General features: G+C 42.6%; 25 protein-coding genes and 1 long non-coding RNA gene across 50 annotated transcripts; 11 read left to right on the forward strand and 15 right to left on the reverse strand.

Annotated features, from left to right (window-relative positions):
• Positions 1 to 16,696: 16,696 nt before the first annotated feature.
• LOC132709007 (uncharacterized) lies at positions 16,697 to 24,548 on the reverse strand. Of its 2 annotated transcripts, XM_087877265.1 has the most exons (6): positions 24,321 to 24,547; positions 23,302 to 23,353; positions 22,020 to 22,207; positions 21,540 to 21,698; positions 19,077 to 19,184; positions 16,697 to 16,899 (listed from the first exon to the last, which is right to left on the reverse strand). In XM_087877265.1, the coding sequence occupies exons 1-6, from the start codon at positions 24,474 to 24,476 to the stop codon at positions 16,786 to 16,788; spliced, it is 777 nt and encodes a 258-aa protein (XP_087733391.1). In that variant the 5' UTR covers positions 24,477 to 24,547; the 3' UTR covers positions 16,697 to 16,785. The 2 variants fall into 2 exon arrangements, with proteins under 2 accessions (XP_087733391.1, XP_087733392.1); XM_087877266.1 differs by lacking the exon at positions 21,540 to 21,698 and having other exon boundaries at positions 24,321 to 24,548.
• Positions 24,549 to 27,701: 3,153 nt separating this feature from the next.
• On the reverse strand, positions 27,702 to 39,406 carry LOC148112274 (uncharacterized). 2 transcript variants are annotated; one of them, XM_087877259.1, is made up of 6 exons: positions 39,184 to 39,405; positions 38,165 to 38,216; positions 32,904 to 33,091; positions 32,424 to 32,582; positions 30,176 to 30,283; positions 27,702 to 27,904 (listed from the first exon to the last, which is right to left on the reverse strand). In XM_087877259.1, exons 1-6 carry the CDS (start codon positions 39,337 to 39,339, stop codon positions 27,791 to 27,793), a joined length of 777 nt encoding a protein of 258 aa, XP_087733385.1. In that variant the 5' UTR covers positions 39,340 to 39,405; the 3' UTR covers positions 27,702 to 27,790. The 2 variants fall into 2 exon arrangements, with proteins under 2 accessions (XP_087733385.1, XP_087733386.1); XM_087877260.1 differs by lacking the exon at positions 32,424 to 32,582 and having other exon boundaries at positions 39,184 to 39,406.
• A 2,870-nt stretch (positions 39,407 to 42,276) lies between these two features.
• Positions 42,277 to 48,209, reverse strand: LOC148112275 (uncharacterized). Its single transcript, XM_087877261.1, has 6 exons — positions 47,996 to 48,209; positions 46,350 to 46,401; positions 45,828 to 46,015; positions 45,296 to 45,454; positions 43,881 to 43,988; positions 42,277 to 42,471 (listed from the first exon to the last, which is right to left on the reverse strand). Exons 1-6 carry the CDS (start codon positions 48,149 to 48,151, stop codon positions 42,358 to 42,360), a joined length of 777 nt encoding a protein of 258 aa, XP_087733387.1. The 5' UTR covers positions 48,152 to 48,209; the 3' UTR covers positions 42,277 to 42,357.
• A 3,480-nt stretch (positions 48,210 to 51,689) lies between these two features.
• Positions 51,690 to 71,475, reverse strand: LOC148112276 (uncharacterized). 3 transcript variants are annotated; one of them, XM_087877263.1, is made up of 9 exons: positions 71,254 to 71,300; positions 62,629 to 63,027; positions 61,062 to 61,104; positions 60,460 to 60,721; positions 59,671 to 59,722; positions 56,396 to 56,583; positions 55,540 to 55,698; positions 54,123 to 54,230; positions 51,690 to 51,884 (listed from the first exon to the last, which is right to left on the reverse strand). In XM_087877263.1, exons 4-9 carry the CDS (start codon positions 60,613 to 60,615, stop codon positions 51,771 to 51,773), a joined length of 777 nt encoding a protein of 258 aa, XP_087733389.1. In that variant the 5' UTR covers positions 60,616 to 60,721; positions 61,062 to 61,104; positions 62,629 to 63,027; positions 71,254 to 71,300; the 3' UTR covers positions 51,690 to 51,770. The 3 variants fall into 3 exon arrangements, with proteins under 3 accessions (XP_087733389.1, XP_087733388.1, XP_087733390.1); XM_087877262.1 differs by lacking the exon at positions 71,254 to 71,300 and adding an exon at positions 63,699 to 63,757; XM_087877264.1 differs by lacking the exons at positions 60,460 to 60,721; positions 61,062 to 61,104; positions 62,629 to 63,027 and having other exon boundaries at positions 71,254 to 71,475.
• Positions 71,476 to 72,794: 1,319 nt separating this feature from the next.
• Positions 72,795 to 78,297, reverse strand: LOC148112277 (uncharacterized). The gene is made up of 6 exons (XM_087877258.1): positions 78,058 to 78,297; positions 76,902 to 76,953; positions 75,582 to 75,769; positions 75,056 to 75,214; positions 73,828 to 73,935; positions 72,795 to 72,978 (listed from the first exon to the last, which is right to left on the reverse strand). Exons 1-6 carry the CDS (start codon positions 78,211 to 78,213, stop codon positions 72,865 to 72,867), a joined length of 777 nt encoding a protein of 258 aa, XP_087733384.1. The 5' UTR covers positions 78,214 to 78,297; the 3' UTR covers positions 72,795 to 72,864.
• A 1,156-nt stretch (positions 78,298 to 79,453) lies between these two features.
• Positions 79,454 to 85,505, reverse strand: LOC148112278 (uncharacterized). Its single transcript, XM_087877268.1, has 6 exons — positions 85,233 to 85,505; positions 84,083 to 84,134; positions 83,053 to 83,240; positions 82,679 to 82,837; positions 80,721 to 80,828; positions 79,454 to 79,629 (listed from the first exon to the last, which is right to left on the reverse strand). The coding sequence occupies exons 1-6, from the start codon at positions 85,386 to 85,388 to the stop codon at positions 79,516 to 79,518; spliced, it is 777 nt and encodes a 258-aa protein (XP_087733394.1). The 5' UTR covers positions 85,389 to 85,505; the 3' UTR covers positions 79,454 to 79,515.
• A 4,421-nt stretch (positions 85,506 to 89,926) lies between these two features.
• On the reverse strand, positions 89,927 to 98,627 carry LOC117670551 (uncharacterized). The gene is made up of 6 exons (XM_060681594.2): positions 98,422 to 98,627; positions 97,014 to 97,065; positions 95,715 to 95,902; positions 92,899 to 93,057; positions 90,852 to 90,959; positions 89,927 to 90,124 (listed from the first exon to the last, which is right to left on the reverse strand). The coding sequence occupies exons 1-6, from the start codon at positions 98,575 to 98,577 to the stop codon at positions 90,011 to 90,013; spliced, it is 777 nt and encodes a 258-aa protein (XP_060537577.1). The 5' UTR covers positions 98,578 to 98,627; the 3' UTR covers positions 89,927 to 90,010.
• A 4,341-nt stretch (positions 98,628 to 102,968) lies between these two features.
• LOC117670553 (uncharacterized) lies at positions 102,969 to 112,736 on the reverse strand. Its single transcript, XM_034425809.3, has 6 exons — positions 112,506 to 112,736; positions 109,034 to 109,085; positions 107,189 to 107,376; positions 105,936 to 106,094; positions 104,577 to 104,684; positions 102,969 to 103,166 (listed from the first exon to the last, which is right to left on the reverse strand). Exons 1-6 carry the CDS (start codon positions 112,659 to 112,661, stop codon positions 103,053 to 103,055), a joined length of 777 nt encoding a protein of 258 aa, XP_034281700.2. The 5' UTR covers positions 112,662 to 112,736; the 3' UTR covers positions 102,969 to 103,052.
• LOC117670552 (uncharacterized) lies at positions 112,518 to 123,385 on the reverse strand. 2 transcript variants are annotated; one of them, XM_087877267.1, is made up of 7 exons: positions 122,944 to 123,385; positions 120,731 to 120,782; positions 118,638 to 118,825; positions 117,387 to 117,545; positions 116,075 to 116,182; positions 113,991 to 114,146; positions 112,518 to 112,629 (listed from the first exon to the last, which is right to left on the reverse strand). In XM_087877267.1, exons 1-6 carry the CDS (start codon positions 123,097 to 123,099, stop codon positions 114,033 to 114,035), a joined length of 777 nt encoding a protein of 258 aa, XP_087733393.1. In that variant the 5' UTR covers positions 123,100 to 123,385; the 3' UTR covers positions 112,518 to 112,629; positions 113,991 to 114,032. The 2 variants fall into 2 exon arrangements, with proteins under 2 accessions (XP_087733393.1, XP_034281699.2); XM_034425808.3 differs by lacking the exon at positions 112,518 to 112,629 and having other exon boundaries at positions 113,953 to 114,146.
• Positions 123,386 to 127,923: 4,538 nt separating this feature from the next.
• RANBP10 (RAN binding protein 10) lies at positions 127,924 to 171,683 on the reverse strand. 2 transcript variants are annotated; one of them, XM_034425812.2, is made up of 14 exons: positions 171,121 to 171,683; positions 168,944 to 169,055; positions 160,122 to 160,174; positions 151,060 to 151,227; positions 145,606 to 145,628; positions 143,355 to 143,539; positions 142,298 to 142,410; positions 141,362 to 141,470; positions 139,625 to 139,773; positions 138,568 to 138,763; positions 137,050 to 137,174; positions 136,573 to 136,715; positions 133,688 to 133,799; positions 127,924 to 132,869 (listed from the first exon to the last, which is right to left on the reverse strand). In XM_034425812.2, exons 1-14 carry the CDS (start codon positions 171,353 to 171,355, stop codon positions 132,739 to 132,741), a joined length of 1,854 nt encoding a protein of 617 aa, XP_034281703.1. In that variant the 5' UTR covers positions 171,356 to 171,683; the 3' UTR covers positions 127,924 to 132,738. The 2 variants fall into 2 exon arrangements, with proteins under 2 accessions (XP_034281703.1, XP_034281701.1); XM_034425810.3 differs by having other exon boundaries at positions 136,573 to 136,718.
• A 1,487-nt stretch (positions 171,684 to 173,170) lies between these two features.
• On the forward strand, positions 173,171 to 196,439 carry TSNAXIP1 (translin associated factor X interacting protein 1). The gene is made up of 17 exons (XM_087877282.1): positions 173,171 to 173,263; positions 173,832 to 173,858; positions 174,395 to 174,482; positions 176,136 to 176,236; positions 179,410 to 179,533; positions 180,883 to 180,976; positions 181,325 to 181,521; positions 182,252 to 182,387; positions 183,555 to 183,727; positions 184,693 to 184,852; positions 186,007 to 186,137; positions 187,978 to 188,106; positions 189,821 to 189,982; positions 191,651 to 191,760; positions 193,993 to 194,110; positions 194,647 to 194,753; positions 195,451 to 196,439. Exons 1-17 carry the CDS (start codon positions 173,235 to 173,237, stop codon positions 195,707 to 195,709), a joined length of 2,145 nt encoding a protein of 714 aa, XP_087733408.1. The 5' UTR covers positions 173,171 to 173,234; the 3' UTR covers positions 195,710 to 196,439.
• Positions 196,440 to 196,966: 527 nt separating this feature from the next.
• Positions 196,967 to 216,201, reverse strand: CENPT (centromere protein T). Of its 12 annotated transcripts, none has more exons than XM_087877270.1 (22): positions 215,992 to 216,201; positions 213,624 to 213,732; positions 212,083 to 212,176; positions 210,827 to 210,960; positions 209,451 to 209,484; positions 208,470 to 208,615; positions 207,186 to 207,737; positions 206,152 to 206,370; positions 204,786 to 205,019; positions 204,378 to 204,611; positions 203,974 to 204,207; positions 203,570 to 203,803; positions 203,180 to 203,410; positions 202,782 to 203,015; positions 202,377 to 202,610; positions 201,973 to 202,206; positions 201,582 to 201,812; positions 201,188 to 201,421; positions 200,137 to 200,233; positions 198,935 to 199,099; positions 198,567 to 198,671; positions 196,967 to 197,389 (listed from the first exon to the last, which is right to left on the reverse strand). In XM_087877270.1, the coding sequence occupies exons 1-22, from the start codon at positions 216,076 to 216,078 to the stop codon at positions 197,260 to 197,262; spliced, it is 4,206 nt and encodes a 1,401-aa protein (XP_087733396.1). In that variant the 5' UTR covers positions 216,079 to 216,201; the 3' UTR covers positions 196,967 to 197,259. The 12 variants fall into 12 exon arrangements, with proteins under 12 accessions (XP_087733396.1, XP_087733397.1, XP_087733401.1 ...); XM_087877271.1 differs by having other exon boundaries at positions 207,186 to 207,734; positions 215,992 to 216,196; XM_087877275.1 differs by lacking the exon at positions 203,974 to 204,207.
• A 3,307-nt stretch (positions 216,202 to 219,508) lies between these two features.
• THAP11 (THAP domain containing 11) lies at positions 219,509 to 223,029 on the forward strand. Its single transcript, XM_034425813.3, has one exon. The coding sequence runs from the start codon at positions 219,743 to 219,745 to the stop codon at positions 220,592 to 220,594; it is 852 nt and encodes a 283-aa protein (XP_034281704.1). The 5' UTR covers positions 219,509 to 219,742; the 3' UTR covers positions 220,595 to 223,029.
• A 1,852-nt stretch (positions 223,030 to 224,881) lies between these two features.
• On the forward strand, positions 224,882 to 241,138 carry NUTF2 (nuclear transport factor 2). The gene is made up of 5 exons (XM_034425814.3): positions 224,882 to 225,032; positions 231,594 to 231,717; positions 233,761 to 233,832; positions 235,136 to 235,234; positions 240,556 to 241,138. The coding sequence occupies exons 2-5, from the start codon at positions 231,619 to 231,621 to the stop codon at positions 240,667 to 240,669; spliced, it is 384 nt and encodes a 127-aa protein (XP_034281705.1). The 5' UTR covers positions 224,882 to 225,032; positions 231,594 to 231,618; the 3' UTR covers positions 240,670 to 241,138.
• A 4,418-nt stretch (positions 241,139 to 245,556) lies between these two features.
• On the forward strand, positions 245,557 to 291,107 carry EDC4 (enhancer of mRNA decapping 4). Of its 2 annotated transcripts, XM_087877283.1 has the most exons (29): positions 245,557 to 246,009; positions 249,098 to 249,254; positions 250,429 to 250,540; positions 251,912 to 252,011; positions 252,191 to 252,380; positions 253,841 to 253,988; positions 254,717 to 254,821; positions 257,415 to 257,524; positions 258,964 to 259,050; positions 259,806 to 259,901; positions 260,026 to 260,128; positions 262,783 to 262,963; positions 264,902 to 264,974; positions 265,167 to 265,258; positions 266,969 to 267,165; positions 268,530 to 268,618; positions 270,763 to 270,916; positions 271,825 to 272,291; positions 274,420 to 274,518; positions 276,393 to 276,545; positions 277,373 to 277,409; positions 278,958 to 279,138; positions 281,075 to 281,230; positions 281,932 to 282,047; positions 282,941 to 283,106; positions 284,213 to 284,399; positions 285,903 to 286,122; positions 287,657 to 287,820; positions 290,201 to 291,107. In XM_087877283.1, the coding sequence occupies exons 1-29, from the start codon at positions 245,787 to 245,789 to the stop codon at positions 290,391 to 290,393; spliced, it is 4,356 nt and encodes a 1,451-aa protein (XP_087733409.1). In that variant the 5' UTR covers positions 245,557 to 245,786; the 3' UTR covers positions 290,394 to 291,107. The 2 variants fall into 2 exon arrangements, with proteins under 2 accessions (XP_087733409.1, XP_034281707.1); XM_034425816.3 differs by lacking the exons at positions 245,557 to 246,009; positions 249,098 to 249,254; positions 250,429 to 250,540; ... (2 more) ...; positions 253,841 to 253,988; positions 254,717 to 254,821 and adding an exon at positions 256,369 to 256,750.
• Positions 291,108 to 297,371: 6,264 nt separating this feature from the next.
• NRN1L (neuritin 1 like) lies at positions 297,372 to 309,541 on the forward strand. The gene is made up of 3 exons (XM_034425817.3): positions 297,372 to 297,486; positions 305,786 to 305,951; positions 307,301 to 309,541. Exons 1-3 carry the CDS (start codon positions 297,432 to 297,434, stop codon positions 307,584 to 307,586), a joined length of 507 nt encoding a protein of 168 aa, XP_034281708.2. The 5' UTR covers positions 297,372 to 297,431; the 3' UTR covers positions 307,587 to 309,541.
• A 14,216-nt stretch (positions 309,542 to 323,757) lies between these two features.
• On the forward strand, positions 323,758 to 349,748 carry PSKH1 (protein serine kinase H1). 2 transcript variants are annotated; one of them, XM_087877284.1, is made up of 3 exons: positions 323,758 to 323,979; positions 327,490 to 328,508; positions 344,920 to 349,748. In XM_087877284.1, exons 2-3 carry the CDS (start codon positions 327,588 to 327,590, stop codon positions 345,235 to 345,237), a joined length of 1,239 nt encoding a protein of 412 aa, XP_087733410.1. In that variant the 5' UTR covers positions 323,758 to 323,979; positions 327,490 to 327,587; the 3' UTR covers positions 345,238 to 349,748. The 2 variants fall into 2 exon arrangements, with proteins under 2 accessions (XP_087733410.1, XP_087733412.1); XM_087877286.1 differs by having other exon boundaries at positions 323,904 to 324,005.
• A 189-nt stretch (positions 349,749 to 349,937) lies between these two features.
• LOC148112279 (chymotrypsin-like protease CTRL-1) lies at positions 349,938 to 356,849 on the reverse strand. Its single transcript, XM_087877313.1, has 7 exons — positions 356,840 to 356,849; positions 356,057 to 356,160; positions 353,995 to 354,074; positions 352,913 to 352,994; positions 351,883 to 352,063; positions 351,037 to 351,170; positions 349,938 to 350,279 (listed from the first exon to the last, which is right to left on the reverse strand). The coding sequence occupies exons 1-7, from the start codon at positions 356,847 to 356,849 to the stop codon at positions 350,118 to 350,120; spliced, it is 753 nt and encodes a 250-aa protein (XP_087733439.1). The 3' UTR covers positions 349,938 to 350,117.
• A 16-nt stretch (positions 356,850 to 356,865) lies between these two features.
• LOC148112280 (uncharacterized) lies at positions 356,866 to 359,696 on the forward strand. The gene is made up of 2 exons (XR_015729642.1): positions 356,866 to 357,644; positions 358,880 to 359,696. It is a non-coding gene; the product is annotated as an uncharacterized LOC148112280 (long non-coding RNA).
• Positions 359,697 to 366,681: 6,985 nt separating this feature from the next.
• LOC148112281 (chymotrypsin-like protease CTRL-1) lies at positions 366,682 to 375,965 on the reverse strand. Its single transcript, XM_087877314.1, has 6 exons — positions 375,800 to 375,965; positions 374,222 to 374,325; positions 371,998 to 372,072; positions 368,952 to 369,132; positions 368,266 to 368,399; positions 366,682 to 367,017 (listed from the first exon to the last, which is right to left on the reverse strand). The coding sequence occupies exons 1-6, from the start codon at positions 375,963 to 375,965 to the stop codon at positions 366,856 to 366,858; spliced, it is 822 nt and encodes a 273-aa protein (XP_087733440.1). The 3' UTR covers positions 366,682 to 366,855.
• LOC148112282 (leukotriene B4 receptor 1-like) lies at positions 372,423 to 378,027 on the forward strand. The gene has a single exon (XM_087876970.1). The coding sequence runs from the start codon at positions 376,657 to 376,659 to the stop codon at positions 377,644 to 377,646; it is 990 nt and encodes a 329-aa protein (XP_087733096.1). The 5' UTR covers positions 372,423 to 376,656; the 3' UTR covers positions 377,647 to 378,027.
• Positions 378,028 to 382,046: 4,019 nt separating this feature from the next.
• Positions 382,047 to 397,764, reverse strand: EXOC3L1 (exocyst complex component 3 like 1). Of its 2 annotated transcripts, none has more exons than XM_034425711.3 (13): positions 397,617 to 397,764; positions 396,187 to 396,347; positions 394,896 to 395,115; positions 393,566 to 394,241; positions 392,383 to 392,500; positions 391,343 to 391,468; positions 390,954 to 391,054; positions 390,070 to 390,180; positions 389,795 to 389,936; positions 388,184 to 388,309; positions 386,211 to 386,366; positions 383,783 to 383,907; positions 382,047 to 383,178 (listed from the first exon to the last, which is right to left on the reverse strand). In XM_034425711.3, the coding sequence occupies exons 1-13, from the start codon at positions 397,657 to 397,659 to the stop codon at positions 382,992 to 382,994; spliced, it is 2,292 nt and encodes a 763-aa protein (XP_034281602.2). In that variant the 5' UTR covers positions 397,660 to 397,764; the 3' UTR covers positions 382,047 to 382,991. The 2 variants fall into 2 exon arrangements, with proteins under 2 accessions (XP_034281602.2, XP_087733413.1); XM_087877287.1 differs by having other exon boundaries at positions 390,954 to 391,000; positions 397,617 to 397,756.
• A 3,763-nt stretch (positions 397,765 to 401,527) lies between these two features.
• E2F4 (E2F transcription factor 4) lies at positions 401,528 to 419,283 on the forward strand. Of its 2 annotated transcripts, XM_087877288.1 has the most exons (10): positions 401,528 to 401,776; positions 406,892 to 407,001; positions 409,016 to 409,177; positions 410,052 to 410,095; positions 410,367 to 410,428; positions 411,686 to 411,959; positions 413,746 to 413,937; positions 414,990 to 415,037; positions 416,078 to 416,122; positions 416,689 to 419,283. In XM_087877288.1, exons 1-10 carry the CDS (start codon positions 401,648 to 401,650, stop codon positions 416,802 to 416,804), a joined length of 1,182 nt encoding a protein of 393 aa, XP_087733414.1. In that variant the 5' UTR covers positions 401,528 to 401,647; the 3' UTR covers positions 416,805 to 419,283. The 2 variants fall into 2 exon arrangements, with proteins under 2 accessions (XP_087733414.1, XP_087733415.1); XM_087877289.1 differs by lacking the exon at positions 414,990 to 415,037.
• Positions 419,284 to 422,504: 3,221 nt separating this feature from the next.
• ELMO3 (engulfment and cell motility 3) lies at positions 422,505 to 455,650 on the forward strand. 2 transcript variants are annotated; one of them, XM_060681589.2, is made up of 22 exons: positions 422,505 to 423,806; positions 426,527 to 426,627; positions 428,521 to 428,634; positions 428,773 to 428,813; positions 431,130 to 431,202; positions 431,476 to 431,526; positions 433,526 to 433,695; positions 435,860 to 435,959; positions 438,788 to 438,939; positions 440,342 to 440,420; positions 440,552 to 440,602; positions 440,852 to 440,974; positions 441,623 to 441,754; positions 442,832 to 442,936; positions 443,549 to 443,657; positions 444,989 to 445,125; positions 446,058 to 446,221; positions 448,013 to 448,125; positions 449,314 to 449,418; positions 450,398 to 450,480; positions 452,384 to 452,461; positions 454,732 to 455,650. In XM_060681589.2, exons 3-22 carry the CDS (start codon positions 428,557 to 428,559, stop codon positions 454,942 to 454,944), a joined length of 2,157 nt encoding a protein of 718 aa, XP_060537572.1. In that variant the 5' UTR covers positions 422,505 to 423,806; positions 426,527 to 426,627; positions 428,521 to 428,556; the 3' UTR covers positions 454,945 to 455,650. The 2 variants fall into 2 exon arrangements, with proteins under 2 accessions (XP_060537572.1, XP_060537571.1); XM_060681588.2 differs by lacking the exon at positions 422,505 to 423,806 and having other exon boundaries at positions 426,370 to 426,627.
• Positions 455,651 to 460,084: 4,434 nt separating this feature from the next.
• Positions 460,085 to 472,887, reverse strand: LOC117670559 (Leucine-rich repeat-containing protein 29). Of its 3 annotated transcripts, none has more exons than XM_034425819.2 (7): positions 472,632 to 472,887; positions 466,782 to 466,883; positions 464,898 to 465,881; positions 463,454 to 463,669; positions 461,953 to 462,054; positions 461,425 to 461,642; positions 460,085 to 461,001 (listed from the first exon to the last, which is right to left on the reverse strand). In XM_034425819.2, exons 1-7 carry the CDS (start codon positions 472,656 to 472,658, stop codon positions 460,827 to 460,829), a joined length of 1,824 nt encoding a protein of 607 aa, XP_034281710.2. In that variant the 5' UTR covers positions 472,659 to 472,887; the 3' UTR covers positions 460,085 to 460,826. The 3 variants fall into 3 exon arrangements, with proteins under 3 accessions (XP_034281710.2, XP_087733416.1, XP_034281709.2); XM_087877290.1 differs by having other exon boundaries at positions 461,953 to 462,099; XM_034425818.2 differs by having other exon boundaries at positions 461,953 to 462,165.
• TMEM208 (transmembrane protein 208) lies at positions 472,850 to 482,039 on the forward strand. Its single transcript, XM_034425821.3, has 6 exons — positions 472,850 to 472,976; positions 473,121 to 473,216; positions 475,354 to 475,413; positions 476,271 to 476,407; positions 477,445 to 477,529; positions 479,042 to 482,039. Exons 1-6 carry the CDS (start codon positions 472,971 to 472,973, stop codon positions 479,177 to 479,179), a joined length of 522 nt encoding a protein of 173 aa, XP_034281712.1. The 5' UTR covers positions 472,850 to 472,970; the 3' UTR covers positions 479,180 to 482,039.
• Positions 482,040 to 568,471: the final 86,432 nt, after the last annotated feature.

Here is a 568,471-nt window from a genome sequence, read left to right on the forward strand (position 1 = left end):
CTTTAATTGCAGACAGCTGGTGTTAAATTACAGTGCTTCTGTCTGTTGAGCTAAACCAGGCTAAACCAGGCTTCTTTGACAAACAATAATGACTTAATGGCAGCTATTTAGAATCACAATGATAAGACAGATATTTCTAGATAGAAAACACTGGTCTTTTCTTTTGTTCCATACATCATAAATTTTCTTCTGAAGACCCCATTAAGAACTATATTAATAGCGTTTTGTAGAAACACTACGAGAAAATTGCTAACGAAAATTGCTATAGAGTATTCCACACACATACATTCTCACACACCCGTGTCCATATGTTCCCTTCTTCCAAAAGTATACTATTTCTGCTTTATTCTCCTGCTGTAGTTAGTGTGTACTTGTTCAGGGCACTATTGCTATTTAATAAAGTAAGCTGCTTTGATCAGTGACATCTGAAGCACAACCACATGAATTGAAGAAGACAACAGGCTAATTCAGCACGTTTCAATCCCTTGGAACCTCAGTTCTTTGGGTCTACACACAATTCGTCATCTTCCCAAGGACAACGAGGCAGCTTCCACATTCATGTGTGTTTATTAAGACCAAATCGGGTTTTTGTAAACCTTCAGAAAGAAAAAGAAAACTAGATCAGAACCTTCATGATATTCAGTGGTTTAATAGAGGCTACACCTCTCAGTGTATTAAGTGTTGTGGCCCGCCAGCGGCCTGCGCTGATCCTGACGACGAGGAGGCGTTGCTGATCCTGACGACGAGGAGGCTGGTGTGGTACTGCGCCAGCAGTCTGTGCAGCCGGTGCTCGAGTTGGACAGCGAGGAGGCTGAAGAAGATGTGGTGCCAGAGGCAGGGATTCAGTCAGGGCCTTCAGAACCTCCAGAGGCTCCTTTAAGTGAAGAAGATGAAGAGGAGGAGCCTCTTCTCAATGCATGGGCACGCAGAGCGGCCAAAAGGCAGGAGTGGTTCCTCAGGAGGAGGTCTCCTTGAGAGTAAGGCTTGGGGCTAATTGGCCACTCCCTTAGCCTATTTAAAAAAGTATGCAGTTTGCAACAAGCTGCAGGAAACAACTTTAGTTCACTAATCGTCACGTTGGGATGTCTCTGCAATCTGGTTTCTGGGCTTTCGGCCAACTCCAGTAAGACTCTGACTATCTTATCTGTGGAATTCTGGCAGGCTGTTAAGAACGCTTATTAACAGCCGGCATTTGCTAAAACTGCGTTATTTGAGTAAACTAAGTTTTGTTCAGAGTTTGTGTGTGCTGTGTTCTTTGAGATCCGTAGCTGGGGCAGAACAATTAAGTCCTGATGACAGTAGGGTGAGAGAACTGGACCACCAGGGAAGTTGATGACCCAACCAATCCACACAGTTCTTGTTGTCCTCTTCGGAAAACAGGTCTGGCCGTCGGTGTCAAGCATTCTGTGAATGCTTTGAAAAATGGGCTTGTTAAATGAAGGTCCTTGATCTGAGTAGAAAGATGTTTCCTATTAGGATCAGTTTGCATTTGAAGGAATGGCAGATCAATTCCTTTCATGGCCTTCTGTTCTGCCCCAGCTACGGATCCCAAAGAACGCAGCACACACAAAGTTGTACAAAACTTAAATTTACTAAAATAACTCAGACTTTTCCAAACAAAGGCTGTTAATAAAATTCCTTAACAGCCTACAAGAAAACAAAGATAAAGTAATCACAATCTTACTAAAGTTGGCAGAAAGCCCAGAAGCAATTTTGCAGAGAATCCAGACGCGAAGGAGAACTAAAGTTGTTTCCTACAAATTGCTTCAGTCGGCGTTCCTCCTTAAATAGGCTAAGGGAGTGGCCAATTAGCCCCAAGCCTTACTCTCGAGGAGACCTCCTCCTGAGGAGCCACTCCTGCCTTTGTGGCAGCTCTGCGTGCCCGTGCATCGAAAAGAGGCTCCTCCTCTTCGTCCTCTTCACTTAAAGGAGCTTCTGGAGGTTCTGAAGGCCCTGGCTGAATCCCTGCCTCTGGCACCACATCTTCTCCAACCTCCTCATTGTCTGACTCAGGTGCCAGCTGCACAGGCTGCTGGCGCAGCACCACACCAGCCTCCTCGTCGTCAGAATCAGCAACAATCCGCGCAGGCCGCTGGCGGGCCACAACACTTAATACACTGAGAGGTGTAGCCCCTATTAAACCACTGACCATCAAGCCACGCCCACAAAATAAGCCACGCCCACAGAACCGGTGGTAAAAAAATTTAGAACCCACCCCTGAGCCCTATACATATACATATCTATTGGAAGGGGAAGCAGAAGGGGAAAGGACCTATATAATACCGATTATTATAGAGAATGAGTTCAATTCTTGCTGATTGACTAGATATGGGTCAAAACATTCCAGGAAGTTTAAAATGCATCCTTGTGGCTGATGTTTTGGTTTTAACATTTTAGCTTCAAAAAGACAGAATTAAAATAAGTCATAGCTTTCTATTGCAACTAAACCGGGAATCATTTTTTTCTAACACATTTTAGCTTAAAGCCTAAACTGATGTTCCTGGAAGTCCACCTCACCACTCTACTAACTTTAAGGGACGCTCACCTTATTGTCTTCTCCCTCCAGGTCAAGGATTGTAGCAAAGACCCATGTGGGAGGATAGGGCAGCTCCAGAAATCTGTTCACCAGACCCAGACCGATCCCTCGATGGGATCCTGTCACCAGAACGCTGAAAACGGAGAAATCCACCGATTTTGCCATCTCTCTAGGAACTGCAGTGTTTGTTTGCAGCCTCTGAAATAACTTCCTTCAAATGCCTTTTCCCATCATAGGAAATTACGGAGGTCTCACACCACACCCATCTTCAAATCTTCTGATAAACGTCAAAACTAAACTTTCCGGATTCAGACCAGTTGCGCAACAACACAATCTGAAATTAGTTGTGGGTGATATTTTAGTTAAAATTACTAACCTAAAGACACTTTACTTTAATCGCTGGAGCCCCATGCAGCCCCTGTACATGCTGTTGCTTTAGTTTAATAAAGCAAAATCCCCAAATCTGATAGGGAAATTGACAGAGGAAGAAAAGCAATACTGGTATCATATAACAATTTTCACAACTACCATGGATAAAGTTAAATATCTAAGAATGTATTTGACAAAAAAATATATGACTGAATGACACTTATTTACAAATGAAGTATGAGTAAATATTTCTAGATAGTAAAATTAATCTTGGTTTTATTGTGATTTCTCTTTTTCTTTTGTTGCACATATCAAATGAGCCTGAGTGGCGCAGCAGACTAATGCTACTGTTAAAATAGTATTTAGCTTCCAGCTGCCTGCAATTACTGCGAGTTCAATTCTCACCAGGCTCAAGGTTGACTCAGCCTTCCATCCTTTCTAAGGTGAGTAAAATGAGGACCCGGTTTGTGGGGGCAATAAGCTGACTTTGTATAAAATATACAAAAGTATGAAGGCTATTGCTTAACGCCTTGTAAGCCGCCCTGAGTCTCCGGAGAAGGGCGGCATATAAATCAAAATAAAAAATAAAAAAATATATCATTAAATTGCCTTCTGGAGTTGAAGATCCATTAAGGAGTATATTAATAGTGTTTTATAGCATATCCAGAAAATTACTAGAGAGTAATCCACACACACAGGGATGCGGTGGCTCAGTGGTTAAAACGCTGAGCTTAGCGGTTCGAATCCCTAGTGCCATGTAACAGGGTGAGCTCCCGTTGCTTCTCCCAGCTTCTGCCAACCTAGCAGTTTGAAAGCGCGTAAAAAATGCAAGTAGAAAAATAGGGACTGCCTTTGGTGGGAAGATAACAGCGTTCCGTGCGCCTTTGGCGTTTAGTCATGCCGGCCACATGACCACAGAGACGTCTTCGGACAGCGCTGGCTCTTTGTCTTTGAAACAGAGATGAGCACCGCCCCCTAGAGTCGGGAACAATTAGCACGTATGTGCGAGTGGAACCTTTAGCTTTAATCCACACATACAAACACCCTCTATGCCCATATGCTCTTTTCTTCCAGAAGTATAAAATTTCTGCTCACCTATTTTTAGCATTATTGTCCTTGGTTAGTGTGAATTTAATTGTTCAGTATATTTTATGTAATGAAGTCAGGTTGCTTTGATCAGTGACATCTGAAGAATAACCACATGATTTAAAGAACACAACAGCTAATTCAGCACATTTCAATCACTTGGCACCTCAGATCTTTGGGGCTATATATGCAACTCATCATCTTCTCAAGAGCATGTAAACAGCTTCCAAATCTCGTCGGGACCCATGACTTCGGTCACAGCATGAAAATAGCAGCAGCATATCATTTTTTTTAAAAAAAAATCTATATATATGAATTTCTTTTTATTGGACACTTTTCTTTAATCGCCTGAATAAAAGAGGGAACAAAACCAGGTGTTTTGTTTGTTTATTAATATAATTCACATTAAGTGGCAGTTTTTAAAAATCTTCTGAAAAAAAGAGGAAAGAAGGCCAAGATTTTCATAAGATTCAATGGTTTGTTGAAGGCTCCATCGCATCTCGACGTCACTAGTGTCGGGGGCACCTGTGGCAACCTGAATGCTCTGCCAGCGGAAATGAGCTCCCAAGCTCCGTTTTGGGCTGCAACCGCCTCCTGCAACACTGTCAGCAAAAACAGAGCTTGGGAGCCCATTTTCGTTGGCAGAGGCATCACGGGCCAGTCCTTCACTATTTCCAGGATGGCCCACTGGCCAGATCTAAGCACCTCATGGGGATTATGGGGTTGCTAAAAGAAGATGATGGTGCATGTTAGTCCTTTGCTGAGGACTTGTCTGGGCTACCTTCTTCAGATATCAGAAGGTCTTACATTCACCTCAGTTGATGTCCATGGCGATCCATAGCCAGCAAAATACTTAGTTGATGCAGACCTAGGATATTTAGATGATCCCAGCAAAATCTTTTTTGGAGCCTCCTGATCTATATTGTTGAGATATATCTTTGGAAGATCAATATATGGACACTGGATTATATGTCCGTGTTTCTGTGTGCAATTGTGTTAGGAAGAGAAAGAACAAAGCCCGTTAAAGAAAACCACTACCATCTTCCAACTCTTGTTGGGTTAAAAGGTAATAAAAGCTGGGAATTTATCCTGAGACTTCGGGAACTTTATTGGATCATATTCCCTATGGACAATTTTTTAAGTGTGCTCCCAAAGGTGACATATATTCTGTATCAGCTATGTTAGCAACTAGGCAGTTTACTTCTGAAGCTAAAATAAATTATTATTAAAGCTAATAATGAATTAATTTTAGAACTTTAACTAGCCCTAAAATGAACCACGGGCATCTTCCATGTTTCTGCTGGAGAGATCTACCAGGGTGACAAGGATCAAAGACGTTGACCGCATGTCAATGAAATGCCCTAACAAATAGATCAGTGGTGGGTTCCTCCCGGTTCGGCCCGGTTCAGCCGAGCCGGTAGTGGTGACGATATGACATCACTGAACCGGTTCTGCCACCCCATCCCCCACCCCCCTGCATTATTCTTACCTTTTATTTGGCCCCTCCCCTAATCTATTGCTGCTTCCTAAGTCCCAGCTATTGGCTAGAGGGGAAAAAACTGTTTAAACTCTTGGGCCGCCCAACAGCTGATCAGTGGTAAAAGAAAACAAATGAGTGGACCAATGCCTGCAAAAATAAATGGGTAGACCAGTGCCTGCAAAAATAAATAGGTAGACCAATGCCTCCAAAAACAAAATGAGTAGACCGGTACAGCTCTGCAAGCAGTTAAAATGGGATAAATGGGATAATGGGATAAACGCTCTGATGGGATAAATGATTTTAATTTGGTTTTAATGGGGTTTTAAAATTGGTTTTAAAATGAGAGTTTTAAATTCGGCCCATGATTTAATTGTTTTAATCTGCTCTTAAATTCTATTTTTGTACATCGTTTTTATTATGGCTGTTCACTGCCCTGAGTCCTTCGGGAGAAGGGCGGTATAAAAATAAAATAAAATAAAATAAAATAAAATAAAATAAAATAAAATAAAATAAAATAAAATAAAATAAAATAAAATAAAATAAAATAAAATAAAATAAAATAATAAAATAAAATAAAATAAAATAAAATAAAATAAAATAAAATAAATAAAAGCCTGGTAGACCAGTACCTCTGCTAAATCCTAAAGAATTGTCACATGATCCTCAAGCCATTCCCCACAAAATAAGCCACGCCCACAGAACCGGTAATAAAAAAATTTAGAACCCACCCCTGTAATAGATGAGTAACATTATGATTTGTTATGTCTCACAGACAGGTTAGTGTTGGGTCTGAATTTTTTCTGATGCAAGATGTGAAAGAGAGAAAGAGAGTTTAATTCAACACACACATACAGCATGGACCAAATTTTTGTTGACCCATTTTCAGCCTTATTGTTCTTCTGTATTTACTTATTCCAGTGATGGCTAACCTTTTCCGGACTGAGTGGCCAAAGTGTGTATGTACTCACGCGAATGTGTGCGCCCAAACCCCCAAAATGTAAAATGCAACCCCACCCAGTCGTGCATGCCCCCTGCATGCCTTGCCGCAGTGCATGTGCATGGCCCCCCGCACAGCCCCTGTCACTGCATTCTTTTATTTACCAGCTGAGCTCTCATTTCTGGACTATCAGACTTTCCGTAGCTTGCCAAGAATTGTTATCAGTAAGCTAAACTGCGCATGTCCACCCCACATTCCTTCACATTTTTTTTTCCTTTGTTCTCTTGCCAGAAGTCCGGCTGCTGAGAAGCAGCTGGCACGAACTTTATTTTCAAAATGTAACTAATTAGATCAGTTAGGTGTTTTATTTTCTTTATAACAAATAAATGAGTTTTCTTAGAAAATATCTTCGGGTTTTGTTTTCTTAAAGTATGCTTGCAAGGAAAGGTCTCGATCCACCCCTCGTAATCAGGTACGATTATCCCAAAAGCAGAATGGGATTAATCAACGCCCTGACAGCCCCGGCCCTCCGCGCATGTGCGGCAGAGATCCGAAGACCAGCTGGCCAGTGGGAGGGGCACGCGCATGCACGGTGGAGCTGAAATTGGGCCGATGGCTCACGTGCCCACAGAGCGGGCACTACATGCCACCTCTGGCACGTGTGCCATAAGTTCGCCATCACAGACTTAGTCTGAACTTAATTGTTCAGTATTTTAATTTTATGTAATAAAGTAAACTGCTTTGATCAGCGACTTTGGAAAAAACCACCACATTATTTAGGCAACAACAACAACATGCTACTTCAGCATCTTTCCGTCTCTTGGAACATCAGATCTGAGGGTCAATCCATGCAATTCATCACCTTCTCAGGAGCATCCAGACAGCTTCCAAGTTTCAGTGGTTGAGTCCCATGACTTCCAGCCACTGCATAAGAATATCAGTAGACGCATAAGAAGTCATTGTCCCAAAAGAAAAACTTTTAAGATCGCCAGCAAAGCGTGACCTAGCCACTCTTTTAAAAACATAGTTCCAACTGGGGTTAAAATATAGTTAGTTGGATGGGTTGGGTTTGTTTGTGAAATTAAATTCAACCATGATACAAACTGTCCTTGCACATCACACTCAATTCACAGCCTTAGACCCCAAACCAACTGAATAAACCCACAACTGACTGTACTTATCCAATATCTGAGGTCCCACTATCATATTAAAATATGACATTGAGGTCAGGGGTGAAATGTAAAATTTGTTACTACCGGTTCTGTGGGTGTGGCTTGGTGGTGGTGGTGGTAATGTGACTGGGGTGGGCGTGGCCAACTTTTTTTTTTTTTAACTTTTCAAAGCATTTTTTCTAATGCTTTGAAAAGCCTCTGCCGATCAGGCAACTCAGCTGAGATCATCAGAGAGGCTTTTTAAAAAATGCTTTGAAAAGCCTCTCTGACGATCAGGCAACTCAGCTGGGATTGTCAGAGACTTTTCAAAGCATTTTTGTTTTACCACCTCTTCGGCCAAGAGGTTGCAGAAAAAAATGCTTTGAAAAGCTTCTGACGATCCCAGCTGAGCCGCGCGATCATCAGAGGCTTTTTTTTTTTACTTTTAAAAGCATTTTTTCATCAGAAGAGATGGTAGAAAAAATGCTTTTAAAAGTTAAAAAAAAAAGCCTCTGATGATCGTGCGGCTCAGCTGGGCATGGTGGGGGGGGATTGCAGGGATTTTTGCTACCGGTTCTCCGAACCACCCGCCACCATCGCTACTGGATCGGGCGATCCAGTCCGAACCAGGAGCATTTCACCCCTGATTGAGGTACACATAATGTTCTTGACATCTCTGAACCAATTCCAAAACAAATGATGCTTGTCAAAATAAACTGAGATTACCATATCAGGGGGCTGCAAAGAGATTTCATCTGTTTTCTGTATCCTGTTCCTAATACATCGTTCCCATTCACCTTTTGTAATAGCCATAGCACTTAGACTTATATGCCACTTTCATTAGAGGGGGGGAGGGGGAACAAAGACAAGATTGTCATGACAATCAGTGATTTATTGGAGATTCATCACCTGGGAATATAGTGTTACATTAGTGTTATATTAGCTTGGACACTAAGCATTAGTGGACACTTAATGCTTAGTGCCCAGGCATTAAGATGCAAATGGTTCACCAGGGTACTTGTCGACCTAACCAGTCCACAAAGAATCCATTATCCTTCTCAGAAAGCATGGAAAGCACAGCCATGATGCCTTGTGTGCTCTCTTCCACCGATAGATCCGCCTGTAACAAAAGAAAAAAAGAAAAAAACTCATTAGTACAGCCCAGCTTCCTATAATGGTATGTGGGATAACCCTTGGGAGACAGGAGGAAGAACCACAGACCAGACAATGGTTAGATAAGAGGCAGCTGAACCTGCAGAAGAATGTGGCAGACGTCTCAGAAATGACCTTCCCTGGTTTCTTGGACTGTAAAAGTAAGTGGGTAGAGATGTACCTTCAGTCTTGCAAGATTCTGTTAATATCATTTTATAATAAAATAGAACTAGCACTGATGGATGCGGTTCTTGTCTGAATTACTTCACAAGGCTGATATCAATCTTGCAAGTCTGAAGGTATTTACCATGGGTAAATACAGCCACAGGGTCAACCGGCAGACTGGGCAACACCAGTGGTGGGTTTCTACCGGTTCAGACTGGTTTGGGCGAACCGTTAGCTCCGACTTTCAGCCATGAGGGAACCAATTCTCTCATTCTTTGAAGTGGGTCTGCCCGCCCGCCCCTGCGTTATACTCACCTATATTTCTGCTTCCAAAGCCCAGCTGATCGGGGCGGCAGAGTGGATTGCCACTCCTCAGCTGTTTTCCTTGCTCTCAGCAACGCAGAAGTTCAATTTTCTGCAAACTGCACACCCACGCGCGCTCAGCAAACCGGTTGTTAAACCAGTAGGATCCCACCCCTGGGCAATACTTATCTCAACGTCTTTGACAAAAGCCTATCCCGTCCTTTCTAGGTTTTGGGTTCTGCATTTAAGTGCTTCTGGTGCTTCTAAAGCTCCATGGTATGATTTTTGCCTTCTGTTCTTCTTCTTGTGCCGTATCCGTCATCGGACGTTGATAATCATGTTGGCCATCCTATTTTTATCAACCGCCGCATGAAAAAGTGCTGCTGAGTTTGGTCCAAACCAGTCCTTTAGATTTTGAAGCCATGATCTTCTTCTTCTGCCTGGACCTCCTTTGCCTTCAATCTTTCCCTGGACGATTAAGTGAAGGATGCTGTATTTTTCCGGATGTCGCATTTTTGCCATAGGGTAAGATTTACTTACTCAAGTTTTCTGACTATAGGAATATTCTTTAAGTAGCTCAAACTGGCAGAGATTCCATGAAAGAAAGTTGGTTACATACATTTTCTTTGTAAGAAAAATAGAAAGGAAAGCTTGTTTAAAATCTATATTCCGTTTGCGTAGTTAATGTTGCCAGTCCTCTGTCATCTTTACACATAACACAAATTGCTAATTTAACTAATTTAGCTAATTTAACTAATTTAACTGTACGACGAGCAGCATTTGCCTAATATTCATGAGTTTGCTTTAGTATATTTTTGTCAGCACGTCAAAATGCATTTATCCTAGTGCTGACATAAGAAGGAGAATGCAAGTGTCTGCAACGGGACGGTTGCCTTTCACCTACTTATTTTAGCTGGAGATAATGTCCCCTAGGAGATGGATGGGAGGGGGGGAATTCTTTGAATTGGAGCAGTAGATTAGGGGTGAATGATTGGGAAGTTGGCCAATGAATGCAGAGGAATGGGGGAAGGAAGAGGAGGGATTTTGGGTCAGCGCGTCAGTGCTGGCTGCATGGAGTCAGTGTAAAAGTTGCCGTGCTAAATAAAATGGAAGTTTGTTTCAAAAAAGACTTTGTTTGAGACGCAATTTATTTGAAGACGGCCTGAAAACCTGACAATTTTCCTAGTTAATACAATAGAAAACAAAATACGAAAAACACACATAATCAGCACAGCAAAACTATCAGGCGCTTGTCATTAGGTCATTGATGCATGTCTGAATAGGTTTTCCTTTTCCCAGGTTAAAGCACTTGCCTCTTTATAATTCGTCCTCACCCAGCCAGGATGGATGCAGACGGACAGAATCCCGTAGCGTGGATACTCAAGTGACTGGCATTTGGCGAGCATGTTTAAAGCAGCCTGGCAGGGACAAATAACAACAGTGAGCAGGGAAGGCACTGAAGAGACGATAGAAGGGAAAAAATGTGATGAATTAATACAGGATATTAGGTGTATCAGTCAGGAAATGAAAGCGGTAGGAAGCCCTTCAGAATTTATCTAGGCATCTCCCCATGGCTCCAAAGGCAATGGCAACTGCAAAGAGACAGGAATGAAATTTCAGAGCTGCCACAGCTTTATCTAAATCTATTTTTTTTTCCTAAAAGAATCTGGGTAAGACACTAACAAAATGCTCAGCTATCTACAAAGGGGGTGGACGGATGGATATAATTATAATTAATAATTATAATGAATTCAATCTCTTATATTTTCTTGGGCACTTTTACAGTTCAAATGCAGAGGGTTAGAATTCTGGTCCCATCAATTTATTTATTGTTTATCTATTTATTTATTTATTGGATCGATTTATATGCCGCCCTTCTCCGGAGACTCAGGGCGGCTTACAATGTGTTAAGCAATAACCTTCATACTTTTGTATATACCTGCTTAGTTGGGCTTTCGGCCCCCCTAAGCGGTGTTCTTTTTTTATACAAAGTCATCTTATTGCCCCCACAAACCGGGTCCTCATTTTACCTACCTCGAAAGGATGGAAGGCTGAGTCAACGTTGAGCCTGGTGAGATTTGAACTTGCAGTAATTGCAGGCAGCTGGTGTTACTTAACAGCACTTTAGTCTGCTGCGCCACCAAGGCTCTTGGTCAATCAATCTCTACAAAAGTCTTCAAACTTTGCCCAAACATATTTAGGGATGTTTGGGATCATGGGGGTTTGTCTATATGGCTAACAGCTTGGATGCGAACTCCTTCCGAGAGGGAAAACAGGTGGATAATAAAAACCTGCCTATTCCCCAGGTAGATACAGGCAGGTCCAGTCATTAGGTTTTGTCTATGGGCAGGAACTTTCATAAAGTCATCACCTTACTGCTTGTTACCTTACTGCAACGGTAGCCAATGACTTTCCACTTATCCCAAAGAAGCATCACTTCCATGGATCCTGCAGAACTGGAGATATTGATAATGGCCGCTTGTCTGCTGCTCAGCTCTTGACATGGACTTCTCCAGGCTGCCTTCTTCAGCAGGGGCAGAAAGGCCTTTCAAGAGGGATAGAATAAAAAAATTTTATTGCCCAAGAGTATGCCTCAGTATACATTTTCTATTTGTGATGACTTCAGTAACATAGAATTTAATTGATTAGTATTTTAGCCTTATTTAATAAACCGGACTTGCCTTGAAAGGTAGTTCCGAAAACTTAAATTAAAAGTTAACAAACCTGACTCATTAGTAGAGGGCCGATGGTGTTGATGGAATACACCGTCATCATATCCTTGGCATTTTCTGTTTCAAGGTCATTGAACAACCCAATGCCAGCATTGTTGATGAGGAGGGTCAGCCCGCTTTCTCCAACACACTTTTCCACTTCCTTCAGAGCTGCCTGGATGCTCTCAGGTTTAGTGACATCTGTGGAACGATAACATTGCTTGAAACACAACAGTATGCCATTTCAGAATTGCTAGGGAGGACTTCCCTTCAAACTTGGATTTGTGTATCCATCCATGCAACCGGGTATCTTGGCAGCTACCAGCCCCCAATAGATGAGGCATGGATCAGTCAGCAGCAAATGATATTGTCTAAATATCAGAACTTTAAGGTCATACACCCGGTCACTCTTAAAAACTGGGCTCCAAGCAGACCTGAAACAAAATCAGTTACCGGTAGTCGGGTTTGATTAGTGAGATCAAAGATCAATTGTGACACAGAGTATCTTTGCACATGTTAAATTTTATATTTTATTGACAAAGAAATAAAGTGAGACTAGTATAGATCTATTTCGTGCTATTTAGCTCTTGTCAGCTAGCCATACCCTTCTGGGATTTGAACTTGGGCTACTTACATATTATTAGGTAGATGTATTAACCTCTAAGCCACAGGTTCTCCTCTCTTTGTCGGCTATACCAGGGGAGAGATTAAGTGGAAGCAGTATGCTCCGTCCCATATTTGGGTAGACCAGGTTGCCCTGATTAAAAAAAAAAAAAACACCAATCTCTCCCCTGGTGTAGCCGACAAAGCCAGGAGTGCCAGTAGCTTAGAGGCTAATACATTTACCTAATATGTAAGTAGCCCGAGTTCGAATCCAGAAGAGTATGGCTAGCTGATGAGAGCTAAATAGCTTGAAATAGATCTATACTAGTCTTCCTTTATTTCTTTGTTGGTATAAAATATAAAATTTAACACAAAAATAGTTTGACGTGAAAGTGACTGCCTGTCAAGGCCCTTGGATTGGGCCTAAAAGGTGAAAGCGGAAGCAGTATGCTCCACCCATATGTGGGTAGATCACGTTGCCCTGATTAGAAAAAAAACACCAACCCCCCTGTTAGGATATGGTTTGAGCCTAACAAGTTGTCCAGGCAATATATGTGTTCTGTGACTTTAATATGAATATGTATTATGTGACTTTAAAGTTTTACTGCTGATTCATTGTAATGCTGAGTCATGCTGTAATTAGATAATCACTGGTTGTAAATGTATTTAAGAAAGGTACGGTAACATATTCAGTTGATGATATGCTACCATAGTGTGTGGAGTTGCTATCATTGTGCTATCATCGTTGGATGGATCTGCTACCATCGTGGTTTGTGAACCAGAGTGAGTTTGTTATTCTAACCAGCTACTGTTTGTGTGGTAAGAAGATTTTTGTATCACTGGACTGATTTAACTGGCAAAGACTTGGATTGACTTAAAGACTATGAGATTGTTTTTTCACTATAAAGTAAGCTTTTGATAAACCAGTTTGCACATCTCTTATTCATTGCTCTCAGCAACGTTTCTCTGTGCTCTACACTCTGTTGGTTGGTAACACAACAATGATATCCTTAACACACACACCCCTCACATCTTAGCACATCATACTCAAATCCCACCCACGATTTCTGCTACCGGTTGGGGTGAACCAGTCCGAACCGGCTGAATACCACCTCTGCCTGGGGCTATCCTATCAGGGCTGCAAAGAGACTTCATCAATTTTCTCACTCTTGTTCCTGACATGTCATTCTCATCAGTATTTTGTAACCCACAGTTTATGGCTGTAACTCATTCTGCTAATTGACAAACTACACAACTGGTTTCATTTACAAACCACATAGCAGCCAAACCCCCCAAATCCCACAGTCATTAGCCAAACTTTAAAAAAAAAAACAGCAGAGTCACTAGCTGGGTTCACCACTACTGACTCTGCAAGTCGTGTTAGTTCCAAGAATGGCTTCTAGCATGATACTTTGCACCTTTGTGTAGTACAAAATGTGTCCTATTTACACAGGTTTCTGGAAGCATACCTAACTGCAACACCACCAGATTTGGATGTTTGCAAGCCAACTCTTTCACCTCCTAGAGGGAAAAGAAAAGATCATAGGTTTTTTGGGGTCAGTTAAAACTCACAATTATATACAAGAAGCAGATAATAATCTGAGCAGGATTTTAAAGAGGACAATATTTTAAAAAAAGAGGAAAGGTGTACCATTTCTTCTTTACTAAATGGTAGCTGTAGAATTTTATTAGCTGAACAGAACAAAACCTTCAGAAATTAAAAGTTGTAATTATACATATCAGGAGCAAGGAACAAGCAGAGCAAGATTCTAAAAAGAATAATATTAAAAAGTGGACCAACCAGGAAAAGTATGAAGTGACCTTTTCATTAAATGCCAGCTGTGCAATATTACCACTCCAATAAAACAAATGGAAACAAACCACTTTGAAGCTTAACATAATGTGTGAATTCATTCAGTACGGATAGAGTCCCCAAGGAACAGTGCATATCTCACTGCTACCTCTGATTTTCTTAATTGGAACAACCAAAGCCTGTGCTGCAGAGGATAATCTGAAGGAGACCGCCTTCTGCCACCAATAGCCTCCCACCGGCCAGTACGCTCGCACAGAGTGGGCCTCCTCAGGGTGCCGTCCGCCAGACAATGTTGGCTGGCGACTCCCAGGAGGAGAGCCTTCTCTGTGGCGGCGCCCACCCTCTGGAACAACCTCCCCCCAGAGATACGTACAATAACAGATCTCCGGATTTTTCGTCGGGCCCTGAAAACCCATTTATTTCAACTAGCTGGGCTGGCTTGAGTTAAATTTTAAATTGATTTTAAATTGGGTTGTTTTAATTTAGGGCCAAAATATTTAATTATTTTAAACTGCTTTTAAATTTTGTATGTACTGTTTTTTACTTTGGCTGTTCACCGCCCTGAGTCCTATTTGGAGAAGGGCGGTATAGAAATAGGAACAAATAAATAAATAAATAAAATAATCTGGCCAGCTTGCTCACCTCTGCCATTCCAACTGTCACTACAGGATAAGATAATGGATGTAAATCTTTTGGGTGATTTGCTACTCAGTTTTCAAGGTCACATTTTCTTCCATCTTTCATCTGGAAGCTTAGTTAGCGTAGATGGTACTCTTAATTCTTTTCTCCCCAACAACCACCTTTGGGAACAAGTAAGTGTGGGGATACTCAAGAGGCCCCCAATCACCTATGAGCTCCATGGCCAATTGAGGTCATTCCAGTCTCCATTCAACACAATAACTACGGTACCCCATTGTCCGCCTAGATTAGGTGATTCTCACCTTGGTTTCTTTTCCTTCCAGGTCAAGGGTTGTAGCAAAGACCCATTTGGGTGGAGAAGGCAGCTCCAGAAACCTCTTCACCAGACCCAGACCAATTCCCCGATCAGATCCTGTCACCAGAACACTGAAAACACAGAAATCCAATGATGTTGCCATCTCTCCGGGAGCTGCGGCTTCTGCTTTCCAACCTGCCTGGAACACTTTTCTTCAAATATCTCTTCATTTCATTGGAGGGACTATAATAAGAAACATGACACACCCACTTTTAAAAGTGTTGAAAAACCTTACTAGCCTGTCTTCAAGAGCAGCATCATTTCTTTTAATCAAAAGAGTAATCCACATAATAAGAAGTAAAGATATATTACCTAAAAAGATGTTTGTGGTCCTCGCTTCCACCCATAGCATCAACACACCTTACAGGAGTTATAATTTTGGGTGAATCAATGTCAAATTGAAGACATAGGTGATGCCTGCATGGAAAGAGGAGCTGGCGAATAGATAAATTCCTCAGAATTTCTCTCTGGAGCAAGGACAGGACCAGGATTGGCCCAAAGTGCTCCATACAACAACTCCCCATAAGGAAACCATAAGACAGCAATCTTTGGCAGGTTTTAAAAGCTCTGGAAGTCAGGGAAAAATCATTTCACTACCTAAACTGTACTTTGGTGTCCTCAAAAACAACTCTGGGTTTGCATATTTTCTTTCTTGAGACACCCAGCCTAGAAAGGCCCTTAAAACAACAACCAGTTGCAAAGTTCAAATGAAAAAACATTCCTTGTTTCTACCTGGAAGGAGTGACCGATTATTACTCCCATGGCCCTTTCAAGGACAGGGATATAGATGGCTTTGCCAAGATTGTAACGTACACAATGATGGGGGAATACTGAAACACCCACAATAGAGGAATGGAGTGTGAAAATGGCAAGTCTGGCAAAAATGGAAAAATTCATCCGTCTGGATAAGGACAAAACAATAAGTAATTTTATAAAAGACTGGAAACCTTGTGGACATTTTTGATGGAAATGGCAAAAAATGAAGTAATAATGAATTCTGGATTTGATGACTAAAAGAAGAATAGAATAAGGGATTTTGTAATATTGAAGAGGTAAGAGGGATAATGAGTTTCTTTATAATTGTTGAAAAGACGTTTGGAAGTTGCTTGTATTTTCTGATTCTTGTTTCTTTAATGATCTTTCTTTTCTCTTTTACTTGATTTTTTTTCTCTACTTTTGCATATGTGTGTGTATGTGGATTTTCATATGTGTTTTTATAGGGATATGTTTGAACAATATGTTCTGAAAAAATGTTTGAAACTAATAGATTATGGTACAGGCTTGATGTAAAGTTCAATTCCTCATCCTCTCACATTACATTTGAGACATTGAAGAATACTGGTTATTTTTTTTTAAAAAAAAATCCTTCTGAAAGAAAGAGAAAACAAAACTAAGATTTTCATGACATTCAGTTATTTATTTATTTGTTGCTTCTCAACAAATTTATTCATTATGAGACAATGACAGTGAGATGAGACGGATGGATCACCAGGGAAGTCGACGACCCAAATAATCCACAAAGGTCCCGTTGTCCTCTTCGCAAAGCTTGGGCAACACAGTAATGATGCCTTGGGTGCTCTCTTCCACGCTGATTTCCGGCTGCCACAAAAAAGGATCTTATGAAGTTAAGAGAATCGGTCCTGCCCAGCCCAGAACCCTCCCATAAGCAGATCAGCAGAATGCAGTTCCTGGCCTGACTGAGGCCATTTTGACACTTCAGTGCTGACACACTGGAGCCGAGGGATAGAGAGGGGGGAATAGAGATAGTTGGGTATTATAGTCAAAACAAAACACTTTCCCTTGGGAACCAAGGACATTCCAGCAGGTGCTTGAAAGGAGGTGACTGATGTCATCTAGCAACTGGGCAGTATCCTGATTGGGCCATGTGACTGGTTGTTTTGAGAAAGTGACAAACTTTTACTTTTAATTAGGTGAAAACCGTGGGAATATTCAGAGTCGGTTTTCACCAGCCTGTGCCAATATGACATATCGAATAAACTTATTCTTTGAGGAATCTACCTGCCTCAGAGTTTTGTTTGCTATGGGTATGTTACTTGGAACCCTGACAGTTGGACCCCTTGACCATAAATGTTCAACTCTAATATAGAGAAGAATTTATATTAAAACAGGCCAATCTCATTTTGTCTTATAAAGATACAGTATGCAAGCACAGCCCCTATGATGGGTGATGATGCAAAGCATCGTGTAAATCCCTAAATGTGGGTTAGATAAGTTGACCGTGGATGAGGAGGCCTTGCTAGTGCAGATACTAAGTCGATAAAATTACTTCTAATATTTGCAAAATGGAACTCTTATTATTTGCTTTGCTATCTGAAGCTTCCCTGTTATGATTTCCGAAAGAAATGTGTCAACCCTGCTTTGAATCTCAGATATGACATGAATGGAGTCCTTCTCATTTCCTATATAAGCACATGCTTTCCTGCAGAAAAAGTGCTTGGCAAATAGGGAGAATCACCAGTAGAAGAGATTTAAACACGAGAAGGTAAGATTTAGTAGATTTCCTTTTAAGAGGAAATGGATGTTAACTTTTATAGGGGAAGATTGTTCAGTTTGTTCAGTTAAAATTTCTGTTCCTTCACTGTCTGTACACCTCATTCAATGCTCTAATTCAATACGTAGTGTAACTTTAACAGAAGTAATTGATTTTTATACTAGCATATTATTTAATCAAACAAAGCACTAAAGACCCAAATAATCAGAATACCAAAACTTTGGTATACCAAAAATTTACAGAACTACCGGTTCTGTAGGTGTGGCTTGGTGGTGGTGGTGGTGGGTAATGTGACTGGGTGGGCATGGCCAATTTTTTTTTTAACTTTTAAAAGCATTTTTTCTACAACCTTAAGAGGTTGCAGAAAAAAATGCTTTTGGAAGCCTCTGACGATCAGGAAACCCAGCTGGGATCGTTAGAGGCTTTTAACGACTTTTTTTTTTCTACAACCTCTTCGGCCAAAGAGGTTGCAGAAAAAAATGCTTTTAAAAACCTCTGACGATCCCAGCTGAGCCGCGCGATCGTCAGAGGCTTTTTTTTTTTTTAACTTTTAAAAGCATTTTTTCGGCCGAAGAGGTTATAGAAAAAATGCTTTAAAAGTAAAAAAAAACAGGCTCTGATGATTGCGCGGCTCAGCTGGGCATGGAGGGGGGGATTTTTGCTACCGGTTCTCCGAATCACCCGCTGCCATCGCTACCGGATCGGGCAATCCGGTCCGAACCGGAAGCATTTCACCCCTGTGTGAGGGGCCCTTGGTGCTCTCTGAGCTTGGCTGTTTTTCTTGAAGACATTTCATTACCCAAAATAGGTAACATCCTTAGTGAACTAGCATTACCTAATTTTGTAATGAAATGTTTGCAAGAAAAAAAAACCAAGCTCATAGACCACCAAGGACCTTCATTTCAACAAATATTCTCCTTTATCATTTATGTCTTTGAAAATGTCTATCTATGTTGATTCATAAATGGCTGACTACGTCTGAATGCGTTATATACCTTTTCCCATGTCATGAGGAGTCCTTGGTGCTCTCTGAGCTTGGTTGTTTTCTGGCAGATGTTTCATTACTCAAACTAAGTAACATCATCAATGCTAGTCATCAGTGGTAGGGAACAACATCACTAGCACTGATGATGTTACTTAGTTGGGTAACAAAACGTCTACAAGAAAACAACCAAGTTCAGAGAGCACCAAGGACCCTTCATTTCAACCCTGAACTGCAAATATTTTCCTTTATTGGTTTTCCATGTCAAAAAGAAAAACTTACAACTGGGCTGTTAGCAGTTTTAACTAATCCGGGGTGCATGGCGACACTCATGATGCCATCGGCTGAATATTCAAGAGACTGACACTTGGTCAGCATGTTTAGAGCAGCCTGCAAGAGTAAGGAAAAAAAGAAAATGCATTGAAGGAAAAAAGGAAGGATACGGTGGAGATAAACAGTACACATAAAGGTAAAGGTAAAGATCCCCCTTGCACATCCGAAGACGTCTCCGTGGTCATGTGGCTGGCAAAGGCACACGGAACGCTGTTACCTTCCCAACAAAAGTGGTCCCTATTTTTCTACTTGAATTGTTTTTTTTAAATGTGCTTTCGAACTGCTAGGTTGGCAGAAATTGAGACAAGTAATGGGAGCTCACCCCATTACGCAGCACTAGGGATTCAAACCGCTGAACTGCCAACCTTTCGATCAATAAGCTCAGCGTATTAGCCACTGTGCCACCATGGGCACACAGGATATTATATTGTATATTGTATATTAAATGTTACACGGGGCTGGAAAGGCCTATGAGGCACATCAGCAATGAACTGAAAATTTCCTTGAGGACACACAAGGGAACAAATGTGTATCTTAATTATTCTGCCCCAAAGGTGCTTTTTCAGGCGGCAACTGGACTTTCTGTTTTTTTCTTTGAAGACGTTTTGCTTCTCATCCAAGAATCTTCAGTTCTGACTGGATGGTGCGGAATGGAAAGTTTTATATTCTTCGCAGACAGTTGATCCAAGTGTTTCAATGACCCTCTAAAAGGAGGCAAATAACCAGCTGTCTGCAAGGAATATAAATCCTTCCATTCCCCACCATCCAGTCAGACCTGAAGAAGCTTCTTGGATAGGAAGCGAAATGTCTTCAAAGAAAAAATAAGAAAATCAAGTTGCCTCCTGAAAAAACACCTTTGGGACAATCACGACCTGGATGACTGAGAATCTCTACAGATTTAATTATTCTGCATCTCATGCAAGTAAAATCTGTTTCAGGGTCTGCTTAATAACCGGTTTGGCCTGTCAAAACAATTTCCCATTAAATACAGTGGTACCTCGGTTACTCATGATGAGTACCAAACAAATTCTTCCTATAAGGACTAATGTACTGAGTCACATGGCAGCCAACACTGACAAGTTCTAGCTTGTGTGTTGAGTACCATACAAACAATGAGTATCAGGACAAAATTTTAATGTCAAAATACATTGAGTACCAAATTTGATGAGTTCAAAGCAGTTGAGTACCAAGGTACCTGCTTTTTGCAAACAAGAAGTATTCGTACTACCCCAAGGCAAACATTCGCATTGATATTGTTTTTTTTTGTTTTGTTCCTGATGATTTGTTGACTTTTATACACAAAATGAAAAGGGTAACATTTGGGTAGTACAAAAACAATCTGTTTAAGTTACTCTTTTCTTTATCTCAGTCCTTACATTAGATGTAAATCATTCTCAAAAAAATAAATGAAATTTCTTTTTCAAAGCATCCTTTCCCACTGAATTTGAACAAAGTTCTTGTGAGGAAGAGCTTAAAAGTGGAAGGGAGCACTTTCATACAAGACATCTGCATCAGAATTGGGGAAACTGCTTGTAGAACAGCACAGACGACAGCGCAAATATTGATATTCTTTCCTGATTGCTTATTTGTACCCTATGACTATCATTAAGTGTTGTACCTTACGATTCTTGATGAACGTATTTTGTCTTTTATGTACACCGAGAGCATATGCACCAAAGACAAATTCCTTGTGTGTCCAATCACACTTGGCCAATAAAGACTTCTATTCTATTCTATTCTATTCTATTCTATTCTATTCTATTCTATTCTGTTCTGTTCTGTTCTGTTCTGTTCTATGCTATGCTATGCTATGCTATGCTATGCTATGCTATGCTATGCTATGCTATGCTATGCTATGCTATGCTATGCTAAAGCCCCCTGCAGCCAGTGACAATTCCCAATCGCCCGGTGCGTTCCCACAGACAGGGCCTCCTCAGGGTGCCGTCAGCCAGACAGTGTCGGCTGGCGACCCCCAGGAGAAGAGCTTTCTCTGTGGGCGCACCCACCCTATGGAACCAACTTCCCTTGGAGCTTCGGATGACCCCTGACCTTCGCTCATTCCACCGCGATTTGAAGACCTGGTTGTTCCGCAGCCTGGACTGATTGGGGGGGGGTGTCATAATGAATTTTAAATTGTTTTAAATTGGAATTTTAATTTTATATTGTCTTTTAATGAGGAACTGTGCATTTTTATCGTTGTGAGCCGCCCTGAGACCTTGGAGATAGGGCGGCATATAAATTGCATTATAAATAAATAAATATAAATAAAGCATCATTGCTGACTCAGATCTGGGACACCACACAGGGCTGCATCTCAGCAATTGATTAATATGCACGCTTAGGGACACAGAAGCATCGGCAGATGCCTTCATGGATGTGCAGGCAGATCCACATAAAAAACTCATTAGGTACCTTAGCGCAGCGGTATCCAATCATTTTAAATTGTTCAAAACCAGACATAAGTTCAATTGAGGCTGCAATGCTGGACATGTTAATAATAGCCGCCTTGCTGGTGCTCAGCCCTTGACATGGGCTTCTCCGGGCTGCCTTCTTCAACAGGGGTAGGAATGCCTTGTAGAGAGAAGAAAAGAGAAGGAGCTGACAATGACAGGGAAGGGTCTTCCATCTCCTTCTCCAAGGGGACTTTCACAGACGTACCCTGATCTGAGCACAGCCAGGAAAACTGCTACGTTCCAACACTCCTTAAAAGGGAGTATCCACCCCTAATGTGTCAACCTGATCCCAAATCAATGTACAATTTCTACTTCATTGTTTTGAGGCACTACAGTGTTACGGTACCCCTGAATTATATTGAATTGAAGGGCTCAATCTTTTTGGCTTTAATTAAAGCAGTCTTCCTTGCATTGAAAGGGGGTTTGTTCATAAACGAACCTGACTCATTTGTAGTGGACCAATGGTATCGACAGAATAAACTCGCATCATATCCTTGGCATTTTCAGTTTGCAGATCGTTGAAATCCCAAACGCCGGCATTGTTGTATAGGATGGTCAGGCCGCCTTCTCCGACACATTTCTGCACTTCGTTCTGAGCGGCTTGGATGCTTTCAGGTTTGGTAACATCTCAGGAAAAAACAAGGTTATTGAAACATCAGCAACATGAAGTTCTGTAATTGCAAGATAAAGAGCTTCCTGAAACCACAGATCTTTGTGTCTGTTTGTGCCACTAACCACCTTCAAAGTTCAAAGAAAGAACTTTGATGATCAGGTTGACCTAGTCTCTCGGCTCTGAACTGACAGCCGCAGAGGGCTAAAGTCAGATGGTCTTTATAGATTATATCCAAATGATGGCTTTATAACCAAGAGCTACTGCACAAACTCACAACTGATTCTATTCCTGCAACACTCAAACCCTGACCGACAATTGAATCAATTGCATTGAGATGGGCGACTATAGAACTTGAATAAAATAATTAAAATACAGAGATACACATGAGGCCTTCCTGAACCCTGTGAACCAATATAAAGTTTAACTACTATAAAGTTTGTCTGCTAAGATCATCCAGGGCAAACAGATTCCATCACTTTACTGACTGTTGGAAGAGTTGGGAGTTCAGTTCTAGGAGTTAAAGTCCACATATCTTAAAGCTGCTCATTTTGAAAAAGATTGCTATGTACAGTCTCCTTCCCTTCTCAAAGCAAAGAGATGTAGGTGTTACCTTATGTCAGATGCCCATTCATGGAGCTTTCGCTGACTGCCAACCTCTTGAAAGGAGGAGCAGTTTGTCTACTATGAACGGAGGGTCTCCCAACAATCTAGCCCATCTCAAAGAAACCACAGTGAACCAAATCACAACCACCAAAAACAACTACCGGTAAGTGTATTGATTAATCATCTGATCATATCGACAGTATATGTGTGATGACTTTCAACACCAAAGCTGCAGAGTCTTTCTGCAAATGGAACACCCTGTAACTGCAGATACTTAGACCTAGACAACATGAGTCCTAGTTGTTCAAAACGTTCTCTGGAAAAAGCTGTTCTAACATGTGGAGGCATGTAAGATAAATTCTTTTTTCTCTAGGAAGCTGACTTTCAGAAACCTAACCAGCTTTGGTTAGTTCTGAGGATAACTTTGAATTGTGTTGCTCCGGTATTGAATTGTGTTCCTGTAGTACCAAATTTGTCCCATTTTCACATGGCTCTTGAAACTTACCTAATTGCAATACCACCAGATTTGGATATTTGCAAACCAACTCTCTTAGCTCCTGGAGGGGAAAAAAAAAGATCTTAGATTTTTCTGTCAGTTAATATTCACAGATAATGATATGAGCTGGATGCCAGAGGAGACAATCTCAAAAGCAGGAACAATATGCAATTTCTCTTTCATTAGATGTGCAACATCTCTGACTGAACAAAACAAAACTTAACAAACTAAATCAAGGCTTAATGCAACTTAGAACCCCAGTCCATTCCACTTAGCCCAACCACGTATTGTTCCCCCCAAATTCCTCCACACTCTATTGCAGATTCAAAGCTTTTTAAATGGAACACCTCACTATAAGGTTAATGGCTCAGTCCTTATTTTGTAGAATAGCAGACAATGTTTATCTGGACAATAAGGAGCAAAATAGCCCATTAGCAGGAAGCAACTTGATCTACTCATATTTTGATTTCTAGGAATATAATGCACAAAGTAGAATATTTACGAGGTGGTTTGCCCAGGGGAAAGGATAAAAAAAATCGTAGAGAGGTGTAATGAATTTTGTTGATATGATTTAGATTTCATTACATCTTCTTTTCACTGTCCCACGTACCTCTTGCATTATGCCTAAATTTATTTTGCTTGCTATTTTCCTCTACTTTATTCCTCTGCCTTGAATGGCTTGTGGGTTTTTTTTAAAAAAAAATTCGGTTGAATATAAGACGAAACAAAGTATGCAATAGAGAAGAAAAAAAACAAGGGAGATTATGCTGTGAAAAAAGTTAATAACCACAGTCAATAGAATTTAAGGAAAAAAGTAAAGGGGGACTCTATACTGTTTAAACAGAATCAATTCCATCTGCATTTTACTTAGCACTGCCTGCTGCCAAAGGAAAGAATATACTAATTGGTGTGTAAACATTCGTGGCTCCGAATATTCCTGGGATGTTGGAAATGCAAGGTTGACATTCATCCTCAGTTCAACTTCTGAGCCACTGTTTCCAACCTGTTCTGTGCTAACTCATTCTTACCTTGGTTTCTTTTCCTTCCAGGTCAAGGGTTGTAGCAAAGACCCATTTAGGTGGATAGGGCAACTCCAGAAATCTCTTCACCAGACCCAGACCGATCCCCCGATCGGATCCTGTCACCAGAACGCTGAAAATGTGGAAATCAACTGGCTTTGCCATCTCTTCAAGGACCTTCAGCTTCTGTTTCTAACTTGCTCAAATGTTTGTTTCAAATGCCTCTTTTCACTGCGGGAACCAACATTATAAGGAACAGGCAACACCTACCTTTAGATCTTTTGCAAAATTGTATTTATTATTACATTTGTTTTCTGCCAACTCCCTGCGACTCAGGCTTGTGCACCACAGCCAATTTACTTATTACATTCCCACAGATGTTGTTGTCATTGATTTATTACTTCCCCGATGAATTTTCTACATAATAAATGAAAATGGTAAGCATTTCAGTAGCAGAAAGATGTCAAAAAACAACCTGTTCAAGTTACCTTTTTCCTTTTTTTGATCTCAGTCCTTACATTAGAGATAACCCATTCTCAAAAAGAAATAATCAAAAAAGCACAACCAAGAATGTTCTTTTTGCGCCAACTCAGGAAGCTCAAACTGCCCAACGATCTGCTGATACAGTTCTACAGAGGAATTATTGAGTTTCGTACAGGGGTGGGTTCTACTTACCTTTACTACCGGTTCACAGCGGGGCCGCGCGCATGCACTTGCTTTGCTCACACGCATGCGCATTCTTCTGCGCAAGTGCAGAAGCTTCTGCACATGAGCAGAAGCGTTTTGATGATGTCGGGGTCGGTAGGCGGAGCCTCCCGCCGGTTTTACTACCGGTAAAACCATTACCAGTGATCTAACTTCTTTTATCTGTTAACTTGTGGGGGGGTTTTTTGGTAACACTCTGCACCTGGTGGATATCTCAAGAAGAGGGGTTGCTAAGCATCCAGCCCAGTGGTGAAATCTGGCTGGATCTATCCGGCTCGTGTGAGGTGGTAGGGCCAGCGGCGGGAGGCTCCGCCCAACCACTGGGACATCATTACGTCCCATTTTTGACCCTCAGGGCTGCGCATGCTCACATTTCTTTCTTTCTTTTTTCTTTTTGCAAAAAGTTTTTATATTTTTATTTTTCTCAACACACAAATTACATCTTTTTGGAACAGAGTCCTGATCCGGTTATCAATTTATACAATTTTTCCCCCGTCTTTAACAAAATTTTATATATTCTATTTTTCCATAACACTTATTTCTTAATCTTAAATCACCTATCTTAACTAATACCATCTTTAAAAAATTTACTCAGATTTATTTAATCAAAACATTTACACTTCTATTAATCCCCCTTAAATCTTAATTCAATTAATACCTCATAGTACATTTCACAATTCTTACCCTAGATCCTCACTATTGACAATATTTGATCTTAAATCACCTATCTCCCCTATTATCATCTTAAAAAAAGTTTACTCTTATTTATTTAATCAAAATAATTTCCCTTCTATTAACCCACTTAAAAATCTCAATTCAATTAATAATTCATAATACATTTCAAAATTCTTAGCCTAAATCCTCACAATTAACAATACAAGTCAAACATGTTTATATTTCAAAAGCTTATTTCCCTTTCTAAAATTTCCCCACATTTATTATTATTTCATAAAATGCTCACTAAATCTTTATTTCCTTATTACTTCACCAAATGTAGATCCTATCTCTAGTTCCAAAAATATAGCAATTTATCATTGAAACATAGTTCTTAATTCAAATAAAACTACAATACAGTTTCAAATTATTTCCCACAATTCTACCTCTTTAACCATATCATTTATATAAAAACCAGTTTAAGTAGTTCTTATTTGTAATTCATAGTCCTATATTATTTCAATCTTCTTTTCTTTTTTGCTTAGATAGATATATTATCAAAAATGTTGAAAATATTAAAATATTGAAATTATTGAAAATATTCAAGAGCCTTGGTAGTACTAGGGTTTAAGGCACCCTGTTATTAAGCTGCTTAAGACCAGCTGCCTGCAATTACTGCAGGGTTCGAATCTCGCCAAGGCTCAAGGTTGACTCAGCCTTCCATCCTTTCTAAGGTAGGTGAAATGAGGACCCAGTTTGTGGGGGCAATAAGCTGACTTTGTATAAATATACAAAAAGGATGAAGGCTATTGCTGAGCACATTGTAAGCCGCCCTGAGTCTTCGGAGAAGGGCGGTATATAAATCAAATTTAAAAAAAAAAAAAAAAAAATTATTGCTATAGATATTTGAACAATATCCCAGTTTTTATAGTCATCAATTATTCTCAAGATATACCATGTAACATCTTAATAAACAGTCCAGGCTGGGCGATGTAAACAACCATGTTTTTAATTCGCGGCGGAAGGTGCGAAGGTCAGGGGCCAACCAAGCCCCAGGGGGAGTTGATTCCAGAGGGTGGGTGCGCCCACAGAGAAAGCTCTACCCCTAGGAGTCGCCAGCCGACACTGTCTAGCCGACGGCACCCAGAGCAGGCCCTCCCTGTGAGAACGCACCGGGTGATGGGCAGCTGTTGCTGTCAGCGGATGGTCTGCCAAATATCCTGGGCCTAAGCCATATAGGTTTTTATAGATCATCACCAGCACCTCGAATCTCACCCGGAGGGCAAACGGCAACCAATGCAACTCGCGCAGGAGAAATACCGTGTTTCCCCGGAAATAAGACCCTGTCTTATATTTTTTTGAACCCTGAAATAAGCGCTTGGCCTTATTGCCATGCGCTCAAAAGCCCGATTGGGCTTATTATCAGGCGATGTCTTGTTTTGGGGGAAACAGGGTAGTTGTATTTTGGAAATAAGTTTGCACAATAGAGGAATGGAGTGTGAAAATGGCAAGTCTGGCAAAATGGAAAAACTCATCCGTCTGGATAAGGACAAAACAATAAGCAATTTCATAAAAGACTCGAATCCTTGTGGACATTTTTGATGGAAATGGCAAAAAAATGAAGTAATAATGAATTCTGGATTTGATGACTAAAAAAAGAATGGAATAAGGGATTTTGTAATTGAAGAGGTAAGAGGGATAATGAGTTTCTTTATAATTGTTGAAAAGACGTTTGGAAGTTGCTTGTATTTTCTGATTCTTGTTTCTTTAATTATCTTTCTTTTCTCTTTTACTTGATTTTTTTCTCTACTTTTGCATATGTGTGTGTATGTGGATTTTCATATGTGTTTTTATAGGGATATGTTTGAAGAATATGTTCTGAAAAAATGTTTGAAACTAATAGATTATGGTACAGGCTTGATGTAAAGTTCAATTCCTCATCCTCTCACATTACATTTGAGACATTGAAGAATACTGGTTAATTTTTTAAAAAAAAAATCCTTCTGAAAGAAAGAGAAAACAAAACCAAGATTTTCATGACATTCAGTTATTTATTTATTTGTTGCTTCTCAACAAATTTATTTATTATGAGACAATGACAGTGAGATGAGACGGATGGATCACCAGGGAAGTCGACGACCCAAATAATCCACAAAGGTCCCGTTGTCCTCTTCGCAAAGCTTGGGCAACACAGTAATGATGCCTTGGGTGCTCTCTTCCACGCTGATTTCCGGCTGCCACAAAAAAGGATCTCATGAAGTTAAGAGAATCGGTCCTGCCCAGCCCAGAACCCTCCCATAAGCAGATCAGCAGAATGCAGTTCCTGGCCTGACTGAGGCCATTTTGACACTTCAGTGCTGACACACTGGAGCCGAGGGATAGAGAGGGGGGAATAGAGATAGTTGGGTATTATAGTCAAAACAAAACACTTTCCCTTGGGAACCAAGGACATTCCAGCAGGTGCTTGAAAGGAGGTGACTGATGTCACCTAGCAACTGGGCAGTATCCTGATTGGGCCATGTGACTGGTTGTTTTGAGAAAGTGACAAACTTTTACTTTTAATTACGTGAAAACTGTGGGAATATTCAGAGTCGGTTTTCACCAGCCTGTGCCAATATGACATATCAAATAAACTTATTATTTGAGGAATCTATCTGCCTCAGAGTTTTGTTTGCTATGGTATGTCACTTGGAACTCTGACAATTGGACCCCTTGACCATAAATGGTCAACTCTAATATAGAGAAGAATTTGTATTAAAACAGGCCAATCTCATTTTGGCTTATAAAGGTACAGTATGCAAGCACAGCCCCTATGATGGGTGATGGACCACCAATAGCCTCCCACCAATGGGCCACCAATAGCCTCCCACCGGCCAGTACGCTCCCACAGAGAGGGACTCCTCAGGGTGCCGTCAGCTAGGCAGTGTCGGCTGGCGACCCCCAGGGGGAGGGCCTTCTCTGTGGCAGCACCTGCCCTCTGGAACGATTTGCCCCCAGAGATACGGAGGATATCAGAGCTCCGGGCTTTTCGCCGCGCCCTAAAAACTTTTCTCTTTCATCAGGCAGGGCTGGCATGAAACGCCCCCCCCCCTTTTTGAGACATTAGATTTTTAATTGTTTAATGAGTTTTAGTCGTAAGGTTCTTAATTTTTCGGCCAAAGGATATAATTCTTTTAAATTTTTAACTTTTGTATTGGATGTTTTTTACTTGGCGGTGCACCGCCCTGAGTCCACCAGGAGAAGGGCGGTATACAAATTTAAATAAAATAAATAAATAAATAAATAAATGATGCAAAGCATCCTGTAAATCCCTAAATGTGGGTTAGATAAGTTGACCGTGGATGAGGAGGCCTTGCTAGTGCAGATACTAAGTCGATAAAATTACTTCTAAAATTTCAAAATGGAACTCTTATTATTTGCTTTGCTATGCGAAGCTTCCCCTGTTATGATTTCCGAAAGAAATGTGTCCTTCTCATTTCCTATATAAGCACATGCTTTCCTGCAGAAAAAGTGCTTGGCAAATAGGGAGAATCTCCAGTAGAAGAGATTTAAACACGAGAAGGTAAGATTTAGTAGATTTCCTTTTAAGAGGAAATGGATGTTAACTTTTATAGGGGAAGATTGTTCAGTTTGTTCGGTTAAAATTTCTGTTCCTTCACTGTCTCTACACCTCATTCAATGCTCTAATTCAATACGTAGTGTAACTTTAACAGAAGTAATTGATTTTTATACTAGCATATTATTTAATCAAACAAAGCACTACAGACCCAAATAATCAGAATACCAAAACTTTCAGGGACTCACCATTAAGTCATTCATATGTGAGGACAGGGGTGAAATCTAAAATTTACAGGACTACCGGTTCTGTAGGTGTGGCTTGGTGGTGGTGGTGGGTAATGTGACTGGGTGGGCATGGCCAACTTTTTTTTTTAACTTGTAAAAGCATTTTTTCTACAACCTTAAGAGGTTGCAGAAAAAAATGCTTTTAAAAGCCTCTGACAATCCCAGCTGAGCCGCGCGATCGTCAGAGGCTTTTTTTTTTTTTTACTTTTAAAAGCATTTTTTCGGCCGAAGAGGTTATAGAAAAAATGCTTTTAAAAGTAAAAAAAAACAGGCTCTGATGATTGCGCGGCTCAGCTGCGCATGGAGGGGAGGGCGCACAGGGATTTTTGCTACCGGTTCTCCGAATCACCCGCTGTCATCGCTACCGGATCGGGCAATCCGGTCTGAACCGGGAGCATTTCACCCCTGTGTGAGGGGCTCTTGGTGCTCTCTGAGCTTGGTTGTTTTCTTGTAGATGTTTCATTACTCAAACGAGGTAACATCATCAATGCTAGTCATCAGTGGTAGGGAACATCACTAGCACTGATGATGTTACTTAGTTGGGTAACAAAATGTCTACAAGAAAACAACCAAGTTCAGAGAGCACCAAGAACCCTTCATTTCAACCCTGAACTGCAAATATTTTCCTTTATTGGTTTTCCATGTCAAAAAGAAAAACTTACAATTGGGCTGTTAGCAGTTTTAACTAATCCGGGGTGCATGGCGACACTCATGATGCCATCGGCTGAATATTCAAGAGACTGACACTTGGTCAGCATGTTTAGAGCAGCCTGCAAGAGTGGAAAAAAATAAAAAAGAACTATGAGGGGAAAATGCATTGAAGGAAAAAAGGAAGGATACGGGTGAGATAAACAGTACACACAGGATATTATATTGCATATTGTATGTTAAATGTTACATGGGGCTGGAAAGGCCTATGACGCACATCAGCAATGAACTGAAAAATTCCTTGAGGAACAAATGTTTATCTTAATTATTCTGCCCCAAAGGTCTTCTGGGTGCGCTTCAAGGTTTTGGTTACTACCTTTAGAGCGCTCCATGGCTTAGGACCTGTTATCTACGAGACCGCCTACTACCACCAGTAGCCTCCCACCGGCCGGTACGCTCTCATAGAAAGGAGCTCCTCCGGGTGCCGTCGACCAAACAATGTTGACTGGCGGCCCCTAGGGGGAGAGCCTTCTCTGTGGGGGCACCTACTATCTGGAACAAGCTCCCCCCAGAGATACGGAGGATCTCGGATCTGCGCACCTTCCGCCGCGCTCTTAAGACCTTTTTATTCCACCAGGCGGGCCTAGCCTAATTTTTTCCCTCTTTTTAATTATGCAAATTTTAATTGGTTTTTTAAATGATTGGGGTTTTTTAATATGTTTGGGCCAAACTTGTTTAATTCGATTTTACTTTGTTTTTAAAATTTTGTATTTATGTATTTTTACTGTTTGGCTGTTCACCACCCTGAGTCCTTCTGGAGTAGGGTGGTATATAAATTAAATTAAAAAGTAAAAAAAATAAGGTGCTTTTTCAGGCGGCAACTGGACTTTCTGTTTTTTTCTTTGAAGACGTTTTGCTTCTCATCCAAGAATCTTCTTCAGCTCTGACGGGATGGTGGGGAATGGAAGGATTTATATTCCTTGCAGACAGTTGATCCAAGTGTTTCAATGACCCTCTAAAAGGAGGCAAATAACCAGCTGTCTGCAAGGAATATAAATCCTTCCATTCCCCTGAAGAAGTTTCTTGGATGGGAAGCGAAATGTCTTCAAAGAAAAAAATAAGAAAATCAAGTTGCCTCTTGAAAAAACACCTTTGGGACAACCACGACCTGGATGACTGAGAATCTCTACAGATTTAATTATTCTGCATCTCATGCAAATAAATTCTGTTTCAGGGTCTGCTTAATAACCGGTTTGGCCTGTCAAAACAATTTCCCATTAAATACAGTGGTACCTCAGTTACTCATGATGAGTACCAAACAAATTCTTCCTATAAGGACTAATGTACTGAGTCACATGGCAGCCAACACTGACAAGTTCTAGCTTGTGTGTTGAGTACCATACAAACAATGAGTACCAGGACAAAATTTTAAAGTCAAAGTATACTGAGTACCAAATTTGATGAGTTTCAAAGCAGTTGAGTACCAAGGTACCTGCTTTTTGCAAACAAGAAGTATTTATACTACCCCAAGGCAAACATTCACACTGATATTGGTTTTTTTTAGTTTTTTTCTGATGATTTGTTGACTTTTATACAATAAATGAAAAGGGTAACATTTGGGTAGTACAAAAACAACCTGTTTAAGTTACTCTTTTCTTTTCTTTTCTTTTCTTTTCTTTATCCTTACATTAGATGTAAATCATTCTCAAAAAAAAAATGAAATTTCTTTTTCAAAGCATCCTTTCCCACTGAATTTGAACAAAATTCTTGTAAGGAAGAGCTTAAAAGTGGAAGGGAGCACTTTCATACAAGACGTCTGCATCATAATTGGGGAAACTGCTTGTAGAAGAGCACAGACGACAGCGCAAATATTGATATTGTTTCCTGATTGCTTATTTGTACCCTATGACTATCATTAAGTGTTGTACCTTATGATTCTTGATGAACATATCTTTTCTCTTAGGTACACTGAGAGCATATGCCCCAAAGACAAATTCCTTGTGTGTCCAATAAAGAATACTATACTATACTATACTATACTATACTATACTATACTATACTATACTATACTATACTATACTATACTATACTATACTATACTATACTATACTATACTAAAGCATCATTGCTGATCCAGAGCTGGGACACCACACAGGGCTGCATCTCAGCAATTGATTAATATGCACATTTAGGGACACAGAAGCATCGGCAGATGCCCTCATGGATGTGCAGGCAGATCCACATAAAAAACTCATTAGGTACCTTAGCGCAGCGGTATCCAATCATTTTAAATTGTTCAAAAGCATACATAAGTTCAATTGAGGCTGCAATGCTGGACATGTTAATAATAGCCGCCTTGCTGGTGCTCAGCCCTTGACATGGGCTTCTCCGGGCTGCCTTCTTCAACAGGGGTAGGAATGCCTTGTAGAGAGAAGAAAAGAGAAGGAGCTGACAATGACAGGGAAGGGTCTTCCATCTCCTTCTCCAAGGGGACTTTCACAGACGTACCCTGATCTGAGCACAGCCAGGAAAACTGCTACGTTCCAACACTCCTTAAAAGGGAGTATCCACCCCTAATGTGTCAACCTGATCCCAAATCAATGTACAATTTCTACTTCATTGTTTTGAGGCACTACAGTGTTACGGTACCCCTGAATTATATTGAATTGAAGGGCTCAATCTTTTTGGCTTTAATTAAAGCAGTCTTCCTTGTATTGAAAGGGGGTTTGTTCATAAACGAACCTGACTCATTTGTAGTGGGCCAATGGTATCGACAGAATAAACTCGCATCATATCCTTGGCATTTTCAGTTTGCAGATCGTTGTAATCCCAAACGCCGGCATTGTTGTATAAGATGGTCAGGCCGCCTTCTCCGACACATTTCTGCACTTCTTTCTGAGCAGCTTCGATGCTTTCAAGTTTAGTGACATCTGAGGAAAAAACAAGGTTATTGAAACATCAGCAACATGAAGTTCTGTAATTGCAAGATAAAGAGCTTCCTGAAACCACAGATCTTTGTGTCTGTTTGTGCCACTAACCACCTTCAAAGTTCAAAGAAAGAACTTTGATGATCAGGTTGACCTAGTCTCTCGGCTCTGAACTGACAGCCGCAGAGGGCTAAAGTCAGATGGTCTTTATAGATTATATCCAAATGATGGCTTTATAACCAAGAGCTACTGCACAAACTCACAACTGATTCTATTCCTGCAACACTCAAACCCTGACCGACAATTGAATCACTCATGCCCTCGTGACCTCTCGCCTTGATTACTGTAACGCTCTCTACATGGGGCTCCCCTTGAAGAGCACCCGGAGGCTCCAACTGGTCCAGAACGCAGCAGCACGGGTAGTGACGGGAGCAGCATGGCGCTCCCATGTAACACCGCTCCTGCGCGAGCTGCACTGGCTCCCAGTGGTCTTCCGGGTGCGCTTCAAGGTGTTGGTTATCACCTTTAAAGTGCTCCATGGCATAGGGCCTAGCTATCTCCGAGACCGCCTGCTGCCACCGACGACCTCCCATCGACCCGTGCGCTCCCACAGAGAGGGCCTCCTCGGGGTGCCATCAGCCAAACAATGCAGGCTGGTGACCCCCAGGGGGAGGGCCTTCTCTGTGGGGGCTCCCACCCTCTGGAATCAGTTGCCCCCAGAGATAAGGAGAATCCATGACCTCAGTGCCTTCCGCCGTGCCCTTAAAACCTTCCTTTTCCAACAAGCCAGGCTGGCCTAATTCTTTTTAAGTGTTTTTAATTGTTTTGTTTATTGTTTTAATTAATGGGGCCAAATTTATATATATTTTTAACTGTATTTTAATATTTGTATTTGATGTTTTTATTTGGCTGTTCACCGCCCTGAGTCCTCAGGGAGAAGGGCGGTATACAAATTCAAAAATAAATAAATAAATAAATAAATAAATAAATAAATAAATAAATAAATTGCATTGAGATGGGCGACTATAGAACTTGAATAAAATAATTAAAATACAGAGATACACATGAGGCCTTCCTGAATCCTGTGAACCAATATAAAGTTTAACTACTATAAAATTTGTCTGCTAAGATCATCCAGGACAAGCAGATTCCATCACTTTACTGACTGTTGGAAGAGTTGGGAGTTCAGTTCTAGGAGTTAAAGTCCACATATCTTAAAGCTGCTCATTTTGAAAAAGATTGCTATGCACAGTCTCCTTCCCTTCTCAAAGCAAAGAGATGTAGGTGTTACCTTATGTCAGATGCCCATTCATGGAGCTTTTGCTGACTGCCAACCTCTTTTTTTTTTTTGAAAAAGTTTTTCAAATACAAATTTCCCCCCCTTTTTTCTCCCCCCCTCCTCCCTAACCCCCCCTCACCACCCCTCCCCCTGTGACTTCTTCAAGGTAAAATCCAAATTCATAACAGATTGTATAATACCATTCCCTTACTCCATCCCCCAAATACTGACCCTTTCTTTCTAATAATATTATTATATCCCCCTTTTACTATACATTTCAAAATAACATTCTACTGTAACATTGTGTAATAACTTCTAATTTAGCATAGTAATATTATTATAACACCCAATTTAGCAATAATCTGCCCTTTTTCTCCTCCCCTATACATTTCAAAATAACATTCTGACTTTAGCAGTAATCTGCGCTTTTTCTCCTCCCCCATACATATATCTCTTAAATCAAACCTTTTATATATATTAATATAACATTTCAAAACAGCCTTCCACTAAAACTATATAATAAATCCTAATTTAATATTTAATCTTTTATATATGATAATATAACATTTCAAAGCAGCCTTCCACTATAAAACTATATAATAAATCCTAATTTAACATATATTCAACTCCTAGTCTACTCCACTCCCATAAATATATCTCTTAGATTTCCCTTTTCTTAAACTAAACAATCAATAAGCTAACCTATCTCCACCCACTTTCCTACAAAATAACGATTCTTAATATCTTTATTCTTCTGCACACCCAGCTAAGAAGAAAAAAAAAGATATCCCTTATATAGATAAAATCAATGACATTAAACTTATATTCCATATAATGTCTTCTATAATGTCTTTAAACTGGATTGTTGACTCCATCACCCATATTAGGGTAACATCACATCCTAATTCCAACAGAATATTCGGAATCCTCAGTTATCATCTGCCCCCATCAATAGATATCTTCATGTATGTATGTATATAAAAAAAAGAAAACAACCACCCGAGTGACATTATAATTGTATTCCATATAGTATCTGTAATAGTGGCTTTCTTCAAGATTATTAATTCCAACCATCATAATGGGGTAATAACCAGATCTTCTGCGTGCCCCATCATAGCTCTCTTGCCATATAACTCATCATAAACGTAATACATTTATCAAAGAATCCAAAATAGATAGTTCCAATCCAACAGTTTAAGGCCCTTTTCACATCCCAAAAATATGGCATTGCAGAGATCTGTCACTCTCCTCAGGATAATATTAACCAATACTTCGCCTCAACTGTCTTTTCATGTATTCAATCATCTTTTAGATAACTGGCTTCACTGTTGCCTAGATTAAAAAATTTTATTTTTGTGAGACCTATTTCTTTTTTTCTTAACTTTTTGTGGGTTTGATCCCCATCCTAATTTCCTTTCTATGAGTTGTATATCAACTGTTTGATTTTCGTTCTGATCTGTAACTTGATCTTGTTGGTTTTGCTTTTGTGGCTTAGATCGCCATTCATGTTTCTTTTCTGTGAGTTGTGTATCAACTGGTTGATTTCCATGCTTGTCTGTGACTTGATGAGTCGTCACATTAGAATCCAACGCCGCTTCTCTCTTATTTATAGGTAGTCCAACCAAGACATCTGAAGGATCCAAAGGCGATTCATCTGCAAAGACCTCTGTAGCTCGATATTTTTCCATTATTTCCAACTCCTTCTGCTTATCTTGTGTTGTGCATGAGAATGTTGAACTCATTTTCAAAATCTTATAATAAAATTCTTCCGCTTTGTCAACAGTATTTAATTGGTATCTTTCTCCTTGATATCTCAATATTATTCCAACTGGAACATCCCACCTAAATAAAATATTTTGTTTTTTAAGCTCAGTCACCAGGAATCCGAATTTCTTTCTATCTACTAACATCTTAGGCGGTAACTCTTTATATATCCAAATCTTTCTTCCATACAATTGTAGAGTAGAATTAAAAGATTTTTGCACAATATTATTTCTTATTTCTTTGTCTGTAAAATAAATCACCACATCTCTAGGTAGTTGCCTTTGCTTTTCAATCCAAGAATTTACTCTGTAGACTCTATCAATCCTGAAAAATACTTCCTCAGGATGAACCTTTAAAATCCCAGCCAGAATTTCAGCAGATATTTTCCTTAAATCATCTCTATTATTTTCCTGTAATCCTCTCATTCTGATCGCAAATTCTGTGAATTTGTGTTGCATCATTAAAACTTCTTTTTCAATCCGTTGTTTTATATTTTCTACATTACGAGTCTTATAATCAACTTCCATTTTAATTTTTTCTTCTAAGCTATTGTCTTGAGTATTTATCAAATCATTTTCAATTCTTTGTATTTTATTATCCAAATTATAAATCTTGTCATCAACTTCCTCCATTTTAGACTCCAATAACTTAATATTTGTATCCAGCTTTATAACAATTTCTGAAAAACCTTTAGTCACTGTTGAAATCTTTCGTTGCAAATTATCATACTTTGATTGTATCAATTCTTTAATTTCCTGCTTAAATTTTTCAAGATTCTGGTTCACAATCTCATCCCTTCTTACCATCTCCTCCAAGAGAAATTCAATTAAATTAAAATCATTTTTCTGAGTCTGTAGGTTTAAAACTTGTTCACGTAGTTTGTAAATGGGGGAATCCCCCCCCCCCCGCTGCTTGTTTGTCTGGCTTTGTTAATTTAAGTGCCATACTTCCACACAGACAAACTCTTTTTTAAGAAAAGAAAGCTTCTTTCCAAACAAGATCAGTATCAGATCTCCAGGAAAAAGAAAACATAAAAGTAGAACTTTTTCTTCTCAATTGTAGCCAGCAGTATTTATTCCGCTACTTTGTGGCTTGTTAAGAGATGGAAGGACTTTCCCTTTCAGCTTTCCCTTCTCAAGCCTCGGCAGTCGACATTTTAAAATTCTTTTTTTCCTTTCTTCAATATCTTTTATAAAGTAAATGAAAATACTTGCGATTTAGGGTCACAGGTCCAGATCTCATCCTCTTTAATTGAACAATCTGTTAATTTTCTTTAAAAGGCTTGTTCTCATCGCCTGGCTCTGGAAAAAGGCAGAGGTCTCCCAAAGCCCGGAGCGGCGGCGAGGGAAATAGGGAGTCTCATCTGCTTCGCCCCCAAGAGTAAAAAAAAAAAAAACTCTGGGGGCTTCGCAGAGAGCTCTACCTGCCCTCACCTGCTCTATCTCACATTTCCTTATGGAAATGGAGTTTTTCGAGCCGCCTTTCCGTTGTAAAGGCGGCTCTTTACAGGCGATGGGGCTGGCGGTCCCGAGGGACCGTCTAGCAGCGACAGAGAGCAAACCGGAAGTAGACTGCCAACCTCTTGAAAGGAGGAGCAGTTTGTCTACTATGAATGGAGGGTCTCCCAACAATCTATCCCAACTCAAAGAAACCACAATGAACCAAACCACAACCACCAAAAACAACTACCGGTAAGTGTATTGATTAATCATCTGATCATATCGACAGTATATGTGTGATGACTTTCAACACCAAAGCTGCAGAGTCTTTCTGCAAATGGAACACCCTGTAACTGCAGATACTTAGACCTAGACAACATGAGTCCTAGTTGTTCAAAACGTTCTCTGGAAAAAGCTGTTCTAACATGTGGAGGCATGTAAGATAAATTCTTTTTTCTCTAGGAAGCTGACTTTCAGAAACCTAACCAGCTTTGGTTAGTTCTGAGGATAACTTTGAATTGTGTTGCTCTGGTATTGAATTGTGTTCCTGTAGTACCAAATTTGTCCCATTTTCACATGGCTCTTGAAACTTACCTAATTGCAATACCACCAGATTTGGATATTTGCAAACCAACTCTCTTAGCTCCTGGAGGGGAAAAAAAAAGATCTTAGATTTTTCTGTGAGTTAATATTCACAGATAATGATATGAGCTGGATGCCAGAGGAGACAATCTCAAAAGCAGGAACGATATGCAATTTCTCTTTCATTAGATGTGCAACATCTCTGACTGAACAAAACAAAACTTAACAAACTAAATCAAGGCTTAATGCAACTTAGAACCCCAGTCCATTCCACTTAGCCCAACCACGTATTGCTCCCCCCAAATTCCTCCACACTCTACTGCAGATTCAAAGCTTTTTAAATGGAACCCCTCACTATAAGGTTAATGGCTCAGTCCTTATTTTGTAGAATAGCAGACAATGTTTATCTGGACATTTAGGAGCAAAATAGCCCATTAGTAGGAAGCAACTTGATCTACTCACATTTTGATTTCTAGGAATATAATGCACAAAGTAGAATATTTACAAGGTGGTTTGCCCAGGGGAAAGGATAAAAAAAATCGTAGAGAGGTGTAATGAATTTTGTTGATATGATTTAGATTTCATTACATCTTCTTTTCACTGTCCCACGTACCTCTTGCATTATGCCTAAATTTATTTTGCTTGCTATTTTCCTCTACTTTATTCCTCTGTCTTGAATGGCATTGTGGGTTTTTTTTTTAAAAAAAAATTCAGTTGAATATAAGACGAAACAAAGTATGTAATAGAGAAGAAAAAAAAAAACAAGGGGGATTATGCTGTGAAAAAAGTTAATAACCACAGTCAATAGAATTTAAGGAAAAAAGTAAAGGAGAACTCTATACTGTTTAATCAATTCCATCTGCATTTTACTTAGCACTGCCTGCTGCCAAAGGAAAGAATATACTAATTGGTGTGTAAACATTCGTGGCTCCGAATATTCCTGGGATGTTGGAAATGCAAGGTTGACATTCATCCTCAGTTCAACTTCTGAGCCACTGTTTCCAACCTGTTCTGTGCTAACTCATTCTTACCTTGGTTTCTTCTCCTTCCAGGTCAAGGGTTGTAGCAAAGACCCATTTAGGTGGATAGGGCAACTCCAGAAACCTCTTCACCAGACCCAGACCGATCCCCCGATCGGATCCTGTCACCAGAACGCTGAAAATGTGGAAATCAACTGGCTTTGCCATCTCTTCAAGGACTCTTCAGCTTCTGTTTCTAACTTGCTCAAATGTTTGTTTCAAATGCCTCTTTTCACTGCGGGAACCAACATTATAAGGATCAGGCAACACCTACCTTTAGATCTTTTGCGAAATTGTATTTATTATTACATTTGTTTTCTGCCAACTCTCTGCGACTCAGGCTTGTGCACCACAGCCAATTTACTTATTACATTCCCACAGATGTTGTTGTCATTGGTTTATTACTTCCCCGATGAATTTTCTACATAATAAATGAAAATGGTAAGCATTTCAGTAGCAGAAAGATGTAGAAAAACAACCTGTTCAAGTTACCTTTTTCCTTTTTTTGATCTCAGTCCTTATATTAGAGATAAACCATTCTCAAAAAGAAATAATCAAAAAAGCACAAACAAGAATGTTCTTTTTGCGCCAACTCAGGAAGCTCAAACTGCCCAACGATCTGCTGATACAGTTCTACAGAGGAATTATTGAGTTTCGTACAGGGGTGGGTTCTACTTACCTTTACTACCGGTTCACAGCGGGGCCGCGCGCATGCACTTGCTTTGCTTACACGCATGCGCATTCTTCTGCGCAAGTGCAGAAGTTTCTGCACATGCGCAGAAGCGTTTTGATGATGTCGGGGTCGGTAGGCGGAGCCTCCCGCCGGTTTTACTACCGGTAAAACCATTACCAGTGATCTAACTTCTCTTATCTGTTAACTTGTGGGGGGGGGTTTTGGTAACACTCTGCACCTGGTGGATATCTCAAGAAGAGGGGTTGCTAAGCACCCAGCCCAGTGGTGAAATCTGGCTGGATCTATCCGGCTCGTGTGAGGTGGTAGGGCCAGTGGCGGGAGGCTCCGCCCACCCACTGGGACATCATTACGTCCCATTTTTGACCCTCAGGGCTGCGCATGCTCACATTTCTTTCTTTCTTTTTTCTTTTTGCAAAAAGTTTTTATATTTTTATTTTTCTCAACATACAAATTACATCTTTTTGGAACAGAGTCCTGATCCGGTCATCAATTTATACAATTTCCCCCCCGTCTTTAACAAAATTTTATGTATTCTATTTTTCCATAACACTTATTTCTTAATCTTAAATCACCTATCTTAACTAATACCATCTTTAAAAAATTTACTCAGATTTATTTAATCAAAACATTTACACTTCTATTAATCCCCCTTAAATCTTAATTCAGTTAATACCTCATAGTACATTTCACAATTCTTACCCTAGATCCTCACTATTGACAATATTTGATCTTAAATCACCTATCTCCCCTATTATTATCTTAAAAAAAGTTTACTCTTATTTATTTAATCAAAATAATTTCCCTTCTATTAACCCACTTAAAAATCTCAATTCAATTAATAATTCATAATACATTTCACAATTCTTAGCCTAAATCCTCACAATTAACAATACAAGTCAAACATGTTTATATTTCAAAAGCTTATTTCCCTTTCTAAAATTTCCCCACATTTATTATTATTTCATAAAATGCTCACTAAATCTTTCCTTATTACTTCACCAAATGTAGATCCTATCTCTAGTTCCAAAAATATAGCAATTTATCATTGAAACATAGTTCTTAATTCAAATAAAACTACAATACAGTTTCAAATTATTTCCCACAATTCTACCTCTTTAACCATATCATTTATATAAAAACCAGTTTAAGTAGTTCTTATTTGTAATTCATAGTCCTATATTATTTCAATCTTCTTTTCTTTTTTGCTTAGATAGATATATTATCAAAAACGTTGAAAATATTAAATTATTGAAATTATTGAAAATATTCAAATTATTGCTATAGATATTTGAACAATATCCCAGTTTTTATAGTCATCAATTATTCTCAAGAAATACCATGTAACATCTTAATAAACAGTCCAGGCTGGGCGATGTAAACAACCATGTTTTTAATTCGCGGCGGAAGGTGCGAAGGTCAGGGGCCAACCGGAGCCCCAGGGGGAGTTGATTCCAGAGGGTGGGTGCGCCCACAGAGAAAGCTCTACCCCTAGGAGTCGCCAGCCGACACTGTCTAGCCGACGGCACCCGGAGCAGGCCCTCCCTGTGAGAACGCACCGGGTGATGGGCAGCTGTTGCTGTCAGCGGATGGTCTGCCAAATATCCTGGGCCTAAGCCATATAGGGTTTTATAGATCATCACCAGCACCTCGAATCTCACCCGGAGGGCAACCGGCAACCAATGCAACTCGCGCAGGAGAAATACCGTGTTTCCCCGGAAATAAGACCCTGTCTTATATTTTTTTGAACCCTGAAATAAGCGCTTGGCCTTATTGCCATGCGCTCAAAAGCCCGATTGGGCTTATTATCAGGCGGATGTCTTGTTTTGGGGGAAACAGGGTAGTTGTATTTTGGAAATAAGTTTGCACAATAGAGGAATGGAGTGTGAAAACGGCAAGTCTGGCAAAAATGGAAAAACTCATCCGTCTGGATAAGGACAAAACAATAAGCAATTTCATAAAAGACTGGAATCCTTGTGGACATTTTTGATGGAAATGGCAAAAAAATGAAGTAATAATGAATTCTGGATTTGATGACTAAAAAAAAGAATGGAATAAGGGATTTTGTAATATTGAAGAGGAAAGAGGGACAATGAGTTTCTTTATAATTGTTGAAAAGACGTTTGGAAGTTGCTTATTTTTTCTGATTCTTGTTTCTTTAATGATCTTTTCTCTTTGATTTGATTTTTTTCTCAACTTTTCCATGTGTGTGTGTGTGTGTGTGTGTGTGTGTGTATTTGCAAATGTTTATAGGGTATGTTTGAAGAATATGTTCTGAAAAAAGTATTTGAAACTAATAGATTATGTACAGGCTTGATATAAGGTTCAATTCCTCATCCTCTCACATTACATATGAGACATTGAAGAATACTGGTTTATTTTTTTAAAAAAAGAAAGAGAAAACAAAACCAAGATTTTCATGACATTCAGTTATTTATTTATTTGTTGCTTCTCACTTTATTATGAGACAATGATATTAAGGGGAGGCCACTGGATCACCAGGGAATTGGGCGACCCAACCAATCCACAAAGGTCCCGTTGTCCTCTTCACAAAGCTTGGACAGCACAGCCACCATGCCTTGGATGCTCTCTTCCATGCTGATTTCCCCCTGCCACAAAAAAGGATCTCATGAAGGTTAGAGAATCAGTCCTGCCCAGCCCAGAACCCTCCCATAAGCAGATCAGCAGAATTCAGCTCCTGTCAACCCTGAAGCTGGTCTGATTGAGGCCATTTTGAGACTTCAGTGCTGACACCCTGGAGCCGAGGGATAGGGAGGGGGGAATCGAGATAGTTGGGGTATTATAGTCAAAACAAAATACTTCCCCTTGGGAACCAAGGACATTACAGCAGGTGTTTGGAAGGAGGAGACTGATGTCACCTAGCAACTGGGCTGCATCCTGATTGGGCCATGGGACTGGTTGTTTTGGAAAAGTGACAAAGTTTTACTTTTAATTAGGTGAAAACCGTGGGAATATTCAGAGTCAGTTTTCACCTAATTATCATGCCAAATAAACTTATTCTTTGAGGAATCTACCTGCTTGAGAGTTTTGTTTGCTATGGATATGTCACTTGGAACCCTGACAGTTGGACCCCTTGACCATAAATGTTCAACTCTAAGATAGAGAAGAATTTGTATTAAAACAGGCCAATCTCATTTTGGCTTATAAAGGTACAGTATGCAAGCAAAGCACCTATGATGTGTGATGATGCAAAGCATCGTGTAAATCCCTAAATTTGGGTTAGTTAAGTTGACCATGGATGAGCAGGCCTTGCAAGTGCAGATACTAAGTCAATAAAATTATTTCTAATATTTGCAAAATGGAACTCTTATTATTTGCTTTGCTATGTGAATCTTCCCCTGTTATGATTTCCGAAACTAATGTGTCAACCCTGCTTTGAATCTCAGATATGACATGAATGGAGTCCTTCTCATTTCGTATATAAGCACGATGCTGACACACGTGCTTTCCTGCAGAAAGAGCCCTTGGCAAATAGGGAGAATCACCAGTAGAAGAGATTTAAGCACGAGAAGGTAAGATTTAGTAGATTTCCTGTTAAGAGAAAATGGATTTTAACTTTTATAGGGAAAGATTGTTCAGTTTCTGTTCCTTCACTGTCTTTACACCTCATTCAATGCTTTAATTCAACATGTAGTGTAACTTTAACAGAAGTAATTGATGTGTCTATTTTTATACTAGCACATTGTTTCATCACACAAAGCACTAAAGACCCAAATAATCAGAATACCAAAACTTTCAGGGACTCCCATGAAGTTATTCATCTGTGAGGGGCCCTTGGTGCTCTCTGAGCTTGGTTGTTTTCTGGCAGACGTTTCATTACTCAAACTAAGTTACATCATCAGTGCTAGTCATCAGTGGTAGGGAACATCACTAGCACTAGCACGAAATGTCTACAAGAAAACAACCAAGTTCAGAGAGCACCAAGGACCCTTCATTTCAACCCTGAACTGCAAATATTTTCCTTTATTGGTTTTCCATGTCAAAAAGAAAAACTTACAATTGGGTTGTTAGGATTTTTAACTGCTCCAGGGTGCATGGCGACACTCATGATGCCATCGGCTGAATATCCAAGAGATTGACACTTGGTCAGCATGTTTAGAGCAGCCTGCAAGAGTAAGGAAAAAAAGAAAATGCATTGAAGGAAAAAAGGAAGGATACAATGGAGATAAACAGTACACGTAAAGGTAAAGGTAAAGATCCCCCTTGCACATCCGAAGACGTCTCCGTGGTCATGTGGCCGGCAAAGGCACACGGAACGCTGTTACCTTCCCACCAAAGCTGGTCCCTATTTTTCTACTTGAATTGTTTTTTTTTAATGTGCTTTTGAACTGCTAGGTTGGCAGAAACTGAGACAAGTAACGGGAGCTCACCCCATTACGCAGCACTAGGGATTCAAACCGCTGAACTGCCAACCTTTTGATTAATGAGCTCAGCATATTAGCCACTGTGCCACCATGTGCACACAGGATATTTTATTGTATATTGTATATTAAATGTTACACGGGGCTGAAAAGGCTTATGAGGTATACCAGCAATGAATTGAAAAATTCCTTGAGGTCATATCAAGGGTATCATGCAAGGGTATCTTAATGTGTATCTTAATTATTCTGTCCCAAAGGTGCTTTTTCAGGGGGCAACTGGACTTTCTGGTTTTTTTCTTTGAAGACATTTTGCTTCTCATCCAAGAAGCTTCTTCAGCTCTGACTGGATGGTGGGGAATCAAAGAATTTATATTCCTTGCAGACTGTTGGTCCAAGTGCTTCAACGACCCTCTAAAAGGAGGCAAATGACCAGCTGTCTGCAAGTTCGAGCTTGTGTGTACCAAATAAACAATGAGTACCAGAACAAAATTTTCATGTCAAAGTACATTAGGTACCAAATTTGATGAGTTTCAAAGCAGTTGAGTACCAAGGTAGCTGCTTTTTGCAAACAAGAAGTATTTGTACTACCCCAAGGCAAATATTCACACTGATACTGGTTTTTTTTAGTTCTTTTCCTGATGACTTGTTGACTTTTAGACAATAAATGAAAAGGGTAACATTTGGGTAGTACAAAAACAACCTGTTTAAGTATCTCAGTCCTTATATTAGAGGTAAATCATTCTCAAAAAAACAAGTGGAATTTCTTTTTCAAAGCATCCTTTCCCACTGAATTTGAACAAAGTTCTTGTGAGCAAGAGCTCAAAAGTGGAAGGGAGCACTTTCATACAAGACGTCTGCATCATAATTGGGGAAACTGCTTGTAGAAGAGCACAGACGACAGTGCTAAAGCATCATTGCTGACTCAGAGCTGGGACACCACACAGGGCTGCATCTCAGCAATTGATTAATATGCACGTTTAGGGAAACAGAAGCATGGGCAGATGCCCTCATGGATGTGCAGGCAGATCCACATAAAAAACTCATTAGGTACCTTAGCGAAGCGGTATCCAACTAATTGATGTTGGTCCCAATAACCGATAAGTTCAACTGAGCCTCCAATGCTGGACATATTGATGATGGCTGCCTTGCTGGTGCTCAGCCCTTGACATGGGCTTCTCTGGGCAGCCTTCTTCAGCAGGGGTAGGAATGCCTTGTAGAGAGATGAAAAGAGAAGAGAAGGAGCTGTAGTTATTTCTAGGAAAAGGAGTAGTGCAATCACAGGGAAGGGTCTTCTGTCTCCTTCTCCAAGGGGCCCTTCATAGACTTCTCCAAGACCTTCACAGATGTACCCTGATCTGAGCACAGCCAGGAAAACTGCTACGTTCCAACACTGCCTAAAAGGGAGCCTCCACCCCTAATGTGTCAACCTGATCCCAAATCAATGTTCAATTTCTACTTCATTGTTTTGAGGCACTACAGTGTTACGGTACCCCTGAATTATATTGAATTGAATGGCTCAATCTTTTTGGCTTTAATTAAAGCAGTCTTCCTTGCATTGAAAGGGGGTTTGTTCATAAACGAACCTGACTCATTTGTAGTGGACCAATGGTACCGACAGAATAAACTCGCATCATTTCCTTAGCATTTTCGGTTTGCAGATCATTGAAATCCCAAACGCCGGCATTGTTGTATAGGATGGTCAGGCCACCTTCTCCGACACATTTCTGCACTTCTTTCTGAGCAGCTTGGATGCTTTCAGGTTTGGTCACATCTCAGGAAAAAACAAGGTTATTGAAATATCAGCAACATGAAGTTCTGTAATTGCAAGATTTCAACACCAAAGTTGCAGAACCCCCTGGAGCCACAGATATATATCATGATACATATTTATTCGAAACATTCTCTGTGGAAAGCTGTTCTTACATGTCAGAGGCATATAAATTACTGTAAATTATTTTCTCCATGGGAAGTGGACTTATGGGAACACAACCAATGATGTTACATCTTTGGTTAGTTCCAAGAATAACTTTAAAATAGTAGCTCTGGCTCTGGACATTCCTGTAATACCAAATTGGCTCTGTTTTCACGTGGCCCTTGAAACTTACCTAATTGCAACACCACCAGATTCAGATGTTTGCAAGCCAACTCCTTCAGCTCCTGAACGAAAAGGAGATCATAGGTTTTTCTGTGAGTTAACATTCACAGATAATGACATGAGCTGGATGCCAAAGAAGACAATCTCAGAATTATTATTATTATTATTATTATTTATTGGTTAATCTTTAGTGAGATTCACAGCCTTTGAGGCTGGTTAATAGATCAGCAGCTCGAGTCCTAACCAACGACCTAGGAACTGTTAAGGTATCGTCGGAGGATGTAAGCTGTTCTGAGTAAGGTGGTTTTTTGTAGAGTCAAAATGTTCAAGTCCGGCAAATTTAGAATTTCTAAATAGCGGGGTAGCCCTTTGGGTATTGCTCCAAGGGCTCCAATTACAATCGGGACAACACACGATTTCTTTTTCCACAGTCGCTCAACTTCAATTTGCAAGTCCCGGTACTTTGTGATTTTTCTTGCTGCTTATCTTCAATCCGTGCATCACCAGGTATTGCAATGTCAATGAACCATACTTTTTTCTTTTCAACTATTGTTATGACTATTATTATTATTATTATTATTATTATTATTATTATTATTATAAAAAAATTATACCGCCCTTCTCGCGAAGGACTCAGGGCAGTGTACAGCCATATTAAAACAACATATACCCACAAAATTTAAAAACAATTTAAAATATATTAAAAATTGGGCCCTTATATTAAAAACTACAAACATCCAATTAAAAATTCATTTTCTAGGCCAGCCCGGCCTGTTGGAAGAAAAGTGTCTTCAGGGCACGGTGAAAGGTACGTAGGTCGGGGATCATGCGAATCTCTGGGGGCAGTTCATTCCAGAGGGCAGGTGCCCCCACAGAGAAGGCTCTCCCCCTGGGTGTCGCCAGTTGACATTGTTTGGCTGACGGCACCCTGAGGAGTCCCTCTCTGTGGGAGCGTATTGGCCGGTGGGAGGTTATCGGTGGCAGAAGGCGATCTCGTACATACCCAGAAGCAGGACTGGTGTGCAATTTCTGCTTCATTAGATGTGCAACTTCTCTGACTGAAAAAACAAAACTTAAGAAACTAAATTAAGGCTTAATGCAATTTAGGACCTTAGTCCATTCAACTTAACCCAGCCATGTATTGCTCCCTGCAAAACCCTCTGCACTCTACTGCAGGTTCAAAGCTTTTTAAGTGGAGCCCCTCACTATAAGATTTCAGACTGTCCAGCAACACCATTGTTGAAGATAAACAAAGCTAATTAATGTAGGAAGCCATTTGGTTTACGTTTTGGTTTCAATATGGGTGTAAATCTTAGTGAATGGCTCATCACTGTAGTCCCCACCTCTTTTGAGACAGTGGGAAGATTTGGAATACTGAGTGTTACCTTGTCAAAACTTGCCAATATTTATTTGGGCAATTAGGACCAAAACAGCCCATTAATGGAAAGCAATTGCTTTTGTATTCTATAAATAGAATGAACTCAAAGTGTACTTTGCTTAGCATTCCTTGCTGCAAAAATGAAGAATGAAATTGGTGTGTCATTGCAATATTCCTGGAGGGCTCAAAATGCAAGCTTGACATTCAGCTTTAATTCAACTTCAGCCTCAGTTCAATTTCTGAACCACTATTTCCATCCTGTGCTAATTCATACTTACCTTGGTTTCTTCTCCTTCCAGGTCAAGGGTTGTAGCAAAGACCCATTTGGGTGGAGAAGGCAGCTCCAGAAACCTCTTCACCAGACTCAAACCGATCCCCCGATCGGATCCTGTCACCAGAATGCTGAAAACGCAGAAATCCACCGACTTCGCCATCTCTTCAAGGACTTGCAGCTTCTGCTTCCAAGTTGCTCAAAGGTGTGTTTCGAATGCATCTTCTCACAATGTGAGGTAACAATATCAGGAATAGGCAACACTCACCCTCTGAGAAAGATTTATTTATTTATTGTTAAATTTGTTTGCCATCAACTCCCACTGACTCTGGCTAGCTCACTACATTTGACTTAGTTATGACACCCACCCTCTGAGAAAGATTTATTTATTTATTGTTAAATTCATTTGCCATCAATTCCCACTGACTCTGGCTGGCTCACTACATTAGACTTAGTTATTACAGAAAACAGCACTGCTTACAATAACTGAAGGAACATTCAGGAAGATAAGCTACTGCCCTGCAAAATTTGTGTATGATTTAATAGCATCCTCTACTGTAAAATACTTTATAGACACTCCTTTTTCCTTAAATTTGTCAGTGTGTGCACAGTACGACTACTATTTTGAGACAACCCAGAAGCAAAATACAGGACACAGAGGTTTTGTCATTACAAACAGTGGTTTATGTACAAGACGTCTATATAGATACATAGAAGTCAGGGGTGGGTTCCATTTACCTTTACTACCAGGGAATGGGAATGTGTGTGCGCGCTTACACATTCATGTGCACTTCCGCGCATGCGCGGATCGTCAGTGATGGCATCGAGGGGGTGGGCGGAGCCTCCCACCATTACTACCAGTTCGCAAGAACCGAACCAAACCGGGAGCAACCCACCACTGATACATGTGGTAGGCACATATCATACATACACGCAGTAGGCAATCAATCAATCAAATCTACACAGAGCATTACAATGCAGGTAGAACACAATGAGGAGTGTGATACATGAGGAGAGAGAGACACCCCCTAATGGCCTCACTTATATAGACAGCTTCTTAAAGGGCAATAACCCTGCTGACTCATCCTCAGTCTTAAAGGGGCTGGTCAGCTTTAAATTTTCATTGCCCTGACAGAATTCATCCCTGGAAAAGCGATGGGTGAGAAGCCTAGCTTTAAATCGGTGGTCTCCAACCTTTCTGGCTTGATGGACTGGCGGAGATGGCGGCAGCGGCAGAACAAAGTCCCATATCCACAATTCAAATAAAAAAATGTTCTTTGTCCCTCACAGTTGCGACCTTGAAAGGTGTGGCAGATCATTGCTTACGTGGCCTTCACCACTTCAAGTACAGGGAAAGACGTGGAGTCACCAAGATTATGATAGGCACAATGATGGAGAAATTCTGAAATAACCCACAATGGAGGAATGGATTGTAAAAATGGCAGAACTGGCATTGCCAACCTATTTGGACGGAGACAAAGCAATAAGTACTTTTATCAAAGACTTTAATGTTCTATAAAATTTGTCTATGGTTTATTTGTATCCCCAGCCATAATATATATATATATATTTTAATTTGATTTATATGCCGCCCTTCTCCGAAGACTCAGGGCGGCTTACAATGTGCTCAGCAATAGCCTTCATCCTTTTGTATATTTATACAAAGTCAGCTTATTGCCCCCACAAACTGGGTCCTCATTTCACCTACCTTAGAAAGGATGGAAGGCTGAGTCAACCTTGAGCCTTGGCGAGATTCGAACCCTGCAGTAATTGCAGGCAGCTGGTCTTAATAAGCTTAATAACAGGGTGCCTTAAACCCTAGTACTACCAAGGCTCTTATATATAATGTATAGCACAGTCTTATTCCTGAATTCATCACTGGAACAAGGGTGGATAAGCATGCTTAGCCTTACATGTCATTCTTCATGTTAAAGCCTCTCTGAACCTAGAGATTGTGGCACATCCACTCTTTTCATAGCCTTCTCCTCTTCCACGGGGAAGTGCCACCAAGGAACTAGATTACCTTAGAACCTGTCAGCCCTTCAAAGTAGACCAGAGAAGAAGAAAAAACCATCTGCTACATCCTCTCTGAACTTATCTTTCCCTAGGCAGCATCTTCCCCCTCCCCCAATCACGGAAGGAGTGGCAGCTCATTGCTTACGTGGCCTTTACCACTTCAGGTACAAGTATATAGTAGGTAGATTTGCCAAATGAGTTGCACAAGGATGGAGAAATACTGAATCAGCCACCGTGGAAGAATGAATTGTGAAAATGCCAGAACTGGCAGAAATGGCACCCCTGACCTATTTGGACAGGGACAAAAGACAAAGTACTTTTACTTTGTCTTTTTAAAGTCTGGAAACTTTATAGACTTTTTTTTTCTGGAAATGGGAAAAAAGTGAAAAGATGAGTTCTGAAAAAGGACTGAATAGTAGCGGAAATTTTGAGTAAGTTCAGAGAACCATTAAATACCACCTCTGACTGGGCCAGCCCCCATCTATTCTCTGCCTCCCGAGTCCCAGCTGATTGAGAGGAAATGGGGATGTTGCAGTAACCTTCCCCTGGAGTGGGGTGGGAATGGAGATTTTATAGTATCCTTCCCCTGTCATGCCCACCAAGCCACACCCACCAAGCCATGCCATGCAATGCCATGCCATGCCATGTCCACCAAGCTACACCCACAGAACCGGTAGTAAAAATTTTTGAATCCCACCACTGACTGAATCATTGTCATTTCATATATAAGCACCTGATTTCCTGCTCTGTACATAGAGAGAATCACTAGTAGCTCAAAGTGGAAGAAATTCAAAGAGCGAGGCTGAGATTTAGCAGATTTCCTTTTAAGTGGAAATGGATTTTAACTTTCGGGGAAGGACATTCCTTGAGGACGCAGAAGTGAAGAAACGTGTATTTTAATCATTCTACATCTCATGCACGTGAAAATGAGCTTCAGGGTCTTTTTAATAACCTGGTTGGCCTGTCAAAACAATATCCCATGAAATACTGTGTTTCCCCGAAAATAAGACCCTGTCTTATATTTTTTTGAACCCTGAAATAAGCGCTTGGCCTTATTGCCATGCGCTCAAAAGCCCGATTGGGCTTATTATCAGGCGATGTCTTGTTTTGGGGGAAACAGGGTAGTTGTATTTTGGAAATAAGTTTGCACAATAGAGGAATGGAGTGTGAAAATGGCAAGTCTGGCAAAAATGGAAAAACTCACCTGTCTGGATAAGGACAAAACAATAAGCAATTTCATAAAAGACTGGAATCCTTGTGGACATTTTTGATGGAAATGGCAAAAAATGAAGTAATAATGAATTCTGGATTTGATGACTAAAAAAAGAATGGAATAAGGGATTTTGTAATGTTGAAGAGGAAAGAGGGACAATGAGTTTCTTTATAATTGTTGAAAAGACATTTGGAAGTTGCTTATTTTTTCTGATTCTTGTTTCTTTAATGATCTTTTCTCTTTGATTTGATTTTTTTCTCAACTTTTCCGTGTGTGTGTGTGTGTGTGTTTGTATTTTCATATGTTTATAGGGTATGTTTGAAGAATATGTTCTGAAAAAAGTATTTGAAACTAATAGATTATGTACAGGCTTGATATAAGGTTCAATTTCTCATCCTCTCACATTACATATGAGACATTGAAGAATACTGGTTTATTTTTTTAAAAAAAGAAAGAGAAAACAAAACCAAGATTTTCATGACATTCAGTTATTTATTTATTTGTTGCTTCTCACTTTATTATGAGACAATGATATTAAGGGGAGGCCACTGGATCACCAGGGAAGCCGACGACCCAACCAATCCACAAAGGTCCCGTTGTCCTCTTCACAAAGTTTGGACAGCACAGTAATGATGCCTTGGGTGCTCTCTTCCACGCTGATTTCCCCCTGCCACAAAAAAGGATCTCATGAAGGTTAGAGAATCAGTCCTGCCCAGCCCAGAACCCTCCCATAAGCAGATCAGCAGAATGCAGCTCCTGTCAACCCTGAAGCTGGTCTGATTGAGGCCATTTTGAGACTTCAGTGCTGACACACTGGACCGAGGGATAGGGAGGGGGGAATTGAGATAGTTGGGGCATTATAATCAAAACAAAATACTTCCCCTTGGGAACGAAGGACATTACAGCAGGTGTTTGGAAGGAGGAGACTGATGTCATCTAGCAACTGGACTGTATCCTGATTGGTCCTTGGGACTGGTTGGTTTGGAAAAGTGACAAAGTTTTACTTTTAATTAGGTGAAAACCGTGGGAATATTCAGAGTCAGTTTTCACCTAATTATCATGCCAAATAAACTTATTCTTTGAGGAATCTACCTGCCTCAGAGTTTTGTTTGCTATGGGTATGTTACTTGGAATCCTGATAGTTGGGCCTCTTGACCATAAATGTTCAACTCTAAGATAGAGAAGGATTTGTATTAAAACAGGCCAATCTCATTTTGGCTTATAAAGATACAGTATGCAAGCACAGCCCCTATGATGGGTGATGATGCAAAGCATCGTGTAAATCCCTAAATTTGGGTTAGATAAGTTGACCGTGGATGAGCAGGCCTTGAAAGTGCAAATACTAAGTCGATAAAATTACTTCTAATATTTGCAAAATGGAACTCTTATTATTTGCTTTGCTATGTGAATCTTGTTATGATTTCTGAAACTAATGTGTCAACCCTGCTTTGAATCTCAGATATGACACGAACGTCCTTCGGGAGTCCTTCGGGAGTAGGGCGGTATAGAAATCAAATCAAATCAATAAAATAAATAAATAAACGTAGTCCTTCTCATTTCGTATATAAGCATGTGCTTTCCTGCAGAAAGAGTGCTTGGCAAATAGGGAGAATCACCAGTAGAAGAAATTTAAGCATGAGAAGGTAAGATTTGCAACCCATTGCAGCCCTTTCTGGACCGGGACGCCTTGCGCATGGTCACTCACGCCCTTGTCACCTCCCGGCTGAACTACTGTAATGCTGTCTAGATGGGGCTCCCCTTGAAGAGCACTCGGAGGCTCCAACTGGTTCAGAATGCAGCCGCGCAGGTGGTTATGGGCACAACTCCTGCGCGAGCTGCACTGGCTCCCAGTGGTCTTCCAGGTGCGATTCAAGGTGTTGGTCACCATCTTTAAAGCGCTCCATGGCTTAGGACCCGGGTACCTTCGAGACCGACTTCTGCCACCAGTAGCCTCCCACCGGCCAGTCCGCTCCCACAGAGAGGGGCTCCTCAGGGTACCATCGGCCAAGGTACGTCGGCTGGTGACACCCAGGGGGAGGGCCTTCTCTGTGGGAGCTCCTGCCCGGTGGAATGAACTGCTCCCGAAATTGCACAAGATCTCCGACCTCCGTGTATTTCGCTGTGCCCTCAAGACCCTGCTGTTCCGCCAGGCCGGGCTATCAACGTAAATGATTTTAAATTGGGTGTTTAAAATTTTTGGGTTTTAATTTGGGCCGAAATTATTTAATAATTTTAATAATTTTTTAATTGATGTCTGTATATTTTTGTGTTTTTAATAGCTGTACACCGCCCTGAGTCCTTCGGGAGAAGGGCAGTATAGAAATAAAATTATTATTATTATTATTATTATTATTATTATTATTATTATTATTATTATTATTATTATTATTATTATTATTATTATTATTTAGTAGATTTTCTTTTAAGAGAAAATGGATTTTAACTTTTATAAGGGAAAAATTGTTCAGTTTCTGTTCCTTCACTGTCTTTACACCTCATTCAATGCTTTAATTCAACATGTAGTGTAACTTTAACAGAAGTAATTGATGTGTCTATTTTTATACTAGCACATTGTTTCATCACACAAAGCACTAAAGACCCAAATAATCAGAATACCAAAACTTTCAGGGACTCCCATGAAGTTATTCATCTGTGAGGGGCCCTTGGTGCTCTCTGAGCTTGGTTGTTTTCTGGCAGACGTTTCATTACTCAAACTAAGTAACATCATCAATGCTAGTCATCAGTGGTAGGGAACATCACTAGCACTGATGATATTACTTAGTTGGGTAACGAAACGTCTACAAGAAAACAACCAAGTTCAGAGAGCACCAAGGACCCTTCATTTCAACCTTGAACTGCAAATATTTTCCATTATTGGTTTTCCATGTCAAAAAGAAAAACTTACGCCTGGGTTGCTAGTAGTATTAACTATTCCAGGGTGCATGGCGACAGTCATGATGCCATCGGCTGAATATCCAAGAGACTGACACTTGGTCAGCATGTTTAGAGCAGCCTGCAAGAGTAAGGAAAAAAAGAAAATGCATTGAAGGAAAAAAGGAAGGATACGGTGGAGATAAACAGTACACGTAAAGGTAAAGGTAAAGATCCCCCTTGCACATCTGAAGACGTCTCCGTGGTCATGTGGGAGGCAAAGGCACACGGAACGCTGTTACCTTCCCACCAAAAGTGGTCCCTATTTTTCTACTTGAATTGTTTTTTTTTTTTTATGTGCTTTCGAACTGCTAGGTTGGCAGAAACTGAGACATGTAATCGGAGCTCACCCCATTACGCAGCACTAGGGATTCAAACCGCTGAACTGCCAACCTTTTGATCAATAAACTCAGCCTCTTAGCCACTGTGCCACCATGTGCACACAGGATATTTTATTGTATATTGTATATTAAATGTTACACGGGGCTGGAAAGGCCTATGAGGTACACCAGCAATGAATTGAAAAATTCCTTGAGGTCATATCAAGGGTATCATGCAAGGGTATCTTAATGTGTATCTTAATTATTCTGTCCCAAAGGTGCTTTTTCAGGGGGCAACTGGACTTTCTGGTTTTTTCTTTGAAGACATTTTGCTTCTCATCCAAGAAGCTTCTTCAGCTCTGACTGGATGGTGGGGAATGGAAGGATTTATATTCCTTGCAGACTGTTGGTCCAAGTGCTTCAACGACCCTGTAAAAGGAGGCAAATGACCAGCTGTCTGCAAGTTCGAGCTTGTGTGTACCAAACAAACAATGAGTACCAGAACAAAATTTTCATATTAAAGTACATTGAGTACCAAATTTGATGAGTTTCAAAGCAGTTGAGTATCAAGGTAGCTGCTTTTTGCAAACAAGAAGTATTTGTACTACCCCAAGGCAAACATTCACACTGATATTGGTTTTTTTTAGTTCTTTTCCTGATGACTTGTTGACTTTTAAACAATAAATGAAAAGGGCAACATTTGGGTAGTAGAAAAACAACCTGTTTAAGTATCTCAGTCCTTATATTAGAGGTAAATCATTCCCCAAAAAACAAGTGGAATTTCTTTTTCAAAGCATCCTTTCCCGCTGAATTTGAACAAAGTTCTTGTGAGCAAGAGCTCAAAAGTGGAAGGGAGCACTGTCATACCAGATGTCTGCATCATAATTGGGGAAACTGCTTGTAGAAGAGCACAGACGACAGTGCTAAAGCATCATTGCTGACTCAGAGCTGGGACACCACATAGGGCTGCATCTCAGCAATTGATTAATATGCACGTTTAGGGAAACAGAAGCATGGGCAGATGCCCTCATGGATGTGCAGGCAGATCCACATAAAAAACTCACTAGGTACCTTAGCGCAGCGGTATCCAATTACTTGAGCTTGGTCCCAATTGCCTATAAGTTCAATTGATCCTGCAATACTGGACATATTGATGATGGCTGCCTTGCTGGTGCTCAGCCCTTGACATGGGCTTCTCTGGGCTGCCTTCTTCAACAGGGGTAGGAATGCCTTGTAGAGAGAAGAAGAGAGAGAAGGAGCTGCAGTCATGTCTAGGGAAAGGAACTGTACAATGACAGGGAAGGGTCTTTTATCTCTTTCTCCAAGGGAACCTTCATAGACTTAATGTCAACTGTCCCATTTGGCACATTGAACAAAAGAAACTCCCAGCTTTTTAGGATGATCAAGAGTCTAGCTTTATTGAAAGAGTCATTTGGCACACGAGAAGCAAAGTCAATTTTGGGATTTTCCCGCCAAAACTCATACAGGTAAAACTCCCTTTTCCCCTCTGGTTTTCATAGGTCAATCGAGTTCTGTTGTTTTGGGAAAAATTGTCTGCGCTGATCAAACATTCTTCATAACTTGACCTTGGTGGATAATGTCTCACCAGCCAGAGAAGGCTCTCATGCATTCCATAGCCTCCCCCCCACTTAGGAATTCACCACCCTCTTCCCATCAGCTTTGTCACTTACCCTGACCTGAGAATACCCAGGAAAACTGCTATGTCCCAAGACTCCCTAAAAGGGAGCAGCTACCCCTCATGCACCAACCTTCTCCCAAATCAATGTACAATTTCTACTTCTTTTTCTTGACCATTTCAGTATTATCCTGCTCCCCAGTTATACTGAATTCAATGGCTCAATCTTTTTTCTTAAAATCAATCAATCAGTCTTCCTTACACTGAACTATATTTTGTTCATAAACGAACCTGACTCATCAGCAGTGGGCCAACGGTATTGACAGAGTAAACTCCGATCATATCCTTCACATTTTCTGTTTGCAGATTGGTGAATACCCAAAAACCAGCATTGTTGTACAGGATGGTCAGCCCATCTTCTCCAATATACTTTTCCACTTCTTTCCGAGCCTCTTGGATGCTTTCAAGATTAGTAACATCTAAGGAAAAGCAATTTTATTTATCCATCAGCAACATGGAGTTTCAGAATTGCAAGGGAAGAGTTAACTGAAACCACAGGTCTCTGTGTCTCTTTGTGGAACTACCCATCTTACGGAATACGAGCCTGACCACTTCATCCCCAGGAGTTGAGGGCCTGGAAAGTATCAGCATGTATATAGGAAGGCATAGCATAAAAGCAAGAACTTTTATGATCGCACAAGTTGACTTAGTCCCACAGCTATGAACTGACTCCCACATAGGACAAAAGTCAGTTCAACTCAGACAGTGTAGGAGATGACCAGGCTGAACTGAAGGCAGGGGTCAAACTCATCATCAGATATGAATTCCTTGTCGCCCACAAGAGATCTAAGCCCAGCCCACTTTGAATTTTTGTGACTCTTATCTATAGCCAATTTGATTGGGCGGTTAATAGTTCAGATTCTTATAGAGAGCTTAAGTTTGCAATAAATCTCTATATCCGTTTGAACTGCCTGATTTCCTTAGCTCTTGACAGACAATCTTTACACATCATACCCAAGTCATGGCTGTATAATCAAAACCTATTGTATAAACTCACAGCTGTTTCTACAACACTCAAACCCAGACCAGGGGAGGGTTCTAAATTTTTTTACTACCGGTTCTGTGGGCGTGGCTTATTTTGTGGGCGTGGCTTGATGGTCATGTGACAATTATTTAGGATTTAGCAGAGGTACTGGTCTACCAGGCTTTTAACTGCTTGCAGAGCTGTACCGATCTACCCATTTATTTTTTGCAGGCACTGGTCTACCCATTTATTTTTTGCAGGCACTGGTCTACCCATTTATTTTTGCAGGCACTGATCTACTCATGTATTTTTGCAGGTACCGGTCTACTCATTTGTTTTCTTTTAACGCTGATCAGCTGTAGGGCGGCCCTTTGAAGCCCCGCAGCAAGAGTTTAAACAGTTTTTTTCCCTCTAGCCATCAGCTGGGACTCAGGAGGCAGCAATAGATTGGGGGTGGGGCCAAATAAAAGGTAAAAATAATGTGGGGGGTGGGGGGGCGGGAGGGCGCAGAGGAATGGGGGTGGAGGGCAGAACCAGTTCGGTGATGTCATATCGTCACTGCTACTGGCTTGGGAGAACCGGGCCGAACTGGGAGGAACCCACCACTGACCCAGACCAACAATTTGTCAGAGTTTCTTGCAAAATTCAAATCCAGAAGCACACACAGATAGACTGATTCAGCTGGATTCATTAACTTCTTTATATACATAATAACAGATGAAGTATTTACTATACCAAGAGTTGATTCTTCAATGTGATAGAAGTTACAGATAGAACACAAAGCAGGAGAGAACAGTTAGTTTCATTTCAGCAGAGCAGACAAGTTCACACTCTGGTTTCAGTTTCAATTCTCTGCACAGACTCAGAAGCAGCAGACTAAGACGCACCCTGGCTCCAGTCTGTCTCACTCCCAATTAGATGACTTAGTTGCTATGCCTATTCATTGGCTGACCTTGTTACCTTGTCTTCTGAGTCATGAATATTTTGACACAATTGAGTCAATTGCATTGAGATAGGCGACTATAGTAATTAGATTGGTAATCAAAATACAAAGATACACATGAGATCTTCCTGAGCTCTTTGAATTAATATAAAGTTTGCCTGATACATAATCGGGGCAACTCATCAGGGCTGAAAAGAGATTCCATCAGTTTAATGACTCTCAGAATAGTTGGGAATTCAGTTCTGGGAGTTGAAGTCCAAATATCTTAAAGCAGCTCATTTTGAAAAACATTGCTATGTACAATCTCCTTCCCTTCTCAAAGCAGAGAGATGCAGGTGTTACCTTATGTCAGATGCCCATTCATGGAGCATCTTTATCTGACTGCCCACCTTTTGGAAGGGGGATCAGTTTGTCTATTTTTAACTGAGGGTCACACAACACTCTACCCCAACTCAAATCCAACCACAACCAACAACAATTAAATGCGGAAACGACTTCGTAGACGGCCCACATTCTGTCAAGGACTTAGGAGTACTCATCTCAAATGATCAAAGCCCCAGAGCTCACTGTAACAGCATTGCCAAAAAGGCACTAAGAATTGTTAACCTAATCTTGCGAAGCTTCTTCTCCAGTAACATTGTGCTGCTAACTAGGGCATACAAAACCTTTGCCAGACCAATTCTCGAATACAGCTCGTCTGCCTGGAATCCACACTGTATATCGGACATTAGTACGATTGAGCAGGTCCAGAGGTATTTCACGAGAAGAATACTCCACTCTTCTACTCACAATAGAATCCCTTATGCCACCAGGCTTGAAATTTTGGGCTTTGACAATCTGGAACTGTTCCGCCTGCGGTCTGATCTAAACATAGTACATAAAATTGTCTGCTACAATGTCTTACCTGTCAATGACTTCTTCAGCTTCAACCACAATAATACAAACAATAGATACAAACTCAAGGTAAACCGCTCCAAACTCAATTGCAGAAAATACGACTTCAGCAACAGAGTGGTCAACGCCTGGAATGCTCTACCCAACTCCATTGTTACATCCTCAAACCCCCACAGCTTCAACCTTAAACTGTCTACTGTGGACCCCACCCCATTCTTAAGAGAATGGGGTGGGCATAAGTGCACCAGCATGCCTACCATCCCTGTCCTACTGTCCCCACTTATTTGTATTCATTTCCTTCGTCCATGTCCATGTTCATATTTATACCTCCTATCTTGTACATGCTTGACAAATAAATAAATAAATAAATAAATAAATAAATAAATAAATAAATAAATAAATAATCATCTGGGGTTATATTGTGCAATGTCTTTCAACACCAAAGTTGCAGAACCCCGTGGAGCCACAGATGATACATAAATATGATACATATTTATTCAAAACATTCTCTGTGGAAAGCTGTTCTTACATGTCGGAGGCATATAACTTACCGTAAATACTTTTCTCCGTGGGAAGTGGACTTATCGGAACACAACAAATGATGTTACATCTTTGGTTAGTTCCGAGAATAACTTTGAAATAGTAGCTCTGGATATTCCCGTAGTACCAAATTGGCTCTGTTTTCACGTGGCCCTTGAAACTTACCTAATTGCAACACCACCAGATTCGGATGTTTGCAAGCCAACTCCTTCAGCTCCTGAACGAAAAGGAGATCATAGGTTTTTCTGTGAGTTAACATTCACAGATAATGACATGAGCTGGATGCCAAAGAAGACAATCTCAGAAGCAGGACTGGTGTGTGATTTCTGCTTCATTAGATGTGCAACTTCTCTGACTGAACAGAACAAAACTTAAGAAACTAAATTAAGGCTTAATGCAATTTAGGACCTTAGTCCATTCAACTTAACCCAGCCATGTATTGCTCCCTGCAAAACCCTCTACACTCTACTGCAGGTTCAAAGCTTTTTAAGTGGAGCCCCTCACTATAAGATTTCAGACTGTCCAGCAACACCATTGTTGAAGATAAACAAAGCTAATTAATGTAGGAAGTGATTTGGTTAACGTTTTGGTTTCAATATGGGTGTAAATCTTAGTGAATGGCTCATCACTGTAGTCCCCAACTCTTTTGAGACAGTGGGAAGATTTGGAATACTGAGTGTTACCTTGTCAAAACTTGCCAATATTTATCTGGCCAATTAAGACCAAAACAGCCCATTAATGGAAAGCAGTTGCTTTTTTATTCTATAAATAGAATGAACTCAAAGTGTACTTTGCTTAGCATTCCTTGCTGCAAAAATGAAGAATGAAATTGGTGTGTCATTGCAATATTCCTGGAGGGCTCAAAATGCAAGCTTGACATTCAGCTTTAATTCAACTTCAGCCTCAGTTCAATTTCTGAACCACTATTTCCATCCTGTGCTAACTCATTCTTACCTTGGTTTCTTCTCCTTCCAGGTCAAGGGTTGTCGCAAAGACCCATTTGGGTGGAGAAGGCAGCTCCAGAAACCTCTTCACCAGACCCAAACCGATCCCCCGATCGGATCCTGTCACCAGAACGCTGAAAACGCAGAAATCCACCGACTTCGCCATCTCTTCAAGGACTTGCAGCTTCTGCTTCCAAGTTGCTCAAAGTGTGTTCAAATGCATCTTCTCACAATGGGCGGTAACATTATAAGGAAGTGGCAACACCCATCTTCTGAGAAAGATTTATTTATTTATTATTAAATTTGTTTGCTATCAACTCCCACTGACTCTGGCTAGCTCACTACAATTTTACTTAGTTATTACAGAAAACAGCACTGCTTACAATAACTGAAGGAACATTCAGGAAGATAAGCTACTGCCCTGCAAAATTTTTGTATGATTTAATAGCATCCTCTACTGTAAAATACTTTATAGACACTCCTTTTTCCTTGAATTTGTCAGACTCTGCACAGTGTGACTACTATTTTGAGACAACCCAGAAGCAAAATAGAGGACACAGAGGTTTTGTCATTACAAACAGTGATTTATGTACAAGACGTCTATATACATACCGTATTTTTCGCTGTATAAGACGCACCGGAGTATAAGACGCACCTTAATTTTGGGGGAGGAAAACAAGGAAAAAAGTGTTACAGACACAAGGCTTTTCTACACAGCAACACGGAAGCACTCCTGATTGTCTGAGACTTGACAGCTCAGCTGGTGGGAGAATTAAGTCATTGCCATTGGCTGCTGCTTCTAACTGCCGTATATAAATAGCAGCTGTGACTGAGAGTTCTTGTTCTTGTTCGTCCAGTTAATTCCTGTTTGAGAGATATTAATAAACCATTCCTGTTAACTGTTGCCTCAGTCTCCCAGCCTGTTCTTTCAAACTAGAACACTGGCGACGAAGGTGGGATCGCCTTACTGAGCAACGGCATCACGTTTCCTGAGCACCGTTTCCTCCACGAAAGGTAGACTTTCATCTGATCGTGAGGAAAAAATTCCACTCGCTAGTCTTTTCCCTCACAATGGCTAACCCAGCGACGTTCGCCCCTTTCACGCCGGCCTCAGAAACATGGGACGCGTACATTGAGCGTTTTGAGTGCTTTCTACAAGCCAACGACTACGCTAATTTTTCTAATGACAGAAAATGAGCCCATTTTCTAAACGCCTGTGGACCTCAAATCTTTGCCACAGCGAGGGCTCTTGTAGCTCCTCTTTCTGTGTCCGCGGTTCCTTGGACCACCTTACTGGTGAAATTAAAAGGGCACTATGCACCCGCCCCCTCCTGTATTTCCCGCCAGTTCCTGTTCCATCAGAGGTTACAGAAGGAGGGAGAGTCACAATTAATAGCTTCAGCTATTAAGCTATTAATTGCGAATTCGAGAATCTTGACAACTCTCTCCTTGAGTAGTTGGTCTGCGATGTGCGTGACTTGCAGCTACAACGCCGCCTATTAGCCAAGACTGACATCAATTTGCAGTCAGCTGTAGACGAAGCTTGTGCTTTTGAAATGTCAGACAGGTCGCGGCTGAGATACGCAGAGTTCCTAACACACTGTCTGCCACCCATTGTGCTGCCATTCACCTCGAAGATGCTTGCCCTGACAGTCCTTCCGATGATGAAGATGAGGTGAGCTGCCTCAAAGCGGCTATGAATAACAAGAGGCCACAGGGCAAGAAGCAGACCATGACGCTTTGCCTGGGCTGCGGGGAGGATCACCCTCGCGCCTTTTGCCGTTTTAAAAACGCTGTATGCTGCCGGTGCGGAAAGAAAGGCCATCTGGCCAAAGTCTGCCGTTCTGTTCCCCTAGAAGCTACCATGGGCACTCCGGCTAATGTCAAATCTGTCAGAAAGGGATTCAACACTCGAAAGGAACTTCGGGGGCAACCCTCCTTGACTTCCCAGACGTATCATTCTAATCACTGGGCTCTGTTCTTACAGGGTCGAGCTCGAAGACGGACGAGCCTGGCGGGCGCCACATAGATCAACTACGGGGTCGCACCACCACTCAGACCCCGGGAGACGCGGAACCAGCCAAGGACCATTCACCGGAATCGATCCCGCCCCCGCCTCTATGGGGTGATAAGGTCCAGGATGCATCACCAACACCAACGCCACAGCCATCCTGCTTACCTGTTGAACCGTTTCTTTTTCCAATTACTGATCCTCCTGATGCCGTGTCCACACAGTCGCCGGCAGTTCCAATGTCCCCGGGGCCAACGCACCCATCCAAGTCAACCCTAGAAAACCCGGAGCTAACTCTTTCCCAGGACAGCGAACTTCGTCAGTCAAGGTGAGTGCGCAGGTGTCCGGCTTACCTTAAGGATTACGCTTGTGCCGTCCAAGGGGGAAGGAGTGTTACAGATGCAAGGCTTTGCTACACAGCAACACAGAAGCGCTCCCGATTGGCTGAGACTTGACAGCTCAGCTGGTGGGAGAATTAAGTCATTGCCATTGTTTGCTGCTTCTGACTGCCATATATAAATAGCAGTTGTGACTGAGAGTTCTTGTTCTTGTTTGTCCAGTTAATTCCTGTTTGAGAGATGTTAATAAACTGTTCCTGTTAATCATTGCCTCAGTCTCCCAGCCTGTTCTTTCAAACTAGAACAAAAAGTATTTTACCTCTGCCTACCAGCATTTAAGGTGGTGCCGCCCTCCTCTTCCTCCTGCAAGCGAGAGGTGCAGGGACTACTCGCTTTCCCCCAAAGATATCCCTAGCGTGCTCTGGGGGGAGGGACACAGCACAGCCTGAGGAACAACCCTCCCTCTTCGGGACAGTGTTGGGGGGGGGAATCTGCCCAGCAGCTTTGGGGAACAAGGCGGGTGCGACAATTTGCGGCTGGTCACCCCTCTGGCCGCGCTGACTTCACTCCCCAGCAATGTGAGGAGCCGCCACCGCCGCTGCCTAATCCTCTCTGTGCCCAGGAGCCAAGCTGAGCTGAATGGGAGCCCCTAAAGCAGTGGGTCTCAACCTTCCTAATGCCGCGACCCTTTAATACAGTTCCTCATGTGGTGGTGACCCCCAACCATAAAATTATTCCTAAAACCATTGAAAATATGTGTTTTCCGATGGTCTTAGGCGACCCCTGTGAAAGGGTCGTTCGACCCCCAAAGGGGTCCCGACCCACAGGTTGAGAACCACTGCCCTAAAGGGAAACGTTCCTCCTTTCCAGCCATCGCTGCCCGGATTCCAAAATGCAAACCTCAAGAGTCGCGCTTCGGGTGGCGGCCAGTTCCCCTGCAATGTGCAGCGGAGAACTGGGAAGTGCTTTGGATTCGGGGAGGAGATTATAGCGCTGACGCCTAAAAGTGTTTTTCTACACATGTCGCGCCCCCGTCCTCCTTCTCAGCAGACTCAACTTCTCTTTCCTCCTGGCCAGATCCGCCGCCTGAAACACGGTACACTTTTTTTTGTCTCTGCACAGACCCCATGTTTGGAATCAGGAAGGGGATCGCGGGTCTGCTGCCCGAACCCGCGATACCCTTCCCGATTCCAAACATGGGGTCTGTGCAGAGACAAAAAAAAGTGTACAGCCATATTAAAACAACATATACCCACAAAATTTAAAAACAATTTAAAATATGGACTTCCGGCGGTGACGTCAGCGTGTAAGGAACGAGGGGAACGAGGCTCTGTCCCCGAAGTTCCAAATTTCTTGATTGGAAGCCGTTCTTGGCACTATCGACCACGGAGAGGTCGATAGAAAAAGGAGGATTCCCTAGGACCTCGGAGTGACAGCAATCACCCCGAAGGTTCAGAGAAAAACCCCCTAATTCCAACCGGGAAAAAACCAGCCATTTTGGCTGGCCGGAGCGCTGTCAACCGATAAGTGTGGAAGCGAAGATTGCAGAGAGAAACATCGGTAATTGGACTAAACCATCTGAAAAGTGAAGGTATATTTATAAAGATTTAAGGACTTAAAACATCGGCGAAAAGAGGACTCCTAAAAGCGGCGGTAAGATCGCCAGGCAAGCGGCGAGAGACAGTGATCGGAGCGGAAACTAACACTCACAGTGACAGCGCAGATTTGACTGGCGAAAGGACGAGAGACGGAAGGAAAGGATTACAAGCAAGCGGTGGATTATAATTTTATAAATAACGTGTTTTGATTTCACAAAGAATAAAGACTATTTGAGAAAGTGACAGTAGAAAGTGAAGCTTAAGAATTAAGACTCTTTAAGACTGTTGCGGGCAAAAGGGAATCAGCTGAACGGAGTGAAAGGTGGACTGAGGATCGAGGACTTGGAGAAGGAGTTTTTACTTTGTATCCAGCAGTAATAATAAATCCAAACCACAGATAAAGGACTTGTAATAAGACATTGGACACATTGATGCTGTCGGCAGAGGAGATATAACTTGCTACAAATCGGAACAATTATTTTACTGTTTCAACAGAAGTTGCTGCAACAGAACTGTGAAAGCTGGGCGAACTGAAGGCGAATTGAAGAACGAAGGAAGAAGGAGAAGGAAGTAATTCCAATTGGTCTGAAAGTGATTTAATGGAGAACTTTTAACATCCAATTATCAAATATAGTTATTCTATTTATATTACAAAATCCAACTACAGTTTAATTAACTTTGCCTAAATAATATTAATACCAATTTTGAAGTTATTATAATATATATCAAATTGACTTAAGATTAATTTTTTTTTCTTTCTTTTCATTTCCTTTTTCCCTTCTTTATTGTCCTATGGTTTCCCACCCCAATGAAATAAGATAATAGATTCTATAGTAATATATTGATTAAGGGAATTATATTGTGTATTGATTGGAAATTTAGATTTTAACATAGACATTGTAAAGAGACTGTTATAGATAATATTAAGGAATAATAAGGAACAATAATTGTGATAATTAATATAAGTATTACATATTGGTAACTGTGATATAACCTAAATACATATAGAACCTAATAGAATATCTTATATGACTCATAGGGAATCTTAGACTATATAAGTTTATTACATAAAGGTATATATGAATTGTTTAGGCTTAAAGTGAATTTAAGTATTGGAATAAGTATGATCATTAATGTGATTTAGTATTAATATAACTTGGCATTTAAATATTGATTATATTATACTGTTTAGGAATAAGAACAGGAAAATGAATTGCTAAAACACTGTATTTCCCCTTAACCCCACTGAATTAATCAATTTGACTTCTATATAACGATATTTCAAATACCCCCAATCAGTGTATGAAAATTTGGGAAAAAATAATACAAAAAACGATGGCAACATCCTCAATAACAATAACTAAACAAGGGAAAAAACCAGCACCCATACAATCTTCACCTGCACAACAAAAAACCATAGACACGATGCTAACTACAGACAAAGATAAAGCTGCTACCACACACAACATACAGAATATACAGTCTATATTGGCTATGATACAGGAGGGGATGAACAAGACCCAAGAAACAATAGCGAATAACCACGAAGAAATAAAAAAGAATCATGAGGAATTGAAATTAGAAGTAGGACAAATAAACGACAATATAAAAAAAATGGACGATAAGATTGAAAGAATACAACAAAACATAGTTAAAAACGAAGAGCGAATTCAAAATATGGAAGCCAAAATGGTCCAATCGGAGAAGAAGATGGATAACATCGAACAAAATCAAATGGAGGTAAACAGAGAACTTGAAGAATCAATTACCCATTTAGAATTAGAAAAGGCATCTTTCTTTTTACGGTTTCAAAATATTGCAGAAATAAAGGGAGAAGATCTAAGAGACCTGATGACAGATATATTAGTTGAGGCTACCCAAAAGGAAAACAACAATATTAGTAGGGAAATTGACGAAATTTATAGAGTGCATACGAATTACGCTCGTAGGCACAAACTACCTGGAGAAATACATGTCAGATTCGCACGTAAAACCGTAAGAGAAGAGATTTATACACTAATGAGAGAGGAGAAACCATGCTACAAAGGGAAAGAAATAATAACTTTAAAACAAGTTCCAAGAAGAATAAGAGAATATAGGAAAAACTACAATTTCTTGACAACCCTACTGAACCAACATAAAATAATGTTTCGCTGGCTGGTGCCAGAGGGAATTCTAATATCCTGGGATGACAAAAAATATAAAATAGACACGATAGAGAAGGCACAGGAATTTTTTGACACGCATTTCATAATAGAAGAAGAACAGGAATCTAGGTGTGACCCAGATAATACAAACCAGGAACACCTTACGGGGGAAACAAAAAAAGGAAAGGAAGAAAAGGAGTCTAGGGAAAAGGAGAGGAGTGAAAGAGAAGGGGCTAGGGGGAAAACACAAATGGTAACAAGAAACACAAGTAAACTCAAACTAACAAAGAAAAACTAAAGGAAATGGGACAAGAGTTGAAATTAATTTCAATTAACATAAATGGCCTTAATCTACCAACCAAAAGAACACACACCTTTAAAAAACTTCAAAAATTAGATACAGACATTATCATTTTACAAGAAGTACATATTAAAAAACAACACAAACAATTATTAGAAAACAGAAAACTTGGATCACTATTTACCTCACTATCAGAACAAAAAAAAAGAGGCATTGCAATATACACTAAAAATCATATTCAGGCAAAACAAATTTACACAGACGGAGATGGTAGGATATTAATGGTCAATATTAAGACGGAGGCCCGAAACATGCTACTAGTATCAATATATGCCCCAAACGGGAACCAAAAAGAATACTTCAAAAAGCTACACGACAAAATTAAAGAATTAGACTACGAACACATATGTATAATAGGGGACTATAATGCAATTGTAGATATGGACTATGACTACCAAAGTAACAAAAAAAACAAATCTAAGAAAAAGACACTACCGGACACTTTCAAGGACATGACTCAAGAGCTACAACTGAAAGATGCCTGGAGAGAATTGAATAAAACCAAAAAACAGTATACATATTATTCAAATCCCCATCAGTCTTGGTCCAGACTAGACATGGCCTGGATGACGGCAGAACTAAGAGAAAGCATAAAAGAAATTGAAATCACACCGAACATATGGGCAGACCACAGTCCTATAACAATAGTCTGGAAAGGCCGGTCAAAAAGAGGAAGATGGATGATGGATAGAGAAATTACCAAAGATAAAGAATACATAGAGATGATAAAGAAAGAGATGGAGATATTTTTTCAAATAAACAAAAAGGAACATACATCATTACAAATTCTATGGGATGCCACAAAAGCATATATAAGAGGATTAACAATTTCATTCAAGGTGAAGAAAAACAGAGAGAAACAGCAAAGAAGGAATAACCTAATGACTGAGCTCGGAAAACAAGAAGTAGAATTACAGAACAGACCAGATGGGAAAGAGATTAAGGAAAAAATAAACCATATCAAACATGAAATAAACTTAATAACAACAACAGAAATAGCTAGAAAGATTAGAATGGCAAAGCAAAACCAATTTGAATTCGCTAATAAAACAGGACGTTGGTTGGCATATAAACTAAAGAAAGAAAAGGAGAAAAGACTAATACACCAACTACAAGACGAACAAGGGCAACTACAGCATATGAATGAGGCAAAAAAGCGAATTGTAAGAAATTTCTATCAGGAATTATATACGCAGGAAGAAATCCAATTGGAGAAAGTAAAAGAATATATAAACAAAGCCAATATCCAAGAAATAAAAGAAACTCAAAGAGAAATCTTGAACAGACCAATATCGATGTTAGAATTAATTGAAGCGAAGAAGAAGCAGAACAACAATAAAACACCAGGCCCAGATGGCATCCCGGCAGAATTCTACAAAATCGAGAATCAGCCAATGGATGACATTCTATTACAAGTCCTGAACGAAGCGATTTTAGAAGCTAAAATTCCCAAATCATGGGTAGAGACAATCATTACACTGATACCTAAAGAAGACTCAGACCTAACTCAAACCAAAAACTACAGACCCATATCACTTCTAAACGCAGACTATAAATTATTTACATCGATCATGGCTCAGAGAATGAAGAGAATTATTGTGAATTATATCCATCCAGACCAAAATGGTTTTATTCCAAATAGGCAAATCAACAAAAACACAAGAACAATAATTAATATACTGGAATACTATGAACAAAAATCAGATGAAAAGATGGCCTTACTCTTCCTCGACGCACAGAAAGCCTTCGACAATCTTAACTGGGGGTTTTTAACATTGCAACTAGAAAAAATGGGAGCTGGCGAGAAATTCCTTAATATGATTAAAACAATATACTCAGATCAAATTGCAAGAATATGGATAAATGGAGAGACAACAGACCAATTTAAAATATCCAAAGGAGTGAGACAAGGATGTCCCCTCTCTCCCATACTATATATACTAGCACTGGAGCCCCTATTGAACGAAATTAGGAATGACAATGAAATAAAAGGATTAAGAACAAAAAACCAGGAATATAAACTTCAAGCATTCGCGGATGACGTAGTATTTATATTAGAGCAACCGAAACAATCAGGACTGAATTTATTAAGGAAGCTAGAACAATATGGCGAAGTGGCAGGTTTGAAAATTAATAGACAAAAAACTAAATTACTAACCAAAAATTTGACAAAACCCCAGGAGGAAGAGCTGGAAGAGGCACTAGGAATACAAACAACAACTAAAATAAAATACTTAGGAATTTGGCTCACCAATAAAGTATCATCATTAAAAGAAGATAACTACATCAAATTGGTTAAACAGATACAGAAGGACTTAGAGGCATGGAGTAAATTAAAACTATCATTATTAGGCAAAATTGCGTCAATTAAAATGACTATTTTACCAAAAATGTTATATTTATTCAGAACAATACCGATAAATCCGGGGAAAACATATTTTAAAGACCTCGACAAAATGATATCCAAATATATATGGCAGGGGAAGAGAGCCAGGATTAAATTGAAACACTTGCAAGATACCAAAGAAAGAGGCGGCCTGGGATTACCAGATTGGCAAACCTATTACATTGCAACAGCCCTAACCTGGATTAAGGATTGGATGACACTCAAAGATAAACGAATATTAGCTCTAGAAGGATTCGATCTGTTCAAAGGTTGGCACGCATTCCTATGGGAGGAAAAGCCCAGACAGCATGAACACTTTAGGAGACACTACATTAGAGGAGCACTGGCAAAAATTTGGATTGAAATAAGAAGGAAACATTACGATAAAATTCCAAGATGGATATCAACCATGGAAGCACAAATCTACCCGAATACAATGGATATGAATAAAATGAAGACCTACGACGAATTGCTGAATACAGAGGGAGATATAAAAACAACAGAGGAACTGAGACAACAGGGCACGGACATTGATTGGTGGACGTATTTACAGATAAAATCAAGATATAAAAGTGATATGAAAAAATTTGGAATCCAAAAAGAAAGAAATGAATTAGACAAAATTATAATGCAATCAGATGACAAATTAATAACTAAAATATACAATTATTTGCTTAAATACAAACTGGAAGAAGAAGTGATGAAGGAAAATATGATTATTTGGGCTAAAAATTTTGGATATAATATTAATCTAGAAAAATGGGAAAAAATGTGGAAAGTCAATACTAAACTGACAATGTCCGTGCCCTACAAGGAAAATACATACAAGATGTTTTACAGATGGCATCTCCCCCCTGCACGGCTGGCAAAGATGTTCCCCAACACCAATCAAAATTGCTGGAAATGTAAAACACAGAAGGGGACTTACTACCACATGTGGTGGTCATGTCCAAAAGTTAAAAAATTTTGGAAAACAATTCAAAGTCAATTAGAAGAAATCACCACCCAAAAAGTACCCCTTAGACCGGAAACATACTTATTAGGAATACTTACAAAAGATTATAAAAAAGAGATACAATACTTAATTATACACATCCTAACCGCTGCCAGAATCGCTTTTGCACAGATGTGGAAATTGGAAAATACGCCAACACAGGAAAAAGTAATACAAAAAACAATGGAATGTGCGGAAATGGATAAACTGACCAAAGAAATTCAGGGAAAAGAAGACTCAGACTATTATCTAATTTGGCAAAAATGGTATAACTGGTTAGAAAAAAAGGACACGAATTAAGGAAATACCATCCAACTATATCCAAATACAGAAACAAAATGAAATACCGTTATATAAATATTGATATATGATGAAGTATAATATGTACAGATATATTGATATACAATTACCGAAGTATCTCCACTTCAAAGCTCAAGTCTCAGGACTTGATTTCATTGTATAGTTAGTTTATGTATAGTTTGTTTAAATGTTTGTGTTTGTCTGTGTATGTTGGACTATAATAAAAATAAAAAAAAATAAAAAAATAAAAAAAAAAACAATTTAAAATATATTAAAAATTTGGCCCTTATATTAAAAACTACAAACATCCAATTAAAAATTCATTTTCTAGGCCAGCCCGGCCTGTTGGAACAAAAGAGTCTTCAGGGCACGTCGAAAGGTACGTAGGTCAGGGATCATGCGAATCTCTGGGGGCAGTTCATTCCAGAGGGCAGGTGCCCCCACAGAGAAGGCTCTCCCCCTGGGTGTCGCCACTCGACATTGTTTGAATGAACTCAAAGTGTACTTTGCTTAGCATTCCTTGCTGCAAAAATAAAGAATATAATTGGTGTGTCATTGCAATATTCCTGGAGGGCTCAGAATGTAAGCTTGACATTCAGCCTTAATTCAACTTCAGCCTCAGTTCAATTTCTGAACCACTATTTCGATCCTGTGCTAATTCATACTTACCTTGGTTTCTTCTCCTTCCAGGTCAAGGGTTGTAGCAAAGACCCATTTGGGTGGAGAAGGCAGCTCCAGAAACCTCTTCACCAGACTCAAACCGATCCCCCGATCGGATCCTGTCACCAGAACGTTGAAAACGCAGAAATCCACCGACTTCGCCATCTCTTCAAGGACTTGCAGCTTCTGCTTCCAAGTTGCTCAAAGGTGTGTTCAAATGCATCTTCTCACAATGTGAGGTAACAATATCAGGAATAGGCAACACCCACCCTCTGAGAAAGATTTATTTATTTATTGTTAAATTCGTTTGCCATGAACTCCCACTGACTCTGGCTAGCTCACTACATTTGACTTAGTTATGACACCCACCCTCTGAGAAAGATTTATTTATTTATTGTTAAATTCGTTTGCCATCAATTTCCACTGACTCTGGCTAGCTCACTACATTTGACTTAGTTATTACAGAAAACAGCACTGCTTACAATAACTGAAGGAACATTCAGGAAGATAAGATAAATTTGTTTGCTGCCAACTCCCAGTGACTATCTGGCTGCCTCAACACAATCCACTTATTAAAGAAAGCAACATCGCTTGCTATAACCGAAGGATAGAAGGAAGAGGAGACACTGCTCCACAAAATTTGTCTATCATTTACTTGCATCCTCAGCTGTAATATAATGTATAGGGCAGTCCTCTTCCTCAATTCATCGCTGGAAAAAGGGTGGATAAGCATGCTTAGCCTACATGCCATTCTTCATGTTAAAGCCTCTCTGAACCTAAAGGTTGTGGCACATCCACTCTTTTCATAGCCTTCTCCTCTTCCACTGGGAAGTGCCACCAAGGAACTGGATCACCTTAGAACCTGTCAGCCCTTCAAAGTAGACCAGAGAAGAAGAAAAAACCATATGCTACATCCTCTCTGAACTTATCTTTCCCTAGGCAGCATCTTCCCCCTCCCCCAATCACGGAAGGAGTGGCAGCTCATTGCTTACGTGGCCTTTACCACTTCGGGTACAAGTACATAGTAGGTAGATTTGCCAAATGAATTGCACAAGGATGGAGAAATACTGAATCAGCCACCGTGGAAGAATGGATTGTGAAAATGCCAGAACTGGCAGAAATGGCACCCCTGACCTATTTGGACAGGGACAAAAGACAAAGTACTTTTATAAAAGTCTGGAAACTTTATAGACTTTTTTTTTCTGGAAATGGGAAAAAAGTGAAATGATGAGTTCTGAAAAAGGACTGAATATGGGGCAGAAGGAATTTTGTAATCTAGAAGAAGAGTGGAAGGACAATTGTGTTTGTTGCAAAGAAAGTTGGAAGTTGCTTTACCTTTCCTGAGTTTTGTTTCGTTAGTTATCTTTCTTTTTTTTCTTTTATTGCTTGGCTTCTCAACTTTCTTTTGAGTCTCTTTGTGGGTGGGTGGGTGGGTGTATTATGTATGTTCATACTATATACATCTTTGGAATCAAGTCTTCCCAACCTCCCCAATATCGGACAATGTTTTTTAAAAAACCTTCTGAAATAAACAGAAAATAAAACAAAGATTTTCATGACGTTCAGTGGTTTATTAGAGGTTCCATCACCGCTCGATCTATTAAGGGTGAGGCCACTGGATCACCAGGGAATTGGGCGACCCAACCAATCCACAAAGGTCCCGTTGTCCTCTTCACAGAGCTTGGACAGCACAGCCACAATGCCTTGCGTGCTCTCTTCCACACTGATTTCCGGCTACCACCAAAAAAAAAAAGATCTCGTGAGGTTTAAAGAATCAGTCTTGCCCAGCCCAGAACCCTCACCTATGCAGATCAGCAGAATCAGTTCAATCCTAAGAGAGACGGATTTGTATGAAACGGGCCAATCTCATTTTGGCTTCTGAAGGTATGCAAGGCCAGTCCCTGTCAAGATGATGATGATGATGCAAAACTTTCATGAAAATCCCTAAATTTGGGTTTGTTAAATTAGGTTAATCACACAAGAGCACATCTTGCAAATGCAGGTAGCGATAAACAAAATTACTTCTAATATTTGCAAAGCAGAAGTCAATTAGTTGCTTTAGTATATGAAGCCTCCCCATTATCCAAATTCAATGGGTGGACCCTGCTTGAAATGTTACACATGAGATGGATTTCATATAGAAGCACATGCTTTCCTGCAGAAATAGTGCTCAGCAAATAGAGAGAATCACCAATAAAAGAGATTCAAACATGAGAAGGTAAGATCTGGTAGATTTCCTTTTACGAAGAAACGGATTTTTAACCTTTTTAGGGTTAACTTTGTTCTGCTTGTTCAATTTGTTCAGCTAAAATGTCCATTTCTTTGCTGTTTTTATATCTAACTCAATGTTTTATTTAAATAGTAGCAAAGCCTTAAAAGAAGTATTTGATATACTCTTATTTTTACACCAGCACATTGTTTTATCGAACAAGACAATAAAAACCAAATAATCAGAATACTAAAACTTTCAGGGACTTAGGTCAGATGATTCATACGTTATTGTCTATTTGGGGGGATATATGTACATCTGAATTCATTGGAGTGTGTTATATCTTTTCCCACATTAAAAAAAAAACATCTTACATATGGATTGCCAGCAGTTTTAACTGAGCCGGGATGGATGGCAATGCTCATAATCCCATTGGCCGGATACTCGAGAGATTGGCACTTCGTGAGCATGTTCAAAGCAGCCTGCAGGGTTAAGAAAAGAACAAAGAGATCAGAAAGCACTGAAGAAAAAAAGGAAAGAAAACTTGAAGATAAATAGTACACAACTGTTTATTTATTTATTTACTTATTTAATTTTTATACCGCGCTTCTCCCGAAGGACTCAGGGCGGTGAACAGTCAAAATAAACATATATATATAAATGTGAAATAGAAGCAATTTAAAATAATTAAGCCAATTTGGCTCATCAGTTAAGTTAAGGTCTTCTAGCATAAAATTTAGACAATTAGAAAAATTTATGCCAGCCCGGCTTGGTGAAACCGAAAGGTCTTAAGTGCACGACGGAAAGTACGGAGATCTGGGATCATTCGTATCCCTGGGGGTATCCTGTTCCAAAGGGTAGGTGCACCCACAGAGAAGGCTCTCCCCCTGGGAACCACCAGTCGACATTGCTTTAGTGACGGCACCCTGAGAAGGCCCACTCTGTGGGAGCGTACAGGTTGGTGGGATGTTATCGGTTGCAGAAGGTGGTCTCGTAGGAACCCAGGTCCTAAGCCATGGAGCACTTTAAAGGTAAGAACCAACACCTTGAAGCGCACTCGGAAGGCCACTGGGAGCCAGTGCAGCTCGCGTAGGAGAGGTGTTACATGTGGGGCTGGAAAGGCTATGAATTACACCAGAACTGAACTAAAAAAAATATTTGAAGATACAAAAGCAAAGAAATGTATTTTTTAATTATTCTGCATATCATGCATGTGAAAATGTGTGTCAGGTATTTTTAATGATCTGTCTGACCTGTCAAAGCAATATCCCATCAAATTCTTCTTGTTGTTGTTTCCTGCAAATAAGAAGTATTTGTATCTTCCCAAGGCAACAATTCCCACCAATATTAGTTTTGTTCTTCTTTCCTGATGACATTTTCACTTTGACACATTGACAAAAATGGAAAAGATTTTTGTAGCACCAAAATGCACAAAGACCACTCATTGCTGACCCAGAGCTGAGATACCACGCAGGATTGTATCTCAGTAATTGGTTAGAAATGCATCTTAAGGGACAAATAAGCATGGACAGATGCACTTATGGATGAAAAGAGAGGTCCCACTATCTGCAGGCAGGTCCACATAGAAAATTCACTGGATACCTTAGCGCAGCGGTGTCCAATTATTTTAAATTGGTCCCAATAACCCATAAGTTCAATAGAGCCTGCATTGCTGGATATGTTAATAATGGCCGCCTTGCTGGTGCTCAGCCCTTGACATGGGCTTCTCCGGGCTGCCTTCTTCAGCAGGGGTAGGAATGCCTTGTAGAGAGAAGAAAAGAGAAGGACCTGCAGTTATTTGTAGGAAAAGGAACTGTGCAATGACAGGAAAAGGTCTTCTGTCTCCTTCTCCAAGGAACCTTCATAGACTTCTCCAAGACCTTTATCGATGTACCCTGATCTGAGCACAGCCAGGAAAACTGCTACATTCCAACACTCCTTAAAAGGGAGCATCCACCCCTAATGTGTCAACCTGATCCCAAATCAATGTACAATTTCTACTTTCTTGTTTTGAGGCACTACAGTGATACTGTGCCCACGAGTCGTACTGCATTCAAGGACTCAATCTTTTTTGCTTTAATTAAAGCAGTCTTCCTTGTATTGAAAGGGATTTTGTTTATAAACGAACCTGACTCATTTGTAGGGTTCCAATCACGCCCACAGAGTAATCTCGCATCATATCCTTGGCATTTTCGGTTTGCAGATCATTGAAGGCCAAAATACCGGCATTGTTGATTAGGATGGTCAGCCCAGCTTCTCCAACATATTTCTGCACTTCGTTCAGAGCAGCCTGGATGCTTTCAAGTTTAGTGACATCTAAGGAAAAGCAATGTTTTGGGCAACATCAGCAACACAGAGTTTCAAGAATGGTAAGGCAAGAGCTTCCTGAATCCACAGATCTTGGTGTCTCCTCATGCAACTAACCACCTTCTGGAATAGCAGCCCAAGAACTTCATCCCCAGAAGTTCAGAGCCTGGGGGGTATCAGAAGCAAAGCAGCAAAGCAAGACCTTCTATGATTACATCAGTTGACTAGTCACTCTGCTCTGAACTGACTCCCACATAAGGCTAAACTCAGTTTAACTCAGATGGTCTTTAGGCGTTACATCCAAGTCATGATTGCCTAAACCAAACCCATTACGTAAATTGACAACTAACACTGTTTCTGCAACATTCATACCCATACCGACAATTGAGTCAGTTGCATTGAGAGAGGCGGCTACAGAAATTGAATAAATAATTAAAATACAAAGATACCCATGAGGTCTTCCTGACCCCTGTGAACTAATATAAATGTTTGCCTGCTAAAACAATCTTGGGCAACCTAGCTGAGATTCCGTCAGTTTATTAACTCTCAGAACTGTTGGGAGTTCAGTTCTGGGAGTTGAAGTCCACATATCTTAAGCTGTTAATTTTGAAAAAGATTGCTGTGTACAGTCTCCTTCCCTTCTCAAAACAAAGAGATGCAGATTTTACCTTATGTCAGATGCCCATGCATGGAGTTTTATCTGACTGCCAACCTCTTAGAAGGGGGAGCAGTTGGTCTATTTTTAACTTGGGAGGGTCACACAACAATCTACTCCAACTCAAAGAAGCCACCGTGACCCAACTTCAACCACCACCAACAACAACAACAACAAATGAGTTTATTCACGGATCATCTGACCATATCAACAGTATATGTGGAAGTCTTTCAATAGAAAAACTGCAGAGTAATTCTTCAAATGGAATACTCTGGAACCACAGATACTTACCACGATTCCTCATTGTTCAAAACATTCTCTGGAGAAAGCTGTTCTCCAGAGAATTAAACTCTTTTCTGACTTTCATAAACTCAACCAATGATATTTACAGCTTTGGTTAATTCTGAGAATAACTTTGAATTGGTTATTCTGGACGTTTATATAATACCATATTTGCTCCATTTTCACATGGCCCTTGAAACTTACCTAACTGCAACACCACCAAATTCAGATATTTGCAAACCAACTCTCTTAGCTCCTGGAGGGGAAAAAAAAAGATTGTAATTTTTCTGTGAGTTAAAATTCACAGACAAGGATGTGAGCTGAATGTCAAAGAGGAGACTCTCAAAAGCCAGAGCAAGCAGGAAAGGTATGCAATTTCTGCTTCATTAGATGACTGAGCAAAATTTGAAAAACCACAATAAGGCTTAACGGAACATGGGATCATACCCATTCAACTTAATCCAACCAGATATTGCTTCCCCAAAACCTTCCATACTCTACTGCTGGTTCAAAGCTTTTTAAGTATAAATCCTTACTATAAGATTGCAGTCTGTCCAACTACCATTGTTGAAGACTAAGAGAGCTGATTATAGTAGGAAGCCATTTTGTTAATTTGACCAGGTGTAAATCCTGGGGAATGGCTCAGCACTGGAGTCCCCTCCACTTTTGAGGCAGGGGGCACCTTTGGAATTTTGAGTATTATCTTGTAAAAATTTTGCCAATATTTATCTGCCCAGTTAGGACCAAAACATCCCTTTAGTGGCAAGCGAATTATCTACTCACATTTGTTTTGTAGGAATACAATGCATTAAGCAGAGTATGTATGCGGTGGAAGTAAAGGGGGCTTGCAAAGGTAAAAAAAAATTATAGAGAGATGACATGAATTTTATTGATGTGAATTAGATTTAATTAAAACTTGTTTTCAGTCTCCAACCTCTTGCACTATGCCTTAATTTATGTCGCTTCCTACTTTCCTCTGCTTATTCTTTTCCTCTGCTCTGAACGATATTGCTTTTCTTTAAAAAAATGTTTTTTTGCCTGAATAGAAGAAAAAGTATGCTATAGGGAAGAAAAAACAACGGGGATTATGCAGTGAAAAAAAGTTAATACATAATAACCAAAGTCAATAGAATTTAAGGGAAAGGAAAAAAGAAAAGGGGAACTCTATACTGTTTAAGTAGAATGAACTCAATCTGCATTTTACTTAGCTCTGCTAAGTAAAGGAAGGAATATAATTGGTGTGTAAACATACATCGGTCAGAATATTCCTGGGATGTTCAAAATGCAAGGTTGACATTCAACCTCAGTTCAACTTCAGAATCGCTCTTCCCAAGTCATCTTCTGTTAAAGTGATTCTTACCTTGCTTTTCTCCCCCTCCAGATCACGGCTTGTAGCAAAGACCCATTTGGGTGGACGGGGCAACTCCAGAAACCTCTTCACCAGACCCAGACCGATCCCCCGATTGGATCCTGTCACCAGAACGCTGAAAATGCAGAAATCAACTAGCTCTGCCATCTCTTCAAGGACCTTCGGCTTCTGCTTCCAACCTACTCAAAGGTGTGTTTCAAATGCATGTTCTCACTATGGGGAAGCAACTTTATAAGGAGCAGGCAACACCCACCTTTAGATCTTCTGAGGAACTTTATTCATTTATTATCAAATTTGCTTGCTGCCAACTCCCAGTGACTGTCTGGCTGCCTCCCACAATCCATTTATTAAAGAAAGCAACATTGCTTGCTATAACCAAAGAAACGTTCAGGATGGAAGGAAGAGGAGACACTGCTCTACAAAATTTGTCTATCATTTATTTGCATCCTCAGCTGTAATATAATATATAGTGCAGTCCTGTTCCTGAATTCATCACTGGAAAAAGGGTGGATAAGCATGCTTAGCCTTACATGTCATTCTTCATGTTAAAGGCTGTCTGAACCTAGAGATTGTGGCACATCCACTCTTTTCATAGCCTTCTCCTCTTCCACTGGGAAGTGGCACCAAGGAACTGGATCACCTTAGAACCTGTCAGCCCTTCAAAGTAGACCAGAGAATAAGAAAAAAACCATCTGCTACATCCTCTCTGAACTTATCTTTCCCTAGGCAGCATCTTCCCCCTCCCCCAATCACGGAAGGAGTGGCAGCTCATTGCTTACGTGGCCTTTACCACTTCAGGTACAAGTATATAGTAGGTAGATTTGCCAAATGAGTTGCACAAGGATGGAGAAATACTGAATCAGCCACCGTGGAAGAATGGATTGTGAAAATACCAGAACTGGCAGAAATGGCACCCCTGACCTATTTGGACAGGGAGAAAAGACGAAGTACTTTTACTTCGTCTTTTGTCCCTGTCCAAATAGGTCAGGGGTGCTATAAAATCTGGAAACTTTATAGACTTTTTTTTTCTGGAAATGGGAAAAAAGTGAAAAGATGAGTTCTGAAAAAGGACTGACTATGGGGCAGAAGGAATTTTGTAATCTAGAAGAAGAGTGGAAGGACAATTGTGTTTGTTGCAAAGAAGGTTGGAAGTTGCTTTACCTTTCCTGAGTTTTGTTTCTTTAGTTATCTTTCTTTTTTTTTTTCTTTTATTGCTTGGCTTCTCAACTTTCTTTTGAGTGTCTTTGTGTGTGGGTGGGTGGGTGTATTATGTATGTTCATACTCTATACATCTTTGGAATCAAGTCTTCCCAACCTCCCCAATATTGGACAATGTTTTTTAAAAAACCTTCTGAAATAAACAGAAAACAAAACAAAGATTTTCATGATGTTCGGTGGTTTATTAGAGGTTCCATCACCGCTCGATCTATTAAGGGTGAGACCTCTGGATCACCAGGGAATTGGGCGACCCAACCAATCCACAAAGGTCCCGTTGTCCTCTTCACAAAGCTTGGACAGCACAGTCAGGATGCCTTGCGTGCTCTCTTCCACACTGATTTCCGGCTACCACAAAAAAAAGATCTCGTGAGGTTTAAAGAATCAGTCTTGCCCAGCCCAGAACCCTCACCTATGCAGATCAGCAGAATCAGTTCAATCCTAAGAGAGACGAATTTGTATGAAACGGGCCAATCTCATTTTGGCTTCTGAAGGTATGCAAGGCCAGTCCCTGTCAAGATGATGATGATGATGCAAAATGTTCATGAAAATCCCTAAATTTGGGTTTTTTAAATTAGGTTAATCACACAGGAGCACATCTTGCAAATGCAGGTAGTGATAAACAAAATTACTTCTAATATTTGCAAAGCAGAAGTCTATTATTTCCTTTAGTATGTGAAGCCTCCCCATTATCCAAATTCAATGGGTGGACCCTCCTTGGAGTGCTACACATGAGATGGATTTCATATAGAAGAACATGCTTTCCTGCAGAAATAGTGCTCAGCCAATAGAGAGAATCACCAATAAAAGAGATTCAAACATGAGAAGGTAAGATTTGGTAGATTTCCTTTTACGAAGAAATGGATTTTTAACCTTTTTAGGGTTAATTTTGTTCTGCTTGTACAATTAGTTCAGCTAAAATGTCCATTTCTTTGTTGTTTTTATATCTAATTCAATGTTTTATTTAAATAGTAGCAAAGTCTTAACAGAAGTTTTTGATATACTCTTATTTTTACACTAGCACATTGTTTTGTCAAAACAGAAAATAAAAACCAAACAGGAATAGCACTTAGACTTATATATTGCTTCACAGTGCTTTACAGGCTCTCTCTAAGCAGTTTACAGAGTAAGCCTCTTACCCCCCAACAATCTAGGTCCTCATTTTACCGACCTCGGAAGGATGGAAGGCTGAGTCAACCTGGAGCCTGGTGAGATTCAATTTGCCAAATTGTAGGCAGCCGGAAGGTGGCAGAAATATCCTGCAGTACTGCACTCTAACCACTATGCCACCACAGCTCTTGAAACAATCAGAATACTAAAACTTTCAGGGACTTGGATCAGATAAGTCATACGTTATTATCTGTCTTTGGGAATACATGTATATCTGAATACATTGGAATATGTTATCTCTTCACCAACATGAAGGAAAAAAACCTTACATCTTGATTGTCCGCATTTTTAACTGAGCCTGGATGGATGGCGATACTCATAATCCCATTGGCCGGATACTCGAGAGATTGGCACTTGGTGAGCATGTTCAAAGCAGCCTGCAGGGTTAAGAAAAGAACAAAGAGATCAGAAAGCACCGAAGAGAAAAAGGAAGGAAAACCTGGAGATAAATAGTGTACAGCAGGATGTTGTACGTTAACTGTTATGTGGGGCTGGAAAGGCCTATGAATTACTGTATTTTTCAGACTATAAGATGCTCCGGACTGCAAGATGCACATTAGCTTTAGAGGAGTAGAACAAGAAAAAAAATCTGCCTGTTCACCCCCATTCGTTTGCTGCCCCGTTCTACATAGCCTGTTCGCAGCTGCAACACATTTGCAACTGCCTGTTCACCGCCAATCACCGTGATCAATGGCAAACAGGCCGTGGCAAATGGGCTATGGCAATAGGTGGCGGCGTTAATCCCCACCGCCTAGAACAGCTGATTGGCACAGCACCAACCCCCCAACCGCAATATTCGCTCTATAAGATGCACAGACATTTCCACCCAACTTTTTTTGCGGGGCAGGAAATGCGTTTTATAGTCTGAAAAATATTAATAATCTATTAATATCCCATCAAATTGTCGTTGTTGTTGTTGTTGTTTGCAAATAAGAAGTATTTGTATCTTCCCAAGGCAACAATTCCTACCAATATTGGTTTTGTTCTCCTTTCCTGATGATACTTTCACTTTTACACTTTGACAAAAAAGATTTTTGTAGCACCAAAGTTGTTGAGGGTAAAACTGCCCTCAGGCAAAGTGGTGCAACGGACCAGACAGCGAATAGATACGTTGCTTAGCAAAACACACAGATACTCACAGACTCTGAATGTTTAAAGAAAAATAAACAGTCTTTACTTGTAGTAAAAAAAAACAAACCTGGCTTCTCAAAACAGATAACACTTCTTCAAATAATCACGGTTCAACACAAAAACATAGTTTGCTTACAATTCCAGTTCTCTTCAGTAACACAGACGCAGTTCCTTTCAGCAGTTCAACCTTCTAATAGCAGGAGCAGAAGTGAATGAACTTCCTGCCTTCTTTTATGTCTGCTTAGCACAGCCAATTAGTCATCTTTGTAGCAGTTAAAGTTACAGAACATAGTTTTCTATATATTACCTACCCAACCGTAGGATAAGCATCCAACAAAAATGCACAAAGACCACCCATTCAAGTTATGTTTTTTTCTTCTTAATCCCAGTCCTTACATTAAAGGTCAATCTTTTTCAATAATAAATGAAACTTTTCTGTTTTTAAAAAAGGAACATTTGAATTTGGACAAAGTTCTTGTGAGGAAAAGCTCAAAAGAAGATGGGCGCTCCATCACTTGAGATTTTTATCCTATCCTATCCTATCCTATCCTATCCTATCCTATCCTATCCTAACCTGTCCTATCCTATCCTAACCTGTCCTGTCCTATCCTATCCTAACCTGTCCTATCCTATCCTATCCTATCCTATCCTATCCTATCCTATCCTATCCTATCCTATCCTAAGCATCTTTACATATGCTCTCTTCACCAGTTCGAAATCTGGGAACCCCATTTGTAGAGGAGCAAAGATTACAGAGCAAAAGCATCATGAGGGGGTCCTTGGTGCTCGCTGAGCTTGCTTGTTTCCAGTGCTGATGATGTTACCTAGTTTGGGTAATCAAATATCTGCAAGAAAGAAAGAAAGCTCAGAGAGCACCAAGGACGACCCCTCCTTTCAACCCTGAGCTGCAAACATTCTCCTTTATTGGTAAGGCATCATTGCTGACCCAGAGCTGAGACTCCATGCAAGATTGTATCTCAGTAATTGGTTAGAAATGCATCTTAAGGGACACACAGGCATAGATAGATGCACTTATGGATGAAAAGGGAGATCCCACTATCTGCAGGCAGGTCCACATAGAAAACTCACTAGGTACCTTAGCGCAGCGGTATCCAATTATTTTCAATTGGTCCCAATAACCCATACATTCAATAGAGCCTGCACTGCTGGATATGTTAATAACAGCTGCCTTGCTGGTGCTCAGCCCTTGACATGGGCTTCTCTGGGCTGCCTTCTTCAGCAGGGGTAGGAATGCCTTGTAGAGAGAAGAAAAGAGAAGGAACTGTAGTTGTTTGTAGGGAAAGGAACTGTGCAATGACAGGAAAAGGTCTTCTGTCTCCTTTTCCAAGGGGCCCTTCATAGACTTCTCCAAGACCTTCATAGACGTCCCCGGATATGAGCACAGCCAGGAAAACTGCTAAATTAAAGCAGTCTTCCTTGCACTGGAAGGGATTTCATTCATAAACGAACCTGACTCATTTGTAGTGGACCAATGGTATTGACAGAATAAACTCGCATCATATCCTTGGCATTTTCTGTTTGCAGATCATTCAAGGCCCAAGTACCGGCATTGTTGATTAGGATGGTCAGCCCAGCTTCTCCAACACATTTCTGCACTTCGTTCAGAGCAGCCTGGATGCTTTCAGGTTTAGTGACATCTAAGGAAAAGCAATATTTTTGGCAACATCAGCAACACAGAGTTTCAAGAATGGCAAGGGAAGAGCTTCCTGAAACCACAGATCTCAGGGTCTCTTCATGGAACTAACCACCTTCTGGAATAGCATTCCGAGAGATTCATCCTCAGAATTTCAGAGCCTGGGGGGTATCAGAAGGAAAGCAGCAAAGCAAGAACAAAGCAAGGCGGCAAGTAGGCGGCAGCTCTGGAGCAAGGCCGGACCCGGGAATGGCACGTATCCTGACCCAGCCGAGGTGGGTTGTGGCTCTGGGGCCTTGGGCAATGTTGCGTCCCTGGGGCCCTGGCCCCTTATGCAAGGCAAAGAGTTAGTGGGCAGCATGCTTACCTTTGATGAGCTGAACTGAGCAGGCAAAGCGTGGAGTCAACTGGTGAGGTGATCAGATGGGCCATGTGGCGAAGGCAATATATATAGGGCTGGGATGGGCGGAATGAGCATTGAGCAGGCAGGCGCGGTGAGCGAACGTTGGCTGGGTGGGGAAAGCGAGCAGCAACTAGGGCGGAGGTATGGCCAGCCAGAGGTAGCTACCGGTTTGGTGAACCAGGTCAAATTTTCCCTACTGGTTCGCCCAAACCGGTGTGAACCGACTGAATGCCACCTCTGATGACACCCCATTGTTTAAAACGTTCTCTGGAGAAAGCTGTTCTCCAGAGAGTTAAACTCTTTTCTCTCTGGGAAGCTGACTTTCTTGAACCCAACTAATGATATTTACAGCTTTGGTTAATTCCAAGAATAACTTTGAATTGATTATTCTGGATGTTTGTATACCATATTTGCTCCATTTTCACATGGCCCTTGAAACTTACCTAACTGCAACACCACCAGATTCGGATATTTGCAAACCAACTCTCTTAGCTCCTGGAAGGGGAAAAAAGATTGTAATTTTTCGGTGAGTTAAAATTCACAGACAAGGATGTGAGCGGAATGTCAAAGAGGAGACTCTCAAAAGCCAGAGCAAGCAGGAAAGGTATGCAATTTCTGCTTCATTAGATGACTGAGCAAAGTTTGAAAAATCACAATAAGGCTTAACGCAACATGGGATCATACCCATTCAACTTAATCCAACCAGATATTGCTTCCCCAAAACCTTCCATACTCTACTGCTGGTCAAAGCTTTTTCCTTTGAACTTACTGTAAGATTGCAGTCTGTCCAACTACCATTGTTGAAGACTAAGAGAGCTAATTATAGTAGGAAGCCATTTTGTTAATTTGACCAGGTGTAAATCTTGGTGAATGGCTCAGCACTGGAGTCCCCTCCACTTTTGAGGCAGGGGGCACCTTTGGAATTTTGAGTATTATCTTGTAAAAATTTTGCCAATGTTTATCTGCCCAGTTAGGACCAAAACATCCCTTTAGTGCCAAGCAAATTGATCTACCTACATTTTGTTTTGTAGGAATACAATGCATTAAGCAGAGTATGTATGGGGTGGAAGTAAAGGGAGCTTGCAAAGGTAAAAAAAATTACAGAGAGATGACATGAATTTTATTGATGTGAATTAAATTTAGTTAAAACTTTTTTTCACTGTCCGACCTCTTGCCCTATGCCTTAATTTATGTCGCTTCCTACTTTCCTCTGCTTATTCTATTCCTCTGCTTTGAACGACATTGCTTTTCTTTAAAAAATGTTTTTGCCTGAATAAAAGAAAAAGTATGCTATAGAGAAGAAAAAACAATGGGGATTATGCAGTGAAAAAAAGTTAATACATAATAACCAATGTCAATAGAATTTAAGGAAAAGGAAAAAAGAAAAGGGGAACTCTATATGTTTAAATAGAATGAACTCAATCTGCATTTTACTTAGCACTGCCTGTTGCAAAAGGAAAGAATATAATTGGTGTGTAAACGTACATCTGTCAGAATATTCCTGGGATGCTCAAAATGCAACGTTGACATTTATCCTCAGTTCAAATTATGATCCACTATTTCCAACCCATCTTCTGCTAAAGTGATTCTTACCTGGTTGTCTTCTAGCTCCAGATCAAGGGTTGTAGCAAAGACCCATTTGGGTGGACGGGGCAACTCCAGAAACCTCTTCACCAGAGCCAGACCGATCCCCCGATTGGATCCTGTCACCAGAACGCTGAAAATGCAGAAATCAACTGGCTCTGCCATCTCTTCAAGGACCTTCGGCTTCTGCTTCCAACCTGCTCAAAGGTGTGTTTCAAATGCATGTTCTCACTATGGGGAAGCAACTTTATAAGGAGCAGGGAACACCCACCTTTAGATCTTCTGAGGAACCTTATTTATATATTATCAAATTTGTTTGCTGCCAACTCCCAGTGACTGTCTGGCTGCCTCACCACAATCCACTTATTAAAGAAAGCAACATTGCTTGTTATAACCGAAGGAACGTTCAGGATGGAAGGAAGAGAAGACACTGCTCTACAAAATTTGTCTATCATTTACTTGCATCCTCAGCTGTAATATAATGTATAGGGCAGTCCTGTTCCTGAATTCATCGCTGGACAAAGGGTGGATAAGCATGCTTAGCCTTACATGTCATTCTTCATGTTAAAGCCTGTCTGAACCTAGAGATTGTGGCACATCCACTCTTTTCATAGCCTTCTCCTCTTCCACGGGGAAGTGCCACCAAAGAACTAGATCACCTTAGAACCTGTCATCTCTTCAAAGTAGACCAGAGAAGAAGAAAAAAACCATCTGCTACATCCTTTCTGAACTTACCTTTCCCTAGGCAGCATCTTCCCCCTCCCCCAATCACGGAAGGAGTGGCAGCTCATTGCCCACGTGGCCTTTACCACTTCAGGTACAAGTATATAGTAGGTAGATTTGCCAAATGAGTTGCACAAGGATGGAGAAATACTGAATCAGCCACCATGGAAGAATGGATTGTGAAAATGCCAGAACTGGCAGAAATGGCACCCATGATCTATTTGGACAGAGACAAAAGACAAAGTACTTTTACTTCGTCTTTTTAAAGTCTGGAAACTTTATAGACTTTTTTTTTCTGGAAATGGGAAAAAAAAGGTGAAATGATGGGTTCTGAATTTCTGGAATTCCAGCTGAAAAGGGATTGGATAAGAAGCTGAAGGGGGTTTTCTAATATTGAAGAGCAAAGGGGGCACTGAGTTTGTTTGATAACTATTGAAATTGCTTATTTTTTTTTCATAAATGTGTGTGTGTTTATGTGTGTTTGTGTGTGTGTATATGTATTTGCATATATGTGTTTATAGCTGTGTGTTTGAAGAATATATTCTGTTTTTAATACAAAAGTTTTTTATTTTTATAATCAAACATACAAACAATACATAATCAATCATTGAACATATCATCGGATACATCTTTTATATCTTCTTCTTCTTACTTCTCTATTAATACATTTGCCTTTCTTTTTATTTTATTAAAAATCATAAAACAATTTTATCCCCAGCACCCCTCAACCTCCCCTCCCCTCACCCACCCCCCACCCCGACTTCCCAGGGCAAAAACAGGATATAACATTTAGCAAACATAAGCTAACATATACTAACTTACTATTAAATTCAAAAATCCCTCCCACTCTTTAACTCCCCTTTTAAAATTCTTCAATATTCCTTCTAAAATAAGTTGAAATTAAATGCACGAAGCAGCGTATTTATGGGGTGGAAGTGAGAGTAGCTTGCGAGGATACAAAATCAGTGAGGTGTCATGAATCACGTTAATGTGAATTAGATTTTAATTATATTTTTAAACTTTTTTTCTTCATGCATTCTGCCTTAATCTTGCTTTCTATTTTCCTCTTTTGATTCTATTTTCTATTTGGATGGCGATGCTTTTTTAATTTTTATTTCTTGTTGCTGAAGAAAAGAAAAAAAGAATGTTATGCTGAAGAAAAAACTAACACCGCAATTATAGTGTTAAAAATAAGTTAATACATAACTAAAGCGAATAGAATTTAAGGAAATTAAATGTCTTCTACTAGTGAATAGAATTTAAGGAAGACAAGAAAAGGTGAACTGTATGCTAAATAGAATGAAACTCAGTCTCTGTTTTGCTTAGCATTTTCCTTGCTGCAAAAGGGTGAATTATAATTAGGGCAAATATGTATATAGGTGGGCAGGGGTGAAATGCTCCCGGTTCGGACCAGATCACCCGATCCGGTAGCGATGGAGGCAGGTGGTTCGGAGAACCGGTAGCAAAAATCCCTGCGCCCTCCCTCGCCATGCCTACCTGAGCCGCGCGATCATCAGAGGCTCTTTTTTCACTTTTAAAAGCATTTTTTCTACAACCTCTTCGGCCAAAAAAATGCTTTTAAAAGTAAAAAAAAAAAAGCCGTTTTCGCCCTCTCAAAGGCTCGAAGAAAGCCTCCAGAGCCCGGGGAGGGCAAAAATGCGCCCCACCTCCAGTGTGGTGCAGGAGACTGACTAGGCCATGCCCACCATGACCACGCCCACCCAGCAAACGAGCAGGGAACTCCTTGCTAACATTTTTGAAGCCCACTCCTGCTTACGGTGATCACCAGCCTAAATACCATCAATTATGAAGTAGAAAAGATGGGACCAAGTTGTCAGAAAGAGGAAGTTTGCCTACAAAGAGATTTGGGGAATCGGTCCCCTCCCTTTCATCTAACTAGCCATTAGCTAAATGTCTATGGAGATTCTCAGTCATCCAGGACATGGTTGTCCCAGAGGTCCTTTTTCAAGAGGCAACTGGACTTTCTGGTTTTTCTTTGAAGGTGTTTTGTTTCTCATCCAAGAAGCTTCTTCAGAGCTGGAGAAGCTTCTTAGGGCGAGAAGTGGAACGTCTTCAAAGAAAAACCAGAAAGTCCAGTTGAAAAAGCACCTTTGGGATAGACATTGACTAACAACAACATATCCCAATTTTCCTCCCTTTCTCTCTTACTATCTGTATTTTTAGTATGATATTGAATGTACAAGGAGTCGTTGGGTCTATGAGTGCATATTGAAAGGATATGAAATGAGTGGAGCATGATTCTCGCCTGAGATACAGGGACCTCTGTATTTCATGCATTGATACTGCACATGTAATCCTAAATATGTATTTTGTAACATTAGTCAGTCTTCCTGACCTCCAAACCTAAAATAATCTTTGTTGGTCCTATATAGAGCGTAGAATAATAGAGTTAGAAGGGACCTCGGAGGTCTTCTAGTCCAACCCCCTGCTCAACCATTTCAGACAAATGGTTGCTCAGTATCTTTTTGAAAGCCTCCAGTGATGGAGCACTCACAGCTTCTGTAGGCAAGCTGTTCCATTGGTTAATTGCTCTCATTATTAAGAAATTTCTCCTTAGTTCTAGGTTGCTTCTCTCCTTGTTTAGTTTCCATCCATTGCTTCTTGCCTTGCCTTTTGGTGCTTTGGAAAATAGTTTGATCCCCTTGCCTTTGTAGGAGCCCCTCAAATATTGCAACAGTGGTATCATGTCCCACCCCCCCAGTCCTTCTTAGACTAGTTATACTCAATTCTTGCAACCATTTTTCATACATTTTCGCCTTCAGCCACCTACTCATTTTTGTTGCTCTTCTCTGCACTCTTTCCAAAGCTTCAACATCTTTTTATATCGTGGTAACCAGAACTGGATGCAGTATTCCAAGTGTTGTCTTACTAAGGCTTTGTAAAGTTGTACTAGAACTTCACATGATCTTGATTCTCTCCTTCTATTAATGCAGCCTAGGATTGAATTGGCTTTTTTTGGCTGCGGCCGCACACTGTTGGCTCATATTTAAGTGATTGTCCACTAGGACTCCAAGATCCCTCTTGCAGTTTCTGGCATTAAGCCAAGTTTGACCTAGTCCAGGGGTGTCAAACTCACGTTGTCACAACGGCATCACGTGACGTATTGGGACTCTTTTCCCCTTCACTAAGCTGGGAGTGGGCGTGGCAGCGTGTGACACATTCGGCCCGTGGGCCAGGAGTTTGACAGCCCTGACCTAGTCTATACCTATACAGCTGTTTTTTGTTTTTTTTACCTAGGTGTAAAACCTTACTTTTATCTAAGGTATGTTGAATTTAATTTGGTTAGGTGCTCTTACTTTTTTCTTTACAAAATGTTTTTAATAGTATAGCAGTTCCTTGGTACTCAACTCATCGATATTGGTACCCGATGTCAGCGTCTCAGCGCTGACATAGAAAAGGGAGGATGAAGCCTGAACTTTTGCCTGCTAAATCCCTTTGACGTTTCGGTCTCCTTGGAGATGAGGGGGGGGGGAAAACATTCCTGTGAACTGACGGGAAAAGGAATCAGGAGAGTGACTTGGAAGATAGCCAATGAGAAGCAGAGAATTGGGGATCAGAAAGGGAGGGATTGGGGGGCAAAGGTCAGTACTGACCGCGCAGAGTCATGATCCGGTTGCTGTACTCAAATAAAGAGAAAATTTCCTTAAGGATTGGCAGTTTGGAAGTTCATTTATTTTGAGATAGCATAGAAGCCTGACACCCGATGCATTTTGACATGAAAATGTTTGTCCCGGTAATCATTGTTTGTTTGGTATTCAACACACAAGTTAGAGTGTCAGCTCTTGTCGGTGTCAGCTGCCATGTGATTCACTACATTATTCCTTATGGGAAAAATTTGTTTGATACTTATCATTTCTGATACTCATTTCACCTCCCAGAACCAATTAACAATAAATACTGAGGTACCACTGTATATGCAGATGTTTGAAATCTTGTGAAAGAAAGAACAAAACGAGAACTTTAATGACAGAAAGCAGTTTATTGAAGGGCCCATCAGCTCTCAGCGGATTATGAACCAATGACATAAGGGTGAGACTAATGGATCACCAGGGAACACAACGACCCAACCAATCCAGAAAGGTCCCATTATCCTTCTCGGAAAGCTTGGACAACACAGTCACGATGCCTTGTGTGCTCTCTTCCACAGTGATTTCCGGCTGCCACAAAGAAAGAATCTCATAAGGTTTAAAGAATCAGTCCTGCCCAGCCCAGAATTCTCACTTAAGCAGATCAGTGGAATCTAGTTGGACTTCTTGATCATAAATGTTCATCTCTAATATAGAGAATGATTTGTATTAAACTGGCCAATCAAATGTTGATTGATTCCATTTAGAAAGGTATATGAATGAAGCCTCTGTGATCAGGTGATAGTCCAATGTATTCCATAAATTCTTAAATTCGAGTTAATAGAGTAAATTAAACAAAACCAGGGCAAGCATGTTTTGCAAGTCAAAGGATTTGTTTTTAATAGTTTAAAGCAGAACTCTTATGATTTGTGTTACCCCATGAAGGTTCAGCACACTGCATGCCAAGATGTTTTCCAAAACATACTTTTTCAAGTTAGCAAATTATCTTTTCCCAATTTTCAATAAACCTTCTCTTAGAAATCTGTCAGACAGTAGAACATGTGAAACCTTCCTTAGATCCTAGGCAGAAATGGAAATTGATTTTTTTTCTTTACTATATTTTTGTTTTTCTCTTCTCTTTCTCTTCGTTTTTCTTCTTTGCACCTATTTTTCTTTTCTTTTTTTTAGTTTGCTATGACTTTTTATTTTTTGCATTTGTAATCTTTCATAAAAATGACCGTAGGGCATATAATTTAAATTATTCACCCAGAGTCCATGGATAAATACATTATTTCTTTTTCCAGATTAAAAGACTTACGTAGGGGTTGCGACTTGTGTTTACCAAGCCAGGGTGGATGGCTACCGTCAGAATCCCATTGGTTGAATACTCAAGTGACTGGCACTTGGTGAGCATGTTTAAAGCAGCCTGCATAAGCAAAAAGGAAAGAAAGAAAGAAAGAAAGAAAGAAAGAACTATAAGGAAAGAAGCTTCTTGGATGAGAAGCGAAACATCTTCGAAGAAAAACCAGAAACTCCAGTTGCCTCTTGAAAAAAAGCGCCTTTGGGACAACCATGACTTGGTTGTCTGAGAATCTCCATAGATATAAAGAAAATGCATGCTTTGAAGTAGGAAATGGAGATGAAAATGAAGACAAATCACTTGTGTATATTAAGCTACACCAGTGATGGCTAACCTTTTTGCCATCGCGTGCCAAAAGCGGGTGGAGTGCGGTGGGTTCACACGCACCCGTGCCCACATCCATAATTCTTTGCGCCCCACCCGCTTTTGGCATGTGATGGCAGAGTGGGCCCGGTAGGCCTGTTTTTTGCTCTCCCTAGGGTCCAGAGCCTTTCTAGGTGCCTGGGGAGGGCAAAAACAGCCTTCCCCACCCCCCACCCCCCAGAGGCCCTCCAAAGGCCGGAAACAGTGTGCTTCCTGACTTCTGGTGGGCCCAGAAGGCCCGAAAATCAGCTGGCTGGCGCACGCATGCGTGCTGGAGCTGAGCTCACGTGCCCACCAATATGGCTCGGCGTGCCACCTGTGGTACCCGTGCCATAGGTTCGCCATCATGGGGCTACACTGTTATCCTGATCCAGGATGGAAAGGAGGAGGCAACACACCACAACTGGACTACTAAACAATGATGTTATCACGCAAAGGAGGAGAGGGGAGAAGGAAGCCCACCGTATGGATAGTTCTGGCTAGCAAAGAAATAGGTATCTAATTGATTATATTGTATTGAATGGCATGATGGCTGAGTGGTGAAGATGTTTGCCTCCCACATGGAAGGTTGAGAGTTCAATCCTAGGTAGCAGCAGATGTTTCTCTCCTAGGGCTCAAAGAAAAAAAAAACATTTGCTGTGAACTCCACATGGCGTCAGGAAGGGGATCCGGCCAGTAAACACTCAACTCCATTCAATCACCCTGATTCTACCACAAATTAAAGGAGTACAGGATCACAAAAGGAGAGCTTTTTGATTATATTGTATTATGTTGTCTGAGACAGGCACTCAGCTAATCATGGGCATCCCTACAGCTTGAATGTTGAGGACTAGAACACTGGTTCCTGCACCTTCAATCCCAGCTAACTTCATCCAGTTCCCCCATATTGATTTTTCTGGACTGTTGATCATATCTGCATGTGAGATCATGGTGGGTTTTTTTGCAAACTATTTCAACAGCAAAGATCAGGAGTTTCATCAAAGCCTGTGAAAAACTTTCTCTGGCTTTTTAAAACAAAGCCATCTAAATGGCTAATGTTGGAATGAACGTTTTCTCAGCTTAGCATACTTTATATTCCAGACATTCCCACTTTCCCCCCGATTTTTGTTTTTACAATGAATGAAAACAGTAATCATTTCTGAAAAACTAGTGGTTCTAGGCAATTCCTTCTATTCTTAATTTCAGCCTTGACACTAGACATCAGTCTGTCTCGTCTGTAAATGAAATCGTTTTGAAACAAAGCCCATTTAAATTTGGACATAGGTTTTGTGTATGTGTGTGTGTGCAAGACCGCGAGAGAGCATTTGCACTCTGCGCTAGCAGAAAAACCTATGCAACATGGTTTACAGAACAAAATTGAGCTGCATGAACATGTCCCTATTTTCTCGTCTTTCCAAACCATTCCAAATCTCAACAGTCACCAATAAATTACTCTTTAAGGGACAAGCATGTAGCAATAGCAATAGCACTTAGACTTATATACTGCTTTACAGCCCTCTCTAAGCAGTTTACAGAGTCAGCATATTGCTGCCCCATCTCTGACTGCGCCACCACAGCTCATGTGGGGACAGATACAGCAATGACCGAAAAAGGAAGTTCCAACTACGTGCAGGCAAATCCAGATAGAAATCACGTTAGGTACCTTACTGCAACGGTATGAAACTGCTTGTCCTTTCTCCCAAATAAGCATAACCTCCATTGAGCCAAGGGAACTGGAAATATTGATAATAGCCGCTTTGCTGGTGCTCAGCCCTTGCCTTGGACTTTTCCGGGCTGCCTTCTTCAACAGGGGTAGAAAGGCCTTGCAGGGAAGAAGATGAAAAGAGAGAAGGGGATAAAGTTAGGTCTGGGAAAACAAGCTGTGCATCAGATAGCCAAGACGGTCTTCTATCATCTTAAGATGATCTCCAATCCTCAGAAAGCCATCCAGCTGCTGACTGACAGATCACTTGTATTCTGACCTAGGCTTCCCCAGCAGCAAAGCTGAATCCTCATCCCGATAAACCCCTTTTATTTAATTTACAGTGAGTTCCTCTCCAGCAAAGTCTTTCCTCTCCCACAGTTTTTCAAAATACTTCACAATTACCGACCTTTATCAGGCTTGGAGAGTGGCCAGGCCGATATTTTTCAGACGCTGCCATACTTGGCAAGAATTCAGGAATGAACTAATTGTCTCCTGCAAACTCCACTCCTCTTTTATTCCCTCTGGGAGGGGCCATTCATCGTCCACCTGTGGCCTTACTCCCAAATTGATCCTTGTTCTTTAGCTGTTCCCTTCGAAGGCAACCCTGCACATGCGCACACTGGGAACAAGCTTCAGCTGTTCGTCTGCCTCACTGATGTCTGACTCTGAAGGCAGCTGATACCTGTCATATGTCTCTGGCCCCCTCTCTGCCTCCGATGCAGAGGCCTCATCAGAGCCTTCCCCAGACTCCAGGACTGGCCCCTGTTCCTCCCCAACCTCCTCACTGTCCGAATCTACTGCCAGATCAGCTGACTGCTGGTGGGCAACATCAGCTTGAAGTTTTTTATAGGGTACCTTCAAAATGTTTCTAAAGCCCCAACTTAGGTGGAGTGTGAATTTCTGGAAGACGTTCAAGTAGAAAGAGTGCAAGGGGTGGACAACTTGAGTTTCCTGTTAAACCTCCTCCAGCAAATTCTTTCGGAAACCAACCCACAAGCTTGGAGAATGAACCTTTACCCTCATCCTACATCTGGAGCTACAGATATTCGCCATGATTGCAATTATTTGCAGGTTTTGGAATACTGAGATCCAGGAGGCTGAATACCTCCTGTATTTGAATACCGTCAAATACCAACATTGGGAAACACATTTTTCTCTTTATATCTGCTTATAGTTTTGTGGGTGTGAAACATCTTCTTCTTCCTCAAGGAAAAAACATACCCTGTTTCCCCCAAAATAAGACATCCCCTGATAATAAACCCAATCGGGCTTTTGAGCGCATGGCAATAAGGCCAAGCGCTTATTTCAGGGTTCAAAAAAATATAAGACAGGATCTTATTTTCAGGGAAACACAGTAGTCCAGTTGCCTTTTGAAAAAGCATTTTTGAGACAATCAAGATCTGGATGGCTGAGAATCTCCAGAGACTTGGGGGGGGAAAGAGTTGACAATTTAGCCGACAACTGCAGTGTCATCACTGTAATACAATCCCTGTATATCCTCTCTTTTTCAAGTGTGACCCCAAACACGACATCAATTCTACATGAGCTATAGTACTTGCCAGTTTTCTTCTGAACCAAATCATAAATGCTCGGGATTATTTTAGAGTTATAGACTCTAAAATAATCTAAAATCTACTTGGGTGATACCATCAAAAGAATGATCTTATAATATGATGACCCCATTTTAACGAACCCTTAAGAGTTCTCTATAATTTCCTTGTTACCACATACTTCCATAACCTTCCTGACAAAGGGGTGATGGGAAGCTGATCAATAGTTGTGAAGATTACTTGGGTCAATAAATGGCCTTTTGAAGAAGGGATGTGTAACCTCCCTTCACCATTATTAATGTCAAGGTCACATGGAAACGGAATTAGCTACGTGGGTGGAGATCAAGTCCATTCCTGATGGAGCTTATCTTGCATAGAACTGTATCTATTTCCCCAGAGTTCAAGGATCTGAACAATCCCAGATGACCTTGTACAAGGTTGCCTCGATATGCTTAAGGATTGTGTCAGGTAAAGGTTCCTCTCACACATATGTGCTAGTCATTCCCGACTCTAGGGGGCGGTGCTCATCTCCATTTCAAAGCTGAAGAGCCGGCGCTGTCCAAAGATGTCTCCGTGGTCATGTGGTCGGCATGACTAAATGCCAAAGGCGCACAGAATACTGTTTCCTTCCCACCAACGGTGGTCCCTATTTTTCTACTTGCATTTTTTATGTGTTTTCGAACTGCTAGGTTGGCAGAAGCTGGGACAAGTAACAGGAGCTCACCCCGTTACGTGGCACTAGGGATTCGAACTGCTAAACTGCTGAGCTTTCGATTGACAAGCTCAGCATTTTAGCCACTGAGCCACCGCATCTCCTAAGGATTGTGTCAAGCTGTGTTTAACTCTGAAGGATTATGGGTGATTCTAACCCCAATGGTCACAGTAGCCTTGAAGAAGTTCTTCTGACTAAGATACCCCAAGCAGGTACCGTAGCTCTAGGATGTTCCACCTGCTTTGAAATCACTCTACCATTTCTACTCATTTTCATTATCATTCTGCTTTATTTATACCGAGTTTTTTTTTTAATTTTGTGTTAAATAATATATTAGAGATATCCAACCTTGGCAGCTTTAAGACTTGTGGACTTCAACTCCCAGAATTCCCCAGCCAGCTATGCTGGCAGTTGATGTCCATAAGTCTTAAAGCTGTCAAGGTTGGGCATCTCTGTAATATAAGGTACTTTGCTCAAATGTGGTTTCAAAAAAAATTAAAGAATAAACAAACCTGACTCATTTGCAGTGGTCCGATGGTGTTGATTGAATATAAAGTCTGCATATCCTTGGCATTCTCGTTTTCTAGATTTTCAAAGAACCATCTGCCAGCATTGTTGATGAGGAGGGTCAGCCCATCGTCTCCAACACACTTTTCCACTTCTTTTAAAACTGCCTGGATGCTCTCAAGGATAGTGACATCTGAGGAATGATGAGAGTTTTTCAACATTGTACTGTACAAAATGCCCTTCAAAGTTGTTCATCAGACATTTGATGGAAGTTCAGAAGATCCATACAACCAAATAGCTCCTTTGAGTGGCACCTCAACAGATTCCAGGCCCAAACTGTTGAAAGTATTGACTTCAATATATGTGTGAGAATATTAGCAATGGAGTGCAAAAAGTCACCGCCTGAAACAAGTAGCTGAGGATCACCAACAGTGGCACTCTGCTAAACATTAGACTCAAAGTGAGGCTGAAGTTAAATATTATAAATATATATATATATATATCAAAATATAATTATATTAAAATATAATTACACTATAAAAAAGATGTTGAGACTCTAGAAAGAGTGCAGAGAAGAGCAACCAGGATGATTAGGGGAGGCTGAAACATATGAAGAACAGTTATATGAACTGGGTTTGGCTAGTCTAGTGAAGAAAAGGACCGGGGAGACATGATAGCAGTCTTCCAATACTTGAGGGGCTGCCACAGAGAGGAGGGGGTCAAGCTATTTTCCAAGAATCCTGAAGGCCAGACAAGGAATAATGGATGGAAACTGACCAAAGAGAGATTCAACCTTTCTGAAAGGAACTTTCAGACAGGGAGAACAATCAATCAATGGAACAGAAGTTGCCTTCGGAAGTTGTGGGAGCTTTATCACTGGAGACTTTCAAGAAAAGATTGGACTGCCATTTGTCAGAAATGGTGTAAGGTCTTCTGCTTGAGTGGGCGGGTTGGATTAGATGATTTATAAGGTCCCTTTGAACTCTGTTAATCTGCTAATAAAGGGATTTGTTCTTTCTGGAATCAGAGACAAGCTGTGACACGGATTGTCTTCAAGCATTGTTTTAAGGGATTAGTTCTTTATTGTCAACCAGTTCAGATACAGAACCCATAACATATTCTGCTAATTCAGAAACCACATAACTGGAGGTCACGCAACTTATTAGCGAAACCCACACAAACCATAGTGAACTTCACCAGAGATCTTGCAGACTCTGTTAATTTCAAAATGGCTTTTAGCTGGATTTCGGAGTATTTCTATAGAACAACATCTGTCCAACTTGCCTTTGGCTCTTGAAACTTACCTAGTTGCAATAACACCAAGTTTGGATGTCTGCATACCATCTCTTTTACCTCCTGGAGAAGGAGAAGAAAAAGGGTTGTTGGGGTTTTTTTTTTTTCGTCTCAGAATTAAAATTTATTTTGATAGGGCAATGAATTGAATCCCGTTCCAAAGAGGGCAACATCAAAATGAACAGTGAACAAAAAAAGTATGTCAAACAAAAAATATATATTTATCTATTTGAAAGACTAGTAAGGCCACCCATCTTATAGACCAGAACTCTGGGCATCTCGCCAAAACAGCAATAAAAACATAAAGAGGCAATACAAGCATCAAAAACTCCCAGGGTCTCGAAACAAACACTTTTCCATGTAGCAATGTCTAGACTGACCAGGGTCATGCTAACTCAAGGCCATCCAGAAGGCTAGGTAGGTAGGGTCTAGCTGGATCTTGGGCAGTGTGTGTTCCACAGGGCAGGTGCTGCTATAACTTCCTAAATCCTGCCTGGTAACAGAATAGAATAGAATAGAATAGAATAGAATAGAATAGAATAGAATAGAATAGAATAGAATAGAATTCTTTATTGGCCAAGTGTGGTTGGACACATAAGGAATTTGTCTTTGGTGCATATGCTCTCAGTGTACATAAAAGAAAATATACATTCGTCAAGAATCATAAGGTACAACACTTAATGATAGTCATAGGGAATATATATCTTAAGGATACCAGCAACAAGGTTACAGTCATAGAGTCATAAGTGGGAGGAGATGGGTGATGGGAACAATAAGATTAATAGTAATGCAGACTTAATAACTAGTTTGACAGTGTTGAGGGAATTATTTGTTCAACAGAGTGATGGCATTCAGAAAAAAACTGTCCTTGTGTCTTGTTGTTCTGGTGTGCAGTGCTCTATAGCATCATTTTGAGGGTAGGAGTTGAAACAGTTTTATGTCCAGGATGTGAGGGGTCTGTTAATATTTTCACAGCCCTCTTTTTGACTCGTGCAGTATACAGGTCCTCAATGGAAGGCAAGTTGGTAGCAATTGTTTTTTCTGCAGTTCTAATTAGATAATCTAATTATCTAATTATTAAAGGGACAGACTTGGAGTGCACTCACCGTACCCAAGCTGGTAGGAGAGGCAAATACCCCCAGGGAGAGGTACGGTAGTTCTGTAATAAAGTCAGTCAGAGTTTTAAAAGTGATACATTCTAGTTTGGGCACTCGATGCCGAAAAGGTTTGCCATCACTGTGATATACAATTCTTCTCCCCCACAACCCTTGTGAGGGGGGGGGGGACATGTGGGCTGAGAGATACTCAGGAAGCTGCAAATCACCTAGGAGCTTCATGGCCAAGTGGGAAGGGGCACCTAGGATCATCCCATTCTTGGTTATTGCACTCCACCATCCTGCTCCATCAAGTGATTCTTACCTTGGTTTCTTCTTCTTCCAGGTCAAGGGCTGTAGCGAAGATCCATTTGGGTGGACAGGGCAGCTCCAGAAACCTCTTCACTAGACCCAGACCGATCCCCCGATCGGATCCTGTCACCAGAACGCTGAAAACGTAGAAATCCATTGATTTTGCCATCTCTCCCGGAGCTGCAGCTTCTGCTTCCAACCTTCTTGAAGATTTGCTTCAAATGCTTCTTCTCGTTGTACAAGGGACAATTATAAGCCAAAGGCAACACCCACCTTTTAGAACTTTTAATAAACTTCCTCCACCCATTGGGGATAGGTTCTAATCTTATTTCATGCCAAAGATACCAATTTGGTTGAAAGATGGTCAGGGAGCTTTGAAAAGGGTGAGGTCTTGTCTCCGACAATTGGAAGCAAACACTATTATTTAGCTCTGATTTGTTTCTTTGTGTGTAATTTATACATCTTGAATACATGATTCTGGGAAGCGGGCACAAATAAAATAGCAAAAACAAGTATCAAAACAATTACAACAAACACCAGGGGTCTCCAAACTTGGCAACTTTAAGACTTGAGTACTTCAACTCCCAGAGTTCCTCAGCCAGCAAGTTTGGAGACCCCTGACAAAAACAGTCAAAAACAACAAAACCCCGTTAAAAATGGTAAGAATAGAATAGAATAGAATTCTTTGTTGGCCAAGGGTGATTGGACACACAAGGAATTTGTCTTGGTGCATAACGCTCTTGGTGTACGTAAAAGAAAAGATATATTTGTCAAGAATCATAAGGTAACAGCACTTAATGATAGTCATAGGGAAACAGTCAGTATAAATCTTAAGGATACCAGCAACAAGGTTAAAGTCATAAGTGGGAGGAGATGGGTAATAGGAACGATGAGATTAATAGTTATGCAGACTTAGTAATTAGTTTGACAGTGTTGAGGGAATTATTTGTTTAGCAGAGTGATGGCATTCGAGAAAAAACTGCTCTTGTGTATAGTTGTTCTGGTGCTCTATAATGTCGTTTTGAGGGTAGGAATTGAAAGAGTTTATGTCCAGGATGTGAGGGGTCTGTAAATATTTTCACAGCCCTCTTTTTGACTCGTGCAGTATACAGGTCCTCAATGGAAGGCAGGTTGGTGGCCATTGTTTTTTCTGCAGTTCTAATTATCCTCTGAAGTCTGTGTCTGTCTTGTTGGGTTGCAGAACCAAACCAGACAGTTATAGAGGTGCAGATGACAGACTCCATAATTCCTCTGTAGAACTGAATCAGCAGTTCTTTGGGCAGTTTGAGCTTTCTGAGTTGGCACAGAAAGAACATTCTTTGTCGTGCTTTTTTGATGACGTCCATTTTAGGTCATGAGATATGGTAGAATCTAGAAATTTGAAGGTCTCTACGGTTGATACTGTGTTGTCTAGTATTGTAAGAGGTGGTAGTATGGGTGGGTTTCTCCTAAAGTCCACCACCATTTCTACAGTTTTGAGTGTGTTCAGTTCCAGATTGTTCTGGTCGCACGACGAGGTAAGTGTAAGTCACGGGAAAGCGCAATTCAAATAGAATTCAATGTAGCCATTTCTCACACTTTATATATCTCCAACAGGTTCAAACCATTCCCGAAACTCATTTGGGGTTTTATAAACCATCTTTTCCCACAGACATATCAGAAATCTTGTATTATAGTGGAAAAAATGTCTAGGCAAAGAAAATAAAATGGATATAATTTGAAAGAATACTTTGAGACAATTTTCCAAGCAAGGCTAAACCTCAGAGATAACAGTTTCCCTTGATGGTGTTTGTATCTTACTATAAGTACACTATAAGACAGCCAAAGTTGCCTGCAGTTGAAATATGAAATAAATAAAGCAAACAAATAAGCAAACAAATAAACATCTGTGGCCCAGAGCTCAAAAGAGGGAGACAACCCAAAAGAACATGAGGCATTTAAATGGAGTTGCCTCCAACTTATGCAAAATGCGTTCAGTAATTGCACTAGTTTCCCTACTCAATGTCTGCCTGAACACAAAAGATCTGTATGTTATATGCTACTCATAAAGAGCAAATGTAATCCAAAAAATATAAGTGTCTGCAAAATGTCCTAAAGCAAAAATCTGAAATGAAATGTAAGGGCTGTAAGTAATAAGAAGGTATTAAATTTGCTTGCTTCTATTATCAGATAAACATCTCTAGAATACAAAGGAATTTAAAGCGCTGGTGCTTAGCTTGAATATCCTAAATAGTCACAGGAGAAATAAACAGATGATCTACTAAGATTATGAAAACCAACTTTTTTTTTTCTGTACTGCGATAGCAATTGGGTTCTGAATGCTATGAATGTTGGAACTTTAACATGTTTTGCAATAAATTCCATTCAGGGCTGTCCGGGACACTAAAATCTGTATTTGTTTCAGCATCCAATTCCATAGGTATTTGAAATAATTCTGAAGTGTTTAAAAGCTTACTGACTTTTTTTTTTTCACTGTTCCATTTTTAAATCTGGCAAAAGGTTTCGATTTGTTAATCTATTTATTGTTTTAAAGTTTGTCCTTGCCGTTTACATTGCTCTGAGATCATCTGGGATGAACAGCACTAGCACTTAGATTTATATGCCTCTTTAAAGTGCTTTACAGTCCTAAGTGGTTTACAGAGTCAGCATATTTCCCCCAACAATTCCACATTTTACTGATCTCCGAAGGATGGAAGGTTGAGTCAACCTTGAGCCAGTCAGAATCGAATTGCTGGCAGTCGGCAGAATTATTTATTTATTTATTGCGATTTATATGCCGCCTTTCTCCCTAGGGACTCAAGGCGGCTTACAAAATGACAACTTCAATACAAATCATAATACAATACCAAATTAAAATCAGTAACCCAATTAAAAACGATTTAAAATTATACCAGTGTACCCCCAAACGGATCAGTTGAGTTGACGGAAGAGCCACGTCTTCAGCTCGCGACGGAAGGAAAGAAGGTCGGGGGCTGTCCTGAGCTCAGTGGGCAATCCATTCCAGAGGGTCGGGGCTCCCACAGAGAATGCCCTCCCCCTGGGGGTCATCAGCCGACATTGTTTGGCCGACGGCACCCTGAGGAGGCCGACTCTGTGAGAGCGCACAGGACGATGGGAGAACGGCTGGAGATGGTCCTGCAAATACCCCGGGCCTAAGCCATGAAGGGCTTTATAGGTGAGCACCAGCACCTTGAAACGTATCCGGAGTGCCACCGGTAGCCAGTGCAGCTCACGCAGGAGAGGTGTTACACGGGAGTATCTAGACGCCCCCGTAACTACCCACGCGGCTGCATTATTAGCCAACAATACTACATTCTAATTTCTGCACCACCACGGAATTGGGAATGGCATACTTATTTGAGACATAACTTGCAAACTAGCCACTGTTCAACATTATAGATAAAGGAAGAATCTGTGGTCTCACCTTCTAGGATAGGGATAGCGAACCTTTTCGGCACTGAGTGCCAGTTCTCCATCAACAGCTCTAGGACTTTTAAAAATTATGATAAAGATGGCCAATAGTGAGCCATGCTGGTTGTTGCAATTCAGGGACACGTTCCACTTCCTTGTTATGGATTCACAGTAAGAAGGAAGATTAAAATGCTTGTGGTAGACCAAGATTTTCAACGAAGATAGGCTGCCAAAATCTAGTAATGTGGTTTTTTTTCTCCTAATGTGTCTCTTTGTTTTGCCTCAGCCATGTTTATTCATTAGTGTGAACATCTTCATATATTTGGGGGGGGGGAAAGAAAACATCAAAGGCTAAATTTAAAGATTTGAAGGGATCGAGCAATATATGTCAGAGATATAGAGGGATTAACATTAAACATTAGATGGGCATGCATGTTGAAAGAATATGTTCTAAAAAGTAATTGAAACAGGTATACCATGTTTCTGGCTTGAGACATAGGTCTCTCAGTACTTCATATGTTGACCAGGGGTGGGTTCTAAAATTTTTTACTACCAGTTCTGTGGGCGTGGTTTATTTTGTGGGCGTGGCTTGGGGGGGTAATGTGATTGGGTGGGTGTAGCCAACTTTTTTTTTTTTTACTTTTAAAAGCATTTTTTCTACAACCTTAAGAGGTTGTAGAAAAAAACGCTTTGAAAAGCCTCTGCCGATCAGGCAACTCAGCTGGGATCATCAGAGGCTTTTCAAAGCATTTTTTCGGCTGAAGAGGTTGTAGAAAAAATGCTTTTAAAAGTAAAAAGTAAAAGCCTCTGATGAGGTGGGTGGGGTAACCGAGCAGTGACCGGGACGGGAACCGGTTTGGGGGCGTGGCCAGCCAATGTTATTACCGGTTCTCGGAACTACTACAAATTTTTACTACCGGTTCTTGCGAACCGGTGCGAACCGGGAGCAACCCACCACTGATGTTGACGTATGCAATCCTAAATATATATTTTGTGGCATCTGTGGAATCCGTCTTCCCAGCCTCCAAACCCAAAACAGTCTTCATTGATCCTTCATGATTACATTATTTTTTTTCTTTATAAAATGTTTTTATAATATATGCAGATGTTTGAAATTTTGTGAAAGAAAGGAAAGAACAAAACCCGAAGTTTAATGACAGAAAGCAGTTTATTGAAGGGCCCATCAGCTCTCAGCAGATTATGAACCAATGACATAAGGGTGAGACTAATGGATCACCAGGGAACACAACGACCCAACCAATCCAGAAAGGTCCCATTATCCTTCTCGGAAAGCTTGGACAACACAGTCACGATGCCTTGTGTGCTCTCTTCCACGCTGATTTCCGGCTGCCACAAAGAAAGAATCACATAAGGTTTAAAGAATTAGTTGCACCCAGACCAGAATCCTCACCTAAGCAGATCAGCAGAATCTAGTTGGACTCCTTGACCATAAATGTTCAACTCTAATATAGAGAAGTATTTGTGTCAAAGTGGCCAATCTCATTCTGATTTACTAAGGTATATAAACACAGCCTTTGTAATGGGTGGTGATGAAAAGCATCATGTAAATCCCTATATTTGGATCAATTAAATCATACTAACTATGGATGAGCAAATGTAGATACTGAGTCAATAAAATTGCTTCTCAAAATTCTTGTGATTTAATATGCGAATCTATTCCTTACCTTCCGCAGGGGTGAAATGATCCCAGTTCGGACCGGATCGCCCGATCCGGTAGTGATGGTGGTGGGTGGTTCGGAGAACCGGTAGCAAAAATCCCTGGGCCCCTCCCCATGCCCAGCTGAGCCGCGCGATCATCAGAGGCTTTTTTTTTTAACCTTTAAAAACATTTTTTCTACAACTTCTTCGGCCGAAAAAATGCTTTTAAAAGTAAAAAAAAAAAAAACCTATGATGATCGCGCAGCTCAGCTGGGATCATAAGAGGCTTTTAAAAGAATTTTTTCTACCTCCTCTTCGGCCGAAAAAATGCTTTTAAAAGTTAAAAAAAAAAAAACTCTGATGATTGTGCGGCTCAGCTGGGATCGCCAGAGGCTTTTAAAAGCATTTTTTCTACCTCCTCTTCGGCCGAAGGGGTTGTAGAAAAAAAAAATGCTTTTAAAAGCCTCTGACGATCCCAGCTGAGTTGCCTGATCGTCAAGAGGCTTTTCAAAGCATTTTTTTCTGCAACCTCTTAAGGTTGTAGAAAAAATGCTTTTAAAAGTAAAAAAAAAAAAGTTGGCCACACCCACCCAGTCACATTACACCCTCCCCCCCCACCAAGCCACTCCCACAGAACCAGTAATAACAAATTTTACATTTCACAACTGACCTTCCGCCATTAGAATTTCCCAAATAAATGAGTCAACCCTGCTTTGAGTCTTAAATATGAGAGGGAGAGAAGGTTGGCCATTTCAGCTACAGTATAAGAAGATGCTTTCCTGCAGATATTATGTTCCACAAATAGGGAGAATCAGATGTAACTCAAATTGCAAGCGATTCAAAGAGGAGGAGGTGAGATTTAATATTTCTTCTAAGAGGAAATGGAAATGAGGGAGGGGGGGGGATGGCTACGTTATTCACTTTGGCCTATTAAGATTTCCATTCTGCCATTTCTTTACCCCTAATTCAATGCGTTAATTCAAGCTTTAGCATTAAAAACTTCAGGACTCATTAGTAGGTAATCCATATGTGTCTTTGTGGGTATGTTTACATAGAGGCATGAATGTGTTAAACCTCTTCCAAGGAGAACAAACTTACAGTTCTGTTGTAAAATGTTTCAACGGAGCCAGGATGCATGGAGACGCTCATAATCCCATTGGCTGAATAGTCAAGAGACTGTCCCTTGGTGAGCATGTTCAAAGCAGCCTGCACGGGTGAAAACAAGGCAAGAATTCCAAGAGAAGAAGGGAGGAAAAGTGTGATTGACAAGATATTGTGCATTAATCATCATGCAGAGTTGGAAAGGTATAAGAATTGGATTAAACAACTCCTTTAGAACAGTGGTCCCCAACCCCCGGTCCGCGGACCGGTGCCGGGCCGTGGAGTACCTGGCACCGGGCCGTGCAGCGGCCGGGGGACAGGAACGCTGCAGCGCAAAGGCTCCTGGGCCGTGCGCAATGGGCCTGCGCAAAGGCTCCTGGGCCGTGCGCAATGGGCCTGCGCAAAGGCTCCTGGGCCGTGCGCAATGGGCCTGCGCAAAGGCTCCTGGGCCGTGCGCAATGGGCCTGCGCAAAGGCTCCTGGGCCGTGGCCCCACCCCTGCGCGCGCTCAGCGGGCCGCGGCGATAAAAAGGTTGGGGACCACTGCTTTAGAACACAATCAGGCAGAAAGCCAAATAAAATGCATTGTTCTGGCTTGCAAAAAATAAAAATAAAAATGTGTGTCTTAATTATTACATTTTCTGGAAACAGGCATTTCAGACAACATTGGCTTGGAAATTTCTACTGATTAAATGCTAAGAAGTAGAAGGATTATACCAGCACTTGGAATTCCTCTTCAAGACTTCAACATAGATGGGACATCATCTAGCTTGGGACATCCATCTTGGGACTATCCATTTTGCTCAAACAACTTTAAAGGGAGAGTAACTTTGCATATTCCATTTTCTAATCTTATTTAGAAATTACATGCTAATTAATTTTCAACTATTAGAAATCTTTGGAGCAACAAGTCTAAAAACACCGAGTGTGTCTACCTTCAATCCTTAATGAAAGAAAACTTTAATTGCAATGTAAGACCTTTGCTTTTTCTAAATAAACCGAACGTATTGATTGTAACTTTGATTTTAGAAAGCTATAAATGGATTAAGGGTCCAGATACATTTGCAATAAGTTTGGGATTATTGTGAAGAATCTTTCCTGTGGAAAAATATTTTTGTTTTGGATTTTTAAAACAAAACAATAACATTATCCATAAGATGTCATGGAAGAGGAACATGTTTTATTTAGCAAGACGGAGCTGAAAATGGATTTATAAATCAAAGGCTACAAGAATGACAAAGAAAAAGATGTTACACTGAACATACAAAAGAAGAAACTGGCTGGTATTTTAATAATTAAAATAGAGACATGCAAACAATAAACCAAGAGAGTTCCACATAGAAAATGGATTAAGTACCTTACTACATCGATATGCAATTGCATGTCCTACATTCCAAAAAGCCACAATTTCCATTGATCCTGCAGTGCTGGACATATTAATAATAGCTGCCTTGCTGGTGCTTAGCCCTTGACATGGGCTTCTCCAGGCTGCCTTCTTCAGCAGGGGTAGGAATGCCTTGTAGAGAGAAGAAGAGAGAAGAGAAGGAGCTGCAGTTATTTGTAGGAAAAAAAACTGTGCAATGACAGGGAATGGTCTTTAATCTCCTTCTCCAAGGGGACCTTCATAGAGTCATCCAGACCTCACCCCACACAGGAAAGCTGCTCTAATGCTTTTGGGTGGGCTGCCTTTAAAGAAGGATCCGCACATCCATTTGAGGCAAAATCTGGATACCTAGATGACTTAGAAAGGGGGACTATGAGACAATGTACATCCCAGAGAGAGGGTCTGCAATCCAACGTTTGGCTGAGATCCAGATAATCCATTTGTTCGGCAATTGCCTTCCTATCCCTATTCTCTTCAACTTTCCTGAAAAAGGAGAGATAGCAATAGCACAGTGCTTTACAGCCCCTCTCTAAGTGGTTTACAGAGTCAGCCTATTGCCCCCAACAATCTGGGTCCTCATTTTACTGATCTCGGAAGGATGGAAGGGTGACTCAAGCTTGAGGAGATCAGGATCAAACTCCTGGTTATGGGCAGAGTTAGCCTGTGACACTGCATTCTAACCACTGGCTCTTGGAAGAGGTGGAAGATGGGAACATAATTGTCAAAGCTCGTTGAATCAAGAGATGGCTTCTTCACGAAGCGGGTGCTTTAGTGCTTCCTTCGGGCATCAAATCATTATCTCCTTTTAATTCATCTCATACCAAGCCCTGCGCTCTGTCCGGAATTACAAATTAGACATTTGCAGATTTGGTGGACCTCAGATGACATTCCAAGTTGTCATTATTGTAACTATCCCCTGTAGAGATTCTCTGCAGCCATTATTAAACCCTGAGCAAATATGCGGGTTTTTGAACACAAAAGAGTCACAACAATCTGTGAGGTTATCTCCTGGGCCAACACACCTGTGCAGGGAACAGCTATGCTCCCCAATGTTCCATCCTGCTCCCAAATCAGTGCACAATTTTACTTCTTTGCTTTCAGGATTAGAGTATTTCCTTACACTCCTGAAATGCTGAATTGAACAGTTCAGTCATCTTTGTTTTTTTTTTTTGGTCAACAAAGCAGTCTTCCTTGCGTTTTGAAAGCCATTGTGACCATAAACAAACCTGACTTATTTGCAGCGGACCGATGGTATTAACAGAGTAAACTCTCATCATATCCTTGGCATTTTCTGATTCCATATCAGTATACATCCAAATGCCAGAATTGTTGATGAGGAGGGTCAGCCCGCCTTCTCCAACACACTTCCCCACTTCCTTCAGAGCTGCCTGGATGCTCTCGAGATTAGTGACATCTGAAGAAAAAGAACATGGTTTAAACATCAGAATTACTACATAGGAGCTTCTTGAATGTTCAGAAGATCTACGTGTCCATATACGCAAAAAAAACCCCTACCTTCTGGAGTAGCATTCAGACAGCTCCAAGTGGTATAGAGCAGGCGTCAGCAACCTTAAACGCTCTCTACATGGGGCTCCCCCTGGGGTGCACCCGGAGGCTCCAGCTGGTCCAGAACGCGGCCGCGCGGGGGATTATGGGGGCGACGAGGCGCTCCCATGTGACACCTCTCCTGCACGAGCTGCACTGGCTCCCGGTGGTCTTCCGGGTGCGCTTCAAGGTGTTGGTGACCACCTTTAAAGCGCTCCATGGCTTAGGGCCGGGGTATTTACGAGACCGCCTTCTGCCACCAATAGCCTCCCACCGGCCAGTACGCTTGCACAGAGTGGGCCTCCTCAGGGTGCCGTCCGCCAGACAATGTCGGCTGGCGACCCCCAGGGGGAGAGCCTTCTCTGTGACGGCGCCCACCCTCTGGAACAACCTCCCCCCAGAGATACGTACAATAACAGACCTCCGGATTTTTCGTCGGGCTCTGAAAACCTATTTATTTCAACTAGCTGGGCTGGCTTGAGTTAAATTTTAAATTGATTTTAAATTGGATTGTTTTAATTTATGGCCAAAATATTTAATTATTTTAAACTGTTTTTAAATTTTGTATGTTCTGTTTTTTACTTTGGCTGTTCACTGCCCTGAGTCCTATTTGGAGAAGGGCGGTATAGAAATGGAAACAAACAAATAAATAAATAAATAAATAAACACTCAAAGAGCCACAAAGGTCCTAACCAGAAACCCCACATTCAATTCTGGAGCTGACCGGAAGTCCAGTTCCCCCACCGAAGAATCTCCTCCTAGTGTGGCGTCCTTTTTCCTCTGCCGACCAGAAGTCCAGTTCCCCCACCATAGAGTCTCCTCCTAGCGCAGCATCCTTTTTCCTCTACCTGCTCTAACTGAAAGCTCCAGTTGTGGAGCCGACCAGCGACAGGGAGCCGCAGCAGAGGAATGAAAGAGCCACATGCGGCTCCAGAGCCGCAGGTTGCTGACTCCTAGTATAGAGCATGGCCTCCATTAAGGACATTAATGTAGAAGCAGCAACTCTAGAAAGTATTGCCTAGAAATAATGTTACGATTCCCAGAAAATGGGAGGCCTGTTCTTTGTCGAATCAGAAACTATCTGTGAGACAGGCTGTCTTTGCACATTAAACTCAAGTTATCTCTTTATAGTCAAAACCCACTGAATAAAACCCCGTTGACTAAGTTCATGCAACATTCTTGGTTAAAATAAAAGAAAAAGGCATACAGAATGGCTCCCAGAATGTTTTTGTAAATCAACCCTCAATGGAACGCTTCCCTGCTCAAATAAACCAGGATCGTTCCATCAGGATTGCAAGTGATTTTTCTCCCTGTTTTGTTCAACAGATTGTTGCAATCCCAATATGATGACTTTAACATAATCTTCAAAGAATGTAATTCTAGTAAGACAACAAGATTAGCCAACCTCAAAGAATCTCTAGGGAACCAAGCTTGCTAGATTTTCCCAATAATCGTTTTTAGCCGATGCTCTGGGCATTTATAAAGTACGTAATTAGCCCCGTTTGCATTTGACACACAAAACTTACCTAATTGCAAAACCACCAGATTTGGATGCTTGCATGACAACTCCCTTACCTCCTGGAGGAGAAAAAGTTCATAATTTTTCCTCATAAACTCACAGTTATGGTCAAGAAATAGGCAATTACTTCAGTCCTCAGAGAGAACAATAGCAAAAGAAAATCATTTAACAGCAGGCGCACACTACTATGAAATCAACAAAACACACGTTAACAAACCGCATTATGGCTGAATGCAACATGTAAACCCAGTCAGTATGACCCAACCCAGGTGATTGGGGTTCCTCAAGAATCTTTTCTTCATCCCACTCCAGCTTCAAACCTTGTCAGCTGGAGAAATGATGATCACATCTTCTGCTGCAGAAGACAACTGATCAGAATTAAGGATTCTGGGTTTTTAGACCTATCATTCTTTGAGAGAATTATACAATCTCTCCATCAGAAAACGTCCTATTATCTTTCCCCCATGGAAATTGAATTCTACTGTATAGTGCAATATTAATTAAAGAGCCGAGGTGGCGCAGTGGTTAGAGTGCAGTACTGCAGCTACTTCAGCTGACTGCTAATTCAGCAGATTAGCGGATCAAATCTCACCGGCTCAAGGTTGACTCAGCCTTCCATCCTTCCGAGGTGGGTAAAATGAGGATCCAGATTATTGGGGGCAATATGCTATTTAGTATACTGTCTTTGGTGTAAGCTGCCCAGAATCCTCGGAGAGTGGGAGGCATAGAAATATGAATAATAAATAAATAATAATAAATAATAATGCAATACCAAGGTTTTTAAAAATTCAGTTGTATAAAATGTGAAGGATGTGTGTTTTTGTTTTATTTTTTATATATAATGTACACTGAAAATGGCATTTAATTTTGTTGTACAAGATGCCATGATAATAAAGTAAACTAAACTAAACCAATTCTTGGACTGGTTTGATGAATAGGGAAAAGTTAGCTTCCTCTTTCAAAGCTTTATAAAATCAGATGAACTTAGAATGTATCTGCAATTACAAGCCCATTTGCCTTTTTCTGTGTTTTTATTTGTCACATAGGGGAGAGAAGGTTGGGTCAATTTCATGTCATTTTTTTGGTACATTTGTTGAAAATGGATAAATGTAAATAATTAAGTAAAAAGTTAACGAAAGATTTACCATTACAGAAGGCTAATGATACTAGCTAAGATTTGTAGCCATGGTATCATTTCAGTGGTGGGTTTCTCCCGGTTCCGCCCGGTTCCGCTGAGCTGGTAGCGGTGACGATATGACATCACCGAACCGGTTCTGCTCCCCCCACCCCCCTGCCCGCATTATTCTTACCTTTTATTTAGTCCCACCCCCAATCTATTGCTGCCTCCTGAGTCCCAGCTGATAGGCTAGAGGGGAAAAAACTGTTTAAACTCTTGCCGCGGGGCTTCAAAGGGCCGCCCTACAGCTGATCAGTGTTAAAAGAAAACAAATGAGTAGATCAATGCCTGCAAAAATACATGAGTAGACCAGTGCCTGCAAAAATACATAATTAGATCAGTGCCTGCAAAAATAAATGGGTAGATCGGTACAGCCTGGTAGACCAGTACCTCTGCTAAACCCTAAATAATTGTCACATGACCATCAAGCCACGCGCACAAAATAAGCCGCTCACAAAATAAGCCACGCCCACAGAACCAGTAGTAAAAAAATTTAGAACCCACCCCTGTATCATTTGTTTTGTTTCCACACAACTATAAACCATGGTTCATAGGTCAGCACCGGGGCACATTTCAAATTCTAAGTGAGTGTTATTAGCTTGTCATGATTTAGATGGTTTAGATTCCTTTAGTAGGAATGCAAATTGAATCACACATGCTGGCTTTTTTTAGGAATGTGATTCACAAAGCTGAGTGTGCATGAGAGACAAACAAAGATGGTTTCCATAGACACAATGTTTTTCCTTAATTTCTTTGATTGAGTATTGCTTGTTGCTTTTCTCTGCATTGTGTCGCGTTGCTTTAATAACAGGAAAATATAAACTACATCAAAGAAAAGAAAAATTAATAATTCCGCAGTGATTACGTAGCTGAAAAGGAATTACGATACAATGGTATCTAAAGTGAAGTAAATTTTAAGAAGTGGGGGCGGGGGGAAGGAAGAAAAGGCGATTCCTATAAAAGAAATATAGAACTAGTTCACACTTTTGCATTGTTTCATGTTGCTTGCCATGAAAAGGGAAGATTGTGATGGGTGTGTGTATCTACATCAGAATATCCCCGGAGGTTGAAAATATAATACTGAAGTTATTATTTATTATTTATTATTATTTTATTAGTTCAATTTATAGGCTGCCCTTCTCCGAAGACTCAGGGCGGCTTACAATGCACTTATAGCAATAGCCTTCATTCTTTTGTATATACCTGCTTATTAGGGCTTTTGGCCCCCCCATAAGCAGTGTTTCTACAAAGACAGCTTATTGCCCCCACAATCCGGGTCCTCAATTTACCTACCTCGGAAGGATGGAAGGCTGAGTCAACCTTGAGCCTGGTGAGATTTGAATTCTCACTAATTGCAGGCAGCTGGCAGCTAAGTGCTACAATAACAGCACTTAGTCCGCTGTACCACCAAAACTCAGTTAGTGTTTTAGTTTCTAGTATTCAAGGATGGCAGAGGTATAATATTAAAGGATTTCAAACAAAGAGAGGATGGCACTTTATGGGATTCTAGGAAATCTCTTTGAGCCATAAATTACTTCTAAGCATCACATTGTAGGCAAAGCCCTATGCCATGCTGATTCTTTAGGGCTTGGCGAATGTCATCGTTCTAATAAGCCATAATTTAGGGTATAGCATGAACCTAGCAACTACAGAGTCACATTTCTCTCCAGGCTTTCTTCTGGAATGTATAAGGGGTTCTAAGATTCATTTGACCACAATAGGCAGACTGTAAGCCTAAATGGGATGGAGAAATAGTCAAGAGCCTTGGTGGCGCAGCAGACTAAAGCGCTGTTAAGTAGTACCAGCTGCCTGCAATTACGGCAAGTTCAAATCTCACCAGGCTCAAGGTTGACTCAGCCTTCCATCCTTTCGAGGTAGGTAAAATGAGGACCTGGATTGTGGGGGCAATAAGCTGACTTTGTATAAAAAAGAACACCGCTTGGGGGGGGGGGCAAAAAAAGCCCTACTAAGCAGGTATATACAAAAGTATGAAGGCTATTGCTTAACACATTGTAAGCCTCCCTGAGTCTCCGGAGAAGGGCGGCATATAAATCGAACCAATAAATAAATGAAGGCAGGAAGGAATGAAGAAAGGAAGGAATGAAGGAATGAATAAATAAATAAATAAATAAATAAATAAATAAATAAATAAATAAATAAATAAATAAATAAATAAATAAATAAATAAATAGCTGCAAATCACTCACGACCTTCACAACCAGTTGAAAATTTGCATCGTTCCAGCAACAGTTCAACATCTTAACCACAATTTACCACCTCATTTACGTTAACTGATCCTTACCTTGCTTTTCTCCCCCTCCAGATCACGGCTTGTAGCAAAGACCCATTTGGGTGGACGGGGCAACTCCAGAAACCTCTTCACCAGACCCAGACCGATCCCCCGATTGGATCCTGTCACCAGAACACTGAAAACAGAGAAGTCAGCTGCCTTCGCCATCTCTTCAGGACCTGCAGCTTCAGCTTCCAACTTGCTTGAAAGTTCAGTTCAAATGTCTCTTCTCATTACAGGAGCCAATATTGTGAGACATGTCACATCCACAGACCAACTTTGCTTGCTCTAACAGAGGGAGCCATCAAAACAATAAAGGAAGCTGGGTGCGTAGGTATGCCACTTTATATAATATTTAGAAATACTTTCTAATCAAGGGAGAGACCTAATTAGCAAGGGAAAAAAAATAATTTTGGCTGCTGGGTAAGAAGCCTACAAAGCCAGACCTAAGTATGACAATTAAGATTTATGATGTTCACTAGCCTAAATACCTTAAATTACAGAAGTAAAGGGGATAGCATCAAAGTGTAAGAAAGAAGACGCTTGTCTACAAAGAGTTTTGGGGAATTTGCCAGATCCCTTTCATTTAACTGGCTATTTAGCTAACAAGAATATCTTCCTCCCCCTTTTATCTTCCTTTTTTAATAAGATTTTACATGGATGTATAAGGATTTATCCGTGCGCTGTAATCTGTTGTAATCTGTTGAAAGATTACATTCTAAAAAATAATTTAAACGGGTAGACTGTGCTTCTGGTTTGAGATGTGGAGCTTGCATATGCGATCATAAAAATGTTTTGTGACATTTGTGTAATCAGTCTTCACAACTTCTGTGGTTTAATATAATCTGGAATCCCAGACGGGAGGACAAACAATAAAGAAAAAATATGGAAGTAACTTCATGTGTTGTTCTTGATTCTTGGAGCTGCAACCTTCAAATCCAAAAGATTCTTCATTGGTCCTTCATAGTTTGCCTTATTCTTTTTTATTTATTTATTTATTTATTTGATTTCTATACCGCCCTACTCCCGAAGGACTCAGGGCGGTGCACAGCCAAACAATAAAATACATACATACAAAACTTAAAAGTAGAATTAAAATCAAATTAAATAGTTTTGGCCCAGACAAATTAAAACCCCAATCAATTTAAAACCAATTTTAAAATTTGAATATATAAAATACTAAAAGATATTAAAAATTAAAAATCTTTTATAAAAGAGGGAGAAAATTAGGCCAGGCCCGCCTGGTGAAATAATAAGGTCTTTAGAGCACGGCGGAAGATGGGCAGATCCGGGATCCTCCGTATCTCCGGGGGGAGCTCGTTCCAGATAGTAGGTGCCCCCACAGAGAAGGCTCTCCCCCTGGGGGCCGCCAGTCGGCATTGTTCTTTACAAAATGTTTTTAGTCAGATATGCAGAAGTTTGAAATCTTGCGACGGAAAGAAAAGAACAAGGCCAGACGTTTTCATGCCTGCAATGATTTATTGGAGGCTTCATTACCTTTCAGGGAATTAAGTGCTGATGACATTATGGCAAGACAGATCACCACGGAAGTCGAGAACCCAACCAATCCAGAAAGGTCCCATTGTCATCTTCACAAAGCTTGGACAGCACAACCATGATGCCTCGGGTGCTCTCTTCCATAGTGATTCCTGACTGCCACAAAGGAGGATTTCATCAGATTTAAAAGAATCGATCCTACCCAGACCAAAACCTCATCTAAGCAAATGAGCAAAATGCAGTAGGATTTCTTGACTATAAATATCCCAACTCTAATGTAGAAGGATTTGGATTAAACTGGCCAATCTCATTTTGGCTTATAAAGGTATAAGGACATAAGAACACAGTCTCTATGATCATGTGTTCACCCAATACCGGTATTAATATTTACATTTGTAAGGGTTCTTGGTGCTCTCTGAGCTTGGTTGTTTTCTTACGGATGTTTCATTACCCAAGCTAGGGTAACATCATCAGTGCTGTTAGTTGAATAAATTAAGAGAACCATGATTAATCGTGCCTTGCAAAGGCAGGGACTGAGTCAATAAATTTTTTTTTTTTTTTTTAATTTGATTTATATGCCGCCCTTCTCCGGAGACTCAGGGCGGCTTACAATGCGTTAAGCAATAGCCTTCATTCTTTTGTATGTTTTATACAAAGTCAGCTTATTGCCCCCACAAACTGGGTCCTCATTTCACCTACCTTAGAAAGGATGGAAGGCTGAGTCAACCTTGAGCCTTGGAGAGATTCGAACCAGCAGAAATTGCAGGCAGCTGTGTTAATTACAGGGTGCACTAAACCCCTGTACTATCAAGGCTCTTTTTCTTCTAATTTCTTCTAATATTTGTAAAGTGGAACTCTTGTGTTTTACTATGCTAATTATTCCTCACCTTCCTCCATTATGAGTTCCAAAATAAATGGGTCAACCCTACCTTGAGTCTTAAATATGAGAAGGGCGGAGTCATTGTCATTTCATATGTAAGCACATGCTTTCCTACAGAAATAGCATTTTTTGCATATAGGAAATAGCATAACCTCTACCAAAGTACCGTATTTTTCGCTCCATAAGATGCTCTGGCCCATAAGACGCACCTAGCTTTAGAGGAGGAAAACAAGAAAACAAAAAATCTGCCTCTGCCTCCCAGCCCCAGCACGTGGCACATCAGAGCTCTGCTCTGTTGCACCCACCACCGGTCAGCTGACTGGCAGCTGGATCCCGGCCTCCTGTAGCCCCTCCGATCAGCAGGCTGGCTGACCGGAAACGGCGCTATTGCTGCCTCCTCCGTGTCTGCTGCCTCCTCCAGGGAACGATGAAGCCTTTGCCAGAGTTCCCCAGCTATTTGGCGCTGCACACCCTCACCACTGCCACCTATCACCACCGCCATATATCGATGGTTGGTTCGGCCTCCCACAATACCGCCGATCAGCTGTTTAAGGCAGCGGGGATCACCACCACCTATCACTGCTGCAGCCGCTGTTTGCCGGCTGCAGCAAATGACGGCGATAGGCAGCAGTACCACTGCCTTTTGCTGCCGCCGCACCAACCCCCTCGCCCCCCCCCAGCAGTGGAGAACGGCGGCAGCGGCAATAGGCAGTGACAGGCCATTCACTGCCACTGCCTGTCGCTGCCACTGCACCAACCCCCTCCCCGCCCCCGCTGCCACATCCTGGTCTGTAACACAATGTTAGCTCCATAAGATGCCCCAACATTTCCACCCACTTTTTGAGGGGGGGAAGTGCATCTTATGAAGTGAAAAATACAGTATTTGACGTTTGTTTTTGCTCCAGCACAGGGGTGACAAACTCAGGGTGTCACGGCGTCATGTGACGTATCGTGAATTTTCCTCCCTGTGCTAAATCGGGCATGGGCGTGGCCAATGTCTGATGCATCCAGCCCACGGACTGCGAGTTTGACACCCCTGCATCTAGCACATTATTAAATAAAATGCTAAAAACCCAAATAATCAGAATACTAAACCTTTCAAGAACTCATCAGCAGGTAATTAATTTGCCTTTGGGTATGTGTAAATAGATATCTTGATAGGCATTAGAATGTGATATACCTTTTCCAACGTGAACTAACTTACATATGGGTTGTTACGAGTTTTAACTAAGCCAGGATGGATGGCGACGGTCATAATCCCATCGGCTGCGTACTCAAGAGACTGGCACTTGGTGAGCATGTTCAAAGCAGCCTGTGTGAGCAAAGCAAAACCAACTCCAGTTGTGAGAAAGGAACGTATGGAAGACACAAAGGGAAGAAAGGGTTAAAATAAACAGTGATTGACAAGATAATTCTGCATGAACTCTTGTGTGGGGATGGAAAGGGATACGAAACAAACAGGAAAGGGATATTGAAACTTTTGGTTTGGGAAAGCTACAAACCATGGGACCATGTAAATTTAACATAAGATTTTGGAATTGTAAAAGATCCTCCCCCTGCGAAAATGTGTTTGGTTTTGAATTAGAAGAAAACTAGTAACATTTTAAAATTGGGCACTAGGGGGAACTAAAGATTTCAATTAAAAGAGAAGAACTATAATCTTATCTAACACAGAACGGTGAAAAATATTCTAATGTTGAGGAATACTTTCAAAAAAGGGAATCAAAAATAAACATTAATAACGTCACTGTTGATATCTGCCTCCATGGATAGACTGTACAAAAAATACTACAGAAGGGGAACATGTTTTATCTGACAAGACAGAAATTGAGTGGAAAGTGGATTTACAAATTATACCTTAATGGACTTTTGCTGACATGAGGACTGAAATGATAAGGTTTTATGGATTTCCTTATCTATAAGAGATGGGGGGGGGGCATGGGTTGAAGGAATCAATTGTTCTAAATTAAGAGATTAAAAGTTATTAAAATTGTTTATACTCATTTTGTTGATGATTGGACGTCGCTTCTTTATATATTTACTTTCATTTACCTTATTTTAACTTTTTATATTTCATATTTTTGTTTTTCTTTGTGCTTTTTACTCTTCTTTCCTGTCGTTTTTACTAGTTTTTTATTTATTTGAAGAGGGGGGAAAAAAGGACATTCCAATTATGTGCTAATACTCTGTTTCCCCTAAAATAAGACATCCCCTGATAATAAACCCAATCGGATTTTTGATCGCATGTGCTAAAATAAGCCGAAAATAAGCCGTCCCCAAAAATATTTAAATACATGCGTAGCCGTTCTCCGCCATTTCCTCTGGTTAGGATTAGGGAGACAGAGCTGGAAATCAGGTAAGATGACAAGAGGAGCCCCATCTTGCTCCACGTGCCCCAAAAGGATAAGACCTCCCCGAAAATAAGGCCAAGTGCTTATTTCGGGGTTCAAAAAAATATAAGACAGGGTCTTATTTTGGGGGAAACATGGTAGCTTCACATAGAAAACAGTAAGCACCTTACTGCAGCGGTATCCAATTGTCTGTCCCAAATCCCAATAAGCCATAAGTTCAATTGAGCCTACAGTGCTGGACATATTGATAATGGCTGCCTTGCTGATGCTCAGCCCTTGACATGGGCTTCTCCGGGCTGCCTTCTTTAAGACGGGTAGGAATGCCTTGAAGAGAGAAGAGAAGAAAGGAGGAGTTGCAGTTAGGATTATAAAAAGGAGCTGTGGAATGGCAGGGCAAGATCTTCTGCCAGGGGACCTTCAGAGAGTCATGCAGGCCTCACCACTCCCAGGAAAACTTTTGTGGGCTGTCCTCAAAGATGGCTCCAAAGCTCTAGCTGATTGAGAGTCTGAATGACCTACAAAATGGATTTATGGGGAACATACCGTACATCTAAGAGTCTACAACCCCACATTTTGGCTGAGATGCAGGTAGTCCCCGTGTTCTACGTTCTCTTTCAACTTTCCAAAAAGGGAGAGATGAGACATAATTGTCAAAGGTCTGTGGGTTAAGAGATAGCCTCTTAAGAAGTGGGAGCTTCAGTGCTTCTTTCAAGCACAAAGGGATTATTATCTCCATTAAACTCAGCTGGCACCAAAGCTCTGAACTCTGGAGAATTACGAATTAAACATTTGCAGATTTGGTGCACCTCAACTGACATTCCAAGATGTCACTGCGACTGTACAGATTCTCTCCAGTCATCCTCAAGCTCTGAGAAATTGTGTGTGATTTTGACCACAAAGTGACTCGCCTAAGGATAACAGCAATCCGGGAGATATTTTTCCCCCCAGTCCCAACACTCCCTAAAAGGGAGGAGCTACACCAATGTTTCACCCTGTTCCCAAATCAATGTACAATTTCTACTACTTCTGTTTTCAGCTTGCTCCTTGTTCTCCATTTATACCAGTGGTGGGTTTCAAATTTTTTTACTACCGGTTCTGTGGGTGTGGCATGGCTTGATTGGCGTGGCTTGGTGGGTATGGGAGGGGAAGGATACTGTAAAATCTCCATTCCCACCCCATTCCAGGGAAAGGATACTGCAAAATCCCCATTTCCTCCTGATCAGTTGGGACTTGGGAAGCAGAGAATAGATGGGGGCAGCGCCAGTCAGAATTTTTACTACCGGTTCTCCGAACTACTCAAAATTTCCACTACCGGTTCTCCAGAACTGGTCAGAACCTGCTGAAACCCACCTCTGATTTATACTGAATGCAACCGCTCGGATCTTGTTTTGAAAGGTATTTTGTTCATCAACAAACCTGACTCATCAGCAGTGGGCCAATGGTATTGACAGAATACACTGTCATCATACCCTTGGCATCTTCTGTTTGCAGGTTATTGGCGTTCCAAATGCCGGCATTGTTGTACAGGATGGTCAGCCCACCTTCTCCAACACACTTTTCCACTTCTTTCTGGGCCGCTTGGATGCTTTCAAGATTAGTAACATCTAAGGAAAAGTTTTCTTAAGCAATAGAGTTGCTAAATTTGAAAAACACAGCTTTATGCAGACCTCCTTCCCTCCTCAAAGCAGGGTGATACAGATGTTACATGATGATGTCAAACACCCAGCCATGGAGTTTTAACCTGACTTCTCCCACTCTTGGAGGTGGGGGGGGATTCTTTATTTTTAATTGGGGGGGGGCGGTCACATAACAAACTCAACCTGAAAGAAACCACAGTGAACGCAACCACTCCCGCCAACACATTTATTATCTGATCGTATCAAAAAAATCGATAAAAGTAATACAGAGAAAATAGAACATATTCATAATAAATTGCCCCTGCCTTCAGCCTCAGTCTATTCCAAAGTTGTGGGCGTCAATGAATCTTGCTAGAGATATGCAGATTTGTTCCCTGCAGGAAGTAAGACGCAGGGGGAGGATCCCAATCAGGGGCGGGTTCTACATTTTTTTTACTACCGGTTCTGTGGGCGTGGCTTATTTTGTGGGCATGGCTTGGGGGTAATGTGACTGGGTGGGCATGGGCAACTTTTTTTTTTTTTTTTACTTTTAAGAGCGTTTTTTCTACAACCTCAAGAGGTTGCGGGGAAAAAAAAATGCTTTTAAAAGCCTCTGACGATCAGGCAACTCAGCTGGGATGGCCAGAGGCTTTTAAAGGCATTTTTCCCCCTACAACCTCTTCGGCCAATGTGGTGGACGGGATAAGCAAGCGGCGACCAGGCCGGGGACCGGTTTGGGGGTGTGGCCAGCCAATGTTATTACCGGTTCTTTGAACTACTACAAATTTTTACTACCGGTTCTTGCGAACCGGTGCAAACCAGGAGTAACACACCACTGATCCCAATATTTGAAATTTTTAAATAAAATTCTAAATCAGGGATGTCAAACTCACATCATCACATCATCATCATGTGGCATATCACGACTTTCCCCCCACTTCACTAATCTGGGGGTGGCCGTGGCGAGTGCGTGACGCATCTGGCCCACAGGCCACGAGTTTGCCCCTCCCCCCGTTCTAAGTGAAATGTCCTTTCTGCAAAATATAGTTTGCAATCAATGTATGTGCAGTGTCTTCAACAGCTATAACAAAGATTCAGTTAGAACCAAAGAAGCTTCTTGGATGAGAAGCAAAATGTTTTCAAAAAAACCCAAAAAAAGTCCAGTTGCCTTTTAGAAAAAAACATTTTGGGACAGCCATGACCTACTTGACTGAGAATTCCATAAACATCAAAGCAGTGGTGGGTTCCTCCTGGTTCGGCCGAGCCGGTAGTGGTGACAATATGACATCACCGAACCGGTTCTCCCCCCCCCGCCCTCCCACCCCCTACCCCCCACATTATTCTTAACTTTTATTTGGTCCCACCCCCAATCTATTGCTGCCTCCTGAGTCCCAGCTGATGACTAGAGGGAAAAAAAACTGCTTAAACTCTTGCCCCAGGGCTTCAAAGGGCCGCCCTACAGCTGATCAATGTTAAAAGCAAACAAATGAGTCGGGTCGTAAGTGCGAGGACCTTCCAGAAATGACTCTGACCAGCTAGCCACGCCCACCTAGTCACATGACCTCCAAGCCACACCCACAAAATAAACCATGCCCACAGAACCGGTAGTAAAAAAATTTAGAACCCACCCCTGTATCAAAGGTATGTGTCTTTCTTCAACTGGATCTCCTTGGAAGTTCCCATATCTTATCATGTTTAATACATGCTCCAGAGAAAACTCTTCTAATATCTGGAGGCGTCTAAATTAAATACTTTTCTATCTATGAAGCTGATTCGGGTTGAACTCAAGCAGGGATGTTACAGGTTCAGTTAGTTCCAATAAGGACTTTGAAATGGACACTCTGGGCATTCCTATAGAACTTGTCCCATTTTCACATGGTTCTTGAAACTTACCTAACTGCAACACCACCAGATTCGGATGTTTGCAAACCAACTCTCTTAGCTCCTGGAGGGAAAAAAAAGAGCATAGTTTTTCCTTGAGCTAAAATTCAGACTTGCGGTCTGAACAATCAGCAGATAATGATCTGAGCTGGATGTCAATGAGTACAATTTCAAAAGGAAGAGCAAGCAGTAAAGGAGTTCTATTTTTTTTTTTTCATTAGATGGCAGCTGTGCAATATTCCTGACTGAACAACAGCAAAACCTCAAGAAACCACATGAAGGATTAATGCCTCATGGGATCCTAGTTCATTCGATGTAACTCAACCAGCTACGACTCTGTAAAAAAATATTTCCATGCCTGACTGCTGATTCAAAGCTTTTTCTAAGGGGAGAGGTCACTAACCAAACCTTTATTATAGAAGACGCTCTGTTCAGCAAGATTAAGAGAGCTAATTTTTTTTTTTTAATTTGATTTATATGCTGTCCTTCTCCGGAGACTCAGGGCGGCTTACAATGTGTTAAGCAATAGCCTTCATTCTTTTGTATATTTTATACAAAGTCAGCTTATTGCCCCCACAAACTGGGTCCTCATTTCACCTACCTTAGAAAGGATGGAAGGCTGAGTCAACCTTGAGCCTTGGAGAGATTCGAACCAGCAGAAATTGCAGGCAGTTGTGTTAATGACAGGGTGCATTAAACCACTGTACTATCAAGGCTCATTAATTAATGTAGGAAGCCATTTTGTTGATTTTTGGGGTACAATGGAAGTGTAAATCTTGAATGGTTCAGCACAGAAGTCTCCATCTCCTTTGAATCAGTGAGCACATCTGGAATTCTGAGTCTTATCTTTTAGAATAACTACCAGTGTATATCTGGACAATTAGGAGCAAAATGGCCCATTAGTGCAGAAGTGTCAAACTCAAGGCACCGATTGCTTAGATCTGGCCCACGCGGACGCCCTGGAAACAGTTTAGGACCTGCTCACGGTGCCTCCATTTTCTCTCGCAGAGGGTTGCAGGTCATGGCATCCAAAAACGGAGGTAAGGAGCCCATTTTCACTGGCAGAGTGCTCGGGCCATCACAGGAGCCCGGCACGAGTGACGTCGAGCTGGCCACACCACGGATGGGTTCTAAAATTTTTTACTACCAGTTCTGTGAGTGTGGCTTATTTTGTGGGCGTGGCTTGGTGGGAGGGGTGTAATGTGACTGGGTGGGCGAAGAGGTTGCAGAAAAAAATGCTTTTAGAAGCCTCCGACGATCAGGCAACTCAGCTGGGATCGCCAGAGGCTTTTAAAAGCATTTTTCCCCTACAACCTCTTCGGCCAAAGGGGTTGTAGAAAAAATGCTTTTAAAAGCCTCTGACGATCCCAGCTGACCTGCGCAATCATCAGAGGCTTTTTTTTTTTTTACTTTTAAAAGCATTTTTTCGACTGAAGAGATTGTAGAAAAAAATACTTTTAAAAGTAAAAAAAAAAAGCCTCTGATGAGGTGGCCGGGGTAAGCGAGCGGCGACCGGGCCGGGGACCGGTTTGGGGTCGTGGCCAACCAATGTTATTACTGATTCCCCGAACTACTACAATTTTTTACTACCAGTTTTTGTGAACCAATGCGAACCGGGAGCAACCCATCACTGGGCCACACCCACCCTGGCCATGCCCACCCCAAACACAACCCTGATGTGGCCCTCAATGAAATCAAGCTTGACACCCGTGCATTAGTGGAAGCTTTTTGTTTTCCAGGAATACAATGCATGAAGCAATTAGGGTGAAAGTAAGGATGGATTGACGGGGATTAAATTTAATTATATTTTTCTCACTTACCCCTTGTATTATGCCTTACAGTAATTTATTTTGCTTACTACTTCCCTCTGCTTTGAATGGCATTGCTTTTTAAAAAATATTTTTGGTTGAATATCAGAAAAAAACAGAAGTATGCTATGCAGAAGAAAAAACAGGGATAACAGAATGAAACAGAAGTTAATGTAATGACAAGCGAACAGAATTTAAGAAAAAAGAAAAGGGGAATGATATATTATTTAAATAGAAAAGCACTCAATCTGTGCTTTATTTAGAATCACGTGTTGCAAAAGGGAAAAATACAATCAGTGTATACAGATATCTGGGTCCAATATTCCTGGGGTGCTCAAAATGCAAGCTTGACATTCATCCTCAGTTCAATATCTTAACCACTATTTACCACCTCATCCTATGCTAATTCATACTTACCTTGGTTTCTTCTCCTTCCAGGTCAAGGGTTGTAGCGAAGACCCATTTGGGTGGAGAAGGCAGCTCCAGAAACCTCTTCACCAGACCCAAACCGATCCCCTGATCGGATCCTGTCACCAGAACGCTGAAAACGCAGAAATCCACCGACTTCGCCATCTCTTCAAGGACTTGCAGCTTCTGCTTCCAAGTTGCTCAAAGGTGTGTTCAAATGCATCTTCTCATAATGGGCGGTAACAATATCAGGAATAGGCAACACCCACCCTCTGAGAAAGATTTATTTATTTATTATTAAATTTGTTTGCCATCAACTCCCACTGACTCTGGCTAGCTCACTACATTTGACTTAGTTATGACACCCACCCTCTGAGAAAGATTTATTTATTTATTGTTAAATTCGTTTGCCATCAATTCCCACTGACTCTGGCTAGCTCACTACATTTGATTTAGTTATTACAGAAAACAGCACTGCTTACAATAATTGAAGGAACATTCAGGAAGATAAGCTACTGCCCTGCAAAATTTATGTATGATTTAATAGCATCCTCCAAATAGCATGTTCCAAATGCCTCTTCTCATTGCGGGAACTAACATTATAAGGAACAGGCAACACCCCCTTTAGATCTTCTGAGGAACTTTATCTACACATTGGGGATGGCAACAGTGGTTGCTTTAGCTAAAGGAGCATTGAGATCAACGACATCCACACCTTTCACGCCTTTTCATCTCTGCTGGAAAGCTCTACATAAAAATTAGCAACAGCAATAGTACTTAAGGCTTATATGCCACTTCATCGTCCTTTACAGCATTCTCTGGGCAGTTTACAGAGTCAGCCTATTGCCCCCAACCATCTGGGTCCTAATTTTACTGGCCTGGGAAAGGATGGAAGGCTGAATCAACTTTGAGCCCCATCAGGATCGAATTCCAGGCTGTGGGCAGATTTAGCCGGCAACAGAGCCTTGCTGGTACAGTGGTCTAAGCACCCTGTTATTAACACAGCTGCCTGCAATTTACTGCTGGTTCAAATCTCTCCAAGGCTCAAGGTTGACTCAGCCTTCCATCCTTTCTAAGGTAGGTGAAATGAGGACCCAGTTTGTGAGGGCAATAAGCTGACTTTGTATAAAATATACAAAAGTATGAAGGCTATTGCTTAACGCATTGTAAGCCGCCCTGAGTCTCCGGAGAAGGGCGGCATATAAATCAAATTAAAAAACAAAACAAAACATTGCCTTCTACCATTGCAGCACCAGTGGTTTTGATTTGTCGTATACATTTTTTGGATTTCTCATTGGGTCAATTCATTAATTTAAATACCTAATCCTAGATTAGGTATTTCAATTTGGCATTGCACAATTCAGGCATATAGCTGATTCTGGCACTGATCTTGTTTTCACTCAAGCACTGCTATCTTTCAAGAATTCTTGAAATTCCACTCATCAATACATGCTTCAGGTTCTATCTATTTTGCTTTATTAAATTTATTTGGCACCCATCTCACCACAAGGCAATTCAGGATGCTGAGGTTTAGCCATGGCTTTTTGAGGAGGAAGTGAAGCGATGTCTCTAGGAGGCGGAGGAACTACCCCTTCTTTCAATGAAGAAGTGAGCAGCACTAGAACTCAGCTGCACGTTTGACTCTTCGTGGGAAACTTTCACCAATCAGGAGACACGAATCTAATAAGCAGGTGGCCCCAGCTCACAGTTATAAGGACTCCGTTTGCTTCCTCTGGCCCAACAAGTTCAAACAAAACCCTTTGGGATTTTATGAGCCACCTCATCATGCCTGAAACCACGTGTTATAATCCCCAAACCTTCTATTCCTCACCATCCAGAGCTGAAGAGGTTTCTTGGATGAGAAGTGAAATGTCTTCAAAGAAAAATCAGAAAGTCCAGTTGCCTCTTGAAAAAGGACCTTTGGGACAACCATGACCAGGACTGAGAATCTCCATAGATATGTGTTATAATGGGAAAAAATGTCCAGGCAAAGGAAATTCACTGGATCAGTGGTGGGTTTCAAAATTTTTTACTACTGGCTCTGTGGGTGTGGCTTGGTGGGCATGGCATGGTTTGGTGGGCGTGGCAGGGGAAGGATACTGTAAAATCCCCATTTCCTCCCCACTCCAGGGGAACGTTACTGCAAAATCCCCATTTCCTCCCGATCAGCTGGGACTCGGGAGGCAGAGAATAGATGGGGGCGGGGCCAGTCAGAGGTGGTATTTAATGGTTCTCCGAACTATTCAAAATTTCTGCTATAGGTTCTCCAGAACTGGTCAGAGTTGGTCTGGAGTTCAGCAGCAGCAAAGTCAAAATATGAAATCAATCAATCAATCAATCAATCAAACAAACAAACAAACATCTGAGACCCGGGGCTCAACAGAGTGAGACAATCCAAGGGAACATTAGGCATTTAAAGGGAGTGTTCTCCGAGTTACATGAAATGCATTCAGTAATTGGCACTAGTTAGCTTCCATACTCATTGTCTACTTGCACACAAAAAGCTTTGCATGTTATGTGCTATTCACAAAAATATTTTAAAATCTAATCAGAGAAATGTATGCATCTTCATGATGCTCAAAGGAAAACATGAAAAGGAACTATACCTACTAAGGGCTAGATGCAAGTAATAAGAAACTATTAAATACGCTTGTTTCCATTATCAGGTAAAACATATATAGAATCAGGAATATAAAGGAATTTAAAGTCCTGGTGCTTAGCTTTAATATCCTACACATTTGTGGGAAGGGAATAAACCACTGATAATTATTAAGATCATAAAAACTGTTTTTTTGTGTGTACTGTGACAGAATTTGATTCTGAAGACTATGAATATTGGCAGTATGCTTGATTTTTGCAATGCAATCAGTACTATTCTTTTCAGCACTGAACTTCAATTCCACAGATATTTGAAACAATTCTTAAGTATTTAAAAACTTACCTGATTTTTTTTATTATATTCGTCTAATTTTCTCTGCCGAAAGCTATTGACCTGTTCTTTGAAGTGTTGTCTTTGCCATCTACATTGCCCCAAGAGCATCTGGGGTGAATAGGGAAGGGCACATACATTTAAGCCATAACTTCCAAACAAGCTATTATTCAACATTATAGATAGAAAGGGGGAAATCGAGGGTCTCACTCTCTTGGACCTTTAGAGTTTATAGTCATCGTGCCTTGGGGTGAGTCATGCAGGCTGTTGCAATTAAACAGTGTCTGGCTGGGAGACGCTTATTCCCCTTCTTTGTCATGGATTAATAGAAAGCAGGATGATTAAAATGCTTGTGGTGGAACAAGATTCCCGACTAAATCGGGTGCTGAGTTCTAACAACGTATGCCTTTAGCTATAAGCAATGAAAATGAAGACATCCAAATTTTAATTGTAAGGTCATGCTTGATTTTAGTCTTTATGTCAACTGCTCCATCGGTTTAAGATTAATGCCGATATTGACCTCGATTCTTATCTTACAACGTAAGTCATCCAAAGATTGGAACTCACACTGTCACTGGCTGGCAATAGCACTCCTGACTTTCAACTCATTAACAACTGGTTTTTTTTTTTTTATTTGATTTATATGCCGCCCTTCTCCGGAGACTCAGGGCGGCTTACAATGCGTTAAGCAATAGCCTTCATACTTTTGTATATTTATACAAAGTCAGCTTATTGCCCCCACAAACTGGGTCCTCAATTTACCTACCTTAGAAAGGATGGAAGGCTGAGTCAACCTTGAGCCTGGCAAGATTCGAACTTACTAACTGCAGACAGCTGGAATTAAATTACAATGCATTAGTCTGCTGAGATATCCAGCTTCCCGTCTGGCCTAAGCAATGGAAATGCTGGGCTTAATTGTGGTCATAAGTCGAGGACTACCCCTACAGAACAAAAATTATTCCCTCAATAGACAACGCACACAAGCTCTCATTTCTCCCTCATACTGGGTTATCATAAAAAAAAAAAAATAGATTTCACAATCTATGAAACTAGATGCTTTCGATGTACATTGTGATGGCAGTTTCACCTGGTAAAGCTTGCCTTCAATCCTATTTCAGATGACAGATATTTCACTACAAAACAGGTGTACTGTACTTCTCTACAATCAGATAGAAATGACAACCGAGGATACAGATATGAACTAACAAATGCACATATTTGAACATACTGTTCTGACCTAGGCTTCCTGAGTCAGTAAAACACACATGTAGTCCCAAAAACCTCTTTTATTTCAACAGCTGTGAATTCTGTTCATTCACAGAAGAGTCCCAAAAAGTTGTAAAAAGTCCTTCGGGATAAGGCTGATAATCACCCACCTTTATCTCCCTTGACACGCTGCCAAAGACCTAATTGGCAAAGCCACACGGAGTCCAGAATCAAACAGAGCTTCAGACTTTAAACTGAACAGAATTAACAACGTTGCTTCCTGCAAAGGCCCACCTGCCTTTGCTCCTCTTTTAAGTCTTATGGGAGGGGCCAATCATCTCCAAGCCCTACTCCCGAGTCGTCCCTTTTGTTTTAGCTGTTCTTGCCTTCTGGAAGCTCTGCGCATGTGCACACTGGGAACAGGCTCCCCCTGTTCCTCTGCCTCGCTGAGGTCCGACTCTGGAGGCTCCGGAGGCAGCACGTACCTCCCAGATGGCCCTTTCTCTGCCTCGGACGCAGAGCCCTCGTCCGAGCCTTCCCCAGAGTCCAGGACTGGCCCATGGTCCTCCCCAACCTCCTCACTGTCCGACTCTGCTGCTAGCCCCACAGGCCGCCAGCGGACACATACAGAGGAGGCCAGGCAGTTTTGACCAAGGTTAGTGAGGGCATACCTAGCTCATGCACCAGTGGCTGGCAATAGGACTTTCAACTCTAATTTAGCAATGGAAATGTTAGGCTCAATTGTGGTAGTATGTTCGAGGACTACCCATACAGAATAAAAGTTCTTCCCTCAATAGACAACACACACAAGCACCAGAATGGAGTAGAGACGAGTGAGACAGGACACGGGCAAGTGCACAGAGATGCATATTTTAATAAAAATAATTCTGTCAAAATACAACAGACTGTGGGTTTCTATATTTCCAGTACAATTTCTCTTTCTTTCTTTTTTTTTTCCTTTTTTTCTTTTTTTGTCAGTTAAAATGTCCTCCTTTGGGAAGGTTTTCATGCTAGAGTTGGGTTTAACTGAACTCACAAATACTAAGCAGAAACTGATCCAAATGTGCGCAGCTTGGAAGGAGATCCGTCAAGTCCTCAACAAAAGGAAAATGAAACGTGAGATTATGGAACCCTGGTGGAACCCACATTCTGCTCGGCCCGCTTATTTGATAGGATACTTTAAAAAAAAAAAATCCTTACAGTTGCTATCGTAATAAAATCAGTGAAAAACGAAAAGGGTTTGAGATGCCATGCGAGAGCTGGTACCCGAGTTTGTAAAAAGCGAGAGGAAGAGAAAAATAAAGGAGAATTCTTTACTTTTTTTCTTTTCTTTTTCAGTGTCAGATGTCCAAAATGTAATCCGAATTATGCCTGCCAACCATCTTTCTTGCTAGTTCAAGATGAGCAGATGGCACCCAAATCTTAAAGCTCCAGCCCAAATTTAAAACAAAACACCCCTCAGGTCCAAAGATTTGAACATACTTGTTGGTAGTGACCCTTTGGGCTCTTCTACGGCTATTGTACTTCTCAAATACTCCCAAAACAAGTTCCCAAAACAACACTGGTTAAATGAATCAATTCGATAAGAGGATTTGGCACTTTTATTTGGTTACAGGATGCGGAGAACCATAATGGGGGCAAATGAAGCACCAACTCTTGTTGGTGTGATGCTGCTCCTTGTTGAAAAAGCGATGATTGGCATCAAGATAGCCAGTTTGAATCATTGGTTGGTGACATTCCGATACTAGAACGTTCTAATTTCCAGCCAAGAACTCCTGGAACTGGTTGCAAAAACTACATGGAAGAAAAATGAGATGGTTCTTTGAACAGGGACATCTACTGGGGGACTCTGAAATTCCTCACAAGCAACAATCCTCTCCCCATTCGAATGTCCTCCGGAGATGTTGGGCTACCATTAGCCATTGTCTTCACAGTTGTGAAAGCGTCATTGCAGAGTATTCTACCGCTGTAGTAGAGGGCAATCAAGGAAGCGTCACTCTTGCATTCGGGATTTTCCAATGTCCATTTTATAGGCACTGCGACCATCTTGGTCCAAAGTATGATCAACATGTCAAATGATCAGAAAACGAGTTGCTATGCTTTAGTTTCTCATTGTTCTGATCAATGGTTGATAAGAGACCTGGAATCAGATGGATTGCTCGCAAAAGGTTTCTGACAGGATGACAAAATCAGTCAGATGGGTGTCAAAAAGACAATATTTTTTTCTTTGAATTTTTTATCTGTGTCAATCTTTTTATTAAAACTATTTTTTTTAAAAAGGAAATTATCCTAAGGTATGTAGTAGATACAACCTCATTATCACCTGGCAATGCCTAAGAAATTCCGTCAGGTTTCATCTCAAAATGGAGACTAAATGTTAACTGTTAAACTAGACACTCCTCCACCCTTTTTGCTGAGTATGGAAAACTCAAAGGTTCTGTACTATTTTATGCCCTTGAAAATGGTGAAAAAGCCTTTAACCGCAAACACAATTTTAAATGTTCTTCCCTTCAAAGATTCCGCAGGATTTCAAACCATCCTTTTCCATCTGCACTGTGGTCTCTTTAGAGCAATTATAGTTAGTGTTCAAATATCTGATTGTCTTGGATCACATTTCCAAGACTCACAAACCTCTGAATCAGGCATAGCGCAATGCTTCCTAAATTAAATTTCACCTGCCATAGCTACACGACAGTGGCATCTAAATGTTGAGTCATCAAATGCAGATTGTCTTTGATCAGGAAAAGTTCAGCTTGCTCTTTTCCACATGTGTCACCACTGCCACACCACCAACTAGAGATGGCAACTAGCTACTTGTCTGAGATAATATTTTACAGGGCAAAAACTGCCATCAAAACAGGTGACTTTTAAGCAAAGGATGGCAAAGAAGCCACAGCTTGGAGGGGAAAAGCAGCAGGCAGCGAAGAGCAAAAAAAAAAATCAACTTCTTGAAGCAACTTTGAAAAAAGGATGAGATGGAAACCGGAGAAAACAAAGCAGGAAAGAAATCTGCCCCCCAAAATAAGAGATGTTGAAGCTCATCTTAAGACAGTGAACATTTAAAACAGGAATTCAAACACAGGAAACTCCCATGAAGCCTAAAAGCAAACGCAGCAGGCCAGATAAAGAGAGCTGGTGGGGTTGCTGATATAAACATTTGCCGTATAAGATGTTACAAAAGATGGAAGGTGGACCAATCATTCTGCTTTTAAGCTGGGGTGGTCAATTATTCATTGATACCATAATTTGATGGCTTGGCATAAAACTAGCCTTATCAGTCCTTAAAAAAGAATCAGGCAAGGTAAAATCCAATCACAGCAAACGTGCAACTTTCATGACCATCCAAGCAAAAGGAATGGTGGATGGATGTTTCCGCTTGTCAAAAGTGCAAATCAGAAAACATTTCGTTTCGATCTAGTCAGCACCCAGTCAAATTATGCAAATGGAAATGGAACCAGAGTCTGGAACTGTATTTTTTTTCCCCCTAGAGTCAATTCTCTGATGTGCCCATTTTTCTTTCAGCATCTTGCACTAAAACTCAGTCTTGATCTGCCAAGGAGACAGTAATGCGCAGTCTTCTAAATTCGGGATGTCTCACTTACAAATCTGAAAGTAAACATTGGTCTCTGCTGGGCATTGGCAGGACTCAAGTCAACGGAAGTCGCACCTTCTTCTTATTTCTCCAGGTTCCACCAATCTGGGGATACTTACTTAACATTCCAAATATATTGTGCATAGATGCATAGTTTTTTTTTTTTCATCACAGCTACAAGATTCTCAACCAAAAAAACCACCCTTTCTATGCTACTATAAATTAAAATTCCCTACCCTCAATGGAAGCATTTTCTTCATCGCATCAGAAAAACCTCTCTTTCGTGTTATCTTCTGCAAGTGCTCGGTTTTAATTAAAATGCCTTGCCTGCCGAACTGATGGGATTTTTTTTTAAAAAAAAAATTCTTCCCAATTAAAAACATTTTAAAAGCTAGGCAAAATGTTGAAATAGACCGGCAAGCTAATGATTATATTAACAAGCTCTTAAGAACAGCAGGATTCCTCTGTTGTACTGTAAAGACACGTGGTTATAATTTCACTTGTGTAGATTAAATTATAGACTGGAGTTTCCAACCTGTTATTCCAGCAGTATTTTGTAAGGATTGTTATAATATGTAAGTTTGGAAAATGGTTCCCAATTTTTTGTTTTGTTTTTAAAAAAGATATATTCCTTGGAATAAAACCGCATTTTCCTTTTAAAAAAGAATAATATTGCCTTACACCCTCTTTTCAATTGGGGGGTAAGCAGGATTAAAAACAAGGATGTTGTACTATTGTCCTATCAGTGTAATATCAAAGGCAGGGAGGCAATGAAACGATGAAATGAAAAGTTGGGTTCACAAACTCAAACACTGATTGGGGGGGAGGGGAGAATTGTTATTTTGACGGCTCAACTTTTCCTGGTTCACAACTGACATGGAGACATCTATCCACTTTATAAGGGAAGATTTTAGAAAGAAGTCTCTAGAATAAAAAGAAAGGAAGAAAATGCTGGACCAATACGTAGCTCCCGTTTTTTCATTCCACCTCGATTCCATTCCACGCAGCTGTTTGGGTACCAGGATGAGGATGCAGGCAAGCCTTCTTCTCTTTTCTCTTTTTGGCGAGTCTTAAAGAGTTAGATGTGAGTTGCCTAGATGTGACCGAGGAGAAGTCCCCTTGCAGAAGAGCCTACGATCACTCTGCTTTGAGGAAGGAGAGGGAACCTGTATTCCTCCAGAGATTGTCAGCAACACGTCCCCACAGCGATATCCTACATGTCTGACTGTGGTTAAGAGATGTTCCTGCTTCTCCAGAGAGTATGGGGATACAACTCAGGTCACACCCGTTCTCTTTCCAAGCATCCATCGCAGGATATCCTATTAAAGGGACAGTTGGGAACAGTTCATCTTATTGCTCCCAATCTCAGCCTTTCCCCTGATTAGTTCCCAGGGTGCATCCGCAGAGTTTCTCAGGGCTGTTGTGTCATAGGCACAGGAAAAAAAAAAAAGATGATGATGATGAAACTCTTTTGTTTGGATAGCATGGCTAATATTCCAACAAGCACATTCAGCCTCTGGGTTTTTATGAGGACCAGCAACAGTGAACAATACTGTCCAAGTAACACACGTGCCAGTTAGGTTTCTCCGAATGTAAAAATAAAAGTTAAAACAAAAAAGCAAAACAGGCCGTCACCAACTCAGATACACTTTTTTTTTTTTTTTATCTCTAAATGAATTAGAAACCAGCTCAGCACAAACTCTTCAGGTATAAATACTGGTGGCTCAGTCAGAGAAATAAAATAACATAATAAAATAAAGGTAAAATCCTAAAGTCAGAAGGCGCTACATCAGAAGGACCGGTGAGAAGGCCAAGTGCTGTGGGGCAGAGCAGGATGCGGCCGTGATGGGAGGGCAGGTTGGGGGTGGGGTGGGGGCCCTGCGAGCAGTTTCCAGGGCGAGCAACAAAGGCGCGTCAAGGGTCCTCTCCTCCTCCTCCTCCTCCTCCCCTCCCGCCTCAGTCAACACTGTGTCCTTCTGCTGGGCAGCGGGTGGAGGGCAGGCGCAGGTGAGAAACCGCAAGGCAGGAAGAGGTGAAAGGGCAGCAACTGGAGGGGTCACTCTGCCTCACTCAGTGGCTAGTGCAAATAGTCGTCCACTCTGGCGAAGGAGCAGGAGCCCAGGCCCACGCGAGCCATGAGTCGCAAGCACTCCGAGGCCTGGCCCAGGGCCAGCAGCAGAGGGGGCTGCTTTGGCAGGTTCTGAGACTCTGAGGAGAGAAAGAGACCAGAGATGCACAAGGGACGCGTCATCCAAACAGGCTACGTCTTGCTGCCCCTCCCCTCCCTCCCTTCGCCCCACCCCTTGGCAGTCCCTACGGTGGGCAGAAAACGTTTTGGGTTGGTGGGACCAGAGGGAAAGCCTCTTGTAGCCGTTCTTGCAACGTGGCTGGCAAAAGGACGGACACATTTCCAAAACAGTCCAAACGGGATTGTCATTTACTGGCCGGCAAATTAGGGACATGACAGTAGGACAGCACTACTGTTGGATTGCAAGGGTGCTGTCCGACTCATTTTTGTCTAGTCCAGGGGTGTCAAACTCGTGGCCTGCGGGTCGGATGCGTCACACGCTGGTCATGCAAAGGTGGGGGAGAAGTTGACACCCCTGGTCTAGTGAGAGGCAAGGGAGGTGATACCCTTCCAAAGAAATCATGGGGATTCAGTCACTTCTATTTTCTAAAAAAAAATCTGACCCTGATGGGCACCCAGAGCCATTTTTCTCAATCAAGTGAATATTACAACTTTTACCAAGTTGTAGAAGTTATTGCTACAAAATACACGGGTTTTTTTTTTTTTTAAATTAAATTGTGATGCTTAAACCTCCCCTTCCCTCCTGCCCCCTCCCCTTCCTTCCCCCCCTTTTTTTTCCTTCTCTTTCTTATATACACGTACCTATGCTCCCTCTCCAGCACAGGTAATTTGCCCAAACCTGCCAAAATGGAGCAAAATCCCTGGCCACATTAAGCCATCTCAGTGCAGCAAGAGGCGCACAAAGCGGAGTCACAATTGGCTCCTGGCATCTCCTTACCCAAAATAGCGCTATTGAGTGCAGCACACACAGGCTCCCTCTGGATTGGATCCAGCTGCTGACCGACTGGACAGCTCCAAGGGTCAGAGTAGGCTAACAAGCTGAATGCATCCTGAAAGAGGAATAAAAGATCTCAGCAGAGCAGTAAAAACTACTTGGTCCCAGTGGCTGTTCTGCAGGTGCCCTCCAGACCAGGGGTCCCCAACCCTTCGTGCCTCAGGGACCACTAAATTCATAATTTAAAATCTCACAGACCAATAATATGATCTGCCTAATGACCGGATGGGTGGGTGTGGCTAGGTGGTCATGTGACTGGGTGGGCATGGCCAACTTGATGTCACCCATGTTGAGGGGCACCTTGCCAGCCTCTACTCGCCTTTCCCTTCCCAGCCACTGCTCGCCTGCCCGCCCGGGCTCCTTAGGGCCCCAACAGGAAGCAGTTGTTGGAGCTAAGCAGCCACCATGAGAAAGAGTTGGCAAAACAGGTGACTCAGTTCAAATTGGATCTAGCCGGGAAGGAGACTCAGTAGAAGCACCTCACTTGAGGACTACGAGCATACGCTTTCCAAGCAGAGGCCAGGTACAGGTGCATGGAGGCTCAGCAGGCTGAGATGATCAGCCAGTTCCAGGCCATGATGCAGTCCCACTGGAACAAGGCTCTCCGGCTCTTTGCCACCAACGGCGCTTCCCTCCAGCCTTCGCCCAAAGCCCTGCACCAGGAGGCTGAAGCAGACCCAGAGTTGAAATTTCTGCCCCCCCTCCGACCCACACAAAAAAACCCTGAAGGGGGAGACTCTGCAGCAACACAAACATTCATTGCACGTATCCATCCCAGGGACCATAGTTTAAGGACCCCTGATTTAGTGCAATATAAAAAAATGCAAATAATTGTTCTGTGGACCCCCAAAATTTTCTCACGGACCACCAATTGGTGACTGCTGCTCCAGACTACAACTCCCATGATTTCAAGATTACTTTGATACAGTGCCCTACCCTATCTTGAAGGCACCAGGTTGTCTAAGAATATAGCAGAGGGCACAAAGAGCTAGTAAGGGCATGCCAAGGGGCTTTATTTGTAAAGGGCCAGTGTTTTTTTTTTTCCCCAAGCCAGTTGAGTATTATTTCAAATATTATTAATACTTTTGGGGGAGGCTGTAAATAAACTGGGGAGGGAGGGAAATTTCTGATCACAGTAACTCAGCTAAATAAGCTACAATTTCCCCCCCCCTTTCAATAATATGGAATAATAATGCAATAGCTCCCTCTACTGACCAGTGAAAAGTATTTTTCCCCCCACAGATGGAAAATAATACAGAGGGGGAATAATGATCATCAGAGGTGAGAGGTGGGTGTCAAAGGCCAATTCTATGTTGTTAGTGGGGAGGGAGTTAAATGGTTTTGACAAGGACAACGATGGTTTCCTAAACTCTGAATCGCTTGGGACAATTTTATTTCCTCCACAAATTCTTGCTGAACATATTAATAAAGGAACATAAAAGATTAGCGCTGATGATGTTATTTAATTGGGTAATGAAATGTCTGCAAGAAAACAACCAAACTCAGAGAGAACTCTATGATGTTTTTTTTACTGTCTTCCTGGTTTCATCTTTTTAAAACGAATCATGCTAAAAAACCTTAACATTGTTCACAGAGAAATAAGAGAGGACAGAAGCATTAAGGCAGCGGACACCAATTGGTGGTCCGTGGACCACTGGTGGTCTGGTGAGAAAATTTGGGTGGTCTGCAGAAAAATTATTTGCATTTTTTATATTGCACTAAATCAGGGGTCTTCAAAATACGGCCCCTGGGACAGATACGTGCAATGAACGTTTGTGTTGCTGCAGAGAGTCTCCCGCTTTGGGGTCTTTTTGTGCGGGTTGGAGGGGGGCAGAAATTCTGACTTGGGGTCTGCTTCAGCCTCCTGGTGTGGGGCTTTGGGCGAAGGCTAGAGGGAAGTGCCACTGGTGGCAAAGAGCCGGAGGGCCTTGTTCCAGTGGGACTGCATCATGGCCTGGAACTGACTGACCATCTGAGCCCGCTGAGCCTTCAGGCGCCGGCACCTGGCCTTGCACTCCTGGAAGTCTTATTTATTTATTTATTAGTTCAATTTATATGCCGCCTTTCTCTGGAGACTCAGGGCAGCTTACAATGCATTTTTTTAAAAAAAACCATTATAAAAACATTTAAATATTAAAATATTAAAACCCATACACACCATTTATGGCCGGATCTCACAAGATCACAACAGCGAGATCAATGGCCCCAGGCCTGCCGGAAAAGCCTGGTCTTCACCGCTTTTCGGAAGGCCAATAGGGTGGGGATGGTCCGGATCTCAGGAGGTAACTGGTTCCAGAGAGCTGGGGCAGCCACAGAGAAGGCCCTCCCCTGCGGGCCCGCCAGCCGGCATTGTTTAGCTAACGGGACCCGGAGGAGACCAACTCTGGGATCTTACCAGTCGCTGGGAAGTCTTCCCTCTGCTTGGAAAGCCTATGCTTGTAGTCCTCAGTGAGGTGCTTCTACTGAGCCGCCTCCTCGGTCAGATCCAATTTGAACTGAGCTGTTTTGCCAACTCTAAGCAGTGGTGGCTACTTAGCTCCAACAACTGCTTCCTGTTGAGCCCGGGCGGGGAGGCGAGGAGTGGCTGGGAGGGGAGAGGTGAGTAGAGGCTGGCGAGGCGCCCTTCGACGTGAGTGACACCGAGTTGGCCACGTCCATCTAGTCACATGACCACCTAACCACGCCCACCCAGCCGGTCATTAGACAGATCGTGTTAGTGGTCTACGGGATTTAAAATTATGAATTTAGTGGTCCCTGAGGTCTGAAAGGCTGGTGACCCCTGCATTAAGGAGCCGTTCTAGGGAAGAATTCAGTCAAGCCGTGTATACCTGTAACATTTTTTTGTGGGTTGTGTTCTTGCCGTAGTCTTTGCATAGCTGCTCACTGAGGATCTGGAGCTCCCGCCCGAACTGGATCATCCGCTCGGTGGCAGCGTGGTTCCCTCCGCAGAGTTGCCTCTGAGGGCAGCCGTCTTCTGGAGAGAAGGGGAAAACCAGACGAGCGGATCAGAAACCTGTGCGGCATCAAAGCATCTGCCTTCTTCAGACCTACTGAAGCCCCCCCCCCAAATTATTAGCCATATAAATCACTGGGTATATGACTTGTTCAACAACTGCCTTGCTTAGTAACAGAAATTTTGGATTCGATTGTGGTTGTAAGTCGAGGACTACCCTGAATATGAATGGATGGCCTGGAAAAAGCTTCTGATGTAGAATCATTTTCCATAAGGAACCTCATCCACCCTGGATAAGGAACTGCTTTCTCGCAAACTGCATTCCTTCTATCTCCATGCCCGCCAGACCTACCCATGCTGGAATCGTCAGTCTGTAGGATCTCTTCGTGCTTGTAAGTGCCATTCATTATTCGGGTGGCTGAATTCTCCAGGATTCCATTGGGATAGTGCTCCGCCTCCATCTCCATTTCACTGTCACTTGAATGAAGATGATGGAGGTCATGAGAGAGGGAGAGGGGAGGAGAGAAAGAAATGCCAAAAGAGGGAAAGGCATGTCCTCAACATCAGCAGATAGATCCAGGGAGGTAGAGACAGATTCAATTTATGTATTATCCCAAGGGGTCCAACTTTAAGACCTGTGGACTTCAACTCCCAGAATCCCCCAGCAATTATGGCTGGCTGGGGAATTCTGAGAGCTGAAGTCCACAAATCTTAAAGTTGCCAAAGCTAAACATTCCCCAAAAGCATCTGACGCCAGCCTCAAATGGCATTTATACTACCTTCAAATTAAGCAAGTTAATCTTTGTATGATTCTAAGCCCTCTTAACAATCTCATTGGCCAGTCTTTTTTTGGTGCCCATACAGCATTGTGAAATCTATCCAGGAGCTGAAAATTTATCCATTCCCAATACAGGAATGAAAAATATTACAACTCTTTCAAGCTGATTTCGACTCTCGGTGATTTTCTGGATGCCCCCCCCCCCCCCCCGAGAATTTCCTTGGATGCAGCATGGAAGAGGTTTGACACTGTCTTCGGTGGTATTGTTTTGGTCTTCCAATATAGTCTACACAGTCATAAAATTAATTGATGGTTCTATACAAACATTAATTGGGCCTGGTCTACTCAGCCTCAGAGATCAGCCGACCGTTTGAAGTTACCATGGCACTAGAAAAACTGACCTATGACCATTTTTCATACTTAACGACCGTTGCAGCAACTCCATGATCATGTCAGCAAAATTTGGACGCTTGGCAACTGTCTCATATTTATGACGGTTGCAATGTCCCAGGGTGGTGTGATCGTCTTTTGCAACTTCCCGAAAAAGCAAAGTCAATGGGGCAGCCAGATTCACTTAAGAACTATATTATCGCTTAACAACTGCTGTGATTCACTGAACAACTGTGGCAAGAAAGGTCGTAAAATGGGACAAAACACATTTGTCAGGGTGATGATGATTTAAAGCTGACCAGCCCTTTAAGACTGGATGAGTCAGCTGGGTTATTGCCCTTTAAGAAGCTGTGTATATAAAGGAGGCCATTAGAGGGTGCCTCTCTCTCTCTCCTCGTGTATCTTTATTGTAGTTGTCCGTGTAGAGGTGAAGAATGATTGCTTGCCTGGTATGTGCCTACTGCTTGTATGTCTGTATATAGAAGCCTTGTATATAAACCACTGTTTGTAAGACATACCTCTGGGTCCTGTATTTTGCTTCTGGGGTGGTCTCAAAATAGTAGTCACGCTGCAAACACTCTGACAACATTTACAACTGTTTTGCTTAGCAATGGAAATATTGGGACTCAACTGTGGCCGTAAGTCAAGGACTACCTGTAATTGATTATTACCTGGCTCTGCCCTAGAAAGCACCTGTCTCACCTGGTTTCTTGGTTGCTAGTGCTGCTGTGTTGCTGGGATTTGGTAGAATCTGTTGAGTTGGACTCTGAGTAGTTCACGGATGAAGGGGAGGAGGAGGAAGAGGAGGAGGAGGACGAGCTCAGTGCAGGATATTTACTGTGGCTCTGTTTGCTTTTGATGGAGGTCACCCCGTTGCTACAGCTTGGGCTGTCTGCTCCTGAAGACAGAAAGAGAAGTCAAGTTGGGGGATTCAGTGCTTTTTTAATAAATAAAAGTTTAAGCTCCACTAAAGGTAAAGATTTATCCTGTCCAATTGTGCCCAACTCTGTGGGGTGGTGTTCATTTCCATTTCTTAGCTGAGAGAGCCAGCACTGTCCAAAGAAACTTCTGTGGTCAAATGGCTAGCAGGACCAGGCACACAGAACGCTGTTACCTTCCCACCAAAGCGGTAGCTGTTTATCCAGGGGGCGGGATTCTACCAGTTCAGATCGGTTCAGGCGAATTGGTAGCTCCAATGATCAGCTGGGAGCAAACCGGTTCACTCCGACGATCAGCTGGGCCTGCCCACCCGCCTCTTCGCAGCTGATTAGCGCGGCAGAGCGGATTGTCGCGCTTCAGCTATTTTAATTCCCTAGAACTAACGCAGGTGGGGTTTTTTTGTTGAATTGTGCGCGCGCAAAGCGCGCGATCACCAAACCAATTGTTAAACTGGAAGGATCCCACCACTGTGTTTAACTACTCGCATTTGAATGCCTTCAAACCACTAGGTGGGCAGGAGCTGGGGCAAGTAACAATCTACTTCAGAGAAGGAATCTAAAATCAGGAGAGAGATAACCAGACTTGACAAAGTCACTGCCAAAATCTTACTCGGACTTAACTCTTGTCTGAAGAGCTTATTATGCCAGAAACATACTAAGTTATGGAACGGGTATCAGCGGGTTCTGCACTACTGAAGACGCTGGGCAGAATTTAGAGAAGAAGTTCTGACAGCAGCTTCCAGAAAGATAATGAAAAATAGGCGCCAAGTTAGCACAAAAGCCAAGGAGAGGACTTATCTAGGAGAGAAGTGAATGCCTACCAGTGACGTGGATGTGCAAATTATTGGAGCCATGTCGGGGACTCAGATTGGGGGAATCAGGGTAGCTGTCTTGTGATTTGGGGCTGCGGGTACTGAAAAAGCGCACTTCACTGTCTGTTCCATTCACCATCTCCACAAACTGCCGGCACCTAGGGATGCACAGGGGGTAGGGGTGGGAAAGCAGGTGAGTGGGAAACTATACAGAAAAAAAAATAAATACAATAGCACATTAATATTCTGCATTAACTACATCTTGGACCCGGCATGCAGAGAAGCACGCAGAGAAATGAGCATTCTTAGTTCGACCTTACAGCAAATGGCTCGTAGTTCCAAAGGATTGGAAGGAAAATGTACAATACATCCATCAAAGTGGTATAGGATCTGCATCCTATAGATCCTAGGATCTAACCTCCTAGATTACTACCCTGTTTCCCCCCAAATAAGACATCCCCTGATAAGCAGCCCAATGGGGCTTTTGAGCGCATGGCAATAAGGCCAAGCCCTTATTTCAGGGTTCAAAAAAATATATAAGACAGGGTCATATTTTCGGGGAAACACGGTATTAATCTGAGGGCCTTCCTTTTAAACTTTCTGCAGCCCTTAGGAAAACATTCTGTAAGTGAGACCACTGACACCAGTTTATAGTCTCTGCTTGCCTGGTTTTCAAAAATGAGAAAAAAGAGAAGTTATTCTGAGCTGTCTGAGAAAGCATCCCAATTCACTTTCCCTAAAAAGGGATTCCTCTTAAACTGCCTTCCATCTGGAAAGATATCAAGGGTTGCTATTTACAGCAGCAAGCTTCAATTATTTGGGTCAGGTCAAACCATATTTCTTAGAAGATTTATCCCCTCCAGTTTTTCTCCGACAGGCCACCCATCATTCAAAGACGATCTTATTTATTTACTATGTATATCCTGCCTTTATTATATTTACAAATAACTCAAGGCAATGGACATATCCAACACACCTTCCTCCTATTTTCCCTACAACTACTTTTATGAAGTGGGTTGGGTTGAGAGAGTGTGACTGGCCCAAAGTCACTCAGCTGGCTTTCATGGCTAAAAAGGGACTTAAAACTTAAGGTCTCCCGCTTTCTAGTCTGGTGCCTTAACTACCAGACCAAGGAAGACCAACCTTGGCAACTTTTAAGACTTGTGGACTTGAACTCCCCATGTTGGCTGGGAAACATTAGGAGTACAAGTCTTAAATTTGCCAAGATTGGATGCCCCTGCACTAAATCAAACTGGCTCTTAGAATCCATTCTGTACCCCCAGCCCAGGAGTCTGCAACCTTAAACACTCAAAGAGCCATTTGGACCCGTTTCCCACAGAAAAGAAAACACCGGGAGCCACAAAACCCTTCCTGTGCCTGAATATTTCTTGAGCGGCCACAAACTAGCATATGTAATTGAATTAAATCTTCTGTTTTCCTCTGAAACTTTTCTTTTCTTGGATTTATCCATGGTTGGCCGACCGGAGGTTGAAAAGCTCAATAAATCACGTGCCGGCAGGTGTCGCACATTGGCGGTTGTGATGCATATTTTGAGTGACAGGGAGCCGCAGCAGAGGGGTGAAAGAGCCACATGCGGCTCCAGGACCGCAGGTAGCTGACCCCTGCCCCAGCCCCTTGCTTATAGAGTAAAAGGAGATTATAAATCCATCTACTGCTCTGTCACTGTTTTTGCTTTCTCTCTAAACACCACCGTTCTTTGCACAAAAGCATTTATACCGTACTCACTTTAGCATGAATAAGAGGTTAGGATTATGCTCTAGAAGCCCTGGATAGAGTTGCTGGGTGGCTTCAATGGCTTCGCCTACTCTTCCTGCCAAAACCAGCTTTTGTATTCCTGGAGGTGAGAGCAGAACGGTTAGGATGGGGCGGTTGGGTATCATCTCACATTAGACAGGCAATAAAACTGGGTTTACCAATAGATACATTATTCCAGAGGTCTTCAAACTTGGCAGCTTTAAGACTTGTGGACTTCAACTCCCAAAATTCTCCAGCCAGCATAGCATAGCTGGGAGTTGAAGTCCACAAGTCTTAAAGCTGCCAAGTTTGAAGACCTCTGCATTATTCAGATGCAATTTTCCCCCAGTTGTGAGAACATAAAAGAAGGATGTGTTGTCAGCTGCATAAAAAAAAAACATTAGAACAAAATTAATGGTGACAAATTCTCATATCCTCAAGGCATTATTAGTTCATCTTTGGACACCTGTAGTGCATCAGCAATTCATGGCAGCAATTCATGTTTTTTCTGCAGCAACCCCGCTCATGGTTACCCTTCCACATGGGACTCAGCCAACCGTCAACTACAACTTCTTCGGCTGAAAAAATGCTTTTAAAAGTAAAAAAAAAAAAAAAACCCTCTGACGATCAGGCAATTCAGCTGGGATCGTCAGAGGCTTTTAAAAGCATTTTTTTACAACCTCTTCAGCCGAAGAGGTTGTAGGAAAAAATGCTTTTAAAAGTAAAAGTACAAAAAAACAAAAAAAAAAGTTGGCCACGCCCATCCAGTCACATTACTCTCCACCAAGCCATGCCCACAGAACCGGTAGAAATAAATTTTACATTTCACCACTGAATTACAGCTTTATCAAAGTAATGATGCAGCCGGGGAGAGCTGCACATTTCAGGATTTAGGGAAAGCTACAGCGGTAATACGAACAAGCTTACTTTGTCTGTTCTTTATGGAGACCTGTTCCTCCTGGACTGTACTTTCCGTCACGCGGGCAAAGGCAGTGGCTGTAGCACAATATCCATGGTGTACCAGATAGGAAGAGACCATGCTAGGAAATACAAAAAGCAAGCAACAGAAAAAACATCACTGTCAGTACAAATTCCACAAAAAGTGGGGCACAAGGGGGAGAGGGGGAAACATCTCTAGGGCAGCCATGTTAACATGGGCTTTTTGTTGTGCACACGCCGTTATTGTGGTTGGCTTTTGCTGCCCAGTATCAAAATATGCCAAGAAAAGGTTCCTTGGAAGGGAATAGAAGGCACTGCCCATCTGACCTTCATTAAAATCAAGAGAATAGATCTTTATGTATTAAGTGTGAAGAATCTGTTCCACCTCCTTGATTCTAATGCCTCTTTGTGTGAATCGCAAAGCAAGGGGAAGAAAGAACATTGATGCGTTCAGTCAATATCTTGCTATAGAAGCGACCTGGAAATACTTCTATGAGAAGCTTTTTAGAAATCTGAAATGAAATACTGCCTAATTTTTCAATACATCTGCAGCTGGCTCATAAAACCTGTGTTTTCTTTACTGGGGAAAAAAAAAACCCAGGGATAAAAGTTGGCCTATTTGCTGAACTTGTCCTGCTTTCATCTAGATATTCTACTAGGAGTAGCAGGGCAGTCTTCTGCTCAGGGCATACATCTATATGAGGTTTGATTTTCCTTCGTTTCTTTTGTGATTTGGCTGTACAAAAGAGCACATGGCTTTTGGCAAATCCCCCACCTTCCCTTCAACTCTCATCTCTCAACCTAACGGAAGAAACAAGGATCAAACCAGGCATAAAAGGCAAGCAGCATATCTGTGCTACCCATCAGCTACAAACAAGGTGCAAGGAAAGCAGCTAGCTCCTCCTGTTCGTCTTAAGGTAAGGACCCCCTCTGCTCTTTCAGGGAAAAAAAAAACCCCAATAAACTAAGACTGGGGAGGGATGTCATTTTACAGCAGAAACGTTCTTGTGAATTTAACGTAAAGGCAATCCAAGCTGCCACTCACTTCTGTAGCATGGCTTGCCATTCCCCTAGCCGGTCACCTATGGGAAACCTTTTAATCGTGCCCTGAATCTTTGCTCGCCACTCTCTCATATAGTCTTCAATGTCGAACACAAATGGCTGTTGCCCAAAGTTGGCATCCACAATCTCTCCGGGTGTCTGGAGCCCCACAGTGGGATATAGATTGGCCTGCCAAAAAAAGAAGCCCAAGTTAAAAAACCCGGGCTCTTTAAGGAAAGAAAGCAGAGACATACATTTCCCCCCCCCTTCCTTTTGAAGAGGGTCGTAACGGAAGCCTGGACAAGGGGCTTCCTGGCCAGACGATGGGTGCTTTGCAGAAAATGGCTTTCCCTGAAAACCATTTGGGAAGAAGTCAGCGTAATAATACAGGTAGTCCTTGCCACTTGCAATCATTCGTTTAGTGACCGTTCAAAGTTGCAACGGCACACACACACACACAAAAAAAAATGACACGACCATCTCAACTGTTAAAACGATCGTTGCAGCAGCCACCTGATCGAAATTCGGGCACTTGGCAACTGGCATGTATCCTGGGATCGTGTGATCCCCTTTTGTGATCTTCTGACAAGCAAAAGCAACGGGGAAACCAGATTCATTTACTGTAACAAGCGTCTTACTAACTTAACAACTGCAATGATTCACTTAGCAATTGTGGCAACAAAGGTCATAAAATGGGGCAGAATTCATTTAACTGTCTTGCTAAGCAATGGAAATTTGGGACTCAATTTTGGTCGTACGTCGAGGACTACCTGTACAAGAAACACTTCTCAAAATTAAAAGTGATTGTTTGCAGTTTAGGATCTTAGGAGTATACCTAGATAAGGAGGCTACAGACATCTGAAGGGGCTATCAATTTTCCAAAACGCAGACAATGAAACTGTAGCAAGTTGTAGCTGCAGTGTATGCTTCATTCGACAGAAATCCTATAATATACAGCATTTTAACTGTTCTCCAAAGGAGAAATTAACGTGCTGTATTTTCACATGACATTTTGAACAGTTTGGTTAACTTTGGGACTTGGACAAGCATGGTGCAAGGAGTTATCTTTCAAGGTGCCACATTCGGAAACCGCTTAGAAAGGCACACTGCTGAAGAAAACTGGAATGAAACTCCTCCGATTTGGAAATAAGCATGAGTTTCTCATCCAGTCAAAATTCAGACTTCTATTTTCAGCTGCAAAACAAATCTGTTGCAGGGTAGCTGAGTCAATGGTGCTGGCCTCTGTTGTTTGTTTATTTGCAAAGTGTTTTTTTTTTTCCCCTATCCAATTTCAGGGACTTTTTCAGTACCTAAAGACATTTTGTATCAAATCTGGAGGTCTGTTGATGATGTAAAAAAAAAGAGCAATGTATCACACTCTAACAATATATGTGGTTGCTTTCTTTTTGTCACAAGCCTAGGCGATAAATAAAAATATGCCAACCCCCTATTCATCTGTCATTTTTAAAGATTAAAACCTTTTATGCCTACACTGTGGAGTTAATTGAAGCTCAACCAATATATATATATCTTTACGGGCGTTCAAGAGCAAAATGCTCAAGAATAAGCAGCTTTCAAAGAATCATCTTCATAAATCCTCTCAAAAATTAATCTCAGTCCGTACACATGATCTCGCTACCTGTGGTAAACATTTGGTAAAACTTTTAAAACTTGCTGAACGAAAACCTTCCAAGCTTGATTTATGATGGCCTCTGAAGTCAGTGGATTCATTTCCAGGCCAACAAGCGATTCAAGAAAATGCCTGCACTCCAGATGTGTTTTATTCAGAATCTAGGAATTTCCGTTTTGGTTACCGATTGTATTCTTGCTTTAACAATTCACCAAGGTGTAGGTTATTTTTAGTATACTTGAAGCAGCGAAAGCAGCAGCAGAAACAGCTTATTTTCATTTCAGGTTAAGGTCCCGTGTTGCTTATTTTAAGAGCATCCTTGCCAAATTGCTTCTCAAAAAAATTATATATATATAAAATCTTACAATGTGTGGAAAAACTTTTGCTTACAATTTGCCGCCCCCCCCCAAACCCCCTTTCTGAAGACAAAACTTGTGGGGGAACTGATTTCTCTTTAAAAAAACCTGCCTTTCTTATTGCCATGGGAGCTCCATCTAAGCTACTAGCCTAATGCTAACCACTTCCAGATGGCACACAAGGAGAAGACAAATTCCAAGCACCTCTCCCCACTTCCCACCGCCATGTTTTCAATCTTTGTTAAATATAGAACAAAAGTTGTACTTACAGGAAGGTCTGTGAAGGCTATACCTGTGGAAAGAGAAAATATTAAAGTCAGGGCGAAGGATTTTCCCTCATTACCCTAAAACCTGTATTTGTGGTACACACCGTGTGTAGCAACAAATACGGTGAGCAAATATTGAATTGGCGAGCAATAAAAGACATCTCTAATCCATTCTCAGATTTATTGCGCACAGGTAGTCCCTGACTTACGACCGCAAATCGAGCCCCCAGCATTTATGTGGCGAAGCAAGAAGTTTGTTACGTGAGTTTTGTCCCATTTTACGACTTTTGTCACATTCGTTAAGCGAATCACTGCAGTTGTTAAAATTAGGGAACATGGTTGTTCAGTGAATCCGACTTCCTCATTGACTTTGCTGGTCAGGAGGTCGCAAAAGGGGATCACGTAACCCTGTGAGACTGTACCAGTCATAAATATGAACCAGCTGTCAAGCAGCCAAATGCAAATCACGTGACCATGGAGATGCCGCAATGGTCATACGTGGGAAAAATGGTCATAAGTTATTTTTTTTCGGTGCTGTTGTAACTTTGAACGGTCACTAAATGAACTATTGCCGGGATAGCGAACCTATGGCATGCGTGCCCAAAGTGGCATGCGAAGCTATGTTGCCCGGCACACATGGCCTTTGCCTGTTTGTCTTTCGGGTTTCTGGTGAGCATGCACGCACAATGATCAGCTCTCCTTCACGCATGCAGGGCCGAAAACCAGTGTGTGCGTGTGCTAGCTGATTGTCGGGTGCACCTATGCACCAGAGCCGAGAAGTTTGGCTTTTCTGGAGTATGATTCCTTTGCGTGCGCAGCAGTGCCGAAAACCGGCCTACTCATGCGCGCCAGCCAGCTGATCGTCGGGTGTGCATGCACACTAGAACCCGGAAGCTCAGCTTTTCCGGAGCATGGCCCTGACGAGCAATGTTTCCGCGCGTTCGCCATCACTGAACTATTGTAAGTCAAGGACTACCTGTATGCCCTGTATGCCAATTCTGAAATCTGGGTCCAGTAAACAGTATCCATGCTCATCTAGGAACTGATCAGAGTCAATAGGCACAAAATTCTACTTCTTACTCCCATCTTCTGTAAAACAGTTATTGCAAACTGGCCAATCACTTAGGTGAGACAGGAAGTGTAGAAAATTGATAAATAACTGAAAGGGCAAAACTTTTTAATGGACGCAGACCTGCACTAATTCTCAATATATTTAGCTCTTCTGAAAATAAGGCTGAAGATCTGAGCTAGATTTTTTCTCGGTGTGGTTTTTTGTTTTGTTTTGTTTTGTTTGCGCAGAAATGAAATCAAGGCAAAGAAAGGGAGGTATGTAATTTAAATCATATTTGTTAATTCGGGCTTCAGAAGTAGCCTTTTTCAGAGCAATCGCTCTTGGGTTTGTTTTTTTTTAAATCTGTTGGCTTTAAAATAATTTTACGGGAGTCAATTAAGCAACCCACTGCTAGGAGAAGGAACAAAGCAGCACGCAACGGAAGTATCTTTGCTGATCCTACAGCTGAGTAAATGCACCAAGTGAGTCAAAGGAAAAAGAAGAGGCATTTATACAGATGACTGAATATGCCAAGGTTGTCATTTTTCCAGGAAGTCACACCCTGGTATATCTCTGCTAACAGAACGGAGCAGAAGGGTGCTGAATGTCGATCTGAACTTTTAATCTTAATTTGAAGCAAGTAGTGCAAATGCCTGGAGTAATTTTTTTTTCTTCTTCTGCTACTTCAGACGTTACGGGGGAGGAGAATGTAAAGCTAATTCCCCAATCAGCAGTAGAAATTACGTTTCAACTTTAGCTTCTCAACCTTTGCCCTCTAAATTATCTTGCCACAAACAGGCTAGGTCTGTGATGACGAACCTATGGCACGGATGCCACAGGTGGCATGTGTAGCCATATTTGGTGGGCACGCGAGCTTCGGTCCGGCACGCGCCAGCTGATTTTTGGGCCTTTTGGGCCCACTGGAAGTAGGGAAACAGGCTGTTTCCTGCCTCCGGAGGGCCTCGGGGGTTGGTGGGGAAGGCCTGTTTTTCTCTCTCCCCAGCCTCCAGAGCCTTTCTAGGAGCTTGCAGAGGGCAAAAACGGCCTTCTCCACCGCCCAGAGGTCCTCCAGAGGCCGGAAACGGCCCGTTTGCCAACTTCCGGTAGGACCCTGGGGAATTCTGGGAGTTGAAGCCCGCCAGGCTTCAAGTTCCCAAGGTTGGAGACCCCTGATGTAAAGTCAGAATCAAAGGACAGAGCGTGGCAAACATAACTCGGCGCGGTGCATAGGAAGCAAATATTTCTGGGCCCAAAGATAACACCCCACCCTTCCCCAGTTGGAGATGTTATTTTTAAAATGTGGCTGCATTCACCACTCCCTGCTGTTTAAGGAAAGTGAACTACCTACAAGGCTATTTGTGCACAGAGCATTTAAGCTGGTTATCTGTGGTTTTCTCTTTTCGATAACAATCGCTGGTTACTACGATGGCCTTGATTTTGAAAGCTGCAAGAACGGGAACTGGATTTTTCTCCTCCAGTACTTGGTAAAATGCTACAAATATGGACTATGCTTTTATTTACAGGCAGTCCTCGACTTACTGTGTTTCCCCAAAAATAAGACCCTGTCTTATATTTTTTGAACCCCGAAATAAGCGCTTGGCCTTATTTTCGGGGAGGTCTTATTATTTTGGGGCGTGTGGAGTGAGACAGGTATCCTCTTGCCATCTTACCTGATTTCCAGCTTTGTCTCTCTAACCCTAACCAGAGGAAATTGCGGGGACCGGCTGTGCATGTGTTTAAATATTAAATATAGGTCTTATTTTTAGGGGAGGTCTTATTTTCGGGGAAACACGGTACAAGAGTTCGTTTAGGGACCTTCCAAAGTTGCAACAGTACTGGAAAAAGTGACTTTATGATGGTTTTTCAAACTTACGGCCGTCATAGCATCCCCAAGGTTACGTGGTCAAAATTCAGATGCTCATATTTATGACGGTGGCAGTGTCCCAGGGCCATGTGATCCCTTTTTGCGACCTTCTGACAAGCAAAGACAAGGGGGAATCTAGATTCACTTAACAACTAACAACTAAGAATTGCTAACTTAACAACTGCAGGGCGGTTCACTTAACAACTGTAGTGAGAAAGGTCATAAAATGGACTAAAATTCACTTATCAACCGTCTCAGATAACAGATATTTGGGGTTCAATTGTGGTCGTAAGTTGAGGGCTACCAGTATTAAATTTATAAGCTGCCCATCTCACTGGCCTGAGTGATTTGAGTCAATCTGCACCAGCACAAGAATATATGAGTGAGGTTTAGGTTATTGGGAAGAGAGTACATTCTCTGTCTCCTTTCCTGCTGCAAACAGCTTTCTGAAAGCTTAACTCTCAGTGGGATTGACACTACTGTATAGGTTTTCTCTCATTGGTGACACAGTTGTTCTATGGGCAAGATAAATCTATCACCACAGTAGCAGCCACTGCTTCCATTTTTAGACAAGCACATCAATTTTAACACATATAGGAAAGGATGACCAGAAACATACAGAGAAGACTGGGATATTTTAAAAAGAATTTGCAATGCGGTTGCTAATGGAAATAACTCAAATGCTGCAAAAGGATCATATTATCCCCCCAAATAACAGCAGATTCTTTTACAAATAGGCATTGGCTTCTGGAGTGGCTTTTTCACACTTTTTCAGTGTAACAGGACTGCCATTTCCCAGAACACTTTGGGCCAGGCCAGCTGGAACTTCTGGGAATTGCTACCGGAGAAAGACACGGTGTAGGAGGAGACTCTATGGTGGGGGAACCAGACTTCTGATTGGCTCCAGAATTGAATGGGGGCTTCCGGTTAGAATGTGTGTGGCTCTTTGAAGTGTTTAAGGTTGCCGACCCCTGTGCTAGAGTGATACTCCCCCAAAAGCTTGCATGAAGCAAAACACTGAACAGTGGATAAAGGGGAGTTGCAGGGAATGGCTGTCAAATTTTATAACTCAAATGCTTTGACAAATGTACTCATAAATTTCAGAGTCTTAGTTTTAAGTACTACATTACTCAGAGAGGTTTGCTTCTTTATCTGATGCTCCATGAAAGCATTTCTTCTGTCTTTTCTATGGCTGTATTTCTAAGGCACATAGCAGACAACAACAAAAAACAGAATGCATCACAACACTATGAATATTATTGGCTTTGTTTTGTGCACAGAGGAGAGTCTCCCAGGTTAAAAGCATATCCTACAAGGGAAGATCCTTATTGTATATTCAACTTTGTTTTTAGTATTAGAGGGGTCCTTTTCTGTTGGGGAAAGGGGACAGGATAAGATATTGATGGTTATTTTAACTCCACCTGAATGAAGAAGCTACTGCACATACAGAAATAAATGGCAGATGGGCCACACAACTGAAAAAGCCATATAATGTGATGGTAACTGCATGAGAAAGGAGTTCTCATGCTCTTCTCAAGGCTCTGTTTTAGGCCCAGTACTCTTCAACATCTTCATCAATGATTTGGATGAGGGGATAGAAGGAGAACTCATCAAATATGCAGATGACACCAAGCTGGCAGGAATAGCCAGCACTCCAGATGACAGGCTTAAAATACAGAAGGATCTTGACAGACTTGAACCTTGGGTGCTATCTAACAAAATGAAATTCAACGGTGAAAAAAATAAGGCAAGAAAAACCAATGCACAGGTATAATATACTGTAGGTGATAGCTGGCTCAACAGTAGTAACTGTGAGAGGGATCTTAGTGGATAATCACTTAAATTTGAGCCCGGAGACTGTGCTGCAGCTGCCAAAAAAGTCAACACAGTTGCCTTGGTAAGACCACAGTTGGAATAGTGTATCCAGTTTTGGTCGCCACGGTGTAAAAAAGATGTTGAGACTCTAGAAATAGTGCAGAGAAGAGCAACAAAGATGATTAGGGGATTGGAGGCTAAAACATATGAAGAACGGTTGCTGGAACTGGGTATTTCTAGTTTAATGAAAAGAAGGACTAGGGGAGACCTGATAGCAGTCTTCCAAGATCTCAGGCACTGCCACAAAGAAGAGGGAGTCAAGCTATTCTCCAAAGCACCTGAGGGCAGGACAAGAAGCAATGGGTGGAAACTAATCAAGGAGAGAAGCAATTTAGAACTAAGGAGAAATTTCCTGACAGTGAGAACAATTAATCAGTGGAACAAGAAGTTGTAAATGCTCCAACACTGGAAGTTTTTAAGAAGATGCTGGATAACCATTTGTCTGAAGTGGTGTAGGGTTTCCTGCCTAACAGGGGGTTGGACTAGAAGACCTCCAAGGTCCTTTCCAACTCTGTTATTCTGTTAATACTGTTCTGACTATACGATCAATCACTTTGATCGGAACCAAAGTCTTTGAATGGAACCAAATTCTGACAGGGACCTTATGATCACGTTAACATTTCAAGTGAGGTTGGAGAAAACTGGACCAAGCGCTCCATCTGCTTACCCAAACTGTGCCCATTCTTTGTGTAGAAGCAGGTGTTGTTGATGAGGTTCACACAGCAGCCAATTACATCGCCAGTAGTGAAAGTGGGGCCGTAGGGCTGCCCTGTCCCTGACGAGCAGAAGGAGTGTCCGTCATCGCCGTGGTAGCCGTAGGAATGCTTATCCCAACCTAAACGGAAGAAAAAGAGTAAACAAAGAGCTCGAGGTTAGAACGTGACATGCTTGACATCGGGAAGTAAGAAATTCATAGGTGACATCATTAGGAAATGTCCAGCATCTGCATTAATAATGCAGGAGGATTCTAGTATGTGCAAGACATTCTTCATGGAATGTTCTCACCCCACAAGCATTGGAACGTGGCCCTTTTCAAGGTTGAACCACTCCCAGAGTGCTTGGAAAAGCTGTTTAGGAGTCAGAATGTTCTGTGAGGACATTTAGAAGATAATTGGGGGGGGGGGAGTGATTGCAACAGTAACAGAGTTGGAAGGGACCTTGGAGGTCATCTAGTCCAACCCCCTGCTCACGCAAGAGAGCTGTTGTACTACAGTTCTCATCATTTCACCCCCCCACCCCCCACCCTGACCGGCATAGCTGGTAAGGCAATGTGGATTTCAAAAAGCTTGAAGCCAAAAAGGCTTGGTTAAAAAAAAAAATAGGATAATAATACAATTAATGCAAATAATACAATTATTTTTAAAAAAAATCCAATAACAGTTGTAAATAAAACAATACATACAAAATAAAAATAAAAATATAGCAATAACGTAGTGATTAAGACATCAATATAGAACCCAGGAGTCCTGAGTTCTAGTCCTACCTTAAGCACAATCAGCTGTCTTATTCCAAACACACAGAAGCCAGAAAATGGAAAATTGTTTATCATGGCAAAAATAAGATTTGAGTGACTAAAACTATGGATTTTGGGGGGAGGGGGGAGGAAACACCTGTTACAGGTAGTTCAAGACTTACAACACTTCGTTTAGTGACCATTCAAAATTACAAGAGCACTGAAAAAAAAGTGACTTATGACTGTTTTTCATGCTTAGCAACTACTGCAGCATCCCCCATGATCAAGTGATCAAAATTCAGATGCTCGACCGCCGATTCCTATTTAGGAAGGTTGCGGTGTCCTAGGGTCATGGGATCGGAGTTTTTTGCGATGTCTCACTTAGTAGCAGAAATTTCAGGCTCAACTGTGGTCGTAAGTCAAGAACTATATGTTATTTCTAGAAATTACAATATAACCCTAACACCTTCCTCTCTACAAGATGGCGATATAAACCAGTGAAGAAAGTATTGTTCAGGCTGTGGAGGGTTTTTTTTTTTTTTTTTAGTTTTCAATCCAAATAAAATCGTAGGAATCTAAATCCTACATGTCCACAGAACTCTTATGCCAGGGGTGGGCAAATGTGGCCCTTTTACAACCTGTGGACTTCAACTCCCAGAATTCCTGAGACAGCCAAGCTGTCTCAGGAATTCTGGGAGTTGAAGTCCACAGCCAAGCTGTCTCAGGAATTCTGGGAGTTGAAGTCCACAGGTTGTAAAAGGGCCACATTTGCTCACCCCTGTCTTATGCAGATAGGCTGCCTAAACTACAGCATGGCTGCCTCTTCTTCATGAATTTGTCTTTTCCTGACAGTTCTAATCATAAATCCGACCTTAATACAGGATCTGTATTACACAATCCTCTATTCCCTTCATAATCACTTAATAGTACTTAAGAAATTAAGAAGCCATGTTGGCATTCATGGGTGGTATACAAGCAGTCTAAATTAATCAGGAGCCCCTTTCAAGCATATAAAACAATTCAGGTAATTACACCAAAAATTGACTGTGGCTGCATGCAAACCAAAGGAAAAGGCAGCCAAAAAAAGACTGGGTTGATCAAAGACTGGGTTGATCATTGATCATAGGCCAAACCAGTTAAATACCTACTCCTCTTTAAGAAACTCAAAGGATCCTCCACTAAAGCCTATGCGGTATTTTTGGATCTGAGCTAAAGGCCTCTTCGTTTATTCTGAAGTGTCATAGTCACAGGATGAGCTTTTGTGTGGCTTCCACAGATGTATGTTTAGCCACATACATTGTTTGTAAGACATTGTTTTTCTCGTTCTCTTTCAACATAAACCACGGTTTCCAGTCAAGGAAGTATTGAAGCATCATGTTGCACAATCCACAATCAAGTAATCATGGACTAAATATATTCTGCTGTACCGCAAGCAGTCCCTGGCACAGGAGCTGGATGTTCAGGATAAAAAGTCCTTGCACCTTGAAGCCAAAAATACTAGGACATTGCCTAAAGGCCAAAAGCTTGACAAACAGAAATTAGTGTTTTAAGTCCAGATTGATTTAGCCATAGTTAAAATTTATGAAACACCCAGAATGAAATCTGGCAATATGGTAGCTCTCTTCCATTTCGTAAATACCTAGGTTCAGAGTAGTCCTATAATCACGTTATGCTAGAATTGCTTGTTAGCAGGAACGGTTTTCTTCTCACTGCTACAAAAGGAACTCCAAAGGTTAAAATATCATGGAGATCAAGCTCTATTCAAACACGCAGGTTTAAGCCAGGGGTGGGTTCTAAATATTTTTACTACCAGTTCTGTGGGCGTGGCTTATTTTGTGGGCATGGGGGGTTTTTTTGGTTTTTTTTTAATTTGATTTATATGCCGCCCTTCTCCGGAGACTCAGGGCGGCTTACAATGTGCTCAGCAATAGCCTTCATACTTTTTTGTATATTTATACAAAGTCAACTTATTGCCCCCACAATCTGGGTCCTCATTTTACCTACCTTAGAAAGGATGGAAGGCTGAGTCAACCTTGAGCCTGGTGAGATTTGAACTTGCAGTAATTGCAGACAGCAGATGTTAATCTGTTAATAACAGTGCTTTAGTGTGCCGTGCCACCAGGCTCGGTTTGATGGTCATGTAACAATTCTTTAGGATTTAGCAGAGGTACTGGTCTACCAGGCTTTTAACTGCTTGCAGAGCTGTACCGGTCTACCCATTTGTTCTTGGAGCGTTCCGGTCTACCCATTTGTTTTTGGAGGCACCGGTCTACCACCGCACTGCCTTTTAACACTGATCAGCTGTAGGGCGGCCCTTTGAAGCCCTGCGGCAAAAGTTTAAACAGTTTTTTTCCTTCTAGCCGATCAGCTGGGACTTGGGAGGCAGCGAATAGATTGGGGGCGGGGCCAAATAAAAGGTAAGAATAACGCGGGGGGGGACAGCTCCCGAACAAAGAGAACCGGTTCGATGATGTCATATCGTCACCGCTACCGGCTCCGCCGAACCGGGCCGAACCGGGAGGAACCCACCACTGGTTTGAGCACATAAAAATATACAGTATATGCTCCTGCTGGTATCTGTCAGGTTGCTCCAATTGCTGTCAACACCCTTATCTGAAAGGACAGTGACACATAGCTACTCTAAAGTGCTCCACCTGAAAACAGCTTATATTTAGTTTCAGAATTAAACAGGGACAGGGTGACCTACTTGATCCTTAACACACCCAAACCTATAACTATAAGTTTAGGAATGCTTGTACATACATCTTACTTTTAAAAGAGTGATTTGGGGAATGAACATCCAGATGACAATCTAACATTGGAATCCCCAGCATTTTCCAGAATACGTTACCACACCCTTTTGGAGCCCTCTGAATTCATCTGCTATGGCTAACTTCCAGTTCCACACCACGTTTTAAGCACCAGAAAAAAACAAACAATTGGCTATAGTTTGATATATTAAATTGTAGCTAAAAATCTTCAGAGGCAAATGAATGAGCCTGCTTAAGATACCTGCCAGGCCTTATTCACAATAGTGCTTTGCTTCTGTTTTATATCAACAAAAGGCTACAAGGGAAGCCAAATTACTTTTTCACCACCATCATCACTATGAACAGTCACTAAACAAGGACTACTATATTACATTATTCAGACAGTCTATCATAGAACTGTGAAAAGTATGGGTTTTAATCATGCCAAATTATGAAGAACTCCTAAACCCTCCAAATTAGATTCTTGTTTTGGCTCCGTAGTCACTATAGATAGCACCGTACATTTCTACAATCTCCAAAACATTTAGAACAATTCAGAGACGGTATAGAGAGGTTTATACCGCAATACAAAAACACTACCACTCATCCTTTTTATGCATTATAGTTGACATTCTAAGTCCACCAATTCACCAACAAAAAAAATCCATAAATGCTGCTGCTATTGATGACTAACATTGCTTGCAACCCTGTAATACAGGGGTATCAAACTCAAGGCCCAGGGACCTGATCCAACCTGCACAGTGCTTAGATCTAGCCCGCGGGGCTGTCCTGGAAACAGCAGAGGCCCATGGTGCCTCTGCCAGCAAAAACAAGAGCTCAGGAGAGCCGCGGGCAACCCTCACGAGCTGCATTTTCGCTGGCAGAGGATTGCAGGAGGCCGTCGCAGCTGAAAACGGAGCTCGGGAGCCTGTTTTCGCTGGCAGAGTGCTCCGGTCTCCACAGCGCCCCCGACACGAGTGATGTCGAGCTGGCCATGCACCCTCCCCCGAGGTCAAACACAACCCTGATGTGGCCCTCAAGGAAATCGAATTTGATACACCTGCTGTAATAGCTACATGAAGCAAGATGCCATTCTGAGTTCTAATTTACATCAACCTTCCAACATGGTGCCCTCCAGATATGCTGGGTCAGCAATTTACAGAATAGACATTATAATTCAGGCTTAGCCACGAATCTCACCGGATGTAATAAGCTAGCCACTATTAAAAGTACTTCACAGCAGGGTGGATTTGATTTAAATCGAGTTGATTTAAATCACAATTTAAATCATGATTTAAACCACTAGTAAAAAGGCTTGATTTAAATCAACTCGATTTAAATCATAATTTTTAAAGAGCAACTGTGATCTCTGCTACTCCTTTGACCCACTGTTGACTCACCGATAGTCCCGATGTTGCAGAATATACAGCCTCATGCTACATAACTAAGCTCCATTTCATGCTGAATAAACTAAATTGTTTATGTATCTTAAATAGAAAACTGTCTTACGATAGATTTTTACCCCAAAAGTTTTTTATTAAAATAAATTCGATAAAAATCAAAAAAATCCGATTTAAATAAAAAAAATCTGATTTTTTTAAATTGTTTTTTTAAAATCATTGATTTTTATCCACCCTGCTTCACAGGCATGATAAGACATAATATATAAACCCACACAAAAGGTGTGCTGGCATGTGACCGAACAACACTTCTGTCTCTTCTTAATAATGACAATTGTTAGGATAAATTTTGCTCCCTACGTGGGAGTGAAGTCATCATTGGTTCCTTTTGCATAAAGCACATTAGATCAGATCATCAACTGCTTTATTTATATTTGGAGAACAAGATTTCCGAAGTACAGTAAAATTCAATTTTGTGGACTTGCATTCAGCTACCTTCGGATGCAGCATACGTAATTTTGGATTCCACCCACAAATAATAGACAAAGTCCACTTTTTCCAAAGCAAGACAAACACATGGAACTTACGTCACGCAAATGGTGTCAAACAGAGGAGATGACGTAAAACAATGCAAATAATGTACCGCGATATAAATTATGCCAATCATGTAAATTCAAATTTTATGAACTTTTAGCTTTAACAGAATCTGTTAAAAACTGGACTTTACTATACCCTCTGACCATTTACAGATCTGAACCTCAACAAAGACCACAGGTGCCCAAAACAATAATTGGAGTTATCTGTTTTCCATCAGAGTTGCTGGTTGTAAATCAACACCTTTTTCCAAATCAGCTTAAACAGGCATATAGAACGGTAACCTTATTTGTGTTTTGCAAACAGCTGCATTCAATCATCTGTCCTTTCTAGTGATGTCAGGAAGATGTTACTGGAAAAGCTGGATAGCCCAGCAATCTGAACAAATGAATGGCCATTATGTCAGAAGCGGCAACCAAATACGTTTGTCATCGTCAGCCTCAAAGATATTCAATTCCAGAGGCAGCCTCAAAGGCCTGCATGGAGCGCCCATCACGTGTTCACAGGTCTCACCTGATGCTGTCAATTACATGACTTCTTGCAACTAAGCATGTGCAATTTTAGATTAAGAAAGAAGCTGCAATTAAGCACTAATGATTCGTTGGTACGTGAGACAGATGCCAGGATTTAAAAGTAGAGCCACATATTGAAAAATAAGAATCCCAAATTAAGTCATGTGCATAAAAAAAAATTTAGACAGGTTTAAACAGAACTTGTGTTTTTTTTAAAGAAATATCTGAACTGTTCAGTGTCGAACTGAACTGCCAGCCTGTTTTTTCGAACCTTTTCAACCTTATTTCGGCAATGAAAGTAATAATAGTAATTTCACAACGCTTACAAATGTCAGAGGTTTTCCTAATGCCAGAGGCCGTATCTGTTGCCAAAGATTTTCTAATGCTGGGACAAGCATCCAAATATGCATCATTTCCAATGGGATGTGCGTTTCGCTGAGGAGGCACGATACATGCATTGGCTCAGCCGAGGACTAAATAAATCCCTCTACTATGAAGAGTTTCACTCCCAAATGTGAGGAAATGTAAGAGGAAGGCAAAATGAGGGCTGGGCAGATGCCAAACAAGAAACTTCCAAGACAGGGAAATCTCCCTGAAAACCTAGGGTAGCATTATTTTACCATCTGCTTCCAATTTATAGTGATAAAGCTGCTTGTTCCATGAGACTAAAAGCTGAAGGAGCCAAGAGAAGTTATTTCATCAGCTAAAAAAACCAACAGGTTTTGGATTCTCCAAACAGCTGCTGCTAGATCATCATTATTTAAAGCCTTGTCCATCTTAGGTAGTTGCTGAAGAAACGGCATCTCAGTTTGGCAATTTCCCTCTTTATTATACTTTTCCTTGTCTATGGAGATTCTCCATCATCCAAATGGCCATAATGACTCTCGGAAAGTGTGCTAACAACCAGAGGACTGCCAGGAATATAAATCCTTCCATCCTCAACCATTCTGTCAGAAATGAAGAAGCTTTCTTGGATGAGAAGTGAAATGTCTTCAAGGGAAAACAAAATCCAGTTGCCCCTTGGGGGGGGGAGGGGAAGCCTTTAGAATATATTTTTCTTATTTTAGATTGTAAAGCAAGGGGATGATCTTTTCTTAGAGATCCTGAAGCTGCTTTCAAAGCTTTCTAACTAAAGAGAAGGTTAAAATTCTTTGGAAAAAAGAAAAAAATAGAGAGAAAAGTTTGTATTGGCACCAAAACATTCCATTTTAACTACGTTAGAAAAACCGTTGATCTAAATAAAACTGCCATCAATAAATAGCACAGACGGGCAGTTCTATAAATATGAGCATCTAGTTTAATCCAAGCATCCTAATTCATTGTGGGAAATCTGGTGACCCAGAGTTGCATCCAATCCTTGAATCCACTTTTTATAGACCTAGAGCCTTTTTGGATTATCACGGTTGAAAACTGTTAGCAATTTTTAGAGCTAAAAGGACCTAAATATAGACTATTTGCAGCTATCTAGTAATTGTCCGGACTTTGCAAAAATCCAGACAACTACTAGATAGCTGCAAATAGCCATTGGTCCAAGTTTTCTGTATGCCAGATCTGGTAATTTTATTTTAAAATTACATTATGTATTTAAATAAAAGCAAAAAATAGCAAAAGAAAAATAAGAAATCAACTCTACATATATATAGGAATTTCATTAATATATTTATGTGCTTACAAAGTTTTACAATAACAGCTTCGGTAAAGAATGGCGATGTTTCATTATAACCGTCCATGCATAATCTATAACTTCAAGAAAGTTTTATCACCATTAAAAATACCCGTTCCCCACAATCCAATAAAAGTGGACTCTCTCAGCTGTCACATGCCCCCTTGTCCACTTTCCATTATTCCCTCATCTGCTGTGGCCCACAGAAAAATGTATAAACTAAGACCCTTAACAAAGGGTTACCCATTCTTGCCCCATCTAAAGAGGGTATAAAATCACAAAATATTTCTTTACATTTAGCAAAAAGAAATTCAAAGCTGAATGTGCAGAAATAAAAACAGCAATGCTGGGGGGGAGGGGGGGCACTGACCTTGGGGGTAAAGGCACAGAAACGAAAGATTCAAGAGCAAATGATGGAAGTCAAGAAGAAAGGGGGGGGGGGAAACTAGAATGGCTTGGCACATTCAGCTTCACTTATTTTTGGAACAAACATCCCAGCCACGAGGGCGGCAAAGTAATGAATTTACAAATATAGGATGGGCATATCGTATCTAACCACAGAAACAAAGCTTTGGTTCAAGTGATTAAAGGAAAGCTGTGTTAATCCTTGGTGGCAAAAAATAAAATAAATCAAAAGTTCTAGAGCACCCTTTTCCCCACTAACAAATGATATTAAAGCAGAAGCTTTCATGAACTGTAGCCTATTTCATCAGATGTGCCTAGAGTGGCTAGACCAGTTTTTCCTCAAGCTTGGAAGCCTGAAGATGTGTGGACTTCAATCCACACATGGCTGGCTGGGAAATTTTAGGAGGTAAAGTCCACATACCTTCAAGTTGCCACGGTTGAAAAACACCGGCCTAGACTTACAGAGGATTTAAATTGGGGTGGTGGGCGGGCAAAGGAAAGGGGAGGTAGGCTGGTGATGCAGATTACATGTGAGATTTTAGGAATGCCCTATCAATTAACAATAGTCATGGGTCCAAAACCTGCTGTGTTTGCCTGACTGCTTTCCAATCTTTTGAGATGGAAGACCTCAAGAATTTTTCACCTGCGGTTGCTCTTAAGCAATCTCCTAACAAGTTCCTGGGAGGTTGAAATGCTCTGATACCAAGTCCTGATGCCAAGTTTGTTTTAATACAATTGGTTGCATTAAGCTAATTATTAATGCAAATTATTAATTTCCCCCACTATATGGAAATATAGACTCCTCCTATTTTTGCAATTCAAGCAACGTTCTCTTAAAAAAAAAAAAAAGACTACCCGTGGATTCCAGAGATAACTTTCTTTTCTTTCTGGATTGTAGAAATCCAGTAAACAGCTCAGGAGCAAACACAAATAATTCTTAGCAGTGACTCACCAGGAAGTCTGTTCATGTTGACACCTTGGGCAGAGAGTCCTATTCCCATGTACCTTCAAACAAACAAAAATCTGTTAGTTCAGCAAATAAGAGAATTTCCAAACAAGGTAACGACGAGGGCTCTTCCCTACTACTAATAGCAGAGCCCAAATGCGAGGAAGTTAAACTTATCCCTCAATGGAGACTGCCATCTAATTCTCAAGTCATTCACAATATATATCTAACAAGGACAACAATAGGTAAAGGTTCCCCTCGCATATATGTGCTAGTTGTTCCCAACTCTAGGGGGCGGTGCTCATCTCCATTTCAAAGCCAAAGAGCCAGCACTGTCCGAAGATGTCTCCGTGGTCATGTGGCCAGCATGACTAAACGCCAAAGGCGCATGGAACGCTGTTACCTTCCCACCAAAGGTGGTCCCTATTTTTCTACTTGCATTTTTTACATGCTTTCGAACTGCTAGGTTGGCATAACAATAACAACAACAACAATAATAATAGGATAACAATAGTGGCCTGTAATCAAGCCGCCTTTGTGTGCTCAAACATTTTCCCTTCATAGAAAAGCTTATTATCTCTGATACAAAAATGTTATCCCTCACTAAAATATATCAGAAAATATCAAAATTATTTTGGACAACAACTGTAATTTTCAGATACAAAGTTTGGAGATATTGCAGTTTAAGTCTATTTGTTTTTATTGTAAATTTGCTCCTTTGCCCCAAAACCAGAATTAACATTCAGGAAAAGGAACAGCAACTCTGATAAAGCATATATACACACTTCATCGTCAGCTGCACAAGAGATATTTCCTCCTTCGGTGACTAAGTAGAGTATATCATCTATTAGAGATAATTCAGAGAAGTTATCTTCTCTTGGCAGGAACAGTTCCTCTTTACAACAGCTTTACAAGGGTTAAGCCATTTTTAATGTTTACAAATTGTAAAGCCTTCCATGAAGGAAACATGAAGGAAATAAATTCAATTGGAATTTTTCTTGACATAAGGTTGGAGGTTTCTGCTCCCGAAGAATCAGAAGTGTCTGCATGCTCCACACAGAAGGTAAACTCCTCGTTCAGAACAAACAGGTTTTTCACAAGACGATCTAATCTTCCAATTTAAATATTCCGTTCTGTCTCAGAACAATGTCAGTCTGGCAAATCCTGTCTTCTTGGGTGCACAGAATGTTCTGATGTTGCTGAATTACAACTCTCAGGTGCCTCAGATAGCAAGACAAAAGGTTAAGGACACTGCTAAATGAATAAAAATCCTGTTCTTCAGCTCACCTATTTCCATTGCTAGTATGCACCATGAAGCCTTTCTCTGTAGGATGCCTAATCCAACCTCTGTACCCTCCAGATGTAATGACTTCAACTCCCAGAATTCTCAGCAGCTGTCTGTTTGAGGAATTCTGGACGTTAAAGCTCGTCTCTTCTGGAGGGTCCCAGTTCAGACAGATTGACTACAAAATGTAGATTATGCAAATGCTTCATAGGACAGACATGCTAAAGTAAGAGTTAACCTGCATACAAACTTTATTATTATTATTATTATTACAAGTCATACATTCAGAAACCCTGACTCGTTAAAATTAGAACTCTAGTCGTACACTAAAAATTTTGGTAGCATCTTGATGATGGGTGGAAAATAGCACAGAAGTGACATGTTCTAAAGCCAACAAACCCCGAGATTTCTAATTTAGATTTCTTTTAATTCCAAAAAAATAGAAATCACTCCCTAATATCTAAAATCATAACTATATGATCTGATATGGTACACTGCATATTTTTATATCTTCCTATGCCTCGCACTAGTATGTCAACGTGATAATGAAAATTTGCCTTCTATTCAATTATTGGTATTCTGGAAATGAGTGAGGTTTTGTACTGCCCTACCACACAGAGATGAATTCATACCTTTTTTAAAAAAAAAAAAAATTTATACCACAAAGCCCAATTATAAACTGCCAACACTAGAACTCATTCATTTCCAAAGCTGCTGTGGATGTCAAATGAACACTTATTTCACACTTTTTTCTCATGTGCAGGTCATTAGAAGCCTGTCAGAATTGTGGGTACTATGGGGGGGGGGGGGGAAGCATTGCTCACTTAGTATGTGAAAGGTTAAAATGCTTTTCAATTGATATTCAACACTCTCCTCTATCAGAAACAACACATATGCCACATCATTCTATAAACAAGAGCTGGAGCAACAGATTTTGCAACTCGGAATAACTCAAGTGAACATTTGTAAAATGTTTATAAACACTGTATGCCAGAGATGACACAGTCAGTCAGACAATTCATGTTGTTTATTGTGCAGTGTATTAGCAACTTTCATTCTGTGGGACAGTAGCTCTCCTAGAATGAGATCATAGTCCATGTAATGAAATTCTACTGTTGTTATAGGTCAGGTTTCAAGGCCCTGAACCAAATAATGTACAAAAAAGGCTATGCTATACTACCACAACTATAAGGAGAGGGAGAGGAAGATTTTCAAGACCATCGTATCACTTGCAGGAATATTAACCAGAGGCATATGTTTAGAAAAGCATGTAAAAGCGCAGACTCCTTAAAGCAGTCTTGTCTTTATACAGGCTACCTCACAAGATTGAAAAATAGAGGTGGCTGTTTTAAAAATCCTATTAAATTTAATGAGCTGACTCAATAAAGCAACCACAGATTCCTTTCTAGCTCGCACAGTCTAGGAGAAGGCATGCTACATTAATAAATATGTTCGTGAGAGGGCCAAAATATTTCTTCTGAATCATTTTCAAGGCATAAATAGCTCTACTATGTAATAAGTTCGTTATTATTTCCACTTCATATGTGAAACTGAGGCAAAACTAGACCTGGCTCCATCAAGTAGTCAGATGAGTGTGGTTAGAAAATAAATTCCTAAAGCAAAATCTGTCAAAGTCCATCACTAATACTCTGGAACAGCTGTATTCAAGGGCTGATATCTATATGATTGTGTAATTATGTTATAGCACCTAAGCTCCATAGCATTCTGAAGATACAAGAATTGATGATCCTTGCCTTTAAAGCTAGACACATCACAATTAAGAATTGTGTATCAAAAACCATAAATATCCATTTCTCAATTTAAGAACGCAACCACTGGGATTTTAAAAAATGCAATCACTATTAAGTGTTGTGCAGTCAACAAACCTGAACAAATCATCACTATGGTATCTATTAGCTCATTCAAATTAGAAAGTGTAGGCATATAGCTTTGCTCTGGCTATCAATTACAGAAATTCAGCCTCCCAGAAACCCTTAGGAACCTATGCAGACAGAACTGATAATCCGTTCTCAGGAAGCTTTCTCTATACTCTCTCTTCTTCAGCTCACTGTTCATTTTTCTTGCTTTTAACACTTTTTAGCTGTTGCTACATGCCAAAATTTGTTGGCTTTTATTTGTCCTAAATGTTATCTGGCACTTGTAACTTATCATTTTTAAAGACAAACAACAATCCATTTTAAGACAGTCCTTCAATTGCCAAAAGACAGAGATATTACTGAAAGAATAAACATAAATAGTACACTAATTACTTTTTTAAATTAGCTCTCATTTATGATAAATCCTTATTGGGACATTAGAATATCTTTGATTATATAGGTTGAATGAATTGAGGGTTCATGCAGAGGGCTAAAAATAAGCAGCATCAGAATCACTAATAAATGCAAGTTTCATTTTTCAATCTCATATATAATTGCTACCTTTTATTATATCCTTTTACTAGCCTTGCATGCCACTTTAATCATAACTTGACTCTGTGGAGCTCGTGCGCCTATAAAATAACTTTAAAATATACACCCAAATGACAGACGAAACAATTCATGACTTCATGCCAGGTAACAGAAAAATTCAATTTCAAACCGACTGAATCTCAAGGCAGACTATTTCATAACACATCTGTCTCAAAGCTGGCAGTTTGTTGTGAAAAGCCCAATTAGGCTGGGACAATATAGATTTCAGGGGAACATTGTTAGAAAGACTGAGATTCCACAAGGGGATATATCCTGAGTGAAAGGACTGGAGGGAACCTCTTGCACTTCATCCTATCAGAATCATTTCTGTGACCAAATGTTCACACAGAGGATTAAACGGGGCATCATTAGGATACGGCTGATATCATATCCTATCTCACTGGATCACATGCCTAGTAGTTTCTTATAGATCCGTGATGGTGAACCTATGGCACACGTGCCAGAGGTAGCACACACAGCCCTCTCTGTGGGCACGTGCACTGTCGCCAGCTGCTCTTATGGTGCCGGCCACCTGGTCTTCAGGTTTTTGGCACTCCGGGGTGCATGTGCGCAGGCGCACATTCCAGTTTGGGCACGAAAAGGTTCGCCATCACTGTTATAGATGTTGAGCAGGAATGGGGAGAACATCAAACTCTATGGCATCCCATAAATCAGCGGCGTATGGCAGGGGCCCCCAACTTCTGGGCCCCGGTCCACTATCAGGCCATGGCCTATTCGGAATTGGGCCACATGAATGGCTGGCCGGAGCATGCGTGCACACATAACTCAAATGAAACTGTGTGTGCGCCCGCCGGCCTGCCACTTATATAAGGGCTGTGTGCATACCGGCCCACCGCTTGTGCGGCCCAATTCCCCTCTTTCCCCCTGACCCCCCCCCCAGCCAGGCCAAACCCAAGGTTGGAGACCGCTGGCCTGTGGCACAACTTCTCCCCTCCTAATGATACCACCAGAAATTGCTCCTTCAAGAAGGAGAACTATCATAATAAAATCTCCCTACTTCCAGTCCTAAGAAATACTTCAGAAGGACACTGTGGCTGTTGGCATGGAAAACCAGTAACTTGATAACCAGAACCAGGGGGATCATGCTCCCTCCATCTTGATCTCATTTTAAAAATCATTCACGAGCATCATCAATGTAATCTTGGTCCCACACCTTCTTTCACCCAAAAGGGGAGACTAGAGACAACTGTCTAACTACAGGGTCAACTGATAGTTTGAAAAGGCACAATACTGCCTTCTTTAAGGCAGGTGGTACTATCCCCTCATTTAAGGGTGTATTTACCATTGCTCCAACTCAGCCTTCTGTCACCTCCCTAGAGATTGTCACCAACCAGAAGGGAAAAGGAGCCAGGCTACAAGTTTTTGAGCTGCTGTCATATGTTACCCTGTCGCACTGCAAGAGGAACTGGTCCAAACCTATCCCAGATAAAGCTGTGAGATAGAGAGATTCAATCACATCCACAGAACTTGCCTTCCTGGCATCAGTTCTGAGCAAATTTGAGTGACCTTATCTTCCAGCTCCTCAAAAATTCTCAGAGGGCCCTATAATGTTCTAGTCCATCCTTCTCTCAAAGGGATATCTGGGAGACAATGAGGTAGCAGCAAAGAAATAATGATAATTGGCTGTTTTTATCAGCAGAAGAAATTAAGTTCTTACCTATATTTGCTTGGATTCACTTTCTGGTTTTTTGCCAGTAACACTCTAGGCATCTCCTTTGCCCTTTCATCTCCTGGACCTCCTTAGTGAACCAAATGATTTCCCTGGATTGATGAGCAGAGAGAGGCTGCTCAGGGGCAATCCTAATCCTCAGGAAATACCTCTAGTGCTGTTCGGAAACCTAGTGGTTCCATCAGGCCCCTGGGGCAGATTGGTTGATTAGCAAATGGGATTACTAATAAAATATGGTCTAAGACTAGAGCAGGGTTTTCGATCTTGGCAACTTTAAGCTTCATAATCTAAAATTCCCCAGACAGCATGTTGGCTAGAACATTATGGAAGTTGGAAGTCCACACTTCTTAAAAGTTGTCAAGATTGAGAAACACTAGACTAGAGAGCCAGGTTCAAGTCCATCCACAGCCATGGAATGTGGACTTAGAACCAGTTGCTCTTTCTCTAACCAACCTACCGGTACCTCAAAATGTGTTATTGTGACCATTCCCATGGAAGATATTTTGAGATTCTGGAGGAAAGCCACAGTGTAAATCTAGCACATATATTTCTCAATATTTTCTGATCTCACCATTACATCATTCCTGACCACTGAGTTACCAGTATGATGCATCTATTTTCTGATATGTACAAGATTTTAATTTAAAACTGGCTTTGCAGAACAATCTTTACATCACCATGGATCATAAACCAACTGCACAGCGATCATGGGCCCTTAAGGGAATGTATTAACCTAGTTAATGATAATTCCTTATAACCATTCTGGGAATTGTATAATGAATTGAATTTGCCCCCCCCTTTGGCAGCATCCACAGCACAGAAATACCACTGCTAATTTAGAACAGCTGCTATCATTACCCTTGAATTTCCAAACTTATATAGCTGTTCTATACTGTACATCCATCAAAATTAATCAGCCCAAACCCTTTATATAAGAAAAAGCACCGTACTCAAAACTGAGTGGTATTTGCTGGAAATACAACAATGGATGCCTCATTCCAACCTGTTTTTTAACCACAAATCCATTCTGGGCACCACAAATACTTTAAAAAGAACACTGTTTACCCTATTATTCAAAGTAAAAGCTTACTCTATTGTCCAGGTACTATTGTCCAGGTATTGTCAATTCATTTAATTAAATAGTTCCTCATGAAGATGGTGGCTGAAGCTATCTGAAGCAGTCCGACAGGTTGTGTCAATGTGCCCTGAGCTTCCAACATCCTGATTTAGCAAAAAAGTTATAACCTTAGTAAAAAGGTTACAAAAAAAAAAAAAAAGCATGTAGAAGCAATGTTGAAATAAGTCTCTACATCAACAAACAGATACAGAAAAACTGGATTTGGGCTAAACTTTACACAAGTGTATGAAACACAGTATCAAGGCAATTACAAGCAACTCCTTCCAGACATAACAAAGGTGATAAAAAACAACTCTAAATGTCCATTGCTGTTTCCATTTCTTCTCCAAACACCGAACAATTGAAACTATATAGTTTCTTAAAGCCTCTGTAGCAGTTTAGCAATGCCTAAAATAAGTAGGTATCCAAAAGTAACCAATTGAATTTCTCCACTGAAATCACTGGGGCAAAGTTGCACATAAAAATACTGCTATGCACTGCAGTGAGGAGACGTGTATCTGGTCTCTCCACCCTTCTGATTTGCAATATCTTGCTGGCCATACATGTGATCTCATCATTAACATTACAACACCCAAATTCTTTAAAGCAAGGCAATTTAGTTTAATTCACATTATGATCATGCTTTTCTCCCCATTTCCCAAACTGGACTGTTTGTTATTCTACCGGAACAATTTTTGGCTGATCACATAATTTGCTTTAAGCATGGTTTAGTGTTCGGCGTATCATTCAAGTTTGTTATCAACACATTGTATTTCAAAGACCAAAATCAAAAACCTCCTGTTATATATCAGCGTTCCCAAAAGAAATGTAACCTGCCAAATTTCCAGAATACAGGTAGTCTTTGATTTAGGACCACAATTCAGCCCGAAATTTGTTGTTACGTGAAAGATTTGTTAAGCGAGTCTTGCCCCATTTTATGACCTTTCTTGCAATTCTTGTTAAGTGAATCACTGCAGTTGTTAAGTTAGTAACCTACTTGTTAAGTGAATCTGGCTTCCCCATTGACTTTGCTCGTCAGAAGGTCGCAAAAAGGGGATCTCGTCACCTTGGGACACAGCAACGGTCATAAGTATGAACCAGTTGCCAAGCATCTGAGTTTTGATCACATGAACATGGGGATACTTCAACGGTTGTAACTGTGAAAAATGGTCATAAGTCACTTTCTTCAGTGCCGTTGTAACTTTGAACAGTCACTAAATGAGCTGTTGTAAGTCGAGGACTACCTGTATGAGCCATTAGCTCAAAATTTACGGTAAAATAGTAATAAAGATAACTAGACTATGCCAGAACAATATAATTGAACCTACAATAGGAAATATACTGAAAATTATCTTATGCAAGTTCCGAATATTTTTGGAATCAAACAATTCATTCAGCTCAATGTTGTGAACTATCAAACTCGCGGCCCGGATGCATCATGCGCTAACCCCACCCACACCCGGTTTAACGAAGGGGGGAAAAGTTGTGATACGTCACGTGATGACCTGAGTTTGAGATCACTGATCTAGATCAATGATCTCATGTCAGACAATTACCCACCATAAGTACCCATTTCTTTACAAATTATTTTATATAGGAAGGAAAGGAATCCCTGCGGATTTTATACTCCAATAGTGGTCGCCAACTATTGAGGGGGAGGGGGGGAAACACTAATCTCTGATTCAAAGCTGTGAACCAGCACTGTCTGAGGACGTTTCCGTGGTCATTTGGCCAACGTGTAGGAATATGTAAAATAATTTGGTAGCCAGGAAATAATTCTAACAGCTATCGGAAGGGATTTGTACTACTTCCTTTGCAGTAACTGTTATATAGGATTTTCTGATCTAATACACCAAAAAAGCCACATAGGAATTTTAAGAGGTAAACATGGTATAATTACCTAGAACAGCCAATAATGAAACAGTCATAACCATCATGCCTCATCTCAGTTTATATCACTGGTTTGGTATTTGATAGCAGGAAGTCAAACCAGTTTTTAAAAATCTGAACTGGAATTGAACTTGATTCATAGCTTCATCCTCCCTAATGAACCAAAACCCAACCCCCACTAAAATGATCTCAACTCCTTGTTTTGAAAAGCTGCTGGTGCAATGCCCTACTACAAAGACATGAATCACTCACCCTTTCCCAAAGCCACAATTCACATCCCTACCAAACATAAGTACAGATGGTAAAGTCAGCTCCAACTCTCCCAAAAGACAACACACACACACACTGAAAAGAATACATGTTAAGCCACATACTTACCCATCTCTTCCTTTACTAACTATCTTCACTTCAAAATAATAAATTCCACAGGCTGCAGGGATGGGGTGGGTAGCCCTGACAGAAGCAGCATCCTTGTGATTTTTCCCATGTCCTGTTTTAAAATAAACAGAGGAGGAGGAGGGAAACAGGCAGAAGACAGGTCAAAAGCCTCTTTAATTCTTCAGTGAAACCATCAGGCAGCAAGGATTTTCAGGAGCCAGCCTGCCTGCCAAGCCCACAACCGAATACACTCCCTTACAGGTAAAACAGGTGTTCCAACACATTTGTAAAAAGGACAAGGCATTAGAAACACATGGCTGATCTTCTGTTATTGTCCCAGAAAGACTCACAGCTCATCCTTTAAGGTAAAAGTATACTTTGGGGTTAGTGTTTCTCAACCTTGGCAGAGGGTTTTATCCATCTTCAATTTGTCGAGGTTGATAAATATTGCCCCAAAGGATACTTTACTTCAAAGGATGGGCTGTGGATGTCTCTCTCTCTCTCTCTCTGGGACCACCGAAGAAGAACAGTTGTGCGTTTCTGTGGCTCTACCCTTTGCCCTAGGAGGCGTCGAATCCCAGAATTAACCAGCCACAAAATCCAGGGGTTTTGGAAGCCCACACATTTTTTCAAACTGCCGAGATGGAGAAGAATCTCTGTTTTTGGGGGTAACCACACCATGCCACTTTCTATGGAGATTCTCCGTCATCCAGGTTGTCCCAAAGCTTTCCGCCCCCCCCTCTCTTCAAGAGGCAACTGGACTTTCCGGTTTGTTTTTTTCTTTGAAGACATCTCACTTCTCATCCGAGAGAAGCTTCTTCGAGCGCTCTATGACCGGATGGTCAGAATCCTTCCGTTTCCCACCATCCTCAAGTCAGAGCCGAAGAAGCTTCTCTCGGATGAGAAGCGAAATGTCTTCAAAGAAAAAAACCAGAAAGTCCAGTTGCCTTTTGAAAAGAGAAAGAGAGGGAGGGAGGGAGGAAGGAAGGAAGGAAGGAGAGAGAGAGAAAGAGAGAAAGAGAGAGAGGGAGAAAGAAAGAAAGAAAAGCAGCTTTGGGACAACCTGGATGACGGAGAATCTCCATAGACAGTGGATTGATGTGCTTACCAGAAAGTCCAGTTGAAAACAAAACAAAACAAAACAAAGCCCCTTTGGGGACCCACCCCATTCCAGGAGACAAGGAAATGCTCTACAAGCCCCAAAGAAGCTCCTTGGTCCTGGGGGATGTGTGTGTGGGGGGGACGGGGGTGTGTGTGTGAATAAATAGCCTTGACAGCTCCTGCTGGCAGGCCATAAGGAGATTTCTTCAGCCTGCCCCAGAGAAGTCCCAGAGGGTGGGGGTGGGGGGATTCTCAGCCCTACCTGCCCAAAGGGGAGCTAAGATGTCCTTCTCTGGCTCTCCCCCTCCCAGGCGAGACCCCTCCCCTGTTTGAGGCTTCAAACTTGGCAACTTTAAGACTTGTGGACTTTGAGTCTCAGAATTCGCAAAATTGCAGAATTCTTTCTTTCTTTCTTTCTCTCTCTCCCTCTCTTTCTCTCTTCCTCTCTCTCTCTCCTTCCTTCCTCCTTCACAGGGGCAACTGAGTCTCTCTCTCTCTCTAAAGCAGAGGTCTCCAACCAGGGCAACTTTTAAGCCTGGAGGACTTCAAACCCCAGAATTCACAAAATCGCAGAATTCATTCTTTTTCTTTCTTTCTCTCTCTTTCTCTCTTCCCCCCCCCTCTCTCTCCTTCCTTCCTCTCTCACAGGAGCAACTGAGTCTCTCTCTAAAGCAGGGTTCCCCCAAACTTGGCAACTTTTAAGCCTGGAGGACTTCAAACCCCAGAATTCGCAAAATCGCAGAATTCATTCTTTCTTTTTCTTTCTCTCTTCCTCTCTCTCTCTCTCTCCTTCCTCCCTCCCTCCGTCCGTCTCTCTCTCTCTCTCTCTCTCTTTTCATGAGGCAATTCTGGGAGTTGAAGTCCACAAGTCTTAAAGCTGCCAAGGTTGGGGTAAAACCCTGTGCCAGTGGGGGAACCCCCCCCCCCAAAATGTCCTGCCCACAACCCCCCCTCCCTCCTTCTGGGGCGGCGAGGCCTTCTCCCCCCACTTCTCCCCCACCCCCTCAGGCGAAGGCCCCGCCATCCCCCTCCCCTCAAGGCAGAGAAGCGGGGCCTCCTCCCCCCCCCACCCCCACCTTTGTAGTGGACGCGCAGGTTGCCCTGGGAGAGGCCGATGTAGCTATACTTGTCCTTGGGGCTCCAGGCTCGGGGCAGCGGCGTCTCGGCCGGGTTGACGGCCGGGTAGAGTCGACGGAGACGCCGGCTCAGCTCTTGCTCCTCCGGCGGCGGGGGAGGCGGGGGAGGCGGCGGCGGCGGGGGAGGCAGCGCCGTGTCTCCCCCAGGTAAGCTGGCTGCACCCGCATCCGCCATCTTGGATCCACTATTGTGTCAGCGGGAGGGGAAGCGGGCTCCCTTTCCCAGGCCCGTCCAATGGGAGGCGGGCTCGGCCACAATGGAGGCAGCGTTGCATGGCGGGAAAGAGAGTCCGGCTGCGCCGTCGAACCGAGCCGGCTCGATGGAAGCGAAGACTACGGGTCCCGTGAAAGACCGCGAAAGGAGGGCGGGGCCCCTCCCAACTTCGGCAAAGGCGTCGCAAAGGCCTTCGGGATAGCGAGTCAAAGAACGGTTTGCTATATAGGCAAAGCCAGCCTTAGGAGCTTTTGACAAGCCCAGCGCTGAATTATCCGGGGTGCGATTCCTTTTAAAAAAAGCAAATAAATCACGACAGCCCATGCAACGGATGGAATGTTTGCGTGATGAGAAAGCGGGTCGGAGGCGGTCTTGTGACAAGTTACAGGGTTTTCCCGTGTGAGCACGGGGTTGGAGTAGAACAGGGGTCTCCAACCTTGGCCGCTTTAAGCCTGGAGGACTTCAACTCCCAGAATTCCCCAGCCAGCTTTGCTCAGAATTCTGGGAATTGAAGTCCTCCAGGCTTAAAGCAGCCAAGGTTGGAGACCCCTGGACTAGAAGACCTCCACGGATTCCTTCTGACCCTATTATTCTAATACTTTATTCTAATATAATATAGTATAATATAAATATAATATAATATAATTATATATATATATATATTATATTATTATTATTTATTAGTCGAATTTATATGCCGCCCTTCTCTGTAGACTCAGGGCGGCTTACAATGCATTATAGCAATAGCCTGCATACTTTTTTGTATATACCTGCTTATTGTTTTTTTGGGGGAGGGGGGCTAAGCGATGTTGTTCTATACAAAGTTGGCTTATTGCCCCCAGAATCCGGGTCCTCAATTTACCTACCTCGAAAGGATGGAAGGCTGAGTCAACCTTGAGACTAGTGAGATTCAAACTCGCACTAATTTCAGGCAGCTGGCAGCTAAGTGCTAGCACTTAGCAGCACTTTAGTCCGCTGCACCACTGAGGCTCTCTCTATATATATACTGCTCAAAAAAATAAAGGGAACACAAGCAGAAGACATCCGAGATCTGAATGAATGAAATAGCCTTATTAAATACTTTGTTCGTTACATACAGTAGTTTATACACCGCTCAAACAACTAAAGGGAACACAAAACTACTGTATGTAACGAACAAAGTATTTAATAAGGCTATTTCATTCATTCAGATCTCGGATGTCTCCTGCTTGTGTTCCCTTTATTTTTTTGAGCAGTGCATAAAAATATTCTAATGGGTTGGTTTTTTAAAAAAACCCAACCCATCGCACAAATAGCTGCGAATCAAGGGAAACAAGCCAGCCAGATCCGTCTCTAAACAATCCCGAAGACAATATTTACCCTCTTACAATATTAACTTTCCTCCCAAACACACACACACACACAGGCTTTCTAGGAAAGGCCTATTTTAAACGGACCCTCCCTTCTCCTTGCAAACGCTGCATTTTGCAGAAGCACGAATGTTGAGAAAAAGGAAGACCCTTCGGGGTTCGGATTTAGGGGGTTCTCCAATTTGCGGGCATTCGCCTTGGAAGCCTTCCTCGAAGTGCTCGCAGCACCGGCCAGTTAAGGCTCCTAGCCCCCCCTTCCCCCCCCTTAAAAGCTAATTATCCTCCGCGCAAACATCCCAGGGTCAGATAAGCCGAAAAATGCCCGGGGTCTCGTGGGAAAAAAAACACCCGGTGAATAACTGCCCTGCGCCGCTACCGCTGGACGCCTCTAGAGGGCGCGGCAGCCTAGCTCAAGCGGCGAGAGGGGCGGGGCCTGTTGCCGTGACGACCCTCCGTCAACAGCCTCCGCGGCTGTTCCCCTCTCCGCGGCCATGGAGGCCCGCCCCTCCGTTTTTATCGGGTGAGTCCGCTTCGGAAGGGCGCTTGAAGTGAGGAAAGTAAGCAAATAACCCCCGTCCAGGTTGGGAAGCTTTGTCACGCCGAAGAGGCGGGTTTCGTTCAGCGGTCGGCTCCTGCAGGCCTTGGCTTTGCGTAGCGTTGTTGTGGCGCCGCAGTACTGCGAGGCTGAACTACAACTCCCAGCAGTCCCAGCCAGGGAAGGGCGGGGATGCCTTTTTATCCTCCAGCCAGTCAGGATGGGTTCGCGTAAGCCCCGCCCCTACGGTGACCTCACTGCGCGTGCGCCTTCTTCCACGACGTCTCTGCATGGGCCGCCCCGTGGGAGGTATCTCGTTCCTGATTGGCTGGAGGAAAAAAGGTCGCCCCGCCCACCTAGTTGGGTCTGTTTTCGGCGGGTAATTCGGATTGCAGGTGGAGAGTGGATGGGCTGCCCACCTGTTGCTGGTGATCGGGGTTTTTCTTCGCCAATGCTTAATTAATGAGCCCTTGTTTGCATCGTTTGCAATTGAATTGGAGCTTTTAAAAATAAGGTTCCTGGGGGAATTAACCTCTCTCTCTTAATATTCTAGGTCTGGCACTCTAGAAGTTGATAAAAGGTAACTGCAATGAAGAGAACATTAATTCTATATTTACACTCAAATTTATTTATTTATTTATTTATTTATTGGTTCGATTTATATGCCACCCTTTTCCGGAGACTCAGGGTGGCTTACAATGCGTTAAGCAATAGCCTTCATACTTTTGTATATACCTGCTTAGTAGGGCTTTCGCCCCCCCCCCAAACGGTGTTCTTTTTTATACAAAGTCAGTTTATTGCCCCCACAATCTGAGTCCTCATTTTACCTATCTCGAAAGGATGGAAGGCTGAGTCAACCTTGAGCCTGGTGAGATTTGAACTTGCAGTAATTGCAGGCAGCTGGTGTTACTTGACAGCACTTTAGTCTGCTTTTTCAGTCACTTTTTCAGTGATGTAACTTTGGTCACTAAATGAACTGCTGCAAGCAGAGGACTATCAGTAGTTGTTTCTGAGAGTTTGGGCAGTGAAAAGAGTGGTGTGAATTGGGATTGGAGAGTCTTGTGTAACTCAGTCTCCCTTTGATCATAAGTTCTCCTGTTTCTTGCTGTACTGCAGGGTCTCATTTCATCGATCTTCTCAAAGTGTAACTGGTAAAAACTTGCCCATTGTGAAGATCTCATCTCAGAAGAAACAGAAATATGTGGTGAGTAGCCCTACCTTAGGTAGTCTAATCTTTTCACTTTTGCAGAGGCCAGTATGTGCCACAACATCTGATTCCGTAATTCTGTGGCCTAAACTAGCAGGTTTCAGCTCAGATACTCACGTCTTGGGAAACACCAGGTAATCTTCAGTATCGTGGGCCTTACAGGAGAACCTCTACCATGACAAAAAAAATGAGGGTGCCCTCTTCAACAGCATATGCCAGGAGGCGGTAGCAAATGTTGGAGTACATCAGTGTTTCTCAACCTTACCAACTTTAAGATGTGTGGACATCAACTCTCAGAATATCCTAACCAACATGGCTGGCTAAGGAATTCTGATAGTTGATGTCCACACATCTTAAAGTTGAGAAACACTAGGTTGAGGTGAGACTGAGAAATACTAGAGTAGACCATTCTACCCACCCTCCCTTAATCTGTTGTCTTTGAGTACAGTGGAAAATAATGCCAATGTTGAAGAAAGATTCTGCCAGTGAAAGAAGATGTCATGTTTTCCTTGGCTTCAAGCAGCAACAGCCTTCTGTTTTGAAGGACTATGCCAGTGTTTCTCAACCTCAGCAACTTGAAGATGCATGGCCGTCAGTTCCCAGCATTTTCCCACTAGGATGCTGGTTTGGGAATTCTGGGAACCGAAGACCACACATCTTAAAGTTGTCAAGGCTGAGAAATACTATACTATTCCATCTAAGACCACTTTATGGAGAAACAATTAGAGCATGGGGGGGCCATGAATTTCCTCATCCCAGTGGTTAACAGCGGGACATCAGATTCGCTAAACACACAATTCTTTTTTTTTAAAGTTTTTTAGTTTTTAGACAAACAAACATTTAATACATCAGTTATCTTTCCCCTGCGACATTTTGGTGTTGTCTTTCAAAGTTCTTTCTTCTTCTATGTAGTTGTTATTTCTTCTATCTTGATCCTTATCCAATCCATTATATCAATTCATCTCTAACATAATATTCTACTCATCACATATTTATACATACTGATATAATTAGTCATTTATGTCTCTTCTCTAGTCAATAATAAAAATAATTCCATATTTTAAAATATTCTGAGTCTTCTCTATCCTTAATCATCAGGGTTAATCAATTCATTTCTGCACAATCTAAGATTTTTTTTATTACCTCTTCTTCCAGAGGTATTTTCTCTACTTTCCAATTTTGTGCATAGACAATCCTTGCAGCTCTTATTACATGTATTATCAAATAAACATTTTCCTCGCTAGTTTTTTCAGGTAGGATACCCAATAGGAACAGTTCTGGTTTAAATTCGATACATTTCTGTATCATTTCCTCCAGCCAAGTCTTAATTCTACTCCAGTACTTTTTAGCTTCCGGACATGTCCACCACATATGATAATACAATCCTGGTGTTTGATGACACTTCCAACATTTGGCTGATTTTTCTTTAAACATTTTTGCTAATTTCTCACGTGGCATATGCCACCTATAAAACATTTTGCTAAGCACACAATTCATCTGGTATTAGGATTCCCCACAAAAACAAAATCTATTGCATTTGGATTTTATAAACTATAGTGATTGTTCCTAGAGTTGCATCCTAAAGTTGCAGACCAGGAAATAGTCTGTTTATGGAAAGAAAAGTGACTGGCCTATTTTAACCTTCCTCAGGTGCATTCAAGTAGCAGCCACTTGTCTACCTGGCCAGCCTATGAACCAGGGCAAGGGATCCTTCAGAACCGAAAACCGTGTGCTCTCCCTGGTTGGCAAAGGTAGGTCTGGATAGGGCATTGACATGTCAAGCTTCCAGACTTGAAAAAAAAAAGGCAGGAAATTGGGGGTTCAGATAAATACAGCAATAAAAGAATTTTAAGCATCAATGTTCAACTGAAACCATTTATTTAACATTTGTAGAGGTAATCCTTGACTTATCACCACAATTGAGTCCAAAAATTGCTAAATGAGACATTTGTTAAGTGAATTTTGTCCCATTTTATGACCTTTCTTGCCATACTTGTTAAGTGAATCATTGCAGTGGCTAAGTTGACTTTGCTTGTCAGAAGGTTGCAAAATGGAATCACATGATCCGGTGGGACACTGTCAGCATCCTAAATATGAGTCAGTTGCCAAGCATCTGAATTTTGATCCCATGACTCTGGGGATGCTGCAATGGTCATTAGTGTGAAAACGGTCATGTACACTGTTCTTGTAACTTTGACTGGTCACTAAATGAACTGTTGTAAGTCAAGGACTACTTTTAATTTTCTTAAAATTTCTTTAATAAGGATATAAAAAAGAGATATCACGCTCCAAAGTGACATATGCTGGGTTGAGAAAACCCTGGCTTAATCTTCCCCCATCTGTTCAGAAGAGGCAGATTCTCTGCTAATGGGGCAAGATGTTGTAAGTCTATAGTAGGGCAGTTGCTGCATTTACAAGGGAAGAATCCCTGGCATCTCCAAGGGAGGGATATGATTGCAAGAGATACTTACTGTCAAACTGTTAGGCAGCTGCCTCCAACCAAAAGTGATTCCTTCCGAGCAAGATTCTTGGAAGGTTTTTTTAGCAAGATTTATTGAACCAAAGGAATGGGGTTTCGCAGACTGTCGGCAACAGAGCTATTACCATTTGGTATCATTATATCCCTCTTGATTTCTTGATTTTCATTTAAACCATCTCTTTGCCTTCTTTTTACTAAAAATGGAACAGCTGGCAACTGCTGTTTAACATTTCAGGTTGGGAATCTACCAGATCAGGAAAGAAGATGTCTGGGAAAAAAAATTGAGATGCCTTCCAATATGAATAGAAAACATTGGGCTAAACAAGCCTAATCTGAAATATGATACCCTTCCCCTTTTTCATTCCATCCCTACTACTTGTACTACTAGAGACTTCGAACTAGTAATTTCGCAGCTCCCGAGGCGTTGCTTTAAAAACAGGTGTTTAAATTCCTAACACGTTGGGAGAGGCTGTGAAAAGCACAAAAGGCAGCGAAGTGGGGTGTAACATTTTTGAGACCTACAATCCTTCCATATACTGAGCCCGGGACAAAAAAACAGCAAAAATTGGATGTTTAAATCCAATGTTAATTGGAGTTACCCCCCCATGTATTTTAAACATCTATCCCTGCCACCACATTACGGAAAAAAATGGATGGCAGTTTTGGAAAATGGGCCATGGGCTTTATTTTATTTATTTATTGTTTATTTATTGGTTCGATTTATATGCCGCCCTTTTTCGGAGACTCAGGGCGGCTTACAATGCGTTAAGCAATAGCCTTCATACTTTTGTATATACAAAATTGTATATACAAAATATACAAAAGTATGAAGGCTATTGCTTAACGCATTGTAAGCCGCCCTGAGTCTCCGGAGAAGGGCGGCATATAAAAAAATAAAATAAAAATAAAAATAAAAAATAAATATCTGCTTAGTAGGGCTTTCGGCCCCCTCTAAGCGGTGTTCTATTTTATACAAAGTCAGCTTATTGCCCCCATAATCCGGGTTCTCATTATACCTACCTCGAAAGGATGGAAGGCTGAGTCAACCTTGAGCCTAGTGAGATTTGAACTTGCAGTAATTGCAGGCAGCTAGTGTTACTTAACAGTGCTTTAGTCTGCTGCGCCACCAAGGTGCAGTTTATGAACAAAACTTTCATGCCACAGGATGCCAAGAATTTTTTACAAGTCTGAAATTGTCCCAGTTGGAATTCTTCTCTAGAAAGAGACTTTGACTCAAAAGGTGCTTTTTTCAAAAGGCAACTGGACTGTTTTCTTTTCCCTTGAGGAAACCGAGATGTTGTACTTCTCATCCCAAGAAGTTCCATCAGTTCTGGCAGGAAGGCTATGGAACAGGGGTGAAATGCTCCCGGTTCGGACCGGATAGCGATGGCAGTGGGTGGTTCGGAGAACCGGTAGCAAAAATCCCTGCCCCCCCCCCATGCCCAGCTGAGCCCCACTATCATCAGAGGCTTTTTTTTTTAACTTTTAAAAGCATTTTTTCTTCTGCCGAAAAAATGCTTTTAAAAGTTTTTTTAAAAAAAGCCTCTGATGTTTGCGCGGCTCAGCTGGGATCATCAGAGCCTTTTAAAAGCAGAAGAGGTTGTAGAAAAAATGCTTTTAAAAGTTTTTTTTAAAGAAGTTGGCCACGCCCACCCACCCACCCCCACCAAGTCACACCCACAGAACTGGTATTAACAAATTTTACATTTTACCATTGCTATGAAAGGATTAGTTTTCACAGGATTTGGGGCGGGGTCCCCAAATCCCCGAATGGAAGGTTTGTATTTTTTGCAGTCATCTGGTCATTAGCACTCTCTCTGAGAGCTCCTGAGGCCATTTGGGAGTTAATCTGTGCCCTCGGGATCACCTAAATCAGGATGCAATCTTCTTGGAACTGGTAAAAGGATTGCATTGGAGATAGGTGTGGTGGTCTTATCCAGTGATGGAATTCAAATTTTTTTTACTACCAATTCTGTGGATATGGCTTGGTAGGCGTGACAGGGGGAGGATACTGCAAAATCTCCATTCCCACCCAACTCCTGAGGGAAGAATATTGCAAAATCTCCATTCCCACCCCACTCTGGGGCCAGCCAGAGTTGGTATTTGCCGGTTCTCCGAATTACTCAAAATTTCCACTACCGGTTCTCCAGAACCTCCTAAATAGCACTCCTGGTCTTATCCCTCCCCCTCTGTTGAGAGAGGGGCTGCTCAGTGTTAACATAAATGGCCTCTTTTACCCCTCTTTCAAACCAGCAGTCCTCTCCATCCAGAAGGCGGACTTGACTTAGCTTTGAGCATTTGACTTTCGACTATCTACATCTCCTGGGGGGGCTTTGTGGTTTATCTTTCCATAAGTCACGTTTGTCATTGTGGCAATAATGTCGTGAATGTTCAACCTGGGCAAAAGGTAATATCCCGTCAAAATGCTAATATTCTGCCTTTCAGCGCCAGCAAACGTCTCATGCCGATTTCCAAGCCACGTTACCTTGAAGAGCTGGAGTCCTATTTGCGGACAGAGTTGAAAGCGCTCGACCTGACCAAAGGAAAAGTTCAAGAACTTAAGCTCCAGGTTTGAGAAGGAGGGTTCTGCAGGGGATGCAGAAAGCTTGAAACCTTGGGGCTCAGGGAGCCATGATTGGTCTATAACAGGGGTCAGCAATCTGTGGCTCTGGAGCCGCATGTGGCTCTTTCATCCCTCTGCTGCGGCTCCTTGTCGCCAGTCGGCTCCACAATTGATAGGGCTTTCGGTTAGGACAGGTAGAGGAAAAAGGACGCTGTGCTAGGAGGAGACTATGGTGGGGGAACCGGATTTCCGGTCGCCTCCAGAATTGAATGGGGGCTTTCGGTTAGGACCTTTGTGGCTCCTTGAGTGTTTAAGGTTGCCGACCCCTGGTCTATAAGGAATATCTTTGACAATAGTTGCTAAACGTAAGTGCGGCTTTTTGCTATTCTGAGTTACAAATAAAAACCAGAAGGCGTGCTGTAAGAACGTTTTTAATTCTTTGGTGTTAAAACACATAGAACCAAAAAATAAAGACTCCTTCTTGACTTGGAAAGGAGGAAACTAAAAGAAAAAAAAATAGAAATTCAAGCTTTTTTATGGCTAGGACATGGCCCTCTGAATCACTGGCATGCTAACTGCAGGTCTTGCCTTCCCAAAACACTAATTCAACCTCCTAGAGACCAAATGCATTTCTTTATTAGATTTCTTTTAATCCCGCCTTTATTTATAAATAACTTAAGGTGATGAACATACATAATACACCACCCTCTTCCTATTTTCCCCATAACAATAGTCCTTTGAGGTGGGTGTGATAGAGTGACTGGCCCAAAGTCACTCAGCCAGCTGTCATGCCTCACCCAATTGGGTGAGTTTGGGCAAATCAACAGGAGACGGTGAGTTCTAGTCCTACGACTAGAACTCACCGTCTCCTGTTGATTGGCCCAAAGTCACCCAATTGGCTTTCATGCCTAAGGTGGGACTAGAACTCACCATCTCCTGTTGATTGGCCCAAAGTCACCCAATTGGCTTCCATGCCTAAAGTGGGACTAGAACTCACCATCTCCTGTTGATTGGCCCAAACTCACCCAATTGGCTTCCATGCCTAAGGCAGGATTAGAACTCACCGTCTCCTGGTGTCTGGCCCAGCACTTTAATCACTACATCAAACTGGCTTTCAATGCAATGCCTATCCCTATTATATAGCTGTATTTATTTAACTCCACCAAGAATCTCTTTAAAGGCAAAAGAAGTGGATCCAGAGGCCCTCTGTAGTTTGACTAAAACAACACTGTTAATGCAGTGTTTCTCAAACTTTGCAATTCGAAGATGTATGGGTGTCAACTTCTAGAATTCCCCAGCCAGCATATATTTTTTATTTCTCTCTCTCTTTCCCCTTCCCCCACTCCTATTTTTAGCCTTATAGAGAAGTATTTGAATGTTTCATGGAAGAATTCAAGACTTACAAACCTTTGTTGGCTTCCATCAAGAGGGAGTATGAATCAACTATAGGTAAAGAGTGCTATGACATCATTTTAGTAAATGTGATATTGAACTGGCTAATTTTCACAGTGGGTTCTGAGCAGATTCCATACCAATAGCAGACAGAGATTAAGATCATTTTAAACCCAGCGCTCTTAAAAGGCCATATGATCCACAGGTCATATATGGGCCAAACTATTTAATTCAATTTTATTTCTGTTTTTTAAATTTTGTATGTATGTATTTTATTGTTGGCTGTTCACCGCCCTGAGTCCTTCGGGAGTAGGGTGGTATATAAATCAAATAAAAGTAAAGTAAAGTAAAAGTAAAGGTCTGTGACTTTCAGTAACTCGGAGATGCGTCTCTGTTTACCTCTAGCCCATTTGCAGGAAAAAATCTACACTCTAGAATCAGTGAACGGTGTTTTGGTCACAGCCTCTGATCAATGTACTCAGCAAATCCTGGCTTTTCAAGAGCAGGAGAAAATTGAAATAGCGAAATTGAAGGAGGAACGGCTCTATTTGCTGAAGCTGATTGACAAAATGAAGGAGGAAAAATGTTCGCTAGAGACGCAGGTGAGTCTTTTCCTGGCCCCATTCATCTTTTTAATCACCTGAACCTCAGAAATTGGATTGTAGCATCTTTGCTAAGCACAATTGTGCCTTTTCAAAACTCTTCTGGCTGCCTTCCCCAGGTCTCCATTGTTAACTTTGTTAAAAGAAAAGCAGGATAAGAAGAGAGGCACAGGGAGCAATACATATGGAATATATGATTGTAACCCTTTACAACTGTCTGGTTTGGTTCTGCAACCCAACAAGACAGATACAGACTTCAGAGGATAATTAGAACTGCAGAAAAAACAATTATTACCAACCTGCCTTCCATTGAGGACCTGTATACTGCAAGAATCATAAATAAGGCTTGGGGCTAATTGGCCACTCCCTTAGCCTATTTAAGGAGGAACACCGCTTGCAGCAAACTATAGGGAACAACTTTAGTTTAATCTCCTTCGTGTCTGGATTCTCTGCAAAATTGTTTCTGGGCTTTCTGCCAACTCTAGGAAAACTGTGATTACCTTATCTTAGAATTCTGGTAGGCTATTTAGACAGTTTTATTAACAGCCTTTGGTTGATAAAGACTAAGTTATTTGAGTAAAATAAGCTTTGTATAGAGTTTGTGTGTGCTGCGTTCTTTGGGGTCCGTAGCTGGGGCAGAACAGTTCCAGAATAAGGTCCCCCTATTGAAATGAAAATGTCACTTTTAACGATGTGGCCTCCATCTCTCCCCCGTTCTCCCATTGTACAGGTGGCTAAACTGCGAAAGACAGTGGCCGAGGAATATCTTCGTTATCTCAATGAGTGTGATGCCCGCAAGCTATTACTCTTGGACCTCAACGAAATGTACCGTCAGAAGGAAGAACTGAGGCTCACCAAGGAACAAGGTAGAAGAAAGAGCTTCGGTTTTTCCCACTAGTTCATCAACCTCTGCCAAGGAGCCCAGTGGCTCACCTGGTTGGGACACTGGGTTGACAATCAGCCAACAAGCTCGCACAGTTGCAATCATGCTCATCGGAACCCTAGCACTGATTTACCTTTCATGCAGTGTCTGGTTTGGATATTAGGTTATTTATTTATTTATTAAATTTATATACCGCCCTATTCCTGAGGGACTCAGGGCGGTGAACAGCGAACGATAAAAATACATGTAATACAAACGTTAAAAAAAAACCAATTAAAATATACTAAACACACTGGTCCTAGATAATTCAAGACATCCCAGTTTAAAATAAAATCAAAAGCAATATAAAGGGAAAGTTAGGCCAAGCCGGCCTGCTGAAACAGGAATGTTTTGAGGGCACGGCGGAAAGTGCGCAGATCCGGGATCTTCTGTATCTCTGGGGGGAGCTCGTTCCAGATGGTGGGTGCCCTCACAGAAAAGGCTTTCCCCCTGGGGGCCGCCAGTCGACACTGTTTGGCTGACGGCACCCTGAGAAGCCCCTCTCTATGGGAGCGTACTGGGCGGTGAGAGGCTATTGGTGGCAGAAGGCGGTCTCGTAAGTACCCCGGTCCTAAGCCATGGAGCGCTCTAAAGGTGGTAACTAAGACCTTGAAGCGCACCCGGAAGACCACAGGGAGCCAGTGCAGCTCACGCAGGAGGGGAGCCACATGGGAGCGCCATGCTGCTCCCATAACTACCCGCGTGGCCGCATTCTGGACCAGCTGGAGCCTCCGGGTGCTCCTCAAGGGGAGCCCCATGTAGAGAGCATTACAGTAGTCCAGGCGTGAAGTGACGAGGGCATGAGTGACCGTATTTAACGAGTCCCGATCCAGAAAGGGACGCAACTGGCGAATCAGGCGAACCTGATAAAAAGACCTCCCGGCCACAGCCGTCAAGTGTTCTTCTAAAGACAGCCGTGAGTCCAAGAGGACGCCTAAGTTGCGAACCCTCTCCGTGGGAGTTATCCATTATCCCCTGTCCTTGATTCCTGACCGATTGCCAGTGGATTTTTTTTTTCTGCCTAGTGATCTGAAGGGTCAAGGTTCTCCCGATTACGTGTGATTTTTCGAGTGTCCCTTGGCCCCTCCTGGACTTCTTTCTTCTCTTCTAGAGGATGTTCTAGATGAGGACACAGTGAAGCTGAAGGTCGCACTGAGGGTTGCCCGCCAGGACCTCACCAAAGCTCAAATAGACTTGAATACCATGCAGGCAAACTATGGAGATGTCGTGCCCAGAAGAGACTTTGAACTGCAGGAACAAAAATATAATGACTTGGCTGATAAGGTACCTAGACAGGCTAGTTTATTGATGGTTTAGTTTAAGAAAAGAGATGTCTAAGAGATATATTTATGGAAGTGGAGGAAATGGACAAACTATGAGTGGAATAAATGTTAAATTAGGATTTATTATATAGTTTTATAGTGGAAGGCTGCTTTGAATTATATAGTTTTAAAGTGGAAGGTTGTTTTGAGATGTTATATTAATATACATAAAAGGTTTGATTTAAGAGATATATGTATGGGGGAGGAGAAAAAGGGTAGATTATTGCTAAATTGGGAGTTATAATAATATTACTATGTTAAATCAGAAGTCATTACACAATGTTACAGTAGAATGTTATTTTGAAATGTATAGTAAAAGGGGGATATAATAGTATTATTAGAAAGAAAGGGTCAGTATTTGGGGGATGGAGTAAGGGAATGGTAAAGTATTATATAATCTGTTATGAATTTGGATTTTACTTTGAAGAAGTCACGGGGAGGGGTGGTGAGGGGGGGTTAGGGAGGAGGGGGGAGAAAAAAGGGGGAAAAATCTGTATTTGAAAAACTTTTTCAATAATATATATATATATATATATATGTATGTGTGTGTGTGTGTGTGTGTGTGTGTGTGTGTGTGTGTGTGTGTGTGTGTGTGTGTGTATATAATGACTTGGCTGATAAGGTACCTAAGGAAGGAACATAGGGAAATTGGCAAATTCTCCATTATGGAGGCTGCCCTTTCCACTCACTCTAGAGGTGGAGCTTAACTAGAAACCAGCAAATCTATCTCCTTGTGTAGAAAAAGATTCTTCTAATTCGATTTACACCCGATCGGAGTTTGTTTGTAGTTCTCTTCTCTATTTTCTGATTTTAACAATTTTCCCGGGAGATATTTTAATTCTTTCCCACCTCCCCAGTCCAAAAGATCACTTACCCAGAACCTTCAGATCTTGTGCTCATTCTCATCCTTTCTTCCTTGCCCTTCAGCTGTCAATCCTTCAAAAAGATTTTGATGACCTTAGTGACGAATATGAGATCCTGTTGGATATACACAAACAAGTTGCAGAGGACCGAGACCGCTACTTCAATGACCTCATCAACGTCCAGCGGACGTCCACACCTCGCCCTGACTGGAACAAATGTGGAGGTACAATTTAGTGCAACCGATTGTTGTGGCCCGTCAGCGGCCTGTGCAGCTAGTAGCTGATTCCGACAGCGAGGAGGCTGGTATGGTGCTGGGCCAGCAGCCTGTGCAGCCGGCGCTCGAGTCGGACAATGAGGAGGCTGGAGAAGATGTGGTGCCAGAGGCGGGGATTCAGCCAGGGCCTTCAGAACCTCCAGAAGCTTCCATGGGTGAAGAGGAAGAAGAGAAGGAGCCTCTTCTCGATGCACGGGCGCGCAGAGCTGCCAAAAGGCAGGAGTGGCTCCTCAGGAGGAGGTCTCCTTGAGAGTAAGGCTTGGGGCTAATTGGCCACTCTCTTAGCCTATTTAAGGAAGGACGACAACCGAGGCAATTTGCAGGGAACAACTTCGTTCACTCTCCTTTGCGTCCTGATCTTAGTTCTCTTATCAGTTTCCTGCAAATTGCTTCTGGGCTTTCTGCCAACCATAGTAAGATTACGATTATTTATTCTTTGGATTCTTGTAGGCTGTTAAGAAAGTTAATTAACAGCCTTTGTTTGAAGACTGATTTAATTTAGTAAACAAAGGTTTGTACAGACTTTGTGTGTGCTGCGTTCTTTGGGGTCCGTAGCTGGCGCAGAACACCAATATTGTACAGGTACTCCTCGACTTACAGCAGTTCATTTCGTGACCGTTTGAAGTTACAACGGCACTGGACTTGTGACCATTTTTCATACTTACGACCTTTGCAGCATCCCCACCGGTCACGAGATTTACAATCAGGATCCTTGACCACTGACTCACATTTATACTGTCGCAGTGTCCCGGAGTCGTGCGATCCCCTTTTGTGACTTTCTGACAAGCAAAGTCGACGGGGAGGCCAGATTCACTTAACAACTGGGTTACTAATTTGAGAACGGCAATGATTCACTTAACAACCGCAGGCAGAAAAGTCGTAAAATGAGGCAAAACCCACTAACAAATTTCTCACTGAGCAAACAAAAATTTTGGGCTCATCTGTGATTGTAGATTGAGGACTACCTGTATTTATTCTAGCTTTCTGTTATGTACTGTATATTTTTTACTGCGGGTGATTAAAAAAATATGAACCCCTCCTTAAAGTGCTCCTCCTTATCTCAGATTCCTGTCCTGCCTGATATTATATTCCTCTTCCTACAGATGTGGTTCTCGGTGGAAGTGAGCGCTGGAACAGCTTGTCGGTGGGCAAAACAAGCGACCAGCTGCTGGATGTGCTTTTGGAGGAAATTGGCGGGGGTCTCCTGAGAGAGCGCGATACCTTCGTCGGACGGGTATGGTTGGGCTTGCAAGTCCTTCTGTGACTTCCCCCACAGATAGAAATTCAGGGGGGTTTCTGAAGTTCACTTCCCCCAAAGAGCTTGGTCTAATCCCAACAATTTAGAGAGCCTATAAAGGAGATCTATTAGGGATGCGGTGGCTCAGTGGCTAAGACACTGAGCTTGTCGATCGAAAGATCAGTTCAGCGGTTCGAATCCCTAGTGCCGCATAACGGGGTGAGCTCCCATTACTTGTCTCAGCTTCTGCCAACCTAGCAGTTCGAAAGCACGTAAAAAATGCAAGTAGAAAAATAGGGACCACCTTTGGTGGGAACAGCGTTCCGTGCGCCTTTGGCGTTGAGTCATGCCGGCCACATGACCACAGAGACGTCTTCGGACAGCGCTAGCTCTTTGGCTTTGAGATGAGCACCGCCCCCTAGAGTCGGGAATGACTAGCACATATGTGCGAGAGGAACGTTTACCTTTATAAAGGAGAATATTTGTAGCTCAAGGTTGAAATACAAGATCCTTGGTTCTCTCTGAGCTGGGTTATTTCGTTGCAGACGTTTCATTCTCCCAAACTAGGTAATATCATCACATCTAGCACTATTGATGTTATACCTAGTTTGGATAATGGAATGTCTGCAGTTAAGCTACTAAACTCAGAGAGCATTAAGAACTCCTAATTTAAAGATCTCTTCTTCTTGGTCTTCCAGAGCAAGGAAGGGAGGGAGGAGATCAGAAAGGGAATTTATTCCAGTTTAAAAAGAAATGTATTTTTTTTTACTTCAAAAGCAAATTATGAATGGCTTTGCAAAACATTCCAAGCTTGGCTGAAATGCACTTGGTGATTAGCATGTTCTGGGAAATGTCTATGGAGATTCTCAGTCATCCTGGTCAGAGTTGTCTCAAGGGTGCTTTTTTTCAAAAGGCAACTGGACTGGTGGTTTTTTTGAGGAAGAAGAAGATCTTTTGCTTCTCATCCAAGAAGCTCCGTCAGTTGTGACTGGATTGTGGGGGGGATGGAAGGATGGTTACTTAGTGTTGTGGCCTGCCAGCGGCCAGGGGATCTGGCAGCAGATTCGGACAGTGAGGAGGTTGGGGAGGAAGATGGGCGAATCTTGGAGCCTGGGGAAGGCTCTGATGAGGGCTCTGCATCAGAGGCAGAGATGGGGCCAGGACCATCTGACAGTTGTCTGCTGCCTTCGGAGTCAGTGGGGCAGAAGAACATCAGGAGCCTGTTCCCAGTGTGGACATGCACAGAATTGCCAAGGGAACAGCTAAAGAACAAGGGTCGACTCAGGAGTAAAGCCACAGGTGGACAGTGAATGGCCCCTCCCAGAGGGAATAAAAGAGGAGAGAAAGGGGAGTGGAGTTTGCAGGAGACAATTAGTTCGCCTAATTGGTTTGTGATTCTCAGAGACTTCTTGCCAAGTTTTGAAGATATCAGCCTGGTAGCTCTCCTAGCCAGATAAATTCTGTGACTGTAAATTCTTCCTTGAAAGACTTTGCTGGATGTGAATGAGAGGAATTCACAGTAACTTAATAAAAAGGTTTTTTTGTCGGGACAAGGAGTCTGCTTCATGCTCTTAGGAAGCCTAGGTCCGAACACTGGGAAATCTTTGTGTCATCATGGACCTGTCTATCCTTCAGAGCCAGGAGTAGCTGATCTTATAATAGCCTGATCTCACTCAACAAGCCCTTTGAAGTGCACTCATTATCACTTCTACAGCTTTGTGATACAGCTGTGGGACTCCAGTGTAGCAGCATAATGTCAGGAGTTGGGTTTATGGATTGTCTTGATCTAAGTGGGCTTTTGAGGTTGCCCACAGTAGGCAGTTCTTTTTTTCCACAGGGAAGAAGCGAAAGGATTCCCCCGTATCTGAGGTGTGATGGCCTCGTTAGAAACAAGAAGCTGACCAAGAAGGAAGTCATCGCCCTTCTGAGGGAGATCTGGAGGGAAAAAATTATATCAGATCAACAGGTCTCTTTCGTTTTCCTCTCTCTCTTCCCACAGGGGCAACTGAGTCTCTCTAGAGCAGGGGTCTCCAACCTTGGCAACTTTAAGCCTGGTGTCAGGTTTCGAGGTCGTCACAAATAAATGGCATTTCAAACAAAGTCTTTGAAGAAAAACTCATGACATTCTAACTCCAACTCCATCGCAGCCAACACTGACTTCCAGACCCAAAACCCTCCCTTTCCGTTCCCCACTCCCCTGCACACATTGGCCATCTTCCAAGTCACTCTACCCCTAATCTACTGCTCCAGCTCAAAGGAATTTCCCCCCTCCCATCCCATCTCCTAGGGTATATTTTCTCCAGGGAAAATAAGTAGGTGAAAAGTCAAACGTCCCTTTCCAGACGCCTCCGCTTCTCCTTCTTATGTCAACACTAGAGTAAATGCAGCTTGAAGTGCTGACACCTGGAGGACTTCAACTCCCAGAATTCCCCAGCCAGCAAAGCTGCCAAGGTTGGAGACCCCTGCTCTAGAGCTGACCTCCAGGATAACGTAGCTGGAGGTCAGCTGGAGGGGCTGGGTTTAGCCTGAGTAGATCCAGGAGTCCACTGAATATGGGGTGCTCTGGGTGACTTGAGTCAAGTTTCTCAGGCCAGCCCCCCATCCCCACCCCAATAAGATGGATATGGGGGTAAAATGAAAGTAGGCCTCTGAGGAAATTGCCTTGACTCATAAAAAAGGGCAGAGGACCAGAGCAAGAAATTGCAATTTGTTGTTTTGTTTTTTAAAAAAATACATTTTCCCCCTGTGTCACCTTCACCTGGCTATAAGGGAGCAGCAGCCCCCTTTCTTAGGTGAGAAGAAAAGGTTTAGGACTGAGGAGGAACAACACAGGATCAGAGACTTCAAAAAGTGGGAGGCAAGATATCAACCAAATCTAACCTAATTGGATTTAAATGTCAATTATTCATTAAAAGTAAAGCGCAATTAACTGTCTTTGCTTGCATTGTGTGAAGCGGTCATATTAGCAAGAGAGAATTTAGCAGCCACTTTGGGAGTGGGGGGAGCTCTGGGGTCTGTATCCTAGAATATGGAAGGCCGGACGTAAACTGGAGGTTCAGGCAGCCCACCCCTTAATTGTGGCCCAGTGAGGAGGAGGTTGGGTTTTAACAGTTGAGGAAGGGGCATTTTCTGCCCTCCCTACATGCTTCAGGCTTAGTAAAAACCCTCCTTTCTTTCAGAACAACTAGTCCTCAATTTACAACCATTTTGTTTAGCGACTATTTGAAGTTACAGCAGCACTGAAAAAAGTGGTGACCAGTTCTGGCACTTGTTACCATGGCCACATCCCCATGGCCACATCCCCATGGCCAGGTGATCAAAATGTGGGCGCTTGGCAACCGGCATGTATTTTCAATGGATGCGGCATCCCAGGGTCACGCGATTGCCATGTGTGAACTTCCCAGCCGGCTTTGGACAAGCAACGTTAACGGGGCAAGCCAAATTTGCTTAACTGCAATGATTCACTTAACAATAGTAGCAAAAACAAACGACCTGCAGGCCTGACTCCCTTAACAAATGCCTTGTTTAACCACAGAAATTTAGTTCCCAGTTGTGGTCGTAAATTGAGGGCCTCCTGTACTGAAATAAATTACACCCCAATATAATTGCTTAAGCCTACCGTTTTCAGGATATCAGATTTGGCCTTTAATTTGAGTGTCTCTTCTGCTTTTTTTCTACAGAAAGGGAAACAATCAAGCCTCTCCGATTTCTTCCTCAGCTTCTTTCAGAAAAAATACGGTGAATCTGCTGCTTTTGACTGGACTTACAGCATCTATGAAAACCTCAAACTCTTCCGGTCGAATGAAATGATGGCCTTGTTTCTTAATGTCCTGACAGGAAATGTGAGTATCTTACTTGCTTAGGATAATAAAGAAATAAATAAATCGGTGCATTCCACAGGTGATTTCTTTAGGACAATGGTACTGTCATGCTGCACACAGCTTGCATCTCTAAATAAAAATCATCCTTGGCTCCATTTGTTGAGAACGGTGCAGTACAGCTTTATTAGAGATCAAGTGTATTGCAGCATTACATAACCAGAACTGAGAATTGCGCGCCGAAATCCCTAAGTTCTACTTTTCCTTCCCCCCTTTACTGTCTCTTATTCCCCATCCCAATGTAATCAAAGTTCATGCAAGATGTTTTCATAATGGTCAGTCAAAGCACAGGTTGGTATGCAGCTCTCTCCTTCCAGCTGGGAAACCTTGAGGCAGCCTCTGGAGAAAGTACAGCCTCTACTTTCTATTTCCCCACTTCATTCCCCTTCGCCACAGTTCATAGCAGTCTGTCACTGCCTAGCAGTTTGAAGCCCAGCAAACATAAGGTGGCAGCTGACAGGTTAAATAAAAACAGGAGAATTCCTTAGCCTGGGTTCTATTATAAATATGGGATTTTGAAGCTTGATGAAAGCCAAAAATTATCAATAATGGGCAGGATAAAAATAGCGCAAATTAGTTATTTTTAATTTGACAAATTAGGATTGGATTTTGTGATGGATTCCAATCCATGGGAAGCTTAAGACAATAAAGTCAAGAAAAATAATAATCAACATGCATATTGTGCAAAAGGGCAAAAGCATTAAAAGAGACGAAAGGCATGGATGCAGTTGCAAGATAGGATTGATGGAATAGGACTGGTGGACAGCTGCATTAGCAATTTGGATTAAATAAAATTCTCAATTTAAATTGGGGAGTCAACTGCTTCACCTCCGAAAAACCTAGGAATGGGTTCAAAGTATGTTATGGTCACCCCAACAATGTAATTTCTGCAGGAAAGCTTTGGCTGTTCACAAAATGGCTACAGCACCATAGCTATCAGCACAAAGCAGCTGTGAAACAGAAGACAAACTCATTTACCTCCTGTCCCACCTACTCCTCCTCCCCCAAATGTGGTCAGTCTTTAGTTGTTTCTTTTTTTTTTTCCTTGCTTGGATGGAAAAAATTTCCAAGTAAGTAAATCATAATTGTACCAACATAATATTTTTAGTAAGGATCTTTGTGAGGCCTACTTGACTCCAGAGGTTTTGTTGGAAAGAAAAATATCGCTGCAGCTAGTGTTTTCCTTTGCAATGTGCCATATGAAAATAACAGCCAGAGCACCTGACTCCTACCTGTGGTTTCAATAAATAAATAGCCTAACTCTGCCATTGCTGGAGAAAAATAGCTTGACCTGCTGAACTTTACCCTGTTTCCCCCAAAATATGACATCCCCTGATAATAAGCCCAATCGGGCTTTTGAGCGCATGGCAACAAGGCCAAGCGCTTATTTCAGGGTTCAAAAAAATAGAAGACAGGGTCTTATTTTCGGGGGGGGAACAGTAGTTCTTGATAGGATTTCCATGGTCCAGCTCATCAACATAGGAAGGTTCATTACAAGATGCTTGAATGAACATGTCGCTGCTTGTGTACTCCCCAGAGGGTAACCATGCTGGCTAAGGAAGATGGGACTGATGATCCAGATTTGGGGGTGGGGATGCTTCATCTTAAATGCTTCTGCCATCTCTTTCGCAGGTGGATGAGGGAGTATATCACAGTCACCTCCTGGAACTTAACAATTTGTTAAAAGAACTGACTATTGCCGATACCGAAAATACTGGCCAGTTGACAGAGGAGCAATTCATGTAAGAGCCACTGTATAGCTGCACCTGCAACAGGACAATAAACCAGAACTGGAGCCCTAAAAATATGCATATATTTTAAACTGATATACGGTGATGTTTGGGGTTTTTAATATTTCAAATATTAAATAATTTCAAAAACTATATCCTGGCCACACAGTGATAATCTAGTGCAGATTATCAAAAGATTTAGTATGTTGTTCAAATCCAAGTTTTGTTGCCAAATATCTTATATCTGATATGAAATACAGTTTTCTCCTTGCAGTGGGATAAATGGGAAGGAGCCTTCCAGCCTGTGGATAAAAAGCTAGAAAGCTAAGGTAGCTTTGTTCTTTTCAGGGGCACATAAGAAGCAAAATTAGGGCCAAAAAGTAACAGGAGGAAGTAAAATTTCCCAATACCCACTGTATTCACTGTGATTCCAATCCTATCATTTCTCCGAAAATAGGACCCAACCGGAAAATAAGTCCTAGCATGATTTTTCAGGATGCTCGTAATATAAGCCCTACTCCCAAAATAAGCCTCAGTTAAGATTGTCAGCCAGATGGATGCATTTAGTACTGTACTTCTCCAAAAATAAGACCTAACCAGAAAATAAGCCCTAATGTGTCTTTTGGAGCAAAAATTAATATAAGACCCGGACTTATTTTCGGGGAAACACGGTACCTATATATCTCTATCTCTGTATATATCTCTCAATCTTTCTATTTATTCTCTATTTCTATCTCTGACTCTATCTCTTTCTCTCTGTCCCTTTCTTTCCATCTCTTTATATCTATTTCTCTATATCTCTCTCTTTCACTCTATCATCCATATCTATCTATCTATCTATCTATCTATCTATCTATCTATCTATCTATCCCTTTCTATTTCCATCTCTATCTCTTTCACTCTATCATCCCTATCTATTCATCCATCCATCCATCCAATCTGTCTCTAATTTCTGTCTACTGTATCATCTCGGTCTCTAATCTGTCAGTCTCTATCTATCTATCTGTCTGTCTGTCTGTCTGTCTACCTACCTACCTACCTACCTACCTACCTACCTACCTAATCTGTATCAATATATATATAGGTCTTTGGTTATCTCCCTTTGGGTTTTCTCCCGCATAAAATTGGAAGTGTCTTGGCAACGTTTTGACGAAGTCTCATTCGTCATCTTCAGGCTCGTGTTTTCAGCTTCGTGCTTCTAGGAGCAATGTGTGATTGATATATATATATATATATATTCTTTTCTTTTCTTTTTGTAGGTCTTTATGTGTATTTCTCTTTAGCCAGGTTCTTCCTACGTAAACCAAGATTTTTCTGCAGCCCTAGTTCATTGAATTGGTGCATTGGGATTTCACTGAACTAGGGCTGCAGAAAAATCTTGGTTTATGTAGGAAGAACCTGGCTAAAGAGAAATACATACATACATACATACATACATACATACATACATACAATTCTATTCTCTTTTCGTAGGTCTTTATGTGTATTTTTCTCTCAGCCAGGTTTTTCCTACATAAATCAAGATCTTTATACAGCCATCGTTCAGTGAAACTTCATTCACTAGTTTCTAAGCTTCATCAGACATCAAACCAGCATTTTGCTGTCTGTTGTGAGACTTGTATATATATTTATTTATTTATATATATATATATATATATATATATATATATATATATATATATATATATATATATATTTATATATATATATTTATATATGTGTGTGTGTGTGTGTGTGTGTGTAGGTCTTTGGTTATTCAGGTCTTCTCCCACGTAAAATTGGAAGTGTCTTGGCGACGTTTCGACGAAGTCTCATTCGTCATCTTCAGGCTGGTGTTCTCGGCTTCGTGCTTCCAGGAGCATTGCTGGAAGCACGAAGCCGAGAACACCAGCCTGAAGATGACGAATGAGACTTCGTCGAAACGTCGCCAAGATACTTCCAATTTTACGTGGGAGAAGACCCGAATAATCAAAGACCTACATATATGTATATATGTGTATATATATATATATATATATATACACATACACACACACAAAAATCTGTGGCCAAAGGGTAAGGGAAAGCCAGCATCTTCCACAGCTGTTTGTTCAGCTTTGGGGAAAGAAAAGTGTCAAGACATTGAATACCGTTGTCTGTCCCCTTTTTGAACAGGCTAACGTAAGGAATATTAGCCCTTTTAAAAAAAAGTTGTGCCTAGATATTCAAAACTAATACAGTATGTTTTCTTTCTCTCGCCAACAGGCTCGCCTTGAAGACAGCTTTCCCACTAAAAACAGACGAACAGATCCTGGAGTTACTTGATGCAGCGGGCTTCAAGCCAAATGTTGGTAGTATTATGTACAAGCTGTTATTCTTAGAGGTAAGTTGGAACATTGGATAAGAAGCAGTTCAGTATTTATGATGGGGTGGGGAGACGGACGTGTAAGACGACTAGATTTCTACAACTGGGCCTAACACTGAGAAATATTATTTACATTTCTTAGTGGGAAAAAAAAATCTCACAAGATTTTGGCCCATCTGTATTAGTGGGTGAGCGGAGAACAATTTCATTAAATAAAATGATATTCCTTCTAGTTATTTCACTGTTCAGTTTTCTCATGTCAGCATGTGGGATTTTGCTCCCGGTGGGAAACCAAAGGGCTTCGCATGACAAGACACATATCCATGTTTTACAAGCCCAGACAATTGTAATTTATTCAGTAAACCACGGTTAAACAAGCCTTAGTTTTCAAAATTATGTAAACCCAGCTAGTGAATCCTCTGCGTTCTTTCAGTGAGGGAAAAAAAACCAAGCTCATTGTAATGTTGAATAATTGCCAACGGTTGAGAGAAGAGAAATGCTCAATAGCAACAATGAACTTACATGCCGCTACAGCACTTAACATTCATTTACAGGACGATGAAGGGAAAACAGAACCCCTAATTACAAAACTTAGGAACCAATATGTGACCGAGAAACAGACCTATCTGAATGATCTACGTGCTGAACTAGGAACTGTGGTGTGAGTATATGAGCGTTGTTGGAAATGAATTCAACCAACAGGCATGGATCGATGAAAACAAAGAGATCTTATTAAAAGAAAATAATAAAAGCAATTTTGCAAAATAGGGTGGGTTTCCCAGCAGATCTCAACAAAGGAGATTGAGCCAGGAAACCACACCTGAAGTTTTAAAAGCATTACATTTTATAGTCCCCTATCCCGATGCCCCCCCCCCCAAGCAGTGGCGAAATGTAAAATTTGTTATTATCGGTTCTCTGGGAGTGGCTTGGTGGTGGTGGGGGTAATGTGACTGGGTGGGCGTGGCCAACTTTTTTTAAAAAAACTTTTAAAACCATTTTTTGTACAATCGGCTGAAGAGGTTGTAAAAAAATGCTTTTAAAAGCCTCTGAGGATCCCAGCTGAGTTGCCTGATCGTCAAGAGGGTTTATTTTTCTTTTAAAAGCCTCTGACGGTCCCAGCTGAGCCGCACAATCATTGGAGGCTTTTTTTTTTTTTTTTACTTTTAAAAGCATTTTTTTGGCCAAAGAGGTTTAATTTCTTAAATTAAGGGGTGTGGGGGGTGTTGAAATAAACTTGGGAGGAACAAGCTGTGTCAACTATAAATGGGCAACTCCGAAAATAGAATGCTAGATTTAGAATGCAGGTTTGACCATAAGATCCTGCAGCTTTTATAGTTTTGCTCTCTTCTTCTTCCCAGGGATGTGAGGCCCGATGATCTGAGGGCAGCTTTCTGCATAATTGACCACGGCTTAACTGAGCAGACCTTGGAATCTTACCTCAGTTATGCCTACCAAGTTCCCAAAGAGCAGCTGGACCCTGCCGTCTCCATTCCCATAGAAATCCTGATGCAAAGGCTTATGACGGGAGATATCCACAGGCAAGGGGCGGCGGTGGGACAGCCGCAGCATGCGCCCCCACCTCACACCGCCGAAGAAACAGATCATTCCGGGATCTGACTCAACCCAGTTGTTCTCCCCCGAGATTCATTGAAATAATAAAGATCTGTTGAGGTAGAACTGAGAACAGAACTGCAGCTGGTTAACTGAGTCCCAGGAGCAAAGCTGTGATCCCGGTTGATTTCCTTAGGCTTAGATAAAGCTTAAAAGTGATTACAAAATCCAGTGTATTAAAATGCCTTTTAAAATCCACGCAGAGCATTTAGTTTGGAGCATCCCATTTCTCAGATTGGGTAACTAATTTCCACTCGTGCAGGAAGCGTTTGAGGTGAATTTGGCAGAGCTTCAGGTTTGCTTGCAAAAAGTACCAGTATTTCTTCTCTTGTGCCCATAAATATTCAACCACCGGAACCCATGAAGAAATGATAAAATGACAGTTCAGGCAACTGGATGTTAAAATAATTTAAACCTTATGCAATTTCAGAAGTTTTGTGTTTTACTTAGAACTTTTGAACTATCTGCAGCCCAGCTGTGGGCTAGAAAGTGTAGAAAAGTTTACATTAAACCAGGGCAGCCAAGCAAATGAAGAGGTAGCGAAATGAAATTACAAAGCCAAACAACCATTTTTTTTTCCTTGGCACTTCAGCATGTTTTTTTCTAAACTCCAGTTTGCACTGAAACAGGAAGGGAAGCTTACCGAGTCTTGAAAATTGCTGGTTTCCAGATTAGTGATTTAAAAATGCATTGTATATAAACAATGATGTTAAGATGCAATAAACGATTAAATAAACTTCTCCTTATAAGCGTTCTATCTCTGACATCAAAGGACTTTGTGCTAGAGGATTCTTTTTCCAGTATGTTGCAGAGCAACAGACATGAATTTATTAGGGATGGGGAAAATTTCATTTTGTCCATTTTTTTAATCCAATGCATGTGAAAGGAACCTGCTGTTATGAGAATAGTTTATGCTGTTCTTCCAAAGTTGCCATGTAAGTCTCAGCTGGAGAAATGGATATGTTGGATAAATTTATGTACACAAATCTGTTTATCAGGATAGACTATGTCCGGAATACGCGTAATTGAATAGCTGCATGACTGACATGGATCACCTGCAGCTTGATTTATTGAACTCTACTTAAGAACTGCATCTAGCTAAGTTTGGATGTTTATTTATAATCTAAGACATGGAAGAAAAATAGCTAAAATTACAAAAATGTTTTAAGTCAAATATCTTCAGGCTACAAAGAAAGGTTTAGTAAAATTGGCATAAAACCACAGGTTTTTGCTTGCTTGAGAACAAGAATACAGAGAAAACAGTTTTATTCCAAAGTAATATAGAATTATTATTTTTTTTACAAAATATAACTTGCAACTCTGGTACAGACAGAAAAACAAGGCTCCTCCTGTACTGCAGTCACCAAGACACAGTAAGTGCAATTCAGCTTGTTTCTGAGAAGGTGCGGTGCTTAAGTTAAATGCCGTGTAAATGATTTTGTCTAATGGACAAATCTCCATCCGTTCTAGTCCAGAGCCTTAGGAGATCTCCTTCCTCCACTGCTTATTTCCAAACCAGAAATGTTCTGTCTCTGGCATCCAAGTGGTTCAGCTTCTCACTTCAACTTCTGAGGGATCACTTTGTTTCCACTTATGGCGATAGGAATTAGCAGCTTCCTGTACTCCAAAGGTAAGTGTCGCTCGACCAGCACATTTAGAGGCGTCTTGTCTGTTATCAGTCCTTGCCTGGATTGTGGAGAAAGGGATCAAAAGAGAACAAGACCAAAAGAAGCACGCCTGTGAATCAGATAGTGCTCGCCTCTTTCCAACAAATCCTACAGCAAGAGCCCATGCCCCTCCAGTTTGGGCTCTGTAAACTGTCCTGAGCTATAGGTAGCCCTCGAATTACGTCCACAATGGAGCCCAAAACTTAGGTTCCTACGTGAGAGATTTGTTAAGTGAGTTTTGCCCCATTTTACAACTTTTCTCATCACACACAGAACAATTAGAACTTGAACCACACGTTTTCTGAATAGTTTTTATCCCAGAGCTATAATTGCACTCAAGAATGAACTAAAGGGCCACCATCAGTGAGCTGTTGGACAGAATTACTTGGTCTGTTGTGTGGATGTTTGGGTGGTTTAGGGGTGGGGAATTGTGGTGGGTGGAAGTGTGTGTGGGGATTGTTATGTGTGTTGGACCTGGTCTTTGGGTGTTAAGTGAATTTCGTTGTATGGGTATAGTGTGTATACACGTACAATGGCAAAGTTATTATTTGTTAACTGAATCACTGCAGTTGTTAAAAGTTAAAGTCACACCGTTGTTAAGTGAATCTGGTTTCGCTTGTCAGGAGGTCGCAAACGGGGATGATCACCTGACCCCGGTGACACTGCAACCATCATAAATGTGAGTCAGTTATCAAGCATCCGAAAATAAACCATGCAATGGGGATGCTGCAATGGTCATAAGTGTGAATGATGGTCACTTTTTTTCAGTGCCATTGTATAACTTCGAACGGTGACTAAATGAACTGCTGTAGGCCAAGGACTACCTGTAATCCAGTATTGTATTCTTCTTTGCTGTAATTACTACAATTCTGCACTCACAGTTCTCTCCGCTATTGTTCAGCTGTTTCTCAAGAAAGCAAAGAGTGGAGAAACATTAAATCTCCCACCCGTGCTGTTAAAACAGCAAGGAAACAGCCGAGGAAGAGCCCTCCTCTAGTCTTAAGAACAACTATCAGTAGCCTGGTGCTCTCCAAATATATTGTGATCAGGACAGCCAGAATTCCCAAGAGCTGTAGTGGCTAGAAGTTCTCGCCCCCAAACATCTGAAGAGCATTATGGTGGGGAAGCCTTCACGGAGATCTCTTCTTGGGTTGATGCAGGGCTCTCGAGACCTTGCAACCCCACCCCACCCTTACCGCCTCATGAGGAGCTCCAGATCAGCTGCCTCTGCTGTCTTCCGTCGAGCATGATTCGCGTAGGCTTCCAGGTCGTTGCTCAGATGCTTGAAGTAGACATTCACGCTGGAAAAAAAATGGAAGCCTAAAGTCAGTTGGGAGAGTTGCAGCATTGCTCCCTTCCCCTTGGAAGGCAGGTTGCAATGCAAAACCCCCTCAAGAAACCTTCAAAGGTCTGATCGCAATTCAATCCCCGTGAGCAGATTTGCTTCTTGGCAAGAAACCCAGGCATGACAACAGAACGAGGCTGCGCCACACGTTTTAGGTTTTCTCTTAGCTCAGCGTAGTTGGCAAACCTCTTTTCTCCACAAGGGATCGTGATGACTCACCACCTATCCACAACTTGCAAGGCCTCTTTGGTTACTGGCATCTTGACGTAGTGGGTGAACATTTTTTTCACCAAGTTGCTGGGGAGGGACGGCTCCCGTTTTTCCCGGCGGGCTTTTTTAGCTGGCTTGGGAACCCGTTGAACCAAATTCTGTTTTACCGGCGACCTCCAAGAAAAATACCAAAAAGACAGTCTAAGCAATCGAGTATATTGCAAGAAGAGGAAACCAAGGAGCTGCCAGGTGTTACAGAAAGTCACCTCCCAGGTAGTTCCAGATGGCATGGCCAACAAACTGGGGACTCCACACATCTTAAACACTGTTCTACTGGGTCTGAATGCCAGTCACGGAAGGCTGGAGTTCTTTTTCTCTGGCAGTCAAGAGTGAGCCAAGGCAAAGCATTCCTGGCAACCACACCATCTATTATATTGTAAGCCATTCAGTCACCTCAAACTGCAAGACGGGATTTAAATTTTAAATTTAACGAATAATACAGGTAGTTGAGTTACGACCACAATTGAGCCCCACATTTCTGTTGCTAAGTGAAACATCTGTTAAGTGAGTTTGCCCCATTTTACAACTTTTCTTGCCACAGTTGTTAAGTGAATTCTTGCATTTGTTAATAGCAATAGCACTTAGACTTATATACCGCTTCACGGTGCTTTTACAGCCTTCTCTAAGCGGTTTACAGAGCCAGCCTCTTCCCCCCCAACTATCTTGGGTCCTCATTTTACCCGCCTAGGAAGGATGGAAGGCTGAGTAAACCTTGAGCCTGGTGAGAGTCGAACTGCTAAATTGCAGTCAGCTGGCAGTCAGCAGAATTCGCCTGCAGTACTGCACTCTCACCACTGCGCCTCATAACCCGTGATGGCGCATTTGTTAAATTAGTCACATGGCTGTGAAGTGAATCTGGCTTCCCCATTGATTTTTGCTTGGCAGAAGGTTGCAAAATGGGATCACGTGACTCCGGGACACTGCAACCGTCATAAATATGGACCACTTGCCAAGCGTCTGAATTTTGAGCACATGACCATGGGGCTGCTGCAAAGGCCATAAATGTGAAAAACGGTCTTAAGTCAGGTTTTTCCAGTGCCGTTGTAACTTTGCACGGTCTCTAAATGAACTGTTGTAAGTGGAGGACTGCCTCTAAATACAGAGTGGTTAGGGGGGGCTAGAGTTCCATCTCCCTACAACTGCATACCTACCCAGAAGCCACCTCTTTCAAAACACGTGGGCTGGACAGCAATGGTGTACAGTGAAAAGCTTTGGCACGGACAAAGGCTGGTGTACTGCCAGTTGGTTCTGAGAGAGAAGGAAAGGTAGAATCTCATATCACTTCCCCAAAGCACATGAAGCTTCAGGGGTAGAGCTTCCATCTCGTTCACAGATAATCCCAAAGCTACTACAGGTAGTCCCAGAGTTACAACCACAATTAAACCCAAAATTTGTTGCTGAGCGAGACATTTGTTAAGTGAATTTTGCTCCATTTTACGAATGTTCTTGCCACAATTATTAAGTGAATTGTTGCATTTGTTAAGTGAGTCACACAGTTGTTAATTTGGCTTCCCCCTTGACTTTGTGCTTGTCAGGAGGTCACAAAAGGGGATCATGGGACCCTGCAACCGTCATAAATAGGAACCAGTTGCCGAGTGTCCAAATTTTTGATCATATGACCATGGGGAGGTTGCAACAGTTGTGAAAAAATAGTCACAAGTCACTTATTTTTAGTCCATTGTGAACTTCACTAAACAGTCACCAGGCAAACTGTTGTAAGTCAAGGATTATCTGTAAAGGACTGGATTTTTAGCTGGCTTGGGAACCCGTTGAACCAAATTCTGTTTTACCGGCGACCTCCAAGAAAAATACCAAATAGCACTCACATTAAAATCACTTGATTTATTAAACTGAGAAAGAAGCCTTCTGGAGAAACCCAAATGATGTGAGGAATAATTTGGGAAGAAGTCGTGCTATGGGAGAAGAGGATACTTTCTGAAGCCCAACCGTGACCGCCTTAAAAGAATGAAGTGCTCAACATAGGGAACTGATTCAGGATAAGATTAATTTCTAAATTGACTCTGAAATCCCCCAGGGTCAATTTCTTACATTAATCATTTTGAAATGCATCCAATAAGCCACGTTTGCTTCAGCTGTGCTTTAGCATGGGGATCTTCCAATTTATCAGCGTCTTGCCATCCAGACTCGATTTTGTGCGACATGGGTGGCTATATACAAATATGATTAAATAAATCAGCTCACCAACATCCTCAGCTTCTGACATCTCCTCGACTTCTGGGTTGTCTTCGGCTTCAAACTCCAGAATCTCTTCAGTTTCCACATTCCTCATTAGTTTTCTTCTGTTTTTATCACCTGTTTGTGGATTTGTTCTCTCTCTCGTTGCCTTAAAGAAGGTCCTCTCCAGCGTCTTGGGAGTCTTTCCACTTGCGCGTCTACTTGGGGTTGCCACTCTAGGACTTTGAGAAATCTCAATAGCTAAAGAGAAAAAACGAAGAAAAAAAGAAAGATCTTCTATCTCCTTCAGAGATATTCCAAAAGTTACTAAAGGACTGAAAGTTATTAGAGTGTTGCTCTCCAGAGTCATTTTTATGCGAGATGGGCAGTTACATAAATATGACTAAGTAAATTAACTCACCAACATCCTCAGATTCTGACATCTCAACTTCTGGGTTGTTTTTGGCTTCAAACTCCAGAATCTGTTCAGTTTCCACATTCCTCATTTGTTTTCTTCTGTTTTTATCACCTGTTTGTGGATTTGTTCTCTCTCTCATTTCTTTAAAGAGGAACCTCTCCAACGTCTTGGGAGTCTTTCCACTTGCACGTCTACCTGGAGTTGCCACTCTAGGACTTTGAGAGATCTCAGTAGCTAAAGAGAAAAAAGGAAGAAAAAAAAAAAGATCTTCTATCTCCTTCAAAGATAATCCAAAAGTTACTAAAGGACTGAAAATTATCAGCATCTTGCTCTCCAGAGTCACTTTTATGCGAGATAGGCGGTTATATAAATATGACTAAGTAAATTAACTCACCAACATCCTCTGATTCTGACATCTCCTCAACTTCTGGGTTGCCTTTGGCTTCAAACTCCAGAATCTGTTCAGTTTCCACATTCCTCATTAGTTTTCTTCTGTTTTTATCACCTGTTTGTGGATTTGTTCGATCTCTCATTGCCTTAAAGGGGGTACCCTCAAGCGTCTTGGGAGTCTTTCCACTTGCGCGTCTACCTGGAGTTGCCACTCTAGGACTTTGAGAGATCTCAGTAGCTAAAGAGAAAAAAGGAAGAAAAAACAAAGAAAAGAGAAAGATCTTCCATCTCCTTCACAGATAATCCAAAAGTTACTAAAGGACTGAAAGTTATCAGCGCCTTGCTCTCCAGAGTCACTTTTATGCGAGATGGGCGGTTACATAAATATGATTAAGTAAATTAACTCACCAACATCCTCAGATTCTGACATCTCCTCGACTTCTGGGTTGTCTTTGGCTTCAAACTCCAGAATCTCTTCAGTTTCCACATTCCTCATTTGTTTTCTTCTGTTTTTATCACCTGTTTGTGGATTTGTTCTCTCTCTCATTTCTTTAAAGGGGAACCTCTCCAATGTCTTGGGAGTCTTTCCACTTGCACGTCTACCTGGAGTTGCCACTCTAGGACTTTGAGAGATCTCAGTAGCTAAAGAGAAAAAAGGAAGAAAAAACAAAAAAAAAGAGAAAGATCTTCCATTTCCTTCACAGATAATCCAAAAGTTACTAAAGGACTGAAAGTTATCAGCGCCTTGCTCTCCAGAGTCACTTTTATGCGAGATGGGCGGTTACATAAATATGATTAAGTAAATTAACTCACCAACATCCTCAGAATCTGACATCTCCTCGACTTCTGGGTTGTCTTTGGCTTCAAACTCCAGAATCTTTTCAGTTTCCACATTCCTCATTTGTTTTCTTCTGTTTTTATCACCTGTTTGTGGATTTGTTCGATCTCTCATTTCTTTAAAGAGGAACCTCTCCAACGTCTTGGGAGTCTTTCCACTTGCACGTCTACCTGGAGTTGCCACTCTAGGACTTTGAGAGATCTCAATAGCTAAAGAGAAAAAACGAAGAAAAAAAGAAAGATCTTCCATCTCCTTCACAGATAATCCAAAAGTTACTAAAGGACTGAAAGTTATCAGCGCCTTGCTCTCCAGAGTCACTTTTATGCGAGATGGGCGGTTACATAAATATGACTAAGTAAATAAATTAACTCACCAACATCCTCTGATTCTGACATCTCCTCAACTTCTGGGTTGTCTTTGGCTTCAAACTCCAGAATCTTTTCAGTTTCCACATTCATTTGTTTTCTTCTGTTTTTATCACCTGTTTGTGGATTTGTTCTCTCTCTCATTTCTTTAAAGAGGAACCTCTCCAACGTCTTGGGAGTCTTTCCACTTGCACGTCTACCTGGAGTTGCCACTCTAGGACTTTGAGAGATCTCAGTAGCTAAAGAGAAAAAAGGAAGAAAAAAAAAAGATCTTCTATCTCCTTCAAAGATAATCCAAAAGTTACTAAAGGACTGAAAATTATCAGCATCTTGCTCTCCAGAGTCACTTTTATGCGAGATAGGCGGTTATATAAATATGACTAAGTAAATTAACTCACCAACATCCTCTGATTCTGACATCTCCTCAACTTCTGGGTTGCCTTTGGCTTCAAACTCCAGAATCTGTTCAGTTTCCACATTCCTCATTAGTTTTCTTCTGTTTTTATCACCTGTTTGTGGATTTGTTCGATCTCTCATTGCCTTAAAGGGGGTACTCTCAAGCGTCTTGGGAGTCTTTCCACTTGCGCGTCTACCTGGAGTTGCCACTCTAGGACTTTGAGAGATCTCAGTAGCTAAAGAGAAAAAAGGAAGAAAAAACAAAGAAAAGAGAAAGATCTTCCATCTCCTTCACAGATAATCCAAAAGTTACTAAAGGACTGAAAGTTATCAGCGCCTTGCTCTCCAGAGTCACTTTTATGCGAGATGGGCGGTTACATAAATATGATTAAGTAAATTAACTCACCAACATCCTCAGATTCTGACATCTCCTCGACTTCTGGGTTGTCTTTGGCTTCAAACTCCAGAATCTCTTCAGTTTCCACATTCCTCATTTGTTTTCTTCTGTTTTTATCACCTGTTTGTGGATTTGTTCTCTCTCTCATTTCTTTAAAGGGGAACCTCTCCAATGTCTTGGGAGTCTTTCCACTTGCACGTCTACCTGGAGTTGCCACTCTAGGACTTTGAGAGATCTCAGTAGCTAAAGAGAAAAAAGGAAGAAAAAACAAAAAAAAGAGAAAGATCTTCCATTTCCTTCACAGATAATCCAAAAGTTACTAAAGGACTGAAAGTTATCAGCGCCTTGCTCTCCAGAGTCACTTTTATGCGAGATGGGCGGTTACATAAATATGATTAAGTAAATTAACTCACCAACATCCTCAGAATCTGACATCTCCTCGACTTCTGGGTTGTCTTTGGCTTCAAACTCCAGAATCTTTTCAGTTTCCACATTCCTCATTTGTTTTCTTCTGTTTTTATCACCTGTTTGTGGATTTGTTCTCTCTCTCATTTCTTTAAAGGGGAACCTCTCCAATGTCTTGGGAGTCTTTCCACTTGCACGTCTACCTGGAGTTGCCACTCTAGGACTTTGAGAGATCTCAGTAGCTAAAGAGAAAAAAGGAAGAAAAAACAAAAAAAAGAGAAAGATCTTCCATTTCCTTCACAGATAATCCAAAAGTTACTAAAGGACTGAAAGTTATCAGCGCCTTGCTCTCCAGAGTCACTTTTATGCGAGCTAGGCGGTTATATAAATATGATTAAGTAAATAAATTAACTCACCAACATCCTCTGATTCTGACATCTCCTCAACTTCTGGGTTGTCTTTGGCTTCAAACTCCAGAATCTGTTCAGTTTCCACATTCCTCATTAGTTTTCTTCTGTTTTTATCACCTGTTTGTGGATTTGTTCGATCTCTCGTTGCCTTAAAGGGGGTCCCCTCAAGCGTCTTGGGAGTCTTTCCACTTGCGCGTCTACCTGGAGTTGCCTCTCTAGGACTTTGGGTGATATCAAAAGCTAGAGGAAAAAAGAGAAAGGTCACACATTTCATCAACAGTTTCTTTTAAAAACACAGGCTGCTGGCGTGTGTTACTGTGTCTATTACTGCTTTGAGATCCTTCCCAAACATTCCACATTTCCTCTTTATTCATATGTAAAGGCTCATCTCGAAGTACCATCTGGTAGAACAGAGCCAGGAGCTATTGCCTCTTTAGCTTTTGTGCGCAACTCACCCGTTTGGGGACTGGAGGCTAAGAAGCAATGGATGGAAACTAATCAGGGAGAGACAACTTAGAACTAAGGAGAAATTTCCTGACAGAACAATTAATAAGTGGAACAACTTGCCTCCAGAAGTGGTGAATGCTCCAACACTGGAGATTTTTAAGGAGAGACTGGATAACCATTTGTCTGAAACGGTATAGGGTTTCCTGCCTGAGCAGGGGGTTGGACTAGAAGACCTCCAAGGTCCCTTCCTACTCTGATATTCTGTTCTTGAGATATTGCCAGATGCTGATCATTTCTCCTGAGTTCTCTATCACATTAAGTTATGGCTTCATTACAACGTCAACAAAACTATACCTGTCTGGCTTCATATCGTAATAACTCACAAGCTAGGAGTTGGGCAGATTTTAGTATTCTGGGGAAGATAATGAAAAGCATACAGAGTTGATTTCCTAGGCTTTTGAAGGTGTTGGATCTATGTTTATTTTAAGGCTTAGATGAACATTTTGGGGTATTTCGAAACAAAGCCAATTTTCAGCAGCTTTACTTAGAATTGCTCTGGAAATCATACCAAAAAAAGGGTGGGGTGGAGGGGAGAGAAAATACTGGATTCACAAAATACATTAAACCAAAACCAAATGATTATATAACTTAGTTCAAGGCCTGGAGTAAGATCTCTAAACTCAGTATTACCTAAAGACACTGAGAGTCATTAATCTGTGACTGAAACTGCGTTTTATACACAATAAGATTAAGTGGAGGGACCTAATTAATTATACGGAGGCAGGACATGTTTCAAGGCAATTATTCCAGAACGAGAGCCAGAATGGCACAGGACAGCATACCTCCATTCAGAGCAGTTTTTTCACATAATTTTTGCAAAGGCTTCCACACAACTATTGGCTAACTATCAGCCACGTACACTTACTTATTTCCCGAAGAGAAGATCCTTCCTCTGAGTCCACCTCGGCCATACTCGGTCCTGCAAATGATGGGACAATGCTATCCAGCTCCTTGGTGATGTGTGCCGCCATCTCATTCACTGAACGCCTGACAATCTTTCTACTCAGCCAAGTTGAGAAATTTCTTTGAGATGCTCCGGGGAGTTGAGCATCTACTTGTGTGGATGACCTTCTTGCACCCAGGCCTAGATTGGCAAAATTAAGAAACAGTCACAAATATTCAGATACAAATGTAAATAATAATAATAATAATAATAATAATAATAATAATAATAATAATAATAATAATAATAATAATACTGAAAGATATTTTTGAAGGTTACGCTAGTGCCTAAGTTTATTCTGGATGTATTCAAGGAACCATAGCATTTTAACAATTTTTGGAGAAGCAAGAGAAGCTTCCAAGTCCCAATGGTGCTTTATTCAAAAGGCAGCTGGACTTTGTTTTTCCTTGAAGACGTTTCGCTTCTCACCCCAGAAGCTTCCTCAGTTCTGACTGAGAACCGAAAAAGCGTCTTGAAGGAGAAGCGAAACGTCTTCAAGGAAAAACAAAGTCCAGCCGCCTTTTGAATAAAGCACCTTTGGGACAATCACGACCTGGATGACGGAGAATCTCCATTGACGGAAGCTTCTAATCTAAGCCGTCTCCCAATGTGTTGAGAAAAATAATTGCCAAACATAGATCAGAGTTCCCCAACCCTTCTGGTTTTGCTGATGGGTGGCGGGGGCAGGGGCAGGAGAAGTGGGGATGGTTCTATGCGAGCAGAAGTGAGTGCGCACGCTCGCAACTCCATTTGCACACTCATGCAAATGGATCGTGTGTGCTTGCCCACTGCTCATGCAAGTGGGGATGCCACGTGCCACCTGCGCGCTCACCCGCCACTTCTACGCCCCAGTTCCGAATGGCTCACAGTCCAGTAGTGGGCCGCAGCCTGGGGGTTGGGATATATGATATATGAAGGGGGTTTTTTTGTTCCTCAAGCCCCAATAACAAACATACCAGTCTTCAAAGGCTCTGTGGGAGTGAAGAGTTCCTCGTCAGGACTGTTTCCCTGAAAATGCTTTCGCTGTTGCTTTTGAGGCGTGTCTATTCTTTTCTGGGAAATGCTTTCTATGCTACTGGCATCTTCGGGGCCTGGACTTAACTTCTCCTTTCCCAGGCTTGGTCTCAATCCTTTTCCTGCATCCTGTGGCTTCTCTTGGCACTTTTCTTGGTAACTCTCATCCTTTTCCGTGGATTCAGTTTCTGGTTCAATGATAATTTCCCTTCCCGATGTCAAGGTTTTGGGGGGGCTGCTTTCAGCCACTTTTTCAACTTCCATGTCAGATATTTCGTCCTGTCTGGCTAACTGTGTTTGGCTAAGAGATGGCGCACTCCTACGACCGAAAGGTTTCCTTGCCAAATCCGGTCCTGGTAGGACATTAGACGGCTCCGTCTCATTCTCCTCACTGGAATGAGGGGGGAGAAAGAGTTCTGTCTCTACTGAAAGAGCCTCTGTGTTGTTTGATTGGAGCGTTGTAGTTTTCTGGTCTTCAGGGTTGTTTTCTGCTGCTGGCAACAATTTAAACAAAGGTTATCCCTTCAGATGGAAATATAACTTTGGGTTCTGACTCAGCTCCCCAAACACGGCAAACCCTCTGTAGTTGAAGCAATGATTCCTTTATTAGGAGCGCCAGCAGCCCCGGCAAAAAAATTCTCTCGCCACAGGCTAACAAGTCTGTCCGGCAGGGAGATGAATAGTTGTCTGCCACATCTATTCATCTCCGCCCCCTGCCTTTTATCCCCAGAGATAGGGAGGAGCTTCGCTAGCAGTGGTGACTCTTACATCCCAAGGATCAGCCCATAGATTTCCATTGCTCTCCTCTCCTCTGCACATCTGCGAGTCAGGCACTGGACCCAGCTGTTCCTCCTCCTCCTCCTCCTCATCAGCCACCTCCAGACCTGGGGGCTGTTGACTCTCCATCTGAGGGCTGACGAATGGCCCAGGCTCCGCCCCTCTCTCTCTCTCTCTGACAGCTCCATTCCCTCTTCCCCCTCAGAGCTCTCAAGTTGCCTTGATGCTGATCCTGACTCCCACGCCGCCTCCTCCTCTGATTCGGCTGCTGGAGGGGCCGGCGGCCGACAGGCCACAACACTTCGATTTCATTTTCGCTTCTCGACACCACCCCGTATTCAGTTGATTCTGTCTCCAGAACAGATCATAACCCATTCTGACCCCTCCGTTCCCAGGTTGCTCTCTCTAACAAACACGCCAGGACAAAGATACCCCCAAATCGGACTCACAATCTTTGATCTGCAACAAGTCTTGTTCAAGGCCCCCTTCAAAATCCTTCACATTAACTCCTCGGTAGTTTTTGGGCCTACGGATCAAACCTTTTCTCCCAGCGGAGTTCAATGGTGCTGGGGTTGTAAAAGAGATCTGAAGAGAACTGAGAACAGAACAGCATATAGCAATAGCAGTTAGACTTATATACTGCTTCATAGTGCTTTACAGCTCTTTCTAAGCGTATTGCCCCCAACAATCTGGGTCCTCATTTTACTGACCTCAGAAGGATGGAAGGCTTAGTCAACCTTGAGCCACTCAGAATTGAATTGCTAGCAATCGGCAGAATTAGCCTGCAATACTGAATAGAATATTCTATTCTATTCTAATTTATCAACTGCAGTGATTCACTTAACAACTGTGGCAAGGAAGGTCATAAAATGGGGCAAAACTCACTTAGCAAACGTTTAACTTAACAACAGAAATGTTGGGCTCAATTGTGGGTCGTAAATCGAGGACTACCTGTACTTGCCAGCTTAATGCTATTACAAATACTTCTTTGAGTGTTTAATTGACAACAGGACAGCAGTAAAAGTTTAACTGAGCAGGATGGCAACATATAAATGGAATCCATCCGTGAAATATAATGATAAATGTCAGTAATATTCAATACGTAACCAACAACTGGAACAAAATTATATGCTCTGCAGCATATAAAAAGCCTAATGTTGCACAGTGGCCCAACCACTCCTACCATGCCATAGTATAAGGATATACTAAATTTAAGCCTTGTTTAAATAGGGAAAGTGGAAACGTGGTACGTGGGTTTAAGGCTCTCCACTCTTTGTACGGACTGTGGCACCATCACATGAAAACAAGTATTTTCACAATTTCTGCCATCCTGATATGTCATCCCTATCTCCTAAGCATCTAGGCATCTAGGCAAAGGAAGAAACAATAGCTTGAGCACAACCACAAAACAAAACAGAATTGTAACCTACTTTGTCAAAGATGTATGGTCCAGCAAGCCTTGAGCTGCAAAGAGAGATTAAGATATATTAGATGGGCTGCTTATATGTGGAAGTCTTACTAGTTAAATACTAATTAATAAGCAGAGCTAGGCATTAGAAGTTACTGGTATTGCTATCCAAAGCAGGATAAATAATTTATTCTATTTATGGCCATGCCTTGGATTTGTATTAAAGTCCACCAGGAGTCTGGTGGCGTAGCAGATTAAAGCACTGTCATTAACTGTTATTAACATCAAGCTGTCTGCAATTACTGTAAGTTCGAATCTCACCAGGCTCAAGCCTTCCATCCTTTCTAAGGTAGGTGAAATGAGGATCCAGTTTGTGGGGGCAATAAGCTGACTTTGTATAAAAATATACAAAAGGATGAAGGCCATTGCTTAACGCATTGTAAGCCGCCCTGAGTCTCCGGAGAAGGGCGGCATATAAATCAAATTAAAAAAATAAAATAAAAAATAAAATAAAATAAAAATAAAAATAATTGTTTTAATTCACTTCACTGTTCTGCTTTAGGGCACCTGCGAATAGCTTGGATCTGCTTTAATCTGACCAATGTCAGTGCAGCGTTGTCACTTGACAGGTCTTCAGCATTAGAGAGAAATTAAACATGGGAATCAGCAGTAATACCGATTCCCAGGATAATGTACCGTAATAAATATGTTCACTGCTTAGCCTATTTCACAGGCCGGGCATGTCCTGTTCCACAGAATGCATTAGCTGGCCATAATATAGATCAGTGATAGCTAACCTTTTCCGGACTGAGTGCCCAAAGCGTGCACGCCCCCCAAACCCCAAAATGCAATGCGCATGCAACGCATGCACATGCACCCTGCCCCCCCATGCATGCGCGGCAGAAACCCGAAGACCAGCTGGCCAGCGGGAGGTGCGCACGCTTGAGGAGCTGAACTGGGTCGACGACTAACGTGCCCAGAGACATTATTATCTCTTATTTCTTCTGACCATTATCTGATCTCCATAGAGAAGAGTGCTGTGATCCAGGCTAACAAATCCTTAGGTCAGTGGTTCTCAACCTTCCTAATGCTGCGACCCTTTAATACAGTTCCTCCTGTTGTGGTGACCCCCAACCATAAAATTATTCCTAAAACCATTGAAAATATGTGTTTTCCGATGGTCTTAGGGGACCCCTGTGAAAGGGTCATTCGACCCCAAAGGGGTCCCGACCCACAGGTTGAGAACCACTGCCTTAGGTAATTTTCTTAACACTTTAATGTGACTCGTAGGATGTCAAAACATACAGTCAACTATTTCCTTTATTTCTTGGAGCAAAATGATAAAAAAAAAAAAGCATTCAAAATTTGGTCAGAGTAGCCTACAAAGGCCACATTTACCTGTGCTGAAGTGAAGCTGGTTATTTAGATCTCTTTCAAATTCAGAGACACGGACCTTTTTCGATCTCGTTGGATGCCGTGCAAGCCTAGACTTCTGTCTCTGAGTGGAGTCTGACAGGCTGACTTCTAGATTGCTAAAGGTCAACAAGACAGGTCTTCAGAGCTACTGGTAGCAGAATACTGTTCTCAAAGGGCAAGCCTTCATAATGCTTAAACCAAAACCTAAACAATTTTAGGTAGACTAAAAGTAAAGGACCATGCACTTATGTGCTAGACATTCCTGGCTCTAGGGGGCAGTGCTCATTTCCGTTTCAAAGCCGAAGAGCCAGCGCTGTCCAAAGACATCTCTGTGGTCATGTGGCCAGCATGACTCAATGCCAAAGGTACACGGAATGCTGTTACCTTCCCACCAAAGGTGGTCCCTATTTTTCTACTTGCATTTTTTACTTCCTTTCGAACTGGTAGGTTGACAGAAGCTGGGACAAGGAACGGGTGCTCACCCCGTTACGTGGCACTAGGGATTCGAACCGCTGAACTGCCCACCTTTCGATCGACAAGCTCAGCGTCTTAGCCACTGAGCCACCGCGTCCCTGTCAAAGTGTATATACTGAACATCAATATGGTCATTCCATTTTTAATCAATGCTGAACACAATGCACATAGCTACAGCAATATTCCCCTTTGTTAGGAAATAGGGAAAATAGATTATTCAGCAAGAGCCAAAATGAGCAGTTATTATTCAGGAGCGGCACATAACTGCCAATAAGTAAGTCCACATACTGCATAAAGGTGTGATTTGATTTTAATTTAGCAGGTTGTATGTACATGTTCATACAAGTTGAACTGCATCTTAATGCAGCTTCCAGCAATCTTTTCATTCAATGGATGCCAACTACATGGAAAAAAAGGTAACAATTTAATCAATAAAATTTACTTATTAATTTAATGTTAATAACACAATTAATAGATTATTAATACATTATTAATTCCTTGCTTGAATGCATTTCAGTATCAGCAATTTCTTGGCTGATTCCAAGAGAAACAGAAATAATTTTATTTAACGCTTGGTTTGGAGTTCCAACATTTCTGCTCTTAAGGTCCATGCCCTTCCAGAGCAATGAAGATTTCATAGTTTTCGCCTTTTGAGTGCTGCAATTTTACATTATGATCCTAAGTGTGTTACTCACAACTGTCAAAATAGGTGAAGATTTGTAGCCTTTATTTTAGCAACTGCAAAACACAAAGGAAGCACTTACATGGAAGAACCAAGCTTCACAGGAAAATTGAAAATTGTATCGATTGGTTTTGGAGACTCAGGTTTCTCAGAAACAAGAGGGGAAACAATTGGTTCTGTCAAAAAAACAAACAATGAGCATTATTTCAGCAAGAGCTAATTCAAAAGTGCTTCAAAACCATAGCTACGGTATGTCATTGAAGTTATGATGTCAATGACTACTGCAACGCGCTCTACATGGGGCTCCCCCTGGGGTGCACCCGGAGGCTCCAGCTGGTCCAGAACGCGGCCGCGCAGGGGATTATGGGGGCGACGAGGCGCTCCCATGTGACATCTCTCCTGCACGAGCTGCACTGGCTCCCGGTGGTCTTCCGGGTGCGCTTCAAGGTGTTGGTGACCACCTTTAAAGCGCTCCATGGCTTAGGGCCGGGGTACTTACGAGACCACCTTCTGCCACCAATAGCCTCCCACCGGCCAGTACGCTTGCACAGAGTGGACCTTCTCAGGGTACCGTCCGCCAGACAATGTCGGCTGGCGACCCCCAGGGGGAGAGCCTTCTCTGTGGCGGCGCCCACCCTTTGGAACAACCTCCCCCCAGAGATACGTACAATAACAAACCTCCGGATTTTTCGTCGGGCCCTGAAAACCTATTTATTTCAACTAGCTGGGCTGGCTTGAGTTTAATTTTAAATTGATTTTAAATTGGGTTGTTTTAATTTACGACCAAAATATTTAATTATTTTAATACTGTTTTTAAATTTTGTATGTTCTGTTTTTTACTTTGGCTGTTCACCGCCCTGAGTCCTGTTTGGAGAAGGGCGGTATAGAAATGGAAACAAACAAATAAATAAATAAATAAATGAAGTTTTCTACACATAAACACTACCGTACATTTTTTCACCTTCTAAAGAACATTTCAATTTTAAATCTTCAAGTTGCAAACTGTTCTATTTACTATTTCATATTGGTTTCAGAAATGCACTGATCTTACAGTGATGGATGGATAGTATCCTAGACTGTCTATGCAGATTCTCAGTCATCCAGGTCATGATTATCCCAAAAGTGCTTTTTCAAAAGGCAACTGGACTTCCTTTGTTTTTCCTTGAAGACGTTTCTCTTCTCATCCAACAAATGGAGTCAGAACTGAAAAAGTTTCTCGGATGAGAAGCAAAATGCCTTCAAGGAAAAACAAAGGAAGTCCAGTGGCCTTTTGAAAAAGCACCTTTGGAACACAGTATCCTAGACGGTTCCCCTCATTTGGTACAGCACAAAGATACAACTGACCCTGGATGAGGAAGAGTGTACTAGCCATCCTTCTGGATGTGGAACATATTGTAGCTAATAAATTCTGTGCAAATCAAGATGGTGAACACTCAAAATGCAGATTGCCCTTTCACATTTTTAAACTGTTACTGAAGTATTTTGTTTTTTGCTATATGTTTGCTGTTATGTTTCTGGGTCTTTGTTGTTTTTGTGAGTAGCCTGTAATTAGTTTTATCTGTGATTCTGTACTTCTCCAATGCACCATGACCTGAAACGTTGCTCTCCCCCAACCATACTTACGTGTCTGTAGGACCTTCTTAAAAACAGTTCGAGGTGTTGCAAAATCTATCTGTGCAGAGTTGGTAGGTGCCTGATAAGCCAAGGATCTTTGATAATTAAAGGGTGCAGCCTGAAATAAAAACAGCCCAAAGAAGGCAACTGCAATTGTAAAAGATAAGTAGCAACTGTGCACTCTAGTAATTGAATACCAGAATTTGTAAATACAATTAAGCAAGGACATCACCTCCTATTATGCTTATTACATAAAAATTAGGCTGAATAAGACTATATTTTGTGGAGATTGGTATTTTCATGTAATATAAAGCCATGTAATACATCTTATAGTTATATGTTTCTTTTTTGTGACCCTACTTGCTAAAATAATGGCTGCACAATATTATTTTAGCCTAATCTAGTACATTATGAAAATCATTTTTCCTAAAGGAAAGCTATGGAGTTCTCTCTTAAACAACTATGCCTAGGGCTGTTGTTCCTTGACAACGTCTTTCAAGAAAGTACAAGGGAGAAATCACTGGAGAGTAAGGTGGGGAAAACACTTTTCTGTCTTCACTCTGGAAACATCCAAGGAAACTTGTTGTCCGTAAATAGGCAAATCTCAGGTTTTCAATCTTGCTCAGATGGATGGGGAGGTTTATTCCCGCATTTCAGTTGGAGAAGGCTCACCACCATAATTGCAGTGATCTTTAATATAAAGGATAGTCCTGTATTTCAAAAAGGCTCAAGGTTGACTCAGCCTTCCATCCTTTCTAAGGTAGGTGAAATGAGGACCCAATTTGTGGGGGCAATAAGCTGACTTTGTATAAAATATACAAAAGTATGAAGGCTATTGCTTAATGCATTGTAAGCCGCCCTGAGTCTCCGGAGAAGGGCGGCATATAAATCAAATTAAAAAAAAAAAAAAAGCTGTCATTACATTTTTTTTCCCCTTGCTTTTGCTTTGGGATGTTCCTTTGTAAAGCAAAATCGTAAGCATAAATAATTAGGGTTTTTTTCCCCCAGTCCTTAGATCAGCTTTTTTTTTTTCAGATTTGCCCCTTTTTCAGGCTGGACTTTCATTTTTTCCAAGAAAAGATTATCACATCAGATATAATCTTATATCTGATTATGCAATTATATATTATGATTATGCAAATATAATCAGACCAATTCTCGAATACAGCTCATCTGCCTGGAATCCACACTGTATATCGGACATTAATACAATTGAGCGAGTCCATAAATTTCACAAGAAGAGTCCTCTGCTCACAACAGAATCCCTTATGCCACCAGGTTTAAAATTTTGGACCTGGACAACCTAGGTCAACCTTCAGTCTGACCTAAGATTAGTACACAAAATTGTCTGCTACAACGTCCTACCTGCCAATGACTACTTCAGCTTCAACCGCAATAATACACGAGCACACAATAGATACAAACACAAGGTAAACCGCTCCGAACTCGATTGCAGAAAATATGACTTCAGCAACAGAGTGGTCAATGCCTGGAATGCACTACCTGACTCTGTGGTTACTTCCCTAAAACCCCATAACTTTAACCTTAGACTGTCTACCATGGACTTCATCCCATTCCTAAGAGGTCTGTCAGGGGCGTGCATAAGCGCGCCAACTTGCCTACCGTCCCGTCCTACTATCCCCATTTATTCGTATCCATTTATAACCTGTTACTTATACCTGTTTATACTTATATGTTTATATGTTATGTTTATACTTATACTTGTTTTCTCATACATGCTTGACTAAATAAGTAAATAAATAAAAATAAAATAAACAAATAAAACAAATAAGCAAATAAATTAAATCTATCTATCTAATTTACTTCTATATCTTCCTCTCTCTCGCTCTCTCTATCATCTCTCCCATCCATCCATCCACACACCCACCCACCCACATCTACCTACCTATTCTATCTACCTACCTACTCTATCTACCTACCTACTCTATCTACCTACCTACCTATCATCTATCAATCTCTTTCCTTCCTTCCTTCCTTCCTTCCTTCCTTCCTTCCTTCCTTCCTTCCTTCCTTCCTTCCTTCCTTCCCTCCCTCCCTCCCTCCCTCCCTCCCTCCCTCCTTCCTTCCTTCCTTCCTTCCTTCCTTCCTTCCTTCCTTCCTTCCCTCCCTCCCGCCCTCCTTCCTTCCTTCCTTCCTTCCGGAGGATCCGAGTCTGGCAAGCAGGGCCACATTGGAAATGGGAATAGTAGGTAAACACAGGTGGGAGAGGGAGGAGGGCTGGGGAGGATAGGAATTGGAGTCCTCCCCCACCCCCCACCCACCCCCAGATTGAAAGAAGGCGAGAAAAGCAAAGCTTCTCTGTCGGGCTTGCTGAAAGGAGGGAATGGCGCCGCCCAAGCCTTCTACTTCCCCGCACCTTTTGCCTAGCCAACCGCAGCGACCTCCTGCGCCCTTGCGGTTCCTCCTCCGGCTGCTGACTTCGCAGGCTCCTCCGACCGGCCATGGCTCGCCCGCCGCCCGCCGAGACCGTTAAGACGAGGCAGCAACGAGCCCGCGAGCGCTCTGCAAAGTCCTCTCCCGCGTCGGGATTCAAGCAGGCACCGCCGCTGACTAACTCTCGCGAGAACGCTCCACCTTTCCCCCCCCCCACCCCGCCCTGCCTCGCATTGGCCGGTGGGAGATGGAGTTCCGCCCGGAAACGTTGGACAGTGGGCTGGTTTCCATTCCTTAGCATTCCCCGAGAGAGCGCGGGGATTTGGGTCGCAGCAGGGTGGGATCGAGTTTGGGAAGAGGTTGTTCTCCTACATCTGGGATAAGCGGAAAAGGGGCTTTTGAAAGCCCCGGTTGGAGGGGGGGGGGGAAAGGAAAGAAAGCTGGCTTGCATCATTTTTTTAATTTTTATTTTATTTATTTGTTTTATTTTGTCAAGCATATATAAGATTACAGATATAAGTATAAACATGATTATGAATTCATGAAATGGATACGAATAAAAGGGAACATTAGGACAAGGATGGTAGACACGCTGGTACGCTTATGCAGGCCCCTTAAAGACCTCTTAGGAATGGGGTGAGGTCAACAGTAGACAGTCTAAGGCAGTGTTTCTCAACCTTGGTAACTTGAAGATGGGCGGACTTCAACTCCCAGAATCCCCCAGCCAGCAGTGCTGGCTGGGGGATTCTAGGAGTTGAAGTCCGCCCATCTTCAAGCTTCCAAGGTTGAGGAACACTGGTCTAAGGTTAAAGTTATGGGGGTTTGGGGAAGAAACCACAAAGTCAGGTAGTGCATTCCAGGCATTGACCACTCTGTTGCTGAAGTCATATTTTCTGCAATCGAGTTTGGAGGGGTTTACCTTAAGTTTGTATCTATTGTGTGCTCATATATTATTGTGGTTGAAGCTGAAGTAGTCATTGACAGGTAGGACGTTGTAGCAGATAATTCTATGTACTACGCTTAGATCAGACCCAAGACAGCGAAGTTCTAAGTAGTCTAAGCCCAAAATTTCAAGTCTGGTGGCATAAGGTAGTCTGTTGTGAGTAGAGGACTCTTCTCGTGAAATATCTCTGGACTCGCTCAATTGTATTAATGTCCGATATTAATATCAGACATTAATACTATTAATTGTATTTAATAAGAGGGAAATATAGTATCCAATCATCATGCAGTGACTTCCTCTTCTGTGCAATCTTGAAAAGGTTCGGCGTTCCAGTTGTCTTTTGCAGCTGCCAGTTGCATCCTTGTCCAGCTGGACAAATAATTTTGTACAACAGTGAATAAATGGATCCTCTTCTATTGGTTCCAAACATGGCTGTGTATGCTAGCTAGAAATATGGGTGTTCCAGTCCAGCCTATTATGAAGGCAGCATATTGAGGAAAGCTAGTTGGGAGGCTGGCTTCACACAATATGCTAACTCAAAACAAACTAAATAGTGGCTTAATATGCTGCTTTTGAATCTGGACGACTTGGTAATGGACCAGAAACTATAGAGATCTGGTAACTTATTGTTTATTAACTCAGGTTCTGATCTATTTAGCCCAACATTAAAACAAGCCCTACCAAAGGCAACAGCAATCATTCTACATTTATTTAAGTCAGCAGTGTGCAATCTGAGATGTGACAGAACTTGAAGGCAAGCATTCTTTGATGGAACTCTCCTTCTTTTGAAGGCCTTCCCATCAAATACAGGATCTGCACTCTTGTTTTTAATTTTTAATTTAAAAAAAAAAAACAGGACTGTTTTGAAATGGCTGGGGATTGATAATAGAATGAGCAAATAATTACTTAGTGAATTATCTTGCTGAGTGAAGATACTCAGTGCTATGCTTTTCTCCTTGTAAATAAAGTCTGTATTTTTTGTTTATGATGGTGTATTTATATATTGCTGCTTTTGAGCTAAACCTGGTTAATGCCCGAGTTAAAATCTAGTTAATGAAATGCTTACTAGATAGAAATATTGAATACTGGAGGGGGGGGCACTGAGTAATAACTGGAAAATTTCATGACAATTGTAGATAATTATTCTTCATTAAGTAGTAATGGAAGTGGTTTTTAAAAGGTATTAAATTGTCTAGAGCACCAGTGTGATGAAGTGATTAAGCACCAGGCTCTGCTTTAGGTTGGGTGGCCTTGGGCCAGTTACTCTCTCTCAGCCTTCGGAAATAGGCAGTGGCAAACCACTTCCAAATTTTGTCAAAAAATCTGCAGAGACCTGTCTAGGCAATCACCAGAAGTCAACACTGACTCAAAGAAACGCACACAAAACTCACTAGGATTCTATAAACCTTGAATAATAATGATACTAAGATCTGGTGAAGTTATTAAACTAAAAATTACAAAAAGCAGTAAAAGCAAATTAATGTTTTTCTTGGAAAAGCTGTCCTCTCAATATTAAAATATTAGAAAATATTTGCTCTGCACTGAAGCTTCTTGGATGAGAAGCGAAATGTTTTCAAAGAAAAAAAGAAACCCAAGAGAGTCCGATCGCCTTTTGGAGAAAGCACCTTTGGGACATTTCATTGGAGAAGAAAGATATGCATGCTACTTTTTGGTGATGTTATATTTATAAAAGAAATGTGAAAGGTATTTTTGGTTCTCATTCAGAACCTTAGAAATCCACAAAAAAACGAAGCTCAGATACTGTTTCTAAGTGATGTAGCAATATGAAAGACCAACACATGTCAGCAGCAACATTGTCTTTTATTTAAAACAATTTGCTTGGCATTCATTTTATTCTTCGGAAGTGGAGCGTGGACTGCAGGTGAGGAGAATCCCACTAGGGTAGGCCGACCAACTGGGGTACCTCGAGGTACCACGGTCAAGGCTTAAGAGATGCTGCGGCGCCGCCTGATAAAAGGGTTGCCGTGGCAACGAGCAAAACGAACGCCGCTGTCCGGGCAACCGAGTTCCACGCAGTAAAGAGGCAAATCCGAGCGTGTATAGAAGGTTGGAACCCGAGAGCCCGTTGCATTGTGGGAAGCGTAGTTTCCTTCCCTCTGTTTTGTTTCCACAATTCATATAGGCCGTTCGTCGGGAGAGTTCCCGCGCTTTCCTAGACGAGGCTTGCTGAGGCATTATAGTAAATGAGGTGTGGGGGAGTCATTCCGACACCGCCTCCAAGAGAGAGAGAAGAAGAAGAAAAGGGAAAAAAAACCGAAGAAAAGCGGATGAAAATAATAACAACAACTTATGAACGGCAGCTTTATTAAAAGACACAATGAAAGCCAAGGGATTGTGGGAAGGCGGGCATCTGACGATGGCGCCTGGGACGGGTAGTTTCCATCTTCCCTCCTGCCCCGCCCCCCCCTCCTCCTCACTCCACCCCCCCCCTCAGGCTGGAAGAAAACCCCGCGCTTTCCAAAGCCCTTGGCTTTCGCGGTGCCCGTTGGGAAAGAGAGTTCCGGCGTCGCGACGTTCGCCCGCGGTGCTTTGTGGGGCGGGTAGTTCCGTTTCCTGTGGCGCTCTCGCGGAGGGGAGGGGAGTGAGGGAGGGAGGGCAGGCAGGCAGGCTGCTTGTGGCGTCGGCGCCGGAGAAGGAGCTTGCAGCCGCCGCCTTCTTGGACTCGCAAATCGGGAGGCCTTGTGGGATCTGTAGTCCCGCCGCCTCGGGCCCGCCGGGGGAAGGAGGAGGCGGAGGAGGCGGAGGAGGAGGCAGGCACACCGCGCAGACCATGCCCGGGTTCACGTGCTGCGTGCCAGGCTGCTACAACAACTCGCACCGGGACAAGGCGCTCCACTTCTACACCTTCCCGAAGGACGCCGAGCTGCGCCGCCTCTGGCTGAAGAACGTCTCCCGGGCGGGCGTCAGCGGCTGCTTCAGCACTTTCCAGCCCACCACGGGCCACCGCGTCTGCTCCGAGCACTTCCCCGGAGGGCGCAAATCCTACCTGGTGCGCGTCCCCACCATCTTCCCCTTGCGGGGGGTCAACGAGCGCAAAGGGGCCCGCGGGGCCAGGAGAGCCCGGCACGCCCCCGCCGCCCAAGCCGCTGCCCAGGCGGCCGCCCAAGCCGCCGTCGCCGCCCAAGCCGCCGCCGCCGCTCAAGCCGCGGTGCTGCTGACTTTGCAAGAGGGGGCGGCCGCCCAGCCTGGCCAGGGCCTGGTCAGGGCGGCGGGAGGAGGAGGAGGAGGAGGAGGAGGTGTCAGTGGGGGGCCTGGGGGTCTCCCCGGGGAAGATGTCAAGCCTATGGACCTGACGGTGCAGGTGGAACTGGGGGGCCCCGGGGCCATCGTGGGGGCCCCGGTCCACTTGGCTTTCCTAGCTGACAACGGGCCTCTGGTGGACGGTCCCCCGGATCATTCCTACTCGCTGTCCTCGGGCACCACGTCGGAGGAGCTGCTGCGCAAGCTGAACGAGCAACGGGACATCATCGCCCTGCTGGAAGTCAAGATGAAGGAGATGAAGGGCAGCATCCGGCGACTCCGCTTGGCCGAATCCCAGCTGCGGGAAGAGATCAGGGAGAAGGACCGCTTGCTGCATGCCGCCAGCATGGCCGGCGGGGCCCGCAAGCGCCACGGCCTCTGAGGCGCCAAGGCCCTGCCGGGTCCCGAATATGCCTGGACGGGGATCTTGATGGTTAGGGGGGGAGGGATCTTGCATCAAAAAGACTTGCAGGGGTGGGAAAGCAGTTGTCAAGACAAATGGTGCTCCAGGCAGTTGCCCAAATGACATTTTTCGCCCCGGTTAGGCAGCTCTGCCCTGCCATGGGGGAGTGACCAGTTTTGAGCCCCTGGTTCTTCTCTGCTTCCGAAGCCCAGGCTTCTTCGTCCGAGCTGGCCCGGATTAAATTCACGGGACTTCAACATGTGTCCTTAACATTTATCCCACTGACAAACTCTTGCTGCGATACTTTTCAAAAGATGGCCTGGGATTCTGGTCAACGGCTTCTTACTCCTTGCATTAAATACTGTTCCAAGCATAGTGGCAAGTTGGTGTAGCTGCTGCGGTACTCTGGGCGATGCTGTCTCGGTTGGAACAAGTCCCTTTTTAGCATTGCCCTCGTGAAGCTAGACTGTTGGCGTCTGCCACCTGCAGCCAAATGTTGTACAAAGCTAATTTTGAGGAAAGAATCAGTTACTTTCTAGACAGGCACACCTGGGTTGTAATCGTTCGTACTGGAGTAAATGAAGACGGCCGGGGCGCAGTGTGTCACAGCGTTGTACCAGGATTATTCTGCGGGAAATGTCATGTTTAAAAAAATCACAGCCATCAGTGCATTTATCTTTCCTTTTTATGAAAGGGAGTTGTAGGCATTTCTTCTCCCCTGCTTCCCAAAACCTTTTGATGCAGAGTGTGCCATTTTTATTGTCAAAACGAATCCTTAATATTTAAAAGAGGATATCAGGAGGATGTTAGTTATCTCCATGTTGCTGTTGGGAGTTACTGTTTTGCTTCTATTCCTCTTTCAGCCGACAAAGTTATTGCGGCTTTCCTGACATTTCATGAATCCGTGTCCTTCTGGGCATTTAAACATTGCTTGTTTCAGTTTTCAACAAATGTATTTTTCCCTTGGAAAACCTGTGAGGACAGTAGCTTTCCTTTATATTTTTCTGGGGTATATAGTCTCCTTAGCATAAGAGCAATGAGGTTAACCTCCCAAAATTACTTCTGAATCCACTATATTTTCTCTTGGGGGGGAAAAAAACGCCATGCACATAAGATTGCAAAACTGAGCTTAAGAGGAATGGGTGCAGAGTTCAAGTCCTAAGCAGTTTTTTCACTCTGACATTCTCCAGATGCATTAAAACTACAACTCTTATAAAATCTCTAATCATAACATCATGTAGCCCACTAGTGGTTTGTTTGTAGACTGATACTTTATTTGGGGAAGTCAGTGGTTAGCTTATATCTCTGTAAAACTGTTGCCATTTGTTTTAAAAGATGTGTGAGGAGGAAGGACTTAACTTTAGTCATGAAATGATGTTAATTTTTTTGCATCCATCCACTTATGGTAGTAATATATTTCAAATACGTACCATAATACATTGTTTTCTCAGCTCTTTAGGAGATATCAGACTTTTGTTTAAATTAAAAGGAAGGAAAGAGTAAAACATAGGGTGAGGGTGTTTTTTTTCTAAGTTGTCACTTTTTTGCGTCATCTTATTAATAAGCACATTGACTTTTGCATTTCCAGGCTTAAATGTTTATTTTGTTGGAGCTGCTGTGACTTGATGACATTGATGAGGAACAGAATGGCCAGCTGTCCAATTTTTTTTTTTAATTGATTACAGTATTTTTTTTCCCAGCATCAATATGAATAGGAACCACAATCGTATATATTGGTTATATATGTTGTACCCATCCACAATTAAAGTTAATTTTTAAAGCTTGAAAACATACTATGATGAAAGTATATGTTCAACGTGATTATTCTTTCCCCCTATTATACTACATCATAAGATTCACCCAGTTCTTTTGTTCTTCTGCAGTTGGTGTAAATGACTGTATAGGATATGACAGTAGAAATTAGGATTTACCTACATTCAATGGGTTGTACGAACTCTCAGCTGTAGACATTGAGAACTCTTATCCAGTCCTTTTGAGTAGCGGTTCCAAGAACAATGTCCATTTTGTGCTATTATTTTGGACTTAACTCCAAATTTAGCAGATTTCAGTGCTGCCCTATATTTCTGATACAGAATACCTTTGCTATTTGAGTGTTGCATTTAGGTCAGGTTTGGGCACACCCCTTTATGTTTTGCTCATTCATTTTTTAGGATCTTGGGCAAAACATTGGTTTTCTCTCTCTCTGTAAATAAATGCCTGTGCATTCTAGCTGGCTGAGAGTGTTTTGAAGGTGTGTGTTGTGACCAATGTGGTACTTTTCTACCATCATTATGCACTAAAACATGTTCAGTTGATTGGACTGCTGAACTGGTTATGTTGGACTGTTCTATTTTCCTGGTTATCCTGAGGTGCTAACAAATATGCTTAATTTGAATAAAATCTATTTTGTTTTGTTATGTTGTAGTGTACAGTTTGTCCATGGAGCCTAGAAAATGCTATCCCAGTTTCTTTTCCATGACAATCTCATGCATAGATAATTAAGCCAGTTTAACATGGTTTATTTTAATTTTAATTTAGTTTTAATTTAATTTTAATTTAAGTTGCCTGACAGTTCAATATATAAAGTCTGCATTCAAACAATACATTAAGGTACAAATCATGTTTTAGAAAATGCAATTGCTAAATCGAAACTAAGGAAAACTCTTTTGTCTTTTAAGGCATGATGTTTTTTTTTACTAGTTTTGTGAATACAGTTGTGGTTTAAAGTGGTTTAATTTTTCCCCCCTTGATGTAAATGAAGAAAGCCATGCATTTCACCTGCAAATAGATATGTATTTGGAGATATTAGGAAGAATTTTATTTTTATACTTAAAAAGTAGAGGATCAACTCTTATTTGATTCAGCAATCTTAAGAGCCATATGATCATACATAAGAATGTATTATTTCTACTTTGAATTACCTCTTCCCACATTCCTTCTAAAAACTGTAACCCATACAAGTGCCCTGTTTCAACATCAGCCTTTTCCTATTATTTTTTTAGCATCATCCAGCATGCTCATCTTCATGATACGTTAGAATTACAGGCGCTAGAATTCTTTTCCCAGCATGGCAAAGAGGATTTAGAGAATTCTGAGAAATGAAGTACTAATGTACTTCATTTCTCAGAATTCTCTAAATCCTCTTTGCTAATGTAGTTTGAGCACAACAGGCTGACTAAGGTTCAGATTCTAACTGATGAAAAGTTCTGAAGAATACAAAAGTGTCTACTGTGGTTTTCTGAAGCTTCAGTAGGATGGTTCGATAGAGATACTCACTGCTGAGACTGTTCACATTCTGTACTTACTTGTTTTTCAGACCCTGCATTTCTCAATTGTAATTACTAAACTTACCAACTGCAGTGATTTCACTTAACCACGGAGGCAAGAAAGGTCATAAAATGGGGGGAAACTCACTTAAATGCCTCTTGCTCACCCACAGAAATCGGGGGTTCAATTCAAAGACTACCTGTAAATTGATGGAGCCAATTAAACAAATAGCTTGCACGTTGCATTTGCAATCAGGCAGCAAATACTCTTTTCCCAGATACTTCCTACTACCTTAGACTAACTTTGTCACTTTGAATGTACACTAATCGGCATACATTAAAATGAAATTTCGTTGCATGCAGCTCTTAAAAGGGTCACCCCCTCCAATATACACTACATAAACATGACAAAATAAATACAAAATTATGCATATGCCCGCATATATGACACTGAGAAACAACAGTCTAGTTCGGATGTACAGATGTACTTGGCGAGAAAAAAACCGAATCTTGCGGGTTTACCAGACGGATGGCATATAAGGGAACAAAAGCTGTTCCAGAATCTGGTACTACTTTGGTCCTTTCTAACCGGGACCTTCTCAGACTTAGAATGGCTCTGGCCACTTCCAATATATACTACATGAATTGGGTTCCCCTTTCTAATCAGGCTGTCAATAAAACAACCGTGGCTCAGTGGCTAAGACCCCGAGCTTGTCCATCAGAAAGCTCGGCAGCTCGGCGGGTTCGAACCCCTAGTACAGGCCTCCTGCGGGAGGAGTGGGTTGGGCTAGATGACCTCCAAGGTCCCTTCCAACTCTTGTTACTGTTCCCTGCGCTCCCCCCATCCCTCCTTCGCCCTTTGGGCAACCTAAAGCCACGCGCAGTGCTTGCCGGGAGCTGTAGTGCCCGCGTTTGGTCGGCGGAAGGGCTGAGAAGCCAGAGCGGGCGAAGAAACTCGCTTTCCCAGCAGGCTCGGCAGGGATGGATCCGCGCGCCCGCCAGAGAGGGGGGCGTGGCCGGAAGAGGCGGTGCCCGGCGGGCGAAGCGGCGAGAGAGAGGAGAGAGAGAGAGAGGCACGCACGCACAGTGAGGCTGCGCTCGGGGGGCTTCGGGCTGCGCTCGCCGCCGCCGCCGCCATCGCCATCAGCCTGGTAAGTCATCCCGCAGCGCGGGAGCCCCTGAGGCGCGGGAAAGGAAGGCCCAGCGGGCGGAGGGAGAGCTGCTTTTGCAGAGGCTGAGAGGCCGCGGGCCTCGCGCTTGGCTTGGGCGCTGCCCCCCCCACCTCAGGATAGGGAAGGGCGTGTCGTCGGGGCTCCGCAGCCCCTTCGGCCCCTCCCCGCCTCCAGGAATGAGAGCAGCCTGGGGGGGGGGGAGGGGAGGGGGAGCGACTCTCCTCCTGACCCCGCCCTCCCCGCTTAAAACCTGGACGCCCCCCCCCCCGCCCCCACCCCTTTTTACCCCCGCGTGTTGGGAAACGCACGTGTGAAGGGGCAAGTTCGCGCCCCCCCCCCAATTCTCGTGGTGGCGGGCGGCCACGTGCTTTTGGGAGGGGGGGAGGGGGGGTTCCTCCCAGGCGCGCGATTTGAAAGTTCCTGGGTTGGGTGGAAATGTTCGTCCTTCCTTCCTTTCTCTTTCTCTTTCTTTCTCTTTTTCTCTTCTTTCTTTCTTTTTTCCACTTTTCCTCTTTCTCTCTCTTTCCCTCTTTCCTCTCTCTTTCTTTCTTTCTTTCTTCCTTCCTTCTTTTCTTTTCTTTCTCCTCTCTCCCTTTCTTTCTTTTTCCTCTCTCTCTTTCCCTCTTTCCTCTGTTTCTATCTTTCTTCCTTCCTTCCTTCTTTTCTTTTCTCTTCTTTTCTTTCTCCTCTCTCCCTTTCTTTCTTTCTTTTTCCTCTCTCTCTCTTTCCCTCTTTCCTCTGTTTCTATCTTTCTTCCTTCCTTCCTTCTTTTCTTTTCTCTTCTTTTCTTTCTCCTCTCTCCCTTTCTTTCTTTCTTTCTTTTTCTCTCTCTTTCCCTCTTTCCTCTCTGTTTCTTTCTATCTTTCTTCCTTCCTTTTCTTTTCTCTTTTCTTTCTCCTCTCCTCTCCCTTTCTTTCTTTCTTTTTTCCTCTTTTTCTCTTTCTCTTTCCCTCTTTCCTCTCTGTTTCTTTCTTTCTATCTTCCTTCCTTCTTTTCTCTTCTTTTCTTTCTCCTCTCCCTTACTTTCTTTTTTCCTCTTTTTCTCTTTCTCTCTCTTTCCCTCTTTCCTCTCTGTTTCTTTCTATCATTCTTCCTTCCTTCTTTTCTCTCCCTTTCTCTTCTTTTCTTTCTCCTCTCCCTTTCCTTCTTTCTTTCCTTCCTTCCTTCTTTTTTTCTCTTTTCTTTCTCCTCTCCCCCTCTTTTATTTGGCTGCTTTTGAGAATTCGGGCTGGAGCGATGGGACGGAGCGAAAAGCCCCATCCTCTAGTCCTCCCCTCCCCTTCCCTTAAAAACAAAAAGATATGAATAAGAATTATGGTCTTTTTATGGAAATGACTGATGGTAGTTGTGACACGTGGTGTGCGGGTGCCGCGTGTGGTGGATCAGCAAAGGGATTCCTTCTGAGCAAAGGGGATTCCCTTTTTTTTTAAGAAGTAGAATTGTGTGGGGAGGGGTTCCCTTTTTTTTCTTTTCTTTTCAAGTTAAGACTTTTAGACTAACTTTATTGTCACTTTGAATGTACACTAATCGGCATGCATGAAAATGAAGTTTCATGCTTTAAAATGAAATTCCATGCATGAAAATGAAACTTTCGTTTCATACCGCCACTTCCAATATACACTACATAAACATGGCTAAATAAATAAATACAAAATTATCCCTACCTATATTATATGACACAGAGAGTTAGGTGTGTGCATCGGTGTGTGTTTTTCAAACTTGGCGACTTTTAAGGTGTCTGGACTTCAACTCCCAGAATTGCCCAAACAGTATGGGAAATTCTGGAAGTTGAAATCCACATCTTTTAAAAGTTGCCAAGTTTGAGAAACTTTGTATATCAGGCTACATCTTATGGGAAGTTTGTTAAGATTTCTCAATTTCGGCCAAACTTTTTCAAATCTTTATTGTCAGTGCACAACATAAAATAAATTACAAATTTTTCCCATTTTATGACTTTTCTTGTCACCGTTGTTACGTGAATCGCTGCAGCTGTTAAGTTAGTAACATGGTTGTTAAGTGAATCTGGCTTCCCCGTTGACTTTGCTTGTCAGAAGGTTGCAAAAAGAAGATCACATGATCCCTGGACACTGCAACTGTCATAAATGTGAGTCAGTTGTCAAACATCTGAATGTGTGAAAAATGATCATGTTACCTTTTTCGGTGCTGTTGTAACTTCACAAAGCGGACTGTTGTAAGTTGAGGACTACCTGTACAGACCTTTGCAATCTGATGCCTTTTGAATGGATTAGTTATAACTCTTAAATTCCCTCTGTAACTATAGTTATTTGGCTGGATGAGGATCTCTGGAGTTGTCACAATAGCACCATAGCAAAAAATGTGCATAGCAAAAAATCCAGGTAGCAAAATTTGGTAATTCTAAGTAGGGCTGCTATATGTACTTCGGATGAATCAATATATAGGTAATCCTTGACTTATGACCACAATTGAGCCCAACACTTCTGTTATTAAGTGAAACATTGGTTAAGTGAGTTTTGCCCCATTTGATGACTTTTCTTGCCACGGTTGTTAAGTGAATCACTGCAGTTGTTAACATGGTTCTTAAGTGAATCTGGCTTCCCTATTGACTTCATTCATCTGAAGGTCGCAAAAAGGGGATTGCATGACCCCAGGATGCTGCAACCGTCATAAATATGAGACAGTTGCCAAGCGTCCGAATTTTGATCTTGCTGCAAGCGTTGTAAGTGTGAACAAGCATAAATCCCTTTTGTTCAGTGCAGTTGTAACTTCAAATGGTCACTAAATGAACTGTTGTAAATCGAGGATTGCCTGTAGTTTAAGTGCAGGTGAACCAGAAGATGGGCTGGTGCATATTGGAAGGCTGATTATGTTACATTTTTTTTTATTTAAAAGAAAATTAGAACGGAATTGTAAAATCTCTGAATTTGTTCTTCTGTATTCTGATGGGTAATTTTTATAATTAGACTGCCCGTCTCACAAAAAAGTGATTCTGGGCAGCAAACATACATAAAACTCCTCCCTGCTATTTTTTCCCCAACAACAACTTTCTGAGGTGGGTTGGGCTAGAAATTGGATTGACCCAAAGTTTGTTGTGGCCCATCAGCGGCCTGTGCAGCTAGTAGCTGATTCCGACAGCGAGGAGGCTGGTGTGGTGCTGCACCAGCAGCCTGTGCAGCTGGCACTCAAGTTGGACAATGAGGAGGCTGGAGAAGATGTGGTGCCAGAGGCGGGGATTCAGCCAGGGCCTTCAGAACCTCCAGAAGCTCCCATAAGTGAAGAGGAAGAAGAGGAGGAGCCTCTTCTCGATGCACGGGCACGCATAGCTGCCAAAAGGCAGGAGTGGCTCCTCAGGAGGAGGTCTCCTCGAGAGTAAGGCTTGGGGCTAATTGGCCACTCCCTTAACCTATTTAAGGAGGAACGCTGACTGAAGCAATTTGCAGGGAACAACTTCGTTCACTCTCCTTCGTGCCTTGATCTTAGTTCTCTGCAAATTGCTTCTGGGCTTTCTGCCAACCATAGTAAGATTACAATTATTTATTCTTTGGATTCTTGTAGGCTGTTAAGAAAGTTAATTAACAGCCTTTGTTTGAAAAAAAGACTGATTTAATTTAGTAAACTAAGGTTTGTACAGACTTTGTGTGTGCTGCGTTCTTTGGGGCCCATAGCTGGGGCAGAACAAAGTTATCCGGCCAGCTTTCATGCTTGTGGAATGTTTACAGGGATGGAGCTAACATTACTTCCTGGCAAGTTTCCATAAGAGTAGGAAAAATTCCATAAAAGGGGGGGGGCATCATGGCAGACAAAGCCCGCCTTCTGGGATCTACCAAGTTCCCTATCGGGTTTGCAGCATGCCTTTGCAAGATCTGATGGGATGGCCAGATGTAATTGAAGAGAGATGGTCTCTCGGATAATCCAGGACCATGTCACAAAATACTTTAAAAATCAAACCAGCACCTTGAGTTGAACCTGGGAGCATACTGGCAACCAATGCAGTTTGTGGAGCAGAGGTGTGCTGTATGCCAATCTAGGAGCACACACAATTCTCCACGCTGCTGCATTTTGCACCGCCTGAGGTTTCCAGATACTCTTCAAGGGCAGCCCAATGTAGAATGCATTACAGTAGCCCAGTCAGCAGGTGACTAGGGCATAAGTGACAGTGAGTAGAGTCCCCTGATCCAGGAACAGGTATAACTGTCACACAGCACAAAGCTGCTATCTGCTTTTCAAGCAGACAAGTCCAGAGTCCAGAAAGACCCCCGGATTGCACACGAGGTCTGGCATGGACTTCTGCTTTTCATAAGATAGAACCTTTCTTTCCATTTACATACTTTTCCATATCCTCGAAAAATTTGGTCAGCCTTGCAGATGGGTTTTGTTTTGCTTTCCTCTCCCTGCTGAAGTTTCTGAACACAGGTAATATTACGTTTCATTCAAAATATCAGTGTTTAAGTAGAATATCACTGATATTTTATGTTGGCTGCCCAGCATTTTAAATAACAGCCAACTATCCAGAATCTGTCAACCTTCCTTGACGGTCTGACCACGTTTCCATGGTCACATTAATCCCAGATTAAAATGAATGTGCAAATCAAGATGTGTGTACTGTTGCAAAATGCTGGACAGATTAAGCCATCTTTTCTGAGCGCTCATCAATTCTTTTACCTTGTTCTTTTCTGCTGCAAACATTTGTCACCATTAAGAGCTATCTAAATACTCCCTGGGTAGTTGTGAAGAATAATTGACCCCTTAATCTTTTTTTTTTTTATAAAAACATGGCTGTAGCCCTTTCAGGAAAGAGGAGGCAGCTGTTCCCGTGTGCTAATCACAGGAACTTTTTGAGGATCTCTTAGGGCCGTGATGGCGAACCTATGGCACGTGTGCCAGAGGTGGCACGCAAAGCCCTCTCTGTGGGCACGTGCGCCGTCACCAGTTGCTCTTCTGGGTTCTGTCGTGTGCATGCATGCCAGCCAGCTGCTTTCCTTTGGGATTCCCGCATGCACATACGTTGCCAGCCAGCTGGTCTTTGCGTGAAGACCAGCTGGTTGGCGTGCATGTGCGTGGCAAAACCCAGAAGAGAGCAGCTGGCCACCATGCACATGCGTGTCGGCTAGCTGCTCTCTTCTGGGCTTTGGTACTCCGGCGTGCACACGTGGTCCAGTTTCAGCACTCAGTGCCAAAAAGGTTACCCATCACTGTTTTAGGGGAATTCTTTTCCATTTCAATCCTTAATAGGTTTACAGATAATCCTCGATTTATGAATATAATTTGTTCAGTGGCCGTTTAAAGGTACTGGGGAAAAAAGGGACTTACGAGTGGTCCCCAAAGTTACGGCCATTGCAGCCTCTTCCACTGGCATGTGATTGAAATTCAGGCCCCTGCACTTCTGACCTCAGGAGCATGTCGGCTCCCCTGCCTAAACCCACTCGTTTTGCCACATTTTATGACATTTCTTGCCACATTTTTGTTAAGTGAATCACTGTGGTTGTTAAATTAGTAACATGGTTTGTAAGTGAATCTGGCTTTCCCATTGACTTTGTATTCAGAAGGTCGCAAAACGGGATCACATGACCCCGGAACACTGCAATACATGTGAATCAGTTGTCAAGCATCCAAGTGTAAATCACATGACCCTGGGCATGCTGCACAACGGTCATAAGTGCGAAAAATGGTCATAAGTCCCCTTTTTCAGTGCCATTGTAACTTGGAATGGTTACTAAACAAACTGTTGAGGGCCGCTGTTTATTAAACACACTTACTGTATTTTTCAGAATATAAGATGCACCTTTTTCTCCCCTAAAAGGGGGTGAAAATTTAGGTGCGTCTTATACACCGAATGTAGCCCCGCCCACCCACTGGCCCCCACCCTTTGGCCTCTGCCTCCCAGCAGTTACCTCCTTGCAGCAAGCAACAAGAAGAAACAGCTCCTTTCAGCTTCAGCACAGCCTAATTAGCACAAGTTGATTGGCCTCCAAACTCTAGCTGTCTTGCTCTCAGCTGTTTTGCGCAGGCCTCTGCTGCTTGCTGCAAGGAAGAAAATTGCTGGAGCAGATCAAGCTATGCTGAAAACGAAAATGAAAGTAAAGCAGGCTGTTTGCTGTAAAGAGGCAAAATTGCTCAGAGGCAGATTTCTTTTTCTTCTTTTCCTCACCAAAAAAGGTAGGTGCATCTTATACTCCGAAAAATACGGTAATTGACCCATCAATTTGACGAAAGCATTTTCATCCAATTGAATGCCATTCTATATTTCGTTTATGCTCACTGCAAACTGACTTCAGTGCAGTGGTTAAGGCATTAGGATCGAAAACCTGGCGGCTTCATTGTATAGTCACATCCTTTCCAGCTGTTCAATTTTATTTTTTTTTTCAGATGGCGTGATGAGAACTGTAAACAGTATTTTACGTTTTGTCACCTTATAGATTGATGTTGATAATAACAACATTTGATTCTTTTCATTATGTTCTCCGACATGAAATTTGTCTGCTGTTACAACAGCTGTACACGAGGTTTCATCAGCCTATCCATAATAAAGTCAAATATCCTATGTTTTTCTTCTACTTCCAGTTGCTGGCTGCACTGAGAATTCAGAATGGGAGACAAGCCTATTTGGGAACAGATTGGTTCCAGCTTTGTACAGCATTACTATCAGTTATTTGATACAGACCGGACTCAATTAGGATCAATATATGTAAGTAACTCTGAAACAGATGCTTTTGTTGTGGGCTGTTTTATCATTTACCTCCACCTTCCTTTGAAATCAATAATGCTGGCACTCTCATAATGTTTTTCAGCGGTACCTTAGTTAATTTAATCTCAAGAAGCATTATTGTATTCAATCTTTGTCACTAATATATTGCCTATACTTACCTAATACTGGTGATGGTGAACCTATGGCACACATGCCTAAGGTGGCATGCAGAGCCCTCTCTGCTGTCACACGCGCCGTCACCCCAGGTCAGATCTCTTTTACAGGCCCCTCACATCCTGGATATAAACTGTTTCAACTTCTACCCTCAAAACGATGCTATAGAGCAGTGTTTCCCAAACTTGGCTATTTTAAGATGCATGGACTTCAACTCCCAGAATTCCCCAGCCAGTATGCCTGGTTGAGGAATAGTATGCCTGGTTGAGGAATTCTGGGAGTTGAAGTCCATACATCTTCAAAGGGTCAAGTTTGGGAAACACTGCTATAGAGCCCTGCACACCAGAACAACTAGACACGAGGACAGTTTTTTCCTGAACGCCATCACTCTGCTAAACAAATAATTCCCTCAACACTGTCAAAACTATTCACTAAGTCTGCACTACTATTAGTCTTCTCATGGTTCCTATCACCCATCTCCTCCCACTTATGACTGCATGACTGTAACTTTGTTGCTTGTATCCTTGCGATTTATATTGATATTGTTTCCTAATATGATTTGATTGCTTATTTGTTCCCTATGACTATCATTAAGTGTTGTACCTTATGATTCTTGATGAATGTATCTTCTGTTTTTATGTATACTGAGAGCATATGCACCAGACAAATTCCTTGCGTTTCCAAACACACTTGGCCAATAAAAAAAAATTCTATTCTATTCTATTCTATTCTATTCTATTCTATTCTATTCTATTCTATTCTATTCTATCTCTGTGGTGTTTCTTTCGTGAGCTTCTGTTTCCCTCCAAACAATGAAACAAGCTCACGAAAGAAAAAGATCTTACCTCTTCCCGCGCTGCCTTTGTTGGGATGCCCCACCTGCTGCCTGCCAGCTGGTCTTCTGGTCTCTGCTGTGCATACACGCATGTACACGCAAGCGAACATTTGTGCATCCCCACACATGCAAACGTTCATGCATGTGCTTACATGTCTGTGCATGCGCATGTCCACATATGTCCGCATGCATGTCCGTGATGCACGCATTCACACACACGCATCTTTCAGTTTGGGCATGCTGTGACTCCGACCCCCGAGGCCCACTTATTGGAGGGAGAAGGCTCCGAACATGAAGGAGAGGAGTTGGCCAGGCCTCCCTCTCCAGGACCCTCCTCTCTGGCAATGCTTCAGGTGTCTCCCGAAGGAGAAGAGATTGGCCAGGAGCCAGGTATCTCCTCGCAGTCGGACAGTGATGGAGATAAGTCTTGGCTGGATCCACGCCAGCGTCAGAGAGACAAGCGCACACAGCAGAAAAGGAGGCGTGCCAGAGATTAAGCTGAGTCACTGGACCACACCCCACAGGGGATAAAAGGGGGTGAGGTGGCCATTCAGACTCTGTGACCGACAAAACTTAACTACTAGCGAGTCACGTATCTTTGAAACAACGTTATCTGCCTTGGATTTAATACAGACTGGACTTGACAATTCTTTGACTTTGTGTATCTTGTTTGGGTTTATCTGTCGGAGGAACAACCCCTCCCTCTATGAGTAAAGTTCTTGGCAAGCAGCTACTGGGTTGCTGCCAATCCTCTTATCGAAAGAATTTGTTGTCTGCCAGTTTTATTTAACCCCTGGCTAGCTGTTTGTGTGCGTGTGTGAGACGGGGACAGAACACATGCGCACATGTGCAGTTTGGCCAGTCGGTGTCTAAAAGGTTTGCCATCACTGATCTAATATATAAAGGTTGTCTTGAATCAGTTTTGACTCTGAGGAGTTCTGGGAAATTACTAATTTATATTTTAACAAGTATGTTACTATTTCTAATGTACAAAATGAAATGTTTCTAAGCGGATTACTGTTTTATTGTTTCAGATAGATGCCTCATGCCTTACATGGGAAGGACTACAATTTCAGGGCAAAGTAGCTATTGTTGAAAAACTCTCAGTAAGTTTCTGTTATGTTGTGGTTCTGATGTTCAGCCTAAAATATCCCCCTCCGCAAATTCTAGAAATTGCCTCACCTGTAGAGTGAAATAAATGTCACCTTGCAAATTAGTTTCCGGATTTCTTTGGGTGGGGAGCTGCATGCAGGCCATTGAGTTTCCTGCTCTTGGCTTAATTCATCTTTATCTCCTGGATAGAGTAATCTTTTTATCAAAATCTATTCTCTTTAAGTAAGCTTCATTTTTTCATGGCATGCTGTTATCACTTAGGGCTTTTATTTAAAATGTACAAAGGGAATCATTGGCATCCTTCAGTCTCAAGAGACTATGGTATCGTGCTCTGGAAAGAGGTCCTAAAACAGCATCTGCTGTGACTAAAAAGGCCAATTCGAGAGTGGCAATCCCTTCCACACTGAGGGCAGATACATTCTGTCCCCTGCCCAGCCCCCAGATTTCGCTGGTTCCGGGACTGCCTCTTTGCCTCAGCCTGCCCAACAAGTGTCTCTTCGAATTGGAGAAGGCCATGCTGCGTCTTTAGCCTCCAAGCTGAACGATCAGAGGTCAAGGTTTCCCAGTTGTTGTTGTTGTTGTTTTTTTAATTGAAAAGTTTTACAAAAAACAAAAATTTTCCTCCCCCCCAAGGTTTCCCAGTTGTTAATGTCCATTCCCAGGGCCTTTAGGTCCCTCTTGCAGATATCCTTATATCGCAGCTGTGGAAACGCGCCAGAAATTTGGATAGTGTTTTTCCCAGAAGGTAAAGATTTACCCCACGAACCTCTCCCATCTTCAAGCTACCAAGGTTGAGAAACACTGTTCTATTGCTTAGCGACAGAAATCCCAGTACTTCCGGTTGACACCGTTAAGGGATTCGCCACATGTCATTTATCCAAGGGCATCACATGGTCACCATTTATGTCTACCGGCCAGCTTTCCCATTGTCTTTGCATGTAGGAAGCCAGCAAAGGAGGTTGCCTGTGGCAATCCTGTGATCGTGGGATTGCTGCAACCAACATAAGACCAGGGGTGGGTTCTACTTACCTTTACTACTGGTTCACAATGGGGCTGCGCGCACACTCTTCTGCACATGTGCAGAAGCTTCCTGATGACGTCAGTGGGCGGAGCCTCCCGCCGGTTTTACTATCGGTTCTTGCGAACCGGTCTGAACTGGGGGCAACCCACCACTGCATAAAACCATTCATATCTGCAACTCATTCAGCCATCCTAAATTTGAACAGTCACTGAATGTGTGGCTGTTAAACGAGGACGGCCTGTAAATCCTTCTGTGTTTCTCCCTTCTCTTTTCAGAGCCTTCCTTTTCAGAAAATACAGCACAGCATCACGTCCCAAGATCATCAGCCTACACCAGACAGCTGTATACTCAGTATGGTAGTTGGACAACTTAAAGTAAGTCTGTTTTCAGGCCTGGGTTGCAGGGATGAAATATTTAGAACAGCATGTCCTTATCCAAGTGCTAGGTGGCCGGGGAATTCTGGGAAATGAAGTCCTTACAATTGCCAAGGTTAAGAAACACTGATTTAGAGCACTAGTCAAGAATCCGTTCATAGCCTGCTTATGTCACCTGCTTGATAGCTCAGTTTGATGATCAGAACTTTGACAGCTATAGCCTTAGTCTCAAGACCGCATCATAGATAAGCCAGTCCATTTTTGATTAGGTCAGCAAAGCCGAATGCACAAAATTTAACTGTCAAGTAACTAGGGTTCTTCATTGCAGTTATTTCTCTTCCTTTATGTATAATGTACAACGGTGGCACAGTTAGAATAGGTTGCAAAGACTGCTTATGTCGGCCGCTAGGAAGGAATCAAAGTAATAATCTTATTTTTGCATCACTAAATCTCTCTGGAGATTCTCAGTCATCCAGGTAATAGTTGTCCCAAAGGTGCTTTTTCACGAGGCAACTGGTGTTTTTTCTTTTGAAGATGTTTCGCTTCTCATCCCCAAGAAGCTTCTTCAGCTCTACTATCCTGTCTACTATCCACTATCAGAGCTGAAGAAGCTTCTTGATGAGAAGGGAAATGTCTTCAAAGAAAAAAAAAACGTAAGTCCAGTTGCCTTGTGAAAAAGTACCTTTGGGATAATATTTTTTTATTGCAACCAATTCTGAAGCAGGGCTAGAACTATGTGCAAACAGTTCTCACACTCTTTGATCAAAGAACCTAAATGAAGTCATGCGCAAAAAAATCCTGTTATCCCATCATGATAGATCAGGCAGAATTGAGAGGATTCCCAATCATCTAAGGCTGTTGAAGAAGCTAAAACGGGGCACAGCACATTACATTAGAAATAAGCCTAATGCAGTATGGAGGTAAAGAGGGGACATACTGAATCCAGCAAACCATATAATGGAACTGCCAAAATCTGCAAGTACCGTATTTTTCGGAGTATAAGACGCACCTTTCTTCCCCCCCCCCCCAAAAAGGGTGAAAATCTGGGTGCGTCTTATACTCCGAATGTAGCATCACCCAGCTTCTCAAAGGGAGGTTTCAGAGGCTGAAAAAAGCATCAGAAGTAAACAAAACTTCAGAAAAGAAGCCCCCAAATAGAGCTTCAGAGGCTTTTTTTCTGAAACTCTGTTTCAGAGGCTTTCAGAGGCAGAAAAGGAAGTTTTTTCTGAAACAGTTTCAGAGGCAGGGAAAAAAAAAAGGCACAGAGCTCACAATCAAGGAACCTGTTGCTAAAATTCACCTCTGGGAACAGCTGATTGGGGATATTCCGGGAGGCCAATCCACCTGCCAATCAGCTTTTTTCTTATTTTCCTCCCCAAAAACTAAGGTGTGTCTTATACTCCGAAAAATACAGTAACTACATCTCACTTGATATGATAATGTAGCAGCCTATGTGCTATCTGGGCAGCTGTGATATGGCCATGTTACACCAGTGCTGTGGCAGCAGAATTAGTTGCCAGTTTGCTCTCGAGTGCTACTCTAAGTGCTGCCTTTGAAACCTTACAAATAGTCCTTGCTTAGTGACCAGTAGGGACCGGCAATTCCATTGCTAAACAGGGCAATTGCTGAGCAGAAAATCACATGATGACAGTGGGCTTACAAAGTCACTTCCTAATTGGTCATTTTTTTACTCATTTCCAAGATTTGAACTGAATACAATAACACAATTCATCTGCTCTTAATAATAAACAATTAACATGAGAGCGTAGCTTGTAAAGTAGCTATAAATATGATGAGTCATACTGTTATGCCTAGTGTTTTATCTTCCCCCCCCCCCATGCCTCTTTTACAGCACAGCTTCTTAATATTCAGTAAGAGTAGAACATCCTCCGGTAGATGTTAATAACCCCATTTTGGGTTAAATGCCATAAATCTACCCCTGTCGGAATTTTGTCAAGATACTGGCATTTGATATTTTCAGATCATAACGTTTTTCTCCTGTCCTGCTCAGGCAGATGATGACCAAATTCTAGGTTTCCATCAGACCTTTTTGTTGAAAAACTTACAAGGTGCCTGGGTATGCACCAATGAAGTCTTCAGGCTAGCACTCCACAATGTTTAGCCTCCTGGCCACCTCATGCTCTGATCTTCGCTGCCCCCCTCTCTGAGTAAGAAGCATTCTGCTTGTTCCTCTGCCCCACCTGATCTTGCAAAACAGCATGAACATTGCTTGTGTGTTACCCGAGGAGGGTTGCAGTATGACAGTGTGGATTGCTTCAGGTGGATGACTCAAAATGAGCAGCGGTGAAGTTTCCTTTGCAGAAGCAGCTGCCAAATAGTTCATATATAGTGTTTATATATCAATCGGTTGCTTGTTTAACACCTTTAGGATACAAGCGCTGCTTAGAACTCTGGAACGTTGGAGTGGCATACAATGAATGCTTGCCTTGTTATGCCTGAAAACTGTCTGCATTCATGCCTATAGGTACAACTGTGCAACTTGTTTCTTACACCAGGGACCCAGGGCGGAGGGCAGCTTACAGTTTAATCCATTGTGAGCATGCCGTTCGTAAACAGGCATTCGTCTCAACTGCGAGAAGTCTCCAGTTGATATATTACTACAGCGATTGATAAGGAAGAGGGAATGTAAAAACAAATAAGAGTTGGGCAAATGCAGTTGTATTGATTGCTCTCTCTCAGTTAAGGAGAATTAAAGGATTAAACAAAAGGTGTCACAGAAAAGGTGGGTTTAAAGAATGGATTTGGCCTGGTATTTTCAAAGTGGAACAGTAGGAAGGATCTGGGAATTGCTAGAAGGGAATATTTGTAGCTCGCTCGGGATTGAACTCTGGAGTCCTTGGTGCTCTCAGCTTGGTTGTTTCCTTGTAGACATTTCATTACTGTTGTGGTCTGTCAGCCGCCAGCCCCTCCGGCAGCCAAATCAGATGAGGAAGTGTGGGGGTCAGGGTAAGCATCAAGGCAACCTGAGAGCTCTGAGGGGGAAGAAGGAATGGAGCTATCAGAGAGAGAGAGAGACAGAGGCGGAGCCTGGTCCATCTGTCAGCCCTCAGATGGAGAGTCAACAGCCCCCAGGTCTGGAGGTGGCTGATGAGGAAGAGGAGGAACAGCTGGGTCCAGTGCCTGACACGCGGATGCGCAGAAGGCAGAGGAGAGGAGAGTAGTGGAAATCTATGGGCCGGTCCTTAGGATGGAAAAGCCACCGCTGCTAGCAAAGCCCCACCCTAGCTCTGGGGATAAAAGGAGGGGGCGGAGATGAATAGATGTGGCAGATAACTATTCATCTTTTTGCCAGGGTTGCTGGCACTCCTAATAAAGGAATCATTGATTTAAATACAGAGGGTTTGTCATGTTTGGGTGGAGCTGGGCCAGAACAATTACTCAACTAGCTTCCTCAGTGCTAGGTGATGTTACCTAATTCGGTAATGAGATGTCTACAAGAAAATAACTAAGCTCAGGAAGCACAAGGACTCCGTGCTTCTTGGGATGTACGGCATGGCCAGGTACTGCTCTGCACTCTTCCACTTCGGGTGCTGAGAGAAACAAATAGTAAACTTTTGGTTGCAGAAGGACTAACTTTTAGGAAACACTCTTATATCTCTCCACTATGGTTCTACGTTGACTTTCCCTAATCTGGTACTATCCCAATACGTTGGACAACTGTTCCCAGCCAACATGATGTGTTAGCTGGGAACTCTGAAATATCAAGATGCCTCTGTGAAGCTGACCCCTAAGCGGGGTTTTGCACAGGGGAAGGTAGCATGACTAGGCACACAATTGTAAGGATTGTCTCAGACTACTTTTATGTGGTGGGGGAGGGGGAATTAGAAAAATTTCTGACGCCAACACAAAAGTTCCAGTCCCAGATGCATTTTAGTTTGGTTTACCCTGACTGCCAATTGCTGACAACATGCTATCCATAGCCAGGGTTCCTTCTTATCTTTACCAAATATTTAACATGTAGATCTAGTTGATGTGTTGTGCTAAGCTACAATTTCTTTAACCGTAATTAACAGACTAGGACACAACTGGGTGAGTTCACACTCTTCTAAGCCACAAATATGGTTTATATGCACTGACTGGATTTACAAAAGCATACAAGCAAAAGTTAGTACAGTGTGCAAATACAACCTTAAGTTTTGCAAAGTCATGTTCCTCAACTTATTAATAATAGCTACAGTGTAATAACCTTGTTTTAACAGACTAATTGGGGAAATGTCCATTGTACAAAATGTCTACTATATTAGAGAGTAAATAATTGCACGGCATTTGTCATTTGTGTGATGACATCATTATACAAGTGGTCTAGATCACAGGTGTCAAACTCGCTGCATCACGTTGAATGCCTTCGCGGAGCTGGGGTGGGCGTGGCCTGCGTGTGACGTACCCGGCCTGCAGGCCGCCAGTTTGACAGCCTTGGTCTAGATCAGTATTTCTCAACCTTGAGAATTTTAAGGTGTGGACTTCAACTCCCAGAATTCCCCGGCCAATATGCTAGTTAGGGAATTCTGTACATTGAAGAGGTTGAGAAACACTGGTCTAGATTGAAAATTGATCCATTGTTATCAAGTTCCAAGTAAATCAAGGTTTTGCTTGTTTGGCTGTATTGTAAAACCAAAAGTATTATGTTTGATAGAGTATATGCAGTTCATTTTCATGATGATTATATGAGAAGACACCATTCCACCTTAGGTAGTCATAAAAACATCACTGAAGGATCAGGAAGAAGTCTTCCATATTTTATAACTGGAAGTGAAACTTCAGTTCATTATCCAGATTTAAACTTACAGCTAGTCCTTTATGACTGCAATTGGAACCTGATTTCTGGTTTTTAGTTGTTGCAGTTCTAAGTTGACTAAGATGATCCACTTGACCAGATCTGTTTTTACAATACTTTTGGCGGCAGTCATTAAATAAATCATGATGGTCTTTAAAGTGAACGCCACAATCATGTGAACCCATTGTTCCAAATTCCTGGCTGAGAATTTTGGAAACTTACCATCTGAAAAACACTACATTGGGGAAACATTGAATAATTACTGTCGCAGTCAGGAACGGGGCTTAGGTTTCCAGCAGTATTTAATTATTCATGACATTCAGCATCATCATGACTAAAAATGCATGTTGTGTTCTTGCACAGAGACAAAATGACAAATGTTAGCTTCTGTCAAAAAAAAGAAAAGAAAGGAATTGCTGGTCAGGCAAGAAGTATATGCATGACAACATTGGACTCTAGTGACAGGAATTTGGTTCCTGCGCTGCTCAAAAGCATCTTAATTCTTGTTTTTCATTTGTCTCTGCAGGCCGATGAAGATCCTGTTATCGGATTCCATCAGATATTTCTATTAAAGAACATCAATGATGCTTGGGTTTGCACCAATGACATGTTCAGGCTAGCATTGCACAACTATGGTTGAAATGACATCCCTGAGGCAGCTGCCTTTTTTTTTTCCTCCTCCTCTCCTCCTTACCAATATTAATCACACCCATGGAACATTCCAAATATCATACACAAACCTGCACACCATGGCAAGCAAGCAAGACTTGTGACATATCCTTCCGAAGAGTTTTATGTTGTGTCACTAGAAGAGTTCCTTGTGCATGATGTTTGGAAGTTAGAATTAGCTGCATTTGACAAAGGAAGGGTATGTTTTACCAGCATGCCTTGGGAAGAATCCGTAATACAAAAAAGTTCTGTTTCTGTACTGACAAGTTTCTCTAATAACCCAAAGAAACAAAAGGATATGAAAGAATAGCCAGCCTGAAGCCAACTCAGATAATTGATTTCTTTTTTTTTTTTCCTTTTTTCCTTTTTTTTTTTTTTGGTTGTTGTTCACATATTTCAGTGCTACATTATACAATAAAACCATGTGATTTTCTTAACAAGTTTAAATTGTTGGATCTTCAGTCTGTAAATGGAAAGTCTTGTATTTCCAACTCTTGTGTTTGAATTCTTAGCTTTGGGAATATGTGGCTGGACATAAGTTTTAAAACTTCCACGTACGCGTCGTGCTCCTGTTTGCTTTTGTTTGGAAGCTTACATGGACGTGTCGCTGAATAATGGCTTCAAACCTGAAATGGGAAATCTTACCTCTCCCTGAAAATCAGAATGTGGATTTATATTAACTACACGCGCAGCAAGTTTATTATACTGAACCTCGAGTCAATTTTTTCCCCATTCTATTATGCAGATATACATAAAAGACTGTGCAGACCAACAATGCGCATGTGCTTATTTTCAGGCTAATTTCTCCACATTATCTTTTTCCTGGTCAGCATCTTGATATCATTCTGCTTTTGATATTCAAAAGCTGAGTCATGATTGCGTTTAGCATCTTCAGGGCACCAGTTTCAAGACGAGATGTTAACGGTCCAGATTGGTAGAGTACAACATCCCATTCCATATTGTCTGTTGCTTATTTTGATATCTCAAGTGTCTGCTGTATCCTGGTTGCAATAAACCACAGCCAGGTGGCACCAGTAGCGCCACTTTAATGGTTAAATTGGGTCAGTATTTGAAAACATTTTGAAGTACCATCTGCTGCAAAGCTGATAAAAGTTACAGAGAAGTAATGTATCTTCAAAGTGGCCAGATTGTTCATCCGGATGTTTAATGTGAGCTGGGCAATCTTGAATTCATAAGCCTTGCACCATTTCAAGACTACTTTTCTATTTTTGAAACTTAAGCTTAAAGCTGGGCTGGAAGTCTAGTTCCACATGGTCATGAATAGCAAAAAAAAAAAAAAAGTATGCAGTTCTTAATTATTGATGTTCAATTTTGGAAGAACTCAGCTCAAATTCATTAATTTAGGCCTGTGCCTGTTAAGAAATAGCAGTTGTACACACTGATTGAATAGTTTTGTTTTTTTTAAAAAAAGAGGAATGCATTTTGAAGCTTGTCACAATTTAAAGCTTCTGAATCTCCGGAGTCTCCTAAGCATATATATGCCATTAGTGTAGTTGCTTCATTGCGTGGTGTGGTGGCCTATAGGTGGAGCTCTCCCCTCACAATCGGAATTCAGTGAGAATATATCTGCTGAACAAAACTCTGCATTGGTGACAGGAAGGGCACCCGGCCATTAAACACGCTGCTAGTTCCATTCAGTTGCCCAGATTCCACCCCGCGAGGGATTATGGGGTTGTTAAAAGATGAGTGTAGCTGCTTCATTGCGAGGATCACAATTGAAATTGATCAGTCTGGGGCAATGGATCTTAAAAGTTAGTTTCTTAGTACCTACTTATAGGTTTAGTTGAAAACTATTGTCAATGGAATTTGTTTCCAACACTAGCGTTCAAAGCTGGTGACGGGACGCTTTTTATGAAGAAAAGTTTGCGGCTGATTATGGTAGCTCAGCATCACCTTATTCAATATGGCTAGTGAATGTTTCGAAGGATTTCGTGATATGTTATGGTTGAATAGGTATATGCCTTAATGAAGCGGTATGTAAATAGCCATACATAAAATGCCTTAGAAAAATTCCTTGAATATGTATTCATAGGAACACATTTTGACTAAAGAGGCTTTATTCTTTTTAGTTAAGCAAATGAATGCCTTTTCTCATCCATAAGGAGGGAATGACTATTTTTCCACACGATACTTCAGCCTCCAGTATTAGCAGATGGCATTCGATTAGACACTGTCTCTGGGTCAGTGGACCCGGGAAGAACTGGCTGCGTTCTTCCCTGGTTCAAGCTGCAGGAAGGAAAGTTCACCTGAACTATTTTTGAATTAAAATTGCATGCTGGAAGGGCAAAGCATATCCTAAAGACATTAGTTACAGCAAGAAAGGATAACAAAATAATTTGATCTGGGAATATGGAAGACGTGTAAATAGATGAAGGCTATTGAACCGCTGATTAAATAAACTGTGTTCTTTCTATAAAAACAAGGATATTCTGTTGGGATATGGGTAGATATGCAGATGTGACTCGCCACGCTCACAATGTATTTTATGGCTCACTAGGCACATTATATCTGTTTTTGTTATATTCAGGGCAAGAAACAAGTTTTCACGGCCCTCGTATGTAAGTCATAAGCTCTAGCGTTCTTCTCATTTTTTCACTTTGATACAAAAGTGTTCTAAAACTTTGCTATTATAGTATAATATTCAATTTGGCATCAGTTGCCAGAAACAAAATGTATTCAAGAACTGCTAAGTTTACACACTGCTTAATAAGAAATACTTGATGTGTACATGGTAAAGAAAGCAAACTTTAATATTGTGAAGCTTGGTTTACTGAGCATCGCTAGTTTTACCAATAAATATGCTGAAGTTTTGTGGAGTAAGGTTATCTACCTATTCCGTTATGGGATGTGTAATCTTGGCTTGTTTAAGACTGTACCTGTGGCAAATGTACTAATAAAGATTCTTTAACAAGCTTGTAAGGCTAAGCTTAGAAATTTAAGAAACAATGAAAATGAAGGTAGGGATTCTGTTGCTGTCTAACTATAGTGAAGCAATGACCATGAAAAGGTGGCCAGATATCCAGCGGGAGATAATCACTCTAAAATAAAAATGATTTCAAATTATCCTCTTTGAATTTTGGTGCTTGCCTGTCAAAGAAACAATTCTTTATATTTCTGTAAGCAATATATAGCTTAGTAAAAAAAAAAACTATTTCAAGTAAAACACGTTTCCTCAGGTTTCTGCCATTTCTATGTTACATATGTTGTGATGTATAATAAAGAGGTAATTTTAGCACCTCTTACATGTTTCATATCTTGAACAATTTACAGTAATTTGGCTTGTGATCCTTTTGGTGCTGTAATAGTGCACTATTACAGTCGAAATGATCTCCCTAACTTGGTCCTTCAACCCTTCCAAAGGCCCCTCCATTCTAGACTAATTCCAGCGCAACCATGTGTTCCCAGTTTTTATACAAGCCACTGAGAAATGAATGAGGTGATCAGCTTTCAATATTTCACACAGTTCTTGAAGAAACATTTATTGAAAAAAAAAAAAGCCATTCCTGTATTTGTTGCAACGACTTGATTGACAGTTTTTTTTCTATAAGAACATAAAATCTAAGATTAATGGAGAACGGGTGCAGAAAGTTTCTCAGTTTTGCCTATCAATACCTAATATAAAGACTTGTTTGCTGGAACAGTCTTTAGCTCTTCAGCAAAGTTCTGTTTTTTGATGGGGGAAGCTGGATATAAGTACAGTATGCAGAAGTTTCTCCTTTTATTTTTGTATCATTTCTACAGGCTTTGGGTTTGCAAAAAGACGATCAAATATTACCAATATTGTTGTTGTATTATCTAATTATCAAATACAGGTAGTCCTCAACTTACGATCACAATTGAGCCCAAAGTTTAAGTGAAACATTTGTTAAGTGAATTTTGCCCCATTTTATGACTTTTACCGCAGTTAAGTGAATCACTAGTTAAATTACTAATATGCTTGTTAAGTGAATCTGGTTTCCCCGTTGACTTTGCTTATCAGAAGGTCACAAAAAATGACCCCAGGACACTGCAACTGTCATTAATACGAATCAAGTTGCCAAGCATCTGAATTTTGGTCACATGACCATGAGGATGCTGCAACGGTCGTGAGAAAAATGGCCATAATTCACTTTCTTCAGTGCCGTTGTAACTTTGAACGGTCACTAAATGAACTTGTAAGTAGTGGGCTACCTATACAAATAGAATTTACATGGGATGTTGTTCTTTTTCTATGCGGAGAGAAAATAAAGTATTTTCTAGAGTGTTTAATGAGAGGAGCTAGCACATCACTGAGATGGCTGCATAGCAGCAGGACTTCCAGAGACTCCTTACCGAGCAACCCTGTGCATATTTAGAAACAAGAATCACTGTTCTTAATAAAGGGGAATATGTGTACCTGAGGATTGAAATGAAGGGTCCTTGGGTGCTCTCTAGAGCTTGCTTGTTTTCTTGCAGAGGTTTCATTAGCCAAACTAGGTAACATCATCAGTGCTAGTAGTAGCAGTAGTAGTGACTACTAGCACTGATGATGTTACCTAGCCTGGCTAATGAAACCTCTGCAAGAAAACAAGCAAGCTCAAAGAGAGCATCAAGGACCCCTCAAGAATCACTCTGCTTGCTTATTGAGTAATCAACGTATAAACTAAAAGCCTCAACCGGTGGGTTGCTCTGAAAACGTAACGTGTCCTTTGGTGAAGGCGGGATGTGTTCGTATCTTTGTATGAGGCTGTATATAGCTATATGCAAGTGCCCTTCTCCCCCCTATCCGGGGAAAAATCTATATATTTTCTCGTTTGATGCAACTCCAAAGGCGTGTCCTCCATAAGAGAGAGGACGAGGCAGCTTTCTTCTTTGAAACAAGACGCCTCCCTGCGATTCATAGCACGGCTCCCTCGCCAAGAGGAAGAAGAAGCCTTCCGTCGCTCAAGGGAAAGCCCAGCTAGGTGAGGGCAGAGAAGGAGGGGACGCCGGGCTCCCCCTTCGTCCACCCATTCCCTTTTTATTTTATTTTATTTTTTTTCTCTCTATCCAACCCTTTGAAATGTTTCCCAATCCAGCAAGACGCTGGGCGGAACCCGCGCGCCGGGAATGCGGTTTCCGACGGGAAGAAGAGGCCGGCCGGACCGGAAGCGGAAGTGGGGGCGGCGAGTCGGGCTCGGCCTGTCTGGGCGGCAGGCGGGCGTGAGCGGCGGCGGCGGCGGCGGCGGCGGCGGCTTCGGCCTTGGCGGGGCCCCGATGGCCTCCGCTAGCATCGATATCGAGGACGCGACTCAACACCTGCGCGATATCCTCAAGCTGGATCGGCCCGGCGGTGAGAGAGGCGAGGCGGAGGTTCTCGGGCGGCGGCGGCCCTGGCGGGGTCTGGGATCCTTTCGCCAAAAGAGCCGGGGCTGGAGGGCAGCGCGAGTGGCCGGCTTGGAATTCCTTCCTCTCGGGCAACGCCGCCCGCGCCACGCCTGATGCGGGGAGAGAAGCAGCTTCTCCCCGATCGGCCGCCCTGCAGCAGGGAAGTCGGGCTGCCCTTCCCTTCCCTCCTCGCCATTGCCCCGTCCGAAGGGCTCCGTTTGGCGGGCAGGCGGGCGGAGGCGGCAGAGAGTTTTTTGCCCTCGGGGTTGTTAAGCGTCCCCTGCTTTTCCTTATTTATTTATTTATTTATTTATTCAATTTATATGCCGCCCCTCTCCGAAGACCCAGGGCGGCTCACAATACACTCCAAAAAAAAACTCACTATAAAAACACTTAAAAATTAAAAACAAAGACATTAAAAAACCCATTCGCGCCATTCATGGCCGGATCTCTTGCAAGGAGCTCTGGGACTTCAGTGGATAATATCCGAATGGAGTAAATAGGCTGCTTGCTTATCCGGTGCAAAATTTGGGTGGGAGAAATCATTCCCACTAAACCCAGTGGGGGTAAATTCCAGAGCATCTTAAGGTTTTGATTTTTTTAAAAAATGGAGGCAGGAGATCCCGTTGAATAAAAAGCATCAATATATTACTTGCTTTTTTTTAAAAAAAAAAATCTTCCATACCTAGCACTGTACAGTATACAGTAATCTGTGTTCAGATTTCTTTGGGTTTTTTTCCCCCTCTATTGATTAGTCCTTGGGCCGTATCAAAGTGCAGAGTTCCAGACACAAATTATTACTAAAATCTGATTTAAAAAAAAACAATTTAAAATGGAATTGGATAAAATATGATTTAAAATGAAATTGGAATAGAATACAATTTAAAAATAGCTTTGATTAGTCTATAGGCCATATCAAAGCACAAGGTGCAAACACATATCGCCAATAAAATCTGATAACAATTTAAAATGGAATTGGATAAAATACGATTTAAAATGAAATTGGAATAGAATACAGTTTAAAATGATAGCTTTGATTAGCCTGTAGGACATATCAAAGCACAAGGTGCAAACACATATCGCTAATAAAATCTGATTTAAAACAATTTAAAATGGAATTGGATAAAATACGATTTAAAATGAAATTGGAATAGAATAGAGTTTAAAATGATAGCTTTGATTAGCCTATAGCCATATCAAAGCACAAGGTGCAAACACATATCACCAATAAAATCCTATACAAACAATTTAAAATAAGAGTAGGGTAAAATAGTTATAGGATAAGGTATAATATAATTTAATAAATATATAAAATAGAATAAAATGATATAAAATATATATGCGGTGTCACCCTTACAATCAACCCCAATCAGTCCCATGTATGCAGATCTCAACCAAACCATTTTGTTTAAGTATTGTGCTGTGTTGAATGTTATTTTCAGGTTCTGGCTGCATGTTCAGATTTCTTTGATAGAAAAGATAACCTTTATTGTCATTTTTTTCCCTGTTGGCACACATTAAAAATGAAATTCTGTTGCCAGCTCTCAAAAGTGTGCACATACGTAACACATATATGCTATATACCTACATAGATATATACCTCTGTTTGCTTATGTAATCCATATTTTCAGCTCTATTTTCCTTAACTTCAGGGGTTTTCTTAGTTTATCCAATCTTCTAAATCAGGGTCTTTTAACCTTGCCTCTTTTAACATGTGTGGGCTTCAACCTCCAGAATTCCACAGCAGTTAAAATATAGGCAGACTATCTTAAAGAAGACTCTTTTCCACTAAATTTAGGGTTAATCAATCGTCCATCTGCCTTCTTGTTCTTGTTTGGTGCTAACTGAATCCATCTAGCTGTCTCTCCAACCTGTTTAGCTGTTCACACAACATGCTTCCTGCAAGGACTTCTCCAGACACCCAAATTTAAGGGTTCATGCAAAGATACTAATTCGGTGTAGAGATTTTATGCATAATTAATGCTGATTTGATTTGAATTATTGGTTTTAATAATAAGCCAATAATTCTATATTTGCACTTTTTTTAAAAAAAAACCATTTTTTAAAAGATGGTGACTTTTTTTTAAAGAAAGTATTGCTAAAACATTTCTGCATACCCATCCTGATAGCCAAAGTCCCCTCATTAAATTATTCTGTACATTTGTACTCAAAATGTTGTAATTTCCATGTCTAGAAAATGGCTTGTATTGTTCTATAATGCTGTGTGTTTAATAATAATTTTATTTATTTTGACCACTGGCTTGTAGTGTAAAACTATAAATATAAACCACAAATACATCATTTGAATAATTACAGTGAATGCATTAGCTCATCTCTGTGTTTGCCCTCTTTTGTCAAACCGTTTGACATTTAGAGTGATAATAAATAACAAGTGCAGCTGTCTTTATAAAAACTGCAGTATGGTAATATTTGGGCAATTATTTTGATACTTCTGTTGTTTTATATTGTAGGGCTTTTTTTAAAGGAGTTTTAGATCAATTGCTTTCAATATAAGCAAAGTGAATAATTGATAGCTTAATAATACTACTTTATTTGAAAGTCTTGTTAGGGGTATTTGAAGCCCTTGAAAAGTTGGGGAAATCATGAAGTGGAACTTTTGTAAGTTGAAGTCCACACATCTGGAGAAACCCTAAGTTGGGGAAAGCTGTTCTAAAAAGAGTTGATAATTTGGCCATGAATGAAATGTCTGATGTAATGTTGTAGATTAACGTTGAAGTATAATACTCTACAGGTAAATTGTAGACTGGGGTATACTTTTAAATCGATGGATGATTTGTTTGTTTCTCCCAAAAATTCAGTGAGAATGGAAAGACAGTTCTTTCCCCATGCCCAAAATTAGACTTACAGAATTAAGTGCTATAGAAAATCTGCCTTGCTCTATTAAAAATACCATTGTTTCCTAAGTCAGCAGTACACAGTACTTAAGGAAAAGGTTGGGTAGTTTAAAATATATACAACTCTGTGACAAGACTAAGTAAATATGAATTACTTGGTTTTTCTCTCTGTTTCCCACCATTCTTCATATCTTGCAGGGTCAGTGAATGAAAACCAAAGAACATCCAGTTCATATAATGGTGACCTGAATGGTCTTCTGGTGCCAGATCCCACCGCAGCTGGAGATGGCTCATCTTCGACTAAGCCTGTTCCACAAACTGTTCCTCTCGGAGCGCTACAAGACAAGCAAGTTATGTAGGTATCTTAATTGGTGGGGCAAAAGTGAAAGCCCAAAATATGTCTGATTTGTGGTCTCTGGAATATCAAGTGTGAATATCAAATGTGGAATATCAAGTGTGCAGCAGCTGCCAAAAAAGCCAACACAGTTCTAGGCTGCATAAACAGAGGGATAGAATCAAGATCGCGGGAAGTGTTAATACCACATTATAATGCCTTGGTAAGGCCACGCTTGGAATACCACATCCAGTTTTGGCCTCCAGGATGTAAAAAAGATGTTGAGACACTAGAAAGAATGCAGAGGGGACTAGAGGCTAAAACATATGAAGAACGGTGGCAGGAAATGGGTATGTCTAGTTTAATGAAAAGAAGGACTAGGGGAGACATGATAGAAGTCTTCCAATATCTCAGGGGTGCCACAAAGAAGAGGGAGTCAAGCTACTCTCCAAAGCACCTGAGGGCAGGACAAGAAGCAATGGGTAGAAACTAATCAAGGAGAGAAACAACTTAGAACTAAGGAGAAATTTCCTGACAGTTAGAACAATTAATCAGTGGAACAACTTGCCTCCAGAAGTTGTAAATGCTCCAACACTGTAAGTTTTTAAGAAGATGTTGGATAACCATTTGTCTGAAGTGGTGTAGGGTTTCCTGCCTAAGCAGGGGGTTGGCCTAGAAGACCTCCAAGGTCCCGTCCAATACTGCTATTCTATTCTATTCTATTCTATTCTATTCTATTCTATTCTATTCTATTCTATTCCGAATGTAGCTCCGCCCAGCTTCTCAAAGAGGTTTCAGAGGCTGAAAAAAGCCTCAGAAACAGAGCTTCAGAAAAAAAGCCTCTAAAAAGTTTCAGAGGCTTTTTTTCTGAAGCTCTCAGAGGCAGAAAAAAACGTTTTTTCTGAAACAGAGTTTCAGAAGTTTCAGAGGCTGAAAAAAAAGCAAGGCACAGAGCTCACAACCAACGAACCTGTTGCTAAAATTCAGCTCTGGGAATAGCTGATTGGGGGTATTCCGGAAGGCCCTACCGCCAGTGAGCTTTTTTCTTATTTTCCTCCCCAAAAACTAAGATGCGTCTTATACTCCGAAAAATACCGTGTATGTATATGGTGAGCACGGTCCCAACCCTTTGAACAATTCACTGGAGACTGACTTCTTTTTCTCTTCACTGCCTGCCCCTGCCCCCACCTTTTAGCTGCCTCTCTGGAGATGATAATTCCACCTGTATGGTGATTCTTGCTAAAGATGTTGAAATAGTGGCCAGCAGTGATTCCAGCATCACCAGTAAAGCCAGAGGAAGCAATAAGGTAAATACAAGACAACACCTTCTCATCCTAGTATTACAAGAGGAAAAAATATGCAAAATAAGTTTTTTTAAAAATTGACCATTGGCAGATGCAGATGTTATATTGGGTACATGTTCAGACATTGTGCTTGAGAATAGGGCCTTGATAATATTGACTGGCTTTGATCCAAGAGAGGTAGATTGATTGGAAGACACTTTAGTTAATGCAGGGAAGATCTGCAGGTCTTTCCCTCTCTCCCTTTCCATTTTCAGCCCGCACACCTAAGGTCTTTCTCCCCTCAGAAATACCTGCGAACAAATGAGTAAGAGAACACTATGCATTATTTGGATGAAAACCCAAAAGAATGTTAACATCTTTGCGATACTACATGAATGATGGCACCCTAACTATGCCTCCATATGTATTTCTGCCAATCAGTCTGTCTGTTCTAACAAAGTCCCTTAAAAGTTGCTCAGTTATATTACCCATCTTGTCAATCTGTCTGCGTGCAGTTGTAATTTCAAGAATTGCCAGCTCGTTATTCATGTCTCGTTAAGGAACAAAAGGTTTGCTAATTTGTTGTCTAATATCTCTACGTGCGGTAGACGATATTCTTTCCTTCTTCATAACATTCCTGAGTCGTCCTTGTTGCTGAGAAACATTTTAAAATATTCCAAAGTAATGCTTGTTTGCTGGTTTGTTTCTTTTTCACATGGCTGTGAGCTTTTCTTCTTCTATAGATTAGACAGTGGCCATACAGATTAAACAAGGACGCGGTAGCTCAGTGGCTAAGACGCTGAGCTTGTCGATCGAAAGGTCGGCAGTTCAGCGGTTCAAATCCCTAGTGCTGCGTAACAGGGTGAGCTCCCGTGACTTGTCCCTAGCTTCTGCCAACCTAGCAGTTCAAAAGCACATTTTTTTAAAAAAAGCAAGTAGAAAAATGGGGGCCACCTTTGGTGGGAAGGTAACAGCGTTCCGTGCGCCATTGGCGTTTAGTCATGTCGGCCACATGACCACTGAGACGTCTTCGGACAGCACTGGATCTTTGGCTTTGAAATGGAGATGAGCACCGCCCCTAGAGCTGAAAACAGCTAGCACATATGTGCGAGGGGAACCTTGACCTTATCTCTTTCTCAGCTTCACAGCTTTCGATCATAGAGCATCCATAAATCAGGGGTGGGCATCAATGACCCCTTTACGTCCTGTGGCCTTCCAATTTCCATGCTGGCTCAGGAATTCTGGGAGTTGAAGTCCACAGGTCGTAAAGGGGCATAGTTGCCTACCCCTCCTATAGACGGTCTTCTTTATTAGGTGTGGTTTTCCTTTTGATGGGTATTGAATTGATTCCTATGCTACAGCTGTTGTTTGTCTTCTTTTTTTTTCCCCTGCCAGGTTAAAATCCAGCCAGTGGCCAGGTATGACTGGGAGCAGAAGTATTACTATGGCAACCTCATTGCTGTCTCAAATGCCTACCTGGCCTATGCTATTCGAGGTGAGACGTCTCCCCATCCTCCCAGTGTCCATTCTGAAGTTTCAGGTTGGGCTTTTTTTGCATCTTAACTTTTGTCCAGTGGCCTGTGCTGGCTCTTGTTCCATTTCCACAATAGAAAGAGGAATTAGCACTCCCCTGCTCCTCTTGACTAGGTGTATTTTGGCCTTTTTTCCCCCCAGGTGCCAGCAGTGGCTCGGCCATGGTGCGGGTCCTGAGTGTCAGTACGGCGGAGCGGACGCTTCTGAAAGGCTTCACCGGGGGTGTGGCAGATCTGGCTTTTGCTCACCTCAACTCCAACCAGTTGGCCTGCCTGGATGAAGCTGGCAACCTGTTCGTCTGGTGTCTGTCTATGGAGAACGGAAAAATCCAGTATCTTACTTCAGTGTTAACCATGATGCAGTGGTGGAATTTTTTTACTACCAGTTCTGTGGGCGTGGCTTAGTGAGCGTGGCTTGGTGGGTGTGGCAGGGGAAGGATACTGCAAAATCCCCATTCCCTCCCCACTCCTGGGGGAAGGATATTGCAAAATCCCCATTCCCTCCCCACTCCTGGGGGAAGGATATCACAAAATCTCCATTCCCACTCCACTCTGGGGCCAGCCAGAGGTGGTATTTGCCAGTTCTCCAAACTACTCAAAATTTCCGCTACCAGTTCTCCAGAACCTGCTGGATTTCACCCCTGCCATGATGGCAAAGGGTCATAATATTGGTAGATAAATTAGTTAGTCTGTGGTACAATTTGCAAAGCCTGACTACTGTTGTAAACAGTTGTAAAAAAACAGTTTTGTTTTTAAAAAAAATAAATAAAACAAAACCCTACAGTAATGGATTATTACATTACTTAATTCTGCAAGCCAGAACTGGGCATTGAGCTTTTTGATTTCAGCATGGAAAATTTGAAATCTTGACTAAGTTACGGTTAGAGTTAGACTCTTGCATTCTAGTCTTCATGTTAAGAATTTTTCTCAATCTTAACTGTTCTGTTTGTGACTTTTACACATCTATAACCTTCACTGAAACTAGCTAAAATCAAAGATAATCGATGCATTTATCAAACTGAGAAATATAAATACTGAATGCTATAAAAAGGAGAGTTCAGTTGTGCTATAATGACAATTGTTGATCTTTTTTTTTAAAAAAAAAAGGAGAAGAAATGGAGCTTTCCTGCCCAGTCTAGAAAGCAGTGATGAAAACTTTATGCATTGGTTATTCACAAAAACTTGTGTTTGTTTTAACTACGATATTGCACCGTCCTTAGTGACCTAATTCACATATACTTCTAAGGAATGAACCATCGCTTATAAACCACAGTGACTAAGGTTCACACAATGCGTTAAACCAACAATTTTGTGGTTGAATAAAATCTGCTAGGTCAAACACTGATAGTTTAATATTTTGGGGGGACTATTAAAAGTGGAAGAAGGTTTTCACTGTTGCTAAAAGATGAGGACAAGGTGTTATGTAAACTCAGATTCTCATTCAATCGGGTACCGTTTATTTTCAATATCTGAGATGGACCAGAAAAACATTAAGAGCCATGGTGGCTCAGTGGTTAGAATGTGGCACTGCAGGCTACTGCTGGCTCCCTGCAATTTGGCAGTTCAAATCTCACCAGGCTCAAGGTTAACTCAGCCTTCCATCCTTCAGAGGTGGATAAAATGAGGATCCAGATTGTTGGGGGCAATAGGCTGACTCTAAACCGCTTAGAGAGGGCTGTAAAGCACTGTGAAGCGGTATATAAGTGCTTATTGTTATTGCTATTAAAATTGAACTTCTGGGAGGCTTTTGTAAAGGGGAATGATGGAGGTCTTCCTTAACTTCGGTGATCAGAGAAGAAATCTTGGTGAACATCAAACGACCCGATGGGACTCCTCTGAACAACTTCCGGAGGATAATATGGTGTCCCTTCATCCCTGATGAGAATGAGGAGAGCTGCGAAGAAGGCAGCCAGACTCTGGCATTGCTGCACGAAGATAGAGTAAGCATTTCTTCGGCTTTCCTTCTTTCCCTTTGGAAATGGTGCTATTGGGCCACTCAGCGTAAAGTTGGTTTTTTAAAAAAGCAATGATAGGAATACAGGTAGTCTTCGGCTTACGTCTACAATGGAGCCCAGAATTTCTGTTCTTAGGCTTGTGGTTAAGCATGTTTTGCCCCATTTGACGGCCTTTCTTGCCACAGTTGTGAAGTGTATCACTACGGTTGTTATTAATACGGTTGTTAAGTGGATCGGGCTTCCTTATTGACTCCATTTGTCGGAAGATCGCAAAAGCGGATCACATGACCCCGGGACACTGCAACCGTCATAACTATGAGCCAGTTGCCAAGTGTCTGAATTTTGATCACGAGACCGTGGGGATGCCACAACAGTTGTAAGTGTGAAAAACGGTCATCCTTCACTTTTTTCAGTGCCGTTGTAACTGGATGGCCACTAAATGAATGGTTGTAATTCGAGGACTACCTGTAGACTACCTGAGATAGGTAGGATTTATTCCCCACCGTTCAATCAGGACTATAGAAGCTTCTTGGGTGAGGAGTGAAACGTCTTCAGGAAAAAAAACAAAGTCCAGTTGCCTTTTGAAAAAAACACCTTTGGGACAACCATGACCTGGATGACCGAGAATCTCCATAGACATCAACCTGTTGGGATGATTCCTAACGGAGCTTTAGCATGTTCTTTTTGCTCACTTTTTCCCTTTGTGTTGGCAGGCTGAAGTTTGTGATCTTGACATAATCCGAGCCAACCATAGTTCATGGCCAGTGGAAGTAACCAACATCAAAGAAGGCTACATTGTGGTGAAGGGTCATAGCACGGTAAACATTCAGCCATTGTCTTGGTGTAGGGGCATAGTTTCTGACTGAGGTATTATAGCTCTCTGTTCTGTGTGTCTTAATCCATGAACCTCAAGTATTCCTCTTGGCCTTCGTTCTGATGGCTGATGACACTAAAAGCAAGACATTCTTTTGCAGTTATTGCTGGCGTTTGCACATAATAAGCCGGGATGTGAGTGAACTGTGATTGGGAAAATAAGATGTGAAGAGTTTTAGATGAAATCTAAACTCAGGATTTTGCTGAAGTGTCCTCCCATAATCCAGGAACAATGTCCTCACATCATCCGTTTCAAATTGGGGGTTTTCTTAGCTGTAGATCCTGAATGTTTTGGTTCTACTTCACTGTAATTCTGGATCTTGATCTCATATGATGTTTTCCACCTCCCAATTTGTGTCACTGCTTGTCCATACTGGGGCACGAGCATGCTACCAGTAGGAACATTATGACTTCTTCAGCCAGGATGTTTGGTTTTTATGAACAAATAGATCTACCAAATGTTACCCACTTCCGGTGTGGCGTCATGGCGAGACAGTCGGGATAGCAGGGCTCCGCGAATTCCCGGTCAGTCCTTCCTTGTTGAGAGGCCCTAAGGGGTTAAAGTCACCCTTCCGATCAATGAGGAAGAGAAACGGCCATTATGGCAGGAATGAAGCTTGGGGCAACTGAAGAAAGAGATGAGCTGGAGCTGTTCGTGATCAGAGGATTGGAACTGGGAGAGACAATTTTCAGCTTCTATATTAAAGACTTAAACCCAAACAAAAAAAATTTTAAATGAAAGACTCTCCAAAACATTGAGAAAGCAGCAAACTAATACATGGAGATAAATTACAGACCCAAAAGAGAAGTAAACTTTAATGGAAGACTACAAAGTTTTAAAATATAGAAAGACTGGACTGGAACCTGTAGTATTGTGAAAAGTGACCTAATTTGTAGATAATATTGTTTGACAATTGAAAGAAATTGTATAAAGAAAAATGTTCATTCCCCCCCCCAAAATCTTTTGACAATCAGCTGTTATACTTTAGCTTCCTTTAATGCTGGAACTTAGAGCTGGGATGTCACCTACTGATGAAAAAAGATATTATATGGTGGGAATAGTCCTTGACAGAGATTTGATAAGAAAATGAGGTTTTATAACAGAAGGGAAACAAAGGAGGAGAAGAAAGAAAACAGTGAAAGGCAAACAACACCTGGAAAGCCTTTTTTTATTATTATTCTATATCTATTTGCTTTTTGGCTGCTTGGGAGTAACTGGTGAGTCTTTTGAAGATTTTCAAGGCAAGGTGGACTATAATTAACAGAAATTACCCTTGAAACTGGACACTTGACTCTCTGGATTAAAGATATTTGGAGAAATTTGGTGGGCCATTCTGGATGATCAACAATATCTGACAGAACATTCTACGAAGAAAAAGAAGAAAAATTAAACAAGATTTACAAATTTGGATAACTTAGAGGGAGCAAATTGGAAGATTTTGAGGAGTATAAAAATTGTGAATTTTGAATAACAGTTCTGGACTGAGCAAATTTAACTAATATCGGCTTTTTTGGTGTTTCTGGACAATTGGGACATAGGGATTTTGGTGGATTATTGAGTAACTTTTAGTTTATTAAATTAATGCAAAATGTTTCAACAGGAAAAAATAAATACACTTCTAAAAGAAACGTTATTGATGCTTCAATGTATTCAAGAAACTTTGACAAGAAATCATAGGGAGATGACTTCGATGCATGATACAGATGTGAGACTAGAAAATTTTCAGCAAATGACAATGAAAGATGAACAAAAAATCCAGAAAGTAGAGGAGAAATCAGAAGGAGCTGAGGAAAGAACAGAGGAGATAAATCAACAAATGTCACAAGCAGATAAAGATACGGAAGGGACAGCAAAAATTCTTAAAATGCAACAGGTAGACTACTCTTTAAGAGGTCAAAATATAGAAGAGGATAAAGAGAAAGATCTCCTAGAAGTGATGAAAGAGTTACTGACGGGTGCTCTAGAGACTCAACAGCAAGAGTTAGATGTTGAGGCAGATGAAATACTCAAGACTAAATATAAGGGATGTAAGGTGATACGAGATCCCAATGGAGGAGTATGGAAGATTTACCAAAAAGTCAATAAGAGTTGAAATATTAAAAAGGACAAGAGATGATAGATAGATATAGAATACTTCTTAATATGGCAATTGCTTCATTAAGGGTGAGAAAATAGAGATAGAAAGTAGGAATTGGAAAATAGCATTACGTATACTGATACATAATAGAATACATTATAATTACTATGTATATGTAAATGTTAGAAGTTGAAAGATTACTATTGTGTATACCTAAAAAGTATTATTATGGTTATTAATATTGTGTATAAAGTACAGTGACCCAGATTATACACTGTTCACTAAGCACATATGGATGTTAAAGAAAAAACTATTTAAATGTATTTTTTTTAAAATAGCCTTGTCCCATCCCCAGCCAGATTAGCAGAAAGATGTCTGTTATTGTATTTCAACTGTGCTGCAAAATATCTATATTTTCTCCTATATAACTCCTATATTTTTACCCCTTGTTCTTTTATAGCGCCTGAGTGAGGGAGCGCTTTCTCCTGATGGAACTGTCTTGGCTACAGCAAGCCATGATGGCTATGTCAAATTTTGGCAGATTTACATAGACGGACAAGATGAGCCAAGGTAATTTCAGAAACTGAGAACTGTCAATAAAGGAGAATGTTTGTAGCTCAGGGTTGAAATGAGGTTTTGGGGCTCTCTGAGCTTGGTTCTTTTCTTGCAGACATTTCATTACCCAAACCCATCATCAGTGCTAGTAAGAGCAAACTTCACTCCTTACTAGCACTGATGGTGTTACTTGGTTTGGGTAATGAAACTTCTGCAAGAAAAGAACCAAGCTCAGAGAGCGCCAATATTTCTCCTCATAGAGAAAGATGAAGTACCATATTTTTTGGATTATAAAATGCACCTGATTTATAGTAAAAAAAAAAAAAAAAGAAAGAAAGAAATGGAAAAGAGGGATAATTGTAAAACTGCTGAATATTTATGATTGGAATGATGGAATATAGGGAAAATATTTGAAATCATGGTATTGTGAAAAGGGAGCAATGGGAGAATATTTGAATAAGATAGAGAGGTTTAGATTTTAGAAAAACGATTGATTTCAATTTAAAGGGTTTCAATTTGAAAAAAGTAAAGAGTGGAAAAAGAAAAATTGACTAAGAGATTAGGGCAAATGGTAATATTGTTTATATATTAGAAGAAATAGAAGGAAAATAAAATAAAAAATTAGAGAGAAAGAATTTTATGGCGAAAAGTGATATATATAAAATGATGTTCGAGAAACTAAAAGCGGTACAAATTGTGACTCGGCCAATACTCTGTTCAGAAAAAATGCATTGTTTGTTTGTATGTGTTTGAAGAAAAAAAAAAAGACGCACCTTATAAGACGCACCTAAATTTAGAAGAGGAAAATAACAAAAACTGGGTTTTGGCCTCCCTTTTTTTGCCTATTTCAGGGCTTTTTTGGGGCCGTTTTTTTCTGACAAATCAGGCCGAAAAAAGCCCCCCCAAAGCCTCGAAAACAGGCCAAAAAAAGCCCTGAAAATGAGCCGAAAAAAGCCCCCAAAACAGGCTGAAAACAGCCTAGAAAACAGGCCAAAAAAGCCTAGAAAATGGGCCAAAAAAAGGCCTGAAAAGGGAGCGTGCGGAAGCCAAAAAACGGCCAGTGGGTGGGTGGGGCTTTAGCAATATTCGGTCTATAAGAGGCATAGACATTTTCACCCCCTTTTGGGAGACAAAAAAGTGCGTCTTATAAGTCCAAAAGATACGGTATGTCTAAAACTTTCCTTGGGCTGTAGAAACAATTTCATTGTTAGAACCATTAAAAAGTTGATTTGTCAATCACCCTCTACATTTTCACCTCACACCAAACCAAGAAGTGGCTTGTTTGGAATTCCTTCATGTGGACCTAGCGGTTGTAGTTCATAAACCACAGATGACACATCTTAATGGGTAAGGTGAACATAGCCATTAGAATCTTCTTCAGGAATGCATGCCTAAAACACATGCTGGCTTGGAATGAAGCGTGACTATAACCATGGTTTGTTTGTTTTCTTCAGTCGGTGCCTCCATGAATGGAAACCTCACGAGGGCAGGCCTCTTTCCTGTTTGCTCTTCTGTGACAACCATAAGAAACAAGACCCAGAGTAAGTGATGATCCTGGTCTGAACGAAGGGGGTAAGGGACCCTTTGCCAGTGGGAAGAAAATAGCTACACACACACACACACACCTTGCATTCTTAAGGAGGGTCCTGCAGTTGTGAGGCTGGGCTGTAGAAAAAGAGCAGGAGCCTCAAAAGCAGTGGTGGGTTTCATCAGGTTTTGACCAGTTCTGGAGAACCGGTAGCGGAAATTTTGAGTAGTTCGGAGAACCGGTAGTAAAAATTCTGACTGGCCCTGTCCCCATCTATTCTCTGCCTCCCGAGTCCCAGCTGATTGGGAGGAAATGGGGATTTTGTAGTAACCTTCCCCTGGAGTGGGGTGGGAATGAAGATTTTATAGTATCCTTCCCCTGTCACGCTCACCAAGCCATGCCACATCCACAGAACCGGTAGTAAAAAATTTTGAATCCCACCACTCCTCAGAAGTGACTTGTGGCAGAGCAGTATCATCTCTCTGCTGTAACGTGCCAGCAAATATTACAGCAGATATTTGACGAAAGAGATCTCTTTCTCTATGTAATTAAGAAAACTTCCTGGAATATCTGAGATTTCCACTTGCGGGAAAGATCTTTTATCTTCCCAAGCTTTACTCCATTTGCTAAAGTTAATGATTGACCGTATTAATTTACTATGGCTGGAGGAGGGGGGGGGCGTTTTTCCCTTGTTGCAAGCCACATTTTCTTAACAACGGTCTTTTTGTGGGCTAAGCCAGTTTTCTTCCCATCCATTCATTTCTGCAGGGTTCCTTTTTGGAGGTTTCTCATCACCGGAGCAGATCAGAATCAAGAGCTGAAAATGTGGTGCACCGTCTCATGGACCTGCCTCCAGACGATTCAGTAAGTGTTCCTGTAGCTGACATTCCTTTAGTCTGGGTGGGAGAATCAGATCTCCAAGAAAAAGAAGAGGAATGAGTAACTTCACAAGTGTGTCATGACCACTCTTGTCTTCGGACAATTTCAGGTTTTCTCCAGATATATTTAGCTCTGTGAGCGTCCCTCCCAGTCTGAAGGTCTGCCTGGATCTCTCAGCTGAGTACTTAATTTTGAGTGATGTGCAAAGAAAGGTAGGCATTCGAATTTTATTTTATTTTATTATTAAATTTATTCGCCACCCATCTCACTGTCCTGCGGAACAGATGGCTGTGGGATACAAAGACTGTCAGATTCAGGTTAATGTCAGGGTTTCAAGTAACAACCCCAATGAAAGAAAACTCCGAGGCTTGAGATTCCTCAAATTTCCATTTTATTAGAGATGTCATATTGGCACATCTGGGAAAACCCGAATCCGAAAGCTTCCAGGTTTTCCCCACCCAAAGGAAGGTTCATGTCCCTGCTCAACACCAACATGTCCATCACACAGTCCAATCAATGCATCGTCTCAACTGGAGATGCCTCCCAGTTCCAGCCCTCCAGGTGCAGGGCAAGATGTCCTTGACTCTCTGAGAAAGGAATGTTATTATGACTATATATCACCCGTGCTCCATACAATCCCTCCTCCCAGTTTTCCACAGTAGTAAATGTGGCAGGCCTAAAGAGCCAATGAAAAAGATGGCTTCCAGGCCTGGCAAAGACTTCTATTTCTACCATGAGTAGATTAGACATTTTAGTATTTCCTGTCTTCTTTTAATATAGTGAATGTCCATCTGGAACTGGTGGTAGCTACTTGGTTAAGCAACACCTGCACATGGTCCTTTGTTTATTTTATGATGTGTTTATTTAAATGATTTATGTGGCCATTTATCTGGTAGCAATGAATGGACATCATAGTGTTATTAAAGCAGTACACCTAGTCCTTGATTTACGACCACAATTGAGCCCCAAATTTCTGCGGTTAAGTGAGACATTTGTTCAGTGAGCTTGGCCTCATTTTACGAACTTTCTTGCCACAGTTGTTGAGTGAATCACTGCAGTTGTTAAGTTAGTAACATGGTGGTTAAATGAATCTGGCTTCCCCCGTTTGACTTTGCTTGTCAGAAGGTCGTAAAACGGGATCACGTGACTTCAACACACTGCAACCGCCATAAATACGAGTCAGTTGCCAAGCATCAGAATTTTGACGATGGGGCCATGGGGATGTTGCAACGGTCCTAAGTGTGAAAAACGGTCATAAGTCACTTTTTTCAGTGCTGCTGTAACTTCGAACAGTCACTAAATGAACTGTTGTAAATCAAGGACTACCTGTAAAATGAAACCAATGATCAAATAGACAAAACGCGTTCCCACTTTCAACATACAACAGTAAATCCATTCAGCCAGCTGAGATGGCTTAACTTCCCAGACCAAATGCCTGAAGGGTCTTTAGCGCCTTGCAATTGAGGCCATTCGAGTGTCCCCTCAGGACATTTCACAGCCCCTGGAATGATCTCATCATACCCACATCAAAAGCAGTTAGATGGTTAGCTTCCTTAGGTATCAAATTATAACATCCATCCCACTGCAATTCTATGACTCCATATTATGGTCATTTTATTATGGTTTTATTTTACTATTTTATTTCCTATATTGTGTTGTCCACATCTCATATATGACCTCTGTAGATGCCATATGAGGGAGGGAGGGAGGGAGGGAGGGAGGGAGGGAGGGAAGGAAGGAAGGAAGGAAGGAAGGAAGGAAGGAAGGAAGGAAGGAAGGAAGGAAAGAAGGAACTGCTAACACGATTCACTGATAAAAGGCATAATTTTTAGGCTAATTTGGTTTAATTGCCTACCTGGTGCCTCCGTGGTTTACCTCAGAGGTCTTCAAACTTGGCAGCTTTAAGACTTGTGGACTTCAACTCCCTTCTTAAAGCTGCCAAGTTTGAAGACCTCTGGTTTACCTGATCTGGTAGCACAGTAGTTAAAGTGCAATATGGCAAGCAAACTCCCCACAGTCTGGAGTTCTATCCTGACGGGGGGCTCGAGGTTGATTGAGCCTTCCATTCTTCAGAAGTTGGTAAAATAAGGACCCTGATTGTTGGGAGCCATAGGCTGACTTTGTAAATCGCATAAGAGTGTGCTGTAAAGCATTATGGGGTGATTATGGAGATCCCTCACATCCTGGACATAAATTGTTTCAACTTCTACCCTCAAAAAGGTGCCATAGGGCACTGCACACCAAAACTAGACACAAGGACAGTTATTTCCTGAATGCCATCACTGCTTAACAACTAATCCCCACAACACTGTCAAACTATTTACTAAGACTGTATTACTATTATTCTTCTCTTCCTTACCAGTATCTATCTCTTCCCACTTATGACTATAGCCATGTTGCTTGTATCTTTCAATTTATATTGTTTTTATTTGTTTCCTAGTACGATTTGATAGTTTATTAATAACCTTGACTATCACTAAGTGTTGTATCTTCTTATTATTGATGAACATATTTTATTCTTCTTATGTACACTGAGAGCATATACACCTAAGACAACTTCCTTGTGTGTCCAATCACACTTGGCCAATAAAGAATTCTAGTCTAGTCTAGTCTAGTCTAGTCTATAGTCTAGTCTAGTCTAGTCTAGTCTAGTCTAGTCTAGTCTAGTCTAGTCTAGTCTAAGTCTAAGTCTAAGTCTAAGTCTAAGTCTAAGTCTAAGTGCTTTTCTATTGCTATTGCTACCTAACCGGACTGAGGAGAACAATCAACTTTTCTCCTGCTCCGCTGGGCTTTACCTGCTTCCTGAGCCAAGGTTGAGACCGTGCCTCCTCTTGCAGCCTCTAATGCAACGGATTATCTTTCACAGGTCTTATATGTAATGGAACTTGTCCAGAACCAAGAAGAGGGCAAAGCTTACTTCAGCTCCATCTCAGAGTTCCTGTTGACTCACCCGGTCCTGAGCTTCGGCATCCAAATGGTCAGCCGCTGCCGACTGAGGCACACCGAGGTCCTCTCAGGAGAAGAGGAGAGTGATGGCATCAGTGCTGGTAAGTAAGCGATGGACGCCTCTTCCCTGAGATGAAGAATCCCAGGAGTCATCATTTCTGGACACAGAACAAGAGTTGGGCATGATAAAAAAACAAAGGTCTCTCTCGCTCAGTTTTCTTTTGGCATGTTGGCCAACCAGACTCCAAGCAGATGCTCTGCAGACCTTCTGTACAGGTTCTCCATGCACAGTTTTCTTGCACAGTCTTTGCAGACCATGACTGGCCTTTTCCTCCTCCAGTTTGAGTCAGTCCCATTTTTGTTCAGATTGTCCATTTCCAGTAGCAAAATCTTCACAATGTGAAGCTAAATTGACTTTTATTCCTTGCCTGTTAACATTCAGATCATCTTAAATGATCCTGATAATGGAAAGGGGAAGGTAGGCAGTTGGATGTTGGATAACCATTTGTCTGAAGTGGTGTAGGGTTTCTTGCCTAGGCAGGGGGTTGGACTAGAAGACCTCCAAGGTCCCTCCAACTCTGTTATTGTATTTCTGTTTCTATTTTAGCATTTTGGTAGAGGAGAAAAGAACATCTTCTCTCCCGTGTTCCTTCACACCATGTGTCATTTGATTTATTTCTTTTTTTTTTTAAATAAAAAGTTTTTTATTTTTCAATTACAAAGATAAACATTCCATCCTTCCTTAAGCAGTGTGTCGTCTGGGTACAAGCATCTCTGTGCAACTTCTTTCACCATTTACAACGTTATTCGCATTCACATTCACATTATTTCACTAAACTCAAAGTTATAATATATTAAACATTGTAAAGCTTTTCATTTTCTTAGTATCTTCTAGCAAACATCATTATTCTCATCGTACGTGTACTAACAATTTTAATCTTATTTATATCTCCATCTTAATTTATTTTTTATTATTCTTTAGCCTTCTTCATTTCCAAACTCCTTTTTTATTCTCCAACCATCGATAAAATACTTCCCATAGCATATACTGTAATATTCAGTTTGTTCTTTCTCCTTAATTGCTAATGTTAATCTGTTCATTTTTTGCACATTCTAATATTTTCCTAATCATTTGATTTATTTCTGTTGTGTTCCTCCTCTTCCATTGTCTTTTTTCTTTTAAATGTGGATTGATAAACCATGACTCATTGTATGTGCAAAGGAGGGAGAGGGAGAGAATCTGAGCCCAACCGTTGTCTCATTCCAAGCTACCCAGCTTGGTCAAGGAAGCTTTTACCTTTGTAAAACAAGAGGAACTCGCCACCACCACCCTAAAACCCAAGGGAAGCTCCTTAAAAGTTACTTCTATCCATGCAGAGCAGGGGTAAAATCCAGCAGGTTCTGACAGGTTCTGGAGAACTGGTAGCGGAAATTTTGAGCAGTTCAGAGAACTGGCAAATACCACCTCTGGTTGGTCCCAGAGTGGGGTGGGAATGGAGTTTTTGCAACATCCACCCCCCCAGGAGCGGGGAGGGAATGGGAATTTTGCAGTATCCTTCCCCTGGAGTAGGGAGGGAATGGAGTTTTTGCAATATCCTTCCCCCCAGGAGTGGGGAGGGAATGGGGATTTTGCAGGATTCTTCCCCTGGAGTGAGGTGGAATTGAAATTTTGCAGTATCCTTCCCCTGGAGTGGGGTGGGAACGGAAATTTTGCAGTATCCTTCCCCTGGAGTGGGGTGAGAATGGGGATTTTGCAGTATCCTTTCCCTGGAGTGGGGAGGGAATGAAGATTTTGCAGTATCCTTTTCCTGCCACGCCCACCAAGCCACGCCCACAGAACCGGTAGCTTAAAAAAATTGGATTTCACCACTGATGCAGAGTCTTGAATGGCTCTTTAATTGAACCAAAAAGTTTCATAAACTACTTCTATGTGAATTTAATGTCTGGGAGATTCTCCCGTTCTTTTGCGGTTTTGGCTGGCTCTGGTGGCGACAAGATGGAACGATTCCTTTTCTTCCCTCGGCTTCTTCCTTTTTCAGAAGGCGTTCAAGGTTCAGGTGCTTCAGGCTCGGCAGCAGGGGTGCTGATCAAACTCTTCTGTGTCCACACCAAGTAAGTTATTTTCAGCAATCTTCCCTCTCATTTTTTTTTTTTTTTGATGGCCTTCATTCTACGTGGAATGAATGTTGCGGTGCTGATGTGAGGGCATCACTAGTTTTGCACAAGGCAGATTTAAGTGGAACGAGTGCTTCGGGGGAGCCAGGCGAAGTGTGTAACCTGAAGCCATTTACCTACATGTTGCAGGGCCCTTCAGGATGTCCAGATAAGGTTCCAGCCCCTCCATAGTCCAGATACGGTCACTCCAGTCCCTCCCCATGGTCCCCGTGAAGACTTTGGTGAGTTTTTTTTTTTTCCAGATAAAGTCTGGGCAGAGCCTGGAAGAGTTTTCTTCTTTTGTTTCTGGCTTGCTGTTTCTAAAAGATGTACAAATTTTAAAAATCGGACATTTAGTACAAATGTGCATATCTAGATAATTTATTATCAAGATAGGAGCATTTGTGGATAAATTATCTAGATATGTGCATTTGTATTTTTTAAATAAATTTGGTTTCCAAGTTTGGATTTATAGTATGAAGGAGCTCTTCCTTCCTTCCTTCCTTCCTTCCTTCCTTCCTTCCTTCCTTCCTTCCTTCCTTCCTTCCTTCCTTCCTTCCTCCCACCCTCCCTTCCTTCCTTCTTCCTCCCTCCCTCCTTCTTCCTCCCTTCTTCCCTCCCTCCTTCCTCCCTCCCTCCCTCCTTTTTTCAAAAAAAAATACACAATTAGCAAAATGTTTACACTTTTTTAAAAAGCTTTAATTTAATAATAAAAAAAAGAGGACAATCCCAGCTAGCTAAACGTACAAACTAAAAAGGGAAAAGGAAAAATGTAGTTATGCTTTAAACTTATCAATAATCACTGGTTTATCATAAATACACTCCTACTATACGTTCAGTACAAAACATTATTGTAAAACGTCACCAAATCTTTGCCATTGTAACATAGATTTGCTGCATTCTCTGGTTGGTTATAGAGAGGAGGGTTATTTATTTATTTATTTATTTGTTTATTTATTTATTTATTGGTTCGATTTATATGCCGCCCTTCTCCGGAGACTCAAGGCGGCTTACAATGCATTAAGCAATAGCCTTCATACTTTTTGTATATACCTACTTAGTAGGGCTTTTGGCCCCCCCCTAAGCGGTGTTCTTTTTTTATACAAAGTCAGCTTATTGCCCCCACAATCGGGGTCCTCATTTTACCTACCTCGGAAGGATGGAAGGCTGAGTCAACCTTGAGCCTGGTGAGATTTGAACTTGCAGTAATTGCAGGCAGCTGGTGTTACTTAACAGCACTTTAGTCTGCTGCGCCACCAAGGCTCTACCAAGGTTAGAGGAAAGAGGCTGTCTTTCCAATAATGGATATATGTTGAAGCCCTGTTTGAGGTTTTTTTCTGTTTGCCAAATCTTTAGGATGGGTAGTCGACTGTGTCGACTTACTCACACTTAACTGAAAGTTAAAGAGCCGAGGTGGCGCAGTGGTTAGAGTGCGGTACTGCAGCTACTTCAGCTGACTGCTAGTTCAGCAGATCAGCGAATCAAATCTCACCGGCTCAAGGTTGACTCAGCCTTCCATCCTTCCGAGGTGGGTAAAATGAGGACCCAGATTGTTGGGGGCAAGATGCTATTTAGTATACTGTCGATTGTTGTAAGCCGCCCAGAGTCCTCGGAGAGTGGGCGGCATAGAAATATGATTAATAAAATAAATAAATAAAGTAAGTCCCACCATTTCTTCCCCTCTTCGCATACCTTTTGCGTAGGAGAAGAGGCAGAGCCCGAGGGGGTTGAGTCAAGAGAGGACTCAGCTTCGAATCATTACATATCCACAAATGCTCCAAATATACCACCATTGAATTCCATTAAGTAGCGCCAGTTTAGTGCTAACAGTTAGTTGACCAGATTCTTTGTATAGGCTTGAGCAATCAATCTTCTGAACTGGGATTTAACCGGTGATCCTAATTCTTCGCACCTGACACCTTTGTGTTACTCTGTCCCTTTGTGTCCTGAAGCATTCCCTGATCACCTAGCCGACATAGGCATGGAAGGCCGGGGCTCTGAGAAGGGATCCATCCATGGCTCCCAGCCGGACTTGCGACGCATTTCGGAATTGTCTGTGCCCGTAGACTTCCTCCCGCCATCGAATGACACCAAACCCAAACTTATGACTCCAGACGCGTTCATGACTCCCAGCACATCTCTGCAGCAGGTAACTCCTTCAGCTCAGAAAGAGGCATCTGGTCTTCATCGTCTTCTTGGTTGGACTTGCGGCCAGTTCTCCTTGCTCTCTTCATTCGTGCAAAGGACAGAACCAAATCGAGATTATAGTCAGGTTTCATCCATTATTTCCCAGACGCTAACGGTTAAAAGAAAAGAAGCAGTTGAGGCATGGGAGGGCTCTGTTGGGCAACGGGAATGGCGCTGTTATAAAGAAGCTTTTTGAAGAGTGAATTAGCCGGTGTTCAAGGTGGAAAAATCTATTTCAGGGATGTCAAACTCAAGGCCCGTGGGCCGGATGTAGCCTGCGGGGTGCTTAGATCTGGCCCACAAGGCCGCCCTGGAAACAGGGAAGGACTAGCTGGGGTGCCTCTACCAGCGAAAATGGGCTCCTGAGCTCCGTTTTTGGGTGTGACGGCCTCCTCCCTCCCGAGCTCTGTTTTCACTGGCAAGAGTTGCAGGAGGCTGTCACACCCAAAAACGAAGCTCGGGAGCCCATTTTCACTGGCAGAGCACTCAGTCCACTACAGGAGCCCCCAACACAAGTGACATCGAGCTGGCCACCTCCACTCCAAGGTCAAACACAACCCTGATGCGGCCCTCGACGAAATCAAGTTTGACGCCCTTGGTCTAGTTTGTTTCAAATCCTATGCATTGCCCATTTTTAAATTTTTAAAGCCAGCACTAAGTCTAGGATTCCTAGTATAGACTGGAGATCGGGAACCCCTGGGAAATCAGAAAAGGAGACATAAAGCACAGTAGCTCTTCAGCTGACTAAATTACCATATTTTTCGGAGTATAAGACGCACTGGAGTATAAGACACAGCTTAGTTTTTGGGGAGGAAAATAGAGGGGAAAAGTCTGCCTACCAGGTATTCATCTGGCTAGCGTCCTTAGTCTGGCCAGCTTCAGCACATTAGTCTGCTGGTTTTTTATCCCCTGCTTGGGGATAAAAAACAGCTTTTAAGGCACAGCTGAGAGGAAGCAGCAATGAGAAAAGCAGGCAAAGCACGGGGAGATCACTCGGCTAGCGCCTAGTTAGGGCTGAAAAAAAGCTTCTAAAGAACAGCTGACAGTCTGAGCAAAGCATGGAGATTGTTTCACTCGCTAGCGCCTCGTTAGCGCCTCATTAGGGCTGAAAAAAAGCTTTGAAAAAGCTATATTCGGAGTATCAGACGCACCCAAATTTTCAGCCTCTTTTTGGGGGGGGGGTGAGTGCATTTTATACTCCGAAAAATACGGTATTTGCATCGGCACCCAAAATATACCCTCCTAGGTACAATCCAAAGATCTAGTTTTGTGTGATTGATTCCCTCCCTGTTGCATCCAAATAACACACTCTGTCGTCTGTACCAGATCACGGGATCTCCCGGAAGTAGTATTAGTTCCCTCACTGCTGTGACCACCATGAGCAGTACTTCGGTCGGCGAGCCCCCCCTTCCCAGGTGAGTCCCAATCGTGGGTTGAACTACAACTCTGATTTCAATTAAGGAAGAGGATTGAGGCCAATTCAGCAGGATGTGGCATTCATAGGACTTTGGGTCCATTGTATTTTGTTTATTATTTGTTCCCTTTTTCTCATTGGGAGCTGGCCAGAGTCAGTGTTAAGGAAGACTTTTAGCTGTACAATTTGGGATGAACACCCTTTGAATGATGTGGGAGTAGGGATGGATTTCTGGGGGGGTGGGAATTGCAGACTACAGGAACCAGGAGCACTACTCCGATGACCCTGAGGACACAGATAAACCTCCAAGTGCTTCAACGACCCTCTAAAAGGATGCAAAGGACCAGCTGTCTGCAAGGAATATAAATCCTTCCATTTTCCCCACCATCCAGTCAGAGCTGAAAAAGCTTCTTGGAGGAGCAGCGAAACATCTTCAAACGAAAAAACAACAACAAGAAAGTCCACTTGCCTCCTGAAAAAGCACCTTTGGGACAGTGTTAAGAAAGTAAATGCACAGACAAAATGTAACGGTTAGCTACAGGTAATCCTCGACTTACAACCATTCATTTAGTGAACATTCGAAATTGCACTGGAAAAAGTAACCAATGGCCGGTTTTCACGCTTAACGGCCATCGTAGCATCCCTACGATCATGTGATCAAAGTTTGGAGACTTGGCAACTGTCATGTATTTATGACAGTCTGTGGGGTGGACTTAATGACCGTGTGAGCCACTTAAAAACTGCAGTGATTTGCTTAACAACCGTCGCGAAAAAAGGTGGTTAGACAGGGCAAAACTCACTGAACACCTGCCTTGTAGGAACAGAAATTTGGAGCTTCATTGTGGTTGTAAGTTGAGGACTGCCTGTGTTATGTTTGTCTGTGTTTTGGGAACGTGACACTCTGCATGCTATCAAGTGGCAGAGTTGGCCCTTGCCTTGGGCAGAGCTGGGGATTTCTAGGTCGCTTCTGATGGGAGGAGATGGACAGGTCTGTTGTGACCCACCGGCAGCCAGCAGAGCTGGCAGCAGAGTCGGACAGTGAGGAGGTTGGGGAAGAATATGGGCCAGTCCTGGAGGCTGGGGAAAGCTCAGACGAGGGCTCTGCATTGGAAACAGAGAGGGAGATAGCAGTGAGGCAGAGAAACAGCTGGAGCCCCTTCCCAGTGTGCGCATGCACAGAGCTGCCAGAAGACAAGAACAACTAAGAAAGCAGGGTCGACTTGGGAGTAAAGCCACACCTTGGAGATGATTGGCCCCTCCCATAGGAAACAAAAGAGGAGTGAATGGGGAGTGGGCTTTTGCAGGAAACAATTCGTTCGTTCTGTGAGACACTCTGCCAAGTTTTGCCTTGTACTGCATTTGGAAACTATGGCAGCTTAGTTTCCTGGCAGCTTTCCAAGCAAGATAAGGTGTGTTGTTGTTTTTTTAATTTGATTTATATGCCGCCCTTCTCCGGAGACTCAGGGCGGCTTACAATGCGTTAAGCAATAGCCTTCATACTTTTGTATATTTATACAAAGTCAGCTTATTGCCCCCACAAACTGGGTCCTCAATTTACCTACCTTAGAAAGGATGGAAGGCTGAGTCAACCTTGAGCCTGGCGAGATTCGAACTTACAGTAATTGCAGACAGCTGGTGTTAATCACTATTTATTTATTTATTTATTTATTTATTTATTTATTTATTTAAAATTTATATACCACCCTTCTCCCTGAGGACTCAGGGCGGTGTACAGCCAGAATTAAAAAACATAAAATACAAATATTAAAAAACAATTAAAATATATATAAATTTGGCCCAAAATTAAAAATACAAACCAATTAAAACATTTAAAATTTCTTCTTAAACCAGCCCGGCTTGCTGGAAAAAGTGGGTTTTAAGGGCACGGCAGAAGGCACTAAGGTCTTGGATTCTCCTTATCTCTGGGGGCAATGCTATCAGTCTGCTGAGCCACCAATAAATATTCCTTTGAAAAACTGTTTGGACAGGCCTTGCTGACTGTGAGTGAAAGGAATTCGCAGTCATGTAAATAAAAGAGGTTTTGTGGGGACCAGAACTCTGCTTCCTGCTTTTTAAGGGAGCCTAGGTCAGAACAGGGTCCTATCTGTTAACTCTGATCTTCCTCTTTCTTTCTGCCTGCGCCAGGCCATCGGAGGACATGTCCCTAAGCCCAAAGATGCAGCTTGATGCCAACCTCACCCTGAGTGGCAGCAGTGGGAGTCTCCAGGCAAGCCCGCGGAACCATTCTGTCCTGCTCCCTGGCCTTCCTGACAAACTGACCCCAAAGGTCCCCATCCCGGTAAGGTAGATTCTCTCCTCGAGACCATCGTGGTTCTTCTCAACTCCCCCTACACCTTCCTTGCAACATCCGTGCCTTTACTTGCCCAAGCTTTCTGCCCTGCTGGTTTCCCACCACCTGACTTCCCCTGCACTTTCTAACTTAATTGTTGATTTTTAAGCAGACGTTCGTTGTGCATACAGTCATGGCCAAAATTGTGGAAACCCTTTGGGAAAAGTGTATTTTTGAGATTTGATGGCTAATAACACCACTTTTTTTTTTTTTTTTTTTTTTGGAGTTTCAAAATAATCCTATTCCACTGCTGGAATGGCCTGGGAATAGCCCAAACCTTAACCCAATTGAAAATCTATGGAGCCAACTAAAGAAACTTGTTAGTCAGAAGCAACCCAGCAATAAAACCCAATTAATAGAAGCAATCATTCAATCTTGGTTTCACATTAGAACTCCTGCAGAACTAAAAGACTTAGTTCACTCCATGGGAAGACGTCGTAAGGCCATCATTCATGCTAAAGGTTACCCAACTAAGTATTAACTGACGTGTTAATTTTTGTATATCTCATTTTTTTAGGGTGATAATTTTTGTATATCTCGTTTTTTCTATGTGTTTTAGTGTTTCAATCACTATTGAAATTATGATTTAAATCACTAGTAAAAAGGCTTGATTTAAAACTATTTAAATCCTAATTTTTAAAGAGCAACTGTCATCTCTGTCTCACAGGATTGTGTAAGGGATGCTACCCTGTTTCCCCCAAAATAAGGCATCCCCTGATAATAAGCCCAATCGGGCTTTTGAGCGCATGGCAATAAGGCCAAGCGCTTATTTCAGGGTTCAAAAAATATAAGAACAGCGTCTTATTTTCGGGGAAACACGGTACAAGAGAATCAACTTCTTTGTTTTTCTTCTCAAGGTTTCCCCAGGGAACCCTCCTCCTTTGGCCCTGGAGCAGGAGGAAGTGGAGCCTCTGGTGGTACCCCAATCCTCGCCAACTCGTGAGCGCTCCCCGGATGTCATCTCCTCAGCCTCGACCGCCATGTCCCAGGACATCCCTGAAATCGCCTCAGAGACCCTGCAGCGTAGTTTCGGTGCAGCCCCGTCTGGCCTCCCGGTAGAAATTCTGGACTCCAACCATCACACGGACAGCATGGCTTCGGCGGCCTCCGCTCTCCACTTGCTTTCCCCGCGCAACCGTCACAGCTCAGAGCCCAGCCATCACTCCTTGGACATGGCCCCTAATGAGGTGGACATGCTGACCGCCCCCTCGCTGCTGGAGACTGCCTTACCTCAGGAAAATGTGGCGTTGGATAGCGGGGTGAGTCAGCCATGGCCGGCCGCTCCCGACATCACCAGGGAGACCAGGAACAGCATGGCAGACAGGTAAGGCCAGACTCTATCACTCTTCCCTGGGGCCCGGAATGGACCATCCCTTAGTTCCATGATGGCGAACCTATGGCACGTGTGCCATCACTGCCTCAGTTGGTTCTTGTAGTCACCGTAAAAAAAAATTTTTAAAGTGCAAGAATTCAGTCGTCTTCTCCGTGGAAGAACGCAAGAATCTATCTTAGAAAAATCAAAAGGATAATTAAACTTTAAGAACAGATACTTGTGACCAGGTTCTCTTTTCCTCCTTCCCATCCTCCTTTGTTGTTATTGTTAAGGAATTTGCAGAGTAACCCTTGAGTAGCAAGGGTGTGCACACGAAAGCAATTGAGAGTAGTTATGAATAAATACAGTCAACACACAGATACACTGAGTTGTGTTTACTTTCAGGAAATAGTAAGGCACAGCCCAGGTCATACACATATAAGGCAGGAGATAGCCAAAACGACAGTCCAGGGATAATCCAATAACAAAGTCTTCTTACCAGTCGTCATGGTCATTCACAATAAACAGTTCTTCTGGATTTGCAAACAGTAGCATACAGAGATATCAGAGAGCAAAGAGAACAAACCATGTTTCTAGCTCCCTCTTAAGGACATTGGCTACAGAGCTAACCAATCAGGACACAGTATGAAACAATACAGGAGTCTTAAAGCTACATTGATGGTTTATATATTTCCAACCCAACAAGTTAGGTAATAGTCATTTTCTAACAGTTATGCTGAGTCCTGAGAGCACGATTTTGTGGATTGTATGATTTTATGATTTGTATGAAAGGTGTTGACCAGGCTGCGCCTGTGCGAGGAGTCAAACACATCATCAGTTTGGAGTCCTTGTCCTCCTACAAAAGACCCAAACTCAGACAACAACCCCCCCCCCCAAAAAAAATTCCGTTGATCCTTATCTAGCACCAATTTTGCTCACCATTACTAGATCAAATTGTTGTGTATAGGTTGCCTGGAATAAATTCTTTTAGCAGCAAATCATGATGTTCATTTAGTGAACCCATGGTTAAGCGAACCTGGAAGTAAATGCCAGTTTTGGGGCAAAAACATCATCAAAAACAGCTATGCTGCAAATGGCCATAAATGCAGTGCCGAGTGCCCAAAATATAGTCACATGACCCTAGCAGGGACAGCCATCATAGCTTCAGCACCAGGTAATAAATACCTTTTGGTCGTAACTTGGGTCCGTCGTGAATCGAGGATTACCTGGACTTCCTATATTGTAACCTCCAATCAAGCGCTATTTTACGTCCTCCTCCCAGATCTTTAAACAGCCCCGTTGTCCCAAGTTATGCTACTAAGAACTGTCCCAAAGGTGCTTTTTCAGGAGGCAACTGAACTTTCTGTTTTTTTCTTTTGAAGACATCTCGCTTCTCATCCAAGGAGCTTCTTCAGCTCTGACAGGGTAGTGGGGAATGGAAGGATTTATATTATCCACTATCCACTGGACACAGTGGCTAAGACGCTGAGCTTGTTGATCGAAAGGTCGGCAGTTCAGCGGTTCGAATCCCTAGTGCCGCATAACAGGGTGAGCTCCTGTTACTTGTCCCAGCTCCTGCCAACCTAGCAGTTCGAAAGCACGTAAAAAATGCAAGTAGAAAAATAGGGACCACCTTTGGTGAGAAGGTAACAGCGTTCCGCGCGCCTTTGGCGTTGAGTCATGCCGGCCACATGACCACGAAGACGTCTTCGGACAGCGCTGTCTCTTCGGCTTTGAAACAGAGATGAGCACCGCCCCCTAGAGTTGGGAATCCCGACTGGCACATGTGCGAGGGGAACCTTTACCTTTACCTATCCTGTCAGAGCTGAAGAAGCTCCTTGGATGAGAAATGAAAATTATTCAAAAGAAAAAACAACCAAGAAAGCCCAGTTGCCTCCTGAAAAAGCACCTTTGGGACAACCACGACCTGGATGACTGAGAATCTCTACAGACTTTTACTAAGGCCTGTGTTTGGGATGAGTCTGAAATAAAATTAGAATCCGGTGGAGCATTTTCATCTAGAGAGGAAAACACTGGTTTCTACGTGCTTGAGTCCTTAAACCTTTGGTGCACGAATGGATAAGACAGAATGCATTTGGGTTCGATGCAACTTGTGTCCCCGTTTTATTTTCCCATGCAGCCCCAGGAATGAAGTGGAAGAGAAGCATAAGAGCTCTTGTCACAGGCATACCTACCGCTTGCTGCACCACGACAGCCAAGATGCCAGTGCCGAGCAGAGGTATGAGCTACGTGCCATTCTCTCTCTCCTTGATGCTTCTAGCACAGCAAGGCAAATGAATTTTGAGGAAAGTGCTTCCTAGTCTAAAATCCCAGAAGTAGGGAACATGGTCGTCAAAACCCAAACCATTTTCTTCCCCAGCGTCTTAAGAAATAAGAGACTTGTTATGAAAAAGGATAAGGATAAATAGGATTAACTGAAATTAAGCAATGTATAGATGGATGGAAACAACAAAGAAAGGATTAAGTAGGGATCAGTGGTAAAATCAACTATGATTATGCTGTGTTTAACAGCCAAAAAATAAAAATAGATATGCTGTGTAACAGCCAGAAAATGAAAATGATTATGCTGTGTTTAACAGCCAAACAAAAATGGTGATGCTGTGTAACAGCCAAAACATAAAAGGATATGTTGTGTAATGGCCAAAAATAAAATGAGTATGCTGTGTCTTAACAGCCAAACAAAAATGGTGATGCTGTGTAACAGCCAAAATAATAATAAAAAAAAGAAATAGAGACTGGGCTTTTGTTCTCAGGGGATGAACGTTTAAAAGATTCTTGCATAAACAAATTACTGTATTTTTCGGAGTATAAGACGCACCGGACTATAAGACGCACCAAGTTTTCGAAGAGGTAAACAAGAAAAAAAAGGTTTTTGCCCTCCCCAGGCCCCAGGAGCACTCTGCAGGCCTCCCAAACCCTCTCCACCTCCCGTTTTCACCAAAAACGGGCCCGTTTTTCACAAAAACGGGGCCTGCAGAGGGTTTGGGAGGCCTGCAGAGGGCTCCTGGGGGCTGGGGAAGGCAAAAACGTGATGCATGGGAGGGTTGGGAGGCCAAAAATGGGCCCGTTTTTTTTTTTGCAAAAATGGGATGCACAGAGGGTTTGGGAGGCCTGCAGAGTGCTCCTGGGGGCTAGGAGGGCAAAAATGCCCCCTTTTTTTGCAAAAAAAACAGGCCTGTTTTTGGCATCCCAAACCCCTCATGCATCATGTTTTTTCCCTCCGCAGCCCTCCAGGAGTACTCTGCAGGCCCCATTTTTGCAAAAAACAGATCTCTTTTTGGCGAAAACGGGACGCGCAGGGCAGGGTTTCAGGAGGCCAAAAATGGCTGTATTTGGTGTATAAAACGCACCAACATTTCCACCCTCTTTTGGGCGGGGAAAGTGCGTCTCATACTCCAAAAAGTACGGTATTTCTGATCTGGAGAGGAACAATTAGCACATTAGACAACATTTGATCGGTATAACTCATTACATTTGGAATTGAAATCCGGTTTAGGAAATGGATCCGTTTCTCTTGGATGTCCGTCCAACCATCGGTTGGATTTGACATCTGGAAATCTGATTCAGAGATTGGACCAGATCAAATCTCCAAACGATACGTTCAGGGGCTCCCATCTGAGACCGCCAATGAATGCAGTCTGATAGCAGTTTGAGAAATATGGACCATTTGAGTCTCAGCAGTTCAGCATCAGCGTTCTTCTTGGTGGTTGCATGTCAAGAGATGGCTTGTCAGTAGAAACTAGGATTGCTGGCTAATACAAAGTGGCACTGGGATTTGGATGGAGAAGATCTGAATACATTCCTCCAAAAATCGATTAAATTGTCAATATTATAAATGATAGGAAACCAAACACGAAATTGCATTTAAGGCTTCTTCGATACCGTGTTCTCTTGGTGAAGAACAGGGTGTCCTATTAAGGAAAACTGATCCATCGGCTGCTTCTTCGGATGGGAAAATAATAGCCAAAATTCACCATTTGATGAATGCCACCTTATTCCACTGCTGAGCTAAAGTTGATCTTGAGACTCCTATTACAATATCATTTGCTGGGACATCTCACAGACTGACTTCCCATTCTCTTCCTTCTGCAGTGATCACGATGATGAAGTTGCAAGCTTGGCTACCACTTCGGGCGGGTTCACAACCAAAGTGACTGCCCAGCGGCTGCCAGTGAAGGACTGGAAGGCCAAAGTTTCTCCTCGGGCCTCCCCAAAGCTGAAGAGGAAGGGGAAGAAAGATGACAGGTTGGTGTGTTTATGCGGTTGGAAACGGCGGCATTCCATTGAGCAACCAATCAGAGAGATAGGCTGTCAGAGCGTTTGCAACGTGACTACTAGTAGGAGACAACCCAAGAGCAAAACATAGCACTCGGGGACTTAGATATGTAACAGTGTTTTATATACAAGACATATACAGGAATATATGTGGTAGACAAATACCTGACAAGCACTCAGTCTTCTTCTTAACTCTACACGGAGAACTTAGCAATGGATACCGGATGTCAGCACTTCAACCTGCATTTACTCTAGTGCTGACATAAGAAGGAGAAGGGGGGCAGCTATCTTTTCTTTTATGTACTCCGAGAGCATATGCACCAAGACAAATTCCTTGGGTGTCCAATCACACTTGGCCAATATTCTATTCTATTCTATTCTGTTAGAAATAATTTTTATTGTAGTTTTCCTTTTCCATAACTCTAGTACACAGTCAAACAGTGTCATTTTTGTATCCATTGGATTAACACTTCTATTAACACTTCTATTCTATTTTAAAACATCAACCTCCTTGCAGCTTTATATACAAAGAGTTGTACTGCCATATCTCTGGGGAGGCACCAGATTGGAAGCCACGGCTATCTTGGTTAAGCTAGGAATTTGTCCTTGGCCTTTTTACTTAGGTGCTTCCTTTTATTGTTGTTGTCATTCTGGTGTTGAGAAAAAACAGGTCCTTGACTCAGTTATTGGGGTGAGAAATTATCAGAAGAGGGTTGTTTTCATTTGAGGGAAGAGGCATCTAAATTGAAGTTGTCATCATGACAGCGCATCATTTAACATCTTTTCTTTGGTTGTAGGGATGCGCCACAATCCCCGAGGTCCTTCGATCAGCAGGTTGGTGCAAACTTTTTATTTGTTTTGCAGTTTCTCTTCCCCGTAAGGAATGCCTTTCTGTCCCTATCCCCTCTTCCAATATTGCAGAGGTTTGGAATTGTGGGATGAAATTAAGTTGTGCAATAATGTCTGTCCCTAGATATTTTATTCATCATTTGCATCAATGATCATGCTTGCCTTTAAAAGAAAAGAAAAAGAAAAGGAAGAAAGTGAATACTATCTTGTGTGGCACCGATGGGATCAAAGGCTGGAAAGGAAAATCAGTACAAATGTAGATGACAGAAAATAGGGTGAAAAATTAAAAATAGGAGATGAATAAAGAGAAGATGCAAGGTTATTTTTAATTTAAAACCCTTGAACCAAGAACGTACTACTCGTTTACTAATTTACAAAGCAATATAATATATATTCTGTTGATGACTAAAATATATATGTAAAATGTGGTGTGGGTATGTAGGTGGTGGGATTTTGTTTGTCTTTGTATTGTCTTTATATTCTTGTTTAAAATCCAATAAAAAAATATTTTTTTAAAAAAAAGATCATGCTTGCCTTTAAGAATTTAAAACTTGATATAGTTACCTTAAGAGCCGTGATGGCACAGTAGTTAGAATGCAGTACTGCAGGCTAATTCTGCTGACTGACAGTTGCCAACAGTTTGGCAGTTCGAGTCTCACCAGCTCAAGGTTGACTCAGCCTTCCATCCTTCCGAGGTCGGTAAAATGAGGACCCAAATTGTAGGGGGCAATAGGCTGACTCTGTAAACCACTTTAGAGAGGGCTGTAAAGCACTGCAAAGTGGTATATAAGTTGTAAGTGCTATTGTTTAAGTGTTGATCTGTTCACCAGATTACTTCTTTCTATCAAGAAAAAGTAAGGCTGTTGGAATAATTGCCTCCCAATCCATCCTAAATTAAATACTGATGTATTTAAAAGTGGTACAATAAATTAATGTTGAAATCTGTATTAAGGAGGCAAATTAGAACATGGGCATTCTGTGTAGTTCTGATCCTGAGGCCACAGATCTTAAGTGAAATAAATCATCTTCCTGTCAGCCGTGGAGGCCATCTTACTTGATTGGGGGTGATACTGGGAACCCTGACACTTCATTTAATGACACCATAATCCCTTGTGGGGTGGAATCTGGGCCACTGAATGGAGCTAGCAGAGTGTTTTAATGCCCAGATGCCCTTCAGGTCGCCAATGCAGAGTTTTGTTCAGCAGATAGATTCTCAGTGTGCCCAGAGAGAGAAATATCTTCCTCTACCTAGGATCGAACTCACAGCCTCCTGATTGTGAGGTGAGAGCTCCACCTCTAGGCCACCCCACCACTCCATCTTACTTGAAATAAATGCTTCTTCCCAAATGTTTTTTCGTTTGCGTCATTTATGAATATTTTTCTGCCTCTCTCCCAAATGACTCTCCACCGTGGGTGAGCCCAGTTTGTTCCCTACCAGAAGGACAAACTCAATGGGATTTCCTCTGAACAAATCGGCAAGATCCACTGAAAGTCACAGCAGGCTGATGTTTATCTTGTGCCTTCTCCCTCCAGAGTGCTCCTGAATACCAGGAGGAGCTGATGTCTCTGCTCAGGACCCAGCAAAGGGAGATTGCTGAACTGAGACAAAATCAGATGGAGCTGATGCAAAGGCTGGCAGATCACCTGGATGCTGTCCAGAGCTCTCTTATGGGTCACATCGAGCGGGTGATCGACTCCCAGCAGGAGCAGGAGCGTATCCTCTCAGAAAAGGCTAACCGGAGTTTGTCCCATTCACAACACCGGGTTTGATGATCGCAGTTAGTGGCCTTGCATTCTTGTGGAGTGTTATGTTTCTACACACACACGAATGTACTTGGGCTGGGAGGAGGAGGAGGAGGGCCTCTTTGCTTGACATAGTGGTGGTTGTGTTTTTCCTACTTGCTGTATTTATACCTCAGAACCAGATATTAAAGGAATTAAAAGGTAAAAGTTCCCCTCGTACATATGTGCTAGTTGTTCCCAACTCTAGGGGGCGGTGCTCATTTCCGTTTCAAAGCCGATGAGCTAGCTCTGTCCGAAGATGTCTCCGTGGTCATGTGTCTGGCATGACTCAACGCCTAAGGCGCACGGAACGCTGTTACCTTCCCACCAAAGGCGGTCCCTATTTTTCTACTTGCATTTTTTACGTGCTTTCGAACTGCTAGGGTGGCAGAAGCCGGGACAAGTAACGGGAGCTCACCCCGTTACGCGGCACTCGGGATTTGAACCGCTGAACTGCCGACCTTTCGATCGACAAGCTCAGCATCTTAGGGAAACCATGTTCTCTAAGCAGCTTGAAAAATTGAAAACGCAGAAAAGGTTAAAATATCTATCTGAAATGAATTTTACTGCACCAATTTTTTTTTTTTAATTTTAGACCAAATAAGAAAAGGAGAAACAGTATGAAGAATGTCCTTTTTAGCTAAGTCCGGTTAGCAAGGAAGTTTGTGCCATTTCTTTGCAGGAAGTTGTCTCCTGCTAGTCCCTCAACCAATTCTTGTATATTCTGAGGAGTATCATCTTTTGGTTTCAGGGTTTTTTTTCCCCACTATCTGCTGCTCAGGCTTTTTACCTGGTGATATCAGCGGTTTGTAGCCAGTGTGGGAGTTAAAGTCACATCCAAAGTTTGCCAGCGAAGCAATGCTATCTTCAAAGCCTAGGAACAAAGGCTGAAACGTTTTTTAAGTCAATAAAAATGTGAGAGGCTGAGAAAACGAACTTGTTATTGTTATTTTTCATCCTATAAAGCACTCTCCTAGTTCTTATCGCAAAGCTATTGGCACATAGTTCAGCAAGAGGTTTTGTTTATTGGCCTGTTCGTTGCAGTTATTTATTTAAGGCTGAGAGGGAGTGACTGACCCAACCCCTCTCAGCTGGGCCTAAAGGAAGACTAGAATTTGGGTCCCCAATTCCTGGTCCAGCACTTAAACTACTATATCATGGTAAGAAATGACAGAAAAGAAAGAAGTGTCAGAATAGGGAATTTGCACCTTCAGGCAAATAACTGGTTTCTTCCTAGTATATTGTAAAAAAATATTAGCTAGCCATGCTTATAGTGTGTCTGAAAGCCTTAAGCCAAATATAAGTCTTGTCAAGCCATTTTTTTCCTCCTGATTCTTAGAGACTGCCTGGACAAGTCCCTGCAGTCTTCTTGGCAAGGTTTTTCAGAAGTGGTTTGCCATTGCCTGCTTCCTAGGGCTGAGAGAAAATGACTGGTTCAGGACCACCCAGCTGGCACTGTGCCTAAAGTGGGATTAGAACTTTACCATATCCTGGTTTCTAGCCTGATGTCTGAACCATTACTCCAAACTGGCTCTCAAGTCAAGCCTTACTAAGTTGTATATCTGAAGTCTTGCCATTGAGACTAATCAAGAGCCGTTGTGGCCCGGTGGTTAGAATGTAGTATTGCAGGCTAATTTGATCCAGTTCGACCCTGACCGGTTCAAGGTTGACTCGGCCTTCCATCCTTGTGAGGTCAGTAAAACGAGGACCCAGATTGTTGGGGGCAATAGGCTGACTCTGTAAAACGCTTAGGGCTGTAAAGCTTTATGAAGCGATATATAAGTCTTAAGTGCTATTGCTATTGCCGTCTTTGGGATCTCTAGTCTCTGCACCCTTTCCTTTCCGTGTTCCTTAACTCTTAGTTCCAGAGCGGAGGCTGGAACAGGCTCTGGCAGAAGGACAGCAGCGCAGTGGGCAGCTGCAAGAGCACCTGTCCCAGCAGCTCTCCCAGTCCCTCTCTACGGCTGCCTGCAATCGGCTGGAGAGGACCATCCGCGAGGAGATGAAAAAGACAGTTCCCCCATGTAAGTCTTGCACAGCAGATGATGAATTGCTCGCAAAGCATCCCACATGGAGAACATGTTGAAATGGAAGTTCTGTCACCCTTAGGCTATTTTCTCTCGAGGCTCCAGATTCTGAGTTAGAAATGCCAGGATAAAAGATGGAAGCTAGTTCAAGGGCATGATCTTGAGTCCCAGGACTTCCCCATGAGAAGCATTTCTCATTCTCCTCGATAGCACCCTTTAACCCACCCTCCCTCCCTCCTCTATTTTCCTTCCTTCCTTTTTTTCTTCCTTCGTCCCTCCCTGCCTCCCTCCCTCTGTCCTTCATTCCTCTCCACCTCTATTCTCCTTCTCTCTTCTCCTTCCTTCCTTCCTCTCTCCCTCCTCTATTTTCCTCCCTCCCTTCCTCCCTTTGTTCTTCCGTTCTTTCCCATCTCTTCCCCTTCCTTCCTTCCCTCCCTCCTTCCTTCCTTCTTTCTTTCCCTCCCTCCCTCCAAGAGAAAATATGAATGCTTACAGTTCATAGCTGTGATGGACAACAGATATTGTTAAACTGCAAAGAATTGTAACTAACCGGAGCAAGATGAAGGATGCAGGAAGGTGCTCTCCAATATCTGGAGCTGTATGTGTTGCCTTCTCTTTGTTTTCAGAGAGGTTTCATCTGCAGCCTTTCCTATCTGCTTACTCCAAAAGTAAAGGATTTGATCTCTTCTATTTACCAGGTGTATCTAAGAGCTTGGATCCCATCACTGGACAGCTGAGTAACACTATTGCAAATAAGCTAACAGCCATCGAAGGAACTCTAAAGGAGAACATTGCCAAACTGGTGAAATCAAAGGTGAGAAGCTTCCAAGAGCAGATCTCTCTCCAGTTCTCTATGCTATGACTGACACCCATTTTGGAGCACGTACGAGCCCATTCTGTGCTGGCTCTTCTGTTCAGGTGTTGCGCCTACTCAGCCTGAAGCTACAGGTAGTCCTCGACTTAACGACCACAATTGGGACGAGAATTTTCATTGCTAAGCAAGGCAGGTCCTAAATGAGTTGCACCAAATTTTACCACCTTTTTTTTTTTTTTTTTTTGCAACAATTGTTAAGCAAACCACTGCAGTTCTTAAGTGAACGACATGATGGTTAAGCCAATCCCACTTTCCCCGTTGGCTTGTTGACTTGTCAGAAGCCATCTGAGAAAGTTACAGAGAATGAGCCTCGGTGGCGCAGTGGTGAGAGTGCAATACTGCAGGCTATTTCTGCTGACTGCCGGCTGCCTGCAATTTGGCAGTTCAAAACTCAACCAGGCTCCAGGTTGACTCGGCCTTCCATCCTTCCGAGGTGGGTCAAATGAGGAGCCAGATTTTGGGGGGCAATACGCTGACTCTGTAAACCGCTTAGAGAGGGCCGTAAAGCACTGTAAAGCAGTATATAAGTCTTAAGTGCTATTGCTACAGATGGAAATCACATGACCCCAGGATGCCGCAATCAATGTAAGTATCTGCTGATTGCCAAGCACACATATTTTGATAATGTGCCTCTAAGGATGCCGGCCCGGTCATCATTCACATTTGCTAAATAAATGGTTGTAAGTTAAGGACTACCGGCATAAACAGCCTTCAGACAGCAGCAGGATTAGTGCTTCAGCCAAAGAGAAGTAGGGGCCACTTCTGTAGGGACTTCTTGTTGCATGGAGATCATTTTGATAATCCTGGGGGATTTCTGCCTCGTTGGTTTCCAGAACCTTACCGACACCATTGCCCGGGCAGCCACCGATACGTTACAGGTGCCCATGCAGACAGCATTTCGAGAAGCCTTTCAAAGTATAGTTCTACCTGCTTTCGAGAAGAGCTGCCAGTCTATGTTCCAGCAGATCAATGACACCTTCAAGCAAGGCACGCAAGAATGTATGTCGTTTTTATTGCCCTTCTGTTTCCCAACTGTTTGCTCCCAATCCAGGAAATGATGGTTTACCGAAGCAGGTGAAACAAATGTCAGTTGAACGGCTTTTGGGCTCAGGGACCACAGGGTGTGATCTAACAGTGGAACTTCTGCGCTGGGAGGCCGTATGTCTCGGCTCATTCTGCTGATGGAAGTATCCAACTGGCCACCCTCTCATGATGGGTTAGAATAGAATAGAATAGAATAGAATAGAATAGAATAGAATAGAATAGAATAGAACAGAACAGAACAGAACAGAACAGAACAGAACAGAACAGAATTTTTTATTGGCCAAGTGTGATTGGACACACAAGGAATTTGTCTTTGGTACACATGCTCTCAGTGTACATAAAAGAAAAGATACGTTCATCAAGAATCATAAGGTACAACACTTAATGATAGTCATAGGGAACAAATAAGCAATCAAATCATATTAGGAAATAGTCAGTATAAATCGTAAGGATACCAGCAACAAGGTTAGAGTCATACAGTCATTAATGGGAGGAGATGGGTGGTGGGAACGATGAGATTAATAGTAATGCAGACTTAGTGAATAGTTTGACAGCATGGAAGGAATTGTTTTGTTTAGCAGAGAGATGGCGTTGGGGAAAAAACTGTCCTTGTGCCTAGTTGTTCTGGTGTGCAGTGCTCTATAGCATCGTTTTGAGGGTAGGAGTTGAAACATTATCAAACACCTTCTCATGATAGGTTGCACAATAATGTAGATTCTCTTTCATTTGGAATAATTTCCATGAGATTCTTTTGAAAGTTTCAAAGAGTCTTCAAAAAAGACTCAAGTTTACCATTATTTTTATGACGATCATTACAAAAGTGGCAGCGGTCATTAAGGGAACCACATGGTCATAAGTCCGAATCCACTTCTGAGAATGGGTTGTTAAATTTACTTTCCAAGGCCGTTGCAACTTCGAACGGTTGATAAGCAACAGGTTTTAATCCAAGGATTCCAGGGATCGTAAGCAGAGATGATGAGAAGCAGCCCTGGGAAATGAGGGACATGAGAAAATTGGCTTCAGTCACCACATCAGACATTTATGAATCCTCTCTCCCATAGATATTCTGCAGTTGGAGGCTCAGTTGAAGAATAAGAAGGCGCGGGAACAAGAAGCCCGGGACTCTCTCTTGGGCCAGCTCCGGCAGATGGTCAACTCGTTCCAAAGTGTAACTGACCAAATGACCTCCACCATTACAGCCAGTGTGCATTCTGAGATCCAGCATCAGCTTCACGTCATTGTGGGCAAGTGAGTGTGTGGGAACCCTGGGTGGGCGCCCCCTGTCGGAGGAGTTGATTATCGCCTACTGTTGCAGTGTCCATGGTGCCCTTCCACCAAGTCAGATGAAGAGTTGTGGGTCCCGTTCAGAAGTGGGTTTCACTTACCTTCGCAACCTTTTGCGCATGCACAGAGCGTCCGTGATGACGTCCGGGTGGGTGGGCGGAGCCTCCCGTTGCTGCCGCTACCGGTTTGCCCGAACCGGGGCGAACCAGTAGAAACCCACCACTGGTCCCTTTGGTAGACCGTAGATGAGAGAAATAGGAATTATTCCTGTAAAAAAGTGAGCAAGAGGGAAGCCATATTTATCCTTAATAGGACCTAAAACACCAGCTGTTACATATTAGATATTGAGTTGTGTAAGAGGGAGTTTTTGAGGAGAAAAACAAAGCCATAAATCGATTAAGCACATTCCAAGCCAGGTCAGGCTAACTTTGGCAGGGATGTAGCTGTATACTGAAATTGATGATATTGTTATGATGAACATGTGGTAAGCTATCGGGGGATTTCTAATCCGGGAAACTGCTGCTACTTAGCCAAAAACGTATCTTACATAAGTTGGCAAAGGATAATGAGGGGCATTAAAGGATCTTGCTTTTGTCAAGATCACAAGCCAAGAGAAGGTTTGGATGGATCAGAGGCAGTTATTTTGTTTTGCTACATCCTGTTATATAACAATAGCCATAGCACTTAAATTTGTATACCGCTTCACAGTGTTTTACAGCCCTCTCTAAGCGGTTTACAGCAGGGGTCTCCAACCTTGGCAACTTTTAAGACTTGTGGACTTCAACTCCCAGAATTCCTCAGCCGGCAAAGCAAAGCTGGCTGAGGAATTCTGGGAGTTGAAGTCCACAAGTCTTTATTTATTTTTATTTTTTTTTTAATTTGATTTATATGCCGCCCTTCTCCGAAGACTCAGGGCGGCTTACAATGTGCTCAACAATAGCCTTCATCCTTTTGTATATTTTATACAAAGTCAGCTTATTGCCCCCACAAACTGGGTCCTCATTTCACCTACCTTAGAAAGGATGGAAGGCTGAGTCAACCTTGAGCCTTGGCGAGATTCGAACCCTGCAGTAATTGCAGGCAGCTGGTCTTAATAAGCTTAATAACAGGGTGCCTTAAACCCCTGTACTACCAAGGCTCTTCTCTTAAAGTTGCCAAGGTTGGAGACCCCTGGTTTACAGAGTCAGCCTATTGCCCCCAACAATTTTGGGTCCTCCTTTTACCCACCTCGGAAGGATGGAAGGCTGAGTCAACCTTGAGGCTGGTGAGATTTGAACTGCCAAATTGCAGGCAGCCGGCAGGCAGCAGAAGTAGCCTGCAATACTGCACTCTAACCACTGCACCACCGTGGCTCATACCCAAGAAGTGTTGAGTGCAAAAAAAGACGTGTTTTGTCCCATGTGTTCTGCACCCTCTGTTCTATAGGATCCCTGTGACCTCTTTTCTTCTTTCCTCCCTTTTGCCCAGCATGCAAGAGTCCATCTTGGCTCAGGTGCAGCGAGTCATCAAGGGAGAGGTGAGCACGGCCATGAAGGAGCAGCAGGCTGCTGTCACCTCCAGCATCATGCAGGCCATGCGCTCCGCTGCAGGCACGCCCATCCCTGCCACCCACCTAGACTTCCAGTCTCAGCAGGCTCACATGCTGCAACTTTTGCAGCAGGGACACCTGAACCAAGCCTTCCAACAGGTATGCATCCTTCTGACTCGAAAAGCCGGGTAGACTCTCCAACTACCCACGGAAGGGTCTTCCTACTGGGCCTTCCGGGGACCGGTTGCAGGGCTTAATATTGAAAAACCCACTGAGGGTTTTTTCCAAAACTTCAGAAAACCGAGCTGCATCTTCTGGTGTCCTTTTAGGAGTCTTTCCCTCTCTTCCTCTCCCTCTCTCTCTCTCTCCCTCTCCCTCTCTCTCTGTATCTATCTCTCTCCCTCTCTCCTCCCTCTCTCTCCCTCTCCCTTTCTCTCTCTATCTCTCTCCCTCTCTCTGTTTCTCTTCCTCCCTCTCCCTCTTTCTCTGTATCTCTCTCTCTCTCTCTCTCATAATTTTTATTAAACAGTTTTTTAAAAACAAACAAACAAACAAAAACTTTGAGTTTCTCTCAAAGGCAGACCCTCTAAAACAACAAGAACCCCATGAATGGGGTTCATTTATGATCAAGCCACAAGGAATTAAGGTAAAGGTCAAGGTTCCCCTCGCACATATGTGTTAGTCGTTCCCGACTCTAGGGGGCGGTGCTCATCTCTGTTTCAAAGCCGAAGAGCCAGCGCTGTCCAAAGACGTCTCCGTGGTCATGTGGCCGGCATGACTAAACGCCTAAGGCGCACGGAACGCTGTTACTTTCCTACCAAAGGTGGTCCCTATTTTTCTACTTGCATTTTTTTACATGCTTTCGGACTGCTAGGTTGGCAGAAGCTGGGACAAGTCATGGGAGCTCACCCCATTATGCGGCACTAGGGATTCGAACCGCTGAACTGCCGACCTTTCGATCGACAAGCTCAGCGTTTTAGCCACTGAGCCACCGCGTCCCTTGCACAGAGTATATAGACATGCAGAATAATGTATAGTTCATTGTATAAGCCTGAGCATACTGGTATGAGATGTATCCATGTGCCGTCCTTTCTCCAACCGTGCCCTTCCAACAGCCATAAGTAGTGCCTGCCCTCTTGAAGGTGCCACGTTGAGGTCACGGACTCCTTTTCCATTTGGGGTCAATAGCAATAGCACTTAGACTTATATACCGCTTCACAGTGCTTTTACAGCCCCCTCTAAGTGATTTATAGAGTCAACATATTGCCCCCAACAATTTGAGTCCTCATTTTACCACCTCAGAAGGATGGAAGGCTGAGTCAACCTTGAGCCGGTAAGACTCAAACTGTTGAACTGCAGGCAGCCGGCAGGCAGCAGAAGTAGCCTGCTGTACCTCATTCTAACCACTGCACCACTGCAGCTCAATCGAAACCGTTTAATAACTCATTAGCTTTCTTTTGGCTTCTCACGGCTGGAATATCTGTGGAACATCTTAAGAATTCCATCATGATCATGCTATTTGAGATAGGAATATCACCAGCGTTTGAGAGCAGAAATGTGATTTTTCAAATCATGGAGCGCGGATGGGATTGCAATTCTGGGAAATGATCAACCCCAGTGCTTTTTCCTATTTTATATCAGAATGTCCCAGCATTCCTCTGGATCTCCTGTATGCCTCTTTTCACCCTGGCAGGCTCTCACTGCGGCTGATTTGAATCTGGTCCTCTATGTCTGTGAGACGGTTGACCCGCAGCAAGTGTTTGGACAGGAGCCTTGTCCTCTGTCCCAGCCAGTCCTTCTGTCTCTCATCCAGCAGCTGTCTTCAGATTTAGGCTCCCGGACAGAGCTCAAACTCAAGTGAGTAAAATTGGGTGGTACGTACACAGGAGAGCAGTACCCTGCCTCGCTCTCTAAAGGGTACAGTAGATAATCCCTCTGGCAAAACCGTACTTCTAAAAAAAAAAAAGAAAAAGATTTCGGATTGGGGAAAGGGAGAGCAACCCATAGGTGCATCATATTATTTTGTATGTAATTTTGGTTTTGCTGGGCGTGAAGGGTAGGTGGGTGTTCTGTGTCAGCTACGGACCCCAAAGAACGCAGCACACACAAAGTCTGTGCAAACCTTAGTTTACTAAATTGAATCAGTCTTTTTCAAACAAAGGCTGTTAATTAACTTTCTTAACAGCCTACAAGAATCCAAAGAATAAATAATCGTAACCTTACTATGGTTGGCAGAAAGCCCAGAAGCAATTTGCAGGGAGCTGATAACAGAACTAAGATCAAGACGAAGGAGAGTGAACGAAGTTGTTCCCTGCAAATTGCCTCAGTCGTCATCCTTCCTTAAATAGGCTAAGGGAGTGGCCAATTAGCCCCAAGCCTTACTCTCGAGGAGACCTCCTCCTGAGGAGCCACTCCTGCCTTTTGGCAGCTCTGCGCGCCCGTGCATCGAGAAGAGGCTCCTCCTCTTCTTCCTCTTCACTGATAGGAGCTTCTGGAAGTTCTGAAGGCCCTGGCTGAATCCCTGCCTCTGGCACCACATCTTCTCCAGCCTCCTCACTGTCCGACTCGAGTGCCAGTTCCAAAGGCTGCTGGCGCAGCACCACACCAGCCTCCTTGGAATCAGCTACTAGCTGCACAGGCCGCTGACGGACCACAACAGTGGGAGCCACCGGTTCCCAACGGCCTCTCTGGCTTTTGAGCTGAAAATCCAGTGGCCAAACCCAAACCCACATTGGCATCTATAGATACTCTTCAACTTAACCACAATTGTGATTGGAAATCCAGTCTTAAGTATTGTGACTGTAAGTTGAGGCGCACATGTGACCGGACCCATTTTTCTGACATGTATTGCACCGGCTGTTAAATGAATCAGGCAGTCATTAAGCAAGTGACACAGTCATTAAGCAAACCCATCCTTCCAAATTTAAAGGTGGATGTCAGACCCAAAATCAAAAATAATATGTGGTCATTCTTCCAAGCTGAGCTGCCTATTGTTTCACGTCTCTAGACAAAATCTGGCCAGCTGGAGGAGGCACTCTGCTATTTGCATTCACCATGTACTCCAAGAACTACAGGTAGTCCTCAATGTACGACCGCAATTGAGCCCCAAAATTGGTGGCGTTAAGTGAGAAATTCGTTAAGTGAGTTTTACAACCCCCCCCATTTCACGACTTTTCTTGCCCGCTTTGTTAAGGGAATCACTGCAGTGCGTTCAATTGGTAACCTGGTTGTTAAGTGAAACTGGATTCTCTGTTGACTTGGCTTGTCAGAAGGTCGTAAAAGGGGATCGCATGACCCTGGGACACTGCAACCGTCATAAATATGAGTCAGTTGTCAAAGCATCCGAATGTAAATCACAGGACTCTGGGGATGCTGCAACGGCCATAAGCGTGTAAAATGGTCATAAGTCGCTATTTTCAGTGCGGTTGTAACTTCGAACGGTCACTAAACGAACCGTTGCAAGTCGAGGATGACCTGTATTTGGGAGGGGCTGTCTTCACCTTCTTTCTCTTACACATAATATCCGGGATGAGTTGCCTCTTACTCTGAAATTCTCCCCCTTTCTCCTTCCTCACCACATTCCATCTCAGGCCTTCAGAATAGAATAGAATGGAGTGGAATGGAATGGAAAAGAACTGAATTTTGAATTTTGAATTGAATTGAATTCTTTATTGGCCAAGTGTGATTGGACACACAAGGAATTTGTCTTTGGTGCATAGGCTCTCAGTGTACATAAAAAGACCAGATACATTCGTCAAGAATCATAAGGTACAACACTTAATGATAGTCATAGGGTACAAATGAGCAATCAACTCATACAAGGAAACAACATCAATATAAATTGTAAGGATACAAGCAACAAAGTTACAGTCATACAGTCCTAAGTGGAAGGAGATGGGTGGTGGGAACGATGAGAAGATTAATAGTAGTGCAGACTTAGTAAATAGTTTGACAGTGTTGAGGGAATTGTTTAGCAGAGTGATGGCATTCAGGAAAAAACTGTCCTTGTGTCCAGTAGTTCTGGTGTGCAGTGCTCTATAGCGTCGTTTTGAGGGTAGGAGTTGAAACAGTTTATGTCCAGGATGCAAGGGATCTGTAAATATTTTCACAGCCCTCTTTCTGACTCGTGCAGCATACAGGTCCTCAATGGAAGGCAGGTTGGTAGCCATTGTAGCCAGAAATGACCTGCTTAATCTGGGCTGTCATCTCTCTCTCCCTTCCTTCCCCCCCACCGCAGCTACCTGGAGGAGGCAGTGATGCATCTCGATCACAGCGACCCCATCACCCGCGACCACATGGGCTCAGTGATGAACCAGGTGCGCCAGAAACTCTTCCAGTTCCTACAGGTGGAGCCTCACAACAACGTGAGCAAGCCCGCCCGTCGCCTGATGATCATGCTGCAAGGCCTGGTCAGCCAGAACATGTCCTAACAGGGCTTCGACCACTCTTCGCTTAAACGGCGCCCATCCAAGGGCTAACCAAGGGTGTCTGCTTTTTACTTTTCTCCATTTGGCCCTTCTCCTCTTCCTCCTCCTCTTCCGAGAGCTCTTTGCTGACAAAAACATCTCCGCACCAAGCGGAGTGAGATGAATCCTAGCCCAGTCAGTTAGTTCCCCCTACAGTTCGAAACACCGTACACTCTTCTTTCCGTGCAAGTCTCTTTTTTGCACTTTTTTGCGAGCAGAAACGCGGATCCCACCTTTTCCTCCCGCTTCAGAGCTCGGAGACCCCCTTCCCAAGCCTTTTGAGAGGGTGCCGTGGGGAGGAAGGGGAGGGGGTCTCCTGGGGTTTCGCAGGAGTCCGTGCCTGGCAGGGGAAGGATGGAAGGATGGGTGGGCCGTAGAATCAACGGCAGACGCAGTGAGAGATGCCAAACCCCCTGTGCTGTGGGTGGCGGGAGTGGGGGAGAGATCGCAAAGACCCCCCCCTTCCCCATCTGGGGCACGGGGGGGCGCATTGTTACTTAGTGTGGTGGAGCATGTTTACGGATCAGACAGTTCCTTTTTAGTCGGAGCGGAGGTTGTGTTCACACCACATATTTTTTTTTTCTTTCGTTTTTATCTAGAATCTTAACTCTTTCATTTTTGAATAATGTTTAAAGACAAGTTCAATAAATGACTTTTTTGGAGGAAAAAAAAAATAAAGCTCTTTCTTCTCATCTTGAGGTCCTGGTTGGGTCCCGCCTGCGTGGGTGGGACCCTGGGCGCTCTTAAAATCCAAGGCTTGGCTTTGATTCGGTGTATCGCATCAGCCGAGACAAATCCGGTTTATTCATCCACAGAATCCTGGTTAGGAGGAAGCGAGCATGTCAGCCCGTGGGGAAACCTGACTGCTGGGTTTGCCAGTGACTACGGGTTGAGATTCGCAACACTTGGGAAGATGCAAGCCGGGCTTGCTCACAAATCCTCTTCGAGGGATCAAGTAAGACCTTGAGACAGATTTCTGGTCCTGCTTCTGCCCATCCACTGGGCAGGAAGGGAGAAATGAAGGATGGCAGGAGAAGGAGTGGCTATGCCCCTTCCAGATAGCCCCATTCATTCTCTCTCTCTCTCTCTCCCCCTCCCTCTCTCCTTCCTTCCTTCCTCCCTCCCTCCCTCTCTCCTTCCTTCCTCTCTCTTTCTCCTTCCTTCTTTCCATTCTCTCTCTCTCCCTCCTTTCCTTCCTTTCTTCCTTCCATTCTTTCCGTTCCTCCTTTCCTGTCCTTTCCTTTCTTTCCTTCCTTCCTTCTCACTCCCATCTCTCTCTTTCCTTCCTTCCTTCCTTCCTCTTCCTCCTTTCCTTCCTTCCTTCCTTCCATTCTCTCTCCCTCCTTTCCTTCCTTCCATTCTCTCTCTTTCTCTTTCCTTCCTTCCTTCTTTCCTTCCATTCTCTCCGTCTCTCCCTTCCTCCTTTCCTATCCTTTCCTTTCTTCCTTCTCACTCCCATCTCTCTCTTTCTTTCCTTCCTTCCTTCCTTCCTTCCTTCCTTCCTTCCTTCCTTCCATTCTCTCTCCCTCCTTTCCTTCCTTCCATTCTCTTTCTCTTTCCTTCCTTCCTTCTTTCCTTCCATTTTCTCCATCCCTCCCTTCCTCCTTTCCTTTCCTTTCCTTTCCTTCCCTTCCCTTCCCTTCCCTTCCCTTCCCTTCCCTTCCTTCCTTCTTTCCTCCATTCAGCCATACACCCATCATTCAATTTATTGGCCACCCATCTTAGCTCAGGATAACTCTGGGCAGCGTACAATATTAAAAAAAAGATAAAACTCTTATCAATTACATACCACCAAAAGTATAAAAACCCCAACAGCTAACAAAAGATTTGTCAGGTGTTCAGCACCAACTGCAAAAAGGGTTCCTACTTCCGAGGCTGGCTGTTTATTCCAAGAGGGCCCAACATGTGACAAAATCCATCCCAACCCCAACTGCTCCTTCGCCTTGTCTTCGAAGCCGGAGTCATTTTACCTCCTCCTCGGTCCCTTTCCTTCCTGAGGTGCCCCTCAGTGGGTGCTGCCCAACAAATTCCCCTCAGCTTCTGCCCCACTGGTCCTTTCCAAGCCCTCCCTCTCAACGTGGGGGTGACATTTGTCACCCTGGCAGCCAAGACAACACTTGACACCTCCTTATCCCCCATTTGTTCCTCACCCAGCCACCGGAAAGCCATTTAACAGGTGGTTAATCTCATCCGAGCATCAGGCCTTTTTTTTTTTTTTTTGCTGGCCCTCGGCAGAAATTTCCACATCTAATATTCCCGGGCTCTAGGAAGCAGCTGTGACGTGCCATTTTGTGACTCCTGTTTATCCTTTTTTTGACTGCAGTGGGCTTTGCCAAAGAGCTCCTTGACTCTTCTTCTCGGGTACAATAGAAGGCGTTCTTGAAATAAGCCCTGGGACTAAAAACTTGGATCATTTACCACAGGCTGAGGGAGCGATTCAGGTGGTAACGTCTTTTCTATCCTGCTCTATGGAGTAGAAAGTTGGTCTCTGACAGAAATCCACTTGAAGAGACTAGAACTGATGGGGAACCTATGGCATATGTGCCCGAAGTGGCACGCGGAGCCATGTTGCCTGGCACGCGTGGCGTCGTTCGTTCCTCTTCCAGGCTTCTGGCATGCATGTGTGATCAGCTGGCCTTTTTGCATGCAGCAGTGCCAAAAATTAGAAGAGCTGGTCTTCCGTTTTCCTGCGTGAGCATGCACGCCGACCAGCTGATCATTGCGTTCGCATGCATGCCAGAAACCCGGAAGAGTAGCTGGCTGAAACCGGGAAGTTCAGGAGCTGAAACCGGAAGTTCATTTTCAGGGGCGCGCATACGCCCCGGGCAGCGCCTCCATTTTTGCGCATGAACTCCCTTTTCGGCACTTGGTGCCAAAAAGGTTCACCATCACTGGACTAGAAGCATTTGAAATATGGATTTACAGACGGCTGCTACGTATAAACTGGGTTGACAAAATCAGAAATGAGGCGATAAGCCGCCTGGGTATAAGCCAAAGGAAATAATCAAAACCATCAAAAAGTGAAAGAATATTTTGGACACGTGATGTGACACCCGGAAAAATACAGCGTACTTCACTTAATCCTTAAGGGAATTCCTTCACTTCACTCAAGGGAAAGATTGAAGGTAAACGAGGTCCAGGCAGAAGAAGAACATCATGGCTTCAAAATCGAAGGGACTGGTTTGGACAAAACTCAACAGCCCTTTTTCATGTGTCCGTTCATAAAAATAGAATCGCCAACGTCCGATGACATATATGGCACAAGAAAGAGAAGAGGGAGTGAGAACAGGGTGGTTGGATCTTATGGGTGGAACCCTCTGAAACACCTTTGAGATGGACTCAATTCCCAAAACTCCAGGGATGTGACCATGGGTGGGGTTTTTTTGGCAACGGCATGGAAGAGCGTCTGCTACTACGCCTGGAATGTGTTTTGATTTTGTAATCTAATTCATGAAAGTCAGTTTCCCAGGTAGTTAAAGGCACTGGGCAAGAAGCCAGGCGACTTAGGAGTTCTACTCCCACCTTAGGCCTTGAAGCCAGCTGGGCTGTTTTTGGACCAATCCTCTCAACTCCAGGAATAAGGCAAATCCCACTCCTGAAAATATAGTGATTATTTAAAAAGCACAATTTCTTGCGCCGAGATGATGCATTTTGGCAAAAGGCTGTGAGTGCGCAAAGGATGTTTTATTTTTTTACTCATCAAATTTATCTGGACAAGTGACTGGGCCGTGTACAAGAAGACTAAAAACCAATATATAAAAAACTATTACGATTATTAAAAGTTGTTTCTAGAAAACAAAAAGGCTGAGAGAGAACATTGTTGATAGCAACGGAGCCACCTCAAATAGATCATCGGTCCTGTGGGGTCAGCAGGCCTAATGGTACAACCAGATTTTAAGGGACTTCTATCAAATCAACAGGGAAAGACTTTTTTATATCAGACTAACAACTCATGATCTCGTGGGTTGTCATTTCAGAGAGATTTCCTTACCAGATTCCTCAATTCCTTCAACAGTGGCAGAACTTGTAACATACTTGAAGAGTTCTTAAAAAAACAGGACGATAAGAGATTTTCCAAAGCACCAAAAGGCAAGATAAGAAATGGATGGAAACTAACCAAGGAGAGAAGCAACTTAGAATTAAGGAGGAAATTCCTAATGGTGAGAGCAATCAACCAATGGAATAGCTTGTCTTCAGAAGATGTGGGTGCTCCATCACTGGAGGCTTTCAAAAAGAGACGAGACAACCCAAAAGTGCTTTTCCAAGAGGCAACTGGACTTTCTGGTTTTTCTTTGAAGATGTTTCGCTTCTCATCCAGGAAGCTTCAGATGAGAAGCGAAACGTCTTCAAAGAAAAATCAGAAAGTCTAGTTGCCTCTTGAAAAAGCACCTTTGGGACAACCATGTCCTGGATGACAGAATCTCCATAGATGGACGAGACAACCATTTGTCTGACATGGCATAGGGTTTCCTGCTCGAGCAGAGGGTTGGACTAGAAGACCTCTAAGGTCCCTTTTAACTCTTATTAGTCTAATGCTCTAGATATATCTGCCTCGAAAGTAGCCCATATGAGGTTGTATAACACAACAATCATCAGAAGCGGACTACGGGAGATGCTTTATTATACTTTGTATTATAATGCTTTGTATTATAAGAGCCTTGGTGGCGCAGCAGACTAAAGTGCTGTTAAGTAACACCAGCTGCCTGCAATTACTGCAAGTTGAAATCTCACCAGGCTCAAGGTTGACTCAGCCTTCCATCCTTTCGAGGCAGGTAAAATGAGGACCCGGATTGTGGGGGCAATAAGCTGACTTTGTATTAAAAAAAAAAAAAAAAGAACACCGCTTTGAGGGGGGGGGCGAAAGCCCTACTAAGCAGGTATATACAAAAGTATGAAGGCTATTGCTTAACCCATTGTAAGCCGCCTGAGTCTCCGGAGAAGGGCGGCATATAAATCGAACCAATAAATTAAATAAATAAATAAATTAAATAAATAAATAAATGTCATCAAATGCTACATGATCATTTGACGTCATCAAATGTTGTATAAAATTTGCCAAATTTCCATTCCACAGGAGTCATAGGTCCATAGATTTTGGACGCATTCTGTAGGTTAGCCCACTTGGGGTATTTCGGTTCAAAAAGTTTTGTCCTCTGATGCACCTTTTCGCCTGGTTAATGGTTACAGACCCGAGAGTTTCAGTAGTATACAGATTAGATGAGGCTTGGTGTGTGTGTGTGTGTGTGTGTGTCCTGCACAGCACCTTGTAAATCCCCTCTGATCTCATCTGCCCATGAAAACAGCTGCTAAAGAGGTTAAGTACTTGTCAGAGGCAAACACATCTGGGAAGGGGGAGGGGGAGGGAGAGCGAGAATGCCAAAATACGCTAGCTTGAGATTTCCTAGTATGTCTTCTCTTCTCCCGTGAGGAGATCCTGGCAAATACTGCTAAGATTGGGATTTGGCAGAGGGGGGGACGACCCACACGGTTATGCCTATTTTTCTAGGTCCACCTGCAGAGTTACTGCTGGAGCGATAAACTGGGATGATGCTGGGAGCGCTTTAAGGATTAAAGAAGAGCAGTGTTTCCTTGCCAGCTGGCTTCCTATCAGGCTGGGGGGGTTGAAATGCATTTCTAAGGCTGGGCTCTCTTCTGAGAAAAGCAGAGTGGGGGTGGGGGTGGGGGGGCTAAGCCTTCAAGAAGTCCCTCTTTCTTTGGGGGTGCAAGATTTGCAAGCACAATGAAAGGACTCACTGTTGCCCAATGCGGAGCCTTTCCAATTGGCGCATCCTCCTTGCCGTTCCCTGCCCCCCCGCTCACCATTCAGTTTTTTAAGGAATTAGTTTTGCCTTCCAAAGGGTATCCCGGTATCTCCAAATTCCCCTCTTGCAGGCGCTCCAGCGATCACACGATCACCTTTTGTGACCTTCTGACGAGCAGAGTCAAGGGGGAAGCCAGGTTTGACTTAAACGTGTTCCTAACTTAACAGCTGCAGTGATTCGCTTAACAAATGCGGCAAGGAAGGTCGTAAAATGGGGCAACACTCACCTAGCAAACGTCTTACTTGAGGTTGTAAGTCAAGGACTTTGTATTGAAGGACTGCATGTAGTCCTCGACTTACGACCGCAATTGAGCCTCAACATTTATGCTGTTAAGTAAGAATTCATTAAGAAAGAGCCTGTAGTACAGTGGACTAAAGCACTGTTATTAACATCTGCTGCTTGCAATTACTGCAAGTTCAAATCTCCCCAGGCTCAAGGTTGACTCAGCCTTCCACCCTTTCAAAGGTAGGTAAAATGAGGACCCAGATTGTGCGGGCAATAAGCTGACTTTGTATAAAAATATACAAAAGTATGAAGGCTATTGCTTAACGGAGAAGGGCGGCATATAAATTAAAGCCAAAAGAAAAAAAAAGTGAATTTTGCCCCGTTTTACAAGATTTCTTGCCACCGTTGTTAAGTGAACCACTGCAGTGGATAAATTAGTAATCCGGTTGTTAAGTGAATCGGGCTTCCCCATTGACTTCGTTTGTCAAAAGGTTACCAAAAGGGGATCATGTGACCTTGGGACACAAACAATGGTCATAAGTATGAAGCAGTTGCCCGGCCTCTTGAGTTTTGATCACATGAGCCTGGGGATGCTGCAAGGGTGCTGGTCATAAGTCACTTGTAATTTTGAACGGTCACTATATGGACTGTTGTAAGTCGAGGACTACCTGTACTTGTATTGGCTTCCTGCAGTTCATACCCCCCCCCAAAAAACTCTTACTCAGTCACACCCACCCGCAGCTGGAGACCCCAACTTAGGCGCTCAGCCCCTTCTCCGACCCCACCAGCAGGGGCTCCCACGTGGGGGGCGCCCAACTTCCCCAAAGGCGAAAGGGGCGGAGCCTCAGCGGCGGGGCGGGGCGGAGCCGGGGACGGGGCGGGGCGGCCGCCCGGAGCCACCGCTCGGCGTTTCTGCAGCCCGATTCCCTCCAGAGCGGGCGGCGGCGGAGGCACCATGGGCTGCGGGGCGTCGCTGGGAGCCTGGGCGCTGCTGCTCGCCTTGCAGCTGGGTGCGTCTCAATCCCGCGGATGGGGGAAGGGGAAGGGGAAGGGGGCAACGACCCGGACCGGGAAGGGGGAGGGGGAGCAGAGGGGACGAGGACCGGACCTGGATCGGGACCAGGAAGGGGAAGGGGACAAGGACCAGGACAGAGGAGGGGAAGGGGACAAGGACTGGGACTGGGGAGGGGAGGGGAAGGGGACAAGGACCGGGACTGGGGAGGAGAAGGGGACAAGGACTGGGACTGGGGAGGGGAGGGGAAGGGGACAAGGACCGGGACTGGGGAGGAGAAGGGGACAAGGACTGGGACTGGGGAGGGGAGGGGAAGGGGACAAGGACCGGGGAGGGGAGGGGAAGGGGACAAGGACTGGGACTGGGGAGGGGAGGGGAAGGGGACAAGGACCGGGACTGGGGAGGGGAAGGGGACAAGGACTGGGACTGGGGAGGGGAGGGGAAGGGGACAAGGACCGGGACTGGGGAGGGGAAGGGGACAAGGACTGGGACTGGGGAGGGGAGGGGAAGGGGACAAGGACCGGGGAGGGGAGGGGAAGGGGACAAGGACCGGGACGGGAGGGGACGGGAAGGGGGCAAGGACTAGGACCAGGAAGGAGAAGGGAACAAGGACTGGGACGGGGAGGGGAGGGGAGGGGGAGGAGAAGGGAAAGGGGACAAGGACCGGGACCAGGAAAGGGAAGGGGACAAGGGCTGGGACGGGGAGGGGAGGGGAGGGGAAGGGGACAAGGACCAGGGGAGGGGAGGAGAGGAGAGGGGAAGGGGACAAGGTCCAGGACCGGGACCAGGAAGGGGAAGGGGACAAGGACCAGGGGAGGGGAGGGGAGGGGAGGGGAAGGGGACAAGGACCAGGGGAGGAGAAGGGGAAGGGGACAAGGACCAGGGGAGGGGAGGGGAGGGGAGAGGAAGGGGACAAGGACCAGAACAGGGGAGGGGAGGAGAGGAGAGGGGAAGGGGACAAGGGCTGGGACGGGGAGGGGAGGGGAGGGGAAGGAGAAGGAGAAGGAGACAAGGACCGGGACAGGGACAGGGACAGGGGACGGGACGGGACGGGAAGGGGAAGGGGACAAGGACTGGGAGAGGGGAGGGGAGGGGAGTGGAAAGGACCAAGGACCGGGACCGGGAGGCGATCTTGTCTCAGCGGGTCAGCAGCCAGCGCGCAAAGCGGAGGGAAGCCGTCCAGCCCCTCCAGCTGCAGGGCAAAGGCATTCCAGGCGAAGGGAGGGGGGGCGGCCGGAGGGGAGGAGAGCTCCGGGACCCTTGAAGGGCTCCTTCCCCAGCTGCCCGTCCTGTCCGCCTTGCGAGCGAGGGTCCTAAAGAGCCGCAAAGGATGCCCGGTTCAACCCAACCCGCGGGGCTTCCTCCATCCCGTGCCAGCACCGGGTCTCGCACGTGGGGACGCCTGCTTGTTTTGCCGGCTGGAGGCTTCGCGGGCGCGGGGATGAGCCCGAGAGCGGAGCGGGTTTGAATTGCAGCCTTGGCTGGAACCAGCTTCTCCTTCCCTGCCTCGGGTGGGCTGAGGGGTTCGAGCCCGGCCGGGCTGCGTGGGGGAGGCTGCCGGGTCGACCCAGCCCAACACGGGTGGGCGGGCGGTGGGAAAAGGGGTGTGGAGCGGGGGCTTGGAGGAGAGCTGGAGCCCCGGCGAGGGGGCTGCTCCGAGGGCGTTGAAGCCCCCCCCCCCGTGTGCCAGATCCGGAGGCCCCTGGCAAGTGCCGCCTGTGGATGATGGGGCTTGGAACTCTGCCTGTCTGGAGGACTGAGCGAGCGAGCCGGGGAAGGGGGTCTCTCTCCGTCCGTCTCAGAGCTTCGGGAGCGTTTTTTGGCTGGAAGTTGCAACTGTCGGCAAGGCTGAGTGTTAGAGCAACATGGTTTCTTTTCTTTTCTTTTCTTTTCTTTTCTTTTCTTTCCTTCCTTCCTTCCTTCCTTCCTTCCTTCCTTCCTTCCTTCCTTCCTTCCTTCCTTCCTTCCTTCCGCCGCTGCAGAATGTTCCCCTCCCTCTCCAATGACCTTTCCTCGCTTTTTGGCAAATCAACATTTTCCCTGTTCCGAAGATCCTGTAAGAGGAGGAGGCCAGAGAGCCTTCTGCTGACTTTTCAAAACTTCTTCCCCAACTGAATCGGGGGGGGGGAGCCCTCCAGGCTGTGGGGGCTGGATCAACCGCCCCCCTAACTGAGTCTCAGTGGCACCAGCTGAAAATTATTCTTCTTCTTGCTGAAAATTAGAAGCTGCTTGGATTGGACCCTCATCTCTCCCTCCCTCCCTCCTTCTCTCTCTCTTTCTCTCTCTCTCTCTCTTTCTCTTTCTCTCTCTCTCTTTCTCCCTCCCTCCCCTCTCCCTCCCTCCTTCTCTCTCTCTTTCTCTCTCCTTCCCCCCTCCCTCCCCCTCTCTATCCCTCCCTCTCTCCCCCTCTTCCTCCCTCCTTCTCTCTCTCTTTCTCTTTCTCTCTCTCTCTCTTTCTCCCTCCCTCCCCTCTCCCTCCCTCCTTTTCTCTCTCTTTCTCTTTCTCTCTCTCTTTCTCCCTCCCTCCCCTCTCCCTCCCTTCCTCCTTCTCTCTCTTTTTCTCTCTCCCTCCCTCCTCCCTCCCCCTCTCTATCCTCCCTCTCTCCCCCTTTCCCCCCTCCCTCTCTCTCTCTTTCTCTCACCCTCTCCCTCCCTCCCTCCCTTCCTCTCTCTCTCCCTCGCTTGCTTGAAGGATGTTGCTTGTCAGTGGAAGAAGGAACTTCAACACGTCCTCTTCACTAGGAACTTCAACTTCAACATGTCCTCCTGCTCCTGTCTTTCCTTCTTTCTTATCCCTCCCTCCCCCCTCTGCTTTCTCCTACCCCTTGCAAAGCAAGGAAGGCAGAATTCTGCTTGATGCTTTCCACCGATGCTCTGTGGGTTGTAGTCCGCCTCCTTCCCGCCCCCCCCCCCCGCCCCCAATATATGAGGGATGGTCAAGATAAGGAGATTGTTTTTCCACCCCGTGCATGCAATTTAAAAGCAAATTAGTTTTTGTGCTAAAAGCTTGCTGCAGCTCAGAAAAGCCGGTGCCTTTTAATAAAACGCATTAGACAATGTCTAACAGACTTCACAAAAAGACTGTCAGTTTTCATTCGGAAGGAGTGGATCCAATCCTCCCCAGGATCCTAAAAAACGATTCTGTGATTGTTTTCATTTGGAAGGAGTGGGTCCAATCCTCCACAGGATCCTTAAAAAAAATGATTCTGTGAATTTTTCCTCCTGCTGATGTTGGGGATGACTCTTATCCAGCTCAGGTGATTTAGGTTCAGAGGTTGCTATTCCTTAATTCAGTGAAGGAAGGGATGCCTGGAAGTGGAGAATTTCTTGCTTTTGAAAACAAGCTGAGGCAGGACAAGGCTTCAAGTGAGCTGCTGGGTCTGATTTCTGTTTGGGGAAACGGATTGCATGGGTCAGAGAAAAATTGCTATAGTGCATTCCAGATAATTTATTTTATTTTATTTTATTTTAATTTGATTTATATGCCGCCCTTCTCCAGAGACTCAGGGCGGCTTACAATGCGCTAAGCAATAGCCTTCATCCTTTTGTATATTTATACAAAGTCAGCTTATTGCCCCCACAAACCGGGTCCTCATTTCACCTACCTTAGAAAGGATGGAAGGCTGAGTCAACCTTGAGCCTGGCAAGATTCGAACCTGCAGAAATTGCAGGCAGCTGTGTTAATAACAGATAAAACTTTTTTCTCTTCTCTTGAGGGTGAGAAATCTGTCTAACTGGCAATCGGTCTGTGTAATATATTAGAGATCGATAGAACTACTTGTCTGCTAATACAGGTAGTCCTCGACTTACGACAGTTCGTTTAGCGACTGTTCAAAGTTATGACGGCACCGAAAAAAGTGACTCCGGACCGTTTTACACACTTATGACCGTTGCAGCCCCCCTCCATGGTCACATGATCAAAATTCAGACTCTTGGCAACTGATTCATATTTATGACAGTCGCAAAATCCCGGGGGTACACATGAACAGCTTTCGCGGCCTTCCAACCAGTAAAGTCAGTGGAGAAACCAGATTCACTTAACAACCGTGTTACTAACTTAACAACCGCAACAGTTCACTTAACGGTGGCTAGAAAGGTCATGAAACAGGGCAAAGCTCGCTTAACGACATACATTGTGGTTGCAAGTCGAGGACGACCTGTACAGCCCCATAATACCAGCCAGTGCTTCCAGCTGGTACTTGTTAATTTATCCTTATCCGTTGCCCTGTCTCCAGCGTCTGTACCACCTCACTCCTTGCAACAATCCTGAACACCAGTCTAGAAAGAGAGTGATTGGCACAGGTTCCCCAAAGTTGTGGGTGTACGTTTCTTGGTTTTTGAATAAAATACACCAGGCCCTCCATTTTCCTCCATTTTCCTCTTTTAGTCATGGAGGAGAAGAAAAAAAATACAAGCAGAATGCTAGATAATGTTGTGGCCCGTCAGTGCAGATTGTAGCTGATTCCAACAACGAGGAGGCTGGTGTGGTGCTGCGCCAGCAGCCTGTGCAGCTGTCACTCGAGTCGGACAGTGAGGAGGCTGGAGAAGATGTGGTGCCAGAGGCGGGGATTCAGACAGGGCCTTCAGAACCTCCAGAAGCTCCTTTAAGTGAAGAGGACGAAGAGGAGGAGCCTCTTCTCGATGCACGGGCGCACAGAGCTGCCAAAAGGCAGGAGTGGCTCCTCAGGAGGAGGTCTCCTTGAGAGTAAGGCTTGGGGCTAATTGGCCACTTCCTTAGCCTATTTAAGGAGGAACGCCACTTGCAACAAGCTGTAGGGAACAACTTTAGTTCACTCTCCTTCGCGTCTGGATTCTCTGCAAAATTGCTTCTGGGCTCTCTGCCAACTCTAGTAATTGTGATTACCTTATCTTAGAATTCTGGTAGGCTGTTAAGACAGTTTATTAACAGCCTTTGGTTGATAAAGACTGAGTTATTTGAGTAAAATAAGCTTTGTATAGAGTTTGTGTGTGTTGCGTTCTTTGGGGTACGTAGTTGGGGCAGAACAGATAAAGTGGGTGAGGGGAAAGAGACTAAGATCTGAAAAATTACACTTTGGTAAGGAGGCCACAGATATCCCAAGGTACATGATGTTATTATCTTCTGTGGTACCCAGAAGATTTTTCTTTTCTTTTTCTGCTCTTTTAATAAGCTTCTTCTGCTGCTTTACATTTTCTGGCATCAGTTGAGCTGTTTCCTTTTTTTTTTTTTTGTCTTTCAATTATTATTAGAAGTATAATAACAGCATCATCAGAACGTTGACCGGCAATATTAAGATAAAAATTAACAATCGGTTAGATTGAAAATGTTTAATTTCCTCTTCCATTCACAGTTGCTGTTGTTGTTTTTTTAATCAAAAGATGGGAAGGAACACCCAAACTCTGTTGTTTTCCTATGTGGAAATGTCCCTTATTTTTTTTTCTTTGTCTTATTAAAAATCTGTTAAGAAAAGAAAAAAAAAATGAGCTCTTTTAGAATCCTGATCAAGCCGTCTTTTGGGAAGCCCTTATGGAATTGTAATTTCCTTCCTGTTCTTGATTGTTGGGGCAAACTCATCCTTGCTTGTTTAATATCAGATGAGTTGCTAAAAATCCTAATGGTTTGAAAAAGCCTGCATTGGAGTAAAAAGTCTGACGTTGCCTTGCCCTATGATTTGATGATAGAATTAGCATAATTAATCCTAATGCTCCTTATCTGATGCTATTGGTGGAACCAGAGTTGTGTGTGTGTGTGTCTCTGTGTATTTAAATTCTACCAATTTAAATAAGACATGAGCTCGGTGATCGGCATCATCTAGGGATCGGAATACAAAATGCCATGCTTTTCTCTCCAGTTTTCTCCAACCTGCTGTCTTCCAAATGATCCAATGAAAACACTTGCATTGCCAGTGATTAGGATGGGTTTGTTACACAACCTGTGGGAAAGGGCCAATCGTAGATTGCTACGATACGGTCCCGATAAAACCTTTTCTCTGGTGAGAAATGTATCCAAATGGCAGTTGGTCTGCATTTTGAATTTCCAAATTTCACACCAAAGACGGTAACGTGTGCACTCTTACCTCCAAGCTTGCAAGATCAAACGTAATAATCTGGTGTAAATTCACCTATAGTACATGTATATTTATTTATTTATTTATTTTTTAAAAATACATGTTTGGTCCCAATTTTGATTATTATTTGGTTTGTTGTTTGGCTTGTCACTTTTAGGTACAAACTAGCCCAGGGTTGAATAGCTAATTAATAGAAATGGTGATTTCCTGCTTTTGTCATGTGACGGCACGGTGGGCCCGGTAGGCCCGTTTTTCGCCCTCCCCAGGCTCTAGAGGCTTTCTTGGAGCTTGGGGAGGGTGAAAACCGTCTTCCCCACCCACCGAGAGGCCCTCTGAAGGTGGGAAATGGCCCATTTCCCGACTTCCAGTGGGACCGGAAGGCCCATTTTTCACCCTCCCCAGGCTCCAGAGGCTTTCTAGGAGGCTGGGGACAGTGAAAACGGCCTTCCCCACCCTCACCTGGAGGTCTCCAGAGGCTGAAAACAGCCTGTTTCCCAACTTCCAGTGGGCCCAGAAGGCCTGAAAATTAGCTGGCTGGCGCATGCATGCATGCTGGAGCTGAGCTAGGGCAACGTTCGCGTGTCCACTGATATGACTCTGCGTGCCACCTGCTGCTTTATGTACAGGCAAATCCTTTGTCTTTCTAGCCTGAAAATTGTGCTTTCCTTTCTCCACCCTGCTCTGAGGGCTCCTATATTTTGTTGAGGGTGCATTTCAGAGATGGGACAGGTTCAAAATAACAAAACAAACGAATGCAGCCCAAAATGTTGAATAACCTACATCGGTTAAATCTCCACATAAAGTTAAACCATATTGTGATTAGGGCATTGCGCAGACCCAGTTTTGATCGTTTGAATATCAGGCTTCGTACGATGTGTGAATTCAGAATTCAGATTCCTTTCTTGTTGAAAAGTTGTCCTTGGTATTTAAGCTCAAAGGCAGCCTTCTGCAGAGATTTCTAGGAGCTGTCCAGGGTTCTGAAGTCCTACTTTCCTTTGTCTTTTAAAATCACTTTCTTGCGTTCTAGCTTTTAGTGTCTTGGATAACAGAAGTCCTGCTGAATGCTTGCTTCTATCTAGCTTCTATCCAGCTGAGCCTCTAAGGGTTTTCTCCATCAAACATTTTTTTTAATGCCTTTTGAGTTAATTTTGACTTCTGATGACTGACTGAACTAGTCCTTGCCAGTTTTCTTGGCAACTTCTCAGAAGTGGCTTGCCATTGCCTGCTTTGCAGGACTGAGAGGGAGTGACTGGCCCAAAGTAACTTAGCTGGCTTTCTACCTCTGGCGGGACTAAAACTCACGGTCTCCTGATTTCTAGCCTAGAACCTTAAACTCCTACACCAAGCTGGTTCTCCATGTGTCAAAACCAGCTTCCTAAATTTTACACGCCATTAAATAAGCAGCCATATCAAACAGTCTCAGGGTGCTATTCTCAGTTGTTCAGATATCAAACCTGGCTCCATATGCAAATATTTAAACTAAAGAAACCCAGAACATACAGTTAACTGCTTCTTTTCTGGCCCCTAATACAGCTTATCTCACCAGGATTGGATTGCCCTCTTTACAAATGCTCTTCAGGAAATACAGAAAATTGCCTTATAATTTTTGGGATAATCGTTTCCATTATCCAATGCCTAAACCTTTCAATGGAAAAATGCCAGGGGTGAAACGGGTACCCTTTCTACATGAAGTACGTGCTTCACCTCTAAGTGATGATTCCTCACTGTTGTATTAACTTAGTTAAAAATACAGAGCTCTGTGCCAGCCTAAATTTATCTCCAGTGCTGAGATTTAGAGAAAGATGAGAGTGCTTCAGGATACTTTAGAATTCTTGAATAGCAATAGCTTTTGAAGCTATCCAGAAATACATATTTTAATTTTATGAGATGTTTTGTCTGTAAGTTTTCAACTTGCCACTCTGGCCTATAACTGCAAGCATTGCTCTGCTGGCTTTTTGATGAATGCTATCATTTAAGACAGGGGTCTCCAACCTTGGCAACCTTAAGCCTGGTGGACTTCAACTCCCAGAATTCTGGGAGTTGAAGCCCTCCAGGCTCAAAGTTGCCAAGGTTGGAGACCCCTGCTCTAAAACACATTCCAGGAAAGTTTAACTATGATTCCATCACCCCATCCTGCATGCTTCCCAGGAATTATGGGAATTATAGTCCTACATATCTATCACGCTGCGAGTTGGGAAAAGCTATTGAAGATAACCCAGTCTGAATATCTCAACTTCCACTTTGTTGCAGTGCTAGTGGGGCAGCCCGTGAATGCGGCTGGCTGGAAGTGCAACACCATCTATAAGGGTTTTGCAGAGTGTCTGGTTAGCCTTGGAGACAGCATGGCTCAAAATGTTCAGAAGGACATGGAAGATGACACCATCCAGGATCAAGAGGAGTTGAACACCATCTGTCGGTGAGTGCAGGTTCGCCATTTCAGGTACCCATCAGCGGTAAAGTTATTATGGAGCTGTCTCAAAAGCTTGCAAGAAGATTCCTTGAGCTATCCATCCATCTGACTTGGTATTGCTGACTCCAGCTTTCCCAAGTCTGATATTTCAGCGCAGAACTTTAAAAAAAATAGGAACGCTGGTTTTGAGAAAGAGATCAAACAAACCCCTTGTTTTTCTCAGCTATGAACCCAAAGGTCACCCATAAGTCTAAGGAAGGTAACACTGCCTTCCAAAGGTTGGACTTCAGGACCATCTAAGTCCCAGAACTGCAATGTTCAGTTTACCCGCATCCACCTCTTAAAGATCAGATGATAAGATTGGGTTAAAATATTGCCCAAGTGAAGGTTTGTTATTTGTTGAATAAGCCTTGGCTAGCTACGTTCATACATTGCAAAGCCATTAACCATAGATTGCAAACTGGAAAGGATGAGATGGTATAAACTAAGGAAAAAACTCAAAAAGACGCTATAGGGCACTGCACACCAAAACAGCTAGACACAAGGACAGTTTTTCCCCGAATGCCATCACTCTGCTTAACAACTAATTCCCACAAGACTATCAAATAATTTACTAAGACTGTATTACTATTATTCTCTTCCTTACTAGTATCTCTCTTTTCCCACTTATTACTATAACCACGTTGCTTGTATCTTTCAATTATATTGTTTTTATTTGTTTCCTAGTACGATTTGATAGCTTATTAGTAACCTTGACTATCACTAAGTGTTGATCTTTTTATTCTTGGTGAATGTATTTTACTTTCCTTATGTGCGCTGAGAGCATATACACCTAAGGCAAATTCCTTCTGTGTCCAATCGCACTTAGCCAATAAAGAATTCTATTCTATTCTATTCTACCTTCTGATGCTTGTAGCCATGTAGCCAAGGCTGTTACTAACATCAGCCCCCCCCCCTTTTTTTAAAAAAAATTGATTTATATGCCGCCCTTCTCCGGAGACTCAGGGCGGCTTACAGTGCATTAAGCAATAGCCTTCATCCTTTTTGTATATTTATACAAAGTCAGCTTATTGCCCCCACAACTGGGTCCTCAATTTACCTACCTTAGAAAGGATGGAAGGCTGAGTCAACCTTGAGCCTGGCAAGATTCAAACTTACTTTAATTGCAGACAGCTGGTGTTAAATTACAGTGTCTTGTCTGCAGAGCTATCCAGGCTCTTGGAAAAAAAAAACTAAGGTAGAAGGGAATGTCGTGTGACCATTGACCCAAGCAAATAGAATCATGCCCCCACTTTGTTCTCCATTGCTTCAGCATACATTGAGCTTAATCCTCACTGAGTCTGTTCTTCCTACAGGTCCTGGGATGACTTCCACGCCTGTGCCACCAAGGTTTTATCCAATTGCCCTGAAGAGGCAGCCAACATCTGGGAGTCCCTTCGGCAAGAGTCCCGAAAGATCCAGTTCCAAGGCAATTTACATGACCTGTGCAGCTCACGGGCTCAGCTGGCTGGCGATGGGAAGGCTTTACATGTAGATGAGACCAATCAAGAGACGTTGAGGGGGGCAGCTTCTCTTCTCTGGCCCAGCCTCATGGCTAGATTGACTCTTGTAGCTCTCATGACCCTGGCACCCTTTGCTTAGTGTGGGAGCAGTGGAGAAGCCCTTCCTCCTCTATTGTCCACCATGGTATGGACTGGGGACCTTGTTCTGCTTCTATCTAAAGGAATATTGTCAAGCTTAGGGGTTGATGGCAATGCCTGGTGTGCCCTGATTACAGGGTATCTGGTCTCTTACGTAGGAGGACAGGAGGCTATGAGGCTTGCCTGCCTGGAAACTACCTGGGTAAAATCACATCAGGTGTATGTATTTAGTCAATTTATTCTCTCAGCATATGACTCAAGGCAACACACAATCAAAACAAATTACACTAGAGGCAATATAATAACTAAGCACAACCAATCTGGACCGGTCCAGAAGATCTTCTGACCCAATGCCTGGGCATGGGGGGGGGGAGGAAAGATCTTCAAAGCCTTACCAAAGGTAGGGAGGGTCATCCAGATCTTGGGGGAATACTATTCCACAGGGCAGGTGCAATAACAGCGAAGCAATGACACCCATAAGATGTCATTGCATAAGTGATGGGAATTGGAGCATGCTAACTCTGTTCAATCTTACTGGAGATGCCAAAATAATTGGAGACAGGTGATCTCACAAAAATCAGGCTCTATTATGAAAAGCTTAAAAGCGATAGCCAGCACCTTCAATTGTATCTAGAAGCTCACTGGCAACCAATACAGCTCACAAAGTAGACGCGTCTTAGTTGAGAATATTAGCTACATTCATAACTGTGGCCACTGCTGCATTCTGGACCAGTTGTAGCTTCTAAGCGATCTTCTAAAGCAGTACCATGTGGGTTGCATTACAGAAATCCAGACAGGAGGTAGCCAAGACATGGCCACGAATAGGGCCCTCCTAATTCAGGATGTGGTTGCAATTGTTGCACAAATGTACGTGCAAAAGAACCCCGAGCCATGGCTACTACCTCCTGCTCTCTAAGCAGGAGTTGTGAGTTTGAGAGGTTCCCCAAATCATGCATCCTGTACAGAAGCAGAGATGGAAAAGTCTCAAAGTCCATAGTCACTTCATCACACAAAGGTTGAGCCTAAATCTGTTCCTCCCCATCCAGAACTCCCACAGCCTCCAGATACTGATCTGGGACCTTGATGGCACGAAGCACAATCTTTGAATATGCTAAAGTGCGCCTTCTTTCCTTACACATATTAATCATGGAAGCTGGCACATACTAGGAGTTGCAGGTTCCTATCCCAGGTCTCTATCTGGTCTTCTCCTTCTATCTTCTCCGCTTCATGTTTCTCACCCTCTTCTCCTTCATCCTGGACTGTGTATTGAGTCAGACCATGAGGTCCCTCTCCCTTTGTCATGTCCGTATGGATTGGTAGAAGGCAAAGCTTTCCCAGCGTTCCCGAGGAAGAATAGGGATTAATTCCAGAACATTCTCCATGCCAAGCAGGAGAAACATGACCATGAATCATGGACCTTACTCAACCATGACCTGGCCCTACTCAAGAGACCTGCACTAGAGAACGTTTCTCAAAGGTGCTCAAATGTGTTCTGGTGTCCCACAGTCCTTGTGTCCATGTTTTCGGGGATATCTCATTAGGAGAGACAATCTGGTGAGAGATGACATGAGGGCTTGGTGATCTTCAATGAGCTTAGCCACTTAATTCTGCGTGCTGGTCATTTATGTGTGCACTGACATCTGTTTGGTGGCTACTTTATTTTATAGGTTTCCCAGTTCATCCATTCAAGAAGACATTCATCTGTAGCTTCTTCTTTTTGTGTGTGTGGAAAGCAATTATTTTATTTTTACCCACTTGGTACTTTTATGTTTCCCATTGGGTTCTCCAATTTTTGGCCACCTGGAAGGCAAAATGAATCCAGTGCTGTGTGTGTTTATGCATATATATGCAAGTTTGGTGTATTCGGGTCTTTTCCCGTGTAAGATTGAGAGTATCTTGGTGACGTTTCAATGTGGTCCCACTCATCATCTCCAGGCTGGTGTCTTCGGCTTTGTGCTTGTGCGAGGAAAGTGTGATCGGAGCTGCCATCTCTCTATAAATACTGGTGGGGAGGTGTGGGGTGCTGGCTTTGGGGTGTTGGCGATGTAACAACACAGGCAACCAACCCGCTCACAGCAGCAAAGCCAGCATCCCACACCTCCCCACCAGTATTTATAGAGAGACGGCAGCTCTGATCACACTTTCCTCGCACAAGCACGAAGCCAAAGACACCAGCCTGAAGATGACGAGTGAGACCTTGTCGAAACGTCGCCAAGATACTCTCAATCTTACACGGGAAAAGACCCGAATACACCAAAACTTGCATACCTCTCTCTCTCTCTATATATATATATATATATTTTCTAGACCTCCTCTTTCCCTACTGGACATAGCTAGTAGGGAGCCTCACTTGTATGATTGATGACCGCATAGCTTGTCCGTTGATCTTGCTACCAACGAGAGGGTGCATGTAATATTTGTATCACTGCTGTTGCGAGCCAAATTTTGAGCATTCTGCATTCTCTGTTTCCTTACCGATATGAAAATATGGGTGAAATGGGATGATCATGGTCTTAACTGTTTTGTTGGCAAAAAAAAAAAAAAAAATCTTTTTTGGAAGAGGAGATACAAAAGTATCTTGCCAGCATGGCCTGTCTTTATTACAAAGACACTTCCATGTCTTGTCGCTCCTCGTTGGATTAGAGAGAAATCCTCAGCTCTTGTCCATTCATATCTGCTGTTTAAATGTGTATCTATATTTCTATTAAAAGGCATTTTTGCATTTCTTCTTGTCTTGCCCCGGGGCTGAGCACAACACTTCATACACTTCGCTTTGTGCACCATCCTGCCAATCATCTTTTTGCTTGGGAATTTACAAAAATATATATATATATTGCAGTTTTCAAACATTAGAAAACTCAGCAAAGCTAGCATTGATCCCACAGTCAGTTTGCTTTTTCTCTTTTGCTCTTGACATAGTTGGTCATGAAGAAAGCAAGCCAGCAAAAAAAAAAAGTAAGAACAGGAGATCTTATCCTTCCTCCTATCTCCAATTCCAGGGTCTCAATGTTGTACATATAACCAAAACCGCATCACTCAAGCACCAGGAGATATCAGCAATCTTGGAGGAAGACCAAGGTTTGCAACACAAAAAAAGAGGCTTTGAGTTGGGGGAAGAACTTTAAGGGAGGAATGCAACATGTAGTAAGTATCCCTATTTGGTAGATCCTGGATAAAGAAGGAAAGTGCATCTCAGATAAGTTTCACGGGAAGTTGCTTACTGTGAGTCCATCTAGTACCAGAACAAGCCCATCATGGGCTACATTATTTGCAAATAGCTCTCTAGGCCCTGGTGGTGCAGTGATTAGAATGCACCATTGCAGGCTAACTCTGCCCACAGTCTGGAGTTTGATCCTGATGAGGCTCAAGGTTGACTGAGCCTTCCATCCTTCTGAGGTTGGTAAAATGAGGACCCAGATTATTGGAGGCAATATGCTGATGTTTTAAACCACCCAGAGAGTCCTGTAAAGAAGGGGTCTCCAACCTTGGCCAATTTAAGACTCCCGGAGTTCTGGGAATTCTGGGAGTTGAAGTCCACAAGTCTTAAAGTGGCCAAAGTTGGAGACCCCTGTTGTAAAGCACTATAGGGCAGTATATAAGTCTAGGTCCTATTGCTATTGCTAGGGAGGATTCATTCCCAGCTACATCTGAGTATGAGGGACCAAAGGAAGCACGATAATGTATGGAAGAGATTTCAGAATGGCATATGTCCATTGTGGAAAACTCTCTACATTTCGTAAATTTAGAACTTGAGTCCTGAAGAGGGCCTTGCAGGTTAATTTCACACCACATTTTAGCAAGTCTCATACGGGCAACATGGTTTCCTGAGAAAGCTCTTATTCACGGTGGATAGAATAAGGACCACCGCTTTCTGAACTGTAAGTATGAGAATGCTGTAGAGTAGACTTCCAGAAGGTCTTAAGCTGCACCTCCCATCAGTCATTTAGGGTCAGAAATGAAGCGAGAGAAAGGAGCTTCTGGAGAAGATGCTCACCTATACATTATGCAGGGCTGGGAGATGCAGCAGAAGAATGTCTGTGCTACATTTCTTTTAAAAGGTCCTTACCCATCGTGGGACATGGTGGCTCAGTGGCTAAGATGCTGAGTTTGTCAATCCAAAATTCAGCAGTTCGGCAGTTTGAATCCCTAATGCCACATAACGGGGTGAGCTCCCGTTACTTGTCCCAGCTTCTGCCAACCTAACAGTTTGAAAGCACGTAAAAAATGCAAGTGGAAAAATAGGGACCACCTTTGGTGGGAAGGGAACAGTGCTCCTTTGGCATTGAGTCATGCTGGCCACACGACCACGGAGACGTCTCCCGACAGCGCTGGCTCTTCGGCTTTGAAACGGAGATGAACACCACCCCCTAGAGTCGAGAACAACTAGCACATATGTGCGAGGGGAACCTTTACCGTTACATTTTACCCCTTTCTACTCTGGAATGTAGGGCACAAAGAATGCACAAAGATTTGCAAAGGAGGGCAAAAGTTAACTTGCAGATGCCTTCCTCCCCACCCGGGTATTAACTGTTTGGCTTAGTTTCTTGCCTGGTGCTGCCATTGCTCCCTTCCATAATTCAATTAATCTCCCTATTTGCTTAAAACCTTAACACCTGTCTTGGTCCAATTAAGTCCATGCCTCTGGTCTGCAGCCATGCTGCTCATTTCCAAGCACCTTCTGGGCATGAGGGTTGGGTTTTTTTTTATTGCTGTTGTTGTTTGCCATCCATTATAACGAGAATCTCAAGTTTTATTGTCACTGATGATGAGTTAGTTTGGAGGGCATCAAGGGCCTCCGGGAAATAATCAAACAGCATCAAACGCATCTTTCTCTTTTTATTGCTCAGGATACCTGCTTAACTCTGTTGAAGCTTGAAAGTAGATCTTATTTACAGAATGTTTCCCTTTATACACTGATGGCTGCATTTCTCCCAGTAGAATATTGCAAAATTTATTGATGTGTTCAGATGTAAACACCTGAATTAGAAGGAGCATATATCCAAGTATTGTTGTGAGTGTAGGAGCAGCAAGCCTCATAAACTTGTTTGTGAGGTTTTAATGGAGCAGGGAGAAAGTATTTGCGATGCCTATTTTTTTCATTCTCCTTCTTAATCGTAAAGTTGGCTTCCTCTGGATACAAAATTAGAAAAGTAATAAATACGGAGGGCTTGCCTATGGAAACTGGTTGATTCTCCCCAAAAATTCATCCACCCACTGGAAAACAATGCAAACCATTTACTACCCCTTCTATTATTGCAACAATCCGAGCCATAAAAAATATTGCTAAGTGGTATCAGTAGTGCCTACATTTACAGAAACGGCTTCTTCTGCATCCTTGGGATGTTAATTCTTTCTCCCTGATAATTTGGGCTAAGAGGCAGCTCTTTGTAATTCATCCAATGGAGCAGGACTCTCCAAACTTGGCAACTTTAAGACTTGTGGACTTCAAACTCCCAAAATTCTTGGAATTGAAGTCTACAGGTTTTACAGTCGTCAAGTTTGGAGACCCCTGCTATAGAGACAAAGGCAAGGCACTTGCCTTCTTCTAAGCAAGCTTAGGTAGGGACAAAGTAGAGTTCTTCTCCCTTCCACTGATGGAAACCATGCATAAAGATAGTTGGACTACAAAATATTTGCAATCCTAGTAGAGAAAAGTCCAGTGTAAAAAAAGTGATCCCTGCAATCATATTCATGCTGTGTTTTGTGTAGACCTGAAGAACCACATCAGCTGTCCCTGGAACACCAAGTAAGAGGTCAGACGCAGTGTGAGCATCCAGGTTTAGCCACGAGGGGTATCATGTAGTTTGATTGCCTGACAAACTGTCCACGAATCCTTGGCTGTCACCAGTCTTCTGTCTTTGGGTCCTAAAGTGTGAGAAATATGGACTTGCAAGCTGATTCTCTCTGGAGGCCATGAGCTCAGTGTTTGCTGAAAGCACAAACAAGAGCTGGAGGCCTCCAAGGAGCTCAAAGCTTGCTTATTTCCATCTCTTGCTCTGTGCTGGCACGCTTCGGGGAGAAGGAGCCTCTTCCTTGTTAGGCCTTATTATAGAATCAGGTGTGCTGGGACAAGCAAGGGAGACGCAGGCTTTCTTTACCGATAGTCACAAAGTAGTTTCAAAGCCTGGAAGCCCCAGGTTGTGTGTGTGTGTGTGTGTGTGTGTGTGTGTGTTTGTGTTTGTGTGTTTCTTTCAGCCAGCCCTGTCCTTAAACGGCAGCATGTAAGGCAGTCCTTGATTTATGACCACAACCAAGACCAGAATTTCTATATTGTTAAGCCAGGCTATTCTTAAATGAGCTGTGCTGATATTATGAACTCATTGGAGTGGTTAAGTGAAACACAAGGTCATTAAGTGGAATCTGGCACCCCTCCCCCCCCCCGATTGATTTTGCTTGCCGGAAGCCAGCTGGGGAGATCACAAACGGCAATCACGTGATCTCGGCATGCTGCGACTGTTGTAAATGCATGCCAGTTTTCCAAGCACCCAATGTTGATCCCGTGGTCTTGGAGATACTTGTGTGTCAGTGGTAAGCGCGAGGAGTCCAGTCGTAAGTCACTTTTTCGAGTGCTGCTGTAACTTCGGACAATCATTAAACGAACGGTCGTAGGTCGAGGACGACCTGTATTCTATGCCTGGCATCACAATATAGCACGCTACCTTCCGTGCATTTGAGATCCTCCTTTGCTCATTCTGTTGAAGGGGGAGGGGGTGTCTTCTGCCCAGATGATACAAGTGGCCACATCTGGATGGATCATTGATACACATCAACAGTCCCTTTCCGGCTCTGCCGACCGGCTGGCGGTGGTGGAGGGGTGGGAGAAGGGATGGTTTCGCGCAGGCAGCAGGCATGCACAACTTCATTTGCGCAATTGGAGTTTCATGCGCTTACTCGCTTATCCGCTGCTTGCACAGCCTGGCTCCCAACAGGCCACAGGACTGGGCCATGGCTCAAGGGTTGGAGTCCCCTAATCAGGGCTGGGATTCAGCCGGTTCAGACCAGTTCGGACAATCAGCTGGGCCCACTCGCCTGCCCCTGCGCTCTACCGACCTATATTTCCTTTGTTTGAAGCCCAGCTGATAGGCACAGCAGCGTGGATTGCTCCTCGCCTCAGCTGTTTTACTCACTGGGGCTGCAGTAGAAGGTAAGTTTTAGAGCTGTTTTCAAACCACTTAGCGGCTGAATCCCACCACTGCCCCTAATATCACAATATAGCACACTACCCTCCGTGCATAATATACACCCTGCATACAATATGGTTTTTTTTCTCCTTTTGTTTTCTGTTTCTGCAACACATACTAGATCAGGGGGTCTCCAAACCTGGCAACTTTGCTGGCTGAGGAACTCTGGGAATTGAAGTCCCCAAGTCTTATAGTGGCCAGATTTGGAGACCCCTGTACTAGATGTATACTCAGTATTAACAATAGTGTTAATGTTAATGAATGCTCATTTTAAACGGGCCCTGGTGCATTGGATGTAGCATCTCTGGGCTGCAGGATCTCCTGGATGGAATTAAAGGAGGAGGAAGAAGAGGGTGACCAACTATTGTTGGGCTTCCTAAATGCTGGGATATGAAATCAAAGCAAAAGTTTATTTATTTTATTTTATTTTATTTTATGTGATTTGTATGCCGCCCGATCTCCGTAGACTCAGGGCGGCTCACAACAATAAAAACAAACCCAATGAAACATAAAATACATACAAAATACATAAATGTATAAATATAAATTTAAAACATACATTAAAACCCATTAAAATAATCAAACCCCCTCAGTCCAGGTTGGACGATGTAAACAACCATGTTTTTAATTCGCGGCGGAAGGTGCAAAGGTCAGGAGCCAACCGAAGCCCCAGGGGGAGTTGATTCCAAAGAGTGGGCGCATCCACAGGGAAAGCTCTGCCCCTGGGGGTTCGCCACCCGGCATTGTCTAGCCGATGGCACCCGGAGAAGGCCCTCCCTGTGAGAACATACCAGGCGATGGGAAGCTGTTGCTGGCTGCAGATGGTCCGACAAATATCCTGGGCCTAAGCCAATTAGGGTTTATAGGTCATCACCAGCACCTTGAATCTCACCCGGAGGGCAACCGGTAACCAATGCAAGTTGCGCAGGAGGGGTGTAACATGGGAGTATCGGGACCCTCCCATCACAACCCACGCGGCCGCATTCTGCACCAGCTGAAGCCACCGAGTGGTCCTCAAGGGCAGCCCCAGGTAGAGAGCATTACAGTAGTCAAGACGGGAGGTGACTAGCGCATGAGTAAGTGTGCGTAGAGCATCTCGGTCTTTCGAGTTCAACTGATTTTTTTTTTTTAATTTGATTTATATGCCGCCCTTCTCCGGAGACTCAGGGCGGCTTACAATGCGTTAAGCAATAGCCTTCATCCTTTTGTATATTTTATACAAAGTCAGCTTATTGCCCCCACAAACTGGGTCCTCATTTCACCTACCTTAGAAAGGATGGAAGGCTGAGTCAACCTTGAGCCTTGGAGAGATTCGAACCAGCAGAAATTGCAGGCAGCTGTGTTAATAACAGGGTGCACTAAACCACTGTACTATCAAGGCTCTTTTAATGTTCAACTGATGTTGATGCCCTTGTTGCCTAGACAAACAGAATCTTATCTGGAGTCATGACAATCCTTTCCACTGCCTACTCATAGCTCTTTCTGAGTTGCTCCCTCTGCATTCCCATCAGACATTATTGACTAGTGATCTGAGAGCTCTCATGTTAGCTATTCTAGTAGTTTCATCTCATTTGGGTCCAGCCGTACATTGATACACTCCGAATGCGCTGTGGAGAAAGCAGGAGGGTTTGAGAGAGGCTATTATGCAGTATGGATAACGCAACCTGGGGTCTGACAGGGCTTAATTAAATCACAACAAAAGGGCCAAAAGTATGGTTGGATAATGAATGCCAAGTACACAACCGGAAGACACCCCCTGTGCGGCAACAAATATGCAGCTGCTGCTCCCCTCAAATCATCTGCAGAAAGTTTAGCAAGGGCCGCGTTAGGAGCACAGAGATGAGAAAGTAAGGCAAGCCTTACGCCGACTATATGCTCATCGCCCCAAGCTGTATTTTGTTTAACCATAGTTTCAGTGGTGGAATTCAAATTTTTTTACTACCGGTTCTGTGGGCGTGGCTTGGTGGGCGTGGCAGGGAAAGGATACTGCAAAATCTCCATTCCCACCCCACTCCAGGGGAAGGATACTGCAAAATCCCCATTCCCATCCCACTCCTGGGGGAAGGATATTGCAAAATCTCCATTCCCACCCCACTCTGGGGCCAGCCAGAGGTGGTATTTGCCGGTTCTCCGAACTACTCAAAATTTCCGCTACCGGTCCTCCAGAACCTGTCAGAATCTGCTGAATAGCATCCCTGCATAATTTGTTAAAAAAGCATTTGACTGGATGTGTATGATACACAAAGTCAGCACCCCCCAAAATATGTTTTCCATATACCAGTATAAGAGTGAAGTTTGGAAGGAGGCTCAATTTAGTGGATCAGGAATATAAATAAGGTTCAATTTGCTATTAGGGAGCTGTCCAAGGTGCTGAGGCTTGTTTACTCATTGCTGATGTTGTTGGTAACAACCTTCATCTACACAACAGCAACCATCACCCTGCCATCTTATTCATAGTTCTAGGCAATTTACTACTTCTCAAAGCAGCAGGAGTCACCACAGCTCCTGAAACAAAACTACATGAATCAAAAATCAAGAAAACGATAGCACTAATACTTTTTCTCCAGTTTCTTATGCCCTAACTGTTGGAATGGCAATGCATGTGCAGAATTTGATGTATTTGGAACTGTGAATAAGCCAAATTTTGAAATTTGAAATGTTCTAATTTTATCTTTATGATAAATGATGTGATGGACAGATTCCTCACTGGAATACTATCAAAACTTGCTAATGTTCTCCAAAATTCTCCTTTCCTGCATCGATGGAGACACTCATTATCTCTCTAACATCCTCTCTTCCCCTTTTTGAGATCTTCTGGCAAATCCACAGAGGAAAGGATGGTTATTTGCAAAGTGATCTTGAAATCTCTTTGGGAAAAGGGCCTACTTGTAATCCCAGACCAAAGAGAATGCAGGCATAGTTCTACCATGTATCTCGTTCTCCTGTTGCCCATTTATTCCCATTCCTTCCAACTTTTCTTACTTAAATCCACACTGTAGTAAGCAAAGATTGTCTGCCCTTCGTCCAGCTCTCTCAAAGCTAGTATTGCTTGGTGAACAAACAATTCAAATTGGCCCAGAAAAAACGGGTCTTTTAAGAGCGTCGTGCAGATGATACAGAAATTAACCCTCTTCCTAGGCCATACAATTTTTTTTTAAAAATCTCCAGTGACCTACTTTATCCTCTCTGCCTTTTTCTTAATTCTTAGAAATGGCTCCATTCCAGATTTTGCCCATCAAGGCAAATTAATTGGAGTCAATCCTAATTTGCTCTCTATCGCTGCTTAGGCAGAAGATTAAATGCTTTGTAGACATTATCCCTTTCTCTGTCCCCTTGTCTCTTCACTGAGGGACAACCTCTTTCTGAACTGGAAAGGATTGTGGATGCTAGACTGGAATGGGGTGAGGGGGAGGGAGGATAAAGGGAGAGGATGATGCTCTGATTCAGAATTGGTAGTTGTGGGGAGGAGAGAGAGAGAGGCTGTGCCATGGCTATTATTCAGAGATTAGGCACCAGATGGGGAGCCTATTCCGGGCAGCTGTGTGACAGCAGTTAGTAAACACAGTAAAAAGGTGAAGGCCAAGGCTGTTCCTCCAAATTACAGTGAATTACAAATTATACTTGGAATGCTTTCCAGCACCACCAGCTCTTCGGAGGATAGGCTAAATTCAAGGATAAACAAATGAATATCAGTGTCACATATTTGCACATATATCAAGTTCACATCATCCAATGTAAGATATCTATATCTATATCTATATCTATCTGTCTATCTATCTATCTATCTATCTATCTATCTATCTATCTATCTATCTATCTATCTATCTATCTATCTAGCTATCCAGCTATCCAGCTATCTATCTATCTATCTATCTATCTATCTATCTATCTATCTATCTATCTATCTATCTATCTATCTATCTATCTATCTATCTATCTATATGTTATATATATATATAAGATATATATACCAGGTTCCACTTACATAAGCTAAATTGTTCCTCAGCCCTAGTTCTGTGAAATCTCATTCACAAGTTTCTGGGCTTTTTGTATCCTGCTGAAAAGCAACAACTCTGTGCTGCAATTTGGGAGACTCAAATAGCTATTTCTGCCTTATAAGGCGTCATCAGTGAGCCACACCCTCTTCTCAAGTATCCTCCCTGTAAAGGTACAATATATATATATATCTCCCAAAGGGCAGCACAGAGTCTGCTGTCTGTCAGCAAGAAACAAAAAGCCCAGAAACGTGTGAATGAGAGAGAGAGAGAGAGAGAGAGAGAGAGAGAGAGAGAGAGAGAGAGAGAGAGAGAGAGAGAGAGAGAGAGAGAGATTTAGTCTTCTGAGCTTTCGGACTCATGCTAGAGCCCATCCAGAATGGTTGGGCTCTAGCTAGGGCTCGTTGCTAGATTTCCCTAGTGAGGAAAATCCTCACATCCTGGTCAACACTTCTTTGCCCTCCTTCCATCGGGAAGGAGATACAGAAGCATAGCCAGCTGCACAAACAGGCTGAAGAACAGTTTTTATCCGTGGGCTGTCAGACTCCTGAATAATATCATAACTACATAGTACGAAGGACTTGCAGGGCGGTGCAACATGGGGTGAAATCCAGCAGGTTCTGGAGAATCAGTAGCAGAAATTTTGAGTAGTTCAGGGAACCAGCAAATGCCACCTCTGGCTGGCCCCAGAGTGGGGTGGGAATGGAGATTTTGCAATATCCTTCCCCCAGGAGTGGGATGGGAATGGGGATTTTGCAGTATCCTTCCCCTGCCACGCCCACAAAGCCACATCACACCACACCCACCAAGCAACGCCCACAGAACCGGTAGTAAAAAAATTGGATTTCTCCACTGGTGCAACATGTTCATACTGGTGCAATAGGACTGGGGTTTTGTTTATTTTATTTTATTTTTGATTTATATGCCGCCCTTCTCCGGAGACTCAGGGCGGCTTACAAGGCGTTAAGCAATAGCCTTGTATATTTATACAAAGTCAGCTTTGTATAAAGCCCCCACAATCCGGGTCCTCATTTTACCTACCTTAGAAAGGATGGAAGGCTGAGTCAACCTTGAGCCTGGTGAGAATTGAACTCGCAGTAATTGCAGGCAGCTGGAAGCTAAATACTATCTTTTAACAGTAGCATTAGTCTGCTGAGCCACTCAGGCTCCTGTTAATATGATTTATCGGGTTAGGGATTTTCTGTCTTCACTGTGAATTGTATTGTGTTGGGAGGCGGGTGCACTGAGGGAGCTCAACCAATCTCATTGGACATACGTTGTGCACTGACAATAAAGATTTGAATTGGTGGAGAGAAGTTCCCGGAGGACGGGCTCCAACATTTTATTTATTCTATCTTATTTTTATTTTTTTTATTTTTTATTGTGTGTGTATAAATAAGTTGTTGATTACAATCTTTTAAGATATCGGTTCAGATATGTAGTATGTATAACATACAAAATAATGCAGAAACTGTCATGGGTGGCATATTCAGAACTGTAAAAAGCAACTGGTACTTTGGGATAATTAACATCCTGGTCCTTTTGTTCTGGTTCTCCAGGTCTTATTACCTAATTTGAAGTCCAAGATACAAATCACTTACGGCCAAGTGTTACTGCAATATTAGCCAATTTGGTTGAATTTTCCTATTTGGCTATCCTTATAATCGTTTACCAATCCCTTGAGCTAATACTACTGGAGCTACTCATGGTTTGGTCCTGCTGAGGTTACTAGATAATTTGCTCCCGAGAGCCTAAAACTTTCCATCATTTATTTTCTGCAACATCTCTCGATATTTGGCCTTAGTTGTATGAGACAGCAGAAAAATCTACTTTTGCAGGACACCAGGGAGAAAAAAGGAATAGGACGAGATGTTCCATCGTAATTATCTCTGGTCGTTCCGTTTGAGAAATATATATATATATATCAGTGGGTGAAAGTGGGCCCTTGTGCAAGATAAGAGCCCTGGAAAACCTTTCAGGATTGATGTAAACATACCAACTGTATAAGAAGCCTTATTCGAGTTATGTCTGTCTGTATGTCTCTGTGTATGTCTGTGCAATACCACACAGTTCTTAATTTAAGTTTTGGGGAGACTTAATATTTCACCTAATGTGTCCCTATTTCAGTGGTGAAATGTAAAATTTGTTCCTACCGGTTCTGTGGGCTTGGCTTGGTGGGGGGGGGGGGTAATGTGACTTGGTGGGCATGGGCAACTTTTTTTTTTTTATGTTTAAAAGCATTTTTTCTACAACCTCTTCGGCCGGAGAGGTTGTAAAAAAAAATGCTTTTAAAAGCCTCTGACGATCCCAGCTGAGTTGCCTGATCGTCAAAGGCTTTTGTTTTCTTTTAAAAGCTTTTTTTTTTTTTGCTTTTAAAAGTTAAAAAAAAAAGCCTCTGATGATCAGGCAACTCAGCTGGGATCGTGAGAGGCTTTTAAAAACATTTTTTCTACAACCTCTTTGGCCGAAACACTACGCAAATCGGAAGAAGGAAATATGCCACAAGAATCATCTTACACATATACCTCCTCCACTCTCCCCAAAACCATTTTTAAAAAATGTCTGAAGGGGGCAGAAGTGAATCTGGCAAAAAGCGGTGTTTTGTGATAAAGAATCTGAAACTCATCGTTTTATTATAAGCTGCCTGGAGTCACTCAGGAGAGATGGGCAGTGCAGAAATGTGATGAATAAAGAAATAAAATACTTTTTATAGAAGCAGCCAATAAAAGCTTTCTACAGCATCAATATGTATTCCCAGCCTTTTTTTTTTTTTTAGAAGATATGGTATCACTGGGATTACAAACTGCTTTTTTACTAATTATCATGAGAATATTGGAGTATATTAAAGGCATTTTTCCAGCGATGCCACATGAGACTCTGATGTTTCTATATTTTCCATATAGAAATTAACTGCATCAATTAACCGAAGGATATCAAACTGGAGTGTATGGGTGGAAAAAAAGCCTTACTCTCAATCAAAAGGATTTTAACAAGGGATTTAAACCAGGACAGGTGCCAACCTGATGCCAATGATCTTTGAAGGACAAATCAGGCAGTCTACATGCATGTCTATTAACTGGGCATTGGAATTTGAAGAAATCAGAGGAAGGATTTCCATCATGAAGACTGTATGGCCGCACATTTTTTTTTTAAAAAAAGAGATTTATTGGGCTACTAAATGGCATTTTCATAATATCACAGCATCCAAATTAAGTTTTTTTCCACACACAGTTGTTTTTGTTTTCATTCATTCATTCCATAGCTGCCTATTTCACATTCGTGACTCTGGACCAGGGGTGAAATTCAAAATTTTTCCCTACCAGTTCTGTGCGCGTGGCTTGGTTGGCATGGCAGGGGAAGGATACTGCAAAATCTCCATTCCCACCCCACTCCTGGGGGAAGGATATTGCAAAATCTCCATTCCCACCAGACTCCAGGGGAAGGATACTGCAAAATCCCCATTCCCACCCCAGTCCTGGGGGAAGGATATTGCAAAATCTCCATTCCCACCAGAGTCCAGGGGAAGGATACTGCAAAATTTTAAAATGTTATCTAATTCTGGGTTTTATTTAATTGATCAAACTAAGTAATAATTGTAATTAGCAATTTTATGATGTTTGTGTGTCTATATTTTTCTTGACTGTACACCGCCTTGAGTCCTACGGGAGAAAGGCGGTATAGAAATATAATAAATAAATAAATAATAATAAATAAATAAATAAAATCCCCATTCCCACCCCAGTCCTGGGGGAAGGATATTGCAAAATCTCCATTCCCACCCCACTCTGGGACCAGCCAGAGGTGGTATTTGCCGGTTCTCCGAACTACTCAAAATTTCCGCTACCGGTTCTCCAGAACCTGTTAGAACCTGCAGGATTTCACCTCCTGCTCTGGACGGTTTATTATTAAAACATAAGCTATACCTTCCCAAAAGAAAGCAACCATACAATAGCAATAGCAGTCGCACTTAGACTTATATACCGCTTCACAGTACTTTATAGTCCTCTCTTAGCGGTTTACAATTTTAGCATATTGCCCCCAACAATCTGGGTGAAACAATACAAATGTTTAAAAACAGTAAAAAAAAACCCGTGTTCATCCACTCATTCTAAAATTGCAAGGGAGTTAAAAAACATGTGAGAGTTTTGAACTTTATAATTTGTTAGTTTATTTTAGCATGTTTGTTAGATGCTATACCCTGTTTTTGCTCTGGGAAGTCAGGGTGTGTGTGGGGAGGGTGGGATAAGGGATGGGGGGGGAAAGTGGTCAATAGAGAAATGTTGTAGCAGAAGAAAGTATATTCTAAGAGTAGAATATAGGAGTTGCTCAGACACTAAAGGAGGAAAATATTTCACAGCAAAGAAGTTAGAAAGGAGAGAGGAGGAGGGGGTAGGAAGAGGAGAGGGAGGGTGAGGAATGGAAGAAAGGAGAGGAGGAAGGGAAGGGAAGGGGACAGGAGTAGGAGTGAAGGCGAGAAGGGGGGAAAGAAGAGAGAAGTGGGGGAAGGGAAAGGATGAGGTGGGAGAGGAGGCAGGAGAAAGGAGAGAAGAGGAGGGAGGGAAGGGAAAGAAAGGAGGAGAGGAAGAAGGTTTGTTGTGGAATGAGGGGGAAAGAGAAAAAGAGCAACTCCGAATGTAATTAAAATGTCTTATTTTAATGCTTTCTTTAAGGGAAACATGTATATGTAGGATTTCTTATGTATAAGAAAATGTACAATTTCTATTATGTGGGGAAGGGGAAAGGGTGGGGGAGAGAAAATTGTTTGTATTTCTTATAAAACTTTTCAATAAAAATAAAATAAAATTGCAAGGTTTCTTTTAAAAGGGAAGAAGCAGAAGAAGCAGGTTTTCCAAAAAAAAAAAAAGGCGTTTTTAAACAAACGTCCGTCAAAACGATGCAGAAAACTATTTGCAGATGGCTTAGGCAGGGCAAAAAAGAAGAATGACAGCCCTCTACAGGCGGGGCCTAAGTTTCCCTAGCAACCGTCGCCAACCGTTCCTTCCTCTCCCTCGTCCCCCCCCCTCTCTCTCTAAGGACCAGGGAAAGTCCCGCCCCCGTCTCGGCTCCTCCAATCACAGCAGAGGAAAGCGGCCTGGTACCTAGCGTTGTGTGTTTCCCCGAGAGCGCGCGCGCGTTGATGACGTCATGACGCCAGCGCCAGGCCAGAACCCCCTGTGGGCTTGGGCTGGACCCGGCGCCCTCCCGGCCGCGGGCTGAGGTGAGTCCGTTCGGGTCCGTGGCCCGGTGAGTTCCGACCCTCGCCCCGCTCCTCCTTCTTTGCCCGGCCTCGACGGGGTTGGGCTGGAAGGTCTCGGTCCTCCCGGGGCCTGCGCTTGTTTTCCCTCCGGTCCGCCTGCCAGGCCCGTTTTCGGTCGCCCCCTGGGAGAGAGTCTGGGCCTCCGTCAGGCAGGCCGTTTTCTGCCCCCGGGCAAGAGTTTTTCCACGGCCGGCAGCGAGAGGTCTGGGATAGGCAGCGCACGCGTTTTGGCAGCTTGGTTGCCCCCCCAACCCGTTGTTGTTGGAGACCCCAGGACCCATAATTCCCAGCTGGCCTGTTATCCCAACCCATCTGGAAAGGAAGTAATACTTCAGGAGGCCGAGATATATAGAGAGAGAGCTTCAGGGGGCAGCATAGGAAATACCAGTAAAGGAGAAAGGGTGAGGAGGGGTGGGTCCCCACTGGGGGAAAAAAAAAAGACTATATTTAGCTTTTTTTAAAGATATAGAAATCCTATTATAATCCTATTATTTGTACCCTATGACTACCATTAAGTGTTGTACCTTATGATTCTTGATGAACGTATCTTTTCTTTTATGTACACTGAGAGCATATGCACCAAAGACAAATCCCATGTGTGTCCAATCACACTTGGCCAATAAAGAATTCTATTCTATTCTATTCTATTCTATTCTACTCTACTCTACTCTACTCTACTCTACTCTACTCTACTCTACTCTACTCTACTCTACTCTACTCTACTCTACTCTACTCTACTCTACTCCACTCCACTCCACTCCACTCCACTCCACTCCACTCCACTCCACTCCACTCCACTCCACTCCACTCCACTCCACTCCACTCCACTCCACTCCACTCCACTCCATTTCTACCCTCTATTTTATTTCATTTCATTTCAATTCTATTTTATTCTACTCTACTCTACTCTTTTCTGTACTCTACTCTACTCTACTCTACCATATTCTATTCTATTCTATTCTATTTTATTCTATTCTAAGTCTGCACTACTATTAATCTTCTCATCATTCCCACCACCCATCTCCTTCCACTTATGACTGTATGACTGTAATTTTGTTGCTTGTATCCTTACAATTTATATTGATATTGTTTACTGATTGTTTATTTGTTTCCCTATGACTATCATTAAGTGTTGTACCTTATGATTCTTGATGAACGTATCTTTTCTTTTATGTACACTGAGAGCGTATGCACCGAAGACAAATTCCTTGGGTGTCCAATCACACTTGGCCAATAAATTCTATTCTATTCTATTCTATTCTATTCTATTCTATTCTATTCTATTCTATTCTATTCTATTCTATTCTCTATCTATCTATATACCATCTATATCTATTTATCTATATATCATCTCTCTATTTATCCATCCATCCATCTATCAGCTATTTATCTCTGTCTATCATGTATCTATCTATCATTCATCCATCTATCATCTATCAACTTTATATCTATCATCTGTCTATCTATAGATCATCTCTATTTATCCATCCATCCATCTATCAGCTATCAGCTATTTATCTCTGTCTATCATGTATCTATCTATCATCCATCCATCCATCCATCCATCCATCCATCCATCCATCCATCCATCCATCTACCTATCATCTATCAACTTTATCTATCTCTATCTATCTATCATCTGTCTATCTATAGATCATCTATCTATCCATCCATCCACCCTCTATCTATCTATCTATCTATCTATCTATCTATCTATCTATCTATCTATCTATCATTTAGTAATAGGCATCTGCCTCAGGCAGCCCTCCCCCCCCCCTTTCATCTAGCTTGGTTTTTTAAACTTTACAAACTCTTTCACGTCACCTGTTACCAAAGCTTTTTATTATTATTGCTGGCTGGGGAATTCTGGGAGTTGAAGTCCACGCATCTTCAAGTTGCCCAGGTTGAAAAACACTGATTTAGAACGACTTTGAATTGAACTTTGTGGGTGAAATATGTTTCTCGTTGTTAAGTTTTGGTCTCTCTCTTTTTTTTTAATGGATTAACTTTTGAGATGTTAAGTCAGGCCTGTCCTTGTGTATGACACTTCTTCACCTACCACATCATAGCTGTGTGTGTGATACTGATCAAGTGTGTGCCATTAGTTTTGTGGTTAAATGTGTCTTGTGAAACTCTTAACATGTGTTTCATTGGATAAAATAAGGTAACCACAGCTCAATGTGTTGTGCAAAGATGGATTCAGGTTCTACGGCTAATCAAGCTGACAGGCAGTTGAATTCTTGAGCAAGTGAGAAAAGGGCATGGATGTTCTATCTAGACAGAACTCTCCCACCTTTTTTCAATCCAATACAAAGTTTGATTGCTATCTCTTTCTTGAGCCTGAATGATCATTCTAATCCTGTACATAGAGTTTGGCTTTAAAGAAATGTTTAGGATTATGTATTAACCTTTTAACACTGAATTTCTAAAGCTGCTTGGTTTCGAATATGGGTAGTCTATGTCTTAAATGATAATTTGTTTAACAACACTTCAAATATAATTTATATTTATAATGGCCTTCGGAAAAATGACTTATGACCTGTACTTGTATTTACGACCATTGTATCATCCCCAGTCGTATGATTGCAGTTTGGGCGCTTGGCAGCCAGCTCTTATATGTGACCAGTTTCAGTGGCCTGCAGTCATATGATTGCAATTTGTACTTTTTTTTGCTACTTTTCAGCATAAAGCCCCATTGGGGAAGCAAGATCTGCTTCCCCAATGGCCACTATAAAAATTGTCATAAAATTGGGCCTGATTCAGCTTTCAACCACAATGTCTTTGAATGGAAATTCTAATCCCAATTGCGGTCATAAATCAAGGACTACCTGTATTGCATTTCTTTTTGATAGGCTTATAAAGTTGTACTTATTCTGCCATTCTCAAAAGATGAGATTGTCTTTCAGTTTCTCAGGTTTTGTTTATCTGCGAATAGCTGAAATACGTATGGTAAACTTACTTGGAAAGATTCAAAACTTTCTTATGTTTGATTGCATGTGTATAAAATTCAGAAAAGTTTAATTAATGTTAAATCTAAAAACTAAAATTTTCTAAACTAATAATCTGTCGATGTAGAACATAAATTTTAATCCTCTTCCTAAACCAGGGTTCCCCAAAATGGTTACTATTGACCCCCAAGGGTCGATGAGACTATCTACTGTTATTATTATTCTATTAGTTAAAGTGGTATTTATTAAATTTCATATAATGTTTAGGGTCCATGAACAATTTGAAATTTCATGAAGGGTTTGATGAGCTGTCCTAAACTCCAGCACTAATTCTAAACCATAATAATTCCCAGGATTAGTATTATTGACACTGAAACCTTAATGCTTTCTACCCATAGAAACCGGATATTTTCTGACTACAGCGTTTTTGATATTTCTAAAAAGTTCCTGATGTTTGAATTAAGCTGTAGATCCAGGAAAAAGAACTGAGCCAACACCCTGACTGTTCTTTCTTTCTTTTCAGCTTCTTAGGATGTTGCAATGGTTGGAATTGCTCCAGACATGGTTGCTGTGGTGCTATCCTGGGAGACCATTTTGATGGAGGACTAGTACCATTCAGTGATGGGCTGTGGGACTAGTAAAGTCCTTCCCGAGCCTCCCAAGGATGATCCTTTGGATCTTGTTAAAAAGGTTGATCCCTACACTGATTATAAAACTGACATATATAAACATTTCATCAAAGGTGATGGAGATGCCATCAAGTCTGCTATTCCTTCTCCTCCGTGTCACACCAATCCGTATGTGGAACAGCAGGAGCCCCGCAAGAACAGAGTGGCAAAATACCGTGCCAAATTTGACCCCAGAGTGACAGCCAAGTACGACATCAAAGCTCTGATTGGCCGAGGTAGCTTTAGCCGGGTGGTACGAGTGGAGCACAAAGCTACCAAGCAACCTTATGCAATCAAGTTGATAGAGACCAAATACCGCGAGGGGAGAGAAGTATGCGAATCGGAGCTGTGCGTGCTACGCCGAGTGCGGCACACGAACATCATCCAACTCATCGAAGTTTTCGAGACTCAGGAGCGCGTCTACATGGTGATGGAGCTGGCCACAGGAGGCGAATTGTTCGATCGTATTATTGCTAAAGGGTCTTTCACGGAAAGAGATGCCACCCGAGTGTTACAGATGGTATTGGACGGGGTTAAATACTTGCATACGTTGGGCATAACTCACAGAGACTTGAAGCCGGAGAACTTGCTCTATTATCACCCAGGTATGGACTCTAAAATCATGATCACCGATTTCGGGCTGGCGAGTGCTCGGAAGAAAGGAGATGACTGCTTAATGAAGACTACCTGTGGGACCCCGGAATACATTGCCCCAGAGATCTTGATCAGGAAGCCTTACACTAACTCTGTGGACATGTGGGCGCTCGGGGTGATCTCGTACATCCTACTAAGTGGGACTATGCCTTTTGAGGATGATAATCGCACCCGCTTGTATCGGCAAATCCTGAAAGGAAAATACAGCTACTCTGGGGAGGTGAGTAAAGGGATGATGATGAGGATGTGTATGATGAGAACATGACAGAAGAGAAGTAAATATATATACACCGTCCATGTAATTACAAGTAATACTTCTAAGAGGGTGTGTGGTAGTGGCCTTATAACTGGATATCCAATTCAGCTATCCAGGCGATCGCCTCTGCGTTGCTTCATGCAGATGTAGGGAACCAGGGAACGCACATTGTGGGCAATCTTGCACAATATGTTTAATGGTTTGTATATCAACACCACAATCGCAACAAGGGGAATCTTTTCGTCCCCACTGATAAAGGGCAAAGGCACTTCTTCCAGCATCAGACCTAATTAAAGGAAATAAAAGAATAGCAAAGCACTAGTGCCGTCCCTATAATGTTGTTGCAGGGACATTTTCAATATTTGAATCACTTCTCAAAGGGGATAATCTGCTTTTTGTGAATTGCTCTGCTCTGAAAAGTTGGTCTCTTCTAGGAATATGCTTGTAGCCAGGGAATGGCCCAAATGCTGCAGTGTGACAGTACCAAAATAGTAATGGTAGAAGGAACTTTTAGCACTGTGCAGCTGTAATAGCAACAGCGCTTAGACTTATATACCCCTTCACAGTGCTTTACAGCCCTCTCTAAGATGTTTACAGAATCAGCGTATTGCCCCCAACAATAATGTTCTTAATACTCCACCAGTGATATATGGATACATACTATTTCTTAATCTTTTCTTGAAATTTTGCCTGACTGGGGGAGATGCCTTTGAGGTGTGCTATATGTCAAATTTCATGGATTTCATTTGACCTTTTCTTTCTCTGTGTATGTTTTGCTGGGTTATGTCATGCAGACATCTTTTATAGATGACCTCCAGGTTCCTCTTAAGTATGGTAACTTGAATTAATATACATTGACTTTTAAACGCTTCTGATGAGACTTAAACCATAATTCCATCAAATGTATATCAAAAATATAAAGCTACAGTGTCTTGCCAAAACCGTTTGATTATTGAGTTTGTCCCTCTTAGATTCAAGAGCTGACTTTTCTCACTACCTGCATTTGCACGTAATAACAAAAAACAAAAAACAAAAAGAGTTTTGGTGCATGACTCTTGAAAGTGGAGCCTCAGATTTCTGCACTGTCCATTTCCTTCCGCCTTGAGAGTCAGAAGAAGAATTTTGTGCAACTTAATTTAGCTGTCCACATTTCTTGTTTCTAAATCAAAACATGATTTGAAACAAAGGATTTGTTACTGGCTTTCCTAGCAGTTGGCAAAACATGATTCCTGTTTAATTCATAATAATCAGCCAAGAATGGAAGAAAGATAAACACAATTTATTAAGAGTCTTCCTTTTAGCATGCACAAAGATGAATATCCCTTCCCCGAAGTGTTCTCCCATATTTTCAAAGAATTGTCTGTAGACTATACTAAATTCTGGCTTAGCGCTACATACAATTAGGCATAACATTTAATTTAGTTAAAGGATTATTGTTTGCTTGTTCCCAGCATTTTTCCTATTTTGTGTTGCAGAGTTAACTTTCTATGCACTTGTCCCACAGGTGCCTTTTCAAGAGGAAACTGGACTTTCTGGTTTTTTTCTTTGAAGACGTTTCGCTTCTCATCCAAGAAGCTTCTTCAGCTTCTTCTTCTTCAAAAAAAAAAAAAAAAACCAGAAAATCCAGTTGCCTCTTGAAAAATCACCTTTGGGACAACCATGACCTGGATGACTGAGAAATCTCCATATGCACTTTTTGTGAGGAAAAAAGAAGTATTTCAGCAGCAGGGATCTTTCTCCTTTTCCACTCGTTCAAAACCCGTGCCTTTTCAAAACTGAGGTTGGGCTCAATTTCGTAACTAAATTCGCTGAGAGACTGTTGACAGCGAAATGAAAATTGAAGTGTAGGTTGACAAGAAAAATCTGACGCCAACTACAGGTGGCCCTCCACTTACGACCACAATTGAACTGAACATTTCTGTTGCTAAGTGAGGCAGCTGCTTAGTGAATTTTGCCCCGTGTTACGACCCGTGTTACGGCCGTAAGGGTCATAAGTTGTAGCTTCGAAAAGTCAGTAAATGAACGTAAGTGGAGGACTACCTGTATTGCAGTTGCTGTCTGCCAGTACAGCAGCAGGTGTCTTCCTAATGTGGTTCCATTCTTGAAGTTTTCCAGAGGCTATTAAGCGATCAATGGCCACGGTACTCTAATAATTCATTCAGGTTCTGCTGACTTCAACTGCTCTAATTATTATTCTTTGGCTCCTGGATGATATATAGTTGATGACCAAGAAGGGAAATTTAATGCAGCTTGGAGGAGACACTACAAACACTTCTGATGATGTTAGCTTCCTTGCGTTACAGTGCTTATCGGAGCAGGATCAGCTCAATTTACCTATTAGGAACTAATTGTGTTTTTCCCTGCACCCTGCAGCTTCTTTGCTTTATCAGGGCTTAGTTCAATAAGCAGAAGGCTTTGTTTTGCCATATATATATATTGCTGATAAAGAAATAAAGGGAGACTAGTATAGATCTATTTCAAGCTTTTTAGCTTTCATCAGCTAGCCATACCCTTACTTGGATTCGAACTTGGGCATCAGGATACACAGCAGAAAAAGCTCCATCTGATGTGTCTGGTGATTCCAGATGAGAAGTCAAATGGTTTGATATATCCTATTGTTCTGCGTGGTTATGATTGATAGCAAAAACTCCAGGTAGAAGCATCCCCAAATTACCTGCCTGCATCTTTGACTAATTTATGAAGGGGGCCACATGACAGGAAGCGATGGGCAACGGGGAGAAGAAGGCATCTGTGTTTTACATTTTTTTATATAGAGAGGTTTTAAATATGTACTAAAATGTTCATGTATTTCACATCTCAGAATAGCAGGATGTGATGCTGTTAATCTTCACAAACAATCTGAGCAGCTACTTTTTGCTTTTATAGTTAAACTTAGACCGTCCCCTTAGATTTTCACCCAAACCTCAGCAATAAATCTTTGTTTGGGAACTTGGATAGGTAAGTTGCTCGTATTGCAGATACAAGAAGCCCTAATGACAATAAGCTGCTGTACAATCTTGAGCCCTCTTTAAAATTCGTGTTTGTTTCTTCACATGGTAATAGACTTCTGGCCGCTTGTTTCTCAGCCTGGCCTCCTATTTTGATAACATCTGGTCTAAGGTTGTTAGTTCCCAGCCGTCCCAGCTTCAGTCTTCACAATTACACAACATGTTTTAAATATACCATGTTTCCTTGAAAATAAGACCCTGTCTTATATTTTTTTGAACCCTGAAATACGTGCTTGGCCTTATTGCCATGCGCTCAAAAGCCCGATTGGGCTTATTATCAGAGGTTGTCTTATTTTGGGGGAAACAGGGTATGAAATAGCTCAATACATTCTACATGTTGCAAAGTGCAGATGGAACTTCAGTAGCAGGCTGCAGTTATTTCCACAGTTCCTAATTTATTTATTTATTATTTATTTATTGGTTCGATTTATATGCCACCCTTCTCCAGAGACTCAGGGCGGCTTACAATGAGTTAAGCAATAGCCTTCATACTTTTGTATATACCTGCTTAGTAGGGCTTTCGCGCGCCCCCCCTCCCAAGTGGTGTTCTTTTTATACAAAGTCAGCTTATTGCCCCCACAATCCGGGTCCTCATTTTACCTACCTCGAAAGGATGGAAGGCTGAGTCAACCTTGAGCCTGGTGAGATTTGAACTTGCAGTAATTGCAGGCAGCTGGTGCTACTTTAACAGTGCTTAATCAGCTACGCCACCCAGGCTCCTGTACATAGCTCTGTTATGTCATCCTCCAGGATATTCCATTCTATTCAGTCGTTTCATTTTACATTTTTCCTTTCTAATTAATGCTGAGTATTGTGTGGTTTTCTCATTAGAATGCGATTATGAGCTTTTTTCTTTTAATGTCTGCAAGCCTTAAATTCCCTCTGTGTTTGCTCATATGCTCCTGTTGAAGCCCAGTGACTGTGGTGGTTCTAGCTGTATTTTGTCTTAGCAGCTGTCCTCCTGCTTTCCCCCACAAAATCTCCCTTGCAAAAGTAAAAGCTGGTTGATAAGTTTGCACGTAGCCCAAGATTGTCTGGAAAGACACTGTGTTTTACAAGACTACCCTGTTTCCCTGAAAATAAGACCTCCCTGGATAACAAGCCCAATTGGGCTTTTGAGCACATGTGCTAAAATAAGTCCCCGCCCCGAAAATAAGCCCTCCCCGAAAATATTTAAACGCATGCACAGCCGGTCCCCACCATTTCCTCTGGTTAGGGTTAGGGAGACAGAGCTGGAAATCAGGTAAGATGGCAAGAGGAGCCCCGTCTTGCTCCACCTGCCCCAAAAGGATAAGCCCTCCCCCAAAATAAGGCCAAGTGCTTATTTCGGGGTTCAAAAAAAATATAAGACAGGGTCTTATTTGGGGGGAAACACAGTATTAAGGTTAGAGAAGCCTGGTTTCAAATCTCAGGAAACACAAAACTGCTTGGCTGACCTTGAAGAGTCACTTAAAGTAATCCTCGACACAGATTAGAGAGGAAAAATGCTACCCAGGCAACGAAAACGTTTATTGCTAAGGTATTTGATAACGCACAGGCAGAACCCAATTGAATTTGCACATACAGGTAGTCCCGGACTTACAACAGTTCATTTAGTGACCATTCAAAGTTACAACGGCACTGAAAAAAAAGTGACTTATGACCATTTTTCACACTTATGACCCTTGCAGCATTCCCCCATGGTCACGTGATTTACATTCAGATGCTTAGCAACTGACTTGTATTTATGACGGTTGCAGTGTCCCGGAGTCACGCGATCTCCTTTTGCGACCTTCTGACAAGCAAAGTCAATGGGGAAACCAGATTCACTTAACAACCAGGCTACTAATTTAAGAACTGCAGTGATTCACTTAACAAATGCGGTGAGAAAAGTTGTAAAATAGAGCAAGCTCACTTAACAGACTTCTCACTTAGCAACATAGGTTTTGGGCTCAATTGTGGTCGTAAATTGAGGACTTCTTATATTAAACCTTCCCAGTTCCTTGTTTGTTATTTAATAATGATATTAAGAGGAAAATACTGCAGATAATGTATGAAGCTTAAAAGAAGGCGAAATAAAGCAAATGCCACTGGTCCAGCCTTCCCTGTTCATTCAGGATTTGTTTTTTTCTGTATTCCTAAAAACTGAACAGTGAAGAAAGGTTGTCTGGAATGTTTCTCAGGCTAGGGACGAAGTAAAGCAAAATGCAATTTATAAACTTTTCCCCATCGTTTAAAAGGCAGGGGATGCATCATCTGCCTGGAAGAGTGGTTGAAATTTGTCATTTACATTTGTCAGCTTGCCTGGGAAAACGGTCCACCAACGTCACTCCCTCCCTGTTGCTTTGTGACTCATAGCAGCTTTTCATTTCTAGTGAATACCACTTCCACTTGATACAAACTTTAATGCACCTTGACGCAGAACACCCTTCAGGAAGTTTTGGTGCAGATGTTGCCTTGAGCACACTGTTGTGCATCACTGATAAAGTATTGACTTAACTCGGTGGTGTAATACACAAATGTAAAATTTGTAGAAAAGATTAAATACTGTGAGGAAACCAAGGCTGCCTTAGACATCATACATAAATCGTGCCCCTTTTGGTAATTTTAGTCTTAAATTGTGAGACTGGATTAGTGGGGTTTTTTATATTCCAGTTTTCTTCTAGATCTCTGGAGAACTCTGGTCCTTTTATGACTTGTGGACTTCAACTCCCAGAATTCCTGAGCAGCATGTCTGGCTCAGGAATTCTGGGAGTTGAAGTCCACAAGTCATAAAGTGGCCATAGTTCCTCATCTCTGTTCTAGATGCCTAAGCAGTCTTACATGGAGGTCTCCTCTCATTTTACATTAATAGCAACAAATCTGTTCGTTACTACCCTGTTTCCTCGAAAATAAGACATCCCCTGATAATAAGCCCAATTGGGCTTTTGAGCGCATGCGCTAAAATAAGCCTCCCCCCCCGAAAATAAGCCCTCCCTGAAAATATTTAAACGCAGAGATGGAAATCAGGTAAGATGGCAAGAGGAGCCCCATCTTGTTCCAGGTGCCCCAAAATAATAAGACCTCCCCGAAAATAAGGCCAAGCGCTTATTTTGGGGTTCAAAAAAATATAAGACAGGGTCTTATTTTCAGGAAAACACGGTATGTAAAAAAGATGTGGAGACTCTAGAAAGGGTGCAGAGAAGAGCAACAAAGATGATTAGGGGACTGGAGGCTAAAACATATGAAGAACGGTTGCAGGAACTGGGTATGTCTAGTTTAATGAAAAGAAGGACTCGGGGAGACATGATAGCAGTCTTCCGATATCTCAGGGGCTGCCACAAAGAAGAGGAAGTCAAGCTATTCTCCAAAGTACCTGAGGGCAGGACAAGAAGCAACGGGTGGAAACTCATCAAGGAGAGAAGCAACCTAGAACTAAGGAGAAATTTCCTGACAGTTAGAACAATTAATCAGTGGAACGACTTGCCTGCAGAAGTTGTGAATGCTCCAACACTGGAAGTTTTTAAGAAGATGTCGGACAACCATTTGTCTGAAGTGGTGTAGGGTTTCCTGCCTAAGCAGGGGGTTGGACTAGAAGACCTCCAAGGTCCCTTCCAACTCTGTTATTCTATTCTATTCTAAACTAGCCCAAATTCACTCATTGAGATGTAATGATTGAGAATGGTGTGAAATCTGGGCCTTGCCTGTTCTAACTTAACTTCTTTTATCACAATGCCCCTTCCCCTGTAAAATACTTCTAATTCTGGATCGAGAAGCAATGGCTTTGCAGGTCTGGTTGGTTTCCAGTTCCTAAAAGCCAGCAATCGGTGTGATGGAAGCTGGAGTCCAACAGGAGTTGTAGGGCCTTTGGTTTCTACCTCTCATTAGTGTTACAGATACTTAGAACCGAGGGCTCAATTTTCAAGTGCATGCAAGAACAAAGAAACAAATCCATGAAAACCTTGGATGGAAAGGAGACTAAAATATTCTACTCTTAAGCGGACCTGAAGAGCAGTTCCACCCTTTCTTAGAAGAGAAATCCATTTACCAAGGAATGTGTTTTTGCATCGCTGGCAAAGAGATTGAGCCAGTGATGGTGAGGCTTCATGTAACCTCAAGGGGCCCTGTTGAAAAGGCAGAGTGTTCTTCCTTTTTATATCATTTTTTTTTTAAAAAAAGAGAAATATTGAACGGAGTTTGAAATAAGATGCTTCCATCCCTGAGGTCAGCCTGACAAATGCACACTCTGAAACTCTCTTTTCTCCCCCCCGCCCCCCAGTTTTTTGCTCTTTTCCCCCTATCCTTAATGCAGCTGTCCAATGTCTAATGTACCTTAGAGTTTGCTCCCTTTTGTGCTGATCTGATTGCCTCAGCTCTGTGGCCAGATCTTGATGCAATGGGCAGAAAGGTTCACAGAAGTACAGATTCATTTGGCATTTGCTCTCTTGCAAAGTTGAAAATGGCCTCTTTGCCTGCAACCTTGGCCATCGGAAGCCTTGTGCGCAAGATGTTCCCGTGAGGATAGAAAGGAGTGTACTCGGGCTAATAACCTTCGTGGACTTGAATTTTGCCCACTGCGTATTGACCATGAGGACAGAGGTTATTTAATTGGGATCAAACTCATTTATTTTGCTTTCAACGGCTTAGATTTCAGGTTGATGCACCTGGAAAAGTAGACACAGATTGGATGTTGTCAAGAAAATGGTTTGTTATTTCTCTAACTTAATTTTTGTAACGTAATGGTATGGTAGAATGCAGATTTGACTCAGAGAAGAAAGGTGAATACCCAGCCACTATTAGAAAAGAGATTTGAATTCTGAGAAAGTAGAAAATGTGAAATAGAACAACTCTTGTCTTAATTGTGTTCGGTATAAATTGAAGCCTAGAGTGGCTTTGACGGGCTTTCAGGATTCACTACAATATCCTTATCCACAACCTAAGGCTTCTAGCATTTCCTATTTGCTAAACTTCACTATCTCAAAAGGATCAACACATTGTCTCTTAAAATTTATGCATCGTAGAATCATAGGGCTGGAAGGGACCTTGAAGGTCTTCTAGACTAACCCACTGCCCAAGGCAGAAGTCCTTATACAATCCCAAATGGATGTTCAAATTTGGTCTCCCCATCTAATAGTGTCCTCAAGTTTCTTTTTTTTTTTCCAACGTCGCCAAATTGTTCTCATAGCTTTCAGCATTTATTATCTTTCCAAATTTGTGATATTTTTCATTTATGTTTTCTGGAATTTTAGCCGATAAAAATATTGCGGTTTTGGTTCAGATTTTGGGAATATTTTGATGTATTTGTTTCTAATGGCTTTTATCATTTTTTTTTTTTTCATTTGTATAAAATCTGTAATAAGCTTGCTTGTTGAAAAGCACCGGAGCAAGATGACCATGTCAAAAGTCATTTCATTACCCTTCCAGTATTTGGCAATGATTTCTTGGGAAAACAGGAGACAAAGAAAAGGTGTCTTATAAAAATGAGTTCATGAAGTGGCCTATACTGTAGAACCACAGAATTAGATTTCCCTCCCTCCCTCTTTCTCTTTCTTTCTTTCTTTCTTTCTTTCTTTCTTTCTTTCTTTCTTTCTTTCTTTCTTTCTTTCTTTCTTTCTCTCTCTCTCTCTCTCTCTCTCTCTCTCTCTCTCTCTCTCTCTCTCTCTCTTTCTTTCTCTCTTTTTCTTTCTCTTTCTCTTTCTCTCCTTTCTTTCTATTTTCCTTTTTTCTCTTTCTCTTCTTTCTTTCTGTCTCTCTCTCTCTCTTTCTTCCCCCCCTCTCTTTCTTTCCTCCTTGATTGTTCCAGCATATCGACCATTTGTTCAGGCTCTGCCTCTTGCGTCTTCTTTATCCCCCACCGCCCCAGTCCATCATACCTGTTACATAGATTTCAGTCTACACAGTATATGTAAGCTGGTGTCAATGGGTCCCTTTGTCTCCCATCTCTTCCTTTCCTGGGAGTCTGCCAGGCCTGGGTTTAGACACACGTTTCCCAATTAAGGTTTTGTTTTGCTGTTTGGACTTAAATGCTTTCCTGAAGGATTGGCAGGCTTCTTCTGAAACCTGAAAATTGACTCTCAATCAAGTGATCAGTGTCAATTGGTAAAATTGTGCACGTAGCTGATTGTGCGGAGGAGGCTTCCGGTTGTTGGTTTGTAGGAACGCCTGCTGCTGCTTCATCCACGAGCTGGCCTGTATAAATACAAGATGAACGACTTGTATTGACAGATGCCTGCAGACTACGTAGCAAGTGCCCAGAGGAGTGCCATCCCTACAGAGGAAGTCAATATGTTGAGATATTTCAGGTGACAGATTTAGAAGTTATCTGGTAGCTGTTGGAAAATGAGGTTAGGAAGTTCCAAGTTGTTACGAATTTGATCATAAATAGCACTGAAGGATTCATTCAGCTTCATGACTCTGTAGTGTGAGAAAACTTGTATTTTTTTTAAAAAAATTTGATTTATATGCCGCCCTTCTCCGGAGACTCAGGGCGGCTTACAGTGCGTTAAGCAATAGCCTTCATCCTTTTGTATATTTATACAAAGTCAGCTTATTGCCCTCACAAACTGGGTCCTCAATTTACCTACCTTAGAAAGGATGGAAGGCTGAGTCAACCTTGAGCCTGGCCAGATTCGATCTTACTTTTAATTGCAGACAGCTGGTGTTAAATTACAGTGCTCTGTCTGTTGAGCTATCCAGGCTCCTGGATATTGTATTTGTACAATAAAAGAGCCCAAATTAGGCACTAGCCATAGATAAACCGCTTATCAATTGGCATGGCAAACTGGAGCCGGTGTCTCTATATTGGTTACAGCTGATTCACTTTTGCAATGTCTGACTGGCTGAAATTGGACGGCTACTGTAGCTCTGTCGAAAGTTTGTTACTGAGAAAATGAAACCGCTAGATGCATTGGGTCTTAAAAACGAATGTATTTAGTTGTAGAAATGTCAAGAAATGCCCCGGGTCCCCTCCCCTAAGGAAGTACATCTAGTGGGACCAAGAAGAAGGGCCTTCTCTGTGGTAGCTCATTCCTTGTGGAACATCATCCCCAAAGAAATAAGATTGACTCCCACTTTGGACTTCTCTTTCACAAGGACTGGAAGACCTGGATTTCCCCGGGAAACCCAGAATTTGGACGGAGCCCCTCAAGTGGCTTGTTTGGAGTTTTATGTCTCTTTATTGGTTTTTTTATATGATATTTTTTATCTTTGAAAGCCACCCATAGTTCACGGAGAGTGAGTTGGGCGGGCATATAAATTTCTTTAAATAAATACCCTATCTTTTCTCCCTTTAAAGCAGTGTTTCTCAACCTTGGTAGCTTGAAGATGGGTGGACTTCAACTCCCAGAATCCCCCAGCCAGCGCTGCTGGCTGGGGGATTCTGGGAGTTGAAGTCCACCCATCTTCAAGCTACCAAGGTTGAGAAACACTGCTTTAAATACATACAGTTGGAGAAGTCTCTGCGAAACTCTCATTTTGGTTTGTTTGGCTGTTAAAACATCCACAGATCAATAAGGTTGGCAAATATATATATTTTTTTTTTAAAAAAAACCCCATTCCGGATGTTGTTGCCAAGTGAGTTGTACTACAGATCATTCCTTAACATGGTTGTGACAATTTTGGATGTATAATATGGTTACTCTACAGCACGGTCCTTTATTTATTTCCAAACATATGCATTGTTAAACATGAGCTGGACAAAATGGATAGAAGAGAGCGCCTGGGAAGGCCCTGTAAAATATCTGCTATAGCTTCAAAATGCTCTGGGCAGTACATCACCCAATTTCTCACTGTTTAGCTTGCTAAGTCTTTTGCTGACAACAGTCATTTCGCTGGCAATCTGTTACTTAGTAGTACTTATTCCTTTTCTCCGGTGTGCAGAACAAGAATATTGCTTGTTTCAGTCGGCTCAATATATTTAAGCCTGTGCTTCCCCAGAGCCTGATTCTATACTTGGGACTTCTTGAGCTGTCCAGTCACACAAACTGAAATAGTGCAGCAATTTCTTGAAGCTCTACTCTATATTTCATATGATACTGTAAATGTATGCATCACTGGTCCCATTTATATTTATTTATTTATTTATTTATTTATTAAATTTATATACCGCCCTATTCCCGAGGGACTCAGGGCAGTGAACAGCGAAAAATAAAAATACATGTAATACAAACGTTAAAAAACCTATTAAAATATACTAAATACTCTGGTCCTAGATAATTCAAGACATCCCAGTTTAAAACAAAATCAAAAGCAATATAAAGGGAAAGTTAGGCCAGGCCGGCCTGCTGAAACAGGAATGTTTTGAGGGCACGGCGGAAAGTGTGCAGATCCGGGATCTTCTGTATCTCTGGGGGAAGCTTGTTCCAGATGGTGGGTGCCCTCACAGAAAAGGCTCCCCCCCGGGGGCCGCCAGTCGACACTGTTTGGCTGACGGCACCCTGAGAAGCCCCTCTCTATGGGAGCGTACTTTATATATATCTTATCCTTTGTTAGAAAGTCAAGGCAGCATGCATACCCTTCACCCATTCCCAGTTTTATCCACATACAGCAGGACTGTCAAACACATGGCCTGCGGGCCGCATCCGGCCTGTGATGTGGTCGGATCTGGCCCACGGGACCATCCTGGAAAATGTAAGGGGCCGCCCCGCGTCACTTCGGCCCGTCTACCCAATGCAAAGAGGAAACATGCCAGCAGTTTGGGGAGTGGCGTCAAGCTGGCCACGCCCACCATCAGCCACACCAACCTAGTCACCCACATCCAGTGAGTGGCATCAAGCTGGCCACGCCCACGCAGTCAGCCAGCCCCCCCCCCCCCCCCGAGGTCAACCACAGCCCTGATGCGGCCCTCAGTGAAATAGAGTTTGACACTCCTGATATACAGCAATCGTGTGAAGTGGATCAGGTTGACAGAGAAGTTAAAGCTAACCGGGATGATCACAGAACAGCAAATCGTTCCTGTTTTCAATACTCAGTCAACCTTAAGCCTTGCTCCTAAGTTTTCATTTTCCATTAAGCCAATCGGGAGCATTTTTGAAACCTTGACAGAAGGTTCTGATAGGTGTTGATGGAACTTTTTTTCTCTCCCTCCTGCTAAAAGGACAAGGAGAAACAAAACCATTAACTAATCATTTTTGATTTAGAAAATTTATATTGCCGCCCACTCACTCTCAAGTGACTCTTGGCGGCTTACAAAAAAATAAAAATCCAACATACAACAATAAAAACGATCACACACACACACACACACACACACACACACTCTTGGCGACAGCAATCAGTCAGACAAGCCACCTTCATGGCCTTCCTTCCACTCTGGGTTGCTCAGACCCATTGGCAAAACCTTGCCTTTTCAAGAAGATATATAAAAGAAATAAAAAAAATGGCGGAAGAGTAAAATAGAAATGAATTAACCAAGGATTTAGGGGTGTCAGGGAGGTTAGAATTTCCAGTCTATCATTCTTTGATTGTGAATAACATGACATTGTTTTTGAAAGACTGCAAGTAGCCCTTCAGGAAATCACAATGAAGCTTTAACCAAAGCATGAATATCAGGAACAATGGCGGTATAAATCACCAGGCAAAATAATTAATTTCAAGGCTCTTCTGTCCTTGGCGCTTGGGTTTCCTATTGGAGCAGTATCTCCACACAAAAGCCCATTAAGGAGGCTCTGAACGTTTATAGCAACAGCTATGGATTTTGTCTATTGCTGCAGCTGCCTGCAGAGTCCCATTTACCTCTTTCTCTGTTGCTGCTTGCTTGTTCTATGTGTTGAGTTTGGAACAATAAAGAGGAAGAAAGGAGTCAATTTTGGGGGTTGGAATTGGAATTCCAGCTGATTGGAACTTTAAGGTATCTCAAATATACAAATACTGTAGTACATTTCTTTTCCTGCTTATTTATCTGCTCCAGACTAAAGTGGAGGTAACCCTTGTATGGTTGACTACTAGGTGCCATCCTATACCTAGCTACCAGGTTTCCCCAAAAATAAGACCCTGTCTTATATTTTTTTGAACCCTGAAATAAGCGCTTGGCCTTATTGCCATGCGCTCAAAAGCCCGATTGGGTTTATTATCAGGGGATGTCTTATTTTGGGGGAAACAGGGTGGGCAAAGATAAATTGGCACTGAATATCCCGTGGTTCTGCTTTTGGAACCAAAACCATTGTCTTGGCATGTAGTATGATCTAGGCCTGTGATGGCGAACCTATGGCACGCGTGCCACGGGTGGCATGCAGAGTCCTCTCTGCGGGTATGTGAACAGTTATTCCAGCTCAGCTATATCACACATGCACATGCACCTCCTGCCGGCCAGCTGGTTTTCGGGTCTCTGCCACACATGCGCAGGGGGTGGGGCACATGCGGGACACATGTGCACAAGTCCGGGGGCGCATGCAGGGGCACATGCACATGTGCGGGGATGTGTGCGCATGCATGATGGTGGGATGCATATGGGTTGCGCGTGTATGCATGGGGGCGGGACGCATGTGTGGGGTTGCATGCATTGCATTATGGGGGTGTGCGTGTGCACGCTTTGGTCACTCGGTGCCAAAAAGGTTAGCCATCACTGATCTAGGTCATCTTATTAAGCCATGATATGGTTTATTTTGGAGAACATTTACATGTTATGCAGTGGTGGGATTCAAAATTTTTTTCTACTGGTTCTGTGGGCGTGGCTTGGTGCGCGTGGCAGGGGAAGGATACTGTAAAATCTCCATTCCCTCCCCACTCCAGGGGAAGGTTACTGCAAAATCCCCATTTCCTCCCGATCAGCTGGGACTCGGGAGGCAGAGACTCGATGGGGGCGGAGCCAGTCAGGATTTTTACTACTGGTTCTCCGAACTACTCAAAATTTCCGCTACCGGTTCTCCAGAACTGGTCGGAACCTGCTGAATACCACCTCTGATGTTATGTAAACACAGCAATTATGTTTTGCTAATGTGGTTTTAGTAAGTTGCGTGAACCCATATGTTTGGTGTTGTGCTGGCGTTTTTATTTCTGAGGGATCCAGATTATTATTATTCTCGAGTGAAGGCTTGTTCTTCTATTTCTGCACTGGAGAAAAATGCATCTTGAAGTTTGAACTATTGGAGAAGTTTGCCGCGATCTGCCTGACTTTGTCCTTGAGCTGAGAAGAACAAAGACGAAGAACACTCGAAATTGTTGGGAATAGGATACATATAAATTTAATTTATTGTTGTTTGTTATTTTGGTAAAGATTTAAAATACTGATCCAGTACATATGTTAGGAGATGACTATGGAGATGCTGCAGTAGCCATAGGTGCAGGGGTGGGCTTCAAAAATTTTGGCAAGGGGTTCTCTGCTGGGTAGGCGTGGCCTCATCAGCCTCCTGCACCACGACGGAGGGAGGCATTTTTGCCCTCCCCAGGCTCCAGAGGCTTTCTTCGAGCCTCCAGGAGGGCGAAAACAGCCTCCCCAGGCTCCGGAGGCCCTTTGGAGGCCAGAAATGGGCCCAACTTCTGGTAGGCCGTTTTTCCGCCCTCCCAGAGCCTCCACGTGCACCCTGCACTTACCTGCATCCAAAACAGGCCACGTGGGGATTCCTGGGAGGGGCGGGGTGGGGTGGGAAGGACCAGCCAGGAGTGGGATATGGGGGTTTTCCGAACTGCACAGAATCTTAGCTAGAGGTTCTCCCGAACCCCTTCGAACCTCCAATAGCCCACCACTGCACACGTGTGAAAAATGGCCATAAGTCACTTTTTTTCAGTGTTGTAACTTTGAACGGTCACTAAATGAATAGCTGTAAGCCGAGGACTACCTGTATAATCCTTTCCAGTAAAGCAGCCTTAACAGTGGCTAAACAAATGTCAATAGCTAGTACATTGTTGAATTATATGCTTTAGATTATCCAAGCAATCATCAGTACTGGGTCTGATTTGATTTAGGACTCAGAGAGGGGGAAATGAGCCATCCTCTTTCCTGTCCATGAACTTGTTGCATACCAATCATCATCTTTTTTTTCCTTGCTTTGACATTTAAGTGATACCCTAAGGATTGAGTTCAGCTGCAGGTTTTTTAACATTGCATCCGATGTAACTCTCCTTGAGCAAATACTTAAAAAAAAAAAAAGTAATATAAAGAAGTAATATGAAGCTCATGAGATTGAAAATCTGCGGCCAGCTTGCCATGTTCCTCTCATTTCATCCTAGAAAATGAAACTGATCATTTTAATGGGTGGTAGGCAAAGAAGCCAGTAAGCTCATTTCACTTCAAACCTTAATAGGGTATATATATTTTCCCCCCTTTTCTTCAGAAGGGTAGCTTAATTAAATCAAGCCAGAGATACATACTGTACAGCAGGTGAAGCCTCCAGCAAGATAAACAGATCAATAAACCAATTTGTGTTTGCTGACTAGAAGAGATTTCTAATTACTAGTGCTCTCTGCTTACCATTTCAGAGGGTGGCAGAGTAATTGAAAGGATAAGAAATCCAATTTCTTCTTGTTTGAGAATTTGTTTCTGTTTAGCGCCCCTTAACTGAGCTGGTAATGCTGACTCGCTTGTCAGATTGGAGGTGATAATTTATTGCTGCCTGTCCCAGTTCCCTATTCAGGAATTGCTTCACATTTTGGTGAAAATAATACTGGTTGGTTAAATTGTTAAAATAACATTGAAACATTAACATTGATTATTTGATGATGATAGTTTGCATTTTCAAATTTAACGTTCTAGCAGTATGTGAGCTCACCTATTTCTAACTGCAAACATGGTTCTTTTTTTTTTTTCTTTTGTTCTATTTATGTACAAAATCTAGATCAGGAGTGTCAAACTCAAGACCCGGGGGCCGAATCCGGCCCGCGGGGTACTTAGATCTGACCAGTGGCCAACTTTTTTTTTTTTTTTTTTTACTTTTAAAACCATTTTTTCTACAACCTCTTCGGCCGAAGAGGTTGTAAAAAAATGCTTTTAAAAGCCTCTGGCAATTAGGCAACTCAGCTGGGATCGTCAGAGGCTTTTAAAAGCATTTTTTTTTCTTCAACCTCTTCGGCCTGGGAATTACTTGGGTAGGGAAAATCCAACGTAAGTCATAGTTCGAAGTCCACAGACAAAGGAATTCCTAAGTAGAGCAAATGATGGGGTGCTTGCAAGTGGAAAGGAGAAAACGCCAAATTTAAAGAAAAAACAAGTTGGTTTGCTTATTCCCAACTTTAATAGCAGTAGCAATTAAATTTATATACTGCCCCATAGTGCTTTGGGCTGTTTACAATGTCAGCATATTGCCCCCCCAACAGTCTGGGTCCTCATTTTACTGACCTCGAAACGATGGAAGGCTGAGTCAAGCTTGAGCTGGTCAGGATCGAACTGTTAGCAGTGAGCAGAATCAGCCTGCAATACTGCATTCAAATCACAATTCATGTTTTCCCCCATCCCTTTGTTTCTCCTTCATTTTCAGCCCTGGCCCAGCGTGTCCAACCTTGCTAAAGATTTCATTGACCACCTGCTCACTGTGGATCCTAGCGACCGGATGACAGCACTTCAAGCCTTAAAGCATCCCTGGGTGGTGAGCATGGCGGCCTCTTCTTCCATGAAGAACCTGCACCGCTCCATCTCTCAGAACCTCCTCAAGAGGGCGTCGTCTCGTTGCCAAAGCACCAAATCAGCTCAGTCTACGCGTTCCAGCCGTTCCACCAAATCCAACAAGTCCCGCCGAGTGCGGGAGAGGGAACTGCGAGAACTGAATTTGCGGTATCAGCAACAGTACAACGGCTGACGGCCTCAGCAAGAGACGATCTCACTTCCTTCTTTTCATCACGGGGGGACTGCGTGGTGCCCACTAAGTGCTGCAGCTGCCTTATTTCTTCTCTGAAAGTTCAGTCTCTTGTGTCTGTCTTTCTGTTTTGAAAGAAATGGAGATTTGGGGACCTTTGGGGGGAAAATGCCCTTACTTGGGCAGGGTCAGTACAGTATCTCTGCTGTGGTGGGAAATGGCCCTCCTTGGGTCCAGTCTGGAGCTGATGGTCTGAAATACTGGAAACACATGGAAGAGAAAATGCTTACTCGGTTTAAAATCCTTGCTACCACTGCTTATTTAATGACGAAAGTCAATTGTTGTTGGCACAGTGTCCGATAGTTGAGAGATTTAGAAGGCCATCCTCTGCCCACTTACCTGGAAATAAGCTTGATTAAATTAAGGGGGGGTGACTTCTGCGTAGATACCTACAGAGGTACACACTAGGCTCATTTGCTTAAGATTTGGAATCACCTGGAGTTTGAGGCACTTCCAGGAGTGCACAAAGGGACGGTCAATTTTCTTTACCAGCGTGACCTCTTGGACCGTGCTAAACTTTTTTTTCTAGAGATTCTCGTAACATTTAATGTGTGTGTGTCTCGGATGTTCTCTAGATCTGGGCCAACATTTAGCTGGAAATGGCTTGGAATGAGCTTTGTTCTTCCTTCTCGCCTCTTTATGTATTTTGTGGCATTGTTTTGATCTTCGATTTGTTTTTCTCCACTTAATATTGGGATGAATTATTATAATCCCAGTTATCATTCCAAGTTCTGCCAAAATTGTAGGATGTGGGTCAGCATTCCACATTCCCAGAGACTGCAAGACCCTTAACAACTTTGTCTTCCAACATCATATCCTACTATCGATGTCCTATTACAATGACAAGAGTGAGCGGTTGAAATCTCTCATCAAATGTGGTGGTTGAAGTTTGTTATGTCTGCCTGTAGAATGTGCAGAGAATACAGCTCAGAATCATTAACGTACATAGTTTAATAAGATCCACAAATATTCTACACTGCAGAGACCGCAAAGGATTAACCCACTTTTTTTGAAGAAAAAAAAAATTGTACGATTGCAAACAAAGAGTCCGGAACCAAAAGCAATAATCCTGCCGTAGCCATGTTTTAAATAAAGTCAGGTGAAGCAATGCAAATGAGTATAACAAAAAGATTTGCACGTTTACCAAAAGGCATCTTCAAAATCATTAACCAACTTGAAGGAGAGTTGAATTCTTCCATCCTTGTTTAAGCCTGATGTACAGCCAAATTTGGAATTTTGACGATAGCATTAATCCTTTTAATTTCAAACAGCATGGAGAGTCAGTTTTTTAATGGCTCCATATAGAAAATGCACCTCCCTGCACATACAAAGCTAGCACATCAGGGAGCAGATTAGGAGGGAACCTTCAGAGGCCCTAGATCTTTATTAGCAAAACAGAAGATTTGCCAACCGTGGGAATGGATTCAAAGTGGCACCCCTCCGCTTGCATGGTGAAGTGGTCCAACGAATTCTGCTACCTCATTCTGCGGCATAGGAAGAGACTCGTGGGAAGCAAAGGCTGGTCAAAAGACCATCTGGAGTTTCCGAGTAGTTGATCCTAGCTTTGAAAATAACCATCCAGAGATGCTTTTAATTCTCTACGTCAGCCCAAATCGTATTTAGTTGAGCTAGTCCTCTTGATCTTTTTCTGTCCCTTTTTTTCCAGGTTTGGAATTGTGGCCAAGAGAGCTAAAAAGTGCCTTTTATGATCAGCAACCAACTGCTTATACCCTCTGGCAGATCCTATTTTGCTTTGCAATGTAACTTTCTCAAAACTAATACAAATGTCTTGAACGATAATTAGCCGGCAGTTTAAAGTTCAGCATTTCGTCAGTCTTGATATTCAAGGGGCTTTATCATGTAGGGCAGTTAAACGCCAACTGAATTTTATGAGCGTTATGAGCCTAAAGATAAGTTTTACTCCAGTGAGGGATGATTCTAGAGATATCCCGGCAACTTAATTTTTACATTCACTTGAGCATGCATTATTCCACTTTTGATTTATCTCTACTCCTGTGTTAAGCACACCTTGTGTAGAATTGGTTTCTCAGGCCAGGGCGCCATCTAGTGGTTCAGGATGTTCTTGCCTGTCGGATCAATTAGTGCAAACATCTATTAATGCATGACTTCATACCTTGTCATTGTTTACTGTACCATAATTGGCAGACCTTAATTCATATTTTGAATTGGACCACACCAAATTTCCAATTGACTTTTGCATCAACTGGACTTTCTTTGTCCAGTTGCCTCTTGAAAAAGCACCTTTGGGACAACCATGACCTGGATGACTGAGAATCTCCATGGACCTTTGCAGTGTTTATTTGACTCTTCAGAACATTCTGAGGTCTGGGGTAGAGATTTTTTTAACTCTTCTTTGCTCCATTCCTTCTGGATAAGAGGCCAATTTGAAAGAGAGGCACCGTTTTTGACCCCATGGTTGTCCATGGAGATTAGTACCATCTAAGCCTAGAGGTGAGAAACTTCCCTGAAGAATGGCTGTCTGTAGCCTGCTGGCCTGCTATTACAAGAAGCAAATCATTTACAAAGTGGAATGTTTGTTTTTAAATGCATGCCATAATTTCTAAGACAAGAAAAAAATAATGTTTATCGTGGATGCAGCATAACTGTTAATCCATGCTGCTTCTGCTCCAGTTCATTTTGGTGTTTTAGCTGCTAAGTTGATTTATGATACGTACGTGATAACAAGCATTGAATATTCTCCTGATCTTGAGATTAAGTTGTGCCCAGTGCCGGTGCCCCCTTTTCTCACTCCTGGAAATACTAAACATTGTCAATTGTACTGGAACTTAGCAATGCTGTGTTGAAAACCATGATTAGTTTGAAATCCATCTGTGCCTTGGAGAAAGAATGCAAAGTTGGGGTTACGTTCTAGGTTGCTAATAGTAGGACTCTGAAGACGTAAGCGTGCCATAGATTAGAAGTCACTTCTGGCCCACATTTTGTCATTAGAAATATATTCTTTTTATGTCTTGTATTTGAACATCAGTGGGTCCTTTTATGCCAGTCTCTGCCTGTCACTTTCTAAGGGCTCATTGGACCAGAGTCACGCTTATCCAAGGGTTGGAAGTGAGAAGTGTCATCCTACTACTGCCGAGTAAGAAGAAGCGTGAGATCTTTCTCTAGGAGAGTGATTAAAAGAAGGCCGTCTGGAGCTAAGCATCTATGTAGTCCACAATGTCAGGATATTTAGCTTTTATCAGGCACTCTTATTGTCTGCCTTTAAACTGCCAACTCTTTTTTTTAAAATCCAGGAACTCTTGCACTTTATCCTATCCCGATAATTTAATATTTCCAATGAGCCACATGTTTCAACATTTCCCATCATTTCATACGAAGCACAAATTCCAACGTTTCCCAACATTTCCACCGAGTCACAAGACAGCGCTTTTAACATTTCTGGCTTTTTAATGACTTTTATTCTCCCGTGGAAGAGAATTCAAATGTGGAAACATTACTGTGACAGTACAGTAATTCACAAACCAGTCAGAGCTGGGTTTCTCGTGAAATTATTGCTGGCAAGATACTCCTCTCCCAATGAGGACCAAAGTCTTCCTTTGCTTACTAGCCCATGCTGCACCAACGTGGATTTCCCTGCCACCGGTGGAAAGGAGATGGCAGGAGAACATTTTAAGCAGTCCTTCTATGTCTGCCATAATGCTTAGGTTGGCTTTTAAATGTTCATCTCATAAATGACCAGGATTGTATTTGTGGAAGTTTCAGCTTTGATGAGTAAATAGCGGGGTGAAGATGGAATTAAAGCAGTCTTGTGTTTTTCTGAGGTTTTGTAAATAGAATTCAGCAACTGGAGAACTTCGAGAAAGCACATTTGGGAATGGGATCAGATGCATAAATCCACACTGGTAATTTTGCCAATACTTTCAAAAAGTTGCCTTTATCTCAAGATGGATATAAATGCCATTTTGCCAGTTTAGTGCCTTATTTTAAACCACTCAGTCATTATTCTTGGAAACCCTGGACTACATTACAAGGAGTTCACAGTCCTAAGAACCGCTTTGCTGGTGATGCACCGTTAGTAAGACCAGACGAGTTCCCTTTCTCTCCGTGTTGTGTTACAAATAGCTTTTGAACCCCAGTGTGTCACGGATACTTTTTCCCGTCATCGTAACATCCAATTTGTCAAAAATTAATTGTTTCTAGAAGCTCCCTTACCACTTTTTCATAGGTCAGCGACTTCCCTTCCCTACTTTTTTTTCTCTGCCAAGTATTCATATCTGTGATTTTTGTCTTTGGTGCCTTTTGGGATTTTTTTATTTTTTACACAATGGAATCTACTTTTTTTAGAGGGTGATTTGATGCATGACAGTTAACCTGTAATGTTGAAATTAGTGTATGGAATTATTTATTTTGTGTATTCAGTCTGTTTTTAAAATTTGGAACTGTAACCTTTTTATTCAGTAAAATGTCGATCCTCACAGAGTGGTGAAGCGTGGTTTGTTTTCGTTTGGTTTTTTTGGTGGGGTATGGGTGTAATAGGGATGTGGTGGCTCAGTGGTTAAGATGCTGAGCTGGTCGATCGAGAGGTCGGGACTGTCGTAAGTACTTGGGGGGAAGTTATGTCATAACTTCGAACAGTTGCTAAGTGAGTTATTGTAACTCGAGGATTACCTGTAGTTTACTTCATTTTATTATGACAGATGATCACTGGAAGAAGATTTTTTCTTTGAAATGAAAATTGGTGTTTTTTTTTCTGTATCTCAGTTGCAAGAATGTATGTTGATTTATTTTCTACATTGGGGGGAGTCCCAGTGAGAGCATTTGTCTTGTGTCTCCCAGGGGTGTCATCAGTTGCTAGCTACAACTTGGTCAATCCAGTTGCGCATTTCAGAGACTCGGGCATACACAGCAGGAGTATTGATGTCACAGCTGGAGCTTCCCCAGGAGACGACCCCAATCAGATACCAAGTTGAGTCTTTCTGGCATACCAGAGGGCCACCAGAATCACCCTAAAAGGAAAGAAAAGCAAATGCTTTTAAGAGAACCTTTTTTTTTTTTTAGCCTGGGGGGAAAAAAATTAACCAAGGTGGAGCCCAAATTGTACCAAAGATGTTTTTTCAAAAGGCGACTGGACACTCTTTTTGGTTTTCCTTGAAAACGTTTTGCTTCTCATCCAAGAAGCTTCTTCAATCAGAAATGGAGAAGCTTCTTGGATGAGAAGCGAAACGCCTTGAAGGAAAACACAAAGGAAGTCCAGCTGCCTTTTGAAAAAGCACCTTTGGTGCAACCATGACCTGGATGACTGAGAATCTCCTTAGGTAGCCCAATTTGTACTTGAATAAGAGGCCCTTGGGGAAATCAAGGATTGCAAGCTAGCCTAGAAAGCTGAACTAGCATCCTGGACGAAGACAGCAATGGCCTTCAACCATTTTTGTTTGGCTGCCAAGAAGACCACATAGTCATGTTCTTGAACGCCACCAGGTGTTGACCTCAACCTAAAGGAGATGACTTTGACCTTAAAAAGCCCTTTGAAGCTCTTCATCAAGACCTCATCTCTACATCATGGTTGACACTCTGCTATCCTTTGAGTGAGTGGAACTCTTAAGACCTCCTCCAGTAGGGCCAAAAAGGTATGAAAAACCTAAAGAATATTACTGGGTGCCTTTCTCTACCTTGCCAAAATGAACCCATGGCTGGACACAAAGAACCTCCCTCTTTGCAGTTCAATACGCTGCCCAGATAAAATCTTCCTTAAGAGATACTTACATGGCAGGATGAGGATCCGGCTCCACCTGCACATACCATAGAACTGGTGATAGGCCAGTAATGTTTTTCCTGGCACACATTTTCTTGCACCAAGGGAAGAACGACTTGCTGTAATATGATTGCAGATTCATATGCTGGCAGAAAGGAAGAAAGAAAGAAAGAAAGAAAGAAAAATCTGTGTGGACGAAGCAACCAGTTGGAATTTTATTTTTATTATTTTTATTTTTTTTAATTTGATTTATATGCCGCCCTTCTCCGAAGACTCAGGGTGGCTTACAATGTGCTCAGCAATAGCCTTCATCCTTTTGTATATTTATACAAAGTCAGCTTATTGCCCCCACAACTGGGTCCTCAATAAATTTTATTTATTTTATTAAAATTTATATGCCGCCCTTCTCCCGAAGGACTCGGGGCCGCTCACAACAGTAAAATCACAATAAAAGAGCAATAATAAATAAGATTAAAAGATTCAATTAAAATCCCACAATTAATTAAAACTCCCAAAACAGAATCAGACAATTTGCTTAAAAAGCCATGTCTTCAGGTCTTTGCGGAAGGAACGGAGATCAGGGGCCGTCCGGAGCCTGGTTGGTAACTCGTTCCAGAGAGTTGGTGCAGCCACAGAGAATGTCCTCATCCTGGGCGCCGTCAGCCGACATTGTCTGGCCGACGGCACCCGGAGGAGGGCAGCCCTACGTGAGCGCACTGGGCGGTGGGAGGCCGGTAGGAGGTGATCCTGCAAGTACCCCGGGCCCATTGGCAGAGTGAATTCAAGAAGGCAAACTGGTGTCTTCACTTTCCGGTTTGAGTTTTCTCAGCCCGCCTGATTCCCAAATGGCCACTTACAGCTCAGCTTGTCCCGTCCCCAACCGGTTGTGACACACTTTAAATCTGGGGATAAAACTTCCGTGGAAGAAGCCAGGCAGACCGGAGATACGTAGTCATTCAGCTGCACTGGAGCAGACAGCTTCAATAGGGTGATGTCATTATTTAAATAGTAGGAGTCCCAATCAGGATTGGTAATCACCTGCAAAACATCAGGAGTGGAAGGAGAAACCTTAAAAAATTATAGTCTAAAAAATAAAATCAAATTCTGCTTGATTTAAGATCTTGAAAGTCCATCAGTTCCGTCACGCCATTTGGACCCGTTTCCTGCAGAAAAGAAAACACCGGGAGCCACAAAACCTGGGTGGGCGTGGCCAACTCGATATCACTCACTTCCACCAGTCACATGACCCCCTAGCCACACCTACCCAGCCAATCATTAGGGCAGAGAACCTGTTGTTAAAAAACACCGTGAACCACAAAATCCTTTTGACATCTCTCTCTCTCCCCTCCCTTCCTCTTCCCCCCCCTCTCTCCCTCTCTCTCTGTATCTCTCTCTGTCTCTCTCTCTCCCCCTCTCTCTGTATCTCGCTGTCTCTGCCCTGGCCGCTTCTCCATCCCCCACCGTCGCCCTTACCTTCTCAGGCCAGGCGAGGAATAACTGGGAGGGGAGGGCAAGGGGTGGGGCCAGCCAGTGGTGGGATCACCTGACAGGGAGCCACAGCAGAGGGCCCAAAGAGCTGCATGTGACTCTGGAGCCGCAGGTTGCTGACCCCAGAATTAGGCCAAAAAACTATGGCTTAGCAGAACTGTTTGTCATGACATCTGTCACGACATCTGTGGGGTTGCATTGCCCTGTGCATCAATAAATAATTTTAAATGGTTTCCATTACAAACCACATAGGATTACAAGATGATCGGGAGGTGGGACCAAAAAAACAACAAAAAGTAAAGATGATCATGTGATCTTCTATCCCTGATGCCTAAATGTGCTTTCCTTGCATGATGCACTCTTGGCTCATTTGGACATTGTCCCAAATGAGCCACTCACCTTGATTATGGATCGCTGTTGGACTGGCGCAGCATTATCGAATCTGTTCTGCAGTCCAAAGTAAGCAAAATGTCTTCCCACTCTGGAGAAATAAAAACATAACTCATGTCTAACGTGCTATAGTGACCTTCTTCTCTCTGATGCATACGTGCAGCGAAACTGAACATTCAGACATACTGTAAATCAATCCTTTAATGCTGGGGATGGAAGAAGAAGAAGGGTAGGGTAGGGTAGTTTAGGGTAGGGTAAAAAATAGAATAGAACAGAAATAGAGCAGAGTAGAGTAGCGTAGAAATGGAAAAGAAATAGGAATGGAATGGAATGGAATGGAATGGAAAAGAATAAGTAGAGTAGAGTAGGAATAGAATGAAATGGAATAAGTAGAATGGAATGGAATGGAATGGAATGGAATGGAATGGAGTCCCTCGGGAGATGGGCGGCATAGAAATGCAACAAAATAAATAAATGGAATGGAATAAGAGTAAAGTTGGAATGGAATGAAATAGAATAAGGAATAGAATAGAATAGAATAGGAATAGAATAGTAGGAATGGAATGGAATGGAATAAGAGTAGAGTTAGAATGGAATGGAATGGAATGGAATGGAATGGAATAGAATTCTTTATTGGCCAAATGTGATCAGAGATAGAAGGAATTTGCTTCCGGTGCAGAAGCTGTCAGTATTCACAGGTAAAACAACGAAGTGATAAGTCATAGATCATAAAAACATAAATAGGCTATCATAAATAGATAGCCTCTATTGAGATTCAAACTCTTGAATCTCAAATCATTTTGTTGATTCAGTAGTTCAGAAAGGGATAGAATAGTTTGGAGATGCAGATGGGGAAAGAGATGGTTAAATCGGATAAGGCCTTTTGATGGTCAGAGGTCAAAGGTGAGAATTCTCTTTCACTTTTATGGGAGTCTTAGGGCAGGGGTGTCCAACCTTGGCAATTTTTAGACTTGGGGACTTTTAACTCTCAGCCTCTGATGATTCAAAATAAGGATGAAAACTGGTAACATGGTGCCTCTAGGACGATGATCAATACAATAAGAACACAGAAAGGATTTACCAGTACTTACTCCACATTGCAGTGAGCAGCAGTAACAACCCAATTCTCATTGATCAGGGAACCGCCACAAAAATGGTGACGTGAGCTAGTCTAGAAAAAAATTCAAAATAGCACAGATTTGCAATGAACGAAGGATAAAATGCATCAAGAAAACAGACTGTTGGACAAGTTTACGCTCCTAATTTTTCCCTCCTTGCTTCCCCCTTTCATTTTTTTTTGAGGAATAAACTAAACATCAGGAGGAAAAAAAAACAATTTGTAGGTCGAATTTTCCAACCTGAATAAGTCCCAAGTATGGATACGAATGAATTCTAAAGCCAAGTCCTATTGGCACTTAATTTGACCACTCTTCTCACTTTGGATGCAAAAGTAGCAGCAAATAAACTCTAAATAAATTTGTCTTAAAAAAAAATCACACACCCTCTTCTAACATGAATCCAGAAAGAAAATACAGTACTAAAAGTTGCACACAGATAGTATTAGTTAATTCTTTTTAAAAAAAAAAAAAAGTTTGTACAACAGAGAAAGGTAAGAAGTCTTTGATTTTTTAAAAAAATCAGTTTATTTACATTTTAAAAGATCTTTTTCAGGAATTTCAGGAAATGGGAAAGATGCATACAAGTTCCTGCATACGTCCTGAAGGTCAGTAAAAATGAGATTTCCACATTTTTTAAAAATGTAAAACTCTCTACCCAGGTAGGAATACAGTACTGTATTGTTATCAGCAACAAAATTTTAGTCACTTTTTCTGGGGCAGCTTCAAGTCCACCCTACCCTATTTTCACCTATGCACTAATATTATCATGTCATCTGCACCTCTATAACTGGTTTGGTTCTGCAACCCAACAAGACAGACACAGACTTCAGAGGATAATTGGAACTGCAGAAAAAACAATGGCTACCAACCTGCCTTCCATTGAGGACCTGTATACTGCACGAGTCAAAAAGAGGGCTGTGAAAATAATTATAGACCCCTCACATCCTGGACATAAACTGTTTCAATTCCTACCCTCAAAACGATGCTATAGAGCACTGCACACCAAGACAACTAGACACAGGAACAGTTTTTTCCCGAATGCCATCACTCTGCTAAACAAATAATTCCCTCAAAACTGTCAAACTATTCACTAAATCTGCATTACTATTACTATTAATCTTCTCATTGTTCCTATCACCAATCTCCTCCCACTTATGACTGTATGACTGTAACCTTGTTGCTAGTATCCTTAAGATTTATATTGACTGTTTCCCTGTGACTATCATTAAGAGTTGTACCTTATGATTCTTGACGAATGTATCTTTTCTTTTATGTACTCCGAGAGTGTATGCACCAAGAAGAATTCCTTGTGCGTCCAATCACACTTGGCCAATAAAGAATTCTATTCTATTCTATTCTATTCTATTCTATTCTATTCTATTCTATTCTATTCTATTCTATTCTATTCTATTCTATTCTATTCTATTCTATTCTATTCTATTATGTCTTAAAAGGATAGCTTTGTTATGCCAAACTACTCTTGTCCAATTGCTCATTTATTTTTATGAGTAACAGATTTACTGAAACCATCCAGAATTTAAACTGGAATTAATAGAACTGCGGCGTCTTTTTCCCACTTCAAGGATCATTGTGAGGAAAATACCCATTTAAGGAAGGGGCCAAGAGTATCCCTTCTTGGAATGCATAGCGACTGGATGGAATTGAGAATTTACTGGCCAGCTGCCCTTCCTGATGCCTACACAGGAGTTCACAGCAGATATTTTTTCTTTGCGCTTTAAGAGAGAAACGTATGCCACCTAAGGTTGAACTCTTATGAATGTGAGGTAAGTGTCTTCACCATTAGGCCACCACACCACTCTACCTTCTATCATAAACAATGTCCTTTAATTGTGCCCACATGTTGACTCAATTCAATCCGACAACAATTTTATGTTCATCTTCTATCTTCTTCCATTCCAGGGTCCTCAGGCAGCTTCAGCTTGCCTGCTGTGCCTAAAATGCAGTTGGATATAAGGAAAATAGTACTTGTCCCCCACACTACTGACCTACCAGTGACTACGGACGATGTCCTTACCTGCAGTGAGACTTGCCAGGGCCAAGAACCAGGAATGGCATTCACCCCGTTGATAATTCTCTCTGCATCTTTCACATTGGGCTTAATGGCTGGGTTTCCACAGCCTATGAAAAAACAAAGAGAGGGTCAATCTTATAAGTATCTCAGATCTGGACTGAGTAGCCTTCTGTGAGGATCCTCCAAGGTTGTGGAGGATTGTTCAGATTTGTTCATTCGCTGCCTACTCTTGACAATCTCAGAAAAACCAGAATTTACATGCAACTGGTTGGCTGTTACACTTTAGGCTACAGAATAGGGGCATTTTTATTTTTCAAGTTGAGAAAGTCATAATTGGCCCTTGAGTGATACATGTGGCAGGGCCCACATTCTAAAAATTTGCAGGAGAAAGTAGGGCCAAAGTAAATTTGATTTAACTCTGTGTGAACGTCTATTTCAGTCTTCTAAATGAACTATCCTCAACATTGCTTCCTATACATTTTTAATCATGTTCCCCTTTGTCTGCATAGGACATTATATAGCAAAACAATTTTTGAAAAAAGCACTGCTGGAGTTGGAAAGAGCATCCCAAAGAAGGCAATGGCAAGCTATCTTTAAAAAAAAATATATTCAGCATTTACATCTTTAACATCTTTGTTACATTTTTACAGCTTTCCGATACCGGCGTCTTTGGTAATATCTATTTTGTCTTTTGACCAACTAACTTACTAATTCATATATTCACTACAATATATACATATCTATTACACATTAAGGATTTTGTTCCTCTATAATATCTTCTCTTACGTTTATACATTTATATATTGATTTTAGATTCTTTCTCCAGCCAACTATACCATCTATTCCAGGTTTCATAATAAATCGTTTCCTCTCGGTCTTTAAGTTCCATTGTTAATTTATCTGCTTCTGCACATTCTACTACCTTCTTTATAATCATCGTATTTGATGGAGTAAATTCCAGCTTTGTGCAAATGAAATTCTGGCAGCCGTAATTATGTGGAGTATGAGATAATAAATTTTCTAATCTTTTCTTTTATAATTCCCAACAAAAATAGTGCGGGTTTCAGAGCAATTTTTCCCCCTGTCATTTCCTCTAGCCATTTTTTTAATTTTTAACCAGTATGCTCTTGCTTTGGGACATGTCCACCACATGTGGAAATATGTCCCGTGTTGATGGTTACATTTCCAACAATGTGGTGAATTGTTTGGGGATATCTTGGCTAATCTCACCGGGGGATACGGCAAGCTATCTTAACTGCCAGAAAACTCCTTGGCATCATTCACAGTTCCTCTTTGAAGAAGAGTACCGAACCCCTCCAGAGTTGTAGCTGGAAACACTCTTCCTTTCCCAGCCTGTTGCTCTTTTTTATTTATTTTTTTGCAAAGGAAGGACATTCAACCAAGCAGGCCTGTGAATTAGGCAATGGTGTTTGCGCTTGTGTGCAAGCAATGAACCTAAGCATGCCTCCCCCCCCCCCCCAGGAACTGCATGATCCATCAGCTGTGATGAAAGAATAGGAAGCAACCAACCAACCAACCTAGAAATGCAGCACATGCTTTACTCACCACAGGCAACATCAAGGAGCACTAGGTAAGTAAGAGCCGCCCACAGGAAAGTCATTTTGGTTGCTACTCCCAAGAGCTTTAGGTCCCCGGGTGCTGCTTTTTATTACTATGAGCCGTGGCGCTTCGCCAGGTGTGGTTGACTTCCCCTCCCCACATCCTTGGATTGATGATAGCAGGAGCAGACTAAATTTAGCCTTGGTGGCATGATGCAGGTGTCTTGACAAGGACGTTTCACCAACAGTGCCACAGAGTTTGCAAACAACACCTGTTTCCCACAACAGTCTTTTCCTTTCAAGCTGAACAGTAGAGTCCAAACTCCCTTGTTGGCCATTTGTAGAGTTTCAGACTTTGCCTAATCACCCCTGTCTTCTTTTCACCCAACCATTTTTAAAGCCTTTCCACGGGGGTCTCCTTAACACCTTGTCACTCTTTCTCTAGGAAGTCTGGAGACACTAACTGGGGCTCTTTCTGGGAACACCGTGTTTTGTTGTTGCCTGTGATGTAGCTCCATTCTGTAGACCTGCTTTCCTGACAATGCCACTACATTGTCAAAACAGAAGTCTTACTCAATCTTGTAGGAATTGGGCCATAGGCAAGAATCCTCTGAAAGGAAGTGGACTGGAGAAAGCATCTCTATTTCTCATGTACGTCTGTTGCAGAACCAATCAGGATGTCCCAGTCTGAGTAAAAAAAAAACAAAAAAACCCAACTCTCTTTTTAAAAGAAACTGGCCCTTGCCAAAGAGATCTTCTTCTTCTTGGGGATCTTATTGACTCCGTGGGGATCCTGTGCTCCATTTGTCCTGGAGCTGTTTTGCCTTTAGACAAGACTATATGGACACAGGATGGCCCTCCTTCATGCCACAGGGACACTAACCAACGAGACTACGGAAGCTCTGGAGGCCAAAATTATTCCAACCTTCTTCCTCACTTTGTGCTTCTTGATTGGGGTTCCTGGCAATGGTCTCGTGATCTGGACCATCCTTTCCAAATTCCCCCAGCGCTCATTTACCATTGCCCTCATCCTGAACTTAGCTGTGGCTGACTTACTGGTAATACTGACTGTGCCATTCTGGACTTACTATTTCGCCAAAGGCTGGGTGTTTGGGGACTTCATGTGCCGGTTCCTCATGTACCTTGTGTATTTGACCGTCTACATCAGCATCTTCTCCATCATGTTAATGAGCCTCCATCGCTTTGCTGTGGTGGTCTTTCCACTTGGTTGCTCCACTTACTAATTTGTAGTTTTTTTTCATTTAAGAGATAAAGGTAAAGATATCTAAGGGGTTGCCACAAAGAAGAGGGAATCAACCTATTCTCCAAAGCACCAGAAGGCAGGACAAGACGCAATGGATGGAAACTGATCAAGGAGAGAAGCAACCTAGAACTAAGGAGGAATTTCCTGACAGAACAATTAGCCAGTGGAACAACTTGCTTCCAGAAGTTGTAAATGCTCCAACACTGGGAGTTTTTAAGAAGAGATTTCACAGCTACTTCTCTGAAATGGTATAGGATTTCCTGCCTGAGCAGGGGGTTGGACTAGAAGACCTCCAAGGCCCCTTCCAACTCTGTTATTCTGTTCTGTTAAAGTTTTCTCCTGTCCAGTCATGTCTGACTCTAGGGGACGATGCTCATCTCCGTTTCCTTAGCCGTAGCAACTACCGTTGTCCAAAGACACTTCTGTGGCCAGCCTGACTATATGCTGAGGCGAATGCAGCGCTGTTACCTTCCCATCAAAGTGGTACCTATTTATTTACTCACATTTGCATGCTGTCTAACTGCTAAGTGGACAGGAACTGGGACAAGTAATGGGAGATCATCCTGTTGCGTGATGCTCGGGTCTCAAACCTGAGCTGTCAGCTTTCTAAGCTCAGCGTCTTTGTCAGCCATCAATGCCCGCCTTAAGAATTTACAATATGAGAGACAATAACCCAAACTAGGTTTATCAAAAAAATACCTTAAAGAGATAACAGTAACCTAAACTGGCATTGTCCCTCCCAATCTCCATTTTGTGTCAAATGATTCCGAATGACCAGCTCGAAGATCTTTCATTGAGTAAAGTCTCTTTGATTCTGGCAGCTTCGGTCTGGCTAGTTTTTGTTTTTTTAAATACTGCTTCCAAGTCTCAGCCTCTGTGCTTATTTCTATTACTGTTTTCCTTTCTTTGCTGCACGGAGAAATTTTCCACAATCTCACACCTGTGATCTCTTTAATCAGTCTGATTTGCCCTTCCGTTCTTTCCGCCGCAGATCCCGAGGGAAGAGCCTTGAGGGCTGCAGCTGGGCGACAAGACTTCCGAATGGTCGTGCTTGGACTGTGACTTTCCCTTCACAGGCAGCCATCTTTGTTGGGGGGAAAAACTAATATTGTCTGTACTTGCAGATAAGCTCATATTGGGTGTGTTTGGGGATCTAGAATTTTTGGCTTATCCATGAGTGTATTCATTATCTGGTTTCCCATGATAAAATGAGATTGGGCCCCCTTTAGGCCCCTGCTTGATTAAACGGCCTACTGCTCTACATTATATTGACCAAACGTAAGGTAAAGGTAAAGGTTCCCCTCGCGCATATGTGCTAGCCGTTCCCGACTCTAGGGGCCAGTGCTCATATTCGTTTCAAAGCCGAAGTGCCAGCACTGTCCGAAGCCATCTCCGTGGTCATGTGGCCGGCATGACTCAACGCCAAAGGCGCACGGAACGCTGTTCCCTTCCCACCAAAGGTGGAACCAATTTTTCTACTTGCATTTTTTACGTGCTTTCGAACTGCTAGGTTGGCAGAAGCTGGGACAAGTAACGGGAGCTCACCCCATTACGCAGCACTAGGGATTCGACCCGCTGAACTGCCGACCTTTCGATCTTAGTCTTAGTCTTAGTCACTGAGTCTTAGTCTTAGTCACTGAGCCACTGCGTCCTTTAGTCTACTTTTAAAAGGGCATAATTAACACCACACAGAACTGAACCAAGAATATCCTTCTGCTTATTGCCTCTCAGGTTGTAGTCATCGTTTTCTCTTACCTTTGTTTGGGCCAAATTAGTCTGTCTTTCCCCAGAGATTCCCCTCCCCCCCGTTTTTTTTTTTTCCAGCATTTCTACCCAGCCTGGAGAGTTGGTTTTCCTTCTCCCCTCCTCACCAGGGCACAGAAGAGTTCCTTCAGTTGAGAGGTATCCTGCAGCATCCTTGTGGACATTTTGCTCCTCTCCTCGGCTGTTCGACACGTCATCCGTTTCTGCAAGTGCCTTGGGGATAGAATGCAAAGTTGGGGTTACGTTCTAGGTTGCTAACAGTAGGTCTCTGAAGACATAAGCGTGCCATAGATTACTTTTATGCCAGTCTCTGCCTGTCACTTTCTAAGGGCTCATTGGACCAGAGTCACGCTTATCCAAGGGTTGGAAGTGAGAAGTGTCATCCTACTACTGCCGAGTAAGAAGAAGCGTGAGATCTTTCTCTAGGAGAGTGATTAAAAGAAGGCCGTCTGGAGCTAAGCATCTATGTAGTCCACAATGTCAGGATATTTAGCTTTTATCAGGCACTCTTACTTTCTGCCTTTAAACTGCCAACTCTTTTTTTTTTAAATCCAGGAACTCTTGCACTTTATCCTATCCTGATAATTTAATATTTCCAATGAGCCACATGTTTCAACATTTCCCATCATTTCGTAGAAAGCACAAATTCCAACGTTTCCCAACATTTCCACCGAGTCACAAGACAGCGCTTTTAACATTTCTGGCTTTTTAATGACTTTTATTTTCCTGTGGAAGAGAATTCAAATATGTAAACGTTACTGTGACAGTACAGTAATTCACAAACCAGTCAGAGCTGGGTTTCTCGTGAAATTATTGCTGGCAAGATACTCCTCTCCCAATGAGGACCAACGTCTTCCTCTGCTTATTAGCCCATGGTGCACCAACGTGGATTTCCCTGCCACCGGTGGAAAGGAGATGGCAGGAGAACATTTTAAGCAGTCCTTCTATGTCTGCCATAATGCTTAGGTTGGCTTTTAAATGTTCATCTCATAAATGACCAGGATTGTATTTGTGGAAGTTTCAGCTTTGATGAGTAAATAGCGGGGTAAAGATGGAATTAAGCAGTCTTGTGTTTTTCTGAGGTTTTGTAAATAGAATTCAGCAACTGGAGAACTTCAAGAAAGCACATTTGGGAATGGGATCAAATGCATAAATCCATACCGGTAATTTTGCCAATACTTTCAAAAAGTTGCCTTTATCTCAAGGAACTAAAATTCAGGGGTATTTTAGAAAGCACCAGACACGTGAAGCTTTGTTTTTGACATGGGAGAAGATCAAAAAATACCATTATCTGAAGATTCCAGTCTGGGTATCTACAATTGAAGCTTTTTCTTATCCAGTGGTATTTGAAGGGGAACAAATTGTTAGATATAATGAATTATTGGATGAAAAGGGTGAACTTAAATTGAAACAAAACTTAGAAGATCAGGGAATTAAGATAGATTGGTTTTCATACATGCAAATACTTTCCAGATATCGAGAAGTCTTTAAACAAGAAGGTATTTAAACAAGAAGGTGTTTCGACTAGTTTAGACAAGATATTAATGGGTTCAGATGACCACATAATTAAAAAGCTATATGGATATTTACTTGAAGCAAAATTGGAAGAAGAACAATTTAGAGAATTTGATTTAGAGAAATGGCAAAAATTGTGGTCACATAATTATAAAATGACAACAGCATATAAAGAGAATTTGTATAAGATGTTTTACAGGTGGCATCTACCCCCAACGAGAATAGCCAGGATGTTTAAGAATAAATCGGAGAAATGTTGGAAGTGTCATCAAACTCCAGGATCGTATTACCATATGTGGTGGACATGCGTGGAAGCAAGGAGATTTTGGACTAAAATACATACGTGGTTAGAAAAAATGACGAGACATATTGACTTTAAACCAGAAATATTTTTATTAGGAATTTTACCAGAGACATTTAATAAAGAATCACAATACTTAATTGTGAACATTTTAACAGCGGCCAGAATTGTATTTGCCAAAAACTGGAAAGGAGAGAAGATAATTACCGATGAAGAAATTATTATGAAAATGTTGGACTGTGCTGAAATGAGTAGATGGACATTTGAAATAAGAGAAGAGGAAGATAAACAATACTATTTGATATGGGAGATATTTTATCAATGGTTTGACAAAAAAGTATGGAGATGAGATAGCATATATGAAATGTTTAAATATTTATCTTCAGTTTAAGTAAAGAATAATATATGAGGAGATCTGGAGAATTGTAAGCACGAAATGATTTCAACTGATTGAGATGCTGTCTATAATTGTTTGTAAGGATGATATTTTTATGTTGTTGTTGTTGTGTTTTTATTTATTTATTTATTTTTAATCTAAAATAAAACTTTTTCAATAAAAAAAAAGTTGCCTTTATCTCAAGATGGATATAAATGCCATTTTGCCAGTTTAGTGCCTTATTTTAAACCACTCAGTCATTATTCTTGGAAACCTAGGACTACATTACAAGGAGTTCACAGTCCTAAGAACTGCCTTGCTGGTGATGCACCGTTAGTAAGTCCAGACGAGTTCCCTTTCTCTCCGTGTTGTGTTACAAATAGCTTTTGAACCCCAGTGTGTCAAAGGAAGTCTGATGTAACACAAGGGACTCCTTTGTTCAAAGGAGGGGAAAAACCATTACAAATCTCAGCAACCTTTTTGAACTACTAGGTGATGTCACGGAAGCAGAAACAATACAAAAAATAGGAATTTTGCCCTTGGATAGGTTCTGGCCTGCCTGCTTTTAATTTTTCTTGGTTTGGTTCAACAAGCCACATATTTCCAAACCATTTATCTTAGGGAGAAAGCACTATAGATTAACTGAAATCCTAGGTGGACAGTAGCTGGCCAAGATACCGGTATTACAAGTAGTCCTTGACTTACAACTATTTGTTTAGTGACAGTTGGAACAGTACTGAAAAGGATGACTTACGACCCTTTTTCTCACTTAAGTTGCAGAATCCGCGTGGTTATGTGATCAAAATTCAGGCACTTGGCATGTATTTATGACAGTTGCATTATGCAGGGGTCATGTGATCCCACCATTCGCGATCTTCCCAGCCAGCTTCTTACAGGCAAAGTCAACGGGGAAAGCCGGATTCCCTTCACGACCCACTGAACAACTGCAGTGGTTCGCTTAACAACTGCGGCAACAAAGATTGTGAAACCGGGCACAACTCATTTAACCGCAGAAAGTTAGGTCTCGATTGTGGCCCGTAAGTCGAGGACGGCCCTGTAATTCTGTGTACAAATAGTGTGTCTAGACACCGTATCTCTTAGCAGCTGTACGGTGCTGGGATTACTCAGCAGTGAGGGTCTAGCCATTTCATTGACAACCATTCACAGTTTTTGTCCCCAATTAAGGCTCGATAGGCTTTCCAAAAACCTCAGGGCTGTCTGGAACCCAACATGGGAAATGCTTTTTTTTGTTTGTTTGTTTGAATAAGGTTGACAGGTTATTCCTTTCCGATAATTGGGATTGGGTGTTGGGAGAGAAGGTACTTTCCAAATATTCAGTACTCCAGCAGCCCCCGACTATTATCTTGCTGTCTTCCTGCCAATATCTGGTGTGCTGGATGTGTCACTTTTGGCACCACAGCAGAGATGTGCAACCTCGGCAAGTTTGTAGACTTCAACTCCCAGAATTCCCCAGTCAGCATGGAATTCTCGGAGTTGAAGTCCACAAGTCTTAAAAGTAGACAAGGTTGGACACGCCCTGCACTACAGTATCCTTTGGAAGTCCTCCAAGATAGGAATTAAGCGACTTTTAGTCCAACTTCACGGATACTTCTTCCTGTCATCATAACATCCAATTTGTCAAAAATTAATTGTTTCTAGAAGCTCCCTTACCACTTTTTCATAGGTCAGCGACTTTCCTTCCCTACTTTTTTTTCTCCCCCAAGTATTCATATCTGTGATTTTTGTCTTTGGTGCCTTTTGGGATTTTTTTTATTTTTTACACAATGGAATCTCTTACTTTTTTTAGAGGGTGATTTGATGCATGACAGTTAACCTGTAATGTTGAAATTAGTGTATGATATTATTTATTTTGTGTATTCAGTCTGTTTTTAAAATTTGGAACTGTAACCTTTTTATTCAGTAAAATGTCGATCCTCACAGAGTGGTGAAGCGTGGTTTGTTTTTGTTTGGTTTTTTTGGTGGGGTATGGTTGTAATAAGGACGCGGTGGCTCAGTGGCTAAGACGCTGAGCTTGTCGATCGAGAGGTTGGCAGTTCAGCGGTTTGAATCCCTAGTGCTGTGTAACGGGGTGACCTCCTGTTACTTGTCCCAGCTTCTGCCAACCTAGCAGTTCGAAAGCACGTAAAAAATGCAAGTAGAAAAATAGGGACCACCTTTGGTGGGAAGGGTACAGCGTTCCATGCACCTTTGGCACTGAGTCATGCTGGTCACATGACCACAGAGATGTCTTTGGACAGTGCTGGCTCTTTGGCTTTGAAACGGAGATGAGCACCGCCCCCTAGAGTCGGGAATCCCCACTAGCACATATGTGCGAGGGGAACCTTTACCTTTTATGGTTGTAATGCATGCTCTAATGAAAGGCAGGTAAGGACTTGCACTTCTGAACTCAAGTTAGTGGATGAGGATGAAAACAATTGTTTGAAAATGATTGTAGATAATATGCATTCCTATATATTTTTCCCATCTATTAAATCTTGAAAGAGAGAAGGCTGGAACTGCTACTGGCTTTTATGTATTTTAATAGGCATTGAGCTATGTTTTATCAAATCCTGTGAGATGGGACAACACTTCTTAAATTGTCTCCTGTTTCCCATATTTGCCGAGGTTTACGTTTCTAAAACTTGCTTTTGATGTTGTCCATTCAAATGCTTAAAAGGATGAAATACGTTGGGACAAAATAGCTTATATGTGGAGCAATTTCACCAATAGATGAAGAGATGCCAAGGCATAATGGGAAATTTTTAGTGAGAGTCTAAACCATGATTATGATTTTTTAAAAAAATAGTTTAAAATTTGTTTGAGATGCTACAACAGCTGGAATTAGCTCCAGAGTTCTGATACGGACACTTGAAGAAAGTTACTACAGGTAGTCCTTGAGTTACGAATGTAATGGAGCTTGCCAATTACATTCGTAACCTGAGGATTCATTGGAGTGAATCAGGATTCATTGGAGTGAAGATGAACGTGAAAACTCCCTGCTTTCGCCCACACATTCGCTAATTGAATGTGCGGGTTGTTAAGTGGACATGAGGTATCTCAGGGAGGAGAAGGCCATGGGAGGGGCTAGTGATGGAACAGACCACCTGCTTAAGACCACCCAAAGCCTCTCCTGACCCACTCAGATATCTCATGCTCCCCCCCCCCATCCTGCCACATCTGTGGAGATTCGCCTTGCGAAGATCTAGTGAACTGTTTTCTCCACCCTGTCTGTTGCGGTTTCTTTGCGTACCCTGGGTGCTCCAAAAGCAGAGTGGTGAGACCAGAGGGAGAGAGGGACAAGCGCACCTTGCTTGGCTTCTCTGCTTTTGCAGAAAATGGGTGCCTCAACTTGCACAAGATCATGGCCCCCAGGAGCTTCCAGTCTCGGCCCCCAAAGTGTTTGCAAGCTGATGGGACAACTTTCAAGCAGCATGATTTCACTGCCTCAAAGACTTCTGTCGGCATGCAAATGCTTCCCTGCACCGAGATTGGAAGCCTTTGGGGGAAACTCACTGAGGCTGCCCGCCGTATCAGAAGTCGGAGTCAGAGAAGCTGAGCAGGGTGCGATGGTCCCGCTCTCCCTCTGCTCTCACCGCTCCACTTTTGGAGCACCGAGAGCAGGCAAAGAAATCATAGCAGAGAGGCTGGAGAGGAGACCCGACTCAGGGGGGGGAGGGGGCGGGAATAGGCAGAGTGAATGTTGCATCACCTCTGGTCATTCGTAAGGGTGAACAACCGCTGTGGTGCTCCAACATTCATAACCTCGGGACTGTCGTAAGTACTTGGGGGAAAGTTATGTTGTAACTTCGAACAGTTGCTAAGTGAATTGTTCTAACTCGAGAATTACCTGTAGTTTATTTCATTTTATTATGACAGATGATTACTGGAAGAAGATTTTTTCTTTGAAATGAAAACTGATGTGTTTTTTTCCGTATTTCGGTTGCAAGAATGTATGTTGATATATTTTCTACATTGGGGGGAGTCCCAGTGAGAGCATTTGTCTTGTGTCTCCCAGGGGTGTCATCAGTTTCTAGCTACAACTTGGTCAATCCAGTTGCGGAATTTGGAGATTCGGGCATACACAGCAGGAGTATAGACGTTACAGCTGGGGGTTCCCCAGGAGACGACCCCAATCAGATACCAAGATGAGCCTTTCTTGCATACCAGAGGGCCACCAGAATCACCCTAAAAGGAAAGAAAAGCAAATGCTTTTAAGAAAACCTTTCTTTTTTTTTAGCCTGGGGGGAGAAAAATTAACCAAGGTGGAGCCCAAATTGTACCAAAGATGTTTTTTCAAAAGGCGACTGGACACTCTTTTTGGTTTTCCTTGAAAACGTTTTGCTTCTCATCCAAGAAGCTTCTTCGATCAGAAATGGAGAAGCTTCTTGGATGAGAAGTGAAACGCCTTGAAGGAAAACACAAAGGAAGTCCAGCTGCCTTTTGAAAAAGCACTTTTGGTGCAACCATGACCTGGATGACTGAGAATCTCCTTAGGTAGCCCAATTTGTACTTGAATAAGAGGCCTTTGGGGAAATCAAGGATTGCAAGCTAACCTGGAAAACTCAATTAGCATCCTGGACAAAGACACCAAAGGTCAACTGTTGAGGAATTCGCAGAGCAACCCTAGAGTAGCAAGGGTGTGCACATGAAAGCGACTGAGAGCAGTTGCGAATAATCACAGCCAACACACAGATACACTGAATTGTGTTTACTTTTAGGAAATAGTAAAAAGGCACAGTCCAATAAACAGTCCAGGTCATACATAGATAAAGCAGAAGATAGTAAAACAATAGTCCAGGGCTATTCCAGTAACAAAGTCTTCTTACCAGTCGTCGTAGTCATACACAAATAACAGTTGCAAACAGTAGCAAACACAGCAAAGAGCAGTAACGATCAGCAAAGAGAAATAATGATCAGCAGAGAGAAATAATGATCAGCAGAGAGAAACAAACCGTGTTTCATGCTTCCTCTTAAGGACATTGGCTACAGAGCTAACCAATCAGGACACAGTATGATGCAGTCTTAAAGCTATATTGAGGTTTTATATATTGCCAACCCAACAAGTTAGGTAATTATCATTTCCTAACATCAACCATTTTTGTTTGGCTGCCAAGAAGACCCCATAGTCACATCCTTGAACGCCACCAGGAGTTGACCTCAACCCAAAGGAGATGACTTTGACCTTAAAAAGCCCTTTGAAGCTCTTCATCAGGCCCTCATCTCTACATCACGGTTGGCACTCTGGTATCCTTTGAGTGAGTGGAACTCTTAAGACCTCCTCCAGTCGGGCCAAAAAGGTATGAAAAACCTAAAGAATATTACTGGGTGCCTTTCTCTACCTTGCCAAAATGAACCCATGGCTGGACACAAAGAACCTCCCTCTTTGCAGTTCAATACGCTGTCCAGATAAAATCTTCCTTAAGAGATACTTACGTGGCAGGATGTGGATCCGGCTCCACCTGCACATACCATAGAACTGGTGATAGGCCTGGAATGTTTTTGCTGGCACACATTTACTTGCACCAAGGGAAGAACGACTTGTTGTAATATGACTGCAGATTCTTGTGCTGGCCAAAAGAAAGAAAGAAAGAAAAATCTGTGTGGCTGAAGCAACTAGTTGGAATTTTATTTATTTTATTTATTTTATTAAAATGTATATGCCGCCCTTCTCCCGAAGGACTCGGGGCGGCTCACAACAGTAAAATCACAATAAAACAGCAATAATAAATAAGATGAAAAGATTCAATTAAAATCCCACAATTAATTAAAACTCCCAAAACAGAATCAGACAATTTGCTTAAAAAGCCATGTCTTCAGGTCTTTGCGGAAGGAACGGAGATCAGGGGCCATCCGGAGCCCGGTGGGTAACTCGTTCCAGAGGGTCGGTGCAGCCACAGAGAACGTCCTCATCCTGGGCGCCGTCAGGCGACATTGTCTGGCCGACAGCACCCAGAGGAGGGCAGCCCTATGTGAGCGCACTGGGCAGTGGGAGGCCGGTAGGAGGTGATCCTGCAAGTACCCCGGGCCCATTGGCAGAGTGAATTCAAGAAGGCAAACTGGTGTCTTTGCTTTCCAGTTTGGGTTTTCTCAGCCTGCCTGATTCCCAAATGGCCACTTACAGTTCAGCCTGTCCCGTCCCCAACCGGTTGTGACACACTTTAAATCTGGGGATAAAACTTCCGTGGAAGAAGCCAGGCAGACCGGAGATATGTACTTATTCAGCTGCACTGGAGCAGACAGCTTCAATAGGGTGACGTCATTATTTAAATTGTAGGGGTCCCAGGCAGAATTGGTAATCACCTGCAAAACATCAGGAGTGGAGGGAGAAACCTTAAAAAATTATAGTCTAAAAAATCAAATCAAATTCTGCTTGATTTAAGATCTTGGAAGTCCATCAATCCCTTGTAGGCTCTTATTTATTTTTATTTTATTTATTTATTTTTATTTTTATACCGCCCTTCTCCTGCGGGACTCAGGGCGGTGTACAGCTGAGATAAAACATAGCGTATAAAATTTAAAAACAGTTTTAAAAAACAATTAAATGATTTCGGCCCAATAATTTAAAACAACCCAATTAAAACCGAATTCAATTAAAACAGAGAGGATGGGATCAAGCCAGCCTGGCTAGATGGTATAAGTGTGCTTTCAGGGCCCGACGAAAAGTCCGGAGGTCTGATATCGTGCGTATCTCAGGGGGTAGGTCATTCCAGAGGGCAGGTGCTGCCACAGAGAACGCTCTCCCCCTGGGGGTCGCCAGAACTTCAGAACTTTTTCCATCCAAAAACCAAGATTAACAGCAACATGGTTATGCAAGACTGATAACTGTTGCTATTTCTGGATGGAAATATCGGGTTTCTCCATATCGCCTTTAGATCGGGTGAAATCTACTTACCGTCCCTACTGGTTCGGAAGTACACGCTTGGACCCCCTGGGTATGCACAAACCCTTCTGCGCATGCGCAGAGGGTAAAAAACCAGGAAGTAACGACGACCAGGCGGGTGGGCAGAGCCTCACGCTGCCGTCGTTACCGGTTCTCTGAAGCAGCCGCTGCCGTCGCTACCGGTTCAGTCGAACCTGTCTGAACCAGTAGCATTTCACCCCTGCTCTAGATCTTAATCTAAAATCACAGATTCTGTGAGTGCTATTTTTTCCTTTGTTAAGAATTTCTAAAGGAAAATAAGTAAAAAGAAAATCTAAATAAACGCATCAACGTTTATTTTGACTTAGCAGAGCCAACCATCATAATTTGCAAACCAGCTTTTATAACTTAATGTATAGTGAACTAATTAGCCCAGAGATCTGCAACTTTAAATACTCAAAGAGCCATTTGGACCCATTTCCCACAGAAAAGAAAACACCGGAAGCCACAAAACCTGGGTGGGCGTGGCCAACTCGATGTCACTCACTTCTACCAGTCACATGACCCCCCCAGCCACGCCTACCCAGCCGGTCATTAGGGCAGAGAACCTGTTGTTAAAAAACACCGTGAACCACAAAATCCTTTTGACATCTCTCTCTCTCCCCTCCCTCCCTCTCTCCCCCCCTCTCTCCCTCTCTCTCTGTATCTCTCTATGTCTCTCTCTCTCCCCCTCTCTCTGTATCTCGCTGTCTCTGCCCTGGCCGCTTCTCCATCCCCCACCGTCGCCCTTACCTTCTCAGGCCAGGCGAGGAATAACTGGGAGGGGAGGGCAAGGGGTGGGGCCAGCCAGTGGTGGGATCACCTGACAGGGAGCCACAGCAAAGGGCCCAAAGAGCCGCATGTGACTCTGGAGCCGCAGGTTGCTGACCCCAGAATTAGGCCAACAAACTATGGCTTAGCAGAACTGTTTGTCATGACATCTGTCACGACATCTGTGGGGTTGCATTGCCCTGTGCATCAATAAATAATTTTAAATGGTTTCTATTACAAACTACATAGGATTACAAGATGATCGGGAGGTGGGACCAAAACAACAACAACAACAAAATGTTAAGATGATGATCATGTGATCTTACCTCTATCCCTGATGCCTAAATGTGCTTTCCTTGCATGATGCACTCTTGGCTCATTTGGACATTGCCCCAAATGAGCCACTCACCTTGATTATGGATCGCCGTTGGACTGGCGCAGCATTATCGAATCTGTTCTGCAGTCCAAAGTAAGCAAAATGTCTTCCCGCTCTGGAGAAATAAAAACACAACTCATGTCTAACGTGCTATAGTGACCTTCTTCTCTCTGATGCATACGTGCAGCGAAACTGAACATTCAGACATACTGTAAATCAATCCCTTAGTGCTGGGGATGGAAGAAGAAGAAGGGTAGGGTAGGGTAGTTTAGGGTAGGGTAAAAAAATAGAATAGAACAGAAATAGAGCAGAGTAGAGTAGCGTAGAAATGGAAAAGAAATAGAAAGGAATGGAATGGAATGGAATGGAATGGAATGGAATGGAATGGAATGGAATGGAATGGAATGGAATGGAATGGAAAAGAATAAGAGTAGAGTAGAGTAGAGTAGAGTAGGAATAGAATAGAATGGAATGGAATGGAATAAGTAGAATGTAATGGAATGGAATGGAATGGAATGGAATGGAATGGAATGGAGTCCCTTGGGAGTTGGGTGGCATAGAAATGCAACAAAATAAATAAAATAAATAAATGGAATGGAATAAGAGTAGAGTTGGAATGGAATGGAATGGAATGGAATGGAATTCTTTATTGGCCAAATATGATCAAACATAGGAGGAATTTGCTTCTGGTGCAGAAGCTGTCAGTATTCACAGGTAAAACAACAAAGTGATAAGTCATAGATCATAAATACGTAAATAAGCTATCATAAATAGATAGCCTCTATTGAGATTCAAATTCTTGAATCTCAAATCATTTTGTTGATTCAGTAGTTCAGAAAGGGATAGAATAATTTGGAGATGCAGATGGGGAAAGAGATGGTTAAATCGGATAAGGCCTTTTGATGGTCAGAGGTCAAAGGTGAGAATTCTCTTTCACTTTTATGGGAGAGATACAGTCTTAGGGCAGGGGTATCCAACCTTGGCAATTTTGAGACTTGGGGACTTTTAACTCTCAGCCTCTGATGATTCAAAATAAGGATGAAAACTGGTAACATGGTGCCTCTAGGACGATGATCAATATAATAAGAACACGGAAAGGATTTATCAGTACTTACTCCACATTGCAGTGAGCAGCAGTAACAACCCAATTCTCATTGATCAGGGAACCGCCACAAAAATGGTGACGTGAGCTAGTCTAGAAAAAAATTCAAAATAGCACAGATTTGGAACGAACGAAGGATAAAATGCATCAAGAAAACAGACTGTTGGACAAGGTTACGCTCCTAATTTTTCCCTCCTTGCTTCCCCCTTTCATTTTTTTTGAGGACTGAACTAAACATCGGGGGAAAAAACCCCAACAATCTGTAGTTCACCTTTTCCAACCTGAACAAATCCCAAGTATGGATACAAACGAATTCTAAAGCCAGGTCCTATTGGCACTTAATTTGACCACTCTTCTCACTTTGGATGCAAAAGTAGCAGCAAATAAACTCTAAATAAATTTGTCTTAAAAAAAAATCACACACCCTCTTCTAACATGAATCCAGAAAGAAAATACAGTACTAAAAGTTGCACACAGATAGTATTAGTTAATTCTTTTTTTTAAAAAAAAGTTTGTACAACAGAGAAAGGTAAGAAGTCTTTGATTTTTTAAAAAAATCAGTTTATTTACATTTTAAAAGATCTTTTTCAGGAATTTCAGGAAATGGGAAAGATGCATACAAGTTCCTGCATACGTCCTGAAGGTCAGCAAAAATGAGATTCCACATTTTTTAAAAATGTAAAACTCTCTACCCAGGTAGGAATACAGTACTGTATTGTTATCAGCAACAAAATTTTAGTCACTTTTTCTGGGGCAGCTTCAAGTCCACCCTACCCTATTTTCACCTATGCACTAATATTATCATGTCATCTGCACCTCTATAACTGGTTTGGTTCTGCAACCCAACAAGACAGACACAGACTTCAGAGGATAATTGGAACTGCAGAAAAAACATTGGCTACCAACCTGCCTTCCATTGAGGACCTGTATACTGCACGAGTCAAAAAGAGGGCTGTGAAAATATTTACAGACCCCTCGCATCCTGGACATAAACTGTTTCAATTCCTACCCTCAAAACGACGCTATAGAGCACCGCATACCAGAACAACTAGACACAAGGACAGTTTTTTCCCAAACGCCATCACTCTGCTAAACAAATAATTCCCTCAACACTGTCAAACTATTCACTAAGTCTACATTACTATTATTATTAATCTTCTCATCGTTCCCATCACCCATCTCCTCCCACTTATGACTGTATGACTGTAACCTTGTTGCTAGTATCCTTAAGATTTATATTGACTGTTTCCCTGTGACTAGCATTAAGAGTTGTACCTTATGATTCTTGATGAATGTATCTTTTCTTTTATGTACTCTGAGAGTGTATGCACCAAGAAGAATTCCTTGTGTGTCCAATCACCCTTGGCCAATAAAGAATTCCTATTCTATTCTATTCTATTCTATTCTATTCTATTCTATTCTATTCTATTCTATTCTATTCTATTCTATTCTATTCTATTCTATTATGTCTTAAAAGGATAGCTTTGTTATGCCAAACTACTCTTGTCCATTGTGAGGAAAATACCCATTTAAAGAAGGGGCCAAGAGTATCCCTTCTTGGAATGCATAGCCACGACAATCAATGGGATCCTCCCTATAAGATCACAGGAGTCACAACGCCCACGGGTTTATGGTCATAGACTCTCTAAAATGATAATAAGATTTACAATAGCAGTGTGAATTATAACACAACCTTTACTGCAGGAATGTAGGATCTGACAACCACGTGGAGTGACTGAATTATAGTTTGACTTGACATTCTGCTCTTCTAAGGAGTCTCCAAGCCTGCCCTTTCTACTAGCACCTTCTAATATAAACCCTCTTTTTATGACCCTGTAATCCCTTAATCTAACGTAGAGTCGGGGCGACTGGATGGAATTGAGAATTTACTGGCCAGATGCCCTTCCTGATGCCTACACAGGAGTTCACAGCAGATAATTTTTCTTTTTCTTAGGAGAGAAATGTATGCCACCTAAGGTTGAACTCTTATGAATGTGAGGTAAGTGTCTTCACCATTAGGCCACCATACCACTCTACCTTCTATCATAAACAATATCCTTTAATTGTGCCCACTCAATTCAATCCGACAACAATTTTATGTTCATTTTCTATCTTCTTCCATTCCAGGGTCCTCAGGCAGCTTCAGCTTGCCTGCTGTGCCTAAAATGCAGTTGGATATAAGGAAAATAGTACTTGTCCTCCACACTATTGACCTACCAGTGACTATGGACAATGTCCTTACCTGCAGTGAGACTTGCCAGGGCCAAGAACCAGGAATGGCATTCACCCCGTTGATAATTCTCTCTGCATCTTTCACATTGGGCTTAATGGCTGGGTTTCCACAGCCTATGAAAAGACAAAGAGAGGGTCAATCTTATAAGTATCTCAGATCTGGACTGAGTAGCCTTCTGTGAGGATCCTCCAAGGTTGTGGAGGATTGTTCAGATTTGTTCATTCGCTGCCTACTCTTGACAAGCTCAGAGAAATCAGAATTTACATGCAACTGGTTGGCTGTTACACTTTAGGCTACAGAATAGAGGCATTTTTATTTTTCAAGTTGAGAAAGTCATAATTGGCCCTTGAGTGATACATGTGGCAGGGCCCACATTCTGAAAATTTGCAAGACAAAATACGGCCAAAGTAAATTTGATATAACTCTGCATGGATGTCCTTTTCAGAATGCTAAACAAACTATCCTCAACATTGCTTCCTATACATTTTTAATCATGGGACATTATATAACAGAGCAATTTTTGAAAAAGGCACTGCTAGAGTTGGAAAGAGCATCCCAAAGAAGGCAATGGCAAGCTATCTTTTTTTTTTTTTAATAATTTTTATTCAGCATTTATATCTTTAACATCTTTGTTACATTTTTACAGCTTTCCAGTGTCTTTGGTAATATCTATTTTGTCTTTTGACCAACTATATACACATACATTTTATATATTACTTACTAATTCATATATTCACTACAATATATACATATTACACATTAAGTATTTTGTTCCTCTATAATATCTTTTCTTACATTTATACATTTATACATTGATTTTAGATTCTTTCTCCAGCCAACTATATCATCTATTCCATGTTTCATAATAAATTGTTTCCTCTCGGTCTTTAAGTTCCATTGTTAATTTATCTGCTTCTGCACATTCTGGCACCTTCTTTATAATCATCATATTTGTTCGAGTAAATTCTAGCTTTGTGCAAATGAAATTCTGGTGGTCGTGATTATGTGGAGTATGAGATAATAAATTTTCTAATCTTTTCTTTTATAATTCCCAACAAAAATAGTGCGGGTTTCAGAGCAATTTTCCCCCCTGTCATTTCCTCTAGCCATTTTTTAAATTTTTAACCAGTATGCTCTTGCTTTGGTACATGTCCACCACATGTGGAAATATGTCCCGTGTTGATGGTTACATTTCCAACAATGTGGTGAGTTGTTTGGGGATATCTTGGCCAATCTCGCCGGGGGATATGGCAAGCTATCTTAACTGCCAGAAAACTGCCTCCTTGGCATCATTCACAGTTCCTCTTTGACGAAGAGTACCGAACCCCCCCCAGAGTTGTAGCTGGAAACACTCTTCCTTTCCCAGCCTGTTGCTCTTTTTTTTTTTTTTTTTGCAAAGGAAGGACATTCAACCAAGCAGGCCTGTGAATTAGGCAATGTGTGTTTGCGCTTGTGTGTAAAGTGTTGCAAGCAATGAACCTAAGCATGCTTCCCCCCCGCCCCCCAGGAACTGCATGATCCATCAGCCGTGATGAAAGAATAGGAAGCAACCAACCAACCTAGAAATGCAACACATGTTTTACTCACCACAGGCAACATCAAGGAGCACTAGGTAAGTAAGAGCCACCCACAGGAAAGTCATTTTGGTTGCTACTCCCAGGAGCTTTAGGTCCCCGGGTAATAACCCTGCTAGGTTTTTATTACTATGAGCCGTGGCGCTTTGCCAGGTGTGGTTGACTTCCCCTCCCCACATCCTTGGATTGATGATAGCAGGAGCAGACTAAATTTAGCCTTGGTGGCATGATGCAGGTGTCTTGACAAGGACGTTTCACCAACAGTGCCACAGAGTTTGCAAACAACACCTGTTTCCCACAACAGTCTTTTTCTTTCAAGCTGAACAGTAGAGTCCAAGCTCCCTTGTTGGCCATTTGTAGAGTTTCAGACTTTGCCTAATCACCCCTGTCTTCTTTTCACCCAACCATTTCTAAAGCCTTTCCATGGGGGTCTCCTTAACACCTTGTCACCCTTTCTCCAGGAAGTCTGGAGACACTAACTGGGGCTCTTTCTGGGAACACTGTGTTTTGTTGTTGCCTGTGATGTAGCTCCATTCTGTAGACCTGCTTTCCTGACAATGCCACTTGCAGACGTCAAAACAGAACTCTTACTCAACCTTGTAGGAATTGGGCCATAGGCAAGAATCCTCTGAAAGGAAGTGGACTGGAGAAAGCATCTCTATTTCTCATGTACGTCTGTTGCAGAACCAATCAGGATGTCCCAGTCTGAGTAAAAAAAAAAACAAAAAAACCCAACTCTCTTTTTAAAAGAAACTGGCCCTTGCCAAAGAGATCTTCTTCTTCTTGGGGAACTTATTGACTCCGTGGGGATCCTGTGCTCCATTTGTCCTGGAGCTGTTTTGCCTTTAGACAAGACTATATGGACACAGGATGGCCCTCCTTCATGCCACAGGGACACTAACCAACGAGACTACGGAAGCTCTGGAGGCCAAAATTATTCCAACCTTCTTCCTCACTTTGTGCTTCTTGATTGGGGTTCCTGGCAATGGTCTCGTGATCTGGACCATCCTTTCCAAAGTCCCTCAGCGCTCATTTACCATTGTCCTCATCCTGAACTTAGCTGTGGCTGACTTACTGGTAATACTGACTGTGCCTTTCTGGACTTACTATTTCGCCAAAGGCTGGGTGTTTGGGGACTTCATGTGCCGGTTCCTCATGTACCTTGTGTATTTGACCGTCTACACCAGCATCTTCTCCATCACGTTAATGAGCCTCCATCGCTTTGCTGTGGTGGTCCTTCCACTTGCTTCCCAAAGATGGCGGAAGCCAAGGGAGGTGCATGTGATAATGCTAGCCGTTTGGTTGCTAGGGGGGCTTCTCTCCTGCCCGTGCTTGATATTCTCATCCAAAGAGATGCCCAGAGGAAAGTGCTCGGATGAATTTTACGACTCTGAGAACCAGCGCCTTGCGGTTAACATAGTGGAGACGCTGTTTGGCTTCGTGATCCCTTTTGGTGTGCTGGCAGTCTGCTACACTTATGTGGCGAGGAAGATTCGGACGCTGAAAAACCACAAGGAAATGAAAACCGGGAAGCTGATTGCTGCAGTGGTTGGAGCCTTCTTTGTTTGCTGGCTTCCTTATCACATCTTAAACCTCATCATCATCTCTGCGTTGTTGCTGAGGCATGCCAAACCCCAGGTCAGCCAGAACTTACTCGAGTCCATTAAAATTTTAACAAATGTTCATGGGGCGGTGGCCTTTTTCAGCAGCTGCATCAACCCTATTCTCTACGCCTTCGCAGCACGGAGTTTCCGCGGCGGGCTACGTGAGACTAATTTCGCAAAACTGTTTGAAAAACTGCGCAATGACACCGAGGAAAAATTAACGAAGGACCATACCGTTTCCATGCAGACTTTGTAGTTCGAGAAGAACCGGGAGCAAACTGGATGGCAAACTCTTTATTTTCTAAGTGGGATGTAATCGTTGCATCTGGGAAGGACTATAGGGGAAGATTTTAGATAAAAGATTTTAAGAAGATATAGGAAAACTGAGGTGAGAACAAAGTGTCAGCTTTGGAAGCCATATTAACACCGGACACTTCCGCACTGCCACCTACTTGTGCTTGGGAAAGTAGGAGGGGAGAATTTGATAGAGCGATTTTTGTTAGATATAATAAGCATTCTTCCCTTCGGTCAAGGTCATGGTATTCCTGCATCTGGAGGAGGAGGGTTTTAATGATGGCTCAAGTTGGGACGGATGGGGATCGGGTCATGTGACGGACTGATGGGTGCAGGGGCTGAATTTGGGATTTTGATTTACTGAGGGAAAACCTGGTACTCTCAGATTCAGGTTTTCCCAAATGTGCCAGTATACCTACTCTAATAAATGGAAGATTTGAGATAATGCCTGTCTCGGAGTTTTTGATTGGAGTTGGGTTGTTCTGGAATGCTGACACAAAGGTCTTCAGATAACTATTTTAGTTGGGAATATTGGCAATTCCATGATGGCAATTTGGGGATGTTTTATTTTCTCCTGTGTGACTTGTTTGATTATTACTGTTTCATTTGTTTTCCCCAAGTAGTTATTACTGCTCTACTCCTCCCCTCAGACCAATCCTACAGAAGGAATTAGTAATGTTTGCTTCTTATGGCTTATTGTATCCAGGTCTAAACTAATTGTAGTTAGTCCTTATTGGAATTTAAAGAGACACACAAACATTAAACTAAGCGTCTTAGCCACTGAGCCACGGCGTCCCTATAGAGTTTCAAGTACATCCTAATTTAATGAGTAGATAAACTTAGTTCATAAGGAAAAATATCTTCCAGGTCAGTCAAGAGACAAAGATATTCTGTGAACTCAGTAACTCTTCCCTCTTTCCCCTCATTTATAATATTCAAGGTGATGATGGGACCCACCAAGGACTCCTCCTCTCCTCCCCAGTCTGAAATCTGGCTTAGTTTGTGATAGTAGGTGATTGGAAACAAGTATGATGTGATGTGTTGCTAGTACAGTATGACTCAGAGAAACTCTTTTACTCCAAACTCTGCATGTAATGGATAAAAAGTGAAGTCTATCTCTTATCTTAATATAGTCAGGGCAAAAGTATTAGAAGGAGGCTGAGGAAACGTTTCCCAACTCTGCATTACTAACAATTGCAGAAGACTTCCTTTCACGAGATTCTTTCTTTCTCTTTCTTTCTTTCCCAAGACTCTTTAGAAGTTCTAGATCTGAGAATCAGTTTAGGCTAACGGCAGTTACGAGGCTAACTTCATAAACTCTGGCTTGGTGGCAGGTGTTTTCTCACTGACGCCAGAACAATTTTTAATTTCAACTCTGCCTACTAAAAGGTGTTGAATTTCAGCATTGCAGTGGGGAGAACGGGAGTGTTAGCCATCTCACAAAAAGAGATTTGGATTGTCCATCTCCCTTAAGGCCTGGAGTGATGGTGGTTTGCCTACTAACCTCTTAGTAAGAGCTGAATTGGATGCTTTCTTGTCAGTGGAGAATTTGCCAGGAATGTAGCAATGCGAAACATGGAGCTATCAATCCAAAATACCAGCTATAGGATCTTTTCTCTACTCAATTACATCTGGCCCCAAGCTTTGAACTTACTAATTTGTAGTTTTTTTTCTTTTAAGAGATAAAGGTAAAGATATCTAAGGGGTTGCCACAAAGAAGAGGGAGTCAACCTATTCTCCAAAGCACCAGAAGGCAGGACAAGAAGCAATGGGTGGAAACTGATCAAGGAGAGAAACAACCTAGAACTAAGGAGGAATTTCCTGACAGTTAGAACAATCAGGGGAACAACTTGCCTCCAGAAGTTGTGAATGCTCCAACACTGGGAGTTTTTAAGAAGAGATTTCACAACTATTTCTCTGAAATGGTATAGGATTTCCTGCCTGAGCAGGGGGTTGGACTAGAAGACCTCTAAGGCCCCTTCCAACTCTGTTATTCTGTTCTGTTAAAGTTTTCTCCTGTCCAGTCATGTCTGACTCTAGGGGATGATGCTCATCTCCGTTTCCTTAGCCGTAGCAACCACCGTTGTCCGAAGACACTTCTGTGGTCCTGTGGCCAGCATGACTATACGCCGAGGCGAATGCAGCGCTGTTACCTTCCCATCAAAGTGGTACCTATTTATCTACTCACATTTGCATGCTGTCTAACTGCTAGGTGGACAGGAATTGGGACAAGTTGCATGATGCTCGGGTCTCGAACCTGAGCTGGCAGCTTTCCAAGCTCAGCGTTATTAATTGCTGAGCCATCATGCCCGCCTTAAGGATTTACAATATGAGAGACAATAATCCAAACTGGGTTTATCAAAAAATACCTTAAAGAGATAACAGTAACCTAAACTGGCATTGTCCCTCCCAATCTCCATTTTGTATCTAATGATTCCGAATGACGAGCTTGAAGATCTTTCATTGAGTAAAGCCGGTTTGATTCTGGCAGCTTCAGTTTGGCTAGGTTTTTTTTTTTTTTATAAACACTGCTTCCAACTCTCAGCCTCTGTGCTTTTTTCTATTACTGTTTTCCTTTCTTTGCTGCACGGAGAAATTTTCCACAATCTCACACCTGTGATCTCTTTAATCAGTCTGATTTGCCCTTCCGTTCTTTCCGCCGCAGATCCCGAGGGAAGAGCCTTGAGGGCTGCAGCTGGGCGACAAGACTTCCGAATGGTCGTGCTTGGACTGTGACTTTCCCTTCCCGGGCAGCCATCTTTGTTGGGGGGAAAAACTAATATTGTCTGTACTTGCAGATAAGCTCATATTGGGTGTGTTTGGGGATCTAGAATTTTTGGCTTATCCATGAGTGTGTTCATTATCTGGTTTCCCACGATAAAATGAGATTAGTTTTCAACCTTTAGGCCCCTGCTTGATTAAACGGCCTACTGCTCTACATTATATTGACCAAAAGTTAGGTAAAGGTAAAGATTCCCCTCGCACATATGTGCTAGCCGTTCCCGACTCTAGGGGCCAGTGCTCATCTCCGTTTCAAAGCCGAAGAGCCAGTGCTGTCAGAAGACGTATCCGTGGTCATGTGGCCGGCATGACTCAATGCCAAAGGCGCATGGAACTCTGTTACCTTCCCACCAATAGGTGGTCCCTATTTTTCTCCTTGCACTTTTTGCATGCTTTCGAACTGCTAGGTTGGCAGAAGCTGGGATAAGTCACGGGAGCTCACCCCGTTATGCGGCACTAGGGATTCGAACCGCTGAACTGCCGAACTTTCGATCGACAAGCTCAGCGTCTTAGCCACTAAGCCACCGCGTACCAAAAGTACAAAGCAGCTAATGTCCTTTAGTGGTTAAGGCATGATACTGCAGTGAGGAGACTTGATTCTAGAGGTCTGCTCAGAGGTGACATTAAATCAGGATTGCTTCATAGCCCAAACATTTATGTAATGTAGTGGTGAAGATACTGCCCTAGAGCCATGGTGGCGCAGTGGTTAGAATGCAGTGTGAATGCAGGCTAATTCTACCAACTGTCAGCAGTTCGATTCTGACTGGCTCAAGGTTGACTCAGCCTTCCATCCTTCTGAGGTTGGTAAAATGAGGACCCAGATTGTTGGGGGCAATAGGCTGACTCTGTAAATCTCTTAGAGTGGGCTGTAAAACACTATGAAGCGGTAAGTAAGTCTAAGTGCTATTGCTGTTGCTAAGATCAGAGATACTCAGTTCTGGTCTACCGCCAGCCATGGAAACCACAATGTTAAGTCCCCATTTGTCTTATTCCCCATCTGCAAAATCTCCATTCCCTCCCCATTCATGGGGGAAGGAAATTGCAAAATCCCCATTCCCACCCCAATCTGGGGCCAGCCAGAGGTGGCTATTTTCCGGTTCTCCGAACTACTCAAAATTTCCACTACCGGTTTTCCAGAATCTGTCAGAACCTGCTGGATTTCATCCCTGCCTTAGAAGCCAAAGTACCTCAAATATTGATAATGGGATCTGTCAGGTCCTGGCAGATCCTTATTAATGTAAATAAACTTTGCTGTTGAATTATTTTTTTTTTTGGACCCAATATTACGATGCTGGATTTGACCTTTCAAGAACTACATTGTCTAGATTTCCGAAACTCTCACGGAACAATTTCTTGCACAGATGTCTCTGCTTAAATCACATATGTTAATAAGGTCCCATCCTTCAGGAGGATAAATATCAAGATACCTAATGCAGAGCCTTTTCTGAGATGTCTCTAGATCTAAGGCACGGCTTTGCCTCAAGCCACTCATATTTACAGTTTCTTTTCAGGAATGCACGTAGATATTTCCTGAAACGCAAACGGTGAACAGAAAATTTAAACACTCAGGAAATTTTCATACACAAGCACAAGAGAGATAATTTTAATCCTTGTCCGTTGAACTGACAAATTGCCCAATTATTGCATATTTAGAACAGTGGTGGAATTCAAATTTTTTTACTACCGGTTTGTAGGCGTGGCTTGGTGGGCGTGGCAGGGGAAGGATACTGCAAAATCCCCATTCCCACCCCACTCTGGAGCCAGCCAGAGGTGGTATTTGCCAGTTCTCCAAACTACTCAAAATTTCCACTACCGGTTCTCCAGAACCTGTCAGAACCTGCTGAATAGCACCCCTGATTTAGAGCAATGAAAGTGCAAAAGGCACTCGTGGGAAGTTAGCGAATGTTTCACTTATCGGCAGAAAGTTTGGGCTCAACTGTGATCGTAAATCGAGGTCTACCTGTATCTGCATCTTGCATCTGGCCACACAAAATGGCGCAGTGCTTGTTGGTGTAGGGCAGGGGTGTCTCAAGGCTCCGGGGGCCGGATCCAGCCTGTGGGGTACTTAGATCTGGCCTGCAGGGCTGCCCTGCAAACAGCGAAGGACCAGCCTGCAGTGCTTCTGCCAGTGAAAATGGAGCTTGGGAGAGCTGCATGCGGCTCTCCCAAGCTCCGTTTTCGTTGGCAGAGGGTTCCAGGAGGCCGTGGCAGCCAAAAACGGAGCTCGGGAGCCCGTTTTCGCTGGTAGAGCTCTCCGGCCACCACAGGCGTCCCCAACACAAGTGACGTCAAGCTGGCCATGCCCACCCTGGCCACGCCCACCCCAGCCACACCCACCCCGGTCCCCAGAGGTCAACCACAACCCTAATGTGGCCCTCAATGAAATCAAATTTTACACCCCTGGTGTAGGGTTAGTTTTCCCCACCATGCCAAGGTTACCAACTGAACTCTGGGCAGGTCGGTGAATTCATACAGGCCAGCGAGACAGTTGGTGGCAGGAGGAGGAGCAGCTACAGTTCAAAGGTCTCAGGCACACTTGGACTTGCCAAGGCAGAAGGGCAACTCTGGAGCCGGAACCAAGATATTGCTGAAAACGGGATCGTAATTCTCCGGTAGGACTTGAGGATTCTGCACCATGATTCCCAGCACGTGATGGCAGATTTCTTTGGAAATGTCGCCCCGCAAATAGAAGAACATGGAAATGTGGTCCTCGCTGGAGAAACAAGATGAAAAACAGGTCCCAGAAGGATAAGCGTGGTACGTGTTTTTACACACAGGCATGAGAAAGACTTCAAAACCAACTTATTATCACGGAAGCTTGTATGGCAAGCTTTTCCACAGTGAGAGCAATCCACCAACGGGACAGAAGTTGCCTTCAGAGGTTGTGGGAGCTTCATCACCAGAAGCTTTCAAGAAGAGACTGGACTGCCATCGGTGGACTGCCAAAGGTGGTCCCTATTTTTCTACTTGCATTTTTTACCTGCTTTCGAACTGCTAGGTTGGCAGAAGCTGGGACAAGTAACGGGAGCTCGCCCCATTACACGGCACTGGGGATTCGAACCGCTGAACTGCCGACCTTTGGATCGACAAGCTCAGCGTCTTAGCCACTGAGCCATTGTGTCCCCAAGTACCATTACTGATGCCTAATTATGCCTTCGGTCCTAGTATATTCTGTCCTGAGTATCTGGTGTTAAAGAGAACACTGTAACAGTTTCTGAGTTTCTCGTTCAGTCCCCAAATGCAGATTTGATGCCAGAGGTTGTTGCAATTAGAAGATGGAAGATTGTCCTTTTTTTTTCACCACTTGGGTGTCCTACCTGATATCAGGATATTTTGACATGAATCCCAACACTTCCAAGCCAAGCATAGAAGGGTCCTTGACACTGATGATCTGCTGCAGATCTGCAATGACTTTGAGGGATAGTTTGTCCTCCTCCAAGCCCTTGGAAGAAAAGAAGGACAGGTAGCTCAGAACCAATACATTCACTTACTTTCAAAATAGAGTAAAATCCCGACACTGCAACCTCATATCCACAAAATAGAAGTTTGAAAGTGATGTAGGGGAGAATTGGAAAAATGCAATTAAGGAAGACTGGCAACTGTTGGCATAGACCAGTGATGACTAACCTTTTTGCCTTTGTGTGCCAAAAGCGGGGGGGGGCGGGGGGGGGGTCAAGCGCGTGCGTGCCCACACCCATAATTCAATGTACCCCGCCCCCCGTACATGTGCGCGCAACCCCCCGTTCTCCCCCCACTTTTGGCACGTGATGGCACAGTGAGCCCGGTAGGCCCATTTTTTGCCCTCCCCAGGCTCCAAAGACTTTCTAGGAGCCTGGAGAGGGCAAAAATGGCCTTCCACAGCTGCCTGAAGGCCCTCTGGATGCCGGAAATATCCCGTTTCTCAACTTTCAGTGGGCCTGGAAGGCCCGAAAATCAGTTGGCTGGAGCGTGCATGTGCCCTGGAGCTGAGCTAGGGCAACGCTCGTGTGCCCACAGATATAGCTCCACGTGCCACCTGTGGCACGCGTGTCATAGGTTCGCCATTACGGGCATAGACCAATGATTTATTTATTTATTTATTTATTTTATTCAATTTGTATGCCGCCCTTCTCCTAGTGGACTCAGGGCGGTGCACAGCCAAAACTAAAACACATACCAATACAAAATTTAAAATTATTAAAAGAATTACATACTTTGCCCCAAATTTAAAACAATTCAAATTAAAACCCATTGACAAATTGAAAGCTAAAAAACTAAAAAACTAAAAAAAAAGGGGAGGGGGTTCATGCCAGCCCTGCTTGATGGAAAAGAAAAGTTTTTAGGGCACGGTGAAAGACCCAGAGATCCAATATCCTTCGTATCTCCGGGGGCAAATCGTTCCAGAGGGCAGGAGCTGCCACAGAGAAGGCCCTCCCCCTGGGGGTCGCCAGCCGACATTGCCTGGCTGACGGCACCCTGAGGAGTCCCTCTCTGTGGGAGCGTACTGGTCGGTGGGAGGCTATCGGCGGCAGAAGGCGGTTATGATGGCTAACTTTTTCAGCACCGAGTGCCCGCAAATCCCCAAAATGCAATGCGCATTCGTCCCCTGCGCATGCACCCCACTCTCATGTATATGCCCCAGCCCATTAGCATGTACACACATCCCTGCGCATGCCCCTACCCCGTGCATGCGCCATGCATCCTCCACGCATGCACTTGGGCCCCGTGTATGTGTTCTGGGCCCCCTGCATGCCCCCCCATGCATGTCAGAGACCTGAAGACCAGCTGGCCGGCGGGAGGCAGCTGCACATGAGCAGCAGAGCTGAGCTGGGGCGACGGCTCACGTGCCCACAGAGAGGGCTCTGTCTGCCACCTCTGGCATAGACCAAAAGAAACTATAGCAAGGTTTCCATGCTATAAAAACAGTCCACCGGAAATAAAATCACATAGATTTATTTATATTTATTTGATCAGCAAATAAATGTTCAGACATATTTGGAATGTCACAAATGTTACTTTTTTATAGCATGGATATTTTATTGTATTTTCTTTTGGTCTATGCCAATGGTTGCCAGTCTTCCTTGATTGCAGTGGCTACAAATCTTCCTTTTTTTAAATATATATATATATATTTTGCAATTCTTATCCTACACCACTTCTGTTTTGTGGCTATGAGGTTGCAGTGTTGAGTTTTAGTCTATTTTTAAAAGGTAAAAGTTCCCCTCGCACATATGTGCTCTTCTTTCCCGACTCTAGGAGACAGTGCTCATCTCCGTTTCAAACCTGAAGAGCCAGTGCTGTCCAAAGACGTCTCTGTGGTCATGTGGATGGCATGACTCAACGCCAAAGGCGCACGGAACGCTGTTACCTTCCCACCAAAGTGGTCCCTATTTTTCTCCTTGCATTTTTTATGTGCTTTCAAACTGCTGGTTGGCAGAAGCTGGGACAGGTCACGGGAGCTCACCCCATTACACAGCACTAGGGATTCGACCCGCTGAACTGCCGACCTTTCGATCTTAGTCTTAGTCACTGAGCCACTGCATCCCTTAGTCTACTTTTAAAAGGGCATAATTAACACCACACAGAACTGAACCAAGAATACCCTTCTGCTTATTGCCTCTCTGGTTGTAGTCGTCGTTTTCCCTTACCTTTGTGTGGGCCAAATTAGTCTGTTTTTCCCCAGAGATCCCCCCCCCCGTTTTGTTTTTTTTTGCAGCATTTCTACCCAGCCTGGAGAGTTGGTTTTCCCTCTCCCCTCCTTCTCACCAGGGCACAGAAGAGTTCCTTCAGCTGAGAGGTATCCTGCAGCATCTTTGTGGACATTTTGCTCCTCTCCTCGGCTGTTCGACACGTCATCCGTTTCTGCAAGAGGGACTTCACATACTGGCTCATGACCAGGTGCTCAGCTTCTGACAGCAGGTACTGAGTGGGCATTATAGGAGAAAGGAAAAAAGAGGCGCAGTATTTTCTGGATATGGCCGAAATCCAATTTGTGAGTATGTGCCCTCGTTAACTAACCTGGATTGTATCTGAGCTGAAACTTAGGAAACACTGCTTTAGGGTCAATGATTGGTATGAAAACGATTCTATCTTCACTCTTGGCATTTCCAGATAGGACTGTTGTGGCCTACCACCAGCCAGCAGATCTGGCAGCAGATTCAGACAGTGAGGAGGTTGGGGAGGAACATGGGCCAGTCCTGGAGTCTGGGGAAGGCTATGATGAGGGCTCTGCGTCGGAGGCAGAGAGGGGGCCAGTTACCAGCTGCCTTCGGAGTCAGACATCAGTGAGGCTGACGAGTTGCAGTGCAGAGTTGCCAGACAAAAGGGACAGCTAAAGAACAAGGGTCGACTCGGGAGTAAGGCCACACGCGGACGATGAATGGCCCCTCCCAGAGGGAATAAAAGAGGAGCAAAAGGGGAGTGGAGTTTGCAGGAGAATGCATTACTGCATTCTTGCCAAGTATTGCGGCGTCTGAAAGATATCGGCCTGGTCACTCTCCAAGCCTGATAAAATTATTATTATTATTATTATTATTATTATTATTATTATTATTATTATTATTATTATTAATATTTCTATGCCACCCACTCTCCGAGGACTCTGGGCGGCTTATACCAAAGACAGTATACTAAATAGCATATTGCCCCCAACTATCTGGGTCCTCATTTTACCCACCTCGGAAGGATGGAAGGCTGAGTCAACCTTGAGCCGGTGAGATTTGATCCGCTGATCTGCTGAACTAGCAGTCAGCTGAAGTAGCTGCAGTACTGCACTCTTAACCACTGCGCCACCTCGGCTCAAAAGTCGGTAATTGTGAACTATCTTGAAAGACTGTGGGAGAAGAAAGACTTTGCTGGAGGAGAATTCACTGTAAATTAAATAAAAGGGTTTTTTGTCAGGACAAGGAGTCTGCTTCGTGGTTTGGGGAAGCCTACGTCAAAACAAGGACAACATGGGCACCTACAACGCTAAGATCAGGGGTAACGTTTGACTGAATTTTAGGTATCCCTCTGCACGTTGTCAATTATTTCTCTTTTCTGTAGAGCTTGGGTGAGAGAGAGAGAAGGGGATGTGAAAAATAAAAGGCATAAGAAAAAATGATTATCTAAAAGTGGGAAAGAAAGAATGATGAAAAAAAGGAAAGATTTCCAGCTTCTTTTCCCCTCTGTTCCTCACGGCTGGTTTTTATCCCATCTGTCATACGGTGTCTCACAGATTAACTCTGCGAAAATGCAATTTTGTATAGAAAAAGGCCATCCACTTTAAATTGGAAGGATTAAAGACAGCCTCCTGTGATATTTTTGTTCCTCTTTCTCTCATTTGCATGTAATGTCTAGAATTTCCTTCGTTCAGAGCCATGGTGGCGCAGTGGTAGGAATGCAGTACTGCAGGCTACTTCTGCTGACTGCCGGCTGCTTGCAATTTGGCAGTTCGAATCTCATCAGGCTCAAGGTTGACTCAGCCTTCCATCCTTCCGAGGTCGGTAAAATGAGGACCCAAATTGTTGGGGGCAATGTGCTGATTCTGTAAACTGCTTAAGAGAGGGCTGTAAAGCACTGTGAAGCGGTATATAAGTCTAAGTGCTATTGCTATTGATCTTTGTCTCTTGTTTTGCTAACAGACTGACCCGCCATCAGGCTTGTGATGATCTCAGGATGATGCTCACTCTGGGATTTCAGTAGTGGATAGATCTTCCCCATCCCCACCACTGATGTCCCCAGAGGTGGCAGGATCTTACCATGCTGACAGGTTTGTGAGTTCTGCCGAAACCTTCCGCATGCTTTTCAATCACCTCGCAGATGTTGTTCGTCAGCTGACTGTCATCCAGCAGCCACTGGCGGGAGGGCAACTGGGCAAAGAGTGGCTGGAACAGACCACAAGAGAAACCAAGTCTGTTAGAGTTTGCAGCACATCCGACCAGCACACAAGTAAATGAACTTCAGCAGGATTCAGCATCCATTATCAAGAACACAGAAGCAATATCCATAGAAGAAAGGCATTACAGAGTAGAGAGGTAGAGAGGCTAATATATTGTACAGGGGCTCCCATTACAGAGGCCAAACCAACTCTTATATACAGTTCAGCAAGTCTAAGCCACGCCCAGACTCCAAACTGTCTCTTACGGCCCCATACAAACAAATATTATGTTTCAGTTTCCAAACAGTCCCCATTGGCTGATCTGTTGCCATGTCTATTCCAGTCTATGAACATTCATACTCGGACAAAGTCTTCTCACCTCTTATTTAGAGGAGCTCAGAACACCAAGTAGCAAAAAAAGAGACAACACTGGTAGCTTTTAAGTAGAAGGGAATCTACAGGTAGTCCTCCACTTATGACCGCAACTGAGCCCAAAATGTCTGTTGTTGTTAAGGGAGACATTTGTTAACTGAGTTTTGTTCCATTTTACGGCCTTTCTTGCCACCGTCATTAAGCGAATCACTGCAGTTGATGTTAGTAACCTGGTTGTTAAGTGAATCTGGCTTCCCCCTTGATTTTGCTGATCGAAAGGTTGCAAAAGGAGATCACGTGACCTTGGGACACAGCAGTGGTCATAAGTGTGAACCAGTTGCCGAGCATCGGAATTTTGCCCACATGAGCATGGGCCTGCCACAAAGGACGTAAGTGTGAAAAATGGGCATAAGTCACTTTTTTCAGTGCCGTTGTAACTTTAAACAATCACTAAATGAACTGCTGTAAGTCGAGGACTACTTGTATTTGAGATTAACGCTATCAAAAATCAATTGGTTTGCTTTGATCTATATTATAATGGGGCTCCGAGGTTAAAGATGCTGAGCTTATCCGCTAGAAAGCTGGCAGCCAGGGGTTCGAGACCTGAGTGTCCTGTGACAGGGTGAGCTCCCGTCATTTGCCCCAGTTCCTGCCCACCTAGCAGTTCAAAAGCATGCAAATGCGAGAAGACAAATAGATACCATTTCGGTGGGAAGGTAACAACTATCTTCAGACAACACTTGGTTCCCTCCGCTAAGAAACAGAGATGAGCATCGCCCCCTAGAATCAAACACAACTGGACAGGGGAAAACTTTGCCTTTACATTATAGCAGGGACGGGCTTCAAAAATTTTAGCAAGGGGATCTCTGCCCAGTTGCTGGCTGGGTGTGGCCATGTGGCTCTCGCTTTTGAAGTGGTGGTGTCTACTTGCACAAGGCAGCTGGAATCTGCTCTGTTTTCCAACAGTTGTGCCAGATGTGTAGTAACCTGGTTCAGGCTGCAAGCTAAACCCTGAATCGTTTGATCATGGCGTATTGAATGACCGCTATTAGTTAGGTTCTCCAACCATCCTAAGGCAGAACCGAACCCGCCGCGGTGTGTGATCCTGAATGAGGCGTACCTTCAAGTCAGCCAGCATCTCCTCTAGTAGAAGTTGGCATGCCTTCTTCTGAGTTTTCTCTAACGCCGTGTGTAGAGAGGGTAGCATCCTGGCAGGCTCTTCAGGTGGCAGTCCATTAGCACACAAGGCTGAGATGGAGGAGCTGCCAGCAAAGAGAAGAGAAATAATTAAGGAGGAGCCTTCTGGCTGATGGCTAAGAAGATGAAGAAAACAGACCTGGAGAGAGACAGAGAGAGAGACAAGTACAAAGTACCAGAAACAGCCTTCGGGAATACCTGAGAGCCAAGCAGTTGTTGACAGTGGACAGCAATCTCGCTGTGTAGTACTTAGATGCCATGGGCTCTTGCTGATGTGCTTTGCAAAATTCCACCAGTTTCTCATACAGGCTGCAGAAAGGAAAGATACACTTATCACGAGAGGCCTTGCTCACCCAGAAGCCTTTGGTGCAGGGGTGGGCTTCAAAAATTTTAGCAAGGGTTCTCTGCCTGGTTGCTGGGTGGGAGTGGCTGTGATGGGCGTGTCCTAGTTGGCCTCTTGCACTAGGCGGGGGTGGGGTGGCGTTTTTGCCTTCTCCGGGCTCTGGAGGCTTTCTTTGAGCCTCCGGGAGGGTGAAAACAGCCTCCCCAGGCTCCAGAGGCCCTCTGGAGACCGGAAACAGGCCCGTTTCCGGCCTTCCCGAACTTCTGATAGGCCCATTTTTTGCCCTCCCAGAGCCTCCTCACGCGCCCTGCACTTACCTGCATCCAAGGGAAGGGGAGCGGCAGGGTGGGCGGGGCCAGCCAGGAGTGGGATTTGGGGGTTCTCCGAACTGCACAGAATCTTAGCTAGAGGTTCTCCCGAACCCCTGCGAACCCCCAGCAGCCCACCCCTGCTTTGGTGAGGTTATAGGGGGAGTGAAACGATCCATGTAGTCACCATACGTCCAGCTTGCAAGCCAACCCCTTTTCCCCACACTGATGTGCAACCGCCAATAAGCTGACGTAATGGTGGACAGGACCAAGATGGATCCAATTACGAACCAAGAATGTTCCGAAATGAACGTTCAGCTCGATTCACCTCAGATGTGGCTACAGGTTGGATCTTTGGGTGTTGAGGTTATAGTGGACAGGCCATTCTGGTTTTTTTTTTGGAATTAATCGGCATACAAGACGAAACTCACCTGCCCAAAAAGGCCTCCAACTCTCCCAAAGCCATTTCAAGAACTTTCTGCTGGAAAATACCAGAAATGAGCGATACCACTCTAATGTTTTCATCAAGCATCTGAGATATTTAATGGGAAAGAGAGGGAGGGAGGGAGAGAGAGAGAGGGAGAGAGGGAGAGAGGGAGAGGGAGAGGGAGAGAGAGAGAGGGAGAGAGGGAGAGAGGGAGAGGGAGAGAGAGAGAGAGAGAGAGAGGGGGAGAGAGGGAGGGAGGGAGGGGGAGAGAGAGAGAGAGAGAGAGAGAACAGATGGGGGAATCAAACTCATGATTTGGCTTCTACAATTAAAAATATCTTCTTTGTTGAGTTAGCTAAGTCTTCTCTTCTTGCCTCCCCAATTCCTCCTGACCTTCATGGCAATGGTAGGCAGAGTCGTCTGGAAAAAGCCTTGATAGTCGGATTCGGGTTCTTTTCCGCAAAGCCATTCCTCAAACTCCATTTCTAGAGTCTTCTGCATCCATTCTGCAATGCTAGCCTAGAGGAAGGAAACAAAAGGAAACAAAAGGTAATCCTGAGCCCTTTGAAACGAACTCAAGGCAAGGGCCGTCTCTTTTAGGAGTTCCCACCTGCTCCGATTCACATGTGTCTCATTTGGTCTGCTTTAAACCCACTTGAAACATAAACAGAGCCGTGGCTTGTCTTGTCAGTGGATGACATCCTTCTCCCTCCCCCCAAAATAAGACCTGTGTTAAGGATATTGTTGTTGTGTTACCAACCAGCCGAGTAAATGCACAAGGAAACGTTGCTGAGAGCAATGAATAAGAGATATGCAAACTGGTTTATCAAAAGCTTACTTTATAGTAGAAAAGCAGTCTCATAGTCTTTAAACAAATTCCAAGTCTTTGCCATTTGAATCAGTCCAGTAGTTACAGAATCTTCTTACCAAACAAACATTAGTTGGTTCGAATAACAAACTCACTCTGGTTCACAAACCACAATGGTAGCAGATCCATCAAACGATGATTAGCAGAATGTTAGCAACTCCTCACTATGGCAGCATATCATATCAGCTCCATACACAATGGCAGCATATCCTAGCAGCAACTGAACACCTTACAATACCTTGCTTAAATACTCTCACAACCAGTGATTATCTAATTACAGCATGACTCAGCATTACCTTTAAAGTCACATAATACATTTACAGATTAAAGTTACAGTACACATATATTGCCTGGACAACTTGTTAGGCTCAAACCATATCCTAACAACCTGGTGCCTTTTTTTTTTTTTTTGGTGGCAAAAAATAAGACAGGGTCTTATTTTCGGGGAAAGATGGTAGTAGCCCACAGACTCAAATTCAGTCACTCCTGAAGACATTCCAGACCTCCTTCCGTGCCCACAGATAACTGGATTGTCTAAAATCCTGACCCTGGTCTTCTAACTCACCTGTACTTTCCCCAGGTAAGACTCTTCCAGGGAGCTTATTGTATCTGCTGGAAGCAGAGGACCCAAGGTTGAGATGTCCACTTCAGGAAGCAGATCTGGGTGAGCCATCATTTCAGAACTGTTAAAAAAAAAAAAAGAGGTGGGGAGGAGAGTCAGGACCAAAATGCAGAACAAAAGCTTTTAGCAGCCTCTAGCAACATGCCAGGTAGGATTGGTTATAGCAGTGATGGCGAACCTTTTCGGCACCAAGGGCCCAAACTGGAATGCGTGTGTGTGCGTCAGAGCCCCGGAAACCCGAAGACCAGCCCGACAGTGTGCATGTACGTGCTGGCCACCCGGTCTTCTGGTTTCCGGCGAGTGCATGTGCGTCGGCCAGCTGCTCTTCGCATGTATCAGAGTGCCGGAAACCTGAAGACCAGGAGGCCAGTCCATGCAAAGATCAGCTGATTGGCGTGCATGCACATGCCAGAAATCAAAAGAGCAGCTGGTGACAGTGCAGGTGCCCACAGAAAGGTCTCTGCATGCCACCTCTGGCACGTGTAGGTCAGGGGTGGGTTCTAATTTTTTTTACTACCGGTTCTGTGGGCGTGGCTTATTTTGTGGGTGTGGCTTGGAGATCATGTGACTAGGTGGGCGTGGCTAGCTGGTCAGAGTCATTTCTGGAAGGTCCTCACACTTACGACCAGTCCGCGTACTTACAACCCGACTCATTTGTTTGCTTTTAACACTGATCAGCTGTAGGACGGCCCTTTGAAGCCCCGCGGCAAGAGTTTAAACAGTTTTTTTCCCTCTAGTCATCAGCTGGGACTCAGGAGGCAGCAATAGATTGGGGGTGGGGCCAAATAAAAGGTAAGAATAACGTGGGGGGCGTGGGGGGGTGGGAGGGCGGGGGGGGGGAGAACCGGTTCGGTGATGTCATATTGTCACCGCTACCAGCTCGGCCGAACCGGACCGAACCGGGAGGAACCCATCACTGGTGTAGGTTCACCATCATCGGATTATAGTATACCACAAGTAAAATTCTAACACGCACCCATGTTGGGTTCCTTCTACTGAGCCATAATGTATTATGCGTATATATGGTTGCTACAATCATCAATATCACTTCTAGAACTTCTTCCTAAAAAGTTTAGGAAATGCCTTTGCCTCACAGCCTTCAGCACCCACTCGCAACGGAACCCACCTTGGGTAGATCTGGATTGCCCAGTGGAGGAGAGCAAAGATCTCTTGTTTGTCTAGGTCCCAGGTAAGAATACGATGCAGGTGATGGGTTAGGCCTTGATGGAACGTGGTGGCGAAGGCCGTGAGGATGTTGTAATGAGGAGGGCAGCACTGGACCATCAAATCTTTCACGATGCGTAATTCAGCTAGGATGCTATTCTGCAGGGATGCCAAGTGGCTACTCAGCCCCTGGCCTTGAGTCTTGTTCGGCTCAGCCTGGAAATAGGACGCTACGACAGTGTCTTGAATGACTTGGAAGAATTTCCTTCTCCAATGTTTTGGGCGTCCCGGTGGGAGGAAGCCATGAGGTTGGGATCTCAGCAGCACGACGGCATCTATATTTTCCTCCCTCTCAATGATCCGTATGGCCGACACAAAAAGGGATGGGTTCTCTGATACTAGTTTTGTGGCACGGGCAACTGTGCCCCACACATGCTGGGCCAAGGCATCGTTCAGTTCCAGGAGGCCTCCGAAGTAAGATTCAACGCTGGTCCGATTCGAGGGGCTGAGCAGGTTGTGGTTATGCATCTGGGAGAGGATGCTATCCCGTAAACTCTCCAGGTCCATGAGCCCGAGATGAGCTTTCAAGAGGTTCTGGCTTTGTAAGAGATCGAAGCCTTCCGAAATGAGTTGAGGTACTGCAGGGAGAAGAGTAAAGGAGAGGCAGGGATTGAGTTTAAGCTTTCCAAATTGAAATTCCTCTAAAAGGAAAGGAAATAAAGACTTTATGATTCTTGATGAACATGTTGTGGTTCGCCAGCAGCCCGTGGAGCTAGCAGCGGAGTCGGACAGTGAGGAGGCTGGGGAGGAACATGGGCCAGTCCTGGAGTGTGGGGAAGGCCCAGATGAGGGCTCTGCATCGGAGGCAGAGATGGGGCCAGGGCCATCTGGGAGTGATGCGTGGACTACAGAGCCTCCAGAGTTGGACAGCCGAGAGGCAGAGGAACAGGAGGAGCCTGTTCCTAGTGCGCGCATGTGCAGAGCTGCCAGAAGGCAAGAGCAGCTAAAGCAAAAAGGACGACTCAGGAGTAAGGCCAGGAGATGATTGGCCCCTCCCATAAGGCTTAAAAGAGCAGCAAAGGCTCTTGGGCTCTTTGTAGGAAAGTTACTTCAGTGACTCTATGTGAAAGGAATTAAATCTAAGGTTTTCGTCGGGGGCTAGGAAGAGACTCAGAGTGTTATGCTTCTGTGTTAAGGTTTTCCCCACCTGTGCGTGTCTGCCGTAAAATTTTGCAATGGGTTTCGGAATGTCACAGCAAGAACGGTGGGGTGTCCCGCAGTGCGTAAATCACCTGAGAAAAGCTGAGGCAACATCTGGACCACCGCCTCCAGCTGGTCATGTTTCGTGGCCAGTTCTCGTAGCTCCTGTAAGCTCTGAAAAGAATCGATGCACGACGTGAGATCCTTCTGAATGGTACCCAATTCTTCTTGCACATGTTGGACGTCGGTGAGGGCAGAATGCAGTTGCTCCAGGCCCGTGTTCATGCCTTCCAGGTAGGACTGAGCAGTGGACTGGAGGCAAAGCCAGAAGTAAGTCATTAGAGGTAGTCCTTGACTTACAACCGTTCATTTTTGCGACCGTTCAAAGTTACAACGGCGCTGAAAAAAAGTGACTTACGGCCATTTTTCACACAACCGTTGCAGTAATCCCCATAGTCACGTGATCAAAATTCGGACACTGGGCAACGGGTTCATACCAGGGGTGAAATGCTCCCGGTTCGGACCGGATCGCCCGATCCGGTAGTCACGTGATGGAGGCAGGTGGTTCGGAGAACCGGTAGCAAAAATCCATGCCCCAGCCCCACGCCCAGCTGAGCCACACAATCATCAGAGGCTTTTTTTCTTTTAAAAGTCTCTGCCCATCAGGCAACTCAGCTGGGATCGTCAGAGGCATTTAAAAGAAAAAAAAGCCTCTGGCGATCAGGCAACTCAGCTGGGATCGTCAGAGGCTTTTCAAAGCATTTTTTTACAACCTCTTTGCCGAAGAGGTTGTAGAAAAAATAGTTTTAAAAGTTAAAAAAAAAAAAAAGTTCAGAGAACCGGCAAATACCACCTCTGGCTGGCTCCAGAGTGGGGTGGGAATGGGGATTTTGCAGTATCCTTCCCCTGGAGTGGGGTGGGAATGGAGATTTTGCAGTATCCTTCCCTTGCCAATCCTTCCCTTGCCACGCCCACCAAGCCACACCCACAGAACCACTAGTAAAAAAAATGTGAATTCCACCACTGATCCCCGCAGCTCCTCCTTTGCACAAACCCTGATGATGTAACCTAGTTGGGTCATGAAACATCTGCAAGAAAACAAGCAAGATCAGAGAGCACCAAGTCGTCGTCCTCCTCCTCTCCACACACCTCACTCCTTTCTAGCACTGATGATGTTACCTAGTTGGGTCATGAAATGTCTGCAAGGAAACAATTAATTTAATTTAATTAATTAAATTCATATGCCGCCCTGAGTCTTCGGAGAGGGGCGGCATATAAATTTAATTAATTAAATTAAATTAATTAAATTAAATTAAACAAGCAAGCTCAGAGAGCACCAAGGACCTCAAGATTTTATGAAATTACCCTGCCACGCTTACCTACCTTTATGCGGGATTCGATGAACCTGTTACGCTGCACCTCCCGAATCTGGTACTGCGGAAGACTATCCAGCTTGTCCGGTTGGTAAAACACCCCAGATGCCCACTTCAAGGCGGCCCCTCTTGCCAGCTTCTCTGCTTTCTCCAGTTCGGGCCATTCTCCCACTAAGACAACAACAATGAAAGGAAGTAAAACTTCCAGGCAGTGGAATGCTTCATCAAGGATGCAGAAAGGAAACGGGAAATGAATGCATTAATTTGCAGCTGGTGGAAGGTCAGCTCTGGGTTTCCCCAGATTTGAAAGATCTCTGGGGGTGGGGGGGGGGTGTTCCTTGCTACACAGAGGAGGTTGGGTTTTTAGGGGGCTTTGAGGGAGAAGAAAGCGATTGCAGAATTGAAGCTATTCTCACTGTGGCAGTGGTGGAATTCATTTTTTTTTTACTCCCGGTTCTGTGGGCATGGCTTGGTGGGAGTGGCAGGGGAAGGATACTACAAAATCTCCATTCCCACCCCACTCTAGGGGAAGGATATTGCAAAATCTCCATTCCCTCTCCACTCCTGGGGGAAGGATATTGCAAAATCTCCATTCCCACCCCACTCCAGGAGAAGGATATTGTAAAATCTCCATTCCCATTGCATTCCAGGGGAAGGATACTGCAAAATCCCCATTCCCACCCCACTCCAGGGGAAGGATACTGTAAAATCCCCATTCCCTCCTCACTCCAGGGGAAGGATACTGCAAAATCCCCATTCCCACCCCACTCCAGGGGAAGGATACTGTAAAATCCCCATTCCCTCCTCACTCCAGGGGAAGGATACTGCAAAATCCCCATTTCCTCCCAATCAGCTGGGACTCAGGAGGCAGAGAATAGATGGGGTGGGGGACAGTCAGAGGTGGTATTTACCGGTTCTATGAACTACTCAAAATTTCCGCTACCGGTTCTCCAGAACCTGTCAGAACCAGCTGAATAGCACCTCTGCGTTGGGGTAAGAAGGCCACGAAAATGCAGCCTCCCAAAACCGGTCAGCTAAGTCGGCCCCCAAAGAAATGAAATGAAATGATAGACCCTGGTGTCAATACATCTGGAATGACACACGCTACTCAGGCTGAGTTGTCCCTAAAAAAAAAACCCCAACATTTTTTAAAGCTGAGAGATCATGGAGGGGATTTATGGAACGTCGCCAATTTAAAGTAGGTTGAACTTTCTGTTCCAATATCAACCAGATTCCAGATTTTGGTCCTGGCTCCAATCACCAAGTTTGGGAATTGAGTTCCTGCGTTCCCCCTGTATGGAATAAAATGACCCTTTGGTCATTTTAAGAGACAGATCGAAAGAAGTGAGTGACTGGCATATTGGGCTGTTGCTTGGTAGAAAGGGTTACGTATCCCATGCTGCCCCTAAAAATCCCCAACCTTCATTTCTTAATGGTTACCTCTGGGATGGGTGGAACTGCTGTCCTCGGCAGACATCCCCATGACTTCAGTGGCAGCAGGATCTTCCCGGTTCAAAGCTTAGGACTGGACGGGGGCCGAGCAGAGGAAGCCGAGCCAGTGAATAGCATTTCCGTCAGTTAATACTCCTCACAGGCTCCTTGGGGGTTTGCTCTGTAACACTGAAGCCAAAACACTCAGGATGTTGGAATAGAAAGGCGGAGAAAACAGCAAATCTACCGGTCAGTTTCATTTCTTTGGGAACGCAGATGAAACAGCACAAAATGTTAGCTCAGCGCATCAATGCCGCTGCTGGCTTTTTTTTTGACCACAGCAAGAATCCACGATTTCTTCCTGAATGTTTTGTTTTTATTTCTTAAACGTTCAAGGTCAACTAATGCATTACTCAAAAGACTGTGTTTTGGGACGATGGCAATTCTAGAGCTGAGCTAATGCATCAATAGAAAAAAAAAATGTGTACATTTCCTCCAAAGATGCTTTTTCAAAAAAGGCAACAGGACTGGGGTTTTTTTTTCCCTTGGAGGAAGAAAATGATATCTGCTTCTCATCCAAGAAGCGTCAACAATATGGACCGGAAGATTCAAATGATGAATCTTTGAGTCTGTCTTGTACCTCTATTATGGATTCTTCTGTTCTGTTCCGTTCCATTCCGTTCCATTTCTCTATTCTATTCTATTCTATTCTATTCTATTCTATTCTATTCTATTCTATTCTATTCTATTCTATTCTATTCTTTCTATTCTATTCTATTCTATTCTATTCTATTCTATTCTATTCTATTCTATTCTATTCTATTCTATTCCATTCCATTCTATTCTATTCTCCTGTTCCGTTCCGTTCCGTTCCATTCTATTTCTCTATTCTATTCTATTCTATTCTATTCTATTCTATTCTATTCTATTCTATTCTATTCTATTCCATTCCATTCCATTCTATTCTATTCTCCTGTTCCGTTCCGTTCCGTTCCATTCTATTTCTCTATTCTATTCTATTCTATTCTATTCTATTCTATTCTATTCTATTCTATTCTATTCTATTCTATTCCATTCCATTCCATTCTATTCTATTCTCCTGTTCCGTTCCGTTCCGTTCCATTCTATTTCTCTATTCTATTCTATTCTATTCTATTCTATTCTATTCTATTCTATTCTATTCTATTCTATTCTATTCTATTCTATTCTACTATTCCGTTCCGTTCCGTTCCTCTGTTCTGTTCTGTTCTACTATTCTGTTCTGTTCTATTCTATATTCTCTTCTCTTCTCTTCTCTTCTCTTCTCTTCTCTTCTCTTCTCTTCTCTTCTCTTCTCTTCTCTTCTCTTCCCTTCCCCTCCCCTCCCCTCCCCTCCCCTCCCCTACTCTCTTCTCTATTCCATTCCATTCCATTCCATTCCATTCCATTCCATTTCATTATTCCATTCCACATCTATTCCATTCTATTCCATTCCATTCAGCTTCTAGGATGAGGTGAAATTTTTTCTTATCTTCCTTCAGGGGAAAAAAACACAGTTCCAGTCGCCTTTTTGAAAAAGCACCATTGAGACAATTATGACCTGGATGCCTGAGAATCTCCATAGGCATGTAAAATTTAGTCCCTTTTTATCAAGACATGGGATATGTGTCCCATGTGTTTTATTACCAAATATGTTTATTTCTCCTCAGACAGAATAATGATATGCTCCTGAAAACCACATTGGTATCCTTCTTTCCATTCTTGATAAAAAAATTTATTCATGTTCTCTTCTGAAAAGTCCCCCAAGGATCATCAATCACCGTAGATTTTAAACCAAAGGTTTTAAAATAAATAAATAAATAAATAAATAAATAACTTTATTGTTATAAAATGTCACTGCATTAGTCAATTACAACGGTAGAGTAGTCAATTACGCCGCCACATTTAGCTGCCGATGTAGAAACATCCCTTATATATGCCTACTTTTTCAGGAATAAGCTTTCCAAGATATTTGTTCCCAGATTCTATGTAACACTAAGGTTGCGAAAATTAACAGGGCAGAGGCGACACATCCTGCGCAACTATTACATAGCAATAATACTTTCCCCAAAGAGATTTCTAAAACATTGACAATATCTTACAATAAGATATTGATCTTATTCCCTGAACCAGTGGTGGCATTCACTTACCTTTGCTACCGGTTTGCAAATGTGAGTGCGCTTGCTTGCGCCACCTCTGCACATGCACGGAGTCTTCTGTGCATGCACAGAGCATCAAAAATGGGATGCGATGACATCCGGGCAGGTGGGCGGAGCCTCCCGCAGCCACTGCTACCGGTTCGCACGAACCGGTTAGCCCAAACCGAATAGCACCACTGCCCTGAACGCATTTGTATCACAGCAGAGAACACTTGTCTTTGGAGTTTTGCATTTTCACCTATCCCCAAAAGTTTGTGTATACCCCCCCCTCTCTCTCACACACACACACAGAGTTAGTATGCATGTTTTCCAATTATCAATGTTCTCAGACATTAGTTGCTTCCGGATGACGTCAACATCAATAGTTCCAAGTGGCAGGGAGGTCTGGTTATTTGACTAAATAGGAGTGCAGTGCAGTTACCACCTGAAACGTCATTCCCAGATCACTCTTAAGACACAACAATTCACAAGCTAATGATTTGTGTTGCATTTCAGGGTGGGAAGCAGAGTTTGGAAATATAAGAACGGTCTGGAAAAATAACACAGGGACTACTAACTATGTAGTGCTTCACTGAGATTATTCACATATCGTGAGGTTCTGTTTTGGAACTCTGTTATCTATTCGGGTTGATTAAATTATTCGGAGAAGAAAAAAAGCATTTCCGACTTCTTATATCGTAATAGAATGCATGGCATGCCCATCTGGTGTCTTGATAAAAAGGCAGGAAATTTGCAGAGGGGTTGAGCAAGAGTGACGGGCTCAAGGTCACCCAATTTGGGTTTGTGCTTAAAGTAGGACTAGAACTCAGGACTTCTGGGTTCTATATTGACGTCTAAACCACTAAGTTATTGTTTTATTTTATTTATTTATTTTTGTATTATTGTTTTATTTACAACTGTTATTGTTTTTTTTAAAATTAATTGTATTATTTGCATTAATTGTATTATTATCCTTTTTTTTTTTTTTTAACCAAGCGTTTTCGGCTTCAAGCTTTTTGCAGTCCACATAGCCTTGCCAGCTATGCCGGTCGGAGTGGGTGGGGGGTGGGGGGGAATAGAAATAGAAAAAGAATAACAGAGTTGGAAGGGACCTTGGAGGTCTTCTAGTCCAGCCCCCTGCCCAGGCAGGAAACCCTACAGCACTTCAGACAAATGGTTTATTCATTCATTCATTCATTCATTCATTCATTCATTCATTCATTCATTCATTTATTGGATTTGTATGCCGCCCTTCTCCCGAAGGACTCAGGGCGGCTCACAACAATAAGAAACAGAGAATACAAAAGTTAAAAAAAACAAATTAAAACAGAATATCATGGTTATCCAACATCTTCTTAAAAACTTCCAGTGTGTTGGAGCATTGCACAACTTCTGCAGGCAAGTGATGAGAACTGTAGTGCAATAGGCCTCCTGCGTGAACGGGGGGTTGGACTAGATGACCTCCAAGGTCCCTTCCCACTCTGCCGCCGGCCGCTCGCTCGTTTGCTCTGCTTCTCCTCGATCTGAAGAATTTGCAAAAGAGAAGGAAGTCTGTTCGTCTCCTGGCCAGTAGGCGTCGCTATAACACACACAGAGAATGAGAGAGACCGCCGACGGAATGCCGCACAAGAAAAGCCGGCCGGAATGGCTGAGGGAGGGGGAGGGGGCGGAGCTTGGAGAAGAGGGCGGGAAGGCGGGCTCGGCGAAGTCCCCGCCCCTTTCATTCAACATGGAGCGGCCTGGCTCCTCCCCCGGCCTCCCGTCATGCCCCGCGGCGGCCGGAAGCGGCGGCGGAGCGGAGGAGGAGGAGGAGGGGGGGCCGCGGCGGAGCGAGCGCTGGGATCCCCACACCGGCGGCGGCGGCGGCAGGTGTGAGCCGTCCGGATGGCGGAGTCCGGACCGCAGCCGCCGGGCGGCGCGCCCAGCCGGCACGAGAAGAGCCTGGGGCTGCTCACCACCAAGTTCGTCTCGCTGCTGCAGGAGGCCAAGGACGGCGTGCTCGACCTGAAGCTGGTGAGCCGGTGGGGGTGGGGGAGGGAGGGAAGGGGGAGGGGGGAAGGGAAGGGAAGGGCAGGACCCTCGCCTGGAGAAGCACAAGATCCCCCCCTCCCATCTCCCCCTCCCCGGGGAGAGGCAGCCAAGGTTTGCAAGTTTGCAGGTGTGTGGACTACAAAGCCCATCCGCCTGTGCGAGGGAGGGGGGAAGGGAAGGGCAGGACCCTCGCCTGGAGAAGCACAAGATCCCCCCCCCTCCCATCACCCCCTCCCCGGGGAGAGGCAGCCAGGTTTGCAGGTTTGCAGGTGTGTGGACTACAAAGCCCATCCGCCTGCGCGGGGGTGGAGGGAGGGAAGGGGGAAGGGAAGGGCAGAACCCTCGCCTGGAGAAGCACGAGATCCCCCCCCTCCCATCACCCCCTGCCCGGGGAGAGGCAGCCAAGGTTTGCAGGGGTGTGGACTACAAAGCCCATCCGCCTGTGCGAGGGAGTGGGGGAAGGGAAGGGCAGGACCCTCACCCGGAGAAGCACAAGATCCCCCCCTCCCATCCCCTCCTCCCCGGGGAGAGGCAGCCAGGTTTGCAGGTGTGTGGACTACAAAGCCCATCCGCCTGAGGGAGGGAGGGAGGGGGAAGGGAAGGGCAGGACCCTCGCCTGGAAAGGCACAAGATTCCCCCCCCCACATCTCCCCCTCCCCCGGGGGAGAGGCAGCCGGCCCGCAGGTTTGCAGGTGTGTGGACTACAAAGCCCATCCTGGGGATGGAAGTGCTGGCCGCGCTCTCAATGCCTTCCCCGGCCAGGAGAGGTTTGGGCCGGGCTCTGCTGCAGCCTCCAGGGAGGAGGGCTCTGTCTCCCTTCCCCCTTTCACCCCCCCTCCCCCCAGCCATGTGGGGCTGAAAGGGGGGTTTGCTGGTGGTCTTCTTTCCTTCCAGCAGCTCCGAGGGCGAGGACTACAACACCCATCTGCGCCCCGAGCCTGGGGAAAGAGGCTGCCAGCTAGGGTGCTTGGTTGCAAAGCCGGGCAAAGGGAGCCAAGGAGCATTCTCAGCTTGCTGGGCAGCAGCATCCTTTGCCTGGCATGTGTGGCTTTCTCGTGTGTGCACGCATGTGCGCCCCATGCACATGCTCCCTATTTGGTCACATTGACACGGCTTCTGTGTGAGCGTGACTCAGTCGTTGGGGAGGGAGAAACGATAGCTCTGGTGCGGTTGGGGGGTCTTCCACCCATCTCTCCCTCCGATGACCTTCCTTCCTTCCTTCCTTCCTTCCTTCCTTCCTTCCTTCCTTTTCCTTCCTTCCTTTTCCTTCTGTCCTTCCTTCCTTCCTTCTTTTTCCTTCCTTCCTTCCTTCTTTTTCCTTTCTTCCTTCCTTTTCTTTCCTTCCTTCCTTCCTTCCTTCCTTCCTTCCTTCCTTCTTTTTTCCTTCCTTCCTTCCTTCCTTTTTTTTCCTTCCTTCCTTCCTCCCTCCCTCCCTCCCTCCCTCCCTTCTTCCTTCCTTTTCCTTCTGTCCTTCCTTCCTTCTTTTTCCTTCCTTCCTTCCTTCTTTTTCCTTCCTTCCTTCCTTCCTTTTCTTTCCTTCCTTCCTTCCTTCCTTCTTTTTTCCTTCCTTCCTTCCTTCCTTCCTTCCTTCCTTCCTTCCTTCCTTCCTTCCTTCCTTCCTTCCTTTTCTTTCCTTCCTTCCTCCCTCCCTCCCTCCCTCCCTCCCTCCCTCCCTCCCTTCCTTCCTTCCTTCCTTCCTTCCTTCCTCTTTCCTTTTCTCATCCAGCATCAGCAGGGCAATGAGGGGGGGGGCATCCCCTTTGGAGTGGATGCCCGTGGCATTCAGCTTTTCGTCCTTTCTTTCCCTCCCTTCTGCCAGCTGGTGGGAGCCCTTTCTTCCCCTTTTCTCCCCCAACTCCCTTCCGCCACCTGCTTGCTTGCTTGCCAAGGCACAACCTCCCCCCCCCCTCCCCGAATGGTGCGACGGCTGCATTTTGTGCAGGAGCGAATCCGTTTGCCCACCTTCTGCCGACTTGCAGGTAGAAGCGATTCACGGTGGGTGATGAAGAGCTGCGGTACAGTTGCAACGGCCTTGGGCTCCCGTGCAGGCTTCCTTAGGCGTGTTTAGATTTCTGCAGAAATCTTTGTCCTGCTGCATTTGGGGGGTGGGGGGGAGGGAAGGGAGGAAGAGTCCCAAACTTCTTGAAACTATGGACAGTTGGTAGCGAGGGACAGCAGGGTGTCTCCCCAGAAACATACATAGGAAACCTAGAGCAAACTTTCCGGGCAGGAAGTTGTCTTCTTGTGCTGTGAACCACAGCTGAGGTTTAACACAGCATGGGTGAAGTACCAGTGAATCCCCATGTGAATAATAGATGGGGAAATACGGCCTTTTCGATGCTGAAGGGCAACTCCTAGCATCCTTCCCCGTTGGCCATGTGGACTGGGACTTGAGAGTTACCGTTCAGCAACATCTGGAGATAGCTGCAGATGTCTAGTCCTCTGTGGTTGCTACACAGAAACGGGTCGTTCTCTTTTCATTTTTTCATTTTTTCATTTTATTAAATTTGTATACCGCCCTACCCCCGAAGGACTCAGGGCGGTGAACAGCCATAAAATAAAACATATAGATACAAAATTTAAAATAAATATAAAACTAATTAAATAAATTTGGCTGAACCATTTTAAAACCCCAATAAATTAAAACCAAATTTAAAATTCCATTTAAAAAGAGGAAAAGTTTAGGTCAGGCCAGCTTGATGGAATAAGAACGTCTTAAGCGTGCGACGGAAGGTACGCAGATCCGGAATCCTCCGTATCTCCGGGGGGAGCTCGTTCCAGATCGTAGGTGCCCCCACAGAGAAGGCTCTCCCCCTGGGGGCCGCCAGTCAACATTGTTTGGTTCTCGACTTAGGATCACAATGGAGCCTCACATTTCTATTGCTAAGTGAGACAGTTAAGCGAATTTTGTCCCGAATTTTACGACCTTTCTTGCCGCAGTTAAGTGAATCACTGCCGTTGTTCAGTTAATGACACGGTTGTTAAACGAATCTGGCTCCCCCTCCCCCCTTTCTTACCTTGCTTGTAAAAGGGGATCACACGACCGTCATAAGTCACGGGACACTGCAACCGTCATAAGTATCAACCAGTTGCCAAGCATTTGAATTTTGATTACATAACCATGAGGTTGCTCCAATCATTTTCATTTCATTTCATTTTATTAAATTTGTATACCGCCCTACTCCCGAAGGACTCAGGGCGGTGAACAGCCATAAAATAAAACATATAGATACAAAATTTAAAGTAGAGATAAAACAAATTAAACAAATTTGGCTGAACCGTTTTAAAACCCCAACACATCAATGAGTAGATGTGTGAAAAATGCTCGTAAGTCACTTTTTTTCAGTGCCGTTGTAACTTCAAACAGTCCAGCTGTTGTAAGTCGAGGACTATCTGTGTATATTCCAAAAGGAAGCGGTGATGGGAAGTGTTGCTACAGCATTTATAAATATCATAGAAGTAAGCTCATCTGCATTCAGGCAAATCCAAAGAGTAGGAATGTTACTTCTTCTGCAGCGAAAACAATCCTTTGGCATCATAAAAAAATTTATAAATCCTATATATATGTGTGTGTGTCTGTGGGTCATTCTTGTTCAATGAATTGAAAAATGTGCTTTGAACATGCAGGATGGTACTTTCATCTAATGCAGTGTTCCTCAACTTTGGTAGCTTGAAGATGGGTGGACTTCAACTCCCAGAATCCCCCAGCCAGCAGTGCTGGCTGGGGGATTCTGGGAGTTGAAGTCCACCCATCTTCAAGCTTCCAAGGTTGAGAAACACTGATCTAATGTATTGCAGAAAAATAAAAACTGGCTCAAAATTCACTGCCACAGCACTGCCATTTCAGTATTTATCTATATACATAGCCACGATGAAAGAGAAACGATTTAACCATGTCGAGTAATGAAAATAAATTTGCAGTAGCATGCAGGAAACAAATTAAAAGCAGAGTGGTGCGGTGGCCTACAGGTGGAGCTCTCCCCTCAATCAGGACGCTGTGAGTTCGATCCTTTTTTTTTATTATTTTTTTTTTATTTGATTTATATGCCGCCCTTCTCCGGAGACTCAGGGCGGCTTACAGTGCGTTAAGCAATAGCCTTCATCCTTTTTTGTATATTTTATACAAAGTCAGCTTATTGCCCCCACAATCTGGGTCCTCAATTTACCTACCTTAGAAAGGATGGAAGGCTGAGTCAACCTTGAGCCTGGCGAGATTCGAACTTACTTTAATTGCAGACAGCTGGTGTTAAATTACAGTGCTTAGTCTGCAGAGCTATCCAGGCTCTGGATCAGGATCCTTGGTAGAGGCAGATATCTCTCTCTCTCTCTCTGGGCACAATGAGAATATATCTGCCGAACAAAACTCTGCACTGGCGATAAGAAGGGCATCCGGCCATTAAACGCTCTGCTAGCTCCATTCAGTTGCCCAGACACCACCTCGCAAGGGATTATGGGGTCGTTAAATGACGATGCAGGAAAAAAAATTAAAATGGAATACAAACAAATAAATAGAAGGCCCCAGAAAAAAAGAATGTGAGCCATTCTTGATTAGCAACCATGGCTGATGAATTGACAAAGCATGAAGCGCATTAGCCGAATCTGAACAACAGTTAATTTTTGCATAAGGTGCTCCGTTTTATGGTTATTGCAGCTGCTTTGTACAGTGTTAGATTTGGTGATGGGTTTGACGGTTTCACACCACAATAATCATTCCTAAAACAGATCGGCAGTTTTCAGTCTTAAAATAGACCGTCCTGAGCAATGGAGAATAGAGTTCTCGAGAAAGTTGTCTCAGCCTTCCATCCTTTCTAAGGTAGGTGAAATGAGGACCCAGTTTGTGGGGGCAATAAGCTGACTTTGTATAAATATACAAAAGGATGAAGGCTATTGCTTAACGCATTGTACGCCGCCCTGAGTCTCCGGAGAAGGGCGGCATATAAATCAATTTAAAAATAATAATAATAAAAAAGAAAAAGTTCACAAACAAGGTGTGATGTAATGAACACAGCTTTTGTGTTGTGATGGTCCAGGTATATATATATTTAACACTATGGTGCCTATGAACTCACCTCTTTTTTTGTTTGTTTGCCTTTGCAGGCAGCCGATACTCTGGCCGTGCGGCAAAAGAGACGTATTTATGATATTACAAATGTCCTTGAGGGCATTGGGCTAATTGAGAAGAAATCGAAGAACAGTATTCAGTGGAAGTGAGTAGGGGGGGACAGAAGCCCTGACACCAACTTCCATTGGAGGGGGCTGCAATTGCATCTACCGTTAGCCAGTCATACGTGTGAATCGGAGGCAGAACAATTTCTCTGAGCAGCTGTGGAGTGTCGGTGAAGTTTCTCAGTTCTCGGTCATCCAAGCCATGGTTGTCTCAGAGGTGCTTTCTCAAAAGGCAACTGGGCTTTTCTTTGTTTTTATTTGAAGACGTTTCGCTTCTCACCCAAGAAGCTTTTTTCAGTTCTGACTGACTGAATTGAGTCAGAACTGAAGGAGCTTCCTGGATGAGAAGTGAAACGTCTTCAAATAAAAACAAAGAAAAGCCCAGTTGCCTTTTGAAAAAAAAAAAACACCTTTGAGACAGCTGGGATGCGTGTGTGTCTCAATGTTTCCCTGAAGCTAGCTTTGGAAGAACTTTTATCAGTAGCAAGACCTCCCCTGATAATAAGCCCAATTGGGCTTTTGAATGCATGCACTAAAATAAGCCCCCCCCTGAAAATAAGGCAGCCCCGAAAATATTTAAACGTATGTGCAGCCGGTCCCCACCATTTCCTATGGTTAGAGTTAGGGAGACAGAGCTGGAAATCATCCGAGACGGTAAGAGGAGCCCCGTCTTGCTCCATGCACCCCAAAATAATAAGACCTCCCTGAAAATAAGGCCAAGTGCTTATTTCGGGGTTCCCGAATATAAAATATAAAACACGGTCTTATTTTCGGGGAAACATGGTGTATGTGTGTGTATAATATAAATATAATTTATTATATTTATTATATTTTTACATATATTTTACATATAATTATATTTATACATATAATTATATGTAAATATAAATATAATTTATATTTGCTGATAAAGAAATAAAGGGAGACTAGTATAGATCTATTTCAAGCTATTTAGCTCTCATCAGCTAGCCATACCCTTACTCAGATTTGAACTTGGGCTGCCTGCCTAATGGCAGTTGTATTAACCTCTGAGCCACAAGTTATCCTCCCTTTATCAGCTTGAGCCAGGGGAGAGATTAAGTGTTTTTCTGTCGAAGCACCTGATCTACCCCAATATGGAAAGGAGCATACTGCTTTCCTTTCGCCTGGTATAAAATGGTCTGTCATGAATGCAATTGCTTGAGGATTCCTGGATTGGAGCTGAAAGGCAAAAGGGAAGCAGTATGTTCCCTTCCATATTGGTGTAGACCAGGTGCTATTTAGCGCTCATCAGCTAGACAGACTCTTACTCGAATTCAAATATATATATATATATGTGTGTGTGTGTGTGTGTGTGTGTGTGTGTGTTTTCTCAGGTTTTTGCGGGTGTTTGTATGTAGGTCTTTGGTTATTCGGGTCTTCTCCCACGTAAAATTGGAAGTGTCTTGGCGACGTTTCGACGAAGTCTCATTCGTCATCTTCAGGCTGGTGTTCTCGGCTTCGTGCTCCTGGAAGCACGAAGCCGAGAACACCAGCCTGAAGATGACGAATGAGACTTCGTCGAAACGTCGCCAAGATACCTTCAATTTTACGCGGGAGAAAACCTGAATAACCAAAGACCTACATATATATATATATATATATAGAGAGAGAGAGAGAGAGAGAGAGAGAGAGAGAGAGAGAGAGAGAGAGAGAGAGAGAGAGAGAGAGAGAGAGAGAGAGAGAGAGATATTAATGGAGTGGTAAAGAGGAAGTTCAGTCCTGTTGCTTTGATCAGATAATTGATCTTCTAGGTTTGAAAACTTTTGAGACTTTTACTAGGGGGTTTCCCCACCCACCCTGGGAAAATATGAGGCAGAGAAGAACTTTGAAAAGGGTCTTTTGAGTTCTCTCATGGGTGCATTAAATGTGTCACTGAATCCTCTTTGGAAAAGAGAGAAACTAAAAGAGAGAAAACCTGGAAGGCTTTTCTTCAGCAGGCAGTGTGTGTGATTAAAATGGCCATTGTTATCGGATTCTTAATACGCTGTGGAAAAGGCCGACGCCTTGACTTCTCTTGTTTCCCGTTCTTGACAGAGGCGTGGGGCCTGGCTGTAATACTCGAGAAATTGCCCACAAATTGATTGAGTTGAAAGCAGAGATTGAGGACCTGGAGCATCGGGAACGAGAACTGGAACAGCAAAAGATGTGGGTGCAGCAGAGTATCAGAAATGTCACCGATGATGTACAGAACAAAGAATATCCTTGGAGTCTAGTCTGGTTCTTCCTGCTTTTGGGTTTCTTTGATGCTAAAACGCAGGTCCTTTCTGATGATTCTGCTTTGGCCTAACTTTACCTGGATATTTGGGACGGCAGGGCCCAGAATTCAGTCGTGTTGGCTGGGAATTCTGGAATTTGTAGTCTCAGTGTGAGAGCATCTCTCATCCTTATATCATTGATGATGTCAATTTCTATAGAGCTAGTTTTTTAATGCAAGCTATTTTCTGTTAGAAATGTTTCTAGGCAGGTAACCTAATTTGCACACAATAAGAGCAAAACAGCTAACATCAAATTAGAAAAGGCTCTTCTATTCCATTGCCCTAATAGCGTGAAATAAATAATGTTCCTTGTGTTTCAAATGAGTATCCTTTCTCTTATCGTTGCTTTTGATTTTGCCCTAGTTCTTCCTTAGATATTTTTCCTGTGTTGGTGGCCCATTTGTTGGGCTCCAATTGTCCAGGATTGGTGGTGGTGGGAGGGTAGGACAAAAGGAGGATTAATTTTCAACAGGATTGAGGCTTGTTAGGGTGTATGTTACATTTATTGTGCGTATCTATCTTGGAATGGCAGAAAACTGCTGATTTTCAACAATCCAGGTTTTGAGAGTTCAATCCTAGGCAGCGACCGATGTTTATCAAGGCACAGAGAGTAAATTTTTGCTGCGAACTTGGCATGGGCCACTGGAAGGGCATCCGGACGGTAAATGCTCAGCTCCATTCAGTCGCCCTGATTCCACCCTGATAAAAAGGGATTACGGGGCCGTAAAAAGAAAAAAAAAATACTATTGGGGTGGAAGGGGGAATGGTCTTGCTGAGTTTCAGAGGCAGCTGGTTTTTCCCTTAACTTCAGGAACATTAGCGTATGTGACAGATGAGGATCTTTGCAAGTGCTTCCCAGGTAAGGATGGCGTGTCCCTGCTTAACATAATTCCACCTTTGCAACATCTTCATAAGAAGTTGGTCCTTCCTTGGATCAACTTATCTTTGATTTGCGTTCTGGGTAGAATTGGGAGCGTGGGAGATGGGAAGAAACTTCCTGGCAATTAGGGACTGAAAACATGGTGCCCAGCTGGCGTTGGGAAAAGGAAGAACTGAGGAATGCGTAATCTTGGGTTGCTCTCATCTTAGCTCTGTTTCCTGAATTGCAGCGTTTTGATTTCTCGTTACAGGCGACACACTACTGGCCATCCGAGCTCCGTCAGGAACCCAGCTGGAAGTTCCCGTCCCTGAGGTGAGTGTAGATGTTTGGAGATGCTAGCAGAGAGAGCTCTCTTCAAGCCAGCATGCAGCAGCTTCGATGATTGAGGGCCTTTTTACAGCCAAACATATTTGACAGGTTACAAGTGTAAAATAAAGAAGGGGAAAGCTCTCTGCAAAAAGTTACCAATCAAATGCCAATAAAACAATGTGATGACACCAGGTGATGTCGTTGCACCAATACCGTCATCATATACCCGTGAATTGGCAAACCTATGGCACGCGTGTCAGAAGTGGCACGCAGAGCCCTCTCTGTGGGCACGCGCACCGTCACCAGCTGGTCTTCTAGTTTCCGGCTGGTGCCAGAGCAAGAAAATGGCCCGAAAAATAATCTGTTTTTGGCCATTTTTCAGACGGTTTTTCGGCTATTTTCAAGGCTGTTTTTCAGCTGTTTTTGGGCCAAAAGCAGCCTCCAAAATGGCCTGAAAACAGCCCAGAAAATAGCCTGCAAACAGCCCCCAAAACAACCAAAAACCAGGCCGTTTTTCGGGCCGTTTTCAGGCACCTCCAAAAACGGCCTGAAAACAACCAAAAATGGCCAAAAAACAGGCATGTGCACGCTGCCCAGCTGGTCTTTGGGTTTCTGGTGCTCTGGCACGCACATTCGTTCTGGTTTGGGCACTTGGTGCCCAAAAGGTTCGCCATCACTGTCATATACTGTTCATATATAAGAGCGTTGATAGTACAGTGGTCTAAGCACCCTGTTATTAACACAGCTGCCTGCAATTTACTGCTGGTTTGAATCTCTCCAAGGCTCAAGGTTGACTCAGCCTTCCATCCTTTCTAAAGTAGGTGAAATGAGGACCAAGTTTGTGGGGGCAATAAGCTGACTTTGTATAAATATACAAAAGGATGAAGGCTATTGCTTAACGCATTGTAAGCCGCCCTGAGTCTCCGGAGAGTCATCTTGCTGTGCCCAGGGGTAGGGCATTCTCTGTGGGTGCTCCCACCCTCTGGAATGAATTACCTACCGAGCTCCGGACGGCTCCTGATCTCCGCTCCTTCCGTCGGGACCTGAAGACTTGGCTGTTTAAGCAAATAGGCTGACTCTGATTCCGGGTTTTTATTAATATTATTAATTAGTTATTTGGTTTAAAATGGGATTTTATTGTACTTGTTTCTTAACTTGTGTTCGCCGCCCTGAGTCCTTCGGGAGAATGGCGGCATATAAATACATGTAATAAATAAATATACTTGCGTCCCTGCAACCTCACTTTTTCTTTCTCTCTAGGGCTTAAACGGCCAAAGGAAATACCAGATCCACTTGAAGAGTAGCAACGATTCCATTGATGTTCTTCTAGTCAACAAAGATGCCTGGAGCTCTCCTCCAGTGGTGCTTCCTGTCCCTCCCCCCGAAGACCTCATTCAGTGCCAGCCAATCACACCCTCTAAGAAGCCATCCCTTGCCCCGTCCCAGGAGGCCTCTCTTCCCAGTGGTGCCCACCCTCCTGCGTCTGTACCCAGCAGCACGCAAGACCACAGATGCTCTGTGCCCAAATCGACAGGTGAGCTGTAAAGTGAAAAGAGCCGAGAGGTGGCGCAGTGGTTAGAGTGCAGCACTGCAGCACTGCTACTTCAGCTGACTGCTAGCTGCAGTTTGGCAGTTCAAATCTCACCGGCTCAAGGTTGACTCATTCCGAAGAGCTGGAATGAGGTCGGTTAACCCTTTCAGAGAGATTTAGAATAGAATGGAATAGCAGAGTTGGAAGGGACCTTGGAGGTCCCTGCTTAGGCAGGAAACCCTACACCACTTCAGACAAATGGTGATCCAACATCATCTTTAAAACTTCCAGTGTTGGAGCATTCACAACTTCTGGAGGCAAGTAGTTCCACTGATTAATTGTTCTAACTGTCAAGAAATTTCTCCTTATTCTAGGTTGCTTCTCTCTTTGATTAGTTTCCACCCATTGCTTCTTGTCTTGTTTTCAGGTGCTTTGGAGAATAGCTTGACTCCCTCTTCTTTGTGGCAGCCCCTGAGATATTGGAACACTGCTATCATGTCTCCCCTGGTTCTTCTTTTCATTAAACTAGACATACCCAGTTCCTGCAACCGTTCTTCATACGGTTTGGCGTCCAGTCCCCTAATCATTTTCCTGGAGAAGGAAGAGAATTTTGCTCTAAAAATAAAAACATTTCCTTTTGAAAATTGGGAATGTGGATGAGAGAGGAGCCTGTTTAACAGCCCTGCTCGGACTATTCCTTTCACTAAAACTGCCCTTTGGCAAGACAGCCAAACGAGTATCGATATGGCCTTTGGGCAGCCATAGAGTAATGTTGTCAACTTTGGGTTTCTTTACAGGAGAGGAAAAAATGCAAAGAAGAGCAACTAAGATGATTAAGGGCATGGAGAGAAAAGCATGAAGAATGGTTGGGCATGGCTAGTCTAGAGAAAAGAAGGACTAGGGGTGACATGATAGCAGTATTCCAGTATTTGAGGGGCTGTCACAAAGGGGGGGGGTGTCAGCTTATTTTCCAAACCACCAGATAAGAAACAATGGAAGGAAACTAACCCAGGAGAGAAGCATCCTGGAGTAAAGGAGAAACTTCCTAACAGTGAGGACAATTAACCAGTGGAACAGCTTGCCACCAGAAGTTGTGGGTGAGGTTTTTAAGAAGACACTGGACAGTCACCTGTCTGAAATGGTATAGGGCCATGATGGCGAGCCTATGGCACACGTGCTGGAAGTGGCACACAGAGCCATCTCTCCAGACAAGCCAGCCGTTGCCTGCTGCTCTTCCGGGTTCCAGTGTGCACACGCGTGCGGGCCAGTTGGTCTTTGCGTATGTGGGAGCGCTGGAACCGGAAGAGCAGTTCCCCAGGGTGCATGCGCACGCTGGGAAGCTGACCTTCCGGTTTCCAGTGAACTCATGCGTGCTGGCCAACTGGTCTTCGCGTGCGCATGCGCACCAGAAACCAGAAGATCAGAAGACCGGCATGCATGCGCACACGGGAAACAGGAAGCTCAGCTTTCCAGCATGCGCATGTGTGCCGGGGAACTGCTCTTCCGGTTTCCGGTGCTCCCTTGCACATGTGCATGCTCCCATTTCAGCACTTGGTGCCCAAAAGTTCGCCAACGCTGGTATAGGGTCTCCTACTTGAGCTGGGGGTTGGACTAGAAGACCTTCAAGGTCCCTTCCACCTCTGTTCTGAAGTACTTTTCCTGATGGTTGCTATGAGAGCGCCAGCTGTTTTTCCCCAGCTCTGTGGAATTCATCCTACACAACGGGTCATTGAGTGGCATGCAAGTTTAAATAACAGTTTCTCTTTTTGTCACCCTCTTCCCATTGCAGAGACGGGCACCTCGACAGCAGAATCAAAAAGCAGTGAGGAGTTGGACTCGCTTACCCCTTCGACTGTACCGGCCAGCCCACCGGCTGGGCTTGACACGCAGCCCCTCCAATCCTCTGCCTTGCTGGACAGCAGCTCTGTCCTACCCAGCTCCTTTACCTCTTTTGAACCAATCAAGTCCTTCCCCACAGAAAGTAAGTGCGCTGGGTTTTCCAGCTGTCGGGCGGGCGGTTATGATGGATCAAAACAGTACAGAACCTCTGGCTGAGTTTGTTTGGCTCTGACCCCTGCATTGTGCTTCGATGTGGGGGCTGTTTTCAGTTCCAAAGTCATTGGGTGTGTTTGACAGTCTCTACTGGCTCCCTTTCTCAGGCGTTCTGCTAAAATGAAGCAGAGATAGAGGAAGTGATCAATAACCAGGAGACATGAGCTGTCTAGATACAGCGTTTCCCAGCCAGGACAACTCTTTAAGCTGTGTGGACTTCAACTCCCAGAATTCCCCAGCCAGCATGAATTCTGGGACTTGAAGTCCACACAGCTTAAAGTTGTCCTGGCTGGGAAAAATCACTGGCGTAGACCAGGGGTCTCCAACCTTGGCAACTTTACAACTTGTGGACTTCAGCTCCCAGAATTCCCCAGCCAGCATGAATTCTGGGACTTGAAGTCCACACAGCTTAAAGTTGTCCTGGCTGGGAAAAACCACCGGCGTAGACCAGGGGTCTCCAACCTTGGCAACTTTACGACTTGTGGACTTCAACTCCCAGAATTCCCCAGCCAGCATGAATTCTGGGAGTTGAAGTCCACACAGCTTAAAGTTGTCCTGGCTGGGAAAAATCACTGGCGTAGACCAGGGGTCTCCAACCTTGGCAACTTTACGACTTGTGGACTTCAACTCCCAGAATTCCCCAGCCAGCATGAATTCTGGGAGTTGAAGTCCACAAGTCGTAAAGTTGCCAAGGTTGGAGACCCCTGGTGTAGACAATGGAAATCTTCGAGTGACATAAAAGCAAGATCTCTTAGCAGACTGCGGTTTCTGGAATTGTCTCTTGGCCTTTTCCCTACCTGGGCTCCTGAATACGTCGGAATGACTGCTTCCAGGATTCGTCTCTCTATTCATATGGGGAACGGCAGCCCCAAACATCTGAAGGACTTCGGGTTGGAAACAGAGCTGGCCTGTGCCACAATAATTGCCATTGGTCTTTAAGATGTGCAACGTTTGTTCTTTTTTTTTTTTTTTTTCTTCCAGTCCTGGAATTGCCCAAAGAGCTTTCAGAAATGTTTGAGCCAACCAGAGGTGCGTTGCTAGTGTCCCTGTAGCAAACCTTGTTCGTGCTTTTGCCTTTTTTTTCTTTCGGAAGTTGCAGAAAAGTCAGGCGTCAGGCTTTCGATGCTATCTCAAAATAAATGAACTTCCAAACTGCCCATCTTTAAGGAAATTTTCTCTTTATTCGAGAACAGCAACCGGATTCTGACTCTTTCGTGGTCAGTACTGACCTTTGCCCCCCAATCCCTCCCTTTCCGATCCCCAATTCTCTGCTTCTCATTGGCTATCTTCCAAGTCACTCTCCTGATTCCTTTTCCCGTCAGTTCACAGGAATGTTTCCCCCCCCTCCTCATCTCCAAGGAGACCGAAACTTCAAAGGGATTTAGCAGGCAAAAGTTCAGGCTTCATCCTCCCTTTTCTATGTCAGCACTGAGACGCTGACATCAGGCTATTTTAAAGCAGATGTGAATTGGGCTCTCTATTGGGCCCTTGTAGAATAAGCAACAGAAGGAAGCACTTTCTCTCGGCTTAGGTCTCCTGTGCTGGTTGTAAGAAGGACTCTTTATATGCTGAAAGATTAAAACATTTAAACCTGTTACCGAAGGGTTATTTCAAGGAGATTTCATTTGGTTTTTTTTATTTTTATTTTTATTTTATTTTGAATTTGTATACCGCCCTTCTCCCTGAGGACTCAGGGCGGTGAACAGCCAAGTAAAAACATCAAGTACAAATATTAAAATACAGTTAAAAATATATATATATAAATTTGGCCCCATTAATTAAAAACAATAAACAAAACACTTAAAAACACTGGTTACCTGCGTAGACCAAATCCATCCCTGGGGAAAGAAGCAGCAGCTGCTAAAAATGCATTGTTTTGATGTTGCTCGTGCAGGAGCCTGCAGAATCTGCCCAATTACTCATACGTAGTCAAGAGAGGAGCGAATTGAGACATTGAGACAGAAGAAACTGGGCTGAAACAATGACCCGTCAAATTTGGGGCAACGGGATATTTTGCACTCGCGTAAACTTCTGGCGCATTCTTTTTCTTCTTCTTCTTCTTCCCACAGAGTGCGTGAATTCCGAGTTGCTTGAAGAGCTGATGTCATCGGAAGGTAGGACTGCATTTCTTCAACTCCCACTTCAACTTCGGAGCGGGGGCCACGTCGGATAGCAGAGAAGACTAGGGAACGCAGCTTTAAAAAAATCTGCGTTGTTTTAGTTGAGCGTGGCTGGCTGGCTGGCCGGGGAATTCTGGGAAATTGTCTTAAAAGTTGCTGAGGTTGAGAGAGATTGGGCTAAAAGGCCGTGATGGTGAACCTATGGCATGTGTGCCAGAGGTGGCAGGCAGAGCCTTCTGTGGGCATGTGCACCGTTGCCAGCTGCTCTTATGATTTCCGATGTGCGCCAGCCAGCTGATCTTCGTGTGTGCCGGCCTCCTGGTCTTCAAGTTTCTGGCACTCCAGCACCCACAAAGAGCAGCTGGCTGGCACGCATGTGTGCACCAGAAACCAGAATACTGGGTGGCCGGCACGCGCATGCACACTGGGCAGCTCTAGTGTTCTAGTTTGGGCACTCTGTGCCGAAAAGATTCGTCATCACTGGGCTAAGGGGTGGGTGGAATTGCTGAGTCAGAAGAGGTACCAGCTTCCTAAAAGTCTCCTTTTCTCTCTCCGGGCAGTGTTTGCTCCTTTACTCCGCCTCTCCCCGCCTCCCGGAGACCACGACTACATCTACAACTTGGATGAGAGCGAAGGCGTGTGCGACCTTTTCGACGTCCCGATTCTCAACCTCTGACTTGGACTGCCTTGGATGCATGGATGGACGGACTTTGGGATATGGAGTCTTTTTTTTTTTTTTTTCCTTCTTTTTTTTTTAAGAAAGAAAACCTGTCTCGAGGGAATGTGGGGGAAACCCCCCCAAACTCTTCATTTTGGATTTTATTTTTTATTTTTTTTTTGTCTGCTAGTGCTTGAGTGAAACACAGAGCTGCTCTGGTCTAGACCGAAAACTCAAGGAGGATGAGACTCTCGATTCCAGCTTTTTTTTCCCTTTCTTTCTTTCTTCTTCTTCCCTGGCTTATCTTAGTCCGCTCCTTGTCCTTTCATGGATCCTGGGTGAGCCTCCTTCCCAGGCACCTGCTGTTGAACCTTGCCGAGCAGCAAAAGCGCTTCCTTGAGTCCCATCCCTACCTCCACCTAGCCTGTTTTGGCATCCTTGCACTGCTGGGGGCACTTTGCATCTCCCCCTCTCTTCCTTCTTCCTTTCTGGTTACCAGCAGAACAGCTGAACCGTAGCCTGGTGGGTTATGGGAAAATCCACCCCTGGCCTCCCTTTTGGCTCGTCCGTAAGAATTCAAACGAGACGGGGCATTTCTCTCTTTAGCAATCGTCTGCTTTTGGCATGATGGAATGAATGCAGGCGTCTCAGCCGCTCCCCGGATCGTTTTTTTTTTTTTTTTTTTTTTTTTAAATGTGCTTAAAAGTGGCGTTTCAAGTAACCCTCCTGGTCCATCTGATTAACATCAAAGCACGAAGCCCCTTTCCCTTGTAGGCTGCGTAGACTTCAATCGTGTGTGTGCGTGTGTGTTTTTAAGGTGCCAGTTTTGCACAGTCACTTTTCCTCCAAAGAGTCAGAACTGAGAAACGATTTGTTAAAAAAAAAAAAAAGGGGGGGGGTGCGAAACAAGTTGGGGCTTCAAACAGGTGGGACCTGCCTGTTGTCAACACAAAGCCTATTTTTGCACACCCGTCCCTCTCTACCCCCTATGTCTCCGTCGGGAGCCTCCGCTGGAGGAGATTTAGTCACACCTAGTGAAGTGAGTCTCAATAGCGGGTCCTCCTTCCATAGCTGCTAGAATAGGGCTTTTTGGGATGCGCCGGGGGCTGCTGTTTCCCTTCGTGGATTTGCTAGCTGTAGTACATTGCCGGTCCTGTTGACGCAGTCCGACTTCTCTTTGGAACTTAACCATGGCGTGCCCTTTTCCGCATTCTCTCCAATACGCACCATCGGCCTCTCCGTTGGGGGTGGGTGGGGGTGGGTGTCCTCTCCTGATCCTCGGGACGTGGATGGAAGGAGCCCTCGCTTTCCCCATCCTCCCCCTCTGCACTTCCGAACCTCCTCCCCTCTTGAAAGCCATATCCTTTTCACCGCCCGTTGGCCTCCGGGTTACGCTGCTTGTGCAAACCCTGAACGTCATTTCCCGGATTCCTAGACTGTCGCAGGTGCCGAAGGCCCCCTTCCTGCAGTGGGGCTGGTAAGGTGGGAAGGGTTTTGATCCGAAGGGGGGAAAACCCTCTCCCACATCCCAGCCCATGAACGGCCTGGCTGAAAAAATCTCTTTTTGATGGGACTGAATGAAGAAATGTGCTGCTTAGAATTGTGGAAGGGTTCACGTGAGCGGGCGGGCCTGATCCTGATCTCCCCTCCCCTTCCGTTCCCCTCCCCCCCTGTAATCAGGGAACGTTTCTATTGTCGTTAGGGAGACCTAGGCAAAGCTGGGTGGCCCTCTACCTCGACCTTGTCCGCTATAAGATGGGTGGACTTCAGCTTCCAGAATTCCCTAGTCTAGCCATAGCGGCTGGGGAATTCTGGGAGTTGAAGTCCACCCGTTTGAAAGCTCCCAGGCTTGAAAACACCTGGGCGAAAGGATCCACAAAAGCGACTTCTGAGTTTTTCTGGATATGAAATAGATCTAGATCCGAGGTCTTCAAACTTGGCAGACTTTAAGACTTGTGGTAGCTGGCTGGAAAATTCTGGGAGTTGACGTCCACCAGTCTTAAAGCTGCCAAGTTTGAAGACCTCGGATCTAGAGATTTTCACCTCCCCAGCCTAGGAGCAGGCAGGTGACTGTCTCAAAAAAACCCCTCTGGAGCCCCGTTTGCCTCTCTTGAAAGGACACAGTCCCACCTCCAGAGTTTCTGAGCTCTTCTTCCAGCTCTTGTGTGGCTGTCTCCGGCGAGCCACGGGACTTCTCTTGCCTGCCTCCATTGCATCCCCTCCCTGCCTGTCGTACGTGGTTTGGGCCTGCTCTTCAGCGACCAAACCTTCGTTTCTCTTTGCCGTCACCTTCTTGGCGCCCCGACCCCCCCTTAGGTGACATTCCCCCAAAGGATGCATACACAGAGGAAATGTTTGGGGGGAGGGGAAGGGAGAGAAATGAGTTTTGATTCATAGAAAAAAAAGATTATTTTTATACTTTTTTGCAGCAGAAGACACTTGCCTGTAATATTTGTACAGTTTTTTTTTTCCTGAGTGAATAAACAAACTTTCCAAAGCTTTCTGCCTATCGTGTTGTCAAAAGAAGGCATTTCATACCCCCAGTTCAGCGGTTCAAATCCCTAGTGCCGCCTAACGGGGTGAGCTCCCGTGACTTGTCCCAGCTTCTGCCAACCTAGCAGTTCGAAAGCACGTAAAAAAAATGCAAGTAGAAAAATAGGGACCACCTTTCGTGGGAAGGGAACAGCGTTCCGTGCGCCTTTGGTATTTAGTCATGCTGGCCATATGACCACGGAGACATCTTCGGACAGCGCTGGCTCTTTGGCTTTGAAATGGAGATGAGCACCACCCCCTAGAGTTGGGAACGACTAAGCACAGATGTGCGAGGGGAACCTTTAACTTTTTATGGTACATCTGCCATCTTGTGATGCCAAGGGTTTGGACTACAAAATGTCCTGAGTGTAGATTGTTTTTAAGATTTGGCATCTGACTCCCAGGGTCTTCTTTTCAGGTAGCCTCTTTGGGTCCCAGGTGTGTTTATTATTAGTACTTAAGAATGAAAGGCAGGAGTGGAATGTACGGTCCCATATAAGGACCGTATAAAGATGAAAGAATTACCACCTGCTTGGATTGAAATAACTACACAAGTCCTTTTTTTTTTTTTAATTTGATTTATATGCCGCCCTTCTCCAGACTCAGGGCGGCTTACAATGTGCTAAGCAATAGCCTTCATCCTTTTGTATATTTATACAAAGTCAGCTTATTGCCCCCACAAACTGGGTCCTCAATTTACCCACCTTAGAAAGGATGGAAGGCTGAGTTGACCTTGAGCCTGGTGAGATTCGAACTCGCAGTAATTGCAGGCAGCTGGTCTTAATAACAGGGTGCTTTAGACCACTGTACTACCAAGGCTCTTAGGATTCCAGAATTGATCTACTGAACATAGCACTAGATCTGGGGTCCAATTTGGTGTAGGATCAACAGTAAATCAGCAACTTCTAGAAAACACAAATTTTCTTTTACTACAGTTATTGTCCCTGAGTGATGGAGAGAAGAGTTATTGCATCCAGAATACATCAGGTGGGGGAGACCAACAGGATAAATACCCCTGCCCCAATAATGGTTTATTTGGGGGAGGGTATTTTTTTCGGTGTCATCGTCTTTCCCACTTGACTCGTTCTGGATGCAAGACTGTTGTAGGTCCATCACTATGGGACAATATTAACACTGTCATGAGACAATGGAGCCTCTCCTGAAGCGGAAATTCCAGAACTGGCCTTCATCAGCTGTGTGAGGCTTAGCATCAGGCAAGGACCACCAGAGCGCCATCATGGGAAAACGAAAGGGCTCCAGTATGGGACTGGGAAGACTGGAGAACCTCAGAGGATTGTGGCAAGAAGAGGAGTTGTTCTTTGTAAGGCATCTGAAGCCCTGCAAAGAGACCATGAATGCCGTCGGTGGAAGGTCTGTGACTGGCACTCAGCAAGCCAGCTGCTCCTGTTGTTCCTCTGCCAGCCGGAAGCCACATCTGTTGGCCAGTCTAAATAGTTGCCAGGGGTGGTTGCTCGGGCCCCGTCTTCTGACAAAAGGGCCAAGAGTTGGGCTGCCCTAAGGAAACGATGGGCATCGAAGGATAATTCCAGGAAGGAGCAGAATGGAGGGTTTGGGGGGAAAGGAGAAGAAAAGGAGCTAGCCTGCACAAGGGGCCTCAGCTCTTTTGAGGCAGCTGGAGAAGCAGCCGTGGGTTTGTTTGCTGGACCAACCTTCCTTGGACAGTTCACATAACCTGCTGGAAAAAAAGCCCAAGATTGGGGAATCATTGGCAGGACTAAAGCCCAGAAGTTTCATTTTCATTTCATTAAAATTTCGTTTTAATGTATGCCGATTAGCGTACATTCAAAGTGACAATAAAGTTATTCTACTCCTGTTCTATTCTGCTCTATTTTTTTCTTTTCTATTCTCTATTCTATTCTATTCTATTCTATTCTAGCCTATCCTATTCTTTATTCTATTCTATTATTCTATTCTATCGTATCCTATTCTTTATTCTATCCTATCCTATCCTAGCCTATTCCTATTCTATTCTATCCTTTCTTTATTCTATTCTATTCTATTTATTCTATTCTATCGTATCCTATTCTCTATTCTATTCTATTATTCTATCCTATCCTATCTCTTATTCTATTCTATTCTATTCTATTCTATCCTATCGTTTCTCCTATTCTATTCTATTCTATCCTTTATTCTATTCTATTCTATTCTATTATTCTATTGTATTCTAGTCTAGTTTAGTTTAGTCTAATTGTACTCTATATTCTATTCTATTCTATTCTATTCTATTCTATTCTTTCCATTCCATTCCATTCCGTATTTTCTATTCTATTCTATTCTATTCTATTCTATTCTATTCTATTCTATTCTATTCTATTCTATTCTATTCTATTCTATTCTATTCCTATTCCTATTCCTATTCCTATTCCATCCCAATCCTACCCCTATTCCATTCCATTATTTCCCGTCCTATTCCCTTCTCTCCTATTCCTCCATTCCTACCCCCATTCCTAATCCATTCCATCGCATCGCGGCGGGGTCTCCATCCCTCTTTCGGAACCTCCGCACGTGCCGAACGTGCGCAACAGCCTCTGGCAAAGGACTCGGCGCCTCTGGCCGGACCGGCCCGGCCCGGGGCCAGCATCGCTCGGAGCCAGAGCGGGCGAGGAAGAAACCCCCAAGGCGGAGGAGGGTGGGCTCTCCTCCTCCCTCCATCCCTCCATCCCTCCATCCCTCCCTCCATCCCTCCATCCCTCCTTCCCTCCCTCCCTCCATCCCTCCTTCCCTCCCTCCTTCCCTCCCTGCCTCCCTCCTTCCCTCCCTCCCTCCCTCCTTCCCTGCCTCCCTCCATCCCTCCTTCCCTCCCTCCCTCCCTCCCTCCCTCCTTCCCTGCCTCCTTCCCTGCCTCCCTCCATCCCTCCCTCCCTCCCTCCCTCCTTCCCTGCCTCCCTCCATCCCTCCTTCCCTCCCTCCTTCCCTCCCTCCTTCCCTCCCTCCCTCCCTCCTTCCCTGCCTCCCTCCATCCCTCCTTCCCTCCCTCCCTCCCTCCATCCCTCCTTCCCTGCCTCCCTCCTTCCCTCCCTCCATCCCTCCTTCCCTCCCTCCCTCCTTCCCTGCCTCCCTCCCTCCCTCCCTCCCTCCCTCTATCCCTCCTTCCCTCCCTCCTTCTCCAGGGGCGGAGACGGCCGTCCTCCTTCGAGGGCGGGCAGCCTGGCCGGCCACCGCCCCGGAACTGCCGAGCGCCGAGCGGGAGAAGGACGGCCAGCCCAAGCGGGGCCGGGGGCGGAGGGAGAAGGCGGCTGTGGCGGCGCCCGATCCTTCGCTTCGCCAACCAGGCGCCCGCCGGACTTTGCAGGAGCCGCTTTCGGGTCGGGCCGGGAGTTGCTCCAGGCTGGTTTCTCCCGCTTGGAGCGCCGCTGCTCGGTTCCTTCCCCGCCTCGCCTCGAATCCGGGCACGGATGCACGGAGGAAGCCCGAGCTAAAAGAAGCGGAGGCGGAGGAGGAGGGCGCCCCCCCCTCTTTTTTTTTTTTTTTGCCCACCCCGGGGCGGAGAGAGGATCTCGGGCAAGCTGCTGGCGGACGCGGAAGAGGACTTAGGGAGGGGATCCTGCAACTCCTTTTTTTTTTCTCTTTTTTCTCGCCTCCTCTCCCCCTCCCCCAAAGTTTTTTGGGGGGGAGCAAGATAAAAAAAGGGGGGCCCGTGGAGGCGTTAATTTTCTGGCACGCAACGATCTGGCTTCCCTCCGAAGTTTTCTGCCTCTTCCTCCTCTTCCTCCTCCGTCCGGGAAGACGGATCGGAATCGAAAGCTTTTTTTTTAATAATTCTTCTTCTCCTTCTTCTTCTTCTTCTTCTTCTTCTTCTTCTTCTTCTTCTTCTTCTTCTTCTTCTTCTTCTTCTTCTTCTTCTTCTTCTTCTTCTTCTTCTTCTCCTCCTCCTTCTTCTTCTTCTTCTTCTTCTTCTTCTCCTTCTCCTTCTCCTTCTCCTTCTCCTTCTCCTTTCCTTCCTTCCTTCTTCCTTCTTTCTTCTTCTTCTTCTTCTTCTTCTCCTTCTCCTTCTTCCTTCTTCCTTCTTCCTTCTTTCTTCTTCTTTCTTCTTCTTCTTCTCCTTCTCCTTCTCCTTCTCCTTCTCCTTCTTTCTTCTTTCTTCTTCTTTCTTCTTCTCCTTCTCCTTCTCCTTCTTCCTTCTTTCTTCTTTCTTCTTCTTCTTTCTTCTTCTTCTTCTCCTTCTCCTTCTCCTTCTCCTTCTCCTTCTCCTTCTCCTTCTTTCTTCTTTCTTCTTCTTTCTTCTTCTCCTTCTCCTTCTCCTTCTTCCTTCTTTCTTCTTCTTCTTCTTTTTTTTTGTTGGGCTAACTCAGCTGTCCTTCCCCCCTCCCCCGCCAAGCGCCCAGCTGCGTCTCTGGAGCCACCCGTGGAGCCCTGCGAGGTAGGCTGGGCTGGGAAAGGCACGTGGCTGCCCCAACTCGAGGAAGCCGGGCCGAGGCTGAGCCCGTTTTTTGTTTTTTTTTTGCCTTGGTTTTTACGCCCGTGCAGGTGAGCGCTTTGCAAAAAGGGGAAAGGGGAGCCAAAAGCAGTTGGGTGAAATCCAGCAAGGTTTTGACCGGTTCTGGTGAACCGGTAGCGGGGGAATTTGGAGTAGTGAGGAGGAGAACGGGCAAATGCCACCTCTGGCTGGCCCCAGAGTGGGGTGGGAATGGAGATTTTGCAATATGCTTCCCCCAGGAGTGGGGAGGGAATGGGGGTTTTGGAGTATCCTTCCCCTGGAGTGGGGAGGGAAGGGGGATTTTACAGTATCCTTCCCCCTGGAGTGGGGAGGGAATGGGGATTTTGCAGTATCCTTCCCCTGGAGTGGGGAGGGAAGGGGGATTTTACAGTATCCTTCCCCCTGGAGTGGGGAGGGAATGGGGATTTTGCAATATCCTTTCCCTGGAGTCAGGAGGGAATGGGGATTTTATAGTATCCTCCCCTGGAATGGGGAGGGAAGGGGGATTTTGGAGTATCCTTCCCCTGGAGTGGGGAGGGAATGGAGATTTTGCAGTATCCTTCCCCTGGAGTGGGGAGGGAATGCGGATTTTGCAGTATCCTTCCCCTGGAGTGAGGTGGAATGGAGATTTTGCATTATCCTTTCCCTGGAGTGGGGTGGGAATGGCAATTTTGCAGTATCCTTCCCCTGGAGTTGGGAGGGAATGGAGATTTTGCAGCATCCTTCCCCTGGAGTGGGGAGGGAATGGGGATTTTGTAATATCATTCCCTCAGAGTGGGGTGGGAATGGGGATTTTGCAGTATCCTTCCCCTGGCACCCCCACCAAGCTACACCACACCACCAAGCCACGCCAACAGAACCGGTAGTAAAAAAAAATTGGATTTCACCACTGGTCAAAGGGTTTTTTTGGGAGTGTGTGTGTGTAAGTTTTGAACAGGTGAGGGTCAAAGGGATTGCATGATTTCTTTAAAATTTAAGTGCTGGGATTTGTTTTTTTAAGTTCATTGTGATTTTTTTAAAAATAAAGTTAAGGTATTCAGTGATGTCTCAGCCTCCATAAAGGCGCTTGGTGGAAGAATGCCAAGGAGGCCGGCCAACTCTCCATGGAATTAAGAGGAAGTGGTTTGAATCATCCAAGAGTCTAGCTTGCTGCTTTTAATCATTAAGCAAGGGCTGGTTCCTAGAATTAGATCCATTTGTGGGTTTCTAGTTAACTCTCCACCCTTCTCCGACTAATAAATTCTCTGCAGTGGCCCCTGTCAGGCAGATGTGACTTTTGAGTGACTTTCCTCTTCTTCCTCTCTCTCTCTCTCCCTCCCCCCCCCTTTCTCATTTGCGTGCAAAGTTCTGGGAACAAGTGAGCAATGATGGTTTCCATGTCAAGTTGTGAGGCATTTCGATTTTGATTCTAAGAAAAGGCACCCAAATCGTGCTTCGTCAGCAACTCTTTAAAGCAGCCGTGTCTTTTCCTAGGATTGGGCCTCTTATGTCAGTGAAGACTTGACCATCCCTCTCCTTGAGGCCCATTTCAGTCATGCAAGAGGAGGGAAGTCTGTAGAGATTCTCAGTTTGAAGACTTCTTCGCTTCTCATCCAAGAAGCTTCTTCAACTCTGACAGGATGGTGGGGAATGGAAGGATTTATATTCCTTGCAGACAGCTGGTCGTGTGCATCCTTTTAGAGGGCCTTTGAAGCACTTGGAGGTTTATCTGTGTCCTCAGGGTCACCTACACTAGTGGCCAAAATTGTGGGGAAAGTGTATTTTTGAGGTTTGATGGCTATAACACCACTTTTTTTGGGGAGCGATGAATTTCAAGATAATCCTATTCCACTGCTGGAATGGCCTGGGAATAGCTCAGACCTTATCCCAATTGAGAATCTATGGAGCCGACGAAAGAAACTTGTTAGTCAGAAGCGACCCAGCAATAAACCCCAGTTAATAGAAGCCATCATTCAATCTTGGCTTCACATTAGAACAGCTGCAGAACTGAAAGACTTGGTTCACTCCATGGGAAGACATTGTAAGGTCGTAATTCATGCTAAAGGTCACCCCACTAAGTATTAACTGACAAGGTGATAATTTTTGTATATCTCATTTTTTCTATGTGTTTCACTTTTCTTTTTCTTTCTTCCTTTTTTTTAAAATTTGATTTATATGCCGCCCTTCTCCGGAGACTCAGGGCGGCTTACAATGCGTTAAGCAATAGCCTTCATACTTTTGTATATTTATACAAAGTCAGCTTATTGCCCCCACAAACTGGGTCCTCATTTCACCTACCTTAGAAAGGATGGAAGGCTGAGTCAACCTTGAGCCTGGCGGGATTCGATCTTACTTTAATTGCAGACAGCTGGGGTTAATCACAATGCTATCAGTCTGCTGAGCCACCAGGCTCTTTCTTCTCTGTACTGTAACTGCTATTCTAATAGCAAATCTTTCATAAAAGTTATTGCATTACATTCTTGATTAAATTATCTTTCCGTTGATATATAATTTTATGGTACTACTCCAAAAAAAAACTACTGTCAGAGCTGAAGAAGCTCCTTAGATCAGAAGTGAAACCTCTTCAAAAGAAAAAGAACCAGAAAGTCCAGTGGCCTCCTGAAAAAGCACTTTTGGGAGACGAGGGGAGGGAAGATGACACCGATTTTTAAGTAATCCTCCTTTAGTGATCACACTAGAGACTGGCAACCTGTTCATTAAGTGAAGTGGTCGCTAAGCGAAACCTCGACCGTGCTTATGTTCTTACTTCAGCTTTTCCTTTGCTTCACAGGCCATAAATGTGAGGATTGGTCGCAAGGTTTCTTTTCCATCGGAATCTCTGAAGGAGGGCTGTTTGGATACAGTGGGAGCCAGCCTATTTTTCCTCGGCAGGTGATGGAATTGGAATTGTTTGGTAGAACATGAACCTAAGTTCATATTGGCTTTTCAGAAAAACGCAAGTCGATTACTATTCAGTTTGCACGTTCCTATGTGTTTTGACCTAGGCTTCCCCAGCAGCACGAAGCCGAGCCCTCGTCCCGATAAACCCCTTTTATTTAATTTACAGTGAATTCCTCTCCAGCAAAGTCTTTCCTCTCCCACATTCTTTCAAGATAGTTCACAATTACCGACCTTTATCAGGCTTGGAGAGTGGCCAGGCTGATATCTTTCAGACGCCGCAATACTTGGCAAGAATGCAGGAATGAACTAATTGTCTCCTGCAAACTCCACTCCCCTTTCGCTCCTCTTTTATTCCCTCTGGGAGGGGCCATTCACCGTCCACCTGTGGCTTTACTCCTGAGTCGACCCTTCTTCTTTAGCTGTTCCCTTCGTCTGGCAACTCTGGGCATGCGCACACTGGGAACAGGCTCCAGCTGTTTGTCTGCCTCACTGATGTCTGACTCCGAAGGCAGCTGATAGCTGGCATACAGCTCTGGCCCCTTCTCTGCCTTCGATGCAGAGCCCTCCCCAGACTCCAGGACTGGCCCCTGTTCCTCCCCAACCTCCTCACTGTCCGAATCTGCTGCCAGATCTGCTGGCCGCTGCTGGGCCACAACACTATGCAATTTCAAGATTATTAAGATCCTCCTTTCAACCAGGGCATAGATCAAGTCAGCATGCAGCCTATGAATCCATTTCCCAAGTGGGTTCCATTGCACAAATGCCCAGTTTTGCACATAACAGGCAATCCTCGACGTACGACCACAATTGAGCCAAAAATGTATGTTGCTCAGTAAGACACGTGTTAAACGAGCCTTGTCTCGGTGACTTTTCTTGTCTCGTTTCTTAAACGAATCGCTGCCGTCGTTAAATTAGTCACGCGGTTGTTAAGTGAACCCGGTTTCCCCATCGACTTTCCCTTGACAGCCAAAGGAGAGTTTGGGGACACTTCAAACCGTCATAAATGTGAATCGGTTGTCAAGCATCCGAACCTGAATCACAGATAGCCATGGGGACGCTGCAACAGTTGTAACTCTGAAAAATGGTCATAAATTGCTTTTTTCAGTGCCGTTGTAACTTTGAACGGTTACTAAGCGAACTGTTGTAAGTCGAGGATTAACTGTATGTGTAAATTCCATTACCTGTGTGTTATCAAATATCTTAGCAATAAACCTTTCTGGTTGCTTGGATAGCATTTTTCCTTTCTGATCCCTGTCATGGTTATATCAGTGGTGAAATCCTACCAGTTCTGCCTACCTTGTACAAGCCGGTAGCGGCTGGTTCAGCGAACTGGTAGCGGTGGCAGTGCGAGGCTCCGCCCACCCGCCCGGACATCATCATTACTTCCTAGTTTTTAACCCTCTGCACATGCGCAAAGCAGGGTGAAATCCAGCAGGTTCTGACAGGTTCTGGAAAACCGGTAGCGGAAATTTTGAGTAGTTCGGAGAACTGGTAAATACCACCTCTGGCTGGTCCCAGAGTGGGGTGGGAATGGGGATTTTGCAGTATCCTTTCTCCAGGAGTGGGGAGGGAACGGGGATTTTGCAGTATCCTTTTCCCAGGTGTAGGGTGGGAATGGGGATTTTGCAGCATCCTTCCCTTGGGAGTGGGGTGGGAATGGAGATTTTGCAGTATCCTTCCCCTGTCATGCCCACCAAGCATGCCCACAGAACCGGTAATAAAAAAAAAAATTGGATTTCACCACTGGCACAAAGCCTTCTGCTCATGCTCGGAGGGTCAAAAATCGGATGTGACGCAGCGCGCGCACTTCCGAACCGGTAGGGAAGATAAGTAGATTTCACACCTGAATTATATGTGATGAGGGACATCTCCATGCTTTTGCAGGAAGGACCTCCTGGTCAACCCAGAGAAGGGCTGACCATGCCACCTTCCAAAGATGTGGTCAAAATCGCCGTGCAGATGATGGGAGCGATTCCTCAGCTCATAGAACTAAATCAGGTAGATCAATCTTTACATCTTTTTACCAGTTTGGCACATGGAAGAGTTGTGCCCAATTTTATTTTCCGCGCACCCGGCTCTGCTTAAAAGGTTCAAATCATGTGGAAACCCTCACGTGCCGTTTATGTTTAATTGCAGGCTAAGCCTTTGTCAGCAGTTGTGAAAGAAGTCTGTGAAGTGTGAGTAGCTATTCCCTTTTTTTTCTTTCTTTCTTTTTTTTTTGCTTTTGCTTTGTAGCGGATCAGCAGAAAAAGTCTGAGACTGACGCGTAGATGAGTTTCAGACAGAAGCTGCTGCCTGCCAGATGTTTGCAAAAACTTACTGCATTTTTCCACACCCGCTTTAAGTTATTAAATATGTGTTAAGGGAGGTCTGCCTGTCTGCTTTCTGTTTCGTTAATACACTTTAGCTTTCTTGAACTTGAACACATCTTCAAGTTGTCGAAGTTGAGAAGCACTATTATAAATCAATGAAGCCCCCAAACTATTGATAGTAGGCATTTACCTAGATCAGTGTTTCCCAAACTTGGCTATTTTAAGATGCATGGACTTCAACTCCCAGAATTCCCCAGCCAGTATGCCTGGTTGAGGAATTCTGGGAGTTGAAGTCCATACATCTTCAAAGGGTCAAGTTTGGGAAACACTGATCTAGATGTTTCGCCCTTCACCTCCTCTTCACTCCCTTTCATGCTTTTCTTCTCTTCATCGTCTCTTCCATCCTTCTGTTGGAATTAAAGGTCTGTACTTGTCCATATAATAACAGAACAACAGAGTTGAAAGAAACCTTGGAGGTCTCCAGGGGTCGGCAACCTTAAACACTCAAAAGAGCCACAGAGGTCCTAACCAGAAGCTCCCCCCCCCCATTCAATTCTGGAGCTGACAGAAAGTCTGGTTCCCCCACCATAGAGTCTCCTCCTAGCATGGCGTCCTTTTTCCTCTACCTGTCCTAACTGAAAACCCTATGAATTGTGGAGCCGACCAGCAACAGGGAGCTGCAGCAGAGGGAAGAAAGAGTCACATGCAGCTCCAGAGCCTCAGGTTGCCGACTCTTGTTCTAGTCTTACCTCCTGCTCAGGCAGGAAGTCCTATACCATTTCAGCCAAATGTTTGTCCAGTCTCTTCTTAAAAACTTCCAGTACTGGAACAACTTCTGGAAGCAAGTTGTTCCACTGATTAATTGTTCTAACTGTCAGGGAATTTCTCCTTAGTTCTAAGTTGCTTCTCTCCTTGATTAGTTTCCACTCATTGCTTCTTGCCTTACCCTCAGGTGCTTTGAAGAATAGCTTGACTCCCTCTTCTTTGTGGCAGCCCCTGAGATATTGGAACACTGCTATCATGTCACCTCTACTTCTTTTCACTAGTCTAGACAAACTCAATTCCTGCAACCGTTCTTCGTATGTTTTAGATGTGTTTTTAGATAAGAGACGTTTCGTATCTGTGAAAGAGAATAGATCATTTGCATACTTGCAAGAGAAAGGAGAATCGATTTCACAAATTGGAGCCTCGTTGTAAAAGAATGAAGTTTAATTGGTAGTTAATTCAGTTATTATGAAGAGTTATTTTGTCCTCACTATTCTCTTTTTTGGGAGCGTGTCTTCATAAACAACATGTTTATGGAGGTAGGGAAACACCTCTAGGAACTGGTAAAGGCTGAGTAGGCTATTGCACAGAATTTTACTCCCCCAGTGTGGGTGTGTATGTGTATATACACAAATATAGGCATGTATAATTTCTCCTTAATTCCCTTGTCCCCCTCCCTCCCCCCCCTTTTTTTGAGGGTCATGTTCCTTTCAGGTAAACACAGAATTTGATTAAACTTTGTAGAAAACTTACCGTAATTTTCAGAGTATAAGATGCACCTTTTCCCCCCCTAAAAGAGGGTGAAAATTTGGGTGCGTCTTATACATCAAATGTAGCCCCACCCACCCACTGGCCCCCACCCCATGGCCTTTGCCCCCCAGCAGTTTACCTCCTTGCAGCAAGAAGAAACAGCTCGGTTCAGCTTCAGCACAGTCTAATTAGCACAAGTTGATTGGATCGGCCTCCGGACTCTCAGTTGTTTTGCTCTCAGCTGTTTTGCTCTGAGCAGTTTTGTTCTCAGCTGATTTGCTCTCAGCTGTTTTGCGCTGGTCTCTGCTGCTTGCTGCAAGGAGGTAAATTGCTGGGAGCATATTTTTTTTCCTTGTGCTAATCAAGCTATGCTGAAAACGAAAATGAAAGCAAAGCAGGCTGTTTGCTGTTTGCTGCAAGGAGGCAAAATTTCTTTTTCTTGTTTTCCTCAACAAAAAAGGTAGGTGCGTTTTATAATCCAGAGCGTTTTATATTCCGAAAAATATGGTAGTTAAGTAGCAGACAAAATATTTGCATGATTCAGACGACTTATCTCCTTGGACATCCAGTTTCTTTTCTGGGAAATGGAAATACACCAATTTTTTTTGGGTGGGGGGAGAAATCTGTGCACCCTGGCAAAACTCCGATTGTCTGTCTCTAACATAGGTGGAACCTGAATAATTCTGAGCGCTATGCGTTGCAGTACGTGGATGGCCAGCAAGCCTACATCACAGAACTGGTGAGTGCATTTGAGAAAGAGTTTAGTAGACCAGCCTGGTGTTTTAAAGAATGCCTGCAAGGAAGGTTATAGCCTGGCTAAAAAAAAAGAGATGGACATTGAATGATTACCGTAAGTAAAACAACTTTTTCTGCCTCTTATTTTTCAGTTCTCCTAGAAGGCTAGTTAAAATGTTGGCAAGATAGACATTTTGAACCAGTTCATCTTTGGCTGCTTTTATTCAGTGTTTTGAGATTTTGATTGTGCAATTATTTTCTTGCCTTTTTTTGTTAGAACCGTGGAGAAATTAAGAATGGGAGTATCCTGCAGTTGACAACTGCTCCGGTAGGTCCCACTGCAAACGGGAAAGCATTCCAAATTTTGTCTTTGCTCAAGGACAATGTCTATTATAGAAGCTGTAGATTCCAAGCATGTGATTTCTGCATGCTTTCCCCCTTATTTTCTTACTGGGTTTTTGTCATCTTGCAAATATTGCAGACTAATCATTAGAACAAAAAGAGATTTTTTTGCATTCTGCTGGCTCCTCCATTTACGCACATCTTTAGGATGATGATGCATTATTATTATTTTTTTGCAAATACAGGAAACTGAGAACGTTTTATGGTTGTGTTATAAAATACTTTCAGAACAGCTCGGGGGGGCCTAAAAATGAAGACACTTCCTTTTCAAGCTTGAGAGTTCACTCCTAGGTAGTGACAGATGTTTCTCTATCAGGGCACAAAGAGAAAATATTTGCTCTGAGCTCCGTGTAGGTGTCAGGAAGGGCATCCAGCCAGTAAATGCTCAGCTCAGTTCAGTTGTCCTGACCCCATCCCCGAAGCAAGAAGAAAAAAAGAAAGAAAAAAAATAGAATACTTTCACATGAGGCTTTTATTGCAAAATCATGCAGTTTCCTCCCGTTGAGTTTCATTTATTTATTTTTAGTGATTGGATCGAGAATGTTGATGGCCAAAGGTCATTAATTTCTTATCATGATAGCCCTTAACACATATTCCGACTGCTTCTTTCTTCCTTACTTGGAGGAAATCCATAGGAAATAGAGGCTGCAGAACGTTTTTTTTAAAAAAACAAAAACCACATCCTGGCTACTATTTTTACCTTCTGTTTATATCAATACTTTTTGGTTGCTTTTTGTTCTTGCTACTCTGGCTAAATTTTACAGTCCTTACTGTTTAAGGGCCCAGTGCTTAGCAGAAAAATATTATTATGCCCATTCCTAGGCATATAATAGAAGCAGCAATGAGATGGACTGCAGTTGTGTTCCTTTTGATGTTTTAGCACAGCTTTCCTCAACCTAGACCCCTCCAGATGTGTTCATTGGGAATTTTAGGAATTGCCCTCCCTAAAAAGGTAAAAGTAAAGGTTCCCCTTGCACATGGGTGCTAGTCGTTCCCGACTCTAGGGGGCGGTGCTCATCTCCGTTTCAAAGCCGAAGAGCCAGCGCTGTCCGAAGACGTCTCCGTGGTCATGTGGCCGGCGTGACTCAATACCAAAGGCGCACGGAACGCTGTTCCCTTCCCACCAAAGGTGGTCCCTGTTTTTCTACTTGCCTTTTTTACGTGCTTTCGGACTGCTGGGTTGGCAGAAGCTGGGACAAGTAATGGGAGCTCACCCCCGTTACGCGGCACTAGGGATTCGAACCGCTGAACTGCCGACCTTTCGATCGACAAGCTCAGCGTCTTAGTCAAAAAGCAGTTGCTTTAATGTTACTTTTGCTGTTGCCTTGAGTCAATTCTTGATTTCATTTAGTTATTTTTGGAGGGGAGGTGTAAATCACCTTGATGCAAATGCAAAACCTATCTACTTTCCTACTATTGTAGCCAAATGGGATGCAAATATATTTATATAACTAGAGGCTGTGCTGAGATTGAGAGAGGGAAAAAAGGAAGAGGATCTCTAGACACTTATCAGCAGATAAGACAGCTTGCTTATCACACGCACACATGGATTTTCAGCCTGAGGGATGTGCAAACAAATTGGGGGGGGGAAAAAGAATCTAGAAGCTTCCGAGGGGGACCTGAGCTTCGTGAACTCACCAATAAAAAGGACGGCTGGGGGATTCCTATCTCGCTTCTCATTCTTTTTGTAATCGGAAGCTTATTTCTTGTTTCAACTCATTTAAAGAACCTTCCTTCCTTGATTGTGCTCTGCAGTTAAGCTGGCTGAGGTGATAAGTCCTCTTTTAGTGGCATTAAACTATTGCCGGTCTGCTGAACTTGTTCCTGTTTGAGCAACGTAACCAGAACTGAATGCAACAATATTCCAAGTTGTGGTTATATCATCTTCTTTGATTCCCCCCCCCCCCCAAATGATCTCCTTGCAGGATCAAGAGGCAGCAAAGCTGCATGGGGGTATTCAAAGCAACAGTGTGGATGTGAAGACTAATTCTTTGAAGAAGTTGGCAAGCCTGTCCCGGGATGTGGCCTTCGCTCAGGAGTTTATTAGCAGAAATGGCCTGAATCAGCTCTTCATGATTGTGGAAGAAGATAATAAGTGAGTATCTTCAGGGCGGAAGGGTGCTTCACTGCTGCTTTTGGCATGAGTTTTCCTTCTAATCTCTTCTAAGGATGTTTTCTGCAGCTCCTCAGGCAGTGGCAGTATTGAGCCGGTTCGGATCGGTTCGAGCGAACTGGTAGTAGCGACCTACGTATGGGCCTGCCCATCTGCCCCCGGTGCTATGCAGGGGTGAAATGTTCCCGGTTCGGACCAGATCACCCGATCCGGTAGCGATGGCAGCGGGTGGTTCAGAGAACCGGTAGCAAAAATCCCTGCCCCCTCCATGCCCAGCTGAGCCGCGCAATCATCAGAGGCTTTTTTAAAAATTATTTTTAAAAGCATTTTTTCTACAACCTCTTCGGCCGAGAAAATGCTTTTAAAAGTAAAAAAAAAAAAGCCTCTGATGATTGCGCGGCTCAGCTGTGATTGTCAGAGGCATTTTTTTACCTTTTAAAAGCATTTTTTCTACAACCTCGTCGGCCGAAGAGGTTGTAGAAAAAAAATGCTTTTAAAAGCCTTTGACGATCCCAGCTGAGTTGCCTGATCGTCAGAGGCTTTTAAAAGCATTTTTTTTACAACCTCTTCAGCCGAAAAAATGCTTTTAAAAGTAAAAAAAAAAAAGCCTCTGATGATTGCGCGGCTCAGCTGTGATTGTCAGAGGCATTTTTTTACCTTTTAAAAGCATTTTTTCTACAACCTCGTCGGCCGAAGAGGTTGTAGAAAAAAAATGCTTTTAAAAGCCTTTGACGATCCCAGCTGAGTTGCCTGATCGTCAGAGGCTTTTAAAAGCATTTTTTTTTACAACCTCTTCGGCCGAAAAAAATGCTTTTAAAAGTAAAAAAAAAAAAAAAAGTTGGCCACGCCCACCCAGTCACATTACCCCCACCCCCACCACCACCAAGCCATGCCTACAGAACCGGTAATAACTAATTTTACATTTCGCCACTGGTGCTATCCTGTCCTATTTAACCACATTTTCTAAGCCGCGTGCATGTGTGCAAGTTGCATTTGTAAGCAAAGCACACGCGTGGAAGGCCACACGCTCACATTTTCGGTGCGCAGCGAACTGGTGGTAAAATTATGTGGAAACCCCCCCCCCCTGTCCTCAGGTAGCTATGGGGCAGACAACCCACGGCATATGAACTGATTGTGGTCTTCTGCAATGCCCTTATGCGATTCCTGGAGCCAATTTGCCAGTGAAAGGCGAAAACGACTGCGATGTTAAGAGCACCGCTGTTTTTAAGCTTTACCATCATGGATATACACTTCGTACATTTCCCTCCCCCCCCCAAAAAAAATGTTTTGGTTTATCGTTTGGCTTTGCCCACAATTTTCATGCCGGACCCCATTTTTTTCATTGGGGTGCCACCTTCCGCCAATCATCCTTACTGATCAATGAACTGCTGGTCCAGTTGAGTTCCAGGAAGGAGGCACCAATCCATGCAGGTTTAAGCGAAAATTGTGCGTTTTAAACTCTCTCTTCTCCATTAAGTTTCCTCTGTTTTCTCTTTATAACATGAAGTCGTGGATTCATAATCATAAATTTCAGGGATTCAGCTGTCCACTGTGGCCAGAGTGAGTTATGCAAAGGATGCAGACTTATAATATAACAAGAAGGCGTTTCTCAGCAACATTATTATTTTTATTTTTATTTTTATTATTTTTTTTAAATTTGATTTATATGCCGCCCTTCTTCGGAGACTCAGGGCGGCTTACAATGCGTTAAGCAATAGCCTTCATACTTTTGTATATTTATACAAAGTGAGCTTATTGCCCCCACAAACTGGGTCCTCATTTAATCTACCTTAGAAAGGATGGAAGGCTGAGTCAACCTTGAGCCTTGGAGAGATTCGAACCTGCAGTAATTGCAGGCAGCTGTTCTTAATAACAGGGTGCATTAAACCACTGTACTACCAAGGCTCTTATTGTCATGGCCCTTGATTTTTTCCTTAGAATATTCTGCCCCATCTCTTTCTGCTTCCTTGGCCTTTTTTCCCCCTGGGACGTTGGCTTTTATGGAGACGTTTCCTTTTTCTTCTTCTCCTTCTTTGTTCCTTCTCTCTCCTCCTAGGTTCCTCTAATGCATCCTTCCTATGGTTTCTGGGTTTGAGTCTCCCACTCGCCCTTTGGCTCTTACCCTGTTTGCTGTCTGTTACTCCAGTACAGGGGAGATTCTGGCGTATACCCTGAAGGCCTTTGTGGAGCTGATGGAACATGATTTTGTTTCCTGGGAGACTCTCAGCCCTACTTTCATCAAAAAGGTAAGGCTCATGACATGGAAGCAGTTCTTCCTGTTCTCCCAGAACATCTGGGTTCTAGATTTCCCTTCGGGAGATGGTCAGGATTTAGTGGAACTGGAAACCAAGTTTGGCAATGTGGACTTCACAGACATTTCTTTTTGGGTTCATAGAATATTCTCTCTCTCTCTCTCTCTCTCACACACACACACACCTACCTTCTCCCTTTTCTTCCTATCTCTTCTTTTTCTCTCTCTCTCTCTCTCTCACACACTTTCTCCCTTTTCTTCCTATCTCTTGTTTCTCTCTTTCTCTCTCTCTCTCACACACACACCTTCTTCTCCCTTTTCTTCCTATCTCTTGTTTCTCTCTCTCTCTCTCTCTCACACTTTCTCCCTTTTCTTCCTATCTCTTCTTTCTCTCTTTCTCTCTCTCTCTCACACACACACCTTCTTCTCCCTTTTCTTCCTATCTCTTGTTTCTCTCTTTCTCTCTCTCACACACCTTCTCCCTTTTCTTCCTATCTCTTCTTTCTCTCTTTCTCTCTCTCTCTCACACACACACCTTCTTCTCCCTTTTCTTCCTATCTCTTGTTTCTCTCTTTCTCTCTCTCTCTCTCACACACACACATCTTCTCCCTTTCCTTCCTATCTCTTCTTTCTCTCTTTCTCTCTCTCTCACACACCTTCTCCCTTTTCTTCCTATCTCTTCTTTCTCTCTCTCTCTCTCTCACACACACACACCTTCTCCCTTTCCTTCCTATCTCTTGTTTCTCTCTTTCTTTCTCTCTCTCTCTCTCACACACACACCTTCTCCCTTTTCTTCCTATCTCTTCTCTCTCTCACACACACACATACACACATCTTCTCCCTTTCCTTCCTATCTCTTCTTTCTTTCTTTCTCTCTCTCTCTCACACACATCTTCTCCCTTTTCTTCCTGTCTCTTCTTTCTTTTAAAATGAGCGAAGAGGAAGTGTATTACAAAACCTCTCTCTTAAGCCTCAGATTTATTTTCAAGACTGTTTCTGAATTGCATCTAGGAACAGTGGCTGACTACATCCATCTATCTGTTGATCTATCTTCTCTTATCTATCCAACAGTCAAATCCTACTGGAGTGTTTACAAAGTGAGTTGTAATCTTAATTGTTTAGGAAAAACCACTGTAAACGTGTAAAAATAAGCAGCACAGGAAAGCTTTTTCAAAAGCTCCGTCTTTCAGTGTACAATGGGCACTTAAAGTCACGTTATGCAACATTTGAAAAAATGGTCATGGAATTTTACTTCGATTTATTATTATGTGTTGATTCCCCCCCCCTTGAATTATCACTGTTGTGTGATTTGGCTGACACAAAAGGCAGAAAGATTTTGAGATGGGAAGTGATGTGGGAATTCCACAGGAGGATCACAGGCAGCTAACGGATCCTCTAAGCATACAGTAGTGGCCAAAATTGTGGAAACCTTTTGGGAAAAGTGTATTTTTGAGGTTTGATGGCTAATAACACCACTTTTTTTTTTGGAGTTTCAAGATAATCCTATTCCACTGCTGGAAAGGCCTGGGAATAGCCCAGATCTTAACCTAATTGAAAATCTATGGAGCCACCTAAAGAAACTTGTTAGTCAGAAGTGACCCAGCAATAAAACTCAGTTAATAGAAGCAATCCTTCAATCTTGGTTTCACATTATAACAGCTGCAGAACTAAAAGACTTGGTTCACTCCATGGGAAGATGTTGTAAGGCCGTGATTCACGCTAAAGGTTACCCAACTAAGTATTAACTGACATGGTGATAATTTTTGTATATCTCGTTTTTTCTATGATGGTAATTTTTGTATATCTCGTTGTTTCACTTTTCTTCTTTATACTGTAACTGCTATTCTAATAGCAAATCCTTCATAAAAGGTATTGCATTACGTTCTTGATTAAATTATCTTTCCATTGATATATAATTTTATGGTACTACTCCAAAAAAAAAAAAGTGGTGTTATTAGTTAGTTTTAGAAAATACACTTTTCCCAAAAGGTTTCCACAGTTTTGGCCACTATTGTATCTTAGATCCATTTCCAGGACTAGAGAAGGTTACCAACATTACTTTAGCAAGGATCAGAGTGCTTAGTCAAGTTCTGGAATAATTAACTTGATGTTTTCCAGGATCAGTTCAATGGAAGCCGAAGAGAAATTGCGTATTTCCAGAAGCGATCTAATTTTCTAGATCATATCGTTTGCAGAGAATTTCTCAGTATTCACAGGCTCTGTGCTCCTTAAGAATCTTCAAAGGAAGATAATGATTTTTCACAACTGTTTATTTATTTATTTATTGGTTCGATTTATATGCTGCCCTTCTCCAGAGACTCAGGGTGGCTTACAATGCGTTAAGCAATAGCCTTCATACTTTTGTATATACCTGCTTAGTAGGGCTTTTGCCCCCCCCCCAAGCGGTGTTCTTTTTTATACAAAGTCAGCTTATTGCCCCCACAATCCGGGTCCTCATTTTACCTACCTTAGAAAGGATGGAAGGCTGAGTCAACCTTGAGCCTGGTGAGATTTGAACTTGCAGTAATTGCAGACAGCTGGTGTTAATCACAATGCTATCAGTCTGCTGAGCCACCAGGCTCTTTCTTCTCTATACTGTAACTGCTATTCTAATAGCAAATCTTTCATAAAAGTTATTGCATTACATTCTTATGGCTTATACAAAAGCTGCCCAAGGGATTTGACCAATTGAGTGCCAGCCGTGGTAGAAAACTTACAACTCTTGTCGTCGTAAAGAAGGAAAGAATCAAAGCGATTAAGTGAACAAAGATATGAATCCCTCTCCACTGTCTAATTAATCTGAAATCTGTTCTTTGGCTGTAGATTGTGAGTTACATCAATATCAGTCCCCTGGATGCTTCCATCCAGCAGATTTCCCTGGCCATCTTGGAGAACATGGTGCCCACCAGTCGGGCTCTTTTTGAGCTGGTCAAGCAACAGGTGACTCTGGATCGCCTCATTGCCCTCCTGCAAGTGTAAGCATAAGATGAGCCGTAAGGAGCAGCTTTCCAGCAGTCCAACCTCCCAAAAACCCACCACCCACAAGATTCGGAAAGAGTCCTGTTATTTCCCAGCAGTGGGTCTCATTTACTGGCAGGAGGAGGAACCCACAAAAAAAGTTGCAGAATGGAATGCGGCTTTTTAAGGTTGCCGCTGCGATGTTCTAGCATTCTGGCTGTAGAGAGCGACTGCTGATGGTGTATCGACATCTGTCAGTCACCTCCAGTTGTTTTGTGATCATTGCAATCTCCCGGATGTGGGTTCCCCTCAGTGGTGAAATCCAATTTTTTTTACTACCGGTTCTGTGGGTGTGGTTTGGTGGGTGTGGCAGGGGAAGGATACTGCAAAATCACCATTCCCTTCCCACTCCAGGGGGAAGGATATTGCAAAATCTCCATTCCCTCCCCACTCAAGGGGAAGGATACTGCAAAATCCCCATTCCCTCCCCACTCCAGGGGAAAGATACTGCAAAATCCCCATTTCCTCCCCACTCTGGGGCCAGCTAGAGGTGGCATTTGCCGGTTCTCCGAACTACTCAAAATTTCTGCTACCGGTTCTCCAGAACCTGTCAGAATCTGCTGGATTTCACTCCTGGTTCCCCCCCCTCCAACACTTATTTGTGGGAGTTATATGCCCCAAAATTGGGATTCCTACCAGCTGCAGTGTGCTGATCCCTTTCTCAAGTGGGCGATAGTAATGTTACGGCCCTCCCAGCTACCTTGGGAAGTAAGGGATCTCTTGGTGATCACGTTGAGAATCCTTGGTGAGGATCATGGAGGTTATGGGGAAATCCAAGCCTTCTGGTAGCATCGCACTCATGTTGGAAGTACCACGGTGCTTCCAGGTTGAAAGGATTAGCCGGTGATACTGCCGTTGCCCTGGGGACGCCCGGGGTGGGGGCTCCTTTCAGGCAGGAGCTGGATCAAAGGACCAATTAAGCGAACTAATTGTCTCCTGCAAACTCCACTCCCCTTTTGCTCCTCTTTTATTCCCTCTGGGAGGGGCCATTCATCGTCCACCTGTGGCCTTACTCCCAAGTCGACCCTTGTTCTTTAGCTGTTCCCTTCGTCTGGCAACTCTGTGCATGCGCACACTGGGAACAGGCTCCAGCTGTTTGTCTGCCTCACTGATGTCCGACTCCGAAGGCAGCTGATAACTGGCATACAGCCCTGGCCCCCTCTTTGCCTCCGATGCAGAGCCCTTATCAGAGCCTTCCCCAGACTCCAGGGCTGGCCCATATTCCTCCCCAACCTCCTCACTGTTTGAATCTGCTGCCAGCTCTGCTGGCCGCTGACGGGCCACAACACTATGTTCCTTTAGCCTTCTGGTGTAAGATGGAGTCTAATTTCTGGCTTTTCGCCCTCTTCTCTGTATTAGAATGAACACGCAGCTGCAACTCAAAGCTATGGCGCTTCTGATTGCTCTCCTCCTCAATGCCAGCGAGGCAGAAAGAAGGGTAAAGCGGATGTTCTAAATCTTATATCTTTACATTTGCATATATTTGCATACGTCTGCCCAGCCAACCTGCAAGAGCAGGATGGTCTGGTAGAATGTAGGATTGTCTGACCGCCTGCTTTCCATTTCTAGGAGATGATGGACTATCTAGGGGAGAAGAATCTCCGGCAGTTTATCCACAAGGTGAGTACGGAGGTGGCATCTCTTTCCTTCCCCCCCCCCCCCGAGCTTCTTTGCTCCTTGGCTGCCAGGTCTAACTTTCAGAGGGTCTCTTCGCTCTGTCCTCACCTGCCGCTTCTGGGCTTAAGGCTTTCACCTCTGGAGACAGGCATGTTGGTCCTTGTTGAACCCCACGTTAGGAAATCAAATGTTTGCTCCCAAGCGGGATGACCGGGCAGTGTCATATTGTGCCTCTCTTGGACTCCTCTTCAGAACATTGTCCATGCTTCAGACCCAATTGCGGATGAGATGGCTCACTACCTCTACGTCCTGCAGTCCCTCACACTCAACCTTCTGGAGCGGCGGATGAGGGCCCCCATGGATCCCTATTCCCAGGTTTGTTTCAGTGGTGAAATCCAATTTTTTTTTACTACCGGTTCTGTGGGCGTGGCTTGGTGGGTGTGGCAGGGGAAGGATACTGCAAAATTCCCATTCCCTCCCCACTCCAAGGGAAGGATATTGCTTAAGAAGAAATTTTTAAATGTTTTAATTGGTAGTGATTTTTAATTGGGCCAAATTTATATATCTTTTAATTGTTTTTAATATTTGTACTGCATGTTTTTAATTTTGGCTGTACACCGCCCTGAGTCCTCAGGGAGAAGGGCGGTATAGAAATTGAATGAATGAATGAATGAATGAATGAATGAATGAATGATTGAATAAATAAATAAATAAATAAATAAATAAATAAATAAATAAATAAATAAATAAATAAATAAATAAATAAATAAATAAAAAAAATCACCATTCCCTCCCCACTCTGGGGCCAGCCAGAGGTGGTATTTGCCACTTCTTTGAACTACTCAAAATTTCCTCTGCCGGTTCTCCAGAACCTGTCAGAACCTGCTGTGATTTCACCCCTGGTCTGTTCCCTTGTCTTGAGTTCCAATTCAGGGGTTTTTTTTTGTTTTTGTTTTGATGCCTTGGGTGGCTATTGCTTTCCTCCTCCACCAAATAGGAAATCTGGTTATTTTCGATGTTCAGGAACAACGGGACCTGCTCCAGTCTTTGCGCCATGCTGCCTTTGTGTCTGAGAACGAGTCTTCCGCTGGCAGCTATAACACCGAGCGTCGACACTCACTTTGTGCTAAAGAATTCCGCAAGCTGGGCTTTGTGGTGAGTTCTGCTCAGACTCTTTGAAGCTGATTAGGTGCAGGAGGGGGCTTTTCAGGGCGAGCACAGCCATGACCTACCTACCTTCCTTCCTTCCTTCCAGTGGTGAAATTAAAATTTGTTACTACCGGTTCTGTGGGTGTGGCTTGGTGGAGGGGGGAGTAATGTGACTGAGTGGGCGTGGCCAACTTTTTTTAAAAAAAAACTTTTAAAACTATTTTTTCTACAACCTCTTTGGCCAAAGGAAAAAAAATGCTTTTAAAAGCCTCTGACGATCCCAGCTGAGCCGTGCGATCATCAGAGGCTTTTTTAAAAAAAACTTTTAAAAGCATTTTTTTTTGGCTGAAGAGGTTGTAGAAAAAAATGCTTTTAAAAATAAAAAAAAAAGCCTGATGATCGCGCGGCTCAGCTGGACATGGGGGGGGGGAGGAGGCAGGGATTTTTGCTACTGGTTCTCTGAACTACCCGCCACTATCGCTACCGGATCGGGTGATCTAGTCAGAATCGGGAGCACTTCACCCCTTCCTTCCTTCCTTCCTTCCTTCTTTCCTTCCTTCCTTCCCTCCCTCCCTCTCTCCCTCCCTCCCTCCCTCCTTCCTTCCTTCCTTCCTTCCTTCCTTCCTTCCATCCTTCCTTCCTTCCTTCCTTCCTTCCTTCCTTCCTTCCTTCCTTCCTTCCTTCCTTCCTTCCTTCCTCTTTGACATGTATGCTGCCCATTTTCCCTAGAGATGACTATTGAGTGGTTTACAAACATTAAAAGTCAGCAAAACAAATAACAATAATAATATACAATTAAAAGATGGAGGGCGGAGTAAAATTTGTCATCAGTTTAGAGTCACTGCATTGCCAGAAGAGACCCAAGTCCAGTCTTTACCTAGCACCAATTTAGCACTGGTCATTAGTTGACTAGATTTGTGTGTCTAGGTAGCAATAGTAAACTGTTCTGTGCTTTGAACCCAGCGAATAATCCTGATAAATTTGCGCCTGACAGTTGTGGAGTTTATTGATGTCAGGGCCATGGGAACGGGAGTTGTATCCTGTATGAATTTTCCCACATTGCTGACTCACCTTCTCTTTCAGAATAACAGTAACCCTGCATTGGATCTGCACCGGACTCCTCCAGGGTTGCTTGCTCTGGACAGCATGGTCTATTTCTCCAGGCATTTCCCAAATGCATACAGTAGGGTAAGAGAAAGCTGTTTTCCTGGTAAGGCTGCTCCTTTGCCTGAGTGCTGCTTGCTTCCTGGATTTCCTCTCTAACAACAAGAAGGCTCTGGGATTAACTAATAGGATTGGTACTCATAGTAGCAATTGCAATAGCACTTAGACTTCTGTACCGCTTCGCAGTGCTTTTACAGCCCTCTCTAAGCGGTTTACAGAGTCAGCACATTGCCCCCAACAATCTGGCTCCTCATTTTACCCGTCTCGGAAGGATGGAAGACTGAGTCAATCTTGAGTTGGTCAGGATCGAACTCCTGGCTGTGGGGCAGAGCCTGCAACACTGCATTCTAATCACTGCGCCACCACAACGTCTTCATAGTATGTCTGGGTTTTTTGTTTTTTGTTTTACTCTGCCCTAAGCATTAGTCTTCTTTAACTTTTACATCCTCCAATGTATTGGAACTGAAACTCCCAGAATTCCTAGTCCGTGTTGGCTCTTGGGAATTCTGGGAGTTGCAGTTTTAAGATAATTGGAAAGCTTCCAGATGGAGTAGGTTGAGATTTTAAACTAGACCTTTGTTGGCCTTCATGACATTTTACATCCGGAAGGTTCTAATACTGACCCTTTTTTCTTAGTTTATTCTTGAGAACAGCAGTCGAGAAGATAAACACGAATGCCCGTTTGCTCGGAGCAGCATCCAACTTTCCTTTATGCTGTGTGAGATTCTTCACGTAGGGGAGACATGTGAGTATTCCCTTTGCTTCTACTCATCCAGAATGTGTTGGCACTGTGGCCCCGCCAGGATCTTCTACAGCAAGGTTTTCCGACCTTGGCAACTTTAAAACTTGTAGATTGCAACTCCCAAGAATTCTGGGAGTTGAAGTCCACCAGTCTAAAAGGGATGGCTTCCAGTGGTGGCTGAGGAATTCTGGGAGTTGAAGTCCACCAGTCTTAAAGGGATGGCTTCCAATGGTGGCTGAAGAATTCTGGGAATTGAAGTCTACCAGTCTTAAAGGGATAGCTTCCAGTGGTGGCTGAGGAATTCTGGGAGTTGAAGCCCACAAGTCTTAAAGGGATGGCTTCCAGTGGTGGCTGAGGAATTCTGGGAGTTGAAATCCACAAGTCTTAAAGGGATGACTTCCAGTGGTGGCTGAGGAATTCTGGGAGTTGAAGCCCACAAGTCTTAAAGGGATGGCTTCCAGTGGTGGCTGAGGAATTCTGGGAGTTGAAATCCACAAGTCTTAAAGGGATGGCTTCCAGTGGTGGCTGAGGAATTCTGGGAGTTGAAATCCACAAGTCTTAAAGTTGCCAAAGTTGGAAACTCCTGTTCTACAGTATGCCAGGAGGAGATGGGATAATAATAGTAGATCTCCTGTTTCTCATCCCAGGAAAGTCATCCTGTTTCTGGGACTACTGCATAAAATAGAGGTGGGCAGGAAGTAATTTTGGATTTATTCACTGTTTTTGTGTGTGTGTGTTATTGGAATGAGAAGAAGCACTGATAGATTGGTAAGGGTTTTGGATGATTAAATGTGTCTTCTCTGCTCTCCATCTTTATGTACTGATCTGTTTTTAAAATTATATATTTTAATTGAAAACTGCTTTGTTATCTCACAATTCAGCTACTATAGGTTTTTTTTGACACATGTTTTTGTTGTGCTAGTTTTTGTAAGGGCTTTTGCCAATTGGTTTCATTCCCCCTCAGGGATAGCAGCAGCAAACATATCGTCTCCCATTCTAAATTATACTGTTTATTGAAATTAAAAACCATGGGGTGAAACAAGTAGCAGATATCTGTGTAAAAGAAGGAAGCAAGAGCAGTAGCACTTGGACTTATATACCACTTCATAGTGTTTTACAGCCCTCTCTAGGCGGTATACAAAAGTCAGCATATTGTTTCTCAGCAATCTGGGTCCTCATTTTATTGGAGCTGGGAAGCATGGTAGGCTGAGTCAACCTTGAACCAGTCAGGATCGAACTGCTGGCAGTTGGCAGTGAGTTAGCCTGCAATACTAGATTCGAACCACTGTGCCACCAAGGCCCATTCAAGTATTGTGATCATTCTCTTGTTGCAGGCTCAGAGACAGCCCAGGCCTTCTACCTCATGTTCTTTGGCCAAGAACACTTCTTTGAGGAGATTTTCTGTATTTGCATCCAGCTGTTGAACAAAACCTGGAAGGAGATGCGAGCTACTCAAGAAGATTTTGACAAGGTAAGACTCAGATGGATTTCAGCAAGCTCTAAAAGGGATCATCTGATTCTGATATGTTCTTGAGCTGCATGGTTTTCAGTACAGAGGATTGAATGTTTTTCTTTTCTAAGTTGTGTTGGATGTCAATCCGAACTGGGCTGAAAGAGAGGAGTGATAGAATAATGGCATTCATTGGGGTCTCTGCCTGATCTCTTCAGATTAAATACAGTCCTCTGCCACCTAAAGCTCGCCCACCCATGACAATCTTTGCCCCATCATTTGCATGTTGGAAGAATCTACATTCATTCATTCATTCATTCATTCATTCATTCATTCATTCATTCATTCATCTATGCTCCATCATTTACATGTTGGAAGGATCTACATTCATTTATTCATTCATTCATCTTTGACCCATCATTTGCATGATGGAAGGATCTATATTATTCATTCATTCATTCATTCATTCATTTTTGCCCCATCATTTGCATGATAGAAGGATCTACATCACTCACTCATTCATTCATTCATTCATTCATTCATTCATTCATTCATTCAATTAAACAATCAATCAATTTATACAGCTACCCATCAATCCAATTGACTCTTGATAGAATAGGAATAGGAACAGAACAGAACAGAATTCTTTATTGGCCAATTGTGATTGGACACACAAGGAATTTGTCTCTAGTGCAGGAGCTCTCAGTGTACACACAAACAACAAAGTGATAAGTAATAAATCATAAATCATAGTTACAATCATTAATCACAAGATACAAACAACTAGTGACAAATCATAAGATACCAATAGGAGAAGATAGTAGGAGAGATGAGAAGATGAGAAGGATGATAGCAGTACAGTCTACTATTGTCAATCCGATTGACTTTTTGTTATGAGAGATGAAGATGCAAAAGACACACCTGTGCAGGTAAATCTCTGGGTCTTCCTCCAGGTGATGCAAGTGGTTCGGGAGCAGATCACCCGAACCCTGGCCATGAAGCCCACTTCGCTGGAGCTCTTCAAGAGCCGAGTGAATACCATCAACTACAGTGAGATCCTGCGTCTCCGGCAGACAGAACGCATGCATCAAGAGGAAATTCTGCCTGTCCCTGTCCTGTGAGTAAGGAGACCTCCCACTGTGTCTCTGATAGATAGTAGTTTGTGTGAGTGTGTATGCCTGTGCAAGAGAGAGAGAGAGAAAGACACCCTACACCTCCTAGAACATGTAGGACTGAGCTCTATTCAAGTATTACTTGCCGTCATGCAAAGAGGAATCATTTGAGTTGCTTCCATGAACCATGGACTTCACCTGGTCAGAGATGGATACCTTGTCATTGAGATGGAAGATCTCAATCAGTTGCAGGAAGTTTTTTGTGCTGTGTCAAATATTGCTCTTTCTTCTTTGGTGGCACTCTGTTTTTATTTTCCAATTGATCAAGCTGTTTTCTAGTGATTTGTTGCCTTTATTAGATTACAAACAGGCAGCTTGATTAACTGGGATGAAAAACAGAGTGAAGCCAAAGAAGAAAGAGCAATATTTGGATTGATGCCTGCCTTTTGATACTTCCCTGGGATCCTTTCAAGGAAGGGCAGTAAGATGCCTTTTAAATAAAAGAGACCATGTGTCAGGGTTCCAAGTAACACCCCTCAACCAAAGAAAACACTGAGGCTTGGATTTCCTCAAAGTTACTTTTTATTAGAGATGTCATATTGGTACATCTGGGAAAATCGGAATCTGAAAGTTTCCAGGTTTTCCCCACCCAAGTGAAAGTTCAAGTCCCTGCCCAGCACCCTCATGTCCATCATATGGTCCAATCATCCACCGTCCAAACTGAAGACACATCCCAGTCATCCAGGTGCCAGGGCACTGCATCCTTGACTCTCTAAGAAAGGAATGTTATTTTGACTACATATCATCTACACTCTATGCAATCCCCCCTCCCATTTTCCCACAGAAGAAGATGTGGCCGGCCTGAAGGCCCAAATGTAAAAGATGACTTCCAGGTTTGACACCATGATCATTTTTATTTTCAAGAGAGCTTAATGCTGTGGCCAGGATTGTGTACATGTTACTTGAAACCTAGTATGAAAATAAAGCAGAATAAAATAGAAAACAGTAAGACAAAAATCTTCAGGAGTAACAGCAGTGCAAAAAAAAAAAAAAATGACAAGGAGAAACAGCAATAAAGCAGCCGGGTTCTAGAAATACGGTATCCGTTACAATTTACATTCTAATGGATTCATTTTTAATCATCTGTATTTGTGGTTTTTCTTTGTGGTGTTTATTTTAGAAAGTAAGCTCATAGAGTGTCCAGTGTGAACTGAAAGTTGGAATGTTAAGGTGGGGTAGAAATGTTAGAAATAAGTAATGTGCTTGGAAAAACAAGATGGCTGCCCTCCCAAGGAACAAGAGTGTTGTTTTCCTTCAGCTTCCTGGCACCAAGTGTAAAGAGACTCACTCTTTGTGGCCACTGTTGGACCTGCCACAACTTAAACCTCTACTGTAAATAGAAATGATCCTTGGCTCTACTTGTTGAGAAAGGTATCGTTTTTTTAGAGATTGAGTGTATTGCAGTATTGCAAAGCCAGAACTGAGAATCAAGCACCAAAATCCCTAAGTTCTACTTTTCCCTCCTGTAACTATCACTCATTGCCCATCCCAGCATCGCGGATCAGGTTCATGCAAGATGTTTCCATAACAGTCAGTTCAAGCACAATTTGGTATGCAGCTCCCTCCTTTTCCCAGCTGGGTGACCTTGAGGCAGCCTCTCAAGGAGATAAAGCACTTACTTTCAGTTCCCTAAGCATTCCACCCTGCATTGAAGCGAAGCACAAGCAAGCAGAGGGTGGCAGCTGACAGTCACCTACCCCGTGTTACAAAAAGCTGTGCTCCATCTTCTGCTCCAGGGAATTGAAGGAGCGTCTGAAACCCGAACTCATCAAGTTGATCCAGCAGCAGAGACTCCTACATCTTTGTGAAGGGACGCTTTTTCGCAAAATTAGTAGCCGCCGTCGACAAGGTAAAGCACAAGAACCGCAGGTTTGAGGGGGTGGATGGAGAAGAAACCTGTGTCTTGAATATGACCGAGGAAAGGAAAGGAAAGTGTAAGTGCTTTGAGACTTGCAAGATTCTGTTCCTGTAACCTTACAGTAGAGATTGTGTTAGTACTTGTGGTTTGTGCTTCTTCTCTGGACTAACTCAAAGGGTTCACATCAGTTTTGCAAGACTGAAAAGCACTTCACCCCTCTTTTTCAGAATTGCAGGAAATGGGTACATCTAGTTTAATGAAAAGAAGGACTAGGGGTGACATGATAGCAGTGTTCCAATATCTCAGGGGCTGCCACAAAGAAGAGGGAGTCAAGCAATTCTCCAAAGCAGCTGAGGTTAGAACAAGAAGCAATGGATGGAAACTCATCAAAGAGAGAAGCAACTTAGAACTAAGGAGAAATTTCTTGGCAGTAAGAACAATTAATCAGTGGAACAACTTGCCTCCAGAAGTTGTGAATGCTCCAACACTGGAAGTTTTTAAGATGATGTTGGATAACCATTTGTCTGAAGTGATGGAGGGTTTCCTGCCTAAGCAGGGGGTTGGACTAGAAGACCTCCAAGGTCCCTTCCAAAACTCTGTTATTCTAAATATGCACTTTTACTTTTAGAAAACTAAGTATGGACATTTCTGAGATGCTTCCCGCACCCCTTTTTCTTCTGGGGGCTCAAATACCTTTTGCGTGACAGTTGTCTGAGCTGCAGCTCTTCCTCCTGCCGCCGATATACGATTCCCACGTACCATTAGGGTACTATGTAGTTGAATACTTTGTGAATCGGCAATCCCGCTGTCCCATTTTATGACACATCCTACGACCAGGCCTCCAAATGCCATACAGGCCTTACGACCATAATTGAGCCCAACGTTTCTGTAGATAATTGAGACATTTGTTAAGTAAGCTTTCATCCCATTTTACGACCTTTTTCGTCACAGTTGTTAAGGGAACCACTGCAGTTTGTTAAGTTGGTAACATGGTTGTTAAGTGAATCTGGCTTCCCTTAAGCTCATTTTGCCTAACAGTCAAAATGTATGTTAGGAGTCGTCTAGGAAAGGTGGCGGGAGGGAAGACATTACGGTGGGAACTGTTGGCATTGAAAGATGGAGAAAATCCTATTACAAGACTCGTTCTCGGACTTTGAATGTTTTTCTTCTCTTTGGCAGATAAACTCTGGTACTGCCGCCTTTCCCCCAACCATAAATTTCTCCATTATGGAGATGTCGAAGAAGGGGTCGAAAACCCACCAATAGAGAGCCTGCAGGAGAAAGGTTTGTGGCAATTCCCCGTCTTTTATAGGCTTATTTTTCTCACCTTTGCTCCCGGGATGGTGAGCAAGGCTACTTGAGTTTCCCTATAGTGCCCACAAAGTGGAAGGGAGACGTGGAAAGATTGGGATGCTAAGTTTGCTCCCGAATGCTTTCCTGATTTAAGATCTTGTCCTTTTCAGCCTTATGATTCTAGGTGGCTAGTGAATTAACCAGGAGTGGGCTTCAAAAATTTTAGCAAGGGGTTCTCTGCCTGGTTGCTGGGTGGGCATGGCCATGGTGGGCGTGGCCTAGTCAGCCTCCTGCACCACGGGGGGGGGGGGGTTGCCCTCCCCGGGCTCCAGAGACTTTCCTTGAGCCTCCGGGAGGGCAAAAACGGCCTCCCCAGGCTCCAGAGGCCCTCGGGAGGCCAGAAAAAGGCCATTTCCGGCCTTCCTGAACTTCCAGTAGGCCCGTTTTTCGTCCTCCCCGAGCCTCCACATGCACTCTGCATTTACCTGCATCCAAAACAGGCCACGTGGGGACTCCAGGGAGGGGAGGGGCAGGGTGGGTGGGGCCAGCCAGTAGTGGGATTTGGGGGTTCTCCAAACTGCACAGAATCTTAGCTAGAGGTTCTCCCGAACCCCTGCGAACCCCCATCAGCCCACCCCTAGAATTAACCTATATTTTTGCTGTTGTTTTGTTTTTAATGGATTTGATTGTTTCCTCTTGGAAAGCAATAACAATAGCACTTAAGACTTGCATACTGCTTTTCAGTGCTTCGCAGCCCTCTCTTAGTAGTTCACAGAGTCAGCCCATTGCCCCCAATAATTTTACCGGGTCCTCATTTTACCGACCTCGGAAGGCTTGGAAGGCTGAGTCAACATTGAAAGCGGCCAGAATACCCGCCTCAAAATCACGGATTTGAGTTTTTCATATTTCTCGTTGTAGAATCTTCTTCGATCTAGGTAGGCTTTAACCTGCAAATTACTTTTCTCTCCAGTTTCTGTGGCTGACATGAAAGCGTTGCTGGTGGGCCGGGAATGCCCCCACACCAAGGAAAAGAGTTCAGGCAAGCAGAATAAGGTCAGCCAATGTCTCACTTGCCCTGGGAGGATCTCCTTCCCTTACATCCCCTGCACACACACACCCTCCTCCCAAAAAACAAAATTGAAAAGCTGACTCTACATATTTAACAGCAGGCCTGAGGAGAAGGGGGTTCAGCCGGTACATTGTTCCGGGGCCCATGAAGCTCAAAGGGGGCCCATGAAGGGGGAGATATTTTAAAATCTTTACAAAACCAAATTTTTAAAAAAGAAAAACAATATCGGATATATATACTTCATACTCTATACCGCCTTGTTTGACATAATCTTTATTAATCTGAAACTCAGTTATTTATGTCATTTACTGAATTTTAATTTCATGCCTTATTTATTTAAGTTTGCATGTTTTGTTTCGTTTTTGAATGTATTTTATATTTCAATTCAGTGTATGAATGGTTTATGAAATGTCCAAATGCAAGGAAAAACAGAAACGGGATGAGATTAATAAAAAGGGGTGACAAAAGCGTTTTGCAATGGGAAATGGCTTTATTTTCACCATGTGGATGTCACACCCATAATTTGTGTGGAAATGGTCTTCGGGTCTCTGCCGCATATGTGCGGGTGTGTGTGCAGGGGGCGCGCACGCATACACGGGGGCGGGGGGCGGGGGGGCATATTAGTTTTGTTCCAGCACTTAATAATCCTCTCGGCGGCCCTGTTCAACAGTCGCTGGAGACTTCAGAGAGTTTGCAGCCATTGGATAGCATCCCTTTCTAGACCAAGGACTTTGACTTAGCTTGGGGTTGAGGGTGATCGTGATGATTGTTACTGCTGTGGTTTGATTTTTGCCCCTGATATTTTTTTTATCTTTTTGGTAAAGTAAAGGTGGACCTCTGGGTGGCCCCCGACCTTCGCTCCTTCCGCCGTGGGCTGAAAACGTGGCTATTTCATCTAGCCGCCCTAGACTGATGGGGTTTTTAATAGAACTTAATGGGGTTTTATTGGATTTTTTGTCAATTTTATCATGGATTTTTTTTTTAACGGTTTGTTTGTTTTGTTTATTGCTGTGAGCCGCCTTGAGTCCTGTGGAGATACGGCGGCATATAAATCCAATTAAATAAATAAATAATTAAGTAACTGTCATGAATAAATAATGGAGTAGCTAGGCTTTGCTCATTCTTTAGTATCTATGGAGATTTTCAGTCATCCAGGTTATGGTTGTCCCAAATTTATTTTTCAAGAGGCAACTGGACTTTTTTTCATTTTTCATTTTCATTTTATTTGATTTATATACCGCCCTACTCCCGAAGGACTCAGGGCGGTGAACAGGCACAAGATAAAACACATAGAATACAAAAATTTAAGAGCAGAAGTAAAATCGAATTAAATCAATTTAGCCCAAAACAAATTTAAAACCCCAGGTTAAGAACAAATTAAAATTTACATTAAAATTTACATTAAAAAGAGAATGGGAGAAGTTAGGCCAGACCAGCCTGGTGAAATAAAAAGATCTTGAGAGCGCGGCGGAAGGTGCGTAGATCCGGGATCCTCCGTATCTCCGGGGGGAGCTCGTTCCAGATAGTAGGTGCCCCCACAGAGAAGGCTCTCCCCCTGGCAGCCGCCTGCCGACATTGTTTGGCCGATGGCACCCAGAGGAGTCCCTCTCTGTGAGAGCATACCGGCCGGTGGGAGGCCGTTTGCGGCAGCAGGCGGTCCCGTAAATAACCAGGCCCTAAGCCATGGAGCTTTTTTTGTTTTTCCTTGAATATGTTTCACTTCTCATCCAAGAAGCTTCAGAACTGAAGAAGCTCCTTGGATGAGAAGCGCAATGTCTTCAGGGAAAACCAAAGAACTGAAGAAGCTTCTTGGGTAAGAAGTGAAAGGTCTTCTTCCATTAACCATCCTGCTTTCCTCTCCTAAAACACTTGTTTCCCCTCCCTCAGGATCTTCTCGACCTTGCATTTTCCATAAGTTACGACGTTGGAGAGCATCTGAATTTCATTGCCGCTACACGATACGAGGTGAGTCACAGCAGGGAAACTGAACAGGCCAGCTGGGTTATAAAGAGTTCCCCCCTGAATCTCTATGCCAAATATGAAAATAGCTTTGGGACATTCTGCACCTGAAGTAAGATGCAGATATGCATAAACCTTCTGGAGAACGCATTCTTGTGGTTAGTTTTTCAAACTTTAAAAAACAAGTCAACTTCGACCTTGGGAAGAAATGGGGATTTTATTTGTTTGTTTGTTAGTTTGTTTATTTGTAAAATTTATTAGCTGCCTATCTTGCCACACGGTAACTCTGGGAGGCTTACAATATTAAAAGAGAAAATTGTATAATTTATAATAATATAAACACAATACTATAAAACAGGGCTGAAATGTGAAATTTGTTACTACCGGTTCTGTGGGCGTGGCTTGGTGGGGGGGTAATGTGACTGGGTGGGCGTGGCCAACTTTTTTTTTTTTTTTAACTTTTAAAAGCATTTTTTCTACCACCTCTTCAGCTGAAAAGGTTGCAGAAAAAAATGCTTTTAAAAGCCTCTGACGATCAGGCAACTCAGCTGGGATCGCCAGAGGCTTTTAAAGGCATTTTTTTTTTCTACAACCTCTTTGGTAGAAGAGGTTGCAGAAAAAAATGCTTTTAAAAGTCTCTGACGATCGCAGCTGAGCCGCGCGATCATCAGAGGCTTTTTTTTTTTTTTACTTTTAAAACAATTTTTTCAGCCGAAGAGGTTGTAGAAAAAATGCTTTTAAAAGTAAAAAAAAAAAAAAAAAAGCCTCTGATGATCTCGCGGCTCAGCTGGGGGGGACGCAGGGATTTTTACTAACGGTTCTCCGAACCACCCGCCATTGCTACCGGATCGGGTGTTCCGGTCCGAACCGGGAGCTTCACCCCTGCTATAAAATCAATCTAGTTAAAATATTCTGTGTTCTGGGAATATTCAGTCAAGAGGAGACTGTGGAGGTAATAGTATAGGAAAGTGTTCAATTCTTTCAACTTGCTGAAAATTGCTTCTTCACCCTCTCAGTTTTGCATTCAGTTTTTTTAAAAAAAAAATATGTTCTGGTTTCTGTTCCTGACTAGCTATGTTTTGCACCTGGCGTGAGATCATGTTTGGCTTGTTTGCTTTGGTATAATATGGAACTTGCTGATGATGGTTTGCTATAGTTGAGAGCAGGGGTGAAATGCTCCCGGATCGGACTGGATCGCCCAGTCCGGTAGCGATCTTGGCCGGTGGTTTGGTGATCCGGTAGCAATGGTGGAGCAAAGCTCCACCCACCCACCCGGGTGTCATTACTTCCTGGTTTTAACCAGGAAGTAATATGTTTTTTACCTTCTGTGCATGTGCAAAAGGTCTGTGCGCGCAGCGCATGTGCTTCCGAACCGGTAAGGAAGGTACGTAGATTTCACCCCTGGTTGAGAGCTAAATTGGACATAAATGATTTCAACTGCTAGCCTCAAAATGATGCTATAGAGCACTGCACACCAGAACAACTAGACACAAGGACAGTTTTTTCCCGAATGCCATCACTCTGCTTAACAACTAATTCCTACAACACTGTCAAATTATTTACTAAGACTGTATTACTGTTATTCTTCTCTTCCTTACTAGTATCTATCTCTTCCCACTTATTACTATAACCATGTTGCTTGTATCTTTCAGTTTATATTGTTTTTACTTGTTTCCTAGTACGATTTGATAGCTTATTAGTAACCTTGACTCTCACTAAGGGTTATATCTTTTTATTCTCGATGAATGTATTTTATTCTCCTTATGTACACTAAGAGCATATGCACCAAAGACAAATTCCTTGTGTATCCAATCACACTTGGCCAATAAAAGGGCCTGGTGGCTCAGCAGACTAATAGCATTGTGATTAACACCAGCTGTCTGCAATTACTGCAAGTTCAAATCTCGCCAGGCTCAAGGTTGACTCAGCCTTCCATCCTTTCTAAGGTAGGTAAATTGAGGACCCAGTTTGTGGGGGCAATAAGCTGACTGTATAAAATATACAAAAGGATGAAGGCTATTGCTTAACGCATTGTAAGCCGCCCTGAGTCTCCGGAGAAGGGCAGCATATAAATCAAATTAAAAAAAAAAGAATTCTATTATTATTCTATTATTGCAGGATTATTAAGCATGGGAAAACAATGGATTGTGTGAGTCAGACCACTGTAGCCCTGGTTTAAAACCAAACACGTCTATGTTTACGTCTTTTTCTCCTTCCGTCTATTAACTGAAGGTTGAAGGAACGACGTCTGATGAGATTTTATCCTCTTTCCTCAGTTCTGTTTGTGGACGGATGGGTTGAACGTGCTTCTCGGCCGGGAGATGGTCAGCGAAAGGATGCAAAGCGAGCTGGATATCTTGCTGTCTATGGAGCTCAAATTGCGATTGCTGGATCTGGAGAACATTACCATTCCGGATACCCCACCCGACATCCCAAAGCCTCCCAGCAACTTAAATTTCTGCTATGACTTTACCCATATCGAACAGTAAGAGCTGTCCTTAGCACACAGTGCCCTCCCCCTCCCCACAAGCAGGATCCACATACTGCTCTACAAATTCACGGGCTTGGATCACCCGGAAAGCTGGATCGGGAAACGTGGGCACGGAATTTCCCTGCTTTCATCCCACGTTCCGATTGCTTCCTCTACTTTCACCCAAGTAGCATTTACTGTGACATCAAAGCCGGGGCAAACCACAGGTAAACCAATCCTGTTCAAACTGCACCTTGTCAAAGCATGGTTTGAAGACGAGCGGTGACCACAGATTGCCTAATTCAGACATCGCAGCAAATGAAGCGAGGCCAAGAGGAAGGAGTCGGGCAGCTTGTGGTTTGTTCACAGCTTTCCCAACCGAGCCTTGGTGGGGTGTGTGTGTGTTTTTTAAAAAAAAAAATCCTAGAAAATCAGTTCTTTTAGTTAACGCTTCCGGATGCATGATTTTATGTGGGCTTCCTTTCAACCGAGGTGCCGTCAAAATCCGGAATGGGAATAGCTTTGCCCAAGAGAGAGATAAGCTGCCAAAGAGGCCTTAAGAATAGAAATGGAGCACTGTGAAAAGGGGAACAGAGAACTGAACAGCTACCCACTCACTCACCACGATATTTGTCTCTATTGAGCTAGCATCTGTAACTGGTGTTTGAAAGTTAGTTGTAAGAAAACAGACGCACATGTACACCAAAAACAAAACAAAACAAAAACTCACAAGGGAATTTGCCTGCCACCTAGGTTGGCTTGTACTCTGGAGAGACCCCCATTCCGCAATCTTTAGCATTATCCTACTGTAAAGGGTAGGGGACGCGGTGGCTCAGTGGCTAAGACGTTGAGCTTGTCGATCGAAAGGTTGGCCGTTCAGCGGTTCGAATCCCTAGTGCTGCATAACAGAGTGAGCTCCCGTTACTTGTCCCAGCTTCTGCCAACCTAGCAGTTCGAAAGCAGGTAAAAAATGAAAGTAGAAAAATAGGGACCACCTTCGGTGGGAAGGTAACAGCGTTCTGTGTGCCTTTGGCGTTTAGTCATGCCAGCCACATGGCCACGGAGACATCTTCGGACAGTGCTAACTCTTCGGCTTTCAAACGCAGATGAGCACCGCCCCCTAGAGTCGGGAACAACTAGCACATATGTGCGAGGGGAACCTTTACCTTTACTGTAAAGGGTAGCCACATAGACTACCATTTGCCCAACAACACTTCCGACACTATTCATGCCACAACCTGCCTTAGCTTTTTGCACATTGTATAAGCTTAGAATTCCAGTTGCTGCCTGTGTGGAAGCTGGGAGAATGGGCTGGTGGCTGTTAAGAGGCAGAAAGTCATATTATAAATCAAGCTGAACCTTGATCTCAATTCCAGTGAGAACAAGACGGCCATTCGCTTCAGCAGCCTGAAAGAAGAATGAGCTTTAAGTTGGTTTCAGGTTCACAAATGGGTATCTGAATTCTCTCTGTTACCTGTTTTTTTTTTTCCCCCCCCAAAGGTTGGTTTGGAGTTACACTTCCCCGGGAATTACACACAGGGGAATTGGAGATGTGTAGGGATGGTGGTGGATTTCCTCAGTTTTCTTTTAAGAACTGGTGTCCTCCCTCAGGCAACTGGTCTCTTCTCCACCCCCTCCTAAGCTTGTGTGGTTTCAATGCTGTCGAATGCTTTCTCTGCCTTTTGGTACGTTTCGCACTTTACACTTTGCCCCTCTCGCTGTATAAGGATAGGAGGCAATTCAGTCGTGGCTCCAATCTTCAAAAGCCAAGGGAGCAGTTCTGTTCAAACCAGGAGCACAATTAGCTTTAAGGGATGCATTTAATTTTTTTTTTTTTTTTACTCGTGATAAATTTGCAAGTACGATGTATGGTACGGGGGAAGAGATTTCTGACTACCCCTCTTTAAGAACTTCTTTTTAGGGTACAGTATATATTCCTTGGTACTTAACAGTCAGTACTGTAGCTTTTGAACGATAGTATCAGCGGTCTCGATTCTCCCCCAACAGTAGTTGGGATTCTGGATATGCCATGAATAATATTCCTTATTCCATTGGCCACCTTGTTCTATGCCTAAACTAGGTAGAGAATCTTTTTGGGGATCTTAAAAGGGAAGAGTGGGGGATGAGAGTTCGCTTTGCATCACACAAGGCATTAAACCTGACCAGGCTTGGGCAACTATGCAACTTTATGACCTGTGGACGTCAACTCCCAGAATTCCAGAGGCAGCTGAAGTTAGAATTAGAATAACAGAATTGGAAGGGACCTTGGAGGTCTTCTAGTCCAACCTCCTGCTTAGGCAGGAAACCCTATACCAGTTCAGACAAATGGTTATCCAACATCTTCTTAAAAACTTCCAGTGTTGGAGCATTTACAACTTCTGGAGGCAAGTTGTTCCACTGATTAATTGTTCTAACTGTCAGGAAATTTCTCCTTAGTTCTAAATTGCTTCTCTCCTTGATTAGTTTCCATCCGTTGCTTCTTGTCCTGCCTTCAGGTGCTTTGGAGAATACCGTGTTTCCCCAAAAATAAGACCCTGTCTTATATTTTTTTGAACCCTGAAATAAGCGCTTGGCCTTATTGCCATGTGCTCAAAAGCCCGATTGGGCTTATTATCAGGGGATGTCTTATTTTGGGGGAAATAGGGTAGCTTGACTCCCTCTTCTTTTCTGGCAACCCCTGAGATATTGGAACACTGCTATCATGTCAAGTTGAAGTTGGAAGTCCAAGTTGGAGGTTGTAAGGTTGCTTTAGCTGCCCACCTCTGAGCAAGGCAGCCTGTGAAGCTCAGCTGAACGTAAGATTTCCTTGATGGACCAAGGATTGGCGCTGTTCCCCTTTTAACGGACCAAGGACAAAGGCTCTTTGGCATCACTCTGTAAATGATGGGATTGTGATTAAGGGAAAGGCTCTTTTTTGATAGTTCTTTTGTTTGTCTCTCTCTTAACCTATTTTGATAGGAAATGTGGCGGTTCTTTACTTCTTTTATGTACATTTGATGTATGTGTCACAGATTTTTTTTTTTTCCTCACCCCACAACAGATGTGGAATTCATTGCACTGGATCAGAAATTTTCAGGGTTTTTTTCTCCTTGCAGCTCTTTGCGTATGATTTAAGTCTTGCACCGTGAAAACTCTTCATAGGTTTAAGAACGAACTTCGTCTGCTTCAATGCAGGTAGCCCTTGACTTAAGACCACAGTTAAGCCCAAAACATCTGATTGCTAAGTGAAACATTTAAGTGAACTTTACCCCTTTATGACCATTCTTGCCACAGCCGTTAAGTGGATCTTAGGAGTTGCTAAATTAGTTAACGTGGGGGTTAAATCAATCTTGACCGTCCCGTTCACTTTGCTTGTTAGAAAGCCACAAAAGGGGAATCGAGTGACCCAGGGACATCGCAGTCGCCATAAAGACATTTGCCAGGCATCCAAATTTTGATCACATGACCATTGCAATGGTCGTTAAGTGTGAAAAAACGGTCATCAGTCACCTTTTTCAGTGCCGTTTTAACTTTGAATGATCAATAAATGAACTGCTATCAAGTCAAGGATGACCTATAAACTGCCGAAAAGGGATTCCTGGGCATTCCCCCATTTTCTTCCTGCTCAGATGATTGTACTGTAACAAATTCACTGTGGTACTACCTTGGGCATAGAAACCTTTAATCATTAAAAAAAAAAAAGAGAAAGAACTACCTTTATGGCTTTGTTTGATTGTGTGTAGTTGGGAGTTCCTGTATGGAGCACAAAAACTGGATGTCTTTAACATTTATAGATGGAGTCAGGGGTGGGCTTCAAAAATTTTAGCAAGGGGCTCTCTGCCTGGTTGCTGGGTGGGCGTGGCCATGGTGGGAGTGGCTTAGTCGGCTTCCTGCACCACGGCGGTATGTGGGTGTGTTTGCCCTCCCCAGGCTCCAGAAGCTTTTCTTGAGTCTCCAGGAGGGCGAATACGGCCTCCCCAGGCTCCGGAGGCTGGAAACAGGGCCATTTCCGGCCTTCCTGAACTTCCAGTAGGCCCGTTTTTCATCCTCCCCGAGCCTCCACGTGCGCCCTGCACTTGCCTGCATCCAAAACAGGCCGCATGGGGACTCCTGGGAGGGGAGGGGAGGGGTGGGTGAGGCCAACCAGGAGTGAGATTTGGGGGTTCTCCAAACTGCACAGAATCTTAGCTAGAGGTTCTCTCGAACCCTCAGCAGCCCATCCCTGGATGGAGTCCAAGCCCAGTGAGAACTTTGACCTTCCCCCCCCCCACCTCAGTTAGAAAAAGAAATGATTTGAGTAGTAACCTCTTATGCTGCAGTGGCAGATGCTTTGGGAATATTCTGTAGCCTAACATGGGCCTTCTGTGAAGGGTTACTGCTTGTGAAAGAGAAGGAAATGGAAAAAGACAAATTGACCAATTATCTTTACCGGGGAATGAATAAGTCATCTGTAGTAAAATATCTGGCAAATAAATTTTAAAAAGTAAAGTAAAGTAAGATATGCCTTGCAGGCAATCAAGTTCAACATGGTTGAAATCTGAAGACAATTCTCTGCTCAACGCTGACTTTTCCCATTAGATCATCCTAAGATTTTGGGAGATCTAAGGGGGAAAGTTCCATCTTAATTCATTTTATGCCTCTGAGGGGGATCATATTAGGTGGTATTAGGATATTACTACATCTAATAATATTAGAGCATGTGGGACCATCACTCTTATTTTGTAATCTCAGATTTAGTGCAGCAGGTGAAATAACAGGCTCCCATAAACAGCCGCTTGCTAAACAGAGTACATCATTTAGGACTGTTTGATCGGTACAGAACAAAATTCACACATCTTTTGGTGCCCTTTCCCTTTTTGTAGCCCCCCAAATGTTCATGAAAAAGAAAAGGCTTTTAAAGTTGTAATGGTCAAACGATGTCATAAAACTCCAGCAGATATGCGAGAGACCATTTAATCACGCGATTCAAAATTTCCCTTCTTATTTTTGTGGGAGTGGGCTGTTACACTGGTAAGCCTTTTCTTTTTAACTCTTGTGCAGAAGGCTAAATTTCAGGCACGACTTGAATGCCGCTCCCAGTGCTATTTTGCGGAAAGAGGCATCTGGCAGACCTCGGCTGTTTTTGGATGATAACTTGCAAGGGGGTTGTGGGAAGTGAAATCAAACACATAACTCTTAGCCAAGATGAGAGAGTTGGGTTTAATAGCCTGCTTTGTCTTTTGCCCCAAACTCCAAAGCACGGATAAGATGGCAGTCTTTTATTTGTGTCACAGTTTTGTATCTGACACACACAGACACACACATCCGCAGGTACAGAAACTGAGTCCCAGGTTTAGAAAGACGAGATGGATGCTATTGGAAAAAGTTGCTTTTTCACCCTGTTTCCGAGAAGTCAGTGGGATATCTCGCTGTGTCCGAAAGTCGAAGGATGCTTTGGTATCAGTGAGGAGGGCAGACTTTGAAACCTGGATGCAAATCCAGGTTTCCTCTAAAATTGACAAAGGGACCTTTAAGGATTGGCAACTAAGAATGTACTTATTCCGTCTGCGTAAGAGGGAATTCACAACCTTTAGAAGGGACAAAAAAGTGCCAATGTCTGCTATATCAAAGTTGGTATGAATAACAAGACTTGTCCTGCCATTCTTGTTGGGATACCACTCCCAGCACTTACCTCGTTCCAAACTCTTGCAACAAATAAATATCTCTCATTCTGCTTGTAGAATACCAAAATTGCTGGCCTTACTCAATAACTTCTGGAAAATAGTCTTGGGACCTGTCTTCACTACCACGGAAGACGAGTTTTGCTTCCTTGATGGGACTTGTGAGGCCGTAAGAGTGCAATTCATTTTCAGCCTGCTGCCTTCCCACTGGGATGGAGAAAAGTTAACCAAGGTGTCTAGGCTCACAACCCACAAGGGTTCCTCAAAGGGTGATGGAAAGGTCTGCTCCACCCACGAACCGTGACTGGATGCTGGTCTGGCTTTGAGGGGGCAGCTGCGACTGGAAGCGTTCCACGTCGGACATGCTGATCTTGCTGCACATGGAGACATCTAAGGACTTCAGCAGCTGGCACTCCTGACCGATGGACTTCAGGGTCCTAGAAAGGCAGAGGTGGGATTCAGCCGGTTCGGGCAAACAGGATGCTAATTTTACATCTGGTTTGCCGAACCGGTAGTTGCAAGGACTGGCTGGCCCCGCCCACCCCACCCCACCCCTCCCAGGAGTTGCCATGTGGCCTGTTTTGGATGCCAGGTAAGTACAGGGCCCGCATGGAGACACTGGGAGGGTGAAAAATAGGCCTCCCGGAAATTCTGGAAGTCTGGAAACGGGCTCGTTTCCGGCCTCCGGAGGACCTCCGGAGCCTGGGGAAGGCCGTTTTTACCCTCCCGGTGGCTCGAGGAAAGCCTCTGGAGCCGTTCTAAATAATTTTCCAAGATCAACTGAGCAGCCATTAGGCTGCATGGGATGCCCCAAGCAAGGCATTCAGGTGACTCATCTCTTGCAAACTCTGCTCGCTTACCTGGGCGTCAGCTGGTTGCAGCCAGAAAGAACGAGATGCTGCAACCTGCACAAAGATCCAGCTGCCTCGGCAAAGCCTCTGTCCGTCAGGTTTGTGCAGTGGCTCAGCGAAAGGTGCTCCAAGCTCCGGCAGTTGCGCGCAACGGCGAGGAGACTGGTGTCAGTGATGTTGGGCACGAGGCTGAGGGAGAGGTGGCGAAGATCTGGGAAGCTAATAACCTGGAGAGGAAGGGCAGAACCAAATCTTGAATGAGGTGCGAGCCAGAGGTGGGTTTCGGCAGGTTCTGAGCAGTTCTGGAGAACCGGTAGCGGAAATTTTGAGTAGTTCGGAGAACCGGTAAAAACCATCTCTGACTGGTCCCGACCCCATCTATTCTCTGCCTCCCGAGTCCCAGCTGATCGGGAAGAAATGGAGATTTTGCAGTATCCTTCCTCTGCCACGCCCACCAAGCCACTCACACAGAACTGGTAGTAAAAAAGATTTGAAGCCAATCACTGGTGCGAGGTGTAAATCAGGCTGATGATTTACCTTGGCTATGCTCATGTCCGTCAGCTTCCCGCAGGCGGTCAGATCCAGCTCTTGCAGACGGGTCAAGGCGTTCAGAGAGGTTTGGCGCTGCTCTTGGGCCTTCTGTTGGTTGAGATTAATGACCATCATTTTATCCTGCTCCAGAGCCTGGGGTGGGGGCAGGAAAAACCCCATGTTGCCAAAGTTCCTGCTGAACTTTGGGCCAGCATCTTTCTGTCAAAGCAAGTCGGGAAGGGTGGGTAAAAGGGGGCGAAACCTTTCTCGGTTGCTTAGATGGTCCTGTTCTGACCTAGGCTTCATCAGACAGTGAAAAGCACACAATTAGTCCCCAAAACCCTCTTTTTATTTCAACGGCTGTGAATTCTGTTCATTCCCAGCCTCTGATGAGTCACAAATAGTTTGTAAAGAGTCCGACAGAAGTCTGCCACGGTCCTTCGGGATAAGGCTGATAAGCACCCGCCTTTATTTCCCTTGGCACGCTGCCAAAGACCTAATTGGCAATTAGCTTTGCAAGGCCACACGAAGCACAGAGTCAACACGGAGCTTCAGAATTTAAACCAACCAGCATGAACAAAGTTGCTTCCTGCAAAGGCTCACGTGCCTTTGCTCCTCCTTTATGTCTTATGGGAGGGGCCAATCATCTCCAAGCCTTACTCCGGAGTCGCCCCTTTTGTCTTAACTGTTCTTGCATTCTGCAGCTCTGCGTATGCACGCATTGGGAACAGGCTCCCCCTGTTCCTTTGCCTCGCTGACGTCAGACTCTGGAGGCTCCGGAGGCAGCACATAACTCCCAGATGGCCCTGGCTCTTTCTCTGCCTCCGATGCAGAGCTCTCATCTGAGCCTTCCCTAGATTCCAGGACTGGCCCATGTTCCTCCCCAGCCTCCTCACTGTCCGACTCTGCTGCCAGCTCCGCAGGCTGCTAGCATACCACAACAAGCCCGGTCACCTTCCCCCTACTCAGGTCTGCCCTAATGCCCACATTGGCTGGGGAAGTGAAAGTCCACGGATCTAGCGGACATCCAGGAAAGGACCATAATGAAGTATGATACAGGAGCACTGATGCTAGGCCTCCAAAACACGAAAAGGGAATTGGCGGCTTGCAGGCCACTCCTGTAGCTATTTCAACCCCTCATCACAGGGTAACTTTCCCACTGTCGCTGTGAAGGAAAGCTCTTTTCCTCCGTTAGGTTTTGTAAACATTTTGGGTGCTTGTGCTACCACAACAAGTACTCCCCACCCAAAAAGGTGCTCGGGCCACTAGACAAAAAAGTCTGTTTGTGAGCTGATGGTGGGAACAATTGATCAATGGAACAATGTGTCTCCAGAAATTGTGGGTGTGCTCTATTACTGGAGGTGTTCAAGAAAAGTCTGGATATCTATTTGTCTGGGATGATATAAGGCCTCCTGCCTTGGACAAGGGGTTGGACTGGAAGACCTCCAAGGTCCTTCCAGCCCTATGACTCTATGATTGTGTATTTCTATCAATGATGTCCTCTCACCTCTTTGGCGCTTTCGCGCTCCTCTCTGGGCTCCTCGATCCCCAGCAAGCCCCAATCGGTCAGTTCTTTACACCAGGCCAAGCGGAGGACTGTCAAGAGTAAAAGGCTGGAAGCGATGGCTTGGACGCTCCGGTTAGAAAGCGACACGCAAGACGACAGATCCAAAACCCGCAGGTTCTTGCTTAGAGCTTCGGCCAGAGAGAGCACTGTGCTGTCCTGCAGAAGAAGAAGAAGAAGGAAGGACGATTGGGTTCATGTTACACTTGAACTTCCCACAGGGGCTTCAGGGACGGCATGGCTCTCCGTGAATTTCCGTTGGGGGAGTTTCACATACAGGTAATCCTCCATTTAGGACCAGTGACATAGGGACTGGTTGAAGTCATGATGGATTCCAGCAAAGGGACTTTGTCAGGGTAATGAAGATTTAAAGCTGACCAGCCGTTGTAATGCTGTGGACCAGGATGATGAACTGAGGATGAGTCAGCAAGGTTATTGCCCTTTTATGACTGAGGATGAGTCAGCAGCGTTATTGCTGCTGTCTATATAAAGGAGGCCATGAGAGGGCGTCTCTCTCTCTCTCTCTCTCTCCTCATGTATCTGCATTGTAGTTCTCCGTGTAGAGGTGAAGAATGATTGCTTGTCTGGTATGTGCATGCAGGCATGCGGTAAGTATAACAGTGCACGAGGGGGGGTGATCAGCTGTGGCGCGCAATCTTTTTTTTTACTTTTAAAAGTATTGCTTTTAAAAGTAAAAAAAAAAAAAAGCCTCTCATGATCGCGCGGCTCAGCTGGGAATAGGGGGTGGGCAGGAATTCTTGCTACCGGTTTTCCGAACCACCCGCCGCCATCGCTACTAGATCGGGCGATCCGGTCCGAACCGGGAGCATTTCACGTCTGAGTTCGATTCTCATCAGTTCAAGGTTGACTCAGCCTTCCATCCTTCCGAGGTGGGTAAAATGAGAACCCAGATTGTTGGGGGCAATAGACTGACTCTGTAAATCACTTAGAGAGGGCTGTAAAAGCACTGTGATGTGGTATATAAGCCTAAGTGCTACTACTATTTCTTTCCCCCGGAAACTAGTGTTTACTTTCAGTTTCCAGCAAAAAAACACCCCATTGCAAACGAAGGGTTTACTTCATGCGACTCCTGTGTTCACTTGACGACAGTCGTAAAATAGGGTCTGGTCGTGTGATGACCTGTTTTACGCCATCCACAATTGAAATTGAGAGCTCAATTATGGCCATAAGTCTAGGACCACCTGGATTGCATGAAGTGAATTATTTAACCATAGTTTAGTGAAGAAAGCACTTAACACGGGATCCACATGTTATATTAAGCTAAAACCAAACCAGCTCATTATGGTTTAGCACAGTGTCTGGACCAGCGATTGAACCGTACCGCTGTCCTAAAAGAAATAAATTAAAGAACCTTAACTAAACTTACCCTTAGTAATGAACAAAAGGCAATGTTCAAAGATTTCAGCTTCGGAGGTCTCGCGTTAGCGCCAAAAGCTTTCGCGAGCTCACTGCAGCTCACCAGACTGCATTCAGACACGTCTAAGATCTGGAGATGCTTCAGGTGTGACATTCCCTGGAAGCCAACATCGGTCATTCGTGGGAGCTTCCCCAGGCGCAGGCACCGAAGTTCTAGAAGCCGGGAATTGATGGCCAGCCCAGCCCGGTCCGATAGCTCAGAGCAGCCGCTGAGGTCCAGGGTGGTCAGATGAGGCTGGTGCTGACACAGGATGCTCACCGCCTCGTTGGTCAGATCCCGGCAAGCCTGCAAGATGAATTCCTGCAGCTGCAGGTTCTCCACTTGGACCAGGGTCCTCATCGCCTGGCTGTTAACGTTGGTGCCGCTCAAATCCAGAGATTTCACGCAAGTGGCTCGCCAGCTGAGAAAATGCAGGAGGTTGCGGAAAGACAGCAGGGCCGAGGAGTTGTAGTCGTGGGAGCCGCTGTAGCTATCGAACTCAAAGGTAAGGTGGCAGCGGGCCAGGACCAGCTTGGCCAGCTGCGGACAACAGCTGGCCAGGCGGTTGAAAGTGAGATCGGACAAGTACCTCACGCTGGACAGGTTCAGTTCCCGCAAATTGGCTAGCGTTTCTTGGGCTTGCAATAAAGTCTCTTTTTTGGAGAGCAGGGTGCCGGACATGAAGATGCTGTTGCAACTGCTCAGGTCCAGGGCCACGAGGCTGGGGCAAGCCAGGAGGAGCTCCTCAAAGCTGGCTTCGGTCAGGCAGCTGCCGTTCAGGCAGAGACTACGCAGATGAGGGCCCAGGTAGTTGGCAATGCATTTGATGACGTCCCGGGAAGTGGTAGAGCTGTCCAGGTTCGCCATCTTGAGGTTGCATACGCGCCTTTGGGCCAAGGACCGGATGGTACCGAGGGAAGCAGAGGTAGCTGGGATGTTGTAGAGGACATTCTCCTAGGATTGAAGCAAAGCAGGATCCATCATGATGACGTACAAGTAGCCCATAACTTACGATAGTTCGTTTAACGACAGGTAGCAAAGCCTGGGGAAATGTGACTTACAGCGCATCCTTGAAGTTACAGCTGCTGCATCACCATCCCTCCCCACAGTCACGTGATCGCAATCCAGGTGATATTGGAATCACAATTTGTGACCTTCCGAGTTGACTTCCAACAAGCATATTTGTCTGAAATGGTATAGGACCGTGATGGTGAACCTATGGCACACGTGCCACAGGTGGCATGCGTAGCCATATGAGTGGCCATGTGAATTCAGCTCCGGCGCGTGCCAGCTGATTTTCAGGCCTTCTGGGCCTACTTCCCTAGAAGTAGGGAAACAAGTTGTTTCCTGCCTCCGGAGGGCTTTGGGGTGGTGGTGGGGAAGGCCCGATTTTCTCTCTCATCTGGCTCCAGAGCCTCTCTAGGAGTCTGGGGAGGGCGAAAATGGCTTTCCCCACCCTCCCGGAGGCCCTCCAGAGGCCAGAAATGGCCCATTTGCCAACTTCCGGTTGGCTCAAAAGGCAGGAGCACATTCAAGGCATATCTTTCTCAAGGCTGTCTCCCAGGGTTACCCACAGCGCCCTGAGGGGAGTAATCTCTACAACCCGCGAAATTGCTCCATTGGCGAATGTGATTGATGACACATGCTGGGGGGGAGGAGGGAAACAGGGTCATGATCAGGGCGGTAAATTACGTGGGGTCAGAGTTGGCTTCATTTGGGTATGTGCCGACATGGAGCTCCTAATAAATAACTGGATTTCTTTTGAAGCTTGGCTCGAGGCTCATGATTTAATTAGGGCATCCGTTGGAACCCTGGCAGCGTAGGTGAGTGTGTTTAAGCCCACAAAGGTTTTACCTGTCGCAGAGAGTCTTGGGCTGCAAAATACCAGGTTCGGTCAACCAGAGACGCCTCTTTTCTGTCAGAAATAGGCAGGAAGCTCAAGATGTAAGCGATGACCTATAAACGAGAAAGCAGAGGCCAATTTAGCTGTTCATACTGGAAAGAGATTCAATTGACCCGATGGGAAACGTCATCTAAAAGTTCGTATCCTCATGCTGAGATGCTTGTTACGCTCCATCATTGGAGACAAGAGAATTTAATTAACGGAGGAAAGACTGGAAAAACATAACGCTTCCTTGCATCGTGCTCTTGTGAAGCGAAAATTGAATACATTGGTCGGGATGACAATCACAAATGTTGACATTTGGACACAGTAAAATACTTGAAGGTCTGTCGCAAGGAAGAGGGGGAGTATTCTCCATAGCACCTGTGTGCAGGGTGGGGAAGGCCGTTTTTGCCCTCCCCAGGCTCCTTGGAGGCTTTCTTGGAGCCTGGGGAGGGCAAAAACGGCCTTCCCCACCCTCCGGAGGCCCTCTGGAGGCCGGAAACAGTCTGTTTCCCGACTGGTTTCGGAGCTGAACTAGGGCAATGCTTGCTTGCCCACCAATATATCTCCATGTGCCACCTGTGGCATGCGTGCCATAGGTTTGCCATCACGGTCCTATGACAACAGGCAGTCCTCGTCTTACGACCACAACTGAGGCCAACGTTTCTGTTGTTAAGCAAGACATTTGTAAAGTGAGTTTTGCCCCCGTTTTGTGACCATTCTCGTTACAGTTGTTACCACAGTTGTTAAATTAGTAACAAAGTCGTCCAGTGAATTTTGCTTTCCCCATTGCATCTGCTCGTCAGAAGTTCACAAAAAGGGGATCACGGTGGACACGGGACACCGCCACGGTCATAAATATGAATCAGTTGCCAAGCATCTGAATTCTGATCATGTGACCATGGGGAATGCTGCAACGGTTGTGTGAAAAACGGTTTTTTCAGTGTCGTTCAGAGGTGGGTTACAGCAGGTTCTGACCAGTTCTGGAGAACCAGTAGCGGAAATTTTGAGTAGTTTGGAGAACCGGTAATAAAAATTCTGACTGGCCCTGCCTCCATCTATTCTCTGCCTCCCAAGTCCCAGCTGATCGGGAGGAAATGGGGATTTTGTAGTAACCTTCCCCTGGAGTGGGGTGGGAATGGAGATTTTACAGTATCTTTCCCCTGCCATGCCCACCATGCCATGCCCTCCACCCACAGAACCGGTAATAAAAAAAATTTGAAACCCACCACTGGTGTCGTTGTAACTTTGAACAGTCACTAAACAAACTGTTGTAAGTCGAGGACTACCTGTATTTCTTCCAGAATTTAAATTGACATCAACTGAATCATGGGATGGAAGTCTTCAGATATACAAATATTTTGAACATTGATTGCCATAAAGTCCAGAGCAATGCTTTTTGATGTAAAAAGACTGCCTCTAATTTGCATCTACATTTTGACTGTCTGAACAGTATGTTAACTGTTGAAAAAGGAAACGTCCGATTCTCTTCTGCTTTGGCTTAATATAGCGAGAGTGGAGTTAATTTCAGATGTTCGTATAATGTGAAACCACGTGGTTTAGAAGAAGAAGGAAGCCTTCTACGAATCTTATTATCCACTTTTTTTCAGTTTAATTTGCTAATGAAATGCCACAGGCTGCTGACTTTTACAAAGAGCCGGATGTGATAAAGCTATAAAACAATAAATAATTTACTGTAATTGTCTCTGCACAACAACAAGCCATTGTACGTGTGAACAAGTCTGAGAACAGCAGCCACTATCCATAAGAAAACAATTTCATTACAGCACTTGTTTGTTTTACCTGGATGGGATGTTCTCTCGTTCAGGATTGAGGTTTATGAGTTTTTATGTTTACCCATGTTGGGATTTGCCATAAACCTGTTCTGATCTAGATAAGATGTCACCATCAAAACCAAAAAGTATTTTGAGAAATAATTAAAGTAAGCTATGGGCCACTGTTTACAAAGCTCCAATCATTGAGCTCATGGAACTGGCAATACCTGAATCAGACAATTTCCAGTTTATTTTAGCACCAGGTCAGAATTTTTGTTAATATTGCTAATTATAAAGGTAAAGGTAAAGGTAAAGGTTTCCCTCGAACATATGTGCTAGTTGTTCCCGACTCTAGAGGGCGCTGCTCATCTCCGTTTCAAAGCCGAAGAGCCAGCGCTGTCCGAAGACGTCTCTGTAGTCATGTGGCTGGCAGGACTCAACGCCAAAGGCGCACGGAACGCTGTTCCCTTCCCACCAAAGGGGGTCCCTATTTTTCTACTTGCATTTTTTACGGGCTTTCGAACTGCTAGGTTGGCAGAAGCTGGGACAAGTAACGGAAGCTCACCCAATTACGCGGTGCTAGGGATTCGAACCGCTGAACTGCCGACCTTTTGATCGACAAGCTCAGCGTCTTAGCCACTTAGCCACCGCGTCCCAGTAAGCTAATTATAGAAACAACTAAATGATCTGTTATTCTATCTTCTATCTATCAAGTCTTAAATAGTTTATGAAGTTTTGAACAAAGAAATCATAAAAAAATGATGTTTAACAGTGTTTTGTAAAAATTCTATAAAATCATTTTGCGAAGCAACTTTTTCAAGGATCGGCTTTCATCCTAGAACAGCTGTGCTTGTTTTAAAATAAAAAGGGACACGTTTTTAAAAGCAATTGTGCTCAAAAGGCAACAAGTTATCTCAATGGGAAATTAAAAAAGGAGTCAGGTGTTTGTTTGTTTTTTTACATATATGCAGTGACATGTTTATTAAATGTTTTGAGGGGAGAGTGCTACAAAGCACTTCAGGAAATGGGGTCTGGACTGGGGTTGGTTTTCTTTCTTTAAAGCAGTTTCCGTTACATGATGAGAGTTTGTGGCCCAAACCTTGCTATGGTAAAATGATTATTTTCACGCTAAGTTCCTATAGCAACATTAGGCAGTTTTTGATGGACTGATTCAGTGTATTACCTCCATGCCTTCCAAATAGGATTTTATTACCCACTTCAGAATTCCAGTTTCAGACAGTTGTGTATCTGTCCGAGGAATTTATTTATTTATTTATTTAATATAATTTATATGCCGCCCTATCTCCATAGGACTCAGGGCGGCTCACAATAAGTAAAAACAAAGCCAGTAAAAGACATAAAATACATAAATGTATAAATATATAGTTTAAACATATATTAAAACCCATTAAAATAATCAAAAAACTCCTCAGTCCAGGCTGGGCGATGTGAACAGCCATGTTTTTAATTTGCGGCGGAAGGTGCGAAGGTCAGGAGCCAACCGAAGCCCCAGGGGTCATAAGCTCTAGTATTAGAGGAAATTATTTTTTATCCCCCATTAATGTGGTTATCAATCTGTTCTGACCTAGGCTTCCCAAGAGCATGACAAAACCCCTTTTTATTAAATATTAAACTTGTCCTGACAAAACCCCTTTTTATTAAATACTATGAATTCTTCTCATTCACATCCAGCAAAGTCTTTCAAGGGAGAATTTACAGTCACAGACCTTATCTGGCTTGGAGAGCTGCCAGGCCGATATCTTCAAAACTTGGCAAGGAGTCTCTGTCATGAACCAATTAAGCGAATTAATTGTCTCCTGCAAACTCCACTCCCCTTTCGCTCATCTTTATTCCCTATGGGAGGGGCGATTCACTGTTCACCTGTGGCTTTACTCCTGAGTCAACCCTTGTTCCTTAGCTGTTCCCTTCTCCTGGCAGCTCTGCGCATGTGCATACTGGGAACAGGCTCTAGCTGTTATTCTGCCCCACTGATGTCCGACTTGGAAGGCAGCTGACAACTATCAGACGGCCCTGGCCACATCTCTGCCTCTGACGCAGAGCCCTCATCAGAGCCTTACCCAGACTCCAGGACCGGCCCATGTTCCTCCACAACCTCCTCACTTTCTGAGTCTGCCACCAGCTCCACTGGCTGGCCACAACACAATCTTCACTCATTCCTTGACCCTGATGCCATGGTTTGGGTTATCTAGTTACCTACTCCTTGATGAATGTGAAAATTGTCCTGTTGTTTAAACATGACATAAGCCAATTTTCATGTACAAACAGGTGGATTCTTTCATTTAAAAGGATTTCCAATGCAAGAACAGAACCAGCAGCAGTAAACTAGATCTATATCTAAACTATAATAACAACTGGAAGAATTTCACTCTGATCAAAGAAAGTAAAAAACAAAAATAGAAGGAAATATTAGTAGCTCAGGATTGAATGGTAGGGTTCTTGGTGCTCTCTGAGTTTGGTTGTTTTCTTGCAGATATTTCATTACCTAATTAGGTAAAATCATTACCTAGTGGGTGTGGTTTACTCCCTGTTTATATACACTATATTGCCTTGCTAGTGTTGGTGAGGATGTGGTTTTCTCCTTGGCCATTCTTTGAATAGGGTATTCTTTTTTGCTTGGCTGTTTGTCTGGTTTTAATCCCTGTTTATCTGGGTGTTGGTTGCTGGAGAGGATACGTTCTGATCTTTTTGTTTCCTTCTTAACTTTATTATCTCTTTTAAATGGTGTATAAATGTGATTTGTCTCTATGTGTCTATAGGTTGATGGCAGATTTGTCGCAGGAATTCACTAGTGTTTTTGGGTTTAGCTTTATCCAGGATGCTCACCACAGTTTCCCAGCTGAAACTATGGTTGAATCCATGTGTTGTGAAGTTAATGAGTTTTCATTGTGTCTTGTGACTGCTGGTTGATTTTCAGAAAAGGGGAAAAGGGGGGCTGGAAATCAAAGAAAAAAATTGGGTGTCTTGAACCCTGAATCTGGGTTCACGTATTGCTCAAATCCAGGGTTTCAAATCCTGTCTCAAAGAATCATAGAGTACTGTGAAAATGTGATGAAGTTAGGATGTACCGTATATTCATCGATTATTTTATTCCTCGGCAATTAAAAAAAATAATAGTAGGACTCTGGTTGCCCAGGGCAAGAAATCTCATCAGCCCCTGTGTTGGTTCTGCATAAGAGGGTTTGCAATGTTTACAATTTCCTCTAAACCTTGCTATTTTCTTTTTTTGAAATCCCACGTGGGTCTCGCACTTTTACGAATCCGTTTCAGGAACAGACTTCTTTGCTGGTAAAGAAGCAAGAATCCAAGTGGCCCTCCAGGTTATTTAGAGTCTACAAAGAGCAAAATACACAGTTCCCCCATTTAGGCAGCTCCAGATGCACCTTAAATATAGCATCCACATATAATTATCTCCTTAAGCATTTGGTTCAGCACCATCCCATTTTCCTCCTCCAGGACTCTGCACTGCAGTTTTTCCCCCAAGCATTTTTTAAAATCAAAAATCAAAAATATTGCTTTATAAGCAATAACCAGAACAATCATTCCAGCCATGACAACCAATAATCCTCCTTTGTCCCCTTTTTAAAACACTATATAGCATAAATCCCTGCAGCAGCCAGATTGAATATCATCAAATCCTGCAGCTGGAAAGCAAAGCATCCCAAGCCTCATCTAGTAGTCCAACTTTGGCCAAGCCACACCACCGGTCGCGATGGAGAACACGCCACCCCTGTAAGGTAGGCTTGTTTCGCTCCCCTGCGCATCTTTTAACCGTTAGGAAGGTTTTTTTTTTCCCTTATGGGGAAGCACCTGCAAATGATGCACGCGGCTCAAAGATCAAAGAAGAAAAAAAATGATAATAACCCGGAGAAAGAGAAATAGGGACATTTAAAGAGCAACCAGCCGGGAAAAAAATGCCTGACACGCGTTTGCAGACACGTCTGAATGCAATCATGCGGGTCAAGTGCGGAGCAAACCTGGGAGGACTCCATTGAGCAGCATATCCGCGTCCTTGCTCGCCCTTACCTCTACGGGCAGCCTGCAGGCGTCCATCGCCGGCCAGAGCCGGGCCGGAGGTCATAAAACGAACGAAAGACAAGAGATGGATAAAAGAAACGGCGCCGCCTCCAACGGACGGCCCCGCCCACGCCCCGCCCACCAGCTCCTCCTCCTCCTCCCCCGCGTTCCAGGATCCCCAAGACGACGGCCGCGATGCTTGTCGGGAACTGTAGGCACTCAAAAGAGAAAAGCGTGTCTTGGGCGGCGCTGATTTGTGACGCCAATGTCCCCGCGCCGGAAGTCCCGCTGTGTTGAGTTGGTGGTGGACTTGCCTGCGTGCCCTGTTAGGCTGGCCGGGGAGTCGTCATGGCGGTGAGTCGGGCATCGGGAGACGGGACCAAGCCGGGGCGAGAGAGGGATAGTTAAATCAAGATCGAGGAATGTGATAATTTAAAAAAAAAAAATTATTATTATTTTTAAAAATTGCCTTTTATTCTCCTCTCCCCCCCCACACAGCCCAAAGGAAAGGTAGGAACCAAAGGCAAAAAGCAGATATTTGAAGAAAACAAGGATACGCTCAAGTTCTACCTACGAATCATCCTAGGGGCGAATGTGAGTATGGGGGCGCCGGATCTCGGAGGGTGGGTGGGAGGGAGATGAGCCAGGGCAGCCTGCTTATTTTTTGCTCAGGGAGGAAGATCTGCGCTTCTGAAAGGCTGGGTATTCTGAGCAGCCCACCAAAACCTTTGTCATCATAACTGGTGTTTATTGATTGATTGATTGATTGATTGGATTTATATGCCACCCTTCTCCGGAGACTCAGGACGGTTTACAATGCGTTAAGCCTTGGTAGCGCAGCAGACTAAAGCACTGTTATTTTATTTATTTATTTATTTATTTATTCATTCATTCATTCATTCATTCATTCATTCATTCATTCAATTTCTATACCGCCCTTCTCCCGAAGAACTCAGGGCAGTGAACAGTTAAAATAACATACATATAAAATGTGAATATAGCGCATTGTAAGCCGCCCTGAGTCTCCGGAGAAGGGCGGCATATAAATCAAAAAAAAAAAAAAAAAAGATGATTAAACCAATTTGGTTCATCGGTTAATTAACATTAACATCATTATTAACATCAGCTACCTGCAATTACTGCAGGTTTGAATCTTACCAGGCTCAAGGTTGACTCAGCCTTCCATCCTTTCTAAGGTAGGTAAAATGAGGACCCAGATTGTGGGGGCAATAAGCTGACTTTGTATAAATATACAAAAGTATGAAGGCTATTGCTTAACGCATTGCAAGCCGCCCTGAGTCTTCGGAGAAGGGCGGCATATAAATCAAATTAAAAAAAAAAAAAAGCAATAGCCTTCATACTTTTGTATATACCTGCTTAGTAGGGCTTTCGCCCCCCTCTCCCAAAGCGGTGTTCTTTTTTATACAAAGTCAGCTTATTGCCCCCACAATCCAGGTCCTCATTATACCTACCTCGAAAGGATGAAAAGCTGAGTCAACCTTGAGCCTGGTGAGATTTGAACTTGCAGTAATTGTAGGCAGCTAGTGCTACTTAACAGCACTTTAGTCTGCTGTGCCACCAAGGCTCTTAGTTATCAGCTTATAGTGGACTATAGAAGGAATAGATCAGAAATCCAGCCCTTGCTTATCAATGGAGACCGAGTGAAGCAAGTGGCCAGTTTATAAGTTTCTGGGTGTTATCATAAAAGAGGACCTGCACTCACATTGCAGCACTGGTCAAAAGGGCCCAGCAGAGATTATACTACCTGAGATTGCTCAGGAAACAACAACTGAATGAAAAACTTCTGGTGGCCTTCTACCGCTGCACCTTAGAGAGTATTTTAACTTACTGCACTGTATGTGCAGTATGATTTGTCAATTGTATGATTTGCCAATTGCACAGTGGCAGATAGGACAACGCTCCAGAGAGTTAACGTCATTGCCCAGAGGATCATTGGTTCCCCCCTCTCCCCTCTTTGGAAGAGCTTTATAGCTCTTAAGAAAGTTCAAAACATTCTTAAAGATCCATCTCATCCTGGGGGGGGGGGGGGGCGGGGGGGGGGGCTTTTTTTTTTGAACTGTTACCATCTGGCAGATGGTACAGGACAATAAAAACAAGGACAAACAGGCTGAAAAACAGCTTTTCTCCCAGAGCAGTAAGTATATTGAATTCTACCATATAATGCAATATTAATGCAATATCAGGGGTTTTCAATTCAATTGCGTAGAATGTGAAGGATGTGTCTTTTTGTTTTATTTTTATAGTTTTCTTATGTATGATGTACATTGAAGATGGCATTTAATTTTGTTGTACGAGGTGCAATGACAATATTAAATCAATCTTAAATCTTTAAAAAAAAAGCTGCAGTTGTAGCTTTCCCCCCATTGGTGGCAGCAGTAGCTGCTCAAGTCTCAGTCCATGAAGTCCTATTTCTGAAGGTAAAAAGTGGAGTTGAAGTTTGATTGGGTGATTTACATGTTTAGATTTAGAATACTTTTAGACCAGTGTTTGTCAACCTTGACGACTGGAAGATATGGGGTCTTCAGTTCCCAGAATTCCCCGGGGCAGCATTCCCGGGAGTTAGAACATAGAACATCATCAGTGTTGGAAGGGATCTTGGAGATTGAAGTCCACACGTCTTAAAGTTGTCTATAGTTTGAGAAGTGGCTTTAAACAAAGAGCTCAATGTCTGTTCCTCTTTCTCTCTTATTTTGATATCCCTTGCTTCCAGGCCATTTACGGAATTGTCAACCTTGGGATCTTTTACATAACAGCCACCATTTGGACGTGGGTGAGTTCTATATATTTTCAGACCGTCATTTCTTTTGAGTCAGGGACTGTCAATGTGTGTTGCACGTTGAGAGTTAGGGGGGGAAAAGGGTGATTCAGGAGTGTTCTTTATGTTTCACTCATCGAAAGAAAGAAAGTTATTTATCAATCTGTTTAAAATATTAGCTGGGAGAATATGAGAATAATATCCAAATGAGGAGGCGATAAGCTGCCTGGGAAAGCAAAGGGAAATCATCAAAGCCATTCAAAAGTGAAAGTTAGAATATTTTGGACAGGTGATGCGACACCCAGAAAAATACGGCATCCTTCACTTAATCCTCCAGGGAAAGATTGAAGGCAAATAAGGTCCAGGCAGAAAAAGAACATCATGGCTTCAAAATCTAAGGGACTGGTTTGGACAAAACTCAGCAGCACTTTTTCATGCGGCTGTTGACAAAAATAGGATTGCCAACATGATCGCCAACATCCAATGACGGATATCGCACAAGAAAAAGGAGAATATGAGATTCACATTCAACTGCCATCCCCCTGTCCCCATTAATCCTCCACAGCTGAGATTTTGTATCATGTTTGTAAACCTGGGAGGCTCCACATATAACCATCAGTAAACCATTTTTCCATTAGAGCTGTCTTAATCCTTAGCAGAAGTGCTTGCATCCAATTGTGCCCAGTAATCCTGGCTAAAAATATTGCACCAGCCAGAAAATATATTTGCTTTCATGTCTATCTTTGCCAAGTACAAACCTTGGTGTACTTTTCAATCATTGTGTACTTTACTGAAGTAGTATCTCCAAAGTAGGAGTATCTCCGAAGGGTTTTACTGTTTTTTCCTGGGTGATTTTCATATTCTCCTTTTAGGTTGCCTTTGTGTTCAGCTTGATGGTCTATGGGGCCAGTTACCAATCCATGAGGTCAATGGCCAAGCCTACTTTTGCAGAGGGCGGCAGCCTCGCCGATGGCGGAATTGATCTGAATATGGAGCAGGGAATGGCAGAGTGAGTGTCAACACTACCTAAGTCCAGGTGAGCAGATCCTGCTGCCTGAGCGCATACGTAGTTTTCTTTCATAGCCTCAACCAGTGGAGGGACACACTGGTCCCAGGGTCACCTGCATCTCCTTGTGTGTGAGACACGCAAAAGATTCCACGTTTTTAATAGAATGGTAATTTTTAACATTACAGTAGTGGCCAAAATTGTGGAAACCTTTTGGGAAAAGTGTATTTTCTAAAACTAGCTAATAACACCACTTTTTTTTCTTTGAGTAGTACCATAAAATTATATATCAATGGAAAGATAATTTAATCAAGAATGTAACGCGATAACTTTTATGAAGGATTTGCTATTAGAATAGCAGTTACAGTATAAAGAACAAAAGTGAAACACTAGAAAAAAACGGATATATGAAAATTATCACCATGTCTGCTAATACTTCGTTGGGTAACCTTTAGCATGAATTACAGCCTTACAATGTCTTCCCATGGAGTGAACCAAGTCTTTTAGTTCTGCAGCTGTTATCATGTGAAACCAAGTTTGAATGATTGCTTCTATTAACTGGGTTTTATTGCTGGGTTGCTTCTGACAATCAGTTTTCTTTAGAAAGCTCCAGATCTGGAAGAGCTCTGGAAGGCCTCTTTCTGGCCTCCGGAGCCTAGGGAGACCATTTTCGCCCTCCTGGAGGCTTGAGGAAAGCCTCCAGAGGCCAGGGAGGGCAAAAATGATCCTCCCCTGTGGTGCAGGAGGCCAACTAAGCCACGCCCACCATGGCCACGCCCACCCAGCAACCAGGCAGAGAACCCCTTGCTAAAATTGTTGAAGCCCACCTCTGATTGTAAGTCTTTCCCCCCCTCTTCTCATGTCAATCCTGTTCAGGCACATTCTAAATTTTTGATCCTCCGTACCTTTTTAAAAATTTTTTTTAAAGCCAGTCTTTTTCGTTTCTGGGATGGAAGGTTGGAGAACAATAGAAGACGCTGAGAGTTTTTATCTTCTGCTCTAATAAAAATTGGCCTTTTTTTTTTCTTTCCTACCCTCAGGCATCTGAAGGATATGATCTTGCTTACCGCCATTGTCCAAGTGCTCAGTTGTTTTTCCCTCTATATGTGGTACTTTTGGCTCTTGGTAAGTTTCTTTTCTTACTTATTTGTCCACAGCACATTCTTCCTCTTTGCAGCTACGGCAGGGAGCCAGTTTGGGTAAAGCACCGAGCTTGAAAGCAAGAGACCATGAATTCAAATCCTGCTTTAGCCTTGAAAGTCAGCTAGATGACCTTGGTCTTAGCCACTTGCCATCTAGTCAGGCTAATTTAAATGGTCTCTTCCCAATCAAACATGAACGTGGCATTCCATGTACATATTCCTGGCTAATGTAACCTTCAAGGAACTTCCTGGGCTAAAACGTAGATAATGAGCAAATGCCTGCAATAGCATTAAGATTTATATACTGCTTCACAGTGCGTTACAGCCCTCTCTAAGCCGTTTACAGACTCAGCATATCGCCCCCAACAATCTGGCTCCTCATTTTACCATCCTTGGAAGGATGGAAGGCTGAGTCAACCTTGAGTCGATCAGGATTGAACTGCTGGCAGCGGGCAGAGTCAGCTTGCAATACTGCATTCTAACTGCACCACCATGGCTCTCTTTAATAGAAAGGGCTCAGCTGGATGTCCCAGGGCTTAATGAAATTGGAATAGAGGTAGTCCTCAACTTATGGCCATTCATTTAACAACCATTGGACGTTGCAATTATGCTGAAAATAGGGACTTCCAGCTGGTCTATGCGCTTATGACCTTGCGACATCCCTGCTGTTGCATAATTATGACTCAAGCGCTTGGCAACGGCAGGGTATTTAGGACAGTTGCATCATCCCTGGGTCACGTGATTTCCACTTGCAATCTTCCCAGCCACTTTCTGACAATCGGGGAAGCCTGGTTCATTTAATAGCCATGTGATTCGCTTAACGACAGCAAAAAGAAAATGACTAAAATTGGGCAGAGCCCTGTGATGACTCAATCACTGCATTGTTTAGAGATGGACGTTCTGGTCTAATGGTCGTAAATCAAGGAGCACCTGTAGAATTGATTAAAATAAAATGAAGCGGATTAAAATAAATGGAATGTAAATGCCCACCATTCATAGAGAAGAGCCGAGGTGGCCCGGTGGTTAGAATGCAGTACTGCAGGCTACTTCTGCTGCCTGCCAGCTGCCTGCAATTTGGCAATTCCAATCTCACCAGGCTCAAGGTTGACTAAGCCTTCCATCCTTCCGAGGTGGGTCAAATGAGGACCCAGATTGTTGGGGGCAATATGTTGACTCTGTAAACCGCTTAGAGAGGGCTGTAAAGCACTGTAAAGCGGTATATAAGTCTAAGTGCTATTGCTATTGCTACTGACTCAGCCTTCCAAGGTTGGTAAAATGAGGACCCAGATTGTTGGGGGCAATAGGCTGACTTTGTACACCGCTTAGGGCTGTAAAAGCACTGTAAAGCGGTATGTAAGTCTTATTGCTATTGCTAAACGGGATGTAATTCCTTAACTACCAAAAACCCCAGCCAGCTTTTTGCTAATGCTCAGCTGTGCACTTTGCTTGTGGCACACCTTAATAGGGGTTCCCTGTTTTTTGTTACCTCTTGCAGGCTCCGGGGCGAGCCCTCTATCTCCTTTGGGTTAACCTCCTGGGTCCTTGGCTCACCGCGGAATCTCCGGCTGCCAATCAAGAGCCCAACGAGAAGAAACAGCGCCGGCAAGAACGCCGGCAGATGAAACGGTTTTAGCTGCGCTCCTGAGCATGAATGTCAGGCCACCTTGGATCTCCATGTGGCTGTTTTATCAGGGATTTGAACCAATCAGAAAACACCGGGGGATTTTTTCCCCCTCCTCCCTTCAGGCCCTTGCTCGCCCCCTGACACCTCTTCATCCTAAGGCTAGATGGCTTGCAATGGGAAGGGTGGGGGGGCGAGCCAAATCTTTTTGCTTTTTTTCCGCCTTACGGCAAGGGGAAGGGGGATCGCAGGGAGAGGGCTGCAGATGTGTAAATACCTTTCTAAAACGATGCTCTAATATGAATCGGACGATGAAGGCCTTTCAGTGTTGGAAGCAATGACGCATTAAAGAGACACCTGCACGCACCAAACGTTTGTCACGAGAGGGCTTGCAGTATGCATGGGTTTCCTTCAGCCTCTTCATTTACTCTCCTGTTTTCATGATTGTTCTCTTTCTGACCCAGCTCCCCAAATGTGACAAACCCTCTGAAAGTTAAGTCAAAGATTCCTTTAACAAGAGCGCCAGCAGGCCTGGCAAAAGGTTTCTCTCTAAACGCAGGCGAACAAGTCCGTCCATCTGGAAGATGAATAGTTGTCTGCCCCATCTATTCATCTCCGAGCCCTGCAGAGCTTTTACCCGCAGAGCTAGGGTGGGGCTTCGCTAGCAGCGGTGGCTCTTCCTTCCCAAGGATCGGCCCATGGATTTCCACTGTTCTCCTCTCCTCTGCCTTCTGTGCATCCGCACGTCAGGCACTGGACCCAGCTGTTCCTCCTCTTCTTCATCGGCCACCTCCAGACTGGAGGCTGTTGACTCTCCATGTGAGGGCTGATGGATGGACCAGGCTCCAACTCTGTCTCTCTCTCTCTCTTTGCCAGTTCCATTCCCTCTTTCCCCTCGGAGCTCTCAGGTTCCCTTGATGTTGACCCTGACTCCCACACCTTCTCCTCCTCTGATTTGGCTGCTGGAGGGGCCGGCAGCCGACAGGCCACAACAGTTCTAGGCAGGCGTGGTGCTCTCATTGGAAGCCCCAAACGGTCAGTAAGCTCAAGTAATAACAGAAGCCAGGGGTACAGAAGACCAAAGGGAGCTTTAGATTTAAACATCATTTTGCAAAAAGAAAGAGGGGACAGCAAGAACATCTGTTAGAAGGGAGATGGGCGACTTCCCCATGCATCATTGTATATCCCTTTCTCTTCTCTTTCCTCCAATAGAGACTCCCGTTGAGCATAAAGTGGATTAATTTTGCAATGAATGGATGCAAGGATCACGGATTTTCTCCCTGCCTGATCTTTTCTGGCAAAGGAATTTGGAATCTCCTTGGTGGTGATAGAACAGGATTTCTGTACAGTAGCCTTTTTCCTAATCTTTTTTTTTAAACAAAAAACCCAGATTGGCAAGCTTTCCAGTTAGCATAACGAAAGGGGCAGCATCTCCCAAATACCTATGGCATCTCGCATTTGTAAAACTTTGGAGCCTCCGGACTGTTTTTGTTTTAAAAAGTAAAACATAAGACTTCAGGAAGGGGGTGTGATGGCTCAGCGGTTAAAGACGCTGAGCTTGTCAACTGGAGAGCTGACAGCCCAGGTTTGTGACCCGAACGCTGCAGGACGGGTTGAGTTCCCGCTCCTTGCTCCAGCTCCTGCCCACCTAGCAGCTCGAAAGCATGCAAGCGCAAGTAGATAAATAGGTACCACTTCGATGGGACAGTAACTGTGTCCCATGTGCCTTGGCGTATAATTATGCTGGCCACATGACCACGGAAGTGTCTTTGGACAATAGTGGCTCCCGTAGCTAGGAAACAGATGAGCATCGTCCCTTTGAATCGGACACGACTGGACAGAGGAAACCTTTACTTTTACTAAGATCTGTTTTTCTCCTGCAGCCTGTTAGCTAGACAGCGGGTGTCAAAGAATAGGAAAAGATCTGTAGCAAAATACGGTAGCAGGGAGAGAAGATTATTCCCTTATTCCCATAGGATTTGGCTTCTCATTTTGCCCACTTTTTGCTTCAATCCCCATAGTCGCCTGGAAATTACTCCTGAGAGGATGCCTTGACCGGAAAGGTGGGGTGGGGTGGGAAGCTCCTGGCACTGTTTTGGGTGTGACCCGGTTGGCCAGGTTCTCCGCAGGAAATGTTGAAATCGTTACACCTTATATCCCGATGTTTAAAATCCAATATTTTTTCAAAAACCTTAACGAAGACCTCATTGGTAGAAAAGGGCTTTTCAGCTTTTTTCCAAGTCCTTCAAAAATTTGTTAACGAGGTACCAGATGGTATTCACTAATAACGGACTGTACTTACAATGGCAATGTTACATCAGTACAAATTTAGGATTCCTGCATTCTTCATTAGGGAAGAGATGGTTGATTTTTTTCAGCGATGTAGAAAAGATTTACGGGGAAAGTCTCCAAATTTAGATATGCAACTTACCTCTCTTAGCCTTTAAGGTGTACAAAGCTAATCTTGGTGTTATTCCCTCCCCCATTTTTTTTCATCCAGTTGGAGAGAGAGAGAGAGAGAAGAAAAATGGCGAAAATGATGAAGAGCTATGCTGTAATTCAGACTTGCTTTGAGTTTGTGTTTGAATTAACCTAGGTGCCAAGTAAAGAGAGAGAACAAATATAGAGATGGATGGAACAAAAAGCTTCAAACTTAACCTGTCTCATTTAGACCTTATTGTGGCTTTAGGTGTGACATTTGGCCTTAAAGGTCCTTAGTTTGCATATGGAGAGCAGCATCAGCATCACGGAGAGATCCCTCCGTGCATTAAAATGCCACGTGGGAGATATTTGAAAGACAAGTGGGGAAAAAAACGCTGTGTATCAACCTGTATTAAGAAAGCCATTTAAATAGAATCCTGAAAGCAAAACACTTTTATGGAGCATGGAGTCTTTGGTGCTCTCTGAATTGAAGAGGGTTGTCTATCAGGACAAGTCACTAGTATATAAAACCTAGAGCAAACCCCACTTCCCTTTAGCCCTGAGGACATTACCCAGTTTGGTAATGAGACATCTGCCAGAAAACCATCAAGCTCATAGAGCCGTGATATAATAATAATAATAATAATAATAATAATAATAATAATAATAATAATAATAATAATAATAATTTTATTTATATACCGTCCATTCTCCCGAAGGACTCAGGGCGGTGTACAGCCAGAATTAAAATACAAATATACAATATCCTAGTTAAAAATTAATTAAAATCATTAAATAGTTTTGGCCGAATTTTAAAACCCAAAATTAAAACCCAATTTAAAATCATTCAATTTGAGAGCCCCGCCTGTCGGAACAGTAGGATCTTCAGGGCACAGCTATTTTTATAAATAAATATAAATATTTATTTATTTGTCGCATTTCTATGCCGCCCAACTCCCAGAGCGCCTGAGGTAGCACACAGAGCCCTCTCGGCACATGCGCCATCGCCAGCTGGTCTGGTTTCCAGTGCCAGCCAGCTGGTCTTCGCTGGCGCCAGAGCACCTGAAAATGCCCCCAAACCAGGCCATTTTTCCGGGCCATTTTTAGGGCCAAAAACAGCCTGGAAAACAGCCAAAAAATAAGCATGCAAACCAGCCTGTTTCCGCACGTTCCGATTTGGGCACTCGGTGCCGAAAAGGTTCGCCATCAGTGTCATAGGGCATGACGGATCCCACCTGAATTACAAATATTCTCTTTTTATCAGAAGTGGAGTAACTGGGAAGGAAAGAAACGAAAAGAAATCAGCAGGGCATCCATTGTTCAAAAAGTTTTCCACAGTCCCCTTTTTGTGGCTCCTGGAAGTCCTCTCTAGCCACAAATGCCAAAAATTTGGGGGGGGGAGCAGAGTTGGCTGTCAGTCTGAAACAAGACATACCCCCTTTAAAATATAAAAGTATGCAAAATATAACAAGCCTTGGCCCTGCACAGGACGGTCCAGATAGTTTTGCTATCAGTGATCTCTTGGTTCACCTATTGCCCCAAAGAAGGCCACTTCCACACAGCCATTATTTCTATTCCCCATCAGATCCTAAAAATTATTCACCAAAGGCTCGGGGTGATATGCAGCCCGTCAATCACCCTTACATATTTAAACAAACACTATTGATTGATGTGAAAGGTAGGAGGTTGTAGACAGGTGGATTTGTGCTAGACTGGGTTTTGTTTTGTTTTTTTATGCTCGTCTCATTAAATCCCAGCAGTTTGAATGTATGAACTTTTTAAAATATTATTTGTGTGTGTGTGTACGGCTTTTTAAAAAATACCTGAATACTGAGGCACAAAGAATGGCTGGGTGACTATACATTCTAGCCCGGCCTTAGGCACGAAACCAGCTGAGTGACCTTGGGCCAGTCCCTCTCTCTTAGCCCTAGGAAACAGGCAATGGCAAACCACTGCTAAAAAAAAAACTTTGCCAAGAAAACATCAGGGAGTTATCCGGGCAGTTGCCAGGAATCAAAAACTGACTTGGGAGGCTCACGCACATACGCATAATAAATATAAGAGGTTTATAAAAATAGAACCACGTAATAATAAAATGGGGATTAAAATGAAATATGAGGAAACGGCAGCCTGGAAACTACTCAGGAGAAAAAAGAAAATGCAAATTTGTAGGGAGGATAAATCACGCAAGATCCAGTTTGAATCATTGTTTAGACTCGGAAAGTGAATTGATAGAAATGTTTGTACGCCGTGCCGAAGTCCACTAAACTGCTGAATCAGTCCCAAGGCATATGGGAATTCATCTACTGCATTTAAGTTGATAAAGTCTGAAGACCTAATTCCAGAGAGTGATAAAATCAAATGACCTGCAGACTGAATCTTTCCAATGAAGGCTTCTGACAGTCCTTCAGATCAAAACAAACTCAATTAATTCACCGCCTGCATTAGGAATAGGAATACAAATTTTCTTTCTTTTTTTTTTTTTTTTTTTTTTTTGGCCAAGTGTGATTGGAGACACAAGGAATTTGTCTCCAGGGTATAAACTCTCAGTGTACATATAAACAACAAAGTGGTAAGTCAGATCACAGATCATAAATCATAAGATACAAACAACAAAGTGATCAATCATAAGATACCAATAGGAGGAGGTAGTAGGAAAGATGAAAAGATGAGATGTATATTTCATCATGGCTGCCATTGGTGGCACCATGTTGAAGTGGATTATTTTTATGAGATCTTTTCAACTCGCCCAAAGCTTCTGAATTGATAGTCAAGTGTTGAAGAACTGAAGGAAGAAGGATGGAACAAAGGCCAATGTACAGTTTCAAGAAGACTTCATTATTCTTCAAGGCAATTTACGGGACCGCCTACTACTATCAACAGCCTCCCACCAACCAGTACGCTCCCACAGAGAGGGGCTCCTCCAGGTGCCGTCGGCCAAACAATGTCGGCTGTCGGCCCCTAGGGGGAGAGCCTTCTCTGTGGGGGCACCGACGATCTGGAATGAGCTCCCCCCAGAGATACGGAGGATTCCGGATCTGCGCACCTTCCGCCGCGAGTTGAAGACGCTTTTATTTTATCAAGCTGGCCTCGCCTAAATCTTCTCCCTTTTAAGTGTAAATTTTAAATTTTTAATGTATTTTAAAATTATGGGTATTTTAAATTATGGGTATTAATTCAGCCAAATTTATTTAATTCATTTTATTCGATTTTAAATTTTGTATATCTATGTGTTTTATTTCATGGCTGTGCACCGCCCTGAGTCCTTCGGGAGTAGGGCGGTATAGAAATTCAATAAAATAAATAAATAAATAAATTCCAAAGCAGTCATAACCTCGTTGGTTTATGGAAATCCATACTCCAAAATCCATAGCTGGATGAAATCCTTAATGCCCAATCAAAGCCTCATGCTTTCAAGGTTTCAGATTAGGACTACGGACCTAATTCTTGTCTTATCTTCCTCTTTTTCTTAGTGTTTTTATTTATCACGCTGAGGAGTTTTGGAGACCATGAAAGCTAGCACACCTTTAATGTTCCTTGACTGGCTTTACTAATATCATCCAGCTATGGATTTCTAATAGATCGTTGTTATTGTTATGGTTTGTAGTACAGGCAGCCAGTTCCAGATCCAGTCCAGACTGGATCTGGAATTTTTATCCACCTATCAAGTCTTTCCCAAGGACCTGGGAATAGGCAGATATGGTGGCTTTATGGTGTCAGAGGTATCAACATAAGGTGTAAGCTGTTCCGAGTATTATTTTTACCAACTGAAGATGGAATGATGACATTTGAAAGAAAATCTGGAGAAGACCATGGATTTGTAGCATTAAGGTGGGCTTGACTTCCCTTACCTCCTTGGCTTTCTATCAAATATTGGTGTGAGATTACTACACCGACATTAAATGATTTGCCACCAAATTCCAGAAACATTTGTCGGAAATGTCATAGGGTCGTCTCCTCCTCAAGTAGGAGGTTGGACTAGATGACCTCTAAGGCCCTTCCAACTCTTGTTGTTCTGTTATTCTGAAACGTGAGCCCATTCTGGCCATTGGGGACTCACACACTTAAAAGAAAAGGTCATATAATTTAGACCTCTTTGTATTGAGGGCTCCTACTTTTTTTGTTGTTACCTTCCTTTTTTAAAAACCATGAGGCTACCCATAATTTCCTATACATTTCGAAGTCCTCTGATTTAGTTGTGAAAATTCCTGGTACGATAATGAGCCAAAATGTGACAAAGCATCAATCAAAGCAGCTGATGGCTTTTGACCTTTTTCTAGGTTCACTTTCATACCTTTCATAGTTTGAAGGTAGGAAAAGAAGACAAGATTTGACAGATGCTGTGCTTGGAAAAAACCACTTAGTCAATTTAATTCTGGTCACCTATCTGAGTAACGCAAGAGAACTACTTCAGCACATTTGAAAGTTTTCATTCCAGGAGCATCTCAAGATAGGTCCCAGTCCCTGGAGTCACCTATTGCTTCTGCTCATGTTCCCTGGAAGTGTCAAGCTCGGGAAATCAGAAATCCAGGCAGTTCAAATGAAGATAAAAGTGTATTGCAAGCTCATCCTCTCTACAAGAATCCGAACTACTAACGGTTAAAGCAAATTGGCGGTAGATAAGGTGGGCTGGACTTCGATTTCTTGTGTGTGCGAAGGGACTTCAGACTGATGATGCGTTTGACCCCTCCCTCAGGCTCAGCCTGAGCATTTCCTACAAGAAACTAGCAACGGATGAAAAACTACAATCTCAAAACCTCATAAAGGTTTATTTCCTCGGATTGCAAAATTGTTGAAAGCTGTTGAAAGGAGAGAAGCAATCCATTCCTACCTTAAAGAAACCTGTTGCAAGTATTTAGGAAAGCAGAAATTAAACTGATCCCTGTTGGATTTGACCAATATTTTGGTTTTTTATTGTCAATCAGGTATTCTGGAGAAACCAACCCCCAGTCATTTCCCACCATTATTTCTTGAAATGGGATGGATTGGTACATATTTCTAGAGCCACCTCTTCAGATAATTTGAGAAACCCCTCCCTCCCCCTTGTTTTGTTGCTATCAAACTTAATAAATTATCTTTGTGTCTATGTTCCCTCACTAGTTTGATCTTCTGCCATCGTGTTATTTATTTTAGCCTTTAGGAACAGCCTGCATTTTATATTTGTGTGAGAAAACTCCAATTATCTATTGTTAAAAATTAATTTATGAGGCCCCAAATGAATGATACAAAGCAAATGCTTCCATCTTCCTTTTCCCTGATACACAGAAATAGTTACTCCTGTTCAATGGTGGGATTCAAATAATTTAACAACCGGTTCTCCGCCTTAATGACCGGCTGGGTGGGCGTGGCCATGGTGGGCGTGGCCAGAGGGTGTGACAGGCAGCACTAGGCCTCCTGCACCCCTGGAAGCAAAAATGGACTGCCGGGGGGGGGGACATGCCTCCCCCCTGCACCCCATTTTGGGCATAGTAGGCCTCCCTGCAGCCTCCTGGGAGCAAACACAGACCCGGGGGGACTCCTGGAAGGCACGAGAAGGGGAGAAGCCAGCCAGCAATTTAACAACTGGTTCAGCCAAAGTGTGCAAACTGGTTGAATCACACCACTGCTCCTGTTTTTGTGACATGCCATGACCTCAAAACAGTTTCATTCTTCTGACACATTTACCTAATGGAATAGTCTGGGTTCCTGGTTCGAGAAGTTTTATCTCTCTACACCACTTCCAGAACCTGCCAAGGTTATACACACAAACAAAAAAGTTGGAAGAGAAAAATTAACACCTTTGCGTACAAGGTATTTCTCTCTGCTACAAATGGATAGAACAAAAGTTTATTGTGCAGGGGCTCTTTGGCATCTTCTATTTCTTTTAATATAAGTCTCCAGGAATCAACGTTATTACTATAGCACAACCAGCCTAAGACCAAGAAGAAAAATTGGTCTGAACTCTCACATGCTCTGTTCCCAGAAACTTTTTTGGAACTCCCAGAATCTCTTTTCGTAAAATGGAGATGCTAAGGCTTCAAAATCAATTCTATTGTCAGAAAAGGTGGCCCTTGTGAAGAGGTTCTACCATTAACCAAACAGCATGTTCTCAAACATATCAGCCAAGCTCCTGCAAGGAGGATCATAAAAGGTAAAGATGCTCTCAAGTTAAGCTCAGCTTCTGGTGACTTTATGGGTATTCCCATGGATTCTTCCTGGCAACATCGTACAAATCCTTGTTTCCTTTTGAGATAGTTTTCCCCTTCAATTTCCAAGTCTAGCTTCCAGCTCTGAGATTTCCTGATGGGATCCCATCCACATACAAATCAGGTCGAACTCTGCACCTCTACTGGTTCCATAGTCCCAATGTATCTGGAGGACTTCATGTAAGACAGTTGTTGTACTCAAATGTTGCAGGGGTGGGATTCAGAAATTTTAGCAACCGGTTCTCTGCCCAGTTGCTGGGTGGGTGTGGCCATGGTGTGCGTGGCCTACTCGGCCTCTTGCACCAGGGGGGGTGTTTTCCCCCTCCCCAGACTCCAGAGGCTTTCCTTGAGCCTCTGGGAGGACAAAAACGGCCTCTCCCGGGCTAGAGGCCTTCCGGAGGCAGGAAACAGGCCTGTTTTCAGACTTCTGGCCTATTTTTTAACCCTCCCCAGGCTCCAGAGGCTTTCCTCAAGCCTCTCAGAGGCCGAAAATGGCTTCACCTGGGCTCCAGAAGCCTGATCTGTCCCCGTCCACACACACACACAAACACAGCCAGCCGAGGGTTAAGGAAACACTTTGGCACACACCCAGGTCTTATCTCCAACTTGGCAGCGATTTACACACCGTCTGCTAAGTGCGTTTATTTCCACAAAACAGAAAGATAAGATACTTAGCGTACAAAAAGTCCAATCAGAATAATATTTCTCTCAGCAGTTCCGGACGAGGCTTTAGTGACTATCCAAGGTTAGTTTTGTTCATCATAGGGATCACTGGCCACCACCCTCTATTATATAGTCTCTGGGGTGTGGTCCAGTGACTCAGTTCTAATCCCTAGCATGCTTCCTGAGCTGCTGCAATCATTTATCACGCCTTTGGAGGCGTGCGTCCAGGAATGATGTTTCTCCTCCGCTCTCATCTGAGCCACCTGTCTCCCTGCTAATCTCCTCTCCCTCGGCCGGCACCTGAGACAGTGCCAGAGGGGAGGGGCCTGGAGAGGGAGGCCTGGCTGACTCCTCTTCCTCATGCTCAGAGCTTTCTTCCTCCGATGGGACAAGCTCAGAGGGCGGGGCCACAACAAAGCCTTCTACAGGCCCATTTCTGGACTGCTTGAACTTCCGGTAGACCCATTTTTCACCTTCCCAGAGCCTCCACGCAGGCCTTGCACTTACTTGGCATCCAAAACGGGCTGCGTGGAGACTCCTGGGAGGGGCGGGGCAGGGTGGGCGGGGTCAGCCAGTCTTTGCAACTACCAGTTCGGCGAACCAGATTAAAATTAATATCCGGTTCACCCGAAATAGTCCAAACTGGCTAAATCCCACCCCCGTGTTGTGGCCCCGCCCTCTGAGCCTGTCCCATCGGTGGAAGAAAGCTCCGAGCATGAGGAAGAGGAGTCAGCCAGGCCTCCCTCTCCAGGCCCCTCCCCTCTGGCATTGTCTCAAGTGCCGGCCGAGGGAGAAGAGACAGCTGATTCAAATCAGAGTGATGAGGAAACATCATTCCTGGACGCACGCCTCCGAAGGCGTGATAAACGTTTGCAGCAGCTTAGGAGGCATGCTAGGGATTAGAACTGAGTCACTGGACCACACCCCAGAGACTATATAATAGAGGGTAGTGGTCAAAGGATCCTTGTGACGAACAAAGCAAACCTTGGATAGTCACTAAAGCCTCGTCCGGAGCTGCTGAGAGAAAGATTTAAAGTGTTGGACATTTGGACTCTTGAGTATTTATCTTTCTGTTTTACTTTGAAAATAAAGTCACTTGGCAGACGGTGTGTCTATCGCTGCCAAGTCGGAGATAAGACCTGGGTGCGTTCCAAAGTGTTTCCTTAACCCTCGACTGGCTGTGTGGGTGTGTGTGTGGGTACGGGGACAGATCACCCGAAGTGTTGTCAAGTGATGTTCCTTTGATCCTTTTCTTCTTAAGGTGAAATATTTCAGATGGGTCTATACAATCCCAAATGGGATGATTCATATCCTCAGCCAGAAGTCACCTTTCTCAGTCAACTTAAAGCAATCTCACGAACATCCAACCAACAACCACAAAATCACAACGACTGAAATAACTTGGCAGAAGACAAAGCTGCCAAATCTCCTATGCACCACAGGAAAGGAGGAAAAAATGATATTTGTTAGCAACTTTCTGCCTATTAAAAAGAACCTTGAGTTGTCTTGGCATAATCAGCTGCCATATGGAGTGAGGTGTGACCTATGTTAATTTTCTAGGTATCAAGAGAGTTGGTTTAATCTTAAACTCTATGATGTAGTGGGAGTAATGGCCCCATATGATTGCGTAGTGATACAAAAATGTACAGTTTTCTTTCTTGCTTTCTTTCTCCATTTTTTTTTTATTTTTATCCAAAAGAGCTGATTATTTTCCCCATCAAAATAAAATAAAAAGACCCTTGGGTGATTTGCGGTTAGCAATTTGCTGTAGGCAAGCTTACAGAAATGGAAGTTGATAAAGTTTGATCATTCTAGGACTATACCATATGGAGAAGGATCATGTCTGAATGTGATTTGAGGGAAAGCGTATATATATATATATTTGCATGTTGAAAATTCTATACATTTTGAAAAGTGGTTCGAAATACATCTTTACTAAAAACATACTTTTACTCAATGGGTCAAGACCAGAGATGGGCTGCTGGGGGTTCTCAGGGGTTCAGGAAAACCTCTAGTTAAGATTCTGTGCAGTTCGGAGAACCCCCAAATCCCACTCCTGGCTGTCCTCGCCCACCCAGCCCCGCCCCTCTTAGGAGTCCCCATGCGGCTCGTTTTGGATGCAGGTAAGTGCCGGACATGCACGGAGGTTCATGGAGGGTGAAAAACAAGCCTACTGGAAGTTTAGGAAGGCCTCCAGAAGGCCTCTGGAGCCTGGGGAGGCCGTTTTCGCCCTCCTGGAGGCTTGAGGAAAGCCTCCGGAACCCAGGGAGGGGAAAAAGCCACCCTTCCCACCATGATACAGGAAGCTGACAAGGCCACGCCCACCATGGTCACGCCCACCTAGTAACTGGGCAGAGAACCCCTTGCTAAAATTTTTGAAACCCACCCCTGGTCAAGACCCTCAGGAAAATAATGCTTCAATCCCATGGCTACCAATAGTAAAGCCTGGGGACAGATTAATCTGGTGATTGACTTGTCTATCTTGTTGATTGTCAGTCATCCAGGTCATGGTTACAGAGCCTGTAGTACAGTGGACTAAAGCACTGTTATTAACATCTGCTGCTTGCAATTACTGCAAGTTCAAATCTCACCAGGCTCAGGTTGACTCAGCCTTCCATCCTTTCAAAGGTAGGTGAAATGAGGACCCAGATTGTGGGAGCAATAAGCTGACTTTGTATAAAATATAGAAAAGTATGAAGGCTATTGCTTAATGCCTTGTAAGCCGCCCTGAGTCTCTGGAGAAGGGCGGCATATAAATTAAAGCAAAAAAAAAATAAAAAATGGTTGTCCCAAATTTTGTTTGTTTGTTTGAAAAAGCTTCAAGAAAAATGAACTGAAGAAGCTTCTTAGATGAGAAGCAAAAGATCTTGAAGGAAAAACAAAGAAAGTCCAGTTTCCTCTTGAAAAAAGCACTCTGGGACAAGTGATTGACTTGATTCTTAGACTTAGGTCGAGATCTTTTTGAGATAGTTCATTTTGCAGCAATGTTTTCTTGTCCGAGAGAAATTCAGACAAGAATTTGGGGACTGGGCTTCCGGTCTGGCTTCCATCGCCGCCAGACGGTCCTTTGAGACCGCCAGCCCCGTTGCCTGTAAAGAGCCGCCTTTACATCTGAAAGGCGGCTCGAAAAACTCCATTTCCTGAAGGAAATGCGAGACAGAGCAGGCGAGGGCAGGTAGAGCCCTCTGCGAAGTCCCCAGAGTTTCTTTTTTACTCTTGGGGACAAGCAGGTTGTGGGTCCCTATTTCCGCTCGCCGCTGCTCTGGGCTTCAGGAGAACTCTGCCTTTTTGCAGAGCCAGGCGCTGGGACCGGACCAATCAATGAAATTAACAGATCATCTGAATAAGCAGGATGAAATTTGGATCGGGGATCCTAAACTGCAAGTATTCTAACCCCAAGACTGATTTTAAAGTTAAAGAAGAGTGAAAGGAGGAAAAAGGAGAGTTTAAAATGGCGACTGGCTGAGGCTTGAGAAAAGCTGAAAGTGAAAGTCCTTCCGTTTGAATAGCTTATAACGTTACAAAGTTATAAAGCTACAAAGTATCTAGCAAAAGCGCTGGTTAGAAGTGCAAAGAAAAAATTCTTATTTCATGTTTCTTCCTTCTTAGAGATTTGTTATTGATATTGTTTGGAGAGAAGTCTTTTTCTTTAAAAGGAAAAAGGAAAAAAAAATCTTTTGTGTGGATTTTAAGTTTCTTTTTTTTTGGAGATTTGATATTGATCTTGTTTGGGGAGAAGTTTTCTTGCTTTAAAAAGAGTTTGTTGGTGTGGCAGGATGGCATTAAAACTAATAAAGCCTGACAAACAAGCAGCGGGGGGGGGGTATTCCCCCATTTACAATTATGTGAACAAGTTCCGAGCTTACAGATCCAGCAGAATGGCTTTAATTTAAAAGAATTTGTCCTGGAGGAAATGGCAAGGTATCACGAGACTGTGAACCAGAATTTTGAAAAATTTAAGCAGGAAATTAAAGAATTGATACAACTAAAGTATGATAATTTGCAACAAAAGATTGTAACAGTGACTAATGAAAACAGTGACTTTTTCAGAAATAGTTATAAAGATGGATACAAATATCAAGTTATTAGAGTCTAAAATGGAGGAAGTTGATGATAAGATTTATAATTTGGATAATAAAATACAAAGAATTGAAAATGATTTGATAAATATTCAAGACAATAGTTTAGAAGTAAAGTCTAAAAAGGAAGCTGGTTACGAGACTTACAGTGCAAAAGATATAAAGCAAGGGATTGAAAAAGAAGTTACAATGATGCAATACAGGCTCACGGAATTTGCGGTTAAAATGAGAGGGTTACAGGAGAATAGTAGAGATGATTTAAGAAAAATATCTGCTCAAATTCTGGCCGGGATTTTAAAGGTTCATCCTGAGGAGGCATCTTGTAAGATTGACAAGGCCTATAGAGTAAATTCTTGGATTGCAAAGCAAAGGCAATTGCCTAGAGATGTGGTGATTTACTTCACAGATAAAGAAATAAGAAATGATATTGTGCAAAAATCCTTTAATTCTACTCTACAATTGTATGGAAGAAAGATCTGGATAGATAAAGAGTTGCCGCCCAAGATGCTAAAAGATAGAAAGAAATTTGGATTTTTGGTGACTGAGCTAAAGAAACAAAACATCTCATTCAGGTGGGACGTTCCAGTTGGTATAATATTGAGATATCAAGGAGAAAGATATCAACTAAATACTGTTGAAAAAGCGGAAGAATTTTACTACAAGGTTCTCAAAAAGCAAAATCAACAAGAGATAGAAATTCAGGATAAGCAGAAGGAGGTGGAAGTAATGGAAAAACAACAAGTTACAGAGGTCTTTGTAGATGAGCCGCTTCTGGATTCTCCTTCAGAAGTCTTAGCTGGACTATTTATAAATACAAGAGAGGCGGCTCTGGATTCTAATGTGATGACTTATCAAGTTACAGACCAGCATGGAAATCAATCAGTTGATATACAACTCATAGAACCAGAATGGAGATTTAAGCCACAAAAGCAAAACCAACAAGATCAAGTTATAGATCAGCATGAAAACCAAACAGTTGATATACAATTTATAGAAAGGAAATCAGGATGGAGATCTAACCCACAAAAAGTCAAGAAAAGAAGAAGCAGGTCTCACAAAAACAAAAACTTTTAAACTAAACAACAGCGTAATGCGAGTTATCTAAGAGATGATTGAACATATGAAAAGATAGCTGAGGCAAAGTATTGGTTTATATTATCCTGAGGAGAGTGACAGACCTCTGTAGTGCTGTACTTTTGGGATGTGAAAAGGGCCTTAAACTGAATGGATTGGAACTATCTTTTTTTTTTTTTTGGATTCTTTGATAAATGTACTACGTTTATGCTGAGCTACAAGGCAAGAGAGCTATGGGATTGGGGCACGCAGATGATCTGGCTGTTACCCTATTACGGTGGTTGGAATTAATAATTTGGATGAAAGACACCATTATAGACATTATATGGAATACAAATATAAAGTCACTCGGGTGGCTGTTTTTTTTTTTTTAGAAGATATTTGCTATTGATGGGGGCAGATGGTAATTGAAGATACCGAACATACTGTTGGAATTAGGATGTGATGTTACCCTAACATGGGTGATGGAGCTAACAATCCAGCTGAAAGACATTACAGAAGATATCATATGGATTACAAGCTTAAAGTCTTTTTAAGAGGATTTTATTTACATAAGGGAATATTTTTTAGTGGTGTGGGCAGAAGAATAAAGATACTAAGAATTATTAAGTATGGTAGTCTTGTAGGAAAGTGGGTGGAGACAGGTTAGCTTATTGATTGTTTAGTTTAAGAAAAGGGATATTATGTTTAGATATGAATATATGTAAAAGATTTGAGTTAAGAGATATATCTATGGGGGTGGAGGAAATGGGCAGACTATGAGTTGAATAAATGTTAAATTAGGATTTATTATATAGTCTTATAGTGGAAGGTTGCTTTGAAATGTTATATTAATATACATAAAAGATTTGATTTAAGAGATATATGTATGGGGGGGAGAAAAAGGGTAGATTATGAGCAGAAATTGCTAAACTGGGAGATATAATAATATTATTATGCTAAATTAGGAGTTATTATATAATGTTATAGTAGAATGTTATTTTGAAATGTATAGTATAAGGGGGATATAATAATATTATTAGAAAGAAAGGGTCAGCATAGGGGGGATGGAGTAAGGGGATGTTAAAGTATTATATAATCTGTTATGAATTTGGGTTTTATTTTGAAGAAGCCACAGGGGGAGGGGAGGGGGATGGGGGGTTAGGGAGGAGGGGGGAAAAAAAGAGGGAAAAATTTGTATTTGAAAAACTTTTTCAATAAAAAAAAAGAATTTGGGGACTGACTTGGCAACAGGCTGGCTAAGCGCAAAGCTGCTTTTTCAAGAGGCAACTTGTACTTTCTGGTTTTTCTTGGAAGATGTTTCGCTTCTCATTCAAGAAGCTGAAGAGCTGAAAAAGCTTATTGGATGAGAAGCGAAACGTCTTCAAAGAAAAACCAGAAAGTCCAGTTGCCTCTTGAAAAAAAACACCTTTGGGACGACCATGACCTGATGATTGAGACTCTCCATAGACATTTAGGGGAAGTCAGTGTCTGTTTATAAGGGCTTCAGGTGTACTGTGTCAAGTGAGGGTTTTAGGAAACCATTACTGGACTTTGTGCTTGAGGTGGGAAAAAATGAAACTTTGATTTGGGGTTTCACCAATTAGATAGGTTTGTTTTCAAGTTGCCTCTTGCAAAAGCACCTTTGGGATTGAGGACTACCCATTGTACCTTCCTTTAGTAACCTTTTGGGTCCAGATTCAGTGGGCATCTTCACATTTCACTCTGTCCATCATGCTGTAGAACATTTCCTGATGCTGTTTCCAAGCAGCACTACGGTGCACAGTTTTATTACAGCGTGAACTAAAGAAAGAAGGCGCATGACTTCCTCGAGAAGGACTCGTATCAAGTTACCAGCATGTCATCCCTTCCCAGCAGAGTTCCAATCAATATCAAGTAATCACAGATCACTTCACATAGATCTCCGTGTCAATGCCTCAGCAGAATAAGGTGTTACAGCTCCTGCCAACCTTTCTGGACTTGACGGGAGCCTGATTTCAAATAACAATCAAGTTACATCAAGTCCCGATGACTTTGCTGACACTGGGTGAACCTTCATCTGTGCTCCAAAGGATTGTTTGTGAAAAGGGTCGTGCAGGAATAACCTCTAACAAAGAAGTACAGTTACCTATCATCAGTTGGGTAAAAAGATAGCTCTGTTGCCCACCCCACACCTTCCCTGAACTCCAAACCAGTGGTGAAATCCAATTTTTTTTAAACTACCGGTTATGTGGGCGTGGCTTGGTGGGCATGGCAGGGGAAGGATACTGCAAAATCTCCATTCCCACCCTACTCCAGGAGAAGGATATTGCAAATTTTCCATTCCCACCCCACTCTGGGGCCAGCCAGAGGTGGTATTTGTCTGTTCTCCGAACTACTCAAAATTTCCACTACCATTTCTCTGAACTGCTCAAAATTTCCACTACCAATTCTCCGAACTGCTCAAAATTTCCGCTACTGGTTCTCCGAACTGCTCAATATTTCCACTACCGGTTCTCCAAACTGCTCAAAATTTCTGCTACCGGTTCTCTGAACTGCTCAAAATTTCCGCTACTGGTTCTCCAGAACCTGTCAGAATCTGCTGGATTTCACCCCTGCTCCAAACTTTGATATTGGACTTTGCATGTGGACTTTCATATCCAAGTTTTGGCTTTTGCCACCATTCAGTGAAATTATTTTTGGAGTTGTTGAAAGAGGACACTGACTAAGGAGGACAATGAACCCTGTTCAGGCAGCATGATAATTGATTGCTTGTTGTTGGTTTGTTTGTTATTTATATTTCATCTTTATTATTCTTTATAAACAGTTCAAGGTGGCAAAGCGTACCAAATACTCCTTCCTTCTATTTTGGCCCCCTTGACTGACCCAAAATCCCCCAGCTGGCTTTCATATCTATGGCAGGAGTAGAACTGCCAGTTTCCTGGCTTTTAGTCTGGTGCCAAAATTAGCTCTCCTAATACACATATACAGTATGTGCACTACTATCAGACTTTGGATGGATAATATTTAGGATTTTCAAATATATCATCCCCTTTTACATCCAACCATCTCTCCCCTTGCCTCTCCTATCCTCTCCCCTCCTCTCCCCTTCCTTCCTTCCTTCTTTCTTTCCCTAACTTAAAATGTATTGCTGATCATATGACACCCTGAGGTTGGGGCATGACGTATTTTCTTTATTTACTTACCAGATATAGTGCCTTCGATCCTAAAACCCCAGAGCGGTTTCCAAAAGAAATTAAATCCAAGTTAGGCAATTAAAATCTCATTAAAAGGCTCAGTCAGATTACCCCAAAGTGTTTCTTTGGCCAATATTTTTACATCTGAAAACAAATGCAAAAATTTGCAGAATGACATCTTTCCTTTTCAGGAAAGCTGCTCTGCCTTGGAAGACGGCTGAGAGCAGGTTAGAGATCAAGAGTTGGGAAGGGAAATAAATTCAGAGTTATATCCCATAGTGAACTTCTGAATCCGAGCCAGGTCAAGTAGCCAAGAAAGAAAAAACTCCATCCAGAGAAAGAATAGTTGTGAGTGAACCCATATGGATTCAGGGAGGGGAAAGGGACAAAAAAAGAAGAAACCATGGTGTCTAAACTGGGTAGGGTAGGGTAGGGTAGGGTAGGGCAGGGCAGGGCAGGGCAGGGCAGGGCAGGGCAGGGCAGGGCAGGGCAGGGCAGGGCAGGGCAGGGCAGGGCAGGGCAGGGGAGAAGAGAAGAGAAGAGAAGAGAAGAGAAGAGAAGAGAAGAGAAGAGAAGAGAAGAGAAGAGAAGAGACGAGTCAAATTTATATTTGAGTCAAAAAAAATTTTTTGCTCCTGAGCAGCTTTTTTTCTGACCGCGTCATTGCGGAGAGCTTTTTTTGAGTTAGTCGATGAATTAGATCTAATTGATATCTGGCGTACCTTGCACCCAAATGATAGGCAATATACCTTCTTTTCAAATGCACAAAAGTCGTGGTCCAGAATTGACATGGCATGGGTCAGTAGGAATTTGGGGTTAGAAATTGGAACAGCTGTAATTAACCCAAACGATTGGGCAGACCATAATCCATTAGAAATTAGATGGAAGCCCCTTCAGAGAAAATACCAACGGAGGTGGAGGTTTAATGCCAAATTACTGGGCGACAAAGACTGTATACAAAAATTCAAAGAAGAAATAAACTTCTTTTTTAAGGAAAATGAAAACAAAGGCACATCCCGCGCAATAGTTTGGGACACAATGAAGGCCTACCTGAGAGGAGTCGTGATTTCATACACCACATATAAAAATAAAGAAGAAAGGAAGACCTTGGAAGATTATTTAAATCATATAGGAGAATCAGAAAGAAAACTCCAAGATAATCCAGAAGATGAAGCAGCCAAAGAAAACTGGATGATGTGGAAGCATAAAGTAAATATTATGGAGCAAGAAGAGCTGGCACAAAGAATGAAAAGAACGAAACAATATCTTTTTGAGAATACCAACAAATCGGGGAGGTGGCTGGCCTATAAATTAAAAAAGGAAAATGAAAGGGGAATAATTCATACTTTAGAAGACTCTAAGGGCAAATTATTGACTAACGAGGAAGAAAAACGGGATAGGGTGAGAGAATATTATGAATCCCTATATAAAGAAGAGGAGATATCGGATGACAAAATAGAACAATATTTGATAAAAGCAGAGCTCCCACAAATAACTGATGATGAGAAAGAAATGCTTAACAGAAAGATTACAATTGAAGAATTAAGAATAGCCCTTTCCAAATTGAAAAATAATAAAGCGCCAGGACCTGACGGATTTCCAGGGGAAATATATAAAAAATTAGAAGAAATACTTCAGCCGAAATGGGCGTTGACTTACCTGAACGCTTCTTCTCGTTGCTCTGGCTCCAGTGGTCAGGATTGGGTAGTGACACGCTCCAATTACTGATTGAGTCTGCAAAGCTGAGAAGCTCCTCCCCCTTGTCCTGCTTCCCAGCTTTCTGATGAAAGACAGCAACGCAGACTGGCACTTTGAGCTGTAAGACAAAAAGAGAGAGAGATCCACAGAATCCTCCCCACCCACGAGGGCACCAACAGGGCGGGGCTGACCACTGGAGCCAGAGCAACGAGAAGAAGCGTTCAGGTAAGTCAACGCCCATTCTCGTTGATCCTGGCTCCAGTGGTCAGGATTGGGACATACCCAAGCCTAACTCTGTAGGGAGGGACCTGCCCGAGGGGGTGGGGAGGTTCCCAAATGAACCTGCTGGAGTACCCTGCGTCCGAAGGCAGCCTCGGCAGAGGCAAACCTATCGAGCCGATAGTGTCTAACGAAGGGTGTGGGGGACGTCCAGGCGGCGGCCCTGCAGATTTCCTCCAAGGAAGCCTGAGTAGCCCACGCGACCGAGGTGGCCGCACTACGGGTAGAGTGCGCCGTGATACCTCGAGGAACCGGAATGGAGAGGACCTCATAAGCCTTTGCGATGGTGGCGCGGATCCAACGACCCAAAGTGGTCGCCGATACCTTCTTGCCTAAGGAGGCAGGCTGAAATGAAACCAGGAGGGCTTCCGTTTGGCGCAGGGAAGAGGTGCGTCGGAGGTAAATGCGGAGGGCCCTTCTGACGTCTAGAGTGTGCCAAGCCTTCTCGAGGGGATGAGAAGGATTAGGGCAGAAGTCGGGAAGGACTAATTCGAGGGTTCTATGGTAAGGGGAATTGATCTTGGGAAGGAAAGTGGGGTCCAATCTGAGAACTACCCTGTCAGGGTGGAAGATACATAGGTCTTCTCGGGCTGAGAGGGCAGCCAAGTCAGACACCCTCCTGGCCGAAGTGATGGCCAGAAGGAAAGCAACCTTATACGATAGGAATCGAAGCCCCACCTCCCTTAGAGGCTCAAAGGGGGCCTTGGTGAGGGCATCCAGGACCCGAGGAAGATCCCAGGTGGGATACCTATGGAGAGGAGGAGGCCGAAGGTTGGAGGCACCCCTAAGGAATTGCCGAATAAGTGGGCGGGAGGCTAGGGAACCCCGTGAACCACAGCAAAGAATGGAGGAAATTGCGGCTACTTGCCTGCGGAGAGTGTTGGGAGCCAAACCTGAGTCGAGGCGATCCTGAAGATAGATGAGGACCTGCTCCGTGGAGGCCGCCGTGGGGGCGATGGAATTTCTGTCGCACCAAGATGAAAATGCCCTCCAGGTGGAGTCGTAGATCCGGGTGGTTGACGGTCTACGAGCTACCTGGATAGACTCTGGGAGGAAGACGACGGGAACTCAGTAGACGCCGCTCAATCGCCAGGCGGTTAGTTGTAGCCATGCGGCGTCCGGATGAAGAAGAGACCCTTGACGGAGGACGACTCTGTCCGGAGGGAGACGCCATGGACGCCGAACCGAGAGGGCCATCAGGTCCGCGAACCAAGGCCGGCGGGGCCAATGGGGGGCGATGAGCAGCAGTTCCGCCTTTTCCTGTAGCATCTTCCTGATGACCTTGGCGATGACTGGGAGTGGGGGGAAGGCATACAGAAGGCCGGGGGGCCATGCGCTGTGGAGAGCATCCACGGCCTCCGCCCCTGGTTCCGGAAACCGTGAAAAGAACCTCTGGGTCTGCCGATTGGACCGTGTGGCAAAAAGGTCCAGGACTGGAGACCCCATCAGGGAAGTGATCTCCGCAAAAAGCCGAGGGTCCAGGGATCACTCCCCGGGGTCCAGAGAGGTCCTGCTCAGCCAATCCGCCTGAGAATTCTGGAGACCTGAGATGTGTGCCGCCCTCAAGGATTTGAGGTGTGTCTCCGCCCAGGAGCCCAGTCTCTCGGCCTCCTCCATGAGGGGTCGAGAGCGGGTCCCTCCCAGGCGGTTCACGTTGGCCTTGGCGGCCACGTTGTCCGTCCTGACGAGGACATGCCTGCCCTGTACCTTGTGGGCAAAGACCCGAAGGGCCAGGTGGATGGCCCGGAGCTCCAACCAGTTTATGTTGTGCTCTAAATCCGCTTGAGTCCAGAGACCTTGAGCGAGGGACGAGGAAAGGTGGGCCCCCCAGCCGAGAAGGCTGGCGTCTGTAGTAAGGATCAGACACTGATGTTCCCTGAAATCCGTCCCCTGGAGAAGGGCCCCCGAGTCCCATCAATCGAAGGACCTGAGCACTTTGGGGGGAAGGTGGACAAATCGATGGGAGGACCCCAGCCCCCGTTTCTGGTAAGGGAGGAGGAACCACTGCAGAAGCCTGCAGTGGAGACGGACCCAGGGGACTATGCCGATGCAAGATACCATCTTTCCCAGGAGTTGGGAGAGGGAGGCCAGGGAAGAGCCCTTCGCTGTCCTCACTGCCCTGACCAGAGACCGCAGACTGGCCAGGCGATCCCGGGAAAGATAGACCTTGCACTGACTCGTGTCGATAACAGCCCCTAGGTGCTGGAGGCGAGTAGTCGGGACTAGATGACTTTTGGCCCGATTTATGGAGAACCCATGGGCCTCCAGAACCCGGAGAGTGGTCGTAAGGTCCCGAAGGGCCTGGGGCTTCGAGACTGACTGGACCAGAAGGTCGTCCAGGTAGAACTGCATCCGGATGGGGATGGCCCTGAGATGGCCCGCTATGGCGGCCATCAATTTCGTGAATACCCTGGGGGCCGATGAGAGGCCGAATGGGAGGGCCCTGTATTGGTAGTGCTGGTTCGAGAAGCAGAATCGGAGAAACCTGCGGTGAGCCGGGAGGATGGGGACATGGAGATACGCCTCCGTCAGGTCGATCGACGAGAGGTAATCTCCAACCCTGATGCCCTCTAGGATGGTCTGGAGGGACTGCATCTTGAACCGCCGGTAAACAATCCGGCGGTTCAGGGATTTGAGGTCTAAAATCGCCCTCCACCCCCCTGAGGACTTTCGGATAACGAACAAGCGTGAATAGAAGCCTTGTCCGTGCTGCCCCTGGGGCACAGGTTCGATGGCCCGAATCTCTAGTAGGTGGAGGATGGCAGAAGCCACCAAGAGCCTGGAAGTTCGGCTCTGTGAGATGGGACAACGAAGAAACCTCTCTGGGGGGGAGGACAGGAATTCGAGAGAGAGGCCAGAACTGATAGTCCTCCTGACCCAGGCGTCCGACGAGGTAGCTGCCCACTGGCTGGCGAAGGACGCCAGGCGGCCTCCAATGGGTAGCTGGGCCAAGCCGTCAGCGTGACCTACGGAATCCCCGCCCCCTGCCCCCTCGAAAGGGCCGTCTGTTATGACCTCTGGGAGGGGGACCTGGACGATCCTGAGGTCGAAACTGTCTAGGTGGGGGAAACCGTTGACGACGGCTTCCTGAGAAACCCCCTTCAGAAGACCGGAATGGTCGGAAGGAGGATTGGGCCCTAAAGTCAGACCGCCGGGATAGGCTAGGCAGGATGCGGCGCTTGTCCTTGGACTCAACCAAGAGGGGCTCCAGTGGAGCCCCGAAAAGCTTGGGCCCTTCAAACGGGGAAGAAGCGAGGCGCCATTTAGACTTAGCATCCGCTTGCCACTGGCGGAGCCAGAGCAAGCGTCTAGCAGCTATAGAGGAACCAATGGCCTTGGCAGCGAAGCGAGAGGAATTTAAGGTAGCATCCGCTGAGAAGTCTAGGGCCACAATAACCTTGCTTATGTCCTGGTGGGTCCTCAGGTCTGAGACCGGGAGCTTGGCCTGGAGTTGGCGGAGCCATAAAATAGAGGCTCGGTTAAAAAAGGAGGCGGCCAAGGAGGCCTTGACCGACCAGGCAGTGGCCTGGTGTGATCTAACTAGGGAATGCTCTAGCCGTCTATCCTCCGGGCGTAGACCTTCATCAGGAGGACCTGTCAAATTAGAGGGGGCTGACAGTTCCGCTACAGGCTGGTCTATTGCGGGAACCTGCAAAATAGATGACAGTTCAGGTGCCAGATTATAAAGACGTCTGTCATTAGCATTGGGGCTGGGTCCAGAAGCAGGGGCCGCCCATTGGCGTTGAAGAACATCCCTAAATAACTTGGGGCCAGGGATTTCCTCAGATTCAATGGCCGGTTCCTCAAAGAGGGGAATGGAAGAGGAAGGACCTTCCCCCGCATTAACCGATGAGATATGAGAGGATCCCAAACCTGTGACGGCCTTGGCCTTGTGGAGCAGGGAACGAAAAAGTTGGGGTTTAAAGAGACCCACAAATGCTGGTTGGTCTGGGGCCAGACCTTCGTCATCCGACAAATCCTGGTCCAGAGGATCAGGGGCTGCTAAGGATTCCCTGTCAGAATGATCAGGAGACCTTACCTGGGCTAGAGACTCAGGTCCCTGAAGGTCTGCGTCAGCAGCAGAAACAATAGAGCCTTCTACATCAATCTGTGAGAAGGAGCGACTGGAGCCCCAAGAGGAGGTCTTCTGCAGTTCCTCCCTAACCCCCATTTTGATGGCTTCCCTGATGAAGGAAGCCAAATCAGAGGAGATCTGATTGCCTAAGGGCAAGGAAGGGGGGGCTAAAGGGAGGGGGGCTTGAGTAGGGTGTCCCTGGGGTTGAGGCTGGACAGGGGAAACTTCCTGTTGAGGACCAAATAATGCTACATTGACCGCCTTAGGCCCGACAAAAGATGTGATGTCCCTATCTGGGGACAAGGCAGGGGATGGAACCTGTTCAGGATTGTCCCCTTTATCAGGTTGAACCTGGGGATCCACGTTTGATGTGGCTGCAGAAACAGGGGGTGGACTTGTAGAAGGGACCACCCCAGGAGATGAAAGGGGGCTAATGGTGGCTTTCTCCTGCAAGGAAGCTGCCTGGATAGCCTTCTGGATCGCCTTTTCAATTGCCTTATGGCGCTTTAGCTCTTCCCTGGTCAAAGCCGAGGATTGGGAAGGTTTAGACCCCTTTGTGGTGTGATGGGTCTTTCTGCTTCTCTTAGCAGGAACAGGGTCAGAGGATCCAGGGTCTTCCTGCTGCAAAGGTTGTTTGGCCGATCTGGAAGGCCGTTGGGAAGCCATGAGAATTCCTCAGATCCCCTGAGGGAAGGATCAGAACTCAGGGGGAAAGCTGAAAGAAAGGGCAAGGCAGACAGTTAAGGAGGCCTTTCGCCCTTACTAGGCCTCTAGTAGCCACGAGGCCTTCCAAAAATGGCCGCCGGTACAGTTAAAATGGCCGCCGGACCTTCCCAAAATGGCCGCCGGAACCCTTAAAATGGCCGCCGGACCTTCCCAAAATGGCCGCCGGAACACTAAAAATGGCCGCCGGACCTTCCCAAAATGGCCGCCGGAACACCTAAAATGGCCGCCGGACCTTCCCAAAATGGCCGCCGTACACTTAAAATGGCCGCCGGGACACTTAAAATGGTAGAGGGAGGTAATAATGGCCGCCCGGACTCCGAAACCAAATCCCCTCATACTTACATCCGGAATCCGGCGATTGGGAGTTGATCAGCAGAGCCGATCCACCCGAGGGGCTGGGGCTGCTGAAACGAGGCTCTCTGCTACTGTGCTGAGCCCAGGAGCCGATCAGAAAGGATGCGGCTAATAGGGGCCTCAGGCCTCGTGTTCTGCCCCAAAAGCGGCTCCGCTGAAATAGCGCCGCGATTAGCTGGCTATCGGATCCCCGATAGCCTCTTCGATGCCTCTGCCTGTCCAGGCAAGAGGCTAGCCCCTTGTATGCAGCAGTAGAGGGAAGGAGCCCTCCACGCTAGGGTGAGGACCAGGCTCAACCAGCCGGGAACCTACAGCCCTCACCAGCCAAAATTGGCCTCCAGCGGTCTCGGGTACGAACCCCTTCGCGCTGGGAGCTCTACCAAGATTTTTCTGGGAGCTGGAGAAGAAATCCTGTGGCAAAAGGAAAACTTTTGCAAGAGCTAAGCTCAAACGTGCCTATCTAACTGGATTGAGTCAGAAAGCTGGGAAGGAGCTTCTCAGCTTTGCAGACTCAATCAGTAATTGGAGCGTGTCACTACCCAATCCTGACCACTGGAGCCAGGATCAACGAGAATTAGTAGAAATTTTTAATGATGCACTGTTAGACCATAAAATTCCAGAGTCATGGAAAGAGGCGCATGTCACACTTGTGCCGAAAGAAGGTGCCGACCCAAAACAAATTCAAAATTATAGACCAATTTCGCTCCTAAATACGGACTACAAATTATTCATAGGCATAATGGTAGAAAGAATGAAGAAGATTTTAAATAATTGGATATATAAAGACCAGAACGGATTTTTACCGGGGAGACAAATTAGGGATAATATGAGAATTGTACTAGACACGCTAGAGTATTATGAGGAACACCCCGGAAAACAGATGGCTCTGATTTTTGTCGATGCTCAAAAGGCATTTGACAATCTAAATTGGAAATTTATGATTAAACAAATTGAGATTATGAAATTCGGAACAAATTTTGAAATGATGATTAAATCCATTTACAATAACCAAAAGGCGAGTATCCTGGTGAATGGGGATAGGACTAAAACATTCCAAATTAGTAAGGGAGTAAGGCAAGGTTGTCCCCTATCCCCTTTACTGTTTATTTTGGCCCTAGAAGTCCTTCTACGGAAAATTAGATCTAACGACGAAATAAAAGGATTGAAGATCAGGAAGGAGACCTACAAGACGCAAGCATTTGTGGACGATGTAGCCCTAATCCTTGAAGACCCTATAGAGTCGGGACCTAAAGTATTGGAGGAATTAAGTAAATATGGAGAGGTGGCAGGCTTCAGACTGAATAAAACTAAAACCAAAGTATTGATCAAGAACACAACTGAGAGCCAGAAAAACGAGATAGAAGAAGTACTAGGATTACAGGTTGCCAAAAAAATTAAATACCTAGGAATTTGGATTACATCAAGATGTTCGACCCTGAAAGACGATAATTATATCCCCCTAATTAGAAAAATAAAACAAGACCTAGATAGCTGGAAAAAAATAAGACTATCACTTTTGGGCAAGATAGCTACAATTAAGATGAACATCCTCCCCAGAATATTATTTCTATTCCAAAATATACTGATAAATTTAGATAAAAAATTCTTTCTAGAACTAGACAAAATCATTAGAGAATTTATATGGGAGGGGAAAAAACCGAGATTTTCCATTAAAATTTTAAGGGGCAAAAGAGATATAGGTGGATTTGGTCTCCCGGATTGGGAAACATACTACAGGTCAGTCAAGCTAGTTTGGATAAGAGATTGGATCACCCTGGAAAACGAGAGAATTCTTACCCTAGAAGGCCATGACTTGCAAAAAGGCTGGCACGCCCACATCTGGGAAACGGAGAAGAAAAGGAAGACACATTTCCATAGACATAAAATTAGAGATTCCTTGATACAAACATGGACCCAGATTAGGCAAAAACATTACAAAAAAATTCCAAATTGGCTCTCAACGATGGAGGCCCTGACCCACCCAAATAGGTGGGAGAGGGAAAAAATGGGCCGATATAAAGATATTCTAGACGAAGGAGGGAGGCTTAAATCAAATGATACTTTACGAGAGCAAGGAATAACTTTAGATTGGTGGACCTATTCACAAGTAAAATCCAGATATCAGAGAGACAAAGAACAATACGGTCTAGAACTGGGACCAAATGGATTGGATAAAGTTTTGATGGGAACAAATAAAAAGATTCTGGCAAAACTATACAATTATTTAATAAGCGATGATAAGTTCGAAGATGTTACAAAGAATCAAATAATTGCATGGGAGAAAATTATAGGGCGCAATATAAATTTGGGGGAATGGGAGGAGGCATGGAACAGAAATCTTAAATTGACTAGAGTGGTGGCATATAAGGAAAACCACTACAAAATGTTTCACAGATGGTACCTAGCCCCGGCCACACTAGCGAAGATATATCGCAATATACATCCCAATTGTTGGAAATGTGGCCACAGTCAAGGCACCTTCTTTCACATGTGGTGGACATGCCCGGAAGCAAAAGAATACTGGAATAAAATTAGGAGGTGGTTATATGAAATAACTGATGAAGATATTGAACTAACACCAGAGATTTTCCTCCTGGGAATAATAAAGAAGCCATATAGGAAGGAAATGACACATTTAATGATCCACATAATTACAGCCGCTAGATTGGCATACGCACAGTACTGGAAAGAGAAAACTCAACCACCAGAAGAGCTTACAATTAAGAAAACACTCGAGTGCGCAGAGATGACTAAATTAACTTATGAATTAAATGATGAAAGTCAGTTTAATATATGGTGTGGGAAAGGTGGTACAAGTGGTTGCATGATAAAATGAAAGAAAGATCTAAAGGTGTGTTAAATATTGCTTAAAGGGGAGTAAAAATGTCACCAAGTATTATTTATGTAAATAGTTAAAACACTGCACATCCGAAACAAATTGAAAATGTATATTATATTTATGTGTTTTATGTTATTGTTTGAATGTTTGTTTGTTTTTCCTTTTTATTTATTTTTGTTTTTTAAAAAATCTCAATAAAATTTTTATAAAAAAAAAATTTTTTTTTTTGCTCCTAAGCTGCTTTTTTTCTGACCGCGTCATCACACGTTTTCTTCCTCGGGCACGGAAAACACTCGATTTTTAAAAGCAGCAAATAATAACATTTTTAAGCATGAAATTCCACCCCGAAACTCATCCTAGCATTGGTTTTTCATTTAAGTCAAAAAAAATTTTTTGCTCCTGAGCAGATTTTTTTCTGACCGCGGCATCACGCGTTTTCTTCCTCGGGCACCAAAAACACTCAATTTTTAAAAGCAGCAAATAATAACATTTTTAAGCATGGAATTCCACCCCGAAACTCATCCTAGCATTGGTTTTTCCATTTAAGTCAAAAAAACATTTTTGCTCCTGAGCAGATTTTTTTCTGACCGCGGCATCACGCGTTTTCTTCCTCGGGCACCAAAAACACACAATTTTTAAAAGCACCAAATAATAACATTTTTAAGCATGGAATTCCACCCCGAAACTCATCCTAGCATTGGTTTTTCATTTAAGTCAAAAAAAAAATTTTGCTCCTGAGCAGATTTTTTTCTGACCGCGGCATCACGCGTTTTCTTCCTCGGGCACCAAAAACACTCAATTTTTAAAAGCAGCAAATAATAACATTTTTAAGCATGGAATTCCACCCCGAAACTCATCCTAGCATTGGTTTTTCATTTAAGTCAAAAAATTTTTTTTGCTCCTGAGCAGATTTTTTTCTGACCGCGGCATCACGCGTTTTCTTCCTCGGGCACCAAAAACACTCAATTTTTAAAAGCAGCAAATAATAACATTTTTAAGCATGGAATTCCACCCCGAAACTCATCCTAGCATTGGTTTTTCCATTTAAGTCAAAAAAAATTTTTTGCTCCTGAGCAGATTTTTTTCTAACCGCGGCATCACGCGTTTTCTTCCTCGGGCACCAAAAACACTCAATTTTTAAAAGCAGCAAATAATAACATTTTTAAGCATGGAATTCCACCCCGAAACTCATCCTAGCATTGGTTTTTCCATTTAAGTCAAAAAAAATTTTTTGCTCCTGAGCAGATTTTTTTCTGACCGCGGCATCACGCGTTTTCTTCCTCGGGCACCAAAAACACTCAATTTTTAAAAACAGCAAATAATAACATTTTTAAGCATGGAATTCCACCCCGAAACTCATCCTAGCATTGGTTTTTCCATTTAAGTCAAAAAAAATTTTTTGCTCCTGAGCAGATTTTTTTCTGACCGCGGCATCACGCGTTTTCTTCCTCGGGCACCAAAAACACTCAATTTTTAAAAGCAGCAAATAATAACATTTTTAAGCATGGAATTCAACCCCGAAACTCATCCTAGCATTGGTTTTTCATTTAAGTCAAAAAATTTTTTTTCCTCCTGAGCAGATTTTTTTCTGACCGCGGCATCACACGTTTTCTTCCTCGGGCACCAAAAACACTCAATTTTTAAAAGCAGCAAATAATAACATTTTTAAGCATGGAATTCCACCCCGAAACTCATCCTAGCATTGGTTTTTCATTTAAGTCAAAAAAATTTTTTTGCTCCTGAGCAGATTTTTTTCTGACCGCGGCAACACGCGTTTTCTTCCTCGGGCACCAAAAACACTCAATTTTTAAAAACAGCAAATAATAACATTTTTAAGCATGGAATTCCACCCCGAAACTCATCCTAGCATTGGTTTTTCCATTTAAGTCAAAAAAAATTTTTTGCTCCTGAGCAGATTTTTTTCTGACCGCGGCATCACACGTTTTCTTCCTCGGGCACCAAAAACACTCAATTTTTAAAAACAGCAAATAATAACATTTTTAAGCATGGAATTCCACCCCGAAACTCATCCTAGCATTGGTTTTTCATTTAAGTCAAAAAAATTTTTTTGCTCCTGAACAGATTTTTTTCTGACCGCGGCATCACACGTTTTCTTCCTCGGGCACCAAAAACACTCAATTTTTAAAAACAGCAAATAATAACATTTTTAAGCATGGAATTCCACCCCGAAACTCATCCTAGCATTGGTTTTTCCATTTAAGTCAAAAAAATTTTTTTGCTCCTGAGCAGATTTTTTTCTGACCGCGGCATCACGCGTTTTCTTCCTCGGGCACCAAAAACACGCAATTTTTAAAAACAGCAAATAATAACATTTTTAAGCATGGAATTCCACCCCGAAACTCATCCTAGCATTGGTTTTTCCATTTAAGTCAAAAAAATTTTTTTGCTCCTGGCAGATTTTTTTCTGACCGTGGCATCACGCGTTTTCTTCCTCGGGCACCAAAAACACTCAATTTTTAAGAGCACCAAATAATAACATTTTTAAGCATGGAATTCCACCCCGAAACTCATCCTAGCATTGGTTTTTCATTTAAGTCAAAAAAAATTTTTTGCTCCTGAGCAGATTTTTTTCTGACCGCGGCATCACGCGTTTTCTTCCTCGGGCACCAAAAACACTCAATTTTTAAAAGCAGCAAATAATAACATTTTTAAGCATGGAATTCCACCCCGAAACTCATCCTAGCATTGGTTTTTCCATTTAAGTCAAAAAAAATTTTTTGCTCCTGAGCAGATTTTTTTCTGACCGCGGCATCACGCGTTTTCTTCCTCGGGCACCAAAAACACTCAATTTTTAAAAGCAGCAAATAATAACATTTTTAAGTATGGAATTCCACCCCGAAACTCATCCTAGCATTGGTTTTTCCATTTAAGTCAAAAAATTTTTTTTGCTCCTGAGCAGATTTTTTTCTGACCGCGGCATCACGCGTTTTCATCCTCGGGCACCAAAAACACTCAATTTTTAAAAGCAGCAAATAATAACATTTTTAAGCATGGAATTCAACCCCGAAACTCATCCTAGCATTGGTTTTTCATTTAAGTCAAAAAAATTTTTTTGCTCCTGAGCAGATTTTTTTCTGACCGCGGCCTCACGCGTTTTCTTCCTCGGGCACCAAAAACACTCAATTTTTAAAAGCAGCAAATAATAACATTTTTAAGCATGGAATTCCACCCCGAAACTCATCCTAGCATTGGTTTTTCATATAAGTCAAAAAAAAAAAAATTTTGCTCCTGAGCAGATTTTTTTCTGACCGCGGCAACACGCGTTTTCTTCCTCGGGCACCAAAAACACTCAATTTTTAAAAGCAGAAAATAATAACATTTTTAAGCATGGAATTCCACCCCGAAACTCATCCTAGCATTGGTTTTTCATTTAAATCAAAAAAACATTTTTGCTCCTGAGCAGATTTTTTTCTGACCGCGGCATCACGCGTTTTCTTCCTCGGGCACCAAAAACACTCAATTTTTAAAAGCAGCAAATAATAACATTTTTAAGCATGGAATTCCACCCCGAAACTCATCCTAGCATTGGTTTTTCCATTTAAGTAAAAAAAAATTTTTTGCTCCTGAGCAGATTTTTTTCTGACCGCGGCATCACGCGTTTTCTTCCTCGGTCTCCAAAAACACTCAATTTTTAAAAGCAGCAAATAATAACATTTTTAAGCATGGAATTCCACCCCGAAACTCATCCTAGCATTGGTTTTTCATTTAAGTCAAAAAAAATTTTTTTGCTCCTGAGCAGATTTTTTTCTGACCGCGGCATCACGCGTTTTCTTCCTCGGGCACCAAAAACACTCAATTTTTAAAAACAGCAAATAATAACATTTTTAAGCATGGAATTCCACCCCGAAACTCATCCTAGCATTGGTTTTTCATTTAAGTCAAAAAAAAAAATTTTTTTGCTCCTGGCAGATTTTTTTCTGACCGCGGCATCAAAAGTTTTCTTCCTTGGGCACCAAAAACACTCAATTTTTAAAAGCAGCAAATAATAACATTTTTAAGCATGGAATTCCACCCCGAAACTCATCCTAGCATTGGTTTTTCCATTTAAGTCAAAAAAATTTTTTTGCTCCTGAGCAGATTTTTTTCTGACCGCGGCATCACGCGTTTTCTTCCTCGGGCACTAATAACGCTCAATTTTTAAAAGCAGCAAATAATAACATTTTTAAGCATGGAATTCCATCCCGAAACTCATCCTAGCATTGGTTTTTCATTTAAGTCAAAAAAAAAAATTTTTTTGCTCCTGGCAGATTTTTTTCTGACCGCGGCATCAAAAGTTTTCTTCCTTGGGCACCAAAAACACTCAATTTTTAAAAGCAGCAAATAATAACATTTTTAAGCATGGAATTCCACCCCGAAACTCATCCTAGCATTGGTTTTTCCATTTAAGTCAAAAAAATTTTTTTGCTCCTGAGCAGATTTTTTTCTGACCGCGGCATCACGCGTTTTCTTCCTCGGGCACTAATAACGCTCAATTTTTAAAAGCAGCAAATAATAACATTTTTAAGCATGGAATTCCACCCCGAAACTCATCCTAGCATTGGTTTTTCCATTTAAGTCAAAAAAATTTTTTTGCTCCTGAACAGATTTTTTTCTGACCGCGGCATCACGCGTTTTCTTCCTCGGGCACCAAAAACACTCAATTTTTAAAAGCAGCAAATAATAACATTTTTAAGCATGGAATTCCACCCCGAAACTCATCCTAGCATTGGTTTTTCCATTTAAGTCAAAAAAATTTTTTTGCTCCTTGCAGATTTTTTTCTGACCGCGGCATCACGCGTTTTCTTCCTCGGGCACCAAAAACACTCAATTTTTAAGAGCACCAAATAATAACATTTTTAAGCATGGAATTCCACCCCGAAAGTCATCCTAGCATTGGTTTTTCCATTTAAGTCAAAAAAATTTTTTTGCTCCTGAGCAGATTTTTTTCTGACCGCGGCATCACGCGTTTTCTTCCTCGGGCACCAAAAACACTCAATTTTTAAAAGCAGCAAATAATAACATTTTTAAGCATGGAATTCCACCCCGAAACTCATCCTAGCATTGGTTTTTCATTTAAGTCAAAAAAAATTTTTTTGCTCCTGAGCAGATTTTTTTCTGACCGCGGCATCACGCGTTTTCTTCCTCGGGCACCAAAAACACTCAATTTTTAAAAACAGCAAATAATAACATTTTTAAGCATGGAATTCCACCCCGAAACTCATCCTAGCATTGGTTTTTCATTGAAGTCAAAAAAAAAAAAATTTTTGCTCCTGGCAGATTTTTTTCTGACCGCGGCATCAAAAGTTTTCTTCCTCGGGCACCAAAAACACTCAATTTTTAAAAGCAGCAAATAATAACATTTTTAAGCATGGAATTCCACCCCGAAACTCATCCTAGCATTGGTTTTTCCATTTAAGTCAAAAAATTTTTTTTGCTCCTGAGCAGATTTTTTTCTGACCGCGGCATCACGCGTTTTCTTCCTCGGGCACCAAAAACACTCAATTTTTAAAAGCAGCAAATAATAACATTTTTAAGCATGGAATTCCACCCCGAAACTCATCCTAGCATTGGTTTTTCCATTTAACTCAAAAAATTTTTTTTGCTCCTTGCAGATTTTTTTCTGACCGTGGCATCACGCGTTTTCTTCCTCGGGCACCAAAAACACTCGATTTTTAAAAGCAGCAAATAATAACATTTTTAAGCATGGAATTCCACCCCGAAACTCATCCTAGCATTGGTTTTTCCATTTAAGTCAAAAAAAATTTTTTGCTGCTGAGCAGATTTTTTTCTGACCGCGGCATCACGCGTTTTCTTCCTCGGGCACCAAAAACACTCAATTTTTAAAAGCAGCAAATAATAACATTTTTAAGCATGGAATTCCACCCCGAAACTCATCCTAGCATTGGTTTTTCCATTTAAGTCAAAAAAATTTTTTTGCTCCTTGCAGATTTTTTTCTGACCGTGGCATCACGCGTTTTCTTCCTCGGGCACCAAAAACACTCGATTTTTAAAAGCAGCAAATAATAACATTTTTAAGCATGGAATTCCACCCCGAAACTCATCCTAGCATTGGTTTTTCCATTTAAGTCAAAAAAAATTTTTTGCTCCTGAGCAGATTTTTTTCTGACCGCGGCATCACACGTTTTCTTCCTCGGGCACCAAAAACACTCAATTTTTAAAAGCAGCAAATAATAACATTTTTAAGCATGGAATTCCACCCCGAAACTCATCCTAGCATTGGTTTTTCATTTAAGTCAAAAAAAAAAATTTTTGCTCCTGAGCAGATTTTTTTCTGACCGCGGCAACACGCGTTTTCTTCCTCGGGCACCAAAAACACTCAATTTTTAAAAGCAGCAAATAATAACATTTTTAAGTATGGAATTCCACCCCGAAACTCATCCTAGCATTGGTTTTTCCATTTAAGTCAAAAAAAAATTTTTGCTCCTGAGCAGATTTTTTTCTGACCGCGGCATCACGCGTTTTCTTCCTCGGGCACCAAAAACACTCAATTTTTAAAAGCAGCAAATAATAACATTTTTAAGCATGGAATTCAACCCCCAAACTCATCCTAGCATTGGTTTTTCATTTAAGTCAAAAAAAAAAATTTTGCTCCTGAGCAGATTTTTTTCTGACCGCGGCAACACGCGTTTTCTTCCTCGGGCACCAAAAACACTCAATTTTTAAAAGCAGCAAATAATAACATTTTTAAGCATGGAATTCCACCCCAAAACTCATCCTAGCATTGGTTTTTCATTTAAGTCAAAAAAACATTTTTGCTCCTGAGCAGATTTTTTTCTGACCGCGGCATCACGCGTTTTCTTCCTCGGGCACCAAAAACACTCAATTTTTAAAAGCAGCAAATAATAACATTTTTAAGCATGGAATTCCACCCCGAAACTCATCCTAGCATTGGTTTTTCCATTTAAGTCAAAAAAAATTTTTTGCTGCTGAGCAGATTTTTTTCTGACCGCGGCATCACGCGTTTTCTTCCTCGGGCACCAAAAACACTCAATTTTTAAAAACAGCAAATAATAACATTTTTAAGCATGGAATTCCACCCCGAAACTCATCCTAGCATTGGTTTTTCCATTTAAGTCAAAAAAATTTTTTTGCTCCTGGCAGATTTTTTTCTGACCGTGGCATCACGCGTTTTCTTCCTCGGGCACCAAAAACACTCAATTTTTAAGAGCACCAAATAATAACATTTTTAAGCATGGAATTCCACCCCGAAACTCATCCTAGCATTGGTTTTTCATTTAAGTCAAAAAAATTTTTTTGCTCCTGAGCAGATTTTTTTCTGACCGCGGCATCACGCGTTTTCTTCCTCGGGCACCAAAAACACTCAATTTTTAAAAGCACCAAATAATAACATTTTTAAGCATGGAATTCCACCCCGAAACTCATCCTAGCATTGGTTTTTCCATTTAAGTCAAAAAATTTTTTTTGCTCCTGAGCAGATTTTTTTCTGACCGCGGCATCACGCGTTTTCTTCCTCGGGCACCAAAAACACTCAATTTTTAAAAGCGGCAAATAATAACATTTTTAAGCATGGAATTCCACCCCGAAACTCATCCTAGCATTGGTTTTTCATTTAAGTCAAAAAAAAAAAAATTTTTGCTCCTGGCAGATTTTTTTCTGACCGCAGCATCAAAAGTTTTCTATCTCGGGCACCAAAAACACTCAATTTTTAAAAGCAGCAAATAATAACATTTTTAAGCATGGAATTCCACCCCGAAACTCATCCTAGCATTGGTTTTTCATTTAAGTCAAAAAAAATTTTTTGCTCCTGAGCAGATTTTTTTCTGACCGCGGCATCACGCGTTTTCTTCCTCGGGCACTAAAAACACTCAATTTTTAAAAGCAGCAAATAATAACATTTTTAAGCATGGAATTCCACCCCGAAACTCATCCTAGCATTGGTTTTTCATTTAAGTCAAAAAAAATTTTTTGCTCCTTGCAGATTTTTTTCTGACCGCGGCATCACGCGTTTTCTTCCTCGGGCACCAAAAACACTCAATTTTTAAGAGCACCAAATAATAACATTTTTAAGCATGGAATTCCACCCCGAAAGTCATCCTAGCATTGGTTTTTCCATTTAAGTCAAAAAAAATTTTTTGCTCCTGAGCAGATTTTTTTCTGACCGCGGCATCACGCGTTTTCTTCCTCGGGCACCAAAAACACTCAATTTTTAAAAGCAGCAAATAATAACATTTTTAAGCATGGAATTCCACCCCGAAACTCATCCTAGCATTGGTTTTTCCATTTAAGTCAAAAAAATTTTTTTTGCTCCTGACCAGATTTTTTTCTGACCGCGGCATCACGCGTTTTCTTCCTCGGGCACCAAAAACAGTCAATTTTTAAAAGCAGCAAATAATAACATTTTTAAGCATGGAATTCCATCCCGAAACTCATCCTAGCATTGGTTTTTCCATTTAAGTCAAAAAAAATTTTTTGCTCCTGAGCAGATTTTTTTCTGACCGCGGCATCACGCGTTTTCTTCCTCGGGCACCAAAAACACTCAATTTTTAAAAGCAGCAAATAATAACATTTTTAAGCATGGAATTCCACCCCGAAACTCATCCTAGCATTGGTTTTTCCATTTAAGTCAAAAAAAATTTTTTGCTCCTGAGCAGATTTTTTTCTGACCGCGGCATCACGCGTTTTCTTCCTCGGGCACCAAAAACACTCAATTTTTAAAAGCACCAAATAATAACATTTTTAAGCATGGAATTCCACCCCGAAACTCATCCTAGCATTGGTTTTTCATTTAAGTCAAAAAAATTTTTTTGCTCCTGAGCAGATTTTTTTCTGACCGCGGCATCACGCGTTTTCTTCCTCGGGCACCAAAAACACTCAATTTTTAAAAGCACCAAATAATAACATTTTTAAGCATGGAATACCACCCCGAAACTCATCCTAGCATTGGTTTTTCATTTAAGTCAAAAAAAATTTTTTGCTCCTGAGCAGATTTTTTTCTGACCGCGGCATCACGCGTTTTCTTCCTCGGGCACCAAAAACACTCAATTTTTAAAAGCACCAAATAATAACATTTTTAAGCATGGAATTCCACCCCGAAACTCATCCTAGCATTGGTTTTTCATTTAAGTCAAAAAAAAAAAAATTTTTGCTCCTGGCAGATTTTTTTCTGACCGCAGCATCAAAAGTTTTCTATCTCGGGCACCAAAAACACTCAATTTTTAAAAGCAGCAAATAATAACATTTTTAAGCATGGAATTCCACCCCGAAACTCATCCTAGCATTGGTTTTTCATTTAAGTCAAAAAAAATTTTTTGCTCCTGAGCAGATTTTTTTCTGACCGCGGCATCACGCGTTTTCTTCCTCGGGCACTAAAAACACTCAATTTTTAAAAGCAGCAAATAATAACATTTTTAAGCATGGAATTCCACCCCGAAACTCATCCTAGCATTGGTTTTTCCATTTAAGTCAAAAAAAATTTTTTGCTCCTTGCAGATTTTTTTCTGACCGCGGCATCACGCGTTTTCTTCCTCGGGCACCAAAAACACTCAATTTTTAAGAGCACCAAATAATAACATTTTTAAGCATGGAATTCCACCCCGAAAGTCATCCTAGCATTGGTTTTTCCATTTAAGTCAAAAAAAATTTTTTGCTCCTGAGCAGATTTTTTTCTGACCGCGGCATCACGCGTTTTCTTCCTCGGGCACCAAAAACACTCAATTTTTAAAAGCACCAAATAATAACATTTTTAAGCATGGAATTCCACCCCGAAACTCATCCTAGCATTGGTTTTTCATTTAAGTCAAAAAAATTTTTTTGCTCCTGAGCAGATTTTTTTCTGACCGCGGCATCACGCGTTTTCTTCCTCGGGCACCAAAAACACTCAATTTTTAAAAGCACCAAATAATAACATTTTTAAGCATGGAATACCACCCCGAAACTCATCCTAGCATTGGTTTTTCATTTAAGTCAAAAAAAATTTTTTGCTCCTGAGCAGATTTTTTTCTGACCGCGGCATCACGCGTTTTCTTCCTCGGGCACCAAAAACACTCAATTTTTAAAAGCACCAAATAATAACATTTTTAAGCATGGAATTCCACCCCGAAACTCATCCTAGCATTGGTTTTTCATTTAAGTCAAAAAAAAAAAAATTTTTGCTCCTGGCAGATTTTTTTCTGACCGCAGCATCAAAAGTTTTCTATCTCGGGCACCAAAAACACTCAATTTTTAAAAGCAGCAAATAATAACATTTTTAAGCATGGAATTCCACCCCGAAACTCATCCTAGCATTGGTTTTTCATTTAAGTCAAAAAAAATTTTTTGCTCCTGAGCAGATTTTTTTCTGACCGCGGCATCACGCGTTTTCTTCCTCGGGCACTAAAAACACTCAATTTTTAAAAGCAGCAAATAATAACATTTTTAAGCATGGAATTCCACCCCGAAACTCATCCTAGCATTGGTTTTTCCATTTAAGTCAAAAAAAATTTTTTGCTCCTTGCAGATTTTTTTCTGACCGCGGCATCACGCGTTTTCTTCCTCGGGCACCAAAAACACTCAATTTTTAAGAGCACCAAATAATAACATTTTTAAGCATGGAATTCCACCCCGAAAGTCATCCTAGCATTGGTTTTTCCATTTAAGTCAAAAAAAATTTTTTGCTCCTGAGCAGATTTTTTTCTGACCGCGGCATCACGCGTTTTCTTCCTCGGGCACCAAAAACACTCAATTTTTAAAAGCAGCAAATAATAACATTTTTAAGCATGGAATTCCACCCCGAAACTCATCCTAGCATTGGTTTTTCCATTTAAGTCAAAAAAATTTTTTTTGCTCCTGACCAGATTTTTTTCTGACCGCGGCATCACGCGTTTTCTTCCTCGGGCACCAAAAACAGTCAATTTTTAAAAGCAGCAAATAATAACATTTTTAAGCATGGAATTCCATCCCGAAACTCATCCTAGCATTGGTTTTTCCATTTAAGTCAAAAAAAATTTTTTGCTCCTGAGCAGATTTTTTTCTGACCGCGGCATCACGCGTTTTCTTCCTCGGGCACCAAAAACACTCAATTTTTAAAAGCAGCAAATAATAACATTTTTAAGCATGGAATTCCACCCCGAAACTCATCCTAGCATTGGTTTTTCCATTTAAGTCAAAAAAAATTTTTTGCTCCTGAGCAGATTTTTTTCTGACCGCGGCATCACGCGTTTTCTTCCTCGGGCACCAAAAACACTCAATTTTTAAAAGCACCAAATAATAACATTTTTAAGCATGGAATTCCACCCCGAAACTCATCCTAGCATTGGTTTTTCATTTAAGTCAAAAAAAATTTTTTGCTCCTGAGCAGATTTTTTTCTGACCGCGGCATCACGCGTTTTCTTCCTCGGGCACCAAAAACACTCAATTTTTAAAAGCACCAAATAATAACATTTTTAAGCATGGAATACCACCCCGAAACTCATCCTAGCATTGGTTTTTCATTTAAGTCAAAAAAAATTTTTTGCTCCTGAGCAGATTTTTTTCTGACCGCGGCATCACGCGTTTTCTTCCTCGGGCACCAAAAACACTCAATTTTTAAAAGCACCAAATAATAACATTTTTAAGCATGGAATTCCACCCTGAAACTCATCCTAGCATTGGTTTTTCATTTAAGTCAAAAAAATTTTTTTGCTCCTGAGCAGATTTTTTTCTGACCGCGGCATCACGCGTTTTCTTCCTCGGGCACCAAAAACACTCAATTTTTAAAAGCAGCAAATAATAACATTTTTAAGCATGGAATTCCACCCCGAAACTCATCCTAGCATTGGTTTTTCATTTAAGTCAAAAAAATTTTTTTGCTCCTGAGCAGATTTTTTTCTGACCGCGGCATCACGCGTTTTCTTCCTCGGGCACCAAAAACACTCAATTTTTAAAAACAGCAAATAATAACATTTTTAAGCATGGAATTCCACCCCGAAACTCATCCTAGCATTGGTTTTTCATTTAAGTCAAAAAAAAAATTTTTTGCTCCTGAGCAGATTTTTTTCTGACCGCGGCATCACGCGTTTTCTTCCTCGGGCACCAAAAACACTCAATTTTTAAAAGCAGCAAATAATAACATTTTTAAGCATGGAATTCCACCCCGAAACTCATCCTAGCATTGGTTTTTCATTTAAGTCAAGAAAATTTTTTTGCTCCTGAGCAGATTTTTTTCTGACCGCGGCATCACGCGTTTTCTTCCTCGGGCACCAAAAACACTCAATTTTGAAAAGCAGCAAATAATAACATTTTTAAGCATGGAATTCCACCCCGAAACTCATCCTAGCATTGGTTTTTCATTTAAGTCAAAAAAAATTTTTTGCTCCTGAGCAGATTTTTTTCTGACCGCGGCATCACGCGTTTTCTTCCTCGGGCACCAAAAACACTCAATTTTTAAAAGCAGCAAATAATAACATTTTTAAGCATGGAATTCCACCCCGAAACTCATCCTAGCATTGGTTTTTCCATTTAAGTCAAAAAAATTTTTTGCTCCTGAGCAGATTTTTTTCTGACCGCGGCATCACGCGTTTTCTTCCTCGGGCACCAAAAACACTCAATTTTGAAAAGCAGCAAATAATAACATTTTTAAGCATGGAATTCCACCCCGAAACTCATCCTAGCATTGGTTTTTCATTTAAGTCAAAAAAAATTTTTTGCTCCTGAGCAGATTTTTTTCTGACCGCGGCATCACGCGTTTTCTTCCTCGGGCACCAAAAACACTCAATTTTTAAAAGCAGCAAATAATAACATTTTTAAGCATGGAATTCCACCCCGAAACTCATCCTAGCATTGGTTTTTCCATTTAAGTCAAAAAAATTTTTTGCTCCTGAGCAGATTTTTTTCTGACCGCGGCATCACGCATTTTCTTCCTCGGGCACCAAAAACACTCAATTTTTAAAAGCAGCAAATAATAACATTTTTAAGCATGGAATTCCACCCCGAAACTCATCCTAGCATTGGTTTTTCCATTTAAGTCAAAAAATTTTTTTGCTCCTGAGCAGATTTTTTTCTGACTGCGGCATCACGCGTTTTCTTCCTCGGGCACCAAAAACACTCAATTTTTAAAAGCAGCAAATAGTAACATTTTTAAGCATGGAATTCCACCCCGAAACTCATCCTAGCATTGGTTTTTCATATAAGTCAAAAAAATTTTTTTACTCCTGAGCAGATTTTTTTCTGACCGCGGCATCACGCGTTTTCTTCCTCGGGCACCAAAAACACTCAATTTTTAAGAGCACCAAATAATAACATTTTTAAGCATGGAATTCCACCCCGAAACTCATCCTAGCATTGGTTTCTCCATTTAAGTAAAAAAAAATTTATTGTTCCTGAGCAGATTTTTTTCTGACCGCGGCATCACGCGTTTTCTTCCTCGGGCACCAAAAACACTCAATTTTTAAAAGCAGCAAATAATAACATTTTTAAGCATGGAATTCCACCCCGAAACTCATCCTAGCATTGGTTTTTCCATTTAAGTCAAAAAAAAATTTTTGCTCCTGAGCAGATTTTTTTCTGACCGCGGCATCACGCGTTTTCTTCCTCGGGCACCAAAAACACTCAATTTTGAAAAGCAGCAAATAATAACATTTTTAAGCATGGAATTCCACCCCGAAACTCATCCTAGCATTGGTTTTTCCATTTAAGTCAAAAAAATTTTTTCCTCCTGAGCAGATTTTTTTCTGACCGCGGCATCACGCGTTTTCTTCCTCGGGCACCAAAAACACTCAATTTTGAAAAGCAGCAAATAATAACATTTTTAAGCATGGAATTCCACCCCGAAACTCATCCTAGCATTGGTTTTTCATATAAGTCAAAAAAAAATTTTTGCTCCTGAGCAGATTTTTTTCTGACCGCGGCATCACGCGTTTTCTTCCTCGGGCACCAAAAACACTCAATTTTTAAGAGCACCAAATAATAACATTTTTAAGCATGGAATTCCACCCCCGAAACTCATCCTAGCATTGGTTTATCCATTTAAGTCAAAAAAATTTTTTGCTCCTGGCAGATTTTTTTCTGACCGCGGCATCACGCATTTTCTTCCTCGGGCACCAAAAACACTCAATTTTTAAAAGCAGCAAATAATAACATTTTTAAGCATGGAATTCCACCCCGAAACTCATCCTAGCATTGGTTTTTCCATTTAAGTCAAAAAAATTTTTTTGCTCCTGAGCAGATTTTTTTCTGACCGCGGCATCACGCGTTTTCTTCCTCGGGCACCAAAAACACTCAATTTTTAAAAGCAGCAAATAGTAACATTTTTAAGCATGGAATTCCACCCCGAAACTCATCCTAGCATTGGTTTTTCCATTTAAGTCAAAAAAATTTTTTTGCTCCTGAGCAGATCTTTTTCTGACCGCGGCATCACGCGTTTTCTTCCTCGGGCACCAAAAACACTCAATTTTTAAAAGCAGCAAATAATAACATTTTTAAGCATGGAATTCCACCCCGAAACTCATCCTAGCATTGGTTTTTCCATTTAAGTCAAAAAAAATTTTTTTTGCTCCTGAGCAGATTTTTTTCTGACCGCGGCATCACGCGTTTTCTTCCTCGGGCACCAAAAACACTCAATTTTTAAAAGCAGCAAATAATAACATTTTTAAGCATGGAATTCCACCCCGAAACTCATCCTAGCATTGGTTTTTCCATTTAAGTCAAAAAAAAAAATTTTTGCTCCTGAGCAGATTTTTTTCTGACCGCGGCATCACGCGTTTTCTTCCTCGGGCACCAAAAACACTCAATTTTTAAGAGCACCAAATAATAACATTTTTAAGCATGGAATTCCACCCCGAAACTCATCCTAGCATTGGTTTCTCCATTTAAGTCAAAAAAAATTTATTGCTCCTGAGCAGATTTTTTTCTGACCGCGGCATCACGCGTTTTCTTCCTCGGGCACCAAAAACACTCAATTTTTAAAAGCAGCAAATAGTAACATTTTTAAGCATGGAATTCCACCCCGAAACTCATCCTAGCATTGGTTTTTCCATTTAAGTCAAAAAAATTTTTTTGCTCCTGGCAGATTTTTTTCTGACCGCGGCATCACGCATTTTCTTCCTCGGGCACCAAAAACACTCAATTTTTAAAAGCAGCAAATAATAACATTTTTAAGCATGGAATTCCACCCCGAAACTCATCCTAGCATTGGTTTTTCCATTTAAGTCAAAAAAAAAATTTTGCTCCTGAGCAGATTTTTTTCTGACCGCGGCATCACGCGTTTTCTTCCTCGGGGACCAAAAACACTCAATTTTTAAAAGCAGCAAATAGTAACATTTTTAAGCATGGAATTCCACCCCGAAACTCATCCTAGCATTGGTTTTTCCATTTAAGTCAAAAAAATTTTTTGCTCCTGAGCAGATTTTTTTCTGACCGCGGCATCACGCGTTTTCTTCCTCGGGCACCAAAAACACTCAATTTTGAAAAGCACCAAATAATAACATTTTTAAGCATGGAATTCCACCCCGAAACTCATCCTAGCATTGGTTTTTCATTTAAGTCAAAAAAATTTTTTTGCTCCTGAGCAGATTTTTTTCTGACCGCGGCATCACGCGTTTTCTTCCTCGGGCACCAAAAACACTCAATTTTTAAAAGCAGCAAATAATAACATTTTTAAGCATGGAATTCCACCCCGAAACTCATCCTAGCATTGGTTTTTCCATGTAAGTCATAAAAAATTTTTTGCTCCTGAGCAGATTTTTTTCTGACCGCGGCATCACGCGTTTTCTTCCTCGGGCACCAAAAACACTCAATTTTTAAAAGCAGCAAATAATAACATTTTTAAGCATGGAATTCCACCCCGAAACTCATCCTAGCATTGGTTTTTCCATGTAAGTCATAAAAAATTTTTTGCTCCTGAGCAGATTTTTTTCTGACCGCGGCATCACGCGTTTTCTTCCTCGGGCACCAAAAACACTCAATTTTTAAAAGCAGCAAATAGTAACATTTTTAAGCATGGAATTCCACCCCGAAACTCATCCTAGCATTGGTTTTTCCATTTAAGTCAAAAATTTTTTTTGCTCCTGAGCAGATTTTTTTCTGACCGCGGCATCACGCGTTTTCTTCCTCGGGCACCAAAAACACTCAATTTTTAAAAGCAGCAAATAGTAACATTTTTAAGCATGGAATTCCACCCCGAAACTCATCCTAGCATTGGTTTTCCCATTTAAGTCAAAAAAATTTTTTTGCTCCTGGCAGATTTTTTTCTGACCGCGGCATCACGCGTTTTCTTCCTCGGGCACCAAAAACACTCAATTTTGAAAAGCACCAAATAATAACATTTTTAAGCATGGAATTCCACCCCGAAACTCATCCTAGCATTGGTTTTTCCATGTAAGTCATAAAAAATTTTTTGCTCCTGAGCAGATTTTTTTCTGACCGCGGCATCACGCGTTTTCTTCCTCGGGCACCAAAAACACTCAATTTTGAAAAGCAGCAAATAATAACATTTTTAAGCATGGAATTCCACCCCGAAACTCATCCTAGCATTGGTTTTTCATATAAGTCAAAAAAATTTTTTTACTCCTGAGCAGATTTTTTTCTGACCGCGGCATCACGCGTTTTCTTCCTCGGGCACCAAAAACACTCAATTTTTAAGAGCACCAAATAATAACATTTTTAAGCATGGAATTCCACCCCGAAACTCATCCTAGCATTGGTTTCTCCATTTAAGTCAAAAAAAATTTTGCTCCTGAGCAGATTTTTTTCTGACCGCGGCATCACGCGTTTTCTTCCTCGGGCACCAAAAACACTCAATTTTTAAAAGCAGCAAATAATAACATTTTTAAGCATGGAATTCCACCCCGAAACTCATCCTAGCATTGGTTTTTCCATTTAAGTCAAAAAAATTTTTTGCTCCTGAGCAGATTTTTTTCTGACCGCGGCATCACGCGTTTTCTTCCTCGGGCACCAAAAACACTCAATTTTTAAAAGCAGCAAATAGTAACATTTTTAAGCATGGAATTCCACCCCGAAACTCATCCTAGCATTGGTTTTTCCATTTAAGTCAAAAAAAATTTTTTGCTCCTGGCAGATTTTTTTCTGACCGCGGCATCACGCGTTTTCTTCCTCGGGCACCAAAAACACTCAATTTTTAAAAGCAGCAAATAATAACATTTTTAAGCATGGAATTCCACCCCGAAACTCATCCTAGCATTGGTTTTTCCATGTAAGTCATAAAAAATTTTTTGCTCCTGAGCAGATTTTTTTCTGACCGCGGCATCACGCGTTTTCTTCCTCGGGCACCAAAAACACTCAATTTTTAAAAGCAGCAAATAGTAACATTTTTAAGCATGGAATTCCACCCCGAAACTCATCCTAGCATTGGTTTTTCCATTTAAGTCAAAAAATTTTTTTGCTCCTGAGCAGATTTTTTTCTGACCGCGGCATCACGCGTTTTCTTCCTCGGGCACCAAAAACACTCAATTTTTAAAAGCAGCAAATAGTAACATTTTTAAGCATGGAATTCCACCCCGAAACTCATCCTACCATTGGTTTTCCCATTTAAGTCAAAAAAAATTTTTTGCTCCTGGCAGATTTTTTTCTGACCGCGGCATCACGCGTTTTCTTCCTCGGGCACCAAAAACACTCAATTTTTAAGAGCACCAAATAATAACATTTTTAAGCATGGAATTCCACCCCGAAACTCATCCTAGCATTGGTTTTTCATTTAAGTCAAAAAAAAAATTTTTTGCTCCTGAGCAGATTTTTTTCTGACCGCGGCATCACGCGTTTTCTTCCTCGGGCACCAAAAACACTCAATTTTTAAAAGCACCAAATAATAACATTTTTAAGCATGGAATTCCACCCCGAAACTCATCCTAGCATTGGTTTTTCCATTTAAGTCAAAAAAAAATTTTTGCTCCTAAGCAGATTTTTTTCTGACCGCGGCATCACGCGTTTTCTTCCTCGGGCACCAAAAACACTCAATTTTTAAAAGCAGCAAATAATAACATTTTTAAGCATGGAATTCCACCCCGAAACGCATCCTAGCATTGGTTTTTCATATAAGTCAAAAAAAAGTTTTTTGCTCCTGAGCAGATTTTTTTCTGACCGCGGCATCACGCGTTTTCTTCCTTGGGCACCAAAAACACTCAATTTTTAAAAGCAGCAAATAGTAACATTTTTAAGCATGGAATTCCACCCCTAAACTCATCCTAGCATTGGTTTTTCCATTTAAGTCAAAAAAAATTTTTTGCTCCTGAGCAGATTTTTTTCTGACCGCGGCATCACGCGTTTTCTTCCTCGGGCACCAAAAACACTCAATTTTTAAAAGCAGCAAATAATAACATTTTTAAGCATGGAATTCCACCCCGAAACTCATCCTAGCATTGGTTTTCCATTTAAGTCAAAAAAACATTTTTGCTCCTGAGCAGATTTTTTTCTGACCGCGGCATCACGCGTTTTCTTCCTCGGGCACCAAAAACACTCAATTTTTAAAAGCAGCAAATAGTAACATTTTTAAGCATGGAATTCCACCCCGAAACTCATCCTAGCATTGGTTTTTCCATTTAAGTCAAAAAAATTTTTTTGCTCCTGTCAGATTTTTTTCTGACCGCGGCATCACACATTTTCTTCCTCGGGCACCAAAAACACTCCATTTTTAAAAGCAGCAAATAATAACATTTTTAAGCATGGAATTCCACCCCGAAACTCATCCTAGCATTGGTTTTTCCATTTAAGTCAACAAAAAATTTTTGCTCCTGAGCAGATTTTTTTCTGACCGCGGCATCACGCGTTTTCTTCCTCGGGCACCAAAAACACTCAATTTTGAAAAGCAGCAAATAATAACATTTTTAAGCATGGAATTCCACCCCGAAACTCATCCTAGCATTGGTTTTTCATATAAGTCAAAAAAATTTTTTTACTCCTGAGCAGATTTTTTTCTGACCGCGGCATCACGCGTTTTCTTCCTCGGGCACCAAAAACACTCAATTTTTAAGAGCACCAAATAATAACATTTTTAAGCATGGAATTCCACCCCGAAACTCATCCTAGCATTGGTTTCTCCATTTAAGTCAAAAAAAATTTATTGTTCCTGAGCAGATTTTTTTCTGACCGCGGCATCACGCGTTTTCTTCCTCGGGCACCAAAAACACTCAATTTTTAAAAGCAGCAAATAATAACATTTTTAAGCATGGAATTCCACCCCGAAACTCATCCTAGCATTGGTTTTTCATTTAAGTCAAAAAAATTTTTTTGCTCCTGGCAGGTTTTTTTCTGACCGCGGCATCACGCGTTTTCTTCCTCGGGCACCAAAAACACTCAATTTTTAAAAGCAGCAAATAATAACATTTTTAAGCATGGAATTCCACCCCGAAACTCATCCTAGCATTGGTTTTTCCATTTAAGTCAAAAAAAATTTTTTGCTCCTGTCAGATTTTTTTCTGACCGTGGCATCACGCATTTTCTTCCTCGGGCACCAAAAACACTCAATTTTTAAAAGCAGCAAATAATAACATTTTTAAGCATGGAATTCCACCCCGAAACTCATCCTAGCATTGGTTTTTCTATTTAAGTCAAAAAAAAATTTTTGCTCCTGAGCAGATTTTTTTCTGACCGCGGCATCACGCGTTTTCTTCCTCGGGCACCAAAAACACTCAATTTTTAAAAGCAGCAAATAATAACATTTTAAAGCATGGAATTCCACCCCGAAACTCATCCTAGCATTGGTTTTTCCATTTAAGTCAAAAAAAAAAAATTTTGCTCCTGAGCAGATTTTTTTCTGACCGCGGCATCACGCGTTTTCTTCCTCGGGCACCAAAAACACTCAATTTTTAAAAGCAGCAAATAATAACATTTTTAAGCATGGAATTCCACCCCGAAACTCATCCTAGCATTGGTTTTTCCATTTAAGTCAAAAAAATTTTTTGCTCCTGAGCAGATTTTTTTCTGACCGCGGCATCACGCGTTTTCTTCCTCGGGCACCAAAAACACTCAATTTTGAAAAGCAGCAAATAATAACATTTTTAAGCATGGAATTCCACCCCGAAACTCATCCTAGCATTGGTTTTTCATATAAGTCAAAAAAAATTTTTTGCTCCTGAGCAGATTTTTTTCTGACCGCGGCATCACGCGTTTTCTTCCTCGGGCACCAAAAACACTCAATTTTTAAGAGCACCAAATAATAACATTTTTAAGCATGGAATTCCACCCCCGAAACTCATCCTAGCATTGGTTTATCCATTTAAGTCAAAAAATTTTTATTGCTCCTGAGCAGATTTTTTTCTGACCGCGGCATCACGCGTTTTCTTCCTCGGGCACCAAAAACACTCAATTTTTAAAAGCAGCAAATAGTAACATTTTTAAGCATGGAATTCCACCCCGAAACTCATCCTAGCATTGGTTTTTCCATTTAAGTCAAAAAAATTTTTTTGCTCCTGGCAGATTTTTTTCTGACCGCGGCATCACGCATTTTCTTCCTCGGGCACCAAAAACACTCAATTTTTAAAAGCAGCAAATAATAACATTTTTAAGCATGGAATTCCACCCCGAAACTCATCCTAGCATTGGTTTTTCCATTTAAGTCAAAAAAAATTTTTTGCTCCTGTCAGATTTTTTTCTCACCGCGGCATCACGCATTTTCTTCCTCGGGCACCAAAAACACTCAATTTTTAAAAGCAGCAAATAATAACATTTTTAAGCATGGAATTCCACCCCGAAACTCATCCTAGCATTGGTTTTTCTATTTAAGTCAAAAAAAAATTTTTGCTCCTGAGCAGATTTTTTTCTGACCGCGGCATCACGCGTTTTCTTCCTCGGGCACCAAAAACACTCAATTTTTAAAAGCAGCAAATAATAACATTTTAAAGCATGGAATTCCACCCCGAAACTCATCCTAGCATTGGTTTTTCCATTTAAGTCAAAAAAAAAAATTTTGCTCCTGAGCAGATTTTTTTCTGACCGCGGCATCACGCGTTTTCTTCCTCGGGCACCAAAAACACTCAATTTTTAAAAGCAGCAAATAATAACATTTTTAAGCATGGAATTCCACCCCGAAACTCATCCTAGCATTGGTTTTTCCATTTAAGTCAAAAAAATTTTTTGCTCCTGAGCAGATTTTTTTCTGACCGCGGCATCACGCGTTTTCTTCCTCGGGCACCAAAAACACTCAATTTTGAAAAGCAGCAAATAATAACATTTTTAAGCATGGAATTCCACCCCGAAACTCATCCTAGCATTGGTTTTTCATATAAGTCAAAAAAAATTTTTTGCTCCTGAGCAGATTTTTTTCTGACCGCGGCATCACGCGTTTTCTTCCTCGGGCACCAAAAACACTCAATTTTGAAAAGCACCAAATAATAACATTTTTAAGCATGGAATTCCACCCCCGAAACTCATCCTAGCATTGGTTTATCCATTTAAGTCAAAAAAATTTTATTGCTCCTGAGCAGATTTTTTTCTGACCGCGGCATCACGCGTTTTCTTCCTCGGGCACCAAAAACACTCAATTTTTAAAAGCAGCAAATAGTAACATTTTTAAGCATGGAATTCCACCCCGAAACTCATCCTAGCATTGGTTTTTCCATTTAAGTCAAAAAAATTTTTTTGCTCCTGGCAGATTTTTTTCTGACCGCGGCATCACGCATTTTCTTCCTCGGGCACCAAAAACACTCAATTTTTAAAAGCAGCAAATAATAACATTTTTAAGCATGGAATTCCACCCCCGAAACTCATCCTAGCATTGGTTTTTCCATTTAAGTCAAAAAAATTTTATTGCTCCTGAGCAGATTTTTTTCTGACCGCGGCATCACGCATTTTCTTCCTCGGGCACCAAAAACACTCAATTTTTAAAAGCAGCAAATAATAACATTTTTAAGCATGGAATTCCACCCCGAAACTCATCCTAGCATTGGTTTTTCCATTTAAGTCAAAAAAATTTTTTGCTCCTGAGCAGATTTTTTTCTGACCGCGGCATCACGCGTTTTCTTCCTCGGGCACCAAAAACACTCAATTTTGAAAAGCAGCAAATAATAACATTTTTAAGCATGGAATTCCACCCCGAAACTCATCCTAGCATTGGTTTTTCATATAAGTCAAAAAAAATTTTTTGCTCCTGAGCAGATTTTTTTCTGACCGCGGCATCACGCGTTTTCTTCCTCGGGCACCAAAAACACTCAATTTTGAAAAGCACCAAATAATAACATTTTTAAGCATGGAATTCCACCCCCGAAACTCATCCTAGCATTGGTTTATCCATTTAAGTCAAAAAAATTTTATTGCTCCTGAGCAGATTTTTTTCTGACCGCGGCATCACGCGTTTTCTTCCTCGGGCACCAAAAACACTCAATTTTTAAAAGCAGCAAATAGTAACATTTTTAAGCATGGAATTCCACCCCGAAACTCATCCTAGCATTGGTTTTTCCATTTAAGTCAAAAAAATTTTTTTGCTCCTGGCAGATTTTTTTCTGACCGCGGCATCACGCATTTTCTTCCTCGGGCACCAAAAACACTCAATTTTTAAAAGCAGCAAATAATAACATTTTTAAGCATGGAATTCCACCCCGAAACTCATCCTAGCATTGGTTTTTCCATTTAAGTCAAAAAAAAAATTTTGCTCCTGAGCAGATTTTTTTCTGACCGCGGCATCACGCGTTTTCTTCCTCGGGCACCAAAAACACTCAATTTTTAAAAGCAGCAAATAGTAACATTTTTAAGCATGGAATTCCACCCCGAAACTCATCCTAGCATTGGTTTTTCCATTTAAGTCAAAAAAATTTTTTGCTCCTGAGCAGATTTTTTTCTGACCGCGGCATCACGCGTTTTCTTCCTCGGGCACCAAAAACACTCAATTTTTAAAAGCAGCAAATAGTAACATTTTTAAGCATGGAATTCCACCCCGAAACTCATCCTAGCATTGGTTTTCCCATTTAAGTCAAAAAAATTTTTTTGCTCCTGGCAGATTTTTTTCTGACCGCGGCATCACGCGTTTTCTTCCTCGGGCACCAAAAACACTCAATTTTTCAGAGCACCAAATAATAACATTTTTAAGCATGGAATTCCACCCCGAAACTCATCCTAGCATTGGTTTTTCCATTTAAGTCAAAAAAATTTTTTTGCTCCTGAGCAGATCTTTTTCTGACCGCGGCATCACGCGTTTTCTTCCTCGGGCACCAAAAACACTCAATTTTTAAAAGCAGCAAATAATAACATTTTTAAGCATGGAATTCCACCCCGAAACTCATCCTAGCATTGGTTTTTCCATTTAAGTCAAAAAAAAAATTTTTTGCTCCTGAGCAGATTTTTTTCTGACCGCGGCATCACGCGTTTTCTTCCTCGGGCACCAAAAACACTCAATTTTTAAAAGCAGCAAATAATAACATTTTTAAGCATGGAATTCCACCCCGAAACTCATCCTAGCATTGGTTTTTCCATTTAAGTCAAAAAAAAAATTTTTTGCTCCTGAGCAGATTTTTTTCTGACCGCGGCATCACGCGTTTTCTTCCTCGGGCACCAAAAACACTCAATTTTTAAGAGCACCAAATAATAACATTTTTAAGCATGGAATTCCACCCCGAAACTCATCCTAGCATTGGTTTCTCCATTTAAGTCAAAAAAATTTTATTGCTCCTGAGCAGATTTTTTTCTGACCGCGGCATCACGCGTTTTCTTCCTCGGGCACCAAAAACACTCAATTTTTAAGAGCACCAAATAATAACATTTTTAAGCATGGAATTCCACCCCGAAACTCATCCTAGCATTGGTTTTTCCATTTAAGTCAAAAAAAATTTTTTGCTCCTGTCAGATTTTTTTCTGACCGCGGCATCACGCGTTTTCTTCCTCGGGCACCAAAAACACTCAATTTTTAAAAGCAGCAAATAATAACATTTTAAAGCATGGAATTCCACCCCGAAACTCATCCTAGCATTGGTTTTTCCATTTAAGTCAAAAAAAAAAATTTTGCTCCTGAGCAGATTTTTTTCTGACCGCGGCATCACGCGTTTTCTTCCTCGGGCACCAAAAACACTCAATTTTTAAAAGCAGCAAATAATAACATTTTTAAGCATGGAATTCCACCCCGAAACTCATCCTAGCATTGGTTTTTCCATTTAAGTCAAAAAAATTTTTTGCTCCTGAGCAGATTTTTTTCTGACCGCGGCATCACGCGTTTTCTTCCTCGGGCACCAAAAACACTCAATTTTGAAAAGCAGCAAATAATAACATTTTTAAGCATGGAATTCCACCCCGAAACTCATCCTAGCATTGGTTTTTCATATAAGTCAAAAAAAATTTTTTGCTCCTGAGCAGATTTTTTTCTGACCGCGGCATCACGCGTTTTCTTCCTCGGGCACCAAAAACACTCAATTTTTAAGAGCACCAAATAATAACATTTTTAAGCATGGAATTCCACCCCGAAACTCATCCTAGCATTGGTTTTTCCATTTAAGTCAAAAAAATTTTTTTGCTCCTGTCAGATTTTTTTCTGACCGCGGCATCACGCATTTTCTTCCTCGGGCACCAAAAACACTCAATTTTTAAAAGCAGCAAATAATAACATTTTTAAGCATGGAATTCCACCCCGAAACTCATCCTAGCATTGGTTTTTCCATTTAAGTCAAAAAAAAAATTTTTTGCTCCTGAGCAGATTTTTTTCTGACCGCGGCATCACGCGTTTTCTTCCTCGGGCACCAAAAACACTCAATTTTTAAAAGCAGCAAATAATAACATTTTTAAGCATGGAATTCCACCCCGAAACTCATCCTAGCATTGGTTTTTCCATTTAAGTCAAAAAAAAATTTTTGCTCCTGAGCAGATTTTTTTCTGACCGCGGCATCACGCGTTTTCTTCCTCGGGCACCAAAAACACTCAATTTTTAAAAGCAGCAAATAGTAACATTTTTAAGCATGGAATTCCACCCCGAAACTCATCCTAGCATTGGTTTTTCCATTTAAGTCAAAAAAATTTTTTGCTCCTGAGCAGATTTTTTTCTGACCGCGGCATCACGCGTTTTCTTCCTCGGGCACCAAAAACACTCAATTTTTAAAAGCAGCAAATAGTAACATTTTTAAGCATGGAATTCCACCCCGAAACTCATCCTAGCATTGGTTTTCCCATTTAAGTCAAAAAAATTTTTTTGCTCCTGGCAGATTTTTTTCTGACCGCGGCATCACGCGTTTTCTTCCTCGGGCACCAAAAACACTCAATTTTTCAGAGCACCAAATAATAACATTTTTAAGCATGGAATTCCACCCCGAAACTCATCCTAGCATTGGTTTTTCCATTTAAGTCAAAAAAAATTTTTTGCTCCTGAGCAGATCTTTTTCTGACCGCGGCATCACGCGTTTTCTTCCTCGGGCACCAAAAACACTCAATTTTTAAAAGCAGCAAATAGTAACATTTTTAAGCATGGAATTCCACCCCGAAACTCATCCTAGCATTGGTTTTTCCATTTAAGTCAAAAAAATTTTTTTGCTCCTGGCAGATTTTTTTCTGACCGCGGCATCACGCATTTTCTTCCTCGGGCACCAAAAACACTCAATTTTTAAAAGCAGCAAATAATAACATTTTTAAGCATGGAATTCCACCCCGAAACTCATCCTAGCATTGGTTTTTCCATTTAAGTCAAAAAAAAAATTTTGCTCCTGAGCAGATTTTTTTCTGACCGCGGCATCACGCGTTTTCTTCCTCGGGCACCAAAAACACTCAATTTTGAAAAGCACCAAATAATAACATTTTTAAGCATGGAATTCCACCCCGAAACTCATCCTAGCATTGGTTTTTCATTTAAGTCAAAAAAATTTTTTTGCTCCTGAGCAGATTTTTTTCTGACCGCGGCATCACGCGTTTTCTTCCTCGGGCACCAAAAACACTCAATTTTTAAAAGCAGCAAATAATAACATTTTTAAGCATGGAATTCCACCCCGAAACTCATCCTAGCATTGGTTTTTCCATTTAAGTCAAAAAAAATTTTTTGCTCCTGGCAGATTTTTTTCTGACCGCGGCATCACGCGTTTTCTTCCTCGGGCACCAAAAACACTCAATTTTTAAAAGCAGCAAATAGTAACATTTTTAAGCATGGAATTCCACCCCGAAACTCATCCTAGCATTGGTTTTTCCATTTAAGTCAAAAAATTTTTTTGCTCCTGAGCAGATTTTTTTCTGACCGCGGCATCACGCGTTTTCTTCCTCGGGCACCAAAAACACTCAATTTTTAAAAGCAGCAAATAGTAACATTTTTAAGCATGGAATTCCACCCCGAAACTCATCCTAGCATTGGTTTTCCCATTTAAGTCAAAAAAAATTTTTTGCTCCTGGCAGATTTTTTTCTGACCGCGGCATCACGCGTTTTCTTCCTCGGGCACCAAAAACACTCAATTTTGAAAAGCACCAAATAATAACATTTTTAAGCATGGAATTCCACCCCGAAACTCATCCTAGCATTGGTTTTTCATTTAAGTCAAAAAATTTTTTTTGCTCCTGAGCAGATTTTTTTCTGACCGCGGCATCACGCGTTTTCTTCCTCGGGCACCAAAAACACTCAATTTTTAAAAGCAGCAAATAATAACATTTTTAAGCATGGAATTCCACCCCGAAACTCATCCTAGCATTGGTTTTTCCATGTAACTCATAAAAAATTTTTTGCTCCTGAGCAGATTTTTTTCTGACCGCGGCATCACGCGTTTTCTTCCTCGGGCACCAAAAACACTCAATTTTTAAAAGCAGCAAATAGTAACATTTTTAAGCATGGAATTCCACCCGGAAACTCATCCTAGCATTGGTTTTTCCATTTAAGTCAAAAAAATTTTTTGCTCCTGAGCAGATTTTTTTCTGACCGCGGCATCACGCGTTTTCTTCCTCGGGCACCAAAAACACTCAATTTTTAAAAGCAGCAAATAGTAACATTTTTAAGCATGGAATTCCACCCCGAAACTCATCCTAGCATTGGTTTTCCCATTTAAGTCAAAAAAATTTTTTTGCTCTTGGCAGATTTTTTTCTGACCGCGGCATCACGCGTTTTCTTCCTCGGGCACCAAAAACACTCAATTTTTAAAAGCAGCAAATAATAACATTTTTAAGCATGGAATTCCACCCCAAAACTCATCCTAGCATTGGTTTTTCCATGTAAGTCATAAAAATTTTTTTGCTCCTGAGCAGATTTTTTTCTGACCGCGGCATCACGCGTTTTCTTCCTCGGGCACCAAAAACACTCAATTTTTAAAAGAAGCAAATAGTAACATTTTTAAGCATGGAATTCCACCCCGAAACTCATCCTAGCATTGGTTTTTCCATTTAAGTCAAAAAATTTTTTTGCTCCTGAGCAGATTTTTTTCTGACCGCGGCATCACGCGTTTTCTTCCTCGGGCACCAAAAACACTCAATTTTTAAAAGCAGCAAATAGTAACATTTTTAAGCATGGAATTCCACCCCGAAACTCATCCTAGCATTGGTTTTCCCATTTAAGTCAAAAAAAATTTTTTGCTCCTGGCAGATTTTTTTCTGACCGCGGTATCACGCGTTTTCTTCCTCGGGCACCAAAAACACTCAATTTTTAAAAGCAGCAAATAGTAACATTTTTAAGCATGGAATTCCACCCCGAAACTCATCCTTGCATTGGTTTTCCCATTTAAGTCAAAAAAATTTTTTTGCTCCTGGCAGATTTTTTTCTGACCGCGGCATCACGCGTTTTCTTCCTCGGGCACCAAAAACACTCAATTTTTAAGAGCACCAAATAATAACATTTTTAAGCATGGAATTCCACCCCGAAACTCATCCTAGCATTGGTTTTTCATATAAGTCAAAAAATTTTTTTTACTCCTGAGCAGATTTTTTTCTGACCGCGGCATCACGCGTTTTCTTCCTCGGGCACCAAAAACACTCAATTTTTAAAAGCAGCAAATAATAACATTTTTAAGCATGGAATTCCACCCCGAAACTCATCCTAGCATTGGTTTTTCATTTAAGTCAAAAAAAAAAATTTTTGCTCCTGAGCAGATTTTTTTCTGACCGCGGCATCACGCGTTTTCTTCCTCGGGCACCAAAAACACTCAATTTTTAAAAGCACCAAATAATAACATTTTTAAGCATGGAATTCCACCCCGAAACTCATCCTAGCATTGGTTTTTCCATTTAAGTCAAAAAAAATTTTTTGCTCCTAAGCAGATTTTTTTCTGACCGCGGCATCACGCGTTTTCTTCCTCGGGCACCAAAAACACTCAATTTTTAAAAGCAGCAAATAATAACATTTTTAAGCATGGAATTCCACCCCGAAACGCATCCTAGCATTGGTTTTTCATATAAGTCAAAAAAAAGTTTTTTGCTCCTGAGCAGATTTTTTTCTGACCGCGGCATCACGCGTTTTCTTCCTTGGGCACCAAAAACACTCAATTTTTAAAAGCAGCAAATAGTAACATTTTTAAGCATGGAATTCCACCCCTAAACTCATCCTAGCATTGGTTTTTCCATTTAAGTCAAAAAAATTTTTTTGCTCCTGAGCAGATTTTTTTCTGACCGCGGCATCACGCGTTTTCTTCCTCGGGCACCAAAAACACTCAATTTTGAAAAGCAGCAAATAATAACATTTTTAAGCATGGAATTCCACCCCGAAACTCATCCTAGCATTGGTTTTTCCATTTAAGTCAAAAAAAATTTTTTGCTCCTGAGCAGATTTTTTTCTGACCGCGGCCTCACGCGTTTTCTTCCTCGGGCACCAAAAACACTCAATTTTTAAAAGCAGCAAATAATAACATTTTTAAGCATGGAATTCCACCCCGAAACTCATCCTAGCATTGGTTTTCCATTTAAGTCAAAAAAACATTTTTGCTCCTGAGCAGATTTTTTTCTGACCGCGGCATCACGCATTTTCTTCCTCGGGCACCAAAAACACTCAATTTTTAAAAGCAGCAAATAGTAACATTTTTAAGCATGGAATTCCACCCCGAAACTCATCCTAGCATTGGTTTTTCCATTTAAGTCAAAAAAATTTTTTGCTCCTGAGCAGATTTTTTTCTGACCGCGGCATCACGCGTTTTCTTCCTCGGGCACCAAAAACACTCAATTTTGAAAAGCACCAAATAATAACATTTTTAAGCATGGAATTCCACCCCGAAACTCATCCTAGCATTGGTTTTTCATTTAAGTCAAAAAAATTTTTTTGCTCCTGAGCAGATTTTTTTCTGACCGTGGCATCACGCGTTTTCTTCCTCGGGCACCAAAAACACTCAATTTTTAAAAGCAGCAAATAATAACATTTTTAAGCATGGAATTCCACCCCGAAACTCATCCTAGCATTGGTTTTTCATTTAAGTCAAAAAAATTTTTTTGCTCCTGAGCAGATTTTTTTCTGACCGTGGCATCACGCGTTTTCTTCCTCGGGCACCAAAAACACTCAATTTTTAAAAGCAGCAAATAATAACATTTTTAAGCATGGAATTCCACCCCGAAACTCATCCTAGCATTGGTTTTTCCATTTAAGTCAAAAAAATTTTTTTGCTCCTGGCAGATTTTTTTCTGACCGCGGCATCACGCGTTTTCTTCCTCGGGCACCAAAAACACTCAATTTTTAAAAGCAGCAAATAATAACATTTTTAAGCATGGAATTCCACCCCGAAACTCATCCTAGCATTGGTTTTTCCATGTAAGTCATAAAAAATTTTTTGCTCCTGAGCAGATTTTTTTCTGACCGCGGCATCACGCGTTTTCTTCCTCGGGCACCAAAAACACTCAATTTTTAAAAGCAGCAAATAGTAACATTTTTAAGCATGGAATTCCACCCCGAAACTCATCCTAGCATTGGTTTTTCCATTTAAGTCAAAAAATTTTTTTGCTCCTGAGCAGATTTTTTTCTGACCGCGGAATCACGCGTTTTCTTCCTCGGGCACCAAAAACACTCAATTTTTAAAAGCAGCAAATAATAACATTTTTAAGCATGGAATTCCACCCCGAAACTCATCCTAGCATTGGTTTTTCATTTAAGTCAAAAAAAAAAATTTTTGCTCCTGAGCAGATTTTTTTCTGACCGCGGCATCACGCGTTTTCTTCCTCGGGCACCAAAAACACTCAATTTTTAAAAGCACCAAATAATAACATTTTTAAGCATGGAATTCCACCCCGAAACTCATCCTAGCATTGGTTTTTCCATTTAAGTCAAAAAAAATTTTTTGCTCCTAAGCAGATTTTTTTCTGACCGCGGCATCACGCGTTTTCTTCCTCGGGCACCAAAAACACTCAATTTTTAAAAGCAGCAAATAATAACATTTTTAAGCATGGAATTCCACCCCGAAACGCATCCTAGCATTGGTGGTTCATATAAGTCAAAAAAAAGTTTTTTGCTCCTGAGCAGATTTTTTTCTGACCGCGGCATCACGCGTTTTCTTCCTCGGGCACCAAAAACACTCAATTTTTAAAAGCAGCAAATAGTAACATTTTTAAGCATGGAATTCCACCCCTAAACTCATCCTAGCATTGGTTTTTCCATTTAAGTCAAAAAAATTTTTTTGCTCCTGAGCAGATTTTTTTCTGACCGCGGCATCACGCGTTTTCTTCCTCGGGCACCAAAAACACTCAATTTTGAAAAGCAGCAAATAATAACATTTTTAAGCATGGAATTCCACCCCGAAACTCATCCTAGCATTGGTTTTTCCATTTAAGTCAAAAAAAATTTTTTGCTCCTGAGCAGATTTTTTTCTGACCGCGGCCTCACGCGTTTTCTTCCTCGGACACCAAAAACACTCAATTTTTAAAAGCAGCAAATAATAACATTTTTAAGCATGGAATTCCACCCCGAAACTCATCCTAGCATTGGTTTTCCATTTAAGTCAAAAAAACATTTTTGCTCCTGAGCAGATTTTTTTCTGACCGCGGCATCACGCGTTTTCTTCCTCGGGCACCAAAAACACTCAATTTTTAAAAGCAGCAAATAATAACATTTTTAAGCATGGAATTCCACCCCGAAACGCATCCTAGCATTGGTTTTTCATATAAGTCAAAAAAAAGTTTTTTGCTCCTGAGCAGATTTTTTTCTGACCGCGGCATCACGCGTTTTCTTCCTTGGGCACCAAAAACACTCAATTTTTAAAAGCAGCAAATAGTAACATTTTTAAGCATGGAATTCCACCCCTAAACTCATCCTAGCATTGGTTTTTCCATTTAAGTCAAAAAAATTTTTTTGCTCCTGAGCAGATTTTTTTCTGACCGCGGCATCACGCGTTTTCTTCCTCGGGCACCAAAAACACTCAATTTTGAAAAGCAGCAAATAATAACATTTTTAAGCATGGAATTCCACCCCGAAACTCATCCTAGCATTGGTTTTTCCATTTAAGTCAAAAAAATTTTTTTGCTCCTGAGCAGATTTTTTTCTGACCGCGGCCTCACGCGTTTTCTTCCTCGGGCACCAAAAACACTCAATTTTTAAAAGCAGCAAATAATAACATTTTTAAGCATGGAATTCCACCCCGAAACTCATCCTAGCATTGGTTTTTCATTTAAGTCAAAAAAATTTTTTTGCTCCTGAGCAGATTTTTTTCTGACCGTGGTATCACGCGTTTTCTTCCTCGGGCACCAAAAACACTCAATTTTTAAAAGCACCAAATAATAACATTTTTAAGCATGGAATTCCACCCCGAAACTCATCCTAGCATTGGTTTTTCCATTTAAGTCAAAAAAATTTTTTTGCTCCTGAGCAGATTTTTTTCTGACCACGGCATCACGCGTTTTCTTCCTCGGGCACCAAAAACACTCAATTTTTAAAAGCAGCAAATAATAACATTTTAAAGCATGGAATTCCACCCCGAAACTCATCCTAGCATTGGTTTTTCATTTAAGTCAAAAAAAAAAAATGTTGCTCCTGAGCAGATTTTTTTCTGACCGCGGCATCACGCGTTTTCTTCCTCGGGCACCAAAAACACTCAATTTTTAAAAGCAGCAAATAATAACATTTTTAAGCATGGAATTCCACCCCGAAACGCATCCTAGCATTGGTTTTTCATATAAGTCAAAAAAAAGTTTTTTGCTCCTGAGCAGATTTTTTTCTGACCGCGGCATCACGCGTTTTCTTCCTTGGGCACCAAAAACACTCAATTTTTAAAAGCAGCAAATAGTAACATTTTTAAGCATGGAATTCCACCCCTAAACTCATCCTAGCATTGGTTTTTCCATTTAAGTCAAAAAAATTTTTTTGCTCCTGAGCAGATTTTTTTCTGACCGCGGCATCACGCGTTTTCTTCCTCGGGCACCAAAAACACTCAATTTTTAAAAGCAGCAAATAATAACATTTTTAAGCATGGAATTCCACCCCGAAACTCATCCTAGCATTGGTTTTTCCATTTAAGTCAAAAAAAATTTTTTGCTCCTGAGCAGATTTTTTTCTGACCGCGGCCTCACGCGTTTTCTTCCTCGGGCACCAAAAACACTCAATTTTTAAAAGCAGCAAATAATAACATTGTTAAGCATGGAATTCCACCCCGAAACTCATCCTAGCATTGGTTTTTCATTTAAGTCAAAAAAATTTTTTTGCTCCTGAGCAGATTTTTTTCTGACCGTGGCATCACGCGTTTTCTTCCTCGGGCACCAAAAACACTCAATTTTTAAAAGCACCAAATAATAACATTTTTAAGCATGGAATTCCACCCCGAAACTCATCCTAGCATTGGTTTTTCCATTTAAGTCAAAAAAATTTTTTTGCTCCTGAGCAGATTTTTTTCTGACCGTGGCATCACGCGTTTTCTTCCTCGGGCACCAAAAACACTCAATTTTTAAAAGCACCAAATAATAACATTTTTAAGCATGGAATTCCACCCCGAAACTCATCCTAGCATTGGTTTTCCATTTAAGTCAAAAAAATTTTTTTGCTCCTGAGCAGATTTTTTTCTGACCGCGGCATCACGCGTTTTCTTCCTCGGGCACCAAAAACACTCAATTTTTAAAAGCAGCAAATAATAACATTTTTAAGCATGGAATTCCACCCCGAAACGCATCCTAGCATTGGTTTTTCATATAAGTCAAAAAAATTTTTTTGCTCCTGAGCAGATTTTTTTCTGACCGCGGCATCACGCGTTTTCTTCCTCGGGCACCAAAAACACTCAATTTTTAAAAGCAGCAAATAGTAACATTTTTAAGCATGGAATTTCACCCCGAAACGCATCCTAGCATTGGTTTTTCATATAAGTCAAAAAAATTTTTTTGCTCCTGAGCAGATTTTTTTCTGACCGCGGCATCACGCGTTTTCTTCCTCGGGCACCAAAAACACTCAATTTTTAAGAGCACCAAATAATAACATTTTTAAGCATGGAATTCCACCCCGAAACTCATCCTAGCATTGGTTTTTCCATTTAAGTCAAAAAAATTTTTTTGCTCCTGAGCAGATTTCTTTCTGACCGCGGCATCACGCGTTTTCTTCCTCGGGCACCAAAAACACTCAATTTTTAAAAGCAGCAAATAATAACATTTTAAAGCATGGAATTCCACCCCGAAACTCATCCTAGCATTGGTTTTTCATTTAAGTCAAAAAAAAAAAATGTTGCTCCTGAGCAGATTTTTTTCTGACCGCGGCATCACGCGTTTTCTTCCTCGGGCACCAAAAACACTCAATTTTTAAAAGCAGCAAATAATAACATTTTTAAGCATGGAATTCCACCCCGAAACTCATCCTAGCATTGGTTTTTCATTTAAGTCAAAAAAAAATTTTTGCTCCTGGCAGATTTTTTTCTGACCGTGGCATCACGCGTTTTCTTCCTCGGGCACCAAAAACACTCAATTTTTAAAAGCAGCAAATAATAACATTTTTAAGCATGGAATTCCACCCCGAAACTCATCCTAGCATTGGTTTTTCCATTTAAATCAAAAAAATTTTTTTGCTCCTGGCAGATTTTTTTCTGACCGCGGCATCACGCGTTTTCTTCCTCGGGCACCAAAAACACTCAATTTTTAAGAGCACCAAATAATAACATTTTTAAGCATGGAATTCCACCCCGAAACTCATCCTAGCATTGGTTTCTCCATTTAAGTCAAAAAAATTTTATTGCTCCTGAGCAGATTTTTTTCTGACCGCGGCATCACGCGTTTTCTTCCTCGGGCACCAAAAACACTCAATTTTTAAAAGCAGCAAATAGTAACATTTTTAAGCATGGAATTCCACCCCGAAACTCATCCTAGCATTGGTTTTTCCATTTAAGTCAAAAAAATTTTTTTGCTCCTGGCAGATTTTTTTCTGACCGCGGCATCACGCGTTTTCTTCCTCGGGCACCAAAAACACTCAATTTTTAAAAGCAGCAAATAATAACATTTTTAAGCATGGAATTCCACCCCGAAACTCATCCTAGCATTGGTTTTTCCATTTAAGTCAAAAAAATTTTTTTGCTCCTGGCAGATTTTTTTCTGACCGCGGCATCACGCGTTTTCTTCCTCGGGCACCAAAAACACTCAATTTTTAAAACAGCAAATAATAACATTTTTAAGCATGGAATTCCACCCCGAAACTCATCCTAGCATTGGTTTTTCCATTTAAGTCAAAAAAATTTTTTTGCTCCTGTCAGATTTTTTTCTGACCGCGGCATCACGCATTTTCTTCCTCGGGCACCAAAAACACTCAATTTTTAAAAGCAGCAAATAATAACATTTTTAAGCATGGAATTCCACCCCGAAACTCATCCTAGCATTGGTTTTTCCATTTAAGTCAAAAAAAAAATTTTGCTCCTGAGCAGATTTTTTTCTGACCGCGGCATCACGCGTTTTCTTCCTCGGGCACCAAAAACACTCAATTTTTAAAAGCAGCAAATAGTAACATTTTTAAGCATGGAATTCCACCCCGAAACTCATCCTAGCATTGGTTTTTCCATTTAAGTCAAAAAAATTTTTTGCTCCTGAGCAGATTTTTTTCTGACCGCGGCATCACGCGTTTTCTTCCTCGGGCACCAAAAACACTCAATTTTGAAAAGCACCAAATAATAACATTTTTAAGCATGGAATTCCACCCCGAAACTCATCCTAGCATTGGTTTTTCATTTAAGTCAAAAAAAATTTTTTGCTCCTGAGCAGAGTTTTTTCTGACCGCGGCATCACGCGTTTTCTTCCTCGGGCACCAAAAACACTCAATTTTTAAAAGCAGCAAATAATAACATTTTTAAGCATGGAATTCCACCCCGAAACTCATCCTAGCATTGGTTTTTCCATTTAAGTCAAAAAAAATTTTTTGCTCCTGAGCAGATTTTTTTCTGACCGCGGCATCACGCGTTTTCTTCCTCGGGCACCAAAAACACTCAATTTTTAAAAGCAGCAAATAGTAACATTTTTAAGCATGGAATTCCACCCCGAAACTCATCCTAGCATTGGTTTTTCCATTTAAGTCAAAAAAATTTTTTGCTCCTGAGCAGATTTTTTTCTGACCGCGGCATCACGCGTTTTCTTCCTCGGGCACCAAAAACACTCAATTTTTAAAAGCAGCAAATAGTAACATTTTTAAGCATGGAATTCCACCCCGAAACTCATCCTAGCATTGGTTTTCCAATTTAAGTCAAAAAAAATTTTTTGCTCCTGGCAGATTTTTTTCTGACCGCGGCATCACGCGTTTTCTTCCTCGGGCACCAAAAACACTCAATTTTTAAGAGCACCAAATAATAACATTTTTAATCATGGAATTCCACCCCGAAACTCATCCTAGCATTGGTTTTTCCATTTAAGTCAAAAAAAATTTTTTGCTCCTGAGCAGATTTTTTTCTGACCGCAGCATCACGCGTTTTCTTCCTCGGGCACCAAAAACACTCAATTTTTAAAAGCAGCAAATAATAACATTGTTAAGCATGGAATTCCACCCCGAAACTCATCCTAGCATTGGTTTTTCATTTAAGTCAAAAAAAAAAATTTTTGCTCCTGAGCAGATTTTTTTCTGACCGCGGCATCACGCGTTTTCTTCCTCGGGCACCAAAAACACTCAATTTTTAAAAGCACCAAATAATAACATTTTTAAGCATGGAATTCCACCCCGAAACTCATCCTAGCATTGGTTTTTCCATTTAAGTCAAAAAAAATTTTTTGCTCCTGAGCAGATTTTTTTCTGACCGCGGCATCACGCGTTTTCTTCCTCGGGCACCAAAAACATTCAATTTTTAAAAGCAGCAAATAATAACATTGTTAAGCATGGAATTCCACCCCGAAACTCATCCTAGCATTGGTTTTTCTTTTAAGTCAAAAAAAATTTTTTGCTCCTGTCAGATTTTTTTCTGACCGCGGCATCACGCATTTTCTTCCTCGGGCACCAAAAACACTCAATTTTTAAAAGCAGCAAATAATAACATTTTTAAGCATGGAATTCCACCCCGAAACTCATCCTAGCATTGGTTTTTCCATTTAAGTCAAAAAAAAATTTTTGCTCCTGAGCAGATTTTTTTCTGACCGCGGCATCACGCGTTTTCTTCCTCGGGCACCAAAAACACTCAATTTTTAAAAGCAGCAAATAGTAACATTTTTAAGCATGGAATTCCACCCCGAAACTCATCCTAGCATTGGTTTTTCCATTTAAGTCAAAAAAATTTTTTGCTCCTGAGCAGATTTTTTTCTGACCGCGGCATCACGCGTTTTCTTCCTCGGGCACCAAAAACACTCAATTTTGAAAAGCACCAAATAATAACATTTTTAAGCATGGAATTCCACCCCGAAACTCATCCTAGCATTGGTTTTTCATTTAAGTCAAAAAAAAATTTTTGCTCCTGAGCAGAGTTTTTTCTGACCGCGGCATCACGCGTTTTCTTCCTCGGGCACCAAAAACACTCAATTTTTAAAAGCAGCAAATAATAACATTTTTAAGCATGGAATTCCACCCCGAAACTCATCCTAGCATTGGTTTTTCCATTTAAGTCAAAAAAATTTTTTTGCTCCTGAGCAGATTTTTTTCTGACCGCGGCATCACGCGTTTTCTTCCTCGGGCACCAAAAACACTCAATTTTTAAAAGCAGCAAATAGTAACATTTTTAAGCATGGAATTCCACCCCGAAACTCATCCTAGCATTGGTTTTTCCATTTAAGTCAAAAAATTTTTTTGCTCCTGAGCAGATTTTTTTCTGACCGCGGCATCACGCGTTTTCTTCCTCGGGCACCAAAAACACTCAATTTTTAAAAGCAGCAAATAGTAACATTTTTAAGCATGGAATTCCACCCCGAAACTCATCCTAGCATTGGTTTTCCAATTTAAGTCAAAAAAAATTTTTTGCTCCTGGCAGATTTTTTTCTGACCGCGGCATCACGCGTTTTCTTCCTCGGGCACCAAAAACACTCAATTTTTAAGAGCACCAAATAATAACATTTTTAAGCATGGAATTCCACCCCGAAACTCATCCTAGCATTGGTTTTTCCATTTAAGTCAAAAAAATTTTTTTGCTCCTGAGCAGATCTTTTTCTGACCGCGGCATCACGCGTTTTCTTCCTCGGGCACCAAAAACACTCAATTTTTAAAAGCAGCAAATAATAACATTTTTAAGCATGGAATTCCACCCCGAAACTCATCCTAGCATTGGTTTTTCATTTAAGTCAAAAAAAAAAATTTTTGCTCCTGAGCAGATTTTTTTCTGACCGCGGCATCACGCGTTTTCTTCCTCGGGCACCAAAAACACTCAATTTTTAAAAGCACCAAATAATAACATTTTTAAGCATGGAATTCCACCCCGAAACTCATCCTAGCATTGGTTTTTCCATTTAAGTCAAAAAAATTTTTTTGCTCCTGTCAGATTTTTTTCTGACCGCGGCATCACGCATTTTCTTCCTCGGGCACCAAAAACACTCAATTTTTAAAAGCAGCAAATAATAACATTGTTAAGCATGGAATTCCACCCCGAAACTCATCCTAGCATTGGTTTTTCCATTTAAGTCAAAAAAAAAATTTTGCTCCTGAGCAGATTTTTTTCTGACCGCGGCATCACGCGTTTTCTTCCTCGGGCACCAAAAACACTCAATTTTTAAAAGCAGCAAATAGTAACATTTTTAAGCATGGAATTCCACCCCGAAACTCATCCTAGCATTGGTTTTTCCATTTAAGTCAAAAAAATTTTTTGCTCCTGAGCAGATTTTTTTCTGACCGCGGCATCACGCGTTTTCTTCCTCGGGCACCAAAAACACTCAATTTTGAAAAGCACCAAATAATAACATTTTTAAGCATGGAATTCCACCCCGAAACTCATCCTAGCATTGGTTTTTCATTTAAGTCAAAAAAAAATTTTTGCTCCTGAGCAGAGTTTTTTCTGACCGCGGCATCACGCGTTTTCTTCCTCGGGCACCAAAAACACTCAATTTTTAAAAGCAGCAAATAATAACATTTTTAAGCATGGAATTCCACCCCGAAACTCATCCTAGCATTGGTTTTTCCATTTAAGTCAAAAAAAATTTTTTGCTCCTGAGCAGATTTTTTTCTGACCGCGGCATCACGCGTTTTCTTCCTCGGGCACCAAAAACACTCAATTTTTAAAAGCAGCAAATAGTAACATTTTTAAGCATGGAATTCCACCCCGAAACTCATCCTAGCATTGGTTTTTCCATTTAAGTCAAAAAAATTTTTTGCTCCTGAGCAGATTTTTTTCTGACCGCGGCATCACGCGTTTTCTTCCTCGGGCACCAAAAACACTCAATTTTTAAAAGCAGCAAATAGTAACATTTTTAAGCATGGAATTCCACCCCGAAACTCATCCTAGCATTGGTTTTCCAATTTAAGTCAAAAAAAATTTTTTGCTCCTGGCAGATTTTTTTCTGACCGCGGCATCACGCGTTTTCTTCCTCGGGCACCAAAAACACTCAATTTTTAAGAGCACCAAATAATAACATTTTTAATCATGGAATTCCACCCCGAAACTCATCCTAGCATTGGTTTTTCCATTTAAGTCAAAAAAAATTTTTTGCTCCTGAGCAGATTTTTTTCTGACCGCAGCATCACGCGTTTTCTTCCTCGGGCACCAAAAACACTCAATTTTTAAAAGCAGCAAATAATAACATTGTTAAGCATGGAATTCCACCCCGAAACTCATCCTAGCATTGGTTTTTCATTTAAGTCAAAAAAAAAAATTTTTGCTCCTGAGCAGATTTTTTTCTGACCGCGGCATCACGCGTTTTCTTCCTCGGGCACCAAAAACACTCAATTTTTAAAAGCACCAAATAATAACATTTTTAAGCATGGAATTCCACCCCGAAACTCATCCTAGCATTGGTTTTTCCATTTAAGTCAAAAAAAATTTTTTGCTCCTGAGCAGATTTTTTTCTGACCGCGGCATCACGCGTTTTCTTCCTCGGGCACCAAAAACATTCAATTTTTAAAAGCAGCAAATAATAACATTGTTAAGCATGGAATTCCACCCCGAAACTCATCCTAGCATTGGTTTTTCTTTTAAGTCAAAAAAAATTTTTTGCTCCTGTCAGATTTTTTTCTGACCGCGGCATCACGCATTTTCTTCCTCGGGCACCAAAAACACTCAATTTTTAAAAGCAGCAAATAATAACATTTTTAAGCATGGAATTCCACCCCGAAACTCATCCTAGCATTGGTTTTTCCATTTAAGTCAAAAAAAAATTTTTGCTCCTGAGCAGATTTTTTTCTGACCGCGGCATCACGCGTTTTCTTCCTCGGGCACCAAAAACACTCAATTTTTAAAAGCAGCAAATAGTAACATTTTTAAGCATGGAATTCCACCCCGAAACTCATCCTAGCATTGGTTTTTCCATTTAAGTCAAAAAAATTTTTTGCTCCTGAGCAGATTTTTTTCTGACCGCGGCATCACGCGTTTTCTTCCTCGGGCACCAAAAACACTCAATTTTGAAAAGCACCAAATAATAACATTTTTAAGCATGGAATTCCACCCCGAAACTCATCCTAGCATTGGTTTTTCATTTAAGTCAAAAAAAAATTTTTGCTCCTGAGCAGAGTTTTTTCTGACCGCGGCATCACGCGTTTTCTTCCTCGGGCACCAAAAACACTCAATTTTTAAAAGCAGCAAATAATAACATTTTTAAGCATGGAATTCCACCCCGAAACTCATCCTAGCATTGGTTTTTCCATTTAAGTCAAAAAAAATTTTTTGCTCCTGAGCAGATTTTTTTCTGACCGCGGCATCACGCGTTTTCTTCCTCGGGCACCAAAAACACTCAATTTTTAAAAGCAGCAAATAGTAACATTTTTAAGCATGGAATTCCACCCCGAAACTCATCCTAGCATTGGTTTTTCCATTTAAGTCAAAAAATTTTTTTGCTCCTGAGCAGATTTTTTTCTGACCGCGGCATCACGCGTTTTCTTCCTCGGGCACCAAAAACACTCAATTTTTAAAAGCAGCAAATAGTAACATTTTTAAGCATGGAATTCCACCCCGAAACTCATCCTAGCATTGGTTTTCCAATTTAAGTCAAAAAAAATTTTTTGCTCCTGGCAGATTTTTTTCTGACCGCGGCATCACGCGTTTTCTTCCTCGGGCACCAAAAACACTCAATTTTTAAGAGCACCAAATAATAACATTTTTAAGCATGGAATTCCACCCCGAAACTCATCCTAGCATTGGTTTTTCCATTTAAGTCAAAAAAATTTTTTTGCTCCTGAGCAGATCTTTTTCTGACCGCGGCATCACGCGTTTTCTTCCTCGGGCACCAAAAACACTCAATTTTTAAAAGCAGCAAATAATAACATTTTTAAGCATGGAATTCCACCCCGAAACTCATCCTAGCATTGGTTTTTCATTTAAGTCAAAAAAAAAAATTTTTGCTCCTGAGCAGATTTTTTTCTGACCGCGGCATCACGCGTTTTCTTCCTCGGGCACCAAAAACACTCAATTTTTAAAAGCACCAAATAATAACATTTTTAAGCATGGAATTCCACCCCGAAACTCATCCTAGCATTGGTTTTTCCATTTAAGTCAAAAAAAATTTTTTGCTCCTGAGCAGATTTTTTTCTGACCGCGGCATCACGCGTTTTCTTCCTCGGGCACCAAAAACACTCAATTTTTAAAAGCAGCAAATAATAACATTGTTAAGCATGGAATTCCACCCCGAAACTCATCCTAGCATTGGTTTTTCTTTTAAGTCAAAAAAATTTTTTTGCTCCTGAGCAGATTTTTTTCTGACCGCGGCATCACGCGTTTTCTTCCTCGGGCACCAAAAACACTCAATTTTGAAAAGCAGCAAATAATAACATTTTAAAGCATGGAATTCCACCCCGAAACTCATCCTAGCATTGGTTTTTCATTTAAGTCAAAAAAAAAAAATGTTGCTCCTGAGCAGATTTTTTTCTGACCGCGGCATCACGCGTTTTCTTCCGCGGGCACCAAAAACACTCAATTTTTAAAAGCAGCAAATAATAACATTTTTAAGCATGGAATTCCACCCCGAAACTCATCCTAGCATTGGTTTTTCCATTTAAGTCAAAAAAAATTTTTTTGCTCCTGGCAGATTTTTTTCTGACCGTGGCATCACTCGTTTTCTTCCTCGGGCACCAAAAACACTCAATTTTTAAGAGCACCAAATAATAACATTTTTAAGCATGGAATTCCACCCCGAAACTCATCCTAGCATTGGTTTTTCCATTTAAGTCAAAAAAATTTTTTGCTCCTGAGCAGATTTTTTTCTGACCGCGGCATCACGCGTTTTCTTCCTCGGGCACCAAAAACACTCAATTTTTAAAAGCAGCAAATAATAACATTTTTAAGCATGGAATTCCACCCCGAAACTCATCCTAGCATTGGTTTTTCCATTTAAGTCAAAAAAAATTTTTTGCTCCTGAGCAGATTTTTTTCTGACCGCGGCATCACGCGTTTTCTTCCTCGGGCACCAAAAACACTCAATTTTTAAAAGCACCAAATAATAACATTTTTAAGCATGGAATTCCACCCCGAAACTCATCCTAGCATTGGTTTTTCCATTTAAGTCAAAAAAAATTTTTTGCTCCTGAGCAGATTTTTTTCTGACCGCGGCATCACGCGTTTTCTTCCTCGGGCACCAAAAACACTCAATTTTTAAAAGCAGCAAATAATAACATTGTTAAGCATGGAATTCCACCCCGAAACTCATCCTAGCATTGGTTTTTCTTTTAAGTCAAAAAAATTTTTTTGCTCCTGAGCAGATTTTTTTCTGACCGCGGCATCACGCGTTTTCTTCCTCGGGCACCAAAAACACTCAATTTTGAAAAGCAGCAAATAATAACATTTTAAAGCATGGAATTCCACCCCGAAACTCATCCTAGCATTGGTTTTTCATTTAAGTCAAAAAAAAAAAATGTTGCTCCTGAGCAGATTTTTTTCTGACCGCGGCATCACGCGTTTTCTTCCGCGGGCACCAAAAACACTCAATTTTTAAAAGCAGCAAATAATAACATTTTTAAGCATGGAATTCCACCCCGAAACTCATCCTAGCATTGGTTTTTCCATTTAAGTCAAAAAAAATTTTTTTGCTCCTGGCAGATTTTTTTCTGACCGTGGCATCACTCGTTTTCTTCCTCGGGCACCAAAAACACTCAATTTTTAAGAGCACCAAATAATAACATTTTTAAGCATGGAATTCCACCCCGAAACTCATCCTAGCATTGGTTTTTCCATTTAAGTCAAAAAAATTTTTTGCTCCTGAGCAGATTTTTTTCTGACCGCGGCATCACGCGTTTTCTTCCTCGGGCACCAAAAACACTCAATTTTTAAAAGCAGCAAATAATAACATTTTTAAGCATGGAATTCCACCCCGAAACTCATCCTAGCATTGGTTTTTCCATTTAAGTCAAAAAAAATTTTTTGCTCCTGGCAGATTTTTTTCTGACCGCGGCATCACGCGTTTTCTTCCTCGGGCACCAAAAACACTCAATTTTTAAAAGCAGCAAATAATAACATTTTTAAGCATGGAATTCCACCCCGAAACTCATCCTAGCATTGGTTTTTCTTTTAAGTCAAAAAATTTTTTTTGCTCCTGAGCAGATTTTTTTCTGACCGCGGCATCACGCGTTTTCTTCCTCGGGCACCAAAAACACTCAATTTTTAAAAGCAGCAAATAATAACATTTTTAAGCATGGAATTCCACCCCGAAACTCATCCTAGCATTGGTTTTTCTTTTAAGTCAAAAAAATTTTTTTGCTCCTGGCAGATTTTTTTCTGACCGCGGCATCACGCGTTTTCTTCCTCGGGCACCAAAAACACTCAATTTTTAAAAGCAGCAAATAATAACATTTTTAAGCATGGAATTCCACCCCGAAACTCATCCTAGCATTGGTTTTTCCATTTAAGTCAAAAAAAATTTTTTGCTCCTGGCAGATTTTTTTCTGACCGCGGCATCACGCGTTTTCTTCCTCGGGCACCAAAAACACTCAATTTTTAAAAGCAGCAAATAATAACATTTTTAAGCATGGAATTCCACCCCGAAACTCATCCTAGCATTGGTTTTTCTTTTAAGTCAAAAAAATTTTTTTGCTCCTGGCAGATTTTTTTCTGACCGCGGCATCACTCGTTTTCTTCCTCGGGCACCAAAAACACTCAATTTTTAAAAGCAGCAAATAATAACATTTTTAAGCATGGAATTCCACCCCGAAACTCATCCTAACATTGGTTTTTCCATTTAAGTCAAAAAAAATTTTTTGCTCCTGGCAGATTTTTTTCTGACCGCGGCATCACGCGTTTTCTTCCTCGGGCACCAAAAACACTCAATTTTTAAAAGCAGCAAATAATAACATTGTTAAGCATGGAATTCCACCCCGAAATTCATCCTAGCATTGGTTTTTCTTTTAAGTCAAAAAAATTTTTTTGCTCCTGAGCAGATTTTTTTCTGACCGCGGCATCACGCGTTTTCTTCCTCGGGCACCAAAAACACTCAATTTTTAAAAGCAGCAAATAATAACATTTTTAAGCATGGAATTCCACCCCGAAACGCATCCTAGCATTGGTTTTTCATATAAGTCAAAAAAAAGTTTTTTGCTCCTGAGCAGATTTTTTTCTGACCGCGGCATCACGCGTTTTCTTCCTCGGGCACCAAAAACACTCAATTTTTAAAAGCAGCAAATAATAACATTTTTAAGCATGGAATTCCACCCCGAAACTCATCCTAGCATTGGTTTTTCCATTTAAGTCAAAAAAAATTTTTTGCTCCTGAGCAGATTTTTTTCTGACCGCGGCCTCACGCGTTTTCTTCCTCGGGCACCAAAAACACTCAATTTTTAAAAGCAGCAAATAATAACATTTTTAAGCATGGAATTCCACCCCGAAACTCATCCTAGCATTGGTTTTTCATTTAAGTCAAAAAAAATTTTTTGCTCCTGAGCAGATTTTTTTCTGACCGTGGCATCACGCGTTTTCTTCCTCGGGCACCAAAAACACTCAATTTTTAAAAGCACCAAATAATAACATTTTTAAGCATGGAATTCCACCCCGAAACTCATCCTAGCATTGGTTTTTCCATTTAAGTCAAAAAAATTTTTTTGCTCCTGAGCAGATTTTTTTCTGACCGTGGCATCACGCGTTTTCTTCCTCGGGCACCAAAAACACTCAATTTTTAAAAGCAGCAAATAATAACATTTTTAAGCATGGAATTCCACCCCGAAACGCATCCTAGCATTGGTTTTTCATATAAGTCAAAAAAAATTTTTTGCTCCTGAGCAGATTTTTTTCTGACCGCGGCATCACACGTTTTCTTCCTCGGGCACCAAAAACACTCAATTTTTAAAAACAGCAAATAGTAACATTTTTAAGCATGGAATTCCACCCCGAAACGCATCCTAGCATTGGTTTTTCATATAAGTCAAAAAAATTTTTTTGCTCCTGAGCAGATTTTTTTCTGACCGCGGCATCACGCGTTTTCTTCCTCGGGCACCAAAAACACTCAATTTTTAAAAGCAGCAAATAATAACATTTTAAAGCATGGAATTCCACCCCGAAACTCATCCTAGCATTGGTTTTTCCATTTAAGTCAAAAAAATTTTTTGCTCCTGAGCAGATTTTTTTCTGACCGCGGCATCACGCGTTTTCTTCCTCGGGCACCAAAAACACTCAATTTTTAAAAGCAGCAAATAATAACATTTTTAAGCATGGAATTCCACCCCGAAACTCATCCTAGCATTGGTTTTTCCATTTAAGTCAAAAAAATTTTTTTGCTCCTGGCAGATTTTTTTCTGACCGCGGCATCACGCGTTTTCTTCCTCGGGCACCAAAAACACTCAATTTTTAAAAGCAGCAAATAATAACATTTTTAAGCATGGAATTCCACCCCGAAACTCATCCTAGCATTGGTTTTTCTTTTAAGTCAAAAAAATTTTTTTGCTCCTGAGCAGATTTTTTTCTGACCGCGGCATCACGCGTTTTCTTCCTCGGGCACCAAAAACACTCAATTTTTAAAAGCAGCAAATAATAACATTTTTAAGCATGGAATTCCACCCCGAAACTCATCCTAGCATTGGTTTTTCTTTTAAGTCAAAAAAATTTTTTTGCTCCTGGCAGATTTTTTTCTGACCGTGGCATCACTCGTTTTCTTCCTCGGGCACCAAAAACACTCAATTTTTAAAAGCAGCAAATAATAACATTTTTAAGCATGGAATTCCACCCCGAAACTCATCCTAACATTGGTTTTTCCATTTAAGTCAAAAAAATTTTTTTGCTCCTGGCAGATTTTTTTCTGACCGCGGCATCACGCGTTTTCTTCCTCGGGCACCAAAAACACTCAATTTTTAAAAGCAGCAAATAATAACATTTTTAAGCATGGAATTCCACCCCGAAACTCATCCTAGCATTGGTTTTTCATTTAAGTCAAAAAAAATTTTTTGCTCCTGAGCAGATTTTTTTCTGACCGTGGCATCACGCGTTTTCTTCCTCGGGCACCAAAAACACTCAATTTTTAAAAGCAGCAAATAATAACATTTTTAAGCATGGAATTCCACCCCGAAACGCATCCTAGCATTGGTTTTTCATATAAGTCAAAAAAAAGTTTTTTGCTCCTGAGCAGATTTTTTTCTGACCGCGGCATCACGCGTTTTCTTCCTCGGGCACCAAAAACACTCAATTTTTAAAAGCAGCAAATAATAACATTTTTAAGCATGGAATTCCACCCCGAAACTCATCCTAGCATTGGTTTTTCCATTTAAGTCAAAAAAAATTTTTTGCTCCTGAGCAGATTTTTTTCTGACCGCGGCCTCACGCGTTTTCTTCCTCGGGCACCAAAAACACTCAATTTTTAAAAGCAGCAAATAATAACATTTTTAAGCATGGAATTCCACCCCGAAACTCATCCTAGCATTGGTTTTTCATTTAAGTCAAAAAAATTTTTTTGCTCCTGAGCAGATTTTTTTCTGACCGTGGCATCACGCGTTTTCTTCCTCGGGCACCAAAAACACTCAATTTTTAAAAGCAGCAAATAGTAACATTTTTAAGCATGGAATTCCACCCCTAAACTCATCCTAGCATTGGTTTTTCCATTTAAGTCAAAAAAAATTTTTTGCTCCTGAGCAGATTTTTTTCTGACCGCGGCATCACGCGTTTTCTTCCTCGGGCACCAAAAACACTCAATTTTTAAAAGCAGCAAATAATAACATTTTTAAGCATGGAATTCCACCCCGAAACTCATCCTAGCATTGGTTTTTCCATTTAAGTCAAAAAAAATTTTTTGCTCCTGAGCAGATTTTTTTCTGACCGCGGCCTCACGCGTTTTCTTCCTCGGGCACCAAAAACACTCAATTTTTAAAAGCAGCAAATAATAACATTTTTAAGCATGGAATTCCACCCCGAAACTCATCCTAGCATTGGTTTTTCATTTAAGTCAAAAAAATTTTTTTGCTCCTGAGCAGATTTTTTTCTGACCGTGGCATCACGCGTTTTCTTCCTCGGGCACCAAAAACACTCAATTTTTAAAAGCACCAAATAATAACATTTTTAAGCATGGAATTCCACCCCGAAACTCATCCTAGCATTGGTTTTTCCATTTAAGTCAAAAAAATTTTTTTGCTCCTGAGCAGATTTTTTTCTGACCGTGGCATCACGCGTTTTCTTCCTCGGGCACCAAAAACACTCAATTTTTAAAAGCAGCAAATAATAACATTTTTAAGCATGGAATTCCACCCCGAAACGCATCCTAGCATTGGTTTTTCATATAAGTCAAAAAAAATTTTTTGCTCCTGAGCAGATTTTTTTCTGACCGCGGCATCACACGTTTTCTTCCTCGGGCACCAAAAACACTCAATTTTTAAAAGCAGCAAATAGTAACATTTTTAAGCATGGAATTCCACCCCGAAACGCATCCTAGCATTGGTTTTTCATATAAGTCAAAAAAATTTTTTTGCTCCTGAGCAGATTTTTTTCTGACCGCGGCATCACGCGTTTTCTTCCTCGGGCACCAAAAACACTCAATTTTTAAAAGCAGCAAATAATAACATTTTTAAGCATGGAATTCCACCCCGAAACGCATCCTAGCATTGGTTTTTCATATAAGTCAAAAAAAATTTTTTGCTCCTGAGCAGATTTTTTTCTGACCGCGGCATCACGCGTTTTCTTCCTCGGGCACCAAAAACACTCAATTTTTAAAAGCAGCAAATAATAACATTTTTAAGCATGGAATTCCACCCCGAAACTCATCCTAGCATTGGTTTTTCCATTTAAGTCAAAAAAATTTTTTTGCTCCTGGCAGATTTTTTTCTGACCGCGGCATCACGCGTTTTCTTCCTCGGGCACCAAAAACACTCAATTTTTAAAAGCAGCAAATAATAACATTTTTAAGCATGGAATTCCACCCCGAAACTCATCCTAGCATTGGTTTTTCTTTTAAGTCAAAAAAATTTTTTTGCTCCTGAGCAGATTTTTTTCTGACCGCGGCATCACGCGTTTTCTTCCTCGGGCACCAAAAACACTCAATTTTTAAAAGCAGCAAATAATAACATTTTTAAGCATGGAATTCCACCCCGAAACTCATCCTAGCATTGGTTTTTCTTTTAAGTCAAAAAAATTTTTTTGCTCCTGGCAGATTTTTTTCTGACCGTGGCATCACTCGTTTTCTTCCTCGGGCACCAAAAACACTCAATTTTTAAAAGCAGCAAATAATAACATTTTTAAGCATGGAATTCCACCCCGAAACTCATCCTAACATTGGTTTTTCCATTTAAGTCAAAAAAATTTTTTTGCTCCTGGCAGATTTTTTTCTGACCGCGGCATCACGCGTTTTCTTCCTCGGGCACCAAAAACACTCAATTTTTAAAAGCAGCAAATAATAACATTGTTAAGCATGGAATTCCACCCCGAAACTCATCCTAGCATTGGTTTTTCTTTTAAGTCAAAAAAATTTTTTTGCTCCTGAGCAGATTTTTTTCTGACCGTGGCATCACGCGTTTTCTTCCTCGGGCACCAAAAACACTCAATTTTTAAAAGCAGCAAATAATAACATTTTTAAGCATGGAATTCCACCCCGAAACTCATCCTAGCATTGGTTTTTCCATTTAAGTCAAAAAAAATTTTTTCCTCCTGAGCAGATTTTTTTCTGACCGTGGCATCACGCGTTTTCTTCCTCGGGCACCAAAAACACTCAATTTTTAAAAGCACCAAATAATAACATTTTTAAGCATGGAATTCCACCCCGAAACTCATCCTAGCATTGGTTTTTCCATTTAAGTCAAAAAAATTTTTTTGCTCCTGAGCAGATTTTTTTCTGACCGTGGCATCACGCGTTTTCTTCCTCGGGCACCAAAAACACTCAATTTTTAAAAGCACCAAATAATAACATTTTTAAGCATGGAATTCCACCCCGAAACTCATCCTAGCATTGGTTTTTCATTTAAGTCAAAAAAAATTTTTTGCTCCTGAGCAGATTTTTTTCTGACCGCGGCATCACGCGTTTTCTTCCTCGGGCACCAAAAACACTCAATTTTTAAAAGCAGCAAATAATAACATTTTTAAGCATGGAATTCCACCCCGAAACGCATCCTAGCATTGGTTTTTCATATAAGTCAAAAAAAATTTTATGCTCCTGAGCAGATTTTATTCTGACCGCGGCATCACGCGTTTTCTTCCTCGGGCACCAAAAACACTCAATTTTTAAAAGCAGCAAATAATAACATTTTAAAGCATGGAATTCCACCCCGAAACTCATCCTAGCATTGGTTTTTCATTTAAGTCAAAAAAAAAAAATGTTGCTCCTGAGCAGATTTTTTTCTGACCGCGGCATCACGCGTTTTCTTCCTCGGGCACCAAAAACACTCAATTTTTAAAAGCAGCAAATAATAACATTTTTAAGCATGGAATTCCACCCCGAAACTCATCCTAGCATTGGTTTTTCCATTTAAGTCAAAAAAAATTTTTTTGCTCCTGGCAGATTTTTTTCTGACCGTGGCATCACTCGTTTTCTTCCTCGGGCACCAAAAACACTCAATTTTTAAGAGCACCAAATAATAACATTTTTAAGCATGGAATTCCACCCCGAAACTCATCCTAGCATTGGTTTTTCCATTTAAGTCAAAAAAATTTTTTGCTCCTGAGCAGATTTTTTTCTGACCGCGGCATCACGCGTTTTCTTCCTCGGGCACCAAAAACACTCAATTTTTAAAAGCAGCAAATAATAACATTTTTAAGCATGGAATTCCACCCCGAAACTCATCCTAGCATTGGTTTTTCCATTTAAGTCAAAAAAAATTTTTTGCTCCTGGCAGATTTTTTTCTGACCGCGGCATCACGCGTTTTCTTCCTCGGGCACCAAAAACACTCAATTTTTAAAAGCAGCAAATAATAACATTTTTAAGCATGGAATTCCACCCCGAAACGCATCCTAGCATTGGTTTTTCATATAAGTCAAAAAAAATTTTTTTGCTCCTGGCAGATTTTTTTCTGTCCGCGGCATCACTCGTTTTCTTCCTCGGGCACCAAAAACACTCAATTTTTAAAAGCAGCAAATAATAACATTTTTAAGCATGGAATTCCACCCCGAAACTCATCCTAACATTGGTTTTTCCATTTAAGTCAAAAAAAATTTTTTGCTCCTGGCAGATTTTTTTCTGACCGCGGCATCACGCGTTTTCTTCCTCGGGCACCAAAAACACTCAATTTTTAAAAGCAGCAAATAATAACATTTTTAAGCATGGAATTCCACCCCGAAACTCATCCTAGCATTGGTTTTTCTTTTAAGTCAAAAAAATTTTTTTGCTCCTGAGCAGATTTTTTTCTGACCGCGGCATCACGCGTTTTCTTCCTTGGGCACCAAAAACACTCAATTTTTAAAAGCAGCAAATAATAACATTTTTAAGCATGGAATTCCACCCCGAAACGCATCCTAGCATTGGTTTTTCATATAAGTCAAAAAAAAGTTTTTTGCTCCTGAGCAGATTTTTTTCTGACCGCGGCATCACGCGTTTTCTTCCTTGGGCACCAAAAACAGTCAATTTTTAAAAGCAGCAAATAGTAACATTTTTAAGCATGGAATTCCACCCCTAAACTCATCCTAGCATTGGTTTTTCCATTTAAGTCAAAAAAATTTTTTTGCTCCTGAGCAGATTTTTTTCTGACCGCGGCATCACGCGTTTTCTTCCTCGGGCACCAAAAACACTCAATTTTTAAAAGCAGCAAATAATAACATTTTTAAGCATGGAATTCCACCCCGAAACTCATCCTAGCATTGGTTTTTCCATTTAAGTCAAAAAAAATTTTTTGCTCCTGAGCAGATTTTTTTCTGACCGCGGCCTCACGCGTTTTCTTCCTCGGGCACCAAAAACACTCAATTTTTAAAAGCAGCAAATAATAACATTTTTAAGCATGGAATTCCACCCCGAAACTCATCCTAGCATTGGTTTTTCATTTAAGTCAAAAAAAATTTTTTGCTCCTGAGCAGATTTTTTTCTGACCGTGGCATCACGCGTTTTCTTCCTCGGGCACCAAAAACACTCAATTTTTAAAAGCACCAAATAATAACATTTTTAAGCATGGAATTCCACCCCGAAACTCATCCTAGCATTGGTTTTTCCATTTAAGTCAAAAAAATTTTTTTGCTCCTGAGCAGATTTTTTTCTGACCGTGGCATCACGCGTTTTCTTCCTCGGGCACCAAAAACACTCAATTTTTAAAAGCAGCAAATAATAACATTTTTAAGCATGGAATTCCACCCCGAAACGCATCCTAGCATTGGTTTTTCATATAAGTCAAAAAAAATTTTTTGCTCCTGAGCAGATTTTTTTCTGACCGCGGCATCACACGTTTTCTTCCTCGGGCACCAAAAACACTCAATTTTTAAAAGCAGCAAATAGTAACATTTTTAAGCATGGAATTCCACCCCGAAACTCATCCTAGCATTGGTTTTTCTTTTAAGTCAAAAAAATGTTTTTGCTCCTGGCAGATTTTTTTCTGACCGTGGCATCACTCGTTTTCTTCCTCGGGCACCAAAAACACTCAATTTTTAAAAGCAGCAAATAATAACATTTTTAAGCATGGAATTCCACCCCGAAACTCATCCTAACATTGGTTTTTCCATTTAAGTCAAAAAAAATTTTTTGCTCCTGAGCAGATTTTTTTCTGACCGCGGCATCACGCGTTTTCTTCCTCGGGCACCAAAAACACTCAATTTTTAAAAGCAGCAAATAATAACATTTTTAAGCATGGAATTCCACCCCGAAACTCATCCTAGCATTGGTTTTTCTTTTAAGTCAAAAAAATGTTTTTGCTCCTGGCAGATTTTTTTCTGACCGTGGCATCACTCGTTTTCTTCCTCGGGCACCAAAAACACTCAATTTTTAAAAGCAGCAAATAATAACATTTTTAAGCATGGAATTCCACCCCGAAACTCATCCTAACATTGGTTTTTCCATTTAAGTCAAAAAAAATTTTTTGCTCCTGGCAGATTTTTTTCTGACCGCGGCATCACGCGTTTTCTTCCTCGGGCACCAAAAACACTCAATTTTTAAAAGCAGCAAATAATAACATTGTTAAGCATGGAATTCCACCCCGAAACTCATCCTAGCATTGGTTTTTCATTTAAGTCAAAAAAAATTTTTTGCTCCTGAGCAGATTTTTTTCTGACCGTGGCATCACGCGTTTTCTTCCTCGGGCACCAAAAACACTCAATTTTTAAAAGCACCAAATAATAACATTTTTAAGCATGGAATTCCACCCCGAAACTCATCCTAGCATTGGTTTTTCCATTTAAGTCAAAAAATTTTTTTTGCTCCTGAGCAGATTTTTTTCTGACCGTGGCATCACGCGTTTTCTTCCTCGGGCACCAAAAACACTCAATTTTTAAAAGCAGCAAATAATAACATTTTTAAGCATGGAATTCCACCCCGAAACGCATCCTAGCATTGGTTTTTCATATAAGTCAAAAAAAATTTTTTGCTCCTGAGCAGATTTTTTTCTGACCGCGGCATCACGCGTTTTCTTCCTCGGGCACCAAAAACACTCAATTTTTAAAAGCACCAAATAATAACATTTTTAAGCATGGAATTCCACCCCGAAACGCATCCTAGCATTGGTTTTTCATATAAGTCAAAAAAATTTTTTTGCTCCTGAGCAGATTTTTTTCTGACCGCGGCATCACGCGTTTTCTTCCTCGGGCACCAAAAACACTCAATTTTTAAAAGCAGCAAATAATAACATTTTTAAGCATGGAATTCCACCCCGAAACTCATCCTAGCATTGGTTTTTCTTTTAAGTCAAAAAAATGTTTTTGCTCCTGGCAGATTTTTTTCTGACCGTGGCATCACTCGTTTTCTTCCTCGGGCACCAAAAACACTCAATTTTTAAAAGCAGCAAATAATAACATTTTTAAGCATGGAATTCCACCCCGAAACTCATCCTAACATTGGTTTTTCCATTTAAGTCAAAAAAAATTTTTTGCTCCTGGCAGATTTTTTTCTGACCGCGGCATCACGCGTTTTCTTCCTCGGGCACCAAAAACACTCAATTTTTAAAAGCAGCAAATAATAACATTGTTAAGCATGGAATTCCACCCCGAAACTCATCCTAGCATTGGTTTTTCTTTTAAGTCAAAAAAATTTTTTTGCTCCTGAGCAGATTTTTTTCTGACCGCGGCCTCACGCGTTTTCTTCCTCGGGCACCAAAAACACTCAATTTTTAAAAGCAGCAAATAATAACATTTTTAAGCATGGAATTCCACCCCGAAACTCATCCTAGCATTGGTTTTTCATTTAAGTCAAAAAAAATTTTTTGCTCCTGAGCAGATTTTTTTCTGACCGTGGCATCACGCGTTTTCTTCCTCGGGCACCAAAAACACTCAATTTTTAAAAGCACCAAATAATAACATTTTTAAGCATGGAATTCCACCCCGAAACTCATCCTAGCATTGGTTTTTCATTTAAGTCAAAAAAATTTTTTTGCTCCTGAGCAGATTTTTTTCTGACCGTGGCATCACGCGTTTTCTTCCTCGGGCACCAAAAACACTCAATTTTTAAAAGCAGCAAATAATAACATTTTTAAGCATGGAATTCCACCCCGAAACGCATCCTAGCATTGGTTTTTCATATAAGTCAAAAAAATTTTTTTGCTCCTGAGCAGATTTTTTTCTGACCGTGGCATCACGCGTTTTCTTCCTCGGGCACCAAAAACACTCAATTTTTAAAAGCACCAAATAATAACATTTTTAAGCATGGAATTCCACCCCGAAACTCATCCTAGCATTGGTTTTTCATTTAAGTCAAAAAAAATTTTTTGCTCCTGAGCAGATTTTTTTCTGACCGTGGCATCACGCGTTTTCTTCCTCGGGCACCAAAAACACTCAATTTTTAAAAGCACCAAATAATAACATTTTTAAGCATGGAATTCCACCCCGAAACTCATCCTAGCATTGGTTTTTCATTTAAGTCAAAAAAAATTTTTTGCTCCTGAGCAGATTTTTTTCTGACCGCGGCATCACGCGTTTTCTTCCTCGGGCACCAAAAACACTCAATTTTTAAAAGCAGCAAATAATAACATTTTTAAGCATGGAATTCCACCCCGAAACGCATCCTAGCATTGGTTTTTCATATAAGTCAAAAAAATTTTTTTGCTCCTGAGCAGATTTTTTTCTGACCGCGGCATCACGCGTTTTCTTCCTCGGGCACCAAAAACACTCAATTTTTAAAAGCAGCAAATAATAACATTTTTAAGCATGGAATTCCACCCCGAAACGCATCCTAGCATTGGTTTTTCATATAAGTCAAAAAATTTTTTTTGCTCCTGAGCAGATTTTTTTCTGACCGCGGCATCACGCGTTTTCTTCCTCGGGCACCAAAAACACTCAATTTTTAAGAGCACCAAATAATAACATTTTTAAGCATGGAATTCCACCCCGAAACTCATCCTAGCATTGGTTTTTCATTTAAGTCAAAAAAAAAAAATGTTGCTCCTGAGCAGATTTTTTTCTGACCGCGGCATCACGCGTTTTCTTCCTCGGGCACCAAAAACACTCAATTTTTAAAAGCAGCAAATAATAACATTTTTAAGCATGGAATTCCACCCCGAAACTCATCCTAGCATTGGTTTTTCCATTTAAGTAAAAAAAAAATTTTTGCTCCTGGCAGATTTTTTTCTGACCGTGGCATCACTCGTTTTCTTCCTCGGGCACCAAAAACACTCAATTTTTAAGAGCACCAAATAATAACATTTTTAAGCATGGAATTCCACCCCGAAACTCATCCTAGCATTGGTTTTTCCATTTAAGTCAAAAAAATTTTTTGCTCCTGAGCAGATTTTTTTCTGACCGCGGCATCACGCGTTTTCTTCCTCGGGCACCAAAAACACTCAATTTTGAAAAGCAGCAAATAATAACATTTTTAAGCATGGAATTCCACCCCGAAACTCATCCTAGCATTGGTTTTTCCATTTAAGTCAAAAAAATTTTTTTGCTCCTGGCAGATTTTTTTCTGACCGCGGCATCACGCGTTTTCTTCCTCGGGCACCAAAAACACTCAATTTTTAAAAGCAGCAAATAATAACATTTTTAAGCATGGAATTCCACCCCGAAACTCATCCTAACATTGGTTTTTCCATTTAAGTCAAAAAAAATTTTTTTGCTCCTGGCAGATTTTTTTCTGACCGCGGCATCACGCGTTTTCTTCCTCGGGCACCAAAAACACTCAATTTTTAAAAGCAGCAAATAGTAACATTTTTAAGCATGGAATTCCACCCCGAAACTCATCCTAGCATTGGTTTTTCCATTTAAGTCAAAAAAATTTTTTGCTCCTGAGCAGATTTTTTTCTGACCGCGGCATCACGCGTTTTCTTCCTCGGGCACCAAAAACACTCAATTTTTAAAAGCAGCAAATAGTAACATTTTTAAGCATGGAATTCCACCCCGAAACTCATCCTAGCATTGGTTTTCCCATTTAAGTCAAAAAAATTTTTTTGCTCCTGGCAGATTTTTTTCTGACCGCGGCATCACGCGTTTTCTTCCTCGGGCACCAAAAACACTCAATTTTAAAAAGCAGCAAATAATAACATTTTTAAGCATGTAATTCCACCCCGAAACGCATCCTAGCACTGGTTTTTCCATTTAAGTCAAAAAAATTTTTTTGCTCCTGAGCAGATTTTTTTCTGACCGCGGCATCACGCGTTTTCTTCCTCGGGCACCAAAAACACTCAATTTTTAAAAGCAGCAAATAATAACATTTTAAAGCATGGAATTCCACCCCGAAACTCATCCTAGCATTGGTTTTTCATTTAAGTCAAAAAAAAAAATGTTGCTCCTGAGCAGATTTTTTTCTGACCGCGGCATCACGCGTTTTCTTCCTCGGGCACCAAAAACACTCAATTTTTAAAAGCAGCAAATAATAACATTTTTAAGCATGGAATTCCACCCCGAAACTCATCCTAGCATTGGTTTTTCCATTTAAGTCAAAAAAAATTTTTTGCTCCTGAGCAGATTTTTTTCTGACCGCGGCATCACGCGTTTTCTTCCTCGGGCACCAAAAACACTCAATTTTGAAAAGCAGCAAATAATAACATTTTTAAGCATGGAATTCCACCCCGAAACTCATCCTAGCATTGGTTTTTCTATTTAAGTCAAAAAAAATTTTTTGCTCCTGAGCAGATTTTTTTCTGACCGCGGCATCACGCGTTTTCTTCCTCGGGCACCAAAAACACTCAATTTTGAAAAGCAGCAAATAATAACATTTTTAAGCATGGAATTCCACCCCGAAACTCATCCTAGCATTGGTTTTTCATTTAAGTCAAAAAAAATTTTTTGCTCCTGAGCAGATTTTTTTCTGACCGCGGCATCACGCGTTTTCTTCCTCGGGGACCAAAAACACTCAATTTTTAAAAGCAGCAAATAATAACATTTTTAAGCATGGAATTCCACCCCGAAACTCATCCTAGCATTGGTTTTTCATTTAAGTCAAGAAAAATTTTTTTGCTCCTGAGCAGATTTTTTTCTGACCGCGGCATCACGCGTTTTCTTCCTCGGGCACCAAAAACACTCAATTTTTAAAAGCAGCAAATAATAACATTTTTAAGCATGGAATTCCACCCCGAAACTCATCCTAGCATTGGTTTTTCATTTAAGTCAAGAAAATTTTTTTTGCTCCTGAGCAGATTTTTTTCTGACCGCGGCATCACGCGTTTTCTTCCTCGGGCACCAAAAACACTCAATTTTTAAAAGCAGCAAATAATAACATTTTTAAGCATGGAATTCCACCCCGAAACTCATCCTAGCATTGGTTTTTCATTTAAGTCAAAAAATTTTTTTTGCTCCTGAGCAGATTTTTTTCTGACCGCGGCATCACGCGTTTTCTTCCTCGGGGACCAAAAACACTCAATTTTTAAAAGCAGCAAATAATAACATTTTTAAGCATGGAATTCCACCCCGAAACTCATCCTAGCATTGGTTTTTCCATTTAAGTCAACAAAAAATTTTTGCTCCTGAGCAGATTTTTTTCTGACCGCGGCATCACGCGTTTTCTTCCTCGGGCACCAAAAACACTCAATTTTGAAAAGCAGCAAATAATAACATTTTTAAGCATGGAATTCCACCCCGAAACTCATCCTAGCATTGGTTTTTCCATTTAAGTCAACAAAAATTTTTTGCTCCTGAGCAGATTTTTTTCTGACCGCGGCATCACGCGTTTTCTTCCTCGGGCACCAAAAACACTCCATTTTTAAAAGCAGCAAATAATAACATTTTTAAGCATGGAATTCCACCCCGAAACTCATCCTAGCATTGGTTTTTCATTTAAGTCAAAAAAAATTTTTTGCTCCTGAGCAGATTTTTTTCTGACCGCGGCATCACGCGTTTTCTTCCTCGGGCACCAAAAACACTCAATTTTTAAAAGCAGCAAATAATAACATTTTTAAGCATGGAATTCCACCCCGAAACTCATCCTAGCATTGGTTTTTCATTTAAGTCAAAAAAATTTTTTTGCTCCTGAGCAGATTTTTTTCTGACCGCGGCATCACGCGTTTTCTTCCTCGGGCACCAAAAACACTCAATTTTGAAAAGCAGCAAATAATAACATTTTTAAGCATGGAATTCCATCCAAAAACTCATCCTCGCATTGGTTTTTCCATTTAAGTCAAAAAAATTTTTTTGCTCCTGAGCAGATTTTTTTCTGACCGCAGCATCACGCGTTTTCTTCCTCGGGCACCAAAAACACTCAATTTTGAAAAGCAGCAAATAATAACATTTTTAAGCATGGAATTCCACCCCGAAACTCATCCTAGCATTGGTTTTTCATTTAAGTCAAAAAAAATTTTTTGCTCCTGAGCAGATTTTTTTCTGACCGCGGCATCACGCGTTTTCTTCCTCGGGCACCAAAAACACTCAATTTTTAAAAGCAGCAAATAATAACATTTTTAAGCATGGAATTCCACCCCGAAACTCATCCTAGCATTGGTTTTTCATTTAAGTCAAAAAAAATTTTTTGCTCCTGAGCAGATTTTTTTCTGACCGCGGCATCACGCGTTTTCTTCCTCGGGCACCAAAAACACTCAATTTTGAAAAGCAGCAAATAATAACATTTTTAAGCATGGAATTCCACCCCGAAACTCATCCTAGCATTGGTTTTTCATTTAAGTCAAAAAAAATTTTTTGCTCCTGAGCAGATTTTTTTCTGACCGCGGCATCACGCGTTTTCTTCCTCGGGCACCAAAAACACTCAATTTTGAAAAGCAGCAAATAATAACATTTTTAAGCATGGAATTCCACCCCGAAACTCATCCTAGCATTGGTTTTTCATTTAAGTCAAAAAAAATTTTTTTGCTCCTGAGCAGATTTTTTTCTGACCGCGGCATCACGCGTTTTCTTCCTCGGGCACCAAAAACACTCAATTTTGAAAAGCAGCAAATAATAACATTTTTAAGCATGGAATTCCACCCCGAAACTCATCCTAGCATTGGTTTTTCATTTAAGTCAAAAAAAATTTTTTGCTCCTGAGCAGATTTTTTTCTGACCGCGGCATCACGCGTTTTCTTCCTCGGGCACCAAAAACACTCAATTTTTAAAAGCAGCAAATAATAACATTTTTAAGCATGGAATTCCACCCCGAAACTCATCCTAGCATTGGTTTTTCCATTTAAGTCAAAAAAAATTTTTTGCTCCTGAGCAGATTTTTTTCTGACCGCGGCATCACGCGTTTTCTTCCTCGGGCACCAAAAACACTCAATTTTGAAAAGCAGCAAATAATAACATTTTTAAGCATGGAATTCCACCCCGAAACTCATCCTAGCATTGGTTTTTCCATTTAAGTCAAAAAAAATTTTTTGCTCCTGAGCAGATTTTTTTCTGACCGCGGCATCACGCGTTTTCTTCCTCGGGCACCAAAAACACTCAATTTTGAAAAGCAGCAAATAATAACATTTTTAAGCATGGAATTCCACCCCGAAACTCATCCTAGCATTGCTTTTTCATTTAAGTCAAAAAAAATTTTTTGCTCCTGAGCAGATTTTTTTCTGACCGCGGCATCACGCGTTTTCTTCCTCGGGCACCAAAAACACTCAATTTTGAAAAGCAGCAAATAATAACATTTTTAAGTATGGAATTCCACCCCGAAACTCATCCTAGCATTGGTTTTTCTATTTAAGTCAAAAAAAAATTTTTGCTCCTGAGCAGATTTTTTTCTGACCGCGGCATCACGCGTTTTCTTCCTCGGGCACCAAAAACACTCAATTTTGAAAAGCAGCAAATAATAACATTTTTAAGTATGGAATTCCACCCCGAAACTCATCCTAGCATTGGTTTTTCTATTTAAGTCAAAAAAAAATTTTTGCTCCTGAGCAGATTTTTTTCTGACCGCGGCATCACGCGTTTTCTTCCTCGGGCACCAAAAACACTCAATTTTTAATAGCAGCAAATATTAACATTTTTAAGCATGGAATTCCACCCCGAAACTCATCCTAGCATTGGTTTTTCCATTTAAGTCAAAAAAACATTTTTGCTCCTGAGCAGATTTTTTTCTGACCGCGGCATCACGCGTTTTCTTCCTCGGGCACCAAAAACACTCAATTTTTAAAAGCAGCAAATAATAACATTTTTAAGCATGGAATTCCACCCCGAAACTCATCCTAGCATTGGTTTTTCATTTAAGTCAAAAAAAATTTTTTGCTCCTGAGCAGATTTTTTTCTGACCGCGGCATCACGCGTTTTCTTCCTCGGGCACCAAAAACACTCAATTTTTAAAAGCAGCAAATAATAACATTTTTAAGCATGGAATTCCACCCCGAAACTCATCCTAGCATTGGTTTTTCCATTTAAGTCAAAAAAATTTTTTTGCTCCTGAGCAGATTTTTTTCTGACCGCGGCATCACGCGTTTTCTTCCTTGGGCACCAAAAAAACTCAATTTTTAAAAGCAGCAAATAATAACATTTTTTAGCATGGAATTCCACCCCGAAACTCATCCTAGCATTGGTTTTTCCATTTAAGTCAAAAAAAATTTTTTTGCTCCTGAGCAGATTTTTTTCTGACCGCGGCATCACGCGTTTTCTTCCTCGGGCACCAAAAACACTCAATTTTTAAAAGCAGCAAATATTAACATTTTTAAGCATGGAATTCCACCCCGAAACTCATCCTAACATTGGTTTTTCCATTTAAGTCAAAAAAACATTTTTGCTCCTGAGCAGATTTTTTTCTGACCGCGGCATCACGCGTTTTCTTCCTCGGGCACCAAAAACACTCAATTTTGAAAAGCAGCAAATAATAACATTTTTAAGCATGGAATTCCACCCAAAAACTCATCCTCGCATTGGTTTTTCCATTTAAGTCAAAAAAAATTTTTTGCTCCTGAGCAGATTTTTTTCTGACCGCAGCATCACGCGTTTTCTTCCTCGGGCACCAAAAACACTCAATTTTGAAAAGCAGCAAATAATAACATTTTTAAGCATGGAATTCCACCCCGAAACTCATCCTAGCATTGGTTTTTCATTTAAGTCAAAAAAATTTTTTTGCTCCTGAGCAGATTTTTTTCTGACCGCGGCATCACGCGTTTTCTTCCTCGGGCACCAAAAACACTCAATTTTTAAAAGCAGCAAATAATAACATTTTTAAGCATGGAATTCCACCCCGAAACTCATCCTAGCATTGGTTTTTCTATTTAAGTCAAAAAAAATTTTTTGCTCCTGAGCAGATTTTTTTCTGACCGCGGCATCACGCGTTTTCTTCCTCGGGCACCAAAAACACTCAATTTTTAAAAGCAGCAAATAATAACATTTTTAAGCATGGAATTCCACCCCGAAACTCATCCTAGCATTGGTTTTTCCATTTAAGTCAAAAAAAATTTTTTGCTCCTGAGCAGATTTTTTTCTGACCGCAGCATCACGCGTTTTCTTCCTCGGGCACCAAAAACACTCAATTTTGAAAAGCAGCAAATAATAACATTTTTAAGCATGGAATTCCACCCCGAAACTCATCCTAGCATTGGTTTTTCCATTTAAGTCAAAAAAAATTTTTTGCTCCTGAGCAGATTTTTTTCTGACCGCGGCATCACGCGTTTTCTTCCTCGGGCACCAAAAACACTCAATTTTGAAAAGCAGCAAATAATAACATTTTTAAGCATGGAATTCCACCCCGAAACTCATCCTAGCATTGGTTTTTCATTTAAGTCACAAAAAATTTTTTGCTCCTGAGCAGATTTTTTTCTGACCGCGGCATCACGCGTTTTCTTCCTCGGGCACCAAAAACACTCAATTTTTAAAAGCAGCAAATAATAACATTTTTAAGCATGGAATTCCACCCCGAAACTCATCCTAGCATTGGTTTTTCTATTTAAGTCAAAAAAATTTTTTTGCTCCTGAGCAGATTTTTTTCTGACCGCGGCATCACGCGTTTTCTTCCTCGGGCACCAAAAACACTCAATTTTTAAAAGCAGCAAATAATAACATTTTTAAGCATGGAATTCCACCCCGAAACTCATCCTAGCATTGGTTTTTCATTTAAGTCAAAAAAAATTTTTTGCTCCTGAGCAGATTCTTTTCTGACCGCGGCATCACGCGTTTTCTTCCTCGGGCACCAAAAACACTCAATTTTTAAAAGCAGCAAATATTAACATTTTTAAGCATGGAATTCCACCCCGAAACTCATCCTAGCATTGGTTTTTCCATTTAAGTCAAAAAAACATTTTTCCTCCTGAGCAGATTTTTTTCTGACCGCGGCATCACGCGTTTTCTTCCTCGGGCACCAAAAACACTCAATTTTTAAAAGCAGCAAATAATAACATTTTTAAGCATGGAATTCCACCCCGAAACTCATCCTAGCATTGGTTTTTCATTTAAGTCAAAAAAATTTTTTTGCTCCTGAGCAGATTTTTTTCTGACCGCGGCATCACGCGTTTTCTTCCTCGGGCACCAAAAACACTCAATTTTTAAAAGCAGCAAATATTAACATTTTTAAGCATGGAATTCCACCCCGAAACTCATCCTAACATTGGTTTTTCCATTTAAGTCAAAAAAACATTTTTGCTCCTGAGCAGATTTTTTTCTGACCGCGGCA

The sequence above is a fragment of the Pantherophis guttatus genome, chromosome 11 (assembly GCF_059756535.1).
Source record: "Pantherophis guttatus breed Tessera chromosome 11, ASM5975653v1, whole genome shotgun sequence".
Taxonomy (NCBI): domain Eukaryota; kingdom Metazoa; phylum Chordata; class Lepidosauria; order Squamata; family Colubridae; genus Pantherophis; species Pantherophis guttatus.

What these genes read in the sequence shown, in the direction of transcription:
- TMEM208 (XM_034425821.3), top strand. An exon ending in ATGGAGCAGGGAATGGCAGA is followed by an intron (nt 476,408 to 477,444) that starts GTGAGTGTCAAC and finishes TCCTACCCTCAG; the next exon opens with GCATCTGAAGGATATGATCT. An exon ending in TGTGGTACTTTTGGCTCTTG is followed by an intron (nt 477,530 to 479,041) that starts GTAAGTTTCTTT and finishes TACCTCTTGCAG; the next exon opens with GCTCCGGGGCGAGCCCTCTA.
- NUTF2 (XM_034425814.3), top strand. Translation starts at nt 231,619, where the DNA reads ATGGGAGACAAGCCTATTTGGGAACAGATTGGTTCCAGCTTTGTACAG. An exon ending in CTCAATTAGGATCAATATAT is followed by an intron (nt 231,718 to 233,760) that starts GTAAGTAACTCT and finishes TTATTGTTTCAG; the next exon opens with ATAGATGCCTCATGCCTTAC. An exon ending in CTATTGTTGAAAAACTCTCA is followed by an intron (nt 233,833 to 235,135) that starts GTAAGTTTCTGT and finishes TTCTCTTTTCAG; the next exon opens with AGCCTTCCTTTTCAGAAAAT.
- LOC148112281 (XM_087877314.1), bottom strand. Translation starts at nt 375,965, where the DNA reads ATGTGGGGAGGGGAAGTCAACCACACCTGGCAAAGCGCCACGGCTCAT. An exon ending in TTACTGCTGCTCACTGCAAT is followed by an intron (nt 369,133 to 371,997) that starts GTGGAGTAAGTA and finishes GATGTTTTGCAG; the next exon opens with GTGATTACCAATTCTGCCTG. An exon ending in GGGACGGGACAGGCTGAACT is followed by an intron (nt 368,400 to 368,951) that starts GTAAGTGGCCAT and finishes TCTTTTGGCCAG; the next exon opens with CACAAGAATCTGCAGTCATA.
- LOC117670551 (XM_060681594.2), bottom strand. Translation starts at nt 98,577, where the DNA reads ATGGCAAAATCAATGGATTTCTACGTTTTCAGCGTTCTGGTGACAGGA. An exon ending in CTTGGTGTTATTGCAACTAG is followed by an intron (nt 95,903 to 97,013) that starts GTAAGTTTCAAG and finishes ATCATTCCTCAG; the next exon opens with ATGTCACTATCCTTGAGAGC. An exon ending in GACCACTGCAAATGAGTCAG is followed by an intron (nt 93,058 to 95,714) that starts GTTTGTTTATTC and finishes CTTCCCTGCAAG; the next exon opens with GCCTTTCTACCCCTGTTGAA.
- LOC117670559 (XM_034425818.2), bottom strand. Translation starts at nt 472,658, where the DNA reads ATGGACGCCTGCAGGCTGCCCGTAGAG. An exon ending in CCCAAGACTCTCTGCGACAG is followed by an intron (nt 465,882 to 466,781) that starts GTAAAACCTTTG and finishes CTTCAATCCTAG; the next exon opens with GAGAATGTCCTCTACAACAT. An exon ending in TGCAACCAGCTGACGCCCAG is followed by an intron (nt 461,002 to 461,424) that starts GTAAGCGAGCAG and finishes CTGCCTTTCTAG; the next exon opens with GACCCTGAAGTCCATCGGTC.
- LOC148112276 (XM_087877264.1), bottom strand. Translation starts at nt 71,409, where the DNA reads ATGGCGAAGTCGGTGGATTTCTGCGTTTTCAACGTTCTGGTGACAGGA. An exon ending in GCCCACTGCTGATGAGTCAG is followed by an intron (nt 55,699 to 56,395) that starts GTTCGTTTATGA and finishes TCTCTCTACAAG; the next exon opens with GCATTCCTACCCCTGTTGAA. An exon ending in TTGGATACCGCTGCGCTAAG is followed by an intron (nt 54,231 to 55,539) that starts GTACCTAGTGAG and finishes TTACTCTTGCAG; the next exon opens with GCTGCTCTAAACATGCTGAC.
- LOC148112275 (XM_087877261.1), bottom strand. Translation starts at nt 48,151, where the DNA reads ATGGCGAAGTCGGTGGATTTCTGCGTTTTCAGCATTCTGGTGACAGGA. An exon ending in TGGAAGGAGAAGAAACCAAG is followed by an intron (nt 46,402 to 47,995) that starts GTAAGTATGAAT and finishes CTTTTCGTTCAG; the next exon opens with GAGCTGAAGGAGTTGGCTTG. An exon ending in TTGGATACCGCTTCGCTAAG is followed by an intron (nt 43,989 to 45,295) that starts GTACCTAATGAG and finishes TTACTCTTGCAG; the next exon opens with GCTGCTCTAAACATGCTGAC.
- TSNAXIP1 (XM_087877282.1), top strand. Translation starts at nt 173,235, where the DNA reads ATGGAGGCCCGCCCCTCCGTTTTTATCGG. An exon ending in AATGTTCGCTAGAGACGCAG is followed by an intron (nt 181,522 to 182,251) that starts GTGAGTCTTTTC and finishes CCCATTGTACAG; the next exon opens with GTGGCTAAACTGCGAAAGAC. An exon ending in ACAAGCTGTTATTCTTAGAG is followed by an intron (nt 194,111 to 194,646) that starts GTAAGTTGGAAC and finishes ATTCATTTACAG; the next exon opens with GACGATGAAGGGAAAACAGA.
- NRN1L (XM_034425817.3), top strand. Translation starts at nt 297,432, where the DNA reads ATGGGCTGCGGGGCGTCGCTGGGAGCCTGGGCGCTGCTGCTCGCCTTG. An exon ending in GCTGCTCGCCTTGCAGCTGG is followed by an intron (nt 297,487 to 305,785) that starts GTGCGTCTCAAT and finishes ACTTTGTTGCAG; the next exon opens with TGCTAGTGGGGCAGCCCGTG. An exon ending in GAGTTGAACACCATCTGTCG is followed by an intron (nt 305,952 to 307,300) that starts GTGAGTGCAGGT and finishes TTCTTCCTACAG; the next exon opens with GTCCTGGGATGACTTCCACG.
- EXOC3L1 (XM_034425711.3), bottom strand. Translation starts at nt 397,659, where the DNA reads ATGGGGATGTCTGCCGAGGACAGCAGTTCCACCCATCCCAGAG. An exon ending in TGCCTACCATTGCCATGAAG is followed by an intron (nt 391,055 to 391,342) that starts GTCAGGAGGAAT and finishes TAAATATCTCAG; the next exon opens with ATGCTTGATGAAAACATTAG. An exon ending in AGGAACTCTTCTGTGCCCTG is followed by an intron (nt 383,908 to 386,210) that starts GTGAGAAGGAGG and finishes TTTTCTTCCAAG; the next exon opens with GGCTTGGAGGAGGACAAACT.
- LOC148112277 (XM_087877258.1), bottom strand. Translation starts at nt 78,213, where the DNA reads ATGGCAGAGCTAGTTGATTTCTGCATTTTCAGCGTTCTGGTGACAGGA. An exon ending in GAACCCTACAAATGAGTCAG is followed by an intron (nt 75,215 to 75,581) that starts GTTCGTTTATAA and finishes TCTCTCTACAAG; the next exon opens with GCATTCCTACCCCTGCTGAA. An exon ending in TTGGACACCGCTGCGCTAAG is followed by an intron (nt 73,936 to 75,055) that starts GTATCCAGTGAA and finishes TTAACCCTGCAG; the next exon opens with GCTGCTTTGAACATGCTCAC.
- LOC148112278 (XM_087877268.1), bottom strand. Translation starts at nt 85,388, where the DNA reads ATGGCAGAGCCAGTTGATTTCTGCATTTTCAGCGTTCTGGTGACAGGA. An exon ending in TGGAGCTAGAAGACAACCAG is followed by an intron (nt 84,135 to 85,232) that starts GTAAGAATCACT and finishes TTCCCCTTCCAG; the next exon opens with GAGCTAAGAGAGTTGGTTTG. An exon ending in TTGGATACCGCTGCGCTAAG is followed by an intron (nt 80,829 to 82,678) that starts GTACCTAGTGAG and finishes TTAACCCTGCAG; the next exon opens with GCTGCTTTGAACATGCTCAC.
- THAP11 (XM_034425813.3), top strand. Translation starts at nt 219,743, where the DNA reads ATGCCCGGGTTCACGTGCTGCGTGCCAGGCTGCTACAACAACTCGCAC.
- E2F4 (XM_087877288.1), top strand. Translation starts at nt 401,648, where the DNA reads ATGGCGGAGTCCGGACCGCAGCCGCCGGGCGGCGCGCCCAGCCGGCAC. An exon ending in GATGATGTACAGAACAAAGA is followed by an intron (nt 409,178 to 410,051) that starts ATATCCTTGGAG and finishes AACTTCAGGAAC; the next exon opens with ATTAGCGTATGTGACAGATG. An exon ending in AGAGCTGATGTCATCGGAAG is followed by an intron (nt 416,123 to 416,688) that starts GTAGGACTGCAT and finishes CTCTCCGGGCAG; the next exon opens with TGTTTGCTCCTTTACTCCGC.
- CENPT (XM_087877270.1), bottom strand. Translation starts at nt 216,078, where the DNA reads ATGGCCGGTCGGAGGAGCCTGCGAAGTCAGCAGCCGGAGGAGGAACCG. An exon ending in GTCAGATTCTGAGGATGTTG is followed by an intron (nt 204,208 to 204,377) that starts GTGAGTTAATTT and finishes TTTTCTCTTTAG; the next exon opens with CTACTGAGATCTCTCAAAGT. An exon ending in GTCAGAAGCTGAGGATGTTG is followed by an intron (nt 200,234 to 201,187) that starts GTGAGCTGATTT and finishes CTTCTCTCTCAG; the next exon opens with AACCAACTGGCAGTACACCA.
- EDC4 (XM_087877283.1), top strand. Translation starts at nt 245,787, where the DNA reads ATGCGGTTTCCGACGGGAAGAAGAGGCCGGCCGGACCGGAAGCGGAAG. An exon ending in GATGCCAGTGCCGAGCAGAG is followed by an intron (nt 274,519 to 276,392) that starts GTATGAGCTACG and finishes TTCCTTCTGCAG; the next exon opens with TGATCACGATGATGAAGTTG. An exon ending in CGAGGTCCTTCGATCAGCAG is followed by an intron (nt 277,410 to 278,957) that starts GTTGGTGCAAAC and finishes TTCTCCCTCCAG; the next exon opens with AGTGCTCCTGAATACCAGGA.
- RANBP10 (XM_034425810.3), bottom strand. Translation starts at nt 171,355, where the DNA reads ATGGCGGATGCGGGTGCAGCCAGCTTACCTGGGGGAGACACGGCGCTG. An exon ending in AACCTCTTATTCATGCTAAA is followed by an intron (nt 139,774 to 141,361) that starts GTGAGTACGGTA and finishes GTGCATCCCTAG; the next exon opens with GTGCCGGCAGTTTGTGGAGA. An exon ending in ACTAGCAACCAAGAAACCAG is followed by an intron (nt 137,175 to 138,567) that starts GTGAGACAGGTG and finishes TCTTCATTCAAG; the next exon opens with TGACAGTGAAATGGAGATGG.
- LOC148112279 (XM_087877313.1), bottom strand. An exon ending in CCTGGCAAGTCTCACTGCAG is followed by an intron (nt 354,075 to 356,056) that starts GTAAGGACATCG and finishes ATTTTTTTCTAG; the next exon opens with ACTAGCTCACGTCACCATTT. An exon ending in CCGGATCCTCATCCTGCCAT is followed by an intron (nt 350,280 to 351,036) that starts GTAAGTATCTCT and finishes CTTTCCTTTTAG; the next exon opens with GGTGATTCTGGTGGCCCTCT.
- LOC117670553 (XM_034425809.3), bottom strand. Translation starts at nt 112,661, where the DNA reads ATGGCGAAGGCAGCTGACTTCTCTGTTTTCAGTGTTCTGGTGACAGGA. An exon ending in TCTGGTGGTTTTGCAATTAG is followed by an intron (nt 107,377 to 109,033) that starts GTAAGTTTTGTG and finishes CTTTTTCTTCAG; the next exon opens with ATGTCACTAATCTCGAGAGC. An exon ending in GTCCGCTGCAAATAAGTCAG is followed by an intron (nt 106,095 to 107,188) that starts GTTTGTTTATGG and finishes TCTCTCTACAAG; the next exon opens with GCATTCCTACCCCTGCTGAA.
- LOC132709007 (XM_087877265.1), bottom strand. Translation starts at nt 24,476, where the DNA reads ATGGCAAAGCCAGTTGATTTCCACATTTTCAGCGTTCTGGTGACAGGA. An exon ending in GTCCACTACAAATGAGTCAG is followed by an intron (nt 21,699 to 22,019) that starts GTTCGTTTATGA and finishes TCTCTCTACAAG; the next exon opens with GCATTCCTACCCCTGTTGAA. An exon ending in AAACTGCTAACAGCCCAGTT is followed by an intron (nt 16,900 to 19,076) that starts GTAAGTTTTTCT and finishes TTTTTGTGGCAG; the next exon opens with CCGGAAATCAGCGTGGAAGA.
- LOC148112274 (XM_087877259.1), bottom strand. Translation starts at nt 39,339, where the DNA reads ATGGCAAAGCCAGTTGATTTCCACATTTTCAGCGTTCTGGTGACAGGA. An exon ending in TGGAAGGAGAAGAAACCAAG is followed by an intron (nt 38,217 to 39,183) that starts GTAAGAATGAGT and finishes TTTCCCCTCCAG; the next exon opens with GAGCTAAGAGAGTTGGTTTG. An exon ending in AAACTGCTAACAGCCCAATT is followed by an intron (nt 27,905 to 30,175) that starts GTAAGTTTTTCT and finishes TTTTTGTGGCAG; the next exon opens with CCGGAAATCAGCGTGGAAGA.
- LOC148112282 (XM_087876970.1), top strand. Translation starts at nt 376,657, where the DNA reads ATGGCCCTCCTTCATGCCACAGGGACACTAACCAACGAGACTACGGAA.
- ELMO3 (XM_060681588.2), top strand. Translation starts at nt 426,493, where the DNA reads ATGTTCTTACTTCAGCTTTTCCTTTGCTTCACAGGCCATAAATGTGAG. An exon ending in GCCCTACTTTCATCAAAAAG is followed by an intron (nt 435,960 to 438,787) that starts GTAAGGCTCATG and finishes CTTTGGCTGTAG; the next exon opens with ATTGTGAGTTACATCAATAT. An exon ending in TAGTAGCCGCCGTCGACAAG is followed by an intron (nt 448,126 to 449,313) that starts GTAAAGCACAAG and finishes TCTCTTTGGCAG; the next exon opens with ATAAACTCTGGTACTGCCGC.
- PSKH1 (XM_087877284.1), top strand. Translation starts at nt 327,588, where the DNA reads ATGGGCTGTGGGACTAGTAAAGTCCTTCCCGAGCCTCCCAAGGATGAT. An exon ending in AATACAGCTACTCTGGGGAG is followed by an intron (nt 328,509 to 344,919) that starts GTGAGTAAAGGG and finishes CTTCATTTTCAG; the next exon opens with CCCTGGCCCAGCGTGTCCAA.
- LOC117670552 (XM_087877267.1), bottom strand. Translation starts at nt 123,099, where the DNA reads ATGGCGAAGTCGGTGGATTTCTGCGTTTTCAGCGTTCTGGTGACAGGA. An exon ending in TTGGATACCGCTGCAGTAAG is followed by an intron (nt 116,183 to 117,386) that starts GTGCTTACTGTT and finishes TTGCTCACACAG; the next exon opens with GCTGCTTTGAACATGCTCAC. An exon ending in AAACTCGTAACAACCCATAT is followed by an intron (nt 114,147 to 116,074) that starts GTAAGTTAGTTC and finishes CCTTTGTGGCAG; the next exon opens with TCAGGAATCACTATGGAAGA.